This window comes from Tachyglossus aculeatus, chromosome 13, assembly GCF_015852505.1.
Source record: "Tachyglossus aculeatus isolate mTacAcu1 chromosome 13, mTacAcu1.pri, whole genome shotgun sequence".
NCBI classification, from domain to species: Eukaryota; Metazoa; Chordata; class Mammalia; order Monotremata; family Tachyglossidae; genus Tachyglossus; species Tachyglossus aculeatus.
The window spans coordinates 16,685,761-17,262,476 of record NC_052078.1 but is presented as its reverse complement, the minus strand read 5'-3'; the positions used below and the strand labels follow the sequence as shown (position 1 = coordinate 17,262,476).

Here is a 576,716-nt window from a genome sequence, read left to right as displayed (position 1 = left end):
TACTCTTAGGTTCAGAGCATTTTTATATTTTTGACTTGGAAAGTGTTGCCTGCACAAAAACGTATAGCGACTCTTGCTTTAGAAGTTAAGCTTCTTGAGGGCAGAAATCATATCTCTCATTAGATCTGTACAATATTATTATTATGTACCATCGTGTCATTTCCGATTCATAGCGAATTTATGGATATACTTCCTCCATAAGGTGTTTCAGAGACGATTAATGCCTGATTTCTGTTGTTAAATTCCACAGTGGCCCAAGTCGATTTTTGACTCTTACCAGTTGTAGGCACCACTCCAACCCCTCCTCACTTCCCCACCAATGTTCTGGGCCTGCCAGCCACTCTCCTGGTAACAGGGGAACTCACACCATCCCCTGGAACCCTTGCCAAATACATCTTTCAATGGTAACTAAATCCCTTCCAGTATCCTTCCCATGTGGGCTGAGATTAAGTAATCAGCAATCCAATACATGGTTGCCAGGTGCCCAAATAGATGATGAATTTAAGTTCTCTCCACCACTGGCCAAAATCTTGGGATTAAAAAACCTTGCATCAGTGTTCAAGAAGGCAGATGAATGTATAAATCTGACAGAAGAAGAAAAAGAAGAAGAAGAAGAAGGAGAAGAAGGAGAAGGGTAAGAAGAAGACTCTAATAGAGAGAGGAGTTCAAAGATGGACAGCCCTGTTCAGACGGAGTTTGTCATTCCAAGGTGCTTTAAGAAGAAAAGAAGGTCATTGCTATTCAATCTAAATCGAACAGATTCTTCACTGAAGTTGAAAAACCACTACCTCAGTCAGCAGAATAAGCTTCTATTTCTGCAGCCTCCTGCAAAGACTCAATCATATTACAGCTCCTTGTTTATTTAAAATCGTAATGTTATGCTTTGAATCATTTTAATAAAGATTAAATAATAGTTTAGTGACATTTATCATTACAGTATATACCATGCAAAGGAATTTTATATTACTTTTCCAGGAGTTCTGGAATTTGTAAGATGTAAGGCTATGGGAAAACATAACCCACAATATAACCATTCATGGTATAACCATGTTTTCCAGGAACATAACCCATTTGTATGTGGGGAATACCTGTACAGTACAAGGTTCTTGAGAACATACAAGAGAAGTAAAAGACATAGTCTCTGGCCTCGATGAGCTTATGAATGAATGGGGTAGACAACAATTCTCAAATTGCCAAACACAGAATAGGCGAAAGAGAAAGAATGTAGAGACCGACGATAAAAACAAAACAAGTCATTGAACAGTTAGAGAAGAAATGAACAGATGTACATCCCCTTCCATACGCTTTTGCTTTCCCCTATCTGAAATTTATTTTAATGTCTGTCTCCCCCATTAGATTGAAAGCTCTTAAAGAGCAGGGATCATGCCTTTCAACTTTATTGTATTGTACTCTCCCAAGTGCTTAGTAAAGTGCTCAGGACACAGAATGCACTAAAAAAAATTCCATTGATTGATAGAGTAAGTGAATTCAAGGGTTTTCATGTCTAATATAATTTTCTTGCTTTATTCTCTCTAGCCTTTCTCCTAATTTTATTTGTGGACTGATTATTGGCATACCTGTGATAAAATGCATAGTGCTTAATGAGTGCTCGCTGATGATTTAGAAAATGGAACATCATTAGTGGAAACCACAGTCAGAGGAGTTGCAGGGATTATAAAGAGAAAGGTCTCTCCACACTCATACACTGAGCCCACTGTAGACTGTAAGATCCTCGTGGGCAGGGAACTTGTCTATTATATAGTACTCGCCCAAGCACTCAGTACAGTGCTCTGCACACAGTAAGCACTCAAAAAATACCACTGTTTGATTGATTGATTGACTCTCCCTCAGGCCATGAGATTGAGTTCTGGGTCTGTCAGTTTGGGCCAGGGTAAAGTGCCAGACCCAACTCAGCTCCTGGTCTCATGTTTGGTCTCTCATGATACAGACATTCCCCTGGAGCCTCAGGACACCACAAATGTACCAGTCAATTGGGTTAATTAAAATAATTGTGGTATTTGTGGTGCACTTACTACAGAAGTTCAATGTGGGCAAGTGATCATGTCTACAAGTTGTTGGATTGTACTCTCTCAAGTGCATAATACAGTGCTCTGCACACAGTAAGTGCTCAATAAATCTGATCCGATTGATGGTAGTGATGATGTGCCAAGCACCATACTAGGCACTGGGGTAGTCACGAGATAATCAGGTTAGACGTAGTCCCCCTAAGGGAGGGGGAGATATGGTATTGAATCCCTATTTTTAAAATGAAAAACTGAGGCACAGAAAAGCTAAGCGACTTGCCAAAGGTCACACAGCGGGCAAGTGGCAGAGCCAGGATTAGGGACCTCTGACTCCAAAGCCCGTGCTTTTTCTACTAGGCTCCATCTCTGCTGAGCCTCATTCGACATGCAGTGGAGTCCGACACGCTTAATGCTCCTTTCCCGGCGCCAGCCACTCGCTTGCTTGAAAAGTCTCTCTGATCCTGTACTTGCAGTCACGCTTCCACACAACTAGAACGTGGGAAGCTTTTGAACTCTCACTTCCTGCCGCTCGACCAACCTGGCCATTTTGAACAGTTTGAGTTTTGTCTTTCCAGTTCGGGAACCACACAGAAGAACTATATTCCTTAGGCAAACAGACAGCCTCGAGGGGCCCCGTCCTGTCCCGGCCGCAGAGTAGGAAGCCACGGCTGAGGAGGCAGGCTGGCCGGGGCTACAGAGGGAGCAGTGTTCCTTGGCTTTCCCTCCCCCACTGGTGGACATTCCCCTGGAGTGGTGGCTCCATCTATCCAAGGGTTGGGTCCCACTTCCCATTTCCCCCTCTCCCTCCTCCGAAGCTCAGCTCCTGCCCCCTTGGGGGTCACCTGCAGCCTTCCCTCAAGCCTGACTCCCTCACGCTCTCATTGTGTCCTTTTCCTACTTGAGAAGCGATTGGCGGTAGGGTGTTTGGAGCAGGCAGTGCTTGCAGGGGAAACTCTCTTTCCTTCCCATTCTCTAAATTGACATAACTGCTGGGGTTTCCCGTCATCCTCTGGGGCACATGCGCTCCAGGGAAGGCATAGGACTCCAATTGGGAAGTTCATCTTGGACATCCCTGTCCTCAAGTAATAAAAGGAAAAAGATGGAAGAGAGGGAAAGGCAAGTGGCTTGGGAGACTAGCCTCCTCCTTCCTGGTCTGTGGCAGGATTCCTTTCTGAATCCCAGCCTCACTCCAGGTACTTACCAAACCCTTCCCCACAGTTCCTGGAGTGCACAGCAGAAAAACCCATCCTTTCTCTCATGCCTGCACGTCTAAGCAGCCTGACCTCAGCTCTGCCTTCCATAATTTCAGTTTATCTTGCAGGCCAGCTGAAGAGGAAAGGCTGTAGGTGGCCTGAAGACTCCAGGAGGGCTCATTTGTGATGCTATTAAAATATCTACACATCTTCTGCTGATTCCCTAGAGAGGCCACCCAGGCCCAAGGATGAAAATCATTTACAGTTATCTCCTTATCAACAGAGAAGCAGCATGTATGCCAAGAGCTGTGTTGTCCACAAGGTGAGCGAGGTGGGAGCTATGCTAACTGGCTCCCCCCACACCCCACACCCGGGTTGTTTCTCTTCTAGGGGTTGGCACAGCTGTTGTGGGCTTTGGGATGATGATAATAATAATGATGGCATTTGTTAAGCGCTTACTATATGCAAAGCACTGTTCTAAGCACTGGGGAGGTTACAAGAAGATCAGGTTGTCCCACTTGTAGCTCACAGTCCTAATCCCCATTTTACAGATGAGGTCACTGAGGCACAGAGAAGTTAAGTGACTTGCCCAAAGTCACACAGCTGACAATTAGTGGAGCTGGGATGATGACGATGACTGATAATGAGGAAAATAATTGATGGGTTTTGGGGGCATGGGTTGTTACTGAGGGCTCGGATGTGGGACCCTGCTGCTACTGGAGGGTTCTGATGTTTATGAGGCTGGTGTTCCGATGGGGTCACGGTGTGTGGCCCCGGGGAGGGGGCATATATGTGGGGAGAGGGGCAATGGCTACAGGGATATCGATGATGGTTTCATTGCTTTTGATTTGGATGTTATTTAAGGTTGGGGCCAGGGGGTTTAGTTCCGAAGCTTGGCATAGTGGATAGAGCATGGATTCTAATTCTAGCTCCACCACTTGCTTGCTGTGTTACCTTAGGCAAGTCAATTCACTTCTCAGGGCCTCAGTTACCTCATCTGTAAAATGGGGATTAAGACTGGGAGCCCTATATGGGACAGGGACTGCGTCCAACTTGATTTACTTGTATTACCCCCAGCGCTTAGTACAGTGCCTGGCACACAGTAAGCACTTAACAAATACCACAGTATTATCTCTGTTGTACCCTAGGAAGCACTTAGTACAGTACTGTGCGCACAGTAAGAGCTCAGTAAATACGACTGACTGACTGACCATGATTGAAGCTTAGGGAGGACCGTGCAGGGCGTCCCAAACTAGACAGTCGAGGAAGCCAGCTCTCCCTCCATGTCTCGTCTTGTCAACCGTCTCCTCCCAGTCTGCCATGTTTTCCGTTAGATTGGAAGCCCATTGGGGCAGAGAGGTCGCTCCCCGTACCTGTGGGGGTAGGGGGGAAGCGGGGCTGGCAGGGGCAGTACCTCCCACTCCCTTTGCTCTCCCCTCTGCCCCACAACACTTATGTATGTAAGCATATATTTATAATTCTGTTTATTTATATTGATGCCTGTTTACTTGTATTGATGTCTGTCTCCTCCACTCTAGACTGCAAGCCCATTGTGGGCAAGGATTGCCTGTCTTTATTTACTGTATTATACTTTCCAAGAGCTTAGTACAATGCCCTGCACACAGAAAGTGCTCAATAAATACAACTGAATGAATAGCCTCTGGAAAGAGTATGGGCCTGGGCCTTGGCCTCAGAGAACTGGGTTCTAATACTGCCTCTGGCACTTCCTGATCCGTGGCCTTGGGCAAGTCAGTTGGGCCTCAGTTTCCTCAGCTGTAAAATGGGGATTCAGTGCTTTAGATTTTAACCCCCTGAAGGCCATGGCCTGAGGTCTGATGGGTCAGACCTCATCATTTTCTAACTACTCTTGCGATTAGGACAGTTCTTGGCACATTGTTAGCGCTTAACAAATGCCAGAATTATTGTTGTTGTTGTTACCTTTGTTATTACAAACAAAAAACACACCCAGAGAGCCCCATGGTTCCTCAAAGACACAGAAGTACAAAAGAGGAAAACTAAGCCCCATTGAAAGATGTGTCATAGCTGGTGAGGTCAGATTTTGTGATGGTCGGAGCATAAGCTCCTTGTGGGCATGGATTGTGACTCCTAAGACCTCTGACGAAATATGAAACCGTGCTCTGAGCAAAGCATTGACTGACTGATAGACTTTGGCCATACCTCCATTCTCCCCAGAGGCAAACCTTCAGTATGCTTCAGGTGAGGAGGTTTACCAGTAAGTTGATTATATTATTTTAGATGAAAATTGAGTGTTCACGATATCATCCCAGGGAGGGGATAGAGCATGGGCCTGGTTCTAATCCCAGCTCCTCCACATGTCTGCTGTGTGACCTTGGACAAGTCACTTAATTTCTCTATGCTTCAGGTACCTCATCTGTAATATATGGATTAAGACTGTGAGTCCCGTGTTTTCCCATGGGCTGTGTCTAACCTGGTTAAGTTGTACATACCCCTGTGCTTGGTACAGTGCCCAGCATATAGTAAGCGCTTAACAATATCATATAAAAAAGAGTAGGGAGGAGGGTGGCCTGAACTACAAGTCCCTGAATGTCATGGGAACTAAAGTGAACATGGACTGATCATGCTCCTGCCTGGACATGCTAATGATGGTATTTTTAAGGGCTTACTATTTGCCAAACCCTAGAGTAGATATAAGATAAGATAATCAGATCAGATCAGACCCAATCCTTGTCCCACATAAGGTTCACAGTCTGAGCGGTAGGGGGAATAGGTAGGATATCCCCATTTTTCAGATGGGAAAATGGAGGCACGGAGAAGTTAAGTGACTTGTCCAAGTTCAGGCAACTCTGGGCTCATGGGCAAGGAGGCCTGCAGGTCTGCTAGAGCTGTCTAGCTAATCTTCCCCCCACTTCTTGCTCCCCTATTTAAGAAGGAAGAAGCACACATCCCCCCAGTTGACATGCCTCTTCCTGAGGCCTTTTGTCACTGCTTTAAGTTTTTTTCCCCTTTTAAGTTCTTTACATTTTTTGAAAGAGCCTGAAATTACAGGACTCTCTCACTTATAAGGGGACCTCTCAGATAGCTCAAAGTTTTACCTTACTTGGAATCTCAGGTCGGGTGTGACTTCCCAAACCTCTAGGAGTGAGAGATTTAGTCAGCCAAGTGAAATTCATGGAATTTCCCTGGAAGACATATAGGATATTGGAGGAAATGACTCCATAAAGGCATTTAATGAAAATGGCCTTTAATGACTTTACATGCAGTGGACGTTTTCACAATATTAGTCCACTCTTGTATATGGATGAATTCCAAAATTTCACCTGGCCTCCCTTTCTCCTCATGGGAGGTGGGAGGGAGGGAGGGGAGAGAGAGAGGGAGAGAGAGAGAGAGAGAGAGAGAGAGAGAGAGAGAGAGAGAGAGAGAGAGAGAGAGAGTATGCGTGTGCGTGTGACAATTTATGAAAGGTAAGGCTGAAACAATGAAAATGTAATTGAACAACCCCTCACTCCCCATTGGGAGCAGGCAGAGCTACTCCTTTGGCTCCTTGAAGTCTGCCCCTCACTGCCCTTGCCATTTTTAATCTCCCTCTTTGATTCCCAAGCTCCCCAAACCCTCTGCTCTAGGAAAGCTACCCCCTTCTTCTGATGGCTGTATACCAGTCTGGTTTGGCTGTAACTCTCACCCCCAGCCCCTGCTGTGTTCCTGGCAGATGCTCCAACCTGACTTTCCACAAGAATCCATTTCACAGATGGGGAAACAAGAGGATGCAATAATAATACCAATAAGTACAGTAGGTGCCATGTACTGTATTAAACATTGGGGTAGATACAAGATAAGCAGGTGGGACACAATCCCTGTCCTGCGGGGGCTCACAGTCTCAAGGAGGAGCAAGAACCTCTATTGAATTTTATAGATGAGGAAACTGAGTCACAGAGAAGTTAAATGACTTGCCCAATGTCACAGAGCAGGCAAGAGGCAGAGCCAGGATTAGAACCTGGTCCTCTGAACTACCAGGCCTGTGTAGACAGGGAAAATGTCTACCAACTCTGTTATATTGTACTCTTTCACGTGCTAAGTGCAGTGCTCTGCACATTTTAAATGCTCAAAAAGTACCATTGATTGATTGATTTCTACTAGGCCAATCACCTTCCCTGAAACTCCCTTCTTTGGCTCTGAGTGCTGGGATTACATTGCGAAGTTTCAGGATAATAATCACCCCTTGAGGCTCTGATTTCAATGATATCAATGGGAAATACAGTGCACCAGAGAAGACCACCTCTAGCTCCATCAAGCAAACAGGAGCTCCATGATCCATACGTGCCCCCGTCAAGATCACTGGACCCAGTGGAGGGGGAGGATGACTCTGCCATGTGGTTCCCAGGAGTAGTTGATTAACTTTTGCCCAGCCTGACTCTAAAGTTGCTAGAGGAGGAACTAGTATGCACCTGGCTGCCTAGTGATCTGCACAAACCACGTATGGTCCTGCATCCTAGCAGGAGACTTCCCCACATGGCTGAGTACATTCATTTCAAAATGGTAAATTGGGGAATCAGCGTTCCGCTTATCTTCGCCCCAACAGGGGAATGCTAGATGCAATAATGGTAATAATAGTAATCGTGATATTTGCTAAGCGCTTACTACATGTTAAGTACTGTAAAAGTATTAGAGTACATGCAATGTAATCAGGCTGGACACAAGCCCTGCCCCACATGGGGCTCATAGTCTACGTAAGAGGGAAAACTTCTAGACTTCTAAACTTCTAGTCCCCTTCTAGACTGTGAGCCCACTGTTGGGTAGGGACCATCTCTATATGTTGCCAACTTGTACTTCCCAAGCGCTTAATACAGTGCTCTGCACACAGTAAGCGCTCAATAAATATGATTGATTGATTGATTGATTGAAAGCAGATATTTAATCTCCAAGTTAAGTGGCTTGCTCAGAATTACACAGCAAGTGGCAGAACAAGGATTCGAACCCAGTGCCTTTTTCTCCTCCTTCCAGGTGGTGGTATAAGACTTTGATTCCAGGCCAATCAGGGATTCAGAAAGAATTCCACTCTAGCCAGAGTCCCAACTCTAACAAGTTGCATTTTGGGTAACATGACCCAACTTTTTAAACATTCAGAAAATAAATGTATGTCGTTCACTAGAGCTTATGTTGGCAGCCAAGAAGCTAATATTACTCACCCAAGAGGCCAATAAGATGCCTAGACAGAACAATGAATTAACTTACTATTGGAATAAAATGTGATTTGGGAAAAAAAAATCACTGAACAAATAAGCAGAACGAATAGACCAGATACGACAGCTTTTTATAGCCCTCTTTTGACTAACACTTCAACCCGTTTATTTAGCATCCCCCAACCTTTAGTAATAGCTCTGACATTCACAACTCCAGATCTGTTCCTCCCTTAATGTTTATGTTACCACATCCATCTGCTATTACACCTTCCTGCTCAGCTATTTTTCTATCCATTTTTCCTTGCCACAACAAATATTGCCAACTTAACACAATCATTTATCAGGAATTTACAGTGTCAGAAGCGTGTGGGACCTTCCATGCTATGAAGTGCTTTCATTTCTGCTGTGATAAAAGAAATGGAAGCACTAACAAGCCACTGTATTTTTCAGGGAGAGTTCTTTAAGATGAATGAGACATATGAGTGAGATTGTCAAAAACAATGGAAATGACTCTCCAATACATCTTCAATACGTCAAAGGAATACAAAAATAAATATCTAATAAGAACAATGCACCACATAGCAAGTCTGGCTCTACAGAATCAACAGCCAGAATAAGAAAGGAGGAGATGATTTTGGTTTATCATTCTACTCCTCAAACTATAAAACAACCAAAATGATAAAATAAGTTTCTAGAACATAGAGATGCTTTCTTTGTTGATGAAAAGCAGACATATTTCAGGTAGTTGTCTCCGTTTAGGAAATTAATGATAGCTCTAATAGGCAGCTTTCATAAATGAAAGCTCCTTGAAAAAAAAAATCCTCAAAACAACAAAATTAGAAAAATCAACAAACTTCAATCTTCTTCCTTGACTTTGAATTAAGTAAATTAAGTTACTTGAAAAATAACAAGGAAAACAAGGTATTTTGTTCTCTAAACTAGAGGGTGTCTTCAGTAACCAAGTTACTGTTCTATCTATTTTCTGCCTTTCTTTGGTCTGGCAGTTCCTAAGGAGGGAAAAGACCAGCTGCTGTTTAGTTTCAGTTTGACTCTCCCCTCAGTGGGATTATATCAGTGTGCACAAGTGGGACTATCAAGACAGAGAAGTGGCCAACAATCCCTCCCACATTATGAGCAGGTAGAGATTATTGTGGCTGCATTAGTTACCCCGAATACTCAGTGCCATCTCTGTTACTCCCTCTTGGTGTCCCAATCTTCCTGAGGCTTCTGTTCTAAGATGTTCATCACATTTGTAATTGGCATAGGCCATCTTGGTTTTTCTTCCGCCGCTGTCTCCCAATTGTCCACTATTATGCCACGGCCTTTGAGATGCTATTTCCTTGTCCTCCCGGCTCATTTTGCCCCATTTCAGCTCCCCAGAGAGCAACTGTCCCATTCTCCTCACATGCTCACCCCAGCATCACGTGTAATGTGCAATGACATAGTGCTGCTTCTATGCTAGTGGACTCACTGCCTTCAAGGACCTCATTGTTGGTGATCCTGTTTGGCCTTTTGGTGAGTCCTAGATGTGTTGATAGCCCTGCTCTGGAAAAGCAGCAGTGTGGCCTAGTGGAAAAAGTATATGCCTGGGAGTAAGAGGACCTGGGATCTAATCCCCCCTCCAATTCAGATCAGTTCATTCGTATTTATTGAGAGCTTACTGTGTGTGGAGCACTCTATTGGGAGAGTACAATGCAACAATAAAGAGGCACATACTCTGCCCACAACAAGCGTACAGTCTAGGTGGGGAGACTGGGCAAGTCACTTTACCTTTGTGTGCCTCATAGTAGTCTCAACTGTAAAATGGGAATTCAATACCTGTTCTCCCTCCTACTTAGTAAGGCTAATGTGAGACAGGGACCGTGTCAAACCTAATTGACTTGTATATACCCCAGTGCTTGACACATAAGTGCTTAACAAATACCACTATTAATGATTATAAGGCCCCAGTGCTTGACACATAATAAGTGCTTAACAAATACCACTATTAATGATTATAAGGCATCTTTTGGCCGAGAACCCTAGGGGAAGGCCTGCCCAACACAAAGAAGCAAAAGCTCAATCTGTTATCCAGAGAATTCGATCTATGCACGACAGCAATCTAGGTCATTCAGGAAAAATTCAGTTTTAAAAATGTCCCCAGTCCTGATGTGCCTGGTCTTTTTTCCACTCTCCTTAGCCCTTGTGCTGCCTAGCCTCAAAAGCTGCTGATTTCCTTCCTGCCTTTATTTCCATCCAATCCCCAAATATCAAAACTAAATTAAAAGATTATGTAAAAAACCTTCAGGAGGCATGAAAGAGGGTGGATGCATTCTAGAATATAGATCCAAACTCTGTTAAAGAGGGTTTCCAGTGCAGTACTCTAAATATTTCCGGAGACCCTGATTCCAGTTTCACATTCAAGACCTAATAGCCAATGGTGATAAGAAACCATTGAACGTGACAGAGAATCTTCGTGGTACACATTCAGTTCTTTGTTGACTGTGGCGGCACAGTGACTATTGGAGCGATCTTGCCTGTGGACCCAAAATGAACCCTTGCTTTTTTTTTTTTCCATCCTTCAGCAGGGTCAAGGGTTTACAGACTCGGCCCAGAGAAATTGGAAATGTGTACCTCATCAAACGAGTAAGTGAAATCAAGTAGAGCGGCTTGGCACACTAATTGGCTCGCCTGGTCAAAGTTTTCACCAAATGCAACTGCACAGGAATGAATGTTGCAGGCTGAAGCCAATGACCACAGCCCCATCAGCAGTCTTTGGAAGTGCTTTAGCACACACTGGCAGAGAAGAACACATCTTGTCTGCAACAGCTCTAACTCACCACATTCCTGATTGCTTAACTCTTTCCCTCCCCAGAGTTCAGAAACCGTGCACTCACTACAGACCCTTCAGCATCTTTTCAGACAGTCATTTCTTTCAGAGGGAAGGGGAGAGTGGTAGGGAGAGGGAGACGGAAAAGAAGGTGGAAGAGGGAGAGAGAGAGAGTATAAGGTCTTGGGGCAGAAATCTTGTCGAACAATTCTAATGTATTGTACTTTTCCAAGGATTTAGTTCCGTGCTCTGCATACAGTAAGCATTCATTGATTGGTATTGATTGATTGAGAGAAGACAGAAGCAGTGTGGCCCAGTGGAAAGAGCATGGGCCTCAGAGTCAGAGGACCTGGATTCTAATCCCAGCTTTACCACTCACCTGCTGTACGACCTTGGACAAAGCATTTAAGATCTCTTTGCCTCAGTTTCCTCATCTATAAAGGGAGATTCAAAACTGCTCTCTCTCTTACTTAGAAAACTGTGAGCCCCATGTGAGACAGGAACCACGTGGGACCTGATTATCTTCTATGTACTCCAGAGCTTAGAACAGTGGTTGACACATAATAGGTGCTTATCAAATGCCATTATAAAGGTGAGAGGGAGAGGGAGAGAGATCCACCTTCAAAAGTGAAGATGGGAGCACTGGGGGGTGATGGCCCCCACAGCTTTTTTGAACTGGACTCCCAAACCTTGCTCATAACAATGGCATTTATTAAGCATTTACTATGTGCAAAGCACTGTTTTAAGCGCTGGGGAGGTTACAAGGTGATCAGGTTGTCCCACAGGGGGCTCACAGTCTTCATCCCCATTTTCCAGATTGAGGTAACTGAGGCCCAGAGAAGTTAAGTGACTTGCCCAAAGTCACACAGCTGACAATTGGTGGAGCCGGGATTTGAACCCGTGACCTCTGACTCCAAAGCCCAGGCTCTTTCCACTGAGCCACGCTGCTTCTCATCTTAGCTTTCTGACATTGCTGTGTGACCCTAGGTAAGTCACTTAACTTTTATATGCCTCAGTTCCCTCTTCTGTAAAATGTAGGACATGGACACTGTGATTAACCTGAATCATTTGTATCTACCCCAGCGCTCAGTAGAGTGCCTGGCACATAGTAAATACTTAGCAAATAAAATAAATAAATAAATCACCATTCAGTATACCAGTCCAGTCTCTAGTTGACTGATGCCAGGCGTTGCCTCTCTCTAGGTGGGGGTCCCAGTATACTCAGACCTGGCTTACATAATAATAATATTAATGGCCTTTATTAAGTGCTTATTCTGTGCAAAGCACTGTTCTAAGCACTGGGGAGGTTACAAGGTGATCAGGTTGTCCCACGGGGGGCTCACAGTCATAATTCCCATTTTACAGATGAGGTAACTGAGGCACAGAGAAGTGAAGTGACTTGCCCAAAGTCACACAGCTGACAATTGGCAGAGCTGGGATTTGAACCCATGACCTCTGACTCCAAAGCTTGTGCTCTTTCCACTGAGCCACGCTGCTTCTCTACATCTCACACAGAGGTACCTGGAGTAACCTAGGAAAATAGAACAATTCATTCATCTCCAAGGAAGAGCAGTAGGCCCCCTGTTTGTGGTTTAGGTTCACTCTAAGTCCTTGTCAAACACCCCCTTTCCCTTTTCACCAAAGCCCCACAGAACAATTTCCTTTCTAGTCTTCAGAACAATTTCCTTTCTAGTCTTCTTCCAGGAAAGAGGCATTTTTCCAGCTTGCCTCCCATTCTGCCTGCCTCTTGGGGAAATCCATGGGCCCTATTAGGACATAAGTACGGAATTTAATTTACCGCTGGCTCCAAATAGATCTTCCTCTGTCATGCCAGCCTTCCTCACTAATGTTTTAGAGATATAGGCTCCTCTATCAAATGGAGAAATAAGATGGATACCTTTCTGTTACAGAACTCCATTTCCTCGGCTATAATCGTTGTATTTGTTAAGAGCTTTCTATGTGCCAAGCACTGGGTAGATTTAATACAAGCAGATCACCCCATTCAGCACACAGTGTAAGTGTGAGGGAGAATAGGTATTTTACCCTAGATGAGGAAACTGAGGCACAGAGAAGTTAAGTGACTTGCCTAAGATCACACTCCAGGCAAGGGATTAGAACCTAGATGCTTTGCTTCCCAGGCCTGTGCTCCTTCAGCTTGGCCACAGTGCTCCTCCATTCAGCCCCCCAAGCCTCACAGCAATGACGAGCTGGTATCGTCCTTCCACATACATCAAATCAGTTCTATGGAGCATCAAGGACATTAACTCAGGGAAAATGTCAAGTGTATTAAAGCTAAAGTACATTGACATTCCATTCAAATCAGTTATTTTAGCCTCTAAACCCCCAGATCCCTGGCGATCTGTATATTCCAGAAACTAGGGGTAGCTTCCCACAGAAAAAAAAGGCTCCTTTGGTTTCTAATGGCCAAACACAACGTATATGCTTCAAGCAGTGCTGCCTAGAATCGGTTGTGATGGAGGGCCAGCTTTCTTTCAAGGGTGGTTACTTGACACTGTTTACGAACGATGACAGATTGTTACTAAGGGAATGGTTGCATCACGCAGAGCCTGGAAAGCAAAGGAAAACAAATCACTTACTTAAGAAATACAGTGACATATTCCACGTCTACATGAGGGAAAGCAAACAGAGTAGCAGAAGCAACAACAACCACCTCCACCTCCACCAGTCCCCTGCACACGTCTCAACAGCCCAAACATTCCAGGTGGATTTAAGGCTTGATCTTACTGAAGGCTGGAGTCTGTGCTGTTCTATTGAAGGCTTCTTCGGCTGAAAGGAAGGTGACATTACATCAAACTGGCCTTCTGGAAAATGTGAATTCATCAGACACCTGGCAGTGGATTAAAATGAAATAGTGACCTTCAGTGTACTTGATGTTTTCAAGTTTCAAAACCCTAATTCAAAGGCAAATTTGTTCCAGAAAGAAAATAAATCCCCAGGGATAGGTATAACATATCATTAGCATATAGACTGTGAGCCCACTGTTGGGTAGGGACTGTCTCTATATGTTGCCAATTTGTACTTCCCAAGCGCTTAGTACAGTGCTCTGCACATAGTAAGCGCTCAATAAATACGATTGATGATGATGATTAGCATGACCCTACATGGGGAAAATAGCAATCAAGGTCCACTCTGAATCTATCAACTATGTTATATTGTACTTTCCCAAGAGCTTACTTAGTACAGTGCTCTGAACACAGGAAGCACTCATTAAATACGATTGATTGTTCTTTGGGGGTGGCAGGAGTGTGAATGGGCAAATAAGTGTTATGATCTTTTAAGCCACGTGCAACTTTTCCTGTCAAAACTGAGTCTTTCTGCACATATTCCATTATTCTGCTTCCCACATGAACTGCAGTGTGGGCTAGTGGATAGAGCATGGGTCTGGGATCCAGAAGGGTGGCTCTGTCACTTGTCTGCTGTGTCTCTCCAGTCTGCCTGGATAGTGCTCAGTGTCGTCGTGAGCACGAGCTTCAAGACATTCACAACTTGTACCTTTTCCCCAGTGCAGATGACCCCAGGCCTCCCTTCTTAGGGCTGGGTACTGAAGAAAGTCTAAGACCTTGGTGTTCACTGCCTGTGCCTGTTGCCTTCAGAGTCCTGGGCCCTGAAGGGAGGAACTTGAAGCTGTCTTGCAGTAGCTCCCAGAGATGACAGAGTTGTCAGCTCCTACTTACCGCTAGCTCTTCCTGCGTCCTACTCCATCTGGGTCTGGATTCCTCCCTGGACACCGGACTGCTTCCTCTTAATTTCCCCAGGTGTGAATAGGGCTTTTCTAGTTGCTTTGGGTTGGGTTTGTGGGGTTTTATCCGGCCAAGGTGAAACTCATGATTATATCTTCAGCTTCTTTTGAGGCAAAAGGTTGTAGCCTCTCCTCCCCACCGACGATTCCCCCTCCTCATCGATGTATTCGGAATTCGCGTTCTCAGGAATTTGGACGTGCCAAAAAGCAAGATGGGTTCAAGGGGGAGTTGGATAAGTGTATGAACCTCGAGTCCATAATGAGCTACTTTGGGAAAATGGGTGATGTTTGAGAAATAGGTATAATAATAATAATAATGTTGGTATTTGTTAAGCGCTTACTATGTGCAAAGCATTGTTCTAAGCGCTGGGGTAGATCCAAGGTAATCAGGTTGTCCCACGTGGGGCTCCCAGTCTTCATCCCCATTTTACAGATGAGGGAACTGAGGCCCAGAGAAGTTAAGTGACTTGCCCAAAGTCACCCAGCTGACAAGTGGCGGAGCCTGGATTTGAACCCATGACCTCTTGACTCCAAAGCCGGTGCTCTTTCCACCGAGCCACGCTGCTTCTCTAAGCAGCGTATGTTAGATGGTACATCCATAACCATGCAGTTGATAGTCAAGGAGAGCAATGATAATAATAAATGTGGTATTTTTTAAGTGCTTACTATGTGCCAAACCATTACACTTTTTCTCCAGCCATCCTGTCCTGGAATAGTAATAATTTTGTTTGTTGTTAAGCGCTAACTATGTGCCAAACACTACTAAGCAGTGGAGTAGGTACATGATCATCAGCGCCCGTATTAGGGGCTCACAATTTAAGTCAGAGGAAGAACAGGTATTAAGTTTGCAGATGAGGGAAATGAAGTATAGAGAAGTGAAGTGACTTGTCTTAAGTCATGCAGCAGGCAAGTGGCAGAGTCAGGATTAGAACCCAGGTCCTCTGACTGCCAAGCCCATGCTCTTTCCACTAAGCCACGCTGCTTGCCTGGAGTCAAAAGGATGACTCAGGGTGGCATCTGACTTTATATTCTTATGTGCCAGCTGATTTCTTTTGGTTTGTAAAGTCTGTCACTTTCTCTGGGCTTGGAATCACCCTAAAGAGAAGAAATAAAATGGGACAGTTTTGCTTTCAGAACTAGAGAACAGTGTACTGGTTCATAAGCATTTTTATGGCATTTATTAAGCGCTTCCTATGTGCAAAGCACTGTTCTAAGCGCTGGGAAGGCTACAAGGTGATCAGGTTGTCCCTCGGGGGGCTCACAGTCTTAATCCCCATTTTACAGATGAGGTAACTGAGGCCCAGAGAAGTTAAGTGACTTGCCCAAGGTCACACAGCAGACATGTGGCGGAGCCGGGATTCGAACCCATGACCTCGGACTTCAAAGCCCGTGCTCTTCCCACTGAGCCACGCTGCTTCAGAATAAGCATTCGGGCGTAGTGGATAGAGCATGGGCCTGGAAATCAGAAAATCATGAGTTCTAATCCCAGCTCTGCCATTTGTCTACTGAGTGACCTTGGGCAAGTCATTTCACTTCTCCGTGCCTCCATTACCTCATCTGTAAAATGGGGATTGAAGCTGTGAGCCCCACGTGGGACTGGGACTGTGCCCAACCCACAGATGAGGAAACTGAGGCCCAGAGGAGTTAAGTGACTTGCCCATGGCCACACACACACAGCGAGCAGGTGGCAGGGCCGGGATTCAAGCTCAGCCCCTAGTGTTTCCAGTAAATGAGCTAGAATTTACAAACTACTGCACGGTTGTGATGTTGTGATGTTGTGCTTGTATCCACCCCAGCGCTTAGTACAGTGCCTGGCATATAGTAAGCACTTAACAAATGCCATATTTATATATATATATATATTCTTTTTTTACTCTATTTATTTATTTATTTATTTATTTTATTTGTACATGTCTATTCTATTTATTTTATTTTGTTAGTATGTTTGGTTTTGTTCTCTGTCTCCCCCTTTTAGACTGTGAGCCCACTGTTGGGTAGGGACTGTCTCTATATGTTGCCAATTTGTACTTCCCAAGCACTTAGTACAGTGCTCTGCTCATAGTAAGCGCTCAATAAATGCGATTGATGATGATGATGATGATATTTATATATATATATTTATATATATAAATTATATATTTATATATATATGTAAGGTTCAGGAAAGAAATGGGATGTGTTTAGTAATAAAAACACAGGAGGACTGTAACTAAGTCACAGGAGGAATGGTAAGCACTTAACAAATGCCATATATATATATATATATATATATATATATATATATACACACACACATATATATACATATATATGTATATATACATAAGGTTCAGGAAAGAAATGGGATGTGTTTAGTAATAGAAACACAGGAGGACTGTAACTAAGTCACAGGAGGGATGGTAAGCACTTAACAAATGCCATATATATATATATACATATATATATATATATATACACATATATATGTATATATATATATAAGGTTCAGGAAAGAAATGGGATGTGTTTAGTAATAAAAACACAGGAGGACTGTAACTAAGTCACAGGAGGAATGGTAAGCACTTAACAAATGCCATATATATATACACATATATATGTATATATATATAAGGTTCAGGAAAGAAATGGGATGTGTTTAGTAATAAAAACACAGGAAGACTGTAACTAAGTCACAGGAGGAATGGTTTAGCAAAATAAAGGGGAAAGAAAAAAAGATGTTGTGATGTTGTGCTTGTATCCACCCCAGCGCTTAGTACAGTGCCTGGCATATAGTAAGCACTTAACAAATGCCATATTTATATATATATATATACACACACACACACATATATGTGTATATATATATATATATATATATATAAGGTTCAGGAAAGAAATGGGATGTGTTTAGTAATAAAAACACAGGAGGACTGTAACTAAGTCACAGGAGGAATGGTTTAGCAAAATAAAGGGGAAAGAAAAAAAGGGCCAAGCCTTTAACTATCCGTGATAGTTTGTTTAGCTAACCTTTAAATGAGGCTTTTTACTGCCAGGTTTAATTGGGAAACCAAGATTCTCAAGGTCCAGTGCAAGTTATGCACTAGATGGCGCTAGAAAACAATATAAATGGCTCCTCTGCCAGCCGCCTCCCATTTCCAGCTGGAATTGCAGTCCAGTGCCTCGGGAGAGGGTGAGCTCACTCGGCAATGGGGATTGGGCTTCATCTGGGCTTTTCAAACTTGAGGGGGGTGCTTCCCACATCATCATCATCAATCGTATTTCTTGAGCGCTTACTATGTGCAGAGCATTGTACTAAGCGCTTGGGAAGTCCAAATTGGCAACATAGAGAGACAGTCCCTACCCAACAGTGGGCTCACAGTCTAAACGGGGGAGACAGAGAACAAAACCAAACGTACTAACAAAATAAAATAAATAGAATAGATATGTACAAATAAATAAAATAAATAAATAGAGTAAAAAAAATATGTACAAACATCAACCCACTGTGCCTCACTCTCATCTCTCGTTGTGGACCCCTTGCTCATAGTCTCCCTTCTGGCTGGGACTCCCACCCTCTTCTCTTCTGACCCAACTTCCAAGTCCTCCTGTGGTCCCATCTCCTCCCCGAGGCCCTGCCCGATTGACTTCGAACCACCCCGCCTCATAGCCCCAATTTCTATTCTAGCATTTCTGCGTCACCTAAGCGCCTAGATTCATCATCATCAATTGTCTTTATTGAGCGCTTACTGTGTGCAAAGCACTGGACTCAGCGCTTGGGAAGTACAAGTTGGCAACATCGAGAGACGGTCCCTGCCCAACAGTGGGCTCACAGTCTAAAAGGGGGAGACAGAGAACAAAACCAAACATACTAACAAAATAAAATAAATAGAATAGATATGTACAAGTAAAATAAACAGATTCGAGCAAGGCCCCTGTAGCATTTATGTATGTAAGCATTATTTCCTCACAGCATCAGACAGTGAAGTAGTTTGTAAATTCTAGCTCATTTACTGGAAGCACTAGGGGCTGAGTTCTAATCCCGGCCCTGTCACCTGCTCGCTGTGTGTGTGGCCATGGGCAAGTCACTTAACTCCTCTGGGCCTCAGTTTCCTCATCTGTAAAATGGAGATTAAATACCTGTTCTCCCTCCCTCCCATGTGGGAGTACTGCATGGGACAGGGACTGTATCTGATTTGTATTTGTATCTGATTGTCTTGTATTTTATCCCAGTGCTCAGTACAGTGCTTGGCACATAGTAAATGCTTAACGAATACCATAATTACTCTGAGAACAGAGGGGTGGAGGAGGAAGGAACCCTGATTTCACATCCACCGCAGTTTCCCTTGGGATTGACTGCTTTCTGTCTTCCCTCCAGGTGACATCAGGTCCTCTTACAAGCTAGGCAATTCCTAAATTTAAGTGGTGAGCTCCCCTGGATAGGAACCATTAAGTGCCCTCCAGCTATCTACTTGACTGACACCGAGGGACAGAGCCAGGCAGGTAAGAGTCTATAAAATAGCTGCCACTGGATAGGAAGGCAAGCTTTCATCACCTCTCAATGCCATATCCATTCTCTTTGAGGAAAGTGATTGGTCTCTTGAGAATGGTCCTCAGATGTGGACGCTTAGTTTCTGGAAAGCCATTTTCTTTCTTCTGAGCTTGAATTAATGGTCCCGCAGACGAGACACCCAGGTCATTCTAAGGTCAGGTCAGCCGCACGGCGACCGTAGTTGTTTCCATTCTGGAACTCTGGGAAGCTTGGTCCTGGCACATTCCTGTTCCAAACACATGGTCAATATTTGGTATTACAAATCACTAAAGTTCAGCCAATTATAATAGAGAGAGTGTGTACGCCTGTGAAGATCTCTGTATTCAGCCAAGAATAGTTCAGCCATGAAGAATATTAAATAAACACACTAAATGTACATTGAAATAAATCTTGCAAATTACAGGAAACATGTTCAAATGACTTCCATTAAGTTGCAGGGTGTGTTTGGTTAGAGTCCTCTAAGAGAAGAGTGTAAGGGTTATTATAATGCTTATAGGAAAACAGAGTAAATTCAACTTGGTCTCCTCATTTCCTCCCTCTCCAAATACACAAAGACATTCTTATATTCAGGAATAAGTGACGGTCACATAAGCCATGCCCAGGAGCTGCTGGTCTGCCCTCATCCAGAGACCCTCCATGGGACCGATGAAATGTTTCCCAGGTATGGAAATGACCCATTTCTGAAGCGATTCTGCTGCCCTGAGGCAGTTTGCCTCATTGAGCCTTCTCCCTTTCCCTTTCACACCGGGTGTTGCCCTCACCTCCTGTCTCAGAGCTAGCGCCACAAGCTCCAAAATTTAAAAGGAAGCCAACTTTTCTGGTATTTACCCCTCCTCTCCTTCAGCCCAGGAGGAGGGAAGAATAGCTGAGCAATAGCTGGCACTCAGGTGACACCTCTCTAAGGAGGAGTTGGAGGTTTGTAATTCAGCAACTCCTATCCTCCTCTATGAGCCATCCAACAGTGTCAGAGCAGTTGGCCAGGAAAATATTCCCAGCAGCACAGCGGGCCAGGTCCACTTGGGTACTAATAACAACCACAGCGGCAACAGTAATAATAATAAAGTGTGTTATTTGTTAAGTACTTTGTACCAAGCACTGTGATAAACAATGGGCTAGGTACAAGATGATCAGATTAGCCATAATCTCTGTCCCACATGGCACCAACAGTCTAAGGGGGGAGGAAGAACAGGAATTTAATCCCTAATTTACAGAAGAGGAAACTGAGGCACAAAAGTTAAGTGACTTGCCCAAGGTCACACAGCAAACAGTTGGCAGAGCTGGGATTAAAACCCAGATCCTCGGAGTCCCAGGCTCATGCTCTTTCCACTAGGCCACGCTGCTTCTCTAAAGCAGGGTTTGTGCTATCTGTGGGTTCGCTTCTCCCGAGAGCCCTGACGGGCAAGACTAGGCTGAATTGAGTTGATCTTCCTCACTGTGTCCTTAGTGGGGCTGGCTTCTTTCCTCTGTGACTCTGTGACACTAGTGGGTTCCCAATGACAAACCCCTTTGGCCTCTAGTCAACCTGTTCACCAATCCAGGACTTTAATTGGCCAGTTGCAACCCCCAGGACAGACATCACATACTCTCTGGTCTTTCCTGGGGATGAAGAAATCACTGGGCAGGAGGGACAGAAAGAAATCTGCCCCAGTTGCCCACACTGTTCCGCTACCCTGGGCCAGAAACACGCCATAAGCGCTTGGGCAGTTCTTTATTAGAAATTATGTTACTAGAAATAATGTTCTACTAATATTAGAATAGTGTTTATTAGAAATATTTTTTGGGAAATGGAGGGGGCTACAATCTGGAATTCAGCTGTCCTGCTCTATTTGACCGAACATTTTCCGGTCTCCCTCCTTGAAGAGAAAACACTACCAATTGAACTGCAGGGCTGTGTCAGTTACGGGGATTCTGGTGCCTCTTTAAAGTTCAACTGACTTAAATTTTACTGAACTGAACAGGGAAGAGAGCTAAAATCATGAACTGGTACCACAAGTCTTAATGGCCTTGCCATCTAGAGGGGCAACAAGAAACATTACATCATTGTGATTTAAAACCCTTAGTTACTGAAATCCAAACACACACACACACACTTACCATCCTAGTTACCAAGGCTTGCTTACGCTGTATCTGCTACTGCATTTGGTAATGAAAAGGGAAGGAAAATGCATTATTGTTATTGTTTTGGGGGCTTGTCAAGGGTTGGGGGAGGGAAATTGCTTTGTTGATCTCTACAAGTTGAGTTTGCAGATTGAGACTTTTTCCAACCTGGAACAGGGGCTGATGGGAGTCCTGGTGGCATTGGGGTCGGGTAGCGAAAATCAATCAGTCAATCAATCATTGGTATTTATTGAACATTTACTATGTACAGAGCACTGTATTAAACTCTTGGGAAAATGCAATATGACAGTCGGTAGACATGTTCCCTGCCCTCAACACGGGTTGGCTGTAGAGTGTGCATCTCATACAGCTGCTGCTAAAATAGCCTTTGCACTGGCAGTGAATGAAGGGCATTACCATTCTCCTTGGAGAGCAGAGAAGCTGAACTTCAGTTAACTTCCACAGCCAGGGTTCTCTGAGAATGTGAACCAGGCCAGAGCTTGGGGGAGGAGTGTCATCTCTTCACCAGGTATTATCTTTTATTTTTACCCAAAACAGTTGTCTTTATAGGTGTGCTCCCTGAGGGCAAGGGCCATGTCTCCTCAGACTACTTCACATAAAGCCCCCAGTCTTGAGCCACCAGCGTGCTTAAGAAATCACTGAAAGTGAATTTAACCTTTCCAACCTCCCACTGTTCCATTTGGCTTCTATTACATTTTTTTAACACAGGGAGGAAAGGAAGGTCTTAGATTCAGTTATCTTCCATTGAGGTGAAGAATCAAGATAAGGGCTTGGTTAAGCTCAAACAGTGATATCAAAGTCACTGGGAAACCGTACCATGGCAACACTATCAGAGAAATGAAAGGAGATTATGAAATGAAAGGAAATTCAAGCACGACATTGAAGGACAGGGAACAAATGATTTGCTAGTAGCTTCATTACATTTTCAGTTTTCTTTTGTTTTCTTTCATGATGACACAGAGCTGAAGAGAGAGCTAGAGATTTCTACATCCCACCTGCACAGTCTCCTGATTTTAGACAGTCTTCTAGACCGTGAGCCCACTGTTGGGTAGGGACTGTCTCTATATGTTGCCAACTTATACTTCCCAAGCGCTTAGTACAGTGCTCTGCACCCAGTAAGCGCTCAATAAATACAATTGATTGATTGATTGATTGTGGCTCTGGGTGCAAACCTCCAAGGATGAACTAAAAAAAAAAAATCCTTTTCTCTGCCACATTTTTTTTTTGTATGAGATTTGCTAAGCACTTACTATTTACCAGATACTGTACTAAGCACTGGGGTAGATATAAGCAAATCAAGTTGGACACTGTCAATGTCCCACATGGGCTCACATTCTTAATCCCCATTTTAAAGATGAGGTAACAGGCCCAGAGAAGTTAAGTGACTTGTCTAAGGTCACACAGCAGACAAATGACAGAGCTAGGATTAGAACCCAGTTACTCTCAGGCCCATGCTCTTTCCACTAGGCCACACTGCTTCCCATTACAGACATTATTCACATCTCCTTTTGTCTGAGACCTCCTAGAGTCCATTTTCACCTTTCCCACAGAGCTTTCCACAACAGGAGCTGAGATGGATCGTTCTCTGATTTTCTAGGACAGGAAGCAACACAAAATGGCAGCTAGGACAAACTCTGGGAAAAGGAAGGGAGCAGGGAGGTGGGCCTGGTTTATTCATTCAATTGTATTTATTGGGTGCTTATTGTGTGCCAACCACATGTATCCAGGGCTTCCAGGAGGTCCCGTAACTGTGAAGCAACTGCCTTTCTCACTTTCAGGTCTAGTTTATTTCCCAAAGTACAAGCCTGTGGCTTACCGTCAATTTTTTTTTAAAAAAGGAGTCTTTGTTGTGACCATTTTTTGAACTACAGCCATGCTATTTAATGTTGCAACGGCATCATCGTTGCTATCATACCATCTGGGTTAGATCGTTGGAACTAGAGTCTCTTAAAAGGCCATTGCCTATGTTGTAGCCAAATTCTCAAGCTGAGTCAAGTACTGGGGAAGAGTGACACGCTGTGGGGAACCCAAAAAATGGATGAAGGAAGGAATTCTTTCCCTTTTGTCTGCTTCAGAGAATAACTCCATCACTATCCCAAAAAGAGAATCACCTTGGCAATTTTTAAACAAAATGTTCCAATCTGTGAACTGCTGTAAATCACTGCTCACTATTCAGGTGACTGAAAAGGGAAAGGGGACAGACAAAAGAGAGGAAAGGAGCTCGTGAGGCCAGGGACCGTTCATAAAAAACAGGCCCCGAGATTTATGTGGTGTCTCATGAGTTATGCCAAGATGCAGGGCAGTGTGATCAATCAGTGGTGTGTGTTGGGTGCTTGCTGTGTGCAGAGCACTGTATTATTAAGGGCTTGGGAGATGGCAGTACAGTAGAGTTGGTAGAAACAATCTCTGCCCTCAGGGAGCTTACAGTTTAGCCAGATGGCATCACATGGGTGCCATTTTTGCAAGTCTACTTGATTCCACCCGGCTCCACCTTTACCTATACAGCATTCCTCTGGGGTGCTCTAACTACCACAGTTACTCCAGAGCCTTTGCTCCCGGACCCCTCCAAACAGCCACTATTCTAGGCTCAAGGAATTGGCAGCAGGAGCTGATAAGGAGGGCAGCTTGGTAGTGAAAATGAAATTCTGGACTTAAAGGCAGCCAGGGCCAAATCCATGCCAGGCAGGGGATAGACCAGCTGCAGATGCAGCTTTCCAGTATAAAACTGGACAACTGGCCACCCTACCCCAAACTCATCAGAAGCCTCCATGTAAGCTGCCTCTCCAGTGAGAATTTTGACCCCAGAATAACCCTATGACCCTCACCCAAATTTCCTGGGAGATTCTCTTTGGCAAAATCCTTGGGGCCCATGAGCAGACTGGAGTAGCTGTTAAAAAGCTAATGATTCTCAAGCAGTTGACCGATGGGTAAAGAAACAGCCCAATCGGACATCTGGGAACCAAACTGGAACAATTTCCTTTTGGTGCTTACTGGAATCACAGGAATCAAGGAGGCTGGCAATCCTCCCTTGGTTGCCTCTCCTCACCTCATTACTTTTTCCTCCAAAGTTGTTTTCCTGGGCTAAAAATCACAAAGAATAAAATGGCCTTCCTACCCTCAAACTGAAAAGTGCAGCCCTTTTAGAGAGCCCCCAGACTAAAGGTGCCCCCTGAGATGACACATAAGTGCAACAAGTGGGAAATGACAGTGGACAGCTCGTTAATAAAGGGGATGGAGGAGAGGCTGCATATCCTTAAATGTAACAGACCAAAAGGTCATTCAGCATTAAAGAGATGTGGCCCAAAGAGTTTTAGTCTTAACTTTAATACAAGTTAAACAGTAAAAAAAAGTTTGAAAATCAGTCATTCTCGTTCTTACTGTGTTCAAGTTGGCAACCCTGATATGTCGTCACTTGCCTTCTGCTGGGCCAATGGCAAAAAGTAATGAGAACAAAAGCACCATTCCTTTGAGTTTAAAATTATCCCTAGGGTTTCTCTGGTGAATAATTTTCATTAATCATGTGGGTTGAAGGATAAGTGTTTCCAAGTCCAACTGACCCTAGATGATGTCCCCAGGGAGACCCCAGACACCTCTTCCTCCCCGCAAACTTATTCTAGAGGTCTTACCTCACTTTTCAAATCCAGAACCCAGGAACAGGTGTCCATGGTACTGGGGGTGGTGGATGCAGCACCCCTACCCAAGGGGGTTCAAACTGGAGGGAAGCCACTCTGTCCAGCCCCCCCCCCCCCCAACCCCTCTGTCTGTCCCTTTGATTAGCAGCGGCAGCACGGGCCCACCTCTCCCATTTAACTCCATCCCAGAGCCCTTTGCTATGTGGCTGGTGTCTTCATCAGTGGCCTGTGGGAAAAGTTGCACTCTTTTACATTTTTCTAGAAGGATGTGGAGGGACAGAAACATATCTGGCCTAACTCCCTCCCTCTTGTGACGTCATACAGGATGCCACCAACCCCCAGAAGCTGCCCTCCCGGTTGTCCCTCCCAGAGGCTTGGAATTTCCCCAGTCTTCTGGGTGGAGTAGCCAAATCCTGCTTCATTCCCAAATCTCCCCTTCTGACCTCAAAGAAGGGATTAAAGGAGATTGATTTCAAATGAAAAGAACTGAGAGCAGAACGAGAATTTCTCCATTCTTTCCTATAAGGATTCTTGCCTTGAAAAAACCTTCTTCCAGTTCTGATTCACGTGGCTCAGTGGAAAGAGCACGGGCTTGAGAGTCAGAGGTCATGGGTTCGAATCCCAGCTCTGCCAATTATCAGCTGTGTGACTTTGGGCAAATCACTTAACTTCTCTGTGCCTCATCTGTAAAATAGGGATGAAGACTGTGCGCCCATGTGGGACAACATGGTCACCTTATATCCTCCCCAGCAGTTAGAACAGTGCTTTCCACATAGTAAGCACTTAACAAATGCCATCATTATTATTATTATACCAAGAACTGGCGCAGATACATGATAATCCGGTTGGACACAGTCCCAGAGCTCTCAGTCTTACTCCCCATTTTACAGATGAAGTAACTGAGGCACAGAGAAGTTATGTGACTTTCCCAAGGTCACCCAGCAGACAAGTCACAGAGCCAAGATTAGAACACAGCTCCTGTGGCTCCCAGGTCTATGCTCTGTCCCGTAGGCCACACTGTTTTTTCAACTGAACTTCAGTGTTCCAAGAAACTTAGAGTTATGTGCATGTATTCTAGCCCAAATTCATTCCATGTGCAATCATTACTACATGGGGAAGAATGCTCATTCCTTGTCAGATGTTGAACCCCAAGAACCTTGGTCCATGGTGGTGTCTTGATTACCTAAAATGGATTAATGAGCTCATCATAGGAGAGGTTTCATTACTTCAAACCTTTCTTCTAGGCACATGGAGAAGTGGACATTATTCCCTCATTCTCCAAAACATTTAAAATTTTGCTTTTGTTTAGCAGTGAAATGAAAACTGGGGAAGATCAGTATTTGGGCAGTCATGTAAAACAATGATTTTCTTTTAAAATCCCCACTGGAATAGTCAACCATGCATCTCTCTGCTTCTACATCACTGAGATGTGGGAGGTTCCAGTTACTTTGAGCAGAAATTCATCTTCTAGTATTTGAGTGTTGCAGTATCTGGCCTCCTGCAGAGGACATTCATGACTTTAGTTGGCCTTGTTTATTCTCTCCAGTGGTCCTGCAGGAGCCCATGTGGCTATCCAATGCTCCCATGGCTCCACCCAACCCAACCCCCTGCCTCTCCAACAGGACATGTGTCAAGTCGTCAGAATAAATAGAATTAAAGCTAAATGCACATCATCTACTGGGATATCCAGCAACCAAAGTAAAAATTCCAGAAACCCCAGAAGCAAAGCCAAGGGAGAAAAAAAAAGCCCAGAGGGAATCAATGCTAGTGATAAATAAATTAAAATGAATGGTGAATCCTACCAAAAGCCATATGTTTGGGAGTCATATTATAGTTTTCTTCTCTGAGCAGGAACAAGGGGGATTCAACTCAGCAGGCAGTAAAATAAGGCAATAATTGCTTTCATGAACTATAGGCTCCCTGTGACCAGAGCACTCGAAGTCCAACAGGAAGGGATGGATAGCAGGCTAGCTTAATTATTTCTCTACTTGGTCTTGTGAAACATTGTTAACATAAACTCACATCCTCCTGCCACCCCCATTGAATTTATGCACTATTGCTCCCTCCTCCGTGAAATCTATTGTAATGTCTATTTCCCCAGCTATATTGTAAGCTCCCTGAAGGCAAGTATCATGTCTACTAATTCTACACAGTAAGCGCTCAACATATACTTTGATTGATTGATTTGTTGAGGAGTGAATGCATTGAATGACTGTTTTTTAACTGTCAATAGCTGACATTATTTGACCCTATTAGATTTTTCTTTTTTGTGAGGGGGTGCTGGGCGATTTTTCACTTGGAGAAAGGGCCCATCTTTTGGAGGATGGTTACTTTTCAAAAATGTACGTTGGGGGTGTGGGGGTTAACTTTGAAATGTCCTGTCATTGTTGTGCTTTCAGTCCATACAAATAGCTTATGTTACATTGGTTTCTCCCACACCTTTTCTGAAATTAATAAAATAACCACCTTGTCAGTAAGTGGCAAGGATAATAATAATAACTGGAGTATTTGTTAAGCATTTACTGTAGAAGATAACAATAATCAGGTCAAAGACAGTGAATGTTGCACAGTCTTAGTAGGAGAGAGCCTAGGTTTTGAATTCTAATTTTATAGATGAGGAAATTGAGGTCCAAAGAAGTTAAGTGACTTGCGCAAGGCCACACGGCAGGATTAGAACTCAGCTCCTCTGACTCCCAGACCTATGCTTTTTCCATTAGACCAGCTGCTTCTAGTGGTTCAAGCAAAGGCCAATTTGTAATCAGCAATTTGTAATCATTTGTAAGAGAAATCACACTCCAACAACCCATGAAGAAACTTTCAGGGCATTTGCAAATTTTAGGGAAGGTGGATAAACCTTTACCTCAATGGACTCTTACACAAGGCTTTCTTACCCTAAATAATCTGGAAAGAGAAGAACTGTTTTGGAGATAAACCAGATCTAGTAGCAGTAGGAATAGTATATATTAAGTGCTTCTTGTGTGCCAAGCACTGTATTCATTCATTCATTCATTCTATCGTATTTATTGAGCGCTTACTGTGTGCAAAGCACTGTACTAAGCGCTTGGGAAGTACAAGTTGGCGACATATAGAGGCGGTCCTTACCCAACAACGGGCTCACAGTCTAGAAGGGGGAGACAGGCAACAAAACAAAAAATGTGGACAGGTGTCAAGTTGTCAGAATAAATAGAATTAAAGCTAAATGCACATCATTAATAGAATAGTAAATATGTACAAGTAAAATAAATCTAGTAATAAATCTGTGCAAACATATATACAGGTGCTGTGGGGAGGGGAAAGGGGGTATTGTTTGGGGGGATGGGGAGGAGAAGAGGAAAAAGGGGGCTCAGCACTGGGAGAGAATACACAGATGGGACTTAGACCCGTGATCCCTGTCCTTGGGGAACGTGGGAGCTCACAATCTGACAGATCTAATACTCCCATAAACACTCTTAAAGGAGAGTGTGGACATTTCTGAATATCTTTTGATAAACAGAGAAAGAGCTTCTCTTAATTACAGATTAGCAGGAAATGAGACTTAGTCCTTCCAAGACAGTGATTAGAGCATCTGGGAAAATGGCTATATCTAATGCAGTCTGTTTAAGTTTCTTGAAATCAACAAAGCTGTAACTGATTGTGTCAAATTTCAGCTGACCCTGAGCCAAGTTCTGTCCTCAGGCCTTAAAACCATACTGATCCAAAAGTTTGAACCTATCCGGTAGCAAATATCTTGGAAGGAACATGTCACTATAGGTACTCTTGCTGTTTAATCACTTATTCATGTAACTTTTTTCCCTCTTTTTGTTTTCCTACTTTTTTTCTTTCTCTTTCGTTCATTCGTTCAATCTTATTTATTGAGCGCTTACTATGTGCAAAGCACTGTACTAAGCACTTGGGAAGTACTAGAGGGTAACGTATTTACAATGCACCGTGGTTTGGAGGGTGATAGGAGGCTACCACACATGTGGGCTACTGTTAGGATTATGTTGATGACTTGTGACACTTCAAGTGTCTGAGGAGACATAGCAGCAATTCTGTCCCAAAACAAGAATAGTAGATTTGTAACTGTTGTAATCCTTAAATATAGAAAAGAACTTTCTTCTTAACTGTAAAGTATTCTGTGACACCTCCCCTCTTGAACTGTAAATTCCTCCAGGAAAGGGATTATGTATTTCCTCTCTAGTGTATGCTCTCAAGCTCTTATTCCATTGCTCTGCAAAGAGTAGGTGCTCAGTAAATACTTTTGTTTGATTGATTGGTAAATGTTTTAGCCAGTGACTTAATCAGACAAGAGATCAGAAGTAGTGTGATCTGGTGGAACTAACATGAGCCTGGGACTCAGAGGATCAATCAATCATGAATTGTATTTATTGAGCACTTTCTGTGGGCAGGGCACTATACTAAGTGCTTGGGAGAGAACAACACAATAATATAACAGATGTATTCCCTGCTCCAGATGAGCTTACAGTCTAGAAGGGGAGGTGGACATTAATATAAATAAATAAATAATTTGTGGATATGTACATAAGTGTTATTGGGCTGGCGGGGCTAGGGGGCGGGGGTGAAAAAAGGGAGCAAGTCAGGGTGAACCAGAAGGAAAAGAGGAAATGAGGGTTTAGTCAGGGAAGGCCTCTTGGAGGAGATGTACCTTTAATAAGGCTTTATTATGTATCTTCGGAAGGCGGGGGACTGCGTATGCGCTCTCTCCTGATTCGCTGGTATAAAAAAGCAGGCTTCAATTTATAAAAATACGTTATATAAATGCTGAGCGAAGTGGAGAAAGAGTATGTTTCCATTTCGTGATTCTAATTATTCGGGTTTGTTTTCAGCCGTGGTTGCTGTAACGTCAGAATTCTTATAGGTTGTTAATAAAGCGCCATTTCTTTGGGCTTTTTATGTCCCTCAAGTTTCGGGTGGTCTTGGTCGGTTGGGATTTACAGGACTTGTACATAGCTATTCTATATGTTTTATTTTGTTAGTACGTTTGGTTTTGTTCTCTGTCTCCCCGTTTTAGACTGTGAGCCCACTGTTGGGTAGGGACTGTCTCTAGATGTTGCCAATTTGTACTTCCCAAGCGCTTAGTACAGTGCTCTGCACATAGTAAGCGCTCAATAAATACGATTGATGATGATGATGATGTACCTTTAATAAGGCTTTATGGGTGGAGAGTAATTTTCTGTCAGTAATGAAAAGGGAGGGTGTTCCAGGCCAGAGGACTTTGGTTCTAATCGGCTCTTCCCCTTGCCTGCTGTGTGACCTTGGGCAAGTCACTTAACTTCTCTGGGCCTCAGTGTCCTCATCTGTAAATGGGGACTTAATAACAGTTCTCCCTCTTATTCTGTGAGCCCCATCTGGAACAGGGACTGCACCCTTTCTGATTATCTTGCATCATCATGCAGTGTAGTGTATGGCACATAGTAAGGGCTTAACAAATATTATTATCATCATCATTATTATTATTATTGCATGTTAATCTCCCATAGTGCATGGGAAGTAGTGTGAGGTAGAGATCTACACAGGCTGGAAATTTGAGGCCAGGCCAACAGCCACTCTGCACTGTCCAGGCAAGTGCAGAGAATTAACAATGATTATGTACGGATCAAGAGGAAGAGAGGCCCCTTGGTTGGGGGTGGAGGGATGCAAGGGAATGCAGTGGAAAGTTGGATGACTGATTTCATTTTTCAGGATAGTAAAAACTTTTCCAGTTCCAAATTTTGTGATTCAGTCATCTACCGTTTGCTCCCCAGTCCTGAGTTGGGGGAGGTGGAGATGGAATTGAGGAAGGTGGATGAGCAGGGTTTGCTGGGAGAACAGTGACATTTAGGGATAGCATTGTTAAAAGCAGGTAGGAGGGAAGGCATCTATCATAATGGATAGAATGTGACCCTTGAAATTTTTTGAGGGGATTTTGCTATTGGTTGACATGTCTCAGTGCTTCTTAAAAGGAATGCAAAAGATCTGATTTCTCTTTTCTCTTTGAAAAATCACTAGAGACAGGGTCACATCCTCACATTTTTCTTTTGAGGAGTCTACTTTCTACAGATAACTTCCCCACCCCCGTCCCCAGCCTTCCAAAGATACATAATCAGTATTTCCTTCGGACAATTAGCATTCCAAATAGGTGCAACTCTGGAAATGAAAGGAGGTGAAAAAATTCCAAGAAAGGTCACGAAAGAAGAACCCGCAAGTCCTATGAAATCTCTGGAAAACAAGAAACTTTAAAGAGGAAATAACAAAACTTTAGGGGCATATCTGCAGAATTTAGAAAATTTCATCATTTTGGCCTTACCCTAGACCCGGTAGTGGAAGAGAAGTCACTGCAGGACCAGTTTCTGGGGAGTTGAGCTTGCTACTCCCGAAACTGAAGCTGAAAGGAGGAACAGGGAGGAAGGTTGGGAAATAACAGAAAAAAAAACCTTAGATTCTCCAAAGGTTGGAGAACCCCACTGTAATTCTATGCTCCTTTAGGATCCTTTAGGATCATGTGTATTAACTCTGTTGTCCTGTCACAAATGCTTAATGCACAATGCTGTCTAAAGAGTGCATGCTCAATAAATGTGATTGATTGTTTGGAAGGAACTGAATTCCAAGTAGACAAAAAAAATAACAACAATTGTGGTATTTGTTAAGTGCTTACTCTGTACCAAGCACTGAGGTAGATACAAGATAATTCCTCCTTTGTGGAGCAGCCTGGGAGTCAGAAGGTCATGGGTTTTAATCCCTGCTCTGCCATATGCCTGCTGTGTGACCATGGGCAAGTCACTTCACTTCTTTGGGCCTCAGTCACCTCATCTGTAAAATGGGGATTAAGAGAGTGAGCCCTGTGTGGGACAGGGATGACATCCAACCTAACTTGAATCATCCCCCCTGTGCTTAGAACACTGCTCGGCATAATAAGTGCTTAACAAGTATCATAACAATAATAATAAATTATATTATTAATATTATTGTTATTATTATTAGATTAGGTATAGTCAAAGGGGGCGGAGGAAGACATTGAGGCACAGAACAGTAAGTGACTTGCCCAAGGTCACATAAGGGGCAAGTGGCAGAGCTGGGATTAAAACCCACAAAACCTTTGACTCCAAGGCCTGCATTCATTTCCCTAGGCCATGCAGTTTCTTGATCAGAATTAACTGGTTTTCACCCAGATGATGAGGTGACTGCTTGTGGTGTTTTCTCTTCCTGTCTCTGGTTCTCCTGAAGCATGCTGCCTGTGACCCAATCTAGCCTTTTAGGACTCTGCCAGATATACTTGTGGGTTTGATCTTAATGCTTTTCAAGACTGCAGCGTGGCTCAGTGGAAAGAGCCCGGGCTTTGAAGTCAGAGGTCATGGGTTCAAATCCCAGGTCTGCCAATTGTCAGCTGTGTGACTTTGGGCAAGTCACTTAACTTCTCTGTGCCTCAGTTACCTCAACTGTAAAATGGGGATTAATACTGTCAGCCCCCTGTGGGACAACCTGATCACCTTGTAACCTACCCAGCACTTAGAACTGTGCTTTGCAATCAATCAATCAATCGTATTTATTGAGTGCTTACTGTGTGCAGAGCACTGTACTAAGTGCTTGGGAAGTACAAGTCGGCAACACATAAAGACAGTCCCTACCCAACAGCGGGCTCACAATCTAGAAGGGGGAGGCAGAGAACAAAACCAAACATACTAACAAAATAAAATAAATAGAATAGATATGTACAAGTAAGATAAATAAATAAATAGAGTAATAAATATGTACAAACATATATGCATATATACAGGTGCTGTGGGGAAGGGAAGGAGGTAAGATGGGGGGGATGGAGAGGGGGACGAGGAAGAAAGGGGCTCAGTCTGGAAAGGCCTCCTGAAGGAGGCCTTTGCACATAGTAAGCGTTTAATAAGTGCCATTATTATTATTATTATTTTCTGTCCTGATTCTTTTTCATGTGGGAGTGGAAAGGGTCAGGGAGAGAAGTTCCAAAAAGCATGTTTCTATTTCTGTGGTTCCTGCTCTTCTATTTTTAATGTTTTAACCGTTCTGTCTCAAAATATTTTATGTTGCATTTTTTGTTCATCCTGTCTCCCTCAATCCATTAATGCTCCTCTGGGGCATGTTGATCTTTCTTTGTTAGGACCCAGAGCCCCCTTCATAGTACCCTATATGCAGTGGACAGCCAATGATTCTGCTGACTGACTGGCTGAAAGCTGCCCAGTGGGGCCCCAGGGAGTTCTGAGCCATGTCCTTCTCAAAAAGGAGGCTCCAGAAGCCAAGTAGGGATGAAACTGTCTCTGAGCGACTGCCTCATTCATTCATTCATTCATTCAATCGTATTTATTGAGCACTTAATGTGTGCAGAGCACTGTACTAAGTGCTTGGAAAGTACAATTCAGCAGCAAAGACAGATGATCCCTGCCCACACTGGGCTTATAGTCTAGAAGGGGGGAGATAGACATCAAAACAAGTAAACAGGCATCAATATAAATAAATAGAATAATAGATATTTACACACACACACACAAGTGCTTTGGGGCAGGTAGAGCAGGGTAGAGCAAAGGGAGCAAGGCGGGTTGATGCGGGGGGGGGGAGCTGAAGAAGGGGGGGCTTAGTCTGGGAGGTACTCTTGGAGGAGGTGAGCTGTCAGTAGGTTCTTGAAAGGGGGAAGTGTGATTGTTTGGCAGATTTGAGGAGGGAGGGCATTCCAGGCCAGAGGTAGGACGTGGGCCAGGGGTTGACAGCAGGACAGGCGAGAATGAGGCCCAGTGAGAAGGTTAGCACCAGAGGAGCAAAGTGTGTGGGCTGCGAAATAGAAGGATATAAGGGAGATGAGGTAAGGGGCAAGGTGATGGAGAGCTTTGAAGCCAATCGTGAAGAGTTTTTGTTTGATACAAAGGTTGATAGGCAACCACTGGAGATTTTTGAGAAGGAGGATGACCTGTCCAGAACGTTTCAGTCGAAAGATAATCCGGGCAGCAGATTGAACAGTTCTTCTGTGCAGCAGCAGCTTTCCTGAGGAAGGTTCCTCTGGAAAGGGGCCCTGCATTCATTCTCGAGGGAAGCCAAAGTGTTCTTGGGTCTTGAAAGGATAGGCAGTGCAGCTAGTGGAGTAGCCAGTCGCTCCTCTCAGCAGTGTTGGTCAGCCAGTCAGTCGCTAGTCTCAGCAGTCAGTCATTCAGTCAGCCATGTCACTCCTCTCAACAATTGATCCGTCAGTCAGTCTGTCAGTCGCTCCCCTCAGCAGTCAGTCCATCAGTCGCTCCTCTCAACAGTTATTCTGTCAGTTGGTCTGATAGTCATTCCTCTCAGCAGTCAATTGGTCATTCAGTCAGTTGGTTACTTCTCTCAGCAGTCAGACAGTCAATCATTCAGTTAGTCAGATGGTCAGTCATACAGGCAGTCAGGTGGTCAGTCAGCCTGTTGCCCCTCTCAGCAATCCATCACTCCTCTAGCCAGGCACAGCCTCATCTAGGCCTCCAATAGACTGTAAGCTCTTTGAGGGTAGGGAGAGTGTTTACCAACTCCATTGTTTTGTACTCTCCCAAGCGCTTAGTACAGGGCTCTACACATGGTAAATGTTCTGTAAATGTCATTGAGGGGAAACCTTGGGGAAGACTCGTTCCTCCCCTGCACTGTTCCTTGCTAGCCTTTCTCTGCGTGATGCCTGGGGTGCACGAGCTGGCACTGCCCAGACCAAGCTCATCAGTGAGGGCCGGTCCATCCTGTGAGTTGAGTTTGGGGTTCCATCATCTGAATTGTCTGAACCCCTGTTTTGCGCAGAGCATGAGGCTAGGGGTCCAGATACTTCCAAAGGAGTAAGGTCCTGCTTTCAGATCATCAGCACTGGCACTGGCACTGATCTCAACAGCATTGATCGAGCAACTGTTTTATGCAGAGGCCCTGGAAAACACATTCGGCACAGAGTAGGCACTCAGTAAATTCTGTCTGTGTGGGAAAAGGGCACAGGAAATAAGAAAGGACAAGGGTAGTTTCCTCATATGTAAAAGGGGGATCCAATACCTGGTCTGTCTCCCCCTTAGACTAGGAGACCCAAGTGGAGTAGGGACTGTGTCTGACCTGAATATACTGCACTAACCCTGTACTTAGCACAGTGCTTGTAACATAGAAAATGCTTAACAAACGTAACAAAAAAATAGACATATTAGAGAAACTTAAGCACATGGGAAGCAGCGTGGCCTAATAGAGCACAGGCCTTGGAGTAGAAAGACCTAGGTTCTAAACCTAACTCTGCCATTTGTCTGCTGTGTGACCTTAAGCAAGTCACTTGACTAAGCCTAACCCTAATTCACTTAACTTCTCTGTGCCTTAGTTACCTCATCTGTAAAATAGGGATTAAGACTGTGCCCCAAGCAGGACATGGACTGTGTCCAAACTGATTAGTGTGTATCTCCCCCAGTGCTTAGTACAGTGCCGGCATATAGTACGCACTCAACAAATACCATAAAAAAATTTGCAGAGAGCCAGGAGACCTGTTCTTGTGTCAACAAATGAAACTCAAAGAGCCCGAGTCTTGGTGCCTTGTGAGAGACTATATGATGGTTTCATCCAAAACCATGATGAATCAAATGTAGAATCAAAACATAACCAAAATTCCTAATGTCTCCCTCCCCGCCTCGCCCTCAAAGCCAGAAGGCAGGCCCCTGCCCTGGGGCTTGCAGGACCTCTCCCTCCGAGACTTAGGTGAAGAAACAGAAAAGTGAAAAGATGAAGCGAATAACTCTCTGGGAGGAGGGAGGGAAGAGAGAGTGGTTGAACCTGCAACTCTGTAAGTTTTCTCTAGTTTTGTATTTCAAAATGAAACTTTCACCCAAAAGCAATTTGAGAAGGAAGTTGCTGCTCATCCTTGTGTCAGAAATAGCCACATGCAATAATGCTGACTCTCAAACTAACCATTCGAGAGATATTAAAATGTCTTTAACAGCAAGAGCAGCAATGCCATCGGAAGTGTCAGCAATGTGGATAAAGAGCCTGAGAACTTCCTCCTTTTATTTTAGTATTATTATTCTTTTTATAAATGAATGAATCAATTGTATTACTGTGGCATTTAGTTAAGAGCTTCTGTATTTGAAATGGGGCTTCTTTCAAATTCAGTGGTAACCAGTGACACCAACATTAGCAGAACATTTCTGAGAAAGGGCAGCTGCAGAAACGGAAGGGCTGAACATCTAAGTTTCCTGTATTCTTTGTGCTCTGAGGGGAAGCAGGGGAATAACTAGGTCTCTCTCTCTCTTTATCTCTCACTCTCTTTTTATCGAATTGCTGATCTGAAATGTGAAAACATAACAGCAGTAGGGAGTCTGCAAAGGGAGGTCCCTGTGATACCGTGGGGCTAATCTGATTTTATGGCACAAGCCTGTGTATATCTTTTATTATTAAAGCCCAGGGGAACCTTCCTGGCTACTTCAAAGAGGTGGAGTATTACAGGAGAGAGCCTAAGACCCAGAACTCTGAATATCTGCTGCCTTTGGGCATATCAATTCAACTCCTTGTAACTCAGGCCCCTCACTGGAAAACAAGGGGGAAGACCCCAAGTGCCACTCATTCACTTACTGTCACCTTTGGGAGGTCTCCAAAAAAATTGGTCCTTTAAATACTGCTGAAATAAATAAATAAATAAATAAAATGCTGCTGAATGTGAGCAAACAGCAGGTGGATGTGGTTGCTTTGCTCATCAAGGATGAATTACCACATCACTTATTTTCATTGTTGGCTTTCAAAGTTTTCCCACGGACACCCAGGAGGTGAATGCCACCTCCTAATTGACCTGATCAAGATGAATTTCCAATTCCTGGAGTGATGTCCAATTTTTGTCCTGAGGAAGACTGGGAAGACTGAAGAGGGAGACCCTGTTTGTTCATTTTAATTCACCCCAGCAGTAGTGAAATGGGGCATCAGAACACAGAGAGCTTGCTGGAGAGGTACAGCCTGGCAAAGCAGCATACACAGTTAGGGAGTGAGGCTCAGGACTGTGTGATTTAGGAAGTGAGGCTCGGTTGGGCTCAGTGGGCCACCCCCAACTCTGTCAACCCCAGAAATGGGATTGCTCCCATCTCCAAGCTGGGAATTCTGGGGGGAGCAGAGCAGTGGCAATGGCAGTGGTGACACACCTTTCACTTGTTACTGTTTCTCACCTCTTTTGCTTGGCATGATGCGGGGAGGGGTGTGGGGTGTGTGTGTGTGTGTGTGTGTGTGTGTGTGTGTGTGTGTCTGTCTAGCTGAGTCTCTGTGAATGTAGGCACCGGATGTATTGGTGTGTGCTCCTCCTCCTCTCTTTCTCTGCCTCCCTCTTTCTAGGCTTGAAAGAAAAAAATAAATGGCTCTGAGAAAACAAAATTTTAAAAAGAATAAAAAATATGAATGTGTTGCTGAGATAGGCAGTGAATCTTCATCTCCAGAAACCCATCCAGCCAAAGATGATTCTCGTTTTCCTGGAATGGTTTTAGGTGGTCCTGCCTAGAGATAGGAGGAAGGACTGATAACCCTCAAAATCGCTTACCAGCCTTGTGATTCTAAGAATCACAGTCCTGAAACTGTCCATTTTGGGGCTGTTGATGTTCAGTGCCCTCAGATATACCCTGCTGTATGGGTAAGGAATGAAGGAAAGTTTTAGAAGCTGATAATAATATTGAGAAGCCATGTGGCTAAGAATCACAGTCCTGAAACTGTCCATTTTGGGGCTGTTGATGTTCACTGCCCTCAGATATACCCTGCTGTATGGGTAGGGAATGAAGGAAAGTTTTAGAAGCTGATAAGAATATTGAGAAGCCATGTGGCCTAATAGTAATGATAGCATTTATTAAGTTCTTACTATGTGCTAAGCACTGGGGAGGTTACAAGGTGATGAGGTTCTCCCACGGGGGGCTCATAGTCTTAATCCCCATTTTACAGATGAGGGAACTGAAGCCCTGAGAAGTTGTGACTTGCCCAAAGTCACACAGCTGACAAGTTGCGGAGTGGGATTTGAACCCATGACCTCTGATTCCAAAGCCCGTGCTCTTTCCACTGAGCCACGCTGCCTAATGGAAAGAGCGCAGGATTGGGTGTCACTTGCCACTTGCCTGCTGTGTGACCTCGGGCAAGATCATCAATCGTATTTATTGAGCGCTTACTATGTGCAGAGCACTGTACTAAGCGCTTGGCACTGTACTAAGCGCTTGGCACTGTACTAAGATAATTAACTTCTCTGTGCCTCAGTTTCCTCATCTGTAAAACCGGGATTCGAAACCTGCCTTCCCGCCCCTTAGGCTGTGAGCCCCATGTGGATTATTTCGTGGCTACTGCCAGAGTTTGGCACAGTGTAAGTGCTTCACAAATGCAGCAGTTCTTCACCTGATCCGCAGAGAAGCAGAAAACGATGCCGCATCACTAGGAGTCGCCCTACCCCAAAGAGACTCATCTCTCGTGGCCTGTTTGGGATTTAAAACTGTACAATTTCCCTCCAACATTTCCCCGGCCGTGGCCCGATGGACTCTCCCCAAACTGACAAGTTTCCCTAAATGCTTTAACTGCAGAGTGGCTCAGTGGAAAGAGCCCGGGCTTTGGAGTCAGAGGTCATGGGTTCAAATCCCAGGTCTGCCAATTGTCAGCTGTGTGACTTTGGCCAAGTCACTTAACTTCTCTGGTCCTCAGTTACCTCATTTGTAAAATGGGGATTAATACTGTGAGCCCCCTGTGGGACAACCTGATCACCTTGTAACCTACCCAGCGCTTAGAACAGTGCTTGGCACATAGTAAGCATTTAAGAAGTGCCACTATTATTATTATAAGCGCTTAGTACAGTGCTCTGCACACAGTTAGCGCTGAATAAATTCGTTAATTTAGCTAATTAATTGTTAGCGCTCTTTTAGACTGTGAGCCCACTGTTGGGTAGGGCCTGTCTGTATGTAATAATGGTATTTATTAAGCGCTTACTATGTGCAAAGCACTGTTCTAAGCTCTATATGTTGCCAATTTGTACTTCCCAAGCGCTTAGTACAGTGCTCTGCACACAGTAAGCGCTCAATAAATACTATTGATGATGATGATGATGATGAATAAATACGATTGATTGATTAACTCCTTTTCCACTGAGGTTGTGGAGGGGAAGAAGGATGGACTTCGACTTTAAAAAGCGGAGTTTCCGGAATCGTCCTCTAGGTGGCGGCACCTGATTTTGCTCCCAACCCACCCAAAGGCCTATTAAAAAATTGCCATTAATTCAATCAATCAATCAATCGTATTTATTGAGCGCTTACTGTGTGCAGAGCACTGTACTAAGCGCTTGGGAAGTACAAGTTGGCAACATATAGAGTTCTATATTCAGTTCTCACCCCCTTTCTTTTCCCGCCCTCCTATGCAGAACCTGAAAAGGGTGCCGAAAAGGTTTTAGGCCCAGCATTTTCCGGGGGGTTGACTGATACTCTTCAATGACACATCGTCGAACCACATTTTAACCCTGAAGTGCAGACCGGAGATCCTTGGTTAGCTGGTGTGACGCCACCTGTTCTATTTTCTTTCTAACCACCACGAGGGTCTTTCCGAGCAGCAGACGTACTGATTATTATGTTTCCATGTTGTCTGAGCTGCACTGTCATGCAACCTGAATGCACTTTCGTGTATCCGTTTCCAGACCAGGCAAGCGGTTCTGGGGAGCTGGGGAGGGCAGTGTATATCTGCCTCTTTGGAGGAAGGACATCACCACCACATCTGAAGTAGTCTTTGACATCCTGGAATTTCCCACTGGTGCGCTCGAAGCAGACTGAGCTTCAACAATTTGCAGCGTGGCTTAGCAGAAAGAGCACAGGCTTGGGAGTCAGAGGTTGTGGGTTCTAATTCCTGCTCCACCACTTATCAGCTGTGTGACTTTGGGCAAGACACGTAACTTCTCTGTGCCACAATTACCTCATCTGTAAAATGGGGATTAAGACTGTGAGCCCCATGTGGGACAACCTGATTACCTTGTATCTACCCCAGCGCTTAGAACAGTGCTCGGCTCATAGTAAGCGCTTAACAAATACCATAGAAAAAAACACCCCAAAAACAATTTCCTAACCCTCACTCAGCCTGTTGACTTCTCTGGTCAGCTCTCGGCCATCTGACCTGTGAGGAGTTGCTCCCCTTAATCGACAGTGAAGGACTTCAAGCGCTTAATACAGTGCTTTGCACACAGTAAACACTCAATAAATATGATTGAATGAATGAATGAATTAACTTGCTCTGAAGCAATATTGCTACATTACCTGTCTATTTTAAAATTATTATTATAATTAGTCTTATTAGCAATAATAATAATAGCTGTGATATTTAAGTGCCTGGCATTGTAGAGAAGCAGCATGGCCTAGTGGAAAGAGCACGGGCTTGGGAGTCAGAGGTCATGAGTTCTAATCCCGGCTCTGCCACTTGTCAGCTGTGTGACTCTGGGTCAGTCACTTAACTTCTCTGTGCCTCAGTTACCTCATCTGTAAAATGGGGATTAAGACTGAGCCCCACGTGGGACAACCTGATTACCTTGTATCTACCCCAGCACTGAGACTAGTGCTTGGTACACAGTAAGCACTTAACAAATGCCATTATTATTATTATTACTAAGACTGGGGTACATAAAATACAATCAGGTCCTTGCACCTGTCCCACATGGGGCTCGTAGTCTAAGAATTCAGGCATCTAATTTGGCAGGAGTTTAGAGAGACATCAAAAAAATACCTGTTACTTTATGCATGGGGCATTAACCCAAAGACCTCTCTCCAGATCTAGAAAACTTACTGGAAATGATAGTGCTTGGAGACTTGGACCCTGTTGAAATGTGGTTGGATTAAGTGGTCACTTAACTTCTCTGTGCCTCAGTTCCCTCATCTGTAAAATGGAGATTTAGACTGTGAGTCCTGCAGGGAGTATGTCCAACCCGATCATCTTGTATCTACCGCAGTGCTTAGAACAGTGTCTAGAACAGTGCCTGGCACATAGTAAGTGTTTAGCAAATACCAAAAAAACCCAAAACTAAGACCCAAGGTAACAAAGCAGCCAAACTCCTTCAGAAGGAGGAAGGGTGGAATTTCTCTACAACAGGATGAACCCGGACACTCGGCTTTTTTTTATTTGGGGAAGCATGAGAAACATTATGCACTATTGGAAAGAGGACAGGCCTGAAAGTCCGGAGGCACTGAGTTCTAATGCAGACACCGCCACTACCACCTGCCAGTTTGAACAAAACCCTTAGCATTTCCATGCTTCAGTTTCCACATCTATAAAGTGGGTAGTCAATACCCAGCAGACAAGAGGTCAAGCTAGTATTAGAACCTAGATCCTATGACTCCCAAGCCCATGTTCTTTCCACTTGGCCGTGCTGGCACTCAAATTCCCAATTGATGGAAGGAAGCTAAACTCACCTAGGCCGTCGCAGGTGAACAGAGATACAGAAAAATGTGCTGCCCACTGGGAACCCTCCCCTCAAGGCCCCACCCCATGATTTACCATTATAAAAACTGGCCCAACTGGCTCCAGGATGGAACTACTCCCTTGTCACCATGACCTACTCTTTTGTTGACTTTCTCAAAGCATTTCATCCCTGGTTTTGGGATGAAGATGATGGGCAAACAGTTACAGAGAGAGAAAAATGGGGTGAAACTTGGTGGAGTAGGTCTCCCGTGGTTCCTGCCCCCTCCCCTCCAGAGAGCACTTTTAGTAGTCAAATAAGAGCAGCCTCTTCCCACCTCATCCAGATTCTCCTTTGGATTATCCAAGACAAGTTACTCCCTTTCTTCAAGCCACCTCCACAAAGTCAGCCCCTCAACACTGTTCCAGTCACTCAATCCATGGTATTTATTGAACAAGAAGAGATCATGTCTACCAACTCGTTTGTATTGTACTCACCCAAGCATTTAGTGCAGTGGTCTAGATGCAATAAGTGCTCAATAAGTACCAGTGATTTATTATTCTGTGCAGAGAGCACTGTAGTAAGTGCTTAGGAGAGTATAATAGAGTTAGTAGTCATATCTGCCTTCAAAGCAGCCTCAGCCACCCCACAGTTTGTTCATTTATTAGTGATTTATTTATCCAGTTGGATTTCAATTCATGTCTTCTTGTCTTCCTTATTTGCGTATAATCCCCTTGATTACAGGGAACACATCATTCCCTTATGTTCTCCAAGCTCTTAGGAAAATGACCTGAACTGAACATACTGAAGTCTTGGTAAATACTGTTAATGTTGATATTCATGCCAAGCTGGTCTTTTCCAAACCAGTGCATAGTGCACAAGAGCTGCTGAGTTGATCCTTGCTGCTATCAGCTCAAGAGCCTGGGAAAACCTTAATTATCTCCGGGAAATATTGTCTGGATTCCTACAGCGCCTTTCTCTAAAGGACTCTAAATTATGTGTTCGGGGAACTTCTAGCATAGCAACAGAAGATATCTGAGTTTCTATTTCTGAAAGAAAAGTACCTTTTCTTTCTAGTATTCTAAAATTGCTCTTTCAGCAACTTTCATGGCTTATTCATCTTTCTCCCACCACTGGCCATCGATCACTGGTGATAAATAGAGCACCGGCCAAGTGCCAGGGCACCATCTTAAACGCTCGATCATCAGTCACCTTATTTTGGTTTATTAAGCTCCTAGTTTTAAACTTTGCGATGTGGATGATATTTTCTTGGTGGTCAGACTGAAACGAGGAGCTCCATAACCTGATAAAGGCCCCAAAGTTTTCAGTACCTGATGGGGAATTAGTTACAAGCCTGAGCCACACACCTCATCAAGGGACTTTTGAATTAGCTGAGAACCACACCACTCCTAGCCCACCCCATGGATTCTTATGAAACTTTACCTTTGATAGTCAGGCCAACCCCCAGTACCCACCTGGAGGTGATTTTAGAGCAAAAGGAATTTTTGAAAACATTTAGAACTGCAAAAAAAATATATGTGACATACCCCACCTCTCCTGCAACTCTAGTATCATTATTGCGGCCCTGGAATGTCAGCTCTCATCTTGAATTCATATTTGCTAAATTCAGACCCTTGAGTAGTCAGATTTGAAGTTTTTTTGTTTTGGTCCATGACTCACTTGTGCTGTAGTACTTGCTGGGGGGATTACCAAGGAGGGGGCTAGAAGAATTTTGGGAGCGGGGACGAGCCCACGGTGAGTCATGAAGCAGCTGCCCTGGAGTCTCTAAGCACAGGTTTTTGCCAGTTGTTTTCCAGTTGCTCAGGGAGGAACTTTTGTTATTAAAGAAAAGGTAGATAGGATTTCAGAAGCCAGTTTTCCTGTAGTTATAGTCTACACAAACTGCATACACAACTGTTTTGTAGTTCTTAGGTCAAAGCAGAACAGGCTGGAGGGCTTCTAGCCTGTGCTTGGAGGGGAGAAATCTTCTGTCACGCTTCTAGTTGGGGCCTAGTTGTGACTGCTGTTACAGAAACTGTCGTAACTTTGAGGCCAGGTGCCACTCTCATACTATCAATCAATCTATCGTATTTATTGAGCGCTTACTGTGTGCAGAGCACTGTACTAAGCGCTTGGGAAGTACAAGCTGGCAACATATAGAGACAGTCCCTACCCAACAGTGGGCTCACAGTCTAGAAGGGGGAGACAGAGAACAAAACCAAACATACTAACAAAATAAAATAAATAGAATAGATAGGTACAAGTAAAATAAATAAATAGAGTAATAAATATGTACAAACATATATACATATATACAGGTGCTGTGCGGAAGGGAAGGAGGTAAGATGTGGGGGGTGGAGAGGGGGACGAGGGGGAGAGGAAGGAAGGGGCTCAGTCTGGGAAGGCCTCCTGGTGGAGATGAGCTCTCAGTAGGGCCTTGAAGGGAGGAAGAGAGCTAGCTTGGTGGATGGGCAGAGGGAGGGCATTCCAGGCCCGGGGGAGGACGTGGGCCGGGGGTCGATGGCGGGGCAGGAAGGCTGAGTAGGTGCGAATGAGGTTGTCATTAATGTAACTTGGTGATAACAAGGGCCTACAGAGCAGTAAACTCCATCCTAAACTCTGCTGTGTTGTGGTGCCATAAAAGCAAAGTCTTTTGGGGCTACATGTGCACACAGTTTGCTCCTGCCACTCACAGTGCCGTAGTTGAGCCCCACACTATAAAATAATTCATTCGCACATACTGGAGGTGGACTGGTGACTTTAAGATCATTTTGGACATCTTATTGATTGATTGATTTAAGCTTGAGAGGCCATGATTTGTAAGTTCTATCATAAACCTAATGAGTATCTTGTGAACACTGCTCCTGTGTAGGATCAGCGTCTTCTGTGTAGAGAAGCAGCATGGCTCAGTGGAAAGAGCACGGGCTTTGGAATCAGAGGTCATGGGTTCAGATCCTGGCTCTGCCAATTGTCAGCTGTGTGACTTTGGGCAAGTCGCTTAACTTCTCTGTGCCTCAGTTATCTCATCTGTACAATGGGGTTTAAGACTGTGAGCCCCCCGTGGTACAACCTGATCACCTTGTAACCTCTCCAGCGCTTAGAACAGTGCTTTGCACATAGTAAGCGCTTAGTAAATGCCATCATTATTATCAGGCTTTTTTTCATGTGCTTAATCACCAATAGCAAGTTATATTTCACTGATGAGATTTAATGTCATTTTAGTCTACCAGTCCCATTGTGGTAGAATCTGGCTTGGCCTCTCTACAGGCTTGGAAAGATCCTGAGGAGAAGGGGACGCCTGACAGCAGGAAGGGATGGAGGGAGATGGGAAAGAGGAGACATAGATCTGTTTACTGTGGCCGTGATTCCGGGGATCAGGACCAATCTGAGCCAGACTGCCAATATAATGGGTATCACTAGTTCAGGGGACTTCTAGCTGATAGGTCAGTCCATGTGGAAAAGTAATATGGCCCAGTGGAGCAATATAGCCTGGGAGTCAGAGGGCCTGAGTTCTAATCCCATCTCTGCCACCTGCTCTGTGACCTTAGGCAAGTCACTTAATTTCTTTGGGCCTCAGTTTGCATATCTGCAAAATGGGAATTCACTGCCTGTTCTCCCTCCCGCTTAGACTGGGAACCACATAGGGAACTGGGACTTTGTCTAATCTGATCATCTTATTTCTAACCCAATGCTTAGTAAAGCGCTTGGCACGCAGTAAGCGCTTAACAAATACCACAGTGATTATAATTATTATGCCCTTACACCTTACTCTGCTCCTCAAAGCCCCTCTGACGAGCTGTTGTGGAAGGAGGACACCCAGCAGTTAGGGAATTGACCAGCCTCTAGGGAAGAAATCCCAAAAGTCCTGTGAGTGTATGGATGGAAGAGCACTTCCTCCAGCTCTGCACAGGTTAACACCGTGACAGTGGGCAGCACTGAGGGCAACCCTGGTAGTCTCTAGCCAGGCCTTCCTCCTCTCTCTAAGTCTTTTGCTCAGACTTGCCCGGTTTAGCTGAGTTGGGTACTTTGACCATCATTCCCCATCTGCTTCCTGTTTCCTCCCTCCCCATCCCACCCCGCCCCCCGACATTGAAGTTTGAATCTTTTTTAAAATTGAGTCTTCCTATCATGCAACATCAAGCACCCCTTGAAATGCTGTAGACATGAGACTGAGAAACCCAATCCATAAGGTAGATACAGCTTCTCCCAAATGCTTTGGGGTAGTTTAACAGCTTATCCATTTATGTGAAAGAAACAGGGCCGATTTGAATAGTTACTTTCCGCCATCTTCTCAGGTGCCACCGTCCTGCCTAGCATGCCAACGTCCTGCCTAGCATTTGGTATGAGGGTATCCTTAAATCATTTTGTGCTCACTGTTCCCCAAAGAGTGGCTATCGGAATGACCACGATTGTACCTTGCTTGTCATTAACACATAATATTTTGGTCATCTTCATCTTAAAAAGTGATTGTGACGCTCTGCCTTCAAGAGTGAAGCCAACCAGGCAGTAGAACTGGAAAGGTGACCACATAAACATCTTTCCCAGTGCCAGCCCCTAGCTGGCAATTCCAGCCATTAATTCCAGCTCATTTATTTGCACTTGTGAAGACCTGGCCCACCAATGCCACTCATTGATACCCTTTTCAATATCCTAATAGTAGCAGTAAGCCTCTTTCAGACAGTAAGCTCCTTATGGGCAGGAAACATGTCTATCAACTCTGTTGTGTTCTCCCAAGCACTCAGTAAATGCAGTGATCTGCATATAGTAAACAGTCAATATATATGATTGAATGACTGTAATAATAACATTCATTTAGAGCTTACTGGGTATGAAGCACTGAACTAAGCACTGGACAAGAATATACTGGTGAGAATTTTCCCTTCTGTATCATCCTTGCACTTGGTTTTACACTGAGTAGGACTGTGCCTAATTCAATCAATCAATCAGTGGTATTTATTGAGAGCTTACTGTGTGCAGAGTACTGAACTATGCACTTAGTACACTATAACAGAGTTGGTAAGCACATTCCCTACACCTCTTGGGGCTATTCCTTACTCACTCTAAGAATGCAGAGAAGTATTTTTCACAATAAAATATCACCCTGTGCAGGGAGGTTTTGTGCCTCAACCTGCATCTCAAAAGACAACAGAATTGTACAAAAGCCAATGTCCAGTTCCTCTTTCTTATCTGAATAGCAGCAGCAGGAGCTGCTGGGACTCCTGAACAAGCACTTCTTCTCAACAGCAGAGTCCAAGGCTTTTCATCAATGCTCTCTCCTCCATGATCCACCTAATCGCTAACCTCAGTTTGCTGGGGCAGGAATCTGAGCCTAAGGCTCGAGCACAGTTCTCCTGATGGATTATTTCAGGACAGGCACACAATGAATCAGCGGGACCATTTGCAGTGCGGTCTTGTGAGCCGGAGAGTCGCTGGAGAAGTTGCTTCAGAGGTTTAGGAAAGCACACGATGAACTCCTGATTCAGCAAGGCGTGAGCTCACTTAAAACCAGACAAAAATGGAGTTTCACAGCTAAAAAACAGTAAAAAAAAATATATGTTTGGGAGATCAAGAGAATATGAAAATATGTACATAAATGAAACCATGAGGGTGAGAAGTGGATCCATGGGCTGAAGTCACCTGGGAATGCTGAAGTAGCAACTGGCTGGGGGGGGAAGGGGATTTGAGCGATTAATGTTGTGTTGGGGTCAAGTGCAGGATGAGAAATCTGAAGGGGTGAAATGCAGAAGAATCTTCAGTCTTCCAGGAGAGTCAGGTGAAAATGAGTTTCTGGTACGAAAACTTTTCCTGAAATATATAGTGTACAGTTTATGGCTAAACTATTATTTCACAATTGGCTTTTAAAATAGATTTAATAAAGTGTTCTTTCAAATTTATTATATCTGCAACAGGCCAAGTACAGCCAGTCCTTAGATATCAGTGCTACATCGTCAGAGTAAGTATGATTAATTTAGTAGTAGTAATATTTATTAATAATAATAATAATAATAGTATTTGTTAAGCACTTACTATGTGCAAAGCACTGTTCTAAGCGCTGGGGGGATACAAGGTGATCAGTTTGTCCCACGTGGGGCTCACAGTCTTAATCCCCATTTTACACATGAGGTAACTGAGGCACAGAGAAGTGAAGTGACTTGCCCAAGTCACACAGCTGACAAGTGGCAGAGCCGGGATTTGAACCCCTGACCTCTGACTCCAAAGCCCATGCTCTTTCCACTGAGCCATGCTGCTTCTCTAAGTGCTTACTATATTTAGAGCACTGTATTAAGCTCTAGGAAAGATTATACAGGTAGGAATTAGACATGGACCCTGTCCCACTAATAATCCAACAGCCTCCTTCTGCACTGTGTCCACTGTTTGTAATGGAGAGGAGGTGTGTAGTCAGGAGTGAAGAATCATTGTCATCATCAGTCTTCACTGAGCACTAACTGGGAGCACCGAACTGTAGTGGATGTCCACTGAGAGCACCATTGAAAAGGAGCATGGCCTAATAGAAAGAACATAGGCTTGGGAGTCTAAAGACCTGGGTTCTAAATATGACTCTGCTATTTGCCTGCTGTGTGACTTTTGACAAGTCACTTAACTTTTCTGGATCTCAGTTTCTTTATCTGTAAAACAGGGATTAAATAAATGTGAGCCCCTTGTAGGGTGGAAACTGTGTCTGACCTAATTAGCTTGTACCAAAACCAGTGCTTAGTACAGTGCTTAGCACAGAGTAAACACTTAACAAATACAACAATTGTTACTTAATAGAGCACTAGGAAGAATAACATAGAAGTAAAAGAGGCACACAGTCCCTGCCCTTGAGGATTTTACAATCTAATGATCAAGATATTGAAACTACCCACTTCTATTTCTTCTTCAAAGGCTTCAAATTGGTGAGTTTCTGTGTGCTGTTTTTATGTGGATGCAATCTCTTCTCTTCCATCCTCAGTCAAATGGACCTAGGTGAAATTCAATTTCCCTGGGGGTTGTGGTTGTCCCTTTGCTCTGGAGTGCCATTCTAGTGCAACTCTAACTCATACTTACTCTACATACTAGTACAACTCTAACTCATATGGTTGCTCATACTTTCAGTCGAATAAAAGAAATGATGTTGGTTATTCCTTGAAAGAGAGGCATTATACCAAATGTTGGTGAAATTTGAATTTGGAGTAGTTTGACCAAAGACATCTTTCCCTGTAGAAACCAATTCTGGTTGGATCTATAGTCTAATGACGTTATTTGGCATATGGTGTGGCAGGTTAAGGTTAGTAAAATAACAACAGAACTCTGGAAAGTTCCAACACTGCTTCTAACAAATTTCCACACAGTACATAGTTCAGGTGATAGCAAATAGGTTTTCCCCTCAAGACTTCAGACTTGTAAATTCCCTGCTTTGTCCTGTCATAAAGAGAGGAAACAAATTTTGAGGCACAAAACAATTTCAGTGACTTGAATGATCTAAGTCACCTGGTTCTCAATTGAAATTAATTTCTCAATTTGAACTGCAGGAAAGCACATAGGTGTGTGCTAACTTGAGATTAAGGACTTAATAAGAAATAAATACTAAATGATTCTAACAAGATCATTTATGCCTGCTGATGAGGGACCAATTAGAAGAAATTAGACTGCTTCAGGCAAGAAAGCCATGAAAGAGGATGGGTAATTGAGAGAAAGGATATCTAGTTGGAAGCCAAGTATGATGGCACTTACTATAATAATTTTGATTAGGAAACTATTGATTTTTGTTTAGAAACAGCCAATGGATTATCCAATCTCCAGCCTTTAAGAGAGATAGGCACTAGGTGTTTCCAGTGAAGACATATACCTAGGTTTTCTGCTCCTGGATTCCTCCCCCATCCTCTCGGACTTCCTCCGTCACCACCGAGACTTTGAGCCTATTTTATCTTTGTTTGTGTTGTGTTTTAATTTTTTGTTACCGCTGTTGTGCTGTCTCCAATCCCTTCTCCCTACTTAAAGTTTTAGACTGTGAGCCCCACAAGAGAGAAGGGACCATGTTAAACTCCCACCTGTATATTTTCTCCCAGTGCTTGGACAGTGCTCTGCACACAGTAAGTGCTTAATAAATACTACTACTCCTACTCATTCATTCATTCATTCATTCAATCGTATTTATTGAGCACTTAATGTGTGCAGAGCACTGTACTAAGCACTTGGGAAGTACAAGTTGGCAACATATAGGGACAGTCCCTACCCAACAGCGGTCTCACAGTCTAGAGGTGGGAAACAGACAACAAAACAAATTAACAAAATAAAATAAATAGAATAGTAAATGTGAACAAGTAAAATGAATAGAGTAATAAATATGTACAAACATATATGCTTCTACTACTGTAGTCATCAGAAGGAGCATCATTTGGCCAATCTGGACCTGAGGTTTGCTAGGAGCCTGTATCTGCGACCCAGGCCTTGCCTCTGGCTTCAAGATAGGGGAAGCCCATGCCAGTGGGCACAAAGTTAGGAGATGCCAAGGATATCCTGTTGCCTTGGGACTTCCCCTCCTTACTCATAGCTGTCAATCTCACTCCTCACCCCGCCAAGTCATTCGGAACACCAAAAGGGTCAAATGTGTTGGTTGCCCAGCCACGAGACAGCAAAAAAAAAGAGAAGACAAAAAACAGAAATGCTGTCCATGCTAGTGGTACCAAGTCCCTGAAATGACAATCCAACCTTACCTAAGTGGCTTAACCTTCCAATCAAGATACCTCATTCTTTTCTATTTCACAACAGCCGCAGGGTTCCCAGGAATTCCCTCCCCAAAAGTCAATTCTGGCAGAATTTCTGTACTGCTGAATAACAATAACAGAGGTATCCTTTAGGTGTTTTACGTTCTAATTGTACATTGTACTTGGCACTGGGGATAGATACAAGATAATCAGATTGGACAAAGCCTCTGTCCCAGTTGGGGCCCCCAGACTAAGTAGCAGAGAGAACAGGTATTGAATCCCCATTTTACAGATGAGGAAACTGAGGCACAGAGAAGGAAAGTGCAAGATCACACAGCAGGCAAGTGACGGAGCTGAGCTTAGAACCCAAGTCCTCTAACTCCCAAGCCCTGGTCTTTCCATTAGGCCATAGTGCTTCCCTTAAAAGGGATAGGCTACACTGCTGAAAGGAATAACATTAGTAGTTTAGCTTTGCCTTCCTTTAATACAATAGAAACTAATATGGGGGAGCAATAAGCACAAAGTAAGGGGTAACCCAGTTAGGGAAAGCCACAGAAAAATAAACATCTTAGCTCTGGAGAGACGGAGGGCAAAAGATTGTTAAAGTTCTACACTGGCAGCATCCCAATACTCTTGGAACTTCACAAGCTCCAGTCAGTGTTGGGCCCATTGTTAAATCTGCACCACCTCTGGAATTTGCCGTTCAGATCCCTGGAACCTCTGGAATTGGCCGTTCAGAGCCCTGGCACCTTAAGGATTGGTAGTGTAGGTATTGGCACCTCAGGAATTGATGGTTTTTATCACTGACACCTCTGGAATCAGCAGTTGAGATCCCTGAGACCTCTTGATTTGGCAGTTCATAGTCCTGGGATCTCGGGGATAGCCGGCACTTGAGAGGCAGGACCTGCTGAAACCCAGCATCCCCCCACTAAGAAGAGTTTAGGGGAGTTGCACTGTCTGAAACCCAGTAAGGGCCGAGCTTATTAAAAATGGTTTGATGGTTTAAATAGAAGTAGTCGTATGATTTTTTACTAATTTAGCATTCATTCAAGTGCCAGTGCCTTGAATTAGAGCTGAATGTGTCATTTTTAGGTTCTGCCTTCAGTCAGTGGGTTTCCTTGAACGTACATTGTTTGCATACAGGACTTAGATGCTGCCATGACAGCTTCTTACACAGATGCAATTGTGATCTCTCCAATTGCTAAAACCACTTCCTAAGTACAGCTAGAAAGGAGGAGATGTTTTTCTGCTCAAAAAGGAACTGACCCCCTAGCTCTGCTAAATAAAAACAAGCTGCTGGGAAATGCAGTCGAAACCCGCTGGGCCCCACCAGACACTTCGTGGAAGAATTAGAAACAGTAATCTCGCCTTAGAGTGAGCAGAGCGTGAGTTCTGTCATCTCTGCAGGTAATCTGAGCTGACAAAAGTACAATTAATAACAATAATAATAGTGGTATTTGTTAAGTGCTTACTGTGTACTTAGTAAGTGCTGGGGTGGATCCAAGCAAATTGGGTTGGACACCAGTCCCTGTCCCACATGGGGCTCCACAGTCTCAATCTCCATTTTACAGATGAGGTAACTGAGGCCCAGAGGAGTGAAGTGACTTGACCAAGGTCACATAGCACGCAAGTGGTGGAGTAGGATTAGAACCCACAACCTTCCGACTCCCAGGCCCGGGCTCTATCAATCAATCAATCTTGTTTTTTGAGCACTTACTGTGTGCAGAGTACTGTACTAAGTGCTTAAGAGAGTCCAGTATAACAATATAACAGACACATTCCCTGCCCACAACGAGCTTATGTTGTAAGCTTAGAGCTTAGGAGTCTAGCGTGTACAGTCTTATAGTCTACAGTCTAGGTCATGGAGGGGAAATGCGTGAGCATTCTTTATAGCCTTCAAAATATTCCACCAACTTAGGATTCTGAGTGGAGAAGCACCAGATGTGGCTAGGGACTGGGTCCTGAGTCCCTGGAGGATAAAAACCTTCCTCTTCCAGTGCAAAACAATAAGCAGTATAATATAGGGCAGCGGAGTATGTGTATGAGTGTGTGTGTGTGCATATGCATGCTTGCACATGCAGGTTCCAAGAGAAGACAAAAGTGGCTGCTGGGGGACTCAGAGAATGAAAGTTTTGAACACAAAAGCCATTGTTCATGTGCAATGCAAGCAGCATTTTTTTATTTCTGCACAATGCTTGAGAATGGGGACCCCGTTAGCAAACCTTGAAGAAAGTGCTGTTCCCAGAAATGTCTCATGTCGACGTGGGAGCGGCTCAATCTTTCCCTTTCTTCAGGGTCTTCATTTCTTCATTTCAAACCCAAGCCTCACATAGTGATGAGGACGAAGGGTATTCCTTGGGGGGTTCAGGGTAAGTCAGTAAATGTCCTTGGAAGCCACAGCTAATGCAAATGGGCCATCAGAGGAAAGTCCAGGCCTGGGAAATACTGAATTTAGGGTGATGCTGCACCCCAAGCCACTGAAGAGAAAAGCTCTCCCCTCTTTCTCACCTCACTAGAGGTCCTTGGTGTTTATTTTGGCAATAGTCTGATAAGAATAATTGTATTTATCAATCACTTCCTGTGTGCCAAGCACTGTACTCAGCACTGGGGTACCTACAATCAATCAGATTGGACCCAATTCAGGTCCCAAATGGGGCTTATAGGCTAGACTGTAAGCTCATTTTGGACAGGGAATGTGCCTGTTATATTGTTATATTGTACTCTCCCAAGTGCTTAATACAGTGCTCTGCACCCAGTAAGTGCTCAGTAAATACAAATGCCTGACAAAATATGATTGACTGACAGGAGAGGGAGAAAGGTATTGTATCTCCATGGGGACTCTTACTCCAAGCTCCTTGAAGGCAGAGAATGCATCTACCAACTCTGATGTATTCTTCCAAGCGCTTACTGCAGTGCTTTGCACACAGTAAGCACTCAGTGAATATGATTGGTTGAAGCTGAGGCCCAGAGCAGCTAAGTGACTTGTCCAAGGTCACACAGCAGTCAAGTGGCAGAACTAGAGCTAGAACTAGGGTCCTCTGATTCCCAGGCCCACACTCTTATCACTAGGCCATACCACTTGCACCAATTTATTACTAAGAAAGAAAGGGTCTTTATCTACCTTTCTTCAACAGAGCTTGGAACATCTCCTGTTTTCCACCCTTGGTGGAGGTCCAGATGGGAGGAGAAGGCTCCTGAGGAGAGGGGATCCCCTCCCAGACCTAAGCAGTTGGGTACAATGGGAATTTAGGGAAGAAGAGTCATCAGCACACCTGTCTTCAACACTTGGCAGCAGTTCAGTGAGTGAGCAAGGAGGGAAAAGTACCCAGTATTCCAGCCCTGGGGCAGCTACAATGGGAGAGCAAGTGGCCTTCAAGAGGGATGGGCAACCTTCCCCATGCAATGTTGAATTTCCGGGCCTAGCAGGCACACTCTCATGCAAGGCCTCCCCGCATCCCAAAGGCTGATTCAGACTCAGGAGGGTAAGAGGAGGAGATTATGGGTCAGAACTAAGGCCTGCTGCTCAAAGTTTAGAAGCTTTGGAAAGAAAGGCTGTTAATTGGCACCAGATGAGTGACCCCAGAAAGTGGTGGAGCCCTGACTGTTTAAGCAAATATTGACAGAAGCCATGGGGCTGGGGTGGTTGGGCACTAAATGCAGTATATGCACCGGGCAGGGGTCAGACCAACTGAAAACTGGTCTGTCCAGTATAAAACCAGATGACTGGCCGCCTGCCTTCCAGGTTGAGCTGGATGGGTTTAAGGTGGGGTATTGGAACAGACTGAAGCAAGAGGGAAAGAAGTCTGGTCTCCAGGAGGCCTGAGTGCCCAGGAGAAGCCATGGGCAGTGAGGGCAGAGCATGGAGAAGAGAGCCTGAGCCAGGGGCATTTTTCTTTTAGTGCCTTAAGATTTTGTGTAAGGAGATGAAGGGAGTTGAAGGGATTAAAGGAGCGCAAATTTGGGTATGTGAATGCTATTAAAGCATTCCTGCCCACTATGGGGTCACTGTTCAATAAACAACCTTTTAAGCCCATAAAATAAACAAATCCCAGGGCTTCTTAAAGGTGCCCCCCTTTAAGAATGTCCCAGAGGGTACAGGAAATCCTGAACCAAAGAGCATAGGTCAGCCGCAGCTTCATTGAACTTGACACATGCTCATTTGTAAATGGTTCCATCCTTTAAATCAGTAGGTTGTTTGTTTTACAAACCTCCAGGGACTGGTTTGCTTGTCAGTAAAGACTCCCTGAGCCGGGCGGTGGTTCTTGTTCAGGTCGTTCCTGCACAAGATCCTATCCTGGAGCAGATGCCAGTGGGTCAACCCACTTCCCTGTTTTCTGCACGCTTCCTGTCACCCAACCCTCCCTTTCCTGCAGGGGAGAATTTCTGAGAAGGCAGGAACTCCCTAAACAGGTTGATGATGTCAGGAACTGTGAGCTCCGTACTGGCCATTCTCCCTCCTTAGGCCTAGCACCTAATACTAACTGTGGGCATTTGTTAAGCACTTACTATATGCCAAGCACTGGGTTAAGCCCTGGACAGTTACAATATAATCAAATCGGACACAATCTCTATCACATCGGGAGCTTACTGTCAGAAGAGGAGAGAGCAGGTATTGAATCCCCGTTTTACAGCTGAGGAAACTGAGGTCCAGGGAAGTTAAATGACTTGCTCAGGGTCAGCCAGGAAGTGGTGGTGCCGGGATGAGAACCAAGGTCTCGTGACTTCCAGTTCTGTGCTCTGTCCACTGACCAGGTGCACAGAAGAATGAAATGCTTACGTGTATTTTACCTGTCCTCTCTCAAAATGACCAAAATTATTTGGTGTAAATAAGTGACAGGGAACTCCAGGTTTGTGTAAGTACACAGTGTTTTTCAGGCCGAACTGTGGTACTCTTGCATTCTATTTTAAAAAGGATTTCATAGCCTGAGCAAGTGGGAGGGGAACCTAGTGCAAGAGCAGATCTTAAATCCACTGAGAGTTCAGCCCAAGTAGTTTAGAGCTCTTCCTCTTTTTTCAGGTCTGTTTTTGTCATTCAGGTTTAGTTCTTAATTACCATCAGTGTGATTAGAAGAGGAAGGAAACAAGCTCTGCACCCTGCTCCGCCCTTGGTTGAGAGCTGGGCTATCCCAGATTTGATTAATCACGACCTCTCCAACGGATTGAATGGCAATTCAGTCGTTAGTGCAGTGCCCTCTTTCTGATCCCGGTGGTTGGAAGCCAGCACGTGGCCTGTACATTTCAGAAAGTCAATTGCCGCCTTTGGCTTTTCCTTTCCTGAATATATCCCACTGTTGTGTCTTTCTGCTTGGCCGGTTGATCTGCTCAGAGCACTTTACTGTGTGACCTTGGGCAAGTCACTAAACTTCTCTGGGCCTCAGTTTCCTTACCTGTAAAATGGGGATTAAATACATGTTCTCCCTCTTCTTTGACTGTAAGATGCATAATAATAATAATTATTATTATGGTATTTGTTAAGCTCCTATTATGTGCCAAGCACTGTTCTAAGTGCTGAGGTTGATACAGGGTAATCAGGTTGTCCCACATGAGGCTGACATCTTAATCCCCATTTTACAGATGAGGGAACTGAGGCACAGAGAGGTTAAGTGGCTTGCCCAAGGTCACACAGCAGATGAGTGGCAAAGGCGGGATTAGAACTCACATCATCTGACTCCCAAGCCCGTGCTCTTGCCACTAGCCACACTTCTTCAAAGGACTGTGCCCAACCTGATTATCTTGTACCTACCCCAGTGTTTGACACATAGTGAGCGTACAACAAATTCAGTTATTGTTATTATTATTGTGATTTCAACAGCAACTCATTCGCATGTGCCCTGTATATCTTATATAACTAGGGGTCGTGGCTCAGAACACACTTTATTGAGCTGAACAAAAATTGCTCTCTCCTTCTGATTCAGCCAGTAAGGAAGCCACAGGGGCTACCCACCCATAATAATAATAATAATAATAATAATAATAATGAAAGCATTTATTAAGCACTTACTATGTGCAAAGCACTGTTCTAAGCAGTGGGGAGGTTAGAGTGATCAGGTTGTCCCACAGGGGGCTCACAGTCAGTCCCCATTTTACAGATGAGGTACCTGAGGCGCAGAAAAGTTAAGTGACTTGCCCAAAGTCACACAGCTTGACAATTGGCGGAGCCGGGATTTGAACCCATGACCACCAACTCCAAAGCCCAGGCTCTTTCCACTGAGTCACGCTGCTTCTCTAACCCATGCATCCAGTCTCAAGGAGGATATATCCATCTAATGGATTCAATCCATTCCTACTGCTGGAAATGAACTACACATGAAATTATACACACGGATCCAAGGGGTGGAGGGAGAGGAGACAAATAATGTAAGATTAGAGGAAAGGGTTGAATCCCTCCACGAATCCATCAGAATGTAAGCTCCTCAAGGGCAGGGATGTGGGTCCTATGCGTTATTGGCTCTCCCAAACACGCAGGCACTCAATAAATGCTATTGCATGAATGAGGAGTCTGTTTCCTAGCCACCCAGCTTGGCTGGTCTAAATCAATCGGAAGCATTTGGTTAGCACTTACTGTGTGCCGAGCACAGCTTTAAAATGATGATGATGGCATTTGTTAAGCACTTACTATGTGCAAAGCACTGTTCTAAGCGCTTTGGGGATACAAGATGATCAAGTTGTCCCACGTTGGGCTCACAGTCTTATTCCCCATTTTACAGATGAGGTAACTGAGGCCCAGAGAAGTTAAGTGACTTGCCCAAGGTCACACAGCAGACATGTGGCAGAGCCGGGATTTGAACCCATGACATCTGACTCCAAAGCCCGTGCTTTGTCCACTGAGCCACGCAAAAGCTTAAAATTAAAAGCTTGGGAGAGCACAGTACAAGAAATCCCTGCCCTCTAGGAGCTTGCAAACTAGCAGGGGGAGAGAGACTTTAAAATAAATTAGCATGCTGACAGCACCCAGGAGTGTGGGAGGGCGCAGAATGGATTTGTGCAAATTACAAAGCTCTTTCTCTTCAATCAGTCAATCTTATTTATTGTTTACTGCATGCAGAGCACTGTACTGCATGCTTGGGAGAGTACAACCTAGCTGAGTTGGTAGGCAGGCTCCCTTCCTACAAGGAGCTTCAGGTTCAATTTGGGTTTAATCAATTAGCATCTTATTACTAATTGGAGCTGACAATCAGGAAGGAGCAGGAAGTGTTGATTCGGTAAACGGAGACCTCCTTTGCCCTGAGTCATCATTCTCTCCTTCAGCTGCCAGGATCCAAACTACAGCAGCACCAAAATTTCCCTTCTGAAAAAAGGTAAGACATTTCTCTTTTCCTTATCCCAGACGCTAAAAAATTGGCTGCAGGCCAGGCATGTCACCTTCTGCTGTTCCTCTTCACATCCCTTGACCTTCCTGGGTGAACCCCATCATGCAAATTACTGGTTTGGAAAAATGACCCTAAATCTAAGAGAATGGCAATTCTTTGGTGCAGACAGACTTTTGCTGGAAACTCCAGCTGCCTCTGCCTTTGCCTCCTTTAAGTCCCTGCCTTCTTTCTAAAATACTGCTCATCTCCCATGAAATGTTCCAGCCATCATTCCTCACAGTCAGGACAGGGATCTCCATGTCCAGCAACTTCCTGCTGGAGATTATGGGTGAAAAAATCCCTGAACCCCTACAAATTAGACCTTCTGGGCTATCTGAACATAAAAATATATTCATCCACCTGACTTTTACTGCTCATCTAAGTTGTCTATCTTCCAGTAGGCCTCTGTGGAAATGATCAGGATTTCATAATGATCAGGATATCGTAAAGATAGCTATTAGATAACAGGCAAACAGGTGGTAGGCCTCATCATCTCAAAATGTGATGCTGCAGATTTCTCTGAATTGATAAAATTCTCAGAACTCCCTCTTGCTCTAATAAGGGAACACACACTCTCCATGTGATAATTTCACAGATTGCCGTGGATTACTCCAACTTTTATTTTGAAATTGGACAAATACACTGGCAATGCTCTCAGGCACCCGCAGACCCACCCCAGTTCTCTGCCAAATAACCTGAGGGTGGAGGGCAGGGGACGTTAACAACTAGGGGTCCTGGGGAGAGCCTGGTCTCCCTAGCACCCTTGAAAGCAGCTGGTATCATCATCAATCATATTTATTGAGCACTTACTGTGTGCAGAGCACTGTACTAAGCGCTTGGGAAGTACAAGTTGGCAACACATACAAGCTGGTATGTGAGGAGCAGACGCTCTTCTCGTGGGTACATGGCAGGTGAATGTAGGGGAGGAACAAGAGAGTTGTCTCCCCAGTCAGTCATATTTATTGAGCATTTAATTGTATGCAGAGCACTTTACTAAGCGTTTGGGAGCGTACACTATAGCACAGTTATATTCATACTTAAAGGCTAAATGCCGTGCAGAGTTGTAAAACTCAGTTGGTCATGTGCTTGGCTGGGACACAAAGGGTTGTCCCTCCTCTTGGCTCCTTTCTCCAAGCTTCTCAGCAAACGGTGAGAACCTTTGGTGTGTTGTTGTTGTTGATGTTTTGGGGCTTTTTATGGCATTTGTTAAGTTCTTGATCTACTAAGCGCTGGAGTAGATACAAACTAATCAGCATGGACATAGTCCATGTCCCCCCGTGGAGCTCGTAGTCTTAACCCCCATTTTACAGATGAGGTAACTGAGGCACAGAGACATTAAATGACTTGCCCAAGGTCACACAGCAGACATGTGGTGGAGTTTGGGATTAGAACCCAGGTCCCAGGGCCGTGCTCTAGCCACTAAGCTAAGCTGCTTTCCTATTGTCTGTGGTGAGGGGCAAAGGGGAATCATCCTATCTGCCTCCTCATTAAGCATTCTTATTCAAAGTGGCTTTGAGGTTTCACAAAGAACATGTAGGCAGGGCCCACCAAGAGACGCTTTGCCTGGTGTTGGGGCCTAGGAGAAGCACAGTCTGATTTCTGCTCTGTCTCAGATTTGCCTTTGACTTTGAGCTGGAAGTGTTCCTGAACAGGAAGAACCATCTCTCATGAGGAGTAATATATTCATGAAGAGACCTGCCACTCCCAAGCACTCCTGAGCACAACTTTTCCTCTAGGTGTTTGGTTATTTTCTCATCTTACTTTAAATTTCCTAGGTGCAATTCATGATGCCATAAAATGCTAGGATGACTACTCATCACATGTTCCTTTGAGCTAACTTAACCTAATCCTTCTTATAGCATGCAAGGATCCCTCCGTGGACTAAACAGGACTCCATTCTACCTCTCCTTCACGTAGTTCTTTCTGACTCTGCTCCAGTCTTGATCTTGAGCCAGTGTTAATAGTGATTTGACTCCAAAAGCAGCTCCTTCAGGGTCTTTCATAAGAGATGTGTTGTTCGTCTGAATTAAACCACACACCTTAGCTTCTAAGAAAAGTCCAGTTTGCTTTGGATCAGCAGTAAAGTGGACCATCAACTGGACAAAACTCAGGAAAGGGCATTTTTTTTCCTCAAAGAAAATGGCCACACAAATATTTTATTTTCTGACTTCTTACCAACACCCTATGTTCCTCAATCTTCTACAACCTCATTTGGGTCAGAACAATATTGCATGAACTGAGGGTGAATCTTAGTACCCTGAAGTGCACTATTGGTGCTACTTCACCCCCTCCCTTGCCCCTTGAGCTATTCTGTCAGCGGTTGAGGCACAATTGGTATGGGAGCCAACCTAAAATCAGAAATGACCACCACTCTCCCCACCTTCAAAGCCTTACTAAAATAGAATCTTTTCCAAGAAGTCTATCTTGACTAATCCTTCATTTCGCCTACTCCTTTTTCTTTCTGTATTGTCTAGGCATTTTGATCTGTGCCGTTTATGCACTTGATATCCGCCCCCACCTTCAGCTCCATGGCACTTAGGTACCTAGCCATTTCTAGACCACAAAGCTGGTTGTGGGCAGGGAACACGTCTAACAACTCTGTTCTATTGTCCTCTTCCAACCACTTAGTACAGTGCTCTCCACACAGTAAGCGCTCAATAAATACTGTTGATCCATGATTTATTTTACTGTCTCCCCCTATACAGTTCCTCGTGGGCCGGAAACATATGTAACCAACTCTATTGTATTATACTCTTTCAAACACTTAAGACCATTGATTAATTGATTGATTAAGGGGATGGGCCAATTCAGGGGTCAATGTGGTGATCAATGCTTCATAGGAAGGGTGGTCAAAGAAGGAGAGTGGACTGCAAAAAGCCCTATAAGATATAAAAGTAAAAAGGTGGCAGTGAATCAAATCTCATATGAAAAACCCAAATAAGCTTATCATTTACCCTTAATACTGCTGCTGCTGCACCCTACCACACCGAATCCACAGACAGCTGGATTCATTCTAATTCTGTCTACCATATCAGGAACGTATCACCTCCCAAAAAGTCACTCCAGCTCTACATTGTGTTCTTATATCCAAGGGGACATTCCAAGTTGGTCTGGAGGGCTGGGGAAACCGCTCAGCAACTTGGAATCCTGGTCAAATCATTAACACTCATGTCTGAAGTTCCCGATCCTGATCTGAGTTACATACCAATTGGTTAAACACATTCTCCAAACCACAGGGTCAAAGGAAGACGTTCATGTGTAAAGAAGATGACTCAAAACTGAATCATAGTTAAAAAGAAAAATTTGAACAGTCACATATGGCAAAATACAAATTTATTCCATTGATTTGATCAGAGGCATTGGCACCAAACATAAAATACGGCGAACCTTGGCATAGGTGGATTTCCGGTTCGCAACTTCACTTCTTTGCAGTTGGCAGGTCCCCTGCTCACAGTGGTGGCCCTGTTGCCTCTGCTGCCTCTTTGGCTAACCACCACCCTTCCCCAGATATACTCGTCGGCTGGGACTCTCCGCATACGCTTGTGCCATCGGGCACAAATGGTACATGTGAGGTTTCTCTTGCCAGTCGCCTGCACAAACCCTGGGCCACCAAACTTCCAAATACATTTCAGGGAGTAATCTTAACTACTTTGTGTTAAAAATACAGAAACATCTCATAAGGCGTTTGATATACAACATACATAGTATGCCATTTCTACACACAAATGCTTAAAAAAAGTCATAAGCATTTAAAAGTTTTCTGTTTTTCTAGAAATTCACACTCTCATCCCATGGGATGTACAGAATTATGTGGTTTACACAGTTTTATCACCATCTAAAACATCATTGTTTTAAATGTATTCAGCATAGCATGTACGTTATAAATTGTTTCCATAGGAATATAAACATGACTAGTCATTAGTGCCAGGTTGATATACGGCCACTAATACATTCATTTAAAGTCATTTTAAGGTACTAGCATGGCTTATTGGTGATTAAAACAGAACCTGGGATTTTTAACCACCGAAAATGTAGACATTCAGTTTCTATGAAAATCTTCTTACTACGGTTCAAGTTAACATGGAATAATATTGAGTTAAATGTACACTTCCTATTCAACTTTAAGCACAAATACAAATTTTCTAAATATATTATCCCTATGATTATTCAGATTTCAAAGTGTATATACAAAGGTTCAGAATCAGTCACAAAATAGTGATTATTCCAGGATATCTCTCTCAAATCTTCTTTGTTTGCCATGAGCCATCACATGACCTCATGTTCAGTTGAGAACCACTATGTTGCAGCAAATACATAGAACTGTTATCTATACAAAATCCCCTGGTGGGGTCAGGAAAAAGCACCTCTGAGAGGTGAAAGCAAGTTGAATGCGCACTTAAAAGTATCATCAGCCATACTCTAGCGCCGGAGGTCCCCTAACCAGGTTGAAATAGCCAGCCAGTGCACCAAGGTCTATGTAGAGCGAACGCTGCCTCTTAAGCACTTCTGATTCCTCTGTGCTTCCCGTACATGAGGACGAATCTGAAAAGGGAAAAATGTAGAAAACAGTGTGAAATTTCATTTTCCGGAATATTCTCCTAAGCATGGACAAGTCGGGATCTGGAAGAGATATGTCTTCAACAGCCTCCTGTTTTTATTAAGCATGACTGACCGATCATTAACTAGTCCCTGCCACAAGAAACCCAAGGATGTGGACTGAACAGCTCAAAGATTTCTCTATACCCTGATAGAATGTCAACATTCCAGACATATCTCTTTAATGAAAGAGGTGCCTGGCACTAAAAGTTATTGACAAGGGAAGAGTATAATGCCATGGGTCTCAGGACAGGCTGCTCATTCTCTTTAATAACCAAAAGCATGAATGGTCCTCTTGCTCCGATTTTCTTTTCCGGAGATACTGCCATTAGTGTAAGACAGACATCAATCCCGGAGAAAAACTGAAGCAGAGGAAGCTAGAAATATTAGGTTTTACTGGTACCTGCATCATTTAAACTTGCTAATGTAGCAATGGACCATTTATGATTGTCTCATATGTTGTGAGTCATGACATTTGCAGCCTTGCCCTAAGTACCTAGGTTCTCAAAAAAGAACCTCATTTGCTCAACCTAAAAGCGATTCTTGTGGTTGAATTTTCAAGATTATTAATTTAAAATATCCAATGAACAGGAGGCTACACATGCCAACCTTAGCATGAAGCAAGGCAGGAGCCACTCAAGCTTGAAGCTTTATGTTCCACCCCAGCCCAGCACATCTGTCACGGCTTTCTGGTAAGCTGTCTCTTAGTTCCAGAATATGTTGCTAACATCTTGACTGAAATTTCACAAGCGGGCAACAGCAGCTCAGGAAGTGATTTTCTTTGAAAAACTCTTACGTAAACTTTATCCTTTTCTATTTTCTTCTCCTCCCTCATTTTTCTTTTCTTTTTTGTTTTAACTTGGGAAGAAAAAAAAAACCTGGGCTCAATGGAGACCTGAAGGACTTTCTACCTGCAATGTTTTCCGGCAGTTCTAACTCTCTCCTCGTCAGGAGCTTCTTCCTCTCGAACAGGGCCGAGTCCAGGCTCTGGCAGCGGGGCTGCTCCTCTGGTGGGGGATGCAGAGCCTCGTGCTTCAGCAAGTCAGCAGCAGCGGGACGGAGATTTGGGTTCCTCTCCAGGGCGGCTTCTATCAGCATTCTCATACTAGGGCTGCAGTCCTCTGCGATGTCTTCTAAGGGCGGAGCTTGCTTGTGAATCTATCAACACACCAACCCTTAGAATCCAAACATTTCACTCAAATCACACATTGGGGGCCAGGTATGAGAAATTCCATTTTTCTGGGTCACATCTACTCAGAGAAGCAGCGTGGCTCAGTGGAAAGAGCCTGGGCTTGGGAGTCAGAGGTCATGGGTTCAAATCCCGGCTCTGCCAATTGTCAGCTGTGTGACTTTGGGCAAGTCACTTAACTTCTCTGGGCCTCAGTGACCTCATCTGTAAAATGGGGGTTAAGACTGTGAGCCCCACGTGGGACCACCTGATCACCTTGCAACCTCCCCAGCGCTTAGAACAGTGCTTTGCACATAGTAAGCGCTTAATAAATGCCATAAAAAAAACCTAAAAAAAACAACCCCCACCTCCACCACCCCAGCAATCCTCTTCTTTGCCCAGGGGCCCTGTGTTAAATCAGGGCTCATTTGAAAAGAGCTGGGTTTGGAGTGAAGTGAGTGATTTGACCATTGAAGAACCCCCCAGTTTCACTGGGAGAGTCTCTGCACCTTGGTGTTCCCAGTGATTAACTAGGAACCCACAACCCACTTCCATCGTCTTTTCCAAGGCACTGTGAGGATCGATGAGCTAACCTCTTAGGGGGTGGAGTACACCGGGTTTCACATTGGTACTGCAATTTAACAGGGATTAAAAAAAAGGAACTGTCCTCATCCTAGAAACAAGGTCCCCCAAGAGAGGCTCCAGTCCCAAGCTCTCATCCAATCAACAGAGCCTTCCTCTGGACACCACTGGGCTTCCCTCCACCCAGGATGGATCTGTGCTGGCACCGTTAACGGTCCCCACCTTGGCAAGATCCAACAGAGAGTGGGGCTGGCTGCCCGAGGCTCTTCCCTTGGTGGGTTCCCACTTACTATGTACAGGTAGGATGGGTAGGCCGAGCGAGGGTAGCGCTTCACCCACGGTGGGCTGCCTGTCTGCATGTGGATCAGGGTGGCTCCTATGCTGTAGATGTCGGCTTTGGTGGAGTGTCCTCTGCACAAGATCACTTCCGGGCTCATGTAAATCTTGTGGGGAAGGGGGGAGGGAGAGACGGGGAGAGAAGACACCAAGGAGGAAAGAGTCAGCCTGATTTTCCTTCATCTGACTTTTCTCCACTTCCTTATTCTAATTCTGGAACCCCCATAGCTTTATCACTGTAACACTTCACCCTCCCCAGGCAACATAACCCAGTCACCAACTTTCCAACCAGAAACTCTTATTTTGGAGTTAAGCAGCCCAGTCTGGAGGGGTCATTTGAGAACCGTTTTAGGAAAAACACTGAATATGATTTTGCTTTGTCAGAGACAGAGTGAGAGAGAGAGAGAGAGAGAGAGAGAGCGAGAGAGAGACACGGAGGGACTGCGGCTTAGGAAACAACTCTGACCTGCCACCGGCAGAGTGCCACGTTCAATAAACAATCTACTGTCTTTCCTTCTCCTAGAAGGACTGAAACCATCTCTTAAAACATTTAGTTTTGATTATTGTACAAATAAATGCTTTGGAAGTTACTAACTACTCACTTCACAATTAACAAAAAGGCTACCAAAATGTCTTTCCCAAGAAGTTCTACCTAAAAGAATGCCAAAGCCCCCTTAATAAGAAGGGATGAACCAAATGCCATCTGTTGCATAGAAGTTTTTACTGCAGGTCTCTGAGATATTAGTCTGGTTCCCTTTCCTGGTGGTTCAATTCCCTTTCCGGGCTGGCCAGACCCCCCATACCCCTCAAAAAATCACTTGAAACTGACCGTGTAGGTGTGAAAAATGGGGGAAATATTGATTTTACAGGTATAGTTTTTTACATTTGTAAATGTCTCTGCAGTACTATCAAGACATTTCAGTGAAAAGTAATGAATTTCAAGACTGTGTAATTAGTTTATCTGTTCAAAACTCCCAGTAGGTGATTCCAGTCTCATTTTCTTTAACAAAACATGGAAAGAAGTTGAGCGTTCAATCAATCATATTTACTGAGTGCTTAATGTGAGCAGAGAGCACTGTACTAAGTGCTTGGTAGAGGAGGGCCTCCCAGAGAGACATGGCCCCTGTAAAGTCTGATTTAAAACTCAGGTGGCAGATATCTCTGAAGGCACGGCTCCTCCCAAGTTGAATATTGGCAGAGTTCCAGAGGGACAGGTGCAGGTGGCAAATGATTTGTCTTTTACACCTTTAATTCTCCCATTCTAATTCTAACTTGTGAGGAGACTTAGTTGCAAATAATGAAATGCATTTTATAGTGAAGGGAAAGTGAGTGGCTTTGTACAAGCCTGAAACTAAATAGGAGAAATAAAGCACATGGAAGTTTGAAGGGGTAGAATTGTTAAAAAAAAAAAAATTTGAATAGTTTAATGGAACTTTGTTCATCCTAAAGGAAGCAACCCATCACTAAATTTCTTTGAATCAAACTCTGAAATATTATTTTGTTTGAACTATTTGAATTCACACAATTAATTCCTTAAAAGCAGGGTAAGGACAATAGGCGCTTTTATGACACTCTACATAAAACTTTCACTTGAAGAAAAGATGCCAGTTTTTATCAGGTTACTGCTATAAGTGGCTCATTATTGGCACAGCTAGAGCATGAATATTATTTGTAAACACGAGAGCTATCCCATTTGCTGTCACTTTCTAACATTATTCTACAAAGTCATTTTTGCCAAGCCATGAAAAGCAGTTTACCTTGGGCAGTAACAAACTGCCACGCTTAAAATTCTATTTAGGAGTGAGCCGTCAGTTACTTCTCTAAACCTAGACATGGTGGTACTTGTCTCAAGTGGAGATTTCCAGAAAGGGCAGATTTTTCCTTTCAGCAGTAATTTAATCACACTTTTTAAAAAGGGGGTGGGGGAAGAGAGGTATTTTCAAGTTTAATACCATAAATAGTTGCTTTGGAAATCAGCTCTAGGAAAAATGGTGCAGTGCCACATTCTTCACTCCTCCCTACAGTGCCCAAAATAAGTCAAAGATTTTCCAGAGAAAACAAATTGTAAAGTGTCTGAAGAATCCTTGCAACAACTATGGAATGTATCAGAGAATCATTTCTACGAGTATCTCCTTTGACTACATCTGTATGTGAAACATCCGGAGGAGGAATTTTAATGGCCTTTTCGAAGCATATGAAATTTCAGAGCTTCCTGAATAAGGATGGCTGAGCCACACACAGTTTTCTTCTACTCTGATCTTTTGCTCTCTAGCAGAAAAGCCCAGGCTCACCAGGAGCACCTGTCCACTCTCTAGCTACTTACTGGGTTTGGAATGATCACAACCTTCAGTAATAATCCTATTAATGGGTTTGCCTATTATAGAGTCGATGCAGATGAATGAAAACTCATTCCTGAAACAAAAGCAGTTTTCTTTCGACATCACCCATTGCTTCATCTCAAAAAGTCTTTGCTTCCTTTTCTTCATAACCAACTTAAAAAGGATGCCTATTTTGTAACCCCAAGTAAAACCTCTCGCTACTATTCGGTCAATTTAGAAGGCTAAATCTACAAAATCTAAAGCTGCAATCTAACCAGAATTCTAGCTTTCACTTGAGTTTCTTTGGTCGTGCTAGAAAAATGCTGAACATTACTACACAGAATTATAACGAAAATGATAGTATTTTTTAAAGGGTTTACTATGTGCCAAGCACTGTGTTAAGGGCTAGAAGTAGGCACAAGATAATCAGACCAAATACAGCTCCTGCCCAACAAGGGGCTTATGCTTTTCCCACCCTATTGACTCTCTACTTCCCACAAACCTATGGCAATTCCCTGTACTGTAAGCTCATTTGGGGCGGGGAATATGTCTACCAATTCTGTTGAACTGTACTCTCCCAAGCACCTAGTACACTGCTCTGCACAGTGTAAGTGCTCAATAAATACTGTTGATTGATAGAACTCTGGGAACTTTCCTTTTTTGAAATATCAGTACAATGCAAAACACTAATCATGAACATTTCCTGTTTCTGAAATTACCTCAGTTCCCCGAAGGTCCTTAGGGGAGTAGGTGTCCTCCGTCATTTGAACACTTAGGCCAAAATCCACCAGCACGGCTTTGGTTGACATGAAAACAATGTTGCTAGCTAGAGCAGAGAAAAGATAGTTGTCAGTCTAAAATGCTCTGCCTGTTTGCAATGTCATTGCAACAATACTTGTAGACGATGTAGTAAACCAAATAATAACAACCTAGGGTCGCTGGTTTAAGTGTTTAGAAGGCAATGGTGAACTATCTAGTTATGAAAACACAAATGGATTTAGAGTCTGCTCAACTAATGGGGCCACTTGAAAACTGTACAGAAGAATGCTGGTGAGTGTCAGGAACCTGAGCGCAAGTAAAGTGCTCAGAGCTAAAACACAACAGCTAAAAAAACCTGCCTCCTCTTGCCACAGGGGATTATTCTAATAGAGAAGACAAAAGGCAACAGTGTCTAAAAGCTGAGTCCACTACTGAACCTATCAATATCAAGACAGAAGGGTTGACCTTTACGTAAAGACTCTCATTCAAAGGCACTAAGCACCACTCTTAGATGAGTCTGCTTATTTTGATGGGCCTTGAGAATTTGTAATGGCTTCTTGCAAAGGGGAAAAAAAATCATTAACTTTTAAGGCTACGTAGTAGTTCTGAGGTGTGAGAACCTGTCAGAAAGAACTGGCTTTTAGAGAGCAACTACAAATTTCTGTCAATTGCAATCTACTTGATTCACCAAATACTCTTGAAAGAATCTGTATTTTTCTTATCTGATTCTCCAGCTCCCTCATCTCTACCTACCTTTCTCCTCCTTTCTTCTGCCATCTTTTCCACTCTAATCTCACACATCTGTCTCTGCTCCCAACCTCTGTGCCTGCAGAAGAACTCTATTCACAATTTCCTTTTTTGTTCTTTAATGATCTGTTTAGCCTCTAACAGCTTCACAATTAATTTACCAGAATTATAAAACATTTGACCCTTGAACAAGCATATCCTTGCACATATATCCCACCCACAAGTATGAGCTGGATACACATGCCTGCCCTACACCAGTAAATTACTGGAAACAGAAGAAACTTACGTTTTATATCGTGGTGAATAACTTTCTTTGAGTGAAGAAACTCAAGGCCCTTAAGTACGTGCTTAGTCACCCAAATAATCTCAAATTCCCTCAAAGGTCCGCAGCTCTCCAGCTTCTCCATCACAGACCCTCCCTCGCCCGCCTCCATGAAGAGATGGACTGTTTCATCCCACAGAATGGCACCGTATAATTCAGCAATGTTCTCATGACGGAAGCAAGCCTGGATTTCAACATCGGATGGCTTAAACTGATCCACTGGAATCTAGAACATAAAGGTGAGAATGAGACTCAAAAACGGCACATGCGCAAGCTTGGCCACTTGGTGTTTCAAGATGATTTTCTATGGCAGCTGAACAGAAATCAAGCAAAATGAAAGGCAAACAGGTATCTAAAGAGGTAGGCAACGGCAAGAGGTCAAGCAAGACGAGAGGATAGGGACGCATTCACAGTTAGAAATTAGGCAAATGGCATTTAGACATCTGTTTAAAGTCCAAAATACATGGAAATTAAAAGGCTGTAATTTGACATCTAGAGGACCTTCCACAAGGCTGGTTTAAGGAACGTTTCAAAAAGGCCTATCATGAGCCTGGTCTCAAAAGAAAATTGTTTTTCTCCCATTCTGGGGTGGGCATCATAGGCACCAAATTTCAGCCAATAATAAGCTGAGGCCAGATTTGGAAAGTGAAAGCAAGCCTTCACTTTATTTCCTCAACTTCATTAGAGAAGTGTGTAATGTGTTTGGCCTATTCAAACCTGTGTTAAAATGCACATGTGCAAAAAAAGCAAAAATATTAAGAATCCAGAAACTTATTCACCACAAAACCGAAAGGAAGGGACAAGCTGCAGCTTGAGAAGTGCACTTGCAGAACAATGCAGTAGATTTTTAGAATAGTTTGAAAATGCTTGCTTTACTAAATGCTTTACATAAGACTAAAATAACAGGGTTAACCCTTTTTGCTGATGTGCACTTGCATGTATTTATTGATTGACCAAATATAGATCTCCAAATCCCACATATTATTCAGGGATTTGCACTGGAGTTGCGCTAAGCAGGCAGAGGTCCAAGTAATAGATGGCAAAGACATCTCACTTCTGCTGCCGTTCACCTCAATAACCCTGTTCTCTGCTCCCTGGGAATTTCTGGTACTCTGAGTCCAGAACCCATAATGATGATAGAATCCATGCCAAGCCCTGTATTAAATACTGAGACAGATACAAGATAATCAGGTTGGACACATTTCCTGTCCCACATAGGGCTGGAGTTTAAGTGGGAGGGAGAACAGGTATTTGAATCCCCAATTTTCAAATGAGGAAACTGGTGGGGTACGTTCATTCCCCACCACCCAGTGTTCACCCCAGCTCTCAAGCTCAGAGAAGGAAGGAAGAAGGTATAAAGAATGAGGTGCAGAGGAAATCCAAATTCTCGCAAGCCAGTACCAGAGGTCAGCTGGGGCCAATCCTAATATTGTTTGTTTTTCTGGCTATGAGACCAACAGTAATAATGATATTTGTTAAGCACTTACTATGTGCCAGGGACTGTACTAAGTGCTAGAGTATTGTTCTGTACAGTAGTACAGTAATTAAAACTGCAAAAGAAGGAGTGGTGTGCCATCTCTCAGCACCATCCCTTCGGCCAATTCCAGCACTTACAAATAGATTCACACCCTTTGCAGCCCTCATGTATATATGTCACTCAATTTATCCATTTTGACCACTCTAGTTGTGTAAATATTTTAATGTTTGTTTCCCCTGTTAGAGTAGAAGCTCCTTTTGGAAAGGGAACAAGTCACTTCACTGGTCTGCACTTTCCAAGCACCTCACCAAGTGGGCATTCAGTAAATGCTGCCCCTATGACTACTTGGAGCCACTCTGCAATGGCTCTGCTTCTCTCCCACATGGAACAATGGGGCAGAATGTGAGCTGGCCCAGCTGGCACACTCCTTTTGTCAAAGCTGGATTAATCACATGGAATAAGTAGCACCTACGCAGATGTGCACGGGCCCATTGGCAGTTCACTAAATGCAGATCTGCTTAAATAGTTTACCCTGCAGATGCAGGGTAATTACAAGCAATTACACTCCCTTGGGAGCATTTGACTCATGCAGCAATTCTACAGGATTGAAAATATGAATGGAGCACACATACCAGTTTACAAGCCATTCGTTTTTTGGTCTTGATGTCCTGCGCTAGGTACACTTTTCCAAAAGCTCCCCGTGGAATGAAATCCGAGCCAATGTTCCGGTACGTCAGCTTCCAGGGGAACAAGAGTACATCTGAGTCGATCTGATAACGTCCATTTTGAGGGGTGATAACCTAAGGGTAGAGATACCATTTTAGAAAAGGGGAAACTCCATTTTCCAAGAGCCTGCTACAAAGAAAGAGTCCTCTAGTAGTCGTACTAGAATTCACTAAGTGCTGACTGTGCGCAGAGCATTGTACTGAGCACTGGGAAAGAGTATTTAAGTAAGAATTAGAGGTAGACCCTGTCCCTCAAGGGGCTTACTTTGTTTCGGAGAAATGCCACTCTGCATACACAAGCCTAAATGCACTGAGTGCTATATTTAGAAGCATTAACAAGCCTGAGAAACTTGTGAGCATAATCCTGGTCAGACCTGCTCAAATTTCCATCTCCTGATGAGTAGCTTCTTTGTAATCACACGTTATAAATTGTTTTTCTGATAAAAACACTATCACCTTGACTGAAAGACAGAAAATGGTGATTGCGTAAATATACCTCTGGGCTGATTTGCTCTTAAGTAGAATACACTAACCTGTTAGACCACATAGCTATTACTCACTCATGATGCACAGAGAGGCTGTGGAGAATAGCTAAGGATCATGGAACGTTCTGAAAACTTGCAGAGCACTATATCAATGTTCACCATTTGAGGCATTTACAAGTAACTCATGGAATGACATTACTATCTCACAGAACTCACAAACAGGCAGTTTCGCGATGGCCCAACCAAGCATCTTTGGAATGGGACACGAGAGACACTTGGGTCCCCACTAGTCAAATTGGAAAATGTGGTGATTATCATGAGTGCATAAAGCTCTTATAGGTTTGATCATCCATCCCATACAGAAAAATTCAGCTTTCAATGGTCCTCTAAGCTCCATAAGATTTACCCAATTTAAGGAAGATAAAGGCCAAATGGTTCCAAATCAGATATTATCCTACTGCCCGGATAAATTTAATCCTTTCTGAACAAAAACCAATAGGGCATGTAGCAAAAGGATTAAATGTGATTTGACACATCTGTGGATCTCAACTTCTCTAACTACTTTGACCTTCAATCTGGAACATGACTGTAGAAGTCCTGAAAAATCTCGCTAAAATCATTTAGTTTTGCTGTTTTGAAATTGATGGATTTATAATTACAACTGAGGAAAACAGTTCCTCAGGAAAACTGAGAAAAAGAATGGCTTCAACATACAAGAAAATTATCTTTTGGGGTATGAAATCAAATAATCTAGGGTTCTGAGGAATCTTAAGAATCAACTCGTCATTCAATCCTTTCCCTCAAGTTCCCACTTTCTTTCAGAAAGGACTACACTTAAAACCACCTTAGGGATAGGAGTCCATAATCTCAATACCCATGCCTAGGTTTGACAACAGTGGGCTAAGAAATTCACCTCCAATCTAACAGCCTGCTTTACTCTTCTAACTCTGTGTCTGTTTAAAAAATGTGTTGTTATTTTCCTTTATTCTTTGGCAAAGCAGATCTTCATTTTTCCCTAAGATTTTATGACGTTCTCCTTCCTATATATCTGTGGCTTCTTCCTTCAAAATGGCCTGACTTCAATGGGAGGCATATGGGTTTCAGCTCCTCAGCCGGTTCTCTGCTGAACCATCTGGGCATCTTTTCATTTTCTCTGCATCTTTTATTCCATCTTGGGGTCTTTGTTATACCCTTGTTTTCCTTTTTTTCAAGTTTCCCATACAGCTAGGATCTAGAATTGCCTTGCTTAAATGTGTTTTCTTCATTTGTCTTCATTTCTCTCTTTCCTTTGCTTGGAATCCTGAATTTTTCTCAAGACTGCTTCTGCCTTTAGGACTTAAACTCAGGACTCTTGCTTTACAAATATTAAATCAAGAAGTCATGCCTGACAACTTCTGATCATCTTTCTTCCTTCCGTTCCCAGGAGGGGTAGAAGGAAGGAAACCCCAAAGTTAACCAACGACTAGATTAAGCACTCCATGGCAGGAAGCCAAATGGACGGGTAGGAACCAAGTTACTGGTGCCACATCAAAGTTTAGATGAACATGACTGAATTCTAACCACACACAACTCAACCCATATCTGTGGTGGTCTGCCTAAGGGGATTTGAAACCCCAGATAGTTGAGGAAGAAAGGCACCCAAGTGGAAGGAGAAAGAGTCATGGGGTGCCTTTCCTCCTGATCTCCCCATGCCTCATTCTGACTCTGCTTCCTGAGGAGGCTCTCGCCTCCCTGCACCCCAGCATCATTCAGGGTTTTTGCAAAGCAGAGCAGAATGGGGTTGGGCTGTGGCCAAGTGCTCTGAGATGGAGACTAGTCCTGGCTCCCAGCCCTGCACTACACTCCCGAATGCAGTAATGCCACCTTAAAGGGCACCTCAGGCTACCCTAAGTAGCAATAGGCCCAATGGCATGCGGCCAGCTGGGGACCCAGAAGCTGCTCTCTCTTTCCCTGCCCCACATCCTCTGTGGTGATGCCAGCTGAGGGAGTGGGGGCTTGGTCAAGCAAAACATAAGGTGCCACCATCACCTCCCTCCACTGGTGGAGTGGAGAACAAGAAAACAAGCCAGGCTGGCCTGCCACTAGTCATAACAATCAAATGCCAAATTTTACACGTGGAACTTTTTTTTCTGTCCTTCTGCTCCAGTCTCCAAGAAGCTACTAAGATGCAGGAGAGGACTCGCCATCAATCAGTGTAATTTACCGCCCACTGCTCTTAGCTCATTGTGCAAGAAGGCACTCTGTCCAGACTCACCTATGTTGTGGTGATACCTAACCCCACCTTGAAATATTGAGATCTGGGATGCCTCATAAGGCGCACCTGAACACCTCACTAGGACTTCAATTGTGACAACATTCCATTGCCACATTTTAAGTTATTTATAAACTTGGGATGACCAAGAAGATACATAACATACTCATTTATATGCTGTCATTTAAAGAGAGAGTGGCTCTGAGTTCGTATATTTGAGACGACCTGTAAGTACTGCATGTTTCCTAGAATCAAATTTAGCTAAAACATATTAATAGAGGCTCGAGGAAAAAGAAAATAGACTGGAAGTATATAATGCAGTCTTCAAAAAGGAAAATTGGTCAGGAATTATCCTCAATCAAAAAACATTTTTTTCCTCAGCTGGGAGTTTATTTAAGCTCTTCATTGACTACACATCTGGAAACAGCCATTCTAGTAAAATCACTTGCCCGTGAATGATGACAGTGGTAACAGTGAAGTGCATTTTTCAAGAATGACCATTGAAGACCAGAACATTAAAACGGAAGGAACAAAAACACAACTGGATATTGCAAACAGCAAATGCAACAGCAGCACAAGGTCAATCTTTCCATAGGCAGAGTGTAGAAAGGTCAGTCAATCCCATAGCAAACTTTTCAGTCATTCACCATCAGTAGAGTCATCCTAAAACTCAAAGGACGGTTACATGTATGAGTTACACGAAATAAAGCCTATTTTTAAACTTGCCAACCAATAGGTGTCAGGAAATACTCTTGAAAAACCGTCACGGGAAAACTGATTAAAGGAGCAAGAACTTGCCACAGCGATGATTTAAAAGGCCTCGTACCATATTTAATAGGATTCCTGATTCCTGTGGCCGGTGTCTGTAGAAATGCTTGGCAGTATTGGAGACGTGATTCGCAAAGTCAAGCAAGTCCTCCACCGTTCCATATCTGACCGATGAAAGCCGGGACACCTCTTGACCACTCAGCAACAAAGACTCCGAACAGTCCTCATTTTGATTAGGGTCTTGGCACATAGCCCTCAGACTGGGTTCATACGTTGCACCTTCTTCGCTTGGGTAAAGATTCTCCATAATGTCTATTACATCCGACGTATTTAAATCTTTAATTAACAGATCAATCTCTTCTTTATTGTCACTCCCGGTGCTCATATACTCCATTACTGTCCAGTGTTCTAGGCTTTGTCTGCAACATAAAAAGATAATGCTATGTTTCAGTAAAAATGCAAATGCTTGCTAATGCCTCTCAGAGCACACGTATCCTGTTTCAAGAATGATGAGCTTACAGAGCAAACACAGGTGCAGACATGATGGTGGAGAGAAGACAAGGATCCTGCACTACATGGTTATGCAATGCTCACATACACATGAGCTGCCACGTCCCCACAGCAGAGGAACTGAGAAGAAAAGACCCAGTCAGGCAAGGTCAACATAGAGTTTGCCCGTCCTCAGTGGGACACCCAGCAGAATGTCTACTTAGCAGTGGTCATCTTCATTCCAACTTAGCCAACTGGGCAAGCTGTCTCTTCATACCCATTTTCAGAATCCACCATAGCCAGTCACTGCAACAATCTGGGTTGGATTGTTGGATTCCAGGGCTCGAGCCCTGGAATTTGGCTCGAACAGTGCAATTCAACCAACACCTCTGAGGAAAGAAGAAATGGTGAAAAACGGATTCTGATCCAGAGCAGAAATCACTGGCAATCGAGTCCAGAAAGCCCATCCCGTGTCCATAAACGATCAAAATATCAGAGATTCAGTATAGTTACCAACACCTGTTCTCTTAAATCTTGAAACTGTGGGACTGTCCAAAATCCAGACTTGCTACAACACGACATTGGTCCACCCTGACAATCAAGCTGAAGGGTGGAAAGGAGATGGCAAGCACACAATCAAAGGAAACACAAGACAGGGCTTAATACTCCCTACTTTGCCTTGGTAGATTTCCATGGCAGAGTATTGTTCTTGTGTGTGAGGGTGGTGTTGTGGACTTATTTGTTAAATGCTCACTCTGGAATGTGACAGTGAGGAGCAACAGCAAAAAAGTTCCTCCCTTGCAGGCTTTTCCTGAAATCTGTTTCAATCTCAATTCCTCCCCACAATAGAAACGGGATCACGTGCCCCTCAAATGTCCTGAGGCAGAACCCAGACATGGAGTAATTCAGCCTGAAACAGGATCCTTCTCTGGTGTAGTTCATAATCCAGAGGAACCACAATATTCGGGGCCCAGATGGAAAGGAGGAGGTGCAGCTTTCTAATAGAATAAGAATTTTCCTTTCTCCTAAAACCAATTCAAGGAGATCTCAATCATTGAAACCTTGGGGCCACCTGCCCCATCCAGTTCAAGTCTTTCCAAATTCTGTCCTGCATCTCACCTTAGAAAGCAGCCCTTCCAAAGACGCTCTCTATGGCCCCCGCACAGAATCTGTGCGTAAGAAAATGGCTTTACGAAGTGGATTCTCTAGTAAGTCATTAATTTAGCAGTCTGAATATAGCCACTCAGGCCCATGAGCAATGTCCTGAATCAAAAAAATTGGGATTAAATCCTACTCCCTCCTACTAAGGCTGTGAGCCCCAAACAGAAAAGGGACTGTGTCCTGCCTGATTGTCTTTTATCTGTCTCAGCGTTTAGAACAGTGCTTGGCACACTGCAAGCGCTTCACAAATAATCAAAATCATTATGATATTTGTTACACGCTTACAAATTAATCTGGTCAGATACAATCCCTCTCCCAGTTGCGGCTCCTGGTGTAAGTAGGAGGGAGGTCAGGCAATTAATCCTGTTTTACAGATGAGGAAAGAGGCACCAAGAGGCTAAGTGACTTGCCCAAGGTCACACAGCAGGAAACTGGCAAAGCCGGGATTAAAACCCAGGTCCTCTGACTCCCAGGACCATTCTCGTTCCACTAGGCCATGCTGCTCAACATCTCTGGGTGTCAATTTGTGGAGGTAGTGACCTTTGCAAATGGTCTATGTTTAAGGAGGCAGATGATCGACTGAGTGACTTTGTTCTGGGACCCAGATGGGCGAATCGTAGTTCACTGGGAAACAGACACCAGGATTCAAATTCCAGCTCTGATTTGCTGTGGACCAGACAATCCATTTCACCCTTCTGCTTCAGGATATTTCTGTTTGCTTGCCTGCCAGAGGGGCTAGGAAGCTTAACTTAATATATCATCCACGGGGAGAACCACCTGCTGAAGGGAAGTAGAGGTCCCCTTCCCAAGCAATGGTCTCAGGAAGGAGCACAGGGTAAGCAAGTGAATCATTCGCAACTTATAGATGAAAAGGGTACAATACCATCTGCTAGCTTAACCAATAATTCAATCGTATTTATTGAGCGCTTACTGTGTGCAGAGCACTGTACTAAGCGCTTGGGAAGTACAAGTTGGCAACATATAGAGACGGTCCCTACCCAACAGTGGGCTCACAGTCTAGCCAATAATTGTAGCTAGTCCATATCCACCTGCTCTTGCAGTCATCGGGGAAACATTTGGATGAAAGGGTAGAGAGTAGGTGGACAGCAAGGACAAGGAGTAGAGCAGTCAGGGTTCTAGAACATTTAACAATGAAGCAAAAGCAAATGGGCTGCTTGGTATTTCTGGACTGACAAAGAGGAGACTTCCAGGCTGAAGATTTGGTTCTGGAATGGCCAACTCACACTAGCAAGTCCAGAACTCATCACCTCTGTCCCAAACATATTTTGGGTTCTTTGAATCACACAAGAAGCAGCGTGGCTCAGTGGAAAGAGCATGGGCTTGGGAGTCGGAGGTCATGGGTTCTAATCTCAGCTCTGCCACTTGTCAGCTGTGTGACTTTGGGCAAGTCACTTCACTTCTCTGTGCTTCAGTTACCTCATCTGTAAAATGGGGATTAAGACTGAGCCCCAGGTGGGACAACCTGATCACCTTGTATCCCCCCAGTGCTTAGAACAGTGCTTTGCACATAGTAAGTGCTTAACAAATACCAACATTATTATTACCATTATACCTCATGCTCAACCCCACTGCTATGGAAGGCTCTAATCCACACAAAACTCTCTGATACACACAAGTGTTGCCACAACCTCTGAGATGATAAAGCCCAGAGGATGGCTTGCATAACCTGAATTCTGGAGACCTGGCTGCAGACTTGGATCAAAGAGCCCTTGGGAAAGGTGGCAGACACATTCCCTGCCCACAAAGAGTTTACAGTCTGGAGGGGGAGACAGACAATAATATAAATAATTTCTAATCTATAAATTAAAGGCAGGTACACATCTTGGTTGCCCCAGATTAGTGGATATTACCACCTCTTCCCACCACACTTCCTAAAGGTTTGCAGGGAAAATTACACTTAATAAACCCAAATAACTAAGAATAGACTGCTTTGTGATTCTTCCAGGTGGCCAGTGCTCAATATAAGATGACCCACCCAATCGTCTGAGTAGCTCTAAAGGTGCAATTATGCCTGCCTGGAAGCTTCTCCTTGTCTCCTCTTTGATGAGGGGCAGGTTTGGCCTAGCACTGCCTGAGGGCTGGATAGTGGAGCACTGCAGAAGCACATCAGCCAGTTGGTCTCTGTCAGGCCTAGAAACACTAAGACCCATTTCCTCCAACACAGGAGCCAGGACACTTCCCATAGGGGAAAAGAGAGCTTCCCACAATGGCTTAAAACCACCTAAAGCCATTGCTGGGAAGAAGGAAAATCTCCATTAGTCACCCCTCAAATGAGACACTGTTGTGCAGCTGAGAATGAACAAAAAGGGGTGCTATGTGCAGAGACCCTTGGACAGGAAGGCTGAAGGGTAGGAAAAATCTCCCATTTCCCCTGTCAAGAGGTGCTTAAACCCACAGGAGGGCACTACCAGAGGTTTAAGTGCTTTTCCACAGCCCTCTCACTCCCGGGGAGAACAGAACTCATTAATCATTACACAGTGGAACCAAGGCTCACATGACTGCTAAGCTTTCAGCATATCTCACCCCTTTCTCAACTCTCCCGTGAGCATTCCGGAAGCAAACATGGAAATATTTAACCCACAGTTTTCTTCCTTGGTTTCTTAGAATTTAGTATTAGTTCTTACTTAGTATTGCAAAGCACAGCTGTCATTTCAATATAAGGGCCTCCATTCCAAAATCTAAACATAACAGCAAAAAAAGAGTACACTCCAGGAAGGAAACACTTTAAGTGTAAATTCTTCAGAAGAGGGGATTAAAAATCATGCAAACCTTTCATTTCTGGATTGGCTGACTGCCCTACACACTTGGGAATTTTTGCTTCTCTACCTAATCATGTAAGCCCTGGAGTTGTTTTTTTTTTTTTTAATCAAAAATTTGATTGGCAAGTTCAGTGAGTTCTCAGGAATTTTCAGCTACTTCAGTTTTGCAGAAAAAAAGTCACTACTTCAGTTTCTGTTTTTCAGTCTGGATTTTTCAGCCTGAAACTGCAACCCAAGAGTTCAGTGAAAACTACTGTTGCCTGGTACTTCCTTAATTTCCATTTGTTCTTGTCCAACTCTGCTCCCCTCAGCAGCCCTAAAAATCAAACCACATTTCAAATGCTTGTAATTTCTCACTAAGCAGTTCCCTGTATTCTTCTACTAACCACAGCTAAGTTTCCTCTTCCATTAATCACAAACCAGCAGCCATTTGGAGGAGGTAGTGGATTGTAAAATCGTACTAGATTAAGAATTTTCCTAATGCTCACTTCCTATAAAAGTGGCTTGGGGCCCACAAGCAATCAATTCTAGAACAGGACTGGTTTTGAGCTTTAAGGCCTAGCAGGACGAATGATCCATACTCCAAATTAATTCCATCCAAATTAAATGCATTGATATGGTCCCCTGTTGATTATAAATGAACATTTAATTCCCTCCGAGTTATAAATAGTAGATGCATGGGCACACGAGAAACTTTGGTCCCCTCTTTAGTGTTTCCAACTTGTCAAAAGTGGCCAAAATGCCTTAGAAATATGTTAATGACTTCTGAAAAACGTCCAGGATGAATTAGCATTTCATTAACAGCCTGTGAATATCTGGCTGAAGTCTAAGGCTGTGTCACCCTCCTCTCCCGTCTGCACCCAGACCCCTACAGACTGAAGGCCATACATCAGAATGCCTTGAATCGATAGTTTAGAAAACTTTTACAATTATTCAGATTGAATTCTCCCTGGCACTGGTGATCTCATAAAAGCCATACAGAAGCAGCGTGGCTCAGTGGAAAGAGCCCAGGCTTGGGAATCAGAGGTTATGGGTTCTAATCCTGACTCCCTGACATGTCTGCTGTGTGACCTTGGGAAAGTCACTTCACTTCTCTGAGCCTCAGTTACCCCATCTGTAAAATGGGGATGAAGACTGTGAGCCCCACGTGGGACAACCTGATCACCTTGTATCCTCCCCAGTGCTTAGAACAGTGCTTTGCACATAGCAGGCGCTTAACAAATGCCATCATTATTATTATTATTATTAAACTATCCCATCAGTACCCAGACACCTAAATCTGTGACTGTTCTGACCCGTTGTGGGCAGGGATTGCCTCTCTTTATTGCTGCCCACAATAATTACAATTGCTGAATTTTATTTTGCAAGCGCCAAGTAAAGAGTTCTGCACACAGTAACCGCTCAATAAATATGACAATTGAATTCGCTAAACACCAGATAGGGCACGATTGAAAAAAAAAAAACAAACCATCTTTTCCTCCTCTACTTCTCATTAACGATGCCCCGAGAAAAGACTTCAAACGTCTCGTCTCAAAAGCAGACCCGGCATTTTCGGCTCTTTGCAATCAATCAATCAATCAATCAATCAATCGTATTTATTGAGCGCTTACTGTGTGCAGAGCACTGTACTAAGCGCTTGGGAACTACAAGTCGGCAACACATAGAGACAGTCCCTACCCAACAGCAGGCTCACAGTCTAGAAGGGGGCTTAGAGGAAAGAGCACAAAGTCTGGGAGTCCGAGGATTTGGGTTCCAATCCTGCATCCGCTACTTCTTGGACAAGTGACAGCTTCTCTGGGCCTCAGTTCCCTCATCTGTAAAATGGGGCTAAACAGCCATTCTCCCTCCCTTCCAGACCGTGGCCCCGCATGGGTCAGGCACAGTGCCTGATCTGAATCCATGCCGGGCACGGAGGAAGCATTTAATAAATACCACAACCGGGACGTTCAATCAATCAGTCAATCAATCAATCGTATTTATTGGGCGCTTACTGAGTGCAGAGCACTGTACTAAGCGCTTGGAAAGTACAAGTCGGCAACACATAGAGACAGTCCCTACCCAACAGCGGGCTCACAGTCTAGAAGGAGGAGACAGAGAACAAAACCATACTAACAAAATAAAATAAATAGAATAGATAGGTACAAGTAAGATAGAGTAATAAATATGTACAAACATATACATATATACAGGTGCTGTGGGGAAAGGAAGGAGGTAAGATGGGGGGATGGAGAGGGGGTCGAGGGGGAGAGGAAGGAAGGGGCTCAGTGTGGGAAGGCCTCCTGGAGGAGGTGAGCTCTCAGTAGGGCCTTGAAGGGAGGAAGAGAGCTAGCTTGGCGGATTCATTCATTCATTCATGCGTATTTACTGAGCACTTACTGTGTGCACAGCACTGTACTAAGCGCTTGGGAAGTACAAGTTGGCAACATATAGAGACGGTCCCTACCCAACAGCGGGCTCACAGTCTAGAAGGGGGAGACAGTCAACAAAACATATTAACAAAATAAAATAAATAGAATAAATATGTACAAATAAAATAAATAAATAGAGTAATAAATACGGACAAACATATATACAGGTGCGGAGGGGAAGGAGGAGGGGGCTCAGTCTGGGAAGGCCTCCTGAATTCATTCATGTGTATTTATTGAGCGCTTATGGGTGGAGGGAGGGCATTCCAGGCCCGGGGGATGTCCACTCCCAAGCACTTAGTAACAGTGCTCTGCACTCAGTAGGCGCTCAATAAATACTACCGACTGCTAGCCGTCCCGCTCTCAAACTTGAGGGCGGCAAACTGAGATCGGGGGAGAGAAAGTTTTTGTCCACTTTTTGTCTACGTTCAAGTTGGGGAGGTCTGCTGCTCCCTAATTCCCTAAACTGCGACCCTTCGCCCCCTTTTCTCGGTGGGCGTGGAGGCAGCCCCCTCCAGGCAGGCCCGGATCCACGGTTTTCCAAGTCCTAGGACTGGCACGCAAACCGTGACCGTCGCCTACGGCTAACCATTTTTTTATTTTTAAAAAAAGGAAGAAAAAAAAACTATTAGTGTTCAGAGAGAAGGAAAGAGGTATTGTCAGGGTTCAGAGAGAAGGAAAGGGGGTAGAAGAGCGCGTCCCCCTCGCTGCCACTCACCCGGAGCGCGGCCTGCGGGGGCAGGTCCTGGCGCGGGGGGGGGGTCCCGGCCCGGGCCTGCACTGCTGCACTGCACCCTGCACTGCTGCACTGCACTGCTGCACTGCTGCACTGCACTGCTGCACTGCCACGCCCGCATCTGGGATGCGGGGGCGGGCCATCCCGTGGGAAGTTTCGCAAGGTGCTTCCCGGCAGAAGCCGGCTGCATCCCGGACCCGGGCAAGGCAAGGAATTCCGCGCGTGCCCCTCCAGCCTCCCGCCCCAAATTCATGCATTCAATCAATCAATCAATCGTATTTTTATTGAGCAATTACTGTGTGCAGAACACTGTACTAAGCGCTTGGGAAGTCCAAGCTGGCAACATAGAGAGACAGTCCCTACCCAACAGTGGGCTCACATTCAATCCTATTTCTATGACAAGCAGCGTGGCTTAGCGGCAGGAGCCCGGGTTTGGGAGTCGAAGGACGTGGGTTCCAATCCTGCCTCCGCCACATAATAATTATAATAATGATGGTGGCATTTATTAAGCGCTTACTATGTGCAAAGCACTGTTCTAGGCGCTGGGGAGATTACAAGGCGATCAGGTTGGCCCACGGGGGGCTCACAGTCTTCATCCCCTTCCTTCCTCTCCCCCTCGTCCCCCTCTCCATCCCATCTTACCTCCTTCCCTTCCCCACAGCTCCTGTATATATGTTTGTACATATTTATTACTCTATTTATTTATTTATTTTACTTGTACATATTTATTCTATTTATTTTATTTTGTTAGTATGTTTGGTTTTGTTCTGTCTCCCCCTTATAGACTGTGAGCCCACTGTTGGGTAGGGACTGTCTCTATATGTTGCCAACTTGGACTTCCCAAGCGCTTAGTACAGTGCTCTGCACACAGTAAGCGCTCAATAAATACGATTGATTGATTGATTGATTCATCCCCATTTTACAGATGAGGTCACTGAGGCACAGAGAAGTGAAGCGGCTTGTCCAAAGTCACACAGCTGACAAGTGGCGGAGCCGGGATTTGAACCCATGAACTCTGACTCCAAAGCCCGGGCTCTTTCCAGTGAGCCACGCTGCTTCTCTAGCACATGTCTGCTGTGTGACCCTGGGCAAGTCACTTCACTTCTCTGAGCCTCAGTTCCCTCATCTATAAAATGGGGATTCATTCACTCATTCAATCCTACATATATATGTATATATCAATATCTATGAATCGTACATATCTATTCTATTTATTTTATTTTGTTAGTATGTTTGGTTTTGTTCTCTGTCTCCCCCTTTTAGACTGTGAGCCCACTGTTGGGTAGGGACTGTCTCTATGTGTTGCCAACTTGTACAACACAGGTAAAATGGGGGGGGGGGGTGGAGAGGGGGACGAGAATAGATATGTACAAGTAAGATAAATAAGTAAATAGAGTAATAAATATGTACAAACATATATACAGGTGCTGTGGGGAAGGGAAGGAGGTAAGATGTGGGGGATGGAGAGGGGGACGAGGGGGAGAGGAAGGAAGGGGCTCAGTCTGGAAAGGCCTCCTGGAGGAATCAATTAATCGTATTTATTGAGCGCTTACTGTGTGCAGAGCACTGTACTAAGCGCTTGGGAAGTCCAAGCTGGCAACATATAGGGACAGTCCCTACCCAACAGTGGACTCACAGTCTAACAGGGGAAGACTTGAGCGCTTACTTTGTGCAGAACACTGTACTAAGCGCTTGGGAAGTCCAAGTTGGCAACATATAGAGACAGTCCCTACCCAACAGTGGGCTCACAGTCTAAAAGGGGGAGACGGAGAACAAAACCAAACATACTAACAAAATAAATAGAATAGATATGTACAAGTTAAATAAATAGAGTAATAAATATGTACAAACATATATACATATATACAGGTGCTGTGGGGAAGGGAAGGAGGTATAATGGCGGGATGGAGAGGGGGACGAGAATAGATGTGTACAAGTAAGATAAATAAATAGAGTAATAAATATGTACAGACATATATACATATATACAGGTGCTGTGGGGAAGGGAAGGAGGTAAGATGGGGGGATGGAGAGGGGGGCGGGGGGAGAGGAAGGAAGGGGCTCAGTCTGGAAAGGCCTCCTGGAGGAATCAATCAATCAATCGTATTTATTGAGCGCTTACTGTGTGCAGAGCACTGTACTAAGCGCTTGGGAAGTCCAAGTTGGCAACATATAGAGACAGTCCCTACCCAACGGTGGGCTCACAGTCTAACAGGGGGAGACTTGAGTGCTTACTGTGTGCAGAGCACTGTACTAAGCGCTTGGGAAGTCCAAGTTGGCAACATAGAGAGACAGTCCCTACCCAACAGTGGGCTCACAGTCTAAAAGGGGGAGACTTGAGCGCTTACTGTGTGCAGAGCACTGTACTAAGCGCTTGGGAAGTCCAAGATGGCAACGTATAGAGACAGTCCCTACCCAACAGTGGGCTCACAGTCTAAAAGGGGGAGACAGAGAACAAAACCAGACATACTAACAAATAAATAGAGTAATAAATATGTACAAACATATATACAGGTGGTGTGGGGAAGGGAAGGAGGTAAGATGGGGGGGGATGCAGAGGGGGACGAGGGGGAGAGGAAGGAAGGGGCTCAGTCTGGAAAGGCCTCCTGGAGGAATCAATCAATCAATCAATCGTATTTATTGAGCGCTTACTGTGTGCAGAGCACTGTACTAAGCGCTTGGGAAGTCCAAGATGGAAACGTATAGCGACAGTCCCTACCCAACAGTGGGCTCACAGTCTAAAAGGGGGAGACAGAGAACAAAACCAAACATACTAACAAATAAATAGAGTAATAAATATGTACAAACATATATACAGGTGGTGTGGGGAAGGGAAGGAGGTAAGATGGGGGGGATGCAGAGGGGGACGAGGGGGAGAGGAAGGAAGGGGCTCAGTCTGGAAAGGCCTCCTGGAGGAATCAATCAATCAATCAATCGTATTTATTGAGCACTTACTGTGTGCAGAGCACTGTACTAAGCGCTTGGGAAGTCCAAGACGGCAACAGATAGAGACAGTCCGTACCCAACAGTGGGCTCACAGTCTAACAGGGGGAGACTTGAGGGCTTACTGTGTGCAGAGCACTGTACTACCGCTTGGGAAGTCCAAGTTGGCAACATATAGAGACAGTCCCTACCCAACAGTGGGCTCACCGTCTAAAAGGGGGAGACAGAGAACAAAGCCAAACATACTAACCAAATAAAATAAATAGAATAGATATGTGCAAGTAAAATAATCAATCAATCGTATTTATTGAGCGCGTACTGTGTTTAGAGCACTGTACTAAGCGCTTGGGAAGTCCAAGTTGGCAACATATAGAGACAGTCCCTACCCAACAGTGGGCTCACAGTCTAAATGGGGGAGAGAGAGAACAAAACCAGACATACTAACCAAATAAAATAAATAGAATAGACATGTACAAGTTAAGTAAATAAATAGAGTAATAAATATGTACAAACGTGAAGAGTCACTTCACTTCTCCAGGCCTCAGTTCCCACATCTGTACAATGGAGATGGAGACTGTGAGGCCTACATGGGACAACCTCATTACCTGCTATCCCCCCAGCGCTTAGTACAGTGCTCTGCACATAGTAAGCGCTCACTAAATACGATTGACGATGATTATTGTCATTATTATTCTCCTGACCCCGCAAGCCCCCGAGGGCGGGTTACCTGCCGCCGCTTGTCCCCGCAGATCCCGGGGGTTTTGCAGCCCGGACCCCGAGCAGGAGCGGGGCGAGTTGTCGCCAACTGGGGCGAGCTGTCGCCAACCGGACTGCTGCTGCTGCTGCTGCTGCTGCTGTCCCGCCCCCCAATGCGCATCACTTTCCATTTCCCTTTTCTGGCCCCAACCGGAGCGCGGAAGGAACCCGGTGTCCGAGAGAAACTCCCCCTTCCCCCCCTCCTGGGGGACGGGGGACACCTGAAACCGACTTCCCGGAGGCGGGGGGGACACCTGAAACCGGCGCTCCTGGGAGGGCCCAGGGGGGAGTGGCGCCCGCCTTTGGGGAGGGGTCCCCATCTCTAACCGCTGGGACATAGCTACATATTGTAATAAGAATGATGGCATTTGCTAAGCGCTTACTATGCGCAAAGCACTGTTCTAAGCGCTGCGGTGGGGGATCCAAGGTGATCAGGTTGGGGGGCTTACAGTCATCATCCCCATTTTACAGACGAGGGAACGGAGGCTCCGAGAAGTTAAGTGACTTGTCACACAGCAGACATGTGGCGGAGTCGGGACTCGAACCCATGACCTCTGACTCCAAAGCCCGGGCTCTTTAATAATAATGATAATATAATAATAATAATAATAATTTGGCAACAACAATTTGTTGCCAAATTGTACTTCCCAAGCGCTTAGTACAGTGCTCTGCACACAGTAAGCGCTCAATAAATACGATTGATGATGATGATAATAATAATGATGGCATTTTTTAAGCGCTTACTATGTGCAAAGCACTGTTCTAAGCGCTGGGGTGGGGGATCCAAGGTGATCAGGTTGGGGGGCTTACAGTCATCATCCCCATTTTACAGACGAGGGAACGGAGGCTCCGAGAAGTTAAGTGACTTGCCCCAAGTCACACAGCAGACATGTGGCGGAGCTGGGACTCGAACCCATGACCTCTGACTCCAAAGCCCGGGCTCTTTAATAATAATGATAATATAATATAATAATAAAATAATAATAATAATTTGGCAACAATTTGTTGCCAAATTGTACTTCCCAAGCGCTTAGCACAGTGCCCTGCACACAGTAAGCGCTCAATAAATACAATTGATGATGATAATAAGAATAATGATGGCATTTTTTAAGCACTTACTATGTGCAAAGCACTGTTCTAAGCGCTGGAGTGGGGGATACAAGGTGATCAGGTTGGGGGGCTTACAGTCATCATCCCCATTTTACAGATGAGGGAACCGAGGCTCTGAGAAGTTAAGTGACTTGCCCCAAGTCTCACAGCAGACATGTGGCGGAGACGGGACTCGAACCCATGACCTCTGACTCCAAAGCCCGGGCTCTTTAATAATAACGATAATATAATAATAATAATAATAATAATAATTTGGCAACAACAATTTGTTGCCAAATTGTACTTCCCAAGCGCTTAGTACAGTGCTCTGCACACAGTAAGCGCTCAATAAATACGATTGATGATGATGATAATAATAATGATGGCATTTTTAAGCGCTTACTATGTGCAAAGCACTGTTCTAAGCGCTGGGGGGGATACAAGGTGATCGGGTTGTCCCACGTGGGGCTCACAGTTTTCATCCCCATTTTCCAGATGAGGGAACTGAGGCCCAGAAAAGTGAAGTGACTTGCCCAAGGTCACACAGCTGACAAATGGCGGAGCGGGATTTGAACCCATGACCTCAGACTCCCAAGCCCCGGCTCTTTCCACTGAGCCACGCTGCTTCTCTATTGTAGACTTCTCTATTGTAGAATTCTATATTGTAGACTGTGAGCCCACTGTTGGGTAGGGACTGTCTCTATATGTTGCCAACTTGGACTTCCCAAGCGCTTAGTACAGTGCTCTGCACACAGTAAGTGCTCAATAAATACGATTGATTGATTGATTGATATTGTACATGTACATATCTATTCTGTATCTGGATATCTAGATTGTACATATCTATTCTATTAATTTTATTTTGTTAGTATGTTTGGTTTTGTTCTCTGTCTCCCCCTTTTAGACTGTGAGCCCACTGTTGGGTAGGGACTGTCTCTCTATGTTGCCAATTTGGACTTCCCAAGCGCTTAGTACAGTGCTCTGCACACAGTAAGCGCTCAATAAATACGATTGATTGATTGATATTGTACATGTACATATCTATATCTAGATATCAAGATTGTACATATCTATTCTATTTATTTTACTCTGTTAGTATGTTTGGCTTTGTTCTCTGTCTTCCCCTTTTAGACTGTGAGCCCGCTGTTGGGTAGGGACTGTCTCTATATGTTGCCAACTTGGACTTCCCAAGCGCTTAGTACAGTGCTCTGCACACAGTAAGCGCTCAATAAATACGATTGATTGATTGATTATTTTATTTGTACATATCTATTCTATTTATTTTATTTTGTTAGGATGTTTGGCTTTGTTCTCCGTCTCCCCCTTTTAGACTGTGAGCCCGCTGTTGGGTAGGGACTGTCTCTATATGTTGCCAACTTGGACTTCCCAAGCGCTTAGTACAGTGCTCTGCACACAGTAAGCGCTCAATATATACGATTGATTGATTGGGATTCCCTCCCTCCCCGGGGACCCAGGCGCCTTCCCAGCCCCAATCCCGGCCTGGGAGCTGGAAGCGGCCGAGCCCTCCTCCTCCAGCCCCTCCCCCGTCTTCAGTGCCGGGAAACCGGGAAGCATACTGGGCGCCTCCCCCTCCTCCAGCCTGCTCCAGGCCCCGGCCTCTGCTGGGAATCGTCCGCCTTCCCCGCTTCGCCCGTGCCAGCTGTTGCCAGGACAGGACGGTCCCTGCCTGCCCTCCAAAAACATCCCTCCACCCCCCCCCGACCTCCCCCTATCATCATTTAGCCATTTGTTAACAATAATAATAATAATAATAAGGGTATTTGTTAATCAATCGATCAATCGTATTTATTGAGCGCTTACTGTGTGCAGAGCACTGTACTAAGCGCTTGGGAAGTACAAGTTGGCAACATATAGAGACAGTCCCTACCCAACATTGGGCTCACAGTCTAGAAGCGCCTACTATGCGCCAACTTGTAGTTCCCAAGCACCTAGTACAGTGCTCTGCACACAGTAATTGCTCAATAAATACGATTGAATGAATGAGTGTGCCAAGCACTGTTCTAAGCGCTGGGGGGATACAAGGTGATCAGGTTGTCCCACGTGGGGCTCACAGTCTTAATCCCCATTTTACAGATGAGGGAACTGAGGCATAGAGCAGTTAAATGGCTTGCCCAAGGTCACACGGCTGACAAGTGGCTGAGCTGGGATTCGAACCCATGACTTCTGACTCCGAAGCCCACGCTCTTTCCACTGAGCCAATCAATCAATCAATCAATCGTATTTATTGAGCACTTACTGTGTGCAGAGCACTGTACTAAGTGCTTGGGAAGTACAAGTTGGCAACATATAGAGACAGTCCCTACCCAACAGTGGGCTCACAGTCTAAAAATAATAATAGTATTTGTTAAGTGCTTACTATGTGCCAACCACTGTTCTTAGCACTGGCTGGTATTTGTTAAGCACTTAACTATGTGCTAAGCACCGGGGTTGATACAAGCAAATCGGGTTGGACACAGTCCCTGTCCCATGTGGGGCTCACAGTCTCAATCCTCATTTTACAGAGGAGGTAACTGAGGCCCAGAGAAGTGAAGTGACTTGCCCATGGTCACACAGCAAACAAGCGGCCAAGCCGGGATTAGAACCCATGACCTTCTGATTCCCAGGCCCGGGCTCGATCCACTATGCCATGCTGCTTCTCAAGGTGCCAGGCACTGTACCGAGCGTGGCTTCGGCCTCCTTGACGTCACCCGCGTCCCCTACTTGGACCAGCAGCATCCGGTCCTTGCTCTCCTGTGCCGGACTCTGGATCCTCCAATCCCAAAATGGGAATTCCGGGTTGGGCAGCCAGAGAGATGGTCAAGCTGCTTTGGGAGGGTGAACCTGGAGGAATGCGTCCTCACATCGCCGAGGGAGTGCTCGCAACAAGCACCAGGCTGGCCTCATTAAACAGACCCTGGCCTTGGCACCCAAGGAATCTGTCTCCAGATCACCTAAATTAGGGGCGGCCAAAATTTTAGTCGAGGAGTCACTTCCTAGGGTGGACCCTGATTGAGCCTCATAATAAAATCCAAACAGCATAAAACAGGCAATGAGCAGGAAAGAATACACATTTGTCCGTCTCCCACCTCATATACATTTGTTCATGGACATTTTTCATTCCTGTATATTCTTACATTTTTTATAAATGCTTAAAAGTTACCGTCAAGGGTACTTTAGATCTAAGCTTATTGTGGGTAGGGAACATGTCTACCAACTGCTTTATTGTAGTCTCACAAACACTTAGTACAGTGCTCTGCACAGGATAAATGCTCAATAAATACCATTATTGATGTATTGCTCTGATACAGTAAGCTACTCAGTAATTGTGATTGATTGATGGGCCTTATTTGGCTTTTGGGGTGGGAGCCTTGGAGAGTTAGCTGATAAGATTTTTAAAAAGAATTTCTCTTTAGTTGCTTTATTTTTTAGGATTTGTCACGCAACAGGCTCTGGTTGTCACCTGCTGGGTGACCACGCACAGATTATTACACCTCTCCGTGCTCTGTGACCATGTATCCTGGATTTCTCAGAGCAACTCCAGAAATCATTTGTTCCTTGTGAACCATCTGTCTAATTTTCTTTTAGCATGTGAGAAAGAGAAATCATCAGCATCATCCTCATCAGCATTCACTGAGTACCTATTTTGCACAACGCGTTGTACTAGGAGAAGCAGTGTAACCTAACTGAAAGAGCATGGGATGGGGAGTCAGAAGACCTGAGTTTTAATCCTGACTCCACTACTTGCTTGCTGTGTGACACTGGGCATAACATTTAACTTCTCTTTGTCTTAGTTTCCTCATCTGTCAAGTGGGGCTTTAAATACCTGTTCTTTTTTTTTTTGATGGCATTTATTAAGCGCTTACTATGTGCAAAGCACTGTTCTTCTGTCAACTTAGATTGTCAGCCCTGTGCAGAAACTGTATCTGATCTGCATAGGAGTATCTTTCCCAGGAGACTTAGTACATAGTAAGCACTTAACAAATACCACAATTATTATTCATAACTCCAGGAACATACAATAGAAGGTAAAGGGCTAATCTCTACCTTTGAGAAGTTCACAGTGTAGGAAACAAATGGCCACGTATACATATAAAAATACAAATAATAAACACAAGTAACTAAAGCAATCAGTCGATCAGTTAATTCTAGCATTTCCCATCAATTCCATTTATTGAGCTCTTCCTGTGTGCAGAACACTGTACTGTTTGGGAGAGTATTACACAGTTATAATTACAGTTCTATTACACAGTTGCTAGACACATTCCCTATCCACAACAAGCTCACAGTCCAGAGTGGGAGAGACATTAATATAAATAAACATATTATGGATATGTACGTAAGTGCTGTGGGACTGAGGGTGGGGTGAATAAGGATGCAAATCCAAGTGCAATAAATAAACAGATGTGATGGTGGAGATTAGATAACATGAGCCTTAGCCTAGTCACCAATCAGTGGTATTAACTGAGTGCACAATCTATGCAGGGCACTTTACTAAACGCTTCGGAGAATACAGTAGACCTTCCAACCTAGAGGAGGAAATTTAAGACTGATATGTGCACAAAGTGGGTGATTACAAAGCTAGTAGTTTGTGCAACAACATTCACATCCCTGTCGGTTGTGTTCCAGTTGGAGCAGATTAAACCCAAGGCTGCTAATAGGTGGCATGATCAGGAATGTGGAGAAGACTTGGTCAGCCTAACTAGGGGAAAATAGGGATAGGAGAAGCAGCGTGGCTCAGTGGAAAAGAGCCAGGGCTTTGGAGTCAGAGGTCATGGGTTCAAATCCCGGCTCTGCCACTTGTCAGCTGTGTGACTTTGGGTAAGTCACTTCACTTCTCTGGGCCTCAGTTCCCTCATCTGTAAAATGGGGATGAAGACTGTGAGCCCCAGGTGGGACAACCTCATGACCTTGTATCCCCCCAGCGCTTAGAACAGTGCTTTGCACATAGTAAGCGCTTAATAAATGCCATTATTATTATTATAACAACAAGCATTTCACATGTTAACACTTTGGAAACACAAATAAGGATGAGCTGTCTTGACTGGTGGTTTGTGAAAAACTGATTTCATCCACCGCATCAGTAGACACGACTGGGAAGTTCTGAGAAGTAGATGCCCTGAGCTAAGGCATCTTAGCTCATCCCCCTACCATCCCCAAAGTCTGGTCTAGTTCCAGGGTAGCAGGCGAAGGAGGGGTGAGTGCGGGGACAGATCCTGGGGTCCCCTGTGGGGGGTCTTGTATGGATCTTGTAAGAGAAGCAGCGTGGCTCAATGGAAAGAGTCTTTGGAGTCAGAGGTCGTGGGTTCAAATCCGGGCTCTGCCAATTGTCAGCTGTGTGACTCTGGGCAAGTCACTTAACTTCTCTGTGCCCCTCTGTAAAATGGGGATTAAGACTGTGAGCCCGCCGTGGGACAACCTGATCACCTTGTAACCTCCCCAGCGCTTAGAACAGTGGTTTGCACATAGTAAGCGCTTAATAAATGCCATCATTATTATGATTATCCAGTCCACCCTCCTCTTGGAGGCCTCTGGTAAATTGTCAGAGCTCCAATTTGGTCCAGATCAGGCTGGTCCAGGTCAGGACCCGAGTCTTCGATTGGGGCTACAGTACTCCTTTCCCCCATATCCTGTACTAAGCGCTTAGTACAGTGCTCTGCACACAGTAAGCGCTCAATAAATACGATTGATTGATTAGCCCTAGCTCAGGGAGGAAACAGGATGCTCCCTGCCGGGCAATGAGAGAGAGGGCTAAACCTTGCTAATCAGCCTTCAGGCACTGTTCTTTGTTTGCATTTTAAAAATAGCAATGAAGAAGCCCCTCCTTCCCCCCCCCCCCCCCATAGTAAACTCATCGAAGCCACACCCTAATCTGCTGGGAACAAACTGGACTGAGATCATTTCCTGCCTCTAGATTTTTCAAGTGGAGCTTAATCCGAGGGGAGAGATTGAGAGCCCTTTCACTGGATTACTAGACTGAGCTTTATTTCCTGCACTCTCAGATTTAAATTTCAGCAAGGAATGGGACAAAAGTTGCTGTGAAAACTTTTCTTGGGCCTTTAGAGAAGACACTGTCCCTGAATCTTATGAGTAAGAAGAAAAGCAGCAGTTGCCTGTATGTCAATCCATCCTGCACCTCTTGGTGTCCAGGCTATTCTCTCTCTTTTGTTCTCTCTTTCTCTCTCATACACACACATTCTTGCTCAATTTCCTAGTAAAAAACCCTCAAACAGTACAGGAACACCCATATGCGCGTGTGCGCGCGCGCACACACACACACACACACACACACACACACACACTCGCATAAAACCCTTGCTTTTTCAAACCTACCTGGGTTCACAAAAGCTATTTTTAAAGCTGCGAAATTTTTGAAAGTGTGAAACCTGCCCAGGTTGAAAGAGCACTTCTACTAACATGAAGTCTGTTTGTCAAAAGTCTCTTAAAAAGGACATTTAAAATAATGGTTATCTGCCACTGTTTCATCAGTCAAAAAGCTGCAGATGTCTGTCTTCCAGGCAGAAAGTTAAGGGTTCCCCAGGTGTATAAATTCAGGCAATTCTGAATGGGAACTAATAGTGATATTTAGATTACAATTTGTTGTAACTTCCTGGATTTGGTTAATGGAAGGCAATAATATAGTTTTAGGGTGAGAGAGGAGTAGATCTTAGGTTCTTCTTCAGTTTTCACCGCTTACCTGCTGTGGGACCTTGGGCAAGTCACATAACTTCTCTGGGCCTCGGTTACTTCATCTGTGAAATGGGGATTCAGTGCCTGTTCTCCCTCTTAGACTGTGAGTCCCATGGGGGACAGGGACTGTGTCTGACCTGATTCGTGGCTCAGTGGAAAGAGCACGGGCTTTGGAGTCAGAGATCATGGGTTCAAATCCCGACCCCGCCAACTGTCAGCTGTGTGACTTTGGGCAAGTCACTTAACTTCTCTGTGCCTCAGTTACCTTATCTGTAAAATGGGGATTAAAACTGTGATCACCTTGTAACCTCCCCAGCGCTTAGAACAGTGCTTTGCACATAGTAAGTGCTTAACAAATACCATCATTATTACTATTGTTATTACCCCAGCACTTAGTACAGTGCTTGGCACACAGCATGTACTTAGCAAATAGCATTATTATTGTTATTATTATTATTATTAATCTGAGGCAGAGAGAGAGAGATGGAGGTGTCCAACTACATTTTAGGGCACCCTTCCTCTCTTCCCTCGGCCCCTTTCCTCCGTCACTGCCACTGCTTCCCACTTCACAGCTCTGGTGGATGGATGAGAGCTTGGTGCAAAGGAGCAGAAGGCTTTTGGAGGATTGTGGAGAGGGAATAGCTCACAAGAGGGCCGGCAATTCGCAAAGGGCCAAAAAGAGTTCAATTTGGAGGAGGAGATCTGGGGAGGGCTGTGGTTTGGACAGGCTAAAACAGCCATCATAGCTCCCTGACTTGAGGACCAATTCTGTTGCCATGGAGGAGGAGAGGGCACAGCTGCACTGTCCTTCATGCCCACTCATCTCCTGGGGTTACTGGACCTACAAGCCCTCAATCTTCCACTGAAGTGGCTTCAGAACTTTCTTTTGAGCCTTACTCTTCCTGTGCTTAACCTGGTAAGTGGCCATGGGCCCAGGTAATTGCCCCCCATGGTCTATATTCTTTCCTTTAATGGTGAAAGAGATGAAGAGAGAGAGGAGACAGAAATGATGGTTCTAAAATCCCTTTTTTACATTTGTCCTCCAGCAAGTTTCATCATAACCGCAAAGTGATTCCAAAACTCAAATATTCCCCTCTATCAAGGATGCATTCAACGAAGTAGATGTGGAACTCCATGGAGTCAAACTACCAGGCTTTCATCATCATCATCGTCAATTGTATTTATTGAGCGCTTACTATGTGCAGAGCACTGTACTAAGTGCTTGGGAAGTACAAATTGGCAACGTATAGAGACAGTCCCTACCCAACAGTGGGCTCACAGTCTGAAAGGGGGAGACAGAGAACAAAACCGAACATACTAACTGCTTATCATCATCATCATCATCATCAATCGTATTTATTGAGCGCTTACTATGTGCAGAGCACTGTACTAAGTGCTTGGGAAGTACAAATTGGCAACAATGTGTTTCAATAAATCGTATTTCAACTGATCACATTTATTTATTGTATGTACAAGCACTGTACTAAGTGTTTGGGAGAGTACAGTATGTACATGAAAGAAATTGTCAATAATCCAGCCTAAACAGAGAGTGAAAGCAATCTGATTTTAATAAGCCAGGGCAGAGGGCCAGAGCAGTCATGGCACATTCCAAGACCAGATCCTCATCCAGGATGAGAAATGAGCATTTGTGCTCATCAACAACTATGACCTAAGCTCTTTTCAAATACCTCTACTTTCCAACCCCTGAAACAACAGCGATCCATCCTTAAATGGCTAGAGGAGTTAACACAGACTGAGCTGGGTGATGCTTACGTGAGCCATTGCAAAGACTTGCCCCAAAGCTGGAGGTAATGTCCAATTTAAGCAACTTATCTAGTGGATAGAGACAGGGTCTGGAAGTTCCAGAAACAGTCACAGTGAAGGTCAGTATGTGCCTGGGAGGGGTGAGAAAGGGCTTGTTCTAATGGTTCCGGTTTTTCTGCAGTCCCTCTGAGACCGAAGCTGGACTCCGGCTTCTGCCACTAAGAATGTACCCTGACCCAGAAGTGCCCGGTTTTGGAGCTCGATTCTCCTGTTGGGAGACTAGGCAGTTCCCCGTGCACAAACCCTAACCCAGACCTATTAAGTCAGGGAATGGGGCACCTTGAAGTAGAACCTGTCCCTGGCCTGGTGGCTGTAATAATAATAATAATAATAATGGCATTTGTTAAGCATTTACTATGTGCAAAGCACTGTTCTAAGCGCTGAAGACAAGACCCTAGGTCCAGTGAGGTCTGCTCTATCTCTGATGGAGCCTTAGAACAGGCTGCAGGTAGGTCCCGTAGTCCCATACCGGGGTTGGGGAGGGGATTTATTTTATTCTAAAATAAATCAAAACCCTACTGATCTGTTCCCTCTGTGTGAGGCCAAGTGAAGCCTAAAATATTGGAATGGGACACCAGTTTGGTTGCCCTGGGCCCCTAATGATGGCATTTATTAAGCACTTACTATGTGCAAAGCACTGTTCTAAGCACTGGGGAAGTTACAAGGTGATCAGGTTGTCCCACAGTCTTAATCCCCATTTTACACATGAGGGAACTGAGGCACAGAGAAGTTAAGTGACTTGCCCCAAGTCACACAGCTGATAATTGGCGGAGCTGGGATTTGAACCCATGACCTCTGACTCCAAAGCCCGGGCTCCTTCCACTGAGTCACGCTGCTTCTCTGCTTCCCCTAAAAGACTTGGGACCTTGTTTGGTCGCGTCAGTTGAAGCAATGTAGCTTTGGCCCTGAAACTGTCTTTTTCAAATCCCAACCACTCTTACCTGACCCATGTACTTGACTAACTCACACTAGAAGCCAGAAGGCAAGGCCGGTGCTGCCATTTCTACTCTGAATAGAGCTAATGTTCAACTCTCCCTCCAGTACTGACAGGAACTTTGGACTGCCTCTAATGCACACTGTACTACAATTTCCTCTACTACTTGATAACCACTTGAAAGTCCATTTTAAGCACCTTGTTCTGTTACAGTCATAACTGGACACTCTCATATCTCTGAATGGCAAAAAAACCCAAAAACAAAACCAGGGTGTGTTAAAGGGAGGGCTGGAAATGCTGCGGCAGATTTGTAAATAAAATTTTCTGAGTTGATACAATTTCTGTATCTCATCACTCCATTGCCTAAAAACCCATATCTCGGTAACTAAATAATAATAATTATTATTATGGTAATTGTTGAGCGCTTACTATGTGCCAAACACTGTTCTAAGCACTGGGGAGGAAACAGGTTAATCAGGTTGGACACAGTCCCTTGTTCCCCATGGGGTGCACACTAATCCCCATTTTACAGGTAACTGAGGCACCTGTATATATGTATATATGTTTGTACATATTTATTACTCTATTTATTTTACTTGTACATATCTATTCTATTTATTTTATTTTGTTAGTATGTTTGGTTTTGTTCTCTGTCTCCCCCCTTTAGACTGTGAGCCCACTGTTGGGTAGGGACCGTCTCTAGATGTTGCCAACTTGTCCTTCCCAAGCGCTTAGTACAGTGCTCCGCACAAAGTAAGCGCTCAATAAATACGATTGATTGATTGATTATTTTACTTGTACCTATCTATTCTATTGATTTAATTTTGTTAGTATGTTTGGTTTTGTTCTCTGTCTCCCCCTTCTAGACTGTGAGCCCACTGTTGGGTAGGGACCGTCTCTAGATGTTGCCAACAAGTCCTTCCCAAGCGCTTAGTACAGTGCTCCGCACAAAGTAAGCGCTCAATAAATACGATTGATTGATTGATTATTTTACTTGTACCTATCTATTCTATTGATTTAATTTTGTTAGTATGTTTGGTTTTGTTCTCTGTCTCCCCCTTTTAGACTGTGAGCCCACTGTTGGGTAGGGACCGTCTCTAGATGTTGCCAACTTGTCCTTCCCAAGCGCTTAGTCCAGTGCTCTGCACACAGTAAGCACTCAATAAATATGATTGATTGATTGATTATTTTACTTGTACCTATCTATTCTATTGATTTTATTTTGTTAGTATGTTTGGTTTTGTTCTCCGTCTCCCCCTTTGAGACTGTGAGCCCACTGTTGGGTAGGGACCGTCTCTAGATGTTGCCAACTTGTCCTTCCCAAGCGCTTAGTACAGTGCTCTGCACACAGTAAGCGCTCAATAAATACGATTGATTGATTGATTGATTATTTTACTTGTACCTATCTATTCTATTGATTTTATTTTGTTAGTATGTTTGGTTTTCTTCCCTGCCTCCCCCTTCTAGACTGTGAGCCCACTGTTGGGTAGGGACCGTCTCTAGATGTTGCCAACTTGTCCTTCCCAAGCGCTTAGTCCAGTGCTCTGCACACAGTAAGCGCTCAATAAATACGATTGATTGATTGATTGATTGATTATTTTACTTGTACCTATCTATTCTATTGATTTTATTTTGTCAGTATGGTTGGTTTTGTTCTCTGCCTCCCCCTTCTAGACTGTGAGCCCACTGTTGAGTAGGGACCGTCTCTAGATGTTGCCAACTTGTCCTTCCCAAGCGCTTAGTCCACACAGTAAGCGCTCAATAAATACGATTGACTGATTGATTGATTGATTATTTTACTTGTACCTATCTATTCTATTTATTTTATTTTGTTAATATGTTTGGTTTTGTCCTCTGCCTTCCCCTTTTAGACTGTGAGCCCACCGTTGGGTAGGGACCGTCTCTCTATGTTGCCAACTTGGACTTCCCAAGCGCTCCGCACACAGTAAGCGCTCAATAAATAGGGTGGGATGAATGAATGAATGAATGAATGAATGAATTCTGCGCCCCCCGCCCACACGCCAATCAGCGTTCAACGGCGTTCAGCGCGCTTTGGTTTGTCCCTCGCGGCGCGCCGTCCCTCGCGCCGTCCGCGCAGGCGCAGCGGGCCGACGTGCGGCGGCTGGGCGAATGGCGGCCCGTGTGGGGTTGCTGAGGCGACCGGCGGCGTGGCCGCGGGGCGGAGGGAGGCCGACGCCGCCGCCGCATCCCCAGCCCCGCCGCCGCTTCGGAGCCCCGGACACCGCCGACACCGACCCCCGGCAACGGGAACGGCCGCCATGGGGGGCGGGGGACGCAGGTGAGCCCCGGCCCCGCCGCCTGTCTGCTGTGTGACCTTGGGCCGGTCACTTCACGTCTCTGGGCCTCGGTTCCCTCAGCTGCAAAATGGGGGTGGAGACTGGAAGCCCCCTGTGGGACAACCTGATCACCCTGTATCTACCCCAGCGCTTAGAACAGTGGGAGCGCTTAACAAATACCAACATTATTATGCGAATGAATGAGTGAATCAGGTTGCCTCACGGGCCCTTAGTCCAGGGCTCCGCACACACAGAGGTCATTCATTCATTCAATCGTATTTATTAAGCGCTTACTGTGTGCAGAGGACTGGACTAAGCGCTTCATGGGTCATGGGTTCGAATCCCGGCTCCACCACATGTCTGCTGTGTGACCTTGGGCCAGTCACTTCACGTCTCTGGGCCTCGGTTCCCTCAGCTGCAAAATGGGGGTGAAGACTGGAAGCCCCCTGTGGGACAACCTGATCACCCTGTATCCACCCCAGCGCTTAGAACAGTGGAAGCGCTTAACAAATACCAACATTATTATTATTATTATTATTATTATTATTATTATTATTATTATGCGATTGAATGAATGAATGAATTAGGTTGCCTCACGGGCCCTTAGTCCAGGGCTTCCGCACACACAGAGGTCATTCATTCATTCAATCGTATTTATTAAGCGCTTACTGTGTGCAGAGGACTGTACTAAGCGCTTCATGGGTCATGGGTTCGAATCCCGGCTCCACCACGTGTCTGCTGTGTGACCTTGGGCCAGTCACTTCACTCCTCTGGGCCTCGGTTCCCTCAGCTGCAAAATGGGGGTGGAGACTGGAAGCCCCCTGTGGGACAACCTGATCACCTTGTATCTACCCCAGTGCTTAGAACAGTGGGAGCGCTTAACAAATACCAACATTATTATACGATTGAATGAATGAATGAATGAGGTTGCCCCACGGGGGGCTCACGGGCTTCAGCCCCATTTCGTTCATTCATTCATTCAATCGTATTTATTGAGCTCTTCCTCTGTGTAGAGCACTGGACTGACGCTTAGGACAGTGCTGAGCGCTTAGTACAGTGCTCTGCACACAGTAAGTGCTCAGTAAATACGATTGATGATGAATGAATGAGGTTGCCCCACTTGGGGATCACAGTCTTCACCCCCATTTTGTTCATTCATTCATTCATTCAATCGTATTTATTGAGCGCTTCCTCTGTGCAGAGCACTGGACTGATGAATGAATGAATGAATGAGGTTGCCCCACGTGGGGCTTACAGTCTTCATCCCCATTTTATTCATTCATTCATTAGTCGTATTTATTGAGCGCTTCCTCTGTGCAGAGCACTGGACTGATGAATGAATGAATGAGGTTGCCTCACGGGGGGCTCACAGGCTTCACCCCCATTTTGTTCATTCATTCATTCATTCAATCGTATTTATTGAGCGCTTCCTCTGTGCAGAGCACTGGGCTGATGAATGAATGAATGAGGTTGCCCCACGGGGGGCTTACAGTCTTCACCCCCATTTTTTCATTCATTCATTCATTCAATCGTATTTATTGAGCGCTTCCTCTGTGTAGAATACTGGGCTGATGAATGAGTGAATGAGGTTGCCCCACGGGGGGCTCCCAGTCTTCACCCCCATTTTGTTCATTCATTCATTCATTAGTCGTATTTATTGAGCGCTTCCTCTGTGCAGAGCACTGGACTGATGAATGAATGAATGAGGTTGCCCCACGGGGGGCTCACAGGCTTCACCCCCATTTTGTTCATTCATTCATTCAATCGTATTTATTGAGCGCTTCTTCTGTGCAGAGCACTGGACTGATGAATGAATGAATGAATGAGGTTGCCCCACGGGGGGCTCACAGGCTTCACCCCCATTTTGTTCATTCATTCATTCAATCGTATTTATTGAGCGCTTTCTCTGTGTGCAGAGCACTGGACTAAGCGCTTCATGGGTCATGGGTTTGAATCCCGGCCCCACCGCCTGTCTGCTCTGTGTGACCTTGGGCCAGTCACTTCACTCCTCTGGGCCTCAGTTCCCTCAGCTGCAAAATGGAAGTGAAGACTGGAAGCCCCATGTGGGACAACCTGATCACCCTGTATCTACCCCAGCGCTTAGAACAGTGGGAGCGCTTAACAAATACCAACATTATTATGCGAATGAATGAATGAATCAGGTTGCCTCACGGGCGCTTAGTCCAGGGCTCCGCACACACAGAGGTCATTCATTCATTCAATCGTATTTGCTGAGCGCTTACTGTGTGCAGAGCACTGGACTGAGCGCTTCATGGGTCATGGGTTCGAATCCCGGCTCCACCACATGTCTGCTGTGTGACCATGGGCAAGTCACTTCACGTCTCTGGGCCTCGGTTCCCTCAGCTGCAAAATGGGGGTGGAGACTGGAAGCCCCCTGTGGGACAACCTGATCACCTTGTATCTACCCCAGCGCTTAGAACAGTGGGAGCGCTTAACAAATACCAACATTATTATACGATTGAATGAATGAATGAATGAGGTTGCCCCACGGGGGGCTCACGGGCTTCAGCCCCATTTCGTTCATTCATTCATTCAATCGTATTTATTGAGCGCTTCCTCTGTGTAGAGCACTGGACTGACGCTTAGGACAGTGCTGAGCGCTTAGTACAGTGCTCTGCACACAGTAAGTGCTCAGTAAATACGATTGATGATGAATGAATGAGGTTGCCCCACTTGGGGATCACAGTCTTCACCCCCATTTTGTTCATTCATTCATTCATTCAATCGTATTTATTGAGCGCTTCCTCTGTGCAGAGCACTGGACTGATGAATGAATGAATGAATGAGGTTGCCCCACGTGGGGCTTACAGTCTTCATCCCCATTTTATTCATTCATTCATTAGTCGTATTTATTGAGCGCTTCCTCTGTGCAGAGCACTGGACTGATGAATGAATGAATGAGGTTGCCTCACGGGGGGCTCACAGGCTTCACCCCCATTTTGTTCATTCATTCATTCATTCAATCGTATTTATTGAGCGCTTCCTCTGTGCAGAGCACTGGGCTGATGAATGAATGAATGAGGTTGCCCCACGGGGGGCTTACAGTCTTCACCCCCATTTTTTCATTCATTCATTCATTCAATCGTATTTATTGAGCGCTTCCTCTGTGTAGAATACTGGGCTGATGAATGAGTGAATGAGGTTGCCCCACGGGGGGCTCCCAGTCTTCACCCCCATTTTGTTCATTCATTCATTCAATCGTATTTATTGAGCGCTTCCTCTGTGTAGAGCACTGGGCTGATGAATGAATGAATGAATGAGGTTGCCCCACGGGGGGCTCACAGGCTTCACCCCCATTTTGTTCATTCATTCATTCATTAGTCGTATTTATTGAGCGCTTCCTCTGTGCAGAGCACTGGACTGATGAATGAATGAATGAGGTTGCCCCACGTGGGACGTAGTCTTCACCCCCATTTTATTCATTCATTCATTAGTCGTATTGAGCGCTTTCTCTGTGCAGAGCACTGGACTGATGAATGAATGAATGAGGTTGCCCCACGGGGGGCTCCCAGTCTTCACCCCCATTTTGTTCATTCATTCATTCATTCATTAGTCGTATTTATTGAGCGCTTTCTCTGTGCAGAGCACTGGACTGATGAATGAATGAATGAGGTTGCCCCACGTGAGGCTCCCAGTCTTCACCCCCATTTTGTTCATTCATTCATTCAATCGTATTTATTGAGCGCTTCTGTGTAGAGCACTGGACTGACGCTTAGTACAGTGCCAAGCGCTTAGTACAGTGCTCTGCACAGAGTAAGTGCTCAGTAAATACGATTGATGAATGAATGAATGAGGTTGCCCCACGTGGGGCTCACAGCCTTCACCCCCATTTTGTTCATTCATTCATTCAATCGTATTTATTGAGCGCTTCCGTGTAGAGCACTGGGCTGATGAATGAATGAATGAGGTTGCCCCACGTGGGACGTAGTCTTCACCCCCATTTTATTCATTCATTCATTAGTCGTATTTATTGAGCGCTTCCTCTGTGCAGAGCACTGGGCTGATGAATGAATGAATGAGGTTGCCCCACGGGGGGCACACAGGCTTCACCCCCATTTTGTTCATTCATTCATTCAATCGCATTTATTGAGCGCTTCCTCTGTGTAGAGCACTGGGCTGATGAATGAATGAATGAGGTTGCCCCACGGGGGGCTCACAGTCTTCATCCCCATTTTGTTCATTCATTCATTCATTAGTCGTATTTATTGAGCGCTTCTTCTGTGCAGAGAACTGGACTGATGAATGAATGAATGAGGTTACCCCACGGGGGCTCACAGTCTTCACCCCCATTTTGTTCATTCATTCATTCATTCAATCGTATTTATTGAGCGCTTCCTCTGTGCAGAGCACTGGACTGATGAATGAATGAATGAGGTTGCCCCACGGGGGGCTCACAGGCTTCAGCCCCATTTTGTTCATTCATTCATTCAATCGTATTTATTGAGCGCTTCCTCTGTGTAGAATACTGGGCTGATGAATGAATGAATGAGGTTGCCCCACGGGGGGCTCCCAGTCTTCACCCCCATTTTGTTCATTCATTCATTCAATCGTATTTATTGAGCGCTTACTGTGTGCAGAGCACTGGACTAAGCGCTTCATGGGTCGTGGGTTCGAATCCCGGCCCTGCCGCCTGTCTGCTCTGTGTGACCTTGGGCCAGTCACTTCACTCCTCTGGGCCTCGGTTCCCTCAGCTGCAAAATGGGGGTGAAGACTGGAAGCCCCATGTGGGACAACCTGATCACCTTGCATCTCCCCCAGCGCTTAGAACAGTGCTTGGCATATAGGAAGCGCTTAACAAATACCAACATTATTATACGATTGAATGAATGAATGAATCAGGTTGCCCCACGGGCCCTTAGTCCAGGGCTCCGCACACACAGAGGTCATTCATTCATTCAGTTGTATTTATTGAGCGCTTACTGTGTGCAGAGCACTGGACTGAGCGCTTCATGGGTCATGGGTTCGAATCCCGGCTCCACCACGTGTCTGCTGTGTGACCTTGGGCCAGTCACTTCACTCCTCTGGGCCTCAGTTCCCTCAGCTGCAAAATGGGGTGAAGACTGGAAGCCCCATGTGGGACAACCTGATCACCCTGTATCCACCCCAGCGCTTAGAACAGTGGAAGCGCTTAACAAATACCAACATTATTATACGATTGAATGAATGAATGAATCTGGTTGCCCCACGGGCCCTTAGTCCAGGGCTCCGCACACACAGAGGTCATTCATTCATTCAGTCGTATTTATTGAGCGCTTACTGTGTGCAGAGCACTGGACTAAGCGCTTCATGGGTCATGGGTTCGAATCCTGGCTCCACCACATGTCTGCTGTGTGACCTTGGGCAAGTCACTTCACTCCTCTGGGCCTCAGTTCCCTCAGCTGCAAAATTGGGGTGAAGACTGGAAGCCCCATGTGGGACAACCTGATCACCTTGTATCTACCCCAGCGCTTAGAACAGTGGGAGAGCTTAACAAATACCAACATTATTATGCGATTGAATGAATGAATGAATGAATTGGGTTGCCTCATGGGCGCTTAGTCCAGGGCTTCCGCACACACAGAGGTCATTCATTCATTCAATCGTATTTGCTGAGCGCTTACTGTGTGCAGAGCACTGGACTGAGCGCTTCATGGGTCATGGGTTTGAATCCCGGCTCCACCACATGTCTGCTGTGTGACCTTGGGCCAGTCACTTCACTCCTCTGGGCCTCAGTTCCCTCAGCTGCAAAATGGGGGTGAAGACTGGAAGCCCCATGTGGGACAACCTGATCACCTTGCATCTCCCCCAGCACTTAGAACAGTGCTTGGCACAGAGGAAGCGCTTAACAAATACCAACAATGGGATGGGATGAAATGGGATGACTATCAAGTGCGTGAGAGGTACAGATCCAAGAGCGTAGGTGGCACGGGAAATGAGGGTTTAGGTCTGTGCTGTGAATTTAGAGGCACAACAAGATTCCAGGGCTTTTAGCTCAGTGCTGTGGTGTACTGTGGCACCCCTTTTGGAAATCTCTGGCTTAGAAAGCTTGCAGCCTTCACTCCTGTCAGGACTCGAGAGGAAATAGAATAGGAGAGAACTGGGGACCGGGTATTTCTTCCTGAAGATGTCCAGATAGAAGAAGTGGCTGAAAGAACTGAGGCTTGTGTGGTACTCACACTATTGAGAAGAATCGTTATAAAGGAAGTTGCAATATCTTTTAAGCCTCATAGTGATAGATCCCTTGAATGGAAAAAAAGTTTCAGATTTATGTGGTTTTTCTAACAGTGTTTTTTGTGTGCGTCTTGCAGGCTCAGAGGGAAAGAGCAGAAAAAGGACATTGGCTGAGGTGCAAGCAGAAAGAGCCGAACAGGCACGACGAACAGTTTTAATAAACTGCCCCCACAAAATCAACGAAAAGAAGTTTCTCAATTATTTATCCCAACATGGAGATGTTAATAGTCATTTCTTCTTTGAAAGTTATGTAAGTTTTTAAAACAATCCGAAGATTTGAGCACAATGCTTGGTGCACAATCAGTAAGTGGTTAACATATGTGTATCATAAGAGATATATAGAGAGGATCCAGTCTTGGAGGTTGGAGGTGGCCGGTTACTGATTCTTTACAGCTCTGAAATTTGTAACCTCAGCTCTGTCGTGTGCGAGCCTGTGTGGGCTCAGTGTGCCACCTTCTCAAAGAAAGCGCTCTCGTTTGTGCTCGTGACATCAGAACAAGTGGCTTCTAGAGCACAAGGTTTCACAAGAACACAACCCTCGCATTATAGGAAGCCGGGTGTAGTTTTTGCTCCCCGTTTTACCTCCTTTCTGAATTCCTTGAAGATTTTGAATACATTTTTTGCAGTATTCATCTCTATTGGAAAGTATTTGGAGACATTTATAGTCTATTTCAGATTTCATAGTTTCTGCTGGCATATCCCACAGCCTTCCAAATTGGTATTACACCGTCTTTTTATTTTTGAAATTCATGAGTTAATAGTATTAAGTACTTCTCTGGGTAGGGAGCTGAAGCCCGCCCAGGGCCAGGTGAGGTCAGAAAAGTGTACCCCTCCCTGCCGGAATTGCTCAAGCTGCCCCTTTGTCCTCCCTAGGGGTGCTGCCAGTCATAAATTGCTGCTCTGAATCCCACCACCCTACTCCTCCCATCCCCTGCACATGTCTGCCCTCTCTCTGGCTTGAAGGCAGAAATGTTTGAGTGCTAACAGCAAGTTATCAATACTAATTGACAGCACTAGTTTTCTGTGTCACACTATCCAAATCTTGGTCATGAGGTGGGGATTCCATGTTAAAGTGAAGAAGCATGATGATCCTCAAAAAAAAATTAGTAAACACTGACCTTGGGTGTCAGACCCAAGAGAACTCTGGGCTCTACAGATTGGGAAGAAGGAACGTCCCCCAGAATAAATATTAAAAATGACCACCCTAGTCATCCTCCCTTCTGTGTCACCTATGCACTTTGATCTGTACCCCTTAAGCACTGGATATTCACCCCAGCCCCACAGCCATGTGTACACTTCCCTTATCTGTAATTTATTTTAATGTCTGTCCCCACCTCTAGACAGTAAACTCTTTGCGGGTAGGAGATGTGTCTACCAACTTTGTTTTATTGTACTCTCTCAAGTGCTTAGTACAATGCTCTATGAACAGTAAGTGCTTGATAAATACCATTGATTGTGTGATTGATTTGCACTTGTATTTATTGTCTTTTTTTTTTTTCAATTTAGGGTGTCCGTGCTGTGGTAGAATTTTCCAAAAAGCAAAGTGTTGCTTCACTACTGGAGGCAGCTCGTCTCCCTGGCGCTGAAGCAGAGTCTGTTGTTCCTTTCAAATCTCGTTTCCTTAATTTAAAGTTGAAGAATCCATCAATCCAAACTGCCAACAGTGTATCCGTACAGTGCATTAACCAGTCCACTCGTCCATACAAAGAATTCATCACGACACTATGTGAGGCTGAAAGTGTGAGTTAATAGTTCCAGCTCCCTTTAATTTTTTATGTAGAATAAATGAAGTTTGATCTCTGGTAGACTTCCGGTCAGTCACATGTAAGGCATTGTACAAAATGCTTAGGAGTGTCCAATAGAAAAGATCCTTACCTTCAAAGAGTTCACAGTTGTGCTGGGGAGATGGACTCTGAATATAGGAGGAAGGAGAAAGAAAAGTTATGTACTTGAAGAAGGAGACATGAACTAGTTCTTAAATATATTAGGGTAATTAAGATTTGTACATAGGTGCTGATGCTTAGATGGCATAGAAATGCTGAGGTGGCAGTTGGGAATATTCCCTGAGGAGATGAGAAATTAATCAGAGAGGGCTTCTTTGAAGATAGGAAGAGCTATTGTCTGTCAAATTGGAAGTAAGAGAGTGTTCCAGTCGGGATAAAAGGTATGAGTGAGAGAGGACGGGGGCAAGAGAGACCAAACCGAGACACAGTAAGTAAATTAGCTTAAGAGGAACAGTGTGAGCTGGGGTGTAGTCAGTGAAAAGAGTGAATGGGTAAAAGGGGGAGAGTTGTGTGAGGACCTTAAATACAATGGACAGAAGTTGTACTCTCCCAAGCTGTTAGTGCAGTGCTCTGCACACAGTAAGTGCTTAATAAATACGATCGAATGAATGGATGAAGAGGTTCTGAACAGGTCATAAATTATTCCACAATTACGCCAATAGTAAGTTGCAAAAATTTCATAGATTGTTGTTACAAAGTGTATACTTACTGGTGCTAATTGTATCTGATTTGTTAATCTACAACATTAAGGAAAATTGGTAGTGGACCCTTTTGTTGCAATTCAGAGGAGTGGGATTAAAACGTGCTCAGTGGCAGTTGGTAACTCAATTGATAGTATTTAATGTGCACCTACTGTGCGCAGAGCACGGTACTACACTTCTGGGAGGAAATAATACGGTAGAGTGGGTAGATACCATTCATCCCTTCAAGAAGCTTACAGTCTAGTGGGGAGACAGACATTCCCACTGGGAGAGCATCTTTAAGATACACAGAAGAAATACACACAAATTGTTTCTTTCAACTGACCCAGAATTCCTTTAGACTAAGCTTGTGGGCAGGAAATGTGTCTTCCAGTTCAGTTATATTGTACTCTCCCAAGTGCTTAGTACAGTGCTCTGCAGGCAGAAAACACCCAGTAAATGCAAATAAAACAAAATTCCGCCTGATGGGAGTTGCTGGTAGTTCTGTGTTAGCCCCTTGAACCCTGTTGCAGAGTTCCCACGGTGGTTAGAGTATTGAGTATGCCACCCGACCTGTAGACTCAATTAGGTGGACAGGCTGTTACCCTTCCTTGGGTGGGCTTTGGGAACAGACACATTGGTTTTCCTGCACGGTGTAATCTGTGCTAGCAACCTATTGGCATTGGACATATTTTTCCTAAGCACTTAAAATACCTTCAGAAATTATCCTTGGCTTTTGGACCCAGCCATTTTCATTATCATTACCTTTAAAGCTGAGGGAGGGAGGAATACCCTTGTATTTGGAATCTCCCTCTAGACTGTAAGCTTGTTGTGGACAGGGAATGTGTCTACCAATTCTGATACATTGTACCCTCCCAAGCACTTGGTACAGTGCTCTGTACACTTTAAGTGCTCAGTGTGGCTCAGTGGAAGGAGCACGGGTTTGGGAGTCAGAGGTCATGGGTTCTGATTCCGGCTCCGCCACTTATCAGCTGTGTGACTTTGGGCAAGTCACTTAACTTCTCTGTGCCTCAGTTACCTCATCCGGAAAATGGGGATTAAGATTGTGAGCCTCACGTGGGACAACCTGATTCCCTTGTATCTACCCAGTGCTTAGAACAGTGCTTGGCACATAGTAAGCGCTTAATAAATACCAAAATTATTAGTAAAAACGATTGCTATAGTAGCTCTGAGCCAAATGAATAGAATAATAAAATTTTAATTTTCAAGCTTTTGGGGGGTTTTGCGTAGTTGGTTTGGCTGTCAGTACAGTAGGAATGAAAATGGACTGTTTTAATTGACTTAATGCTCTTTGTTTTTTTTGGTTTTGTTTTTGTCAGATAGAAAATCAGCTGTACATGCTAATAGAAAAGTACCAGATAACTGAAGAGAATATTCAACTCCGATATCTCGTCTGTTCTTTTATTGAAGATATAGCAGCTGCATATTTTCCATCTTGCACTATCAAATTGTTTGGTTCATCAGTGAACACTTTTGGCAAACTTGGATGTGATGTAGACATGTTTCTGGACCTGGATAATTTGGGGAAAATCAGCACCAAAAAGGTACGTCAGAGTCACGTTTAATTTGTAAGTGGAGGACTTCAGTCTCTGGGGCAGTTAGCCCAGCATCTTTCCTGAGCCCCATATTCAGAAAAGTAAATATGATGGAGATTAGCTTTGTTTATGAGTTTTAACTCTGTCTAATAGGAGTAATGATAATGGAATTCGTTGAGTGTGCTGTTTTGGACTGAGCACTTGGGAAAATACCACCGGAGCCAAAAAAAATCTATTCCCTGCTCACAGAGAGCTTACACTCTCACGGGAGGAAACAGCTCCCCGAGGGACATTGAACGTGTTCCATTCCTACCCATGTATCCTCTCCCTGCACTTAGAACAATGCTCTGCACACAGTAAGTGCTTAATAAATACTGTTACTCGTACTACTGCTATGACTACTGCAGGCATAAAAATATTTCCAAGCAGCCGTGTCGGACCTAGTTCAGATTGACTCAGATGCCCCCTGGCCAGTATCTCCCGTCTCTTTTCCCCACATTTTGGAAAGGGAGGAGCAGCATGTGGTGGCTAAGGTGCAGGGACACATATGTAGAAAATTGAGATATGCATGGTGGGCTCTCCCCTTACTAAAATCCTACCACCTCCAGCAAACCGTCAACACCCAAAATGGACTCCACCCTCAGTTGCCTCAGGGCCTTACATATTCATTTATTTTTAACACCTCTCCTCTTCTATTGGATATATAATGTAAGTTCAACTGAATATTTAGTTTTATTTTCTCTTATTCCACTGCCTGTAAATATTTTTATGTCCATCTCTTTTGTTAGCATGTAGACTCCTTATGGGTAGGGAGATGTCTCTGGTGCTTCTGTTATACTTTCCCAAGCCTTCTGGACAGTGTTTTGCACCCTTTAGGGGCTCAGAAAGTTGCGTTACTATTTCTACTAGTGGTCATCCCCCTTTACCTCTGGGTTGCGGAGCTTTCAAGTCAGCCAGTGGGTGCCCACAATGAACTCTTTGTACCTGCTTGGCTGCATCTACCAGATCGGCAGGCCTCATGTCTTGGTGCCTGGGCAGCGGCCCCTCGATACCCTGTCAACTCACAGAGCCATTTGCCCGAGGCAGACCTCATCCTTTTCCCTCTGGTTTGTGAGGTTTGATCCAGCTGGCTTTGTGCCTGAAACTCTTCTTCAGGGGTTCAGTCAAAATCCAGCTCCAACTTTCCCACCTGTGAAGGTTTCCATTGTGCCAAGATCATCATCATCATCAATTATATTTATTGAGCGCTTACTGTGTGCAGAGCACAAGATGATTGGAGAACCAGAACCTACAGGCCCATAGCCCCCCATATCCCTACAGAGAAGGTAATGTGTTTGCGAAAGTTTTTTTTTAACTAGGTAACTAGTGAAATATGCCCCTGCATTTCTCTCATCCTAGACTACACCGTATTGGCTGTCTGTTTTCTAAGTATGGTTCTTCTGGGTTCCTGAGTAATGACAGTGTAAGCGAATCAGGGAACACTGCAAAGAAAACTTAGCGTCTGACTTGAGATGTTTTACCTGCCAGTTAAAATGCTGGGAAAACCAGTGAGAAGTCAGTAAAGAAGGCCCAGATGAAAATCAGTGTAAAACTCGTACCCGTGTCTTCAAAATAATACTTCCATGTAATGTTTGGGAACAGTCTCATTAGGCAATTCAAATGATGCCTGGGAGAGTTCTGCCAACTTTTAAGAGCAAATATCCGCAGATTTCTCTCTCTGTCTCTCTACACATATATATGTATATATGTGTGTATATATAAATATATATATTTGTGTGTTTGGGTGTGTGTACTATATACTTCATACATAATATATACTTTTTTATAATCAGGCTGCCGATCCCTATTTAATGGAGTTTCAGATGAAAAATGTCTCTTCAGAACGAGTGGCAACTCAGAAGATTCTCTCTGTGATCGGAGAGTGTCTGGACAACTTCGGCCCCGGTTGTGTAGGCGTGCAGAAGATACTAAATGCAAATTGCCCTCTTGTGCGGTTCTCCCATCAGCCTTCTGGCTTCCAGTGTGATTTGACTGCCAATAATAGGTATGAAGATTTTTGAACCGACTTTCTGATCCGAAGGGAAACTGCTACTAACATAAAACATTTGCCTCGAGCTGACTTGAATCGAAGGATTTTGTCAAACTGCCGAAGAGGTGTTTCTGTCTAGTGTACAACTGGACTTAAAAGTAGTAAGGGTTCCTATAGCAGTAGTCGTTTTATGGTCTTAAACCAGATGTGATATGTTTCAAAGAAATGTGGTCTAAAAACTAATTCCCGTCAACACTGGACAGGAAAAGTGGTATGGTGGGAGAAGTTGTCTTTTACCTCTTTTAGAGTTGATCTTGGTGCTGAATTAAATAGATTTATATAAATTTAGGTTCTAGGATAGATCAGCTTTTAAGATTATTTAGTGGGTGTTTTAAAGAAGATTTATGCCCTATACGCAAGCCACCGTTTTTGTTAAAAAGTAATTAAGAATAGAATACGTTTTTGTGGTTAAACTCCTTTATAGTTTTCGGTGGAGGAAAAGACAATTCTTAAGTGTACTGAAAGAAACCTTCTCTACATTTTAACTTTCTCCCAGAAGAGTTCCAACTTCCCCTTTGTGTTTTTATTGCACCTAATGACCTCTTAACAGGGCCAGAAAGTCCTCTGTAGTCTAACTTGTTCTGGATGATAAATTCACAGGGGGATACCTGGGTGCTTGGGAAGGCATCTAGTTAGTATAAACTTAAAACTTCACGATGAAAAAATGGTAAACTAGAGTACTTGTGTACTTTATATCGGAACTTTGTCCTCAGCTACTCAGGTAAATTTTGGGACCTCCTGAAATACTATGATTTATTTCCAAATCCCACATCATAATAATTTGCCATGACTTTATATGTAGGGCATAAAATGTGTTACATGGCAGCTGAGATATTATCTGGAATCGTGTGATTCTTTTCCCTGCCTGGGAAAGTTTGAATCTCTTCTCTCCCTGGGATAGATAGTTCCTTAGTTTGTATTTGTTTTTTTTAATTTTTAACGAACTCCCTGTATTACTGCAGCAATGTCACTTAGCATTTGAACTTTACAGAGTTTAAAAGTGTAATGAGCATATAGAAATTTTGGCTTAACCTATCATTTAAACGTTCAGATCTTTTTGATCTTATCTTTAGTCTTAGCCTCTACAGAGCAAGGGCTATGGGCGTTTTTTCCAAAATTGGGTTTATAGTTATTTATTCCTAGAGGTTTTGAGCCCTCTAATGGCTCCCTTAATAACTACAAGGCCACTTCAACTTTACAGAAGCAACGTTATATAAAAAGTCTGTAAATTCACACAAAAAGGCAATTTTTGTGGCTCCTTTTTTCAGGGAAATTTGTGTTTATATTTTTTTATTATGAAGGTGAAATATTACTGTAGAATAATGGTGGCATCACATGACCGAGGCTAAGCTTCAGGCTACTCACCAAGTTTTCAGGAATGAGGAACATGTTGTGCCAGTGGTTTGAGCAGCGCCGCTTATATTTTCTCATCTTCCCAATAGGCTGTTGGGTGCAACCAGCAAGTAGAGAGCAGCAGTGTAGCACATTGCACCGTGTCTGCAACAACCCATCTGTGGCCAGAGTAACCGTGGCTTAGTCCTGATCTGGTGTCATTGTACTATACAATAGCAGGCTGTTGCCAAGTATGTACCTTGGTAGCCACTGAGGGCCTGGCCACCCCCCCTTAGCTAACTTTTCAGGATTCCCACAGAACCTGTCCTCCATGTAAGACACCTTTGCGGTTCTTAGGTCAGAAATTTTCACTTCTGATGGCCTAACTTCAGCAAACTCTTGCTTCTGTACTTCACTTGGTTTGGGGTTTTCGACCATCAGAAGGTCTACGTAAACCTAAACATTTCCTTTCCAGGATGCGTGAGTTTCCTAGAGTTTGGTTTCCCTTGAATTGGGAAATTCCATCTTTTATTATTTTAAAATAAAAGCTGATGCTTTTCAGCAAATATAACTTTTTTGGCATTGGAATGAGGGATCCTTTTCTCAGAATATCATTTATCAGCCTGCCATACGTGAAGGTTCATGTATTGCCTTCGAAGATAAAAAGAACTTCCTAATGATTCCTCATATAGAAGTAAACGAGACCCTAGTTAGGAAGTCGTAACTCTAATACAGAACATTCTGGTATTAAGTGATTATCTCCCAATTAATCATTTACATTTATCCAGAAGTCCATCTTATGTTTTGAAAATTAAAGCTTTCCTTTTTATTTTTTTCAAGATAAAATAAGTATCAGATTAAGTTCTATTTTCTCTGTTTGTCTGGAGGCATTGATCATTAAGTTACAAATACTTCCAAGAGTTGCATGGTGCACAGTCAATCAATCAGTGGTATTTATTATCCTCAAAGCAATGTCCTAAGCTCGTGGAAGAGTACTGCGTAAATTGCATTTGTATTTGATTGTATCTGATCTGAACCTAGAAATGGGCCATAGGCCTTTTAGCCAAGTGAAATAGGATGAAATGATAACTGAATATTATGATTGTGTAGTTGCCACAAGTTCTTTTTTGGGCATTTCTCTTTGGTCTAATGGGTTTAGAAGTCATTGGCAATGGAAGAGAAGATGGCTATGTCTCGCCTCTTTTTCTTGATTTCTAGACAGGGCTCCCCAAAGAGGTTTTGCTCTGAAGTCTATAGTAATTTTGAGCCCCTTAAATGCCTCTGTTAAATTTGGATATCACTGATTTATGTCCTTTAGAATTGCCCTGAAGAGTTCAGAGCTCCTCTACCTGTATGGGACCTTGGACCCTCGAGTCAGAGCCCTGGTGTTCAGTGTAAGGTGCTGGGCTCACGTACATGCATTAACAAGTAGCATTCCTGGACCCTGGCTCACAAACTTCTCTCTCACAATGATGGTCTTATTTTTTCTTCAAAAGAGATCACCTCCTGTCATTCCAACTTTAAACCACCTAAAGACCCTAGCAGGTAAAGTTTTGCTCTCCGTAGAAGACGGAACTGTCTTCTCCATTTCCGTTTCGGTCTTTGGTTTCTCAGATTGCTAGGCACTGCAGAAGTCACCACTTTATCATATACTAATATACTTGTAGTTGCAGTTGCACTTTCTATTTCCAAAAGCGTTTTCCGGATCTTCACTCTAGAAGTCAGTGATTTACCGTCCTCCTGGAGAGCCCAGGGAAAGCACTTGCCTCTTGGATCTGGATATTCCTGTCTATTTGGCAGGGGGTCTTGTCAGGGCCTCAAGCTGATCTGCACCTTAGGGCACCCTGGAACTAACCTGGTCTTTGGGGGACCCTCTGAGACCAACCCTAGATGGTTTTCCCGAAGTGCCCTGTGATTTCCTCCATCTCATCTTTGACCTCACACCCTAAAGCAGTTGTTAACCTCACGTCCCATCCCAAGTCCAGCCGGAGTGATGAGGAGCAAGAAGAAGCTCAGCCTGAATAACAATTTTGAAGTGATGAATGAAAGGAAATCAAAGTTTCCTATAGTTATGTTGAATTTCCTTTTCTAATGACAGTCATTGTCACCGATTACCTCTAGAAATACATGCTACATTTCTCAGTGCAAATAACAGACCCCTGAAAAGTCACTGGGTGTACTGCAGTGTGTGGCAGTTTCATTGAACATGGCCCTCAGAGTCAGAGGATGGAGGTTCTAATCCCAACCCTGTCACCTGGCTGTAGGGTAATCTTGGACAAATCACTTAACTTCTTTATGCCTCAGTTTCAGTCATCTGTAAAATGGGGATTCAGAACTTGTTCTCCCTTAGACTGTGAGCCCTAGAGTCAGGGACTGCCTAACCTTATTATTTTGTCTACCCCAGCACTTAGTACAGCGCTTGGCACGTAGTACCACTTACCAAATGCCACAGTTGAACAGCAATAATAATAATTATTATTACAGCTGATCCTCAGTTCTCTTTTAAACTCTTGTGGATATGAGTAGCTAACTGTAAAGCTTAGCCATGAAGATAGGGTCTCTTATTCCAGGTCATTCACATTTTGTGCTTGTTTTTGTTCACTGCAGCCCACATCTTTTTCAGAATGTGATTATTTGGTATGTTAGAAGCATTCTCATTGTTTCATTTTTGCATGCTTACCTTAGATGCAGAAGATAAGAGTATAATACAAGGCCATGATTGTACGTTTGTTAGTAACTTAAACAAAATCAAACCTTCAGAAAATACAGAAAGCTTAGGTAAGTGCCATATGTAAATATATATATATATATATATATTTTTTTTTTTTTCAGAGTATATTTGGAAAATATTTTCTTTCCTTACAACAGTCTTATTTTTCTTCCAGATGTACTACTGAGCCAGTTTTTTGAGTTTTTTGGAAACTTTTCCTTCAGTAAGAATTCTATAAGTATTCGAAAGGTAAATGCATTTGTTTTTTTTTTGATACTGATTCCCCCTTGCTTGGCAACTCCACAATTGTTCAGATTGCTATAATCTATTACCAGAGCAAGATCCGGATACCAAATACAATTCACCAGTTAGCCCTTAAACATTCATTAATTTTTGGAGAGTCATGAGAATAAATAGTTTGTGATCCCTTAGGTGAAGTTAAAAAACAGTTTGGGGTGAAGAGACAGAGTGCTCTTTATGGTTCTCAGCTTTCTTTTTCCTTTACTATCCAGTCCATGATATGTATTTGAGGAGTCTCTTACCCAACCTGGTAAAGTCTGTTTCTGTATTAGGGATAAAATAGGACTACTTCAGTGCTCCTGAATGAGTGGTCATTTGGTTTAGTCTTCCCTTTTCCTCTTTTGGGCGATTTAAATGAAATTTTTGGATTCTGTTTTTAATGACTAAATGTTTTTTGCCTGGGAACTTCTGATTTTTCCTCCTCCTTCTCCCCTTCTTATCAGCCTCTGCCAGCTAGATTTATAATTTTTGTGTTTTCAATGCTTGATGCTAGGAACTGTTTGACTTAAGGGAGCCATCCCTCAGCTTATTGTTTTGGAAAGAAGGCATTGGAGAAAACCCCATAAAAATCCCAGGAGAATGTTTTTGCAGATTGATTTTTTTGTGTTCACGTTTTCCAGGAAAATATTTCTTTCATCTTTGGATTTTAGTGGCAGAATTGGTTCGTTTTTATTAAATTAGCCAAACTCTTCTTTCTTTAATCACTTCATTCTTTTAGCATTTCCTTGGTTGGTTTCCATCTCTCCAGTTAAATCCCCACAACTGCCCCTTGAGCCTATCCATGCCATGTGAAAACTTAAATACTCTCTAACTCAAGTACCATCAATTTCATGTTGCACTCGTGTTCATACCTTATATACCCTATCAGTGCCCCATTAAGCACTAACTCATGTAAAGATCCGTTTTCCTTGTTCCTTTGATCTGTAATTCATTTTAAAATTAAATATCCATCTCCTCCACTAGATTGTAAGCTCTCTGAGGGCGGGGATCTTGGCCTGTAGTTGTTAGTAATAATAATAATAATAATAATACTTGTTAAGCGCTTACTATGTGCCAAGCACTATTCTAAGCGCTGAGGTAGATACAAGTTAATCAGGTTGGACACAGTCCCTGTCCCACATGGGGCTCAAACTCTTATCCCCATTTTACAGATGAGGGAACTGAGGCCCAGAGAAGTGAAGTGACTTGCCCAAGGTCACCCAGCAGACGTGGCCCAAGAGTGATTAGTTTTTGTTTTTGCCCTAGCTCTTAATACGGTGCTCTGCACACAGTAGGCGCTCAGTAGATACTGTTGCTTGATTCTTGCCTATATGAATTTTCTGCAGGGAAAAGAACAAAACAAGCCTGATTCTTCTCCTCTGTACATTCAGAATCCCTTTGAACAAACCCTCAACATCAGTAAAAATGTTAATCAAAGCCAGCTGCAAAAGTTTGTAGATTTGGCCAGAGAAAGTGCCTGGATTTTACAACAGGAAGATCGATGTCGGCCCTCGGCATCCAGTAACCAGCCCTGGGGGTTGGCAGCCCTTCTGCACGGGTCGGCCTCAGGTAATAAAGGCCAGGACAAGAGTCCTAGGAGAGAACCTGCAAGCAAGAGAATCCGAAGCCTGCTGAACACTATAAAGGCTGACTTCTCCCAAAGGTCTCCAGGGAGCAGTGGGGGAAAGGACCTTTAGCAGTCAGCCACGGTAGCTGCCGCCATCCTTGCAGAATGGGTCACGGCTTCTGGAGTTTATCAAGCCCAAATGGAAAGGCTGGCCTCAGCCAGGTAGGACCCAAAACCTGGCTTTCTTTGCCCTCACGATCCAGTGGCCGTCGCTGGCCTTCCCGGGTCCATCTCTGCAGCCCACTACACGCCGCCCAGCTCTGCAGCCCCTGGCCCAGTCCAAGGCTGAAGTGACACACCCAGAGGGGAGATGGGAAGTAAATCAAGATACGAAGATTTCTCACTGCCAGTAGAGCAGGGTCCCAAAGCGAATGGAAAACCGGCCTGAGCAGACAACGTCGGCCCACCCAGCACCAGGCTCGTCGGAAAACCATTTTAAATGTAAGGAATTGGGCCCCTGTTTGTGCCTGTTCTTCCCACTCATCCTTTTGGAACAATAAAGCATTTAGAACTTGGTGATCTTTTTAACATACAGCTTCCCGGGCATTCTGATCAAGATCCTAGTTGTCTCTAAAATTGGAACTGGATGCTGCTTGTCCCAAAAGGACAAGCATTGAAATGTCTGTTGAATGCATGGAACACCCCCTACCACCCATTTCCAGGTATTCGACACGGAATCTCCAGGATTCGTGGAATTTTTATCTCCCGTCAAGACTATGATGTCATATCACCTGGTTTTTCCTTTTCAGAATCCAAAATAGAACTTCCTGGATCTCCACTGTTACTGAGATTTGGACTTTTTCCCTTCATTTTAGGCGAGAGAGAGAGAGAGTGTGTGTGTGTGTGGGGGGGGGGGGGGGTGTGGGTGTAAGAGAAATACAGTATTCAATTTCCTTGGAAATCCCTGTAGAATTGTCAGATTTCTCTGTGGTGCTTATCAGTGCTTCTGCAAATGAAGTACTGTGGACATTTGGGCTTGTAATTGCTTGGAAAATATTTCCCCGCCAAAATAACAAAATCCAAAGCTTCACTAGGTCCTGCTGTCTGGTCTGTCTAGTAGCGCAGTTTGAGGAAGAAAAAAACCTCTCCCATCTGCAGTAGAAGGAATCCACCAGAGTTGGGTTGGAGTGTCCAGGTTTGAAAAGAACAGATAGGTAACAAGGTCTGGTTCATATTAGGAGAGAGCTTTAAGGGAAAAGCTCTTTTTGCTTATCTGTGTCAGGGCAAAAATACATTAGAGTTGTGAAAGCAAGAACACCCCTTCACTGAATTTTCCTCCATTCTCTGACCAACAGAAGCAGCTACTTAATTTGCATTTAATGTACTCTTGCCTTACTGTTGATGCCTCCCAGTACAAGCAACCCAAGCCAATGGGTTAAGGATCTGGGGGACTGAGGGTTGTAGGGCTACCCCTCTCAGTAATGCACAGTCACTTCTAGCATCATGCACACACCTGCACACACTCCCTCCCCCGATACGAGGAGCACTCAGAGCTGCAGCAGAGGGAAAATGGGGATGGCTGAATCTGTTTGTGAGCCAGATGCTCGCAGATGCACTGTTGCTATGCTCTTCCCCTCATTTCCCTGGCCACTGGGCTGCTTAGTAAAGAAATTTTTCCGTATTTTTTCCTTCTGAAGACCACTCCTCTCTCACCACCCTGCATCGTCCAGCTTTCACTTGAACCATACTCACACAATAATGTGGAAGTCAGCCGCAATAGTGGGGGAAATTGAAATCTTAGTGAAATTGTGAATGAATTCCTAGTTTCCCTAGAGGGAATGTTGTCTGCAAGCTTAGCAGGACATGGGAGTTGGCTGGGAGCAGGGAAAGCAGCTTTGAACGCTTCTTCTCCTCCGCGCCCCCCCCCCCCCCCCCCCCCCCGCCCCAAACTCCCCAAGAAGGCTGAATAGTGGAGAGGGAAAGTGCATCTTGCCCCCTTATCTGGCATCAAACATAAACTACCTTTGGCTTCAAAGCTTTTCTCTGGCTTTATTTTACGTGTTGATTCTTCTCACTCTTGACTCTGGGACTTTCACTCTTTCCTCCCCACAAGACCCTAAGCTCATTCTTCTAACTACCCCTTGCTTCACCCCACAGTCTCTGTAATGGTCAGCCACCACCTCTCCCATTTTACAGCCCCAAAGCTGTGTGTCCGGCCTTTTCTTTGATGGTTGGAGGGTCAACTCTTATCCCTTCTCCTACCTCCCCTCTGACCCAGAAAGCCCACATTGCACTTGGGCAACGTGGGTGTTGAGAACCAGTGTGCCCTACTGGAAAGAGCCTGGGACTGGGAGTGAGCAGACCGTGGTGGTTATTCCAAGTTCTACCTCTGGCCTGCTGTGTGGCTTTGGGTAAGTCACTTCACTTCTCTGGGACTTAATTTTTCCCATCTGTAAAATCAGTCATATTTATTGAGTGCTTATTCTGTGCAGAGCACTGTACTAAGCACTTGGGAGAGTACAATATGAGTTGGTAGACATGTTATCTGCCCACAAGTACTGTAAAATGGAGATTAAATACCTTTCTCCCCCTTATACTGTGACTCCCATATGGGACAGGGACTGTGTCTGACTTGATTACCTTTTATCTACTCCAGGACTTGGAACAGTGCTTGGTGCACTGTTCTAGACTGCACTCTAGAGTGTGAGCCCACTGTTGGGTAGGGACCGTCTCTATATGTTGCCAACTTGTACTTCCCAAGCGCTTAGTACAGTGCTCAGCACACAGTAAGCACTCAAATACGATTGAATGAATGAACGCTTAATAAATGCTTAGTAAATATCACAATTATTATTATCATAGTCATTGTTCCGGTTAGGATTTTCTCTGAACCAAACACCTTCCATCCCAGCTCCAAACAAAGCCAGGCCTTTTCCAAAGACTGCTTGTTAATGTGAACAAACAAACAAGGCAATCTCATTGGATTTATTCTGGCCACTTCAACTGGCTAATAGCTGAAGGAGAAACACTTGGGATGAGGAGTAAGGGACAAGATGGAAGAGAGAGAGAGGGATGGGAACCCTGAAAAACCTCAGTTGCCACATAGGAAATATTAGGGGCCTGAACTGCACTGGGCAGTTAGCTTCACAACTGATTTAGGTGCCCCCAGAAATGCCCTCCTGCCCCCAAAACCCTGCCCCTTGGCCTGACATGGAAATTTTCCTGTCCCACCCAAAAGAGATACCTGCCCCTGTTGTTTTGTACTTTCCCAATCTCTTAGTACAGTGATCTCCACACAGGAAGTGCTTAATAAATAGGATTAAATCAATGAACAAATGCCCTGTCTGGCGGGGTTTGCTTTGCTCAGCCAGGATTATTTGATTTAAACAAGAGCCAGAAACATCTTTATTGTTTCATCTCATTTGTGATGAGTGTATCCGTTTATGGCCTTGACTTGTTTTGTAAACATGCTCCCTTGGGGTGGAAATGATACAAATAGCTTCATTCCAGTTATCTTAAATAATATCATTATTATGCCCCCCCACCCCCACCCCCACACACACCCCAGCCATTCTCTTGAGGCTTTTCTTTTCCATGATAATAAATGACTTGTCTCTCATTAGGTGGGTCTGGCGGTTTCCCCAGCAACCACCAGTAGTACACAAATGTCAGCCAGGGATGTGTTCAACCATCGGTTTCATCTGGGTGCTTTGCATTTGACTTGATTGCATATTTTAACAGGGTAGGTCATGGGTTCTAATCCCGAATCCGCCAATTGTCAGCTGTGTGACTTCGGGCAAGTCACTTCACTTCTCTGTGCCTCAGTTACCTCATCTGTAAATTGGGGATTAAGACTGTGAGCCCCATGTGGGACAATCTGATTACCTTGAATCCTCCCAGTGCTTAGAACAGTGCTTGGCACATAGTAAGGGCTTAACAAATGCCATCATCATCATTATTATTATTAGAAAGTGGTATTAGCAAAGGGGGAGAGAGATTTGTTAAAACTCGGACTCTGGAAGTCCCCTTTTCAGAGATGAATGGACAGTGATGTAACACCAGCCCTGATGATGAAATTTCATTAGGTAATCTTCCATTGAAACTGTGTGTGTGTGCACATGCACGTGTGCATGCGTGCGCCCTATATGTGCATACACATGTGATCAAGATTCTTAATGTCCATTCCAAAGCCGGATGTATGGGCACCTTCTGATATCCAGCAGAGTGCTAGGGACAAACCTGTTTTCAAGATGGGCTTTGCTGAAGGTGATAAAAGTTGGTGTTGCAGTCTGCTTCTCAGGAAGATGGCTGACTCAGCGTCACCTCCCATGAAAATGTGGAGGAAAGGGCAGTAAATCAGCTCAAGCAGCCTGGCCTAGTGGAAAGAGTCCCAATCCCAACTCTGTCAATTGCCTGCTGTGTGACCTCGGGCAAGTCACTTCACTCGGCCTCAGTTTCAGTCATCTGTACAATGGGGATTCGCTGCCTGCTCTTCCCCTTAGTCTGTGAGCCCCACGTGGGACTAGGGACTGCGTCCGACTCAATTATCCTGTTTCTACCCCTTTGCACAGTCAGTGCTCTGCGCGTAGTACCTGCTCAACAAATATTACAGTTATTATTATTAACTCAGTTGAGTTTCTAGCAATTACCTTTTTCTGCCTTTTGTCCCTGCTCTCTCTCTCTCTCAGTATTGGCATAGTGTCAGCATGATGTCCCATTCAGCTAGGCTTTGGAGTTAGCTTAACTATCTCCTGCTTGGCACAAGCACTCAGTTTCCCTCGGAGACCACGTGTACTGAGGTGGTGTTTTTCTTGTTCCTAGTTTCAGGCCTAGCCAGCTTTACTTCCAGCCCATGTAGTTCTTGCTGAGGACTTTGAGGAGGCCAGATGCAAAGGGTGAAATCCCAACCTGATGAGATTGATGTGAACGCCCATTGTCTGAGCAAGTTTTCTTAGAATGTGGAAAACACCTCCCACCAGTCATGGGTAGGTTTCTTAAATAACTATTAAATGTACTTTTCTTCCAGTTTTCCAAAATGTTCACCGCTGGGCTCTGCCCAGGAATGAGCAGTCTAGATCAAAATGTACTTTGAGAAATGTACAAGTTATTGAGAGGCGTGCTTGAGACTCTGGGTCTTTTGGTTTTTTACTTTGCACCTGTGGGATTTTAAAAGCTCGAATAAAATGAGTGTGCTCCATGATAGGCCACATGCAACTGGGGCCCATCCCCTGAAATGAATTTGCTCAGCCTGGTTGTCTTCAGGATACTGGGGAGAGTCAGAGAAATAATGAAAAGCTGCTCTGGTTTCACATAGTTATTTTCAATTCAATTTTTTTTTGTTACACATTGTCTAGTGATACTACATTCCCGGGAACCCTAATTTGAGGGTTTAAATATTGGAGAGTATTTATGATTTGAGGGTCATAAATGTTCTGCTCTGAACTCTGGAACCACGGTAAACTTTTCTTCTTGAAGTTTCAAAGGGCAAAGTGATTAGGCAATTTTCAAAGACTTCCAGTTAGTGTCAGAAATGCTTAGTAATTTTTAAAGTGAACTTTTTTAATTTTCTAATCAATATCTGCTATAGTTGATATTCCAGATGAAGGTTGACTACTCCACGTGACAATACACTAAACCCATCCTAAACTGAAATATTTACATAGATGAAAAAGCTTTGTACCAGCACATTTTGGGGGAGGAATTCATTTTTCAAGAGGAGATTATTACAAGTTGGAATGTTTTGCTTTATTTCTCTCTTCCCAATTTAAAATGTGTTCACTCCCGAGAATGTGTTCTACAGTAGGCAGGGTACAAATGTGGCAGGTAAAAACATTTCAAAATGAATAAAAATATTTTTATGTTGAATTGTTTTTGTGAGACTTTGGCATTTCTGGTGCAATGCAGGGATCATGTTTTTGCACCTGAAACCCGGGGTACAGTAACCAATGGTAATCAATGAGCTATAGGGTCGATATTTGACGAGAGCACCATGACTGACATTTTTCAATACAAATTCGTATATTATTGTTACAACCAGCACTAGCAGAACACTCTACACCCTTGCTACTCACTGCTGTACTACGGAACTTAGTACAGCGCTCTGCACACAGTAAGCGCTCAATAAATGCGATTGAATGAATGAATGAACTACAAACAATGTCAACGTGTCACACTGTAGATGAGGACATTGGAGCTGTCTCCAATGGTCTAACCGCCAGCAAGGAGCCCCCCCACGCTGGCTCCCTGTGCCACTTTCCCTGCCCAGGAGGGGTTAAGAATGGGAATTCTACTCCGGCTTTACCTGCCAGTGTTTGGCATTGATTGTAGCTGAATTCTTGACCCGTACTGTAGGACACTATTGCCTGGCAGTAAAAACCAGGTCATCATTGCTCTCAGAACGTGGAGGGTCATGTGATAAAGTGAGGAAGCAGGAATAGGTTAGGACGGGTTTTTATGCCTCCACATAACGCTTCCTAAGGGACAAACAATTTAATCGGAACAGATGTGGATGTTAAATGCCATTCATCCTCGAGTGTGCAGCCCCAGATGTAATAATAATGATAATAATAATAGTATTTAAGTGTTTATTATATGTCAAGAGCTGTTGTAAGTGCTTGGGTAGATACAGGTTGATCGGGTCAGGCGGAGTCTCTTCCACGTGGGGCTCCCAATCTAAGTAGGAGGGTAGAACAGGTATTGAACAAGTTGAAGAGATACATATGCTCATAAAACATACATGTATGGCATTCATCTCTACCAGGATAGGCTCTTTGGAGCCTTATTTAGTCTTAGGTTTCAAATATCTAGCCTTGGAGTGGGGAGGAAAAAATTATGCTCCTTAAATTGAGAGTACTATTTGTCTGTTAAAAACTCACAGTATTAATTGGTAGCAATCAAATTGTTATTTGGAGAGGGGGCCACAAGGCCACCTCACAGCAGACTCACAATCGATCTTATCCCCCATTTTTCAGGTGAGGGAACTGATCCAGAGAGGCTAAACCCAGTGGCTGCAGCCAGTTCCCCCAGCTCAGTCCAGTGTTCTTTCCACTAGCCAGGACTGGTTTGAAGAGCATCGTCCCTGCCCCACCTCCCACCTTTATCCCCAGCTCCACCTCCCCAGGCAATGGGTTTAAGGGTTAAGCGGAGCTGCCTGGTTCACAGCAAGGTATGATAATTCCTTTTATATCTTCCATCTTTCCAAAGCACTTTCACTTTAGTGTCCCTATTTAGACATCATGGCACTCTGGTGTTGGGAGAGGTTGGGATTATTATTCCCCTTCACAGATGAGGAGACTGAGGCACCAAGGGGCCTAATCACCTGCCCGTGTGCGGTCGTAGAGCGGAAAATAGCAGAGTTGAAACTAGCTAGGCTCCAAGGCTCTTAACTCTCTTTCCCGTGGATCATGCTGCTATGTTGGTCCAGGAATTAGTCAAGCAGTGAGAGGAGAACAGAAGTGAACATGACTTCATGGACTAACAAACCCACTGCTGTATCCTTCACACCAGCAGGCTGTGCTGCTGTCTCGAGTTAGGAAGCAGATTCACCAGGGCCACGAGTGGTTTTCGGAAACAAAAAAGAGATAATGAAAAGCATTAGACTCCAAAACTACTACAGGGGCTGCTCCATGAGGCTTAACTGTTGCTCGTTAAAATCGTGTTTAAATACAAATCAGAGCCTTTCTGGAAACAAGAGAGCCTCTCCTTCTAGGAGGGTTCTGAAGGTAGGGAGAGTGATAAGCTGTCAGATATGAAGGGGAAAGGAACTCAAAGGAGTATGTTGGCAAGGGGTCGGTGGTGGACTTGGCCACTCAATAATAATGGCATTTATCAAGTGCTTACTATGTGCAAAGCACTGTTCTAAGCGCTGGGGAGGTTACAAGGTGATCAGGTTGTCCCACGTGGGGCTCACAGTCTTGATCCCCATTTTACAGATGAGGTAACTGAGGCACAGAGAAGTGACTTGCCTAAAGTCACACAGCTGAAAATTGGCAGAGCCGGAATTCGAACCCATGACCTCCGACCCCAAAGCCCGTGCTCTTTCCGCTGAGCCATGCTGCTTCTCTAATAGTTGGGTCCCAGCAACCAAGGTAGGTAGCAACAGCAGAACGTTATCTTGCTGGCTGAGGCGGAAGTGGTTGGGGAAGGGAGAGGCAAGAGGAAACCCTTGGAAGCATCAGTTGATCCTGATAAGGGAGATCTAACCTCAAATGAGCTGTACTTTTTCAAGCCCTCCTGGATTTAATATCAGGGAGGGCGGGGGGAGTAAATTTTTTAAAAATGGAAATATCTTGCAGGGCAGTAGCTGGTAGTGCTGGTGATTTCGGCTGTGCTGGCCAATGACAGCTAACAAATTCATGCCTCTGCTTACACGTTCCATCCCCAAAACTCCTCCTCCTTCCCCAAACCAATTGGTGGTTTGCCCCGAGAGGTCACGCTGTGCATCAGACCATGCCCAAGGCCACTTCTTCCGTCAGAACGGTTTATGTCTTATTCTTTTAGCGCTTAAACTCCAAGAAGCCAGACTTCGGACTTCCATCCAGTGACTCCTGCCCTATCAGTCATTCAGTCGAAGGTATTTGTTGAGCGCTTACTGTGTGCAGAGCACTGTACCTTCTCAGGGTTTTAGTGAATGCTTGCAGATAGATTAGTAGTGCCCTCAAGACGTGACTGCTAGTTACATTTCAAATGGTGGCCTTCCCTAGCGCTGCTCTGCTCCTCTCTGAGAGCTGAGTCTACTTCAAGCCAGAGCCCTAGCTCGTTGTGGCCCTGAAAAATGCACTACCTAGATGATTTTTCCATGCAGGATCTTTGTTCTGTGCCAGAGGGTATCTGACTAAGCGAGATCCTGGGGGCTTCAGCCCCAACTGGGATACCTTATCCGAATTACAGCTTTGTTTCTGCAGCCCATAAGGGTTTGAGCCCACCTGGGACAGTGGCCAACTGAGTTAGTCAACTCTTTACAGCCCTCAGGAAGTTTCCCCAAGGCACCCCGATGTCTACAGGGGTACCCTGTGGGCAGGAAACGTGCCTACCAACTCAGTTATAATGTACTCTCCCAAGTGCTTAGCACAGTGCTCCACACACAGTAAGTGCCAGATACATTTGATCGATTGGTTGAAATGTGTGGGGTGGTCCTGCTGTGGATGGATGAGCAAGTCATGTGCCTTAGGCCTATTGGCATCAGTTACATCATGGGATTGATTTGTTTGCTCCTTACCTAACTTTTAGCTGAGGGCTCTCTAAGGAAATTACAAGCCCACTTACTAGGCTTTATTTACAGATGCAGGGTAATTTTCCTCTTCTGAGAGGAGACAATTTTCTACATAAAGATTATTCTGGAGGACATGGTAATCATGTCTTCTTTTGGAGGAAGACATGATTTGAAATGATCTGGCTTCTTTTTTCCCTGGCCCAACTAACTAGCCCTGCCTGGGAGCTTTCCTCTACAAGACTCTTTCCCTTCCTCTTAGCCCTTGGCCAAGGAGGAGAAGCAGAAAATCCTTTTTCCAAGTGAATAACACTTCGTGTGAAATTTCTTTTAACCAGGAGGGGAACCACCACAGCAGTAAGCCGCTCAGAGTGCCCGGACAATTCTGAATGGTGCCAGCCAGTTAATGCTAACACTTGGGGTCAGGGACAGCAGAGTAAATGGAGACTGGCAGCTCTTTAAACAAGGGCCTTGGGCCAAAGACAAAAATTCATCAGTTTCTTATTTGCTCAGAATTTTATCAGCCAGGATCAAGCCCAGGACAGTGTTTCCCTGGCTGTTGGCAAGAGTCCAGCCTCTCTTACTACTAATGCAGTGGGGATAAATGGAGGTAGAAGCAAAACTAGTTTGTCTTCACCATGTTTGGATTCGATCAGGGTCACTGCTGGGGGAAGCCACTTTAAAAGTGCCCTGGAGACTGGATTTTACCCTTCAGAAAGTTGATGAGGTAAGCCATGCTTTGTTGAGGGAGGTAATAAGAAGTCAGTTGGTTATCTCCAGTTAATTATAGTATTTATTAAGTACTCAATATGTGCCAAGCTCTGGGATAGAAAATTGGACACAGATTGGACACAGTCCCTGACAGAAAACACGCAGATCTCTTCTGAGACCTGGGAAGTGGAAGTTTGAAGGTCCATTTCAAAATTTTGTGGGGGTAGTGGGGGCCTGTGGTTCTGCTCTTAACCTGGGGAACTTTCCAGCTTTGACTGACTCAACTCCTCTCAGTGTAGGGCGGAAATAATGGGCACTGGAGGTGGCGTGGCCCAGTGGAAACAGCAAGGGCCTGGAAGCCTGGAAAGTCTAATGCCAACTTATACACTTGCCTGCTGTGGGAACTTAGGCAAGTCACTTAACTGTTCTGTGCCTCAGTTTCCTCATTTGTAAAATGGTAATTTAAAACCTTTTCTCCCTCCCCCTTAGTCTTCGAGCCCCCCGAGGGACAGGGAGAGTGTCTAACTTGATTATCTTTTGGCTACCCCAGTGTTTCGTACAGTGCTTGGCACATAGAATAGTATCAATCAGTGGTATATTGAGTGCTTACTATCATCATCATCATCAATTGTATTTATTGAGCGCTTACTATGTGCAGAGCACTGTACTAAGTGCTTGGGAAGTACAAATTGGCAACATATAGAGACAGTCCCTACCCAACAGTGGGCTGTAGAGCACTTTGCTAAGAATTTGGGAGAGTACAATGGAGTTAGCAGACACGTTCTCAGCCCACAGTGAGCTTACGTGTGATCGGTCTCTGAGTTGGGGGAGGATCTGTGGCAGGATGAAGACGGTCCGTGGTGTAGGTCCGGGGCAGATGGGGCAAGCCAAGCGTTCTTTCTCCTTTGCATGTGGCTTTTTTCCACCTTTCACCCCAACCCCTTGCTGGCTATGGGAAGAGGAAAGCAGCCCTCTCTGTGCAGGGGGGTGATGCCCTAACCGTCCCCCTTCAGGCTTGGTTTCCACTGCTCCCGACACTGCCGTTGCCTTGCTCTTGTTCCCTCTAGCCCCCTCGGTTTCCCGCCAACCCTGCCGTCTTCCAACAGTAGGGGACAATCCGTATGCATGGAGAATTTGGCAGCTCTAGTCCAATCCTTCGCCTTCACCCAGGCCTATCCCCATAATGAGGCAAAACCTTGGCCAACTGTACCCAGAACTCCAGCCTCCTGACTGTGCTTTGGGCTCTCAGCCCAGCTGCCCTGCAGCCTGCTGGAGATCGGAGTCCGAGGCCCATCGGACACGGCTGAAGTTTGGCTCTCTGTGGCCGCAGTGGCCACATGCTGCTCCTCCTAAACTGCTCCCCCACCGTTCCTCGAGAGCACTTAGTTGAGGTGGCTGTGTGTCAGCCTCAGGGCAATAAGGGACAATCATTTACTCTCAGTTTGGGTCTGTTTTAAAGTGTGCCAAGCTGACTGAGAGTCAGGAATTCTTCCACTGACAGTACGGTCTGAGCTAGAGCTTGGGCCTGAGCCAGGTTTATGTGTTAGACTCACAGGGTTGCGTCTCAGCTGCTATCGTGGCTGTCTCTGCTGGGGAAGAAGGTCCCCAGGGCTGACCCGTATCTGGGGAAGGAGTGGAGATTTCCACTGCTTTGGGATTCTTCCATGGCAGCTGGGCTAACTGGGTGCCGGGTTGGAAATTGGACTGGTTCATATCTCGAGAGCAGACTTTTTGGTCGACTTTTAAAATCAACGGCCCAGCCGGAAGCTGCTCCCAAGGGAAACAGACCAGTGGAGGAAGCCTATCCCCCCTGACCGTTTGGGATTTTTTTCTACATTGAGGTATTATTTTCTTTATAATGTTTATTAGCATTAACGTTGCTATCATTAGCAATAGCAGTCACGTAAAGAAGAGTTCACCTTTTAGCAGCTCTGCTTTCCAAAAACTTCCTAGAGCACAGAAAGCTCATTTCTCTCCACTGCCCTGCCAGTAGCATTGCACCTCTAAAAGCCTAGTGTTTAAGGCAGGAAGAGGAGATACCTGGAGTTTTTCATTCTGCTTCCCAAGGCGGGGATCCCAATCCCCCTCACTTTGCTTCTCCCCGACCCCCACAGCCAGGGCTTCGGAAGCTGCCGTCACTGCAGGGTTGATGTCTTTGTGAGTCCCACATTGGGCAACAGAGCGTATCTGGAGCTGCCCAGCTGCAGCCCTGGCACAGGCGAAATGAACCTAAGAAATACCAGAAGCCACAGGAGAAGCAGGGGAGACGGAAATCCGTTAACTCAGGGGTCTCTGGGTCTTATCCGTCCTGTCCCCTGTGGCTCTTAAATCATGTTGCATCACATCACGACTTCTAATCTCTTTCCAAAAAGCCTGGGGTCACTCCCAGGGGCTCTGGCCTGCAACCGGCCACTGAATTTATTTGCATTTGCTTGAAAGTCTCCCGGACCCTACCAGGTGACGACTCACGTAGTGAGTGGGAGATCGGGATTGCCCAACAGGATGCTCGATCAATCAATCAATGTATTTGTTGACCGCTTACTGTGTGCAGAGCACTGTATTAAACTCTTCGGAGAGTACAGTGTAACAGAGCTGGTAGTCACGTTCCCTGCCCTCAGTGAGCTTACAATCTAGAGGACTGTAGAGACTCAGAGAAGGGAGGAGACTCTCTATTTGACTGGAGGCTCCTTGAGGGGAAGAATCCTCACAGACTGTGGCATCCTACCAAGCTGAAGGATTTACTGTCTATAACACTGGGGAGAGGCCAAGAAATGGTTTAAAATGACTGGTAACTCTGGGGTGCCCAGAGGTCTCTACACTGTACATTTGTTATATTGTACTCTCCCATGTGCTTAGTACAGCACTCTGCACATAGTAAATTCTATCGATCGATCAATTGATTGACAGTAGTGGTATTAGATCCAGTCCCTGTTCCACATGGGGCTCACAATCTAAGTGGTAAGGAGACCGGATATCTTAGTTTACAGATGGAGAAACTGAGGCCAGGGACAGAGCCGGGAGTGGAATCTGAGTCTTCTGACTCCCAGTTCTGTGCCCTTTCCACTGGGCTTCACTATCTTGGAACTTTCAAGATCATCACTGAGGCTGATGAGGATAAGATGTCGCAAAAGGGGCGATGTGGCCAATGTCACTTGAATGCCTACCTCTCTTTAATAATAAGCTTATTTTTATTCATTAGTACTAAGAATGTGCAAAGCCCAGGAGTAAGCATGGGGGTGACTGCCAGGAAGGTCATCCAGTGTAAATTACAGAGTGTGATCCTGGTTAGTCGTCACCCAGTGAAGACTACTGGTAGCATGGTGTGGAAGTGTGGAGGGCGACGTGGCAAGAGGGGGGTCGGGGGATGGAGAGGGTAAATTATGTGTATGTGATGGTGGGAATGGGAGTGGGGGAGCAGTCTTCAAGCGGCCCTCAGTGGGCAGGTGCCAGCCCGACCTTCCCAACCTTGTATTTCCAGCCAAGAAACTTGGTCCACTGCAGCTTATCTCCGATATTTGTTTCTGACCACAGGGCTTGCTTTTCCAATCAATTGTATTTATTGAGCACTTCCTATGTGCAGAGCACTATACTAAGTGCTTTGGAGAGTACAATACAACAGAATTAGCAGTCACACTCCCAGCCCATAACGAGCTTAAAATCTAGAGGGGGAGGCGAACATTAATATGAATAAAATAATTTATCCTATAAAATTTAAAGATACGGATGTAAGTGCTGTGGGGTTTGGGGTAGGGCTAATATCAAACGTCCAGAGGTCACAGATTGAAGTGCACAGATAAAACCGAAGGGAGAGCAAGCTGGGAAAAAGAGGGCTTACTTGGGGAAGGCCTCTTGGAGGAGATGTGACCTTAGGGGCTTTGTGCGGAAGGCAGAGATCGTAGAGACCACGAGTACAGATGACACTCAGGTCTGGTCAACAAGTAGGAAGTTTTTCAGATAATTCCAACCCCCTAATTTCCCTTTGGCCTCAATTATCCTCATATCACAGACCAAAATTGTTTCCTTTTTTCCCCCAGAGGCTGCTGAATAACTGAGCCCATAATGTTTTTTGTTTGTTTGTTTGTTTGTTACTTTTTTTAGTGGGGAGAGCAGGATAGAAGTACATGAATAATTCACTAGCCTAGAACCATCCTTTGAGCACTGGAGGTCAAACCATGGTACGTTTCGAACATGCCTGGTAGAATTTCAGCTTGAGGCGGGGCTTTCCTTGAGTATTTAACCCTCGGGCACAAAACATTTGACTTTCCTAGATTGGTTTTAAGTTTCTACTTTAGCAGAGACATTTCCTCCTCCAAATCAGCATTTCCCTATCCAGAATTTGGGATCCAGGAAATCATGAGTCAGTCTTTGCCTGCCTGACAGAAAACAAATAAAGATTCAGCCATATTAGCACGAAGACCACCCAGCCATTTTTCCCCAGGAGCCATGAAGAAAGGAAAGGGCGTAATGAGGGTATTTGGGATACTCATCCCCTTCCCCCTGCCAACCCCTGCCCAAATGATCACTTAGCTATATGTCTTTCTTTTTTAAAAAATGGTATTTGTTAAGTGCTTTCTATGTGCCCGTCATCGCACTGAGCACTGGGGTAGATACAAGCTAATCAGTTTGGACACCGTCCATGTGGGCTCACAGTTTTCAACCCCACTCTATAGGTGAGGTAACTGAGGCACGGAGAAGTTGAGTGACTTGCCTAAGGTCATACAGTAGATAAGTGGAGGGCTGGAATTAGAAGCTCGGTCCTTCTGACTCCCAAGCCTTTGCTGTATCTGTTAAGCCACACTACTTTCTTTAACCTCTATTGCTTCCCTCCATTATAAACTGTAATGTGTTTTAGTATCTGCCTACCCATCTAGAATGTTACCTTCTTAAGTGGGGATCGTATCTAGTAGCTCTATTGTCCTCTCTGGTGCATTTAGTCAAGCACTCTGCCCAGAGGAAGTGCTCAGCGGTTGACTGATTGATTGAGAATACAGACTCCATGAGGGTCTCCATCTTGCCTCTGTTATGACTAAGGCCAGACATGGTAGCTGAGACTGATGATGACAGTGTTAGTGGGCTTACTTTTTTATTATTATTGTTAGTAATAGTACTCCTCAAAAATCTCCAGTGGCTACCAATCAATCTGCGCATCAGGCAGAAACTCCTCACCCTGGGCTTCATGGCTGTCCATCACCTCGCCCCCTCCTCCCTCACCTCCCTTCTCTTCTTCTCCAGCCCAGCCCGCACCCTCCGCTCCTCCGCCACTAATCTCCTCACCGTGCCTCGTTCTCGCCTGTCCCGCCATCGACCCTTGGCCCACGTCATCCCCCTGGCCTGGAATGCCCTCCCTCTGCCCATCCGCCAAGCTAGCTCTCTTCCTCCCTTCAAGGCCCTACTGAGAGCTCACCTCCTCCAGGAGGCCTTCCCACACTGAGCCCCTTCCTTCCTCTCCCCCTCGTCCCCCTCTCCATCCCCCCATCTTACCTCCTTCCCTTCCCGACAGCGCCTGTATATATGTATATATGTTTGTACATATTTATTACTCCATTTATTTATTTTACTTGTACATATCTATTCTATTTATTTTATTTTGTTAATATTTTTGGTTTTGTTCTCTGTCTCCCCCCTCTAGACTTTGAGCCCACTGTTGGGTAGGGACTGTCTCTATATGTTGCCAATTTGTACTTCCCAAGCGCTTAGTACAGTGCTCTGCACACAGTAAGTGCTCAATAAATACGACTGATTGATTGATTACTTGTGGCAGGCACCATACTGAGCTCTGGGATAGATACAAGCTAATCAGGTTGGACACAGTCCCTGGACCATCTGGAGCTCACAATCTTAATTGGGGGGAGGAAGATTTAATCCCCCTTTTACAGATGAGGGAACTGAGGCACAGAGAAGTTTAAGTTACTTGCCCAAGGTCACACAGCAGACAAATGGCAGAGCCAGGATTAGAGCACAGGTCCTTCTGACTCCCGGTCTCCGGGCTGTAACCCCCTAGACCACATTCAACTTATGGGAATGTATGATTACAGGGATGGGAATGTATGATTACAGGGAATCCCAGAAGATTGAGGGGGAGGCAGGCAGACAGATAGGGGCAGTCAGTCATGGGCTGCAGGAATTTTCCAGTAGAAATATCAGAAGTGCTGCAAGTCCACAAGGTCTTGGAGGAGCAATATGGCTTAGAAGAAAGAACCCAGGACTGGGAGTCAGGAGATCTGAATTTTAATCCTGACTCTGTCACATGTCTGCCGTGTGACCTTAGGCAAGTCACATAACTTCTCTGTGCTTCAGTTTTTTCCATCTCTAACAAAGGTGGAAGCCCCTGTCCTGTATTTACCATCAGATCCCAGCTCTGTTGTGTTTGTTTATGACTAACTTCCTCCCTTGTATGCACAGAGATTGATGTTCCAAACAACCCAGCCCTTGCTCTGTGTGCAGGAAATGACGATGGTCAAAAAGTATGCATTAAGTACCCACAATGTACATGGAGCTGGATTGATAGAACAGAAGGATCCGTGACCTCTCAGCTCTTCAAAAGCATTAACTCTCGGGTCTCACCCATCCCATGGACGGGATCCCTGAGGGAGGGCGAAGGTCAGCGTGATCTTCCTACCATTAGCTGAAGGTTTTTCTGGGCCAAACCCCCTCCCTCCACTGCCCAACCTACAGCACAATTTGGAAAATCTGGGCCTGGTGAGGCTCCCTGGGGATAAAGGTTAGCACGTAGTACAGTGCTCTGCACACAGTAAGCGCTCAGTAGATACCATTGATTGACTGATTGAGGATAGGTGATGAAAAAACAGTCTAAATTGAGAACTTCTGATAAAGAGTTTCCCAGAGAGGGTAAGCTTTCTGAAAGGCTGATGAGCTTATAAGAATGAGAGTCGAATACTCAATCACTTGGCTTAAACACTTCCAAGACACAGGGATATTTCAGAATGATACTGGTCTGGGGGAAGCAGTGAGAATCCATAGGCTAGGGTGAAAGTGCTGTTCATAGGTAACCATGATCTTTTGCTGTTGACAGGAATCTTCACTCTTCATTTTCCTTTGCTTTCTTGCTTTCCCCATTGATGTCTTTAAAATTCTTCTGCCTGCCACAGGCCTGAAAAATCGTGGCTCGTTTGGTTCTCTTGATGCCTGGCCTCTTGCAGTACTGGTGGGGAATGAGTTTGGTAACAAATTCCAAACATTGAGCAGTTTCCATCTGTAGATGGCCACTTGTGGAGTATGTAAATGGCTTTCCTAAGACCAAATTCTTTTCGTTGTATTTTTCTAGTTAAAAATAAACTTTGAGCAGTCGCTTGTATACATATCTAACAGAACTTGGTAGTGCAGCTTGTAGTCACCAGAAAAAGCCGTGTATTAGCATAGGAAATAACAATTTTCCCCTGCTTGGGGAAGCCCCATTCTGTTGACTGGGCCAAATAGACTTGGACACAGGCTGATTTATATTTCGGAGACAAGTCCAAAAAACTTAATCTATCTCCTTGTTTCTTTTTGCCTTGGAACTGCTTCTGTCAGCATTCGAGGAAGAGGATCAGGGCCAGAGATGGGAGACAGAAGGTTCAAACATTTCTGCTGCGGTGATTTAACCTCCTCAACGTGCCAATTGCTGTGTTTATACTCTTTGGTTTTAGCCACGGCAGAGAGCTACAGTGTGGTCCTGGGCATCAGACCGCCTCTCAGGATACAGGACGGGCTCCTTTCCTAGTCCTAACTCCAGTGGCCACCACTGGCACTCAGGAATACCCCACAACCTTTTGGCCCACTGGTCCTCCCTCTTAACTGGACAGAGGGCAGACCAAGTGAAAGCCAGGCTAATGGCTGCCCTAGTGCCATCCCCATAGCTGAGGCTCTGGTTGAAGCACTTCTCCCTGGCCCTCGCTCCCTCTTTAAATTGGCAAATTATGGTACCTTCCCCCACCGTCCGACCATAGATTCTCAATGAGATGGGATCCTGAGCGCCTCAGAAATAGGCTGGATTTCCCCCCTCACCCTCCCCCACCATGCACTGGGTGCCCCACAGGCGCAAACAGAGCAGGAAGAGGTAGACCCTGCCCTTGAGAAGCAGTGGAGCCAAAATTGCGGACAGGGCAGGAGTAGTTTTGAAGACAGCCCATTATCAAAACTCACTGGGGCAAAACTAGTTCATATCATTGGAAGTCCAGATAAATGGACAAAATGGGATTTGACTATCTTGGTTGCTGGCCCAGTTTTGTTTGCTTATCTAGGCTACCGCTCATTTGGATAAGCAAATATTGCGTTTGGATAACCTGTTCAGATAATCATCTTTCTCATGACCAGTCTGGATGGGAAGGTGCACAAAAAGACACAAACGTAAGGACCCATTTACTAGTAAATAGGAACACAGATTCATAAATCAGTGCCTATGAGGAAGAGGGGGGTGAGTGGCAGGTGATGGGATTCATTTTGTGATTATAGGGTCAATGTGTGGGGACAGCCTAGCCTAAGATGTGATTTGACTCTTGAGCTTTTGGAAAGTTTTACTCTGCTTTTGGCTACATTTCCCTGCTACTCCCCCAAGCACTTAATACAGTGAGTGCTCAATAAGTGTCATTGATTGATTGGCTGATGGATTGCCAGCACCATAGACACCAAGATAGTTGAGATTTCACTGAGAAGAAGGGGGAAATCCAGCCCAGAGAGGCCAAGAGATGGTTGCAAAGCAGGTGAGGGCTTAGACACTGTAGTATTGACCCCTTTGCTGCAGCTGGGGGCTTCCTCCTAAACCCTGAAACACCCTGCAGAATAGGGGGCCATCTGACCAGTTTTGTCTAGCACCGGACACCTTTATTTCTGTTATTTTTATTTTGAACGCCCGGCCTCCCTCCATCACTCCTGCCACCAAGTCCCTCAGCTTGGAAGCGGTTTCCCTACTCACGGGGACCTGGAAGGAGCGGCAACAGCTTGGGAGCAATGGCCGGATCAGCCCCCCCACCCCCGGCGACTTGCACGTCAACTCTCCAGCTTCCACAATTTCTTCCAGTTTATTCGAGGAACCTCTTTGTGTGTGTTCTTTTGGCCCCCTTGCTTAGACTGTGAGCCTCTTGAGGGCAGGGACCCTGCCTAATATCCTTTCCCAATGCTTGAAATAATGTTTTGCACACAGTAAGCACTTAAATACTTTCGCTACTACTACTTGTGGAGCAAGGAAACAGACAGAGAGACAGGGCAGTCAGTCATGGGCTGCTGGTATTTTCAGTTAATTATATTTATCTAGTGCTTACCGTGTGTAGAACAATAGGAACATCTAAAGTGCTGCAAGTCTACAAGATCTTGGAGGACCAACATGGCTTAGAGGAAAGAGCCCTGGACTGGGTGTCAAGGGACCTGAGTTCTAATTCTGACTCAGTTTAACTAAAATTATGTTGTTATGCTTGCAGCTCACCCCAGGGCAAACTGAAAAGCAGCAGTCTTCCTGTCAGTTCCAAAACGGAAAACTAACGAACGTTGCCAGGAATAGACAGATGCACATCACTGGCTGTTCCTAAAGGTAAATGCACCCTTTTTGATATTTTAAAGAGCTATTAATTAATGAACTGATTAAAATATAAATAGAGGGGAGGTCCAGAAAGGGGTGCCCAGAATTCTTTAGTGGCATTGGTAGCCACTGTTTTGGAGAAGCGCTGCCCGGTAACTGGATCGTTCTGGCCGGGGAGGGGTGGAGATGGAGAAATCTCCCTGGGATGAGCCCAGCCAATCCCAACCTCGGGCGAGGAAGGTGTCACCCCATCTGAGCATGTTTTCTGGCTGAGCCACGCATGCCTTTGGTAATCTGATATTCGCCTCCTTGGGAACCCAATCGTCTCAAGACTTGTGGTCTTAGCTTTGGCAATCCAGACTAAGAACACTCAGGAGCCATTTGTCTTCTTTTTGGCCGGGGCTTGGTGCTTTCTTGGGATACAGGGACAAAGTTACAATGGGCAGGAGGTAGTGGGACTTAGATTAATCCAAACTTGTCAGCTGAGGTACCAGCGTGACATTAACTAAGGGGTTTCTTGGAGCTGTTTTAACAGATCAATAATTTCTCTCAGATTGAGGCTGGGAGGTATTTTAGAGAAGGGGACTTTTCTGGAGCGGGTGTGCTCTGTAGTTGGCAGTGGCATGGGGTCAAAGGTAGACATGAGGTACTGAGGGTGAATCGTGTCTGGAAACCTTTGGAGTTCAGGTCACCTCCTCTGTTGCCAGTCCAAATCTTCTCAGGGGCGGGGTGTCTCTCCAAGGGACGTGGTTCCATCCATAACAATCTCCGCCTTGAGGAAGTTCTTCCTAATATCTCCCCCAGTGTTCACAGAGTGTCTGTAAATGACTCAAAATGTCCACCACTTGCATCACCTAGAATTGACCCCCATCACCACCTACAGTATTCTCCAAGCAACCCTGAAATAGTTAGGCATTTCAACCTGATCAAAGAGACAGTGGCAGCGAGAGAGGCTACAGAGAGATGCATTTACCATTTGGGGCCAGTCCAGTTTATCCATCATAATAAGTGTGGTATTTCTTAAGCACTTACTACGTGCCAGGCATTGTACTAAGTGCTGGGGTGGATACAAGCAAATCGGATTGGACACCGTTTCTGTCCTGCGTGGGATTCACAGTCTTAATCCCCATTTTACAGACGAGGTAACAGGCACAGAGAAGTTAAGTCCGTCTCACTCCCAGGCCCGTGCTCTATTCACTACACCGTAGAATCTCATTTCACCTTGACACCTGTTCTTACAGCAGGTGGGGGCTGGCAGGGGTAGATGAGTTGCTTCGAGGTGTGGGATAAACAGCTTGAAAACTTGAGGAGACGTAAGTGTGGCTTGGTGTTGGGGGGCGGGAGCATGTTTCATCAAATGAAAGCTCTCCCAGAGGAAACTGAGTCCTGATTTAAAGGACTTGGAAGCATATAGAGTTTCCCTTTATAACAGCAACCAAGAGAAAGTAGTATCGGTAAATAGTGATTATTAAGAACTTACTCGGTAATAAGTACTAGGAAAGAATATACCAGTAGGAATTCTTAATGAGTCCAAAAACCACATAAGGCCCAGGCAGCCATGCAAAGCCTCAGTCAGGAGTCTCCAACTCCAAATTATAGCTCCCAGGTTGGGTATCTTCAGGGTAATAATAATAATGACATTTATTAAGTGCTTACTATGTGCAAAGCATATTCTAAGCGCTGGGGAGGTTACAAGGTGGTCAGGTTGTCCCAAAGGGGGCTCACAGTCTTAATCCCCATTTTACAGATGGCCCAGAGAAGCCCAGAGGCCCAGAGAAGTTAAATGACTTGCCCAAAGTCACACAGCTGACAATTGGCAGAGCTGGGATTTGAACCCATGACCTCTGACTCCAAAGCCCGTGCTCTTTACACTGAGCCACACTGCTTCCCCTAAGAAGCAGAGGTAGTAAGCGTGGCTCAATGGAAAGAGCACGGGCTTGGGAGTCAGTGGTCATGGGTTCAAACCCCAGCTCCGCCAGTTGTCAGCTGTGTGACTTTGAGCAAGTCACTTAACTTCTCTGTGCCTCAGTTACCTCATCTTTAAAATGGGGATGACGACTGTGAGCCCCTCGTGGGACAATCTGATCACCTTGTATCCTCCCCAGCGCTTAGAACAGAATTTGGAGAAGCAGCATGGCTCAGTGGAAAGAGCACGGGCTTTGGAGTCAGAGGTCAGGGGTTCAAAACCCAGCTCCACCAATTGTCAGCTGTGTGACTTTGGGCAAGTCACTTCACTTCTCTGTGCCTCAGTTACCTCATCTGTAAAAGGGGGATTAAGACTGTGAGCCCCCCTTGGGACAACTTGATCACCTTGTAACCTCCCCAGCACTTAGAACAGTGCTTTGCACATAGTAAGCGCTTAATACATGCCATTATTAATTTCTGATCAGCATCAGAGCTACTGATGCTCACTGACCCCAGACAGTATCTCTGTAACAGCAGGTAGGAAGAAATTGACATGCCTCCCCACCTGCCCTCAAAATAGACTTGCCAGTATGAGTGGAACTTGTCGTGTAAAACTGCCTGTACTTGTATTCTTGCTTCCACTGCATTTTCCAGCCTCCTGTGACTTGGGAGGAAGAAATAAAAGATTAGTTTTTGTAAGCAATAATACTGATGTGCTGGAGTCAGAAGAAAAGTAGGGTCCGAACGCTAGGAATATCCTCATGTGGTAAAGGTTTCTTCTCTGAACTGGGAGCCCACACCTGGGAAAAGAGGAGAAAGGGTCGGAATGGCTAATTTTACAAGTACTAGCTTGCACTGTGGAGGTTTTTCACTGATATGGGCAAACTTCAGCTTAGGACTAGAAGGAGAGGAGGGGGCATTACCATAGTTCATTGAGCCCGTGGGAGAGTACACGAGAAGTAAGAGTGCCTCAAATGCCCACTTACCGTTCTCCTCCTTTTCCCCTTCTTTCCTCCTTTTTTTTCCTCTTCTTTTTTCTCCAGCTCCCCTTATTGCCAGACATATTTCCGTGCAAAATAGCCCTTCTCCTGTTTCAGAAATTATTCAAAAATATTATTTAAAAAGTGGGGCAAATACGCAAGTAAATAGGGTATACTGTCTCATATAGGAAGCAGGACTGTGATCGTAAGGAATTAGAAGAGTAAGGAGCATATTCCGATCACTTTTTCCTTTCTGGAGGACTAGATTTCCCAAAATTCACTGGGAATTGGTATTTTCCAGAAGGCAGTGTTTCTGATTAATAATACTCCTTGAATGTTTCTCTCTCTCTCCCCCCTACCCTTCCCTTAACAAATATTATTATTATTGCTGTTATTATTATTGTCCTTGTGATTTTTCGCAACTTATGAACATGTGAAGAAGAGAACCAAGCTTGTGCTACTGTTCCAGTCTAAAGACTCAACGTTCCTGTAGCCCAAAGGGTTCAGAATTACAGCTGGACAGGATGGAAAGGGTGGTGCTTTTCCCCCACAAAACTGTTTAACTTTCAGGCTCACTTGTGGAGGGAAGAGTCTGGTGAGATAAAGTTCCTCAGTATTGTTGGTCACAGAGCTAGGAAGCCAGTTGGTTGTTTGGTTGAGAGAGGGCAGCTCTGGACAGTTGTCTAGGAATTCATGAAAATATCTTCTCCTTGCACTTATCCTTTCGTAAATTGGGTATTTACACCTCAACTCTGTTAGTGTTACTATTTATTTAATCCCTAACATGAGGTTTTTTTCCATTTATATCCACCACAGAGAGAAGGGTCACCATTCCCTTGCATTTTTATTGAGGAAAGAATTCCTTGAGGTCGAAAGGAATCCTTGATATTATAGAAAGAGCTCTCATTCCACACCAAGTAATACAATTCAGGAGCAAAAGAGACACAGACTTCTCCAGGAAGAAGGCAGGTGTGACAGCTATCAGACAAAATGACCGACTCAGTGAAGGTGTATGGGCTTTGCTCGGCAAAATTCCTTGAGGTCGAAAGGTAATCCTTGATATTATAGAAAGAGCTCTCATTCCACACCAAGTAATACAATTCAGGAGCAAAAGAGACACAGACTTCTCCAGGAAGAAGGCAGGTGTGACAGCTATCAGACAAAATGACCGACTCAGTGAAGGTGTATGGGCTTTGCTCGGCCGCATCAGTGAAACAGGTGTAGAGTGCCACTAACACACTTGGGCTGCCTGAAGGTTGTTCCTTTGAGAATTTGGTGGATCAGGGGCTTTGAGGGGGGACGGGGCAGACTGGGCCCAAAGGAGTGTCTCTGTATGTTGCCAACTTGTACTTCCCAAGCACTTAGTACAGTGCTCTGCACACAGTAAGCGCTCAATAAATACGATTGATGATGATGATGATAATGAGTGAGGGAGGGACAACCCTTAGCCCGTTGACCTTAGCCAGGCCTGGGAAATGGTGTTTTCTTTGGGACAAAAAAACTGGAGCAATGGACCGTGATTCCCATGTGAAGAAAAATGAATTCTTCAAGATGGAATTAGAATACTGGGGAAAGCCATCTTGAAGGAGTACTCATTTTTATCATTGGAAGGGAGGCGGTCGTTGCTTAAGATTCTTGTACGTCTCCACGATGGCTGTAAACAGAAAAATGTTAAAGCCAAGTGCAGGGATCGTGTCTGTTTACTCCATCATACTCTTTCAAACACTTAGTCCAGTTGCTGGCACACAGTAGGTACTCCCTAAAAATCACTAGCAGCTGCTGTGGGGTCCCCACATCAAATTGGGTGCGGCTCATCCTAGTGGAAGGATCCTTCATCTGGGCACTTGTAGGTTAACTCGGAGCTAGGCAAGGGGGAAAGAACATTTGTTTCAGGTTTCTTCTGGACGAGGAGGTAGACTTTTCATCTTGGCATCACAAGTCACTCAAAGATTTCAAGTCCTGCTCTGGACTTGACTAAGAGCAAAGCATATCGCATGTGGTAGTGTTTAGCTCCGTAGAACTATAAGCCCAACTCAGGCAGGGCCCGGGAGGAGATCAAAGCCAATAAAAGTGTATATATTTTCTCAACTGACCAACTTTTGCAAGGAACAAAAGTCATTTAAACCTGGGCCAAGGGGAGAGTTATGTTTTGACTGATGTGTAAAACAAAGAAAGAAAGGGAATATTTGGCCTTATTTGTTTTTTTTTTAAAGGGCTGTTTATTAAAGCCCGTACTTTAAAATAAACACAGAAAACGGCTGTGGTTCTTTATATAAACACATTTCAATCCTTTGAAGCTGAGGATAATGAGTCTGATAACAGAGGACTATTTAGGCTCTGCAGGCTTGTTGTTTTGTTAGCTGGGTCCCAAAGACTTGAAAACTCCTTTACGACTGGAATTGGTTTTCGGGATTGACTCTGCCAGATCAGGGGGAGTGGAATGGATTGTAATCCTCTGAAAGGAGTTTCTTGTCATTTGAGAGTCTTTGGAAAGACTGCTCTTTTCCCTTGGGCCACCCACTCTCTGCATTCAACTCTTTTTCTTTTTCTTCTTTTTTTTCCCTCACATCTGCCCCTAATCCAACCTGCTAATCTGGGGCCCCCAGGGTCAAGATGGAAGCCTTGCAATCCCAACTGAAGCCTTTCTCCAGAAATGGTTCTACCCCGGAATCTGGGAAAGCGCTAAAGTTTCAATAAACATGTTGAAACTTGGATCGCAGGATGTGCACCCAACACAATCTTTCTTCCCTCACACACTTGCGCCGTTCAGATCTGTGCCTCCATTTTCTTCATTCCAAAAAAAAAAAATAACGGTGAACTGATGAGCTATTTTGGTCGCTTCCTTTGGATAGTTCCTTGAATTGTTTTGATGGCATTGTATGATTCACCCTGCCACACTTCCTCCTCCCTCGAATACAGCTGGGAAAATCTCCTTCAGTTCATTTTCCTTTGTTAACGGATGCATCCTGAAGCCATTCAACCTTTAGCATCACAAAGACTGAGAGAGCCTTCCCCTTTGCCATCCACAAGCCACTCTCCCAGATGTGCTCCCCGGAGGAAGGGGGGGATCATCCGTGGTTTTTTAATTTTTTTATTTACCGGTTGGAAATGAGAGACCCGTGCAGGGGAAGGTAGCTATGGAATAAGGCTGCTCCACTCCATTTATGCTTCCTGTCCGTCTGGGTGATGGGACCATGGAACAGGCCATATTCCAGCTCTGAGCTTGGCTGAAATGGGAGTTTTCCCCAAACCTATCACCACAGCACCTGATCCAGTGACCTAAATTGAGGCATCTTCAATATCACCCCACAAGCTCATTCAAAAATGGGAACAATTTCTCCACTGGGTAATGAGAGAGGACTCAATCCTGGGCAGTAAGTGATCAGAGGGCCACTGAATGGGCTGTTTGGATAGAGATAGATGAGCCTTGGGTTTTGGGGTTTTTTTTATGGTGTTTGTAAGTGCTTACTATGTGCCAGGCACTGTACTAAGTGCTGGGGTTAATACAGGCTAATCAGGTTGAACGCAGTCCATGTCCCATATGGGGTTCACAGTCTTTATCCCCATTTTACATATGAGATAACTGAGGCCTAGTGAAGTGACCTGCTCAAGGTCACACAGCGGACGAGTGGCAGAGCGAGGATTAGAACCCAGGTCCTTCTGACTCCTAGGCCTGTGCTGTATCCACTAGGCCATGCTGTTTCTCCTCCAGAGCCAAAGCAGCTCCCCAAATTTCAGCCTGGACCCATAATAATAATAATTGTGGTATTTGTTAAGCACTTACTATGGGCCAAGCACTGTTCTAAGCATTGGAGTAGATACAAGGTAATCACATTGGACACAGTCCCTGTCTCATATGGGGCTCACGGTCTTAATCCCCATTTTCCAGATGAGGGAACTGAGGCACAGAGTAGTAAAATGACTTGCTCAGGGTCACATAGCAGACACATGGCAGAGCTGGGATTAGAACCCATGTCCTTTGGCTCCCAGGGCCATGCTGGTTCCACTAAGCCATGATGCTTCTTATTGGAAGCCCATACAGTCAGGCCAATAAGAGCCAGGTTGGAGCTTCCAAAGGTCCGATGCCAGGTCTAAAATCTGGTCTTACTCCTTCTCCTCCTGCGGAGCACTACCACCTGTCTTCCTTCCTGCACTCCCCAAAGTGGTTGAATGGCCTCAAGAAACACTGAGGCCCTCAAGAGAGAACCAATTTGAGTACAATTAAGTCGTCAATTCATTGAGGGCCAGCATTCCCCTGGCACTGAGCACCCAGGATAGTGGCCAGTACCTTAGCTTGAAAAATTTAAGTTGGATTGATGAAAGTACAAAAGATGGTTGGGACTATAAAGAACACTAATGATGAGGCTCTCCCACTTCACAATCAATCAATCAATCATATTTATTGAGCGCTTACTGTGTGCAGAGCACTGTACTAAGCGCTTGGGAAGTACAAGTTGGCAACATATAGAGACAGTCCCTACCCAACAGTGGGCTCTTGGTCTTGCTGGTAGTTTCACTGGTGGGACAGTTTTCCTGTTTTTTCCTCTAAAGAGCCTGATGTCAGGGTTCAAGCTCACTGTTCCAGCTCAGAGGAGGCACACTTCAGGGCCTCCCCATCTCCCTGTAGACTCAGATTATTTTACTTAGATTTTCTTTCTTTAGTCTTTGTCTAGACTCTCCTTCTCCCTAGCTCTCTCTCTAATGCTCTCTCTCTAATGCAGGGTGCAAGTTTTCCATGAATCCTCAGTCCAACTGGAGTGCTCCTTGATTCTATCCAAGCAGTGTCCCGGGGTGCCTAGCCCAGACCAGCCACGGGTGTTTATTTAAGCCCAAGGCTTGGTTGCTGTTAGTGATCTAAACAGAGAGTTGTATACATAAATATCCCACCTGTGGAACGGGCTCGCAGTCTAGAGTGGAGGAGACAGACGTCAATACAAGTAAATAGGCATCAATATAAATAAATAGAATGCGCACAGGTGTGATCAGGGTGGTTGGGAGCATACTGCTGAAGTGGAAATCAGCAGCGTGCTTGGGCCTTTCCATATGTACTTTAACAAAGCGAAAAAAAAAGAAAGAGCAGTCAATAAGGGAAGAGTGGTAAAAAGTAGAAGAAAAAAGGGTGTTGCTGAGCCAACCTTCCATCTCCTCGTCCCAAAATGCACCCTTCTCTTCCCTGGCCAGCTGGACCGTAGGAGAAGTGGATGGGCGCAGAAATCTGTGCCTGCTTTCCCCAGCTTATGCCCCACCACTGCTCCCAGGTGAGGTGCCCAAAGGCACGCCTACAGCAGGAGGGAAGGTGCTGTGTTAAGTGACCAATCTACAATATCCCGGCTTTTAGGTGGATGATCAGAACTTTGAGATTGTGTCTCCCAAGGGTGTGGGCCTCCCCTCTTTTCCACACCACTGGCCAGCTCGGGCTTGGAGGGAAGGGATGTATACAGAAAGGAGAGGGAGGAGAACAAAGGAAAGAAAAGGAGCGAGAAGAAGAGATGAGATCAGGGTCTTCCACCAGTTTCAATAGCTAGCCCATAGATATTCTTAGAAAATGAATGTGCTGGGGAATGGCCCCTCAGAAGAAAATTTGATAATGAAGGTCCAGTGAAAAAGACGTGAATTGACCCTCCTCTTCATCTGCCTCCGGGCAGAGGAATGAGAATCATGTTTACCTCGAAATCCCCCTCTAAGGGCAGAAATCTGGGTTGGGCAGCTCTAAAAGAGGTAAGCGGTGGCACTGGTCATCGCTGGCTCTTCTCACTGCCCAAAGTTGCCAGTGTACATGGGTGGAGTTGTGGCAGCGGCAGGGAGTCCTCTCAGAAACCCACAATTTCACAGCATAAACCGTGGGCTGACCTCTTTCCCTGGGTTACCGATGAAATGCTGAATCACTGGGCAAGCTTGCGGGAATTGTCCTTTCCTGGAAATGTGCCCGGGAAGAGCAGCCCCTCTTGGCTACCCTGTGGCTGCCGGCTACCAGGCTCAGGTGAGAGCCGCGATGGTAACCACCACCCTGCTGCGCCCACCTGTCTGTGGAGAACTGTCTCTCCTCCCACCTCTGGATCTTGATGCCTGGTCAAATACCTCCCAGGAAATCTCCCAGATTAGTTGATTGCCTGGATAAGCCACAAACTAATGCCACATGCCTGAGGCAAGACAGGAGAAAGAATTCGCAGCTTTGTTACTGGCCTTCACGCCTGTACACTTTCCCAAATTCAGAAGCGTGACAGGGCTACAAACCGCAGCATTCTCTGAACCCAGATAACTCCTGGCCCCTCCTTGTGATTCCTCCAAACGCCCCCCTTTTCCCCCTCAGCCATCTTAAGAGGGGAAAGGACTGAGGGCAGGCCTGGAAATGAGCGGTAGGGAAAAATAAGGAATCATTGGCAATCCCTGCTTTTTGAGGCTGCAGGGCCCCCTCCTGAAGATTTGGCTGGGTGCACTTGATAATAATTTTAATAATAATAGTAGCATTTGTTTAACTGCTTATAATGTGGCAAGCACTGTACTAATCACTAGGGTTGATGAAGATAATCAAGTCAGACACAGTCCCTGTAACCCACATGGGGCTCACAGTCTAAGTAGGAGGGAGAGAAGGTATTGATTCCCCATTTGTCAGGTGAGTTAACTGAGGCCCAGAGAGGTTGGATTAGGACTGTGGGTGGGGAGGGCAGAAGAGGCTTCTCCAAAACGGAGAAACAGCGTGGCTTGGTGGTTGGGGGTCCAAGGTTGTGGGTTCTAATTCCGCTTCCATCACTTGTCTGCTGTGTGACCTTGGGCAAGCCACTTAATGTCTCTATTCCTCAGTTATCTCATCTGTAAAATGGGGATGAAGACTGTGAGCCCCACTTGGGACAAACTGGTTACCTTGTATCTACTCCAGCACTTAGAACGGTGCTTGGCATATAGTAAGCGCTTAACAAATACCATAATTACTATTATTATTATAACTGAAGTAGTGGCTGCTAAATACATGGAGCTTTTTGTTTTAACCAATAGGCGATAACTCTTTTTATATCTGCCTCCCAGTGTAAACTCTGAATTCCTTATCGGCAGGGATCGCGTCTACCAGCTCTGGCATATTGTATTTTCCAGTACAGTACTCTGCATGCAGTAAGGGCTCAATAAATAGCATTGATTGATTGATGGATTGAAATGGGGCATCTCTCTCAAAAGGAATTTCCACCGAATGCAGCAACCCGGGGACCGAAAATGTGAAAATGATCCAGAGTAGTGGTCCCAGGAGCTCTGTTTCCATTTACCCCTCTTGGGTTTCCACCCCCTACCCTTTAAAAAACTGGAGAAAAATAAGATCACTCTGTAAAAAACAGCAGGAAGCCTGGCCAAACGATTAACACATCGCTTCCTAGACCTCTTCTGAGTTCATTCTTTCTCTCTGCCCCCATCCCCCTGCTGGGCAGGATGACCTGATTGGCTGTCTGCTCTCAGGGGTGATAAAAGTGTGGGATTGTGAGATGCCTATCCCTCCCTCTAGTACAGACGTTTTCAGTTTGAGGATTGACTTGGATAGCATTCCTACCCGGAAAAACCCAACCACAGGATGGGGAGACTGGGAACCCGGCTGATCCCCACCCACGGCAGGAAGTCCGACCAAGGGCTGTTACCCCATCTTTCCAGAGTTTTGGAATGGTTCCAGGGTGTAAACCTAGGGCATCTTCTCTGGGGACTCTGGGGGCTGAAGTTTCTGAGGAAGAATGGATTGGAAAGAGTAGTGAGCAGGGACAGATGGGAGTAGCAAAGGAGGCTGGCCGGAATTAGGGAGCGGAGGAGAAGGTGTGGACTCCACAATCTCATCTGGCCGATTTGGGGGAGGAACCCTAGGCTTGACCCTCTGGTTGATCCTAGAATTCTTCCCGTCTTCTCTCTGCATTCAACGGGGAAGGGATTCCTGCTCTGTTCTTCCATCTCCCAGGAGGCCCCCCGATGCTCCGTAGCCCAGAGTCAGTCTCAGGGACAGGGCATGGATGCAAAGGAGCAGTGTTGGGGGTTCCTGCAGCCCCTCTGTCAATGGTATTCATTCATTCAGTCAGTCGTATTTATTTAGCGCCTACCGTGTGCAGAGCACTGTACTAAGCGCTTGGGAAGTACAAGTCGGCAACATATAGAGACGGTCCCTACCCAACAACGGACTCATAGTCTAGTATGGTCGGGCTGGTGTCTCTTGCAGAAGCTTGCCACACAGAAGCCTCTGTGGCCCTCTGAGGCTTTGTTTAGCCACGGGGCCTGCCCAAAGTGACACATACCCTACGGGCACTGAAGAACTCAGATGGCTGTTCACCCCAAAACTTTCCAAACCCCTGGTTTTGTCAAAATCAGAATTCCGACTCCTGCTCAGGCTCTGAACCTCAGCTGTTTGGGCCCTTGGATGCTGTCTTCTTGCCCTGTTACTTGTCTGGCCCAGTCCATCCTTTGCCAATCATTCAGTCAAGCACTTATTGTGTTCAGAGCACTGTACTAAGTGCATGGGAGAGTATAATGTAACAGAGATGGTAGACATGACGATGATGATGATGATGATGATGGCATTTGTTAAGCACTTACTATGTGCCAAGCACTGTTCTAAGCGCTGGGGAGGATACAAGGTGATCAAGTTGTCCCACGTGGGGCTCACAGTCTTAATCCCCATTTTACAGATGAGGTAACTGAAGCCCAGAGAAGTTAAGTGACTTGCCCAAAGTCACACAGCTGACAAGCGGCAGAGCCGGGATTTGAACGTGTTCCCTGTCCAGAAGAAGCTTACAGTTTAGAGGGGGAGACGGACATTAATATAAAAAAATAAATTACGGGTATGTACATAAGTGCTATGGGGCTGAGGATGGGGTGAATAAGGGATGCAAATCCAAGTGCAAGGGTGAGGCAGAAGGGAATGGGAGAAGAGGAAAAGAGGGCTTAGTCTTAGTACTGGAGGTTTAATGCACATCTGCCTCCAGCTGTCCCCTAGAATTAGGGGAACCACTGCTGAAATTTCTCTGGAGAGGAGAGTTTGTGACTCCCGACGCCCAGCCTTGCCTGTCTCCATTTGCTCATCTCCTGCGCCCAGCTTGGGGCCTAGAGGGTGGCAGGGGAGCAGACCCCACCCCAAGTCTCTCAGTTGTGTTGCTCCATCACACTTATTTTCTCATTTGAATTTTAAGAATAAATACCACAATCAAGCACACTTATCTTTTCCTGGCTTAGGGGAGGAGCTAGTTCCATTTTCTTTGTCCCCAGTGGCATTTTCCCTAAAGTAACTTGGAGGCTTCCTGTGTCTCGCCTTCCCTCCATTTAAAAATCAGAATGATTTGGGACAGGTCCTGCAGGGGAGCTCAGGAATGGAGCCCTAGGACCTCTGTTACTGGGCAGGTGGGGTGAAGCACACCTGACTTTTAAGGCCCGGCATCACGGAGATATCACACACAGCTCTTGGCAGCTCAACAAGTGCTTTTTGGACTCACTTGGCCCCCATTCTTCTTCCCTAGACTTTTGGTCCCTGGCCTGTTTTCCAGGGTCCTACTGTTATTCCCATGGTTAGACTAGGAGGAAAGAAAGGACTTGGAGAGAAATATCGTTTCCTACAGGGGATCCTAGGTACCTCGGAAAAGATCCCAGAAAGGGGAGACTCTCTAGGGAGGATCCCTCCGTCCCCCTGCCCAACAGGCAGGCTCTATAGGCCAATCCTGAGAAGCAGCGTGACTTAATGGATAGAGCCCAGGCCTGGGAGCTGGAAGGACCTGGGTTCTAATCCTGGCTCTGTCACATGTCTGCTGTGTGACCTTGGGCAAAACACTCAATTTCTCTGTGCTTCAGTTACCTCACTGTGAAATGGGGATTAAATCCTCCTCCCTGTGAGCCCTATGGGAAACAGGGACTGTGTCCAACCTGATTATCTTCTATATACCCTAGTGCTTAATAATAATAATAATAATGGCATTTATTAAGCGCTTACTATGTGCAAAGCACTGTTCTAAGCGCTGGGGGAGGATACAAGGTGATCAGGTTGCCCTCGTGGGGCTCACAGTCTTCATCCCCATTTTACAGATGAGGTCACTGAGGCCCAGAGAAGTTAAGTGACTTGCCCAAGGTCACACAGCTGACAATTGGCAGAGTCGGGATTTGAACCCATGAACTCTAACTTCCAAGCCCGTGCTCTTTCCATTGAGCCACGCTGCTTCTCTGACACACTATGCTCAACAAATACATTACAAAAAAAGGAGTTCAGGATGAAGGTCCCTTGGGGCTTTATTTTTACATACACCCATTCCACTCGCCCTCCCCACATCACCATAAGTAATCTATTGGATAAATCGATGGTCTCACTCTTTTCATGGTTATTTTATGACATAATCTCAGAAAGACCAAGCACATCTGAGGGAAAGTGACATTTCCCCACTCTCCCCTCTTGAGTCATACACGTTTGAAATCCGAGAATCAAGCATGTTGCACAACCAGGGCTAATCCCGGCTCTGCTACTTGCCTGCTCTGTGACCTTGGGCAAGACACTTCACCTCTCTGTGTCTCAGGCTCCTCATCTGTTAATTAAGGATGAGATACCCTTGCTCCCTGCCTCTTAGACTGTAAGCCCCCTGTGGGACAGGGACTGTGCCCAACCTTATTGCATTGTATCTACCCCAGTCTGGCACAAAGTAAGCGCTGAAGAAATACCGTTACTATTATCGTTTATTAATGCCCCCTCGCCTGTCCTCTCTTCTCCTTCCTCTACTCCAAAGACCTTGGGCTTCAAGGGAGCTGACCCGGTTGAAATCACGCCAATGCTTCATAGCAGAAGTGCTAGTAGAGAAGATGTCCTAATCGAAGCTTGGGGAACTACCTCTGCCTTCATTGTCATTTTAAGCCCTTTCTAGCTGTGCCTTGACTATTTCTAGCTTGGGACAGGCAGAGACTGAGTTTCTAACCCAGGAAGAGCAGAGCTTGAGATGATTATTTGGGTAATTAAGGCAGGTGAGGGTATGGCCTGCACTATCAATCAATTGTATTTATTGAGCACTGACCAAGTACGGTGCACTGTACTAAGTACTTGGGAAAGTGTAACAGAAGCAAAATGCACTTTTCTTGCCTAAAAGGAACTTATTCTCTATTGCCAATAATTGCCTTAGCCCGTGACCTCTCCTTGGATGTGGAGAGATCACGGCTGGAAGAATTCTTTTTCTCAATGAAGTTTTGTCTTGAAAGCCAGAGGAAGGTACAGTATTGTGTTCTGTAGCCTAGTTGCTACGTGAGGGAAATTTACTTCATGTTCTCTAAAACAATAATTAGCCCATGATTCATGCAGGAGAAAATGTTTCTTTCACTCATTCTTTCTATAAGCTTATTTTTGTTTCTTCCTTGTTTATGCTGAATGTTCCAGAGCATGTTGGACTTCTCCAAATCTGCAGTAAGCTTGCCATGCAAATAAACACCACGTTTCACCAGATTTAGGGTAATTTATTTTTCCCTGCAAGTGACCAACAAGAGTCTGGGTGTTCACTCCAGGCATTGCAGTCAACAAATGCTGAGGTTTGACAGATCATAAAACCCTATTAGTTGAGTGAAAAGAATGAAGTCTTGGCTCACTGGAGAACAATGTAAGGAGAGCCCTGACCCTTCCAGCCTGGGTCGGGGCAGGGAGAATGGACTCCCTCAGGAAGCACCATTGCTTGTGTTGTGCTGAAGACCTGGTTACTGAACAGTTCCAAGACATTGTTCATCTGGAGCTTTTGGATACGTCCCATGAATGATTTGTGCACTTCCAGTTGTTTTTTTTTTTTTTGGGGGGGGGGGGGAGAGAGTATGTGTGTGTGTTGTGGGGGACTGTTTTTGTGGTTATGGGTGTGTGCTTTTCTTCAGGTGTGAATGAAAGCCATTGAATGTAATCCTATGGAAAGTTTTGGAATTGATAACTCAGCTCAGGGCACATAGAAGGCACCGGCTGTATTCATTCAGCAATAGCTAGAGCACAGAGTTTTCCAAAGAGAATGGCATGAATGTGTATATGTTTGTACATATTTATTACTCTATTTATTTATTTATTTATTTTACTTGTACATATCTATTCTAAAAATTTTATTTGGTTAGTATGTTTGGTTTTGTCTCCCCCTTTAAGACTGTGAGCCCACTGTTGGGTAGGGACTGTCTCTATATGTTGCCAATTTGTACTTCCCAAGCGCTTAGTACAGTGCTCTGCACACAGTAAGCGCTCAATAAATACGATTGATGATGATGATGAATGGGGCTTCCCTACATCCCGTTCCTGCTCCCACCCCCGACTCAGAAGCTGGTGTGGTTCCTGTTTGGGTCAGGCCTGGAGTATCCAGTTTGATTTGGTGACATCTCTCCTGCCACCTTCACTGGACTGTAACCTCTTAGTTATAGTGTACTCCTCCAAGCTCTTAGTATAGTGCTCTGCACACAGTAAGCGCTCAATAAATATGATTGAATGACTAGTAAGTGCTCAATAAATTCACTCATTCATTCAATCATATTTGTTGTGCGCTTACTGAGTGCAAAGCATTGTATTAGTGCTTGGAAAGTGCAATTCAGCAATAAAGAGAGACAATCCCTGCCCATACCAGGCTTACAGTCTAGAAGGGGGGAGAGAGACATCAGAACAAGTAAACAGGCATCAATATAAATAAATAGAATTATAAATATGTATATATATACACAAGTGCTGTGGGGTGGGGAGAGCAAAGGGAGTGAGTCAGGGCAATGCTGAGGGGAGGAAGAGCTGAGGAAAAGGGGGGCTCAATCTGGGAAGGCCTCTTGGAGGAGGTGAGCCTTCAATAGGGCTTTGAAGGGGGAAGTGTGATTGTTTGGAGAATTTGAGCAGGGAAGGCGTTCCAGGCCAGAGGTAAGACATGGGTCAGGGGTCGATGGTGGGACAGGTGAGAATGAGGCCCAGTGAGAAGGTTAGCACCAGAGGAGCGGAGTGTGTAGGCTGGGCTGTAGAAGGAGAGAAGGGAGGTGAGGTAAGAAGGGGCAAGGTGCTGGAGAGTTGAAGCCAATAGTGAGGAGGGTTTGGTTTTTTTTATATGGAGGTTGATAGGCAACCACTGGAGATTTTTGAGGAGCGGACGACATGCCCAGAACGTTTCTGTAGAAAGATAATCCAGGCAGCAGAGTGAAGTATAGACTGAAGTGGGGACAGACAGAAGGTTGGGAGGTCAGACAGGAGGCTGATGCAGTAATCAGCCAGGATAGGATGAGTGATTGTACTAACATGGTATGATTGATATGATAGACCGACTGACTGACTGACTTCACTGCTGCTACTTCCAACTTTCTGGCTGCTGTGTTTCCCAGCCTTGCTCTTAAATGGCAGCAGAGATGGTGGAGGGGAAGTGGCGGTCACCAGGGGTGCAGATTCAAGTGCATAGGTGACATAGTAAGTGGGAAAATAAGATGGGGAGATGAGATAGTAGTTATGGAAGGCTTCCGGGAGATGTGATTTTAGTGGGTATATATATGTACTTATAGGCAAGTGGTGGAAATTAGGGTTAGGGTTAGTGGGGGTTAGGGAAAGGTGAAAGGAGGAGAAAAGGGGCAAGTGAGAGGACAGAATGTAGGAGAATGGAGCTCTTGACCTCACCAATATGAATAATAATAATAATTGTGGTATTTAGTAAGCACTTCCTATGTCAGTATTGTACTAGGCTGGGGTAGACACAAGATAATCAGGTTGGTCACTGACCCTGTCCCACCTGGGTCTCAAAGTCCAAGTAGAAAGAAGAACAGATATTTAATCCCCATTTTGTGGATGAGGAAACTGAGGCCCAGAGAAGTTAGGTGACTTGCCCAAGGTCACACAGCAGGGAAGATGTGGAGCCAGGATTGGAATCCAAATTCCCTAACTTCCAGGCCTCTGTTCTTTCCACTAGGCCACACAATTTCCCAACATCATTTAACTATATTCAGCCATGTTGTGGATTATCTGTCGCAGAAAATTAAACTCTCACCGACCGGTTGCCAGTGACCTCCCCTTGGCCTTCTCCCATGGGGAACTACATACAGTGCATAGCAGTGGATCTTCAGGGAAGCGACCCCTATATCCTTCCCTCACACTCCCCACTCCCCTCCCCAAATGAAACCTAAACCTCTTGCCTCTATATTATATGTCTTTCTGTTGTTTGTATTATCCACCTCACTTCCCCCCTCCACTCAAGCATAGAGTAATTTTACTGTAATTTAATAAGCTTCTTGAGGGTAAAGCGCGCATCCTGTATTGCCTCTGTATGTTCCCCAAGCACAAGGTAATGGACTCTTCACAGAGCAAATGCTCTGCAAATATGATTGAGACTGATACCGATTTGCCAGTGTGAAACTCCCCTTTTCAGTTTAGGAGCTAAGGGTGATAGGTTTGGGTCCCAATTTACCTGCTCTTAAGGTGTAAATTTGGGTTGATTTTTGGTTTTGATCCAGTTTCTTCCACACATTTCCTTGAAATATATGTCCATGGCCCTAAAACAAACCAAGAAACGTGATGATGGAGGACACCACATTAATGTAGGTCATAAAAGTTTCACATCTAAGAGCCTCACCCTATAGATAAGAAAAGTGCAATTGATGAACTATGGCAATTGAGTGCTGGCATGGGGTAAATGCAATCTTTCGATCTTTTCCTAATGAAGTCTGCACTGCAGGGCATCATATTTTTCTCCGTGGCATCACTTTGGGTTTATAAATAAAAATGATTCTGGAAGCTATGTCATTTTTTGTAACATCAGTTCGGCCTTTGGAATTGCATTGTAAATCTAAGGATCCTGGTGGGTTTGTTTGGGGAGCAGAGACTTACAGAACAGGGGCTGAAATCAGTCAAAACTGATCATCTTGTTTTCAAACAACTTGGCAATACATGGGGGGAATAGGGTACCTGCTTCATGTTACAGGTGGAGAAACTGAGGCTCAGGGAGACCAGGGCATGGCCAAAATCTTACAGTTCTGGGACTAAGCCCTCATGACTTCCAGTTCAGCCTTCTTTCTGCCACACCAAACCAGTTTTCCTGACTTGGTAAAAACACACTCAATCAATCAATCAATCGTATTTATTGAGCGCCTACTGTGTGCAGAGCACTGTACTAAGCACTCCTAAGAACATCCTGGGAACATATGCCTGGGAGTCAGAGGGCCTGAGTTGTAATTCTGGCTCCACCACTTACATGCTGTGTGACCTTGGTCAAGTCACTTAACTTCTTGGTGCCTCAGTTTCCTCATCTGTAAAATGGGGACTCAGTACCTGTTCTTCCTTCTACTTAAACCGTGAGCCCCATTTGGGATGGGGACAAGGACTCTCTCCGACCTAATTGATTTATATTTATCCCAGTGCTTAAAACAGTGCTTGGCGTATAGTAAGTGCTTAACAAATACCACTAAAAAAAAAAATCAGGAGTGTTGCTACTGGGCCACACCAATGCTCCAGTCATCGTAGATCCACCTCTCGCAATAGTGGTGGGATACTCAGAGGGCCCATGTGATCGATAACCCCACTGGACATCCATCCCTGTGGTTACAGATGTATTGTCTACTGTCCTTAAGTTTTCTCTTAACTCATTATGGACCGCTTATCCATGAGTGCAATCAACCCCCTCTTGAATCTACTATACTTCAGACTACACGACTTACCGTGAAAACCAATTTCTTATGCTCACCACCTCCTGTATCCAATCAGTCAATCAGTGCTATTTATTGAGCATCCACTGTGTGCTGGGCACTATAGTAGAGGCTGAAGAAAGAACTACAGAACCAAAAGATAGTGTTCCCTGCCCTCAGTGGGGCTAAACAGTATTTGTTTTGATTTTCTTCCAGCTTCAGCACAGCACAAAGAATACATAAAGATGAGTAGTGTTCAAATACTAGAGTAAGTCTGTGCACAGAAGTGTCATAGGCAGTTGTGAGTACATAATTGTGAAGGAGGCATAAAAGTGCTTTGGTGAAAGTTGGGATGAGGTGACCTGGAGAGAAGGAAAATGAATTGTGCACAGAAGTGTCATAGGCAGTTGTGAGTACATAATTGTGAAGGAGGCACAAAAGTGCTTTGGTGAAAGTTGGGATGAGGTGACCTGGAGAGAAGGAAAATGATTGTTAAATACCTCTTTTTTTTTTTTTTACAGTATTTAAGTGTTTACTTTGTACCAGGTACTGTACTAAGCACTGAGGTAAATACACGCTAATCAGATTGGACACAGTCCACGTCCCACATGGGGCTCAAAGTTTAATTCCCCATTTTACAGATGAGGTAACTGAGGCACAGGTAATTTAAGTGACTTGCCTAAGGTCACGCAGCAGACAAGTGGAAGAGTCCATCCACTAGACGAGCTGCCTCGCAAGGCCTCCCGGAGGAAGTGAGATTTCAGAAGGGTTTTGAAGATGGGGAAAGCTATGACCTGGTGGACTTGAAAGGGGAGGAAGGTCCAACCAGGGAGAAGGGCTGAGGTGGGAGACAAGAGAGTGAGGCACAGTGAGTCCATTACTCTCCCAAGCACTTAGTACAGTGCTTTGCACACAATTAAGTGCTCAATAAATATGATTGAATGAATGAATGGAAGTTAGTGGTGAAGTGCATAAGTAAAATGAGAGAGTTGATGGAGTGTCTTAGTGTCAATGGTTAGGAGTTTCTGCATTACACTGAAAGGAATAGATAACTTTGAAGGTTTTTTGAGAAGTGGAAGACATATGCAGAACAACATTTTAGAAAAATGATCCAGGCAGCAGAGTGAAGTGTGGAATGGAGAGAGAAGGAGGGAGACCAGTGAGCAGGCTGACACAATAGTCTGGTCAGGATATGACGAGCAACTGGACCAGGGTGGTGGCAGTTTGGATGGAGAGGAATGGGCAGGTCCGGAAATTGTTATGGAGGAAAACTGACAAGGTTTAGCAACAGACTGAATGTGAGAGTTGAAAGAGAGCAAGGAATCGAGGAAGATATTGTTATGGGCTTCAGAGACAAGGAAGATGGGAGTGTTGTCAACAGTGATGAAAATACAGGGGATAGAATTGCTATAGAACGGTAGTTTTTGTCCAGAAGGATTTTGAAAATGATTCTTGGGATGCTTAGAATAAATTTAACCTTTTGGTCACTCCATGGAGGATCTGGCTCAGCCTGTGTTAGCTTTTTTTATTTCCCTTGGAGATTTTCCAGTACTTGTAAGATATGATTAATTGTCCTTTCTCCAAAGGCCTTGAGTTCACAATGATAAGGTAATCCTTGAATTATCTGCTGCTAAAGGAGATAAAGTTTCAGCACTGCTGTCGGCCAAAATCCTGAATTCCTTAGAGAGGAAAGGCACATCCTCTGTAGCCCATCAGTACAACCAGCCACGGAGCATATAAGTACAAATACAGCTGTTGCACTGCAGGCTTTAGCAAAAGGACAGTCCTGCCTGACTTTAAAATGTAAACCTCCGGCTTTAATGCAGAAATCAACAAGAGATGAAACCCAAATTGAAGGACAGGGCAGTGTAGGGACCCGGGGAGAGGGGAGTGGACAGATCTAAGCTGCCCAATGATGGAAATATTTATGCATTTTTTAGCTGCCCCCTTTCCTGGACCCAATCCCCTCCAAATCACAGGAGTCCTGCTGGCCCTTAATGGGCAGCAATGGTGATGGATCATGTGAAAGCTGACCAGCTTCCCACCCCGGACCCCAGGCCAGCCTCAGACAGTCCTGAGGGCTCGGGGATTAATTCAGTTTTAGACCAAAGGATTATCACTTAGCTTGAGGTGGAAAAAAGTGCGTTTCTCCACTATCTTATAAGCGCCTCAAGGGCAGGAACCATCCACAGCAAATCTGTTGTAGGCACCCAAGCACTTAGTACAGTTTTCTGCCCACGGTATACACTCAGCAAATACCACTGATGGATTGATTTTGGCTTTATTTACACTGGGTCTGTTTCACGAGTTGAAATCAATGTGCCAGAAATTCTCAAGCATTCTGTGTGTTCTTACCTCAGCCTTTTTTTTAATAATTTGACTTTTTGGAAAGGAAAAGGACTTTTCGATCATTCTGGAATGTGAACCAGAATGAATGCAAAGGGAAGCTGTGAGTAAAGTTCTTGAGGTCGGGGGGTCATTTCTACCTACTCTATTGTACTGTACTTTCCCAAGCGCTTGTAACAGTGCTCTGCCCAAATCCTCAATAAAAACCATTCATTGATTGACTGACAAGCTTTTAAATCCTGAAGTTTCCACTGACTGCATGTGGGTTCATTCTTTGGGGCTTTGTCGATCTATGCCGTTGTTCAGGCCCTCTGAGGAGCCCAGTGAAGTTTGAGTGTGTGGCCAAGCTCTGCAGTTTTCATTTTGTTTTACTTTTCCCCACTGTGGGTCCAGTCAATGACTGTTGAGCTGATTAGCGAAGACGTGCTGAATAAATTAGCATTCCGGGCCTATTTGGGCTCAGCATTTTCTGCCGACTTTGTCATCTTTGGAACCATTGCAAAAGGTGAAAGAAATAGTTCTCCTTATCCTAGTTATCGTCCCATCACTAAAACAATACAGAGCAGTGGATTTTGGATGCATTCTGCTGCCCCGGCAATCTAAGTGAAATTTCCGATTTGTCAGTCAGCCACCATTACGATACAAATCGTTTTGTCCATTGGCCGGGATTTACTACTACCCAAGAACCACTTGAGCAGGAAACCCCAGCTGTGGGCATGGAGACTGGATGGGCTTGCTTGAAGAAACCTTTTCTCTTCTTTTCCATCTCTTCTTTCCTGTTCGTTGGCAGGGATATCAGGCTGAGGGGCCCCTGTCTTCTTTTGGCATTTTGGTCCTAAAGTCTTCCTGTGGTTGTGTGGGGAAGGCAGAGATTTCCTGTACAGGTGAGGGAATAACAGATCCCCAGGCCAGGAGGAGACTTGTGTAAATGGAGCTGCCCTGCCACCCGAAGAGCAGTGTGGCCTAATGGAAAGAGCATGGGCCTAGGTGTCAGAGGACCTGGTTTCTAATCTGGGCTCTGTCACTTGTCTGCTGTGTGACCTGGGGCAAGTCACTTAATGTCTCTTTGCCTTAGTTTCCTCATCTGTAAAATGAGATTTCACTGCCTGTTCTCTCTCCTTAACCTGTGAGCCCCATGTGGGACCGGGACTGTGCCCAACTGATTAACTTGTAACTACCCCAGCTCTGACTCAGAACAGAGCTTGACGCACAGTAAGCACTTAGCGAATATAAAATAATAATAATAATAATAACAATAACTGCCTCATGCTGCAGAAATGGAGACGGAGATCCCATTTAATGAGGAACAGTATGTCTCTTCTGGGCTCCATAGGTCATGGCTTTCCCTGTAGCTATGAGAAAATGGGAGAAGCTCAAAGGTTTCCTGCCTATGTGATGGGTCAGAGCCTCACCAGTGGGACAGTGCCTGCCCTCATCTGGACAGAAGCTGGTTCGAGTGAGGTTTGGCATTGGTAATCAGTCAATCAATCAATCGTATTTATTGAGCGCTTACTGTGTGCAGAGCACTGTACTAAGCGCTTGGGAAGTACAAGTTGGCAACATATAGAGACAGTCCCTACCCAACAGTGGGCTCACAGTCTAAAAGGGGGAGACAGAGAACAAAACCAAACATACTAACAAAATAAAATAAATAGAATAGATATGTAGATATGTGTGGGTAACTGAGTCTCAGGGTCACTGAGTCTGGCAGTTATTGGGTGGGTTCTGGGAAGTATCCAGCATAGAAGATGTCTCCAGAGCCCGACCAAAGGCCCGGATTGTAATACCACTAGTGGCTGGCATGAAGTTAATGTCAGAGAAGCTCTTTCTCACAGGTGATAAATGAGGAGAACCCCCTTGTACTCTTGCACTGTCTTCACACTTGAGAAACAGTTTGGCCCAGGGGAAAGATCACCAGCTGGGGATTCAGAAGACCTGTGCTCTAATCCTGGCTCTGCCACTTGCTTGCTGTGTGACCTTGGGCAAGTCACTTAATTTCTAGTTGCCACCTCTGTAAAATGGGGATTAAACAAACCCCTGTTCTCCCTCTCCACTTAGTCTGTGAGTCTCATGCAGGACAGGGATTGTGTCTGATCTGATCATCTTGTATCTGCCCCAGTGCTTGGCACATAGTAAGTGCATAGCAAATGCCATTATTATTATTAGCCACTTGGCTTCCAACACTTTGAGAAAGAAGGTTTGGAGACCACTAGTCATCTTGAGACTTAAATAAGATTAATCTCACTTCTGTCTGTTGGTTTAGCCAATTTCTTCTAAGTATTTCTTCTTCTAGGACTCTCATCATTAAGCTTATTAGAGCCTGCCTTGTATTTTGGGAGGCTAAAATCCCCCAGTATCTGTGGAAAGATTGATGTCCTAAGAACTATTAATGGTATTTTTATAGGGGAAGGTGGGAAGGAAAATCAAGTTCCAGTAACAAGGATTGTCCTAACAAGGTGTTCTGAACCTAGATGCTCACAAACTATACTTTTTGAATAATATGTATTAAGCACTTACTAGATGCCAAATACTGCACTAAGTACTGGAGAAGATACAAGACAAATCAAAGTCGAACATAGTTCCTGGCCCTCAAAAAGCTCACAGGTTCAGAAGCAGATGAAAAAACAGGCACAGAGAGGTTAAGTAACTTGCCCAAAATGGCACAGCAAGTGGCAGAGCTGGGACCAGAGACCTGATTTCCAAGAATGATTTTGAGAGAAGTACTCCTCTATTTTGTGAATTTTGAATGACTCATCTAGGAAGGGTTGGGAAGCTGAATCTTACTTCCTTGCCCAAATATTATAATTTATCTGTAACCCCAGACACACATAGTCTTTGCTTCTCTGGAATATATGCAGTAGCTTGTGGTTGAAATACGGGGGATTCCAGCCAGTCGTGTTGAGGAACGGACAAGGGAAAAAAACTTTCCAAATGTAAATCCAAACTGCTTCCGTCCACATGCAATTGCAATTAACTTCTCAGTGGATGCCAGTTCTCTGCTAACCACCTTTGATAAATGGAGAAAGTGGGCTTCTGACACATGTAGAAATCAAAGTTTAGTGAACTGCAGTGAGACCTCACTGCTCTTCAGATTGAAAGCTAGCCCCCAAGAACACCCAGAAAATTGTTGGCCTAAATGTTCTGCATAACCCCCAGCCAGCATACCCAAGGTTAGAACTGTATTGGGGTCGTTTGACATTTATCAATGAATTAATCAATTGGAGGTATTTACTGAGCTCTTGGGTAATGAGCTCACTGAGCATAGCAATAAATAAATCAAATCCTTGCCTTCGAGCACTTGGAAAGAGACACCAGGCTGCTGCCTGACGGGACCCCGGAAGTCTTCCGCCCAGGATGAATTCCTACCTGTCTGGGATGGCTCTATGGAGACAAGGGAGTGAACAGGAGATGGAGCCAGGTCACTTCCAGACCTGGGATTTACTGGGGCTACAGATGGCTACTTGCCGTTTCGATGAAGGCCACCACGCTTCGTGTGACCGCCATCCTCCCCGTTCTCTTGCCCCACAGGCCTAGGAAGCTGTTGCAGAGTAACACTAACTCCTTTTGCAGGGAGTGGTTTGGCTGATCACTTCCACTTCAATTAATCAATTGTATTTATTGACCACTTACTACATGCAGAGTACTGTATTAAGCACTTGGAAGAATGCAGTATTACTGAGTTGATAGACATTATCACCAAGAGCTTGCGGTCTTGAGTGGGAGGCAAACAGTAAAATAAATTACGGATATGTTCATAAGAGCTGTGGGGCTGAGGGTGGGGTGAATAAAGGGTTCAAATCCAATCAATCAATCAATCGTATTTATTGAGCACTTACTGTGTGCAGAGCACTGTACTAAGCGCTTGGGAAGTACAAGTTATATAGAGACAGTCCCTACCCAACAGTGGGTTCACAGTTTAAAAGCTGGGGGGGGGAGGAAGAGGGAGTAGGGGAAATGAGGGCTTGGTTGAAGGTGATGTGATTTTAATAAGTCTTTGAACAACCTTAGTCCTCTGTTCCGACCCCTCCCTCTACCTCTGCTCAGTGACTGTCTTCAGAGGGCATGGAGACACCGAGTCTGGAGGCAGGAGGTCTTGTTTACTTGTTTATTCTTGTCTTGGCCATCTAAAAATGTGCTCTTATTGATAAAAAAAAATCTCTCCAGGGCACAATCTCAAAATAATAAACACCCAATTAAAATAGATCAAGCCAAAGCAGCAATCCCCGACATATCTTAAAATACCATTTTGAACATGCCAATTTAGAAAGACATGTCTTCCAGAGTTCCTGAAGATCATCAGAGGGTGGCGGCTAGGGCCAAACTGACTGAACCGAGGTGGACAGAGTTGTCCACATATGTCCCAGTGTGGCTGGCTTCAGGAAACACTCGCCTGGCTAGCTGTCTCCTGGTCCCAAGATGGTAACGGAACAGATATCCCACCAGCATTGATTTACTTCACGACCTGCTTCCGCAAGTGCACACCTCAGCTCTCCCCATAGTAAAAGCCTCTCACACCTGTCATAGAAGTACAGCCTATTCTATCTCTCCTTCTTTCCTGAGGCACCTCAGTTCCTAGAACTCACCACTCCAGGGCTGGTTTCCCTGTCTCTCCTCAGGGCTGGTCCCCACAAACAAAGGATGTGTGTGTGAGTGTGTATGTGTACACACACTATGCCTCTCTTCTTCCACTAAACGTAAACTGTTTTGACAATTGGATCAGTGACCTGCAGAAATGACTAAGTGACTGCCCCGTCCAAGACCAGTCTGGGACTTCTTCAGCAAAACTAAGCTCTGGGTCTGAGCAGAGTTTTCTGTATCTTATTTCTACCCCCAGCAGGTCATCATGATGCCCTCTTCTCCTCAGCCCCCCACGATAGGTCATCATTTGTTTCCAGGTCCCTCGGGGGAGATCGTTTTATAAATGAACTCTTACAGGGGGAACCACAGGTGCAAAAGTCCAACAGCCCCTAGAACGCAAACACTTCACTCTTTAAAAAATAGGGGAAGGTTCAACTTATCAGCAACCTTGAGCTTTGTTTCCTTTCTGCTCCCAAGAGACCCTCCCCCTCTATCCTTCTGCTGCGCTGAGCATTGTTCACTTTTTCCACTCACTGCCAGGGCACTGACTACTTCTCTTGGCAGAGAGTTGTGCTGGTCCCCAAGGCAGGGAGAGGGAAGAGGAAAGGTCTTCCCTCTTGGCAGAGGCCATTGGAAAGCTTTTCAGAAGTTAAAATGCGCAGCTGAACCTGTGAAAGGAGACATCAGTGGATTATCCCTGGATGATCACAATGACTTTTGCTGCGGGATCAGCAGAGTGCTGCAAAGCTCTTTGGAACTCCCTAAATGGCTATTGTAACTGGATTGGGAACTGTTGGGAACCTGCATGGACACATCGGAGCAGCCACGATTCCCCTCCATCACGTTTCCAGAACGTCACAATGGACATACTCCCATCATGTCCCCAGAGGATGAGCGGGAGCACTCAGGCAGGGTCCTTGCCTCAAAGGGATGAGTTATTTATTTTATTTTATTTTATAATGGCATTTGTTAAGCGCTTACTGTGTGCAAAGCGCTGGGGGGGATACAAGGTAATCAGGTTGTCCCATGTGGGGCTCACCATCTTAATCCCCATTTTACAGATGAGGTAACTGAGGCACAGAGAAGTTAAGTGACAGTTTGTGCTATAAGCCTGCAACTAGGTCTCCCCAGCTAAAGCAGACCATTAAGGGAACAATCCCATTTTGGTCAAAATTTTGGATAAAGCTGGTCCAGCTGTGTTTTCCAAGGAAAATTCAGGCTCTTGGTCTATCCTGATGAGTTCTCTTTGACAGAGGCAAAGGTGAGAGATGTGTAGTGCATTGCTCCCTGCCCCTTCCCGAACGTGATCGCAGTCAGGGAGAGAAGGGCCTGGCAGAGGTTATTCTCTCTCCTTTTCCCTTCTTTCCCTTTTCTCTGAGGCTAGGCTCCAGAACCCCTCATCAACTCAAGACAGGACTGAAATAGTACCAACCTGTGCTGTGGAATGGCGTTCCTCTTTGACATTTCTTAAAAGGAAATTCCTCAAATTCCTTCAGTAATCCATTTTGGTATCAAACAGCCTATGCAACAAGCAAGTTCTTTCTTAGCTGTGAATTCATCTCTTACGTCACAAACGATGTTAATTTCCTCTTCTACGCAGTTGGAGAACAGCTGGCACTCATAGTCACATTGCTCTTCAGGCACTTGGAAACTCTTACATCACATGCAGTCTTCTCTTCCCCTGCCTAAATAATCCTAATCCTTTTCATTTTCCTCTTCTGTCTGCTCCTATTTCCCAATTCCATATTTTTTCCTCTCTCTAATCCCCTAAAAACCCAGACCCTTAAACAAGACTTTACAATCCTACAGATGCGAAGGGTAGTGGGAGATTTCCCTGAAATTTTTGCACGTTGTACTCCTACACATCCCAGGAATTACATCAGCATTGTTATTAGTATTGGTAACATCATCATCATCATCATCAATCATATTTATTGAGTGCTTACTGTGTGCAGAGCACTGTACTAAGCACTTGGGAAGTACAATTTGGCAACATATAGAGACAGTCCCTACCCAACAGTGGGCTCACAGTCTGAAAGGGGGAGACAGAAAACAAAACCAAATGGCAGCAAACCTTGTGACTCCCAGGCCCCTACCCTGTCCCCATGCAGCAGATAAATGGCAGCAAACCTTGTGACTCCGAGGCCCCTACCCTGTCCTCATCAATCGTATTTATTAAGCGCTTACTATGTGCAGAGCACTGTACTAAGCGCTTGGGAAGTACAAACTGGCAACATATAGAGACAGTCCCTACCCAACAGTGGGCTCACAGTCTAAAAGGGGGAGACAGAGAACAAAACCAAATGGCAGCAAACCTTGTGACTCCCAGGCCCCTACCCCGTCCCCATGCAGCAGACAAACGGCAGCAAAACTTGTGACTCCCAGGCCCCTACCCTGTCATCATCGATCGTATTTATTGAGCGCTTACTATGTGCAGAGCACTGTACTAAGCGCTTGGGAAGTACAAATTGGCAACATTTAGAGACAGTCCCTACCCAACAGTGGGCTCACAGTCTAAAAGGGGGAGACAGAGAACAAAACCAAATGGCAGCAAACCTTGTGACTCCCAGGCCCCTACCCTGTCCCTACGCAGCAGACAAATGGCAGCAAACCTTGTGACTCGCAGGCCCCTACCCTGTCCCCATGCAGCAGACAAATTGCAGGAAACCTTGTGACTCCCAGGCCCCTACCCTGTCATCATCAATCGCATTTATTAAGCGCTTACTATGTGCAGAGCACTGTACTAAGCGCTTGGGAAGTACAAATTGGCAACATATAGAGACAGTCCCTACCCAAAAGTGGGCTCACAGTCTAAAACGGGGAGGCAGAGAACAAAATCAAATGGCAGCAAACCTTGTGACTCCCAGGCCCCTACCCTGTCCCCATGCAGCAGACAAATGGCAGCAAACACTGTGACTCCCAGGCCCCTACCCTGTTATCATCAATCGTATTTATTGAGCGCTTACTATGTGCAGAGCACTGTACTAAGCGCTTGGGAAGTACAAATTGGCAACATATAGAGACAGTCCCTACCCAACAGTGGGCTCACAGTCTAAAAGGGGGGAGACAGAGAACAAAACCAAACATACTAACAAAATAAAATAAATAGAATAGATATGTACAAGTAAAATAAATAGATAAATAAATAGAGTAATAACTATGTACAAACACATTGCCGTTTGATATTCCATTTTCATTTTGCAATTCCTCCAGTGTGGCCTAATGGAAAGAGTGCAGGGCTGGAAGCCAGGAGACCTGAGTTCGAATCCTTGCTCCACCAATTGCCTGCTGTCTGAGACCCTGGTCAAGTCACTTAACTTCTCTGTGCCTCCATTTCACCATGTTTAAAATGGGCATTCAATATCTGTTCTCCGTTTTTATTAGACTGCGAGCTCAATGTGGGACAGGGACTGTGTACAACCTGATTATATTCTATCTACTCCAATGCTTAACTAATGCTATTATTATTTTCCTAGGCCCCATGATGGTGGGCTCCACCATTTATTTGTTTTACTGTTTGTTTTCCTACTCTAGTTTCACATCCCAACACTTATGTTTAGTAGACTGAGTGTTTCTCCATCTTGCGGTGGACATTTTGAATTTTAGTCCTGTTCTCACAGGGTCATCCATGAGGTTATTCTATTTGTAACCCTATTGAATCAGCATGGTCTAGTGGATAGAACATGGGCTTGAGAGTCAGAAGGACCTAGATTCTAATCCAGGGTCCACCACTTGGCTGCTGTGTGACCTTGGGTAAGTCATTTCATTTCTCTGTGCCTCAATTACCTCATCTGGAAAATGGGGATTAAGACTGTAAGTCCAATGTGGGAGAGGGACTGTGTCGAAATTGATTAGCTTGTATCTACCCCAGCACTTAGAACAGTACCTGGCACATAGTAAGTGCTTAACAAATACCATAAAAAATAGTTTTATATCCGTCTCCTCAGCAGCATGGGTAGCGGAAAGAGCCCAGGCTTGGGAGTCAGAGGTCGTGGGTTCTAATCCTAGCTCTGCCACTCGTCAGATGTGTGACTTTGGGCAAGTCGCTTAACTTCTCTGTGCCTCAGTTACCTCATATGTAAAATAGGGATTAAGACTGTGAGCCCCATGTGGGACAATCTTATTACCGTGTATATAACCCAGTGCTTAGAACAGTGCTTGGCACATAGTATGCGCTTAACAAACACCAACATTATTATTATTATTATTATTATTATTATTATTATTATTATTATTATTAAAGAGTACAGGCCTGGGAGTCAGGTGATCTGGATTCTAATTCCAGCTCTGCCACTTGTCTGCTCTGTGACCTTGGACAAGTCACTTAAGTCCTCTGTGCCTATTTCCTCATCTCCCTCCCCCTTAGACTCTCAGCCCCACGAGGGGTAGAAACCGTGCCTGACCTAATTATCTTGTATTTACCCCAGCGCTCAGCACAGTGCTTGACACATAGTGAGTGCGTAATAAATATCCCAGTTATTTTTGCTATTATTAATATTGTAGGCAGGGAATGAATCACATCTTGGTTTTGTACTTCCCAAGTGCCTGTTACAGTGCTGAGCACCCAGTGACTGCTCATTAAATGCAATTTCTATTACTGCTACTCGAGAAATAATGAACAAACTATTCCACAGGAAGGACCAGACCCAGGGCCAGCCCCCTCTACTCCTTCTACCTACAATGGTCTCTGGAACTTTAAAAACCCTTTTTGGGGAACCATCATCTCCCAAGGGGAGGATGCAAATCAAACTTTCCTAGCTTGTTGATGAGTATCCCTAAATGTTAGTCACATAAATACACAAGGACTCTTCAAGAGACGAGAGAGAAGTGAAAACAAGATATAAATTCTTCTCCCCACCCACCTCTAAAATTAATATAGTGCTCACAGATGGCCACAATAAATGCCAAAATAAATAAGCACCTCTCCGAGTACATTTATGTTATGCGACATCTCCAACAAACGCAGTGTCTGTCCGTAAGCGAGGGAAGGAGCATGGCCTAGCAGAAAGAGCACAGGCCCATGAGTCAGAGCACCTGGATTCTAATCTCGGTTCAGTCCCTTGCCTCTTGTATGACCTTGAGAAAATTACTTAACTTCATTCATTCATTCATTCAATCGTATTTATTGAGCGCTTACTGTGTTTAGAGCACTGTACTAAGCACTTGGGAAGTCCCAGTTGGCAACATATAGAGACGGTCCCTACCCAACAGTGGGCTCACAGTCTAGATGGGGGAGACAGACAACAAAACGAAACATATTAACAAAATAAACTAAATAGAATAAATATGTACAAATAAAATAGAGTAATAAATATGTACAAACATATATACATATATACAGGTGCTGTGGGGAGGGGAAGGAGGTAAGGTGGGGGGGGATGGGGAGGGGGAGGAGGGGGAGAGGAAGGAGGGGGCTCAGTCTGGGAAGGCCTCCTGGAGGAGGTGAGCTCTCAATAGGGCTTTGAAGAGAGGAAGAGAGCTAACTTGGTGGATGGGTGGAGGGAGGGCAGCCCAGGCCAGGGGGAGGACGTGGGCCGGGGGTCGACGGCGGGACAGGCGAGAAAGAGGCACAGTGAGGAGGTTAGCGGCAGAGGAGCGGAGGGTGTGGGGTGGGCTGTAGAAGGAGAGAAGGGAGGTGAGGTAGGAGGGGGCGAGGGGATGGACAACCTTGAAGCCGAGAGTGAGCAGTTTTTGCCTGATGCGTAGGTTGATTGGTAGCCACTGGAGATTTTTGAGGAGGGGAGTGACATGCCCAGAGCGTTTCTGCACAAAGACGATCCGGGCAGCAGCGTGAAGTATAGATTGAAGTGGGGAGAGACAGGAGGATGGGAGATCAGAGAGGAGGCTGATGCAGTAATCCAGTCGGGATAGGATGAGAGATTGAATGAGCAGGGTAGCGGACGAGCAGGCAACTTCTCTGTGCCTCAGTTTCCTCATCTGTAAAATAGAAATTCAGTACCTGTTCTCCCTCTCCCTTGGATTGTGAGCCTGGTGTGGGGTCTGAACTGGATCCAATTTTGTTTTATCTATCCTAGAACTTGCCCCATAGTGATAAGTGCTTATCAAATACCATAATTATTGTTATTGAACAATTGGATGCCAGCACAGATCCAAAGTTGCTCTGAGAGTTTAGGAAACTGGAGTTTTCCCCATTATTTTACCTTCTAGAAGGAGCTCTGCATCTGTGGTTTATTCATCAACTTGGGATATGGAGGTGGACTATGGGAGAACAAACCATGGCCCTTTCCTGGAGTCCAGGGTTTGACTTTACTGTCCAACAGTAAAACTAAGGGAAGTCTTTTCAGTCTCCTCTCCGGTGGGTCTGTGGCATGACTTCCCAGGAGCAGCCCTGTTCTTTGGTCACCCCGGCTGGAAGTGGGTCATGTACAGAAAACTCTTGCATGTGCATGTCAGCGTGCTGTGCCCCGGTTGCCGAGTTTCTTGTGGCACTCCTGCCCCAGTGGGCACATGACTGGCAGGAGCAAGAGCATGCAAATGGCTCTGCACAAACCACTTGTGCTGCAATGAGTTCCTTGGTGCAGGTTCTTGGTCCCAAAGTCTTCATGGCTTTATCAAGGGTCAGTCATCATTTATGGATGGAGACTCCATCATCATCACCATCCGCAGCTGCGGCGTCATCACTATCATCATCCACCATCCTCCACTAGGGTTGGTCAAGTAGCTAGCTTTTTTCATGGCTCTAAGAATCCATTCTGGGGAGAGCCATCTGGAATTCATCCTATTCTTCCTGCTTAACGGATTTCTCCTTTCTGATTGATTGAATGGGAAGCCCAGCTTACATCTCCTCCTTGCCTCTAGGCACTTGAAATGTTCCTTTTCTTTCGTGGAAGAAAATGAACTCAGAGGGGACTAGGGAGGCATCGCCACATTCCTTCCTCCCTGGGGGGGACTCAGGGATTCAACACCAGCAAATTAGTCGGCTCGATAGTGCTGAGTGATGGCTAGCTTGGGAAGTCACCAGTCTGGATCCCTCTTATGGCTTCATCATTATCATCATCAATGGTATTTATTGCTTGCTTGCTGTGTGCAGAGCACTGTATTAAGCGCTTGAGGGAATACAGTACAACAGAGTTGGTAGTCACGTTCCCTGCCCCCAACAAGCTTATAGTCGAGAGTGGGAGACAGACACTAATACAAATAAACCATTTATGTGATATAACTTACAGATAAGTGCTGTGGGCATCAAATACACAAAGGTCACAGAAACAACTGCTTCTTCCCAGGAAGGTGATCAAGGCCCAGGTGTTTCAGGCACATCTTTAACGTTCATTTTGAAAGGTTGCTGGGGTGCCTGGGTAGAGGAATTTTCACTGAGTGCTTTCTGTTGAATACCAGCCCAAGCATCTGGTATTCCGGAGGAGGGTCTGTATTTTATCCACTGCGGCTATTGTCTCCCCAGCTTGATGCTAATTCACTTTTGCCCTCTCTGCGCACCTTGGATCCAGGGGAACCAATCTGGCGGAAAGTCTAGCAGGAACTCTTGTGGCAACTAGCAATTTTCCTCCCCACCATCTGGACAGGTGGCTGAGCCCATGACATCAGGCAGGGAGATGTAGGTGGGGACAAGGTGAGGAGAAAGCCATATTGCTCTGCAGGTGGGCCACATCTGCAGCACCTCTGGGACAGCATTTTCCATCGTTTTTCATTGTACCCAAGTTATAGGGTTGCAGGTGGGTTTGCAAAATACTCTGACTGCCCATTCACCCCTTCTATCCTTCAATTAGGGCTTGAAATATCTCTGCACTCTGCCTTCCTAAAGCATCAGGACAGCCTGGGCACTACAGTCCTGGGTACAGCCAGGGAGGCCAGGTCCTGGATCCTCTAATTTGTGACCCATCTAGCTGTCACTCTCCTCTTTGACCCTTCCCTAACCCAAGACTGGTCTCTAGCCCCTGCCTACCTCTACTGGTTGGAGAACAAGGAGAAAAAGAAAGAATGCTTGAAATTGTTGGTTTTTTTTTTTTTTTACCATGGATGAAAGAACTGTATCCAGTTCTCCAGCAAATGGAATTCTTCTTTCCCCAGCAGCGTGGAGCCCAACTCCTCTGGCTTATCTGGCTTGTTTTACAACAGGGAGGATCTGTTTGTCAGGACTGCGGTGATTTGGGGCTGCCTCTCCCCAGGCCCATTACTTTAGGCAACTCTCCTCTGATCCCGGCCTCCTCTTCCCTGGAAGGGCCAGGATGGGAGGATCTGGAACTCTGAAGATTGCTTAATAACTCAACGCTTCAAGGGAATCTGGCCTGGGGGGTGAGCAGGGAGAGGCTGCCCAGAGAAGAGCTCAGAGCTCCTTCCAGCACTGTGCCTGGTCCTGGAATTAGGGGAGGGGGAAAGCAAGGGAGGACTAGAGTCTCCATGTTGCAGTGATTGGAGCTGAGCAAGCGCAGGTTGCTGGGGCTGCTGGGATGACTACTGGGAAATTATTCTCACAATGAGCCATCTCTGCTGAAAGTTGCAGCGAGAGCCTAGTGGAAAGAATACAGGACTAGTGGAAAGAGTACCAGCCCGGCAGTCAGAGGACCTGGGTTCCAATTCCAGCTCTTCCAGATCCCTGCTATGTGACCTTGGGAAAGTCACTTACCTTCTCTGTGCCTCAGCTTCAGGGGAATTCAGTACCTGTTCTTCTTCCTTCTTAGATTGTGAGCCTGTGTGGAACAGGGACTTTGGCTGACCTGATTCTGTGAGCCCATGTGGAGCAGGGACTATGTCCAACATGATTATCTTATATCTATCTGCCCCAGTATTTAGTAAAATACTTAAAATTTTAAATAATAATTATTGGTTTTTTATCATTAGAACTGCAGGATCAGGAGGAACTCACTCCCTCTGAGATCACAGCCAAGTGGGATTTGGGGGTTGGTGAGACCTCTCGGCCCCACCTTCTAAGGAAAGTCTAGAGGCTGGGAGATGGGTTAGAAAAAAAGATCACCCTCCCCTGAGTCACGTTTGGACTCCTAAAATGGGCTGGAACTCTGGATTTCCAGGTTGGAGCCTGCCTAGGAGGAAACTGGTGAGGTGGGGGAGATTCCCCAGGAATGCAGAAAATATTACTCTATTTATTTATTTATTTTACTTGTACATATCTATTCTATTTATTTTATTTTGTTAGTATGTTTGGTTTTGTTCTCTGTCTCCCCCTTTTAGACTGTGAGTCCACTGTTGGGTAGGGACTGTCTCTATATGTTGCAAACTTGTACTTCCCAAGCGCTTAGTACAGTGCTGTGCACACAGTAAGCGCTCAATAAATACGATTGATGATGATGATGATGCAGAGCCAGGAGTTTGGAGGAGTTAGTGGTGGAGGCCAGGACAAAGTAATGCTTCAAAACCCCCTCCTCCTTTCAGTCAACCTTTCATAGCCTAGGGATGGGCCTTCCTGCTGTTGCCTGTAGACACCTACTGAGCGTCTAGTGGGGAGGGTTTTGCATTGTAAACTGAGAAGCAGGGCTCTGAAAAATACAGTTTTGTTTCCAAATTCGAGTCCCAGCTTTGTGGAAGTGTGCATGTTGTGAGGAAGGGGTGTGGAGAGGGCCTTGGGGGTTGAGGGGAATGAGAAAAGGACTTCATATCATAAGAGGGAGGAGAGGGGTAACCTGGGTCGTGATCATTTTGGTTTCACCCGAGTAATGGTGTCTTAGCCAGTGTCCTGCCCAAACTCCAATTCCGATGAGTTCACTGGCTCTCACCTGATTCTTTCTGCACTCCAACCCACCTGCAGTCTTACTCTAGAGGAACATGGGGCATTTTCGCTGCTATTAAGTTGGAGTTACATTTCACCCAAGGATGCGGTATTTCAACGATCCTCAGGCAGGCAGTAATTTACGTGTTGGTGTTAAAGCACCTCGGGATCCTTTGAGATTAGAGACACCACATAAAGCTGAGTTATGCTCCTGATGGTTGTTACTGCTGAGTTTGACCAAAATTGGAGTTAAAACCCTTTGGTATTTATGAAGGTTTGGCCGAAAAGGGCAGCTTGCCGTTCAGACGGCTCTGGTTTTCGCTGTTTATTTTGTGTGCAGTAAATTATCCCCCTCCGAAAAGCCTGAAGTGAGAGAGATGAGTGTTTGATTTGCCAGAAGTCTCCGAAGAGGAACATGGGGCTGGGAGCAGGGTCAGGTTTTCTAAACTGTTTGTTGTGAAATGGGGAGCCCATTTGAAAAAATTCATTCCTGAGCACCAGTTATCCCAGTTCCCAGAATTGATGTGGATTTTCTTTTAACTACATATTTTTTGCTTTTGAGCTAATCGTCCCTTTAATTCTAGATATTTTGTCATTTTCATTGAAGCAGCATGGCATAGTGGATAAAGCCCAGGCCTGGGAGTTGGAAGGTCATGGGTTCTAATTCTGACTCTGCCACTTGTCTGCTGTGTGACCTTGGGCAAGTAATTTCACTTCTCTGGGCCTCAGTTACCTTCATTCACTCATTCAGTCGTATTTACTGAGCGCTTACTGTGTGCAGAGCACCGTACTAAGCACTTGGGAAGTACAAGTTGGCAACATATAGAGATGGTCCCTACCCAACAGCGGGCTCACAGTCTAGAAGGGGGAGACAGACAACAAAACAAAACGTATTAACAAAATAAAATAAATAGAATAAATATGTACAAATAAATAAATAAATAAATAGAGTAATAAATACGTACAAACATATATACATATATACAGATGCTGTGGGGAGGGGAAGGAGGTAAGGCGGGGGGATGGGGAAGGGGAGAGGAAAGAGGGGGAGAGGAAGGAGGGGGCTCAGTCTGGGAAGGCCTCCTGGAGGAGGTGAGCTCTCAGTAGGGCTTTGAAGGGAGGAAGAGAGCTAGCTTGGCGGATGTGCAGAGGGAGGGCATTCCAGGCCAGGGGGATGACGTGGGCCGGGGGTCGACGGCGGGACAGGCAAGAACGAGGCCCAGTGAGGAGATTAGTGGCAGAGGAGTTGAGGGTGTGGGCTGGGCAGTAGAAGGAGAGAAGGAAGTTGAGGTAGGAGGGGGTGAGGTGATGGACAGCCTTGAAGCCGAGGGTGAGGAGTTTTTGCCTGATGCTTAGGTTGATTGGTAGCCACTGGAGATTTTTGAGGAGGGGATTAACATGCCCAGAGCGTTTCTGCACAAAGACGATCTAGGCAGAGGCTTGAAGTATGGATTGAAGTGGGGACAGACAGGAGGTTGGGAGGTCGGAGGGGAGGCTGATGCAGTAATCCAGTCGGGATAGGATGAGAGGTTGAATGAGCAGGGTAGCAGTTTGGATGGAGAGGAAAGGGCGGATCTTGGCAATGTTGCGGAGGTGAGACCGGCAGGTTTTGGTGACGGATTGGATGTGAGGGGTGAACGAGAGAGCGGAGTCAAGGATGACACCAAGGTTACAGGCTTGTGAGACGGGAAGGATGGTAGTGCTGTCAACAGTGATGGAAAAGTCAGGGAGAGGACAGGGTTTGGAAGGGAACATAAGGAGTTCAGTCTTGGACGTGTTGAGTTTTAGATGGTGGGCAGACATCCAGTACCTCATCTGTAAAATGAGGATTGAGACAGTGAGCCCTACGTGGGACAGGGACTGTGTCGAACCTGATTTGCTTGTACCCACCACAGTGCTTAGTATAGTACCTGGCACATAGAAAGCGCTTAACAAATACCATAATTATTATTATTGGCCTACTGACAGAGGAGTCCCTTTCTTTCCCAGGAAAGCCAAGTCAGCAACAGGTGTTATAGACTTCTAATTTTTTAGGATGCCATAGGGTTATTGATCTAGGTCATTAGCGGAGTTTCACATTCATCCCCATCAGACCTAGAATTCCACACATGCCTTTTATTTAGGAAAGAACATGAGAATATGTTATCTTATTCCTCTGGAATTTTCCACAGTTATTTAGCAAGTTAGTTTAGGTGAAATTGGTTCGAGGGCTCTGGAAACCTAAATCACCTCAGTTCTTATTTACATCAGACTTGGAGTAGTTCATCTGACTTGAAGTAAATGTGTGCTTCATAGTGCCAGTGTACCTAATCCCTCTCTCCTCCCTGCTGCCTCAAAATCCTGTGGTTAAAATAACACAGTCGCTATTTAAAGCACAAAGTTAAAGCTGCTCCCAGAGGCGGACTTGTGATCTAAAGAACTCATAGCAGATGGGTCTACGAGGTTTTGGGTGTTTTTTTTTTTTCTCTTCAACTTTTGACCCTCATGAGGAACGCCTAGATCTTCGCAGGTAAATCTCTCCTTTTCTTCCCCTCTCTTTTTCATTAAAAATGTGATTGGAAGATTATCAACAGTCAAATGAGAGAAGCAGGCTGCATTCCGGTCATTTGCTGTTAGTCAGGGCTCGTAGTTATTTCCCTGAAGCATGAGTGAAATGCACTAGTTGAAATGATGACCTTGCATACAGAGAGGATAATAGCTTCAGAGATGCCCGGTTCTCAGAGTTGGGAGTCAGTATGGGTCTCAGTCCCTCAATCTAACAGAATTTGACTGTGCTGGGGTCAAAGTGGTGCTAAGTAACCAGATAGATTTTCCCAGAATCAATTGAGCTGCTCGTGTTTAACGGGACTCTCCATGAGAAAGAATAATGCTGTATTGGATCTCTGGGCTCTCTTTGCAGGGCAGGTTCTGATCCCACCGAAGCCCCAGCTGACTTTTTTCCTTTTGGCGCAACCTTGTCAGCTAGTGAGTTGCTTTTTTCTACACTGTGCTCTTTGGAAGGCAAAAAAGGAGTGAGAAACGTTTATGGAGATAATATTCCCTCTTCACTTTAGGGTCCATTTATCCATTTACACACACGCCACCTCTCCTTACCCTCCTCTACTGAAAAAGGCATCAAATTTAGTCTGTGAAGCCAATCAGTCAATCAGTCAATTTAGTATGTACAGAATGCTGGTGTGTGGATGACTGTATTAAGACCTTGGAAGAGTATAATAGAATTAGTAGGCATGATCTGTGCTCTAAAGGAGCTTATAGTGTAGGGGTCAGGGGAAACAGACCCTAAAATAGTTTAGAGATAGTAGGAAGGAGGAAAATAGATATGTAGGTGAGTGCTTAAGTAATAAGGATAAACAAAAGTGCTAAAGGTGGTTGTGAGTACACACGTTTGCTGGGTTCTGACTCTGCAGCATAGCATTGTAATTTGGGCCAACATTATCGAAAGCTGTATTCTCAGTCGAATATCGATGAATACCATTGCTATGTCAATGCATTTATACTGTCAGAGAGGCCCCATGAAAGGGTAGCATACTTTTACTTCATCGGAAGTGAAATGGACATGTCGACCCACCCTGATTACTCTGCCTGAAGATGAAGCCACCCCTCCGTACCCCCAGTCTCTCCCGTTCTGCCGTCTTTAAACTTTCCCCCTCTCCTCGCCACATCACAACTTTTAAAATGTTTTTCCTGTTTCCCTGCATCTCCCGTGTGCCCATCCCACCCCCACTGCTTATATCCCGGGAGTCTGCGCTGTAATGGGAGCTAGTATCATGAAACTAAAGCAGGATGTTAATTTAGCAACATTGTAATTCCAAACCCTCTAAGTCGAGGGCACCAGAAGGCTCAATTCCTTGGTACACGTTCTTGGTCCTGAAAATTCGGAACCTGTGTTCCTTCATCATTCTCATCATCATCATCACCTGCAGAGAAATCCAGTTTCATCTCTCAGACACCTTCCCACTCGGTAAAATGACAGGGAGGAAGGATCATGATGAATACCAATGCAGAGGTTTTAATGATAATCAAGAACCTGGTGAGTGGGTTGGAGTCAGCCTGGAGGATGAGGGAAAATGTGATGAACAAAGAAATGCAGTGAGACAGTCACTGTAGCGCTTCTGTATCACAAGGCCTAGCTGATGTCATCTGAACTGGGTAAGGGAGTGCCAGGAATTTTGAGCTCTCTATTAAGATTCAGTTCAGGAAGAAAACATACTCCCAAATTTGTTCATGTGGAAAAATGAACTTTGGCGGAAAATATTTCTGGGAGACAGCCAAAAGCCTAAGAGGACTGCTTTGCCATTTTTTGGGTCATAATTAATGTTGGGTGCACATGTGGAAGGAGTCGGGATTCTGCCTGTCAAGGGAGCAGTAGCTAAGGGGAAAATGGAGAACTCTGAGTATAGAAAGAACCATTAATGAAGCAGCGAAGAACCACTAAAGAACCACTGTAGAACCATGATGAAGCAGTGTGGCCTAGTGAAAAGAGCACAGGCCTGGGCGTTGGAGGACCTGGCTTTTAATCCTTGCTCGGCTACCTGCCTCCTGTGTGACCTTGGGAAAATCACTCAACTTCTCTGTGCCTCAGTTTCCTCAACTGAGAATTGGGAATTCAACATCTGTTCTCCCTCCTACTTAGCCGGTGAGCCACATGTGGGACAGGGGCTGTGTCTAACCTGATTAATTTCTATCTACCCCAGTGCTTAGGACAGTGCTTAACACATAGTGTGAACTTAATAAACACCATAAAAATCCATGAAGAACCACTGAGAAATAGTGTAGCTTAATGGAAAGAGCACAGGACTGGGTGTCAGGAGGCCCGTGTTCTGATCCCTGTTCCACCACTTACCTACTGTGTAATCTTGGGTGAGTCTCATAGCTTTTCTGTGACTCAGTTTCTTCATGTTTAAAATGGGAATTAAATACCTCTTCTCCCTTCCCTTTAGAGTGTGAGTCCCGTGTGCTTCAGGGATTGTGTCTGATCTGATTATCCTGTATCTACCCCAGTGCTTGGTACATATTAAGAACTTAACAAATGCCACAATTGTTGCTATTAGTGGACATAAAGTATTTATTCAAGCTTTTCATCTGAAGCTTGAGAGACGGTTGGCTGCCATTATTTCCTTCCACTGGGGAGTGAATTGGTGATGTCATATGAGTTGGAGCACACTCCTTGTGTAGGTCTGTGTGAGCCTCTTGCTGTGAAGTATTCTGGATGTCTTAGACCTGGAGGCAAGTTGTACAGGGAACTTGGCAGGTGTGGCTAAAGCCATAGGCTAAGTGGCAGAGTGGACTTATCTCATACTTACTATCACTTGAGCACTGAGTACTCAGGATTTACCCTTAATCTAATAATTATGGCATTTATTCAGCATTTGAGACCTACTAAGCCCTGGCTATAAAATCGGTCACAGTAGCCCATGACCCACATGAGACTCACAATCTGTCCTACCCCAGTGTTACATGTGTTAAGGAAATGGAGGCCCAGAGTAGTAAAGTGACTTGCCAAAGGTTACATGGTAGGCTAGTAGTAGAACTGGGCTTCAAATCCAGGTCTCCTGACTTCCAGTCCCTTGTGCTTTCCACTAAGCCACAATTCTGGTCTATCAAAAGCTGCTGGATGTCCCCAGAGACTAAATATTCTAATGACTGGAGGTGGGATGGCAGGGAGAGGGACTGGATCGGACTCCATGGGTGTTGGTGAATTTGTAGTACCATGAAGACTGATCTTTTCAGTATACTGAGAGCATGTCAGGCTTTATGTATTGGAATGGAAAACACACCCACCCACACCACCCTATAGTACAGTCTTTATCCTGACAATGATTATGGATTTCTTCAGTCTCCAAATTGAAGAAGTAAAATCATGAGGCTGAGAAGTGGGAATCAGTTTGGATAGAAATATGTTTGATTGGTTGGATATGGATGGCAGGGACTCTAGTCCACCCTCCCACCCTGCCTTCCGGCGTGTGATTCAGTAGAGAGGAGAGGGAAGGCGGGGATTGGTGCGGCCACCTTAGTCATCTTGACATGTCTCAGTTTCGGGAATACCTAACTCTCCCCCTGCGCTTCATGTGGTTGTTTGAGACCGACCTTCCATTTCGCAAGAATATGAGACAGTCCACTCCTGGCTCAGACCCAGTAGTTTGTCCTTGGACCTTGGCTGCAGGAACTTGGTGGACAGCCTGGTTTCTGGCCTCTCTGATACCCTTCCCAATGGCTGGGGAAATGGTGACTTGGAAAAGGGTCTTCCCTTACAGATCTGGAAGTCCTGAACTTATAGCCACAGCTCAGTCTCCCTCAGAATTTCTGCGGGAGAAGCTTACAACACTGCCACACCAGTATCAATCATGCCTTCCCTATCATGAGAGACGACTGTAGCATTTTATTTGAACGTAGTTCAGGTACTAAGATGTGCAAGGAAGAAAAGTATTTTCAGGCAAACTCAATGAGTGTCTGTTTTACAAGTAAGTTGGGGTGGGAGCCTGGGAGCCGGAAGAGAGAAGAATCGGTTTTTAGTATGTTTCTCCCTTGCATGTGAAAAAAAAAAATCCTCAGACTTCCCTGTTACAAAATAGGGAGGCTCCCAGGGGCTGACCTAAGACCAGGCTGATCCTGATTCTGGACATTCAGGTAACTGAATTTTCACCAAATTCAGCATTTATCTTCAGACACCTTGATGGTGGCACTGCATGTTCCTTCAAGCAGTTGGGTTCCCCAGCTCCATCCATTTACACCAAAGTGTAACTCATTCCTGGAAATGACCCCAAATCATTAAATGACCAGGATTTCAATCGCCCAACCCCCTTCGCTCCTCTCCCTGCCCTCCAGAATTCAAAGCTTGACAGAAACAGAGTCAGAACTTCTGCACAAACCATAGAAAAGTAGGGTGGAGAGGCAGTGGAGAGCATTGTTGCAGGAAAAGAATGATTTTGTCAGTGATCTCTCTCCCTCTTCCTCTCGGATTTCAGATAGATTTAGAACTGGGAAGATAGCTGGGGAGCCGAAGTGTGCTGAGAGGAGGCTGGGATGAATCATTGGATGAAGAGACGAGCCTGCCAGCTCAGGGAAGAAGAGGGCACAAGAGGAGGGAGGGAAGGAAAAGGAAGAAAAAGGACTCATAGATACAGAATTTCAGGGTGGGGAAAAGAAAAAGGAGACTTGGAAAGGGGAAGAGAAGGAATGATGAATGAAAACAGAATGCCTACCAGCCCCCCCGAGCATGGAACTGCACTGGCTGTGGCAGGTCTGAAGTTGAATCCAACTCCAAGGGTGGGCCAAGAGGCTCAAGGGGAGGCCATGAAGTCGAGGGAGGGGGGATTAGCCTGCCACTTCCTTCCCAACTTGAGTTTGGGGAACAGGCAAGAACAACAGAGTGAGGAAACCACAAAGCACAGTGGACTCCTTCCCACCTCAGTTTCTCCAACCGTGTTCCTCTTCACCTTCAAAGAGCCTTCCGTGGTTGATAACTGCCTCTGCCCTTCCCCACCACATGCACAGCTTTCAGTCCCCTCAGCCCTCAGTTACCACCTCCAATACTTACGTGTCCCTTTACTTATTCACTTGTGTGTATCATTTTGATGTATTCTCACATTCTTTTAAATCTTTGATACTCTTCAGTTTCTGCTTATCTTTCCAATGAGCTTGATATGGCTAGATATGGCTTGCCCTTCGCAAGCCTGGGCAAGGTGGGGGAATGGTGATTCCGAGGGGGTTTTACAGTAGAACTGTACTATGAGGCAGCTGAGCGCCCCAGAGTCCACACACCGGCTTCTTCAATACATTTCTTTCAGCACACCCACCACCCGGCTGGAGCGCGCGCTAAAGGAGAGAGCAGTTGGGGAAGACCCAGATGGTGCAGAATCCTACAGGGAGCCAGCATCACTGCCAAACACACTCTGCAAGGGAAGGAGGAGAGGAAGTGGAATGGGAGAGGTAAGGGAGAAAGGGAGGGATGAGGAGAAAGGAGAAAGGGAGGGAGAAAGGAAGGGAAAGCTGGAATGATGGAGGACAGATTGGGTCGCTGAAAATGCATTTTGTAAATGACGTCTTTTGTGAGAATTCAGTATCTGATCATCAATGGAAATAGAACGGGGTCTAAGCAAAAAGGTGTAAATCGCTGGAAAATGTAAAGTCAGAGAGAAAGCACAATAAAACATTAAAGTGGGGAGGACTCTGGGGCGCTCAGCTGCCTCATAGTACAGGACTACTGTACAGGACTACATAGTACAGATGGACTACTGAGTGAATTGTCTAAATATCTCACTGATGCCTTTGGCAGAGGTTTCAATGTCATTTTAGAGAAACAAGAAATGGCAAATCCTATGGTCCATGAGCTATTGTACCGCAGTTCATCATCACTCCAGATGGGAGACTCCATCCTCAAAGTCATCATCTTCATCATCTCATGGCTCTGTTAAGGGAGAATGCAAACAACAGGAAGTACAGGCCCCTAAACCCTCATGAATTCAGACCATAAAATATTGGCCAGCATTTTAGTGGTGAAGGCTAGTGGTGATATCAGGCAGGATAACTTCTCTGTCCCCAAGCTGGGCCATAAGAGGGAGACAGGTTGCAATCCTTTGTCATTTCAGGAGAAATAGCAGTAAAGGGGAGGATGCTTCCTTGTGAACACCTTATGGAACAAGGATTGTGTCCCTTTGTATCTCCTCCAGTGCTTAGCCCATTCCTGGGCATAGAGTAAGTCCTTTAAAAAATACCCAAACTAACTTGCTAACCCTCTTGGGGATCTGGATCAAGAGAGGGCATTAGAAGGAACAAGGACTGAACTTGTCTACACTCTCTCCTCTTCCCCACCCTGCACTCCTAGCGCCTTGTTTGCACCACCACCCCCAACCCGTGGCTGTTTAGTAAATACGAGTAATGATGCCTAAAATAGGGAAATCAAGAAAGGTGCAGTTGTATGGGATCGGGGAGCTGGGAATTTAAATATTGCAGATCAGCTGCTACCGTGATTATTTTAGGAAAAAGATTGACACTATAAAAGGATTTGCAGAGGAAAAAAAAATAACTACTAAGGAATGGAAATGGGGAATGGATAGAAAGTTAAAGCAGAGAAACTGAAGGATACAAAGTAAGAAAATATGGGTTTACAGATCATAATGCTGCAATTTTGAATTTTAAGGTGGAAAATAGATTGGATGAAAGGGTCAGGAATACAGAAAGGTAAGATTGGAAAGCATGTTTATGAAATAGATTTTAAAGACTGTAATCAGTCAGTCAGTAGTATTTATTGAGTGCTATATGCACAGCATTCTTCTAAGTGCCTGGGTGAGTACAACACAATACAGTCAGTAGATGCAAATCCCTGCCCTTAAAGAGTTTACAGTCTATTTGAGATCTTATAATCTACCTTCGAGGTCTTCCGGCTGTTACCAACTCTGTTATATTGTACTCTCCCAAGTGCTTATTAAATGCTCTGCTCCCAGAGGGAGGCTCAATAAATATGATTGATTGCCATTGTACTCTCCCAAGTGCTTAATACAGTATTCTGCACAAAGCAGGGCCTCAGTAATAATTATGATATTTAATCAGGGTTTATTTTTTGAAAAGGTTAGGGTGGATAGAAGATAATCAGATCAGACACAGTCCCTGTATTACCCAGGCTAAAAGGTGGGGAAAGCAAGTATCTTATCCCCATTTTAAAGTTGAGGAAATTGAGGCTCAGAGAAGTGACCATAATTGATTAATATATACTTAGGCGTTGCTTATTATGCGGAGGGAATGTGCCTACCAACTCTGTTGTTTTGTACTTTCCCAAACGCTTAGTACGGTGCTCTGCACACAATAAGAGCTCAATAAATATGATTGATTGATAAATCATTTTACATACAATATTTATGCATCACCAAAATAGAATCCTCCCGGTAAAAAGGCTGGGAGAAGAGGTGTTTTATAAAGGAGTGTTTTGGCATTGCACAGAGGAAGGCTACTGTTGAAATTTCAGTTGATAGTCTCTATAGTAATACTTATTGGCACCATGGAGAACCAGGATGACTGTGGCAGTTCTTTCTCTCCATACCCAGAGCCACATGAACAACTGAGCTAAAATTGTATCGGCCGGGGGACTTCACTGCGGCCTTTCCAACAGCACATCTCTGCCTCCCCAGCTCTTAGTTCTCCTTAGCTCATATTTGTCAGAAATAGAGAGTGTCCAAACAGACATTAGAGCACTAACACTCTCCCCATCTCTCACCCTCCAGTAATGAACCTACAAATCTCACTACAAGGCATCCTGGTAAATGGCCCTATTTTGTAGTGCTTTAATTGTTACAACAATATTGAGGAGATGATTGGAGATGCATTATTTCTAACAGAGGGAAGGAATCCAAACTAATTAAAATTCTGTAGTTCCTTTCAGGAAAAAAATCTGTGCTTCTGCATGATTCACCTTCCCACAGTTTCCCCTGTTATAATAATAATAATAATAATAATGATCGCATTTGTCAAGCGCTTACTATGTGCAAAGCACTGTTCTAAGCGCTGGGGGGGGGGATACAAGGTGATCAGGTTGTCCCACGTGGGGCTCGCAGTTTTAATCCCCATTTTACAGATGAGGTAACTGAGGCTCAGAGAAGTTAAGTGACTTGCCCAAAGTCACACAGCTGACAATTGGCAGAGCCGGGATTTGAACCCATGACCTCTAACTCCAAAGCTCGTGCTCTTTCCACTGAGCCACGCTGCTTCTCTATTATGAATTCTGTACATATCTTGAACCCTTAATACTTTTTATGGGCACTGACCGTATGTTTTCAGAAGGTCCCGTAGGCCCACCTGCCTGAAATAAATGTAACATTGGAGATGTAAAGTCCCACAATATTTGAAAATCCACGATATTGAAAACAGAGTTAAATATGTGCATCATTTGACTACCTGGTGATTCGAGTTGAGCCTGAATTAGGAACTGCTAACAGGAACTCCAAGAACCCAGATTGAATGCTTCATAAACAGCCCAGTGAATAAATACACCAACGAATCTTGCCGTAGTTATTGCTACATTTTCATGAGAGAGCAGCTTCAGAGCACAGCCCTTGTCTGTCCCTGCTGCCACTCCTCAGACTCGCTCTGATCTCCCACTCAGGCCCTCTGACACTCTAAAGGAGAGGGAAGAAAAAAGGCAGGGACATCAGAGGAAATCAAATAACAGCAGTGTGCATTGAGAATGACCTGGAGAAAAGCTGCCAAGAGAAGCAGCATGGACTAGCGGATAGAGCGTGGGCCTGCGAGTCTGAAGGATCTGGGTTCTAAACCTGGCTCCGCCACTTGTCTGCCGTGTGATTTCGGGCAAGTCGCTTCACTTCTCTGTACCTCAGTTACCTCATCTGTAAAATGGGGGTTAAAACTGTGAGCCCCCTCTGGGACAGGGACTGTAACCAAACAGTTCCTGTGTATCTGATGAGTGATGAGAAGCAGCGTGGCTCAGTGGAAAGAGCCCGGGCTTTGGAGTCAGAGGTCATGGGTTCAAACCCCGGCTCCGCCACTTGTCAGCTGTGTGGCTTTGGGCAAGTCACTTCACTTCTCTGGGCCTCAGTGACCTCATCGGTAAAATGGGGATTAAGACTGTGAGCACCCCCTGGGGCAACCTGATCTCCTTGTAACCTCCCCAGCGCTTAGAACAGTGCTTTGCACATAGTAAGCGCTTAATAAATGCTATCATTATTATTATTATTATCTACCTCAGCACTTAGTGCAGTGCCTGGCACATAGTAAGTGCTTAATAAATATTACTATCATTATTATTATTGTTATTATTATTAGAAGACGACCATGTCCTGATGACCAGCTGTTGTGTGCTACAACTACTCAGCTGAGAGACAGCGGTTAACCGATAGTTCAGCCCTCTTTAACTAATGACACCGAATGTCTAAGGCAGATGTAGGCGGTAGAGGAAGGGTGAATAAAGCGGTTTCCCACCTGAGTGATGAGAGGAGGCAGGCAGAGGAGGCTGGAGCCTCTGTCCAGAGACAGCAGTGGCACAATCAATCAATCAATCGTATTGGTGTCATCCTCGACTCCGCTCTCTCATTCACCCCTCACATCCGAGCCGTGACCAGAACCTGCCGGTCTCAGCTCCACAACATTGCAAAGATCCGCCCTTTCCTCTCCATCCCAACCGCTACCCCGCTCATTCAAGCTCTCATCCTATCCCGTCTGGACTACTGCATCAGCCTTCTCTCTGATCTCCCATCCTCGTGTCTCTCTCCACTTCAATCCATACTTCACGCTGCTTCCTGGATTATCTTTGTCCAGAAACGCTCTGGGCATATCACTCCCCTCCTCAAAAATCTCCAGTGGCTACCAATCAATCTGCGCATCAGGCAGAAACTCCTCACCCTGGGCTTCAAGGCTGTCCATCACCTCGGCCCCTCCTACCTCACCTCCCTTCTCTCCTTCTCCAGCCCAGCCCGCACCCTCCACTCCTCCGCCGCTAATCTCCTCACCGTACCTCGCTCTCGCCTGTCCCGCCATCGACCCCCGGCCCACGTCATCCCCCGGGCCTGGAATGCCCTCCCTCTGCCCATCCTCCAAGCTAGCTCTCTTCCTCCCTTCAAGGCCCTACTGAGAGCTCACCTCCTCCAGGAGGCCTTCCCAGACTGAGCCCCTTCCTTCCTCTCCCCCTCATCCCTCTCTCCATCCCCCCATCTTACCTCATTCCTTTCCCCACAGCAACTGTATATATGTATATATGTTTGTACATATTTATTACTCTATTTATTTATTTATTTATTTTATTTGTGCATATCTATTCTATTTATTTTATTTTGTTAGTATGTTTGGTTTGTTCTCTGTCTCCCCCTTTTAGACTGTGAGCCCACTGTTGGGTAGGGACTGTCTCTATATGTTGCCAATTTGTACTTCCCAAGCGCTTAGTACAGTGCTCTGCACATAGTAAGCGCTCAATAAATACGATTGATGATGATGATGATTTATTGAGCGCTTACTGTGTGCAGAGCACTGTACTAAGCGCTTGGGAAGTACAAGTTGGCAACATATAGAGACAGTCCCTACCCAACAGTGGGCTCGCAGTCTAAAAAGCCTGCTATTGGCCTAGTTTATTCTGCCTTTCACAGCCTTCTGGGAAGCAGAGTCCCATGGATGGAGATGGGGCTGGGGGGTGGCCAGTCCAAGAGGAATTCTCTGAGGCAAGAGTGAGCAAAGGTGCTTAGAGCCTGGTGAGGGAGGTGGTGTCAGCACTCTGGGATGGAGTCTGGCCACCTGGGGACCCTAAAGCCCCTCTAAACAAACTAACTCTGCCCCAGCCCCGAGTGATAGTCAAAGATGCCCTGGTAGACGTATGTGTGCAGTCGGCTTGTCTGCTCCACCCAAACCAGAACTGTTCAAGGAATTTATGGAGCTGTTGTGTTGGATCATTTTAGCTAGTAGTAATATCATCATCATCATCATCAATAGTATTTATTGAGCGCTTACTATGTGCAGAGCACTGTACTAAGCGCTTGGGAAGTACAAATTGGCAACATATAGAGACAATCCCTACCCAACAGTGGGCTCACAGTCTAAAAGGGGGAGACAGAGAACAAAACCAAACATACTAACAAAATAAAATAGAATAGATATGTACAAATAAAATAAATAGAGTAATAAATATGTACAAACATATATACAGGTGCTGTGGGGAAGGGAAGGAGGTAAGATGTGGGGGATGGAGAGGGGGACGAGGGGGAGAGGAAGGAAGGGGCTCAGTCTGGGAAGGCCTCCTAATAGTGTAGTAATAGTGTTTATTGAGTGCTTACAGTGTGAAGACACTGTACTAAGTGCTATGTCTCTAACTCTGATCGTCACCTAGCCCAGGGCATGATTAATATTCAACTTTTTTTATCTCGCAATAACCCAGACAGGCAAGATTTTGGTGGCTTGCTACACTAAGCTTCACCCTTAGCTTGTAAGCTCTTCAAGGGCAGCCTCTGCGGCTTCTTCCTACTCTAGAAATTGTCAAAGGGCCACCAAGGAGAGGGGATGAGGGGCAGGGGCACAATAGATTTTTGAATGATGGTGGTAAAGATGGGTCTGACTGGTCCAAGTCCTTGTGGAGCACTTTGGTTTTTCATTCAGGGTCAGACTACGATTCAGTGGTCTGGGGTCAGACCACTGAATTCCAGAAGCCATGACAGGCTAGGTTATAACTAACGACCTACACGATATGATCATCTCCAAGTCAGCTGTAACTTCTCTCCCCCCATCTTCTGTCCTGTAGATACATGCTGCACACTCATAAAAAAGCAGTGTGACTTAATGGAAAGAGCACAGGCTTGGGAGTCAGATGACATGGGTTCTAATCCCGCCACTTGTCTGCTGTGTGACCTTGGGCAAGCCACTTAACTTCTCTGTGCCTCAGTTACCTCAACTGTAAAATGGGGATTAAGACTGTGAGCCCGACATAGGACAACCTGATTACCTTGTATTTACCCCAGAACAGTGCTTGGCACATGGTATGCGCTTAACAAATACCATCGTTGTTATTCTTCTTATTATTATTATTATATCCAAAGCAGTAGTTAGAGCCCAGTGAATTCAGGGTAACAAAGTTTTATCATCTGAACAAAAATATACTTTAAATTCAGAAGACAATGTTCATAAATCCTTTTTATAGCAGACACCCACCTCGGTTTATATAATCAATACGTCACTTGAGGGATCCTTAGGAAAATTAGGTGTTCTAGCAGGATTCTGCCCTCAGATCTCAAGAGGAATCTAATCAGAGTATTTTACTTTGTACATATGTGAGAAATTTACTGTTTCCTCCTTAGTGTCCAGGTAATCACTCTTTCACTTATTGGAGATCTCCCTCAAATCTGTAAACTCCTTATGGGCAGAGATGGTTTATGCCTACTCTTTTGTATCGTACTCTCCCAAGCGTTTAGTGCAGTTCTCACTGCTTCACTGAATCACTGCTTCAGTACCACTGATCGATTGATTGTTCGGAGTTTGCCAATACTTATAGAAAACCAAACAGCCGCATCAGCTTTTTGCTGCCAGCATGAGAGTGTGCTTGTCTTTTAAATCCTGCTACTCTGTGATATTAAGCCTTTCACACAAAGAAGCTGAGATATGTACCATTCCTCTCGCAGAGAGGGAAGGTGTCTATTAAATCTATTGTATGGTAATCTCCCAAATGCTTAGTACAATCTGGGAAGTAGTGTGGTTTAAATGAAAAGAGTACAGGCCTGGGAGTGAGAGAAACTGGCCGGCTCTGGCACTTGCCTGCTGCGTGGCCATGGACATGTGACTTCACTTCTCTACATCTCAGTTTCCTCATCTGTAAAATGGGGATTCAACCCTACTCCCTCCTACTTAGACTCTGGGACCAGGATTGTGTCCAGTCTGATCACCCTGAGTCTACCTCAGGACTTGGTACAGTTCTTGGCACCTAATCAGTGCCCAATAAAATACCATAATTATTATTATTGCAGTGCTTTGCATACAGTAAGCACTCAATCAATCAGTAGTATTTATATAGTGCTTACTATGTGCAGAGCACTGTTAATAGCATTGATTGATCGACTGACTGAGAATGGGTCTTGCTGTGCTCCTGTATTGTCAGACATTTGCCCTCTCATTCCCTTCGCCCTCCCTCTCAGCTAGACAAGCTTACTTAATAATAATAATAATAATAATAATAATGGTATTTGTTAAGTGATTACTAAGTGCCAGGCACTGTACTAAGCCCTGGGGTGGATACAAGCAAATCAGGTTGGACACAGTCCCTGTCCCACTTGGGGCTCACAGTCTCAATCCCCATTTTAAAGATGAGGTAACTGAGGCCCAGAGAAGGGAAGTGACTTGGCCAAGGTCACACAGTAGACAAGTGGCAGAGCTGGGATTACAACCCATGACCTTCTGACTCGCAGACCCGTGCTCTATCTACTATGGCATGCTATTTCTCAGGAAGAACTCCTCATCCTTTAGAGGCCGGAGAGGCCTATAAGCCAATGGTTCTGTGAAAATAAGTGAATTTTGCTTTTTCTCAGATGATCCTGGTGCTTAACTATGTATATTCTAAAAGCCATCCGGCCAGAGAGCGAGCGAGCAGTATAGCTATCTAAAGGGAAAACCAGTGTAACAGTGGGCCTAATTGAATCGAAAAGAGCAGTACCAGTGTGCCTATGTTTGAGATGACTAGGTCATTGCCTACTATTTCATTCTAAGGATCCCTCGAGAAAACACTCTTCTACATTATTTATTGGACATTTCCTTGGCCTCTTAGAGGCCACATCCAGTTTTGAATGTTCTCTGAAGACAAAAGGTGGAGCCTCTGTGAATCGTCCAGAGAGTCAAATATAGTTATAGCTCTCTTGAGGAAACGCAGATAGTTGATAAAATAATCTTCTCTCACGTCTTTCCGCCTCCTCGCTTCCTACACTCCTTCAAGAAAATACTGTAGCTGTGAGCAGCTTTCCTGTGTTGGCACTACCTGGCTAGAATTAGATTCTCAGCCTTTATAGGACAGGAACTTCCTTTAAATAGGAATTGAAAAAGAAGCTCCTCTCACGCCATTTGGGACCTGCTCTCTAGCTCATTTATTTCTGAAAATGTTCTTTTTAGCTCCTTTTTGTAACCTTCCAATCATGCCAAGCAACTGTCAAAATCAGTTTGCTGAGGATCGCGCCAACATGCCAAGGAGTCTTTTTTTGAAAGTATCCATATTGTTCCTGCCACTGATTTTTCACGGTCTGAGTTAGCCATGCAAATTAAAACAAGCCTACATATCCGGAGCTAAAAAGAAGATCAGACATTGGAGCCTAAAATAAATGTAATAAGCTCTGCCTTTTCTTCTTATTCCCTTTTGGTGGGTAAAATTTTGGATTTTGTTTACTGCTGGGATGACATGGGCTTTGTGGGGTTTTTTTAGATCTAAAAGGCTGATTTGATTGCTTTCAAGAGTAGCAGTTTTATTTCAAGGCAAACCTACTAACATTATTATTACTCTTGTTATTAATGTATTTATCAATGCTTCTTTTGTGCCAAGCACTGAGAGCTAGAGTAGCTATCAAATAAACAATTCAGACATGATCTGAATTTACTTACCATGGAAGCATCATTTTTCTTCCTTAAAAAAAACTTCTGTTTATAAATGCTGACCTGTCTTCACATATTTTTTAAAATGGCAAATAGACCTATTACTGACTCAACTTTGCCCGAACTATGCATCCTCATTTTATAGCTTCAAAATACTGAAAACTGAAGTCCATATGTATGCTCCTTAAACCATTTTCCTTAATAGCCAGCCAATAGAAACTAGACAATAGAAATGTATTGAGTGTCGCGATCTGTTGTCCAGATATTGCTAAACCACCTCGAAGATGGCAGAATTGATGGGCTAAAAAATGCAGGAACCAAATGGCTCAGCAGTTTGCTAGAGAGTTTCCATCAACTGGGCTAAGTGATATGCCCATGTCTAAAAGAATTTCATCCTTCTTTTGGTAAATTAGATAACTTTTTTTTTCTCAAGGATGAAACTCTAGTGCCCCAAAAGTCATAGTAGTCCAAGAAACATTTCATGTGACTAAGTCTAAATATCATTTTTTTTTATCTGTGAGAGGGCTTTCAGAAAGTAAGGCCTTCTGGTTTTGTCACTCTAGACAACCTTCAGCAGTGGGTAGCAAACGCTCCTCATGAAACATTTGAATCTGTCACCCAGCCCCAGGCACCAAGTTCCACTGGAGATCCAGGGAAACTAAACAGATAAGCCCATTTGAAATGCAAGCATTTGCCCAGGGGTTTGGTGGCCTATTAGCCTCACTATTCCCTAGGATGCATTGCTCCTCATTAACTTTGCTACTTGCAACCCCACTTTCCACTTACTTTGCACTTACTTTCCAAGGAAGGACCTCCCTACCCCCTGCCCCCTCCCACCTTCACTGATGCCACCTGGTACCCATCAATCAAACAAACAAACAATCTTATTTATTGAGAGCCTACTGGCTGAAGAGCATTGCATTAAGACCTCAGAAGAGTACAATAGATTTAGTAGACCTGTAGATTTCAATGATTAGATCGGCAAATCGTAAAGATTTTACAATCTAGGGAGGTGACAGGCACTAAACTAAATTAGGGATAAGAGGAAGAAGGAAAGGGGGATATGTAGATGAAGAGAGGTCTAGCTAGCTGATGGAGTGCCTTAAAGCCAGTGGTCAGGAATTTCTACTTGAAGCAAAGAAGAATGAGCAAATCTTGCTGCTTGAAAGTGAGAATGCAAATTGTATTGGGCCCTTGGGTGCAAATTGAAGATGTTTTGTGTGCAGCTGCTTGATGTTTCCCAAATGACTCAATGTAAAGTAAATGTATAAATTAAACAGGGTCATGCTCTCCCACCTCCCATTCATTAATTCAGGAGGTTGGGCTACTCCTTGAAGGCAGGCATTGAGTCTCCTCACTCTATTGTACTCCCCTAATCAGTCAATCAGTCAGTGAATCAATGGTATTTATTAAGCATTCCTAACCCATAGTATGGTGCTTTGTATACAGTAAGTGCTCAATAAATACCATTGATTGATTGGTGAATACAAGTGGGCAGGGCAGTTGTTTCTGAACCCGCCCAACTGGAATTAAGAAATCCTTGTGCTTCTAGTGGTCCAGAGATCATTGAGGATGAGGATGAGGTAGAGATTGCATCCTAAGTCTCCAGGGCATATTTGGTTGTCTTGTAATCTAATGCTGAAAACAAGATGTAGTAAGGATTGGGGCCAGGGGAAGGGGAAGGAGAGAGAAGTAGGGAAGAGAAGAAACATGTCACTCCAAAAGGAATTATATTCTGCTTTCCCGGCTATGTTCTATGGAGTCGTACTCCCTCTGCTTTTTCCATCAGAAAATATTTTCCCCGCGTTGTGGCAATATCTCTCATGAACAACTATTTTTCCTTGGTTTTGGTTTATTTTTTGAAGAAAGACAACCGCAGCCCAGCTTTTGGAATACTATTTCTGCTGCTCGAGTGTTGTTTCTGATATCCGTGTCTAAAAGAAGTATGAGGGGAATACTTTCAGATCTTCTTCTGGTGACCAGAGAGGTAGAAAAGGTAGAAAACCCACTGATTTGAAACAGTGTGATGACTTCCCTGGAGCTTCCTTATCTCACCATATAATTTTTCCTAGGCCTGATGTGATGGTGAACAGATTGACTTGTTCGATGCATTTTACTACAAATGCAATTTATTCAGTTTTCCAGTGAAATACACACCTTGGGACAGTGCCGTGGATAACTGGACTTGTCATTTACTTTGGTTCTCTGCCAGGTTTTACTGAGGAGGAAAGTCCAGTGTACAGTATTCAGTACAATCAATGGCCTTTGGTTCTGGCTGCTTTTCCAGATTTTAGTTAATCTGCAGTACACTTTTAAGATAAAATATGCATATGTATTCCTTTTTTTAATCCAAAATACTATTGTTTATTCACAATCTTTAGTTTTTCTTGCATTTAATGCAAAACAAAAATGTAGAGAAGTAGCCTATCCCTGCATGTTTCCCACTTTTTCAGATTTGAGCTAGTGGATAAGCACAATTTGTAAATTCTGTCAGTAAGTAACCCACAGCATTTAGTGTTTATGTTGGAAAATACATGTCCCACTTCACTCCAGGAGTTCATTTTTTCCCATAAATGGACAGCGTCTTCCAATTCTTATCAATGAGGAATGCTGCCATCTTGGCTAATGTCACACACACATGAAGATAGCCATAGGGGTGGCAGTCATAACCAGGACTAGTCACTTGGCACCACCATCTTCTGTGTCACCCAAGCTGGGTGGGTAGAATGCTGGAAATAAAAAAGTTTTTGAACTGGAATGCCCCCACGGCCCAGGTGAGGGAATTGTCTTCAAGAAGAAATGGCAGCGAGGAAGCAGCAAGAGATCTTGTGGTGCGTTGGGGGAAAAATAATTCTAGGGGGTACTCAGCCTAGATTTGGAGTTTGAATTGTGGGCTCTATTCAGTCTTCTTGGTCCTTGCCCATCTCACCCGGACGGTCTGCCTGGGAGGGAGGGTGGAGCAGCTGGATGTGGGAGATGCTGCTGGGCACGCAGTCCAGGACTTTAGAGTGGAGAAAAATGGGGGAGATGGGGCTTCTGGAGACTCTCCACCCCCACTGTCCCAGAATGGCTTCCCCTTATGCCAGACCCTAGTTCCAGCCACATCCAGTGTACTCCCTCCCTCTGCCCATCCGCCAAGCTAGCTCTCTTCCTCCCTTCAAGGCCCTACTGAGAGCTCACCTCCTCCAGGAGGCCTTCCCAGACTGAGCCCCTTCCTTCCTCTCCCCCTCGTCCCCTTCTCCACCCCCCCATCTTACCTCCTTCCCTTCCCCACAGCACCCGTATATATGTATATATGTTTGTACATATTTGTTACTCTATTTATTTATTTATTTATTTTACTTGTACATATCTATTCTATTTATTTTATTTTGTTAATATGTTTGGTTTTGTTCTCTGTCTCCCCCTTTTAGACTGTGAGCCCACTGTTGGGTAGGGACTGTCTCTATATGTTCCCAACTTGTACTTCCCAAGTGCTTAGTACAGTGCTCTGCACACAGTAAGCACTCAATAAATACGATTGATGATGATGATGATGATATGTAGACAGATGGATATGTCCACAACTACACAAAGATAATAATTACCACTTATGGTGTCATCTTTGAATGTGGAGATGAGCAATGGCAATGATGAAATGTAACAAGTGAGAGAAAAGCACGTCCTAGTGGAACGAGCTTACAACAGAGTTGGGGGAGCATGAGCACTGCCCACAGGGAGCTTATAGTTTAAATGGGGAAACAGATTTGTAGATTCTCCATTTAACTTACTTCCGGGGCAGATGTTGAATTCGACATCTTATGTGCCAACTTGTACTTCCCAAGCGCTTAGTACAGTGCTCTGCACACAGTAAGCGCTCAATAAATACGATTGATGATGATGATCCTTCCACTGAGATGGCCAATCCTGTGAGAGAACAAAACAGACGGCATTTTTTAATGAATGGCATTTGGCATTTTCATTTCTAGGAAAGAAGTATTAAGTTAACTTTGGGTGTTAGGACAGATAAAAGGTTTCCCTAGCTTTGTCCAGGGACAACACTGGTCCCTGGAGACTAGTTCTATGAGATCTTTTCCATTTAGAACAACAGTTCAAGATCTAAGTGGTTTTTTTTCATTTTTCTTTAGATGTGCTCTCTCTTTTACAATAATAGTTACAATACTTCTCAGGTGCTCACTGTGTGCAGACCACTGTACTAAGACTTGGGGCAGTCCGAAGACTCTGTACAGGAAGATGGTGATCTGAGTTTGCGGTAAACAAAATTAGAATTAAGCAATCCACAGGGCTAGATTTCTACTAACCTGTACTAGAAGTGTTGGAAACAGTGATGCTCCTCAGCCACACATAATTTTTGAATTTTAGCAAAATGTACAAGCCCTTTCATATTTTACAGCTGTAATATAGTTTCCATTGGGCTGAAGGTAGATAGCTTGTGTTCAGAGACCAAACAAGTATCCACTGACTTGGCAATAGCTGCTTTGTGCCAGATGGGTAATATCTCTTCCCGGGTGCATGTCTCAAAGATGCTGGTTTTCTTCCCCAGAACAGAGATTGCCTGGTACCACCAGCGAGTGTTGTACCAAGTGGCTCTTGTCTAAGGGCTTAGAAAAAGAAAAGAGCAGCTACGTGCAGGAGAAATTGCCTGAAAGTCCACCCACCTTCCCTGTGGGGGGAAAAATGCATTTGAATTCAATCTGTTGAAAACCAAAATGGAAAGATTTATTCAAAAGCATTGAGTCAGAATACGAATTTCCTTTGTTGTAACACTTCAGGGACAAAACGCATTGTAGGAAAACCTCATAATTCAGAATCTACTAATCTGGAATTCATAACAATTTGGACCAGATATTTACCCCCTGCTTCCTCCTTTGCCTTCTTTTCTGCTGCCAGATAAAAGTAGGCTTTTATCTTAAGAAGGAAATATTTGATCAGCAGGAGCAGTGAGAAAATAAAGAGCATTTCCTAAAATCTCCTAGACACTTCCTGACTCTCCATCTGCTTCAGGCAGATTTAAAAAGACTGTCAGAGAAAGAGACAGACCAATACAGACACCTGAAAGCTAAGATTCCCCAAAGTACAGAGAACATGTCGACCAACTCTATTGTATTACACTCTTCCAAGTGCTTAGTACAGTGCTCTGCACACAATAAGCCCTCAGTAAATATGATTGATTAATTGATTGATTGATATAACGGGAACCACACATCCACCTTTAAGATATGGGGGTGTTCTTGCTATTGTTCAGCATCACCATTTCAGATGAAAGGATATTTTTGTCTGAAAGGTCAGAATATTGGAGGTCAAGGCATAATTCTGGGCTTGCATTAATGGGATAAATTTCTCACCAAGTCGGTCCTTGCAGAATAGGTATACATGAGCTAATGTAGATTCATGTTTCTAGATTTCATATCCCCTGTGCAATTTAACTTTCCCTCTTCTCTTCCCCCTCCTTTCTCCTTCTGTCCTTCTTCTTCCACTTCTTTCTCCTCCTTCACCCCCGCACATGTATCAAGCATTCTGGTAAGCATTAGTCTGGGATGAACTGAGGTCTTGGCCTTACAGAAGAATAAACATGGCCTTGCATGTTACCCCCTTGCCAAGGGGTCGGTGGAGATAAGTGTCAGGAATGTCCCCCACCCTACATACCCAGCCCCCTGAGGATTTTAGGGGGCTGCTATCTCAGCCAGAGTTGGATGGGAAACTGGGCAGTTGCGATGGAGTCTCACCCTTGAGGTCAGTTCTGATTTTGATGGTCTAGCCTGGTCTGCAGGGCATATCTGTATTGTTAAAGCATCCTTTCAGGGTGGTTTCATCCTGATTTGGGGAAGGGAAAAGTGGAAATCAAATGCTTGTTCCTAGCCAAACCAATCAGCTACATACTGTTAACAGCATTAAGTGAACCTGCAAAACTCCATAATAGGTACTGTATGGGAAAGGAGGGCCTCAGTCAAGGGAAGGAAGTAATGAGGGAGAAATGGGTCTATTGGAAATGAGTAAGCTCAGGGTGGGGAGGACAAAGGGAGAGGAGCGGGTGCAGTGAGCAGCAACACAGAGCCCGCGGTAGGAGACACCTGATGCCAAAAATTTGTATTTAGTAGCCAGGAGACCTGGCTGACATTGTAGGTTAGGTTCTCCAAACTCCAGATCTGGCCATCACTGGGGGAAGGGATGCTGGGCACAGGGAAGTCATCCAGCCAGGAGCCACTGGTCAGGAATGGGATGGGGAGAGAGAGGAAGATTTAAGGAGTAGTAGTAGCAGCGGCAGCAGCAGCATTCATTGAAAGCACACTTGGTGCAGGGCGCTTGGGAAATACAGAATAGTGAAGAATCACATTCCCACAAGGAGTTTACATTCTAATGGGAAAGACAAACATAAAAATGGCTACAACACTGACAAAACAAACTGAGTGGACATGTATACGTGAGTGCTAAGTAGGGTGTAAATAAATTCATATGTGCTAAAAATCTCTTCTGCAGTCAACTATCTCCCAGCTATACAGAACCTCTGAGGCCATGGATTTCAGGGCTCTGTTGGACCTGAAGCAGCCAGGGGTGTGGACTGAGACAGTTGTCCTGTTCCTTCCACCTTTATGGACTGCTCTGGTTCCAGAAATGACTTCCTCCGAACCACCCAGCAGGACATAAAGACTGTACGAGGGGAAGAGTGGATGGGTATGTTTTCTGCCTGAGTCACTGAAAGAGCTGGTATCCTAAGTGACCGTCTGATGGCCCAAATCTAAAATGTACTTTATGACATCCTGTCACATCTTGAAGCCCAGCATCTTTTGCTACTTATTAAACCCATATTTTTTAAGGTTTTACTACTTAATCATAAAGTTCTTACCATCAGGAAGTTGGCGAGAAGACACTCAAAATGGAAGTGAAGCAGTGTTCTTTTTTTAAAACTTTGGGCAAAACATAAGGCCTCCAGATCTTTTTTTTTTTCCACCACCAAAGAAGTGTGGGAAATTGGCAATTATTTTACATGGCTCACAGTATTAAAGGCAAAGGCACTTTCTGGCTCTGAGTGTGCTCTAGCAAATGTTTGAGAATTTCAGCTACATACTGCTTCTTTCATTTTGGTGGAGCCGATAGTAGTTTGGTCATTAATGAGCTATTTTGTGAGGAAGTTTTTTTTTTCTTTAGGGAGGAGCTGAGCTTTGGGAATTATAAATCTTGTTGTAGTATGTCTTACAAAGCAGCAGCAGGGATTTTTAGATTTATGGTTAGAATTGTGACAAAGGGTCTGACGAATCGTATCTGGATGAGAGCATAAAACTCCCAGGAGGAGCACAGAGAGCCAAGGGAAGCTTTGAACCCGGGAGCTTCCTGTGTGGCCAATAAGAACACTGCCAAGGTGCCACAGTATTCCACAGAGGAAGAGGAGTTTAGGCTATCTTTACTGCTACAGTCTTATTTCTGAAGTCTTATTTTCTTGTACATATTTACTATTCTCTTGTATATATTTACTATTCTATTTATTTTATTTTGTTAATCTGTGTTGCTTTGTTGTCCGTCTCCCCCTTCTAGACTGTGAGCCTGCTGTTGGGTAGGGACCGTCTCTATATGTTACCAACTTGTACTTCCCAAGCGCCTAGTACAGTGCTCTGCACACAGTAAGTGCTCAATAAATATAATTGAATGAATGAAGGAAGGAAGGATCTGCCGTACATTTGTGCTGGCTAGTCACACATGCCCCCTCACCCCCTCTCCCAGGAAGACAATGAGACGGGGCCAGCTTAAAGAAAGCAGCTTCCTGGGGCAAATAAATTATTTTTCAGCTTGTCCCAAGCATCTCACTCTGTGTTTTATGGGCAATATGCCTGTCGATCAATTGTTTTTGACTTCTGCTGAGGCCCTGGAGTGCCTGCTTAATCTGATTCCCTGAGGGTAAAATGAGTCGGGAGACCTTACATCTAAGGGCTAAAAAGAAACCAAAGAAATTCAGGACGAGAGAAGACTGGCTAGGCATAAGTAAAAAGAAAAAGGATCTGGGGGCCACAGTGAACCACAAAACTAAATTTAAGTCAGTAATATAGGGTCGTTATTATGTTAGGGTGCAGGTCTTACCCCCATGATCACCCGATCACCCTGGCTAAGCTTAAGTGGAAGCACAAGTGGGACTTGGGTGTACTAGTTGTTCTATTACATGCTCAGTAACTGCCACCTGGATAAGACCATGACTTGAGTGACCAAACTTAGAAACTTCCCCATCACCAGGCAGACATACAGACACACACACACAACACACACACACACACACACACACACACACACTCTCTCTCTCTCTCTCTCAAAGCAGACTGACAGATCGATAGTGATCATGAAGTAGGCCACAGAGAGCAGAGAGTATACAATAGGGAGTCACCTTCTCTTTCACCTCTCTGGCTTGAAAGGGGAAAAAAAACAACTTTTCATGAATTGTCTCCAACACTTCATCAGAGCTGGGATCACCATTACCCAAAGTGGTGCCAGAAGAAAGTGACAGCTGAATTGAGGATACCATTCCAAGGTGGAATCCACTATTGGACTGAGGATCTTCCTATAACAACAGGGCTGTTAGGCAAAAAATGCACCGTCAGGAGGGTTTCTTCTGTGTAACAGACAATCTTTGTGGAAGTGGTTCCTTTGATGTTTCAACTCCCAACCACCTCCAGAATCACAGATGTAATTTTTTTTTTTTTTTACCAGCCCTGCTGTCAAGGCAGGACTATAATCATTTACCTGAAAAGCAGAAAGCCCTTAAATGTGTTAGGTTTTATTTGCCCAGCCAACCAATTCAGCACTTATTTCGGCCACCTCCACAGGTGTTGAGGGTGAACTGTCTTTGGTCGCGGTGAGCGGTAATTTCACAGTGCTCTTGTATTTAAAGATGAAACTGTGCCCTCAGCTTCAGGGAGTATGGAGCCAATGTCTGGATTCTGATATTTGCCTTTCTAAAGTTCCAGTCAATCTTTGTGTACTGGACAGTTGAGACTATTGCATGGTAAAATCTCTGCTGGGGGTGTTTGTGAGAATTGTCAGGAAATCATACTCTCATGTACACTGCTGGCTGCCATAAGGGATAGAGCAGAATTCACAGGCATTTTTAGGAAAGCAGTGTTTCTCAGTGACTAGACTGTGAAGTATATGGAAAAGTTAAAGTTTCCTTTGCTCATCTCACTGGCGATTGCTTAGGCAACTGTGATCTAAGGGCAGAGTATTTTTCATAGGGTTTGATCATTTCTGAAGTAGGACATACAGCCCAGGCATCTACTGTGCTGCCCAAAACTGAGTGATTGGAGGAATACCTAGCGGGGACTTTATCAGGTCAGGTTGGAGAGTGCTGACCTCAACAACATGCCACCTGATTTGAAATAGTTCTAAAAAGTATCTTGTAAAATCATGAAATGTTTTCATGGCCCGTGCCAAGTGGACACACGCCACTGTACGGCATGCGGAACATAACCTGAGACAAGGCCACCCACGCCCCATGCAAAATCTCCTGTGGACGAAGAGAACATCTGTATGGGGCTCACTCAGTTTTCACATTTGGTGACTGCCAACTTAATAGTGCGTCCTTTGTTTCTTCTCTTTATATCTACCTCAAGAAAATACTCCTAGTCACATGAAAGCAAACATAATGGCTTTCCAATGATGACAGCTCTTTTATCGGGATGAAGTTGCATGGAGAAGACACACTGACATCTCACCCCAAAGAGTCCGGCTGGGCCTCTTTAAATTCTTAATTGCTAGGATTGTGCCAACTAAAAGCATGCCCCTGGCTTCTAGATGTTCTCTCCGCGATTCATGAAACCCCTCGCAAACTCCCCCAGCCAAAATCTGCTAATGAAAACTGAAAATTTGGGATCAAGCAAGAGACTGGCCAGAAGCTAACCTGTAATTGTCACTCTGGCAAGAGGACAACTCGAAACTTGCAGCCGCTAAATACTTTGAACGAGATAAAAGCATATTTGGGCTATAATTACTGCAATCAACATATACCAAGTATATTGTAACTATTTTGATAAAAACAAAAGCTTTGTTGTTCCCCACTAGGATGAAAGCACTTGGCTGAATTTCTGCAGGTGCCCTAAATTGTCTAACAGAGTCCCTTTCTGGACTTGCAGTATTCAAGTTGGATATGAAATTGTATAACTTCCAGGAAGTGTCAACCTACCTCTTCTTATCATTCAAGACCCGAGGATTCAGGAGAAATCACAGCCCCTTTGAAACGGGCTTTGGGATATGATTGTATTACTAAACACAGCTAGAGAAAACATTCATCAGGCACAGGCAGACTGGAGAGAGCTTCCTTGCTTTGAATCAGAATTCCAGGCCTCTGGTTCCTTTTCCTGATGATACTATCAGGGAAGGTATCTCCTTCCAAAACAATTATTTTTTAGCTTTCAGATCACGTCTGAATTGTTGTGTGGCTGGTGTTTGGGGTTTGTTCTGTGCCACCAGCTTATGCAGCTGGTGTTTAGGGTTTGTTCTAGTTAGAATAATAGTAATGGTATTTGTTAAGTGCTTACTACGTTCTGGGCACTGTACTAACCACTGGGGTGGATACAGCAAATCGGGTTGTCCCACGTGGGGCTCACGGTCTCAAACCCCATTTTACAGATGAGGTAACTGAGGCACAAAGAAGTGAAGTGATTCACCCAAGGTCACAGAGCAGACAAATGGCAGAGCTGGGATTAGAACCCATGACCTTCAGACTCCCGGGCTGTGCTGTACCCACCATACCATGTTCTGTGCCACTAGCTTGAGTTCTTAACAAGAATTTCGGTTCAGACTGAACGTGGTTTGCTGGGATCTGAAGTCCAGGTGATTAGACTGCCATGTGCTAACTTTGGAGCAAGTGTACCTCTATCTGGAGCCTGGATGGCCCTTCTGGTCCTTCCCCATCTCTATCCCCCTTCTAGACTGTGAGCCCACTGTTGGGTAGGGACTGTCTCTATATGTTGCCAACTTGTACTTCCCAAGCGCTTAGTACAGTGCTCTGCACACAGTAAGCGCTCAATAAATACGATTGATTGATTGATTGATTGATCCCCACAGGGTTAGAAGGACCCTCTAGACTGTAAGCTCCTGATGGGCAGGGAACTTGTCTACCAACTCTGTTACATTGTAATAATAATAATAACAGTGATGGCATTTATTAAGCGCTTACCATGTGCAAAGCACTGTTCTAAGCACTGGGGAGGTTACAAGGTGATCAGGTTGTCCCACAGGGGGCTCACGGTCTTCATACCCATTTTACAGATGAGGGAACTGAGGCCCGGAGAAGTTAAGTGACTTACCCAAAATCACACAGCTGACATTTGGCGGAGCCGGAATTTGAACCCATGACCTCCGACTCCAAAGCCCAGGCTCTTCTCCACTGAGCCACGCTGCTTCTACGTGCACTCTCCCAAGGGCTTAGTACAGAGCTCTGCACATAGAAAGCGCTCCATAAATACCATCGATTGATTGATTACTAACTCTGTCATAGTGTAAAAAAAAATTTGGTATTTGTTAAGTACCAAGCACCGTTCTAAGCACCGGGGTAGATACAAGGTAACACGTGGGGCTCAGTCTTAATTCCCATGTTACGAATGAGGTAACTGAGGCACAGAGAAGTTAAGTGGCTTGCTCAAAGTCATACAGCAGACAAGTGGCAGAGACAGGATTAGAACCCACGGCCTTCTGACTCTCAAGCCCGTGCTCTTTCCACTAAGCTAAGCTGCTTCCCCAAGCACTCTCCTTAAGAACAGTGCTCTGCACATAGTCAGCGTTCAGTAAATGCCATTGATTGATTGATTGACTGATTGATTGACCCTGTGAACATGTGAAATTGACCGGGCTTTTTTATAGTCTCACCCCCGATTAGGTAAACTGCAGTAAAGGTCACCAGACTGACAGGTTTAAGGAGAAGATCAGATTGCTCCCAAAAACCCAACCAGAAGCAAATATTTAAAAGAAAATATAGCCAGGCCTGTTCCAGAAGTCTCTAACAGCTTTATTACATGAGAGTAACAATCTGGCAGCATTTAATGCTCAGTTGGCGAAGCACAGAAACTACTTGAGAAATTTTTGTCAGATCACCCAAACAGATATTTAGGCTCCAATACTGAAGCTTGGGTCATCCTGAAGTGAGAGAGAGTGACTGACTTTCATTTGCTCTTTTTTTCTACAGAACTTAAGCATCGAGATTTCCCTCTGTTATCTTCTTCATATTTCCAGGATACAAGTAACCACAATGTAGCACTCTTCTTTTAATTCACTTTTTGAAATATCAAATTTGAATTCTAATGTCAGTATTTCTTTCAGAGCTCTACCCCTTCAAGATAAACTGCAAGAATGACTTGGGCTTAAACACCTCTGTCTTCTCCTTAAACACTGAAGTATTCTGACTGACTTGAGTAGAGGGATTCAATTTAGGGTAGGTTGTGGCTGACCTGTTTGGCTTAGATAGAGGCAGAGCCAGCTTAGTACAGAAAAGGCTTTTGGCTCAATTAGATGTAAAAGATAACAGTTTGAAAATTAAATATCACATCTGCATACATAAAAATGGAATTAAAAATCTAGTACATATTTACATTGCTATTTGATCATATATGTGTATTTAATATAGTAATAACAATAATAATAATGATATTTGTTAAGCGCTTACTATGTGCCAAGCTCTGTTCTAAGCTCTAGGGTAGCTACAAGATTATCAGGTTGTCTCATGTGGGGCTCACAGTCTTAATCCCCATTTTACACATGAGGTAACTGAGACACAGAGAAGTTAAGTGACTTCAAAGTGCCCAAAGTCACACAGCTGACAAGTGGCAGAGCCGGGATTAGAACCCACGACCTCTGACGCCCAAGTCCATGCTCTTTCCACTAAGCCACTAACGTGATTTTTAATCACTGTAGTCAATCCATTGCTTGTTCTCTTTACCCAAAGTCTTTGCGCTCCCTTCCCTAACTCCCAACGTGGACGTCTCCCTGAGCCGAGGAAGTTGACAGCAGGGGCAGAGGTGGAGGAAGGCTGGGAACTGAAAATAAAAATCCCAGACATAAATGGAGTTGGTGCTGCATCCATACTGGACATGAGACAGTTGATTTGAAAACCAGTCTGGTGTAAAACTGGACATATGGTCATCCTACTTAGAAAGGCTGTCGGCTGTTTGATTTGAATTAGTTTCTTAAGGACAGCTAGTGGGCAATTGGTATCATTTCTTAGGAGTTGGACAATTACTGGTGGGAGAGAATGAGGAACGATAGGAAAATGAGGAGGAGGCGGGGGAAGAGAGAGGAGGAAAAGAGGAAGGCGAATGGCAAGGAGAAGGAGGACGAGAAGAGGAGCCCAGAATTTTTTTCTTTGTTTTATTATGGTATTTGTTAAGCACTTATTTTGTGCCAGGCACTGTACTAGGTGTTTGGATAAATATAAGATAATAGGCTGGACACAGTCCCTATCCCACATAGGATTTTCAGTCTTAATCCCCATTTTACAGATCAGGTAACAGACACAGAGAAACTTAGCGACCTGCCCAAGGTCACACAGCAGACAAGTGGCAGAGTCAGGATTAGGAACCAGGTCCTTCTGATTCCCAGGTCGGTGCTCTATCCCCTCAACCATGAGAAGCAGCGTGGCTCAGTGGAAAAGAGCACGGGCTTTGGAGTCAGAGGTCATGGGTTCAAATCCCGGCTCCGCCAATTGTCAGCTGTGTGACTTTGGGCAAGTCGCTTAACTTCTCTGTGCCTCAGTTACCTCATCTGTAAAATGGGGGTTAAGACTGTGAGCCCCCTGTGGGACAACCTGATCACCTTGTAACCTTCCCAGCGCTTAGAACAGCGCTTTGCACATAGTAAGCGTTTAATAAATGCCATTAAAAAAACCCACAAAAAACCATGCTGCTTCTCTTGTTGTGAAGTAAGTCTCATAATCTATGGCTCTATCGGCCCAATCTAGTAATGCTAGATTGCCACGGAAAGTTGGGTTGCTTCATGTAAATCCAGATCACCCAAGATCTGTACCATTAGAACATTCTTTAGAAAAATAAGCCTGATTCCATGCAGACTTCACCACTGTCATTTTGCCCTTCTGTAGAATATGGTGAATAAAAGCCAAACTTAAGGCTTCTATTATGGGATCGATCAGATTTTAGGCTTCCTGGGTGAAGGTGACTGCCTAGCACTGTAGCTAGTGCCCAAAGCTCTCCACTGAAAAATATCAAGGTACTTGGGAAAATGTCCGTGGCTCCCTGAGATCTATCTCCCACAGAATTAGAGCATCCTTGTAGATTGACTGGGGACCAGAAAGGATCAGGGGTGCCTGCCTGTTCCAGGACCACCCACATTGTCAAAGCTTGTGTGTTGCTCCCTGGCCCCTGCCAGAAACTTCCAGCTGCTCCACCTCTTCCTCTTCCTCCACCACCAGCTTCCAACAGGGAGAACTAGAGGTCAGCTGGATGCTAGAGGCTTGGCCAAGGACGAGGGGTGTGGTGGTGTTTTTCACAAGGTTGCTTGGTGAAATTTGGTTAAAAGGAAAACAGCTTTGAACTCAGGCTCTGAGCTTCAGTTTAGTGGCGTTGCTGTTTCAGGATTCTAGTGGGCACTCAGACTCCAGGGATTTCCAAGATCAGCACATTAAAAGGAATAATAATGATATAATTCATTTATTATGTGCCAAATGTTATGCTAAAATTATCAGATAATTAGATCTGACACATACCCTGACCCACACAGGGCTCAGAGTATCTAAGAGTGAGAGAACAGGTATTTTATCCCCACTTTACAGATGAGGAATCTAATGCACAGAGAGGTTAAGTGACTTGCCCATGGTCATACAGTAGTCAAGTAGAAAAGCTGGGACTAGAACTCAGGCCTCCCCGACTCCCAGTATTGGCCATACTGACAGGAGAATAAAATAGACCCAGTGCTGAATGTATTGCCCAAGTGATTTCAAAAACCTCCTTAATGCTTTTCAGTGTGCAACATTAAGCATTACTTCACAGTTAAGTCACAGTTAAGTCATAATATGTTTCTTGAAAACATGGCTGTATCTTAGGGTACATTTCCCCGTAGACTTACATATCATAAATTGGAATCTGTTTCAGAACCCCTGGAAAAATAATATGAAACTCCTTCATGTACAGTATTAAACATCCTTAAAAATTATTTTTTATGGCATTTGTTAAGCACATACTATGCGCTAGGCACTGTACTAAGCACTGGGGTGGATCCAAGTTATTCAGGTTGGACACAGTCCATGTCCCCCATGCAGCTGCCAGTCTTAATCCCCACTTTACAGATGAGGGAACTGAGGCACAGAGACGTTAAATGACTTGCCCAAGGCCACACAGCAGGCAAATGGCAGAACCAGGGTTGGAAGCCAGTTCTTCTGGCTCCCAGACCTGTGCTCTATCCATTAAGTCACGCTGCATCTAAATAAACTGTTTTTATACTTTTATTACAATAATGGAACATATAACATCACAACACTAACTAAATAAAGAGTTGTAGTATGGTGATTAGTCTCTGCAGAAGGAGAAGCTTGCTCTGCTGATTTCAACTGAAAAGCGTTTTCAACTCAGATTGGATAACAGCCTTTATCTTTTGTTCATAAAGCACCCTGTCGTAGACTAGGTCCTTCGGAACATTTCTGCACACCTTTGAACTCCTCTCCCTTCCAGGGTTTTCTTCAATCATTTTGAAAGTTATTTCATTTCTTGAGAATTGATGCAAGACATTTTAATCCCCAAATATTAGCCAGTGGTGGAGCTGAGATTCTAGACTTAGAGGCCCCATGACAACCTCCTCTTCTTCCACCACAGAGAGTGAGGGGTTCTCCAAGTCATCATTAAGAGCCCAGATTCGGGGTGAGGAAGAAGGGCAGTGATTTAGCTGGAATTACCAGCCACGAGTCTCAGCTCCTTTTGGATAGAGCAGAGAAGTTGGCTGTCGATTTGTTTTGGGGAAGAAAAGGGATGGAAAGGGGTTTGAATTCCCTGCAGTGATTGGATGAAATGTCAGATTTTTGGATCCTGGGCTACGTCAGCAATTAGTGCATGACGCGTGTCCAGATTTTCCATCTTGCAGTCGTTCAGAACAGGAGGCACGCCTGCACTCTGATTAGTGGAGCTGTGTCTCTCTTTAGAGGAAAATGTTTTCAGTTGTTCCCCCTGAATTTTCCTGCACCTTCAAGTCTGGCCTTCTTGCTCAGAAATTTTGTTTTTGAATTGAAAGCACGACTCGGTTCATATATAGAAAAATGATCAGCAGGCTAAATGCTTTCTTGTTTTCCCTCTCTCTGTCAAATGAAATTCAAATATAGGCTAGGCAGAGGCAGTTCCATGCCTGGTTGGCTGGACATGTCATAAATTATTATTTCAAAAGAGAATCCAGACCTTTTGAATGTGGTCATGCTGTTCAGTTGGCAAGGAGAGGGAGGGTACTTCATTGCTCGAGTGACTCGTGATTTCCTGAGGGCTGGTGGCTCGTCCCTCTCAATGCTTTAGAAAGTTTCCCCTTCAGCTGGTGGGACTGGAAATGCAATTTCAGTGTAAACTTACTGATTACAAGAAGGATCAAGGGAGGGAAATGGGTTTATTTTAAGGTGTGAGACATGCCAGTAGAGGGAATAAGGGAAAGCGATTGAAAGCATTTCCGGAGTGCCTACTGTCTGCGGAGCAGACTAAGTGCTTAGGAGAATAAAAGCGAGTTAGAAGACATTACCCCTGCCATTGAAGAGCTTACAGTCTTGCTGGGGGAGACAGACACTTTAATAGAGCATTTAAGGTAAGTCCAGTCTTGCTACTGGGGCTGTGGGAATGTAATACAGTTGAACGAAAGTAAGTGCGTAGGTGACAGAGAAGGGCTGAAGTGTCAATTGGGGGAGATGAAATGGGGAGATTAGAGATTACACGGGAAAGGTCTTGTGGCAGATGTGTGATTTCAGTAGGGCTTTGGAGATGGAGAGAGCTGCGGTCTGTTGGATGTGAAAGGAAGAGGGAGTTCCAGACCGGAGAGGGAGGGATCAAGATATGGGCAAATTCTCTTTCCTGTGATTTACCCAGAGAAGACCATCTGCTGTTTCTCTTTCTCCCCTCCTCAAAGAAGCTCTTAGCAGAAATACCTTTTCTACACCTGGAGCCTCAAGAAGCCATCATCCTCTCCTAGTCCTGCCCAGGGCTTCATTTGTCCCAGGAGAGTCTGGGGCTCTAACAGGGGCGAGGAGTGGTAGGGGGAGCCAAAAAAGTTTCTGTTCTCCCAGGACAGTATTCCAAGCAGTGCTGGGAGAGGCAGAGGGACTCCAGGGGCAATGTCCTCTCCCAGCTGAGTGGGTGGGTGCAGAGCACCTGCTAGCCTTTTGCCCAGCTGGGCACCTTGGAGGGAGTTTTGTGCCAGGGACTGAACATACCTTTCTCCTCTTGATCATTGGTGCCAGGTTGGCAGCAGGCCATAAATAATGCACTGCTGCATTTTCAAGGAAACTGTGGACAAGGGGTTCTCACTGTGGCACTCAGAGCCACAGATACAACCTCACTCATGCAACGTCTTTACATTGAAGTGGTGGGAATCTGCCCGAAGTGTGAGTTGGGGAGTTAAAATTCAGCCCTGCTCCTACCTCTTGGCAGGGCACAACCCCTGGGTTTCCTAGGTAGCCTCCCATTCAGGTCCTAGCCTAGCTCCTAAGGTTGGATGAGATCATCAAAATGACATTATTTATTTAGCACTCACTGTGAACTCAGCACTGGGGAAGTTATAAGGGTAATTAGATAAGACACAGTCCCTGCCCCCAGCTTCACAGTCAACCTCATTTTGCGGATAAGAAAACTGAGACCCAGAGAGGTTCGGTGACTTATCCAACATCATACAGCAGGCTGGCAGCAGAGGTGGAACTCAAACCCAGATGTCAGTCCTATGCTGTTTTTCACTAGGCCATGTAGGCATTCGTAGTTCAATAAACACATAATAACAATAATAATAATAATAACAACAATTGTGGTATTTGTTAAGTGTGTACTATATGCCAAACACTGTACTAAACTCCAGTATGACTTTGGGCAAGTCACTTCACTTCTCTGTGCCTCAGTTACCTCATCTGTAAAGTGGGGATTAAGACTGTGAGCCCCAGGTGGGACAGGGATATTAACTTGTATCTACCCCAGCTGGTAGTACAATGCCTGGGACATAGCGCAAATCTTTTTTCCCTCCTACTTAGACTGTGAGCCCCATATGGGCTTTCCCCCAGTGCTCAGTTAAGCACACAGTAAGTGCTTAACAAATATAATATTAATAAGAATATAGTGCTATTATTATTAGGAGCTACATGTCTTGGTTGAGAATATTGGTTTTATCAGAAACTCCATCCAAATCATGCTAATAAGAACTCTTCCTACAATATGTTTGGAAAACAGGAATTGTTCCCTTTGGCCTAGCTGTTGACCTTTTTAAAGCATAAGTTTTCTCTCCAGTTCGCAGCTACTCTGCCCTGTCCGTGGAAGAAATACATAGCACTGCAGAAAAGGGTAACCATTCTCCATTAAATAAACAAATCATTAAAACTTAAACCAGTAGCACAACTTTATTTCAACATAGTATCTGTAGCAATGTTAAAGTGAGGTTCTTGGAACAAAATACAAGTGTTTTTGCTTCAGACTGACGAGGAGGAAGGGGGTGTTTTTTTTTTTTTTAAATGGCATTTATTAAGCCCTTACTTTGTGTAATGCGCAGTTCTAAGCGCTGGTTCTTTAGACTGTCCTGTAGAGATACAGCAGTGATGTGATTGTATTTTCATATAACATTTTTAGATGAGCCCCTGATTCTATGAATCACAAACTGAAGTTGGGGTGCAAGCACCTTCTCTTCCCTCACCTTCAAAAACTGGAAGAAGGAAATACTGGTGGAGCTCATTGAGGGGCACCCCCACTTTGTTGCCCAGGAGGAGTGTCTGGCATCATCAGCAGCAGCCACAAATGTTTATTAAATAGACACCGAGTGCCTGGCACAGCCTGAGTGCTTCCTTCTTAAACCACTCAGTCAACTGACTTTGTGTGCGGAGAAGACAGCGGCAAGTTCTGGGACCAGCTTTGGAAAATCTGACTCTTGAGCACTTCCATAGAACATCGTTAATATTAGACCTTCCGATTTGGTTTCAGTGAATCAGGGACTCGCAGGAGGAAGTAAGAGAAAAAGGGAGGGAATGAAAATGTCAGTCTGGGGACTCTCTAGTTCGGCTAAGGTTTAGCCACTCAGGTCCACACCGGTGGTAGTGGTAGCTGGAACTTTGGTTGGAAGATGACGGTGTGGATGTTGGAACCACATCCTGAGCATCAGTGTCTTTCATTCATTCAGTCATTTATTGAGTGCTTACTGTGTGCAGAGCACTGTACTAAGCACTTGGGAGAGTAGAATACAGCAATAACCAGTCACATTACCTGCCCACAGTGGAGAGAGAAGCTCTTGCATTTTGCCCATGAAAATACCCCATGCCTTTCTTGCCCCTTGGCATATAGATCAGTGAACAATAATAATAAAATCATCATCCTCATGGTATTTTGTTAAGTGCTTACTATAAGTCAGCATACCAAGGGCTGGGTTAGATGCAATACAGTCAGGTCAGACACAGTCTGATGTGTAATGTAATACATATCTATTCTATTTATTTTATTTTGTTAGTATGTTTGGCTTTGTCTCCCCCTTTTAGACTGTGAGCCCACTGTTGGGTGGGGACTGTCTCTATATGTTGCCAATTTGTACTTCCCAAGTGCTTAGTACAGTGCTCTGCACACAGTAAGCGCTCAATAAATACGATTGATGATGATGATGATGATGATGATGATGTATAATGGTTATGGCCCTTCTAGCTATAATTAGCATTGCTGCTATTTTCAGAGGGCATTAGGAACAATATTTAATCCTCTTAATACACCTTTTCAAGATGGTGACTTTCATGAACTCCTGGTGGATTGTGAGTAGTTTTGATTTCAATCCTTATTGGCTGGGGGCTTGTTTCTACATTTGATTTAGGAAATGCCGGGCCTAGTGTTTTGTGCTTTGTTGCAGTTCTGTAAAGCAGTTGGAGGTTGTTGCTCTCTGGTTGTATCTCAAAGCTACTATAATCCAGTTTACCGGCAGACTTGCCACGTAGCCTGGAGCAAATCATTCAACCTTTCTTTCCACATCTTAGAAATATCTGCCCTACTTCCCAAGAAGCTGGTGTAGCCTAACTGTATTTGCCAGACCCTTTGCAATAAACTAAAACTCTAAGTAAATGCTTAAGAAACTGTCCTTGAGCACAGCCGCTAGAAGATTAGGAGAGAGTTGTGTTTTAAAAATGTTTCCTCTCTCAGAATCCCCAATTCCTTTCATACCAAGTTTTTGAGCTGGTGTTTTCCGTGATTCGGCAAGCCCTCATGTAAGAAAAGTGGTATTCAGCTTTGCATAATGATACTTTAGACCTAGGTTTTGAGAGGATGCATTGCTAATATTCAGGAACGGAGGAGATAAATCAAAAAAACTATTTCTGCTACTGCTACTGGCCCCCTTAAGTGGAACCGTAAATAATACTAATAATGGTGGTGTTTGTTAAGCACTTATTCTGGAACAAGCATTGTACTAAGTACTGGGGTAGAGACAAAAAAATCAGGTCGGACACAGTTCCTGTCCCACAAGGGAAGCTGATGCAACTTGATGGAGAGTGATAAATCAATCCTATTTATTGAGCACTTATCTTATGCAAAGCACTGTACTAAGCGCTTGGGAGAGTACATTACAACAGAGTTGACAGACATGTTTACTGCCTAAAGAGGGAGACAGACATATTTTAATGATGGATATGTACATAAGCGCTGTGGGGCTGAGGGAGGGGTGAATATCAAGTACTTAAAGGGTAAAGATCCAACGATATAGGCTATGAAGAAGGGAGAGGAGATAAGGGGAAGGAGGGTTAAGTCAGGGTAAGCCTCTTGGGAGAGAAGTGATTGTTGTAGGGTTTTGAAGGTGGGGAGCATGGCGGTCTGTATAAATATGAAGGAGGAGGGAGTTCCAGCCTAGAAGGAGGTTATAGGCGAGGGGTCAGCGGTGAGATAGATGAGATCAAGGTACAGTGATTAATTAGGTTGGCTGGTGTGATCCTCCAGCTTCTCATCTGCTCCGGCCGTAGCTCCTCACTCCTTTCTGCCTCCTCTCCCCTGCCCCTCTTCCCTCTAGTACTTGCCTCCTAGTTGGAAGAAGCACCTGACCAACAGCTCCAGCCGAAACTCCTGTAGTCCTAGACTGTAAGCGCTTTGTGGGCAGGGAACGTATCTTCTGACTCTGTTGTACTCTCCCAAGTGCTTAGCACGGTGCTCTGCACTCAATAAATACCATTAATTGATTGATAGTTCTTTGCTGTAATAGTCATAATACCCGTGATCCTCTTTAGCTTCCCTTGGGATACCTGGTTGACAGCCTCTGGACTTGAAGACATTTTGGGAAGCCGATAAGAACAGTCATCAGTTTTGGCAGTGGCGGATTTTGAAAGTGGCAAGGGTGAAAAATCCTGCTTAAGTGCTAAAAAAGAATTGACGTGAAAAATACCCACCCGCTTCAGATTTGACTCATCCTTCTGTTTAAGGTGATAAAAGCCCATCAGTCTCTTCTGCTCAGATAGAAAAAGAGGTGCCAATTATATAAACAGGTGGTTACGGAGTGGTTGGATCAGGGCATTTTTCTCTGGGAAGGATAATATTTATTTTGTTTATGAGGAGCATCTGTTCCAAGAAAGTTTAATATATTATGGCTCCAATGTGCACTATATAGGAGAGAGGAGAAAAAATAGTTGTGGATTTAATACTCCATCTGTGACTAGTTAGTTATGGTAACCTTCAGGTATTTGGTGGTTTCAGCAAAAGTTCTAATATAAATTCCAGGCATCAAAAACTGTAGGGGAAAAACTGTAAAAACATTTAGATGGAGAATTAATACACTCACCAGTTTGCAAAAGCTAAAAAAGCACATGCAGTTCCCTGCTGGTCATTAAACACGTGCTGTGCCCTCCCACCCCTCTGGCCTCTGATGCATTGCCCTACCTGGGAGTATGTAGAAACCATTCACATGGGGGCCGCTTCCAGAACTGAGAACGAAACTCTAATACTGTAATGAGATTTGCAGAAATGAATAATGTTGTAGACCCTTATCAGCAAAGCTGTATGAGAAACATGAGCGCCAAGGGTTTCTTTTTAATGGCATTTGTTAAACGTTTACTATTTGTCAGGCACTGTACTAACCGCAGGGATATATACAAACTAATCAGGTTGGACACAGTCCATGTCCCACATGGGGTTCAGTTTTAATCTCCATTTTACAGATGAGGTAACTGAGGCACAGAGAAGTTAAGTGACATGCCCAAGGTCACACAGCAGACAAGTGGCGGAGCTGGGATTAGTACCCAGGGCCTTCTGACTTTCAGGACTGTGCTCTATCCACTAGGCCATGCTGCTGCTTTGGTAGAGTTTCCTGGAGTAGGGAAAGAGGTTGACCAAAGCATTGCAGAAGCAGGGTGGCTCAGTGGAAAGAGCCCGGGCTTTGGAGTCAAAGGTCATGGGTTCAAACCCGGGCTCCGCCACTTGTCAGCTGTGTGACTTTGGGCAAGTTACTTAACTTCTCGGTGCCTCAGTTACCTCATCTGGAAAATGGGGATTAAGACTGTGAGCCCCCCGAGGGACAACCTGATCACCTTGTAAACTCCCCAGCGCTTAGAACAGTGATTTGCACATCATCATCATCATCAATCATATTTATTGAGCGCTTACTGTGTGCAGAGCACTGTACTAAGCGCTTGGGAAGTACAAATTGGCAACATATAGAGACAGTTCCTACCCAACAGTGGGCTCACAGTCTAAAAAGCACATAGTAAGCGCTTAATAAATGCCATCATTATATTATTATTATTACAAAGAACAGAAGATGCACAGCACAGTGACTGCTCAGACTCTTTCATTCATTCATTCATTCATTCATTCAATCGTATTTATTGAGCGCTTACTGCATGCAGAGCACTGTACTAAGCACTGCCTTTCCTAAAGGCAGAAAGCAATTGCCCAGGTTCTAATAGAAATTGGGTTGATGGCTGCTATTATCACCATTGCCAGCTGCAGGCTTGAGAGTCAGAGGACCTGGGTTCTAATCCCTGATCTGCTATTTGCCTGCTGTATGACCTTGGGAAAGTCATCTAACTTCTCTGGGCCTCAGTTCCTCACCTGTAAAATGGAGATTAAATATCCTCCTACTTAGACTGTGAGCCCCATGTGGGACTGGGGCTACGCCTGACCTAATTATCTTATATCTGCCCCAGCACTTACTACAGTGCTTGACACATAATAAGTGCCTAACAAACACCACAATTATTGTTATAGCTGACTTTTCCTTTTCTAACTTTTTTTCTCCACTTCCGTTTTCAATCTCCACATCACTCCTTCCTTTCCCACATAGCCAACTACAGTCTCACTCATTTGATTGTTTTGATGTAATAACGATGGTGTTGGTATATGTTAATCACTTCCTGTGTGACAAGCATTTTGCTAAGTATTGGAAAGGAAACAAGATAATCGGATCGGACACAGTCCCTGTCCCTCACAGGGCTCACAGTCTCAGAGAGAGGGAGAACAGATGTTTTATCCCCATTTTACATTTGAGGAAACTGAGGCACAGAAAGATTGTGACTTGCCCAAGGCCACACAGTAGGCCAATAACTGAGTCAGGACTGTAAACTCTTTGTGGGCGGGGAATGTTTCTACCAACACTTTTGTACTCTCTGAAGCACTGAGTACAGTGCTCTGCAAATTCATTCATTCAGTCGTATTTATTGGGCACTTACTGTGTACACAGCACTGTACTAAGCGCTTGGGAAGTACAGATCGGCAACATATGGAGACGGTTCCTACCCAACAACGGGCTCACAGTCTAGAAGGGGGAGACAGACAACAAAACAAAACAAGTAGGTGTCAATACCATCAGAATAAACAATAATGCTCAGTAAATACGATTGATTGAGTAGAACCAGGAACTCCTGATGTCCAGTCCCATGCTGTTTCCACTAGGACTCACTTCCTACTTGTATGGGAAGATGAGTTGACCTTGGGTTAAACAAGATATACAAACGGCACCAAACCTGACCCTCAAGGAAGCACTGGGCAAGAAAACAAACAATTTCAAACCAGCCTTGCAAAAAGTAGGGGTCAAGATTAAGAGAGAGACAGAATCAGGGAAGTCCACCTCCCCTCCCTCTAGACTGTAAGCTTGTTGTGGGCAGGGAAGTGCCTGCCACCTGTTTGTACTATACTCTCCCAAGTGCTTAGCACAGCGCTCGTCACCTAGTAAGCGATCAAGAAACACCATTGATTGATTGATTTGGGAGCTGGCTATTTAGTCTTTCCATAGTCCGATGAGGTTCAGCCCGGGATCTGCATTCCGCACCCTCCCACAACACCCTTGCTCCTAGCGAGGCTGGGCTAGCATTCCCTTCTCCAGACAGACCACAGCCGCACCTCCTCTGCCCAGGGAACCCCGCCAGCTATTGTCATTCCCTGGAGAACAGGGCCACTCAAGTGCTCGGTCTAATGAAACCGGCCAAGAATTACCCAGTTCTAGAGGGAGGAGGTGCTTTGGATACCCTGTGTACTACTAACTAGTAAATAGCAACCTTTTGCCCTGCGTGAGTGGTGACAAGACTTGCGAGGGAGAGAGACTGCTTTCCATTATGTATTGTCGGAGCAGGAACCTGACAGTCAGATGGCAAGCAAATTACCATTAAGTAATGTGTATCCAGGCAACTACTGTATTATTCCACCAACTTTCCAGTAAAGAAAAATGATTAAGTGTCATCCGTTACTTCTGCCTCCAAGCACTGAGTTTAAACCATCTGCCCAGGTGAGCGTCCACCCCTCCAGTTAATGGTTAAAGTTAGAGAAGCAGCATGGCTCAGTGGGAAGAGCGCGGGCTTGGGAGTCAGAGGTCATGGGTTCTAATCCCGCTCCGCCACTTATCAGCTGGGTGACTTTGGGCAACTGAGCTGCCTCAGTTACCTCATCTGGAAAATGGGGATTAAGACTGTGAGCCCCATGTGGTACAACCTGATTACCTTGTATCTCCCCCAGCACTTAGAACAGTGCTTGGCACATAGTAAGTGCTTAACAAATACCAAAATTATTATTATTATTAAAGTTAGTTCCTTGTCATGTACAGGGCATTTTGCCCTCTTTTCAAAAGTGGCCCTGCTGACCATCTCTTTCCCCTGCTGCTTTCTTGGGTGACTGAAAAGACAAATGCACAACAGCCAGTCCCTCCTCTCAGCTTATTCATTCATTCAATCATATTGAGCGCTTACTGTGTGCAGAGCACTGTACTAAGCACTTGGGAAGTACAAGTACAAGCTCTTATGACAAACTGCTATGGATTCATACGTACTGAGAGGGAAGCGGCACTGCCCAGTTGATCGAGCACAGGCCTGCAAGTCAGAAGGGCCTGGCTCTTCCACTTAATAATAATAATCATAATGACATTTATTAAGCGCTTACTATGTGCAAAGCACTGTTCTAAGTGCTGGGGAGGTTACAAGGTGATCAGGTTGTCCCACAGGGGGCTCACAGTCTTAATCCCCATTTTACAGATGAGGGAACTGAGGCACAGAGAAGTTAAGTGACTTGCTCACAGTCACACAGCTGACAAATGGCGGAGCCGGGATTTGAACCCATGACTTCTGACTCCCAAGCCCAGGCTCTTTCCATTGAGCCATGCTGCTTCTTCAGCAGCCACTTGTCTGCTGTGTGATCTTGGGCAAATCACTTAACTTCTCTGTGCTTCACTTACCTCATCTACAAAATGGGAATAAGACTGTAAGCCCCACCTGGGACAGGGACGGCGTCCAACCCGATTTGCTTGAACCCATCCCAGCGTTTAGTACAGTGCTCTGCACACAGTAAGCGCTCAATAAATACGATTGATTGCCTAGTGGAAAGCACAGGGGCCTGGGGGTTAGAAAGATCTGAGTTCTAATCCCAGCTCTGCCAACTGCTTGCTGTGTGACCTTGGGCAAGTCACTTCATTTATCCCTGCACTTGAGATCCAAAGCTTCCTGGTTTACATTATTATGGTACTTTACCGTCTGACTTGGCAGAACAAGGGGACAGGACTTATAAAGACATATATAAAAGTCTTTATACAATATTTTGCCTTTGCTTTTTTGATTAAAGAAATTTAAACTGCTTTTTCTAAAGACTTAGATAAAAGTCTATATGTATATACACATATACATATACATATACATATACACATATAGACTTATATCTAAGTCTTTAGAAAAAGCAGTTGAAATTTCTTTAATCAAAAAAGCAAAGGCAAAATATTGTGCAGACAAAAAACCCCCCACCAGGAAACAGATTAATCGGCTTAAGTGAATTTTGACCGTTGGTCAACCGAAAAGGATGGCGTTGGCCGAAGGAGGGAAGGGTGGTAGGGAGAGTTAGGAGGTGCTAAATGGGACTCAGTGGTTTTCTTTCCAAACTAACAAGCAGGTAGATGGGAGAGCTCCGGGGTCCGGCCATTTCTTAGTCTTGGGCTGTGCATCCCTCCCAGCTCTTCGCTTCCCAGGGGCCAGGGACCCGGGCGAGGTAAGGTTTGGGCGAACATGAGGGCCTTCCTCTCTCTTCTCCGGTTGGAATTCCTGCCGGAGTTTGGGGTGCGGGGTTCCTTTAGATGGTCTGCAGAATGGTCCGGGGGGGTCACCGGCCGGGAGAGGGGCTAGAGACGGGACTTGGGCGAAGGAATGGGGTCCCTTCAAGGCCCTACTGAGAGCTCACCTCCTCCAGGAGGCCTTCTCAGACTGAGCCCCTTCCTCCCTCTCCCCCTCGTCCCCCTCTCCATCCCCCTCATCTTACCTCCTTCCCTTCCCCAGAGCACCTGTATATATGTATATATGTCTGTACATATTTATTACTCTATTTTACTTGTACATATCTATTCTGTTTATTTTATTTTGTTAGTATGTTTGGTTTTGTTCTCTGTCTCCCCCTTCTAGACTGTGAGCCCACTGTTGGGTAGGGACCGTCTCTATATGTTGCCAACTTGTACTTCCCAAGCGCTTAGTACAGTGCTCTGCACACAGTAAGCGCTCAATAAATTGATTGATTGATTCCTCTCCCCTTTGTCCCCCTCTCCATCCCCCTCATCTTACCTCCTTCCCTTCCCCACAGCACCTGTATATATGTATATATGTTTGTACATATTTATTACTCTATTTATTTATTTTACTTGTACCTATCTATTCTATTTATTTTATTTTGTTAGTATGTTTGGTTTTGTTCTCTGTCTCCCCCTTTTAGACTGTGAGCCCACTGTTGGGTAGGGACCGTCTCTATATGTCGCCAACTTGTACTTCCCAAGCGCTTAGTACAGTGCTCTGCACACAGTAAGCGCTCAATAAATACGATTGATTGATTGATTCCTCTCCCCCTCGTCCCCCTCTCCATCCCCCCCATCTTACCTCCTTCCCTTCCCCACAGCACCTGTATATATGCATATATGTTTGTACATATTTATTACTCTATTTATTTTACTTGTACATATCTATTCTATTTATTTTATTTTGTTAGTATGTTTGGTTTTGTCTCCCCCTTTTAGACTGTGAGCCCACTGTTGGGTAGGGACTGTCTCTATATGTTGCCAACTTGGCCTTCCCAAGCGCTTAGTCCAGTGCTCTGCGCACAGTAAGCGCTCAATAAATACGATTGATTGATTGCTTGCTAAGCACTGTTCTAAGCGCTCAATAAATTGATTGATTGATAAATACAATTGATTGAGTGAACGGTTGCTTTCTGGGGAGTGCCCTGCCTCCGGGCTACGGGGAAGGGAAACAGAGGAGGGAGGAGGCAGGGGAGGGGACAGGGGGAGGAGGAGGGAGGAAGGAAGCGAGGAGGAGGGAGGGAGGGGCGGCCCCAGTGGCGCTGAGCAGCGGGCGCTGCAGGAGGAGGAGGAGGAGGAGGATGAAGATGCAGCAGCAGCCCGTCGGTAAGCCCCCTGTCCCCCAGCCCCCGGCCAACTTTGTTGGCTCGCCCCGCGTGTGGCCTCCCCCTTTTCCCCGGGAACAGCTCCGCCCGCCCACTGGCCCTGCGGAGGGCAGAGGACCGGGAGCCGAGGAGAGGCTGCCCAGCCCACCCCCAGGATGCCCTCCCCTCCTTGGGCCCTGCTCCCCCCCCCCCCATGCTCCCCGGGCCGTGCCCCCTGTGCCATGCTCCTCCACTAGTCATCATCATCAATCGTATTTATTGAGCGCTTACTGTGTGCAGAGCACTGTACCAAGCGCTTGGGAAGTCCAAATTGGCAACACACAGAGACAGCCCCTACCCAACAGTGGGCTCACAGTCTAGGCCTCCCCGGGCTGCACTCAGTCAATCAATCCATCAATCAGTCGTATTTATTGAGCGCTTACTGCGTGCAGAGCACTGGACTAAGCGCTTGGGAAGTCCAAGTTGGCAACATAGACTCGCGATGCTCCCCGGGCCGTGCTCCTCGTGCTGCACTCCCCGGGCCGTGCCCCCTGTGCCGTGCTCCTCGTCTACTCCTCCCCGGGCTGCACTCAATCAATCAATCATCAATCGTATTTATTGAGCGCTTACTGCGTGCAGAGCACTGGACTAAGCGCTTGGGAGGTCCAAGTTGGCAACATAGACTCGCGATGCTCCCCGGGTCGTGCTCCTCGTGCTGCACTCCCCGGGCCGTGCCCCCTGTGCCGTGCTCCTCGTCTACTCCTCCCCGGGCTGCACTCAATCAATCAATCAATACTATTTATTGAGCGCTTACTGCGTGCAGAGCACTGGACTAAGCGCTTGGGAAGTCCAAGTTGGCAACATATCACTCGCGATGCTCACTGAGAGCTCACCTCCTCCAGGAGGCCTTCCCAGACTGAGCCCCTTCTTTCCTCTCCCCCTCGTCCCCCTCTCCATCCCCCCGTCTTACCTCCTTCCCTTCCCCACGGCACCTGTATATATGTATATATGGTTGTACATATTTATTACTCTATTTATTTATTTATTTATTTTACTTGTACATTTCTATCCTACTTATTTTATTTTGTTGGTATGTTTGGTTCTGTTCTCTGTCTCCCCCTTTTAGACTGTGAGCCCACTGTTGGGTAGGGACTGTCTCTATGTGATGCCAATTTGTACTTCCCAAGCGCTTAGTACAGTGCTCTGCACATAGTAAGCGCTCAATAAATACGATTGATTGATTGATTGATTGATTGATTGATGCTCCCCGGGCCGTGCTCTTCGAGCTGCACTCCCCGGGCCGTGGTCACCATACAGCCCTCCCCCGGGCCATGCTCCCTGTGCCGTGCTCCCCGTGTTGCACTCCATGTGTCGTGCTCCCTGTGCCGTGCTCCCCGGACCGTGCTCCCTGTGCCGTGCTCCCCGGACAGTCCTCCCCGGGCCCTGTTCCCTGTGTTGTGCTCCCCGTGCTGCACTCCAATCAATCAATCAACCAGTCATATTTATTGAGCGCTTACTATGTGCGGAGCACTGTACTAAGCGCTTGGGAAGTACAAATTGGCAACATATAGAGACAGTCCCTACCCAACAGTGGGCTCACAGTCTCACTCCATGTGCCGTGCTCCCCGTGCAGTCCTCCCCGGGTCGTGCTCTGCATGCTCCCTGTGTCGTGCTCCTCGTGCTCCCTGTGCCGTGCTCCCCGCCCCCACCTGATCCTACCTCATCTGGCTGCCGTGTGATGTTGTGTACATCGCTTCACTTCTCTGCGCCTGTCACCTTATCGGAAAAATGGGGATTGAGACTGTGAGCCCCATGTGGGACGAGGACAGTGGCCAACCTGAATACCCTGTATCTACCATATCATAATGATGGTGGCATTTGTTAAGCGCTTACTCTGTGCTATATATAGATAGATAGATATACACACACATATATATATACACACACATATACACACACACACACACATATGTATATGAGCCCACCGTTGGGTAGGGACCGTCTCGATATGTTGCCAACTTGTACTTCCCAAGCGCTTAGTACAGTGCTCTGCACACAGGAAGCACTCAATAAATACAATTGATTGATTGATATATATATGTATGTACATATTTATTACTCTATTTATTTTACTTGTACGGATCTATTCTATTTATTTTATTTTGTTAATATGTTTGGTTTTGTTCTCTGTCTCCCCCTTCTAGACTGTGAGCCCACTGTTGGGTAGGGACCGTCTCTATGTGTTGCCAGCTTGTGCTTCCCAAGCGCTTAGTACAGTGCTCTGCACACAGTAAGCTCTCAATAAATATGATTGATATATATATATATATATGTATGTACGTATTTATTGCTCTATTTTACTTGTACATATCTGTTCTATTTATTTTATTTTGTTAATATGTTTGGTTTTGTTCTCTGTCTCCCCCTTCTAGACTGTGAGCCCGCTGTTGGGTAGGGACCGTCTCTATGTGTTGCCAACTTGTGCTTCCCAAGCGCTTAGTACAGTGCTCTGCAATTGTTTGATTGATTGCTAAGCACTGTTCTAAGGGCTGGGTAGCTACAAGGTAATGAGGTCGTCCCACTTGGAGTTTACAGTGTTAATCCTCATTTTACAGATGAGGTAACTGAGACACAGAGAAGTTAAGTGAATTGCCCAAGGTCACACAGCAGACAGGTGGCAGGTCTGGGATTAGAACCCACGTCTTCTGACTCCCAAGCCCAGGCTCTTTCCAGTAAGCCATGCTGCTTCTCGTACCATAGGGAGATAACATAAAAAAAGTGTTATTTGTTAAATTTTGCTATGTGCCAATCACTGTATTAAGCAATGGGATGGATACGGACTGTCAGGCCAGACACAGTCCCTGCCCTCATGGAGCTCAGAGTCTAAGTGGGATAGAGAGCAGGTTTTGAATCCTCATTTTGTAGATGAGGAAACTGAGGCCCAGAGAAAATGTGACTTGCCAAAAGTCAAACAGCAGGCTAGTGGTGGAACCAGGATTAGAACCCAGGTGCCCTAACTCCCAGACTGTGACCTTTTTACTAGACCACCTCATATGTGGGGACAGGGTGAACTGCATAGAGCACTGGAACACACAGGCACACACAGTCAGTGGTATTTATTGAGCACTTACTGTGTGTGCAGCACACAGTACTAAGCACTTGGGAAAATACAGTACAACAGAGTTTGTAGACATGTACCCTGTCCACAACAAGCTTACAGTCTAGAGGGGGAGGCAGGCATTAAAATAATAGATAAATGCATAAATGTGTGGGGGAACATCAAATGCTGAAAGGGTATGGATTCAAAGTGCATATGGTCTATTATTTATGAAGAATGGGTGGGGGGGGGTAGAAGTGGGCAAGGGGTCAACGGCAAGATAAATGAGATTGAGGTACAGTGAGTAAATTGGCCTTAGAGGAGTGAAATGTGCAGGCTGGGTTGTAGTAGGAAATCAGGTAAAATAGGAGGGGGCAGTCTGACTGAGTGCTGTTAAACCGATGATAAAAAGTTTCTTTTCGATGCTGGGCGTTCTTAAGGAGTGGGCAGACAAGGACTGAATGAGTTTTTAGAAAAATGATGTGAGCAGCAGAATGAAGTAAGGACTGGGGTGTGGATAGACAGGAGGCAGGGAGGTTAACAAGGAGGCAGGTGCAGTAGTCAAGGGATATGAGTGCGTGGATCAGGGTAAAAGGAGTTTGGAGAGGAAAGGGCGGATTTTTTTGCAATGTTGTGAAGGTAGAACTGACAGGGTTTGGTGATTTGTTGACTGACTGTGGGTTGAAGGACACACACACATTTTCTCTCTCTCTCTCTCTCTCTCTCTCTCTCTCTCTCACTTGGGAGGTCTGAGCAGGGCGAATTTCCAATAACTACTACATCTCCAGAGTTCTGGTGTCTCATCCCTAGAGCATCCTGGGAAGAGGGCTGGTCAGCCCGCACATTTCCGAACCCCCAGCTCTCAGTCCACCTGAGATTCTCTCAGGCCCCCTGCCCCTCTCTGCCCTCTCCCCAGTTACTTGGGATTTGCAGGGGTTTTCATTGCTCGGGAAAAACCGAGAATACCGTGGGGGTGGGCTTTGGCTGCTGGAATACCCTTGGAAGAGGAAGGGGCAGTGGGGGGGAGAACTTTAGTCACAATCATGGGTTTAAACTGTAGTCCAAGATTTCACTTCTGGAGAACCAAAAATGAAAATTTTGCATCCATGGAGCCTAGGCTTTTTGTACGGGACTCGGAAGTGACTTGGAGGTAGAGATGGAACCAAACTTGACTTTTTTCCCCTCTTCCTCCTCCCTGCTTAAATCCTTCTCCACTTATTGAGTGGTGTAGTTTGCTTATTTCTGCAGGGGGGGCGGTCCTGTTGGTTGACCCTAGAGACCCAGCCCAAAAAGTTTGTTTTTCCTGGCTGACCTTTTGCTGTTTTGTGATTTCTTCCACTGAATCTGTCCTTTTACACCTTCACCACTTTCACTCCCCTCTTCCTCCTCCTTCACCTCCTGGACTTTTTCTTTTCAACTCTGCAAACCAGGAGAAGCCAAAGTTTCTGCTGAGGACACTGTCCCTTAGGTATATATCACTGAACTTTTTTTTTTCCTTTGGCTTTTTGAGAAGGTTTTCTTGAAATTGGTCCTTCAAAGGGCATGTACTACAAAGAACTGTATCACTAGAACAGAAAACCATGTTTTGCGAACCATTTCAGGAGTTTTGTGGTTCGGATCCAGGAGTTCTGGATTTAGAGCATGTAAACTGAAGATTCATTTTGAAAGGCAGAGCCTGAAAATTCCATTTTTATCACTGTAAACTATTTTACATAAAACATGGACCAGTGGCTGAATCATCTTTCCACACAGCATTAGACATCTTTTTTAATTTCAGAAAGATGCCTAGGAAGTGATGTTCAGTGGTAGGAATTTATATTTCATAAACTTTGAAATCAAGTGCAGAGTCTGAAGGCCTCTAAGGCAAAACTTCTAACTTCAGGGATTAGAATTCTAGTCTGCTGGGACCTGAATTACTTCAGTCTACTGAAGTGGAGCCTCCGATTTTAAACGAAATTTGTACCCTCATCCCCAGTAAAGACCTCCAAACAGCTGAGTGTCTGACATATTCTCTAGTGCTTGACAAACTCGTCAGAGTGTATCTTATCTCATAGCCCATCTGAGTAGTCACAGATTACAGTGGTATATTGTTCTGAGGCTACATAATTTGACTAGCCTCTTGTGACCTAGGGTACACAAAGAAAATAAACAAGGACCTATTGTTCAGGGAGAAAAGCAAACCTTATGATGTGTTTTTCTGATTAATTAAGGAAAAGTAATTTAAAACTCAATTCTGAGAAAAAGGTCCTGAACAAGTTTGCTAGGTTTTTTTGTTTTTGTTTTTGTTAATTTTTTTATTTTTTATTTTGTTCAACTCCCAAACTAAAGGTGTTTCAAGGTCAGGGCACTTCAGAACATCTCTTCTGAATTTCTCTGGAAATCTGGGCTTATTCGGAGGACACCAAAATCTTATGTTCTAAACATTTTGCCCTGTCCCTCCTAATTAATCTAGAGGGATTTAAAGGCTGAGAGAATTTGGTGTGAAACAATTGTTCCTTGATGGCTTTTCATTGACAAACTGTTGATTTAACCAAGGGCTATATCTTTGAAATCCTTTGGGTCTGTTTCTGAACCTATTACAGCAGTTTATTTGGTTTTAACAGATGTTGTTTTTCCTTCTCTTGAGTGGAAGGGGTTATCTCACTTGCTAAAACCTTGCTATTGTGCTTTGTTTCAGGGGCCTGCTGACTTAAGGAACACTGGGGGAAGCTTACTCACTAATTCCAGCCTCAAAGGAAAGGGTAGGTCAACCATGGAACACTTTGATATAGCTTGAATGATCCAAATGCCATTCTGGATTTTCTTTCGGGGTTAATTTAAGATTTTAGGTGGCTGCAATTGAGAAAATCTATTTTGGAAGGAGTCACCACCACTTAGAGCAATATCGTTCTTCTTTCTCCAGATACTTTGGATTCAAGAAATGAGGGCAGTGATTCCTAAGATGATATATCTTTGTGAGAGTCAGTGGAGTAAAATTGTAAACTGAATTGAATTATATAACATTGTATCCAGCAAAACACAACGTGGTTTTGGAAAACTGATGCTCATCCCAGTCCTCAGTTGATGTTTTCTAATGTTTTTTGGAAATGGTTTCATTAATGATATAGAAATAAAAAGAAGTTCAGAAAAGTGAAAAAGAAGCCATGTAAAATAGCACCAGGGACCGTGGGCCCTTCTAGTTGTATATAGAGGTGAAGGAGATGGCAAATGAGGAGGAGGTAAAAGCCAGTCAGTGTTTGTGAAAGGAAAAGTGCCCATTGCTTTCTTTTTTCTTGAACTCTGGCCTGACTCTTCCCCGATTCCAATATGATTAGTGTTGATCCTTGAACTTAGCTTTTCCAATTCATGGTGCTGTCGCCTTGAAGAAACTTAACTTTGTGATGGATGTAGTACTACCATCAGGGTGATATTCAAAACTTTTTCCAACAATCATTCAATAAGTGGTATTTGTTGAGTGCTACTGTGTGCAGAGTTTTGCACTAAGCACTTGGGAGAATTCAACTAAATACTTTCCCTGCGCAGAAGGAGCTTACAGTCTAGAGGAGGGGGACAGACATTTAAATAAATAAATTCCAGATATATACATAAATGTTGTGGGGGTGGGGTGAAAAATAAAGTGTTTTAAGGGTAGAGATCCAAATGCATAGGTGCTGCAGAAGGGACAAAGAGTAGGGGAAATGAGGGCTTAGTTGAGGAAGGCTACTTGGAGGAAATGTGATTTTAATAAGGCTTTGAAGGTGGGGAGAGGGAGTTCCTGGTCAGAAGGGGGACATGGGCAAGGGGTCAGTGGTGAAATAGATAAGATCAAGGTACAGTGAGTAAATTGTCATTAAAGGAGTGATGTATCTGAGCTGTGTTGTAGGAAGTCAGGAGGGGGCAAGCTGATTGAGTGCTTTAAAGCCATTGAAAAGGAGTTTGATGTGGAGGAAGATGAGCAACTATGACAGATTCTTGAGTGGGGGGATATGGACAGAATGGGTTTTTAGATAAATGATTTGGACAGCAGAGTGAAGTTTGGACTGGAGTGGGGAGAGACAGGAGGCAGCAAAGTCAGTAAGGAGGCTGATGAAGGAGTCAAGGTGGGATATGATATGTGTTCGTATCAACATAGTAACTGTTTGGATGGAGAGGGTGAGGTTTAGCAACGTTGTGAAGGTAGAACTGACAGGATTTGGTGACATTGAATATGTGGGTTGAATTAGAAAAATGAGGGAGGACATTGGTGTTGTCTACAGTGATGGGAAAGATATGGGGAGGACAGGCTTTGGGTAGGAAGATGAGTGCTGTTTTGGACTTAAGTTTGACATATTGGTAGGACACAATTATTAGTAACGCGTGGGTGATAGAGGCAGATGATCTAGGCATCAAAGGGAAGGATGGGGGCGGTGGGATGGTGCAAAAGGGACATTGGGAAGCAAGAAGGAAGCTGACTCTTCCTCCTTCTCCAGTGAGTCTTGGGGAGTGGGAGAAGATGAGACCGTCTCTGGAGAGTGTCTTCTTGGGAGAGCCAGGTTTCAGTGATTGGGTCAGGAGTAGGTCAAGAGGGGAGGGGAAACTTTCCCATAATGGAGTGGGGGTTCCATAGGTCACCCTTTTTGATGGGTGAGGGCAGGGGTATGCCATGTGGGATAGAAAGAGGTTGGATAAAGGAAGATGAAATGGGATGCCCCAAATTTAGCTTCAACAACTGCTTTTCAATTTCACATTTTGGAACTTTTAGAGTTTAGTGTTTTAGATGGAGCCGTTGCAATCCTTGGTTTAACACCTAAGAACCTGAGATTGGGCAAATGCAAATCCTGTATGTTACACTGAAAACAAAACTGACAGTTCTGTCATAGGAAGAAAGTTGGGGACAGCATTGAAAATAATTTTATCATTTGGGGCATGCTTATTTCTGATTTTTATATGTTTTGGCTATTTTAATCTTGTAAAATGAGAGCACTTTATTATTTATTAATCATAACACTAGAATTTAGAGTTGCCAGTCGAGGAAGTGTTTACACAGAACTGCCAACAGCTCCAAAGACCAATTACATCTTAAGTATGGAATGTCGACGAGTACAGCGCAGAAGTTACTCCTTTTTTGAAAAGTTTTTTTTTTTTTTCATTTCCTGGAGTCCAGAAGCTTGGGATGTTTTAAGAATTGAGTTGAGTTACTTACTCAAACTAAGTTAAAGAGGGTCCTAACTGATTATAAAGACCACATGCTAGAATTATACATATTTAGGTGACAGAACACCTTAGGAGCCTGCATTCTTTGTTCATTTGGCTTCTCTTTTGCCAAGTTTTGCGGCTCTTTCCCAAATTTCAAAACATTTTTCTCCTTTCAAGGAAATAGTTGCATGAGCCTGTTGGGCAGTATAAGAAAAAAAAAAGTAAATTCTCACGTCCTTTATTTCCTGAGTTCAGTTTAGGTATGTCTGCAAGTGGCTACAGGTGTGTGAGCCCCACGTGGGACATGGACAGGGTCCAGCCTGATTAGCTTGCTCCTACCCCAGTGTAGTAGCTGGCATATTAATAAGCTACTGGAGATGATGCAGTATCAAGTTCTAGCAGAAATATATGTGTAACAAGGTTCAGTTCATTAACAGAAGAACTTTGGGCAGATTTATAGGACTATGTACTATTTAATGACTTAGAATTTATATTCATACAGAGAGGCATAGAGTCTTATGTATATGTTCATTTATAGAGTGCTATTTGTATCCTGTTAAGTAAGGAATGGTAATATTTGTGAAATAGACCAACGTATTCAAGAACTTGAAATTTTGCCACGAAACAAACCTTTCAGACAAAACTTGATATGTCAAGTCTCAGAAAGATGAGGGGAAAGTAAATTTTCAAGCTGACCCATCTAACAATTGATGAGTACTTTTGAACTGAAGGGAGTAAACAAACTCATGCTGCAAACTCTAAAATTAAAAAGTAGTGAAATGAACAGCATGCTTTTCCAGATCACTTAATATATCAATTTGAAAAACATAGAGGAGGAAGCTATGTAAATTAAAAAAGTTGATTCGGTATCTAGAAAGTCGGGGCAGTTCTAACAGATTCTTGTGGCTTGGCCTAGTGGGAAGAGCACAGGCCTGGAACTAAGAGGACCCAGGTTCTAATTCCGGCTCTGCCATGTATCTGCTCTGTGACCTTGGGCAAGTCTCTGTGCCACAGTTATGTATCTGTAAAAGGGGATTCAATCCTACTCCCTCCTACTTAGAATGTGAGCCCCATGTGGGACAGGGACTGTGTCCAACCCGATTAACTTGTATTTACCCCAGTGCTTGGCACATAGTAAGTGTTTAACAAGTACCATAATTATTAACTATTATTTTTCCAATGCAGTGATTTTTTTAAAAATCACCATTCTCAGCAGCAGCATTCAGTGAGCAGAGCACTTATCCAATGTATAGTCTAAAAGAGGTGTCTCATCTCAGCTTCACAGCCCTTATGTACATATCCTTATTCTCTGTAGTTTATTTTAATGCATGTTTCCCCCTGAAGACCGTAAGCTCCTTGTCGGCAAGGATTGCAGCTATCAACCCTATTACATTGTTCTTGGTTAGTTCAGCGCTTTGCACACAGTGAGAACTCAAATTCTCTTGATTGCTTGCTTAGGCTAAGGCCTCTGACTATAAGGAAGGAGCTTAGAATCTAATTGAGAATTCAGTTGCGTGGGAGGCAAGCATATTTTGACTTAACATTTTTACCTGCTTTTCAGAATTTTTGCACAAATTCTTTTCGATATCTTGACTTTCACCTTCTCACCATGTGTTAGGTTTTTAAAAATCTATTTGTCAGTTCACCAGAATCCCCCTAAGACGTAAGACACTGAGAGTGAATCGTGGCCAGTGGACCACTCGGTTGACTGGTTGAATATCTAAGGCAGGTCTGGGTTCTTGATGGTTCCTGGGGATTCAAACTGAACTGGGGAGCCGGGATTAGAAGCTGCTCCTGTGTGGGCAGTAACTATCTCAGGTATTGATCCAAGTCCTTAAGGACACCAAATCTGGTACCCAGGTGTTCAGGTCTGCATAGCAGGCTAAGAGCGGCTTCAGGAGTTCTTGCAACCAGTTTGGACCTCTGATCGCCACTGCTGAATTTCCACCCTCTCATTCTCCCCTCATCAACTCTTCTGGACCAGATATGAACTCCCAGGATCTAGCTAGAAGTGAACCAGCCTCGGAGAGTGAAGAGAGTTGGCTGGCCATTGGTCTTTTTGCTTCCTTCTTCCATCAGTCAATGCTGACTGAGTCTCCTGTTTCATTTGGCAAGACGAAGCCCAGAATGGTGGAGTGACTCATCCAAGTTCCCATCCAGATCCTGCTATTAATCAGTGTTTGACATTTACTGAGCACCTAGTATATTCCAAGTACTTTAAATACCAGAACTATAACTCCCGAATTAAGCACTCATAATCTGAATCCAGCAATCACTTCTCCAAAGTTAAAGCTTGTACACAGTCCCTATTTCCCAGCAAAAATTTTATGAGAATCTATAAAATTGAGCATCATTTCAGATTTTCCATCCACTGAAGTCCCAGTACTTATTTTCCTTGACTTGGTCCCCAGTGCTCATATGAGCAGGAGCATGGCCTAATGGAAAGAGCACAGGCCTAGGAGTCAGAGGCCCTGGGTTCTAATCCTGGCTCAGCCACATACCTGTTGTGTGACCTTGGGCTAGTCACTCAGCTTCTCTGGGCCTCAGTTTCTTCATCTGTAAATGGGGGATTCAGTATCTGTTCTCCCTTCTTCTCAGACTGTGCGCCCCATGGGTGACAGGGACTCTGCCCTGATTAATTTGTATCTACCCTAGCACTTAGTACAGTGCTTGGCTTATAGCAATATTATTATTATCATTATTATTATCATTATTATTATTATATACTTTGGTTTGCTTTTTTTAAAAAGATGCCTCTGGGAGAGTCTTAAATACAGTTAGCAGGAGCCAAGCACGTGTCACGCACCAGAGCTGCCTGCCTCTTTTCCTACAGAAGGCATCCTAGATTTGTGCTTTTGGGGGAAAGTTGTCCTTTGTGTGTGAACGGAGAGGGAGTTCTTCTGAAGAATGATCCCATTCATACCTTCACCTGAATTAGAACCACCTGGCCTGGTAGCCTTTTGGTGTCTAGAAGCTGTTGGTGCCTACCTGTTGTGAATCTGGATTGTTACCTGTTGACAAGTCATAAGGGGTATTCAGGGAGCAGACATCTGCTGGAATCAAAACCCACTGGGGAACAAGTGATGTCATGAGGCAGACCAAATGAATGTGCTTAAGGATAACAAATTCATTTCCCACAGAGTTGATTTTCCCTTCACATTAAAAATGGGGCACCAGTGGGCAGTATTCATTCTCTGGTCCCTTGCCTTGGGAGAGGAACTAGAACCAACTTTGTTGAGACAGAGAGCAAGAATATCACTGTCTTATCTCCTGCCCATCTCCCACTCACACCCAGTTTAGTTTGGTGTGTATTACTTGTAATTTACCCTACTTCATCAGCCACACCGTCAACTTGCATTTTAAAACTACGTATAGTTTTGCCTTTTTAGCATGGTAACAAAGATGCACAGAAAAATAGGCCTTCATTTAATTTTTTTTTTCATAGATGCACAACCAACAGGGATTCGGCCTTTTGTGAGAAGTGGGGGATTTTCCCTTCATGTATGCAGATTTGTAAATTTGGGTTTAAACACATATCTGGTTTTGCTCAACAAAACCCATGTGCAAGACCAAAATAGCCCACAGCAAAACTGAAGGTCCCATGAGAAATTCTGTTTGCCACGTTGCTTGGTCTTAACTTGATACTTGCCTATGTGACATGAACTAATGGGCACAAAGGAGACCTTTGCATAGGGGAAAAAAGAGCCACAAAGTATTGTGAAAATGGAGAGGGGAAAAAAACTCAGAGCACATTTGCCCCTTCCAGAGTTTGCTTTTTTCTGTGGCTAGTGTGTAAATTTCTGTTGCTTTGTTTTAAGCTGTATTTAAATAGTGCAATTATACTAGGAATAAGTAGCCATGGAAACAATGGGAAAGTGTGAAGAACCAAAAGTCCTCAAGAAATGAAAGATTCCACTTTAGGAGTAAAAGAGACAGCTTTCTTCAAACCTTTATTAAAAGCACATCTTCTCCAAGAGGCTTTCCCCAACTAAACCTGCATTTCCTCTTCTCCCACTCCCTTCTGTGTCACCCTTACACTTGGATCTACACCATGTATTCGTCCCTACCTCAGCCACAAAGCACTAATGTACATACATATTCATAGTTTATATTAATACCTGAATAATCCCCCTCCAGACTGTAAGTTCATTGTGGGCAGAGAAGGTGTTTACCAACTCTGCTATATTGTACTCTCCCATGAACTTAGTACAGTGCTCCGCACATAGTAAGTGTTTAATAAATACAATTGATCGAATTTGGGACAGGGACTGTGTCTGATCTCATAGCCCCGTTTCAACCCCAGCACTTAGCACACAGAAAAACTCTTGCCGTTATGATTATTATTGGGGAAGTAGCATGGCCTATTTGATAGAGCCCAGGCCTGAACACTTGTCTGATGTGTGACCGTGAGCAAGTCACTTCACCGTGCCTCAGTTACCTCATCTGTAAAATGAGGATTAAGACTGTGAGTCCCTTGTGGGACAGGAACTGTCTGACTTGATTTCCTTGTATCTGGCCCAGTGCTTAGAACAGTGGCTGGTACATATTAAGCACTTAATAAATACCGTAAAAATTATTTCAATTGAGGAAAGAGATAAGTCAGATGGACTAGGAGTATAAGATAATGGAAGTTTCTCTGAAAAAGGGGAGAGGGAAGATGGGGAGGGAAAGACTCCCAGAGCGGAAGAACCCAGTCACAATTGGAGGCAGTCGTCAGTCATTACTGGAGCTGGACCATTCATTCAATCGTATTTATTGAGCGCTTACTGTGTGCAGAGCACTGTACTAAGCGCTTAATCTCCCCCTGTAGACTGTAAGCTCCTTGTGTGCAGGGATTGTGTCTTCCAACTCTACCGGACTTTCCCAAGCGCGTGTGTGCAAAGTACAGCGTTCTGCACACAATAGGCACTCAATAAATACCACTGATTGATTGGGCCCAGCTAGCACTGGGAAGAAGCTGGAAGCTCTCCTTCCCCAGAACATCTCTTCCCCCCCCAGATACAGTAATGAGTACTCTAGTTCCACAGCAGCTGTTGGCCTGGCAGATAAAAACAAAGTTAGTAATTTCAAACAATTGAAACACTTTTGATCTCAAATCTCTGAGGTCAGATTTTGGCTTTTAACAGAGTTGGAAATGTTTTGTTTTTTTCCTTCCTCATCCCGTTAGCCAAACAAGGTTGTCCTGTGGTTTAGTGTTTGCATGGCAAAGGATTACTAACTATGCTCAGCTGTATCTTAATGCAATCTTAATGCAACCCTGTTAAGGAAGAAATCTGCTGCATAAGTTCTGTTAAATTGTTTCTAATTTTGTGTGTGCGTAACAAATTTGACCTGTGTCTCCTCTGACACAGGCTGAAATTTGGAGGCTGAGTCTGATCCAAGGCTGGAATTTGGGCTTCTTTTGTCTTTTTTTTTTTAAATTGTATTTGTTAAGTGCCTACTACGTGCCAGGCACTGTTCTAAGCACTCAGGTAGATACAAGGTAATCGGGTCAGACACAATCCATGTCACTCATTCATCCATTCATTCAATTGTATTTATTGAGTACTTACTGTGTGCAGAGCACTGTACTGAGCACTTAGTACTGTACTCAGCATCATGGAACTCAGTTTCAATCCCCATTTTACAGATGAGGTAACTGAGGCACAGAGAAGAGAAGTGACTTCTCCAAGGTCACACAGCAGAGAAGTGGTGGAACCGGGACTAGAACCCAGGTCCTTCTAAGTCCAAGGACATCTGATACATTTTGACCAGGGCTGACTGGGCTTGGCATGGCTCTGATTGGTGCGAAGGGTCAGGGGAAAGATGCAATTTTTTGATTGTTGGCGTGGGAAGTGGGGATGGATAGACTGTACCATAAAAATAATAATAATGATTATGGTATTTGTTAAGTGCTTACTACGTGCTAGGCACTGTACTAAGCGCTGTGGTGGATACAAGCAAATCAGGCTGGACACAGTCTCTGTCCCAATTTAGATTTTATAGGTGAGGTAACAAGTACAGAGAAGTAAAGTGACTTGCCCAGGGTCACCCAGCAGATAATCTTTGCACCTGTGCGGGGTTCTATCCGAAGCTGTGCTAGGGTAAGATCTTTTGAGACTGGCTTGATGCTATAGTTTAGCTTCACTTCGGTCTCTGTTCAGGCAAAGCCCTCTGACTTCCTGTGGTTCTCCTAACTCTAGGTGAAACAGATTGGGAGCACTGTCTCTTTGAACTACCCCAATGGATCTCTGATAATATTTCACCTTGCCTCTTCTGCCCTTTCGCAAATAGCATAAATTTAACCAAAGATTTTAAATCAACTCCACCTCTCCCCGTTCTTCCCTGCCTGCCTTTCCCATGCCATCATTGAAAAATCCGAGCCAGGTGAGAATCCATGCTATGAGGTGATGGTCCACACTCAGACCGACTGCTCATGCTTTGGCCCGCTTAGTGAACATTGGAGCAAAGAACTAGGGGTGTCAGCGGTTCAGCAAGTTGGAATAGAATACAAATTCCTGTTAACAGGAAGCACACATGTTTTCCCTGCACCTGCAATCTGTCCAGCAGGCATTTCCAGGCTATTGTCTTTGACGGCTGCGGGAGGATCTATTTCCATCCAGTTAGTGGGATCCAGGAGCAGACCCAGCTAAAACTGGGGCCCCTTCTTTTTAGCCTGTTTCTCCCACAAGCCAAAATGATTATTCATCTAGGAACACTGGTGGAATCTATTAGAACAACCAGGCTGATCCACATCTCCCCCCCCCCCCCACCTCCTGTTAACGCAGGGAAGCCTAGGAAACGGGCCCTTGTAGCTTAAAAATAAACACCATCGGTGTCAGCTCTCCTCCCGCCCCCTGCCCAATTTTGCACATGTGCACTGAAATAGAGGGCTCGCTTCCTGGTTTTTTTTTTTTTCCAGCGTGACTTGCCTCTGGATTGTTGCTGCTGCCACTATTGAACTAATATGGTGTGGCGCTTAATGGATGTGGATGCTGTCCCTGAGAGGAATGTGAATGTGAATTTAGGAGAGGGGTAGATGCGATGATGTGCTTGGGCGTATACACTTATGAGGGTGTGGCTTTTTTGTTGTTGTTATTTTCTTAATATAAGCCCCAAGGCTCAGAAGCTATTCTCAGTTGCTAGTTAACTGCTACATGGGCCATCCAGGCCCTGTTTAGGCTGGCTCCTCCATGGTATATTATGTTCTTTGATTCAAGATTCCAGCCAGTCCTCTCAGCCTGCCAAAAGGTGCTGCCTGAAAGCTGAATGCAATGGAGTGGAGTGAGTTGAACAGGACATGAGCCTAGTCCCCTTTGGAGAATCAATATGGTTGCAGTTCTAACCTTTAAACGCCCTATTGAATGTATTCTCGTTCCTTTTGCATCCTTTTTTCTGTGCCTTTTTCTGGATTATAATTCTACCAGATTCTGGGTCTAGCCACACTTCGGCAACCCTGCTGCTACCCGCTGACTTACAAACTTTGCTCCTCACAGCAGGCACCAGATGCCTTTGATGTCACGCAGACTTAACTCCAGCGTGTAAGTTTTTCAAGGTGGTTTATTAGAATGTGCAATCGGATGCAATTACAACCAAATCCTTCAATGCAACAGATGAGTCAGCAGCAGTGCTGCATCGGTCTTCTGCGGCTGAATAAAACTAGGGGTTATCGCAGTCAGTCAGCACAAAGTTCTAAACCATTTGCTTGCGGTCCAGGGACCTTGATTCAACCGATGGGCTGGGGGGACGGGGGAGATATATATGTATCTCAAATATATGGGAGGCCCACTATCGGTTCAGTGTCAGGTAAAGGTGACGGCATATTGCACCTCTGGTAAATGGAGCTTTCTGTCTCTTCCCTCAGATGGATCCTGCTACAGAGAGGCTTCCAGGGGCCCAGCTGTGACGGACACTAGTGCAGTATGTTCAGTGTGGAGGACCTTCTGATTTCTCATGGATACAAATTGTCAAGAAAATCCCCAGCCCCACATGAAGGTAGATGCGATGGGTACCGGCATGAATTCACGGAGGAGAGAGTGGGTCATGAAACTGTAAACGGACATGAAACAGACTCCAGAGCTTTTGTGGACATTAAGAAATCGCTAGGAAGGGAATACTTGAGTGGTGGTGAAAGTCGTCGGGGGAACCCGGAGAAGCACAGGAATCTTCAAGGCTCACCCGCAGTTTGGGCTTCTGAAGAGGGGTAAGTTTGGATGCCATGTCATCATTCTTCTGTTGTAGTGTGGACATGTCATCTACCCCTCTCTCAGCCGTTCCCCAGAAACAGTAAACTCAGTTAAATACATGGGATTGCAGCTAGTTTGTTTTTCTGCCATCCTGCATCTGTTTTTTATTCTTATTTCCTCAGATGTTTGGTTTCTCACCTTGCTACTCAGTTAAATACATGGGATTGCAGCTAGTTTGTTTTTCTGCCATCCTGCATCTGTTTTTTATTCTTAGTTCCTCAGATGTTTTGTTTCTCACCTTGCTACACTACACCTCAGGCAGAGGGGTATAGGTTTTGTTCTAAGAAGCCCAATTTTACCCATAGACTTCACGAGCGGTAAGCCCTGGTAAGCAGGCAGCCACGTAGGTAGGTGGAATGGGAGCAGTCAAATGAAAACAAGAACCAGGGTGGTGAATGGGGAGGGAGAAGAGGGATCTCTCCAGTAAGCCAGCAGGCCATAAACTCTCATTAGAGCACTCCAGTGCAGTGGAAACCCTTGTCATCGCATCATAAAATTTTGTTGCTTTACCCCTCTGTGCTTTGAACCAGGGACGGGACCTGCACTTCTGATTGGGGACGGATTGTCTAGGGAAGGCTCTGTATATGCAGCTCGTATTATGTAGCAGTGTTTTGATAACCGTCTTAAAATCCCTTAAATGAGAAGCAGCCTGGCCTAGTGGATTGCCTGGGAGTCAGAAGGACCTGGGTTCTAGTCTCGGGTCTGCCACCCATCTGCCATGTGATCTTGGGCAAGTCACTTTACTTCTCTGCCTCAGTTACTGCATCTGTGAAATGGGAATTAAGGCTGTGAGCCCCTTGTGAGGCACGAACTGATTAGCATGTAACCATCCCAGCACTTAGAACAGTGCCTGGCACATAGTAAGTGCTTAACAAATACCATAAAAAAGCCCCAATTTAAAAAAGGGCAACAGAGTGGTTTAGGGGTGGGATGCCTGAAGAGAAAACCCGAACTACAAAAGGAGCTTATGCAGTCCAGAAGGCATGAACAAAACTGTATTTCTGTATCTGTATCTTTCCCTCCCCACCCCTAACTTTTCACCTCCTAACTTATAGAAAGAACACCTTTGCTTCAGGTGCTGAGGCAAGGGCCCAGAGTACAAGTTTGACAGGCCTCCAGCAGCATGGTCTGCCCTCGAGCTGTTCCTTAAAGAGGTAAATCCAGCACTTAGAACAGTGCTCTGCACATAGTAAGTGCTTAACAAAGGCCATTATTATTATTATTATTATTATTAAAACAGAAACAATTAATGGTATTTATTGAGTGCTTACTGTGTGCAGAACACTGTATAGACAGACGGACAGACAGCTGGATGGACAAACGGACAGACAGATGTGTGGATGGACGGAGAGAAAGATGGACAGACAGACTGAGGGATGGACAGACGGAAGGACGGACGTCTGTCAGGCAGACAGATGGATGGACAGATGGGCTGGCGGACAAACAGACGGACGGATGGACGGACACATGGACGGATGGGCAAGTTCCTAAGGTAAAAAAATACCCAAGTCAGAGGTAGGTCACAAGCTGCCATGAATTCAGGTGGAACTGAGCAATAATGACCAAATGGGGAGCTAAAGCAGTTAAATTCCGCACCAGGATTGGCACATTTTCAGAGCTCACCACCGTGTCACTGAACCACCTGCTGAGATGGGAATAAGAAACAACTCTGTTCAGGTCGAAGTCCTGAAGGATGAATACAGAATTTGGGAGTGACGGAATAATTACAGCCAGGATTGTTTTCTTAGCCTGGTTCAATTTCATTCCTAAACATTTCAGATGCAGACGGTTGCTCTCCATATTTCATCCGCTCTCTTATTTCCCTTTCATTTTTCTAGGATATTTTAAAGGGAATTTGATTTTTGACTGGTTACTTATAATTGATTTGCCAGTTCCTTTGGAAAGTTCATGAAATTAAACTGAATATTGTGAAAGAGGAATTTCTTCCCTTTCCTCTAATGCCCTTTCTTTACTCTGTTTTCCTTTTTTCCATATTCTTACCAGCACTCCTCGATTTATGATGTTTTGAATTACGGTGACTAGCACCGCAAACCTTTCTCTAATTACTCTATTGCAGCCTTACATACATTTTGGCTTTATGCCATCATCTTCCTTGATGGCACTACCTCCAGTTACCATCTACAGAACAGTGCTTCATCAGTGGTAAAAATGGACACATCCACCCGCCCTAGCAACTCCACCACCCTCACCCGGCCTCTTCTGCTCCATCTCTTTTTTAAACTTACCATCCCTTTTCCCGTCCAGTCATTTCGCAGTTTCCACGTGGCACCCGCTCACACTCATGCACCCCACGGCACGCGTCCCCAAATCTATCCCCCAGGAGCCCTCTTCTCCTCTCCTTCTCGGTGCCATATTTTGGAATGTATTTTGGAGCCGTTCTCACTTGTTTCACAGGTAGTCTGGTCCTTTCTCTGGCTGTGAAACCCACTTCTGCCACCCTCCAGGATGGCCCCAACGCTTGGGACCCACCCGGAGTGGGTCAGACAAGCTGGGGTGGGAATGGTGGTCCAGGAAGTACCCCAATGTCACCTATCCTTACCTTCCCCACATGCAACCCTTTGGACCCAGGTAGCTGTAGGGACCAAAGGCTAGAGAAGACAGGGAAGGGGAAAGCGTGATTGTGCCCTCCCAGGCCTTTTCCCTAACCCCAACAAATCTGTCTCACCATGGATGTAGAGGTCTTGGGAGACAGGGAGGAGTTGTAATTGGGCACACCAATAGTGAAAATTAAGCACTGTTCAGGGTACCGCCAGCTGGAGTCCCCAGAAAGGGTCAACATGACCATTTTCCTTCCATTGAAGTTATCCTACAGTGTAACCTCTCTGACTCTATTTACAGTAGTGGAACCCATTGAAGACCCAGAAATGTGTAGTTTTGGTAAAAATAAGCTATGTATGTGAACTAGGTTCGGCAGTCAATTTCACATAACGTTCCTATGAGAAAATTCATTCTCACTCAAGTTTTGGCATTTTCCAGGAACCGGCTGTGTCTGAAACGCGAGTACTATTTGGTTTTACATTCTCATTTTCTGTCATGGTGACCTGGGAAAGAGAAAATTACTTTGATAACCTAGTAATCATAGTATTTATTAAGTGCTTACTCTGTGCTCATATTTGAAAAGAGTAGACCTAACCCGTGACCCACTAAGGGCCACCATTTTCCAATTTTTGTATACTGCCCCCCCCCAAATTTGAGACCATGTAGGGTTTTATTTAAATTTTCTTTTTGTAAATAATATTAATACTAGTAATCGTACTTGTCAAGCACTTACTATGTGCCAGGCACTGTTCTAAGGCCTGGGGTAGATACAAGATAATTTGGTTGGACACATTTCCTGCCCCTCATGGAGCTTCCAGTCTTAATCCCCATTTTATGGATGAGGAAACTGAGGCACAGAGAAGTTAAGTGACTTGCCCAAGGTCCTACAGCAGAGACGTGGCATTGCCAGGATTAGAACCCATGATTTTCTGATTCCTAACTCTGTGCTCTATCCACTAGGCAATGCTGCGTCTTTACCGTGCCTATTCTTTTTTGCAAACATTTTAAACAGTACATGAATTGACATGTCTTAGTCTTTCTTTTAAAGACCTGGATTAATACGGAGCTCCCATATCTACCTTTTCCTCAAACGGCCAAACAGTTCCCAAATTTTACTGAAGCTTATCAATCCTTTGATTTTCTGTCATATTGGGACTGCTTCCAGTTGAATGTCCATGTCAACAATCAACTAATACAGAAGGAGGCATGATCCCTGACCTCAAAGAGTTTTTAATCTAATGAACATGACCTTCTCCATTGACAGAACTTCATGAGGAATTATTTTTATCGTATATCATGAAGTAACAGGGAAAATAATAATAATATCAGTGGCATTTGTTAAGGACTTACCTCAAGTAAAGTATTGTACTCTGCACTCAGTACTGCACTCAGTGGTAAATATATGCAGAGGAGGCACAGTCCCTGACCTACATGGGGCTCACAGTCTGAGTAGGCAGGAGAACAAGTTTTGAATCCTTATTTTATGGATGAAGAAACTGAGGCACAGAGAAGTTAGGAAACTTGTTCTAGGACACACAGCAGGCAAGTAGCAGAGCTGGGATGAGAACCCGGTTCCCCAACTCTCAGGCCCATGCTCTTTCCAGTAGGCTATACTGCTGTACAGAGCAGTAGCAAATATCATGAAGTATAACCGGTACATTAAAAGTATGCAGTGAAACTTTATAAGAAAAGCAACTCCACTTGGAACTAAATGCTCAATATCCTGTGTGTGGTGCATTGATGAAAATATTTTTTCAGGCATCCAAAAAGTATTAGTCTGTTTCTTTAGGGATGTGGGGGTAGCTCACCTCAAGGTGAAAAGACTATCTATTGCTCAGCAACCTAAGAGAGATGGGGAGTCAGAGGACAAAAGTAGGGAATGGGATGGCAGAAAGAGAGGGAAAGTGGAGGCCGAGAGAGACAGAGCATGAGAGAGAAGCAGCTCAGCTCAAAGTTCACTGACTACCCATTTCTCAGCACCCTGAGGGAAAGGGGAAGAAAGAGGGTCAGAGAAAGGAGGAAGAGAAAAAGGGATTAAAGAGAATGTGTGTGGCAGCATGGAGAGATGAGACGGTTATAAGCCTAATTCACATTAAAGAAGCTGATGCAATCTGCCTTTTTCTTACTGGTGCTGATGGTACTCGACTCACTAACCCTCTAAATGATAGGGGAATTCCTACTATGTACTGATGTCACAATTCAGCATAAAGGACCCCTAAACGGTAAGCTGAGCTAGTGCAGTGAGGGAAGAATTCTATCTTTTGATGGGCCAACTGACAGGGATGTGAAGCTCCACCTCTTCGACAGCTGCATTCCCAAGGTGCTGTGACCTTGTCTCCCTCACCCTCACTACCCTAAGTCTCCTCAGATTCTAGGGTCTGTAAAGAACAAGTCGGGTGGAGGGACAGGGCTGAAGAGTGGGACATTAACGCTACCAGTCCATCAGTCAGATTAATGTTAGGAGAAAGAACTAATGGTATGTGGCTCCAAACACAATAATAGCTTGCCCCAGTGATGTTAAATCTAAGGTTAGTGTTCAACATGACCCATGCAGGCCCAGGATCAAAACGAGCTATTTCGCCTAAAGAAAATCACCTAAAAAATATATTTGCCCCGAGCTGACAAAGCTGTTCAAGTGACATTAAATATGAAGGTAAAGGAGTCTGAAATTTCAAAGTAGCACTAGTAAATCCTTAAACTAATAGAGTAGGAGAGTAATGTCTCACATTGAAATTTGGGTGATGACTTGTTCCTTTGAAGGACTAAGGAGACCGTTTCCTTCGCTCCCAGTAGAGTCCAGAGTATGTCTAAAACATATGAAGAAGGCATCAGGATAAAGTTGGGTGGCACCATCTTAAACATTGTGGAGATTCAACTGCTTTGCTCTAGTGTGTGCGTGCTTTATCTCCGTCACTGAGTGAAAATGATTTTTTTTCACATTTGCCTTGGCAAACTTAGCAGGCAGAAAATTAAAATGAAATAAAAAGCCATTTTACCTTTTTTACAGATTATAGGGTATATTCAGTTATCCAATAAAAGGTGGTTTTCGCTATGCCTTTTGGAAGGAACACTGTTGAGGAATTAGGGAACATACCTGTCTCTGAATATGATGCGATATCAGAGAAAATGGTTGTGCATATGCGTGCTGAGCCAGCTTTGGACAGTCCTTGAGTGTAGCAGCCATCTAGGGGTACAGTGTCAAAGTGGGCACAACATCAAAGAGGGTCAGTAGTGTGGGGATAATGTCTGAGGGGGGCTGCCCAAAGTCATAGTGGACTATGCCTTGAGTGGTTGGGATTTTGAAAACATCCATCCTGAGACAGAAGTCGCAACTGGGTCAGCAGGGATCTGGGAGAGTAACACGGTGACTCTGAGACAATGAATGGGAGGAGGTTTCGGGGGTCTCCAAGAAAACTATTGATAGATTTGGTTAACTTCAGACAAACTTCCGTAGAGTGTCATTCTGTTCCGCTAATGATATCTGTGCATGCAGCATATGAATATAATGAAATGGTGTGAAATGGAAGGGGTGGTCATGTTTTCCCCTTCCCCTGGGTGGCCTTAATGGGACATTCTTTAAGAAAGTAACCCCTGTGCTATAGGGGAAAAACACTATACTAACAATGAGGAAAGAAGCTAGTGCCATTTTCCATGGGTACTGTGAAGAGTAACAAAGTCTGCCTCATCAAGCACCAGCCATAAAAGAGAACAGATTTCTCCTGGGGAGGAGATTAAAACGTGCACCTAGAATCATTTACAGAGAGTTCTGGGAAACCAAGAACAGAAATACAAATGGAAGATTCAATCCACACGACTATGGTAGTTCAGAGAATTCAATCAGTAAGCTAGAACAAACTGGTTATCCTCTGAAAAAGCACTGCTTTTTAAAACCATTTTGCTCAGGGTAGAAGACTATTTGAGGCCCTTGATTCCTCAGTCCCTGGAAAGAAGACGGTTGAGAGCTAAAGTTCCTTGTTGAATGCATTTCTTCCGTTAAAATTAAATGTTGTCTGTGTAGGGGATATTTGAAAAGCATTTCATTCATATGCATATGATTCAATCAATCAATCAATCGTATTTATTGAGCGCTTACTGTGTGCAGAGCACTGTACTAAGCGCTTGGGAAGTACAAGTTGGCAACATATAGAGACAGTCCCTACCCAACAGTGGGCTCACAGTCTAAAAGGGGGAGACAGAGAACAAAAGCAAACATACTAACAAAATAAAATAAATAGAATAGATATGTACAAGTAAAATAAATAAATAAATAGAGTAATAAATATGTACAGACATATACGTATATACAGGTGCTGTGGGGAAGGATTCAAGGGTGGTATCTGACAAAATACTGTAGATATGAATCAAACGAATCAATTTTTTTTCTGATTCATTATTCCCCATATAGAAGCAATTATTTATGCCTGTGAGAGTTTCTTGTCCTGTGCGGTTCTTGGTAGAGGTTCAACCTAAAGCTATTCCAAGCTTCCAGAGCTCCCAGGACCCGGAGGAGAGTGAGCCAGGTTCAGGCAACACCTGGCCCTGCTGCCATCCTCAGATGTTCTTTGAGCCCCCGTTGATTGCTTTCGTGGCAGTCACCATTCAACAGAGATGCCCCAGTTTGTTTTCTTTAGCATTACATTTCCTTGAGATACCGGTCAACGTGCGTCCACCTCTCACCTGGGTGTCGAGCGTAATGCAGTGAGCGTTTGTTTTATTATGCAGCTGACGACGTGCGGCAGAAACCAAACACGACTCCGTTATGGGGAATCATCCCATATTAGGGCTCGGATTCAAAAGTTAAGCAGGGACGGTATGCGTTCCCCAGCCCTGCACAGTTTATATTCTGGGATGGGGACAGCGATGAGAGCACACACCCAGTTGAACAGTGGTAGAGGATTGAATAACAGAATGGGCAGCCCGGCATTTCAGACTGGCAGCCCTCCTGGAAAAAACAGGGGCGAGGCCCAGGAGTGTGGACATGTCACTGACTAGGCGTGAGCCAAGGGCTCTGCCTTAGGTGGCACTGGGAGAGATGCGGGCCGGGGGGCAGGGGGGATGGAGATTTTTAATGTTCCTTGCTTTTACTGAGCTGTGGGGGTCTTAGCAGTGTGCAAAACATCATCCCTATGCCACGAAAGAAGTAACCACATAATACTTGACCTTTATAAAGTATAGTTTCTATGATTGCTATCAGAGCAGCAGGTTTCCTTTCATGTGCTTCCTCAGAACATTGTGATTGGAGGAAACCGCAACGTAACTTGGCACAGTCCACCCGCAGCTCGAGCCAAAGTGCAGTTTTTCTTTTCCCTAGGTCCTCTCCAGGAGCCCTAGTAAAGTCTTTTTATTTTTATTTTTCAAGCCGGTTAACCACAGGCATAACTTGTAATTAGCCACTGCACTGTACTGGGATGGCATCAATAATGGCGATGACTAATTAGAGACCTCCCAGACTCCAGGATCCTGTGATGTAGATGTGAAGGCAGTGCTTGTGGTGTCATCTTGGGAGGCAAAAGTTAGACTGATAAACACACACCCCACACAGTGCTACTAGATAGATTTAGCCGTCCGTTTTTCGAGGTTTGGTTTTGACCTCCTCTAGATATCCTTTATTGCCTTAGAGTTTTACATGGCTTTCTGTAGAAAATGATGCTTCGAGCCAATATGTCTGTTTCAGTGTCAGATTTTGCAAATGTGAAATGTCATCTGATTAGGCAGTATATACTGGAGAGAACATACAGGTCTTAAAGTCATCTCCATTCACCTGAGGGAAGGAGGCAGAACTGGAAAATCCCAAAACCTGTCTGCTCAGACCCTTAGTTGGATTGGTGAATGCAGGGAGCGGCAGTCTTCCTACGGTATGGATTCATCTTATTGATTTCCTGGTATTATTTACCTAGTAGAGTCACCCAGCAAAGAAGCTGACTGGTTATCTGTAGCTCCAGCACATAAGTAGAAAGTTTCTGACCGATTTCTCACCAATTTGGGATGTGGCATGAGGTTGTACGGGGAGGGGAAAGCAAGAAAGGGGTTCGATTTGTCCCTTCTTATCATTCCTGGAGGCCTTTCCAGACTGAGCCCCTTCCTTCCTCTCCCCCTCGTCCCCCTCTCCTTCCCCCCCATCTTAGTTCCTTCCCTTCCCCACAGCTCCTGTATATATGTCTGTACATATTTATTACTCTATTTATTTATTTTACTTGTACATATCTATTCTATTTATTTTATTTTGTTAGTATGTTTGGTTTTGTTCTCTGTCTCCCCCTTCTAGACTGTGAGCCCACTGTTGGGTAGGGGCCGTCTCTATATGTTGCCAACTTGTACTTCCCGAGCGCTTAGTACAGTGCTCTGCACACAGTAAGCGCTCAATAAATACGATTGATTGATTGATCGATTTCCAAGGGCGACCCGGGCTGTACTGTGATGGACCTGTATATATGTATATATGTACATATTTATTACTCTATTTATTTATTTATTTATTTTACTTGTACTTATCTATTCTAGTTATTTTATTTTGTTGGTATGTTTGGTTTTGTTCTCTGTCTCCCCCTTTTAGACTGTGAGCCCACTGTTGGGTAGGGACTGTCTCTATATGTTGCCAATTTGTACTTCCCAAGCGCTTAGTACAGTGCTCTGCACACAGTAAGCGCTCAATAAATACGATTGATGATGATGATGATGATGATTCAGTAGGGCCCTCAGACTATTTGCCTTAGAGCATTATTATTGAAGCGGTGGGGCTTCCCCCTGGAGGAACCACAATATCTGCCTGCATTGGAGGTGGCGGAGTCATGTTCCGACAACCAACAGTGTATTCTCAGTCATTGTGACCTCCCAAGTTGTTTCCAACCTGAGAGGTGATGGCGTGGTCTTCGCCCCATGGTTACTTGTGCTCCCCTAACAGTGTTCTGGCTTCCCAAGGGCTTCTCCCTTGCCCTCCCTTGTTGCCTGTAGAGATTGGAGCTGGGGGAGGCTCAGAATTCTCCTTTGTTTGCTCATCGCTCAGTCCCGTGGGAGCTGGTCCTTCTGGGATGGCTGTGCTTCATGTGAGGTCACTGAGGCATGGCCCTCCCCAGAGCTCTATTAAGGATCACAAACTTCAAACTCCTGGAGAGGAAGGAAGGCTTAATGTAGCTAATAATTCAGAGAGGAGCCCCATTTTTCATATTTCTCTCGTGTGCAAGGTGCTGGGAAATGTCTTGGTCGGAAATTGATCTATCAGTGGTATACATTGAACACAGATGTTGTGCAGGGTACTGTAATAAGTGTCTGGAAGAGAGCATTCATTCATTGTCATATTTATTGAGCGCTTACTGTGTGCAGAACACTGTACTAAGCTCTTGGGAAGTACAAGTTGGCAACATATAGAGACGGTCCCTACCCAACAGCGGGCTTACAGTCTAGTAGGGGGAGACAGACAACAAAACAAAACATATTAACAAAATAAAATGAATAGAATAAATATGTACAAGTAAAATAAATAGAGTAATAAATGCATACAAACATATATATGTATATACAGGTGCTGTGGGGAAGGGAAGGAGGTGAGGCGGGGGGATGGGGGAGGGGAAGAGGAAGGAGGGGCTCAGTGTGGGAAGGCCTCCTGGAGGAGGTGAGCTCTCAGTAGGGCTTTGAAGGGATGAAGAGGATGTTCAGAGGGAGGAAGGGAGGAAGTGGATGTTCAGAGGGAGGGCATTCCAGGCCAGGGGGATGACATGGGCCAGGGGTCAACGGCGGGACAGGTGAGAACGAGGCACAGTGAGATTAGCGGCAGAGGAGCGGACGGTGCGGGCTGGGCTGTAGAAGGAGAGAAGGGAGGTGAGGTAGGAGGGGACGTGGTGATGGACAGCCATGAAGCCGAGAGTGAGGAATTTTTGCCTGATGCGTAGGTTGATTGGTAGCCACTGGAGATTTCTGAGGAGGGGAGTAACATGCCCAGAGCGTTTCTGCACAAAGACGATCCGGGCAGCGGCGTGAAGTATGGATTGAAGTGGGGAGAGACAGGAGGATGGGAGATCGGAGAGGAGGCTGATGCAGTAATCCAGTCAGGCTAGGATGAGCGATTGAATGAGCAGGGTAGCGGTTTGGATGGAGAGGAAAGGGCGGATCTTGGCAATGTTGCGGAGGTGAGACTGGCAGGTTTTGGTGATGGATTGGATGTGAGGGTGAACGAGAGAGCCGAGTCGAGGATGACCCCAAGGTTGCAGGCTTGTGAGACGGGAAGGATGGTAGTGCCATCAACAGTGATGGGAAAGTCAGGGAGAGGGCAGGGTTTGGGAGGGAAGATAAGGAGTTCAGTCTTGGACATGTTGAATTTTAGATGGCGGGCAGACATCCAGATGGAGATGTCCTGAAGGCAGGAGGAGATGCAAGCCTGGAGGGAGAGAGAGCAGGGGCAGAGATGTAGATCTAGTAGACCAGCTCCATTACCAACAGGCGCTTACAGTCAAATTGTATGTTAGTATAAGAAGATAGTCCAGTCTTGGTTATAAATCCAAGGAGGAATTGTTATGTATGCCATTTCAAGTTGCATTGTTCAAGTTGTCTTTTCAGTGTCTTAACCCACCTTGAGTGGAGCTGGGATGTTTGAGTGGTTTGCTTGCCCCGTACAGGCCCTCCCTGGTTCTGGTTTTGCCTAGTTTGCCTTTAAACACCCCAAACCAAGCACTTTTTCCTGTAGGGGTCTTTTCTGAGCATGTGTGCACATGTCTGCCATCAGCAATTTTACAGCTCCTGGAAGATGGGTGAGTGATCCACGCTCACGTTTTTACAGCAAAGGAATGAATAAAAAAGAAAAAAGCCCAGTAAAATCAAAGCCAAGGACAGAAGTGTGAACAGCTCAAGGGGAAGGAACACAGCAGACCGAACTTAGAAAACCTCTAAGCACCAAGGTGGAACTCAATAAGTCTCTGTTGTTAATGATGGTGGCGATGCTAACTGAATAGAGCACTCTGTGCGGACAGAGTGTGTTTTTCCCGGAGAAGCAAAAATTGGATTGTTTCGGTATGTGGAAGACTTCTTTTAGTTCCATATCCCTTCATGTCATCTAGTCCTAAATATTCTTTGTCCCTCTGGACATATGAAGGCAAATATCACTTTTCTATAAAGCAGTGAAAGTAAAGGTATTTTCTAAAAAGAATGCTGCCCCTTGCAAAGTGTTGAAAGAGGGTAGCTCTGGAGTTTAGGGAGGAAGCTTGGGTATTTCCCACCACCCTCAGGCCCCCCTCAGTAGAGGTGCCTTAGCCTGCCCCAGCCTGTGTGGCCAGCAAAGGGGGCTGCGTGGATACCCCCATCGCTGACCAAAAGGGCTGCTGCCACTGCTATCACCACAAAAAAAAATCATTTTTGAACCAAAACGGCCAATCGGGGCCTAAGAGTCAGAAGGACCTGGGTTCTAATCCCAGCTCCGCCACTTGTCTGCCTTGTGACCTTGGGCAATTCACTTAACTTCTCTGTGTCTCAGTTACCTCATCTGGAAAATGAGGATAAGACTGTGAGCCTCATGTGGGACAGGGACTATGTCCAATCTAATTAGTTTGTATTTACCCAGCACTTAGTACAGTGCCTGGCACATAGTAAGCACTTAACAAATTTAGTCATTTTTATTATTTAACCAGAACAGAGTTCCAGCCTTGTTTACTTTCACTCTGGCTCTTTTAAGCTCTTTAGCTCATTTGCTTTTCTTTAAAGCTTAGTCCTTGTGTTTCCGTTCACACTTTGTTGCCCTTCTTGAAACTCCCTTCCATTTATCTTCCTCTTTCCATCCCTGAAGCATCTCCAAATTTTCCAGCTGCCGTCTTGTCAAATATAAAGAGAGGGATTATCTGGTCTGTTGTTTAGTGATGGGATAACCCATTTCACGGAGTCGGAGTTGCAATCCTACTTCAGCGTAAATGGAACAGGAGGCAGCAACCTGGTCCTTTTATCCTCTCCGTCTGGTTGGGATAGTCTGTGTTTCTGATTCCTCCCCTCTCCAGGCACCAGTTTTACACCTGTTGAAGTAGACTCTCATTATGTCGTTCTCACCCATATTCATATCCAATTTAAATCCACTTGTGTTAGCTGTGTGTTCTTATTTGTGTGTTCTGTGTGTCATAATTTAGGGTCATTTTGCCATTTGTCAGCCTTCCACTGGCTGAACTGTTCAGCTCCACCATGACCAGCTCCACCAGCTAGCTGAAACTTTCATTTAGTCCAGATCTCAATCCCAGATCTCTGGATAATAATAATAATAATAATGGCATTTATTAAGCGCTTACTATGTGCAAAGCACTGTTCTAAGCACTGGGGAGGTTACAAGGTGATCAGGTTGTCCCACGTGGGGCTCACAGTCTTCATCCTCAGTTTACAGATGAGGTAACTGAGGCCCAGAGAAGTTAAGTGACTTGCCCAAAGTCACACAGCTGACAAAGTGGTGGAGCCGGAATATGAACCCATGACCGCTGACTCCAAAGTCCATGCTCTTTCCACTGAGCCACGCTGCTTCCCCAGTATTTGTGGATGGTCACAAATACTTTCTGTTGACTTTTACTTCCTTCTTGCCATTGCTCTTATCGAGTAGAATTGATGCGGCTGTCCTCATCCCCAGAATTTTGGGGCCATTCTGGGCACAGAAGGTTGAAGGAGGAAAAAATCTTCACCACTGTCATCTTGTTATGGAGGTGGGACTCTCCCGTTCTGCATTTTCCCTTTTCTTTCTATTCCCTTCTTGTCTGCCTCACTGCCTCTCAGGCTGTGTGACTTACATTGGCATCAGGCCTAGGGGCGAGAGACTATCTATCTATCAATCGTATTTATTGAGCGCTTACTATGTGCAGAGCACTGTACTAAGCGCTTGGGAAGTACAAATTGGCAAAGGAGGAGGGCCAGACTGGGTGGGCTGGGGTCGGAGGGCATCTGCCTTATTCCCAGGGCTCTGAGGGGGCCTCAAGGTGTGAGCCGTCTCCACCACCTTCCTCTGGGGTGTCTCTGCCGCTTCTCAAAACTGACTTGCAGATCCTGGACCGGAGCAGGGAGAGGAGTTCCAGCTCCGCTTTCTTGGCCCTTCTGCTCTTCCAGCTCAGAGGAGCGATGGCCACCCACAGAATGGGAGCCAGGCCAGGCCGGGGCCTCGCTGCTCCAGCAGGGAATGGAGAACAGACGGTACCGGGAGCCGGTGCCAGGTCCAGCCAGGAGCGACAGCCCCAGGGAGGCTTTCCCAGTCTGGTCATTTGGACCAGCGGATAGGGAGAGCTGGGCCGTTGAGCCGCAGGGTGGCCGGACAAGATGTTCTCACCATCGCCTGCCTTTTGTGTGGTTTCGAGAAGCAGCGTGGCTCAGTGGAAAGAGCCCGGGCTCTGGAGTCAGAGGTCACGGGTTCAAATCCCACCAATGGTCAGCTGTGTGACTTTGGGCAAGTCACTTCGCTTCTCTGTGCCTCAGGTACCTCATCTGTAAAATGGGGATGAAGACGGTGAGCCCCCTGCAACCTGATCACCTTGTATCCTCCCCAGCACTTAGAACAGTGCTTTGCATATAGTAAGTGCTTAATAAATGCCATTATTATTATTATTACTACTAATGCCACTAAACCATCCTGGGTCAGAAATGATTTTCTGTGGCACATTTTGTTTTATTTTTTTTAAACAGATCTTTTTTCCCCCAACCCCATGTTTTGTTTGTTTTTCCCCAGTATTCTCCCAAGTGATTTGTAGCCTTGCTTTTCTTGATTTTCCTCTCCAGGAATCCCCCAGGGACACCCAAGTACCATTACTTGGTCCCGTCCAGAGCTGTTCGTTCAAGCTCTTTGTCTTGTCCCACTAGTTCCAGACCGGGCATAGCCCGGCATTTCATGGAGGTCTTCTGTACTTTCCAGTTGGTGAGATTTTGTTTAGACTTTTCTTTTAAGTTTCTAAAAAGACGTCAACATTTCCGATATTTTAATGATTCTTCCTGTGCCTCTGTGAGAGCAAGCCTATTTTCTGTCCAGCCCTCTCCCCTCCTTTCCCCATTCCCTCCCTTCCCCCAAGCCTTGATAAAGACTCTTTATTCTTACTGTTGGACCAGATTTACTGCCTTCCTTAAGCCACAGAAGGCTTTGTGGGGTGGGGCCTGGACTTTCTAAGCCCTTTTTATGGGTGACCTCATTCTGCTGTCCTTATCTTTTCGCTCCACGTTTTAATGGGTGCAACACATTTGTGGGAGGAGGGCTGCTTCAATCCCTTCTCCATTTCTTGCATCAGTGTCTTTCGATCTCTATAGTTTCACTTGAATGCTGTAAAAGAAAAAAAAGGCTGATCCCAAATCACTTTACATAAAAGGAAATCGCGGAGGCTCTGTTCGCATAACACATTTTTTACTTTGTGTCTTTTAGCCCAGGGGGCCACAAACATGTAGCCGTAGACATAAATAATAGGGAAAGCTGGAGGGAAAGGAGGAACTGGGGCCAGATATTTAAATCTAGACAGGCTCCCTGGAAGAGAAGGCTGATGATAGAAGTGATGATGAGCTTATTAGGTGTCAAACACTATGTGTTACATTGGGATAGATTCAAGATAATCAGATTCTAGCCCCATTTTACAGGTGAGCAAACAGGAAGTTAAGGGATTTGCTGAGGGTCTCACAGCAAAGAGGAGGGAGGAGAGCATTCCCTGCCTGAGGAATGGCAATTGCAGTGTGGCAAAATTGGACGATATGTGTGGGACGGAAAGCGGGCTGGTTTGCTTGTCCGGAGTGAAGAACGTGAGCAGGGGAGTGGTGGGAAATGAGACAATGGAGTGAGCAAAAGCCCTCTGGAGAAGAGCCGTGAAACCTTAAAATCACTCATCAGGTCAAACATTAGGGCGAACTGTATGTAGTGTTTGTTACAGCCTTCAAATTGACTTTCTCATAAATCTTTAACTTCTGAAGATGTTGGAGTTGAGTTGAAAGCTATATTTAAATAGTGCAAGTCTCAAGGATGTGGAACTCGGTGTTTTTGAGAAGGGTCAAAAACCTAACACTCAGTTGGGTCAAGGGTCAGAACTGCACACGTGGGAATTTGTCAACATAGCGTAGAGCTGATTTCTCGTTGTTCACTGACCTGTGTAGAATGCCGTTTAACTCTCGTGGGCATAAAAATTCCCAAGTGACTAATGTTCAAATATCTGAGAGGGGAGTGAATTACTATAGAGAAGCAGCGTGGCTCAGTGGAAAGAGCCCGGGTTTTGGAGTCAGAGGTCGTGGGTTTGAATCCCGGCTCCACCACAAGTCTGCTGCGTGACCTTGGGCAAGTCACTTAACTTCTCTGAGCCTCAGTTCCCTCATCTGTAAAAATGGGAATTAAGACTGTGAGCCTTACGTGGGACAACTTGATCACATTGTATCCCCCCCAGCGCTTAGAACAGTGCTCTGCACATAGTAAGCGCTTAACAAATGCCATCATTATTATTATTATTATTGGGGGTAATGACTGCGTTCTTAGTGTCACCTTTGTACTCCCGTTTGTAAAAGTCAGAATCTGTTAAGGGTCCCTTGCTCTTTGTAAAACTTAACAGATCTTGAATGTGTCGGGTGTTAAGCACTCTCCCTTTACGTAAAATCGTTTCCACTGAATTGCACAGACGAGAGCTCCACCCCCTGACCCCAGTCTCACTCCTGGCAGTTCGGCATGGAGGACAGTGAATAAGGCCACTCGAGCCCCAGCCTGACTTAGACACCATCCGTGACTTTGTCTTCTAAGTCAGGCAGCAGTGTGCAGGTGGCATCCAGTGTGCTCGCAGGCTTAGAGCGGGCTCTGGTATCAGAGGGTGGCAGCATTCAGGGATTCTCTAGTAACTAATGGGCAAAGGGGTCCTTCCTCCTGGGAGCTCAAACACTCCTTTGAACAGCCCCCTACCTTGAATCCCTCCAGTCATCAGTCAGTGGTCCTGAGATTCCCATTCCAGGGCTGCCACTGCTACCACTGTCACTCCCCGGTTACAGTCATAACAGAAGAACCATCCTTGTCTTCAAGAATGGTCCAGGGGCTATCATTGATGGGAGGAAGCAGAAATCCATTAGGGCCAAACCAACTTTTGATCACTGATGGAATTCCTGAAGGATAAGGGCAAAGCCTGTGTGCTTCATCTTTTAATGCTGAGTATTGTTTTTTTTTTTTTTTTTGGTAGGTTTTGTGACCAAGCTCCACTAGGATGGTCTTCCCGGCCCAAGACGGACAAAGATCTTGCCCACTGGAGAAGAAAAGGACAAGACTTCACAGTTTTGCTGGGTTACACTGACAAAGGAAACCTGGAAACAGCAGGGATGTCCCAGCCCCGAGGTGGCAACAGAAATGTGAGAGAGGGTCAGTGGCAGGTAGGAGCAAGAAGAACAGAGATGGGGATGCAGAAGAGTGTTTTGGAAGAGAGCTGGAAAATGCCGGGGGATGCTAGGTGGCAGAATCTTAATGTGGAAAGCTGGAGTGAGCCTGGAAAACTGGGGAGGCAGATGTCTGAAGGTGACGGGCAAAGGCTGCTTCGAGAGTTGTACTCAGCCACCCAGGGAGAAAGTGCACTTAGTTCTCAGAACAAAGGCAAGTCACAGTCACTCCCCAGAGTCCTTTCTCCTGAGGTCCTGCGCTTTGGGGAGATGCCAGCTTATCCCCATAGTAATAGTTCACATTTGGAATTCAGCAAACCCCCCGAGAGGGGTACCCCTGGTATCACCCCTGTGATGCCATTGACGAAGCCCAAATATGGCAGACCCATCAAACCTCCGTCCTACGAACTGCACCGACAGAACAGGGGGGCTGTGGAGGCCTGTGGGTATCAGGATCACCATCAGAAAGACCAACCCGCTGCTCATCTGACCAAAGTTAGTGAGTCGTGGCAAGACCTTCCCCCTCAGGACTCCGGTTTGGAGCCTCCGGTGTACATCCCTCCTCCATCTTACAAGTCCCCGCCCCAGCCAAACTCCCACCCCCGCTTCTCGAACGAAGTGCCTCCTCACTCCCTTGGGGGTCGTGTTCCACAGCAGCATTCCGGGGAGAGGACCAACCCCAGCCGGCAACAGCCTTCTTCTGGGAGCTTCGGGGCTGGAGATGGATTCTCTGCAGACCCCCACCCACTCCGGGGAAACCCCAGTCACCTCCAGCATGTAAACCCCCCTGACAGCTCTGTCCAGTACATCCCCTTCGACGATCCCCGGATCCGGCATATTCAACTAGCATATCCCCAGAGGCTTCCCGAAGACACCAGGCCGTTTGGAAACTCAGGGAGGACAGTGCCCGCTGCCTTCCTGGAGCCACCCCTCCAGGAGACCCAGCCCGATGGTGGCCCTCCATCACCCAGGCCAGGGGGTGAGAGGGGCCTCAGAAATTCAGCCCCCAGCCATAGGCGGCCGGCGCCAGCAACACCACCCAGGGGTTCAGAGAGCCATGCCTTGCTGGACCAAAGAGACAGCTGTGGCTTGAGGGAGCAGCGGCCCTGGAGGGGACCCAGTCAGGAGAGCCTCAGGGGTCAGATTCCCTCCCAGGGGGATGGTACCTGTGAAACCGTAGCCAAGCTCAAGAAGTTTGAACTTGGAACTGGGACTCAAATCAAAAAAAGTGCAAAGAAAAAACCCAACGAGACCATATTTTGTTTGGTTTCTATCCCAGTTCCATCAGAGCCCCTTCTGCCAGATACAGATAGGAACAACAATGACTTAAAACAGAGTGTTGACCTAGAGAACGGATTTGATAAGAGCAGAGTTCTGCAAGAACAAGGCCTCTTAAGCCTGTCTTCTACTGACCTGGAGTTGCAAGCGCTTACAGGAAGCATGGCTAGCACGATCAGATTCCAAAAGCAGGAACCGGGGAGAACGGCAGAGTACAAACAAACAAATGACCTCAGTGACAGTCGGGCTACAAAACACAGAGAACTCAGATATTCAGGCTCCTGGCCTGGGGACCAATACAGAGATCAGCAGACCCAAACCAGTTTCCCAGAAGAACCCCCAAACGCTCAGCCTCCGCCTGATGCCAAACCCGGGGGGACGAGTAATGGCCTTCCCTCTTCCACACCTTTGGCCCCCGCTACTTCTGAAAAACAGGGGCAGCGGGGGTTACCCCCCGGTGACCGGAAATGGCGGCCTCAGGGATCTAATCCAAAAGGTCAAGGGTATCTCACTCCATCCAGCAACAGCGCATTCTCAAGCACTTCCCCACCCTCCGTTTCAGGGCCTGCCCCCAAAACATACCAGGTCCAGCCGAATGGATCCTGCAGAGACGCCCGGGATAGAACCGCTAGCCCAGGGCCCAAGCGTGAAGTGGTCAAGGGAGAAGAGCATCCCACGCGCAGTAGTAAAGAACTGTTTGGGCAGTTTCTCTTGAAGCCCGTGAGCCGTCGTCCCTGGGACGCTATAAGCCAATTAGAAAGTTTTAACAAGGAGCTTCAGAGTCAGGAAGAAAGCACCGGCGGCAGCAGTAGCGGCAGCAGCAGCAGGAGGAACAGCAGCAGCAGTAACGGCGAGAGTACGGAAAGAGACAGGAAGGAGCCAAAGGACGGGGCCCACACCGGATGGGGCACCATTCTGCCCGATGGACCCAAGCAGGAAGCTAGAGCGGGGCAGCCGCCCAGGATGGTGGGAGCAGGGGGCCCCGTATTTAAACCGGGAAGAGTTAAAAGCAAGTCCGAGAGCTGGAGTGTGGAATTGAAGCCCGATTACGCAGACACCCATCCTCTGACCCAAAGCCCCTTGCAGGCAAAGGCTAGCTGGAGTGAATCAGGAAGGCCCGAAGGTGGGAGTGGGGTAACAAAGCAGAGAACCCAGGAAATTGAGAAGAACTCAGACAGGCAGCTTGGCAGCCCAGGCCAAGAGAAAAGAGTGATTTCAACGCGTTTGTGTCCGGCATTTGCGACGCCCCCTCTCTATCGGTCCCCCTCTCTATTGGGAAGGAAGGCTCAGGAAACTAGATGTGCGGATGTGTTAAAGTTTGTTAGACCGAACAAAGTGGCCACCCCACCGAGAAGTGACACGGCGGAAGAAAGAGGTTCTGTGGTGCGCCTGTTTGTGGGCAACAAAAATCAGGGTATCTCTGAGCCAGATTTGAGGACTGTGGGCCTTAGTTCCGGCCTAAGCCACACTGCCAGCCAGCTGGATGACTTTTTGGAAAACTTAAGTGCAATAGAAATCCCTCAGCACGAGTCCCTCCAGGTGCGGGCGGCGAGGATTCTGGGCATCGAGGTAGCCGTGGAGTCTCTCATTCCCGGAGACCGGAGGACCGGACCGAGTCAGCCCCACAGCCATGGAGGGAGTGCCTCTGATGTGGAGAGGCCGGTGGTGAGTGTGTCCTGTCACTCTGCGCGGGCAGATGCTGTGAGATCGCCCCGAGACGCTCACGACAGCCGGAGGAAGTGTGGCTGGACCGAGAGCCCTCTGTTCGTCGGGGAGAGAGACACCTGCTCTGGGAGAGTCACCAACGACTCTGGACATCGGGGCCCGAGCCGGGACACCTCCCCTCGTCCTCGCGTCCCCGAGGCCGAGCCGCCTTCCCCCGTCCTGGACCAAAAGGAGCTGGAAGCAAACCAGCTGTGTAGGTCCTCTTTGCTTCACGTTGTGGAGAGGACCACGGGGCTCCCTGGTGCCGAGAAGAGATTCAGGAGCGCCTCCAAGGTGATTGAAACCTTGCAGGGCAAACTGGCTTCCCCGCCCAGCCGGATGGTCATGGACCGCTTGGTGCGAATGAAGGAGGTCGACTCGGTCTCCCGCATGAGACGCCTGAGCAGCAAGAGCACTGACTCGGGGGAAGAGGCTGAAGAGGGCAAGCCTCCGAAGGGGCAGGGGGAGCGACGTGGGAGCCAAGGCCCCCCCAGCGGCCCCGACTTGGCGCCCAAGCCGGGGCCCGTGGGGGCAGTTTCCACACGTGTCCTAGCCCTGGGCAAGAACGGCCCCCTGACGACGGGGGGTGTGGAGGAGAAGGTCGGCAGAGATACCTTTGGCCTGGGTAAGAAGCTTCACCACTGAGCTGATGTTTTTTCCTTCAGGAAAGAGTCATAATAATACCTGTGGCATTTGTGAAGCGTGTACTATGTGCCAAGCACTGTACTAAGCACTGGGCTAGATGCAGTCGGACCAGGCCCAAGTTCTTGTCGTAAGTGGGGTTCCCAGTCTAATGGGGGAGAGAGGACATTTGCCAGATGAGGAAACGGGGGCACAGAGAAGTGAAGTGACTTTCCCAAAGTCACACAGCAGGAAGTGGCAGAACTGAGCTTAGAACCCAGGTATTCTGACGCCCAGGTCCGTGCTCTTTCCTCTTGGCCATCCCTCTGTGCTAATTTGAATTCCTTGTGAAAGGACATTTTCCTACTATATTCACCGACCTTGGGGCAAGCTTCAGCTTCTGGGATAAGGACTTAAAAAGCTGATGTTGCTTGCCCGGCAAAACAGGCAATGGTTCTTGAGAGGAGGGAAAGGTTATTCTTTTCCTTCCAGCAAAATCCCTAAAATTCCTATTCCAGATTTGCACCCTGGAGATTGTTCCTGTGACAGGAGCCCTCTAACCCAAGTTGTTGTTGTCTTTTTTTTTTAATATGGTATTTAAATTTTTCTAAATGGCAAATTACTGTGTGCCAGGCACTGGAGTAGATAAAAGCTAATCTGGGGCTCACAGTCTTAATCCCCATTTTACAGATAAGGTGACTGCTACACAGAAAAGTTAAGTGACTTTCCCAAGGTCACACTGCAGACAAGTGGCAGAGCTGGGATTAGGGCCCAGGTCCTTCTGATTTCCAAGCCTGTGCTGTATCCATTAGGCCACACCTTGTCTTTGCTGCTTATTCCTTCCCAGTATATCCATGTTCTCCTCTCAGTTTAATCCAGATTCAGGAATTTGCACAATCCAGAAATCACAGGGGAGGTAGGTGTCCCACAGTGGTGGCTGCGAGAGTCTCTCCCAATGCGCCTCCCTCCCTCCCACCCCCATTGACCTGCTTCCAGGTCATCCATACAGGGTAGATCATCTTTGAACCAAGCGGAGGCAAGAGTCAAACCCGGAATCCCTACATCCTTATCTTAGTAGGGGACACCAGCATCCTCCCTGGATTGTCACAGGGAAAAGGTCAAACGGGCAGCCTGAAAATGACCTGGAAAATATTTGGAAGACTTACAGACAGTCGCAGATGATAAATAACAGATGTCCACATGGGGTGAGGAAGTTGAGGCTTTCTGATGTCTGATCCCTCTTTGACTGAATTATGTCTGATTAAAATATAAAATTCTTAAGCAGTGCCATGGTTTATTTCCAGAGTTCAGTAGACCTACACTAAATCAGGATTGTGAAGAGTCACGGTTTTCATAACCATGTCCCCATGTTCACAGTAAAGAGGATGAGCTAATTCTAGCCAAACCTCATCAGTGTTTGGCAGGGCTTTACGTGAAAGCCCTTTGCTTCCTGTGTTATACTTTTGTTGCTGCTGCATCTTTTGGGCTGTGATTTTTAATTTACCATCATAATTCTGCAGTTTTCCAGGTTTAGGTGGTTTTTCCTCTCATTTAAATTAAGGGGATGATTCCTGCCTCTTCCTCTGTCACCAAATTGCTCTGAGTTTGTAACTACAGAGTGAGGCTGATTGGGACTCAGTTGCCTAAGCCTACTAATCATCTGAAGTCAGCTGAAAGGACTTTACCTATTGAAAGTTGCGTTTTCCAATGATAAGTTTATTAGTATTGAATCAAATCACTTGAATCTGGCATTATGAAGGACTGCAAGCTGCTCAGAAATTTCTGCCAGCAATTTCAGTTTTTCATCTTGTGCCCTGAAACCCTTGACCTGAGGCAAGTTTTGGCAGCTTGGCTGATGGGGCCTGAATTTGTGCAAAATTTTTGGTCCCCAAGAAAATGCTAGATGACGAGGTAAAACAGAGTCTGCAAACTGGGGTTTGTGTATGTTCTCATTTGATAGCTGGGGCCCTGTAAAAGCCAGTGAGCATGAAAAACAGTCCAGTTTTCCAGGGTTTGACAGTAGGTTTAATTGAATACAAATGAAAACACACACACAATCACAATCACAATGCATTTATTACTCTTCCTGGCCTGAGTAAGCTTCAGCCCCACATATACTCACTCTGCTTTGAACTGTTTCCAGACCTGCGAGGTCCTTCATTTCCGTCCAGGCCATTCCCTCTTTGAAGTTTGCTTACACACTTCAGCAGTTTCCTTGTCCCTTTTATCAATTAACATAAAATTGGGAAACAAGGGAGTGCACACAGATTATTTTAGGCCTGAATGGTTTTCACCTGAGTTCTTTCTCCTTCCAGAGGCTTCAAGGATGGGACTATTCCAGGCCCAACCATATCGGTCAGATGGATTGACCTCCATTATTCAATTTTGGATTATTCAGTTCTCTGGTTTCCTTTCCTCCTCCCTCCTGTCTTCCTGGCTATTTCCCTCCTCACTGGCATTCCAGCAGCGAGCAGGCAAAAGGCAAGGAGGTCAACTGAAGGCCCACTCTTTGTTAGGAAAAATAATAATAGTAATTGTGGTGATTGTTTAATGCTTACTATATGCCAAACATTGTACTAAGCCCTGGGGTAGATACAAGTTAATCAGGTCAGACCCAATCCCTGTCCCACAAGAGGTTCACAGTCTAAGAAAGAGGGAAGGAAAAGAGGTATTTAATTCCCATTTTACAGATGAGGAACCTGAGGCCCAGACAAGTTAAGTGACTTGCTCAATGTCACACAGCAGTCAAGTAGCAGAGCCAAGACTAGAACCCAGATCCTTTGGTGCCCTGGCCCACTGGACTGTGCTCCTCTAGACTGTAAGCTTGTTGTGGGCAGAGAATGTGTCCGTCTATTGTTGTACTCTCCCAAGCACTTAATACAGTGCTCATAGTAAGCACTCAATAAGTACAATTCAATGGATGAATGTGTGACTAATTCAGAAGGAGCTTGTTGTGGGCAGGGAACTTGTCTACTAACTCTGTTATGTAGTTATACCGTACTCTCTCAAGCGCTTAGTACAGTTCCCTGCTCACAATAAGTATGATTGATTGATTGAGATTTGAGGAATGATAATCATGATGATGGTATTTGTTAAGCGCTTACTATGTTCCAAGCACTGTAGGAATGATAAGTGGTTCTCTGTCCCACCCAAAGAGGTTCCAATAAAAGAAGGCATGAAGAAAGGACATTCCAAGTAGGGTGTAAGTAGAGGCCTTGCCTCATTTTTGGATTTAGAGTAGAAAGCCGTTTGGACCAAGGCTTAAGACATCAAAAGTTTGAAAATTTGGACAGGATTGTCCTCAATTTTGTTGGGAATCCAAACTTGATTTCTTTTCCCTGTGATCTGAACTTAGTGAGTGGATATTTAGATATTTAAGGTTCCAGCAGTAACTTACCTGTGTCCCCCTGCCCTCCGTCTCCCAGAGTGAGTGGGGCATGTTCAACCCTTGAACCCCTTAACCCTTTCTGAATTATTCACACTTAGTTTTATTATGCTTCACTTCCCTGAGACGTTCAGGGTGGCTTAGACAAACAGAAGTACCGGGTTCCCTCAAACATCAAATCCTTGTCATTTCCCTGATGGCCCCTGGGAAAGGCAGAGACAGAAATGGGGACTGTGGGTCGCTTCACCCAGCTGCAGCTGTCTTGGATGTCCTCTGGCCACGGAACTGACATTCCAGCCTGTTTTAACCCTACTCTTTCCCCTTGCAGCAGAATAATTCAGTGGGTGTCTGGGTCACAGGCAGGTGATATCAGTTTTCTTGCCTTCATCATGTGATGACGTGCCATCTCCTGTCCCGGGGTGTTTATTTCTCATTCTAGGATTAGGTGGCCTTTCGGAGGGGAGGACAACAATACCAAACTATCACAGGATCCTCCCTGTGGCCCAATTCAGAGATGCGGTAAAACATCCTGATTGTGTTTCGAGTGTACCAAGAAGGGAAAGAGAGAGGGGAGAGAATCTGCTGGACTCCTGATCTGGAGAAGAGCTCTAATTTATTCAAGGCGGTTTGTTTCCAAGAGTTCAGATCACCAGCTACTTGCTGGTCACCAGACACACCGGTTATGGTGGTAGACCAGCCACCCAGTGGGTATTATGGAACAAGTGAGCCACTGGGGCACAGTATGGCCAAGAATGGGGAACTAGGCCACTCCTCTGCCCAGTCCTCAGCCTTTCTTGTCTAATCTCTCATCTTCCTTGGGTCTGAACCCGCTGAGCATTTTGATACTTACCCCGTCCCTACAGGTTTTATGGATTGATTTTATGGTCTGTCTTAGTAGACTGTAAGCTCCTGAGATCCTACCTACTCTGTCATACACTTCCGTGCGCCAAGTACAGTGCACTTGCGCACAGTGAACACTCAACAAATCCTCCTGTTGAGCTGCAGCCTTTTGGAGAAGCAGCGTGGCTCAGTGGAAAGAGCCCGGGCTTTGGAGTCAGAGGTCATGGGTTCGAATCCCGACTCCGCCACATGTCTGCTGTGTGGCCTTGGGCAAGTCACTTCACTTCTCTGAGCCTCAGTTACCTCATCTGGAAAATGGGGATTAAGACTGTGAACCCCACATGGGACAACCTGATCACTTTGTATCCCCCCCAGAGCTTAGAACAGTGCTTTGCACATAGTAAGCGCTTAACAAATGCCAACATTATTATTTTGGGGAAAGCAATCAGGGAGACAATGAAACAAGCTACTCCCAACATCCCCTTTCCACATTTTCTCCCCTCTGGACATGGATGCTCAGGGCAGCAGCTCCAAGAGGTTGGGAGAACATGTTTTGGGAAGTGAGTCAGGGTTCCTGTCAGAGGGTATCTCGTTGATGCCCTCTGTCTTTTGGGCCTCTGCCTCCTGGACCGTTAATCTACTCAAAATGGGTCTTTCAGCAAAATCTGTGTTCCCAATTTTAAACCAACTCAGGTTAACTTTCATTGGCTCAAACATCACAATATAATAATAACAATGAGAAGCAGCGTGGCTCAGTGGAAAGAGCACGGGCTTTGGAGTCAAAGGTCATGGGTTCAAATCCCGGCTCCGCCAATTGTCAGCTGTGTGACCTTGGGCAAGTCACTTAACTTCTCTGGGCCTCAGTTACCTCATCTGGAAAATGGGGATTAAGACTGTGAGCCCCACGTGGGACAACCTGATCACCTTGTAACCTCCCCAGTGCTTAGAACAGTGCTTTGCACATAGTAAGTGCTTAATAAATGCCACTATTATTATTATTATTATTATTATTTGTATTTGTTAAGCGCTTACTATGTGCCAAGCACTGTTCTAAGCGCTGGGGGAGGTAGAAGGTAATCAGGTTGTTTCACATGGGGCTCACAATTTTAATCCCCATTTTACAGGTGAGGGAACTGAGACCCAGAAAAATCAATCAATCAATCAATCATATTGAAGTGACTTGCCCAAGGTCACACAGCACACAAGTGGTGGAGCCGGGATTAGAACCCACGACCTCCGACTCCCAAGCCCGGGCTCTTTCCATTAAGCCACGCTGCTTCTCTAATCAAATGGATATCAAATGGACTGCTTCAGAAGACAAATTTTAGTGGTCCTCTTCCTATCTCCCAAGTCTGCTGTAGTCTCCAAAGCGCTTAGCACAGTGCTCTGCACACAGTAAATGCTCAATTAATGCAGTTGATTGATAGATTGATTCCCCAGGCAGAAGGCTCGCCCCTGGCTTTATTCTGGACCAGAAGTAGTGTTGTAATCTCAACGTGACAGTTAAAAAAACCACATCCACTTATGTGCCAAATTTCTCCTTTTCAACGGACTTGTGTCAAAGTGTAAATACCCGAATCCCTCAGGGTGTGTCCAGTGGGTCGGGAGTTCCCACCTGCAGATGAGACACCTAAGTGGGCCAACTATGTCTCCCTCACCCTCATACAGGCCTCCCGTCAGCTCTTTCCTCTGGGTGTCTCAGAACAAATTGGGCGGTCGGTCTCCTGGAATCAGCCTCCGTGAATTTTCTGTACATGCACGGTCAGCATTTCAATTTCCTTGGGCCCAAATGAAAACTCCTTATTATGCTCAGTGGGAGAAAGATTAACCAGAATCCAGGTGTCTTTCTCAGAAGTCTCTCTGAAGGCAGCCAGTGCACCTCTCATAACGTATCATGCAGGGCAGCAGCATGGCTTAGTGGAAAGAGCACGGGCTTGGGAATCAGAGGTCGTGAGTTCTAATCCCGGCTCCACCACGTCAGCTGTGTGACTTTAGGCAAGTCACTTCACTTCTCTGTGCCTCAGTTATTTCATCTGTAAAACGGAGATTAAGACTGTGAGTCCCAAGTGAGACATCCTAATAACCTTGTATATATCCCAGTGCTTAGAACAGTGTGCTTCGCCCATAGTAAGCACTTAACAAATACCATTATTATTATTATTTGGCTTCTGATGTCTTCTACATGCTAAGTTCGTTGCATCCATTTTTTTCAGGGTAGTATGTCAGAAAAGGGCTGCGTTTTCTAAAAAATATGCTGCCTTTGGGGGGATAGGAGAATGCGCCTTTTCCAAGTTTAGAAACTGTCATGATCTCTTGGTTCTTGAATTTTTGAACCAAACCAGGATGCTCTGCAAACCTTATCTCAGTCTTCCCAGAAATAGACAGCAAACGGTATGGTAACCAAGCGCTCTTAGGCAAACACTGCAAATCAAGAACAGAATTCCGGGGAACCTCTGAAGCCCGTCTTCACAAAGCCCAGGAAGTTAGGTTGGAAGTTTTCTTGATTGTTTTTATATTTTAATCCCCAGACCATGCTGACCCCGCTGGCGAGGTTGTGACTTGTGGTCTTTACCTCAAATCATAGCAGGTACTGTATTATGTTCCAGGATCCTACGAAAAAAGTTTTAGCATAGTCCGAAATGCGAGGTTCATGATCCCGGATACATCCATTGTTTCTGTGTTGGTCAGTTCTGAGATTACCAGGGTCGACAATATCCTGCTGAAATTGAGTTTTCTTCCTCATGAAGTCTTCCCCTGGTTTTGGAAGGACAGACGATCCGGGCTGGAAGTCAATAGCCGTTCAGTTTGGCCCCGTCCCTGAACTGTTATAACAGACCTCCGTGTCTGTCAAATCATCAATCGTATTTATTGAGCGCTTACTATGTGCAGAGCACTGTACTAAGCGGTCAAATGATGCCGTTGATGCCTGCCTACTTGTTTTGTTTCGTTGTCTGTCTCCCCCTTGTAGACTGTGAGCCTGCTGTTGGGTAGGGGTTGTCTCTGTTGCCGAATTGTACTTTCCAAGTGCTTAGTACAGTGCTCTGCACGCAGTAAGCGCTCAGTAAATATGATTGAATGGATGAAAACCCACAAACTGACCAGTGGGCACTGAAAAACGGATTGCTGGAGGCCAGGTTCTCTGTTGTAACTCACTTGAATTAGCCTCATCGGAGACACCCGCTTGTCAGGGGTTCAGCCGCACTGAGGCTTGTTATTATGGTGGTCACTGGGCTAATGATTCGACCCAGGCAGCGACAGTAGTGTCGACGCCTCTCACACACCCCCAGGGCCCAGAGATGGAGCGGAGACTTGGGCAGGCAAAAAGTTTTACTAGGGTTACTAGACTGTGAGCCCACTGTTGGGTAGGGACCGTCTCTATATGTTGCCAACTTGTACTTCCCAAGCGCTTAGTACAGTGCTCTGCACGCAGTAAGCGCTCAATAAATATGATTGATTGGGGAGCATGATCTCTCTGTTACTTTGGTCTATGCTTTTGTGTATGTAAGCTTTCCCAAAGGGCTGGTTTAGACAGTCCTCTGGGGAGAAATCAGGGGAAGGTCTCTTGGGGTTCTGGTCCATTCTGCTTAACAGTTTGCCGAGCAGGACTCCTGACCCTTGGGAAGGTCATTGCCTCTGACCTAGGTCACTCCAGCTTCTTTCCGCTGAGTTCTAGGACTGGTTCTCCCCGGCTGCCCCTCCAGAGGGGCTGGCTCATAATAATAATTATTAAGGTATTTGTTAAGCGCTTCCTATGTGCGAGGCCCTGTACTAACGCTGGGATAGATACAAGCAAATCGGGTTGGACACAGTCCCTGTCCCACGTGGTGCTCACGGCCTTGATCTCCATTTTGCAGATGAGGGAACTGAGGCACAGAGAAGCGAAGTGACTTACCCAAGGCCACACAGGCAGGCAGTGGTGGAGCCGGGATTAGAGCCCATGACTTCTGACTCTCAGGCCTGTTCTCTAGCCATTATGCCATGCTGCTTTCCTGGTCAGTAATGTACCTGGAGCCCGCAGACCGCACTGTCCATGTAGGCAGTTGATATTTCCCTTTCTCTGTCAACTCAGGCCGGGTTCACCCTTGCCAGGCCCAGCTCACATATATGGAAGAGTGCTCCTTGAGCTGTATGCTCTCTTCTCCCACTCTGTCATGGCCATTTTTAGCCAAGCCAAAGGGTCAGGGAGAGGGAGAGTTGCCGCTAAAACAGCCCCAGAGGGGCCCCTGAGTGTGGTGGGCTCGGGGCACCAGCCCTTTCTGCCAAAGGGTTAAAGTAGTTCTGCCTGTCTCTCCCCACTTTCCTTTCATCGCTGGAGGCCTGAAAGTTTGGCTGGCAAGCTTCCAAGCTCTCAATTTCCCCAGCCCCACCAATGATAATATTTGGAGTGGATGTAGTATTGTCCTTTGTGTGCCAAGGGGCATCCCTGGCAGTGTTGTCTGTATGGAAATGTGGCAGAAAAGACCATTGTGTGGCTTATCTAGTATAATAATAATAATAATGTTGGTATTTGTTAAGTGCTTTCTATGTGCCAAGCACTGGTCTAAGCACTGGGGTGGATCCAAGGTAATCAGGTTGTCCCAAGTGGGGCTCACAGTCTTCATCCCCATTTTACAGGGATGAAGGGAACTGAGGCCCAGAGAAGTTAAGTGACTTGCCCAAAATCACACAGCTGACAAGTGGCGGAGCCGGGATTTGAACCCACGACCTCTGACTCCCAAGGCCGGGCTGTTTTCACTGTGCCACGCTGCTTCCCTTAGTATAAAAATTCAAACAAACTCTGGCTGAGGAGGTGGTTTGGTTTGTCAGGTGAATGGGTAGAACGGGTCTGGTTTGGTTCATATTCAAGGTAAAAGCCTATTTGATTAACAAGGAAAAATATCACAAAACAAGCTCTTGTTAAAAATAACATTTTCACGGTTATATGAGCTCCTCTTTAAAACATTCTTTAGGGAACCCATGGCTACTCTCCAGTACACAATATCCGAAATGTCAAAAAAGAGACTTCTGTAGCTTCTTCTGAATATTTTTGCTCAGCTTTACCAGCTTCATGAAGACTGGGAAATAATAGTGGTGCCAGTCCGGTCCAGGTCCAAGAGCAGGATGTCAAGGCTGTCAGGTTTTAACTCCAGCTCTGCTGTAGGACATCAGACACATCACTTGCCTGCTCTATGACTCGGTTTCTTCATCTGTAAAATGGGGATAATAATATCTTTCTCAGTGTCACGGGGACCTTGTGAGGGGGGAAAAGTGACAAGTAATGTAAGAACAATCCAAGCAGTGTGCTGTACAGATTCAAAACAACATGATTATTACTCTTGCAAGGGCTTTGCTAATTATATTTTTCCTTGTTGTTTTTTTTTTTTCCAGATACGTATGATCCTAGCAGAGTCGAAAGGGTGTAAAATAGAATGCCCGTGAAAAATCAAGAGAAAGCCAGCCAGCTAGTGAAGAGAGTTCTCTGGTTTGAGGTTTTCTGAACTGACTGCTCAGTGCTAAAATCTGGAAATTGGTACCACTCATGGTGTTTATGATGTACTGATAAAAGCCTTTACCACTGCCAATAGGAAATTTGTCTTTCATACAGAACTGCTTTTCAGAGAGAACTAAAATCTTCCTTGGAAACCATCTGTTGGAATAGCATTAAGATCTAATGCCTACATTTGGCAAGGAACGATCATATAAACTGTGTTTTAATGGTGTTCATCTGGGGTGGTAAACTGGCTGGGGCGTCTGCCTTTTAAGCTTGTTGCTCTATGTAAAAGCGTAAACTTGGGAGATCAGCAAAATGATTTTGAAAAGAATGTGAATTCCTAAGCTCCCCTTTTGAATAACTCTAAAACCCAAACTTTTGTGTTTATTATAAAATATCTTGAACAAATGTCATTGCCTGGAGTGTTTCTGCACTTTTGAGTTTGGGGGGAATGTGGAATCAATGAAAAGACTGATCTTTTTGTAATCAATTTGGCCTTCTGCTAGTGGAAATAACTTTAACTAAACTGCATGGTTAACTTGCCACAAGTGGACAATTAAAAAAAAGAAAACTTACACAATTCTAAATGAAGAAGACCTGTACTACGTTGTACTAATTATTGTTGGGCAATGAACCATTTTGGTCGGTTGCAAACAATACCATTGGCCATTTTGCACTCAGTATTATCTATTTTTTATTTTCCATTTTGATGTTTAGAAATTCTTTATATGGAAATATAATTGCTGGTATATTGTAGCCCATTTTAACAAAGTAACTATATTGCTTTTTTTTTTTTTTTTACAAAAAAATAATATTTTTCTATGATGTAAGCAATTGTGGGGTGGCAGATTTTTTTCAAAAAGTATTATATTTAAAATAATCTGGATCCGTTCGTGTAGTACTGTAAGGAGGTTCATGTTTTACTGCATTTGCTATGTCTCAGTGGTATTCAATACTGCCTCTAATATTTTTGTGGAAAAAGATGCCCCGCTCTCTCTCTCTATATATTACTGGGTTAACTTTTTAAAAATAAACGTTTTGTATTTGTAGCTGTTGGGATTCTTGAAAGCCACCCTTTCAAGAATGCAGGCTGAAATCCTGTAGGTTCCACTATTTTGCTGTCTTGTCAAGTTCTGACTGGGTGAACGCAGAGCCCTGAGAATGTGCCTTTTCCCGTCTCATAAAGAGACGTATTTTACCTGGTATGACTTTGAGGTAGCCTCCATGAAAGATACTGCTTTGCAGCACTAAATCTATGGTATTTCAAAAGACAGTTATAAGGCCTGTACATTCTGTTTATTGCGCTAACCTGCACACTATGTATTTTTATGCTTAAATGTCCATTTTTTTATTTGTAAATGTTCTTACTTGCTACCATTCCATCCGAGTGCTTCTTGCCTCCCCTTCCCTTTCTTCTGTTTTGTGAAGTTACCATATCTCTTTGTTAAAGCGATTCAACATTCTGAAATATTAATTGTTGGGTGGTCTGTAATTTGGCCCCAAACTTGACTTATTATGCTTTGGCAGCAGTTTTTTTTTTTATCTGTAACATATGATTTTTGTTCCACAAGAACTTCATGTATTTACAGTTGTTCGTTAAAAAAGAAACAGGATCCACTAGGATAATTAATTCTGAAAACTCTCTTTAGATACACTATGTACAAACTTCTTTTAAAGTTTGGCTCTTTAGCTGAAAAGTTATAACCGCATTCCAGGTTCACATCAGCAGTAATCTGGTCCAAGTCACTGCTGGGAATGACCCTGGACTTATTTTTCCCAAAGTTTAGTGGGGAATAGGTCCTCCAGACTTCCGTCATTGGTGAACCACTCATAGGAATGGCAGGTGGAGTCAAACTGCAGAACTGAGCCAACTGCCAGTTGTTTTGGGGGCTCCCTCTCTCTCCCTAAAATTCAGACAGTGATCCAGGTAATTTCTTGTCTCTGGTAGATTGTAAGCTCCTTGAAGGCAGGAATCATGCCTACTGGCTCTCCCAAGAGCTTAATACAGTGCCCTCGCACTGGAAGTGCTGAGGAAATACCATCGATGGATTGATTTTAGGAGCACTTGAAGGTATTCAGGTAGGAAACATTGCTTTAGAATTTGGAAAAGTATGGAAAAAGGCAAGATTTTCTTCACATAAGTCTTATTTCTGCCCACACGGAACAGAGGTGGTGTCTGTCATGAGAGCACATAAGGGAGTGGAAGAAGAAAAATGAATTGAGTATGTTGGAATGGGATTGTAGGGTGGGGTTTTGAGTCATGTTAGTAATGTTGTAGTAGTAACAGTTGCATTTATTGCGTAGCTACTTGGTGCCGTGCACTGTACTAGTCAATTGGGAAGTACAGCGTACCGGAGTGACGTGTTCCCTGCCCCCAAGGAGCTTACACTCTTAACAGGAGAGACACATAAAATATAACTGCATTAATCAATAGTAGAATTGGTTATCAGTAATAATTTATTTTCCCATCCAGCATAGCTCCCATTGGAGCCCAGGTGTTTATTTGGTGATTAAAATAAAGTAATACTCTCCCCCTCCACCACTCCCCAGCACACGTACACACCTTCATTACTTTCCCATACTATTTTCCTGAGAAGTCTAGTTTTTAATATGGCACCATTGAGGGTCTGTTGGACTTCCATGGCTAAAATAGAAGCCCATTTCTGAAGAATTGAGCCGAAAGATGGTTTCAAATGACTTATAGCTGAAATGCAAATATTTAGTTCACTCTTCACTCCCCATCTCAAGTTACTTAGGAAGGGGTGTGGGGTAGCACCAGTTTCCTTTGTTTATGGAAGTAAATACTTGTCTGTTCAAGAGGTAAATATAATCAGATTACCATCCTCAACACCCTCTCCACCTCTTCCTCCGGGCCAAATTCTGCAAAGGCTGAAGTTGACCCTCTGATCCCTCCTTCCCTGTTTCACCATCATCTCTGCTTTTCACCCTCTGATCTGGGCTCTTCTCTTCCAATCTAAGGCTCCTGTTCATAGCAGAACCGCCGGTCCTGTCACCTGTTTTGGGTGGAATTTCGGTGGTCGGAAGACCCCAGCCAAGAAGGAGCATCACTTTTCATGACTTTGATTGCTCAGATTCAGAATGTAGCTAAATGTACCGTTCTGAATCCTCTGAGGCCTTACCTTTTTCAGATGACAAAACCCACCCATCCGGGCAACTTCTTAGCCAAGAGCTTCTGTGCATGGATGAGATAGGGAGGACTCAATGACCCCCTCTGAGCGCCGACTTTGAGCAGGGGGAGAAACCTAGGTGGGCTAAAATGCCCCAAAGCCTTCAGCACCCTTGGAAGATTGTATGCATTTTGGCTCAATGCATTCAGAACGATCAAGAAATAACAAATTAGATGTCAGGTTTGGGTGTGCCTTAGAACGTGAGCAGTGTGGCAGGATTATTTTCAGGTCTCTGTTAGTGTGTGAGGAGTCACTTCGGGCTTTCTATACCGGCAAGGGGAAAGAAGGTTTTTATCTGGGGCCCTTGTTCTGCTGACGCCAGGGCAAAGAAACTTCTGTGCGTGGGAGACAGCTTGGGGGCTGCTGGGGCGGGAAATTGTTTGTTTGAGCTGTGGATTCTGTACAGCTGTTTGTGGGTGGCGGGTTGCTCTCCAGCACTCAGCTTGGGAAGCATTATTCTGAGTGGCATTTCAGGATCTGCACGTGGGAGGCCCCCACGGTGGTGGAGGGGGGCTAGCTCAGGGCTCATCAGACCTTGGAGGGAGGCTAGGAGAGGGGCAGAGATGGGACATGAGATGCTAAAGTAACAGGGAAAGGAAAAATACCACCTGTGAGCATCTGACATTGTCTCCTTTCAGCCCTAGCTTCTTCTAGGGGAGATGGGATTGTCCTGTCTGGAGGAAAAAGGCCATCCATACTGGTTCATGGTTTTGACTTCACCTAGTTGGATCATCGATGTGGCTGTCTGTGGCACTTGTGTGTGCGGAGGCCAAATTTATTTCCTCACCTCTCTTAGAGGACAAATACAACCTGAGCTTGAGTTGAGACTTTCCACCTGAAGCACAGCCCTGATTGGGATCATCCTGGTCCCGGCATGGAAGCCTAGTCTGCTGCCACCCTATCTCTCTCCCTGGGTGGATCCTTCACTATTTGGGGTGGGAGTGGAGGGGCAGAGAGGCCAGGTGAAGGGAGAACACAAGTTCAAGTTGAGCCACATATGGCAGAAATTAGAAATCAGAGTGAAACATCCCAGCTGGGGGAAATGGCAGTAATGTACAGATTATAAAATAAATGAGGTACTTCCCACCCTGGACAGCAAACATTCCAGCCATCTCACCCAAGCCTGTCAAAGAAAATAACCAGAAACATCCCCAAAGCAATTTCTAAGATGCCGTGAAGACGAGACTTTTTTCCAACTAAGGATAGTTTGCCTCTGCACATGTGTGCCTCGGTCCATGGTAACGGAGAACAGGGAGAGTCCCCGCGGAAAGCTGCAGTGTGTCCTGGACCATTTCCAGGTGTGGGTCAGACAGGGGGCCAGAGGAAGAATTCTTAGGAGTAAAGAGAGGAGAAAGGGAGTGGGTGAGAAGGAAATGGAGAAAGCAAATACAATAATGTTTGTAAACGATAATGGGATGAATGTCTTCTCGAAGCATTTTGTATTTCTGCACAATGTAAATACAATGTCAGCTCTCACTTTAAGGGCACTGAGCCCTGTTCAGAATGCACATGTTCCGAATAAAGATTTTTGCATGAACTGGTTGATGTCCATTTCCTCTCTGCATCTGAGTGGCCATCACTGTCAGCAACTCCTCCATCCAGTTTGCCACGGTGGGTGCTTACTATGTGCTAAGTGCTGGGGTACAAGAGAATCAGATCGTACCTGGTACTGGGCCCACACAATCTAAGAGGCAGGAAGAGCAGGTATCGATCAATCAATCAGTGGTATTTACTAAGCATTTACTATGTGTAGAGCCCTGTATTAAGCCCTGGAAATAAAGCAGTAAAGTCAGTTGATCTGATTCTCGCCTTCAAGGAACTTGCAGTATAGTTGGGGAGCCAGCCATGAAAATAAATTACAGGTAGGAAGAAGGAACTGAGTATAAAGAGATGTGTGAGGGGAAGACAGGGGAAGGAAATAAGTATCTAATTGTTTTAGGGAGACTCAAGTGTACTGTGTAGCAAATGTTATCTCCATTTTCTAGATGAGGAAATTGAGGCTTAGTTGAGCGATTTTCTCAAAATCACACAGTAGGCCAGGAGCAGAACTGGGACTAGAACCTGGTTCTCCTGACTTCCTGTGCATTTTCCACCAGGCCCTACTTTGCTCTCCTGTTTCCTCAAAGAATAATAATTATGGCATTTATTAAGTGCTTACTATGTGCAAAGCACTGTTCTCCATTGGTGTTGGAGAGCTGGCAGAGCCATTGATTTACCTATGGATTTACATTACCATTACACTGTGGTATTGGGTGTCTCCTGTTACTTTAAATGGAGTTAGTGACTATGGCCTATGGGCACTGTCCCTTTCTGATCCTATAATTTTCAGATGTCTGTTGGATGGAGTGTGTTTCCCTTGTGGGAATCAAAGGGCCACAATTACTGCGTATTTGGGAGGTGCTTGGTTTTGACCTGCTGTGGTAGTTGCAACTCCTTTCACATTTCAGAATTCCTGGTTTAATGTCCGAAGACTGAAGAGTTCAGAGCCGTAAGGTTTTCTACATAGCCAAAAGCCCCTGCAAAACCGTATTTTGTAGCTTGGAAAGTTTTTGATTCTGCCCTTTCACATACAGACTGAATTTCCTGGAAATACAGGTGAGTTTCCACGGGAAAGGGAGGGGCAAAATGGGCTTGGGATCAGGTGAGCCCCGGATTCTTGAAAATCAAGGCACACTCCATGGGGAGGGAGGAGCTAGGTCTCTGTCTCCCCCTTCTAATAATAATAATGTTGGTATTTGTTAAGCGCTTACTATGTGCAAAGCACTGTTCTAAGCGCTGGGGTAGATACATGGTAATCAGGTTGTCCCACGTGGGGCTCACAGTCTTCATCCCCATTTTACAGATGAGGTAACTGAGGCCCAGAGAAGTCGTGACTTGCCCAAAGTCACACAACTGACAAGTGGCGGAGCGGGGATTTGAACCCGCGACCTCTGACTCCCAAGCCCGGGCTCTTTCCACTGAGCCACAATGCTTCTATACTGTGAGCCCACTGTTGGGTAGGGACTGTCTCTATATGTGGCCAACTTGTACTTCCCAAGCGCTTAGTACAGTGCTCCGCACACAGTAAGCGCTCAATAAATACGACTGATTGTATAGCGATACTACCAATTAGTGATTGTGGAAGCATAAAGATAAGTAAGCGCTCAATGAATACGACTGATTGATTGTATAGCGATACTACCAATTAGTGATTGTGGAAGCATAAAGATAAGTAAGCGCTCAATAAATACGATTGATTGTATAGCGATACTACCAATTAGTGATTGTGGAAGCATAAAGATAAACATTGCAGTGTTACGACAGGGTGTGTCTGGTCAACTGGAATTTGGTGTCACTTATAGGATCTCAGGGGCCATGTCTGGAGGGTATTTTGGATAAATCTTGTTCTTTTTTTGCTCCAAGTTTATGTACGTTGTCTGCGGCGCCTAATCCCCAAGAACTGGCCAGCCTGAAGTGGAGAAGGTGACGGCGGAACTGGAGAGGAGAGGAGGTTGTCATCATGGCCTCTGGACACCAGAGGGCAGTGTGAGTTCATTCTGCGGCAAACTCCTTTAGCAATCAATCAATCGTATTTATTTATTATTTTTTTTGATGGCATTTATTATCATCATCATCATCATCAATCGTATTTATTGAGCGCTTACTATGTGCAGAGCACTGTACTAAGCGCTTGGGAAGTACAAACTGGCAACATATAGAGACAGTCCCTACCCAACAGTGGGCTCACAGTCTAAAAGGGGGAGACAGCGAACTAAACCAAACATACTAACAAAATAAATAGAATAGGTACATACAAGTAAAATAAATAGATAAATATGTACAAACATATATACATCATCATCATTCGTATTTATTGAGCGCTTACTATGTGCAGAGCACTGTACTAAGCGCTGATTAAGCGCTTACTATGTGCAAAGCACAGTTCTAAGCGCTGAGCACTGTTCTAAGCGCTGTTCCAAGCGTTTATTGAGCACTTACTGTGTGCAGAGCACTGTACTAAGCGCTTGGGAAGTCCAAGTTGGCAACATATAGAGACAGTCCCTACCCAACAGTGGGCTCACAATCTAAAAGACTGGTTCCCAGTCTTTTGGGAACTTAGCAGGTTCCCAGGGGAAAATGAAGTCGCTCGGGCTGAGGTAATAATAATAATAATAATAATAAATAATAATAATAATAATAATATTAGAACCCACGACCTCTGACTCCCAAGCCCGGGCTCTTTCCACTATGCCACAATGCTTCCCTAAGAAGCAACCGAGTCATTGTTTCCTCCTTCCTCCTTCTCCATCCCCCCCTTACCTCCTTCCCTTCCCCACAGCACCTGTATATATGTTTGTACATATTTGTTTATTTTACTTGTACATATCTATTCTATTTATTTTATTTTGTTACTATGTTTGGTTTTGTTCTCTGTCTCCCCCTTCTAGACCCGCCGTTGGGTAGGGACTGTCTCTCTCTGTTGCCAACTTGGACTTCCCAAGTGCTTAGTCTGGTGGTCTGCACACAGTAAGCGCTCAGTAAATATGATTGATTGATTGTTTCCAGGTGGGCAAGGATGGGAGATGGAAAAAGGGGAGGGAAATCAATCAATCAATCGTATTTATTGAGCACTTACTGTGTGCAGAGCACCGTACTAAGCGCTTGGGAAGTACAAGTTGGCAACATAGAGAGACAGTCCCTACCCAACAGTGGGCTCACAGTCTAAAAGGGGGGGACAGAGAACAAAACCAAACATACTAACAAAATAAAATAAATAGAATAGATATGTACAAGTAAAATAGAGTAATAAATATGTACAGACATATATACATATATACAGGTGCTGTGGGGAAGGGAAGGAGGTAAGGTGGGGGGGATGGAGAGGGGAACGAGGGGGAGAGGAAGGAAGGGGCTCATTCTGGGAAGGCGTCCTGGAGGAGGTGAGCTCTCAGTAGGGCCTGAGAGTAGGACCTCAGTAGCACCTCCTTCTCTTCCCCACAGCACCTGTATATATGTATATATGTTTGTACATATTTATTACTCTATTTTACTTGTACATATCTATTCTATTTTATTTTAATATGTTTGGTTTTGTTCTGTGTCTCCCCCTTCTAGACTGTGAGCCCACTGTTGGGTAGGGACTGTCTCTATATGTTGCCAACTTGTACTTCCCAAGCGCTTAGTCCAGTGCTCCGCACACAGTAAGCACTCAATAAATACGATTGATTGATTGTTTCCAGGTGGGCAAGGATGGGAGACGGAAAAAGGGGAGGGAAAGAGGTTGGGGAAGTCAGGGAGGGGTGATGCACCCTGGCCTAACCCGGTGTTTCTTCAGCCAAACAATGGTATTTATTGAGCACTTACTATGTGCAGACCACTGTACTAAGCTCTTGGGAGGGTACAAAATAGCAGAATTGGCAGGCACAGTCCCCCGCTTCTAACGCGCTTGCAGTTTCTTGAGAGAAAATCCCCACATGTTTGCAGGGGGGCAATCCTGCGGAAATCACGAGGTCAACCGAAGTTCATAGATTAGTGGGGCCCGATAAGTGCTGGAAGCCCTGGGCTAGTTTGAGAGACAGCCATCTCCAAATAATCATATTTATTGAGTATTTACTGTGTGCAAATTAAAGTAGTACTAAGCACTTGGGAGAGTATAGCAGTTCTCTGCACCTTTCATTTACACCCTCCTGCCTGGCCCGGACTGCTGGGCCCCGGCACTGCCTTCACATGCCTCTGGTGGTAATGAGGCCCACATTTGCTAGCCTAAGGGCTATGGGGAATTAGTGGGGAAATAATAATGATGATGGTATTTGTAATGTGCTTAGTATGCATCAAACACTATTCCAAGCACTGGGCTAGATTAAAGCTAATCAGGCTGGACACAGCCCTGAGTCCACATGGGGATCATGGTCTTAATCATCATCAATCGTATTTATTGAGCGCTTACTGTGTGCAGAGCACTGTACTAAGCACTTGGGAAGTACAAGTTGGCAACATATACAGTCCCTACCCGACAGTGGGCTCACAGTCTAAAAGGGGAGACAGAGAACAAAACCAAACATACTAACAAAATAAAATAAATAGAATAGATATGTACAAGTAAAATAAATAGAGTAATAAATATGTACAAACATATATACATATATAGAGGTGCTGTGGGGAGGGGAAGGAGGTAAGATGGGGGGATGGAGAGGGGGAGTAAGCGCTTAACAAATACCATTCATCAATCAATCGTATTGAGTGTTTACTGTGCGCAGAGCACTGTACTAAGCGCTTGGGAAGTACAAGTTGGCAACATAGTAATAACAGTAATTATGGCATTTGTTAAGCACTTACTATGTGCCAGGCACTGGGGTAGATACAAGGAAATCAGGTTGGACACAGTCCCTGTCCCATGTGGGGCTCCCAGTCTCAGTCCCCATTTTGCAATGAGGTAACAGGCACAGAGAAGTAAAGCGCCTTGCCCAAGGTCACACAGCAGACAGGTGGGGGAGTCGGCATTTGAACCCAGGTCCTTCTGACCCCCAGGACTGTGGTCTTTCCAGCAGGCCACGGGAAAGCTGCTAGGGGGAGGAGGGCCTTTTTAGACTTTTAGACTGTGAGCCCACTGTTGGGTAGGGACTGTCTCTATATGTTGCCAATTTGTACTTCCCAAGCGCTCAGTACAGTGCTCTGCACATAGTAAACAATCAATAAATACGATCGATTGATTGATTTTAGATGAGAGCAGGGGCCGGGGCGGGTATATACGGTAGGGGCGTCTTCTCCACGTGACCCCCGCCCCCGCGTCGTTTACAGCAGTCAAGCAAGTCCAGGCCTGCCCGCCATGGCAGCAGCTCACCTGCCTGGAAGCTTCCCTAGCCGGGAAGGCCGTCCGGGAAAACCGGGAAGCTCCTGGGCGCCGGCGGGTTTTCCTTGCCAACTGGTACTTCGCCTAGTACAGTCTCTGCACACACAGTAAGCGCTCAATCAATGCGATGGAGTGAATGAATGAATGGTGCAGCTGGCCGGTCCTAAGGCGGCGCGGCCCAAGCTGCTGCTGGGCCTCCCCCTTGGCGGCCCCCTGCGGGCAGGGCCCCCCACCCCGGCCCTGACCCGCCCCGGGGCCTTGCCCAAGGGAACTCTGGCGGAAAGTTCTGCAGTAGCCATGGCCTATCAGAGGTTCCCAGCCTCGCCCTTCTCTCTCCCCCAAGGCCCAGCCTCACCCCTCTCTCCCCCAAGGCCCAGCCTCGCCCTTCTCTCTCCCCCTTGGCGCAGCCTCGCCCCTCTCTCGCCCAAGGCCCAGCCTCACCCCTCTCTCCCCCTTGGCCCAGCCTCGCCCCTCTCTCCCCCAAGGCCCAGCCTCACCCTCCCTCTCCCCCTTGGCCCAGCCTCGCCCCCCTCTCCCCCAAGGCCCAGCCTCACCCCTCTCTCCCCCAGGCCCAGCCTCACCCCTCTCTCCCCCAAGGCCCAGCCATGCCCCCTCTCTCCCCCGGCCTAGCCTCACCCTCCCTCTCCCCAGGCCCAGCCTCGCCCCTCTCTCCCCCAAGGCCCAGCCTCACCTTCTCTCTCCCCCGGCCCATCCTCACCCATCTCTCCCCCTCAGGCCCATCCTCGCCCCTCTCTCCCCCTCGGGCCCCTCCTAGCCCCTCTCTCCCCCTCGGGCCCATCCTCGCCCATCTCTCTCCCCCTCGGGCCCATCCTCGCCCCTCTCTCCCCCTCGGGCCCATCCTCGCCCCTCTCTCCCCCTCGGGCCCACCCTCGCCCTTCTCTCTCCCCCTCGGGCCCACCCTCGCCCTTCTGTCCCCCCCTCGGCCCACCCTCGCCCTTCTCTCCCCCCCTTGGGCCCACCCTCGCCCTTCTCTCCCCTCTTGGGCCCACCCTCGCCCTTCTCTCCCCCCCTCGGCCCACCCTCGCCCCTTTCTCCCCCCCCTCGGCCCACCCTCGCCCCTTTCTCCCCCTCGGGCCCACCCTCGCCCCTCTCTCCCCCCCTCGGCCCACCCTCGCCCCTCTCTTCCCCCCTCGGCCCACCCTCGCCCTTCTCTCCCCCTCGGCCCACCCTCGCCCTTCTCTCCCCCTCGGCCCACCCTTGCCCTTCTCTCCCCCTCGGCCCACCCTTGCCCTTCTCTCCCCCCGGCCCACCCTTGCCCTTCTCTCCCCACCCTTGCCCTTCTCTCCCCACCCTTGCCCTTCTCTCCCCAGCCTTGCCCTTCTCGGCCCACCCTCGCCCCTCTCTCCCCCTCGGCCCACCCTCGCCCCTCCCTCCCCCTCGCTCCCCCTCGGCCCACCCTCGCCCCTCCCTCCCCCTCGGCCCACCCTCGCCCTTCCCTCCCCCTCGGCCCACCCTCGCCCTTCCCGCCCCCTCGGCCCAGCTTTGCCCCTCTCACTGCCCCTGACTCCATATGCTGTGTGGAGTGTGGGGAGGAAGGCATCCTGTTTACAATTGTGGTCAAGAGTTAAGTCCTTTTACCTTACAGGGGTGCGTGTATCCCACCCTTGGCCCGATTATCCTCCCACAGGGCTATTATCCCAGGACAACAAAGACCTCGCGGATAGCCAACAGGTTTGAGGCTCTAAATGCAATTCTCCCTTCGTTGTGCAGATGGTCCCAGGAACAAGCAGATCCGCTTGTGGTTTCAAGCTCAAGGCCAAAGCTTTTCTCCGAGAAGGTGGTGATTGTGATTTACAGCAGCTGTTGGAGAATCTGATTTCACTGAGGTGTAGTTTGCACACAGCTCCCTTTGCAGGCCGGTTTGCGCCCAACAAGGAAAAATAAGGAGAGGGGGACATCTAATCGCTGCAAGGTGTCTGCCCCACTGAAGCTTCCTGGAGAAAGGTATGTGGTTTGACTGTTCGTGCTTCTGGAGACACTGACAAATAATAGATGTGATGGGACTGTAAATGAAGGTGAAGGCCGGGGAGAGCAATGCTAGCTGAAGGTATGGGCCCGTGACACCTCACATGCTGCAAACCCCACATCCAATTTCTAGAGCGATACCGAGACAGGCAGTGTAGCCCAGTGGGAACAACACAGGCCCGGGAGCTGGGAAACCCGGCTTCCAGTTCTAGCTCTGCCACTTGCCGGCTGTATGGCTTTGGGCAAGTCACTTGATTTGGGCCTCAGTTTCCTAATTTGTAACATGGGGATTAAATACCAGTTTTCTCCCCCTTTTTTTATGGTGTTTGTTAAGCCCTTACTTTGTGCCAGGCACTGTACTAAGCGCGGGGGTAGATACAAGATAATCAGTTTGGACACAGCCTATGTCCCATGTGGGGCTCACAGTCTTCATATATGTTGCCAACTTGTACTTCCCAAGAGCTTAGTACAGTGCTCTGCACACAGTAAGCGCTCAATAAATACGATTGATTGATTGATTCATTCATCATCCCCATTTTCCAGGTGAGGTAACTGTGGCACAGAGAAGTGTTGCAACTTGTCAAGGTCACACAGCAGACAAGTGGTGGAGCTGGGATTAAAACCCAGGTCTTTCCAGCTCCCAGGCCTGTGCTCTATCCAGTAGCCCACACTTCCCCTTGGCCGGTGAGCCTCATGTGGGCCAAGGACTATGACTCGGCTGTAATGGGTTTATCTTCCCAGTGTTGGCATATGATATGCGCCTAACAAATATCAGTCATCAGTGCCGCTCTGGCAAGGCTCACAGACAATCTAGTCCAGGCTCCCAGGCCGTCCGCCAGTGTTGTGGCCGTGCTCGTTACAACACAGCTTCTCCGGCTGGATGTGTGAGGAGGATGGACAGTAATAGGACTCCCGAGTCCGTGGGTGGCGAGTTGAAATGGGCAACTCAAATGATGGTGGAAGAAACGTTTTAAAGATGCAGTGAAGGAAGATCTCAGATGTCCTAATTATGCCTGAAATTTGTAGTCTGAGAAAAGCTTTTTGGACTCTGAATATCTGAGCATGCCTGTACTCTGGGATGCTCTAGGGACTCTCCTTTCACCATGAGGGCATCCTGCTCCCTCCCAACCCCCACTTTTTTCTAGCCCCCAGAGTACTCACACCCTTTTTACCCCTTTTGCCTGTACTGCCCACACATTCTTCATCAAACTCCTCCCCTCCTCCTTGCTACAATTCCACTCAGCCACCTTCCCCAGCCCCAGTTTTCCGCTCCATCGTCTTCTGCATCTGGTCAGGGTCAGTCACCCAGTCAGGATCAAGCATCCGGTTGGGCAGCGTATCAGATGGTGTCTGGTCTGATTTTTCCAGTCTCCCAGTAATGGGGGTGTGGGGGGGCACTCCTGCCTTGGAAGATTGTCCCGCAGCCAGGAAGCATGCCATGTCAGGAACATTTCTTCCAAAAGCCATCCTCACTCTTTCTTTTCTGACGTTCCTCCTGTCATGCCTCATTAGGAGCCCCTCATACCACATTTAATATTTCCTCTCCCTTGGTGTGGGCTCCCCTGGGTATCTGTAAACAGTTATCATGTCTCTTTCCTCTTTAACCTTTCCTCATAAATCAGTCCCTCCTTTTCCTTAATCGGGGTTGCTGCTCTTCTCTGAACTCCATCCAGAGAAGCTGCATCATCCTTGCAACAAGAGGCCAGAACTGAATAAAATGTGCTTGGAGAGATACGAGAGGGGGGCAAGAGGGAACCCATGGCCTAGTGGAAAGAGCATAGGCCTTTGAGTCAGAGGACCTGGGGTCTAATCCTGGCTGTGCTATGGATCAGCTATGTGACCTTTGGTATATCACTTAACTTCTCCGGGCCTCAGTTTCAACATCTGTGAAATGAAAATCAATCCTGCTCCCTTCTACTTAAACTGTGAGCCCCAAGTGGGATAGGGACTGTGGTCAACCTGATTATCTCATATTTACCCCAGTGCTTAGTACTTTGCCTGGCACATAAGTGCTAAACAAATATTATTATTGTTGTTGTTTACATGTCTATCTCCAGCTGTGCTTTTTTGCACTGTTCAGGTGAGGGTATAACCTTCCCTTGAGGAATGTGGGAGTACTAAGGGAGGCAGGAATCTGCACTCTCACCCTGCTCTTCCTGAGCACCCCCTCCATTCCTCAAGGGCCTCCAACAATGGGAGAGGGGCATCCTTTTTTTCACCTCTGAAGGTAGGGTGCTCCCCCCGCCCCCCCCAACAGTTGTACCCTAGGGACAACTCTGCTTAACTCCCTGAAATGGGGGTAAGCCCTCTTGCACAGTGCTCCAGTGCATTGTCTTTGTAATTACTTTGCCTCCTGTACAGTGCTCAAAAATGTCAGGAGGAACCTGCCAGGTGAATGCGACCTGAGCCTTGTCTGCCCAGCAGGGCCACATCATCTCCTTGGTGGCCCACCCCCAGTCTGCCAGGAGACAGCCAAGAAGGGTAAGGGGAGGGACGTCTGTCTGCCAGAGGGGCAAGGTGATGGAGAGCCTTATAGCCGAGGGTGAGGAGATGAAAGAAGATGCTCTAAAAGGCATCAGCCTGTCCTGTCTTGAGTGTCCCCAGGCTCAAACACTGTCTGTGTTATGAACTCGGAGATTTTCTCCTGCTCATCCCCGAGAACTGAGCCCGTGAGCCGTGCCAGGAGGGGTGGAGTTCATCCCCAGCTGCCTGAGATGCCGCACAACCTAGTGGGAAGAACACAGGCCTGGGTGTCAGGATATCTGGATTCTAATCCTGGCTCTGCCAATTGCCTGCTGTGTGACCGTGGGTGAGTCACTTCACTTCTCTGTGCCTTACCTCATCTGTCAAATGGAAATAAAATACCTTTTCTCCCTTCCCCTTAGAGTGTGAGCTTCACTGTGGGACAAGGACAGTGTCCAACCTAAGTGTCTTATAGCTACCCCAGCGCTATTACAGTGTTTTACACATAGTAAGCATTTAAATATAATGATGATTATTGTTATTATCATAATTAGTCTTGTAAAGGAGAGAGGGACTTGAGAGAGTAGGTCACCTCACTGGGAGAGGAAGTGGGAGTCAGTCTCCTGGGAATAAGGCCCTCCTGGGGTGTCCAGGAGATCACCTTAAGGAGATGGGGACTGAGACTAGGCAGAGACAGTCAGAGAGGAGTGTTTCCCGAAGATAGTCAAGCGTTGCAAGCCCTGCATATTTTCACCTGAGGATTAAGGTTGTAAGAAGCAAAGTTGTTCGCAACGGACCTGGCAGATCTGAGAATGCCTTTTCTTTCTCTACAAGGGCTGAGATCATGTCTGTTAACTCTCTTTGTGTTCTCTCGAGGCTCAGCATAGTGCTTTACACAGAGAAAGGGCTCTATAAACGCTGTTGATTTGATTGTAAGCAACTCGAGGGCGGGGAGTGATCGTATCTACTAACCCTGTTGCCATCTTGAAGATGGGCAGAATTTTGGCAGAGATAGTGGCCTGGTGAGGTTTGTTTGGTGTGAGGTTGGCACGGGGGTCTAGGGCACTATTTCAAATAATGATAGTATTTATTTAAGTACTCACTAGGTGCCAGGTCCTGTACTAACCCCTGGGATGGATACAAGTTAATCAGGTCAGATATTGTCCCCGTCTCACATGGGGCTTACAGTCTGTAAGGGAGGGAAAGCAGGTATTTTTATTCCCACTTTACAGACGAGGAAACTAAGTCTCAGAGAAGTTAAGTGACTCACCCAAGGTCACACAGCAAACAAGTGGCAAAGCCGGGACTAGAACCCTGGCGTCCTGACCCCCGGCCCCCTGCGCTCTTTCCGCTCAGCCCCTCTGCTTCCCTCCCATTTCCCTTCCGGATGTTGGGAAGTACAGTGGCATAGGACCGTCCGCTTCTGGCTGACCAGTGATCCGAGCTGCCTCCTCTTCTCGACCTCTGTGTCTCTCCCTCTGCTCTTGACTTACAGTCTGACCCTCCCCAGGCTCTCTTCCAGTCCAGGTGATCACCGCCAACCCACCCCAAGCCCTCTCCCAGCATGATTCTGGGCATTTGTAGCCTTTTCATTTTTTCCCTGCCCACGGTGGAGCCCAGCTCAGGGAAGCGAAACCCCACAGTCCCCTTACATCTTCTTTTAAGGACTCGGGCCTGCAGACTGAGCCCAAGACGCAAATCAACGCAGCGACTGCTGCCGTTAGCAAGGCCAACAACAACATGGAGGCCCAGCACTGTCACTGGGGCGTCAGGGGATTTCAGGAAAGGGCCCAAGCGCTCTTCGAACTTGCACATCTGCACTAAATTAGAGCACAGGCCCGATGACTTCATCAGGATCTGCAGTGTTTCTGGGAGTATTTACTTTATCACAAAAGGAACCACTAATTTATTTGTTCAGTCTTCTACATAAATATATCCACATCCCCCATGTGATCCAGCACACTTTCCCCCATTTTGCCTTTTGTTGTTATAACAGACCTGGAAGGGTGAGTGAGTTTCGGTTTTGTGGTAAACGTGGAGAACTAAAGATATAACTTGGGGGAGGTGAAGGGGACAGGGGAGGGTCCTAGTGAGGGAGGAATTCTTCAACCCAGTTTGTTGCCCTGCCAGTTCTCCCAACCCGAGCCGGACTAGGGAGCCCACCCAGCCTGGCTGCTCACCTACCTCCTCCCTAACCCCAGCTCTTCCAGTTGCCTGCTGTGTGACCTTGGGCAAGTCACTTTAACTTCTTTGGACCTCAGTTACTTCATTGGTAAAATGGGGATTTAATACCTGTTCTCCCTCCTACTTTGACAGGGATCCCCTTGTAGAACATGACTGTATACCTTACCCCAGTTCCTAGAACAGTGCTTGACACGTAGGAAGTGCTTAACAAATACAATGATAAAATAATGATATTAATGAAAAAGGCTGTGGCCTTTGGCATGTTCTTTTCATTACCGAGTGCTTAGTGGAGTAGGACAGTAGCAAGACATACATCCCCTGCTCTCATCAAATTTTCAACCTGGTCAGGGAAAGACAGGCAAAAATTCAGGCAAATACTGAAAGCAAGAGGAAGACTGTGTACAGCAGGAAGTAGGTACAAATATGGCAGGATGAAATAGCTGAATGATTCAAGGTACAAGTAAATAAATACGTACATTGTGCTGGGAAGAGGAGGAGGTAAAATAGGTGGATGTCGGGTTGACATAGCTGGGGTGTTGGGAGTTCACTGGGGGGATTTTAGGAAGGCTTCGAAGGAGAGGAGGGCTGTGCTCTAGCAAATTTGGTGGGGAGAGAGTTCCAGGCTGTGTGAATGGTGAGAGTGAAGTTTTGGAAGCTGGAGAGTTGAGCGTGAGGTTGGAAGGCGAACTGGGAAGAGGTATGGGGAGGGGCAAGATGCCCCCAGAGCAGACCGTATCTACAAATATTGCAACCTTGAAAATAATTGTGGGCCTAAGCCAGTAGAAATTAATACCAGGCTATTAGATAAGAATACAATGTCAATGGTATTCCACTCTCTGGAGCCAGAGGTGTTGGGGGGCAGATAGTTGGAGAATTTTTATGAACTAGTTAATGTTTGTGCACTGATGTGAAAAACTGAAGGTTATAGATAGGATTTGAAAGGTCTCGACAAGTCCATGTGTGTTTGCAGCAATTTCATCTCAGTGAAATCAAACCCATAGCCATCAAGGGTCATATCATTTGAGGCTGCATACCCAGCCCACGCCAACCCAAGTTCTGCCTCACTAGACTGGAAACTCCTTGAGGGCTGGGATCGGACCTACCTACTCTCCCAAGTGCTCAGTACAGTTCTTGGCACCCAGCAAGCGCCCAATAAATGCCAAGTGATTGACTGTAGGCTGTGTCCGACCTGATTACCTTGTAATTATGGTATTTAAGCATTTACTATGTACCATTCACTGTACTAAATCCTGGGGTAGATACCAGCAAATCAGGTTGGACACAGTCCCTGTCCCACGTGGGGCTCACAGTCTCAATTCCCATTTTACAGATGAGGTAACTGAGGCACAGAGAAGTTAAGTGACATGCCCAAAGTTACGCAGCAGACAAGTGACGGAACTGGGATTAGAACCCATGACCACCTTATTCCCAGGCATGTGCTCTACCCACTACACCGTTGTATCTACCCCAGCACTTAGAACATGCCTGGCACATAGTAACTGCTTAACAAATACCATATAAAAAAAAAATTGACCAAGCAGCCACTCTCTGAAATGGTGTTTCGGAGAAACGTCTGTGAGTGCCCAACTCCCAGGCTGCATGTTGTCAGGAGCCTGAAGAGACACAGATGTTTTTCTGGTCTGCACATGTCCTGTACCTAAGATCCAATCTCACCCCGATTCACCTCCCCCTCTTCCGTTCTTGCCAAAATCAAAACGTCTGACCCTGTCTGGTGTCTCTGGCTCATGATGATGATGATGGTATTTAAGTGCTTTACTGTGTACGAAGCACACCTCTTGGGCCCCATTGATGCCCGCTGTTGGCACTAACTGGTGAGCCCGTTGTTGGGTAGGGGCCGTCTCTATATGTTGCCGACTTGTACTTCCCAAGAGTTTAGTACTGTGCTCTGCACACAGTAAGTGCTCAATAAATACGATTGAATGAATGAATGCTGCCACCCAGCCCTCTGGCTTTGGAGTCAGAGGTCATGGGTTCCAATCCCGGCTCTGCCAGTTGTCAGCTGTGTGACTTTGGGCAAGTCACTTAACTTCTCAGAGCCTCAGTTACCTCATCGGTAAAATGGGGATTAAAACTGCGAGCCCCACGTGGGACAACCTGATCACCTTGTATCCCTCCCCCAGCACTTAGAACAGTGCTTTACATATAGTAAGCGCTTAACAAATGCCATCATTATTATATACACTGAAGTTGAGGGCCTCCTTAGAGGAGGCCGTTGATGGAGCTGAGGGGCTTGGGCATGGGGTGTAATTGGTCCCATGCTGTCACTGAGATCGAGGTCCCGACGGGCTTTGCGCTGTGCTCCTTCCCGACGTTTAATCTTAGGAAGAAGCATGGCCTAGAGGAAAGAGCCCGGGCCTGGGAGTGAGAAGGAGTCAGGTCCTAATCCCTACTCCACCACTTGTCTTGCTTGAATACCTGCTCTGTCACCTTGGGCAAATCACTTCTCAGTGCCTCTGTTCCCGCATCTGCAAAATGGGGATTCAGTACCTGTTCTCCCTCCTATTCAGACTGTGAGCCCCACGGGGGTCCTGATGATCTTGTATCTACCCCAGTGCTTAGTACAATGCTTGGTATAGAGTAAGCACTTAACAAATGCCGCGGTGATGATGATTATTATGAAGACGATGATCCCAGGAGCCGGAGCAGGATCATCCTGCTGTGCTTCCTTTCAGACTCCAGAGAGATGTGTGTTAACAAAGTCTGAGGCTGCGCTTTGATCTGGGTCCCATCGATTCTCCTCAGAACCACAGACCCGGCCCCCCAGCCCCCCCCCCCCCCCCCCTCCGGTTTTTCATCTTAGGTCCCAAGTCAATTCATGAGCAGTCATAAAGTGCTTTGAAGATGAAAGCCCTCTGTAAGTGTGACATGATATCACTGTGATTTTATTGAAGTGGGTCCTGCGCAAGTCTACGTGACATATGAGCTGTTCAAAATATTTGGCTTGTTTTTCACTTCGGCCGCCTGGGGGATGTTCTTGAATTGGTGGGTGTCCCTGTAGATGCCCCCGGAAATGGAACGTGGGCACTGGTTTGCTTCCACATCCCCTCCTTTCCCCCTTGAAGAGAGATGTAAACAGTTCTCTCACGTAATAAGCGCTTAACAAGTACCGTAGTTATTATTATTGTTATTATTCTCTCCAGTGCTGGGTCTCCGCCAGCCAACACACAGGACTTATTTTTAAGCGATTCCCATTTTAAAGGCTGATGCCTGTGTGCTCTGCTCACTTCCAACGTTTTATCCATTGCCTTTTCTTCCATGGAACATGAGCTCAAAGTTGCTTTATTCACTAGGGTCTCAAGGCACCTGGAGTTTCCTCTGTTCAAAATTATTTTCCACTTGAGGCCAAGAATTATCAAAAGCCAATTTCTAGGCAGTTGTTAGTTATGGTATTTATTAAGGGCTTGGCCAAGCCCTGTGCTACAGGCTGGGGTAGATCCAAGATAATCAGATTGGTTACAGTCTCTGTCTCACTTGGGGCTCATTGTTTTAGAGGTAGGAAGATTGAGTACTTTATTCCCATTTTACAGCTGTGGAAACTGATGTCGATGTTAAGTGACTTGCCCAAGGTCATACAACAGGCAAATGGGGGAGTTAGGATTAGAACCTATATCCCCTGACTCCTGGGCCCATTCCCTTTCCACTAGGCCAGGTAGTTGCACATTCATGGAGTGTCTGAAGGAGAAATCATTGTTCCTTGTGGGATATCAGGATACATAATGGTTTGGTGCGATGGTCCAGGAGAAGCTGGGAACAAATGGCTCAGTGATATCCCAGGAGGAGCAATGGCATGAGGCCCCATAGGGCTTCCACAGGGTTATTTAACCATTCCCTCTACCTTCGGAAGAGGGAAGGAGGCATTCTTAAATTACAGCAAGGAGACTGCCTCAAAGCACCGCTCCAGTCCTTGGCTCCCACGGGAAAAGTCTGGGCTTCGACCTTCTGCTTTTCTGGGGAACGCAAAGTTTTGGGAAAATGTGATTAGCTTTGATCAGCTCCTGGTTCAGCCCTCTCACACTGCCAAGACCGTTGTGGGCCCTCGGTGAAATCCGCTCCTGCCTCCTCCCAGTTCTCCCTCCTGGGCAGCCGGGGGTATTTTCAGGTGGGAAATTTCAGAGTTTGCCCTTCCAGCCCTCGGTCTGTACCTTCGGCTTGCCGAAAACATCCATGGGCCGGTTTTCCTTGAGGCAAATTCACATACGTGCAGCTGGGCTGCTGGCAGTTGTGAATGCAGGACAGGAAACTCATTCTGTTCACCAGTCCAGCAAGAGCAATAGGCAGTTAGCCCAGGGACCAGATGCTGGGGCCTGGGAGAGCGTTAGGGCGAGGATTCGGGATAACAGCTTTCTCAGCTGGAAAAACCCAAAACGCAGACATTAATTGATGACATAAAAACTGCCCTGGGTGCAGCATGATATCTAATAGGGCATAAATCATCATTCCAGAAAATGAAATCAAGATCCAACATTCTAAAATAATAACTTGATTTTTGCACATGGAAAACTTCACCAGAGATGGGAAGCCCCCTTGCTTCCAAGCTCTCCACCCCCTGGTGAAAGAATCCTTAGTGGGAGAATGTGGAGCTGGAGGTAAGGGAAGGGTAGAGGAGCGAGGTTGGAGGTGGGTCGGCAGGGGCTCAGAGGGAGGAGGCTCTGGGCCCGGAGAGATTCGAAGTCAGACTTGAGGCATTGAGGAGGAGCAGGGCGTTAACGGGGACTTGGGCAAACCATGCTGTCCTTAAGGTGGGCGTGTGGACGCACTGTTTTCAGAGAATGGAATTTTCCCTCTGTTAAGTGGGGCAGAAGTTTACAATGTTCTCTGAAGATATCACCAAAAAAAGATAGATTGTAAGCTTCTTGTGTGCAGGGAATGTGTCTGTTACATTGTTATAGCGTACTCTCCCAAGTGCTTAGTACAGTGCTCTGCACACAATAAGCACTCAATAAATGCGATTGACTGACTGACAGACCAGAGGCAGGCTCTTTTCAACAAGCAGCCAAACACAGGCAGGGTTGGAATACCAAGAGGGCCCTTGGGTGTCTTCTTGGAGGTCTGTTGGGCCCACTGCTAGAGCCAGAAGGCAAGTGAGAGCTTCTCTGATCTGTCCCAAACCCAGCCCCAAGTGACGTCACCCAGGAGCGCACCAATCCCCAGAGACTCCTTCCAGTGTCCTGGCCTAATACCAATAACAATATTAATTGGGGTATTTTAGTAAGTCCTTTGTACGAAGCATTTTGTTAAGCAGTGGAGCAGATACAACGTAATCAGGTCAGACTTAGTCCCTTTCCCACGTGGGGCTCTGTTTCTAAGTGCGAGGGAGAATAGACATTTCCTGTCCCTTTTACAGAGGAGGAAATTGAGGCCCAGAGAGCTCAAGTTACTTGCCCAAGGTCACACAACAGGTAAGTATCAGAGCTGGGATTAGAACCCAGGTCTTTTGACTCCTGGGCCCATGCTCATTCCACTAGGCCATCCTGCTTCCCACAAATGCAGCAGTGGATTCTAAAAATAATTTCCCTTTAGCATCTGTGATTTGGCACACTTGATCAAAATGAAAGTTAACTGGGTGAGTTCTCTTTTGTCATTTTTCTTTATTCTGATTTGGACTCTTTGTTGGCTCTTTACACAGCACAGTTAATACTTGTTCTTTAGGCTTTCAAGCTGTTTATACATATATATATTTCCATGGTGCTCAGTGGAAAGGCTTGCTTTGGGCTGCACGGAGGCAAGGTCCCGTTCTAATGCCTTTTGTGGTTTCCACTAATGGCTCTGGCCAGGTGAATTTCTGGGGAGAAAAATGTAAATCTGGTGGTTTGGCTAACTCCACCTTTCCTCATGCAGAGTTTCCTGATTTAAGTTTGTGTGGGGTTTGCACCTAATGTGTTTCAGTTTGGATCAAACCCAGCCAGTTCAGCCCAAACCAAAAATGTAACTGGGCTGTTTTGTTCAGCTAGATGGTCATGTTTAATGGATTTGTGAGGTTTCAAGCTGTTGTCCCCAAAAGCCAAACCACAAATCTTGCAGGATTTGTTGTGTTTTGGAGAGTTTATCTCACACTGGACATGAACTAGTGCCTTGGCCAAGAATCATAAACGTTTTGCTGTGGAACCACACTGCTTCATGAAAAAAGTACATGCTGTGCGAGGGGAAGACAAAGACTGAAGACTGTGGTTCGTTATAAGGTTCAGAAATTTGGAAAAGATTTAGCTGAAACTAAACTAATGTCCTCTCTGGGCTTGGACTTAAATCTAGTTGAGGTTTCAGATTTCAAAAAGAAACTTTTGCTCAGCAACAAGGTTTATTAACTGTCACCTCACTTGTCTTCTTATCCCAAGCCTCTTCTGTGGGTCTGTTGCTGGAAAAGACTGTGAAAACCACAAAGAACATTTCCCAGTGAATCACAATCTATCTGGAAAGCTGGAGAGATAATTAATTTGCCTCAGTTTTTCCACAGGCTCAGCACAGGTACTGACACATTACGTTCATAGTGTGCATTTTTGAGAGTCTAATATTTGGGTCTGATGTTGAGTTGGGAGCCTCACATCAACCATGGTCCTTGGAGGGGGATAGAAAACATTTCTCCCTCAAATCTATTTTCCAAGTTCTGGCTCTGAGGTTCCGCACTCGTGAATTTGAATTTTGCCAGATGAGTTACCTTCTGGTTCTCTCTAGCTGAAGGTGTGTGTCTTGCTGCTGTCTAAGAACGCTCTGAGGAGGGCCCGAATGTCAGGCACGGGAATGAGCCAGTCCTTGGAAATGTGTGCTGAGAATTTCAGTCTTCCCACCAAGCCACACTGCCATCTTAGCATTTCTATCCCTCCCACTGCATCAAAGAGAGTCTAACAGTAGCTGCTGTTAACAGACTGCTTTCCTGCTTCCACTCAATAGGATTTGTTCTTGTTCAGTCTGCCCCACCCTGAAGAACAAATAATGAACCTCAACAACCAGTTCTGGGCATTAGAAGGGGACAGATGTACTTTATTCTCTTGGGAAGAAATTGATCAACAACCCATTAATCAAGAACTACCATCCGAGAGTTGCCAGAAACCAACACATTTTTCCTTTAAACTCACCACTGGCCTGCCATCCTGCCCACTTAATTTCAGGGCCTGTTAGGTTGCTGGTCAACTTTCCTTGTCGTGATAAGAGTGGAAAAGTAGAGAACTTGTTCTCTCTCTCTCTCTCTCTCTCTCTCTCTCTCTGTCTCTCTGTGTCTCTCTTTCTCTCTCTCTCCCTCTCCCTCTCTCTCTCTCTCTCTCTCTCTCTCTCTCTCTCCCTCAAGATGCTGCCCATGGTCATGGTGGGTGTGAACCACTAGGCACAGGGAGAGCAGGTGAGAGAGTGTGGATGGCTCAGTGCAAGCCATCACCACTACTTCAAAAAACAACTCAAGATCATTTCCCCTTTAATCGATTAGGATTTGTTCAGTGTTCACTACAGTAGGAAGGGGCCAGAAAAGACATGCCCTCTGGCTCCTGGCAAGCTGCCTGGGTCACCATTACCTGGTCACCAAGCTATTGTGTTTGGAAGCTGGAAAGATCCGCCAGGACAATCAGAGGGAAAGAGAATTCTTGCCAGGCTGCAGCGAAGGGAATCACTAAGCAAAGCCCTTGTGAAATTCAACCTTGAATGTCACTTGCCTCAAATAGTCCTGTTTAATCATGCTGAATACATCAAGTGATATTGTAGCAGCTGGTGTCCCCAGGTCTCATCACAGAATCCTCTGGTCCAGGCCCCGGGTGGGCCTTTGGTGGTCCCTCCCAAATAGCTGGTCCCCAAAGCCTTTCTGGCCCAACCTCTGCCAAAAAGTGTTCTCCTAGTGCCCCGCACACAGTGCACAACTACAGCAACTCTAGTCTGTCAGCCCAAAGCTCATGTGGTGAGGTAAGCTGTCCTGCCTTCTCCTGGGATTATTGCTAAGGATTGACTTTCTTCCAGTAGATGAAAGCTCCCCATTTTGGAACAAACTCGAAAATAGATACCCCTTCTTCTGGGACACACTGTCCTATTCAGTAGAAACTCCTTCATCCCCAGGGGCTTTCCTTACACTTCCTTCACCAGCTCAGAATTTCTTTTCCACTTTGGGGTAGGAAAATTGGAAAATGTCCACAGCCCTCTAGCCCTCCCTTACCGAGGGTGACATGCCCAGGACGTTTTCTTGCTTGTAATGCCCTGATCCTGGGCACAAGACTCTGCTCTGCCTTCTGGTCTGGGTGCCTCTTAATAGGCCCTACATTTTCTCCTGGGCCGCAGAGACTTCAGAGAATGTTGGCCCAGACCAAGATCACCCTCGGCTTAAAGTCTTCTGCTTTGCTTCTGACAATCAATCTCTCTCAAGCTCAGGCAGGCAACAGCTTTACCTCAGCATATGGTCCAGGAGGGAAATGCCACTCTGAAACCTTGTCCTACCAAATTCAGAAAGGATTCTGAAAAAGTCCAGTAGTGTGGGAAGAGTTGAAAACTGAAAGGAGACACTTCCCCAACCATTTTCCTTGCAAGTTTATTGTTGCACCTGAATGATCAAAATTAACTTAATTAACTTAAAGCCTTAAGTTTCTGAAGCCATCTCTTTGGGCCTTATAATGCTCTCTTAACCAATATTATCTCGACCTTCCTTGATGTTTCCACAAGTCAGATTTCTCTCAAAAGATACACGGAGTCTGTCTCCTAATTGAAGAGGTCCATTGTTTTCACAGAAAACAGTGTACTCATATGACTTATCGTCTTATTCCTTCAGCTTTTCCTTAATCAGGCTGTAGTGTTTTAATCACTTTAATCTTTCTTCATAAATTTCGACATGTTAACCAAAACTGGCTTGCTGGTCCCCTGCCCTAGTTTCCCCCAATAGTCCAGCACTGTTCAGTGTCCTTTGTTTATTGCTCTTCAAATAACTCTTAGAGTAGGTTATTGTGCCCATAGCTATACTGATTTCTATTCATTTTGCAAGGAGAAACTCACCACACCATAGCTGTTTTTCTTAAAGGAAGACTTAGTAATCTTGTTGTGGGCAGGGAACTTATCTGCAAAGTGCTTAGTGCAGTGCTCTGCATGCAATAATCAATCAATCAACCAATCAATCATATTTATTGAGCGCTTACTGTGTGCAGAGCACTGTACTAAGCGCTTGGGAAGTACAAGTTGGCAACATATAGAGACAGTCCCTACCCAACAGTGGGCTCACAATCTAGAAGGGGGAGACAGAGAACAAAACCAAACATATTAACAAAATAAAATGAATAGAATAGATATGTACAAGTAAAATAGAGTAATGAACGCTCAATAAATATCAATATATATCATTGATGATGATGACAATGATATATCCATTATGTTTACTGTTTGGTAAACATTATTAACAGTCAGATATTTCCTCCATGAGCTGTGTTCTATGATAATAATAACGGTATTTGTTAAAAGCTTACTATGTGCCAGGCACTGTACTAAGTGTTGGGGTGGATATAATCAAACCAGGATGGACACAGTCCCTGTCCCACGTGGGGTTCAGTCTCAATCATCATTTTACAGAAGATGTAACTGAGGCACAGAGAAGTTAAGTGACTTGCCCAAGGTCACTCAGCAGACAAGTGGAAGAGCAGAGATTAGAACTCATGACCTTCTGGCTCCCAGGCCTGGGGTTTAGCCACTACACTATGCTGCTTCTCTTAATGTCACAAGAACTGTAAATCAGTCGTTCAAGAATATTTATTGCGTGCCTACTCTGTGCAGGGTACTCTACTAAGCACGTGGGAGAGTTTGGTAGAGTTAATAGACACCATCCTTGCCTTGAAGAAACTTATAATTGAACAACAATAATTGTGGTATTTGTTAAGCTTTACTACATGCCAAATATGGGGGTTAGTGCAAGATAATCAAGTAAGACAGTCCCTGTCCTACATAGGGTTCACTCGGTATTTACTCCTTATTTCATAGATGAGGAAACTGAGGCACAGAGCAGTTGTGATTGCCCAGGTCTCTGCAGCAGACAACTGGCAGAGTGGGGATCAGACCTCAGGTCTCTTGACTCTCAGGCTATTTCTCTTTTTTCCAGGCCACATTATGGCCTCGTCTAGCAGGGGAACTGTAAAAACCTCAAACCCAAGCTGCTGTGAGTTGAAGGAGAAGGAGCCGATAAGGAGGGGGCTGAGGAAACACCCCAATTGCTTGGAGATTAAAGCTGTCAAGCCTCTTCCCCTATGTCATCCCTTCACCCTGACAGCTTGTCCCAAATGTTTTGCCCAAGCAGAAGATAAATAGAGCTACAGCTTTGCATAGTTTTCCAGATGTTTAGAGATGCCAGTTTTTCTTTTACTTCTACTAAATATTTCAGAATTCTTTTTCTAGAGAAGTACATTTGGTTTATTAGTCAGAAAACCCCAAGGTCAGATCTGTCACCTTTCTTTATGTTGGTTGTTGGAGACTATTGGCTGTTTTTCCAATAATAAGGTAGAGTCCTAACTTTCCATGGCTCATCAGAAATCACTAAGCTCATTGGCCAACTCCTCAAAACAGGGATCTCCAGGGCCTTTTTGTTGTTCTTTTTCTGGTTGGGCTAGAACTTTGGTTCTTTGGACTGGCTGTTTGCACAGGAGCTGGGAGGGGGCAAGACCCTTCCTGAAGCATAGGGACCAGCCTCTTGGGGCCTCATGCAGTCCCCGTTAATTATTTCTTACCCCAGACAAATGATCCCTGGGGAGCCCTTTTCACTCCTGGAACTCAAAAATTTCTCCCGGTGGGGAAGGGTCCCACTAAGGGCCAGTAAGGCAGAATCCATCAAGCACAACCAGCAGGGAAATCTTTTTCAAAGATTTTGGGGCGGCCCTTAGATTTTTACAGTGCCGCCGTTATCTCCAGGGGTTTAGAGTACTGGAAACCCAAGCCAGCTTCCATGTTAAGGAAATACCATGTGAATCAGTCTGTTAGAAACCATGCCTACAGAACAGTGTCACGTTTGGGGCTGGGGGTGGCAGTTGAACCCCACAGAATACCAGAAAGCTGCCTTTCCATTAGTCCTGATTTTCACAGGACATTTGGGAGGGCAAGCCAAACCCCAAGTATTCAGGAAAGTTATAATGAACTAAGTGCGTAACTGCATCCCAATGCCTTGGGGCAATTAAACTTCTTTCCAAATGAACCCCGAAGCCACTAGGATGGAATTAGAGTGTTGTTCTCACCAACTGTCAGTCACGTGAAGAACCATGATTTCCGCAGTTTTCCAACTATTATATTTAACCCCAGTGGGCTACTCCCATGCCTTGGTTAGAGGACCATGTTTATTTGGAATATTTCAACTTGTCCAGAAGTCTTAAAGTGCATAATGATCTGGAAAAGGGCCATTGATTCATTTTCTAGACAGTGGTTTTCTGAACTTCTTGCAAGGTTTTTGTCACAGTCACACTACTGTTTGTGGTGTTTAGCCAAAAATGTTGTTGCTGTGTGTTCATGGCCTCCGGCTACCCTGGACCCCTCATCCAGGCAAACCTCAGCGGTCCTGTAGCCCTCTGGGCTCATCCACCATCATTAAAATGGTATTGGGCTTAGAATGAAGACAAACCGTGACTTGCTTATGGCCCTTGTCAATTATTGGCAACTTCCTTTAGATCTGTGGTTTGCTCTGATTCTGAACTCCCTCACCTGAGGTGAAAGTGGTTAGTCTGTGGGTATCGGTCATCATCCCGAATTCTTCTCCCTGCTTGTGTTCTTTTTATTTTCTCTTGGAAACAGAAATGATACCACGTCCACACCCTGTTTCCCTTCTCCAGACCCAGGTGGGGAACCACCTGAGCTAGTCTGCCATTTTTGTGGCTCTGTCTCATCACTGATGTGAGGTTCATCTGTAAATTATTTTTCTTGTCCATGCAGGCCCAGCCTGACCATCATTTGTGTATGGATGAGGGCCATAGGCAGTGTGTAGAGAGCAATGGCCTTATGTCATCACTGCCCTCAAATCACCTTGCAGTCACCTGGGTTGTGGTCAGGAGAGGTGAGGGGAGTCAAGAGAGATAGCCAAAAGGTCCAAAAGGTGGGGAGACAACTACCTATCTTCTCTCAACCCAAATGTTTCCTCCACCCTCGTGGGTTTAGAGACCCCTGGGCACTTTCTTGCTTTAGACAAGCTCTCTTATGTATTCAGCAGTTCTTAAATTTTGTGACCATCAGCCTTCTCTTCTCCAAGCTGAACATGTACACTTCACATGGTTGGTTTCCTCTCTTACCCCTGGGCCAATGGGACTTTGGCAGTAGATGACAAAGGCGGGTGTGGTTGACCGCATTGATTGTAGAGGATCAGTTGTTGCCCTTGGCAACAGATAACTAAGCCAGGTGATGAGCAGGCAATCAGGTGGGAGGACATGACTGGAATTTATGCCACTCTACCTTACTGGTGAAAAGGTCTGAAGAAACTGCATGGGCATTGTTGGCGGGTTCTGGGGCTGGCCTTGAGCAGGGCAGCCAGCTCAGGGGGTCTGGGTTGCCGGTCAGGGCCAGAGGCAATCACTGAGCCTCCACTGCTACCGCACCTCTCCCTGGACGGCTAGCTTGGGAAGCAGAGGGGCAGAGGACAGTACTCTGAAAGTCAGGTAAATGCGAGACAGAAAACCTAGGTGGGATGGTGGGTGGAGGAATGGGGTTGGAATTTAGATTGATATTCTGGTGGCATTTTCAGAGCATCATTAGCATCCCAGTTCCTGTGTCTTTTTTTCCTCAAGATCTAATCCTTCTTTCATTTCTCTGGCTCCTGTCCGAAGTCTCTTTGGCTTCCTGAAGGCCTGCTCTAGAGGTGGAGCCCAGAATGGAATCAGGATCTCTTAGCAGGGCTGCATAGCAAGTCCAGCTGATCAGGATCTTCAGGGTAGTGTGAGTCTGAATTTTGAAGCACAAAGCATCAGGGTGGCTGGAAAGCAGAGATGCTCCTCCCCAGGCAAAATGCTGCCAATGGAATCTCAACCCAGACCCATTTCCTACAGGGAACGAAATGAGGGCACTTGCAGAGCTCAGATTAGGAGCCAATTTTTAACAGAAACATTTCTCATTGGATTAAATGAGGCTGGTTTGGTGTCATGGTTCTAGTTGGCCAGGAGGTGAGAAGACGGGACTGGGAGAGACAAACCTTTCCCATCGCTGTGTCTTTCCTTTCTCTGACCACTGTATATGGAGAAATCCATCTTTCTGGCCTGATGTTTAAGATAGCAGTAGTAGCATGCTGAGATTTATAAGTAAGAGCAGGATTCATTGAAACTGTGAAATAATACTTGCATTGTGCTCAGTATCATTTGAGTATCTAATAGGGCACTCTGGTCAGTTCAGGTCTACACAGTGAAAGAGGGTCTTGGGGAACTGGGAGCACCACCAAAGTGGTTAACAGACTGGGAATAAAATCTAGAAGTAGTTGTCAGAGTGATAGTAGTAGTAGGAGGAGGAAGAGGATGATTTTTTGAGTACCCACTTGGTGCAGTGGACTGTACTAGATGCTTGGAAAGTACAGAATAGAGAAGTGATACTTTCTCACAAGAAGCTGTCATTCTGAGGGAAATGAACATATAAATGTGTGTGTGTACACACATACACACATTAAAAAGGGTGTAAATACATTCAAACGTATCACAGTTGTCTCCTGATGGATTTATTTGGCATAAGGTATGGGGAAATTAATCAGGGAAGGGATGCTGGAGAAGATGAAATTTTAAGGAGGCTGTGAATTGAGGAGAACTCTGGCTTGTCAGATTTGGGTAGTTCCAAACTGGAAGAAGAGTGAAAGAGGAAAGAGGTAAAATTGTTGAGAGCAAGGAACAATGAGATGGTTAGCTTGGGAGGAGCGAAAAGAGCGAGTTTGGGAGTAGCGGTTGGAGAGAGAAGATAATTTTAGTTGAAAGCCTTGAAGCCAATTGTATTTGGTATAGAGAGACACCGGAGAAGAGAGTTGAGTCGAACCTTAAGGTCAGGCAGAGGAACTGGGGTTGTTTAGCCTGGAGAAGAGAAAGCTGAGGGATACCTACAGTGCGTAGCACATAGTAAACGCTTAACAAATACCATCATTATTATTATATCCCATTAAAAATGATAGATAAGCATTCGCTGTGATATTTCAGGACTGAGAACCTGTGTGCAGAAATTGATTGTAGTGATAGACCACAAGACTGGGAGTCAGGAGACCTAATAATAATAATAATTATGGTATTTAAGTGCTTACTACATCCCAGGCACTGTTCTAAGCACTGGGGTGGGAACAAGCAAATAGTGTTGGACACAGTCCCTGTCCCTCATGGGGATAAAAAGTCTCAATCCCCATTTTACATTTGAGGTAACTGAGGCACAGTGAAGTGACTTGCCCAAGATCACACAGAAGACAAGTGGCGGAGCTGGGATTAGAACCCATGATCCTCTCACTCCCAGGCCTGTGCACTATCCACGACGCCATAGTTCTAATCCTGGCTTCTCCTCTTGCCTGCTGTGTGATCCTAGGCAAGTCACTGAATTGCTTTGTGCCTCAGTTTCCTCATCTATAAAATGGGGATTAGGTACCTTTTCTTCTTCCCCCTTAGGTTGTGAGCCCCATGTGAGTCAGGGATGTGTCCAACCTGATTATCTTGTCTTTACCCCAGGGCTTAGCATGGTGCTAGACACATAGAAAGAGCTCAAGAAATACCACAATTATTTTATTAATATTCTAGTGGTTGGCAGAGCACCAATCATACTCTCCCAATTGTGCCAGGTATGTTCCCACAGGGGCCCAGAGTGCAAGGAATAAACAGACAGGCAGGGGGGCAGTACTTTTCCAAGCCCTCACATAGGTTATCCATGTGCAGCTCCTTTTTTTGGCCAAAGTGACTGCAGCATAGTACCGATGCTCTGTCCTAGCACCATAATAATTATCACACTTGTTAAGCCCTCACTATGTGCCAAGCACTGTTCTAACCACTGGGGTAGATACAAGTTAATCAGGTTGGACACAGTCCCTGTTCCCCATGGGGCTCACACTTTTAATCCCCATTTTGCAGATGAGGTAACTGAAGCCTAGAGAAGTTGTGTCTTGCCCAGGGCCACACAGCAGACACATAGTGAAGCCGGGATTAGAACCCATGTCCTTCTGACTTCCAGGGCCATGCTCTATCCACTAAGCCATGCTGCTTCTCCCATAACCCGTGAAGTAGTTGCCTTGGGAACACCGTGGTCTGCACCGCCTACATTAGCCAGCTATTTTTCAGGATTCCTCTTGGCCTGGTCCACCTCACATAACACTGGAGGTGATTGTAAGGTCAAAACCTTCACCACTGATGGTGAAGCAGGCATTCCCTTCTGTATACAAAGCCCACGTCTCCTGATTCCTAGAGCCAAACTCTTCTCACTGGACCAACCATGGGGCTAAAGACTCCTGGGTGATAGAAGGCCGTCTCATTAAGGATAAGGGCTCATGGTTTGTGGTTTGAAGTAAGGGGTAAGCTTGGAAAAGGGTTTGAAGTAAGAAACACCACTACATGTATCTCCTTCAGTAGCCCCAAATCTATAGTCACCAGATTTCTAAAACCCCACCCAAAGAAGGCCAGCAACTCAAAGTGAAAGTAGCCATCCTCAAATGGGAAGTCTAGTGAAAGTTTTGTTGTCCTCTACCTAAGGAGAGTATGTCTGTCTAGCAGGAGCTTGGAACTTCTTTGTAACTCAGTGCAAAGTTCCCATTAGTTTGCAGCAGTTCCCATTGTTTTACATGATCACCAGTGACAGCCAATCTCCCTTCACTTTGGGATGGGCTGCTGCTGGAAGCGATGGGGAAAATAAATAGTTCGCTGGGGCTTCTCAGATCACTTTTTAAAGTTATGGTTTCGTACCTGAAAAAATGCAAAACATCTCCCAACACCTAACTAGTCTGCCTTTTCATGTCCTGTTTGGTGTCTGAGTGTTGCCTTGTTCTTCAGGTCAGACAAGACTGAACAGCTTTTCTTGGCTAGGGAGTCCTTCTCCAGTCTATTTCCAGATTGGAATTTCAACTTTGAGGAAAAGAGGAAAGAGATCGCGGGTTTTAATTGATAGACCATTGGTTCTGGCATTTGGAGATTTTGGAGAAGTTACTTTTCTGTGCCTCAATTTCCTCACTGGGAAAATTAGGATAACAACATTTCCCTTTTCTTATTTCCCAGAGATCTTGTCAAGATTAATGATATTTTTAGTGGTCTTTATCAGGGCAAGGTGACGCAGTCAGCTCCAGATGTAACCCCGTTGGTTAAACTAAGGTTTTGATTATTCTGTGCGTGTAAATAGGTCCTCTGGAAACGTAACGACTCTTCCAGTCTTCTATGGATTGCAGTCCAGAGGTGCCATTGGATCCCTTCCCAGGCAGAAACAGGCCCTCAATATTCCCTTCCTCCCCTGCAAAAAGGCCTTCTGAGTCAGAGGGGCTATTTTTCAGCCAATTCCAACCACAGGAACTAGGGGGAAGGATGCTTGGGTCCTAGTTTCTGTTTTCCAGTTGAGGAATAAGATGGTAATTGAGAGAGGCAACCCCCTCAGGACACATATATATTCCCTCCTCAGGGTGATCAGATGTCTGAAGCCAACCTGCCCAGGGAGGGCTCCTAGTCACCTGCCTCCTCTCATGCTGAGCAGGAAGCCAGGGGAGGGCTTGGCAGGTGACTCCTACAGAATCCACAAATGCCCCTCCTGAATTTGGGGTCTCGTTCGGTGATCCCTCTGCTCTTTGATACCCTTTGGGTCTTGGAATCACTCTGGTCTTCTATTTAATGAGCCGGCATAGGCACTCCAAGAACAACCACAGTCACATTGGTCTTTCATATAGGGCTCTGTCCCCACAGTGAGGCCTGCCTTCCTTGACATTGACTGAGGAATAAATTTGACTTTAGCCATCCTCAGTCTGAGCTGAGCTCACTTTCTGTCAAATAAAACTTTCCTTTCCCAGGTATTGGGCCTCTTTCAAAGGTAAAGTTCCCCTTCTCCTTGATGGAAAATCAAGTATAGAGAGATGTTCTAGTCACTAGGAATAGTGTGGTTTAGTGGAAAGACCACAGGACTGGGAGACCTGATAATAATGATAATATTTGTTACATACTTATTTGCCAAACACCGTACTAAGTGCTAGGGTAGATACAAGATAATCAGAGAAGACACAGTCTCTGTCCCGCATGGGTTCGTAGTGCCAGGTACTGTACTAAACACTGGGGTAGATTCAAGATAATCAGGTTGAACACAGTCCATATCCCACATGGGACTCACAGTCATAATCCCGTTTTACAGATGAGGAAACTGAGGCACAGAGAAGTTGTGACTTCCACAGCAGGGAAGTGGAAGTTCTAATTAGACCTGGATTCTAATCTTGGCTCCACCACTTGCCTGCTGTGTGACCTTGGGAAAGTGTCTTAATTTCTCTGAGCCTCAGGTTCATCATCTGTAAAATAGGGATTCAGTGCCCATTCTCTTTCCCCCTTAGACTCTGAACCCCATGTGGGACAGGAACTCAGAGTCTATCCCAGCACTTAACACAGTGCTTACCATATAGTACACACTTAAGTACCACAATTATTATTATAAAATGTTTATGATTCATGAGCTAGTCATTCATTGTCGTATTTTTGAGTGCTTATCGTTTGCAGAGCATTATACTAAGCACGTGGAAAGTACAATACGGCACCAAATAGAGATATTCCCTACCCAACAACGGGCTCGCAGTCTACAAGGGGGGGAGACAGGCAACAAAGCAAAACAAGTAGACATGCAAGCCTTAAGTCACTTGGTCCTTACCATAATTTTTCCTCACCCACTTCTGGACCTTAAACTAGGAATTCAAGAAATGACATAAGAATAATAATAAATAATAGTTATAAAAATGCAGTAAACAAGCTATAACATCATTCCCTCCAAGTTATAACGTAATCGCAGTGTGACACAGATCCAAGAATTCTGTCCCCCACTGAGTCCTTGGCTCTGGCAGTAGGTGGGTTATAAATAGCCTCCTGCCGTTGAGGGAATGGTGCTGCTGAAGATGGAGGGGCCTCCAGGGAAGAGCCACGCCTCCCCCCCCAACACCTCCTCCTGCCTCCCCATCTGCCTGCCCCCCCCCCCCCCCCCGCCCCCAGCTGCCTTTCCCACTTTCCACTTTCCCACTGCCTCCCTGCCGTCTCTCTGACTCATTGTCTAAAGCTGGGCCTGCCTGTAGCAGCAACTCAGAGCTAGATGGACTTGGTGCATCCCGGAGCTGTTGGTCTCCAAGGTTCAAAGATGAGGAAAACTCTGGGGGCTCCAGGGGTGTCATCAGGCAAAGCCCACCAGGACTGGGCCCCGGGGAGAAAACTGGGGGTATTGGGGGAGGCCTGACTGTGGAGAAGAAAAGATTAAGTGTTGCCAATTTGTACTTCCCAAGTGCTTAGTACAGTGCTCTGCACATAGTAAGCGCTCAATAAATACGATTGATGATGATGATTGAGGTCTCTTTGGAACCCAAGTTAGCAATAACAAGACCGGAATAAGTAATTATGAATAAAAGAGCATGTAGGAACTGAATAGTAAGGATAATTTCCTCCATTTGATGGGGGTTCGACTCTGGAATTGGGTATGAGGGCATTTACGCAGTTGCCTTCTCTGGAGTTATCTGGAAATGGAATAGATTCTCATAGATTAGATTAGGGATTATAGAGTAGAGAAGCAGCGTGGCTCACTGGAAAGAGCACGGGCTTTGGAGTCAGAGTTCATGGGTTCAAATCCCGGCTCTGCCAGTTGTCATCATCATCATCATCAATCGTATTTATTGAGCGCTTACTATGTGCAGAGCACTGTACTAAGCGCTTGGGAAGTACAGGTTGGCAACATATAGAGACAGGCCCTACCCAACAGTGGGCTCACGGTCTAAAAGGGGGAGACAGAGAACAAAGCCAAACATACTAACAAAATAAAATAAATAGAATAGATATGTACAAGTAAAATAAATAGAGTAATTATGTACAAACATATATACATATATACAGGTGCTGTGGGGAAGGGAAGGAGGTAAGATGGGGGGGATGGAGAGGGGGACGAGGAGGAGAGGAACGAAGGGGCTCAGTCTGGGAGCCCCAGACTGTCAGCTGTGTGACTTTGGGCAAGTCACTTAACTTCTCTGTGCCTCAGTTACCTCATCTGTAAAATGGGGATGAAGACTGTGAGCCCCCCGTGGGACAACCTGATCGCCTTGTAATCACCCCAGCGCTTAGAACAGTGCTTTGCACATAGTAAGCGCTTAATAAATGCCATCATTATTATTATTATCTAGGGTCTGGTCTGAGTTGGGGCCTCTGGTCCTGTTTGGAGAAGCAGAATGGATAAGATAGTCCTTCAAAGATTCCGTCAGCCCCGTGATTCCCTGACTGTTATCTTCTTAGTCAGTCAATCAGTGGTTCATATTGAGTGCTTTCTTTGTACACAGCACTAAAGTGCTTAGGAGAGTACAACACAATAGAGTCAGTAGACACATTCTGTATCAGGCAGGAAACAGGATGAATCCCTATTAAAAAGGACAGATTAGTGGTTTGTGATTAAGAGGAAGTGAAAGGGAAGGAAGGAGGAACACAAGAAGAGTTAAAAAGGATTTTGGTATTTATGAGCCAACAGAACTAAGTAGGACTGGTGACATTGTTGCTATGGGAATTATCTCCAAGTCTTTCAAGATTCCCCTGTCTGCCTTCCTTGGGATAGTATGAGTGGTGACTATGAAATTACTGTGTGTCAGCACTTGGGCTACCCAAAATAGGCCCCAGGCTGGAGCAAACCAAAGCAACCCATCGTTGGCCTTTGCTGGTACAGATTTGGGCCTATCCTCTGGCCCACGTTTGGAGCCAGCCCCATGGGAGAGGCTGAAGGAAGCTGATTTCCAACAGGGAGCAGTGTCGTGTTTGGCTCTACATCAGCTGCTCCCCCCACCTACTCCCCACCTCCATCCCCCCTACAATCTCCCAGTGGAAAAATATGGGCTTGGGAAGCAGGAGACCTGAATTCTAATCCTGGATCCTTTACTTGCCTATGTGTGAACTTTGACAAATCACTTAACTTTTCTGTGCCTCCGTTTCCTCATTTGTAAGATGGGGATGAAATACCAGTTCTCCCTCCCCTTTATAATACTGTGAACCCCTTGTGGGGCAGGAACTTCTGGCTGGCCTGATGATATTTTAGACTGTGAGCCCACTGTTGGGTAGGGACTGTCTCTATATGTTGCCAACTTGTACTTCCCAAGCGCTTAGTACAGTGCTCTGCACACAGTAAGCGCTCAATAAATACGATTGATGATGATGATGATATTGCATATGTGCATATATCTATAATTCTATTTATTTATATTGATACTATTGATGCCTGTCTACTTGTTTTGTTGTCTGTCTCCCCACTTCTATACTGTAAGCCTGTTGTTGGGTAGGGACTGTCTCTATTTGCTGCCGAATTGTACTTTCCAAGCACTTAGTACAGTGCTCTGCACACAGTAAGTGCTCAGTAAATACGATTGAATGAATATGTCCTAGTGCTCTGTACTTTGCTTGGCACATAGTAACTGCTTAATACGTGCCATAATTATTAATAATATTATTATTACTGTCATTATTATGGAATTCCTGCCCCATGGTCACACCCTCTGCCAACACTCTGGTGATGTTATCTGCAGGTCAGCAGGTCCAGCTTCAGCTGTCGGTGGTAGTAGTAGTGATAATATTTATGTAGTGCCTATTTCGTGCAGAGCATTGTACTAAGCACTGGGGGGGGAAATACACCTGTGAGAATCGGACCTGGTCCCTTGTCCTTCAGAGACTCATCATCTAAGGATATGTTGGGGAGGGGTGTGGCCAAAGACACAACAGAAAAGATGAAATGTAAATCCAAACACATGAATGAAGAATGAATTTCCGTCACCCAAGTTTGGTTAAGGGAAGGGGTCCAAAAGTGGTGCAGCCATTCGAGTCACCAGGAACCCAGGCCCAAACAAAGCTTCCCCACACCTAAACTTTTGAAATGGCCACATGCGGTGGCTGAACTTCCTCACGGCCCCTGTGGGCACCCCCCGGGCACCCGTGGGTATTGGCAGTTCTGGGAGCCGGGGCTCTGGGTGGTGCAGGGGGGACAGTGGCAGCTCTTCTTCCTTCATGACACATTTATCCATGGCTGAATTTCACCCCTGGAGGTGTTTTCTGCAAGCTGACCTTGTGTGCGAATGGGCACATTACCTCCTCTTGATAAATGACACCTGGTCTATGCACACCTGCTTCAGATCTCTTTTTTCGCAAATGGGAGAGATTCTGGAAGGGCATGCATAGAGGTAGGGCTGGGCTCTGAGGGGTACAGTAATTCCCCCAAATCACTGCCAGTTCTCGCCCTGACACTCCCCTAGACGGTGGGGCCTCAGTGGAACTGAACGGTCAGCAACCCCAGCTTGGAGCAGGGCAGGACTTCTCCCTGCTCTTTTGCTTGGAGAGAACATGGGGATGGGAACTAGATGATTCAGAGACTTAAAGCCCCAGTGGCCATCAATCCAGCAAGGCCCTGTGGTAGAACAGCCCAGGGAGGTGCAGGAAAGGCCAGGCAGGAAGTTGACTCTCCAGGCCCATTTATTCCTGGTGACTTATCTCTGCAGGGACTGGCAGTTGAGATGTGGGAACACGACCACTTGGACTCAAACCAAGTCCCAGTCCCTTTCCTGTCTCTAGCTCTCTCCATCACCCCCCGACCATCAAGGGAAAATGACCACCCACCCACTCACTGGGTGGGAGGCCATCACATGCCCAATGGCTAAGTAAGCAGTGGCAATCAGTGGCAGTGTGGGCATTCCAACAGAGGCCTCCCCATCTGCAGCTCCTCTCAGACTGCATGTAATCTTCTTAGATTAAGGCACCCAGTGGTGCTGGTTATCGGAAGCACCAGCGCAGATGCGTGAGTTTCTAACCAGTCTCTGCCAATGAGAGCAATTGCAGGAGGTTGGAGCAAGAGACTTCGCCTAGGGTTCAGACAGCAGGTCTCTCAATAGCAGTCTTCCCTTTCCCTGAAAGCCAGAATTCTCCTGTTGCCTCTCTTGCGGCTTCCACCATGATCACTGGGAGTCGTCTTCATATCACTCTCAATGCCCCTTCCCTCGTCCTCCCTTTCCCCTCTAAATTTTTTCTCCTCCCTCGCTATTTTTCTCTTTTCCTCCCCAATCCTCCCCCCCACCCCACTTTTCACTGCCCAAGGGCCACCCACCTTCTCTGAGTACATGTCCCATCACAGTTCCCTAATCCTCGTGTCTTATAACAGGGCCAAACCCTAGTGAAAAATCAGTTAGAGCTCAGGCCCAGGTGGAGTGTTAATCCAGATCATGTGACCTCTAATACAGCTGACTGTTGTACTAACCTTGGTGCTGTGAGGTTTGAGTTATTGATCCTCTCATGGGGGTTATATTTCACAAAGCAAATACTGTCTTGCACCCTTTCTTTGTCCTGAGTTTGGACCTCAGGACACACACACACACTCTCTCTCTCTCTCTCTCTCTCGATGTCACCTGAACACTTTGTTCTGCTTCCCAAATGAAGAGGCAGGAGCCACTATCAATAGTGAGCAGAGATATTGAGGTATAATAATTGATGGCTGCACTTGATGTGCAAACCAAGACCTGTTCTGAGTTCTAAGTGAAAGAGCAAATCTGAGGCGCTTGCCCCAGAAGTACAGAGTAAATCACCAGCCAAACTCTCTGGGCAGGAAATAACCCCTTCCCTTTCAAATCATCCCCTTCCCATTGAGAAGCAGTGTGGTCTAGTGGATAGAGCACAGGCCTGGGCATTGGAAGGACCTGTGTTCTAATCCCGGCTCTGCCTCTTGTCTGCTACGTGACCCTGGACAAGCAACTTAACCTTCCCGTGCCAGTCACCTCCTCTGTAAAATGGGGAATAAAACTGTGAGCACCATGTGAGACATGGATTGATACCAACCTGATTATTTTGTATCTACCCCAGTGCTTAGTACAGGGGCTGGCACATAACAAATACCATTAAAAAAAAAAGAATCAGATTGATGAACATGGCAGTCTGCTCTTTGAACTCACCAATTTTTAATCTGTTGCAAGAAAAGAATACCCAGGACTCACAAGACAATGCTAAAGCATTTTTCAAATGTGGAGACCAGCATTGGTCTCTTAAACAGGGAGTTCGAGCTGAGGATCTTTTGAGGACTGTTTTGGTTTCTGGCAGGGAGAAAGAGGGAAAGAAATAATGGAATGCCTTAAAAGCAGTGCAGAGAACTGTACTAAGCACATGGGAGAGTACAATACAATATATTTTGCAGGCACTATATATTCAGTTATTTATCATTCTACTTTATTTGTTAATGTTAACAAATTTGTTAATTTGTTAATGTTTTATGCATATCTTTTCATATACAGAAGGTGAGCTCCTTGTGGGCAAGGAATGTGTCACTTCTTTGTTTTGAACTTCCCAAGCACTTAGTACAATGCACTCCACCAAAAAGGTATTCAGTAAATGCAAATATTATTGCTACAATGTGAGTTAGCACTTTTTGTTGTCCAAAAGATGTTTTTGAACCTGTCAAGCCATAAAATTGCTGTGGTTGCCAGGACATCCCATCCAGCATTGGCTCCATTTGAGCTTCTGTTAATTGAAAGCATCTAGAAACTAGGTGAGGCATATCGAAAGCAAGTAACGTTTCTCCCCCTGAAGAACCTTGCTCTTTAGTAGGCCTGATCTCAGTTTCTCAGCCACAAACAATTTGTCCATGGATGGTTAGAAGACAGACCTGGTAAAGTAGAACTTCCCCATCGTGAAGATTCATTCATTCAATCGTATTTATTGAGCACTTACTATGTGCAGAGCACTGTACTAAGCTCTTGGGAAGTACAAGTTGGTCCCTTCCCAACAATGGGCTCAGAGTCTAGAAGGGGGAGATGTCATGAGGGAAGCAGCGTGGCCTAATGGAAAGAGCACGGGCCTGGGTTGTCAGATCACCTGGGTGCTCATCCCAGTTCTTCCACTTTTCTGCTGAGTGACCTTGGGCAAGTCACTTTACTTCTCTGTGCCTCAGTTATCTCATCTGTAAAATGGGGTTTAAAACTGTGAGCCACAAGTGGGACAGGGGCTTTGTCCTATCTGTCTTGTATTTACCCCAGCGCTTAGTATAGTGTCTGGAACATAGTAAGCATTTAACAAATACCATAAAAAAATTTGCAAATGTAGGAATAACGTCTTTGTTTTCACAGTCAGTTACAACCGGCTTTCCCGGAGGAGTGAAGAACAAGTGAGAAAACTCTGACCTCAGTGTCTCCTAACTGGTCGAGACTCCGGGGACTCATACTGAAGGTAGGGTTAGCTCAGTCAATCTCCCTATAGTAGCACTCTTGTCATCACTCTCATAATTAATGGTGTTTAGAAAAGACTGTGCTTATAGTGACTCCCAGGAGTTTTCCAGCAAATTTGATAGCAGCAGCAGCAGCAATTTTATGGTACCTCTGAGCATCTCCTAGGGCCCATGGAAAAAAAGAAAAGCCATAAATAGCTGAACTCGTTGAACCAACTTGAGGAGGACATTTTAAATTGAATGGGAGTGTGTGTCCACGTCTAAGCTCCCTCCCTACACTTTCTTGTGTTGGCGGGAAAAGGAAATGCTTACCTGGTCGGACTGCTGGTGCTTGTCCTGGTCGGACTGCTTATGATGGGGAATGGAACCGCAGCTTTTAGCTCAATTGTACACAGTATTTGGTTCTGCTCCCCGTAAGGCTGGTCAGTTCAATGCAGGAGATTATGGGAGAGTTGGAGAGTTTTTTCTCCTCTCCCAAAACATAGTAGGAGAACTGCTGACACCATAAACCTTGGGGTCTCGGTAGGAAGGACCAAAGAGTCAGCTAGGAAGGGTGGAGACCACATGGCCCATTGAGACATCACATTCACCTGCCAGTTTCCTTGAAGTCTCCTCCAGCCAGTTGTAGGATGTTTTACAGTCCAAATTAGCAAAGCGGTGGCTTTATCAAAAGACAACAAGACTCCTTTATCTGGAACACCATTTCTACCTCCTTCCACATCAAATTCACTTGATTATTTGGGTTACATCCTTGAGAACACGGCCTGAGCCATGTCACCAGATACAAAAGAGAAGATTAGAATGATCAATCCTTGACCGTTCTTTAAGTCCAGTAGATATGGCCAGAAAAATATCTGCTGTTCATGCTTCCCCTGCTTCATGGCTGTCCAGCAGGGTATTAAAAGCCAGTCAGGAGACTTTTCATCGCTTGCAGTAAATATGGGCTTCAATCATTTCCTTATGCTTGAGGGTATCAGTTAAGTGAAACAGAAACAAATCCAAGGGCCAACTCACTGCCTGGCAATTCAAACTTGGGTACGTTTTAGGCCTTTCTACGTCAGGGCTAATATCCTGGGCTAATGTTCTGGGCTAATGCCCAGAACAATTGGCAAACAAAAGGGTAAAACTGCATCTCCAATACAGTGAATTTGGGGGAATGTGGCTATATGGACCAAAATTTATGGGCACTATGGGCAGCTGACCATGTTCTCAGTGGTTGGAACAGTCTTATGGCTCATTGTACCCAACAGAGCAAGTGCAGTCAGGGTTCATCATTTCGGTGTGATCCATTTTACCATGTTCATGGAGACAAGGATGCTTGCTCATCTAGAATCCTTTGGTGGAATGTATGTCCATGTAAGACTACAACTGTTTGTGCTCTTGATGCCCAAAGACAGACCCCTGTGTGGCCTAGTGGCAAGAGCTTGGGCTTCGGAGTCAGAGGACATGGATTCTAATCCTGGCTCTGCCACTTGTCTGCTGCGAGACCTTGAGCAAGTCACTTCTTTCCTTGGCGTCAGTTACCTCAACTGTAAAATGGGGATTAAGACTGTAAGGTCCATGTGGGACAGGGGCTGCCTGTAACCTGATTACCTTGTATCTACCCCAGTGCTTAGAACAGTACACATATTAAGTGCTTAACAAATACCATTATTATTACTATTACTGCTATTATTATTATTTTCTTAAACTGACTTCACTGCATCGTTGTTACAATCTGTCAAATTTAAGGGGACGTTTTGTAAGTTTTGCCAGAATGGGTTAGTTTTTTGAGGATAATTCAAAAAACGTCCTGGTTCTTGGGCTGACTTTTTTAGCGTGGCCCTGTATGTGATCATTTCAGTTGGTTTCCCTTTCTATTACTGGCCACACTGCAGGAGCAGTGAGTGATAGGAAGAAGGAAAACAGCACATGAAAGGGAGCACTAGGCTGATGACACAGCATCAACATTTCCACTAACCCTTCCCTTCTTCCAACCCCTGGAATTGTCAGCATCCCAATTTTGCAGTTATCTGGCTGTTAGACCCTATTCCCCAAGTGGCTTATTTCAGTTATTTGTGGGAATTAGCATGGTCAAGTAGATAGAAGACATGCCTGGGAGTCAGAGGGACCTGGGTTCTAATCCTGATGCTGCAACTTGTCTGCTGTGTGACCTTGGGCAAGTCACTTCACTTCTGCACTTCAGTGACCTCATCTGTAAAATGGGGTTTAAAACTGTGAGCCCCGTTTGGGATAGGGATTGTGAACAACCTGATTAGCTTGTATCTACCCCAGTTTAGAACAATGCTTGGCAAATAGTGTTTAACAAATACCATAATTATTATTGTTATTATTATATTTATTGAGTGCCTACAGTGTGCAGGACACTGTTCTACAGGGGCAGTGACCATCTCTGAGCCACATCATACCATTTGTCGAAGGTGATGTTGCACCTTTGTGAGTAAAAGAGTTCTTCAGAAGACAAGTTTTATATTATTGAAATATTTTTCTATTTTATTATTAAGAGATGCATTTTAATGATAAAGGGTTTTTCTCAAGGGAAATGTGAGCACATGCTTCTTGTGCAATTTTTGAATCATGGTAGTAATAATAATAATGGCAGGATTAAAGTGATTGCTATGAGCTAGGCAATGGGACAGATAGAAGATAATCAGTAGTAATAATGATAATGATCTGTAAGTAGGATATCTCTACACTCAAAGTCAATCCAACCAAACACACACACACACACACACACACACACGCGCATGCACACACACACGCCCCCTTCCCCCACTTTTGTTTAGAAATTGGGAAAGCCTGGACTTTGGTGTTCCCAAATTTTCCAAGATTTGAAACAGGAATAATCCCCTGGAAGTCCTCAAACAGTTCCTAGGGCCAGAGGGGAAAAAACAAACATCTAACGAGAAATGACCAGCCTCAAAACCAAGGAGTTTTTTCCATCTTAAAGCTGCTGGATTTATGTCCCTTCCTGCCTTGGCCATTTCCCAGAGATTTCTGCCAAGGGAAACAAAAACAATGACTGGACCCGAAAATCTTCCTAGGTAATGACACTGATCAGAACAGCAGGGTCGTCTCCAGCAGAGCCCAAAGGGAGGGAAATGCTGAATCATTGTTCCCCAAGAGAGGAAGATTTCTTAAAAGCATTCGCAGTTAGAGCCATCACTTCCAGGCCTTGGTGCATCAATCTCCCTGATTGTGAGCAGCTTGACCAAATGCTTAAACCCCGGGAGCCGTTCTCCCCTCTGCCATTTTTCTAAGAGGTGTCCATTGGAGGTGGGGGCCGGGCAGCCCCTAGGAAATCGGAATCACGCAGGACTTTCTGGAGTTGCCTGGACTGGGAAAAAAAACAACCACAAAGAATTAAAAGCGTCTCTTCCTTTCAACTCCTTTGTGGTTCTTCACGGTATTCAGTTAGGAGCCAGGAAAGGTTGGTCAAAGAAAATGTGTTTGCTCTCAATTTCATTATCCAAGAAGCAAAAGGCTGTAACCTTACCTCCTGTGTTAGTAATTCAGCTCAATCCTGACTTACCCTGAAAGGAATCTGAGGTAGTCTCTTCTGTACTCACCCTAACCAGTTCACCTCTCATTTCCTCTCTCTGCCTTTAATCCCTGCTCCTCCCCACCACCTCCATGCCCCCACAGACACACTCTTATTGTCTCTTTTTTTGAGACTCCTTATTTCTGAGTTCAGCATTTTCCACCAACAGCCCCATGACTGAATGTGGCCTGGAGGCACCAAGTGGTAGCCTTTGATTCTCTCCCTGGAGCTCTTGCCTCTCTTACCTATTGAAAAATGGAGTCAGCAGAGTATGTGTGCCTTCTCCTCCTCTCTCTTTTCCTCAACCTGAGGGAAATGTCAGTAAGGAGTGCATGCTGCTGGCACCAGTTTTGAAATAGTCCGGAAAGGGACAAAGAGCCAGGCATCAAGGTGGGAGTTGTTCAGGTATACAGTTCCCTTTTTCACCACCCGTATGGGGCTTCTTAAACCTCCGGTCTACCCCTGACTGAACTCTGGCTGGTGGTGGAGGCTCTACATGGTAGGAAAGCCATATAGCAGTACAGAAAATGTGGAAAATAAGTATTGTCCTAATGGTAGTTACCCCACAGTAAGTGCAGAAGCAAGCCCTTATCAGCATTATTTGCTGAGGAAGTTACACCATCTGTCTTGAAACAAAAGCAACACAGGAAGAGCAAAGAAGAAAAAATCATTTTGTAAATAGTTGGCCTGACCCTGGTTCACTGACACACACATTAAAGAGCCAGCTAAGAAAACACTTTTTACAGAAGAGTTAGCCGAATTAAAAGTTTGGTGTCTTTCAAGAAGATGCATTGTGGTGCCTGAAGTCGTGGGTGTGTTTGGGGACTAAAGTGAGGAATAGGAAACATTACTTTCCTCTGACTGAAGCACACATTTGGAAATTGTTCCTGTGGTGGTGAGTGGAGAGAGAGTTTTCAGCCACAATAGAGGGTTCCTAGGCAAACTCCACCTCAACCAGGTCCTGTCCAGGGGATCTTGGAAGTGATACCACTCCTCAGGTTTGTGATTTTTTTCAGGGCTTTAGGAGAGGCCAGAGCCTGCACTCTGGTCTGTAGTAATTAATGAATAGGATGGCCAGTGATCAGGTTTTGTTTTTCAATGGGCTGCCTCATGTCCAGCATGAATATAGCATTGGATGCTTTTGTGACCTCGGTTTCAAGCTCCCAGCCTCCCCATCCCATCCCCACAGCTCCTGCCTCCAAGTGTCATGGCTCTGAAGTGGTACCCCAATTCAGAGGGACCTGGGAATTGAGTGCAGTGCCTTTGGAGCAAGTTGCTGGGGTTAGGATCCCCCCACCCAAGAGAGAGCCTGTGGGTTCAGGTGCTCCCGGGGGCTTTCCACAAAATGGAGAGTATGACATCAATGCACTCCACTGTATATCTAGTGAACATAATGTGTGAGACATCATGGAAGCCTCCCTATCTGGTTTTACCAGCCCTGCCAGTGGCCATCCTGGTAATGAAGTTTTGGGGTGGCCATCTTAGAAGGAAGCCAGAGAGCCAAGTTCCTTGCTGTTGACTGTCACTTGTTGACTGTCACTGCAGTCTCCTTACAGTTTTTGCAAAGCTGGGGAACAAAAAGATGGTAATGTAATCCAATGCCAATTGAAATGAAGGCAGGTGGCCCTCTTAAAGCCTTATGCAATTGGCCATCTATATCCAAAGTGGATTGAACGAATGCTGACTCACGAATGAGCTGTAGTTTCCTGGTTTCCTTTCTTTCACAGAGAAATCCTCAAGTGTATTTTTCCCCTGGGAAAAATTCATTCTTATGAATCCAATAAAACAACAGCATAAAATCAGTCTTCATTGTTTTCAGGAACAGACCAAAAGACAGATAGAGCTGTCTTTTTTTTATCTTTCAGAGTGATTTTTTTCATCTTGCTGTTCTTCACTGCCTTTCTATTTGGATAAGTGTTCTGCACACAGTGCTCAATAAACCCCACTGATTGGATAAATGGACTTCAAGTCTTTCATTCTCTCTGATTCTGTGGAAATGCTCGGTGCCAGTGAACTCACTGGGCCAAGTCAATCCCCTCAGCTGATGAAGCTGTTTGGTTTGACCTGTTTGTTTCCTAATAGAATAGATTGTAAGTCATGGGGGCTTACTGAACTCTTAGGAAACTGATCTTCTGCCTTAAACCAAAGGGTGCCACTAGAAACCAGGTGAACAAGATATCATTTTAACATGTCTGACTGAACCCACTCGATTCCAAGTAACTTGAATCCAAAGGTGGCTCATCTGAATGTCATATGTTGCTCTCAAAATCCTCCTGGAAGGGCTAATTACGGAAACCAAAATCCCAATCCGATCCCTTATTGCTGTTTGAATGCAGTTTAGTACTGCTGATGTCCTCCTGGCCCAGGAGGTGCAGCAGTGCTTGCTGGCCTTGTCTCTCAAAGGCCCGTTGAAGGAGACAGAAATTGAGGCTGGAGTGGTTCTTTTCCTGGGATCTCTCAGACTGGCACTGCCCAGCACCAAGTGAAAGGAATTTGGCCATCAGCTACTTTCCTCTCTACCTGTAATTTGTTTTAGCATCTGTCTCCCCTACTTCATTGTGTGTTCCTTGAAGGCAGAGATTATGTCTACTATCTCTGTTGTACTTTGCACCTAGTAAGTGTTCAACAGATACTACTGATTGATCTATTTTGACTGCTAGACCCGGGTAATTCAGGTAGTTAGAAATCCAAAACAATCTATAACCTTTATTATCTGGTTTGGCTGCCTTCATCGATCAACCAGGTACCTTCTAAATCTTCACTTCCCTCTGGCTTGTGAAAAGACAATGATAAAAAAAATAATAATTGCATTTATTAAGTGCTTACTATGTGGCAATCTCTGTACTAAGCACTGGGGTAGACAAAATATGTGCAGGTCAGACATAGGCTGTGTCCCATGTGGGGCTCATAGTCTAAGCGGGGACTCTGTAGACTGTAAGCTGGTTATGGGCAGGGAATGTGTCTGCTAATTCTGTTGTACTCTCCCAAGTGGTTCATACAGTTCTCTGCACATAGTAAGTACTCAATAAATACTGTTGATTGACCGATTGAGAGAAAAGGCTCAGGGCAAGCAGTGTTCCCTGACTTCAGCCCTCTGTGCTTACCTGACCATCCTAGGAGCTCAATTTATTGAACACCTACTGTGTCAAGAGCACTGTTCCAAGAGCTTGGGGAGGGCACTAGGTAAAAGACAAGATTCAGTCAATGGCTTTTATTGAGCACACACTGTGTGCAGAGAAGTGTACTAATGCTTGGGAGAGTACAATAGATCCGGTAGATATGATCCCAATCAGTCATTCCTATTTATTGAGCACTTGCTGTGTGCAGAGCACTGTAACTAATCAATCCATCATATTTTTTGAGCACTTACTCTTTGCAGAGCACTACACTAAGCATGTGTGAGAGTACAATATAACAGAGTTGGTGGACATATTCCCTGCCACAGCGAGCTTACAGTCGCGCTGGGGTTACAGACATTAATAGAAATAAATTGCGGATATGTACGTAAGTGCTGTGGGGCTGAGGGAGGGGTGAATAAAGGGTGCAAATCCAAGTGGAAGGGTGATACATAAGGAAGTGGAAGAAGAAATGAAGGGAAGGCCTCTTGGAGGAAATGTGCTTTTAATAAGACGTTGAAGGTGGGGAGGCTGATCGTCTGTTGGATATGAAGACTCACTTTTAGACTGTGAGCCCACTGTTGGTTAGGGACTGTCTCTGTGTGTTGCCAACTTGTACTTCCCAAGTGCTTAGTACAGTGCTCTGCACACAGTAAGCGCTTAATAAATACTATTGATAAATACGATTGATGATGAAGAGGAAAGGCACTCCATGCCAAAGACAGGGTGTGGGTGAGAGGTTGGTGGCGAGATAGATGAGATTGAAGTATAGTGAGTGAGTGAGAAAAGCAAAGTATGTGGGCTCATCTAAACTCTTAGGTGGAAGGATTCAGCTTTCACTGGAATCACAAAAGGAAAAAGAGGGTGCGAGGCGTAGTGCTCAGCAGAATGTCTATACTGTCACAGGTGTTTCCTTGTCTGGTATTTGCTAGGGCCACCAATAATCACCTTATTTTGGTATGATCTGTTGAACTCCAAGCCTTCTGTCTTACCACTCTTCCTCTTGTAGTAGTAATAATAATAATAATGGTATTTAAGTGCTACGTGTCAAGACCTGTTCTAAGATCATCAGGTTGGACACAGTCCCTGTCCCGCATGGGGCACAAAGTCTTAATTCCCATATTACAGATGAGGGAACCAAGGCACAGAGAAATTAAGTGACTTGACCAACGTTACACAGCAGAGCTGGCATTAGAACCCATGTCCTGAATCCCAGGCCCGTGCTCTTATCCATTAGGCCATGCTGCTTCCTAGTGCTTCCTGCTTTGGAACTTGATCATAGTGGAGCTCAGATGGGAAGTGCCATCAAGGCAGGGACAGAGCATACTTGGCTCTTCTAAAACCCGAGTTTGGGATAGAAGAGCGCTGAAAGGGAGTTAGTGGAGCATTCTTGCCACACCATGATTCCACCTGGATGGAACGTGAGGGATTGCAGGGAAGCAGTGTGACCTAGTGGATAGAGCATGGGTCTGGGAGTTAGAAGACTTGGGTTCTAATCCTACCTACACCACATGTCTGCTGTGTGACCGTGGGCAAGTCACTTCACTTCTCTGTGCATCATTTACCTCATCTGTAAAATGGGGATTAAGACTGTGAGCCCCATGTGGGACATGGACTGTGTCCAACGTGATTATCTTGAATCTATCCCAGCACTTAATACAGTGCCTGGCATATAGTAAGCAGCTAACGAGTACCAAAAAAGCAAAAAAAACCCAAAAAATGATTGTGCAGGATCACAGCATGGGTCAAGACACTCATCCTATAGGGTGATTTTTCCTTAATTATCAAGGGCTCATTAGAACCATAACCCCCACGTACAGAACAACTGAATGTATTGGTTTTCAACAATTCCAAGTGGATCTTTCATTTAGACACCCCCCCCCCCCCCTTTTGGAAAGTGTCAGAGAAGAAATAACTTCTTCAGGAAAAAGATCCAAAACTTTCAGCTGCTACTTCAGGTTGGGGCATGGGCAACCCTCTTCAAATCCATGTTGCTTTGAATGTAGACAGCTCAGTTACTGATGGGATATTTCCTCTAAGGCCAGAAAGCTGGAAGGGGATTGACTGCCCCTTCCATCCTGATTACTCTGAATACCAACAGCAACTGGGGAAAAAAATGAAAGATCGAACTTGGAGGGCAAAGACAGTTCAGAAGTCTAGATTCATGGGAGGAGCTTGGATGGGTGAGAAGGAGAATGACTCTTATTTACACACACACACACACACACACACACATACACTCTCTCTCTCTCTCTCTCTCTCTCTCTCTCTCTCTCTCTCTCTCTCTCTCTCTCTTCTCCCCCCCCCTCCCTTTCGCCTGACCTCTTCCACCCGCTGCCATAGGGTGCCAGAATTCAGTTCCACCCATCTCCACCACTGATCATGCTAAAATAAGAAAGCTAGGTTCCCATTTTAAAAATTCCCTTTCAAATTCCCTTTCTCCAGACCCTTTCTCATACCCATTCCTTTATGTGGTGAACCAAAATATGTAGTGGGAGAACTCAGCCTACCTTGTTTCCACTAGCTGGGAGGAAGGGCCCAGCCCTGCTGTTGTAGGGCAAGAGGGAGGCTTGTGATCTGCCAGCCTGTGGGACTGCATGTCAATGCCTGGTGCCAATGTGCTGGGCTGTATAAATACTCCTTGAGTTGAAGGCAAAGCTGTTCTAGGAACTTCTCAGTTAACCAGATCAAGGGAAGTCATATAACCTAAGAGTTTCCATCTGGGATTTAAAAAAACATACTTTTATTTTGTGTCATCGTAACATCAAAATTTATTACGAGAGAATGAATTGTGTTGGCTAGGGGGATGGAGAAATGAAGTCCATATCCTGAGCCTTGCCAGTCATATTTATTTCTTTAAAAGGAAAATATTTCAAAGAAAGATATGAAAGGCTTAATAATCGCAGAAGAGACAAAAAGTAACTCCTTTTGAGTTATTCCAGTATCTGAAGTAGAAAGCCGATTATCTGAATCTGAATGGCTAGAAAAAACTGGCTTCCCAAACCAAGACCAGTACAGCTAATTGGAAAAGAATGGAGTTGTATAATGAAACACCAGTTGGTGTGGTCTTATCCGACATTCGTTTAACTGAGCTAAACTCCGGCTCAATTAGTGGTGATAATTGTCTTTCTGCTCTATTTAATCTGAGACTTTGTTACTTTTAAAAGTTCTTTCCAAGGCACAATTCCCTGCGAGGGAGGGCTTTGGAAGAGTCTAGCAAGGGATTTGGAACCTAGGACTTAGGAAGCTTATTCTGTTTCTACCATTCCCATTATCATCTTCTTCATCAAAGCTATCTATCTGCATAATGGCTCTGGGCTTACCCTCATATAAGTTAATTAAAATGGCTTTCCTTTGACCTCAGGAGGCATGAAGTCAGACATAGCTGATGTGGTGTGAGGTAACCAGAGAACAACTAGATAAGCATGGAAAAGTTTTATACTCTGTACGGCGCATTCTGGGAGATGAGGGAAAGGGAAGTGTTGGTAGTTGAATGTTTGTATGAAGGGGAGTCAGGGAGTAGTCACTTCTGTGTTAGCTTTCTGGCGAGATGGAATTTCAGGGTTTGATTGGATGAGGGAAGGGAAAGGGCTTGGCCATTTGAGGGTAAAGGTATAGGGAAGGCCAGACATCTTAAGCAGCCTGAAAGAAAGCTTGGAGATGATTGATCTGTCAAGAAGGGCTTTGCATTAATTTGCTGGGAACAACAGTGAGGACAAACTGGAGAGAGGAGGAAGTAAGAGAAATGTGCAGGATGGCTAGCTGAAGGGCTTTGAAATGGAGGGTGAGGAAGGGGTCCTGATCCACAGACCAATGAGAAAGAAAGATAAAGATCTAGGGAATGACAGGGAATGAACAGGATGACAGGCTGGCTGTGGAATTAATGAGGACTGGAGGATGGGAAGCAGCATAGCCTAGTGGAAACAGCACAAGCCTGGGAGACAGAGGACCCGGGTTCTATTCCAGCTTTGCCACTTGCCTGCTGTGTGATCTTGGGCAAGTCACTTAACTTCTTTATGCCTCAGTTACCTCATCTGTAAAGTGGGGATGAAATACCAGTTTTCCCTCCACCTTTGTCCTTGTGCCCCATGTGGGACAGGGACTTTGTCCAACTAGATAATCTTGAATCTACCCCAGAGCTTAGTACAGTGTTTGAAATATAGTAACAAGTACTGTTATTATTATGACAGCGAATCTGTTGAGAAGCAGAAAATTGGGAGTTCTCTTGAAGGTGACAGTCCTTAGGAATGTTAATAGCATCTTCATGACTCAGTTCACCTGTGTAAAAGGAAATAAGGACCACATTTCATAGGACTCTTCTGATTCTGAAATGAGTTAATCTCCAAAGAGCAAACTGAGGTCTCAGGATGAAAACTGCTGTTCCCGAGCCCAGAGAAACCCAGGTTCGACATGAAAAAAATTAGACTATTTTGAGTGAGCCAGAAGGCCGAGATCACAATGTCAATCAGCAAGAGCTAATCTGCAAGATAGAAAGAATTAGATGAAATCTTAAACTTCTCTCTGTGTTTAATCGAAAGGGGAATTCTGTGAGATTAGCCAGATCTGTCAGATCTGCATACCGGTTGCATACTTGCCAGTAAAACTGATTCCTGTCTCTCCAGTGTTCACCTTTTGGGTCACCAAACTCCTCATTTAGTGAAAGTGCTTTGCATCTTTTGGTAATGCTGAGCAGATCTCTGGTGGCTCCCGGTTCATGTTAAGGGAGTGAGACAAGGCTCACATTGTTGTCCAAGGGAAGCAGGCCAGTCCGAGACCTCGGCTAACGCTGACGTGACTCTTCCCACAAGGAGCCAACAGGAGTCTTGGCTCCACCCTTGGCAGCCTTTGACAACTGGTAGGACAGGGTGGAATAGCGGAACCTTTCAGTCAATCAATGGTATTTATTGAACTTACTGTGTGCACAGCACTGTAAACTATTCCTATTTTTCTGTGGGTCTGCTTTCCCCTCCCCAGATTGTGAGCCACTGGTGGGCCAGAGACTGTGCCTGATGTGACCTTATTGTATGTACCCCAGGACTTAGCACCCTGCTGAGCACATAGTAAGCACTTAATTAGTATTTATTTATTTATGTATATTAATGTCTGTCTCCCCTGCAAGACTGTGAGCTCATCAGGGAATGTGTCTGTTGTTGTTTAATAGGCTCCCAAGTGCTTAGTAGAGTGCTTTGCACACAGTAAGTGTTCAATAAATATGATTGAAGTATTATGACTGTAAGCTCCTAGAGGATGGGGAACAATTGTTTTGCTATAGTCCTAGTTACCCGTGTTGCTACTAGCATTTAGCAGACACTTAGTAAATACCAATGATTCTGACCAAATTGCAGCATATATAGGCCCCATGAGTCCTTGCACCCTGGAGGTGCAGAGGTATAGAAGAGGAAAATCACCAGGAGTGTGCAGTGGTATGAATGCTTAGCTGTTAACTCCATCTTCTAAAACAAGGCCAGGGGAGGCCAGAGGGGTGGCACAACTCTCCGAACACAGGAACATACCCAGCCTCTCTCTGCAAATACCCTGCCTTTCACTGGCAGGGATTGTCCATGTCTCTGTGCCTCTTCCTTTCCCTCCCCAATCCCCTACCCCCCGTCCCGTCACTGCAGGGACAAGGTGCAGCTCCTTTTTGGGGACAAACCTTCTTATGCCCTAGCCCTACTCCGGGCCCAGTGACTCACCCTCAATCCCAAATTGTCTTTCCTCTCTCAACACTACCCATGCATTCATTGTCCCTTCTGTAACCCAGCCCTGGTCTCAAACTGCCTCTCTCCTTTTACTGCCAAGTCCAGTACTAACTTTTCTTCTTTTGTTCCCTCTCAAATACGGTGAGAGAGAGAGAGAGAGGCAGGTTGCCACTGCTCACCAAAAAACAGCAGTGAAATAGGGGAACCTCGCTGTGTAAAAAATCAGGCCACTAATGGAGGTGGAAAGGGATCTGAAGGAGTAGGAAGTTTACACCTGAAACCCTGTCCGTCCTCAGACTTAATTTCCCCAAATGCTTAAGGACTATACTTCCCAGATTCCTCTAGGAGATTGGAATGTTCCAAAAGGAGATGGACCTAGACAATAGATATTTAGGAGGAGGTCAGCCAATCAACTGGATACTAGGAGTCAGTTGTAGAGGATAGACCAGCATGGTATATTGTTATTGAGAGGAGTGGCCCTTTGTGAGCAAGAGCTTCATAGACTGCAAGAGCCGAGGAAAAAGAGAAAGACAGCTCCAGGCACTGCAAACATTAAACATATATTCTTTTCTTCAGATGAAGTGCTTCACAATGAAATTATATACGAACAAACCCTTGGGGGTAGAGGGGCTGGGGCAAAGGTCAGAGGAGGTTGCTTGAGGGAAGAGAGAAACAGAAAATGTTCTGAATGCTGAGTTTTGGTGGTGGCAGCATAAACAGTAGGTAAAAGCATCAAAGGATGCATGACCTTTTACTTCCCTTCCCTCTCGCCCCTAAACACAGGCCTTCTTAGAGGAGTTTATATCATCTGCCAGCAGCCAGGACACTTTTAATACCCACAATTAGATTCGCTTCACTGATGTTTCATTATGGGCTCACAGCACAGTTGTGTGGAAAACAGTTCAGAATGTCAGAAGTAGCACTTGAGGCTCTCTCCATTGACATCCAGTTGAGCTGTGACCTCTGAAACCCTCTTTGGTGTGAACTCATTGTACTTATACAACATTCAGTGACTACAAAACACAGCCTACTTCATGTCTTATTTATCCTTCCAGTGTCTGTCATGAGTGCTTTTCTTCAGCCAGTGTGGGTTCAAGATTCCCTTGCCAGATTGTGAGGATGCTGTCTCAGACCAGCCTCTCCCAGACTCATCTGCTCCCTATCCTTGTTCCTGGCAGTCCACTTCCCTGCAGGCAGATCGAACAGTTTGGAGTCTTTGGGAAGCCCTCAGGTGTCTGCAGGTAACACAGAAGAAAGCAATTCACTCTGCTCCGCATCTCCTCCTGCCCCCTCAGAAGGCAGATTTTTCCAGGGACGATTGTACCTTCTGTCCCTTTCCCTTCTGAACCCACTTGTCATTAAATCTATCAATCACTGGTATTTATTTAGCACTTACTGTGTGCACAGCAGGCACTAAGCACTTGGGAGAGGCAATGCAATGGCTTTGGTAGACCTATCCCTGCCAAAGTGAGCTTTCAGAAAGCATCAGGCTCTTGAGGGTCTTGAGAATCTGGCTCTTGTTTCGATTTTCTTCCTTGCTCATCCAGACCCTCCCAGCTTCAGAGAGCTAGGACCACACTTACCCCCACAACTCTAGAGGTAGAGGCCTCCACTTACCCAGAGAGAGGGGCCCTTCCGACAGTCTTTCATTTCCCTTTCTCCAATTGGGATTTCCTATCTTCTCCTCCCCTTTATTCTCTCCTCTTTTCCTTCCTGTCCTCTTCCTTCCAGGTGATTCAGCTGCTTCACAGAGAGGATCATCTGGACCCTCACTACTATGAGCATATCCATTAATGACAACTGCCTTGAGGATAGATTTTTTTTTTAAAAATCCCTGCCTACAAAAGCATCAGCCGTTCTTCCCTTACTAGTAGTGAAAATTTGCCCCCTGGCATTTCCTAATGTCAGAATCTGGGTTCTTTCAGAGATCTTCCTCTTAAACAGAGGAGCTGAGATCTAGTGAAAGAAGTGAACTATCCCCCCAAATTTCCAGTTGTTTCCCAGTGCTTAGTACAGAGCTTTGCTCATAGGCACTTCAGTGCTACTTCTAGGAGAATGGGCAGAGCTGTGATCCTTTGTGCATCCTGCTTCCCAACATCACCATGTCTTTGTCCCCTGGTCCCCTTGCCTCTTGACAGTGGAGCAGCTTACAGGATCTGGGAGCAGACTTGGGGCAGGATTGGCAGTGGCAGCAGCTGGAGAGAACCAGACCTGAGACTCAGCCTGGTATTCTCTTGCTAACCTGCCAGGCGTTTCCTATTGTCCACATCTAATTAAGGAGAACTTCCCTTTCAGGCCCGGACATCAGCTAGAATCCTGTAGCAAGATCCCATTCCCAATCCAAAAAATGGGGAATTTTGGTGATGATTATAGGCACTTATTATGTGCCAAAATAATAATAAACACTGGGGTGGATTCAAGATAATCAGATTGGACAGAGTCCTGTCCCGCATGGGGCTCGCCATCTAACTAGGAAGGAGTAGAAATTAATTACCATTTTTAAGATGAGGAAAGTGAAGCGTAGAGAATTTAAGTGACTTGCCCAAGGTCACACAGCAGGCAGGTTGTGGAGTCGGGATTAGAACCCAGATCCTCTGACTTCTGGGCCCCTGCTCTTTCCACTAGGCCAGGCTGCCACTCTGGATTGACTCCAAAGTGAATTAGGGATGAACCAGGCCTGTTGTGTCTTTATTGTCTGTGAGATAGAGGAAAGAGGGACAGCTGAATTTGGGGCGATCTCCCACTGGCCCCAGCTATGCATTTGACTCTTGTCCCAGGCCTCGCATATCTCTGTAAATAGTGTCTCAGTGCTGGTTATTTGTGTTCACAAGGAGTTTTTTTTTTTTTTAAGTTCTTGCCCCGGATACTTAGAGTTCTTGTCTAATTGCATAGCTGTATTTGTTCTGCTTTCTTGCTTCTTGTGGGTTCTTGGTAATGCTTCTAGGTAGAGTTACAGACAAATTAAGCACCTAGTGCATATTGGTCTTGGGCTTTTAAAGGGAATGTGTTTGGTAGGAGCTTACTTCTATAGCACTTCTGAAATATTGGCTGCCTTTTGTTCCAGTTTTCAAAAGCACTTTGTGTGTGGCTCTAATGTGGCCATTTTGCCAGGGGTCTTCCCGAAAGTTAACCTCCCATCCCAGTGTTGAAGCAGATAACAAAAACAGCGAATATCTTCTACCTGAGGGGACTCCATAGATCTTAATTGATAATGGTTATTTATTTTCCTTTTATAATCAATCCACTGTATTTATTGAGTGCTTACTTTGTGCAGAGCACTGTACTGAGTGCTTGAGAACACAGTACCATCCCCTGCATTTGGTTAATTCTCTGAAGTCTGCAGGAGCATTATTTGAGGTGTAGTTACATAGTTACACCCTGTATCCATCAAGTGTCTTCGTAGGCCCCAGATGGGTGCACAGATACCGATTTTCACTCACAAAATCTCTATGAGATGAGGCCATTTTATTCTTTGCATTTTAGAATGAGCAAAGTAAGGCCTTCCTACAATCAAGTAGATTACTGTTAAGCTATCTGGTCCAACAGAAATGGCTCAACTTTACTCCCAGACAGACCCTGCATTTGGAATTTGTTTCCATTCTCTATGAGCTCATGTGGCAAAGTGATGCCAATATTATTGTTCTGATAGCAGAAAAGCATTTTTTAGCTCCCTGAACAGCATTCCCACGCAAACAAATCAAATGTTTTCCTGCTGCTCTGAAACATTTGACGTGAATTGTACAATATGCAATGCAATTTTTGTTTTGCAATAAACCCTTTTTTGGCTCTCATTATTTATCCAAGATGGCTGCCATTAGCTTTCCAAGCAAGCCTCCCTGTTTTCATTCTCTGAGAAAGTTGCTACAGAGCCAGCCGTTGTTACTACAGGGCATTACAGTGGCAAAACAGTGGCATGTGACTGTTTTTCACTGGCTAGGAAGTGAACAGGCACATTTATATGCCAACAGGAGAGTTCCAAAAGTTGGAATCACTGGATGATGAGTAGTTCAATTAAGCAACAAAGAACTCTCAAAGGTGATCTCGGGGTTCACCTCTTATCATGGAGTTTCTATGACGAATGGTTATGTGACCAAGATGGGGGTATTAAGGCAAAATTTGGCCACTGCCATGAGTGTTTACTATAAATGAGGACAAGGTTTTTAGCTGAGGCCAGGAGACCATCCAGGGAGTAATTAAAATGGCAGCATTCCCCCGTTGGGTCCTGAGAGCAAAACTTCAAGTCAACCGCCTGGAGAATGCAGCCCTCAGAGGAACTCAGGAATTCCTTTTCATTAAAAATGGTTTCAAGGGATTTACATCTCTCCTGGCTCAGCGGAGACAGTAACCCTGAACAGCCCTCCCAACCCTCAGATCCACCAGCGAGTGGGAGAATGCAGCCATGCCTGTCTGCAGCAACTCTCCTGCCCTGCAATCAGATGAGAGGCTTTCAGGAAGCACTTTGAGACACTTTCCAATCTTTGCCGCACATTGGTACCACATGTGATGCTGCTGTAGTAGCTTTTGGAGAAGCCACATGGCTACGAGTTATCCGAGGTGGATAACTAAAAGCAAACTGACCTCTGAGACGCAGAGACGAAAACCTCAAAAATAAACCCAAACAGAGGGCTAAGGATGCTGGGGATTTTGTTGTTGTTTTTGACGTCATCATCTTCGTTGTTGTCAAACTGGGATATTTACAGAAGAATTGTCAGACTCAGAGCAGTGTACTTTCTTCCTGCAGATTTGAGCATTTACCCTGGACAAGGGAATGGGAGATTGTAACTTGCAGTGCAAGCCACTTTATAATTGAAGAGTGTTTTGCCCATCCTGCTAGGCCAGAAAGAGAAGAGATAAATTCAGTCCCCAAAGTGAGGGGTTGGCTAGTAACAGAATGATGAATTAAATTTTATTAGGAAACATGAGAAACTATCCACCTCTGCTGAATGTTTGTTTAGATGAGAAGGCCACATGGTTATTGAGGGTGATAAAAGACCCCATAAATATGTTTATCTCATTTGAAAGCCCAGTTGGCCATAGACCAAAATGAATGTCAGTGGAGATGTGTTACTGCGGTTTTTTTTTTCAAGTCATTTTCTGCTGGACCCACCCACAGAGAGAACTGTCAGGTTTACTCAAGAAAGCCTATCAGGGCTTTAACAGTTTAAGAGGAAAGGGAGAGAGGGAAAATATCAAATTCCCCTTCCCATAAAACTCGTTATAAAGAAAACAGCATTTCTTAAAGAGGCCTGATATCGGCAGGTCACTACTCAGTTTGGTAGTCTTAGGTCTGGGACCCATCCCTTGTGTTCTGGCGGGAGACCCCTTCATTGAGGATAGTCATCCAAACTCGAATTCCCCCTAAGTTGGAACACACAAAGCATTTGTTCTCACCATCTGTAGTGACAAACTCAGCAAATTCCTTTGTCCTTATTTGGGGAACTGCATTTTGGCTTGTTTTAATAATAATTATGGTATTTGTTGAGGGCTTTCTATCTGTCAGACTATACTAAGTGCTGGGGTAAATACAAAAACATCAGGTCAGACACTACCCCTGCCCACATAGGGCTCTCAGAAGTTTTTATCAACTTCATTGATCAAGTGATTGACTTTGTATTATCAAGTGTTTTGTTGTTGGAATTGATTCTAATCTCTGCTCTGCCGCCTTTCTACTGTGTGACCTTGGGCAAGTCACTTAACTTCTCTTTGCCTCAGTTACCTCATCTGTAAAATGGGGATTAAAACTGTGAGCTCTATATGGGACAGGGACTGTATCCAACCTGATTAGCTTGATCTATCCCAGCATTTAATACAGCGGCTGACACGGAGTAAGTGCTTAACAAATACCATTAAAAAATAAGTCAATGGTATTTATTGAGCACTTACTCTGTGCAGAGCACTGTACTAAATGCTTGGAAGAGTGCAGTACAACAGAGTTGGCAGGCATTTTCCCTGCCCACAGTGAGCTTACAGAAATGAAGTGACTATCCAGAGACTTTAGTTTGAAAGACATGTCATTGAAGAAATCAGTATCAAAATTGGGCACTTGATTAAATTTGGTTCTCTCAGAGATTGGGTGTTAATAATAATAATAATAATAATGGCATTTATTAAGCACTGTTCTAAGCGCTGGGGTGGTTACAAGGTGATCAGGTTGTCCCACGTGGGGCTCACAGTCTTAATCCCATTTTACAGATGAGGTAACTGAGGCACAGAGAAGTTAAGTGACTTGCCCAAAGTCACACAGCTGACAATTGGCGGAGCTGGGATTTGAACCCATGACCTCTGACTCCAAAGCCTGTGATATCTCCACTGAGCCACGCTGTTTCTCCTAAAATCCCAAAGCACAAAATCCTTAAAATAGATTCTCTTCTGTGAGGCCGGAAGGGCAAGGATTTTAAAAAGCTCCCTCTTGCTTGTTCATCTTCTGAACCTGGAGCACATGGTGATGGTGACAATAATAATGGTATTTATTAAGTGCTTACTATCTGCTAAGTACTGTACTAAGCACTGGAGGAGATACAAGATACTCAGGTGGGACACAGTCCATATCCCACGTGGGGCTTATAGTCTTAAGTAGGAGGGAGAACAGGAATTGAATCCCCATTTTACAGATGAGGAAATTGAGGCCCAGCAAAGTGACTTGCCTGAGGTCACACAGCAGGCAGATGGCAGAGCCAGGATTGGAACCCAGGTTCTCGGCCTCTGATCAATCAATCAATCGCATTTATTGAGTGCTTACTGTGTGCAGAGCACTGTACTAAGCGCTTGGGAAGGACAAGTTGGGGGCCTGCACTCTTTCTACCAGGTCACATGGCTTCTCTCTTTGCCTTTGGGACCCTTCTGCTGGACAGAGACCTGCTGCTGCTCTCGTCCAGATTCCCTTTCAGCTTCTGGGACCCTTAGAGAGGCGACTAACGGCTCTTGTGAATCTGGCCGTCCCTCTGCTAACCTGGAAATAGCAGGGGGACGATAGTTTGCATATGTTAAATAGGTTACTGTTAGCCAAGACACAGTCTGGTTTAGCCCAGACCTGCTCCACTCGTCGGGGGTCTTTTAGAATATTTGAAACATGCAGGACAGGGATTGTGTCCAAACTGCTAAATTTGTAGCCACCCCAGAGCCTAGAATAGTGTTTGCACACAGTAAGCACTTAACAAATGCCATAATTATTATATTCTGGGATGGGATTAGCTTTTTACCAATAAATTGACTTGTATTCCCCTCCAAGTCCTGGGAGGTGGAGCTGAGTTCTGCCAGGGGCTGAGCTGGGGAAGGTTTTCTGTTTGGTTTGGGCTGGGAACTGTTGCATGCCTGCCCCTTGCCCCTAAGATCCATGTGGTAATTTCCAGAATGATCTCCAAGTGGTAACGTATTTCCCTCTAACCAAGCTAAACCTGGGATAAAAAGGAAGTTCAATTTGGGTTAACTTGGTCCTGATCATAATTTTTGGGTGATTTAGTCTATTCCCAATTTCTCTAAGCAGAACTCTTGGCTAGCTTGTCTGTGGCATAATTGCGTGCCTGGGGAATCTGACCTGTAGTTGGGCTAATTATCTTGACTCTTCAGGAGCTGTAAATAACATCTTGCAAAACTTACCTTTAATATTCTTTCTAGTGATATTTCCATTTGTGTTACTCATGAAATTCTGATTTTGATCTTGTCTAGTTTGTGAGTTAGTACCGTGTTCAGCACCCAGTAATCGCTCAACAAAAATGATTGAATGAATGAATGAGTTTGGTTCAGTCAAGGTCACTGGGGCCCATACTGATTGTTGAATTAGATCCTGGTTGGAGTTCCTAATTCCCTACCTTCATCTGATGGCTTTAAATACAAGATGGCTGTTATTGGTCCTGGTTTATGGTTTTATAGTGATGTGGCCCTAAATCCCACCCAGTGAAGGGAAAACTTGCTTAGACCTGGTCCCAACAGGTACGCTTTGACATTTTACCAGATCTTTAGAGGAAGTCCTCAGAACCTGGAGTGTGTCTTTGAGCATTCTCCAACTCCCTCACTGGCTCCAGTCATTGTGTTCCCTTTCCAGTTTCCTGTGAAAATGGAAGCTGCTTCTGAGCCACTCTAAACTCAGGGGCAGGAGCCCAGGAGCCGAGGCAGAAGGATTTAGTAAAGGTTCTCTGTCTACCCCACTAGACTGGAAGCTCATTGAGAGCAGGGATCATGTTTTCTAACTCTTTTATACTCTCCCAGGTGCTACTGATTGATTAATGCTGAATGTTTCAAATAAAAGTACTGAACATAAAGTTGTCTGGTGCCAAATGATTACCAGACAGGGGGCAGACCAATGTAAACTGGACTGCCGGATATTAAGTCAGCTGAATGGCCACCCTGAGGATAGGTGATAAAACCCTGGGGGGTTCCAGGTGTGTGATGCTCTTGCTATTTCTTGGGAAGAAAGTAAAGGGCTCAAAACATCAGCATGGGGGCCAAGTTCAGTCAGAAAAGCCATCTGGCTCCAGTTGGGTGGGATGCTAGAGTCGGTTTGCTTAGTATAGAGTCGTTTGCTAATGTTTAGCAGGTCAGGTTAACCCACTGGGAATGCATCAGATTTTTGTTGAGGAGAAGTTAGGTGACCGCTGGGTTTCAGTGGTCTCTCAGTTTCCTGTCTGACCTAACCTCCTGCTCAGAGTTCCTGAAGTCTCATATGTCAATTTCTTGCCTGTGACTAAACAGGCCAGGCGGCAAGCTCTTCAGATCACAGTGGTTTCCAAGGAAGATTGGATCTTATCAGCGCTTGAGGGGAGCAGCCCACAGAACTTCCAGGACATAGCAACGAGCAGCCTAGCCAGTTCAGGAGAGAAGTGAGCCTTCTGTCCTCTTTTCATTCAGCAAGTGAGATGGGTGGACCCTTGGGTCCTGTCTCTTGGAGGATCACCTCCAAGGTTTTCCATCCGGAAAATCAAAAGTCCCATGCCATCAGATGACAGGCTCCCCAGCTGGGCTCAGTGCCTTAATGGGCCAATTGGGGTCAGAAACCCTTGCCCAGCTGCTAATAAAATTTTCCTTTTCCATTTAAATCAGAGGATGCCCCTTCCCCGCCCCCACCCCCCCCGGACCCCCTCCTTCCAGCCCTGGGAGGCCTAAAGCAGCTGTTCAACAGCTGTTAGTCTTTGCATTTCACATTGTACAGTGCGGCTTAGACAGAGGTGCCTCTGCTCCATGATAGATGAAGCAGCCTCCATGTAAGTGTTGTGGGAAGCACCTTTGAGGTCTTCCGGGGGAGGCAGCGAAGTGTTATACCCAAAGCCACTGTTGTTTTTCCAGCTCAGCTTTCATTTCCATGCTGGACTTGAGCTAAACAGCGCACTGCTTTGCAGCATTTCCTAATATGCCTCAGTTAAAAATACACATTAGGGATGCAAGCAGAAAAATCAGTGCTGGGGATTTTATTTCAGTTGCCTCGGTGAAATAGAACAGGACACTTGATCTGACGTTAACAATTCCTTTCTGGGACACGCAACCATCTCTGTTCAGTTTCTTCGGCAAGACTCTCTCCTGCTCATGCTGCATGTTTTCTTATTCAGATTGTTCCCGCAATTGAAGGGATAAAGCAGTTCGTCAGGAGCTTTCTTTAAGAAGCCCAGGACATCAATGCAAAACCCTGTGCAGTGTGGTATGCCTCTTCCTTCACTCATTAGAGCACTTTGAGCATAATTGACCCTGTTCCTCAAACAGAAATCCAGAAGGTCATATGGTCGATGGGCTCAGGTCAAAGGTGATTTGTGGCAGCATGGCCTGGTGTGTCATTTAACTTCAGCTAGTCCTTTAACTTCTCTGTGCCTCAGTTTCGTCATCTGAAAATTGGGGATAAACCACCTGTTCTTCTTCCTCCTTAGGGTGTGAGCCCCATATAGAACTGGGAATGAATCCAATCTGATGATTTTAGGTCTACCCCAGCACTTAGCACAGTGCTTGGCACTTAATAAGCACTTAGTAAATGCCATCATTCAAAAGACGAATGAGAGAACAAGCTAACCTAATCTGGAAGCAGCTGTACATTTGTTCCTGCACATATTGCTTGTATTTACCAAAATAAGCAACAGAGCACCAATGAAATGTAAAAGTCACTGTAACTGCACTGCCTAATGGTTTAGCTCCAGAGAGGCATTCTGGGAGTCAGACCGTGCACACACCCTTAAATTCACCTTATTTCTATGCAAACCATAAAGTAGGAGAGTAGCAACTGGACTTGCCCTGCAATGAGAGTGCTTTTGGCTAGATGGTGGTGGATGGACGCAGAGATGGGTTGCAGAAGGTAACTGTGAGATTCCCTCTTGGGGGTCTTTGGAAGCAGATGAGCTTCTCACCTGCTGGGGATTTTGTCATTTGGGGTCCTGCTGGGAGGTGGAATGGGTGACCTTCAGCACCTTTTTAAACCCTTCGGAGAAAAGTGCTTGGGTGAAAGCTGTAAAATGAAGAAATGTCTCTTTTCGGGCACTGTTTCACAAGGAGGGTGGAAGTGCCAATGGATGAGGCCAGGGCTAGAGCTCGTGGTCTTGTTGGCTCAGCCTGGGTAACCCTCATGACAATCCCTAGGATTCCTGCCTAGTGAAAATGATTGATTCTTTTCCTCCCCTGAAATTAGGGCATGCAATAACCCCAGAGGGGAAATCTCATGCTGGAGTATTTAAGCATCTGTCGGTTATTATAATCAACCTTACAGGTTCCAACTTCAGCACTGTGAATGCATGGGTGAAAGAAGGCAGGGGCTTTCTAGGGGCAGAGGGAAGGGACCAGGAGGAGTTGGTCTTTTAATGAGCAATAAGGCCAGAGGGCCTTCATTTTGGGTCTTTTTCAACTGTGATTATAATCTCTCAGGTCTGGTCAGCGGTTGGGGGTCAGGCTCACAAAGCTGTAGGGCAATGCCCCCCCACCCCCCATTATCCCCCCATGGAGTTCACACTTAAAATCAACCCTGATTATTGTTGGGGGGTCCACCAGCTTGGGTGTGACCCAAGCTCTTTGCTTCTAGTTCCGGAGGCCAGAAAAGCCTAGTCTGCAGATTGATGCCAGTGTTTCCCACCTTCTCAGATGCTCTCAGGTGAGCTAATTTAACCCTGGCTCACTGCTACCCACCCAGCCTTCATTTCTCAAGTGCATAATATTCATTTCTCATTTGAAGAAACATGTATTCTTAAGAGTGTCTTGAATGGGAAGTCTCAAATAAAAGTCACAAGAAGTTTGGAAAAAAGCTCCTTGAGCATGCATTGTCCAACTTTCTGCCTCCAGGAGAGACAATGCCTAAACCAATCTGTCAAGCCATGGTGATGCAGGTGCATTAACTTCTCTTCTTCTGTATATATGTTTGTACATATTTATTACTCTATTTTACTTGTACATATCTATTCTATTTATTTTATTTTGTTAATGTGTTTGGTTTTGTTCTCTGTCTCCCCCTTCTAGACTGTGAGCCCGCTGTTGGGTAGGGACTGTCTCTATATATTGCCAACTTGTACTTCCCAAGCGCTTAGTACAGTGCTCTGTACACAGTAAGTGCTCAATAAATACGATTGATTGATTGATTCCAGGTCATCACCACCATCCTGACTCTGCCAAGCTGCCTGTTGTGTGATCTTAGCAAGTCATTTAACTTCCCTTTACCTCAGTTTCCTCATCCGTAAACTGGAGATTCAGTGCCTGTTCTCCCTCCTACTTAGACTCATATGGATTAGGGACTGTGTCCAAACTAACTTGTATCTACTCCAGTTCTTAGAACAGTTCTTGACACATGGAGCATAATAGTATTAATAATGTTAGTAATATAAGTGAGGGTGAGGACTGGGTGTTCTGAGTCCTCCTGCCTCCTCCCACCCTCACACACACATACGTCAACTTGGGCTAGGGAACCTCAGTTCTTGTCTCAGTGTGGGGGTTCTAGTAGGATTCCAAAGGTGATGATAGAAAATTCCCTGTGCTAGGATTCAGCACGGAAGTTGTGGGGTGAGAGTAGACATGTATTTCCCTGTTCCCGAAGGAACCTTCCCTGAGTCACAGAGGAGGCCTGTCACCACCCACTGGCAGGCACTGTCCCTCAGGGGTCTGGGTTCTGGGCTCTCTTCCCACAGAAGTGGAAGGGGGTATGGAGGGATGACAGCACTTCTTCTCACCTGCCCTGAGGCAAAAATGGAGATTTGCTCCAGCTCTGAGGCCTTCCAGAAGCATCTCTACCCTCCCCTAGGAATTGGAATTGTTTTTCCAGATGTCTGGAAACTTCAGAGGCGAATAGCCTAAACTGTATGAATGCTTTATCAGCCAAACTGCAGTTGAACCATAGGACAGGCCCAAGGCTCCGGGCTGAAAGGTGAATGGGAAATGGGAGGTGGCTGTCGGACATGGGGGTGGATGGGCAGTCATCGGGGGGTCTCTGAGGAGTGGGAAGATATGTGTGAAACGGTGTTTAAGGAAATTGATCTGGGCAGCAGAGTGAAGTATAGACTGGAAAGGGGAGAGACCGGAGGCAGGAAGGTTTGTGAGGAGTTTGGATATGACAAGTGTTTGGACCATGTTGTGGCTGTTTAAATGGAGAAGGGGTGAATTCAGGAGATACTGTGGAAGAAGAATCCCACAAGATGAGGGGACTGACTGAATAGAGGGTTAGGGTTAGAGAGAGGAGTCAAGATTATGGATTTAGGATTAGAACTGGGATTAGGAAAGCGTGACCTAGTATCCTAGGGGGAAAGAACAATGCCAGGGAATCAGGGGATCTGGGTTTCAGTTCTGGCTCTGCCACATGCAATAGTGAGCCCCTGTCTGAGGCAAGTCACTTAACTTCTCTGGGCCTCAGTTTCCTCATCTGTAAAATGGGAATGAAAAATCAGTTCTCTCTCCCCATTACCCTGTGACCCTCATGGGGGTCTAGGACTGTGTCCAACCTTGATTTGTAAGTACCCCAGTGTTTAGTACAGTGCTTGGGACATAGTAAGCACTTAACAAATACCACTATTATTATTAATATTATCATTAGGATTAGGACCTTCAACCCTAAGTATTCATAGCTTTTGATATTTATTAGTTCTGTTTTTAGCACAATAACTATTTGTGGTTATTACACTCACTGAACAATTCTCCACTTACAAAGCAAAGTGGAGAGTCAAGGTCATTAGCTGGATTATTCAGGCAGAACCTCCGCGCTTATCTGAACTACCATTCCCTTTGATGAAAGTGGAATTTTGAAACCAAAAAATTGTCTGCTCCTCTCCTGGAGACTTGGTCCTTGAATACTAGGCATCTCTCAAAGCACGGTTTCCTATTCCCAAATAGGAGCAACTCAAGAGCCAGCCCCTGTCATTAAAAGCCCTTGAAAAAGTCATCCAGGAACTTCTGGATGCCAGTGATTGGGGTTCTGAAAGCGCACCCCCAAGATGACAGGCCAGAGATTAGAGACCATTTGCAGAATAGCCCTGACCCCACAGACTGTCTGCCAAAGGAAGCCAAAGTCATACAGTGGTCGCCCCACAGCCAAATAAGTTCATCGGCAAATCCAGCCTGAAACATGCCACAGATTCGGCTCCGTTGCCACCACTCTGACAAATGTGCTGATAGATGAGGGCTAGGAGAATGGCTCAGAAATGCTGGCACACCTTGTGGGAGCCTGGTTTGTTAACCTAGGGTGGAGTCGCCTGGCATCAGGCTGCAAACGAGCTCAACAACTGCAGCATGGTGACTGGCCTCAGCCCATCCGGTACTAGTGAGGCATTGTGCACCTAGAGGCATCAAATCCAGCCACTCGGCTCATTTCATCAGGGGCCCTTGAGCAGGAAATGAAACATCCAGCAACAAGACGCGCTCCACATCCGGAGGTCCTGAAGCAAAATGGGTTCACCTGCCTGGAAGCTAGGGTTGTTGAAACCCCGGCATGATTGGGCAGGACGGAGCTGAAAGATGGTTGACAACAGGACCATAGAGCAGCGCCCAAGGGGGATCTGGGGGTAGGGGCTGAGCAGACAGGTCAGGAGGTGAAATGCCATATGGGCTCACTGAGGGAGCCTCTTCCAGGCAGCCATCTACTTTTGGAACGCAAGTCAGGCAGACCTGGTGTAGCACATTCAGCAAGGGAGGATGTTGGGCAAAGACATGGGCAGCCAGTGGAGTCTAAAATCCCGGGAGCGGTGATCAGCCAGTGCCAACAGAACAGCCAGACACTCTGTGTGGGAAGTAGCATGGCCTAGTGGAAAGAGTGTGGGCCTGGAAGTTAGATGACCTGAGTTCTAGTCTTGGCTCTGCCACCTGCCTGCAATGTGACCTTGAGCAAGTCACCTAACTTCTCTCGGCCTCAGTTTCCTCATCTCTAAAGTGGGAATAAAGTACTTTTTCCCCCTCTCACTTTGACATTGAACCCCATGTTGAATAGGGACTGTGTCTAACCTGATGATCTTGTATCTATTCCAGAACCTAGTACGTTGCTTGACACATAGTAGGCTCTTAACAAATACCAGTTTTCATTATTAACAACTGCAGGTCCACCAGGCCTGTGTGACACGCTGATCTTCTGACACGCCAATGCCAGAACACCTGCTTCCCTCAGACAGAGAAGATCATCACTTACAATTGCTTCACTCAGTGAGTTTCCCCACCAACCCAATTACCAGTCTAAGAGGTAGGGAATCTTTTCTCCATTTTAAAGATGAGGAAATTGAGGCAAAGAGAGGCTAAGTAACTTGTCCAAGATTATCCCTCAAGCCAGTGGCAGAGCTGGAACTAGAACTCCCAGCGTCAAGCTGCTTCCACTAGGCCCCACTGACTTCCATTCCAGTGAATGGTGAAGGGAAGAGACAGAGCACTCAATTCCAGGTTTTGATTATCTCATCTTTATATCATTTAGGCTAGTGCCTATTTTCTTTATGACAATTAGGCACACGTGTACGGTGTTCAAGATAAACTAGCCTACTTTAGCAGTTTACAGGGTTTCCCTAAAGGAAAGCTATTGGGCCCATAAAACAGTGCCAAATGAGTTTGTTTAGCTCTCAGAGTATAAAAAGCCAAGAGGGAATTTTCAGCTCCTGAATTTCCTTGATTTTTAGGCTTCTGAATAAATTTAAATCACTTGGGATGACTTCTTTATTCCTTCAGGACCCAGTTGAAACCTGCCTGCATGTTGAAGTTGTAGGATATTGGGACAGTTTAACAGCCCAATCGAAGTAATCCAGAGAAGTGAGAAAAAAGCTATTTGTTCACTTCAGGGAGATTTAAGAAGACAGAGAAAGAGACAGTCACAGACACCCAGATATTCCCCAATATACTGGGAACATGTGTATCAACTCTATTATATTGCACTCTTCCAAGCGCTTAGTACAGTGCTCTGCACACAGTAAATGCTCAGTAAATATGTTTGATTGATTAGAGCTTAAGTTCTCTGTGGCCAGGGTTTGGTGCCTGTGCTTCTGTTGTGCTTTTCAAGTGTTTAGTACAGTGCACTGCATCCAGCAGGTGCTCAAAATAGATTAGGCAATCTCCTATGGTTCCTTTCAAACCGAGATGCCAGTGATTTCATTTTTGCTGTAGAATCTCCTTCAGGATCCTGGGCACTTCTGTTTCTTTTCTATAAGAAACTAGTCATGGAGTAATCCATTAAACAGACCTGTTTAATATTAAAACAAGGAGGTTTTAAACAGGCCACCATGTAAAATATTTCTTCTCCACAACAGGAAACCTTAGTTTGTGCATTTAGAGGAAGGGATAGCTTCATTCTTATCTCATATTTTTCTAGTCCTCATTTTATTTGGATTTTTTTGCTTCTGATTATATGTTGTCTGTGATCATGAATACATCAACACATCGTATTTCATATTGTCACCCATCACTAACTTCCTGTCTACAGCTATCTGTCACTGACCTCTACCCCACTGTGGAGGGAAAACTAATGGAGCACCTTGGAATAGAATAGCAGGAAATCAATGTGTAGTTTCACCTTATGGCTTGAAGGGAAAATAGAGCTGCAATTGCACTTGTTCAGGAGGAACTGTGTGGGGTTATGTATTAATGATAGAGGAGGTAAGAAAATATTTCATTCATTTCAGGAGGAACTGTGTGGGGTTATGTATTAATGATAGAGGAGGTAAGAAAATATTTCATTTCCTATGGTTCAGAAATTAGAATCTAGCCATTCTGCCTTCAAGAGTGAGAAATCAGTTCCAAAGACAAAACTGCTAGTTATGATTTATTTGCATATCTGCTTTAATTTCCAAAACCTAGCCTGAAAGCAAACAGAAATCTTACATGAAAACTGTTAATCTCCCAGGTATAAGCTATAGATTTATCTGTGGGGAGAACCCAGCCATGCAGATTAGTGTGAATCCACATGTTCAGGGCTAAAGGCAAGGGAGGGGTAAAACTTATTTTCTTCTCCCGCCCTCTTCATTTTTCCAGCAGTGCCACCTAGGAGGCTTTGAAATTGGGGTCAGGGGCCTGTAAGGCTACTGTGTAGCAGACTGGGGTCTTTCCATCCTCTAGAGAGCTCCAGGTCACTAGAGAACAGAACATCAATCATTTGATGTTCATACTAAGTGCTCAGTAAAAATCACTGATTGAGCACCTACTGTGTTCAGAGCACTGTACAATAAAGGGAACAATAAAGTTTGAAGGATCCCTTCTCTTAAGCTACTTACAGATGGTTTTTTTTCATAGCTATCCTCTTACTCTTCTAATTATGAACGTTCCTCCATTTATGTCTACTGTCACCCCTGTTAGTTTGTAAACTTCTCAAGGGCAGGAACTGCATCTTTTATTTCTAGTGTACATTCCCCAAGCACCAAGTACAGTGCCTTGGACACCTTAGATACTTGCCAACTGCCTCAGAAACAATGAGAATCCTTGGAGAGGGAGCCCCAGGTGGCACATCCTACATCTCCAATGTTAGGAGAAAGTAATTCCCCATACAGAAATAGTACCTCTGCCCCACATTCACAGGAAGAAAATATGCTGTTTTCTGCCCCCTCCTCCTATACACACAGACTCTGTCTGTCTGTCTGTGTCTCTCTCTTTCTCTGTTTCTCTTTTTCTCACTCTCTCACCCCAACCCACCCCTTCCAATTGGGCAGACCAGAAAGAAATTCCCCTCAGAAAAAGCCCCAGGAGTCCATGGCTGGGTGAGAGGAAGGCTTGTCTGCTTGCTGTTACTGTCTATTGTTGTCATCCCCGGGCAAGACTTTGGGTTGTTTGGTGTTTTTTAAAATGGAAATTCTGGTTCTCCAGAGAGATGTCTGGAGCAAGCTGCCAGGTTCTTCCTCCCCTTCCTCCTCTGGTTCATCTTGGCTAGCAGGCTGGCGGGTGGGATGGCTGACATGCAGTCCAGATAGAGCCTAGTGCAAAACTCACTTTAAAGTAGTCATTAGCTGCCCCAGGCTGTGGATGTGGAAGAGTCCATTCTTCCTGAGACGAGTTTAGGAGTGGAATGAAAAAAGCATCTCCAACCCCCCACACAACTTCTTGTCTGTCGTGGAGATAAGGTTCTGGAATGTCTGGCTCCCCGCTGGAAGCTGGCCAAGAGTCTTGATGATGGAGTCTCCCACTGGAAAAACAACAGCTGAGTTCCATCTGGTCACTTCTTGTACATTGGCAGGAAGACCTCAGAACCAAGACCCCACTTGAGGGAATTAATTCTAGTGATGATGGTTTGTACAGTGCCACTCACACACTTAAATCTCTTTCATCTGCAGTGTAACAGGTGAGTAGACAGGGGTGCAGCATATTGTGTCAGCATTAGATTAACCTAGCTGGAATGTGGGCATATTCCTGATGGACCTAGCCCACGCGTTAGCAGGGTAGTAGTGCTCTCTTCCTGATGTTTGCAAGTCCTGTTCCTTTAGAGGCCTGGTCCCAATAAGCCCCTTCTATTCAGAGTTGTGCCATTGGTACTGAAAAACTGTCTGCTCTGTGGCAGACAAGGTTATTCTACTCTCTGTGCTTCAGCCCCTCTTGGTGCTGGATATCTCCAATGCCAACCTCCCTCTCTTCCTGTAAAGCATAGGGACATCCTGCCCCTCCTCTCTCTTCTAATTTCAACAGCTTTCAGAAGGGCTGTCCAAACCTTGATTCTATTTTCATTCCTTTTTTGCTGCCTTGTCTCAGCTGTGTCATTTTGGGGAATGAAGACTGACCTCAAAGAGACCCAAACAGAGGGGTCCAACTCCCTAACTCTCCCCGAGGCCTTGGCTCGAACACAGCCTGGTGTTCAGCAAGCCTAAACACTGCAGACCTCACTGCTTCTGCCAGGCAGAACAAGGAGGCCCAACTCCAACTTTGAGGTGAAAGATGCCTTATTAGGTGCTGCTCCTTGATACCGCTGGGAGCTCAGTTCTCCTCCCCCCTCCCCCCAACATCCCTTGGCTTCTGAGGAAGTCCAACTCATGATCTGGAAGCTCCTCCCCCATCCCTTTAAGGAGATTGCTCGCTCGCTTTCTCTCTGACAGGGCATTACCCCAAATAAAACCAGAATAAAATGCTCCTCCAGCAGCCTGCACAGTCTCACGATCTTGGATCTCATCTCGTCGGTGGAGCAAGTGGGAAAGTCAAGCTTCCAATGAGCAGTCCTCCTTCGCTGTCAGGATCCAGAGTCTTTTCCTTCAGCTGGCTTGATCTCCTCGGCCCCCATCCCCAAAAACTCACGTGAACTTTATCATAGAGTTTGAGGACAAGGAGTGGAGGGCAGGGAGATAGATCCACCCTGTGGATCTATTTGGTCCACCCTGTGCCTTCTCCCTACCCTCTCTGCATAGGCTGCCTGCCCCAGGCCGGGAAGAATGTTGGAATGCCTTTCTTTCGTTGTGATAAATTCCACCCAAACCCCTAGGGAATTGGAATTGTGGTTTTTGTTAAGTGCCTTCTATGTGCCAAGTCTGTACTAAGTGCTGGGGTAGATACAAGATTGTCAGACCTCACATGGGACTCACAGTATAAGTATGAGGGAGAATGGGGTTTGAGTCTCCATTATGTGATAAGGAAACTGAGGCACAGAGAAGTTAGGTGACTTGCTCAAAGTCACACAGCAGGTAAGCAAGTGGCAGAGCTGGAATTAGAACCAACGCTGCTTCTCAGAAAAGATGAATACCTAGTTTTCAAACACCAGAACCACAGATTGTGAGCCCCTCACTAATCCCCACCTTTCCCAATGCTTAGAACAGGCTCTATACACAGTAAGTGCTTAATAAATAGTATTATTACTAACCATTGCATTCTCTGTTAGCAGCCAAGAGGGGTTTCTTTTCCACCCATTTGCAGATCCAGGCAAAGAAATGTCTGCATCCACTTTCGGGAGACCCTTTCCTGAGGAACCCATTTCACATTCAGGATAAATTCTCCCGGTGCTCAGTCTGAACCCCTCTTTTTCCTCTAAATCCTAGTTTTGCGGGGCCAAATTTGGAAGACAGTGGGTCATAGGCCCCCACAGATGAAGATTCATTCCATCTGCTCTCCCCTGAACCCATTCACCTCCACATCCAGGGGCCGGCTCTCCCTCTCCCATGCTGCCAGGAGTATTTTTTAGGCCCTGCCTTCCCAAGCAGCATCAGAGGAGAAAAGAGCAGGTTCCCTGCCAGGGCAGGGAACTCTTCTAACAGAACTGATGGGGCTAGCTAAGTTAAGTGGGTCTCTGACAGAAGAGTTCCCAGAGGGCATGGCCCAGGGTGGCTGTCCCTTCAGCTCAATGGTTGAAGAGTCCTAACCTTGTAGTTCCACAGCTAGCAGTCAGTGTCTCAGAGGAAAGGCTTTTCATTTTAACAAGGAATGCCACCCAATTTATAAAACTGCACATAGTCTTCAAAGCTGTGGTTTGGAGCAATGGAAGCAGCTAACCTCAGCTTCCCAGAAACCACTTGGAGGCTCTAGTTTCTTGTGGCCCTCACCCAGCTAGGGACTCTGGATCAGCTAAAGTAGATGGAGTTTTTGCTGTGCCCCCTGGAAAGGTAGAGTCCACTTGAAAATCCCTTAAGCTACACAGCAGGCCGCCACTTGCACCTATTATTTTTCAACCTGCTCACTCCAGTTCTTGGAAATTGCTACATTCTATCCAGCTCCATCTGACAGTCATCAGATAGTCTTTGCGGTTCCAGCCATTGGAGCAAAAGGCTTTATTAAGTTTGCACAGTGAGGTTTTTGCAGGTACTGTGCAGTGTATGGGGAAAAAGACATGGAAGACCAGACTCTGGAAAATGACCTGCATTTTACAGCTGCGCTGGGTATAATTTAGTAACAAATGTAAGGAAGTCAGCCCCAGGTCATCCATACATCTCCTTGGCTGTGGCTATAAATGATAGAGACATTTTATTACCTGAATAACACAGATGTATTGTGTAATGCTCTGAATTCACTGAGCGAGCGTGATCCAGGAAAAGTGAATTGGCAGGTGTGTTTTCAGTACAATAGGCCATATGGAAAAGGAGTTCATATTATCCCAATTCTCTGACGCTCCAATGAATCTAATGTTATAGATGCCAATGTGAAAGCTCAGAATCCAAATCTGGACCCAATAATGCTGCTGATTCGTCATGAGACTTTGAGAAGAAAGGTGAGCCAAAAAGTCATAGAATCCATCTTTGATTAGAGCATAACCATTGTCTTGTGTTACAGTTAAAATATTCTGAATGCTAGCCATTTCCTAGGGTCAATATTTGCTTACTGTTGACCCAGTGTCTGTTTTGGTACACACTGAGATAAGGAGTGTCTCATAAAGATCTTAACTAGGACCCGGAACGGTCCCATAGTTGAGTCCCTGCATGCTGACTCATAGTTTCTTCATCTTCCATGCAGCCTCTGAAAGGTGTCACCCAGTGCTTGTTTTTCCTATAAAAAAATGACCCTAAAGGCTTTGGGCTAGGGATCCTAGCAGCTGTTTGGTGGTGGCGGGACAGGGTTGCTCCTCACACTCTCCCTACCCCCCTTCACACACCTCTTAGCATTTCCTAGGTCAGGTATCCAACTTATCATCATCAAAAGCATTGATCAAGCACCTACTATGTACAAAGCACTCTGAGTGCTTGGGGAACATAGGATAGAAGAGAAAGACATGGTCTTTGTCCTAGAAGAGTTTACAGTTTAAGAGCAAAAATGGCCAGGCATTCACAGATGCAAATGATAAAAGGAAAGTAAGGAATTAAATGAATACTAAGTAAACAGCAGGTATGCCCAGGAGTGTGGAGGTAGATGACGGGGTGACACGATCAGAAAGGAAGACATTAAGCAGCAATAGCTTCCTGGAGGAGGTGGCTTTTTCAAAGGATTTGGAAGTGGGAAGGGATCTGTTTTGATGAATTTCAGAGGGAAGTTGGTTTCATGCTGGGGGAAAACATGAGCAATGGATTGAAGATGGGAGAGTCTCCCTCCTCCCTCCCTCCTCAAATCTGGCAGACAATTATTCTCCCCCTCTTCAAAGCCTTATTGAAGGTACTTCTCCTCCAAGAGGCCTTCCCAGCCTCTTGGGGAAAGCCCCATCTTTCCTCATCTCCCACTCCCTTTCCCGTTGCCCTGATTAGTTCCCTTAGCCCTTCCCACATCCTAGGCCCACAGAACATATGTACATATCTGTAATTTTATTTATTTGTATTCATGTCTGCCTCCCCATCTCTAGACTGTAAGCTCACTCTGGGCAGGAAATGTGTGTTTACTGTTGTATGGTACTCTCCCAAGTGCTTAGTACAGTACTCTGCCCACAGTAAGTGTTCAATAAATATGATCGAATGAATGAGAGTGTACAGTTTGGGAGGAATGAAGAGTGCAAGCTGGGGTGTAGAGGGAGAAGAGAGTGGGTAGGTAGCAAGGAGAGCCTAGAAGCTGTCTTTTGCTGTTGCCAAACAGCATTATTAAGCCCCATTGGGTGTTCGTGGTTCATCTCTTGTGGTTGACTGATTCTATCCTGGCCCTGCCACTGGTCTACTGGGTGACCTTGGGCAAGTCTCTTAAGCTCTCTGTGCCTCAGTTTCTTCATATGTAAGATGGGGATAAGATAGCTTGTGAGCCTCTGTGGGAGAGGAACTGTTTCCAATCTCATAACTTTGTATATTCCCCTACACTTAAGCACTTTATAAATGCTATAATTTTAATTATCACTATTACCTATCCCTTGAGCAGAAATACTAACTCTTATCTCTGGGGCATTCCTTCACTAATAGTAGTAGTAATAATGGTATTTATTAAGAGCCCACTGGATGCATTGCACTGTATTAAGTGCTTGAAAACAGAACACTCCATGTCACCTCTACTTAAGTCGTTCTTCTGCTAAAAGAAGGAAATATCAGTTTCCTTGCAGATACAGACCCGTTTGAAGATGAAAAGAAAAAGGCTGGCTTCAATGAATCTGAAATATTATTTTATATGTAAAAATAAATTAGGGAGTGGCTGGCAAGTAACCCAAAGTCAGCCTTTTATTTTTTCTATGGTATTTGTTAAGCTCTTAAGTGCCAGACTACTAAGAATTTAGATAGGTTGGACACAATCCCTGTCCCACATAGGGCTCACAGTCTTAATCTCCATTTTACAGATGAAGTAACTGAGGCATAGAGAAGTTAAGTGACTGGCCCAAGTCAGACAGCAGATTAGAACCCAGGACCGCTGACTCCCAGGATAAGGTTTTTCTTCTAGGCCACACTAATTTGTTGATTGATGAAGACATTTCTGAACAGCCTTCACATGGATTACATGTCACTGAGCTGGTAGTTTTTTGTTGCAACATTGATTTTTGTGGCCACCCACCTTGCCCCTTGATCTGAGACAGATTTTGCTTGGTTACCGTGGCCTCCCGAAAATCAGAGATGAGAGCGATGACTAAAGAGTCAACCTTCCCCAGCTTCGGCCTTCTACCAATTGAATCCCAGCCAGAGCTAGAAAGGTGGCTGTGGGGGAGGGAGCACAATAACAATATACGGAAATTCACCTGGCAACATCTGTTTTGGTGTCAGAGGTCTCCAACAGGAAGGAGAGCAAGGATTTCAGGCACAGTGTTCGCGGAACTGACACTCTACAGAAGGAAAGCTGCCAACGAGAGTCGCATTCTGAAGTTGCTGTTGGTCTGACAAACACTTGCAAGTTTCCAAAGAACTTGAGAACTGGCTAGAAAGGGCCCTGAAAGCTGGAGACTCCGAGTAGTCCTGTTTTCCCTCGTCCATCAGGAATAGGCTGGCCACAGAAGGGCAGGCTAACCTTCTCACCGTACCTTGCTCTCAGCTTTCCCGGCTCTACCCCCTCGTTCATGCTGTGGGAACTCCCTCCCCATCCAGGTCTGAAAGACCACAGCATGCTCCAGTTTCAAAGCGCTCCTGAAATCTCATCTCCTCCAACATGCCTTCCCCTGTAATTCCCAGGACCCCAAGTCCTAGAAACCCATTAGTCATCTGTACCACGTAGATATTTACCTATACCCTATACCTATGTCCTTGGTGTATTCAATTATTTATTAATTACTTAAGCACTTTGATATTCACCCCAATTCCATAGCACTTATGTGCATATCTGTATACTTCTACTATTTCCCCCCTCTAGAATTTGTTTTAATGCCCGTCTCTCCCTGTAGACTGCAATCTCCTTGAGGGCAAGAAGCATGTCTACCAACTTTACTGTATTGTACTTTACCAAGAGCTTAGTACAGTGCTCTGTACAGAAGTGCTCAGTAAATACCACTGATTGATTCATTCATTCATTTTGATTACTCTGTTTATAAATATTTTTATGTCTACCCCCCAAAGTGTAAACTCCTTGGGTCATTTTATTTTTTACTTTGTACTTCCTAAGTGTTCAGTATCACTGTGAATAATATCAATAATAATAGTAATTATTAAGTACTTACTATGTGCAAGCACAGTACTAAGCACTGGAGTAGATACAAGATAATCAGGTCAGACAAGTCCCTGTCCCACTAGTCTCACAGTCTAGAAGGGAAAGAGAGCAGGTACTGAATCCCGCTTTACAGATGAGGAAACTGAGGCACAGTGAAGTGAATTGCCTAGGGTCACGCAGCCAGCAAGTGGGAGAGTAGGGATTAGAATCCGGATCCTCTGACTCTCAGACCGATATTCTCTTTGTTATAATAATGAATTCCATTCCTGCTAGAAGTGGAAACAGCATGGTGTAGTGGCCAGAGCACAGACTTGGGAGTCAGAAGGTCATGGGTTCTAATCCCAGCTCCGCCATTTGTCTGCTGTGTGGCTTTGGGCAAGTCTTACTTCTCTGTGCCTCAGTTACCTCATCGTAAAATGGGGATTAAGACTTTGAGCCCTATATGGGACAGGGACTGTATTCAACCCAATTTGCTTGTATCCACCTCAGCGCTTAGTGCAGTACCTGGAACTTTTCATTCATTCATTCACTCAATTGTATTTATTGAGCGCTTACTGTACGCAGAGCACTGTACTAAGCGCTTGGAAAGTATAATTCGGCAACAGATAGAGACAATCCCTACCCACCAACGGGCTCGCGGTCTATGAGGGGGAATGTAGTAAGTACTTAAGAAATACCATAATTATTATTATCGTTACTGGAAGGCAACCTGCTGGTAACCGGTCTTTCAGCCTGGAAAAGGGGCGTGAGCTGTGGGCCCGCCAGGCTGCACCTCAAAGGGGAAAGGTCAAGCTTGTTCCAAGGTGAATGTGGATGTTCCACTGTCATAGCAGCCTGTACTGAGAGTGTGCAGGCTGTTCCCGCATGTCCCCTGCTAGGGCTCCTCAAGGCCAGAGGAGAACAGGGAGTTTGGGGCTGCCACATGGCATCCCATCTCCCCTCTGGACCCAGAAGCTAGGGCACAGCCAGTTCCCTCCTGCCAGGCAGAAAAGAAAGCCTAATGCCACTTGTACCGTGGACACAACCACATGCAAGGGATTTGACCCAATCCGTAGACTGGGTAACAGAAATAATAAAGGGGGACGTGCTGGTTCGATGTACAGAATAGAGGTGGTGATGTAATCCCCGTAGTAAACAAATGTAGCAATTGAGATATAAATTATTTTTTTATAACAATCTTGAACAGACCCAATACCAGATGTACAGTATGCTGCCAGTTTATAGAAATTCCTTTTTCTCTGAAGGAAGAGGGAAATAATCTATAATATAAAGTTACATGTGGGTGTGCCTCCTGTGGAAGGTTTCCGGTATTTTGGATGTTTAACTGTGTGTGTTCCAGTTATGAGGGGGTGGGCCTGGCCACAACGGATAATGATTTTATGTGCGTGGGTCCCTGGACATAAAAGCAGGACTGATCCTCTCCTGGTCGGTGTCTTTGAAATGCCTCATTCCACAACATAAACATGGTAGATCAGTGACCTTTGATTTTCTTTCTATGTATAATTAGTCAGTCAGTCACATTTATTGAGCATTTACTGTGTACAGTGCTCTGTACTCAACACTTGAGAAAGTACAATAAAATAACAGACACATTCCCTGCCCACAACGAGCTCACAGTCTAGTTCATTAGGCAGACCCTTCTAGCACTATGATTTCAAGAGTTTATGATTCTTTGGATATCTTCGAGGTAGGCCCTACACTTAACTCTAAAGGCAGAAGATTTCTCTTCCACATTTTGTCAGACCTCTGTCCCACCGATACAAACTCAGCACCAGCTATTTTGCCCAATTCAGCCCATCTTGCTCAACGGCAGTATAGATGCTGAAGCAACCCTCCGAAAATAATGTTTTGTGGCATTGACTCAGCCAGGAAGATGATACTGTAGTCACCAGAATACTTACACTGTACGATGTAAGTACTCATAGCTGTTTAATGTTGGAAGCAGAGATGTTTTCGTGATACTTTGAAAGAGATGTGAAACAGGTTTTTCAAAAGTTGGTATCCTCAAATCTGTGTCATCTATTAACTACCGTAGGCTCCCGAACCCTTAATACAGTGCTCCATATAGAGTAAGTGCTCAATAAATGTTATTGATTGTCATTTGTTATTCAAGGCAGCACCATACAGTGCTGGGGAAATTTTTCATTTTGAAAGGAACTGTCAGCATGGAAATCTTGCACTGACTGTACAATTTAAAGGAAATTGAAATTTAATGTTTAAGGTGAACCAACCAAGCTGCTGGTGGAAATCAATTTGGTTTACTTGCGATAGCATATTTAATGGTTTCATGGCTAGATAGAAAATTGATCTGAAGGTCCAAATTTGGGGAATTTCTTTTTTATCCAGAAGAAAAATAGTTACGACTCTAATTACTCATATACTAAAATTGTTATGTAAAGCAGACCAGTTGTAAATAGCATTCTGAACAGACTTGTTTTCGCTTTTCTCATTGGAGAACAAATCGAATGAAGCAATAGCCACACATGAGCGTTTTGTTGTCGGAAAAGAGACACGGGTCAGGCTGACTTTTAGGCAACCCCAGTCAGAAGCCACCATGTCCAGAAATCGTCTGTTTCAACACATGCCTGTGTGTTTTTTTGTTTTAGCTGAGCACTAGAAGACTTCTGGCATTTCACAGTAGGCTGTACATCCAGAATGCTATCAAAGCTTATGGGTTAACCTTCCACATATGGTATTTACAAACAGCATTGTGCACTGTAGAAAACCAGCAAAACCCAGACACAAACCCATGTTTTCTGGTGTTACAATGAGTCCTTCCTCTTTAAAGTCTTCCTCTTTTTACTGCCAATTACGAGTGAATTTATCTTCGTGACGGAACCCAATCACCCCAAATGGGAAGGACTCTTGGATCCCTAGGGAACTGCTTCCCCAGCCAGGACAACCTGCAGTTATTGGAATGACAGAATAGAAGATTAACCACCTTATCTACTTCCTGATTTGACACTTATCCCTTGGTCTATATAAGCAAAGAGAAAAGGAGTGAGGTCATGCCCCCCTCCAAGGAGCACCAGAGGATAGGGGGCTGTGGAGCTGAATTTGAGACCCTTGAAATCAATTCTAGCACTGTACTTGAGCCACAATGACCCCAAAGCCCTGGACAGAGGATCATATGATCCGTCCCAGGCGCTGCCTGCCGCAATGTTCTGAATGCTTGGGAGGCAATGTTTAGAATGCTGTTTAAATGGGGATGTGGATTTAGTGCCCGAGAAAGTGTGAGATGCAAAGCAGCGACTGGAGCTTGGACTTCGAATCGTTTTTCCTCTGAGCCCTGCCAGCATCCCGCCATCGCAGTCTGCAGCACCCTCTGAGTGCCAGCCCCGGGGCTCTCTGGGCAGAATCTGCCAACCTGGCCTAATTTCTTGGAGCTTTTCTGTTGGGGGAGCCCGAGGAGGTTGGACAGAGAGTACACAACTCTTTCATCCTTGAAATGTAAATTTGGGGCTGGGCCCTGTTCCCGCACAAATGGCAAGGCCCTGCCAAGGCCCCCTGGGCCCCTCCTCTTGGGGCATCAGGCCTCGTCTCGATGGGTCCTGTTGAGGCCTACCTGAGTGGAAGGAGGAGATAGAAATGTCCTGAATGACATGCTTTCTTTCCTTCCTTTTCACCACTGCAGGCAGCCACTCAACAAAGGCAGTTCAAATGGGAAGTGTAATTTCTGAGGGATTTATGGAATCACCAGGGACCTCAGACCTCAACCCACAGAAAAGCTTCCTACTTTGAGAGACAGCCCATGCTTCCTTCCCGATTGAAACTTGCCTTGCAGAACAACTGTCCAATTGGCCAGGTCCTCAAACTCACCTCATAGCGAACTCCTTAAATCTCCAGCTTCAATTACCCGCCTCAGGCCTGAGACAGGCCTCTTTGTTTGGGCCTGTTGGTACTAAATTCATTGTTCATGCAACGTCAAGAAAATGATCATTTTGAGAAAAGACCTCCCCGTTTCCTCCATTCTCAAGTGAAATGGTTGTTGAATCTGAAGGGCCCACCCAGCTTATGATGAGTGAGATAGAGCCTGAAGGCAGAGAGCGTTGTAGAATCACTGAATACTTTTCTAGCTCAGACCATTTTCCTGGGTATAGTAGATTCATCCTCTGAGGTTTGTACAGTTACAAGTGTGTGAACAGCTCTGCTCTTCACAAGGAGATACAAAGGTATAAAGTGCTGTAAAAAGGCACCCGTCCATCATCCTCTTTGAATTAGAAGCTCTAGGATGTAAGAAATTGAGACCGGTAGAGCTGTAACTTCCAGCACATTAGAGAAAAGAGCATAAGGCCCTACAGACATTAAGCACAACAGTACAACAGGGGACACCCTTGTTGTGAGTTCAGTGTGACCCAGACTGTGGATCCCACATTTGTCTTTTCAGCTATAGGTGAACTTCACTACGAGAAGTCTTCGAATAAAAAAAAACAGCTATAAATACCAGCATGGTCTAGTAAAAAGAGCATAGGCCTCAGAGACAGAAGACCTGGGTTCTAATTCCAACTCTTTCACATGTCTGCTACATGATCTTGGTGAAGTCATTTCACTTCTCTAGGCTTCAGTTTCCTCATCTGTAAAATTGGGATTAATCCTATTCCCCCCTGGTTAGACTATGAACCCCAGGTGGGACAGGGACTGGGTCCCCTGTGATTTTCTTGTATCTACCCCAGAGCTTAGTACAGTGCTTGGCACATAGCATTTAACAAGTACTATGATCCCCAGGTGTCTGTGAATGCACATGTCCTGAGGTTGTAATGGGGAGGATATCACCTGAGGAGAAGAAAACTAAATGAAAAAAGCCTCCTGGAGAGAGTGAGATTTCAAGAGGGCTTTGAAGATGAAGGGAGCTATGGCCTGGTGGATTTGAAGGGGTGGTTGCAGGGGTGTGAACAAGGGATAGGAGGCAGGAGAGGAGAGAGTGAGGGGAGAGAGAGAGGGTTTGCTTGGGGACTAGTGGGTGAGGAGGGTAAGATGGAGAGAGGTAGTGGAGAGTCTTAAAGCTAATGATCAGGAGTTTCTAAAGGGCAGAGGTCTAAAATGGACAGAGCTGGTGAAGAGTCTTAAAACCAAAGGCCCGGAGTCTTAAAGCCAGAGGTCAGGGATTTCTAGAGGGCAGAGGTTTTAAATGGAGAGAGCCAGTTTAGAGTCTTAAAGCCGACGGTCAGGAGCTTCTGCTTGGTGCAGCGGGAAATGGATAGCCAGGAGGTTTGGAGGAGCTGAAAGGTATGAGCAGAGTAATGCTCAGGAAGTTAATCTGGGCTTCTGAGTGTAGATTAGACTGAGAGGAGAGGTTGGAGGCAGTGAGACCAGTGAGGAGGTTGATTCAGTAATCTCAGAGAGGAGGAAAGCTTTAATCAGGGTGCCGGCCGTTTGGGTGGAAAGGAGGGGGTGAATCTGAGAAATATCTTGGTGAAAGAACCACAAGGATTCAGTGATACACTGAATGCTGGGAGGTTAAAGATGACACCAAGGTTGTGGGCTTCTGGAAAAGGGAGGAGGGTCAGCAGAGTTGGGGATAAGAGGCAGGGAGGGATTTGGAGGGACGATGAGGACTTCAGCTTTAGGCACTTTTGGTTTAAGGTCAGCGAGATGTCTATGTCCATAGCCCACATTTAGAGAAAACAAAAAAATAGCTTGCAAGAAATATGAGAAGATGGAAAAAGACACAAACGAGGAAACATAAAGGAAGGCATTTTTTCAGGTTATTTTTCAGAACTTTCAATTCTGCTTTTTGTTTAGTTTCATCTGCCTCTAAGTCTGCCAGGCCTTGAGAGCCATCTGTAAGGAGGAGGAAGGGCTTAGGGAAGGTGGGGTATTCTGTGCATTTCTCAGTGTGATCTGCACACAGTAAATAGTTAATAAATATTTTTACTACCACTGGAACAGCAGGCCCAGGAGACGGGGGAGAGGAGTGAAAGCAGGCAGGAGAAGGAGGTAGTATTCCGCACCCATAACCACTCAATAAAATATAACTGATTGATTGAAGAGAGAAAGATTGATGGGGAGAGGGAAGGGATCGGTCAGACCCACAGAGGCAACAGCTTTCAGCTCAAGGGAACAGAGACACGTCGATGTGCCTGTCCAGTCTTGTTCTCCAGTCGTCACCCCATTCCCGGCCCAGGGGGACGCCGGCGACCGTTGAAAGAGACTCGGTGAAAGTGCCCCAGATTTCGATGAATTGCTTCAACCTTCAGCATTTGTCTCAGTGAGTGAAGTGGCTATAAATCCCGGTGCTGTCGGCGCGCCCTGCTCTTTCACCCATAACCCGTACGTGGTAGTGACAGGTGTAAAATGACATCAACAAGGCCATAACTCAGGGCAATTCAACTGCCAAAAATCTGTCTCTTAAAACATCAGGACTTTGCCTGGACTTATTGTTTTGGAGGAGAGCTGTTGCCAGAGCCCACCTGTAGAAACCTCTCAGAGACAGTTCATTGCGTTTCTCGTTATCCCCTGAGGCACACAATGTTTTTTCTCTCTCCTATCTGGAATTCCTCAGCTCTGGGTTACACTTGCATATGGGTCCCTGTGGGATTCAGCTAACTGAGCCCTGGAAAGAAATAACTATAAATGCTAACCACGTATAGTCTTGAGCCGGGGAAATGATTTGGAAACCAGTGAATGATTATTGCCTGTTAAGAAATTCTGAACACCCATTATTCAGGTGGCAGAGACTCAAAGGAACTACCCACTGTACCACACAGTTTGCCAAAGGGCAATCTGCTTGTGGTGCAGTGTTTCTTGGCACTCCTGTACAGCCTGCAACCCAATGCACAAATTTAGTCTCCCTGTCCTTGTGTAGCAGCTGGTGCCACGGCCCTACGCCCTTACCCAGGATATAGCATCCTGTTTACCCCAGTGAAAAGGCAGAGAGAAGACGATCAACATTTCCTTCCTCCAACATATTCCTTGGCTTGATAGAACTCCTAACTATTGCCTTCCCTTGCAATCTAAGGTAACTCATATTGGATTCTTTCATCTTTCTCTTTTGCTTTGGCTGGGGGAGGTCCCATTATTAGAGAAGGTTTTAGGGTCAGAGAAATTTGCCCCATTTTTCTGCTTTGTCATAGTGTAGTCTGTCAGCTCCACCTGTAGACTGTAAGCCTGCTGTTGACAGGGATGGTGTCTGCCCACTCTTTTGTATCGTACTTTCCCAAGAGTTCAGTACAGTGCCATGCACACGGTACGTACTCAATAAATACCACTGATAGATTGATTGCCTCTGTGTTGATATGTATATGCTCAATTGGCTTGTCTTGACTAAGTGCTACTTACCTGCTGTGTGCCTTGGGCAAGTCACTTAACTTCTCTCTGCCTCAGTTCCCTCATCTGCAACAGAGGGATTCAATACATGTTCTTTCTTTTCTTTAGACTTTTAGCCCCATGTGGGACCTGATGATCTTGTATCTAACTCAGTGCTTAGTACAGTGCTTGCCATACAGTAAACACTTAACAAATACCACAGTTGTTATCATTTTTGTGCAGCCCCTGGGTCCGGTCAGCATTGTGCAGGAGGATGACTGGGGCTCGGCAGCTCCCGTGTTTCAGATTCTCAAGGGGTCTTCTCTTGTCTTCTCCATTCCTTAAGGACAGTGGGCCCATTTAGCTGGGGTGGGCAGGGGAGGAGGCGGTGGTCAGGAAAAAGGCTGTTTCTTTGGCCTGGCTCCTGGTTTATCTTCCCTTGTGCCTGCCCGTTCTCAGGATCACAGCTCCACAGCAGGGAGGGGATCTGGGGAATCACCAAGAATAAGATTAATTATTTGTGAGGCAGTGAGTACTTTTATCAAGAGGCTGTGCAGTGTCATCCAAGTCTTCGGAAGAAAGAAAAGTCTGCATGAGGGTGGGAGCGTGGGGGGAGGTGGGAGTGTCAGGAATCGTAAATGGATGTTATCTTTCATGCCTAGACAATAGAAATTTGAAAAGCCAGGCAGTACCATTTTCCAAAATAGCATGACCAGTGAAAAAGATGAGTGTCCAGTAAGTGGCAAGCTGTCCTCCTTAATGTGTTTCTGAATATTCTACGTGCTGAACACATTTATTCTAAATTCATATTATGTAGAGCCTTGAAATAGTTCTTCATTCCAGTTCAACATTTGGTCCCAGTCATGATGTTACCATTTATCCGGTAGGATGGGACATCCTCTTAAGTGACTTTTATTTTAATTGTTGTGGTGCTGCTGCCAAGCAGAAAAACCTCCAACATTTTTAAACCAAATAATCTGATTTCTTCCTAGAAAAGAACGCTTTGGGGGGAGATTTTACGCTGCCTTGCAAGCACATTCAAATGTTTTACTATTTAGTGAGAGACAGCTATAACATCAGAGCTGTGCTGGAATTTCCTTGTGGTTTACCTGCTTGAAGGCCATTGCAATAATAATAATACTGATTGTGGGTATTTATTACGTGCTTACTATGTGCCAGGTACTGTACTAAGCACTGGGGTGGGTACAAGCAAATCGGGTTGGACACGGTCCCTGTCCCATATGGGGCTCACATTCTCAATCCCCATTTTACAGATCAGGTAACTGAGGCACAGAGAAGTGAAGTGACTTGCCCAGGATCACACAACAGACAAGTGGCAGAGACAGGATTAGAACCCATGACCTTCTGCCTCCCAGGACTGTGCTCTGTCCATTCTCCTGGGATGTTTGGGCTTCAGAGAAGGAACAGGAGAAGAGGACCTTGCCCCTCATTTGAGTCTCAAAATAATTGACTCTTGGACAGACTGCCTGCACTGATCGTCAAGCCTCCACAAATTCCGGCAACAGGCAAGACATACCTTTCAGGACATTTCCCCAAAGTGTCCAGGAAGCTTGGACTGGGTAATTTCCTTGTGGGTTCCCTGATCCCATGTGAAATGGTGCTACATGAAAGGAAGGTTTCTCTCCTTTGGGAACCTGCTGCCCATTTCCCCACAGAGCTTTGATGCCATCCCTATGCCTCACTCAAAGTGACACTGTCCTTCATAGTTTTTCTCTGTGAGGGCTGGAGGAACTTTTTTCAGAGGCCTAGGGGCTCTTCTCCAAGGGAGCTGGGGTGGGGAGGCCCACTCAACCATGCTGCCCGTAAGGGTCAAGCAGGTCATTCCTTCCTGGTAGGGAAGAGGCCTGACCCTTTAGCCTGCGGCCCACAGGGTTACTGGCATTCTTTGGTGGAGTTTCGCATTGGACATGAGCTGTGAGGGTGATGTGGTATGTCTGTGTGGAGAGCCTGGAGCGGAGGGAGGGGTGATGATGATGATGGCATTATTAAGCACTTACTACATGTAAAGCGCTGTTCTAAGTGCTGGGGAGGTTACAAGGTGATCAGGTTGTCCCACATGGGGCTCACGGTCTTAATTCCCATTTTACAGATGAGGTAACTGAGGTGCAGAGAAGTGAAGTGACTTGCCCAAAGTCATGCAGCTGACAATTGGTGGAGCTGGGATTTGAACCCATGACCTCTGACTCCAAAGCCCGTGCTGTTTCCACCGAGCCACGCTGCTTCCCCATGGTGAAAGTGTGAGGAACTGTCTCAGAATGGGGAAGGCTGAGGGGTCCATCATTTATTCAGAGGATTTATCCACGAGACCCCAGAGGGACTGGGCCCATGTTCAGGCTAAGTGCTATTTCTGACCCTTTCTGGTGTTCCCAAAACATTTCATTTGGTAACATATTTAGTCTCAGGCCAGAATCAGCATTCTCTCTTGAAGGATCTAAAGTAGATTAACTAATACGCTGAGAGTACTACATCTTTACGTAAGCAGTGGCTGCCCTATCAGCAGGGCAGACTAACAGTGGTGGAGAGAGGAGAATGAAGAAGCGTAACATCCAGCTTCACTTTTCTCTTGCACCGGCATTGCCAGTATGTGTTAGGAGGGAAGAGAACAATTTATACTTCCCTGGTGTTTAGAGGATTGGTTCTGTCCAAGATCATCCCATTGCATTCTGGAATATACTGACCCCGAAGTGAGTTAGCCCAGGGCTGGACAGAGGCAGGAAGAAGAGAACAATGGAAGATTTGTTATGGCCACATTGTTTCCAGGCTCTTTTGGCTACTCTCCTTGAGGTCCGGGATTGTTTCTTCCAATCCTATTGTGCTGTACTCTCCCAAGTGGTTAGTACAGTGCTCTACACAAATACGTGCATAATAAATACCACTGATAAATTGATTGATTGCTTAACACTGAAAATGGGTGGGTGAATGGGGTCTTTTCATTGCCACCATGAGGCTTAGAGGGCAGCTGTTGGGGTGAGTATGCCATTCTCAGGGTATCCTGGCACTGCCCTGGGAATCTGAATGGAAGGAAACTCTTCTTTCTCTCTCTCTCACTCCCTTGTGTCTGGAAGGACAGAATTACTGGCTGTTCTTCCTGGATGGGGGCCAAAGAATCCAGTCCAGTACCACAAAGATTCAGTGACTGACATTGGTCTCTCTTTTTCCTTCTCTCTAGGAAGGTTCCTATGGTCCTGAGATGCTGAGGGAAAAGTAAGGGATGTAAGAAGACCCACCCCTAATCATTAACGACGGAGGCCAAGGAGGGCAGCTGTTACAACTTTCCTACAACAACCCTGCTGCCACTATCACCGTCTCAGTGAGTACAGGACTATTGTTCTGACCCAAAATATTTTGCATGCCTTTATGTTCTTCCTTACAGGCAGCCTAGCCACAAAGTCGTCTTTTCTGCAGCTGCCTTTATCTAGAACCATTTCCCTCCAATCCCAAGAATCAGTTTTTTATTTTATTTCTCTAAATTGAGGAAGAGATTTAGACTCACCCAGAAATATACTGCAGCCTCTTTGCCTCTGTTTCCACAGTTCTCCCTTCCTCCCTTGCTGGACTAATGACTGATTTATTAGCACTCTTCTGTCATTTAGAGGACACACTGTTCATTATCTTCTTCCCATTGATTTAGACCTTGTCTGAAAAACTGTTCAAAATTGTGGTTGTTTTTGTTGAAACGGGGTGTACTGTGCTCTGCGAATAGTAAGTAAATATGACTGATTGATTGATTGATTATTCTCACTTTCCCAAGTGCTTCTTATAGTACTCTGCACACAGTAAGCCCTCAAAGAATACCTTTGGTTGATTAGATTGATGATTATGAAAGAATGTAGTGTTGTTGATTTCTTCCCAATAGGCAGTATAAGACCACTGAAAATAGGCTTCTTATTAAGGGCTCTTCAGTGTCCAACTATGCACCCAGCTTTAATTTCATTCAGGCCATGACTGCTTTTGAGGGCTGTAATGGGGTCATTGAATACTAGTATGTTTGCAACACTCCTAGACACCTCGCAAGAAGTGTGAGATCTGCCGATCTATTCATGATGAATGATATTCATAAAATTTTTCTTCAAAAAGTTCCTTCTGGCTATATGTGGAAAATTTAGCCTGCATTAATATTGCTGAGTAGAAAAGAGAAAGTTAAACCCTGGAGTTAAATTTTCTGGCCCAAGTACCTCCCATCTCATCCCCTCCGGCCACCAATGACTTGTCTTTTGAGGCAACTCGGGCTTCTGCAATGGGAGCTGGGAACTGGGCTGAGCATTAGAGAGAAGGATAAGAAATTGGTGTGGGTCTCTGTGGGTTTCGGTAAGTTTCCCAATATTTCAGATCCTGGATGGCACACAACTTCTTGGGGAGAATATTTTCATCTTGGAATCAATAAAAACATATGATTGTAAAATAGCAAGGTCAAAATGAGAAATGAAAATGCAATATTGGAAAATTTCCTTTGCCCAGTGGATAACAGTAATAATAATAATGGCATTTATTAAGTTATGCCAAGAACTGAAGTAGATACAAGAGAAGTAGCATGGCCTTGTGGAGAGAACACGAGACTGGGAGTCAGAAGACATAGGTTCTAATCCTAACTCTGCAACTTGCTGGTTGTGTGAATTTGAGCAAGTGACTTAATTTCTCTGGGCCTCAGTTTCTTCATCTCCAAAATGGGGATTATCATCATCATCATCAATCATATTTATTGAGTGCTTACTATGTGCAGAGCACTGTACTAAGCGCTTGGGAAGTACAAATTGGCAACACATAGAGACAGTCCCTACCCAACAGTGGGCTCACAGTCTAAAAAGCTCACAGCTCACAGTACTAGATTAGGTACCCATCCTCCCTCCTACTTAGACTGTGATCCCCACAGACAAAGACTGCATCCAAGCTGATGATCTTTTATCTATTCAATGCTTAGTACAGTGCTTGGCTCATAGCAAGTGCTTAATAAATGCTATTATTATTATTATTATTATTATTATTGATATTGTTCTTATTACAAGGGTAGGAGTTCAGATACACTCTCTATCCCAAAAGGGGCTCACAATCTATTTTATCCCTAGTTTACGGATATGAAGAAACCAAGGCCCAGAGAGATTAAGTGATTTGCCTAAGGTCACACAGCAGGCCAGATCTAAATTTTGAACCAGGGTCTCCAGACTTCCAGTTGTGTGCTCTTTTCACTAGGCCACCCTGGAATGTCCCTTCTCAGTATAGCTGAGAGCCTGCCTCACAGTGAGGGACCAAAATGCTGTTTTTCTTGCATACATACAGATTTAGGGAGGAAAAGAAAAACTTGAAATTGGAGACAGGATTACTACCATCCATTTAAATGAATGTTAATTCATCTCTTTTATCACGTTGGGCCAAAAAGGACAGGTTTATGTTTCCTGATCTTTAGCTACTATTAATCTCATCCGTTCGGCCTTCCTATTTTTCTCTGTCCAACTCTTTGTCAGCTTCATTTATTTGCTGGGGTGGTTTGTGTGGGGGCTACCTCCCAGAAAGTTAGGAATTTCCTCCTGATAACACTTGAATTTTCTGGAGGAGAGGTGGAAGATTTGCCCTCCATCTCCCAAGTCTTTCCCTCTGCCCTGGCCTCCTTGCTGAAGACTTCTCAGGATTAGGGAGCTGTCTTGGGCTCAGGAGTGGTCATTTTTCCCCGCAGCACTGTGAAGGTGCTTACTTTTTTCACTTTCTAGAGCAGTGATTACCGGCCCTGGCACCACCTCATACAAACGTCCACCAACCTCGGTGGATATTGGGCCTCTCCATTCTAGCTGGGAAGCCTGGACTGCAGAGGCCTCTTCCTCTTGGTGAGGGTTTATTGGTTCCGCAGAGATCTCTAGCTCTTATTGCTTCCAGCAGGGAGGGTGGTTCACTTTTTTCCAGTGCTAGAAAGAGTTTGGAAAGGCGAACGTTTTTTCCCTTTGCTGGACTCCTCCCAAGCCCTCCACTTCCACTAGTCTGATTACTTTTATTCTGATTACTTTTATTCTGATTACTTTTATTCTGAAGACACCATTTCCTCCACCTGCCCTTTCCACCAGGCTATTCTGTGGGGTGACAGTCCTGTTATTAAATCTCCAGGAGGCTCATCCCCCATTCATTTTTACTCTCCCCAGCTTATATCCCCTAACTCCATGTCAGCACTTCCATATCAGAACTTCAGGGCCACCTAAGCATTTAAATATGCACAAAGCCCCCTACTATTCCCTATCCAATAGATCCTATAACTACCCCCTATCTGTAATGTACTTTAGGCTCTACGCTAGCTGTGGGCAGGGAATATGTCTGTTATACTGTTGTATAGTAATCTCCCAAGTGATTAATATAGTGCCCTGCACACAATAAGTGCTCAGTAAATACAATTGACTGACTTTAGTGTTTTGACAGATAGATTGTAAACTCTTTGAGGTCAGGGGTCATGTCTACTAATTCTGTTTGAACAATCAATTGTACTTATTGATAGTGTACTGTGTGCAGTTAGCGCTTGGGAGACTACAATGTAGCAGAAAGCTTGTTATGGACAGGGAATGTGACTACCAACTATGTTGGATTACGCTCTCCTAAGCACTTAGTAATAATAATAATCATTATGGTACTTGTTAAGTGCTTACTATATGCCAGGCACTGTACTAAGCGCTGGAGTGGTTACAAGCAAATTGGGTTGGACACAGTCCCTGTCCCACAAAGGGCTCACAGTCTTGATCCCCATTTTACAGATGAGGTAATTGAGCCCCAGAGAAGTTAAGTGACTTACCCAAGGTCACACAGCAGACAAATACCATTGGTTGATTGATTTGGTAGGCATGTTCCCTGCCAACAAGATGCTTTCTGGCTACCGTACTCTCCCAAGCAATAATGCATACATTGCTCTGCGCACAGTGAACACATTACGATTAATTGATTAATTGAATAGAAGGGAATAGAAGGGCAAGAGTGAAAACAAAAGAGATGACAAAGATGAGGCTTTTGGAAGACAGGAAGGGTCAAAATGGTGGACCCAGTCAGTGGCAGATTCATGCTTACATTGCCATCACTAAACACGGTTCCTTTGTCCACCCTGGTTAGGAATCTGTGGCAAAAGGAAGAAAGGTGTAAGGAAAGCCAGCCGGTCACCTCGGTACTGAACGTGCATTTCTTGTACTGTGAAATCTCCTGTCCTCTTTTTTATATCTCATCCAGTCACTGTCCTCCCACCTTACTAACCCATTAGGTTTGCTCACAAGTATCCCCAAATCCCAGGCACCACAACTGATCAATCCAGGTCAGGTTTCAAGTCCTGATATTCAAGTGTAGAAGAGGCTTAGAGGTGAAAGAGCCTCTGCTGTCTCAATATCTCCAGGTAGTCGCCTGTTCAGAACAGGATTTGAGGGATTCTTCTCTGCCCAGCCAAGTCTGAGACAGCAGATTGGGTCTACCATCTTGCCACTCTTTCCTTTTGTAAAGCCTCCCTTTCCTCATCTCTTTCCTTCCCACCCTTTTCTATTTTCTTCCTCTTCCCCTTTTTCTTAGAGTCTTCCTGTCTGCTCTGGCAGACTGAAACCCTGGTGTCTGAGTTAAGCATGCAAAACGCTTCTGTGTCTGAGCTGATTACCTCCCATACACCCCAGCTCTTTAATGAATCAATCAGTCAATCAGTCATATTTATTGAGTGCTTACTGTATGCAGAGCACTTTACTAAGCGCTTGGGAGAATACAATGTATCAGAGTTGGTAGGCATGTTCCCTTGCCCACAAGGAACTTATAGCCAGGAAGACTGTAGCACAATGTGTGGCACATTCTAAGTGCTTGATAGATGCCATCATTATTCATGGAGACCATCATAATTATTAAAATGTCTTTTGGCGTGAAAATTCTCCTCAGGCCCGGGCTCCCCCCAAAATATTGAGCTTGGTCTCTGCTCAACATAATCTCTTTCTCCTCCCAAGCCAGGGATCTTGTGGGAAGAAGCGGAGTCTTGAGTGGGAACACATCCCTAGCCAGATCTTAGAGTTTCCTCAGGTTTCCGCAGGGAAGGGCTGTGACTCTTTCCATTTTTCTTCACATGTAAAAAGCTTTTTTCTTTCAATACTCCAGAATGTTACCAAAGAATTACCCTTCTATTTTCATCGTTGCCACTAGATCCTTTTTGAGCAAAAGTGCAGTCCATTCTCAGTTCAGATCAGGGCACACACCATGGAGAACTAGTGTCCAATATCAGAAAATGCTGCTCACGAATCAACGGAGACTTGTCTTGGGGCCTTCGGCCAATTAAACTAATTCTCTCGTGCCACCGTCTCAAGATAATTACTCAGGCATTACTTAGTGCTGCTAAAGTGGCCTATCTTGGGCCTCCGTTTCAAAAGTAGGTAATGTTGAAAAGTAAATCATCAACTGTGGGCTGCTTTAACTGCAGGCAACCCTGTTTTTAACTTTTCAGCTTCATATCTCTGAAGAGAAATTGTTCATACTGGGATAATTACCAAGAGCCCAGCTTATTTGTAAAATGTAGTATAAATGATTAAATAGTAGATAAACACCATTATCGTTAAACATATAAATAGATGTTTGTCTCCTAGCACTGCATTCCCTGCGTAGAGAACATGGATCTCATTATGAAGCCTTGAATATGCGGACAGCCTTATTAGGAAAGAGTGCTGTTCTGGCATCCGCTTGCAATTTCAGAGGAGGAGAAGGCACTTTTTCTAAGAGATGTGAAGGGAAAACTGCCTTTCCTGACTAATCTCCCATCTCCCTATCGTGTCATCCCTCCATCCGCATCCCCTTGGCACTTGAGTCTGTACCCCACCCCTATAAAACAAGTCCATAGCCTTGTAATAATAATGATGGCATTTGTTAAGCGCTTACTATGCGCAAAGCACTGTTCTACGTGCTGGGGAGGATACAAGGTGATCAGGTTGTCCCACGTGGGACTCACAGTCTTAATCCCCATTTTACAGATGAGGTAACTGAGGCCCAGAGAAGTTAAGTGAGTTGCCCAAGGTCACACAGCTGACAATTGGTGGAGCCGGGATTTGAACCCATGACCTCTGACTCCCAAGCCCGGGCTCTTTCCATTGAGCCACGCTGCTTCTCCTGTGCCCACATTACTCTTCCATTTCCTTATCTGTAATCTGTTTTAATGTCTGTCTCCCTCACTGGACTGTAAGCTCCTTCAGGGCGGGGATTGTGTCTCCCTGCTGTCATATTGCACTCTCCCAAGGCTTGATTCAGTGCTCTGCACTCAGTGAGAGCTCAATAAATACCACTGATGGATGGATTGAACTGCAGTCAGTGACAATGGGAACAATCCGGTGAACGGCCCCAGGCAACCCAGGAAGGTACTAATGAGCACATCTTTATGGCTAGCAAAATTGCCATGACAAACTTTGCTGAGAGGTAATGAAATTTAAACGAAGTTCTGTCAGCAAGTGTTGATCATCCAAAATCCTGAATTGTTTGTGCATTAGCACTGTTTGTCTAAATGCCAAGCAGGCCACGTCAGGGCTCAGGCTAATTTGGTGTAGCCCGGCCTTTCAAATGTTCATCCAGATCTGGAGGGGCCTCGTTCAGTGTAAAGTTGAGCAGCATCAACCCAGACTGTCCTCTAGAGTCTCTGGTCCTGGGTTTGGAGGTCAGGAAGGATCGTTTTTCAGACGGACCCCAGGTTTGTTGTTTCCTTGCACAGGTAGAAAAGGGAGCAAGGCAAGCACCTCCACTGCCTGTGAAGATTCTCTCCCAAATGGAAATTGTCTACAGGAAAATTTCCAATTGGATTCAGTGTCCAAGTGGCTGTTTAAAAGAGCCTCAAGAGCTCTGAGTTGGCTTTGAAGACCTCAATCTGAGATTCCTCTTCCTTTGATGTTATTTAGCCTCCTTTTTTTTCCCTTACTATGTGCCAGGCACATACTAAATTTTGGGTTAGATATAAACTAATCAGATTGGACACAGTCCATGTCCCGTATGGGGCTCACAGTCTTAAAATCCATTGAACAGATGAGGTAACAGGCACAGAGAAGTTAAGTGACTTCCCAAGGCAGCACAGCAGACAAGTGATGGAGTGGGATTAGAACCCAGGTCCTTCTGACTTCCATGCTCTATCTGCTAGACTTCCCCTGTCTTGGTTTCTCAGTCAACCAGTCAGTGCTATTTATTGAGTGCTTGCCATTTGCAGAGCACTGTACTAAGCACTAAAGAGAGTACAACAGTTGGTAGATATGTTCCCTGCCCATAAGAAGCTCACAGTCTTGAGGGGGAGACAGACGTTAAAATAAATCATGGGTATGTATATAAGTGCTGTGGGGTTGAGGGTGGGATGGATCTCAAGTGCTTAAAGGGTACAATTCCAAGTTCATAGGTGATGGAGAAAGGAGAGGGAGTAGGGGAAATGAGGGCTTAGATGGGGAAGCCTCATGGAAAACGTGATTTAAATAATCAGTGGTATTTATCAAGCATTTACAATGTGCAGAACACTGTACTAAGTGCTTGGGAAAGTACAATATAGCAGCATTAGCAGACATGTTACTTGCCCGGTCTGTTGGATAAGAAGGGGAAGGGACTTCCTGGCCAGAGAAAGGACATGGGCAAGGAGCTGGTAGTGAGAGAGATGAGATTGAGGTGCAGGGTGTAAATCGGTAGTAGAGGAGCGAAGTGTGTGGGCTGGGCTGGAGTAGAAAATCATCAGAATATAATAGGAGGGGGCAAGGTGTGCCTTAAAGCTAATGGTAAGGAGTTTCTCTTTGATTTGGAGGTGAATGGGCAACCATTGGAGGTTACTGAGGGCTAGGGTGATGTTGATTGAATGCCTTTTTAGGAAAATGATCTGGGAACTAAGGGGGAAAACCTCACAATGATTGCCACTTGTCAGTCTTGCCTGTGTTCGTTGGAGAGTTGGTGAAGTACTTGGCGACGCTGGATGAAAGAGCCCCAGACAATGGTACATATGGTAAAGGGCACAAATGTGCACGGAAATGGCAGGGGTGATTGGGAAGAGGATAACCGTGGTGTCCATGGTAACGGGGACCACAGTTATAGTGACTGACAGGGATGATGGTGAAGATGGGGATGATGATGATGGGGATGCCGGAGGGGCCTTGTTATTGATTTTCATTTTTAGCAGTAACCCACTGGGAAAATAGGAAACAAACCAGTAAGGGCATGGAGAGAGGTGAGGAGAAGTTACCGCCTTTGCATTGATAAACCTACAAATCTTAATTAAAAAACCTCAAGATCAGTGCTCTAATAATGTAATTAAACCAAACACTATTAATGTGAAGGATGAAAATGATTTCCTGAAACAAATTTGTAAGTGCTGGGCACAGGGTGGAGAGTTGTTTATGTAGTTCCATTTCTACGTACAATAGGCTTCTGTTTTGGTTTTTCAAATGAAACCTGCAGGGTCCTTGATCTACAGAAAGATGTCTCTGATCTGATTTTGTTAGAACTGGGAAGGTGAAAGTGATCCCCAAAATTGCTCTTTGAATTATGCAAATGTTGACTGAGAAAGATTTGCATTTAGAGAACTCTCCTTCGGTCATTTCCAAAACATTGTTGAGCATTGTAAATGGCTCATGAGATGATTTGACCACAAGCAAAAATCACTGCATTTTTCCTTGCGTTTCAAATAGCTACAGTTAACCCTCTGTGGGTTAGATGTAGACAGTTCTAGTAAGTCAAAGTACTCACCCAATATGCTACCAAGGCTGCTCATGGAAATTTCCCCAAATGTTCAACATTCCCCATGCTGGGTTTGTGTAAAACATCTTTTGCCACAACAAGCAGTTCAACTCCTTCCCACCAGACAACCCCCACTCTTCCAAATGGAAGAGAGCCCATTTATGATTGCTGCTCACCTCCTCACCCAGAGCTTAAATGACAGTTAACTGCTTTCAGTACAATAACAAGGGTTGCCTTTAATTTTTCTTGACCCTTTTGGGGCAACAAATGAGAAGTGTTTATGTGTCAGTGATTGCCCCAAACCACAGGTATCCAAATCTGAGCAGTGCAGTAGGCCAGCTGGCTTGAAAGTCTTGACCGGGAAACGGAAACCTCGGCACGAATATCGCAGAGTGTAGGGAAGGCAATGGTAGGATGGGAGGAAGGAAGGTCGGAGGAGCAGAAGTTCCTGTTTCCATCAGTTGCTCTCATAATTGGCTCCAAGAAGCTCCTTATAAGTTCCAGGCTACAAAATCTAGTTGATCAAAGGCAGATGCAACCCACAGCCTCCCAGGGGTTAACCCGACCCCCAGGATCTTCCTAGGATCCTTGTGGCCATGTCCAGCCCTATCTCCTGACATAGAATGTGGCCCATCACCAAAGGGTCCCAGCCATTTGACCTCATTTATTGCTCTGAAATGAAAATCACGAAACCCCACCTGAGAGTTAGCATGTGTTGGTTGTTCACGACCAATAAAAAATCTCCTTCGTCCTGTTATTGAATTTGTATTGAATGAATGCAAGTAAATTAGCATCGTTAGAAACATCTGTGTCTTCCTCTAAATAGAGAGAAAAATGTTGACTTTTCGCATCCTTTTGTAATTAACCACCTTTTTTGACTCTCAGACATTTCTTTGATTCTTTGCTAGAGCGCTCAATTATGCGATCAAATTGAAATCTTTTGCAGCTTTATCTCGGAGCTCTGCACAGGCCATTGCTTTTGCAGCTGGTAGAATTAGTTCCTCTGCACTCTAGTGTGAGCTTTTCCAGCCTTTGCTATTAGCGGTGAAGCTTGATAAGAAGCAAACCCAATCTTTTCACGGTTGCAGCCGGTCACCGTTTTTTTCACTTGATTTTTTGGCTGAAATACAGTTCTGGCTGTTTGTTTTGGGAAAAAGAAACCCAGAAGATTTTTTGATGTCTTCCTTGTGTTTCTTTTCTAGAGGGTGGTGAAGTTGGCCGGCCTTGTGCCTTCGTTGACTAATAATTCATTACAAAGAATACAGCATGGTTTCTGCTCAGCTTCAGAGCCCACATTGGTAAATATAGACAATATTTGCTATATTTGCCGCGTGTATGTTTTGATTGACAAGTTTAAGTCATTTAAGTCATGTAAGTCATTTCAAGCTCGACCATCTTCGGTTGCTATTTTTCCACTTCATTAACGAGCCCCATTTCTTATCAGGGATCCAAACTAATCTGGGGCCTCTATAATGCAAAGTAGTTCCTTCACCCAGTATTCTAAATTGGTTAAAATATAAAGTGGTTTTACAACTCAATCCAAGGAAAATAATAATCATAATAATGATGTTTTTTGTTAAGCGCTGTGTGTGAAGCACTGTTCTAAGCAGAGAAGCAGCATGGCTCAGTGGAAGGAGCACGGGCTTGGGAGTCAGAGGTCATGGGTTCTAATCCTGGCTCCACCACTTGTCAGCTGTGTGACTTTGGGCAAGTCACTTAACTTCTCTGTGCCTCATTTACCTCATCTGTTAAACGGGGATTAAGACTGTGAGCCCCCCCTTGGGACAACCTGGTCACCTCGTAACCTCCCCAGCACTTAGAACAGTGCTTTGCACATAGTAAGCGCTTAATAAAATGCCATTATTATTATTATTAAGCAGTAGGGGTAGATTCAAGCTAATCAGGTTAGACACAGTCCCTGTCCCTCATGAGGCTCATATTTGACAGATGAGGGAACTGAGGCACAGAGAAGTGGAATTAGTTGCCTGAGGTCACCCAGCAGACAAGGGGCAGAGCCAGGACTAGAACCCAGGACCTTCACACTTTCAGGCCCATGCTCTGCCCACTAGGCTATGCTGCTTAGGAGGGAGAGGTGTGAAGAGCAGGTTGGATAAGCATACCTATCTTCTCCAGTGACAGGGGAGGATGTGGGGAGAGAGAGCACTAACTCCCCAGTGTTTGACAGCAACTATAGAGATATACTGACAATCCGTCGTATTTATTGAGTGCTTACTATGTGCTGAGCACTGTATTAAGCCCTTGAGAGAGTACAATACAGCAGAGTTGGTAGACATGTTCCCTGCCCACAAGGATAACCACCTGTAGCCCTTCTGAACATACCGTATTTCTTAGTACTCTCCTTTCTGTCTACTTTCTTTCTTCCTCCTAGCTCTAAATGGTTTTAGTGTCTGGTCCCTCCTGTTAAATTGTCCTTGCCGGCAGGGATCATATCTACTAACTGTTCTGTGCTCTCCTAAGCTCTTTGCACAGGGTTCTGCACACAGTAGGTGCTCAAAAATAGGTGGGTAAAAGAGTGAATCTAAATGACCACTGAGTGAAGGGGGTGATTCCCGGCTGACCAGAGGATGGAGGGTCAGGAGAGTGAACTCCGAGCAGCCACTCTCTGGCTCTCTAACTCCCTTAAGCTATTTTGGTAGCGTTGACACACTCCACTAGGCCTTCATACATTGGTTATGTAGAAGGATGTCATTCAATCAGTCAGTGGTATTTATTGAGCCCTTATTGTGTGCAGAACACTGTACTAAGCACAATACAATAGAATTGTTAGGCATTATTCCTGGCCACAAGGAGCATACAGTCTACAGGGTGGGGATGGACATTAAAATAGGTTACGGAGAGGGAAAATAGAGAATAGGGATATGGACATAAATATGGGGCTGGAGTGGAATGCAAGGGTGGAATGAAACCCCCACCTCCCCAAGAGGCTGCAACCTGAGTAAAGTACCATAGACCTTGCCACCACCATATAGCAGGGATGAGTACATGGGTGTGGGATGCTCTTAGTTACTTATGGTCGTAATTACACGCTTACTCTGTGCCATCAGTCACTGTGCTAAGCATTCAGGTGGATGTGAGATGAACAGTTCAGATGTGATCCCTGTTCCATATGGAGCTCACAATCTGGGTGGGAGAGGACAGACACGGACAAGAGAGAAATGAATCGGAGGCAACAGGAGCATTTACAATGACAAGAATCAAAATAAAGAACAAAACAGGTGAACTATAATGTAAAGAGGGGGCAGTTTCACATTCCTCATCTGTAAAATGGGCAGTAGATACCTGTTCCCCCTCCTATGTAGACTGTGAGCTCTGTGTGGGACTAAGGTAATTAACTTTACCCCTGATAGTAAGGTGCCTGGCACAGCACAAATCATCAATCGTATTTATTGAGCACTTACTGTGTGCAGAGCACTGTACTAAGCGCTTGAAATGCTTAACTTGATTTGAAATCACAAATTTGAAATCAGTTTGAAATTTGAAATCACAAATGCTTAACAAATACTATTATTGTTATTATTATTTCTCTATCAGTATTATTATTGCTACTACTATTCTTATTTTCCTCCTATTCCAGATCACTACTATGATTGATTCTCAGAAAAAAAGAGAAAAATGAATAAATGAAAATCCAATCAAGTTTCCTCAAATACTCAGTTGGGCAGTGCATTTTTCACCATGTAGAAATGCCCTACCACTTGCCTCCAGGCCCCTCATTACTTTCCCAGTGCCTCACCTAATTAATCTGAGAAGTAGGAATGCCATTTATTGGTTCCCCAGCCCATTAACAGCCAGGTCATTAGAGGGATCAATGCTTGTGAGTGAAGCACTCTTGAGACTAACTCAGTGTTGTGAGCAGGGCCAAAAGATTCTGGCGGCCTGCTGTCTGTGATTAGCTGTCTTCTTCCTCCTCTCCTCTTCAGTTTGTTCTAGGGCCTGCTATCTGTGGTTGGCAGTCCTCTTCCTCCTCTCTTCTTCTGACCTCCCCTGTCCAATAAATAGGACTGAATGAATAGTAGAGATCCAGCAGGCACGGGAGCCACAGCAGGCCTGTGGTTCCAGCGGTGGGTTTCAAGCGCTTAGTACAGGGCTCTGCACACAGTAAGTGCTCAGTAAATATGATTGATTGATTGAGCTTGAGAAGCAGGTTCAGGGGTGGTTGACTGTGGGTAGACAATAGAAGGGAAGGTAAAGCTCCTGTTCCCGTCTATATCCTCTACTTGGTGATTGGAGATGACTCTCTCATGAGTTCAAGCCCAGTTACTTGATGCCCTGAGAACCTCTGTCCCTGCCCACAGGCAGCCCAACTCTGGTCCTGTTAAGGGCTGGGACTCCAGATGGATGGGGGAGACATGGCCTGGAATGAATTTACAGTGTTTGCTCTCCGGATTGCCTCACCTAGATGTAGCAATCCCCTTAGCTCTCAGGTTTTCAACTTTGTTTGGAAATCATTCCTCTTCAGTCTCAAATGCCTCAACTCCATTAATTATCTCCCTCATCATCATCTTCCCCCTAATGCCACCTCATATGTACCCACTTGGCACACTTACCTCTCCCACAAACTCTGCCATTCACACCCCCACTTGGAGAGCCATAATTTCCCCAGCAGAGAGCAGAGCAGGGGACAAGGGAAAACAAGCTTCTGTATGCCTCAAAACTAGTGCCTGCTTCCCACTTTTCGTGTCCTGCACTGCTGCTCCCCGTTGGGCCAGGTTTTCTCCTCTGCCATAAAGGTCTCACCTCAGACAGTTCTTAGAAACATCCACCGAGACCACTTTCCTTGCCCCCTGACTGACAACTTCTTTGGGCCACCCATGGCTCCAAAGTGCTCCTTGGCAATCCAAGCTTTAAATTCCTTATTTTTTTAATGGTATTTGTTAAGTTCTTACTGTGTGTCAAGAACTGTTCTAAGCTCTGGGGTTAATCAGGTCAGACATAGTCCCTGTCCCTGTGAGGCTCAGACTCTAAATGAGAGGGAGGACAGGGATTAGTAATAATAATGGTGGTATTTGTTTAGTGCTTACTATGTGCCAAGAACTGTTCTAAGCTCTGGGGTAGATACAAGTTTATCAGGTTGTCCCACATGGGGCTCACAGTCTTAATCCCCATTTTACAGATGATGGAACTGAGGCACAGAGAAGTGAAGTGACTTGCTCAAAGTCACACATCAGACAAGTGGTGGAGCAGGATTAGAACACACGACCTCTGACTCCCAAGCCAGTGCTGTTTTCCACTGAGCTACGCTGGATTGAATCCCAATTTTGAAGTTGATTCCTGCCTTTCAGGGCCCTGCCTTCCGATTCCAGAAAGGAGAGAGATTCCCCAGCATGCTTCTACTAAGAGACTTCCTGACCAAATGGCCACCAAATCCTCAGATTCAGCAGATTTAGAAAAGAAAAAGAGGCGGCCTGCCAGAAAGAGGGATCAGGGAGCGAAATCACATTTTGGAGCCTGTTAAGTGCCAAATTCTTTATGCATGGTCAGTACTTGGGATTTCCACAGGCAGGCAGAGCCCCTGTGGGTTCTCTCCTTTGCTCCCACCCTGACCTGGGACCCTTGGGAACTTGGGAATGGTCTGTCTCTCACTCTTTCGCTTTCTCTCCTGGAAGCCACCTCTCTGGAGAAAATCTGCCACCAAATAACAGCCATGGTCCTAGGCTCCGGAGAAGGCCAAATCGTTGCTTTAGAATAATGAGAAGCCAGAATCGGGCATCTCTGGCAATGTGGCAAACTTCCAGAATCCCAGGAAGGGGGCAAATCAGCTTCTAAGAAGAGAGGGTATCAATCTTTTCTCATAGCTACCAGGGAGAAGCGTTTAGTCTCCCTCCAGTGGGCCAGAGCTCCTGTAATGAAGGAAGAATATTTACCAGTGTTTTATGAGTATTATCTGTACAGGAGCCTTCAGCTCCTCAGAAAAATCCACTATTTTTTCTTCATTCTGTTTGAGCATCATTCGTGTATTTTTTCCTTTGTTTATACTGGACAATGAATTTTTATGGCTTTTCATACATCATAATATCATATTCCATAATCCCATGGGACCAGTCCACATTAGAATCATTGCTACATGCTGTGTAAACATTATTCAGAAATACTGCTCCAGAACCTTACAGTATTGGGAATCCAGTTTGAATTTGTTCTTGGCCCTTTTCCAGGGAATGTCTAAACCAATGGTAGCCTGATTAGTACAGTGCCTGGCACATAGTAAGTGATTAACAAATACCGTAAAAAAACATGTCATTCTGGGTAGGATGGCTCACTTCTCTGCATCCAGGAGCCGGTTTAGCTCACCTTCCTGAGCCTCAAGGAGGGAAGCAAGCCTTCCCAAATAGCTGGGCGCTAAATGGAGGAAGGTTTCCTCAACACTTCTGTTGAGATAATTTCCAGAAACTGAAGCAGAGAGAGGTGAACTGATTTGCACAAAGTCCAAGTCACTTGACTCCCATCCAAAACCCCTTTTGTTTTAGCATCATGACCCCGCAGACAGGAGAGTGAGTGCATGTCGACTGATTGCTGGCACATCAGGCAGGGCCCGCTTATCAGAGAGAGGCATCCTGTGCTCCAGCAGAAAATCCCAGCACCTGGTTACAGGCCACAATCTTGGGAGAAATATCGCTAAGGCCAGGGCTGAGAACTGGGCAGTCAAAAAATACTATTGAATGAATGAATGAAGGTGCACTGATGTCTCCTGTCACTGGGCCCCAGTTCAAAGATGCTGCAGATTCAGATGCTCCTGACCTACCAAAGGGTCAAACTCTCATTCCCCTCCACACCCCAAAGAACCCTTCTGTGTACTCCCACCATCTTTCAACACCTACATCAAGGAGAGCTCTAGAAAGAAGGGGAACTTGCTGTGAGGAAAGAGAAAAAGACAGAGAAAGAGAGAGAGACATACCGAGAGAAGAAGAAACAGAGAGGAACACAGAGACAGAAAGAGAAATAGAGAGACAGAGGGACAGGGACACACTGCGGGAGAAACAGAGGGACACAGAAATAAACAGAGACTGAGAGAAAAACATAGAGAGAAAGAGAAACAGAGTGATAAACAGAAAGACGGAGAAACAGAAAAACTGCAGAGAGGGACACAGAGAGACAGAAAGAAACTGTCAGAGAAAGAGAAACACAGAGACAGGATGAGAAACAGAGAGAGGGAGAGTGAGAGAGAGCTCGGAGAAGTTGTCTACAAAGTTGTCTCGGGATCCCTTTGAAATGTAAGTGCAAGGCTGAAGTTGAGGATCCTGTGTTTCTCTTGCCCTCTCCTCACTGCTCCCTGTCTGGGTGGCTGCTGGAAGGCTCTCCAGGCCATCTGCTCTCAGAATCACTCCCTTCTGTGGGGAAAATAAACATATTGAATACGTTGGAAGGTGAGAGGCCGATTTTCAGCCATTTAGTATTTACCTCTATTTGTAATTTCTGAACCCTTGTACTAATCTTACATCTTTTACTAATTTGGGATCTTAAACAGATCCATGAATTGTATACGTTTAAAAAACAACACCCATCACCAAAGAGGTTTTCCACTTTCTTTTAAACAAGATGCCTTGAACTCTTTTGTGATATCTGCCTGGGATTGAATTTGGACAGAGTCTGAATTTAAAGTCTCCCAGGGGGGTGTCTGTATTTGATGTGGCTGCTAAATCTGGCTTCCTTCCATGTTAAATCTAGCCTGCCTGATGGAATAATCCACCATTTGCACGGTCCAGATGACTAGTAAAGCTGGTTAACTTCTTGAAGTAGTTAAATATTTTCTTTAGGGATGCTTGCGTTACAAAATATATAGCACTGGTTTTTGAGCATCAAAGCATTTTGACTTCAGTGTGCTAAACATTAGGAAAGCAATACATTTCTAAGACGAATCAAATTTTATAGAATGGAGCATTCTTCTGGTGCATCAGTGTGGATCAAACTAAGAAATTATTTAAAATAAAATGTTAATTTGCTTCATGAAAGTGGTGACCTTAGCCATTCTGATCATTTTCTGAAATAATGGGAAAATATTAAATACCAAGGAAAGGCAGCAGGAAGACTCCAATTTTGGAGATAATTAAATGTCTCCAGTAATTAATATTTAATACTTACTGACATGGTTAGAGAAAGGCCTGGCACATGTAGGCCATGCAGATTTATCTTACATCGATGTTCTGCAAGTTGCCAAAGTTTTGAACTTTTGACACTCCTGTCTGACGCTTGTAACTACTGAACCTGATTCCATCAATAGGCGCTCCTGAGAGAGAAGCAATGCCCTCTGGAGCCCAGCAGAAGGGAAATAAGGTCACTCTGCTCTCCCATTCTGTTCAGTAATCGGGAGCAGCATGGCCTAGTGGCTAGAGCACGGTTTGGGAGTCAGAGGTGTAATCTAATCTCTGCTGCTAATCTCCTCACCGTACCTCGTTCTCGCCTGTCCCGCCATCGACCCCCGGCCCACGTCATCCCCCGGGCCTGGAATGCCCTCCCTCTGCCCATCCGCCAAGCTAGCTCTCTTCCTCCCTTCAAGGCCCTACTGAGAGCTCACCTCCTCCAGGAGGCCTTCCCAGACTGAGCCCTTTCCTTCCTCTCCCCCTCGTCCCCCTCTCCATCCCCCCCATTTTACCTCCTTCCCTTCCCCACAGCACCTGTACTGTATTTATTTTACCGGTCAGTATGATGGAATGAACGAATGAAAGGGAAGCAACGTGACTTGGTGGAAAGAACACAAGACTGGAAATCAGGAGACCTGCATTCTAATCCTGGATTTGCCACTTGCCTGCTATGTTCATTCATTCATTCATTCAATCGTATTTATTGAGCGCTTACTGTGTGCAGAGCACTGTACGAAGCGCTTGGGAAGTACAAGTTGGCAACATATGGAGACGGTACCTACCCGACAGCGGGCTCACAGTCTAGAAGGGGGAGACAGACAACAAAACAAAACATGTTAACAAAATAAAATAAATAGAATAAATATGTACAAGTAAAATAGAGTAATAAATATGTACAAACATATATACATATATACAGGTGCTGTGGGGAGGGGAAGGAGGTAAGGCGGGGGAGATGGGGAGGGAGAGTAGGGGGAAAGGAAGGAGTGGGCTTAGTCTGTCTTATCCATTTATATTAATGTCCATCCCCCCTCTAGACTGTAAGCTCCTTGCATGCAGGGAATCTCTTATATTGTACTCTCCCAAGAGCTCAGTACAGTGTTCTGCACACAGTGAGCACTCAGTAAATATGAATGAATGAACTGTATGCTCATTGTGCGCGGAGCATGTGCCTGCTATATTGTTGTTCTGAACCCTCCCAAGTGCTTAGTACACCGCTGCACACACAATAAGCGCTCAAGCAGCGTGGCTCAGTGGAAAAGAGTGGGCTTTGGAGTCAGAGGTCATGAGTTCAAATCCCGGCTCCGCCAACTGTCAGCTGTGTGACTTTGGGCAAGTCACTTCACTTCTCTGGGCCTCAGTTATGTGTGACGTGGGGTAAGTCTTTTAACTTCTTCCACTTTCCACACCTGTCAAATGGGGATTAAATGCCTGTTCTCCCTCCCCCTTAGTCTGGGCGGCTCAGGGATTGTCTCGGATCTGACTGAACTTTATTTATTCCAATGCATGGCATTTAGTAAGTGCTTAACCAATACTCCTATTATTATTTACTACACTCTCTCCATTGAGACTCTGTGGGATGTGCTGAGGGGATGTCAGAGAGGGAGCAGAGCAGAGTTGGCTATGCTGGTAGCCAGGTTGATGGGAAAATGTATCCACCATTACCCCTGACCATAACTGGCATTAGGACTCCCCAGCCATATAATGACCTGGGGCTGGGCAGGTAATGTGAACATTTCCACATAAACATTCCTCAGCACATAGGGACTTAGCGCTCTCCCTCTGCAAGGGCAGAATTGAAAGCTTCAGGGACTGCTTCAAGAACAGCAATTGAGGACAATGTGTGGATTCCCTGCATTCATATCCATTGTGGTCTCTCTTTCATGAACTGTCCTTTAAAGGCCTCAGAGTCATCAGCCTTCAACTGATGTGTGATCCCATTTCTCCAAGGAGAACAGCGGATGCCTTGTCCCACCCATTCAGGAGGGGAATCTCTATTTCAATAGGATTTTTGCCTTCAGGAATAATAATAATAATAATAATGATAATAATAGTATTAGTTAAGCACCTACTATGTGCCAAGCTCTGTTCTAAGCATTGGGGTAGATACAGGGTAATCAGGTTGCACGTGGGGCTCACACTTTTAATCCCCATTTTACAGATGAGGTAACTGAGGCCCAGAGAAGTTAAGTGACTTGCCCAGGGTCACACAGCAACAAGTGGCGGAGCCAGGATTAGAACCCACGTCCTCTGACTCCCAAGACCATGCTATGTGTTAAGCATCATACTAAACACTGGGATAGATATGAGATTATCAGGGCAGACACAGTGTCTGTTCCACATGGGGCTCACAGTCAAAATAGGAAGGAGTAGGATTTAATCCCCATTTTACAGATGAGGTAACTGAGGCACAAAGAAGTGACTTGCTCAAGGTCACACAGCAGGTAAATGGCAGAGTTGGTGTTAGAAACAGAATTTACATCGGACCCCCCCAAAAAATATCAGGCTCCTTTGGTTAATGTCAACTGGCAAATGGACTTAGACCCAGCAGCATTTTGCCAAGAAGGGCCAGATTTTTTCAGGCCCAATGCAAATCCTCTGGAAACATCTGGATTCTTTTCCAGCCAAAAAAAAAAATCTGTATATAAATGAAATAACCCAGATGCCTCGGGTGGAAACGACCCAATATTCCATATACTGTAGTTGAGAAAATGCATGGCTGGCTTTGGCAGTGCAGTGGCAGCCAAGGGGAGCTTTATAGTATAACTAAATAACTAATATTGCTTTGATCTCTGCATATCTTCAGTTGGGAATGGGAATCTTGGAAGTAGCCTGGTTCTCTCTCTAGAAATTCTTCCCCATTGATTAGGAACCAATGTGTATCCCCTAACCTGATACCAGGAGCTTTTGGGGAGGTCCTTCTTGGACTGTTATTTTTCTAATTACCAGAATACTTTGTTAAATGACCATTACTTTTTGAAAGGACATTTCCCTTTTGGTTTCTCATAGTGGTGTATTGTGCTGTGCAAAAGAACAAAAAATGGCTTAAAAGCAAAGAGGAACAGCTAGGATTTCTAAATGTTTATCATCTCATCTCTTTTAGGTTGTGAGCTTCCTGAGAGCAGAAGCCAAAATCAGTCAGTAGTATTTGAGCCCCTGCTGTGAGCTGAGCACTGTAGTGAGTAATTTGAAGCATACAATGAAAGGAAAAGTCACGGTGCTGACCTCAGGGAATTTACAAGCTAGTGGATTTGAAGTCAGTGTGGATTGGTAGTATTTATTGAGCGCCTGTGTAAGGGGAGCACTGTACTGAGTAATTGGAAGCATACAGTGCAAGGAAAAGATACAGTCTCTGACTTCAAGGAATTTACAATCTAATGGATTTTTCCATATTTTATGTTCTGTGGCTAGCACACTGAGGCCAGTCTTCCAGCTCAGCAGAGGAGAGAATTGGGACAAGCAGTTGGATAATTCAGACAAAATATTTGGCCAAGGAGAACAGGCTATTCATTAAACACAGCTTAAATGGGGTGGGTTCAGCATAAAAGCCGTGGGAACGGCATCCTTAGATGGCACCAGGGGATCAAAACTAAGAATTTAATTTTATTTCTTCCATTAAAAATTCTTCTTCACCCCCTACCAGCCGTGTGAGTGAGTTGGCTGTCTGCATCCTGGTGCCCCTTGGGCATAGTGGCCCAGGAAGCCATTGGCCACACCTGGAGAATGGCCTCCAGTGGGATGCTGTGGGTCATTGATAGTATTAGTGAGTGTTTGCAGAGTGGGAGTGCCTCAGTTGACCCAGCCCCCCTTTGGAGTTTCTTGTCTTTGACTGCATGGAAGGATTTCTACAGACTGTGTCTGGGGAGGGATTCCATTGTAAACTACTTGGGGACAGGAGCTTCTCATCTCCTTGGGAAATTCTGTTTCCCTTCTTAGAATAAGCTTCTTGAGACAGCGTAATAATCATAACTATAGCTTGGTTAACCACTTACTATATGCCAAGCACTGTACTGGATACAAGACATTAGGAAGCAGCGTGGCTCAGTGGAAAGAGCCCGGGCTTTGGAGTCAGACGTTGTGGGTTTGAATTCTGGCGCCGCCACAAGTCTGCTGTGTGACCTTGAGCAAGTCACTTAACTTCTCTGAGCCTCAGTTACCTCATCTGTAAAAATGGGGATTAAGACTGTGAGCCCTACGTGGGACAACTTGATCACATTGTATCCCCCCCCAGCACTTAGAACAGTGCTTTGCACACAGTAAGCGCTTAACAAATGCCATCATTATTATTATTATTATTATAATCAGGTCAGACACAGCCCCTGTTCCCCCATGGGGCTCACGGTTTAAGTTAGAGGGAGAATAGTTATTTAATCCCCCTTTTACAGATGAAGAAACTGAGGCCCAGAGAAGGTAAATGAATAGCCCAAGGTCACACAGCAAGCAAGTAGCAGAGCCAGGATTAGCATCCAGGTCCTCTGACTCCCAAACCATCACTCTTCCCATTCATTAGGACACATTGCTTCGCATACGTGCAAGCCCATCGTCTTCTCCTCCTATTCCCCTCCCATGGCTGGGGAGATTCAGGCTTACCTGGAGATATGAAGCAAAGGACACAAAAGAAAAAAAGAGCAGACATTTATATTAAAAAAAAATATTTTTAGAACCAGTTGCCCACGGGCTGATTGCAGCATAGGTAAAAAGAATATAGGATCTGGCCAAGCCCTGCTAATTGCTCCTTGCCTTTCACCTTCTTAAATCCTCTTCTTCTCTGCTCCAGTGGTCAGGAAGCTAAATGAGAACATTAAAATTGCATTTCCTCTCACTCCTGGTAAACTGTGCAGCTGCTGCTGCTCCCACTGCTTATCACGGAGTCTTCTCCATCCTGCCAACTTATTCCTGTAACTGGAAGGACATTTTCTCCCTATGCGTTTGTTGGGCTTGGTCTTTGGGGAGGGGTGTGAGCACATGTGTCATTGTGGGTGTGTGTTTCATTCATTCATTCATTCCTGCAAGCAGAGCACTATACTAGATGCTTGGGAAGAGTAACAGATAGGTCAGTCTCTGCCCTCTTCTATTCTGAGCCCATTAAGTAAAGCGATTCCAGCCATATCACCATTTCCTCATCTGTAAAATGGGGATTAAATATCTGTCTTCCTCCTCCTTGGCTATGTGTCTGATTCGATTCTGTCCTATTCATATCCTATCCTATTCTACCTGAATGAGGATTCTATCTATTCCAGCACTTAGTACAGTGCTTGACACATAGTAAATGCTTAGCTAATACCACAGTTATTCTTCTTCAAGCCTGAGCAGGTCAAGAATCTACCAATTTGGGAGATGTGGAAATTTCTAATTTCCGTTCCCCAGGCAATTGGGGTTATTTGTCTGGTCTTGTCACCTTGTGTATAAATACCACCTTCATCTCTCCAAAGTGGCTACCATCTTGGGAGTGCTTATGGATAGTAAAGCCAATAATAAAAAATGATTTGGGATAGGCACAGCCCAAGGCTAAATTTAGCATAATTGCAAATTCTATTTAATGGCAGACTCAGGTAAAAGTTTCCAAAGCGATCATCATATGATTCTTGTCATTTGAGGCCATTCTCTGGAAATCTAATACTCAAAGAGCCAAATGTAAAGATCTATATTTATTCCAGTCAGACACTTTTGCCTCTCTCCTGGTCAGCATCATATTACCTTAAAACTGTCAGAGTTAAATAATAGCATTGGCCAGAGCAGGGGCCCTTCTGGAAGATAGAGAAAGTTATGATTTCTAAATGATTCTGTTTGTTGAGGGTTAGGGATTAAAGTATGCAGAATTTTATATTTTTTCAGAACTTTTTCAGACCTCAAAGATCTCTCTGGGCTAATAGCCAGATACTCTGCTCTCAAAGTAACTAGAAGGATTCAAGTAAACCTTCCAGGAGATACATTTGGAGAACATGGATTCTGTAGAGAATAAATGGAAAAAGCATCAGGAAGACAACTTTGAAGACAAGAAAGAAGAGAGTAAAATTTAAAAAATAACATTTTGTGCAGGGGATAGTTAGAAGATAGGATACTGTTTCCAGTAAATTCCATTACAGTCCCCCAAGACTTAAGAGATTAATTCACCAAGCAGCTCAAGTCCTTCTTAACCCTTCCATTGCAACCTCCTTTACTTTACCCCTTCTTCCGAATGGGTAACGTCTGCTATCAGAACAGAACTGTAGGATTTGCAGGGGGCACTCAGGCTTATGGCCCAGTTGGTTCCTGAAAAGATTGTCAAAGTATTGTAAGTAGGAATACATTTTCCCTTAAGAATAATGTTATAAAAGGGGGGTTGTTTTCTGAACCAAAGTCTGATGTAGAGGTTTGTTTTTTTTTAACCCAAATTACCCAGAATTGGATACTAAATCAGTATACACGAGACCACAACTCTCCCCATTTTCAAAGCCCTTCTGAAATCCCATCTCCTTCAGGAGGCTTTCCCTGGTTAATATCCTTCTGTATTCTTTCCCCACTAGACTGTAAACTCCTTGAGGGAAGGGATGGAGTCTGTTACCTGTATTGTATTATACTCCCCCCCACCACAGCACTCAGTACAGTGCTCTGCACTGTAAGTGCTTAATAAATGCTACTGATTGATAGAACTACCACCTCAGTGAGTTTGCCCAACCTCAACACTTATGCATTCACGGTCTCTCATAGAACTTTTGTTCCTATCGATTCCCATAGTCTACTCTTTATGCAATTGGTTTTCATATATATTTCAGGCTCTCCTTTCTCCTATCTATAAAATTATTTCTGTCTCCCTGTTAGATTGCCATCTCCTTGAGGGCAGAGATCGTGTTATAAAATTCAGTTTACCACACGACACTAATGTGTGGTAAAACTGTCCCCCAGTGCAGTTCATTGGCCCTCAAAACACATAAAAGTCAAAGATGTATTGTGCTGTTTGGATCTCTGCTGTCCTGCTCCAGAACCAGAGAACAAAGTCATGGCTGTCTCAATCATAACATTCCTCTGGGACTTGAAATCTGTTTTCAGTTCACTCTTCAGCCTTCTCCTTGCTCGGTCAAGATTATCAGCTTCCCCACTAGATTGTCTACTCCTTGAGGGCTGGGATCCAGTCTGCCAACTCCATTCTCTTGTTCTCTTCAAAGACCAGTGATTGATAGACAAAGGGATCTTCAGTCTTTAGCTTTCCCCACCTTTTCACCCCCTTTTATGAGTATTTTCCTCTCCTGCGTTCCTCTTTACCATCTCCAAATTTTCCACATCCTTTCGAATCGTGAAGCCCCAAACTGGACCCCATCAGGGCTGCAACAGGGTTGAGGATGTGGAGGGGATTAGTGAATTCTCATGTCAGCCTGGAAGATCAGGAAAAGCGGGTGGCTGTGGTACAGAGTAGACTAAGGGACGGATTAGGCCCTATAGGTTGGACATCCTGAATGACCATTTGTTGCCAAATTCTGTACTAGACCATATACTCCCTCCCTCTCCTTTTCCCTCCCTCCACCCTCTCTCTCACTCCCCTCCTAAGCATGAAATCAGAAGTGGTGTTTCTGAGGTAAATGTTTACAGTTTTTCCCAACACTCTCCCTCGCATAATACCACTTGCGTCTGTAATATCAAAGGCTATACATGAACAGATTAGGAAACCATGAACGCGTTGGAAAACCTTTTTAAATAAATCCCTGTGGCACTTTAGTTGACTGTGTATGCTAACACCGAGTAGTATCCCAACAACAGCTGTACTTACAGTGTCAAGGGGAGAAACCAATCAAGATAACAAACAAGAGCAGGGAGTCAAAATCCAAACCCAAACAAGAGGGGATGACTCAGGGATGTGAGAAATCCATACACATGTTGGCTAATCCATTGCTGTCTTCCCAGTCTACGCGCCTCATCTCTACCCATGACACTAACTAGGATCACTAATGAGGCAGGTGCTGAGAGAAAGAGGGAGCAAGCCAAATGCTAATCCAAGGCCTCATGAAAGTCTGAACTGTTTCCCATGCCAACTGAAAAATAAAAACTGCAGGCTGCCACGACAGTCTGCCTGTCGGGGCACCTGGCAGCTTCTGCTCATGTTACAATTTCGGTGTTAGAGCCTTTGCTCTGAGGTGGTTTAGATGTGGACAACATCGACACAGTTCAGTCATATAAATTACAATCAGGAAGTGAAGTAACAGTCAAGAATTAAAATTAAGGGGTTAGGACTTTTGAATGCAGTTTTTTTTCCCCCAAGACAGTCATTTTAAAACAAATTATTTGGCCTCTGGCTGAGTTTAGGGCATTTTCTCCAAAGCTAAGTGAAAAGATCTAATAAAAATGTCATTTTGTACACAAATGCATTTGCCAAAGACATCCTTCTTTAGAACAAAATGACGGGTTCACTTTAGAAGTCACTGAGATCCCATGCTTTTTGGTGTGGTTTTGCATAACTTTTGTTTTACACTGCTTTTAGTGAGTGATTAAAGCCATGACACTGAAATTATCTGGATCTTATCCCAGAATCTATTGGATCAGAATTTCACTGTTGCTCTCCTCTTCATGACAGATCTGCATAAGACCCAAACACAACCAGGGAAAAGAGGAGAAAAGCACAAAGGGGATTTCTCACATGGACTCATTACCGAGAAGGTTCACTGAGCACTTGTCCTCAGCAGCCCCTCTCTCTTTTGCCGGCGGGGGCAGAAAAGTTTATTATCAGTTTATTCTTACTGTTTTTTCCATGCACTTTCTCATGTGTCAAGTGAATCTGATCTGGAGTCCAGCCCCATAATTACACTGGATCAGCTCCAGGAACTCATAAATAAATTAGTGACTGCTGCCTCATCTCTCCCTGGTCCTGTGCCTCTGGAGTCCAAAGGATCCCCTCCTGTTGTTCTGTCTAGGATTCAGCTTGAGCTCTTGAGGTTTTTATCCCCTCTATGTGGCACTTATTGTCCCCCTAGGCACTGCCACGGAAGAGGAAACCATCCTTACATTGATTTCACCATTGGATTTCATTCATTCATTCATTCAATCATATTTATTGAGCACTTATTGTGTGCGGAGCACTGTACTAAGCACTTGGGAAGTACAAGACGGCAACATATAGAGATGGTCCCTACCCAACAACGGGTGCACAGTCTAGAAAGGGGAGACAGAAAACAAAACATGTAGACAGGTGTCAAAACCGTCAGAATAAATAGAATTATAACTATATGCACATGATTAACAAAATAGAGTAGTAAATATGTACAAGTAAAATAAATAGAGTAATAAATCTATATAAATATATGTAAGTGCTGTGGAGAGGGGAAGGAGGTAGGGCAGGGGGGATGGGGAGGAGGAGAGGAAAAGGGGGGCTCAGTCTGGGAAGGCCTCCTGGAGGAGGTGAGCTCTCAGTTTTCATGGTGAGGTCGGAAAAATGGAGGCATTCTGAGAGTTGAGAAAAATACTAGGCCATGTTATTTTTGTTTTTCTTTATAAGATAAATGTCAGGGACATAGTCTCACACTGCCACTCAGACGCTCTAGCCCTCAGTTCTCTCCAATGTAAGTTAATGTGATCTGAGGTTGCCAAGCTGTGGTCCCTTGCTAGATTGTAAACTCCTTGGGGGTTAGGATCATATCTACTTGAACCATTGCACTCTTCCAAGTGTTTAGGATAGTGTTCTGCACACAGTAAGTGCTCAGTAAGTGCCACTGATTGCCAACCAGAATTCTCCGTGCAACTAGTTCAAAGAGAGCACACTTGGCATTGTTATTGTAAAAAAAACCAGGTTTGGGTTTTTATTGTGGTATTTGCTAAGTGCTTACTATGTGCCAAGCACATATACATTGATAGGGGCTGACCATTATCAGACACAGTCCCTCCCCCATGTGGGGCTCACGGTCTGAGGAAAAGGGAAAACAGGTATTGAACGTCCATTTTAGAGATGAGGAAACTGAGGCATAGAGAAGTTGTGACCTTCCCAAAGTCATTCAGCAGCAAAGAGGCAGAACCAGGATTATAACCTGGGGCTCCTGCCTCCCCGTCCTGTTCTCTTTCCATCAAATCACACTGCTTCTACAGTTCAAGGAAGATGCCAGCTGAATCAAGCAGGGTATCAAGGGGTGTGCCTCACTAATGTGCCTCATTTCCCCTTTCACCAGGAAGAATCAAGTTTATGTAGATTTCTAGGGTTGAAGGGCTCCTCAAGACAGCCATTTGCCCAGATCCTTTGTATCATCTAACTTGACTCTTTCTGGCTAGAATTTAAGTGCACTCCTCCTTGCCTGTCCCGAGTGAAAACTGACAGTGTTCACTACTCATTACTAATCCATGCTGGACTCTCTCTGCGGCCAAGCAGCGTGCCGCAATGGCTCAAAAACTGATGTCTGTTAAGCTGCACCCAGCTTGCCTGGGTTCCTGGGTTAAGTTACTTAAGCAAGGGTTTCATGGCTTTAATTTCTCTTTTGGATTATAAAAAAGGATGCTGCCTTCCACCTGCTGCTTGTGGGATTTGTGGGGGCCGGGCAAATAAGTGATTTAAGAGCAGTTTGCAGATGAGAAAGTACTTGGGAAATGCAAAATCCTGATGAGCTCAACTGTTTCCCATTTTGGAGGGTGTGAGAGTTCACCTGAGGGACTGCAGGCAGTGAAGGAGTTGTAAGAGAGCTGGAAAAAAATACAACAAGGCAACCAAGATGATCTAGGGGTATTGACTGAAGGATGGATTGTGAGGCTAGACTAAGAAGGCCAAAAAGCAACATGGCCTAATGGAAACAGCTCAGGACTAGGAATCAGGAGAACTTGTTCTAATGAGTGACCTAGGATAAATCTCTGGTCTTCTCTTTGCCTCACTTTCCTCACCTGTAAAATGGGGATTCACTATCTGTTTTCCCTCTCCCTTATAATAATAATGATGATGGTATTTGTTAAGCGCTTACTATGTGCAAAGCACTGTTCTAAACACTGGGGGGATACAAGGTGATCAGGTTGCCCCACATGGGGCTCACGGTCTTAATCCCCATTTTACAGATGAGGTAACCGAGGCACAGAGAAGTGAAGTGACTTGCCCAAAGTCACACAGCTGACAATTGGCAGAGCCGGAATTTGAACCCGTGACCTCTGACTCCAAAGCCTGGGCTCTTTCCACTGAACAACGCTGCTTCTCCCCACGTGGGACAGGGACTGTGTCTGATCAGATCATACTGTATCTACTTCAGTGCTTGGCACACAGCAGTTCACACAAATACCAAAACTGTGAGCCCGTTATTGAATAAGGACCGTCTCTATATGTTGCCAGTTTGTACTTCCCAAGTGCTTAGTACAGTGCTCTGCACACAGTAGGCTCTCAATAAATACGATTGAATGAATGAATGAATGAATGAATTAGTACCGAGACGTGGCAGCCTGGAAACACAACAGTTGAGAGGGCACACGATTTACAGCTACAGAATCACGATGGGTGTGGACAGGGTGAGCAGGGTGAATGTAGAATTATTATTCACTAAATCCCACAAAATCCTTCAAAGCCTTCCTTAACAGTCCTACCTTTTGCAAGATGCCTTCTCCAATTCATTCTTGACACCCCAAGGCATGTCAACTCAACAGCTAACCTCAGCATTTATGTATTATGCTCATCTTCTGTAGTTATCCTGATATTTCATCCTGCTCTATTGTAGTCTCCTAAGCACTTAGTACAACGCACTGCACATAGTAAGCACGTGGTAAATGTCATTGATGGTGGTGAGGTGACAATCACATAGCTTGAAGGTGGTAGCCACAAAACAAACATAAAGGAATATTAAGTATGTTTGAATTTGATGGAATTTGTTATCACGGGAAGATGTACAGCTGAAAATAGCAAGAGGAGTTTGGCAAGATTGATTAATGGAGGTATTTGTTAAGTGCTTACTATGGGCCAAGCACAATACTATGGACTGGGTTAGATACAAGACAGTCAGGTCAGACAGGACCCCTGTCCCTCATCAGGCCCACAGCTTAAGCGGGAGGGAGAGCAGGGATTTAATCCCCATTTTACAAATGAGAAAACTGAGGCACAGAGCAGTTAAGTGCCTTGCCCAAGGTTACACAGTAGACACGTGGCAGGACCGGGATTAGCAAGAAGTCCATAAATGAGTTGCCAGAGGATCTAGTTAGGGATGAAGGGGGAAAGCAGTGTGGCCAATTGGAAAGACCACGACCCTTAGAGTCAGAGGACCAGGGTTCTAATCCAAGATCTGCCACCTGTGTGCTGGGTGACCTTGGGCAAGTTACTTAACTTCTCTGTGCCTCAGTTTCCTCATCTGTAAACTGATGGTCTTAATCCCTCCTACTTAGACTGTGAGCCCCGGGTAGGGTAGGGACTGGGTCCAAATTGCTTATTGTGTATTTATCATAGCACTTAGGACGGTGTTTGGCACATAGTAAGCACTTGGTAAGTACCATAAAAAAAAAGTGAAGGATGTTAGATGGTTAATTCCTAAACATTAGAATGAATGTCAACCAATTCACTTCCCTCAAAAATCCAGTTGCTACTGTTAGAGGCAGAACACTGAATGGGAGAGACCATGGAGCTGACCCAGTTATGGTGTTGCTAATGGTCATATGGTCACTGCTGTGTCTTGGCTTACAACTTTGCCTACCCATTCCCAAGTACCTAGCCTTAAATGCTTTCAAAGCAGTGGGAAAATTAGGCTTAATGACCAATAGTTTGCTGTGAAGCACCGTCCCTAGTCTTATGTACCTGTGCTTTAGAAAAGGGATAAAAATCAAGCATACTAACTGCAGCCATCCAGACTGTGCTGGCTTTGGCCAGGCCTAACCTGGTTCACATTAGACATCCAATACTATTAGAGATGTAGGAATTTGTGAATTCCATGACTAACTCAGCCAGGCATCTGACTTCAGCCATTAATATTCAGGCTCCCACACCTGTTTTTTTAATTTTTATTTTAGTACCAGGCATCTCCAAAGGCAGCTGAGGGCATATTTCCCGGTTCCTCCATGCCAGGTCCCCTAGAAACAGCGAGTGGTAGCTCTTACAGGAAAGATCTCCAGATCCAAGAGCCCATGAGGTCCAACATGATTTATGTTCACCGTCAAGGAGCTGGAAACCTCGTGTCATTTGGATGCTGCTCTTCTCTTTGTAGACCTCAAGGAAGCCTGGTTCTCTTCAAATTTTTGGATTTAGATGAGCTCCTTTAGGGAGGCTGGGAGGGAGAGGGGAGACAGGGGGAACACGGCAGTTCCAGCCCATTTCTGCTTCATCTTGGCCTCCCCCAATGCCCATTCTCTTCCCTGCCCAAAGGCAACATCAACGCAAACACCTGGGGGATCCAGACCCAATTGGCCTGCCTGGAGCCTGGAAGCTCCTCCTCTAGTTCGGTAGCTCCCTGTGGGCAGGGAACATGCCTACCAAGCAGCATGGCCTAGTGGATAAAGCACGGATCTGGGAGTTGCTTGTCAGCCATGTGACCTTGAACTAGTCACTTCACTTCGCCTCAGGTATCTCATCTGTAAAATGGGGATTACGACTGTGAGTCCTGTGTGGGACAGAGACTGTGTCCCACCTGATTAGCTTGGTATCTACCCCAGCACTTAGTATGGTGTCTGGCATGTAGTAAGTGCTTAATAGAAACCACATTTATTATTATTATTAGTCCAGTGCTGAACCCACAGGAGGCACACAATAAACAGGCTGAACCCGGAGGGAGTTTCACCCCCTGTTGGGATGTGCTGCCTGATGGCCGCCTCTCATTATCAGAATGGTGGTATTTGTTAAGTGCTTATTCTGGGACCATCACTGCTTTAAGCGCTGGGGTAGCTATGAAACAATCAGGTCAGACACGGTCCCTGTTCCCCTAGGGGCCCACAGTGGGCTAATGACTGCAGAGAGAGAAACAGCAAGTCCAGATGCTCGGCAACCTGCCAGGCCACCCAGGATTTAAGCCCTAATTACCGTTTAGGGAAGGTTCACAATATTCTGGGCACTGTCCAACAGCCTGGACTGTAGATTAAAATATGGCTCTCTCCTTATCCTTCCTATTCATGCCTCCCTCCACCTATCTGGCGTTCACTGTATCATTAGTCAGGTATTTGACTATAGCGGATACGTTCCGAGACCCCCTGCCCCCAACAAATTCCCATAAAAACCCAACCGAAAAAGCACCATTTGTCCAATTTTTTTGTGACAGGCCGACTGGTTTCCTTTAGAGCCTGGATTTGTGGGCTTCTGCTCATTTGCCTGCTAGCTCTACAGATTGTGCAGAATTCTTGGCCTCTGCCTCTATCCCTGGGGTTTTAATTATGAAATCTCATGGATTAGGGTCTGTAGAGAAGAACTCCATCTTAAAAAAAAAATTGCCATCGTTGAAAAAGTCACTGCTTCGAATAAAGTCTCTAGATTCAGACAGAGATGTGAATTGCAGACAGTTCACTGTGAGGGAGACTGATCTTTTAAATTAAGTGACGTCTGACTCAGTGGCTTGGACAGAGCCAAGGGGTATTTCCTGGACAGTCTCAGTTTAATTCCAGGTCTTTTGGAAAGGCCAAAATTTACCCAAATCCACATCTCCCTGCGGGCCTCTCATAAGTCCTTATTGCCTTTTGGAAAGCTATTTCAACTCCTGGTCAGAGATTTCTACTAAAGTTTATTATTTGAATGCTAGCGGACGGACTGGGTAACATTTTCATCCTGATCCCTGAAAATCCCTGATTTTCATTCCAAGACTCCTCTGATTCAGGGATGGAAGGTCACTTACCGCAAAGTCCTACAATTTCATCAAGTTCAGATATCAGATTCGTCACTAAGAACACTGCCGTCTTTCCACTTGAAAGCTTTCATTGTCAGAGTTTCCTCAAATTTGGGGACACGAAGAAGAGGTACACAGTAATCACTCAATAAATACGATTGAATGAATGAATGCAAGGTAAATGTTGCAGTTTAAAGAGTCCCTTTCTTTCATTTAAGCAATTTTCATTCATTCAATCATTTATTGAGCGCTTACTGTGTGCAGAGCACTGTATTAGGCGCTTGGAAAGTACAGTCCAGCAATAAAGAGAGACAATCCCTGCCCACAACGAGCTTACAATCTAGAAGGGGGGAGACAGACATCAAAACAAGGAAACGGGCATCAATAGCATCAATATAAATAAATAGAATTATAGATATATACATATCAGAAGTAAGCTGGCATTAATATAAATAAATAGAATATAAATAAGTGCTGCGGGGTGGGGAGGTGGGGTAGAGCAAAGGGAGCGAGTCGGGGCGATGGGGAGGGGAGGGGGAGTTGAGGACCCTCTGGGTCTATAAGTCGGGAACACAAATGCACCGAATGGAATCATTTGCTTTTGACAGTTTCCACACCTTACCGCGCCCCCTGCCCCCTTTCTTTGCCTTAGTCACTCTTTTCCCCTCCCACTCCATCCTCCCGGTGGTAAGATGGATGTAGAAATTCCTGAACAATCTGATCTCCGGGGCTTATGTTTAGGGAGAGGACACGGTTGCTAGGGAAAGCCTAATTAGCCAGCCAGGGACTGCTGAGGTATTCTGAAGCTACTGGCCAAACCAAGATTTTTGACCTGTAGAAAACCTTTCCTCTGCACTTCCAATGTGAGCTACCACCTCCTGTCTCTGTCTCCTCTGCTCACCATCTCCCTGGCCCTCACCTCTCCCAGGGTATGAACCCGAGCCACGCAGCTCTCAGGCCCTTCCTCTGACCTTACTGGAAATGGGTCCCTCCTGTTGGCCTGGCGACTTTCCACCGCATGTTTCCAGGCACAATAGTAGGCTTTCAGGTTTTATGGGATTGTGTTAGATGATCTGTTCAGCCAGATTCCCTGATGCACTGTATGTCATGTTTATGCAGAGGGATTGGTTTTAATTTTCTGGGATTGGGTTTCTTGAAGCCTTTTCCATGCCATATATTTGACGACGGAGAGAGGTAAAAGCTTATTTTAGAACAGTGGCCCACTGCTGCGTGGATCGTTTTTCTGCTGCTACTGCTTCAGTTCTTAATAAATAAGAAACATGGTTCTCCTCTTAGTTTAGAACTCGAGCGAACAGTCATGTGAGTTTTAAGAAGAAAAGACCAATAACAATAGAAAAAAGAAATTTCTGCTTTCTGCAGCAGCCGACTCTTTAGGAAAAAAAAGGATGATCTTCCTGGGATAGGAAGGGTAACCGTACATAGGATGCTGAATGGTCAGCTGTTCTCCAAGCCCTCTGTGAATAGAAGAAGAACTGGTCTTAAAATTGCAGGGGGTAGGATTTAGGTGAGTCCAGTTCTGAAAATAGGTTAAAACAAAAACCTTCCAGTGGGCAAAACTTTCAGCATATACCAAGCCACTTGGCAGTGATGTAGTTAATCTGAAACAACATGTTGACCCCCGTCCGCCCAAACCAATGTAAGATTAGGGGATCAATAGGAACTGATTTCACTTGGGCCTTTGGACATGGTTAACTTGCGTGACTGTAGGGAAGGATGCTTCAACTTGTGGTAGCAACTTTTCATTCGCCGTAGCAATTCTGTTATTGCTGAAATAAACCACGACTGGAACAAAGAACACGATTTCGCCCAGGAAGTGAGATTGAAAATGAAGTCTAAGATGAGGGAACTGAGGCACAGGAAGTTAAGTGACTTGCCCAAGGTTACAGAGCGGACGTGGCGGAGTCGGCATTAGAACCCATGACCTACTGACTCCCAGGCCGTTGCTGTAATCACTACATCAGGCTGCTTTAACAAATCACATTTTATTAGTAGTATTATTGTGGGTTTGCTGCTGTGGGGTGCTGTGCTCCCCACAGCACCTGTATATATGTATAAATGTTTGTATGTATTTATTACTCTATTTTATTTGTACATATTTATTCTATTTATTTTATTTTGTGAATATGTTTTGTTTTGTTCTCTGTCTCCCCCTTCTAGACTGTGAGCCCGCTGTTGGGTAGGGACCGTCTCTGTATGTTGCCAACTTGTGCTGCCCAAGCGCTTGGTACAGTGCTCTGCACACAGTAAGCGCTCAATATATACGATTGAATGAATGTGGGGAGAAATTGGGCACGGTACTTTGAAGACAGGGTATGTAGGGTTCCTGCACCTCAGGGGCTCTGAAACTCCAGCCTCGGTCTACAGCCGGGGACTCCCCGGAGTTGCCTCGACAGATCAGGTAGGGATGAGTAGACAGGTGGGACAGCTTTTCCTCGTTGGGCTTCATGCCCGCTCCTGTTGCCTGTTAAAGACCAGCCAAGCAGTGTCAGTAGTATCATTCTCCTTCTCTGTCTTCTCCTCTTCCTTCTCCATCCATCTGCCAGCAGGGAGCAAGAGGTGGCGTCTAAGGGGATGGAGGGTGGTCTTGCTACTTCTTCTTGCCTTGCCCCAAAAGCCATGGGGTGAAATTTAGGTCCTCACTCCCTTGACTCCAGTCACTTGGGGCCCATCGCTTCTCTCGCCCCCATGAAATTCGGGCATTTGGTTCCTACTCCTAACCTTGCAGGACCAGAACAGATCGCTGAGGAGAGTTGTAAAACCTCCTTTCTTGGAAATTTAAAAAAAAAAAAAAGGATGAACATGCATCTGCCTGGAATGGCAGCCGCCTTGTGAAAAAGTTCAAAGAGTGTTTTAATCCACTGACATCTGTCCAGGAAGCCAGATTTCACCAGTCCCATCCTTAGGCAGAGTGATGACATAGCTGATATCAGTGAGCATCAGTAGCCTGGAGAAGAAGGGCCTACAGTGTGTGTTTTCAATTTTCATCGAAACTCTTACTTGCCCCTCGCTTGATTTCCTTGAAGTTTTACCTAATTTCTTTCAAAACCTTAGAGCCCATGCTAACTTTCATTGTCAGGCCCACTCAGGCATCAGCTTGTCTTCCATCGGTTGTATTTACCGAGCACTTACTGTGGGCAGAGAACTGTAATAATAATAATCACTATGGTATTTGTTAAGTGTTTACTCTGTGCCGGGCACTGTACTAAGCGCTGGGGTGGATACAAGCAAATCAGATTGGACACAGTCCCCGACACACAGAGGGCTCACAGTCGCATTCCCCATTTTACAGATGAGGTAACTGAGGCACAGAGAAGTGCCATGACTTTCCTAAGGTCACAAAGCAGACAAGTGGCAGAGGTGGGATTAGAACCCATGACCTTCCAACTCCCAGGCCCGTGCTGTATCCACTCCGCCAAGCTGCCAAGTGCTTGGGAGAGTACAATGTAGCAGAGTTGGTAGACAAATTCTCTGCCCGCAACGAGCTTACAGTCTTTCCGTATTCTTTTCCTTCTCAAATGTCCCCAATCTCTTCCAAATCCAGACCATCTTTAGCCCTCCAAGATTCATTATGCAATGTTGCTCATTCTCTTAAAGAGCCTTTGGAAACAAAGCACTCCTAATAATCATGCTAGTAATAATAGTAATTGTAGTTTCTGTCTTTCAAATAACTGCATGCCTTGTATAAAATTATGTTGGCTATTCCTAAGGTTCTGGCATTTGCTGATATTTGTTAGGGATATGTGCACACTGAAGAATCAATCAGTAGGATTTAGTGAGCACCTACTGTGTGCAGACTACAGTACTGATCCTTTGGGAGAGTACATCAGAATATGTAGACCCCACCCTTGCCCTTAAGGAGGTTACAGTGTAAGTGGGGAGGCAGACGCTAAAATAAAATAGATTATCGATAGGCCGAAGATTAGATTTCCCCTTGTGCCTCCCTCGAGTCTTTCTGCTGCACCATTTCCACATAGCAATCAATCAAGCGATATTTCCTGAGTGCTTACTCTTTTTACAGCACTGTACCAACCACTTAGGAGAGTACAATGGCATTGGTAGACCTGATCTTCTTAAACCCTTAAAGAATTTACAATCTAGCAGGAAGCCAGACTCTAAAATAAAGTTTAAGTAGGGGAAGCAAGAGTTTAAAGATAACTACATAAGTGCTACGGGGATGGGGGAAGAATGGGGAGTAATTATTAGAGAAGCAGCGTGGCTCAGTGGAAGGAGCCCGGGCTTTGGAGTCAGAGGTCATGGGTTCAAATCCCGGCTCCGCCAACTGTCAGCTGTGTGACTTTGGGCAAGTCACTTCACTTCTCTGGGCCTCAGTTCCCTCATCTGTAAAATGGGGATGAAGACTGTGAGCCCCCCATGGGACAACCTGATCACCTTGTAACCCCCCAGCGCTTAGAACAGTGCTTTGCACATAGTAAGCGCTTAATAAATGCTATCATTATTATTATTATTATAATGATAATTTGGGTTGAGGGCCCAAACCCACTGGAGAAGTGCTGAAATAACGCTTTTTGTTAAGCGCTTACTATGTGCCAAGCACTGTTCTAAGCACTGGGGTAGATACAAGGTAATCAGGTTGTCCCCCCGTGGGGCTCGCAGTCTCCATCCCCATTTTACAGATGAGGTAACTGAGGCACAGAGAAGTTAAGTGACTTGCCCAAGGTCACACAGCAGACAAGTGGCATGGGAGAGGGAGGAAACAGGGTGGGATAATGACATTAATCTGGGAAGGCCTCCTGGGTAAGATGTGATTTCAGAAGGGTTTTGAAGATGGGAAGAGTAGTGGTCTTTTAGACTGTGAGCCCACTGTTGGGTAGGGACTGTCTCTATATGTTGCCAACTTGTACTTCCCAAGCGCTTAGTACAGTGCTCTGCACACAGTAAGCGATCAATAAATACAGTTGATTGATTGATTGGTCTCACGGATATGAAGCGGGAAGAAATTCTAGGCAAGTGGTCTTTCCTCCAGGCTGTATACCAGTATTTACTGTATACTTCTCTGGGATTGGGAGCAGTAGATCATGGCTTTCCTTCCACCTCCCTTTCCAAAAGAGGTGTAGCGATAATAGTAGTTTATAACTGCTTAGAGTGCAAAGCGCTGTGAAAAATAATGAAATGAGATACAGACATGATTCTTATATTCATTCAGTCGTATTTATTGAGCACTTACTCTGTGCAGAGCACTGTACTAAGCCCTTGGAAAGTACAGTTTGGCAACAAATAGGGACAATCCCTACCCAACAGTGGGCTCACATTCTAGAAAGGGGAGACAGATAAAACAAAACAAGTAGACAGGCATCAATAGCATCAATATAAATAGAACTATAGATTTACATCATTAATAAAATACATAGAATGATAAATATATACACAAGCGCTGTGGGGTGGGGGGGGGGGGTGTAGAGAAGAGGGGGTGATCCCTTGTCCCCAAGGGGCTCCTGTTCAGTTAATTCATCTGTAAAATGGGGATTAAGATTGTGAGCCGCACGTGAGACAACCTGATGACCTTGTATTTATTTATTTATCTTACTTGTACATACCTAGTCTATTTTATTTTGTTAGTATGTTTGGTTTTGTTGTCTGTCTCCCCCTTCTAGACTGTGAGCCCGCTGTTGGGTAGGGACTGTCTCTATGTGTTGCCGACTTGTACTTCCCAAGCGCATAGTACAGTGCTCTGCACACAGTAAGCGCTCAATAAATACGATTGATTACCGCAGCTCTTTGAGCTTGCTTGGCACATAGTAAGTGCTTAACAAACTCCATTATTATTATTATTATGATTACTACGAGTAAAGTGGTGGGGAGAAGAGAAGGAGAGGCAGAGTGTGTTTGTGTGTAGTGGGGACAAAGTCACACAGCTGACAGTTGGCGGAGTCGGGATTTGAACTCACGACCTCTGACTCCAAAGCCCGGGCTCTTTCCATCATCATCATCATCATCAATCGTATTTATTGAGCGCTTACTATGTGCAGAGCACTGTACTAAGCGCTTGGGAAGTACAAATTGGCAACATATAGAGACAGTCCCTACCCAACAGCCACACTGCTTCTCTATAATAATGATAGCATGTATTAAGCGCTTACTATCAATCGATCAATCAATCAATCATATTTATTGAGCGCTTACTATGTGCAGAGCACTGTACTAAGCACTTGGGAAGTACAAATGGGCAACATATAGAGACAGTCCCTACCCAACATTGGGCTCACAGTCTAAAAGGGGGAGACAGAGGACAAAACCAAACATACTAACAAAATAAAATAAATAGAATAGATATGTACAAGTAAAATAAATAAATAGAGTAATAAATATCATCATCATCAATCGTATTTATTGAGCGCTTACTATGTGCAGAGCACTGTACTAAGCGCTTGGGAAGTCCAAATTGGCAACACATAGAGACAGTCCCTACCCAACAGTGGGCTCACAGTCTAAAAGGGGGAGACAGAGAACAAAACCAAACATACCAACAAAATAAAATAAATAGGATAGATATGTACAAGTAAAATAAATAAATAAATAAATAGAGTAATAAATATCATCATCATCAATTGTATTTATTGAGCGCTTACTATGTGCAGAGCACTGTACCAAGCGCTTGGGAAGTACAACTTGGGAACACATAGAGACAGTCCCTACCCAACAGTGGGCTCACAGTCTAAAAGGGGGAGACAGAGGACAAAACCAAACATACCAACAAAATAAAATAAATAGGATAGATATGTACAAGTAAAATAAATAAATAAATAAATAGAGTAATAAATATCATCATCAATCGTATTTATTGAGCGCTTACTATGTGCAGAGCACTGTACTAAGCGCTTGGGAAGTACAAATTGGCAACACATCATCATCATCAATCGTATTTATTGAGCGCTTACTATGTGCAGAGCACTGTACCAAGCGCTTGGGAAGTTCAAATTGGCAACACATAGAGACAGTCCCTACCCAACAGTGGGCTCACAGTCTAAAAGGGGGACACAGAGAACAAAACCAAACATACCAACAAAATAAAATAAATAGGATAGATATGTACAAGTAAAATAAATAAATAGAGTAATAAATATGTACAAACATAGATACCTATATACAGGTGCTGTGGGGAAGGGAAGGAGGTAAGATGTACTATGTGCAAAGCACTGTTCCAAGCGCTGGGGGAGATACAAGGCCATCAGGTTGTCCCACATAATAATAATAATAATAATAATGTTGGCATTTGTTAAGCGCTTACTATGTGCAAAGCACTGTTCTAAGCGCTGGGGGGGATACAAAGTGATCAGGTTGTCCCATGTGGGGTTCACAGTCTTAATCCCCATTTTCCAGATGAGGTAACTGAGGCTCAGAGAAGTTAAGTGACTTGCCCAAGGTCACACAGCAGACATGGGGCGAAGCCGGGATCCGAACCCATGACCCCCGACTCCAAAGCCTGGGCTCTTTCCACTGAGCCACGCTGCTTCGCCCACATGGGGCTCACAGTCTCCATCCCCATTTTATTGTTATTATCACTATTATTAATAGTAATAATTATTCAGCCCCATGTGCCAACGGTAATAATCGGGACAGGGGGAGATGCGCCGTCCCCTTTAAGGGGAGAAGAGCCCTGAAAAGGCCGGAAGCGGGTGGGGGCGGGTGAACCCGGGGCGCGGGCGCGCGCCCAGGGGAAGGGCCCGGGGGCGCGCGCGGGGGCGGGGGCGCGCGCGGGGAGGGCGCGGGGGCGCGCGGGGAGGGCGCGGGGGCGCGCGGGGCCGCCCGGGCACGCGGACAGAGCCGCTCTGCGCGCTCGCCCGGGGCTCAGGACTCGCCCAAGGGCCCGGCGGCGACCTGGGCACCTGGGGGCGGCCCGAGCCCCCCTCTGCCCATCCCCAGAGGGGGGGAAAAAGGAAAAAAGGAAAAAAAAAAGAAAAAAAAGAAAAAAAAAAGAAAAAAAAAGAAAAAAAAAAAAGAAAAGAAAGCCGGTTCCTCTTCCTTCCTTCCTTCCCCCCCACCTCCCCGGGGGCGCCCACGTTAGGCCTCCGTCCGGGGCAGGTGGGGCTCCGGAGGTAAGGCTTGGGGCGCGGGTAGGGCGTGCGCGCCCCCCAATCAATCAATCGATCAATCAATCGGATCGATCGAGCGCTTACTGTGTGCTGTACTAAGCGCTCGGGGAGTCCTTGGTGGCAACAAGCGGCGGGCACAGCCGCGCGTGGCGAGGGCCGGAGCCGGGTCGGTGGGGGGGTTTCAACTTGTTGGCAACATATCAATCAATCAGTCGATCGTATTTATTGAGCGCTTGCTGGGCGCGGAGCGCTGTGCGAAGCGCTTGGGAAGGACAGGTTGGCAACATATCAATCAGTCAATCGTATTTATTGAGCGCTTACTGGGCGCGGAGCGCTGTGCTAAGCGCTTGGGAAGGACAAGTTGGCAACGTATCAATCAGTCAGTCGTATTTATTGAGCGCTTACTGGGTGCGGAGCGCTGTGCTAAGCGCTTGGGAAGGACAAGTTGGCAACGTATCAATCAGTCAGTCGTATTTATTGAGCGCTTACTGGGTGCGGAGCGCTGTGCTAAGCGCTTGGGAAGTACAAGTTGGCAACATCAATCAATCGTATTTATTGAGCGCTTACCGTGTGCAGAGCACTGTACTAAGCGCTTGGGAAGTCCAAGTTGGCAACATATCAGTCAATCGTATTTATTGAGCGCTTACTGTGTGCAGAGCACTGTACTAAGCGCTTGGGAAGTCCAAGTTGGCAACATATCAATCAATCAGTCGTATTTATTGAGCGCTTACTGGGTGCGGAGCGCTGCACTAAGGGCTTGGGAAGTACAAGTTGGCAACATACCAATCAATCAATCAGTTGTATTTATTGAGCGCTTACTGTGTGCTGTACTAAGCGCTTGGGGAGTACTTGGTGGCAACAAGCGGCGGGCACAGCCGCGCGTGGCGAGGGCCGGAGCCGGGTCGGCGGGGGGGTTTCAACTTGCTGGCAACAAGTTGGCAACATATCAATCAATCAATTGATCGTATTTATTGAGCGCTTACTGGGCGCGGAGCGCTGTGCTAAGCGCTTGGGAAGTACAGGTTGGCAGCATATCAATCAGTCAGTCGTATTTATTGAGCGCTTACTGGGTGCGGAGCGCTGTGCTAAGCGCTTGGGAAGTACAAGTTGGCAACGTATCAATCAGTCAGTCGTATTTATTGAGCGCTTACTGGGTGCGGAGCGCTGTACTGAGCGCTTGGGAAGTACAAGTTGGCAACATGTCAATCAGTCGATCGTATTTATTGAGCGCTTACTGGGTGCGGAGCGCTGTACTAAGCGCTTGGGAAGTACAAGTTGGCAACATATCAATCAGTCAATCGTATTTATTGAGCGCTTATTGGGTGCGGAGCGCTGTACTAAGTGCTTGGGAAGTACAAGTTGGCAACATGTCAATCAATCAGTCAATCGTATTTATTGAGCGCTTACTGGGTGCGGAGCGCTGTACTAAGTGCTTGGGAAGTACAAGTTGGCAACATGTCAATCAATCAGTCAATCGTATTTATTGAGCGCTTACTGGGTGCGGAGCGCTGTACTAAGCGCTTGGGAAGTACAAGTTGGCAACATATCAGTCAATCGTATTTATTGAGCGCTTACTGTGTGCGGAGCGCTGTACTGAGCGCTTGGGAAGTACAAGTTGGCAACGTATCAATCAGTCAGTCGTATTTATTGAGCGCTTACTGGGTGCGGAGCGCTGTACTAAGCGCTTGGGAAGTACAAGTTGGCAACGTGTCAATCAATCAGTCAATCGTATTGAGCGCTTACTGGGTGCGGAGCGCTGTACTAAGCGCTTGGGAAGGACAAGTTGGCAACATGTCAATCAATCAGTCAATCGTATTTATTGAGCGCTTACTGGGTGCGGAGCGCTGTGCTAAGCGCTTGGGAAGTACAAGTTGGCAACATGTCAATCAATCAGTCAATCGTATTTATTGAGCGCTTACTGGGTGCGGAGCGCTGTGCTAAGCGCTTGGGAAGTACAAGTTGGCAACGTATCAATCATCAGTCAGTCGTATTTATTGAGCGCTTACTGGGTGCGGAGCGCTGTACTAAGCGCTTGGGAAGTACAAGTTGGCAACGTATCAATCAATCAGTTGATCGTATTTATTGAGCGCTTGCTGGGCGCGGAGCGCTGTGCTAAGCGCTTGGGAAGTACAGGTTGGCAACATATCAGTCAATCGTATTTATTGAGCGCTTACTGGGTGCGGAGCGCTGTGCTAAGCGCTTGGGTAGTACAAGTTGGCAACATGTCAGTCAATCGTATTTATTGAGCGCTTACTGGTTGCGGAGCGCTGTACTAAGCGCTTGGGAAGTACAAGTTGGCAACATATCAATCAATCATATTTATTGAGCGCTTACTGTGTGCAGAGCGCTGTACTAAGCGCTTGGGAAGTACAAGTTGGCAACATCAATCAATCGTATTTATTGAGCGCTTACCGTGTGCAGAGCACTGTACTAAGCGCTTGGGAAGTCCAAGTTGGCAACATATCAATCAGTCGTATTTATTGAGCGTTTACTGGGTGCGGAGCGCTGCACTAAGGGCTTGGGAAGTACAAGTTGGCAACATATCAATCGTATTTATTGAGCGCTTACTGTGTGCAGAGCGCTGTACTAAGCGCTTGGGAAGTACAAGCTGGCAACATATAGTGACAGTCCCTACCCAACAGTGGGCTCACAGTCTAGAAGGGGGAGACAGAGAACAAAACCAAACATACTAACAAAATAATCAATCAATCAATCATATTTATTGAGCGCTTGCTGTGTGCAGAGCACTGTACTAAGCGCTTGGGAAGTACAAGCTGGCAACATATGGAGACAGTCCCTACCCAACAGCGGGCTCACAGTCTAGAAGGGGGAGACGGAGAACAAAACCAAACATACTAACAAAATAGAATAAATAGAATAGATAGGTACAAGTAAAATAGAGTAATGAATATGTACAAACTTATATACATATATACAGGTGCTGTGGGGAAGGGAAGGAGGTAAGATGGGGGGGTGGAGAGGGGGAGGAGGGGGGACATATAGGGACAGTCCCTACCCAACAGTGGACTCACAGTCTAGAAGGGAGACACAGAGAACAAAACCAAACGTACTAACAAAATAAAATAAATAGAATAGATAGGTACAAATAAAATAAATAAATAGAGTAATAAATATGTACCAATCAGTCGTATTTATTGAGTGCTTACTGTGTGCAGAGCACTGTACTAAGCGCTTGGGAAGTACAAGCTGGCAACAGAGAGACAGTCCCTACCCAACAGTGGGCTCACAGTCTAGAAGGGGGAGACAGAGAACAAAACCAAACATACTAACAAAATAACATAAATAGAATAGATAGGTACAAGTAAAATAAATAGAGTAATAAATATGTACCAATCAATCAATCGTATTTATTGAGCACTTACTGTGTGCAGAGCACTGTACTAAGCGCTTGGGAAGTACAAGCTGGCAACATATAGAGACAGTCCCTACTCAACAGTGGGCTCACAGTCTAGAAGGGGGAGACAGAACAAAACCAAACATACTGACAGAATAAAATAAATAGAATAGATAGGTACAAGTAAAATAAATAAGTAGAGTAATAAATATGTACAAACATATATACATATATACAGGTGCTGTGGGGAAGGGAAGGAGGTAAGATGGGGGGGATGGAGAAGGGGGGAACATATAGAGACAGTTCCTACCCAACAGTGGGCTCACAGTCTAGAAGGGGGAGACAGAGAACAAAACCAAACATACTAACAAAATAAAATAAATAGAATAGATAGGTACCAGTAAAATAAGTAGAGTAATAAATATGTACAGACATATATACAGGTGCTGTGGGGAAGGGAAGCAGGTAAGATGGGGGGATGGAGAGGGGGAGAGGAAGGAAGGGGCTCAGTCTGGGAAGGCCTCCTGGAGGAGGTGAGCTCTCAGTGGGCCTTGAAGGGAGGAAGAGGGCTAGCTTGGCGAAGGTGGGCAGAGGGAGGGCATTCCAGGCCCGGGGGTCGACGGCGGGACAGGCGAGAACGAGGCCCGGGGAGGAGATTAGCAGCGGAGGGTGCGGGCTGCGCTGGAGAAGGAGAGAAGGGAGGTGAGGTAGGAGGGGGCGAGGGGATGGACAGCCTTGAAGCCCACGGTGAGGAGTTTCTGCCTGATGCCCAGATTGATTGGCCTCCAGGAGGCCTTCCCAGACTGAGCCCCTTCCTTCCTCTCCCCCTCGTCCCCCTCTCCATCCCCCCATCTTACCTCCTTGCCTTCCCCACAGCACCTGTCTATATGCATGTATGCTTCTACATATTACTCTATTTATTTATTTATTTTACTTGTACATATCTAGTCTATTTTATTTTGTTAGTCTGGTTTTGTCTCCCCCCTTTTAGACTGTGAGCCCACTGTTGGGTAGGGACTGTCTGTGTTGCCAATTCGTACTTCCCAAGCGCTTAGTACAGCGCTCTGCGCACAGTAAGCGCTCACTAAATACGACTGACGATGAGGACTGATTGGTAGCCCCCGGAGATTTTTGAGGGGGGGAGTAACAGGGCCGGAGCGTTTCCGGACCAAGACAATCCGGGCAGCGGCGTGAAGTCTGGATTGGCGTGGGGAGGGACAGGAGGATGGGAGGTGGGAGAGGAGGATCAATCAATCGATCAATCAATCGTATTTATTGAGCGCTTACTATGTGCAGAGCACTGTACTAAGCGCTTGGGAAGTGCAAATTGGCATCACATATGGGTGGGAGGTGGGAGAGGAGGATGGGAGGAGGCTGACAACAAAGCACCCCCCGCTCGTGCCAGCGGGCTTTCTTTGCCCAGGAGGACTTCCCGGGAAACTGGGAGCTTCCCGCGGAGTTTGGGAGCGGGGAAGGGAGGGAATGGGAGGGGAGGGGGCGGATCCTCCCAGGTGATAAGGGCCAGCCCCGCCTCTCTGCCCGGAAACCCCCCGTCCGAGCCGGCTCCGCTCCGAGCCACAAGCGGCTGGGGCCGGCGGCGGGGCCCGGGACGGCGGCGGGGGGGCGAAGGGGAACAGGTAATCGCCACCCGTCGCCCCGGGAACCGGCTGAGCGACCCCTCTGTCGGCGGGGGCCGGTTCGGGCCGGTTCGGGCCGGTTCGGGGGCGAGCGGGCCGCAGCGCGGGGAGGTCACCGTGCGGGCCACCTTTGGGTCGCGGGGGGGGGGGGGGGCCTGCGACCCCCAACGCCGCGGCCGGCAGGGGGCGCGCGCGCGCTCTCGCGCTAGGCCGGGGCCCGCAAAGACCGGACCGGATCGGGATCGGGATTCGGGACCGGACCGGGCATTCATTCATTCATTCATCCATCCGTCCTGTCCTATTTAGTGAGCGCCTACTCTGTGCGGATCCTGGACCACGTCCAAGTCGGCAACATCTTCTGAAGCGCTCGGTACGTATGAATGAGTGAATGAATGAATGAATGGATCCATCCCTTCCTATTTAGTGAGCGCTTACTCTGTGCGGATCCTGGACCAAGTCGGCAACATCTTCTGAAGCGCTCAGTACGTATGAATGAGTGAATGAATGAATCCATCCCTTCCTATTTAGTGAGCGCTTACTCTGTGCGGACCCTGGACCAAGTCCAAGTCGGCAACATCTTCTGAAGCACTCAGTACGTATGAATGAGTGAATGAATGAATGAATGGATCCATCCCTTCCTATTTAGTGAGCACCTACTCTGTGAGGACCCTGGACCAAGTCCAAGTCGGCAACATCCTCTTAAGCGCTCAGTGCGTATGAATGAGTGAATGAATGAATCCATCCCTTCCTATTTAGTGAGCGCCTACTCTGTGCGGACCCTGGACCAAGTCTGCAACATCTTCTTAAGCGCTCAGTACATATGAATGAGTGAATGAATGAATGAATCCATCCCTTCCTATTTAGTGAGCGCTTACTCTGTGCGGACCCTGGACCAAGTCCAAGTCGGCAACATCTTCTTAAGCGCTCAGTATGTATGAATGAGTGAATGAATGAATAAATGAATCCATCCCTTCCTATTTAGTGAGCGCCTACTCTGTGCGGACCCTGGACCACGTCCAAGTCGGCAACATCTTCTGAAGCGCTCAGTACGTATGAATGAGTGAATGAATGAATGAATGGATCCATCCCTTCCTATTTAGTGAGCGCTTACTCTGTGCAGACCCCGGACCAAGTCTGCAACATCTTCTTAAGGGCTCAGTACATATGAGTGAGTGAGTGAATGAATGAATGAATCCATCCCTTCCTATTTAGTGAGCGCTTACTCTGTGCGGACCCTGGACCAAGTCCAAGTCGGCAACATCTTCTTAAGCGCTCAGTATGTATGAATGAGTGAATGAATGAATAAATGAATCCATCCCTTCCTATTTAGTGAGCGCCTACTCTGTGCGGACCCTGGACCACGTCCAAGTCGGCAACATCTTCTGAAGCGCTCAGTACGTATGAATGAGTGAATGAATGAATGAATGAATCCATCCCTTCCTATTTAGTGAGCGCTTACTCTGTGCGGACCCTGGACCAAGTCTGCAACATCTTCTTAAGCGCTCAGTACATATGAATGAGTGAATGAATGAATCCATCCCTTCCTATTTAGTGAGCGCTTACTCTGTGCGGACCCTGGACCAAGTCCAAGTCTGCAACATCTTCTTAAGCGCTCAGTACATATGAATGAATGAATCCATCCCTTCCTATTTAGTGAGCGCTTACTCTGTGCGGACCCTGGACCAAGTCCAAGTCGGCAACATCTTCTGAAGCGCTCGGTACGTATGAATGAGTGAATGAATGAATGAATGAATCCATCCCTTCCTATTTAGTGAGCGCTTACTCTGTGCAGACCCTGGACCAAGTCTGCAACATCTTCTTAAGGGCTCAGTACATATGAATGAGTGAATGAATGAATGAATCCATCCCTTCCTATTTAGTGAGCGCTTACTCTGTGCGGACCCTGGACCAAGTCCAAGTCTGCAACATCTTCTTAAGCGCTCAGTACGTATGAATGAGTGAATGAATGAATGAATCCATCCCTTCGTATTTAGTGAGCGCTTACTCTGTGCGGACCCTGGACCAAGTCTGCAACATCTTCTGAAGCGCTCGGTACGTATGAATGAGTGAATGAATGAATGAATGGATCCATCCCTTCCTATTTAGTGAGCGCTTACTCTGTGCGGATCCTGGACCAAGTCTGCAACATCTTCTTAAGGGCTCAGTACGTATGAATGAGTGAATGAATGAATCCATCCCTTCCTATTTAGTGAGCGCTTACTCTGTGCGGATCCTGGACCAAGTCCAAGTCGGCAACATCTTCTGAAGTGCTCAGTACATGTGAATGAATGAATGAATGAATCCATCCCTTCCTATTTAGTGAAAGCCTACTCTGTGCGGATCCTGGACCAAGTCCAAGTCGGCAACATCTTCTTAAGGGCTCAGTACGTATGAATGAGTGAATGAATGAATCCATCCCTTCCTATTTAGTGAGCGCCTACTCTGTGCGGATCCTGGACCAAGTCCAAGTCGGCAACATCCTCTTAAGCGCTCAGTGCGTATGAATGAGTGAATGAATGAATGAATGAATCCATCCCTTCCTATTTAGTGAGCGCTTACTCTGTGAGGACCCTGGACCAAGTCCAAGTCTGCAACATCTTCTGAAGCGCTCAGTACGTATGAATGAGTGAATGAATGAATCCATCCCTTCCTATTTAGTGAGCGCCTACTCTGTGCGGATCCTGGACCAAGTCTGCAACATCTTCTTAAGGGCTCAGTACGTATGAATGAGTGAATGAATGAATCCATCCCTTCCTATTTAGTGAGCGCTTACTCTGTGCGGATCCTGGACCAAGTCGGCAACATCTTCTGAAGCGCTCAGTACATATGAATGAGTGAATGAATGAATGAATCCATCCCTTCCTATTTAGTGAGCGCTTACTCTGTGCGGATCCTGGACCACGTCCAAGTCGGCAACATCTTCTGAAGCGCTCGGTACGTATGAATGAGTGAATGAATGAATGAATGGATCCATCCCTTCCTATTTAGTGAGTGCTTACTCTGTGCGGATCCTGGACCACGTCCAAGTCGGCAACATCTTCTGAAGCGCTCAGTACGTATGAATGAGTGGATGAATGAATGAATGGATCCATCCCTTCCTATTTAGTGAGCGCCTACTCTGTGCGGATCCTGGACCAAGTCCAAGTCAGCAACATCCTCTTAAGCGCTCAGTACGTATGAATGAGTGAATGAATGAATGAATGAATCCCTTCCTATTTAGTGAGCGCTTACTCTGTGCAGACCCTGGACCAAGTCTGCAACATCTTCTTAAGGGCTCAGTACGTATGAATGAGTGAATGAATGAATCCATCCCTTCCTATTTAGTGAGCGCCTACTCTGTGCGGATCCTGGACCAAGTCCAAGTCGGCAACATCTCCTGAAGCGCTCAGTACGTATGAATGAGTGAATGAATGAATGAATGGATCCATCCCTTCCTATTTAGTGAGCACCTACTCTGTGAGGACCCTGGACCAAGTCCAAGTCGGCAACATCCTCTTAAGCGCTCAGTGCGTATGAATGAGTGAATGAATGAATCCATCCCTTCCTATTTAGTGAGCGCCTACTCTGTGCGGACCCTGGACCAAGTCTGCAACATCTTCTGAAGCGCTCAGTACATATGAATGAGTGAATGAATGAATGAATCCATCCCTTCCTATTTAGTGAGCGCTTACTCTGTGCGGACCCTGGACCAAGTCCAAGTCGGCAACATCTTCTGAAGCACTCAGTACATATGAATGAGTGAATGAATGAATGAATCCATCCCTTCGTATTTAGTGAGCGCTTACTCTGTGCGGACCCTGGACCAAGTCTGCAACATCTTCTGAAGCGCTCGGTACGTATGAATGAGTGAATGAATGAATGAATGGATCCATCCCTTCCTATTTAGTGAGCGCTTACTCTGTGCGGATCCTGGACCAAGTCTGCAACATCTTCTTAAGGGCTCAGTACGTATGAATGAGTGAATGAATGAATCCATCCCTTCCTATTTAGTGAGCGCTTACTCTGTGCGGATCCTGGACCAAGTCCAAGTCGGCAACATCTTCTGAAGCGCTCAGTACATGTGAATGAATGAATGAATGAATCCATCCCTTCCTATTTAGTGAAAGCCTACTCTGTGCGGATCCTGGACCAAGTCCAAGTCGGCAACATCTTCTTAAGGGCTCAGTACGTATGAATGAGTGAATGAATGAATCCATCCCTTCCTATTTAGTGAGCGCCTACTCTGTGCGGATCCTGGACCAAGTCCAAGTCGGCAACATCCTCTTAAGCGCTCAGTGCGTATGAATGAGTGAATGAATGAATGAATGAATCCATCCCTTCCTATTTAGTGAGCGCTTACTCTGTGAGGACCCTGGACCAAGTCCAAGTCTGCAACATCTTCTGAAGCGCTCAGTACGTATGAATGAGTGAATGAATGAATCCATCCATTCCTATTTAGTGAGCGCCTACTCTGTGCGGATCCTGGACCAAGTCTGCAACATCTTCTTAAGGGCTCAGTACGTATGAATGAGTGAATGAATAAATCCATCCCTTCCTATTTAGTGAGCGCTTACTCTGTGCGGATCCTGGACCAAGTCCAAGTCGGCAACATCTTCTTAAGCGCTCAGTACATATGAATGAGTGAATGAATGAATGAATGAATCCATCCATTCAGTATTTAGTGAGCACTTACTGTGTTCTAGAGCCTGGACTAAGTCCAAGTCGGCAACATCTTCTGAAGCGCTCAGTACATATGAATGAATCCATCCATTCGTATTTAGTGAGCGCTTACTGTGTGCGGATCCTGGACTAAGTCCAAGTCGGTAACATCTTCTGAAGCACTCAGTACATATGAATGAATGAATGAATCCATCCCTTTGTATTTAGTGAGCGCTTACTCTGTGCGGATCCTGGACTAAGTCCAAGTCGGCAACATCTTCTTAGGCGCTCAGTACATATGAATGAATCCATTCGTATTTAGTGAGCGCTTACTCTGTGCAGATCCTGGACTAAGTCCAAGTCGATAACATCTTCTGAAGCGCTTAGTGCATACGATTGAATGAATGAATGAATGAATGAATCCATCCATTCAGTATTTAATGAGCGCTTACTGTGTGCAGAGCCTGGACTAAGTCCTAGTCTGCAACATCTTCTGAAGCGCTCAGTACATTTGAATGAATCCATCCATTCGTATTTAGTGAGCGCTTACTCTGCGGATCCTGGACTAAGTCCAAGTTGGCAACATCTTCTGAAGCACTCAGTACATATGAATGAATGAATGAATCCATCCCTTCGTATTTAGTGAGCGCTTACTCTCTGCCGATCCTGGACTAAGTCCAAGTCGGCAACATCTTCTGAAGCGGTCAGTACGTATGAATGAATGAATGAATCCATCCCTTCATATTTAGTGAGCACTTACTCTGTGCAGATCCTGGACTAAGTCCAAGTCGGCAACATCTTCTGAAGCGCTCAGTACATATGAATGAATGAATGAATCCATCCCTTCGTATTTAGTGAGTGCTTACTGTGTGCAGATCCTGGACTAAGTTCAAGTCGGCAACATCTTCTGAAGCGCTCAGTACATATGAATGAATGAATGAATGAATCCATCCATTCGTATTTAGTGAGCGCTTAGTCTGTGCAGATCCTGGACTAAGTTCAAGTCAGCAACATCTTCTGAAGCGCTCAGTACATATGAATGAATGAATGAATCCATCCATTCATATTTAGTGAGCGCTTACTGTGTGTGGATCCTGGACTAAGTCCAAGCCGGCAACATCTTCTTAAGCGCTCAGTACATATGAATGAATGAATGAATCCATCCCTTCGTATTTAGTGAGTGCTTACTGTGTGCAGAGCCTGGACTAAGTCCAAGCTGGCAACATCTTCTTAAGTGCTTCCCCTCCCCACAGCACCTGTATCTACGTACATATGTTCGTACGTATTTGTTACTCTATTTTATTTGTACATGTCTATTCTATTTATTTTATTTTGTTAATATGTTTGGTTTTGTTCTCTGTCTCCCCCCTCTAGACTGTGATCCCACTGTTGGGTAGGGACCGTCTCGATATGTTGCCAACTTGTACTTCCCAAGCTCTTAGTACAGTGCTCTGCACACAGTAAGCGCTCAATAAATACGATTGAATGAATGATTGAATGAATGAATGCATGAATCCATCCACTCGTATTTATTGAGCACTTACTGTGTGCAGATCCTGGACTAAGTCCAAGTCAGCAACATCTTAAGCGCTTCGTACAGTGCTCTGCACACAGTAAGCACTCAGTACATACGATTGAATGAATGAATACATCCATTCCTATTTAGTGAGCACTTACTGTGGGCAGAGCCTGGAAGTCCAAGTCGGCAACATCTTCTTAAGCGCTCAGTACATATGAATGAATGAATGAATCCATCCATTCGTATTTAGTGAGCGCTTACTGTGTGCAGAGCCTGGACTAAGTCCAAGTCGGCAACATCTTCTTAAGCGCTTAGTACAGTGCTCCGCACACAGTAAGTGCTCAATACATACGATTGAATGAATGAATGAATGAATCCATTCATCCATTCGTACTTAGTGAGCGCTTACTGTGTGCAGATCCTGGACTAAGTGCTTGGGAAGTCCAAGTCGGCAACAGAGAGAGACGGTCCCTACCCAACAACGGGCTCACAGTCTAGAAGGGGGAGACAGGAAACAAAGCATGGAGACAGGTGTCAAAATCGTCAGAACAAAATAGAATAGTAAATACGTACAAGTAAAATAGAGTAATAAATCTGGACAAATATATATATACAGGTGCTGTGGGGAGGGGAAGGAAGAGAGAAAAAAGGGGGCTCAGTCTGGGAAGGCCTCCTGGAGGAGGTGAGCTCTCAGTAGGGCTTTGAATTTGCGTGTCATCCTTGCGCAGGGGCCATGCCAATCCCTGTATCGTTCTAATTTTAATATATGTGCCTTTAGACCCTGGAGCCCAAGGCGTCCGGACAGGTCCGGGCCCCGTACGGCAGCCGGCCGTGCCCGCTGCCCGCAGCCCGGACCCCGGGGCTGGGCTTGGCCCGGGGCGTGCCCAGGCCGGTGCCCGGCCAAGTGGGGCAGGGTTTCCTTCCGAGTTTTGCAACCGGCCGACTACCGTGGGCGGAGACAGAGGAGGAGGAAGAGTGTGGGTGTGTGGGGGTGTGAGGACAGCGTTGGGAAACGATCAGTTTCCTCTTTAGATGTTGCCGGACACGGGCTCCAACCCGAGCAGCTGTTCTGAGCCATCTGCGTTCAGGAGGGCAGGGATTGACAGCTCAGGGGGCCCTGAAAGTCGAGTCTTGGTCAGCGTGGGTGAGTACCAACCGGGGCCCTGGGGTGGCTCCTCTCCTCCTCTACCCCCTTCCTTGTTTCACTTCGTAGCCTCCAGACTTCTCAGACCCCAAGACAGTGAGCTCCTAGAGGGCAGAGATCAGATCTAGCTCTCCTGTACTCTCCCAAGCCCTTCGTTTAGTGCTCTTTCCCCCAGAAGGGGCTCAATAAATGCCACCGATTGACACAAGTGTTGTTGTGCCCCACAGAAGGGGGTGGACTCAGGTCCGGACCCTGCAACCTCAAACTCTTTTGTTTTCCTAAATGAAAACTCAGTAAGGGCTGCTGGCCTGATTCTTCTCGGGAAGGTCTCAGAAAAGCGTGGAGGTAAATCCTCCTCCCTCTCCTCTCCCTTCGGGAAGCCAAGCTAGAAAAGCCACTTGTGTAAGCGGGTGGAGGTGGTCGAAGTTGTAGTCGAGGCAGCAGCTGCTTGCTGCTTGTGAAGAATGGATCAAGGGTCTGGCTCAGGTGGCCTCTCCAGTGGCCCTGTTATGGGGAACAGCAGCTCCCCGGGAGTCCGACAGTTGAAGGTCGCAGAACTTGCCGGGGAAGAAAGGAGGGGAGAGAGAGAGCCTGTCACTTGTTACTTCCGAGGAGCCGGCTTTCACATACTGTACGGCCACTGGAATCGGGAGGACAGTCTGAAGCCATTCTGGGCTCAGGCTCTTTAATCTGATTGAAAGACTGAACGGAGGAAAGAGAGGAAGCTTGCCATCGACCGATGGCCCTGGGTGAAACGTTCACACGGAAAGATCAACAGATGGAATTCATTTTCTGCCTCGTTTATTTTGCGGTTCTCCTAATCTCTCCCCCTCCCTTTTTCCCTTCCCTGACTCCAAGCCAAGGGTGCCCCATGGTAGCCGGGGAGCCAGAAGGGGAAGGGGCGGGTGGGGGGGGGGGTCCTATCTTTTCTGTCACAAGTTTTGGAGCCGTAAATCTGGCTGAATTTGTTGTCTGAAGGAATCACATGGTTGCAGGTGTAGGACACCGGGCGGCTCTGTATATATGTTTGTACAGATGTATCACTATTTATTTTACTTGTACATATTTACTATTCTTTTTATTTTGTTCATGATGGGCCTTTAGCTTTAATTCTGTTTGTTCTGATGACTTGACACCTGGCTACGTGTTTTGTTGTCTGTCTCCCCTTTCTAGACTGTGAGCCCGTTATTAGGTAGGAACCATCCCTATATGTTGCCTACTTGTACTTCCCAAGCGCTTAGTACAGTGCTCTGCGCACAGGAAGTGCTCAATAAGTACGATTGAATGAATGAATGAGTAACTGGAGGCAGTCATGTGTGTAACGTACGGATCAGCCTCAGGTTAGGATTTTAACGTTTCTTTCCTAAAACCCCATGGTCTCTTTCTGGGCCTGTCTGACAGCTAGAACAAACACTGATCAGTAAGGACCAGGAAGAGGCTGGGGGACGTGATTCTTGTGCAACATTGTCACAATTTCCCAATATAACCATTAATTGACTTTCTGTGTTAGGAACTGTAGTAGGTAAATCCCAACCTGTATTCGATAAATGGTGGCATTTGTTAAGTGCTTACTACGGACCAAGCACTGTACTAAGCCCTGGGGTACACACAAAATAATCAAGTCTGACACAGTCCCTGTCCGAAGTGGGGCTCACAGGGGAGACTGGACTACCACTTGGAATTTACACCTTTTCTGGGCATGTTCCCTTTATGAGGCTGTCAACCATGCCTACATTTCACACCATTTCCATTTCTGTCACTTAGCTACTGTGCCTTTTCTGTTTAATTGGCCCTGAATATAGGTTCAGATCCAATGGAAACCAGCATTGGGCAGCTGACTTTTAATTATGGCTAACTTACTGACCTTAGAATAAAAAAAAAGTGCCTTTTGGGACTTGACAACCCGGCTTCATTTACTTGCTAATGAAGTCACATCCTATAAGGATATTAATTGAGATTGAACTGTGGAATGCGGGGCCTTTACTGCTCAGCTGTGCCTTTAAAACCTCTGCCTATTAAGGAAGGCTTTGTAATAAATTCGTGAATGATACCAGTTACCCCTGTTCAAAATGTTCTCATAGTTGAGCCAATTACCCTGCCAGAAAATGGCTTGAAAGCACAGGTTTAAATAAGCTTTTTTTTAAAAAACAAAACAAAACCCAAAACAAAAAAAAAACCTTATCGCAATTGTCTCTCTCCCTTTTCCCTTCCGTTTCTGAAAGAGACCAGAAAAGGCAGTTATCATTTGGTTTGTGCTTGCCACTGCTCTGTTAACGTCCCAATATCGTGCTATATATGGTTGTTCCCAGCTTGTTGCCCACAGCTGAGAGAGAACATGGGCCAGTGATGAGAGCAGCTGACTGGAGATCAGGAATCAGGGCCTCCTTTTCCACCCCAGGGTTATCCAGTTGTAGAGCTGCTCACAAAACTCTTTATTTTACACTCAACCCGGGCCCTTCCCATCCTTCCCCTTTGAGGACCTTTAGGAAAGTTCGGCACATATTGCCAAATACATTGATTGTTGTCTGAAGTCTTCTTTCTGAGGGGCCTGCAGGGCTTACAGATCTCTGTTATCTTATGCCTTCCCTGGTCGAAGGGTGTCTGATTGACATATGGAAACACTTAGGCAACAGCAGGCTAAGACAGTGTGAGTAATGCAACTAGAACCCGCGTTTCCAGTTTCTTATTCTGGAGGACTTTCCAAAAATCTTGTTGTGATGCATGGGATCATTCTTGCCCTCTCAGGATCCACATGTGTAACCTGAACAGACTTCCCTTCTCTGATAGAGGTTTTGTGTGTGTGTTTGTGTTTTTGTGTGGTACTGGGTTGTATAGAGGTGAGTTTAAGGAGTGATCGAATATCCAGGAGGGAGAGTACTTTATGTCAAAGAAAATTATACGAGATTGTCATCATTTACTAACTGCTAAATAACCTCCATGGCATTTAATTTCCTCAAAGGTTTTACAAATTGAATAGGCTTTTGCCACATAACCCAGTGTAGGTTCCATCAGGTCCACCAGTAGAAAGGCTTGTTTTTTGTGCTGTTCCCCCAAGATTTGCACCCATGCTCTAGGTGCATTTGCTTATTGAAGAATTTCTAAATGCAGTCCATTTTCTGGTAATGTGGCAGTTATACTCTTGGTGTTCAGGAAAAGGTGTATTTTGCTAGGCCGGCCTTGGCCAATGCCCTGCGTACATGCACGCATTTCTTCTAATATGGTGTTGCATTCTACTCAGCTCCCTGCCTTCAGAACATTCTCTAAATATCCAACAGTGTTCTTTCCAAACCTTGTGTTGGGGAGAACTGACTGTTTGGATGAAAAATGCAAAGCTTAGAATATGCAAGAGGTAGGTCACTATTGTTTGACCTCCTAAATAGTATTTTCAGACACTTAATGTTCACTTTGCATTACTCTTTGACCATCGCCACAAGATAGACATATGGTTTGGAAGTTCTGATGTTCTTTTTTTGCCTCAACTACGCAAGGGAGAGCACTAATATCAAGTGACAAGCCAGCTTTAGCGGGGCTTATCCACACAGACAAAAATCATGTCTTTGGAGACTTGGGCCCTCCCAGGGAATCCTGATGTCAGTATGGATGCCTGAACGCTGGAGAGTGTTTCTGGGTTTTGCACTCCCCTCATTTTGTCCTGCCACCCCACTGACTCCCAGGGTGGCCTTAGGGCAAGGGTCCGACTGGTAGCTTGGTGAGGAGGCAAGTATAGATGCCTCTGGTTAAAGGCAGTCAAACTGGTGACATGTCTCCAAAAGCCCAGTCTTACAGGGGAAAAAGAACGACTTCCCCATCAGAATGATAATCCTACTATGTGCTTAGTGCTGGTATAGATGAAAGATAATCGGATCGGACACAGTCCTTGTGCCGCACAGACCTCAAAGGGTAAGAGGGAAGGGGAGCAGGTAACTCCCCATTTTATGGAGGAGGAAACCAAGGCACTGAGAAGTCACAGAGAAGCAAGTAATGGAGTTAGGTCTCCTTGTGACTTCCAGTCCTGTGCTCTTTCCACTAGGCGATGCTGTGTTTCAGCCCTTGGGCCCTATGCTTTTCAAAATTCCTATCCTGAATTTCAACAAGTGTTCTATCATCAGAAGCCCTCAACTACAGCTGACTAATGAGACCGAATCTTCAAAACTAACATTTTTTTTTCTGTAAAAAGCAAAAAACCTCTCCTTGGTTCATTCAGATGCAGTCATTGGGTGATGTACCCATTCTCCCATAACACAGGAGTTGTGTTTTTCTTAAACCCCATGTTAAAAAACAAAATACAAAACTGTCTCTGAGGTACTCGCTTCGGGTCCATCCCCGTCCTCACCACCTGTATGTATATGTTTTTATACTTGGCAGGAGGAATCGGGTTTACTAACTCTATCCTACTCTCCCAAGCGTTTGGTATAGTGCTCTCCTCAGAGTAAGTGCTCAGCAAACACCACTGATTTGATCGGTAGGCATGTAAACAGTAGTCTCTTCTGACAACACGTTGCGCAGTCTCCAGACAGCCTTGGCTGTCACAAGAACTATCTTCAGTTCCGATGTCACAGCCTGTCGAAACGTGGAGTGAAATCCCTCACTCTGTCAGAATTGGAGTGTGTGTGCCAAACTTGGTCGAGGTCATACCTCCTTCCCCCCGCCCCACACCCTGTAGCCGAGTTCAGTGAAACCTCGTCAGCATGTACATCTTGTGTCTGGAAATGAGAGAACCTTTTGGCCCAGCTGGAAGACGAGCTGTTTGTTTGTGTGTTTTGTGCTAGGGAAACAAAATGGTCTTTTTAGTCCAACTGGAAGATGAGCCGTTGGTGCAATCTAGTTGCCACTTTAAAAGGTGAAGACCAAAACCCTCAGTTTTGTGAACGGGAACATCATTTTTATCCACTTGTTCAGCTCTAGGAGTGTGGAAAAGGAGCAGCTGGGCAGCAGGCGCCCGGCCTGCGCTCAGCTGCGGCCTCCGTCGTGCGGCAGATCAACGTGTTAGTGTGATTTTGGATCACATAACGGCTGCCTGTTCAAAACCGAACTACATTCCCCAGCTGTTCTACAACTTCTCCAGGGATGGACCCGCCAGCTGTTCCGAGGCAACTGTGGCTACAGAGCTGCTTTGGCGCAAGTCCTGGGGCAGCTAAATGGCAAGTGCCATCCCCAGTTAGCTGTCCTATTTGCCCATATTAGTCCCGTTCTTGCCGTTTTCCTTTCCAGGCTCTTCAGCCGTTTTGGGGTCCTGGTTAGGACGTAGCCATTTTTCTCTTGTAATCGCAGTGCGGCTTTTGGTATGCTGATCTGGCTGTAATAATGTACCACAGTCTTCACAGTACATCTTAGCCTGGAAGTGGAAGGATCTTATTCTAAAATTCAGTGTTCCTTTTACTATCTGGACCACCAGGTGGGATTGAACTGCGGGTAAATGTAACATTGAGAGCAAGACAGAGCTACAGAGGGGAAGAAGCTCTCCTGAAAAACTGCAGATGTGTAATTAACCCAGGAACGTGAAATTAAAATTTTTTATTAGGTGGCTAGGGTTATTTGGCGTTTCTCCAATTCAGCACCTCAAATACCTGCTCCCAACTTCGTGGCCAATCTTTCTGTCCCCTCTAAAAGAAGGATTCAGGTCACCAAGTGCTCTGCTCTCCCTGACCATATTTGGAAAACTTTTAAGTAACGTATTGTAAGCTCCTGGAGGACAGGGACTTTTGTTTGTTGTTATACTCTCCCAAACCCTTAGTACAGTGCTCTGTACACAAGAGGCAACCGGTAAATACTAGAGAATGAGTGAAAGGGTTATTTCTGATTTGCCTCGCTTGGGATCATGCACTTTATTCCTGGAAGCTTGGAACATCAGATGGGCGGAAGGGATTTTGGGGAACACTTAGTGATCAGATGGAAGTTGATTGGGCAGAAGTTCATCCTTGAAGTTAGTACCTCTTGTCACTTATCTGGGGAGTAAGGAGGAAGGTCTGGCACGTGCTCATTAGAGCCCGGCAAGCTGTCACTTCAACCACGGAGTCCATGGAGATCGGGAAATAAGCCATCTCCTTCAACCACCTGGAATTGTGCTGTTAAGCCCCAAGGATGGCAATAGGCAGATGACTTTTTTTGCTGAGCGCCCCTCTGAATTACCCTTGCCTGGCTTTTTAGGTCTGTTCCTCCGCCTCCTTCCTGGTGACTCTGGGCTGGCTCCCTTTGTGCTTCTGGTTTCGCTGTGGTGCTCTCTGCACGTCACTGATATCTGTGTGAATGTGCTTATCCGCTTCCCATAGCTCCCGGTTTCAAGTGACCGTGCTGCACGCCTGTTTCCTATTTGTTTATCTGTTCTTGGAATTGCTTTTCCCCTTCAGCCAGTGCTCTCCTATGTGGAATTCTTTTTCCGATCATTCCTTCCTTGCTTCTCCCCATGTAAGCTTTTCATAATCCTCTTTCTGGCTGGTTCAGAAGCCGAGTTTGAGCTCCTCCTTCCCTCAGCTGATTCGTTGTGCCAACAGTTTCCCAGGATCGCTTGTGCATTTCTTTGTCTCTGTGGCCTTAGCCGGTCTTCTCTTTCTCTCTCCTCCCCCGTTCTGCTCCCATCACCTCCCTTTCTGGTCTGCCCAGTGCTACTTTCAGAGCATTTTTCACCTCCCTAGTCCAGACTTTACTAATCCGTAGGGACTCTTCTCTAACTTTGTTCCCTTTGTCAAAAGTTAGTCAAGGTTAACTCTCCCACCCCCACATTGAGTGCATTAAACATTAATCTGGATCAAATTAATAGGCCTTTTTATGTATGCTGTGGTATTCTTAAATAGAAGGTTGGGAGCATCAAATTAGAAATGGTTCCCTGTAGCACTTCTCAAAGTCAAAACTTTTATTTTTCTCAGTTTCAGTTTATTTTGGCAGAGTCTGAGCACAGCGGTGCTTTAAAAGTAACAGAACTGTTGCTCTCCGTTTTGCAAAATGGAAACTGTCGATGAGAACTGGATTAATACCAGTGGTCTTTTGCATATTTGAAGGATCTACTTGGAAAGATTTTCGTACCCACCTAACTACTCTGTCTAGTGTATAATAATAGGAAAAGTACGTAAAAGCAATAAAAAGAGCATAAAGCCCACTGACTCCTGAACCTAAAGAGGGTGCTGTGGGTCCAGAGATTGGCCCCTGCCCTAGTTTCTTTCTCTCCCCACCCTTGTAGTGGGTCAGAGGAGTGGAGTGGGTTATGCTATTGATGCCTGTCTACTTGTTTTGTTTTTGGTGTCTATCTCCCCCCTTCTAGACTGTGAGCCTGTTATTGGGTAGGGATTGTCTCTGTTGCCGAATTGTACTTTCCAAGCGCTTAGTACAGTGCTCAGCACACAGTAAGCACTCAGTAAGTATGATTGAATGACCAAATTCGGTGGTCCAACCAGGCCCTGGCTCTCAATCAGTCATATTGATTGAGCGCTTGGTGTATGCAGAGCACTCTTCTAAGGACTTGGGGAGGCAGCGTGGCTCAATGGAAAGAGCTCAGGCTTGGGAGACAGAGGTAATGGGTTCAGATCCTGGCTCCGCCCCTTGTCAGAGGTGTGACCTTGGGCCAGTCACTTAACTTCTCTGGGCCTCAGTTCCCTCATCTGTCAAATGGGGATTAAGACTGTGAGCCCCCCTGTGGGACAACCTGATCACCTTGTATCCTCCCCAGTGCTTAGAACAGTGCTTTGCACATAGTAAGCGCTTAACAAATACCATTATTATTATTATTATTATGATGAAAAACAGTTGGTAGACATGTTCCCTGCCTGCAAGGAGCTTACAGGCAGTCCCCGCCGCTTCTGGAGAGGTATAGGGCACGGTGGGATGGGTGCGTCTGGGGGTGAAGCCCCAAATTGGTCCCCTCGTCCCCAGGCACAAAAATCACCCCGTGTGCCTTGGCATTGTGTCATCCATCCGATGACAAGGCTCAGTATCCTGAAGGAGTAGTGCCCCCACAGCGATTCAGGTTTTTAAAATCCAATAGTTCACAGGTAGTCCCCTGTTTAAGCTATTTCATAAACTAGCCCCATTTTTCCAAAGGCTATTGCAGGTATGCCAACATCCTGGGCAAACCCGAGAAACTTCTTCTTTAGAGAAATCCATAAGACATTTTTTACCACCTTTCTGCGTTTTTCTTTATAGAAATGCCTCCGTCTTGGGAGGCAATGGAATAGGAATTATTTTATAGACATGGTTGTGTCTTCGTCCATGTATAAATGTTTCAGTATAATGACCCTTGGCTAGCATAGAGATTTTAGGATGAACATACGGTTTTCACACTGCAGAGAGAATTTTAGTGAAGATTGATCAGATTTCAAGCCAGTATTAGGCATACGTTTGTGGGAAGCTGGAAAGGCACGTGAACCCAAGTGAGACAATGCAACTTGTCTGACTCCAGTGAAGAGAACTCCTGGGGTTGAGGAGTGTCCCGCAACTTAGCATGTGGTTGATTTTTATCCTCCAGGATGATCCAGGCACTTGCTGAAAAATAGGAACAATCTTTAGTACTTGCCAGGAAGGTTCAGGCCTGAAGAATGTTTTGGTTGATTATGTGAAGTGTAGCATCTATTGGCTAAGAACATTTTCTTGTTTTAAATTATTTGTACAAGAAGTTTTACTCATGGTAGCGTTTTACCTGGACTAGTGTATTTTTAAAGTACCAGCACTTGATAGGGGGCCTAGCATTTAGTAAGTGCTTAGCAAATACCATTAAAAAAAAAGTCTGGGGAAAAAAATCAAAATAAGTTGCAGTGTGCAGCCCCCCTAAAAAAACCAAAAACCTATTTTTTTTTGTTTTTTCATGAACAAATTGGTTCCGTCTCCAAAAATCAGTTGCAGTGTGCAACTAAAAAAACAACCCCCCCCCACCTTTTTTGTAGTTTTTCCATGAACAAATTGGTTCCATCTCCAAGAACCAAGCATTTTCCTCTTATTGGAAACCACAGACCCTTTTTGTGGACAGAATTTTATCACTTTCATTTTAAGCACAGTCACTGTATTTGCGTTAAAATGGTTCCACTTTTAGTTACTGAACTTTATAGCTTCTGGCCTTGTCCTATTGGTCTTTGACATCTATCTTTTCCCCTATCATTGTGAGCTTCTGTGTGGTCGTGTGAATTGCATGAAGAAAACAAGTTGCCAAGGGCTTGACCACTTTAATTTTCTTCATGGCTAATGGATACTCCCGTGCTTCAGTGAGGCATTTTTGAACCAAAGTTGGATGTCACTTTAAGCTAAGTTGCCAATCTCAAGGATTGCTGGAAGCTGCTTACAAATGGTTTCCTTGGCTTGGCATGTTACTGTCTCCCAATCGATCCTCCTAAACATATGTTTCATCATTCATTCATTCGATCGTATTTATTGAGTGCTTACTGTATGCAGAGCACTGTACTAAGCGCTTGGGAAGTACAAGTTGGCAGCATATAGAGACGGTCCCTACCCAGCAGTGGGCTCACAGTCTAGAAGGGGGAGACAGAGAACAGAACATATTAACAAAATAAAATAAATAGAATAAATATGTACAAATAAAATAAATAGAGTAATAAATACGTACAAACATATATACATATTTACAGGTTGGTAGACCTGTTCCCTGCCCACAATGAGCTGACAGGCTAGGACATAACTTATATTCATGTCTGCAGACATGAGTATAAATAAATTAATAATAATAATGGCATTTATTAAGTGCTTACTATGTGCAAAGCACTGTTCTAACCTCTGGGGAGGTTACAAGGCAATCAGATTGTCCCAAAGGGGGCTCACAGTCTTCATCCTCATTTTACAGATGAGATACCTGAGGCCCAGAGAAGTTAAGTGACTTGCCCATCACCCACTTGTCTGCTGTGTGACTTTGGGCAAGTCACTTCACTTCTCTGAGCCTCAGTTACCTCATCTGTAAAATGGGGATTGAGTCTATGAGCCCCACGTGGGACAGTGACTGTGTCCAACCCGATTTTATTGTATTCACCCCAGCCCTTGGTACAGTACCTGGCACAGAGTAAGCACTTAACAAGTACCATAACTATTAATATCATTATTATTATCACCCTTGGCCCGAGGACCAATGGGGTGGACTAAATGAGTGGCAGCATTTCAGGAGAATGGCTCCTTTATCAAAGCGGTCAAATTTGGCTTCATTGTTCACCAAAGGTGTGGACAGTTGCCATAGTTTTAGGTGGGTGCCCTGTAAATGCAGTCTTTCTTTGAAAGAAGTGACAATCCAACAGTGAATCTAACAGTCCCGATAGAACAAACACGGCTTTTCCCCAGGTTGTCAGTCCTGTCTGTCTGTGCCCCCTAAAGTTTCAGTTGAGGAGCAGTGAATGTCATTTGCTTTGGCAGGCACTGGTGATTCTGCGTGAAGCAAGGAGAAAGTGCCTTCAAAAGGTTGGAATTTTAGTTTCAGATCCTGCTGTGCCTTGTGCTGGCAGGGTGAGTTTGGTGACGGTCGGTGTAACTACCAGGGTTGATGATGAGCATGAAGTAGGCATGGCTCAGTGGAAAGAGCCCGGGCTTTGGAGTCAGAGGTCATGGGTTCGAATCCCACTCCGCCACATGTCTGCTGTGTGACCTTGGGCAAGTCACTTAACTTCTCTGGGCCTCCGTTCCCTCATCTGTAAAATGGGGATGAAGACTGTGAGCCCCACGTGGGACAACCTGGTCACCCTGTATCCTCCCCAGCGCTTAGAACAGTGCTTTGCACATAGTAAGCGCTTAACAAATGCCAATTATTATTATTATTATTATCTGACAGAGATTAACACTCGGCTTTGGAAACGCCACCCTGAGAATGGTCTTTGTTTTTAGCTTTTAAACATTTATGTATATTCATCATATTTGATCAGTGCCCAGCTCATGGCAAAGAATAGCCTATGTGGTCTGTTTAATGTGTGTCTCCTCAAACTCCAGTTGTGTGGTGGTTGGGAAAGAATTACAGGGTTCAGTGGCTGGAAAGCCCTCCCTACTGCTCTTTTCTTAACCTTCAAGGGGTTGTTTTTTTGGGGGGAGTTCTGTTTAGACATTTGAAACCGGATTCCTTGATTCCTTTTCCTGACCCTTAAGCGAGTCATGAGTCTGTTTCTTGGTGCTTTCTTTTTACTTTGGGAGGGAGAGAAGACCTGTTTTTCTCAGCAGTCCTGAGACTTGCTCAGTTTGGGTTTTTTTTTTTTTTTAGTGTCTTTACAAGCACACGATGCTTGATGGAATAGAAAGATTAGGCAGCTAGTGATTGCTGGGAAGGTAAAGTCCAGACTGTGGAGAATACATGGAAAATTCAAAGTGGGATCCACACATCAGGTGTTGGCTGTGCTCACTTTCATACTTTCTCTCCCCACTTTCCTCCCACACACCAACGCCGGAGAATTTGCATTCAGTGAAACAGATATCCTTGCAACCTCGTAGGCAAATGCAGCCTGGGTAGGGTGACTTGGGCCTAAGCAGTATTAGCATCAGTCATTCATTGGGGGTCTGGGAAAAGCAGGTTCCCACCAGAAAGCGGTTAATAAAACCAGCCTATTGAAAATGTTGGAGGTGTTGTGTAGCCTTGAAGGTAGTGGGGAAACAAATCTTCATTCTATTGCCTGAACATGACAGTCTTCTGGTGTTTTTCTGAATCCTCAGAATTGAGAAGATGAGCAGAATTCAGATCTGGGGGAAGACTACCCTCTAAAGAAAGTCCTGAAACTTTCTGGCAAAACGGGGCACAAGGGCTGACAGCCGTTCCCCAGAACAAATTTTTCTGTATGGCAAACGGGAGGGGGGGTGAAGCTGCCCCTTCATTTTATCTCTTACTCTTCCTGGCCCCCCAGCAGGACAAAGCAGAGTTATCTTTAGAGCTAGTAGTAACTGGAAACCTTAGATGCTAATGAAGAAGATCTGTGATGTGTGTGGGAAATTCTACCATCATGATCATTATTATTAAGTCTAGGGAAGCACAGCCTGTGAGCAGGACTCCCCCAAGACTGGCGAGCGCTCCAGGCAACTGACCGGAGAGGGGCTGCTCGCCTTCTGTGGGGATTTCAGGGAGGTCAGAGACGACTAGCAGTTTTGCAAACAGCATTCAAAGTAGTTAATGGTGGACAGTGTGTAATGTCTGTCTACACTGATCCTTTCAGCCACACCAGTGTCCACAAATAGGATCTCAGTCAGAGGTCAGCAAGGTCAGCTGTAGATCTCTGTAACCACAGGAATGGCTGGGATCTCATTTAAACCCATTAAGATTAGTCTGATGACATAAAACTCCCCTCATCCTGCTCATAAAGAGATGTCTGAAAGTGACCCTCCAAGCTCCAGGCAATTTAGAACAAAGTAGAATCAAAGCAGGCTTTTCTGCCCAAGTTCTGCAGTTCTTTCTGAAGCATTTGGTTTGTTAAGATTCCGGTTTGGAGGGTTACAATACACCACTGTACTCCTATTCTCTGTCAGCTTCTGAGATTAGATTGTTAGCAAGGCAGGATCAAACTCTGGAAACCTGCCGGGAGAGAGGAGAGATTGTGCTTACCTTTGGCCCCAGAATTATTGTTGCAATTTCTTCAATATTTTTTCCCTTGAAATATTCCCGCCCGCCCAGCTGATTCCAGCCTCCAGCCACAAACTCCAACAATTGCCAGCCTTAATCATCTTCCTCAGTTTTCCCTTTGATGCCTCATCCAGTTCTTTAACCCCCCTGGCAGTCACCCCAGGAGGACTGTTCCTAGGGAGGACGGTTCCTAGGCCTGCCCTCTCCCTCCCACCCCTTTATGGCCCCCCACCTCCAGCTGGCTCCAACCTACCGGAAAGAGGATTTAGTATTGTTGTGTGCAGAGAAAACAACTGGTGAAGGATAGCCTTTGGGTTTTATTTAGTTTGGCCAAACATGGATAACACGCCTTCAGATGACTTCTTTAAATAGGTCAGTGCACACAGGTGAGATATTTTGCTCTCCGGCAATATTTATTGCTGCAGTGCTGTCTGGTTGGGCACATGTTGAGGACGTATTGCGGACTCTGGAAGCATGCTGAGGTAGAGGAGTGAATGAGTGAGGTAACCTCCCAAGGCAAGTAAGGCTAACATTGAAAAGAGAAAAGTACCAGCCTCTGCTGACTTCTTTGCCCAGTCTCAGGCCTCCCCCCTATGCCCCAGGTGGGGGCTGGTCCTGCCATGAGTCCTGTGGTTAAAGTTTAACTTCTCTGCACTTCAGTTTCCTCATCTGTAAGATGAGCAAGCTAGCTCTCTTCTTCCCTTCAAGGCCCTGCTGAGAGCTCACCTCCTCCAGGAGGCCTTCCCAGACTGAGCCCCCTCCTTCCTCTCCCGCTCCTCCCCCTCCCCATCCCCCCCGCCTTACCTCCTTCCCCTCCCCACAGCACCTGTATATATGTATATATGTTTGTATGTATTTATTACTCTATTTTATTTGTACATATTTATTCTATTTATTTTATTTTGTTAATATGTTTGGTTTTGTTCTCTTTCTCCCCCTTCTAGGCTGTGAGCCCACTGTTGGGTAGGGACCGTCTCTATATGTTGCCAACTGGTACTTCCCAAACGCTTAGTACAGTGCTCTGCACACAGTAAGCGCTCAATAAATACGATTGAATGAATGAATGAAAAGGGGGTAGAGGAGATGTCAAAGTTACTGGAATGAGTTTATGAGCCTGACAACAGATTGTGGAAGAGATTTAACAATGAACTTTCTCCTAAAGTACTGTGGATACACTGTACTGATAATTTCCATCTTTAAGTGAATGAGGAAGGGGAAGGCCAGCTGTGACCTGACATGACCCATTCTTCTCTTTCCTTTGACAGATGGAAGTAAAACAGACTCAGAACTGGGGTTAATCAATCAATCATTTATTGAGCACTTACGCATGCAGAGTACTGTACTGTTTGGGAGAGTACAGTATAACATTCACATTTCCTGCCCATAAGGAGCTTACAATCTAGAGGGGGAGACAGATGTAAATGTAAATAAATTACAGATGTGTACATAAGGGCGGTTGGGGGTGGATAAAGAGAGCAAATCAAGGTGATGCAGAAGGAAGTGGGAGAAAAGGAAATGAGGGTTTAGGGAAGCCTTCTTGGAGGAGATGTGCCTTCTATAAGTCATATTAGCCTCAATAAAGTTGTCACTTGCTCAAGATCTCAGAGTAAGTCAGTGGCAGAGCAGTGGTTACCTGTCTTTTTAAATGTCTTTGGTTCATCTCTTATCCAGGGCCTGTCACACTGTTTGCTAAATATGTCAGAGTAAGAAAGGAGAGTGTTTATCTGTTTTATTCAGGGCCATGTCCTGTAAAAGTTCATGGCATATGAAATCCTAAAATCACATCTCTCCTGCTAAAATCACATCTTCCCTCAAAGGGCCTTCCTTGACTAAGCCTTCATTTTCCCTACCCGCCTTCCCCTCTGCATCGACTATGCACTTTTCTGGGGTCCACTTAAGCACTCCAGCTCCAAAGCACTTATGTTCAGATCCTTATACTCCTACTATTTCCCCTATCTGTACTTTATTTTAACGTTTGTCTCCCTCAGTAGACTGAAAGCTCCTTGTGGGCAAGGAGCAGGCCTACCAACTCTGTTACATTGCACTTTCCCAAGCCTCAGTTCAGTGCTATACACACAGTAAGCGCTCCATAAATAGCATTGTTTGATAAGGACAGAGGACGTGCCTCCAGCCTTGGGGCTTGCCTAAGGCAGGGCTTATCACCTTTTTTAGAAACTACATCTCTCTCTCTCTCCCTCCCCCCCCCCCCCCTTTACAAAAGTTAGACTGGGTGGAGCAGAGGGACATTAGATAACTTGATAAAAACAGTTCTTGCGTGCCTCAGAACTGGGAGTAGGAATACTGCTGTGATTTTTTGCTGCCCCAGCCATGGTCAGACTTTATTGTTTGCCAAAATGACTGACCCCTTTTGAAGCACTCTCAGGGGGTTTGCACCCAGGTTGACCATCTTTTATACAGGGACTCTAAAAGGAATGGAAACATTAGTCATCATGACCTCACTGTAGTGCCAGGCCACCAATCTTCTTGCTGGAGAGATAAGCAAGCACAACCAGCAACTGTTTGGGTCAATAAATATTGCACTACCATCTGGAGATGGAAAGATTTTTTTTAATTACAGATGATTCAGCATGGTGGTTTTCTTCCAGGAGTTACAAAGTACATAACTGTCTTCAAGAATCACAGAGATATAAATCTGTTTGTTTATGACTCTCCACTTGTTGCTGAGGGGGCATTTGGATTTCCTGTGTGGACTAGAGACAATGGCTAAGAGGAAGGCTGTAATCTCCAGAGTTGAGGGGGCTTGTGTTTTTTGTTTCTAATATAAACCAGAACAGTCTTAGGCTGGTTCTCTGATTCTAATGAAGATCATGGGAACAACTAGAAACTATATCTTCACTGGAAACATAGAACCTTTCCTCTGCTGGAAAAAAAGTATTTTAGTTCAAGAAAATCTAGATTGTAAATTCCTTTGAGGGCAGAGATCATGTCTTTTTCTGTTGTACTTCCCATAGTGTCTAGTGCAGTGATTGGTACAGAGCAAAATGTTCAGTTGATACTATTTATTGATTAAATTAATGTTTCAGTGATCTTTGCAATTAAAAATGATTCATACAGAAGAGGTAAACTTTAGACTGTTCAAATTTGACAATTCTTCCTAATTGTCATTAACGTTTTTTCTGGGTAGAATCCATTATTAAGGGTAGCATGGGGACACGTTCAATGTACTTGTTTGCTTCCTGTCTGAGATAGCTTTTAAAAAAAACCCAACTATACATGTCTGAGAAATTTCCATGACTGTCCAGTGACAATGACCGACATTTCAGAAATGCTCCATAATAATAATAATAGTTATATTTAAGCCCTTGCTATTTATCAGGCACTGTACTAAGCACTGGGGTAGATACCAGATTATCAGATTGGTTACTGCCCCTGCCCTACCAAAGTCGCAGCAAGAAGAGGTATTTTAACCTCCATTTTAGAGATGAGGAAACTGAAGCACAGAGTTGTGACTTGCCCAGAGTCACACAGCAGGCAAGTGGTGGAGCCAGGATTACAACTAAGGTCCTCTGACTCCTATACCCATATGCTACTATATTCTCATCTGTTACTTTCACCTCAACTCCCTTGCCCAACCTTCTACAGGAGGACACCACATAGATAACTTGACAAACAATAATTGGATCTGATCCCGCTCCCACGTTCCAAACCACGTTCACACGCAGCTCCACACTGGAGCCATTCAACCTTGCCTTTGCCATACCACTGCAAGTCCCCTTCACCCACTGGGCTCCCAGTTGAAGCTCTAAGCCACCTTCAGGTTACCATTATGAAGAACAGATCCAGACTCCCAACTCCCACCTCCACCACTAGCCCCCTGCTCCCACTTTAGCTGCCTAGGCCTGGGCCTGCTTTTGGAAGGTCCTACGCCCACCCAACAGCCTCTTGCATCCTGGGCCTCAGGAGTCCATGGTGTGGTGATGGAGGTGCTGCTGTGCATTTATAGTGTTTTTTTTTTTTCCCCGGTGGATACAGTGGCCCTGGGAGTCAGAAGGACCTGAGTTCTAGTCCTGGCTCTGCCACTTGTCTGCTGTGTGATCCTGGGAAAGTCACTTCACTTCTCTGTGTCTCGTTCCCTCATCTGTCAAGTGGGGGTTAAGACTTTGAGCCCCATGTCGAACAAAGGACTGTGTTCAACCCGATTAACTTGTACCTACCCCAGAACTTAGTACAATGCCTGGCACATAGTAAGCGCTTAACAAATAACACTATTATTATTATGATTGTTAGGATTATTAGGTGCAAGAGTGGCAGGCTGTTGCTTCTGTCTCCTCCTCCCTCCCAGAATGGAGGCCCAAGCCCACTTTCTTTTTTTTTCTGTTTTCTTTTTCTTCTAGACTGTGAGCCCACTGTCTTCTAGACGCTGAGCCTACTTTCGGGTAAGGACCGTCTCTATATGTTGCCAACTTGTACTTCCCAAGTGCTTAGTACAGTGCTCTGCACACAGTAAGCGCTCAATAAATACGATTGAATGAATGAAGGGGCAGCAGACATTGGTCCTGCTAGGACTTGAACCACATTCGATCCCTGAGATCCTGCAAATTCTTTCTCATACTGAATGGGTGGGTGGGGCTGGGGATTTCCAGTCCTGCAGGGCTCCGTGCTATGACTCAGCTGGACCAGACTGAATTTCTCGGGATTCACTAAATGCAAATACAGCCAACCCTCTCCCTACCTCCCTTCCCTTCTTCATCACCCAACCTGGGACCACTCCTGCTGTTTTGCCACGCCCCGGTCCATTTGAAAGCAGTGCGGGGAGAACTGGTAGGGGAGGGAGGGCCAGGAAGAGAAGGGGTTAGGAAGAGAGGATGAGGGGAGTGGGGCATAATGGGGAATAGAGAATGGATGGTTGATTGGGCGAGTCAACAATGAGGGACAGGAGAGCTGGGGTGGTGATTGTGTGGTCTGCTAAAGGACCACAGGATGCTAGTAATGAGATGCTTGTGTGTTTGTACATAGAGTGCTGTCAAACCTGTAAACACCAATGCCAGAATAACAGATATAGTGAAAAATAAAAATGGACTGTTTGTACAACCTGTGGCGCTGCACTTCTGCTTTGTATTTACACTCAGCTGGTTGGGCTAAACTACCACTTCTGGTTTTGTGTTGTGGTAGTATAGCTTCTCTCCACCCTCCCTTCCCCCTCGTTCTACCTCTCATACATCGATTCAACCCCACACAATCATCTCCCCCCACCCTTTATATTCATATGGACTGAGGTCCTACCCATGCACATGGGTGCATGTACACACAAATGTTCAGAGGCATCTGGACAAATATCTATCCATGCAGGGGCTCAGAATTCTAGGTGTATACCCATTTGGGTCATAGATATATCCACCGGTGAACTCAGTAACACAAGGAGATGTGATTTGGGCATATGCACGGATGAAGTGTCAGGTGAACAGAGGAGGGCAACTTTAAAGAGTTGGGATGATTGTGTCAACAAGGGTGGTTGTAACACAGAGTTTACCTGTGTATTATGTTATGTATCTATGTAGGCGTTTTGGAAAAGTTAATGGGGTAAGACACGTCCAGGAAGGGAAATTTAAACTATAAAATTTCAGCTTTCCCTACCCAGTTGTTCTCACCCCCTGCAGAACTTCCTTGTAAACTTTTTATGGGCTGTCTATGGCAAACACATTGAGATACTGTATTATAGCAAGTGCTGTCTTCCTGCCCAAGAACGATTCACAGAGCTAGGCTTTTGCTTCTCAAGCTTTAAGTTTACTTGGATGATTCTTCAACCCAAACCTTGAATAACTTACCTATTGAGAAGCCAAGTCTAAACCACAGAGCCACAACTCTTAAAGGGAGAAATCCTGCCCAAAGTGGTTGGAATGGAGAGGTGAAGAGTAAAAGGAATAAAAGAACTCTAGCAAATTTGCCCAGAACAGATGTTGTCTAGAATATGTGCCCATGTACTCCTTTAACATGTTTTCTGTAATTGTCAGCTACAGTGGAACCCATTCCTTGCTTGTCAGGGCTTGAAGAAAGCATAGGTTGAAAGTCAGATTGGGGCCAAGTTTCTCCTATGCTAAGGATTTAGGAGAAGACATTGGCTTTCTAATATTGGTTTCTAAGCAGCCCCGCCTCTGTCTAAGCAAGGGCAGGCTGGGACCAAAAGCTAAGGGCAATGTGAATAATCTTGTGCAGCAAATGCAGCTAATTTGATTTGCAGGAAATTGGGAGACTGGCTAATGGGGAGAGTGGGAGGATGATGGGAGACTCAAATCAAATTTTGCTAATCAAATTGCCCTGAGATAGAATAGAAGCTTGTAGTTTTGGTCCTCCCATTCAGTTGCTATATAGGCAGATAAGGAGATGCTTTGAAGGATTTATGACTGTGAGCCCATTGTTGGGTTGGGACCATCTCTATATATTGCCGACTTGTACTTCCCAAGCGCTTATTACAGTGCTTTGCACACAGTAAGCGCTCAATAAATGCGATTGAATGAATTAATGGGGATGAATTCACCAGTGGTGGGTATTTGAGAGTCACAGGTCCTGCAGTGCCTTTAAGGGACGTTCTGTGTGGCCAAGTGGCTTTTGGTGCATATTTTGGTGCAGGAAGAACAACCAAGAGCTTCTATTGTCTGCTGTGTGCAAAACACTATACCAAAAGTGATTGGGAACATTCAGTGGAATCAGTATATAAGATCCCTGGCCTCAAGGAGTTTACAGTTTAGCAGGGATGACTGACACAAAAATAATGCTAAGAATAAAAATTGTGATATTTAAGCACTCTTTATATGCAAACACGGTGGTAAGTGCCAGGGTAGATGCAATTCAATCAGAACAGATGCAGTCCCTACCCCACATAAGGCTCTGACCCTAAAAAATAAAGTGGAAGTTCAGAGACATAAGTGCTGGTGGGAGGGAAGGGTGAGTACCCAGGTGCTGAGCTGACACAAGTTGTTGAAATGGCAGTTAGGGGAATGTAAGATGGGAAGAGGGTCAGATTTGTGTTGGACCATGAATGCTTTATGGTCCTTTTCAGTGAGTACTGCAACCTTGACATCAGTGCTTGTGAAATAAACTGTGCCAACTGCTACACAGTTGTAGGCTCACCTAATTAAGAGATAACAATCTAATCTATTTTGCAAACAGACCTTGTGCTATAAGGTTTTAAAGATTAGTCTACTTTCACTTTCCTATAAAAATAATAATTGTGGCATTTACAAGAACTTCCCTTAAAGGCACAGCAGGACCTGTGACTCTCAAATACCCACCACTGGTGAATTCATCCTCATTAATCCTTCAGAGCATCTCCTTATCTGCCTATATAGCAACTGAATGCCAGGACCAAAACTACAAACTTCTATTCTACCTTAGGGCAATTAGATTAGATTAAGCACTGTATTAAACTCTGGGGTAGATAGATACAAGGTAATCAGGTCAGACATGTCTGCCCCACATGGGGTTCATAGTCTGAGGAGGGAGAAACTGGTATTTCATTCCCATTTTACAGATGAGGAAATTGAGTCACAGAGAAATTAAGCGACTTGCCCGAGATCCCACAGCAGGTGGATCTGGGATTAGAATTTAGGTCCCCCGACTCCCAGGACCATGCTCTTTTCCATTAGGTCTGCACTATAGGTAGGCTTTGGACCAAGCAAATACAGAACCCAGACTTTGCTTTCTAGGAATTTAGGCAAGGCAAGGCAGCATAAACATCCTGTTTGTACAGTTATCATCCAGCCATGAACTGATCACTTCACATATTCAGGTTTGCTTTGCTAATAAAGAAAAGACATGGCCTGTCGGGAGGCCTTGTCAGAGTGGAGAGGACAGCAGGGTAGGTTGCCTGAGGTTGCTACTCTTCCTTAAACTTGGGTCGAAGGGCTCAATTAGCGGCTGAGTGACTCATCTTCCCAGAATAGGTATGGGCTGATGTAGCCCATTGCAAATTGTCTGAAAAGGAATTAAAATTCTCTAAAAATCATAAGAATATATGCTAAGGGCAAGGTTTTTGCAAACCTCATTTTTGTCATAACATTTTTAAAAGGAAAAAAACCTTCAGCAAATGGTGTGTATATATCCATCATATAACTAACCCTCATTTCCCTTATTCCCTCTCCCTTGCACTTGGATTTGTATTCTTTATTCACCCCTCCCTCAACCTCACAGCACTTGGGTGCATATCCATTATTTATTTTAAGGTCTCTCTCCTCCTATTTACTCTAAACTCCTTGTGGGCAGGGAACCGGTTTACCAACTCTGATGTACTCTTCCAGGTGCTTAGAACAGTGATCTGTGCACAGTAGGTGCTCAGTAAATGTGATTGATTGATGAATCAACCGGAGGCCGGGCACCTTTGCTCTCTAAAATGCTTCTCACGGTGAGGGGAGATGTGTAAGTGTTTTTGAAGGGGAAGAGGTCCTTTAAACTAATTGGAAACAGGCTAAAAATGCAGGTGCTATTTAATCTCGGAAGAGGTATTTGAAATATGGATCAAAAGAATCTATGTACAGATAAGTTGTAATGTATGAGATAATCTTGTAGCAGCTCCCAGGGCTTGGGCTTACATCTTCCTAAAATTCAGTTTGTAAAATAACAAAGTGGGAAAGGGTCTGGAGTGTATTAGATGAGGCCTCCCAGGCTTACTTCATTCTGGATCCCATTCAGGGTAGTTAAGAAGAAGAAAACGAAGAATGGTGCTTGTTAAGTGCTTACTAGGTGCCAAACACTGTTCTAAACACTGAGGTACAAGTCATTCAGGTTGGACACAGTCCCTGTCCCACATGGGGCTCACACTCTTGAAGCCACTTTACAGCTCAGATAACAGAGGCCCAGGAAAGTTGTGACTTGCCCAAGGTCACACAGCAAACGTGGCCGAACCTGGATTAGAGCTCAGGTCCTTCTGAGTCCCAGGCCCATACTCTATCCACTAAGCTACGCTGCTCCTCTTAAGTATTCCACTTAAATGTTTCCCCAAAGCATCGCAGAGGGGACAGTGCACTGATTTGACTAGAATGTGAGAAGCCACAGGACCACTTCAAAAGCTACCTTCAGGAGAAAGTCGAACTATTGCCTTTCCTCCATCGTGTGCAAAAGCCCTTAAATTCAGCAATACATTTATGTAGTACTGGGCTAGGAAATTGGGGTATGAAAAGATGGTGCTGAGATGAGAAGCAGCTCGCTTTCACTTGCTCTCTCGTCTCTCAACCAAGGCAGCGGACAGCTTGGACATAAGCGCCTGTAACAGAGAAGTAATCAGGGGGCTTCCTCTCCTCAAGGGGCTTAAAAGGACTCGGTCTGAGGACTACTTACTGAAATGGTCAGATTGAAGGCATAATGACTGATACAGTGGTGGGGAAGGCATTGTCTTGAAAAAAATAATTTGCAGCACAGGTGTTGGGCAAGATTGGACCGTCCACTGGTCATCGTACACTCTTCTTTTCCCCATCGTTCATGGGGCAGTATTTCAATGTTGTATTCCAGCATTCCTTGAATTGATTACATTACAGCTGGGGTTTGCTCTCTGATATATGTGATAATCCCCTGGGACAGTTTTCATAATAGACTGCATATTTTTCTTTCCCTTCAGAAAGATGCAGTTTAACTTCATCTTGGGAATCTTTTTTATGGGTTTTTTTTTTGGATTTCCATTTTTATTGTGTATAAAGGACAATAGGTCTGTAGCCAGGGCCGGTTCAGGTGCTGCTGCCCAGGGAATAGGAGAGAGGTGGTCCTGTCTTAGGTGCAAAGCTACCACTGCCCCAGACTGAAATCCATTCAGTTAAAGGGGCCACTTGGTGTTATTCCCATTGAGAGCCACAGGAACACCCAGTGATATCGTAGAACCTCAGAATGATTTTTCTTTTTTCCCCTGCGCTGGCCAAGTTTGTGGTGCTCTGGTCACCTACTCGAGGTCTTGGATGGGGAAGGCCTTGTCCTCCCAGCACTCACAGGGGCCCCGGAGGAACGGGAAGAGTATATGCCCTGAGCTCCCAGAGGGAGCTGAGGCTGCAGTGATGCCGCCAGCTTTGAGCCTCCACTTCTGAAATCCATATGGCAGTCCTGATTTCCCCTCCAGGCCCCTTCTGCTTCCCCAATTTCCTCCCCACCCTCCACCCCAGTTTTCTTTGCAGGGTCAAGAGGGGATGGGCCCTGGCAAGAGGCAAAACACATTCCACATGTCCCTGGGGTAGAATTCTGTACTGCATATGTAGGAAGCAGAGAGAGGAGAGGAGGCTTAGAGCCCTGTGAACTCCCAAGACTTGTTATCCAGGCTTAAAGCGTGTTTGTCAGGAGTTACTTAAGCTACCATGAACAGGCACAATCCCTGATGCCAGATGTCTAAGTGCTTTCAGAGTTGTGTTGCACCAGACAATTCTTCATGGAAGGGATTGGGAGTGGGAGGGGTGGGAGTGGGGAAGAGAATCATAGTCCTTTGGGGGATTTGGAGCAGTGACTCAGAGGTGGAAGAGGTGCAGTGGATGAGGTACCATTGTAGATATTGATGCCCATGCTGGGCTAGGGACCAGCGAGCCAGCCAGAACGGCTAAAGGGGACCATCTTCTGGCTTGTTTGCCTGTGGTCACGATGCTATCTTCACTGCCTTGAAAAGTCAGCTCCCTCTGCTAGCCCAGTTCATGGGAACGAAACCAGAATCATAACCAATAAGCTCAAAGCCTTAAGCAGAATGAGTCAGCAGGGTCGTTGAGCCCCTACTATGGGCATTACATCATCCCTGGTCTTTGAAAAGAAGTAGGGTACACAAGCTTTGCCCTTGAAGAGCCAGGCAGTACACAGAAAAGGTGACCATATGATTTATGTTGACACAAGGACAGAGGAAAGGAATGGACATACTAGGGTCTTAATTTGTGCTTTCAGGGTAGCAAGGTGCTTAGGTCACACTGTCCCTGTCCACCCCTCCACCATTATGACTGCTGACTGTGGGAACAGGCCCAGGGCTCCTCAGTGTTTCGGAAACCTGATCCTCCTCACTAGACTGTGTTATAGAAACACAGATTGTGTTATAGATTTATGTATACAGAGAAGCAGCGTGGCTCAGTCGAAAGAGCCCGGGCTTGGGAGTCAGAGGTCTTGGGTTCTAATCCTGCCTCCGCCACTTATCTGCTGTGTGACTTTGGGCAAGTCAATGTCTCTGTGCTTCAGTTCCCTCATCTGTAAAATGGGGATTAAAACTGTGAGCCCCATGTGGGATAACCTGATCACCCTGTATCTACCCCAGCACTTAGTGCTTGGCACAGAGTAAGCGCTTAACAAATACGAACATTATTATTATAGAAATAGCTTAAAAGAGTCGTACTGGAATTTTGTGTATGCACATGTCCCAACTCTTCTTTGGATTAATTTCTCCCATTTTAATCTGATCCAGTATTATCCTCCACTAGATTGAATCCCCTTGAGGGCAGGGATCATGCCTGTCAACTCCGTGGTGTTGTACTCCCCCAAGCACTTAGTACAGTGGTCTGCACAGAGCAAGGCTCAGTAAATACAGTTGTCTGAGGAATGTACCCTTTTTGGGGGCCCTATAGGTTTTGACCCAACAGTTTGTGTAGTGGGTTTGTGTTGTGGGTTGCTGAAGCTATCAGACTTGTCTTTATAATTTGGGGATGGGATTTGAGCGTGGGTTTCAAAAATTGAAGTAAAACAAAAATGCACCCAGTTCTCCTGTAATGCAGAAGTTTTGTTTTTGGAAAGCTTGCTTGCTAGTCCTCCCCCCTGTTTCGGTACTCTCCAGTTTGGGTTTGGTGAGCATGGACCCTTTCTTCCGATGTCATGTCAAGCCATTTCCAAGCAGGCTTGCCATTGACAGTGGAGCTTCCCTAATTCCTTAACCATGATCTAACCAAAATTCATAGCAAAAACTCACATTATGGCAGAACTGGAGGCCTTGGGCATTAGGACCTGCTTTAGGGAGTGCTGAGGGGATTAGTACAAGAGACGCAACATCAACTCAATTTTCCAGCAATTTCTACATAATACTTCATGGTTAATATTTAATGGGCGTGTGAGGATCCAGATGTCACCTGGCCCCAGGCCACTGAAGTAGTGCTCAAGGAGCCAGTCACCGGTCCGAAGCTGGCAAGAGAGTTTGAAGATGATTTTGCTTCAGAAAATGTACTTCCTAGGCTTAGGGAAGTTTTCGTGGTTTTGGATTGTCATAGGCAGGAATAAGATTAATATTTGTCACTTTGCCCTAGAAGAGGAAGAGAATGAAAAGCCACTCGGGTGAAAAATTCAAGAATCTGTTCTTGTGGGGTGATGGAGAAGCAGCTGACTGGCTGGACTATGACAGTAATTGTTAAGTCTCAGACTTAAGGGGCAGAAGGAAACCCAAATCCAGCTTTGAAAAGGGGAATGCAGCCTGACACCTTAAAGAGGAGGGCCAGAAAAAGCTCTCCAATAATTGATAAAGTAGGAAAAATCACTACATTTTTTTAGGAAAAAAAATCTTACGGAAGGAGTCCGTCTCTTTAAATGACAGTGGAATTACTCAAGAGCTGATTTTGGTTTCCAAAAGGGTATTTGGGGGAATTTAGTGCTGTAGGAAAGCACCTGGAGAATCAATCGAAGGACTTTGAAGATATTGTTGGAATGAAGAAGGTGTTTTTGGCCAGTTCGTACATGGAGCAGTCAGTTTTAAATACGCTGTGGCTCATGGGGCCAAAGGAAGATTCATGGGTGTTTTCGCGGGTGGAGGTTTGAGGGGGAGAGGAGAATGAAGGGAGAGAAAGCATCTCTTCTGAAGTTATTCCCATTTCTTCTCACCAAACCACACACTTATAAAAACTAAAAGAAAATTTTTAAAGCTCCTTTCAAGTCTGAAGCCAACTGGAGTGAAACTTTCCATTCCCAAAAGGAAGGAATTCAAAATGGTGACTCAGTCCACCTCCTCGCTTTAAGTGTGTTTTTGTTTAGACCTCCCAGCTCACTCCTCCCTGATGTCCTCCTGGTTGGACTTGGAAAGGGAGGGAAAGAGGGAGTTGGCATGTGGAAGAACCTGTGCATGCTGAAAAGCCAAAATGATTCCAGATCATCCCAAGCAAAACAAATGTGAATTTCCCCTGTGCTCCAAGTACTGGCATTGAATCCTTTTTTCTATCCCAGCAGATGTGCTTTGGAAACTTGCGCAAGCTACTACAGAGCAGGAGCTAAACTGGCTAGCTTTCCTTTTTTATTGGATCCAGTTCTGAGTTACCAGAATCCAAAATTCTTGAGCCAGTCTTTTGTGGGTTGTTTTTTGGGTTTGGGTGTGTGTTTGTGCTTGGTATGTTTCTAGATTGGCTATAGCTCTATAAAGTTCAGAAGCAGTTCCCTTAGTAGCTTTTCCTTAACTATGGAAAAGTATCTGGTTTTTAAACTAATTAATCCTGCTTTGAAGTTGAGTGCGTAATATAAACAATGTTTGTTTAGAAGGTTCCATTGAGAGTATAATTTGTAGATACTTTGTGACTTCCCCATACTCTGCTTCTACTCTGCCCCTACTTCATTTTTTTTTTTTTTTTTTTTGGTAGGTAAATACTGAACACCTTCCTCTGTAGTCTTGGAGGCCTTTTTATTTTCCCAGGGGTTAAATGAAAGGGCTCCACAAAGCTTTTTAGGGGATAAAATGTTTCACAAAGCTTTGAAGCCTTCACTGATGATTCAAGAGTTTCAGTAGCTACGCTAGAGGTCAGTGTGCATTCAGAACATATTGAGATATTTTCCTTCTTGCAGACTTCTGACTGTGTATGGCAATAAAGGTATAAGATAATATTGATGTCTCCATGAATGGTTAACTGCTGAACCAAAGGGCATTCAAGCAATAGCTCCCAGTTTAAAACAGAATCTCTTTCCATCCCCTCTCCTTTCCTCCCCTCCACTTTCCGTAAGGTTGTCAATGTCAGCTTGGGATGCATTTTCTGATTCGAAATAGTTTTCATTACTCTGGGTAAATACATTCGAAAGGAGAGTACTTTCTAACTCTCAGCACTGTTTTGGAATTTAAACCTGACAGGCAGCCTGGTTTAGTAGCTTAATCCTTTACCTTGAAAGGCTATTTAGCCTTTAGATACTCTATTCCCCCCAAGAAGCCTTTATTTATAGGCTTATTATGTGGAATATTTTAGCATGCGCCTCCCAGCCACCCCCAGCAATTCAGCTGTTTGGTGGTCTTGTCCATACAGTAAGGCCTGTACTGTTGGTTGGCATCTTGCTTGACCTCTCTATCCTTGGTCACTACATAAATACATTCTTTACGTGAGTGGAAGGAGTTGCATGCTTAGTTCTATTTTTAATAGAGGGCTCACATAATTCCCGAAACACCCAGTGGTAACTTGTTGATTGTGGAGTTGTTACAAGGCCCTCCATCACCTCGCCCCCTCCTACCTCACCTCCTTTCTTTCCTTCTCCAGCCCAGCCCGCACCCTCCGCTCCTCTGCCGCTAATCTCCTCACCGTACCTCGTTCTCGCCTGTCCCGCCGTCGACCCCCGGCCCACGTCCTCCCCCTGGCCTGGAATGCCCTCCCTCTGCACATCCGCCAAGCTAGCTCTCTTCCTCCCTTCAAAGCCCTACTGAGAGCTCACCTCCTCCAGGAGGCCTTCCCAGACTGAGCCCCCTCCTCCCTCTCCCCCTCCCCATCCCCCGGCCCTACATCCTTCCCCTCCCCACAGCACCTGTATATATGTTTGTACAGATTTATTACTCTATTTTACTTGCACATATTTACAATTCTATTTATTTTATTTTGTTAATGTTTTGTTTTGTTGTCTGTCTCCCCCTTCTAGACTGTGAGCCCGCTGTTGGGTAGGGACCGCCTCTAAATGTTGCCAACTTGTACTTCCCAAGCGCTTAGTACAGTGCTCTGCACACAGTAAGCGCTCAAAAAATACAATTGAATGAAAACAGCCAAATAATAATCTTCTTATCCATTGTGCTGGTGAGAAGGCACTGGTGGTGGGGACCCCAATGGGAGGTGATAGCCCAATGAATAAGGTGATTTTGTGAGGTTAATTACTTTAGGCCTTAAACATTTTTTTTAACCCCAAGTACTCCCCACCTTTTCCCACAGACAGGATATTTTCTGCACTGAATTGAAAGCCACATGTACCCCCTCCATCATGTTTCTTCTCTGTGCTGCCTTCCAAGTGGGATTGTGGCCTTTGGCATTTTCTTAATTTATATTTGGATCTCTTTTCAGTCAGTGAAAATTGCTGTTCACCAAGAGATGGGCAAGTGGCTTTTTCAGTGACTGTTTCTCTCTCTTTCTCCCTTGAAGGAGGCTGTGGAATAGCTAGGGATCATTTTTCATCTCTGCAGTCTCTTCATTGCTTTGGCAAGGCTTTTCTGGATCCTTTGCTCAGACTGGCTCTTAACAACCCTGCGTGAGCAACCGCTCAATTCTGTGGCCTGTCACCTCTATCCTCTGCTTATCAGTCAACCGATGGTATTTAGTGATGTTCTACGATGTGCACAGCACAGTGCTAACCACTTGGAAATGCACATTAATGGAGCTAGTACATGTTCATTAACTCTCTTAATAGAGTTAATAGACTTAGATTTATTACAATCTAATAATAAATCTTAGATTAATAGAGTTAATAGACATGCCTTCAAGGAACTTACAGTTTAGTTGATGAGAATAATTATGGAATTTAAGTGCTTATTAGGTACCAAGTACTGTACTGTGTACTGGGATAGATACAAAATTATCAGTTTAGACAGTCTCTGTTTCCCACATAGGGTTCTCAGTCTGAGTGGGGAGAGCAGATGTTGAATCCCCATTTTACAGATGAGGAAATGGGAGCCCAGGGAAGTTAAATGACTTGCCCAAGGTCATGCAGGAGGCAAGTGGTGGATTTGTAATTAGAAACCAGGGGGCCAGAATTAGGGAGAGAACCTTTCATGGACTGGGAAGATCTTGCTTCTCTTTCTTCTCCCCGTCTTCACACAGTCCATGGGATCCATTATTTTGCCACACTTCTTGGTGGCTGCCTCTCTGGCAGACTTGACTTGGAAGAAGCCATGTGCAGACCTCAGCTCTCGTTACTGAATTCACTGCACATCTGTTGCAACACTCAGTCTCCCAAGCCCCAGTCTTTTGGTGCTTTCTTAAATTAATCTCCATTGTTATTAAAAGTCATCGCCTAAGAGGAAACATTAGGTGCCAGTGCCCCATCTGTTCTTTGCACCGTGGAGATGTCAGACGTGTTGGAGATCTGCCATGTGTTGTGTAGACCCTTGTGGAAAATTTGCAAAAATGGGATGATTTTTAATCATTATAGGTTCAGAGCTCTGCGAAGCCAGAGAGACAAAACCTCATAATTGCAGTTCCAAATATCCAACTGGCGACCCGGCAAGAATTTTGCTTATTCGCCGCTTTTACAGCTGACAGGTGTTAGGCTGTCAGACAAGACAGATTGGAATTCAGTGGACTGTCTGAGCCAGAATTTTCTCAAAGAGAATGGATGAGTTTCTCTAGCCTTCGTGTCTTCTTGTATGTGCAGGTTATTATCATTATTATTTTTCCATTTTCTTCTAAACCTCCCTCCTCTACTGTGGTTGGGCTTGGAGAGCCGAAAGAATATCTTTCCATGGTAATGGGCAAATTTCAAATCTACCTCTCCAGCCCAGACCTCCCAGACAACCTACAGTCTCACAGTTCCTCTTCCTCCCGGGCATCTCCAATTGGTTGCCCCACCAGTGTGCCATGTGTTTTAAATGGAACTCCTAATCTTCTCTCCAGCTTAGATGTGAGCCCCATATGTCCGGCTTGATTAACTTATCTATCCTAGTGCTTGTGCAGTGCTTGGCACATAGTAATGCTTAACAAATACCACAGGTTTTATTATAATTATTAATCGGTTCCTTCACTAAGCTTCCATTTCTGCCTTCCACCTTAGCCTTTTGGTTTGCCTGTACTCCCCGCTATCTTTGAGCTCTCAATTAAATTTATTGCCAAATCCTGCTGGTTCTTTCTACTCACAGTTCCCTTATCTGCCCCTTCCTCTCTAGACTAATAGCTACAACTGTTGAACAAGTTGCTATGTCACGACTAGAGTATTGTTTCGGCCTCTTTACTGGTCCCTCTGTCTTCAGTCTGTCCTTCTTTGTACTGCACAGCTTCACAGCTGACCTTTTTGAAGCATCACTTGGCACACTTCTCCATTGGCTTCCAATTTCTCTCCACATCAAGCAAAAATTCCTTCCAGTGGACTCCACGTCTCTTCACCAACTCCTGCCGTTTTACCTCTCTGTTCTCTCAACTTGCTACTCCCTGAATTGTTCTCTGTGTTTCCCCTGGGCTAACTTTCTCTTTGTACTTCACTCTCAACTCCCCCAGCTAAGTCCCCTCACTCAAGTTGTCCCTCTGGTCTGGAAGCACCTCCCTCCCCGCGTCTGTCAGACCACAGCTCTTTGCAAAGTCAAAACCCACTTTCTCCATCAAGCCTTTCCTAATGAATTTCTAGCATCCCAAGTCATAGCAACCCATCAACCATCTCTATCACTTTTGTATTAATTTATACCTGTCCCCAGCTCTTGAGCATTTATGAATGTTTTAATGGCATTTAAGTGCTTATATGCTGAGCATTGGAGTGTGTATCGGTCCCACATGGGGCTCACAGTCTTAGAGGAAGAACACGTAATTTATCCCTATTTGTCCCAAAGAGATGAAGCCATCTGCTGAAGATCACACAGCCGGCCAGTGGCAGAGCCAGGACTTGAACCCTTATCAATCAATTAATTGTATTCATTGAGTGCTTATTGTGTGCAAAGCACTGTACTAAGTATTTCAGAGAGTACAATACAACAGAGTTGGTAGACATGTTCCTTACCCACAGTCCTTCCATCGGCCAGTTATACAGTACAGTTATTCAGCTTATGCTATTCATAAATATTTAAAGTATGTCTACCCGATTACAGTGTAAGCGTCTTCCTTCTTTCTGGAAGACCATGGCTTAGTGGAAAGAGCACAGGCCTGAGAGTCAGAGGACCTGGGTTCTAATCCTGGAATTTACTACTTGCTTGCTGTGTGACTTTGGGCAAGACACTTAATTTCTCGGTGCTTCAGTTTCCTCATCTGTTAAATGGGTATTAAATATCTGTTCTTGCTCCTTCTTAGACAGTAAGCCCCATGAGGGACAGGGACTTGGTCTGACCTGATTAACTTGCATCTACCTCAGTGCTTAGTACAGTGCTTGGCATATAGTAACCGCTTAACAAATGCCACAATTATTACATTATAGCATTATTCAATGCACATAGAGTGCACCCATAGAATATCCCTACTTCACCTGGGAAGATTTCTTAGAAGCATGAACTTCAGTATTTCAATCGGTCTTATGGTCAGCTCCCCTAGACTGTAAGGAACAAGTCTACTCTCTGTTTAGTGTACTTTTCCAAGCACTTAATACAGTGCTCTGCACATAGTGCTCGATAAATACTGTTGATTGATTGAGGGGGATAAGGCTCTTAGGCAGACTGACCTAAACACAGCACGAATTAAGTGCTTATTCTCTGCCAAGCACCGTGCTGAGCACTGGGGTAGATAAAATACCCTCAGGTCAGACTTGGTCCCTGTCCCATAGGTTTATGAAAATAACTCCCCCAAATGAAACTTGTTGTCTTAAATCTCTCTCCAGAGATGTTAATAAATGATGAACATTAAAAAGACTTTTTCAAGTTCCTCCTGATATTGGCACTGCTGTGCCTGTCAGCTGATTAGATTTCTCAGCAGAGAGCTTGTTGAACACTGCCAGCTAAATTGCCTACTTAAGGCTCAGCTGTCCCGACTGGTATTCTGCTGGCGGCAACAATGGCAACAGAGCCATCACTTTTGAACCATTTCTATTCAGTAAATATCCTCTCGTAATCAAACATAAACCCCCTTAGTTCCCTGTCAGATCTTGATTTAGGAAACTTCAGCCCGAGGTTGTTTTAATAAGCCCCATTAACCTGGTCAATCTCATCGTTCTTGTCACAAAAATAAGGTTATTTTAAGTGCTTTTACCATCATGAGACTTTGATTTTACTAATTTCATCAAGAGGGAAAACAAATGCAGCGGTAGATGTGTATCTTAACTCTGATATTTTAATTTTTTTTTAATGAATGAACAGGCAATCTGTTTCACTTTGAATAGAGCCAAGTGAGTGATTGTTTCCATGCTGTGTTTACAGTCTGTTTTAAACCCCAGCAGTTTTTTTCACTACTGCCTTTGGTAGTGCCAAAAGCCCAACCTTATTGAGCCACCTATATCTGAACCAAACCCTATACATTTTGCTTTGAAAACTGGCATCTTGTGCACTTGAGTTCATGTCCATTCAGTCAATGGTATTTTGTGCACGCTTACTATACTAAGGGGCTTACAGTTTAAATAGGGGAGACAGCCGTTAAACAAATTCCAGTTAGGGGAAGTAACCAAGTGTAAGAACATGTACGTAAGTGCTTGGGAGTCAGGTGAATACCCAAGTTCTTCTTGTGGGCAGGGATTGTGTATACCAACTCTGCTGTTTTGTACTCTTCCAAGTAATTAGTATGGTGCTCTGCACATATTAATACTCAGTAAATGCCATTGTATGGACTTGTCTATACAGCCTGGATTGCAACCAGTCAGTGAACATTTCAGAGCTCCTCGTTCCTTGCCAATTTCTTAGTAATTTTTTGCAAACAATAACAGAAGGAACTGGTTGATGGTGAAGAAGTGCAGCTAAGTTAACTGTTAGGGGAGGAAAAAACTAGGTTTTCTTGCTGTACTGCTAAGGTGCTGAGTTTTGGTATGTAAAAGAGAAAAGGTGTCCTTTTATTGGGTACCTCTTAAAGTGTATTTTAAAAATTAGATACACCACATTGCTTCACATGCAGTAGTCAGAGGGAGTGAATAATTTAAAGGGAAAGTTCCTCTGAGTCAGTAAATTAACCATGGCGAGAACCCTACTTGAAAGCATGAATGTATGAGGTCTCCATTTGTCATTTATTCTCTTATTTCCTAGATCCTGCTTAGCTTAATGATATCTCATCTGTGGTCTTTTTTTTTTCCCACTCCTATCTTTCAGGGGAAAGTCCTTATAGATGACCTTGAATGCTGGAAGAGCTCTGATGTGCTTACTGGAGTGGAACTCCATATGTGAATCCATGAATTAAAGATCAGTGACAAGGTAAGTCCCTTGGGGGCAAAATGCATTAGCTCTTGGGTGTGGTTCCCCCAGGCAACTTTGTGGCCTCTCTGAGAAGTTAAGCTCTATTGTGAAGGGGTAAGGAGGGTTCAACTAACTAAATCTCTCCAGAGAACTACAGCTACTCTAAAACTTTAAGGGTTAAGCAAGTAAGAAGGGAAAATTAGTTTTGAAGTAGGGCAGAACATCCAGGTGGGATGATTGGGAATTTCCCACTATGCCTCATCCTGATTCTCTCACTGCCTCATCCTATCCAGAAGCCCTAAGTGACAGAGAAGTCATCCAAGTCACCCCCTATCATTGTGAGCTATTTCTTCTCAGCCAAGTGGCAGAGCTTTGGGCTTGGTACATGAGGATCAAATAATCAATAAATCAATGATCAGGATGATACAGAGAACTCCCAAAGGCTCGTGCCATGACAAAGAAAGTTTCATGGTAATCGTATGACATTAACAGCCCTCCAAAATCCAGTCTCATGCAATTTTTCTATGAACTTTTCTGCTCATAAGTTATTAACCATTTCCCTCCCCCAAAATATTCCTTATTAAAGTGTTAAGTATTCCTTTGAAAACCTCTCCCACACCAGAAGAGGATTTTAGTCAAATTCTGCTGGCTAAGCTACTCTGAAAGCTGTTTTGCATGTTGAAGTAATTAATGTCTCAGGAAAGGGGCTCAAGCAAATGGAAGTTGGAAAATTCTGTGTGTGTGTGTGTGTATGCATGTGTGTGTATGTGTGTGCACACTAAAGCATGCACGGGCTCACACTTAGAGCATACGTGTGCACTGGAAGCCTACTAGCTGGGTTTGCACTGATCAATCATAGTAGAGAATTAAGAAATTCTCTCAGGTACTGTGTTGATTAAGAAAGCTCAGCTGGTTAATCCAAACCCTAAAGGGAATGTTTTAGCTTGAATGATCTCTCTGGGCTGTTTACATGGAGCGGTTAACCAGATACTCAATTCTCCAGTTCACGTAGATTGCACAATTGTGGATTGTGATTAAATATAAGGTTTGGGTGCTAGTATTGCATATCATTCCAGAGTACTATGTAGTATTTTTTAAATTCAGTTCCAATTTTCTATTCATTTTCTTCTTAGGGGAATATGTGTTGTTGGGGGGAGGAGAATGGGTTTGTTCCCTCTTTTCCATAAATGTCTCAAGATGTGTGCCTGTCAACAGGCAAAACAAAGCAAGTAAGTTCAGACTTCCATGTATTTACCTTCAAAACTGTCCAGAGCCTTCACCATAGTAGGAATAGAACAATATGATGGCAGAGAAAACTTTAGGTCTGAGAGACTACAATCTATTTCTGTAGGCCAAATCAGTAATTTTGGCTGATTTTGGCTGGGCTGCAGATTGATTTCTCTGAAGGATGGTCTAATTACTCTCAGACTGTGGCCTCAGCACTCTTCACATATGCATGACTGGAATTGTGCCTTGCCTTGTTGTTAGAGGGTGGAGATGTGGATATAAATAAGGATTTGGACTTCTGTCCTAAATTAATTATCCTACTATCACCATTGAGTATAAATAGAGTTGCTTGCAGGCCATTCAAGTTGATTATCATAGCATGTTTGGAGTCAGACTATAAAGTACTTTGACACAAGACAAAAAAGGATCGCTAAAATGAGTTTTACATGAATTATGTCGGAACCCAATAGTGGAGCTCAATTGCCATGGCTCTGGTTATTACTCGTGTGTTGTAGATGCATCTATCCTTGGTGTTTCATAGTTTTAGTCTAGGTTTGAGAGTTAAAAATGAGTATCACAATCAATCAGTGGTATTTATTGAGTGCTTTCTGTGTGCAGAGCACTGTGTCAAGCACTTGGGAAAGTACAGTGCAACAGAGTTGGTAGACAAGATCCTTGCCCACAAGGAGTTTAAACTCTACCAGGGGAGACTGATGTTCAGATAGATTAGGGATAGGGAAAATAGAGTATAAAAGTATTTACCTAAGGGCTGTGGGGACAATCAAGTGGTGTGGAAACCAGTCTGTCTCCCTTGCCTGCCTTTCCCTCCTCTTGAGGCTCTGTTGGTAGGAAGAAGAGTGCAGCTGATGATCTTTTAAAACCCTTATCCTCTACCACAAAATATTCATGGTTCAGTTATAGGACTAACCAAAACTAACTTGTTTCAGAAGAGTCCAAGCTGTATAGCATTTAATTGTTCAGCTCCTTCCCTTAGTAAATTCCCAGCTTTTTTGGAGAGAATTACACAAGTTCTATCTGAGCTACCGATTATTTTCTTAGAGAAAGTGCAACTTACTGATGTGGCCTGATATCTTTCAAGCAATGGTAAATGCTTTTTTGGGGAGGTTTTTATTGTTCAGTAAGGCCTTTTGTGATCCTTTTTGGATCAGAATATTGATTCCTCAAGAGGATATCCCAGTTTCCATCCCAAAAGAATACTAAGTTTTCCTGTTTCACTCTTGGCACTTGAAGGTAAAAGATTTAAAACAAACCGGAGGAAACATTTCTCACATAGTGGGTGGTAAGCATTTGGAATTCATTGCCCCAGAAGCAGTGTGGCCTGAGAATCAGAGGAACAGGAACTGTGTCCAACCCAATTTGCTTGTATCCACCCCAGCACTCAGTACAGTGCCCAACACATTGTAAGTACTTAGCAAATACTACCATTAATATTATTAACATAAGAAAAAGAGAGGAGTTCTGTCTTTTACATGATACTTCATGCAAGCCCACTTTGGAGCCACTGCAGCCATATAATGGCTACCTCCCCATTGCTCCGTACAAACTGTCTTGGGCCACAGTCTTATAGGCATGCAAACTGCCATTGAAGAAATGTACCAGTGACCAGGTATGTTTCCTGTACATCTGTGACTTACTCTGGTGGAAGATGAAGTGTCCCATCAGGAATGACGGGGGAGCCTCAATCCTGGGACTTCGGGTCCCAGAAACTACACAGAGGAATTGGTGAGAGCCCTAATGGTTTCCGCAGCATTCATTCATTCATTCAATTGTATTTGAGTGCTTACTGTGTGCAAAGCACTGTACTAAGCTCTTAAGCACTGTACTAAGTACCACTCCACACACTTTCATTCCTGCCTATCACTTTCCCGCCAGGGCACGGAGCGCAGCGAGCAAGTGTGGATGGGCAGGGTTTCAACACACTGCGACATGCACCTGTGACACTCCTCTGCATCTACAGGCAGATCCGGGACTAGTCTCCTGGTCTTCTGATTCCCCGAGCAGCAGCCTTTTCAGTGGACCGATAGTAGAGCTTTTGATGCCCGTCAGGGAACACCAGCTGGGTGGGGGGGGCATGCCGTCAGTGGTGAAGTAGTCTCCCCGAGCACCAGTCAATCTTCTAGGCTGTGAGCCCACTGTTGGGTAGGGACTGTCTCTATATGTTGCCAGCTTGTACTTCCCAAGCGCTTACTACAGTGCTCTGCACACAGTAAGCACTCAATAAATACAATTGATTGATTGGAAAGTAGATGGGGATCCAGTGAGGAAAATAGAAAAAGGCAGGCAAGAAATCTTTCCTTCCTTTAGGGTTCCAGTTAGTTTCAAGAGAAAGATGAGCAACAAAGCTGAAAGTGAATTGAAGAACCACCTCTTCAATTCATCTGTCGTGTCTCTGGTCTTAATGGACTTAGATTTCCTTCTTATTGGTTTGTGTATTGTTTCTCTGGGCTAATAGTCTAGGTAAAGCATCTGGTCGTCTCCCGACAATAACATTTAACCTAGCAGCTGCACAAATGAAGTTGGCATAGCCTAACTGCATCTCCAGGACTGTGTCACAGCCAGTGGACAAACCCCCATCTGCTTTCATGGGCTAGGGGAAACTTCCTTTGCCCTGTAAGAAAAAATGGTACTTTTTAAGTGCTTACTATGTGCCAAGCATAGTTCCAAGCGCATGGGTAGGTACAAGGTAATCAAGTTGGACACATTCCCTATCCCACATGGGGCTCATGGTTTTAATCCCCGTTTTTCAGACGAGGTAACTGAGACACAGAGAAGTGAAGCGACTTGCCCAAGGTTAGACAGCAGACATGTGGTGGAGGCAGAATTAGAACCTAGGTCTTTCTGACTCCCAGAACTGCCCTTTATCCACCAGGCCACACTACTTCCCATAAGTAGTAGAAAAGGTGGGTGGAAAAAATTTGGAATGTGCACTTGCTGAAAACAACAGTGATTACCCCAGAATGGCCAAGAGAGAAAGCTTGGAAGAATTCAGTGGTGGCATTCTTGAGAAGTGTTTGCTGGCCAGCAGAGCAAAGCTGAACAGCTCTGCAGTGACAAGGTGGGAGAGAGCCCTCAGGACTGCCCAAGGGATCGGTGACCTTCAGAGCTTACATTCATTCCTTTTGATACTTTCAGTTTCTGCTGGATTTGAAACTTTTCAAACCTTCTTCGGCCCTGGAAAGGAGTTGTATAACTCTAAAATTTGAGACTCCTGGCTCTAGAAGAAATGTTCCTTCAAAACCCCAAGGACAGAAAATTGAGTGCAGCTGTGCACCAGAATTATGAAGTGGTGTGATAGTAGATTCAGTGCAGGGAATGCCATGTCCAGTGTTCCCAGCGAAGTCATGCTGTGGTTTCCTGGAGGTAGCAGGGATGGAGCCTTCGGATTTGTTTTTTCACCACTTGGCAGAGGCCGCCAAGAATCATCTTCCCCAGCTGTGGGCTTTGGAGATGGAGCCAGAAGGGGATGCTTGGCCACCCCCCAACCTTTGCGTCCTGGGGCCCGCAGACATTTTTGTTTCTTTTCCCTAAGAGAGTAGCGGCTCTGAGACATCTTTATGAGGATCTCGGTGGGTTCTTGGAGTCTGGACGCCCAATTTAAAATGGAGCAAAGTGGTTAATCGACTTTCTGGAAGGGACCCAGGAAGCTGGGCATTACAAAACGCCGACACCCTCCAATCCTCACCTTTAGTCTCTCTTATACTGCAAGATCTTACTCCTGTGGGCCTGACCTTGGCCTGGGGTGGGGCACATTGTCCTAGATTTCTAGCAAACAACCAGCAAAATTGTTCCTAGTAGTATTGGTTTGGTGGATACAAATAAGCCTGCAAGTCTTGGAGAACCATTTTATGGGGTCTCCAGCTGCTCTGCAGCCAGCACTGCCTGCTCATGATCATTTTCATTTCTCTCAGACCCTGACATGATGATTCATCTTTCTTCCTGGTTAAGATTAAATTTCTGTTATATATATATATGTATGCTGGACTGCCTGGGGGATTTGCATCAGAAATTGTGGTGGGGCTAGGTTTCTGGCGAAAAGGACAGAATGGACCCATTTTGAAAGACTTTGATCAGCATTGAAACGTTCCCTGAGGGTTTGCTCGGTGTGGGACACCATTTAAGTTCCCCAGCATTATTGTGCCACTTCTGGGAGCAGCAACATGCTTAAGAGAGCTGGGAGACAGATCACTGAATAATGTAAAGTCAGGTACGTTACTGCATGTGGTGGAGGGGCTGATGTCAGGGGGAGGTGGTGGGTGGAAATCAAGCTCTGGCCAGTTGGGGACATTGGGTAGGGAAGGTGAGTTTTGAATAGTTTCCAAGGTTGGAAGGCAGATGGTTTAGGAGCGAAAGTAGTAATACTGAAGCATCTGCTATGTGCAGTGCACTGAACTAAGCGCTGGGAAAGAAGTACATGTATGATTTGTAGTCACTGTCCGTGGTGCCAGGGGCTCCCAGTGTGAGAGCAAGGAGGGTGGAGTAGAGGGAAGTTGGCCACTAGAAAGATTGTAAGCTCTCTAAGGGCAGGACTTAGGTTTTCTACTTTTTTTATGTTCTGCCAAATGCCTAGTACAGTGCTCTGCCCCCAAGCACTCAAGTCACCGGTGATGATGAGATACTGAAGATCAAAGGTGGGGGATAGTAAGAAGCATTGAAGGGTGCACCTTTCTCACTGAGAATTTCTGTTTTCAGGTTTTGAGGATTTAACATACATTCAGTACTACTTTCAGTGGCAGGGTAGCCAGCCAGGGTAGCCGCCTTGTCCTTGGGTTCAGTTGGAAGGGTCAGAAGGCCCACTTCTGCCTAAGTTCTGATGGCTACCCCATCAATGGTCAGGGTTTCTGACAGAAGGATCACTTAGGGTGTTATGCGAGGTGGACATGCCTAGCAAGACTCCTGAAAAAGAGCTGGTGGGAGAAACCACACTGACTGCTAAGACAACTGCCTTCCAGATCATGGTGCTACTTATGGTCACTTCAGCCTTAAATGGGTCCTACTTGGGGGAAAAAAACCCATAAAAACCTTTTTGTTCCCTGTACAGTGCTCTTTGCCCTTTGCAGTGTGATGCTCACCTGCCTGCCTATTCTTATCCTTGGTTCCCGTGCCTCAGCAGGAACACCACTGGCAGGGACAAAAGAGGGCCTGTGAGCTCTGTAACGAATTTCTCCATGCAGCACCTTGGTCCTCAGGTGTCAGGACTGAGTCTCACCTGTCACTCCCACCAGGAGACTCTGTCACTGTCATCATCAGCAGCAGCAGCAGCAGTAGCAGCACAGGGAAAGTCAGATCCATTAGTTTGGCTTCTAAGGAAAGGGCCAGCTGAACTTCAACCTCATTGGTCAGAAAAACGTTACTGTTGTTTGGGGAGCTAAACCACAGTGGGGCGTTGGAACCGGTTTCCAGTTGCCCCAAATCTCAATTGGTTTATCAGTCTTGGGTATCACTTGCTTATTTAACAATCCACTTGGACCACACCGACATTTCCCTAGGGAATAGGGATAGTCACACTTGGAGAGGCAGCGTGGTGGAGTGGAAAGAGCAGAGGCCTGGGAGTTGGGGGCTTGGGTTCGAGTACCATCTCTGTCCACTTGCCTTTTGTGTGATTTTGGGCTAGTCACTTTACCTCTTTGTACTTCAGTTTCCAAACCTCCAAAATGGGGGTAATAATTACCTGTCTCTTCCTATCTCATGGGGATGTTGTGAGGACAAAAATTATCTGAGTAGCTCTTCAGAAATCAAAGCACTGTATAAAATCTGGATAGTATTATTAAAGAATCATTCCTATGGAATTTTATTCCATCGAGCCCCCTTACTAACATGAGGAGCTTCTAAGGAACATCATTTTGTCATTCCTTAGTTCCTGAAGACTGAAGGAGCCCTGAGTTTTCTGTCCGTGTCGCTGCCATTTAGAGAAGCCTGCCTCCTGTCAGGTTGTGTGTCCTGGAGCCTGAGGTCAGCAACAAAATGGTATCCATGGGGTCAATGGCCTCATAGGCCATCCAGCTGGGGAGCGGCAAGGTATCATTTCATCCACATAGTGGAGTCTGGTGACTCTCCTAGTGCTCCAACTAGCTAGATGGGGGCGGGACAAATCAGGGAGGCCCTTTACTGACCTCATTTTTGGCCAGGCATACGTGTGTGCCTCAATTTCTGGCTAGCAGTCGCAGCACTCCCATAGACAGTGCATTGTCATGGTGCAGTCCCACTCCCTTCCCACCGATCTACCACAGTTGGATTGAGGTGGGTGGAGGGGTCACCAACTGAGGCTGGATCCTCTTCACGCTATCTGCCGTCTGCGCCTTGCTGGAATCCAGATGGGCAACAACATCAAATGAGTGGCAAGGCGGGGGCAGTCCAGATGCGGAGAACCAGGGTGGGCTCATGCAAGAGGAGGGGTTGGCACAATGTTGTTTTCACCGCCTCTGCAGTCACTTGGCCTGGGGGTAATGGCAGGCCACCGGGGGAGGAGTAGGAGAGCTCATGAAGCTTTTGCCAGCACATCTTTTCCTCGCCCCCGGTCGCCTCAGCCATCCCTCCGAACACGCCACTGGCACCCGGGCCCCCTGTGTTTAGTAACCGGGGGAGCTGTGCAACCTCAGTCTACTTCCCGCCACGCTAATGAAAGCTTGTTTAGTATTTTCTCTCCAGTAAACTCAAATTTCCTGGAAACACCTGTTGCCCTTGTTATTGTATTTGTGGATCTGTTGAATGCTTGTACTGACAAGGTTTGTGTTGGAAAAGAAAAACAAGCCAGCATAAAACGATTGGAGTTTTGGCTGTTTTGTGCTCTGTTTTTAAATGTGTTAATTTTACCAGGGGTACTGTTTATTCTCAGCTGCCATGTTTCAGTTCAGAAGGCAAAGTTTTCTTTATTGGTCTTGCCACCTATTGAATCACTCTTGAGGTTGAAGACTTTGTGTTATTGTGCTATATGGCAGTCTCTGGGTGACTAGTTACCCAGCTGCCTGTCTTATTCATTCTCTGCAACTCTGACTGTTATCTCAGCGTGGGAGTCAGGGGACCTGGTTCTAATCCAGACTCTGTCACGTGTCTGCAGTGTGACTTCAGGCAAGTTGCTTCACTTCTCTGGGACATAGTTTCCACACCTGTGAAATGGGGATTCAGTATCTGTTCTCCCTCCTACTGTCACAACTGATTATCTTGTATGTACCTCAGTGCTTGTTATTGTTAATTATTACTGTATTTTGATCTAAATCTCAAGGACTAAAAAAGTGTAATTGTCAGCTCTTTCCTGGCAGCCTCCTGCTATGTCCTGGCTAAGGGGTTGGCACCCGCTTCTGCCCCAAACTCACTGCAGTGGCTTAGCCCAGTGAGGCCCAGGAGGGAAGGTTGAGAGTGAAGCCTTCCAGGATTCGGCTTCTATGCCGGCCCATGCTGACCTTTAGTTCACGTGGGCGCCCAGCGGGTTCACATGCTTCTAGTTGACTAGTTCACATGCTTCTAACAGCTCACACACTGTTCTCTAAGATCCTAGTTGGAGAGCATCCACTTGCCCTCTGTTGACTCCTTTTTCTTCTTCCAAAATTACCTTTAATTTTGCACTTCTGGAGGACCTGCCTCGTTGGCCAAAAGGCTTGCCTGTTAGGGGCTTGTTGAGACAAAAGGTTGAGATTAGGGGGAGGTTGGCTGAGCACTTTTCTCTAAAGCGGTCAGAAGCTCAGGCCCCTTTAAAAAAAATCACAAAAACCCACAGGCCCCAGTGAGATGACAACTCCATGAAACAGATGTGCCTCCTAGCCCTAGCCGCTCCTTGACCTAGAGAGCAGCTACCTCTGACCCTGCAGTGGTTCCTCAGGTTTGTGCCACTCACAGGGCAGAGAGTGGTTGCTGGAAATAGCCGAACTTCCTTCAGAAGAAGCCTGATTCTGAGCCCGTGGTACGGAGTCCGTGGTTTGGAGCCATAGTCACTTTTGGGACGGAAACCCAGATGGCTGGACTTAGCTGTGGGTGGAAAGAGGGGAGCACCTGACCTGTGTTAGGAAACCTCCAAAACCTTTCCCCTGTTTCAGGGAGGGGACACTGGGGAGGTGGGTGCTACACACTTCCATACATCAGCACTCCCCCTTGTCCTTGCTACCGCACTGTGCCCTCTTCAACAAGCTTCTGAAATGACATCTGTACTCTTCTGTTGCATTGCATGGCATTCGCCAGAGCTGATCTTTTCTAAAAATAAAGCACCAACGTACATCAGTTTGGCCCTCAAAACTGACAGTTAAGAGGATGTTTGGATCTGAGTTTTTAATACTGTGGAAACCAATGCTATGGAAGAGGGAACCAAAGGGCCTAGTGTCCTTTGTTAGTCAACAGGCCCTACAACTGCTAGGAGGAAAGAGAAGAAAATGTGCCTTTGCTCACACCTCTTTCTCCATCTTTCTGTAGGTCACCCCACATCACTAATTCTGCATTTAAATATGAGAAGATGATGTCTTTTTCCCCTGCTTTCTCCTCCCCTCAGGAGCTCTGGCAGTGTGGCACAGCCAGAGAGTACAAATGGGGAGCCTTGACTTCTGAATCCGCCCTTTGAATCTGCAGAGAACATAAGCAATAACGTGACCCTGAATTTATACATACAGTTCTATTTTTCCAAATTACTTTTTACATTACTTAGCTCCCTTTGTACCCACAGTATCTCTGAAAGGTAGAGAGGTAGGACGAAGCAAACTGGAACTCAGAGAGGTTAAGTGAAATGTCTGAGGTCACACAGCAGGCCTAGGCCAGAGCTGGTCTAGAACCCAGGTCCTACTTTTTCCACTATTCTAGAGCTCTCTGCCTCCCACACAGGCCTTGTTGACTCCACCTAATCTCACCTGTGAGCAAGCACTTTTCTGAATAAGTATTTCTAACTCAGAGACCTGCTTGCTCTTGGAAGCGGAAATTCTCCCATGAATAGCCTAGATCCTTTTGGAACCATCCAGTCAATCATATTTATTGAGCACTTACTTTGTGCAGAGCACTGTACTAAATGCTTGAAAGTACAATTCAGTAATAACCAGTGGCTCTGACCTCAGTCACTGTTACTCCTCTGCCTGGGACAGATAACCACCCAGTACCATGATCTGCAGAATATCAATAAATCAATCAATCGTATTTATTGAGTGCTTACTGTGTGCAGAGCACTGTACTAAGCACTTGGGAAGTACAAGTTGGCAACATATAGAGACAGTCCCTACCCAACAGTGGGCTCACAGTCTAGAAGAATATCATCCCAGGGCTAATAATAATGATAAAATTTTGGTAGTTACTGAAGTCTTACTAAGTGCCAAGCACTATACTAAGTCCTGGGAAAGATATGCGATAATCAGGTCAGATTCAAGTTCCTATCCCACCTGGTGTTCACAGCCTAGAAAGGGAGAACAGGTATTTCATTCCCATTTTATTGATGAGGAAAGTGAGGCACAATTAAGTGACTTGCCCAAGGTTACACACCAGAGAAGTGGTGGAACTGGCATTAGAACCCAGGTCTCATGGCACCCAGGCCCATGCTCTCTCCACTAAGCCATGTTGCTTCTTGGGGGGAAAACTGTCACTGTAGCTGCTCTGTGCTGCATAGGTTTTAAGAAGCGGGGGCCCTTTCTGCAACTCAGCCCATCCCTGGGTTTTGACTGAATTGCTGCCCCGGGGCCTCAGCACTAGGACTGATAGCTTCTGTGAGAAGTGGTAATCTGATGTGGCCGATCTTTATTTAGAAGAAGTGATGCATAGTTAGGACTAATCATAGACAGATAAAGAACAGTGGCATTTCAGTTACTATGTTTCTGATGAAACCCCAAGGGGGGCCACCCCCAATGAAAGCAGATGTACCAGCCCACTCTGCGTAGTCCAATTTGGGCTCAGAACCATTTTAGAATAGCCCAGGACAGTCAAGGATCTATTGATTTCAACAACAATACCTTCTATTCATGTAGCTTTTCCATTTGAGAAGTTGTAGTTGACCTCGAAGTATTGGTGCAGAGTAGATAGAAAGTAGGTGACACAGTCAATTCTCCTACAATGGCAGGAGTGGCAGTCTTGCAAAAAGCCAAACTATAGTAAATACTCACCCATTTGGATGCTATGATTGGCACACAATCCATTTCTTCCAGCAGCGTAGTGCACTGAATCCCAGCAGACTCACATTGTTGGACAATTGTTTGTTCCTTTGTTCCACCACCTCTCCAAATCGCGGAGTGAAAATACACACTCTGGCAAAGCGGAATGCGCCATCCCAATTTTGCTAAAGCACGGCTCATGTAAGACTCCAGGTTCTCAGGCTCTGATACTTCTAGACTGTGAGCCCACTGTTGGATAGGGACCGTCCCTATATGTTGCCAACCTGTACTTCCCAAGCGCTTAGTACAGTGCTCTGCACACAGTAAGCGCTCAATAAATACGATTGAATGAATGAATGATACCAGACTTTCTTTTTTTTGTAAACCCCTACAATCATTTTGTTATTAATTTTTAAGGCTTTGTTAAACTGTGGGCAACTGAAGATTCCAGGGCAAAGCATTATTCTTCATTTCTGCCACAGAAAAATGTAATAATAATAATAGTAATGGTATTTGTTAAGCACTTACTATGTGCCAGGCACTGTAGTAAGCACTGGGGTAGATACAAGATAATTGTGTTGGCCACAAACCCTGCCCCACATAAGGCTCACAGGCTTAATACCTATTTTACAGATGAGGAAACTGAGGCACAGAGAAGTTGTGACTTGCCCAAAGTCACACAGCAGACAAGTGGAGGAAGTGGGATCAGAACCCACGTTCTTTTGATTACCAGGCTTGTGCTCTATCCACTAGGCCACACTGCTTCTCAACATAATCTCAGTGCTGATCTTCTAGTATCCGTGCTGCCAGTATTCCTTCAGCTCTTTTAAGGTCTGTGCTTCAAAGGCTGTGCTGCTAATTCATAGGCACCACTATGTAAATGTGGCTTCCAAAAACCACAAACATGCACACGCATTGTGTAAAGTGGTTTCAGAGGATTTGGGGATGGGTGAGTGGTGGGCGGGAATCTACAGAAATCCTTTAGTTTTTCTCTCACACATAATTATTATTATTTCCTCTGGACTCTGCTCTGCACACAGTAAGTGCTCAATAAATATGACTGACTGATTACTCTGTGTTTGCCCTGCGTATTTGGTGCTGTATATCAAATAAACTCATTATTTACATTTAATCGGGGCTGTTTCTAGGTGTGTTTCTAAGTTTTTTCCATGGAAGAGTTCCCTCACAGTTTGTTGGTCTGTGGGGCAGGTTTATACTAGCATAGTATTTGCTCTGTTTTGAAGCGAGTGTCATGAATTGTGCTGTCTTTCTTTAAAAATATAACACTAGTAGATGATCCCAGAGATATGTCAACCAAGCAAAAAAGCTTGTTAAAAACATGCTTACCCAGAGTGTGTCTGCCAGCAAGGGACTGAGAGTCAGGAGACCCGAGTTTCAATTCTTGCTCAGGCAATATGTGACCATGGGCAAGTTACTTAACAGCTCTGGGTCTCAGTTTTCTCCTCTGTAAAATAGGGATAAAATAGATGGTGAGCCCTATGTGGGTGGGACAGGGGCTGTGCCCAGTCTGATAATTTTACATCTACCCTGTGCTTAGCACAAAGGCAGTGCTTAATAAATACCCACTCCCCCCGAAAAAAGCCCAACTAACCAATTGGCAATAGAATCATTCCTTTTGAATGACACATTGTGTTCCCTGCAGGAGAAAGACACTAATAATCCAGACCCTTGAGAAAATGTACTATTGAGTGGCAAGATTTTTGGTGTCCAGATTGGGTGCACTAGGGTGCAGAGGAGAACGAGTAGAGGGGGGAATTGATGGGTTGGTGTTTTCCAGGGTTTCTAGAATTTGTAGTCCCAAGAAACATTGTTTCAGACTCTGCATTCACTCAAAATGCTTGGGGACCGAGGAAGAGTGCTGGGATTTTCAGTCCCAGAAACCTTGCTGTTTTGTGAGCCATTTCTTGAATGGAATCGGGTGGTGTGAGAGAAGTGTTGTCTCAGCTAGTGTTCCTCACGCAGACCCCAGAGGTTCTAGAGAATCTGTCTCATCAGCACAGCTTCTCAGCAGTTTGTGGATATTGTGACTGTGAACTGAAATTAAGCATTTCTGATATCCTCAGTCTGAGTGCATTAAATCATATGTATCAGTTTGGGCAGATGTTGCTTCAGTAAATCCTCTGGGGTCCCTAGACCAAGGTTCCTCTGTGTATTTATGAGCGGAGGAAAGTACAGAATTAGAAACGGCAGCTTGAGATAGTTTGTCTTCAGAAGAACTTTTGGTTTCAGGAAAATACAAAGAGATTAACATTTCAATGTAGCATCTATTGACATCAGAAAAATCTCCTCTGATAAGTTTATTTAAACCCTATTATGTGGTCCTTTATTATTTCAGCTTTCAGCTTGTTTTCCTTACATAATTTACAAAGTTCAAATTTGATGAGTTGAATTCTCCCCACAGAAGTCATGGGATGTTTGGGCATGAGCATGAGTGTGTATGTTCCAGATTTTCTGGGACATGTGGATTCAATTAATACGGTCATTGCACTGTTTGACTGTAAGTTCCTTGAGACCAGGGAATGTGTCACATTGTAATGTCCGTTCTCCCAAGTGCTTAGTACAGTGCTGTGTAAGGTAAAGGTAAATGCTCAATAAGTATCGTTGATTAATTGATTGCTTTTAATGAACTTGTGGGTTCTTTCTTCAGTCCTTAATGTATGTTGGAAGTATTTCTTTGCCCCCCAAGTCTGTCCACAGATTGTGCCCTTTCAGTGATTTCCTTTGGTCTACCAGTTGTTATATTGTAATCTCAAAAGCGCTTAGTTCAGAACAGAGAAGCAGCGTGACTTAGTGGATAGAGCCCGGGCTTGGGAGTCAGAAGGACCTGAGTTCTACTTCTGGCTCCATCACATGTCTGCTGTGTGACCTTGGGCAAATCACTTAATTTCTCTGAGCCTCAGTTACCTCATCTGTAAAATGGGGATTAAAAATGTGAGCCCCTTGTGGGACAAGAACCGTGTCCAACTTGATTAACTTGTATCTACCCCAGTGCTTAGCACATAGTGAGCACTTAACGAGTACCATAATGATTAATTCTTATTATTATTTGTTCTCTGCATATCATAAGCACCCAGTAAATAGGTTGATTGAATGATTATCCCAACCTTCTCAATAAAATCAGATGAAAGACGGAGTGAACAATCTAATTGGATTTGAAGTGTTCACTCCATCTGGGGCAACAGCTGATCTGCTCCTGCTCCATTTCCAGAGCTATTTATGGCAAATGAGCTGGTATCAGAGCCCTGCTGTTCAGTCCATAAAAGGCCGGTCCCATGTTAAGTTGCCACACTGCCTTTGGCGTGGCCACACAGAGACTGAAGAGAGAAATCCTCTAGTTCCCTTGGATATAGCCAGGAATGGATGGGAGCATGAAAGCCAGACTGGGGAGCTACAGCATTGAGGACTCCAGGCGACTGAGAACTTTCAAACGAAGATTTTCTTTAATAACGTTTGGCAACATTTCACGCAGTGGGGTGTTTGGAGTTTAGTTTCGACCCATTGACTGTGTTGGGCATTTGTGTGCCTTTGGAAAGCACTGTTCTAAATTTACTTTATTTTTGTTTGTTTGTAATCACCTTCACTACTATTACTGCTGATGTTTGGTTATATACAATGTCATTGGGTTTTTCATTTTTTGGTTTTATTTAGCCCTTAAGAGTAACATTCAGTGGAAACAGTTTCAAGCAACACAGTCAAGAATTTCTCTAAGGTTGCTAGGATTTTTTTTGTTTTTTTCTGTGTGTGGTTTTTGTTTTTGCTTTTTTTTCTGGGGGGATAGAGTTGAGGTGTGTCTTTTGGAGTTTTTTTTCTTTTTAACTTAGAGGAGCGAGAATTATACAGACTTTTGAAGTAAGTGCAAACCCTTTTTGTGAGTCTGAAAGTAGTGTTTCCGTATCTTTGTCTGAGCATGCTTTCAAAGAATTTCTTGATGGGGTGAAAGGTTAGTATTTTCTTGTTAGTTTTTTTCAGTCTTTGTTAAAGTTCTTTTGGACACAGTCTCTAGTGTTTCTCTATTTTATTTAAGATGAATTGACTTCTGCAAACTTATTAGATGAGGCGAGGAGGTTTGTCCAAAGGCCAACTCGTTAGAGTTTTAGAATTAAAAAAAAAAAACCACATAATTGGGTGGGATGAGCAAAGTGGAATATTATCTCTAGGACTAGTAGAAATTATTTTGAAAACTAGAAGCCCCAGTCATTCCCATTTCAGCTCTGTGTTTTGAAGCATTTTAAAAAGTGTTACCTCAGTATAGGCAAAGTCATTTTCCTTTCAGGGCTGTCCTCGACCACCTCAAATGGGGGTCAGCAGCTGCTTTTTAAGATACGGTTACGGGTTGTTTTAGCAGTCACTTAGTAAGGGAGTATTTATAGAGAAGAGAAAACGGATTTGATAAATACATCATATCCCCAGGCACGCAGGGAGAAGAAGGTGCCAGTGGCATCATTTTAAAAACAAATTTCCCAATGAACTGGAGGACATATGTGAAGTTGAAGCTAGACTTCCTTATCTGTGACTAGAGGGACAGATGGTCTAATAATAACAATGATATTTGTTAAGCACTAACTATGCATCAAGCACCGTATAAAGCATTAGGGTAGAAACAAGATAATCAGGTCAGACACAGTCCCTGTCCCACATGGAGATTCATAGTCTAAGTAGGAGGGTGAGCAGTATTGAGTCCTCACTTTACAGATGAAGAAATTGAGGAAAGGAGAAGTTAAGTGACTTGCCCAAGGTCACAAAGCTGGCATGTGGCAGAGCTGGGATTGGAATCCAAATCCTTGGATTCCCAGGTCTGTGCTCTTTCCTCTTGCCTCTCAAAGTCTTAAAGATCAATCAGTCAGTCAGTGGTATTTATTGGCGCTTATTGTGTACAGAGCATTGTACTGAGCACTTGGGAGAATACAATATAAGAGAGCTGGTAGATGAGTTCCCTGCCTACAATGATCTTACATTCTAGCATTCAAGGTGGAACTTTTCTGGTTAGTATCTAAGCCCATCTTGGCAATGTGAGCAGCTTCAGGGCAGAGCCTTATGGAGTGTAATGGTCATTTTATTTGGCAAAGCTGCCTAATGATGGTATTTGTTAAGTGCTTACTATGTGCAAAGCACTGTTCTAAGTGCTGGGCATTATTCTTTTGGGGACAGTCAACTGCACAAATACAGTGATGGAGAGAGAGATGCCTAATCTGTAGGCTTGAAGCTGTAGGAACCAGATTGCTGGGGAGCAGGCCCTGTACTACCTGGCTTTGGGTGTTACTGTTTTAATAAAATCACCTCCAGAGCCCACAGTCTGTGAAAAAAAGACCATCCTAGAGATACTTGGGCCTCTCTTTCACAGAAAAGAGTTGTTGGTGTTTCATCAGGTATTTTTCAACCAAACCCTGTTAGTACCTGTTGGTTTTTTATGTTTGAGGCGCTGTGACCCTGAGCTTCCATCTATGCCTGAGCCGCTTCTGGGACCCACAGTCATAATCTTGGAGAAGCAGTGTCCTCTGTGCTTTCCCAGTGATGCAGGCTGGGGGAAGTCTTGCTAAAGCTCAGCTCTGTTCCACAGAATATGTTTACCACCATTGTGTCATCCAGTAGGTAGAAAGGGCATTCTGTGCCATAAATCCATCACACTTCGCTTACTGCTAACAAAATGAGGGAGATTCCTCCCCCTTCTTCTTCCATTACTGCAAGATAGACAGGCATTTTATCTGTATGGGAGCTTATCCCAGCACAGAAAATGAAGGCACAATCAGGGAGCGCAACAACCAAGCACTTCATTACATGGGAACTTGGCCTAGGGTTAAATAGCTTTGCCCATCAGCATGACTTGACCCGAGGGCCTTTTCTTGGCCCTGAGTATGACCTTTTTATTTGAAGCATTTGAGGATTCACTTTTTTAGGCAGCCTCAATGTGGGAAGGATGTGGTCATTTGCTTTTCATCTAGATTTACCAACCTCTCATTCATATAGTATTTGTACCTTTATTATTATTATTATTACCTTGGGAAAAGAGATGCTGACCTTGCTTTGCTTGGCCACGCTCTCTTAATCTTCTCTCACCAGCCTGCAATGCCAAATCATTTTCCCCTTAAAAATTATTTTGTCCATGGAGTTACTCTATCACAGCATTGGGTTCATTGTTCTTGTTAGCACGTTGGAGGGGTGTTGTCTAACAATCCAAAACTAGCATGTGGATGTGTGTGCTTAATGTGGACTCTGAAGGTGCTTAATAAATGTGAAATGAAAGAAATACCCATCCCATTTTGCTTACTGAGAAAAGAATCCTGTGAACATCGTCCAGTGATGGGGAGAGAATCTTACTCAAGGGACGGGAAAATAGGAAAGCAGACCTGATTTAGTGCTCCCAATCCAGTATTAGGAAAGGCTTAGAAGTCGAGTGAAATTTTGAGTATTCTTCCCCTCATTGATGTGAGAGGAAAACACACTCCTTCTCGAATTTTCCTTCCACAGGTAAGAAAATCACTCAGTGGCTGTTAACAAAAAGGCCCAAGCTTGTTCAGAAGAGGTTCTCAGTAAATAGAACAGTTTCCTCCTAAGCCTAGGTGGATATGTTCTCATCTTTGTATTGATAGAGCTGTCCCTCACTTTCCCTTCATCTAACCTGAAGATACCCATTCACCTCAACCTAGTGCCTTAAATGTCTGTGTCTTAAGGAACCTGTTAAATGGTTCTTTTGATGGCATGGCATATGGCACCCAAATTCCATTAGCAGTTTGTTTTTACTGATGTGTTCTCTCATGAACTGACAGCAGAAACAAGACTTTGGTAGCCCTTAAACAAATTAGATTCCATCAATTTGGGTTGCAAGTGAGTAATCCCCAGGACAAGTGGCATGTGATAACATCAAGGTAAATGAGACTTCAGTTCCTAATATTCTTTAAAAAATCTGAATAAACACAAATGCTCAGTTCAGTATGTTGCATTCCACAAATAGCATTCTTTTATTATTATTATTATTTGTTAAGTGCTGACTATGTGACAGGCACTGTGCTAAGCACTGGAGTAACAATAATAATGTTAATTTTGATATTTGTTAAGTGCTTACTATGTGCCAGGCACTCTACTAAACCAAATAAATCTGCAGGTTTGGAGCAGAGCCAAGGGAATGGGGCAGGCTTTAAAGCAGTGGAAAGTTAACATTTTAGAGAAGCGCTGAGGCTTCAGTGTACTGTTGGAAAATACCGATTGCCCCTCTAGTGTTCGAAAGACCTAATGCTTTTCTCAAAGTGCCCAATTTATTCCCAGGGTGTTAACTGGGCATTTGGACAGTTGAGTTCAGTGTTGTTATTATCTAATAACTCATGGAGTTGTGGCTCATGGAGCAGCGGCGTGGCTCAGTGGAAAGAGCATGGGCTTGGGAGTCAGAGGTCATGGGTTCAAATCCAGGCTCCGCCGCTTGTCAGCTGTGTGACTCTGGGCAAGTCACTTAACTTCTCTATGCCTCAGTTACCTCATCTGTAAAATGGGGATTAAGACTGTGAGCCCCACATGGGACAACCTGATCACCTTGTATCCTCCCCAGCGCTTTGCACATAGTAAGCGCTTAACAAATGCCATCATTATTATTATTATTTTGCCCAATTCTTCCAATGCCTGGTATTATTTTGTGTTACTAAGCTAGGCTCTTTGTGAAGAACATGAACCTTTATCAGACCACAGGGGCATCATTTAGTACAGCATAATTGCAGATGTATTGTGTGTGTACTGTTGGAAAATACCGATTGGCCCTCTAGTGCGTGAAAGAGCTAATGCTTTTCTCAAAGTGCCCAGTTTATTCCCAGGGTGTTAACTGGGCATTTGGACAGTTGAGTTCAGTGTTGTTATTATCTAATCATTCCCCAATGTTCATTGCAGCTCCTCATATAAAATCCATCTGTAAAATCCACCAGCTTCTGCCCAAAAGTGTTGAATCTTTCAAAACAAAACCCCAAAACTCTCTGGGATTAGTTGGAAATTCTTGTAATGCTTTCGATTGGGCAAGGCTAGGCTTTTTAAGATGAAACAGACCACAACATATGACCCTCCCATATCAGATGGAATTTATTTATTTACTTGGATTTACAGAAGGCTTTTCCTCCAGAGAGCTTAAGGCACAATACGGAGAATGTTCGAACAATCAACGATGGAAAAAAAAAGAAATTAAACAATAAATAGCAGTAAGAAAGTGATTAAGGGAGGTGGGAGTAGAAACTCAGCTGAGAAGAAAAGTCAGACTAAGGAAGTCTCAGGAATCAGAGTTTCCAGAGTTCCCAGCGGGTTGACTGGTGGTTTGGAGGAAGGAAAAGGCAGATTTAGGAGAACAGAATCATGTTTCCCTGTCAAATCGAGACTTGTCAGAGTCTAAACTCCCACTGGATTGTAAGTGCCTAATAGGCAGGGAGTTAGAAGGACCTGGGTTCTAATCCCAGCCATGCCACTTGTCCGCTCTGTGACCTTGAGCAAGTCACTTCACTTCTACGCCTCAGTTACCTTAGCTGTAAATAGGAATTGAAAATGTGAACCCATGTGGGACAGGGACTGTATCCAATCTGAATGACTTTGCATCTACCCCGGTGCTTAGAACAGTGCTTGGTACATAGCACTTAACAAGTACCATTATTATTATTACTATTATTATTATTATTTGGAATTCTCCCAAGTGATTAGGTCAGTATGTTGCACTGGTGTGCTCCACAAATACTATTCTTTAAAAAAAAATTGTATTTAAATACTGTGTGACAGGCATTGTACTAAGCACTGGGGTAACAACAATAATAATAATAATTCTGATATTTGTTAAGCGCTTACTATGTGCCAGACACTGCCCTAAACTCTGTTGTAGGTACAAGCTAATCAGATTGAACACAGTCCATGTCCTACCTGGGGCTCACAGTCTTAATCCCCATTTTACAGGCAAGGTAACTGAGGCACAGAGAAGTTAAATTACTTGTCCAAGGTGACACAGCAGACAGGTGGAAGAGCTGGGATTAGAACCCAGGTCCATATGAGTCCCAGGCCCATGCTCTTATCCACTAGGCCATGCTGCTTCTCCTAGATATAAACTAATTAAGTTGGACACAGTCCATGTCCCACATGGGGCTTACAGTCTTAAGCCCCATTTTATATCCATAATTTATTTATATTAATGTCTTTCTCTCCCTCTAGACTTTAAGATCATTGTGGAAAGGGAAAACATCTAGCAACTCTGTTATACTGTACTCTGCCATGCACTTAGTACAGTGCTCTGCAGTAAACCATAAATGGTGATTTTATAGATGTGGTGACTGAGGTGCAGAGAAGTTAAATGACTAACCCAAAGTCACACAGCAGACATGTGTCAGAGCTGGGATTAGAGCCCAGGTCCTTCAGACTCCCAAGTGTTGTCCCTTGATTCCAAGATGATGTTCCCAATGACTAAAGTGTCTCCATGAGTGTGAGAGACTCTTTCACACTTGCATACTTTGTCACAGTTCCATAATGCACTTTACTGCCTACGTCTTAAGGGGAGCATTGCTCATCATCATCATCAATCGTATTTATTGAGCGCTTACTGTGTGCTCAGACACTAGTAGCTACAAAGGAAGAGTTGTGTCCTACTGTTCTCAGCATATGCTTGAATAATTTTAGCAGGAGTGGAGGTGGTTTGCACTGATCCATCCACACACTCTCTGATGGCCCCCTTGTGCCAAAACTACAGTGCTCTGAAACTTTTGCCATGCCTAGCACATGCTGTAATGGTTAGTGTGCTTTCTTAAAGTTCCTGGTTTCAGGTCATTTGAAAACTGTTTTGATGATGTCCACTGATTTTGAAATTTTCACTACTTCCAAATGTCTGCACATTCTTCATTCTTGTCCACATCTGCCTTCCACCACTGTGGCACTACATTAGAATGCATGGAGCCACTAGTATAGGAGCAGACCTGAGTGTGCATTTATTGGAAAGCAGTATGGTGGTGGTGGATAGAGCATGGTTCTGGGAGCCAGAAGGTCAAGGGTTCTAATCCCAGCTCTGCCACTCATCCGCTGTGTGGCCTTGGGGAAGTCACTTCACTTCTCTGTGCCTCAGTTACCTCATCTGTATAATGGGGATTGAGACGGTGAGGCCCACATAGGAAAGGGACTGTGTCCAACCCAATTTGCTTGTGTGCACCCCAGCACTTAGTACAGTACCTGGCATATAGTAAGTGCTTAAGAAATACCACAATTATTATCATTATATTTTCCAATTTATTAGAGTGATTACTTCCCATCAGTTTGAGTTCATATAAGGCCGGGGGTTATTTCAGACCACATATCTGAGGATCCCTGCTATTGGGAATGAAAATTTAGGAAGTGCCGTGACGGCTTGCCTAGTACCACTTTGCCTTGATGTTTGGTAATGAAACAAGAGCCTGAATTATTTAATAGTTTTATATCTGTTTTGGTCTTAGTCATGTTTACATTTTTTTGTAAAATAACTTGACCGATCTTCACAGTTGCATGTTGAAGCTGAGTTGCAATAAACATCAGTACACCTGTTCTTTACATTTGCATCTAACAAACTCAAGCCAGAGTGGTGTAGTATTACTAAATCCGTAGTGTCTTAAATTTACTCCCTACTTACCTAATTATCAAGGCAATAAGATTGGACAGTGGGAGACAAGACTCATCGAATAATATGAAGTATTGGCTTAATTCCTGAGCACCAAGTCCTACGTGCTAAAACCCAAAATGTTTAACCTTCAGAATTACCAGGGAAGTCGTATTTAATTTGAAAATGGAAGGCAGCAGGCTCTGATCACAGCAATAGGAAACAATCTAATGAATTCTTACTTTAGGTTGTAGGATCTGAGCAAAGCAGTAACCACTGAATTTTTGTGAATTTTTGGTACTAATGACTGTGTGCTTTTCCTTGCATCTTCTCCTTGGCTTTAACAGAAATGCTTTTTAAAAATTAATTAAGTTATTTTTAATGGTATCAAAGTGCTTGCTGTGTGCCTGGCATTGTACTAAGCTCTGGGATAGATATGAGAAAATCAAGTTAGACACAGTCCCTGTCCCCAGTCAGTCATATTTATTGAGCACTTATTATGTGCAGAGCACTGTCCTGAGCTCTTGGAGAGTACAATAAAACAGAGTTAGCAGACCTGTTCTCTGCCCTTAACGAGTGACTCAGAGTCTTAATGCCATTTGACAGATGAGTTAACTGAGGCACAGAGAAGTGAAATGACTTGCCTGAGGTCATACAGAAGGTAAGCGACAGAGCCGGGATTAGAGCCGAGGTCCTTTGACTCCCGAGCTCTTGCTTTTTACTCAAGGTGTTAGACATTGGCTATTAAGAACTCCCTCTTCCTAGGGCTTAAGCTTACTCCCTGGTAATAAGCGAATCACTTTGGAAGGAGCCGACTGGATCTCAGACAAGTAAGGACAACTAAATGCATTGCTGCCTATTTCACACATACTGCTGTCATTTACCAAACAGCCCCAGAGTGGTCAGAATGAGTTCATGCTCCTCCCAAAGTGTCTGATTACTTTCCAGGGAGTAAACCTAAGACCCCAGACACTCCAGCTCAGCATTGGCTGGAGTTACTTTTCATAATATCCAAAAGTATTTTGAAAGAATGACAAGTTCAAGTGAGTGTAATGGAAGTGACACATCAAGTCCAAAATGGTCCAGAATGAATCAGTGTTTGTAGGATTTCTTTTAAAGGAGAGACTCCCACTGTGAGACTTAGTGGTATGTTGATTTTTTTTCACAAAGCACAACAGTATTCATAGGTATTTACAGTTCTTCTGAACAACTAAGTACCTTCTTTGAGGGATCTTAGGATGTGTGGTACATTTCACACCTACAAAAAGTGGAGTATATCTTCTGTACAATAGGATGAGTGAGATCATAAGATTTTTGGAGGGAAAAATTTAGAGGGAAATTTTTTATTATATATATTCTTTGCAGTTCTAACTTCAGAGTTGCACTGTCCTTATGTCATCCCAGGGATGAAAATTTTAGAATTTTCAACACATTTTTTTCCTCCTGAAGAATTCATATCTCAATAGCAGAGTAAATATGATCATTTCATATTTGCTGCATAGGTGGTGGGGACAGTTCTGTAGCTCAGGAAAGGGAACCTTCAGCTTATCCGTAGAATCTTGGAGGGTTGAAGTGCTCCTGCCCATTTCTTTCCAGTACTCCATGGTAAATAAAATGGGTAAAATTGAACACTATTGGGTTATCATTTTCAGAACTGGAGTCTTTTGTGACAGAAAAATGGCTTCTGTCTTTACCTTAGGTGTCAGTAAAAGCACTCTTTCCGTGGATCCTTTGTTTTGAGTCCAGTGGGTATGTGTTTGAGATCAGTTATTCTGTTTTCACTGCCTAGTTGCTACTGCACAAACGTGAGACCTGTTGGGATATGGAGCTTGGGTTGGGTCCATGGCATAGAGCCCCTGGACACATGTGAGTGGCAGACAGACCAGCATGCTTCCTTCTCCCAGCCCAGGAAACCTGGGACAATGGCTACTTACCGCTTCTCAACTCTTGGGAAGAGAAACAGCCAGGGATTTGGGTTCAATTCAAAGGACCATCGAACCTAGGGACCCAGGTGGCTCTTTTCCCCGCCACAGCGAATGCCCAGAGTGCTGTGTGAGGCAGTGACTGACAGACTCCCAGTAGAAGGGCCAAGGAGTTGTGTCCTGCTGGACAAGATTTGGCCATCGTTGCTTCTTCAGGCAATGCTGCTTTGCTTTTCCGGGGGTTGGTGATTGAGGGTGAAGCACAATGAGAGAAGCCATGCCATTTTGGGTCTAGAAGCAACAAGATTGCCCGAGGAAAGAAAGGTAAGGCTTGGCTGGCTACAAGTTGGCTGAGCAACACACCCACTATAAAAACTTCCTCCCACAGCTTGACCCTCCGCATCAAGAGTCAACAGGCAAGCACCCATAATTGTGTGAGATGACAACATCTCAAAAACTAGCCAGCTGAGCTCCTGTGCTGAATGGGTGAGGTATTTTTAAAAGAACCAGTAAGGATGAGTTGCTGTCTGACTAATGAGAAGGGTGACTATATAGGGAGTCAGTCAAGGAAAGAGTCTCTCTCTCTGTGTGTCTCTCTCTTCCTCTCTCACTCTCTTCTACTTTTCTACCTTTTTTCTTTCTCTTACTTTCCTGTCGCCCCTCCTCCCCCATCTCCGATCTTTTTCTATTTCTCCTTTCTCTCTTTTTTCTTTTTTCCGTCTTCCTTCACTTTCTCTTCCTTGTCATCTTCTATGCCCCTCTTTTTCTTCCAGCCTCTTATCAGCTTCCATTATAGAAGTCAAGATCCCAAGCCATGAATACCTGTAAGTTTTGCTGAGTGGGACAGTTTTTTTCAATTTTTGAAGAAGTTGTCATAAAACCTAGGAGTTTCTACATTTAATAATAGAAATGACTCTTCTTAACGGCTCATTTAAGTAGCGTGACTTTATCATTTGGGGCCATCACTTACTGGGAAAGATGCAAGTAAATATATTAGAATATTTGGCCCTATATTATGGTATTTAGTAAATGAAAAAGTATTGGAATTTGATCATTTGAATTTAAAGTTTTCTGAAAAAATTGAAGTGAACAGTGTTGCTGGTAATATCAAGAAAATAAATGCATGACACCATGATTTAATTTTGGAAGGGTAAAAATTGAAACCAAACCACAGGTCCCAGTCTTGTTCTCTATCTCAAATTTAATTTTAGAAGTGCGGTAATTATTTGGCAGATCGTGACCCTGCCAAGAGATCACAAGATGCTTTCCTGGTCTTTATGTTAACACCAGGACATGAAACTGGAATTTGGGATTTAAAACACTTCGACTTACGTGAATTTCGGTGCAGTAGGTCACTGTGCTATGTGAACCGTGTCTTTGAAATGGCTCAAGGATCTTGTGCTTTTAAAGTGAACCGTGAAGAGTAAATGTCATTGACTCTTAACTATTTGTCGTAATTCTAGTAAAAATGGATTGACAATTTTGGCCCAGAAGTCACTGAAATCCAGCAACTTCAGCAATGTGAAAAATCATGTGTATTATTACATTCCTTATAAACTCATTATTCTTACCTGAAATTATCCTTTTAACTTGAAATACTGTCTATAAATCTGAAAAGGGTACCTCAAATATATGTACAGTACTTTAGCTGGCTAACATTTATATGGTTGAATGAAAACAATTTGTAGTAAAAAAATGTTTTCTGTAATGGCTGTGTATGAGGAGGCTAAAGTGCAGGGTGATTTGCAGGGCAGGAGGGTGACTGCTCTGAGGTACGAATTGTGCTTACTGTCAAAACTGGCCCTCGGTCAATTCTAGGGCCCCTCCCTCACTCCTCCTGCCCCTGCAGATGGTGACAGGGCAATTGGGATTCTGAATTGATGCCCTTTAGCCTAAGAGGGACTTGGCACACTGCCCTTTGGGGCCAGTGTAAGCAGCAGCAGTAGCAGTGCCCTTGCTGGGTGGAATCCTTTTTTGCCACAAGGTTTCACTTGCCAGTAAGACAAGCTTCTGATCCAGCAGTTTTAGCAGTAATTCGGACTGAATCATTTTATAGTGCTCATGGAGAAGGATTAGCAGTGTTTTCATGAGGAGAGAGCTGAGATCCAGTTCTGGAGGCCCAATCATTCAGTGGTATTTATTGAGCACTTACTATGTGCACAGCAGTGTACTTGGGAGAGTACAATACAATTGAGTTGGTGGTAGACGCGTTCCCTGGATACAAGGAGTTTGCAGTCTAGATGGGGAGACAGTAAAATAAATTACAGTTATGTATACAAGTGATGTGGAGTGAATATCAAGTGCTTAAAGGGTTCAGATCCAAGTGCATAGGCTATCCAGAAGGGAGAGCGAGTAGGGGCCATGAATGAGGCCTTAATCCAGAAAGGCCTCTTGGAGGAAATTTTAGTAAGGCTTTGAATAAGGGGGTGGTGATCTGCTGTATATGGAGTTGGAGGAAATTCCAAACCAGAGGGAGGGTGTAGGCAAGGGGTCGATATCGAGGTAGACGGGATCGTTGTACAGTGAATAGTTTGGCATTAGAGGAGCCAAGTGTGCGGGCTGGGTTGTAGTAGACAATCAGTGAGGTAAGGAAAGGGGGGAGAGCTGATTGAGTGCCTTAAAACTAATGGTAAGACTTTTCTGTTTGATGCAGAGGTGGATGGGCAATCATTGGAAATTTTTGAGGAGTGGGGATGATTTGGGAAGCAGAGTGAAGTACAAAATGGAGCCCAAGCCCAGTACATCATTAGAGATACATAGAAAGGGATTGCCAGGTTGTAAATACTGCAGCCTTTTTGGCAGGAATCTATTTTTACGCATTTTAAATCAATTGCAATTTAACAAGTAATAATAAGCAAAGGTGCATTTAAAAATTTCTCCTCTTTCCCATTTTTTTCTTACATTTGATTTCCTCGCTTCCCATTCCCTTTATTAAAATCCACTCCTTCGCTTATCCTAAACAAGAGAAACTTGAATATAAAATCTGTCCCTGAAGGGGATTATAGAATTTGTTTTGAGCTAAGAGAAGATAGGTGTGTTAGGGTGTGTGATAACCATTTTGTTTTAATAGAATGTTTTTAAGGGGCTTTTTGGGAGGTGGGCGGTGCGGGGAGAAAGGATAAAGGCATTTTAGCATATGGATAATGCCTCTAAATTTTAAAATAGCTAAGGCAGAAAGAACAACCAACTTTCCTTGAGCCAGAACTGTTAAGTCTTTGTTCTCTTGACAAAGATGATTTAATTGAAGTTCGGTAATGTCAGCTGGAATAATGACTTTCTCTTTTTCATACATAACCTGGAGATCAAATCAAAGGAAATCTGATTTTGGTTTAGGGGCCAGGGGCCAGAAAGGCCTGGAATTGTAACCTGGACACAAAGAAAGCCTAATTGTAAAGCAAATGATCTCATTAAGCAAAGATAAATCATCATGGTCAAACTTGAACCACCCTCAAAGACTGGTAGAATCAGCAGCCATCAGGGTGGCAAGATACCTGCTTTATAGACCTGTTTTAGGAAAGTTTGGATTTCTTATAGGGTGAGATTTAAAAGAAAATGAAAAAAAAAACTGCACCAATCAGCTGGTATAATTTTAAAAAAATTAAACCGATCTTTAAAATCTTTCCATATTTTTGTGGACCTTAAAGCCACTGAGCTGTTCTGCAAGGCAGACCTTTTTCCAGGAGTGGTAGAAATGGAAGGGCACTGTTAGGAAATAGGACATTGAGCCAGCCTGCCCGTACCTGATGGGAAATCATTTAATACCCTCTACTTCCCCAGCATCTCCAGAATCCACCTATTCCTTTCCATCTAACTGCCACCATGCTGATCCAAGCACTCTCATAGCTGTCTCGACTACAGCATCTGCCTGCTTCCAGTGCCTCTTATTTCCACACTTTACTTATGGGCAAGTAAACCTTTATTCTGGGGACTCAGGTGGGTCACTTGAGATCAAAAACAGATTCCTGACTGGCTAAGAGTAAATGTTGAGATTGATTTCCCTGAAGCAGTTGAAGGGACAGACTCAGTGAACCACCGAAGCAGTTTCATAGGCACCTGAAGAAGACTCAAACTCTGCACCTACAGTTCGGTTGTCCCATGGGAGCACTTGATTATCTCACCATTTTTTCACATAGTGAAAGCCACAGAAGGCACCATCAGATCCATTCGTGGGTTTAGACACCAGTGGTTCTGCTGCAGGGACCCTTCCAACCTTGAATGGGAGCTAGTTAGGGTTCTGATTCCTCGGGAGGGTCCTGACCTCCATTCCCTGTATCCTCCCAAGGGAATGTTGCTTTGGTGTGGATTGGGGCTGACCCACCCATTCTGAGTTCCTCTTGCTTAGAATGGGCCCTTGTAGATCCACACATAGTAATGTGCATAAATACTATGACTAATGGTTGCTGTTCTTATAGGATATCCTGGCTTTTGACATTCTGGTGTCCCTTAGGGAACTCTGGGATATTATAGGAAAGAGAAATCTGTTAGTCACTGCCTTCCATGGGAAGTCAGGATGTCATCTGGCCAGCCTTTCTAATCCTGAGGGAGGAGTTGTAGATGAGTAATCCCTTGAGTCGGAGGGGATAACCAGCTTCTTGACTTCCACAACGGTATGGTGTCGCCCTATTCGTCCAACCAGAAGAAGGTGGGAAGCCTAGAGAAGCAGTGAGGCATATTGGAAAGAGCATGAACCTGGGAGTCAGGTGACCTGGATTCTAATTCTGGCTCCTCCACTTGTCTGCTGTGAGACCTTGGGCAAGTTACTTCACTTCTCTGTGCCTGTTACCTCATCTGTAAAATGGGGATTAAGGCAATTTTAGTTATCCTGATTGTCCTGTATCTACCCCAGCATTTTCTGGCACATAGTTAACACTTCACAAATACCATTAGAAAAAATAAAGCCTAGGAAAAATAAAGAAAGGCCTGCCAAGCTAACAACAACTGAAATTTCCCAATTGGGGGCCACAAGGGTCGTGAACCAACTGTCAGTCACTTCCAAGCAGAGGAAATGGTTATGAAATGCAACCGGATGTTAGCTTAGCCATGAGGAAAACCTTCCCAGATGCAAGGGGCTGCCGCACATTGGAATCTTTCCGAAGGAGGTGGTGAAACCCCTGTCTTTGGAAGTATTTAAACAAGCATTGATCATTACGGATTAAAAATCAAAAATCTAGACTAAGTTCGTTACAGGCAGGGTATGTGTCTGCTAATTCTGTTGTGGAGGAGGGGAGGTTTGGGGAACCTCTTGTGTCCCTTTGAGGCCATTAAAACTAAGTAGGCAGCCTGGCAACTCAGAGTCATCATTTCTAGACAAATGTTATTTCTTATCCAGCTGAGTGCCATATCAGACATAGCCAAATTGTTGCCTCACCGCCGAACCCAGTGGCACAAAGAAGATGCACATGGATGTCGGGCTCAAAGTTCTATTCTAGTACTTATTTTTATTTTCCCCTGCTCTCAGCCATACCATGTCCGGAACTTTTGCTCACTGTCTTCCTGCCCCTGACTCCCCTCTCCCTGCCCCAGTGTTGTCAACAGGGCGATGAGGCAGGGTTAGACATGCTGCACCCTGCACCTTGATTAATTGTTCAATCGATAGTGTTTATTTAGAGTGTTTAAGGTGTTCAGAGCAAGGTTACTAATAATGGTATTTAAGTGCTTGCTACGTGCCAAGCACTGTACCAAGCTCTGGGGTAGCTACAAATTCATCAGGTCAGACCACCGTCCCTGTCCCACATGGAGCTCCACAGACTAGAGGACCTTTTTTATTTGACTCTTGCTACCTTCAGGGAGTACCACCAGGCAGATGTGCAGGGAAGGTCCAGTTTCTGTGTTGGAGAGCAAGAGAAGGCTCTGTAGAGGACCCAAAATAGGGGGCCACCAGGATGGGCGAAGCCCCAAGTTTATGGATAGCCTGCTACTGGCTACCTCGGGAGAGATTTCTCACCTTTTATGTGACATGAACAAGAATCCAAGAATAACAGTGAAGTCATTTGGAAAGTACATTTGCTACCTCCCTATTCTATTTTCTTTTCAATATGTATTTTAGTTGTAAACGTAGTGTGGAAAGAACCTGGATATTTCTACCAAGACCCACCTAGGTATTTAGTTGTTTTCGGAAGGAAGACTTCATGCGGCTGTGAATGATCATCACAATTCAGCTGTTGACCTTATTAACATAACCACCTTGTTGGTTTGAAGATGCAGTTGAAGAAATTAAGGTAAACTGCTTACAGAAGACATCGGTCTCCTAGGTATTACTCACTGCCAGGAGCAATGTGCAATTTTAGGCATAGTTGTTGAAAGGCCTCTAACCTTTCTAATGTATTTCCAGCATATTTTACCTAATTTTTTAAGCAGCTGTAGGCAATTTCAGAAATGCAGTGGTGGTTTAAATACATTTTCTTACAAACTTAAGCAGAAAGATCATTCACCCATTTGTGAATCCTTCACATATTCTTACTTTCTATTATTTCCCCTATCTGTAATTTATTTTAATGTCTGTCCTCCCCTATAGAGTGTAAGCTCCCTGTGGTCAGGGATCCTGTCTACTAACTCTATCAATTGTACTTTCCCAAGCCCTTAGTATAGTGCTTTGTACACAGTAAGCGCTCAGTATAAACCATGGATTGATTGATTCACCCATCTTCAGAGGTTTAGAATTCAGTCAATCAGTGGTATTTATTGAGTGCTTACTGGGTGCAGAGCACTGTACTAAGTGCTGGGGAAAGTACAATAGAACAGAGTTGCTGGTAGATGCTTTCCCTGCCCATAAGGAGTTTAGATTCTAGAAATTATTGCTTCAACTTCCCCTCTCCTCTTTCTTTTATCCCCTTCCATCTCATCCTTTCCCTTTCTAAACGGGGAAGAGTTCGGGATGGATGAACACAAGGATGAGTACATTTATTTAGTGCGAGTGGTGGGACAAATGTGGAAGGGCCTCTCCAGGCCATTTGGTCACTCCGTTAATGAAATATCAGGATTTCAGGTAGCCCTTGTAGCTAAACATAGGGAAGCAGCAAGGACACAATACTCAGTGCAGATTCTTGCTTAGTCTCGGAGGCACATCATTTAAGGATGGCCAGGTCTTGGGATTCGACCAACCAATGGTTGCAGAGCTCTGTATTAAGTGCTCGACAGACTAGAGTCAGTAGATACAATCCCTCCCTTCAGGGAGCTTACAATCTAGACATTAAAATAAGGAATAGATAGGGGAAGCAAAAGAAAGTCCTCTTCCATGACTTGATTGGGAGGGAACTGACTTTAAAAAGTGGTTATTTTTTCTTTTTTTATAAATACTAATTGTCATGTAGACTTGGCAGTTTGCAATGTCAAACAATTAAGCCCTGTACACATAGTTTCAATGATTTTGCTTTAGAAACTTGTTTTTATTAGTATTGTTAGCTGTTTTCTTTGGATAAGAAATTTATTCAAATGTAGTAACAGGTCTCAGGGACACAGAGTGGAAAGTGTAGCAGCCCAAGTCATTGCGTGTATGTGCCATGCATTGACACTCTGGAAGTGTCATTTTTCAAGCACTTTGTTAAGAGCTTGAAAAATCAAAGAAAAATAGCACACTTTCAATATGCTTTAATTACCAGGTCCTCTTACCCAGAGGTTCTCACATTCTTTTTCTCCTTGCCCTAATTTTCTTTCCCTTTCCCCTCACTATTCCTGTAGGTTGTAAATTTTCTAACTTTTTGGCTAAAATTGAGGTTTGTGTGTTAAACTCGTTTCATGCTATATACTAATGAGATTTTATCTGTTCTGCAGCTGAACCCCTACTGTAAATTAACCACCATGTTAAAACCCTTTGGGTTATACTAGTACAGACGTTGTTTGTCAAAATGTACTTGCTGGTGGGCCAAAAAAAAGAAATAATCTATATCCAGGGTTTGAGTTGGGATTTGTTAGGGTCTGTGAATTAGCTAGAAAATAAAGGTTGAACTTTCCCTCTTTATGTTGTTCTGCTATGCTTACACACCCCCATTCTGTCACTTATGAATTGCAACCAACCTCATAGCGGCTGCCTGTGGAAAGTTTGGAACCACATGCTGCAGTTCAGTGAAGCAGAGGAAGGGAAGAGGGTGGCCTAGTATGAAATGTGTGCATTTGTGTGTGTGTGTGTGCACATGCATAGACCCACGACATTACTCCTCAATGAGAGAAGCAGTGTAGCCCAGTGGATAATAGTAATTATTATGGTACTTGGTAAGTGCTTACTATGTGCCAAGCACTGTTCTAATCACTGGGGTACATACAAGTTAATCAGATTAGACACAGTGCCTGTCCCACATGGGGCTCAGTCTTAATCCTCTTTTTACAGATAAGGCAACTGAGAATGAGAGGCAACAGAGAAGTGAAGTGACTTGCCCAAGGTCAAACAGCAGATCCATGGTGGAGCTGGGATTAGAACCCAGGTCATTCTGACTCCCGGGCCTGGGCTCTATCCCGTAGGCCACACTGCTCCTTAAAACCTGGGGAGTGGTCTGAGCATGCTCCTCAGCCAGGTGGGTCACCCCAAAATGGTAACAGTGAGGGTGTGTGTAGAAGGAGATAGTTTTCATTCATTCATTCAGTCGTATGTATTGAGTGCTTACTGTGTGCAGAGCACTGTACTAAGCGCTTGGGAAGTACAAGTTGGCAACATATAGAGACGGTCCCCAACCAACAACGGGCTCACAGTCTAGAACCACAGTCTAGCACCAACCCAGAGGAGAGAAAAGCCATAGGGACAGGCCATTTGCAACAACCTCATGGCCTTCTGGGAAACCTGCCCTAGGGACCACAATTAAATTGCTTTTCTTCTTCCCTGCCCCAGCACCCTTCCCTCCATAAAGTTGCCTGCTCCTGTAATTTCCCCTTCATATGTGGCCTAATGACCATATGTCTATCCTGTAAACTTGTTATGGTCAGGAAACATGTGTGCTAACTCTGTTGTACTCTCCCAAATGCTTAGTACAGTGTTATGCCCATAGTAAGGTCTCAGTAAATACCATTGATTGATATCCTACCGTCCTCAGTTGGGCTCACCAAGATCCCTGCTGGGGAGCCTGATTTCTCAGGCCTCAGGAGATATCTGAACCATGTCTCTCGAACCTTTTCCTGGATTGGAGTCTGACACTTGGCTTTTCCTCAGGGAACCCATTTGTCCATGAAAGGGAAGGGCAGGAAATGAAAGACCTGTGGCATTTCAGAATGTCCATGTTCAGGCTTATTCCATTCAAAGGGTGAAGGAGCAGTCCCACCTGAAGTATTCCTCTCTGAGTTACTCAAATGGCCTTTCACTTACGGTAACTTTTGGGTGTCAAGCAAAGTCAGGTGACCCCCCCTCCCAAAACACAGCAGAACTGCCATATTGGGTTGCAGGTTGACATACCCCACTGTTGGATCAGTATGGTTTCTCCTTCCACTCCCCCACCAACACTCTCCAAATCTTATTCTCTCCCTACTCCCTCATTTTGACGCCTAGATGGCCATATTCCTGCTTGACAAAATGAATCCTGCCAGGCAGTATCACTGGATAAGTGGCTGGCTGTGGACAGATTACAGCCTATGCCCATTGACAGAACTAGAGAAGCAGCATGGCTTAGTGGAAAGAGCACGGGCTTTGGAGGCAGAGGTCGTGGGTTCTAATCCCAGCTCCTCCACTTGTCAGCTGTGTGACTTCGGGCAAGTCACTTCTCTGTGCCTCAGTTCCCTCATCTGTAAAATGCGGATTAAAACTGTGAACCCCACGTGGGACAACCTGATTACCTTGTATCCCCCCTCAGCGCTTAGAACAGTGCTTGGCACATAGTAAGTGCTTAACAAGTATTATCTTCAATTATTGGTTACTGTTCCCCTGGGGCAGGCTGGTCAGTCCCTCTCACTCCCCAGACCAGCTGATCTGATGGGGAGACATCATTATTTTCAAAGACTACATTTCAGCTCTGTTTGGGAGTGGGCAAAATTGAAAGGGGAGTGCCAACCCCACCTCTGCATACCTTTGCCCTCAGCCCTTAATACGGGCTGGAGGTGCTTTCTATTTCCTCTGGATCAGACCTGCAGCCCAGCTCCAGCTGTGTCCTTTCTCAGTTTTAGCTATGTCAGGGGTTTTTTGGGCCACTACAAGTTATAAGCGGAGAGTCTTGCCAAAGTCTGTTTGTTAGCCCCCCGGGTTAGCCCTTGTGCTGGAATTGAATTTGGACCTCCACCTCCATTTCCTCTGACCAGGATTCGTTGCTTCCCAGGTTTCAGCTGTGGCCAGTTGAACCTGCTTCTTTGCCCATTGGTTGATTGATTTGATTGAGTTTTGTAGAGCTCGGGTGGTTTAACCTCTCTCTCCTTTGTTCGTTTCCTCATCTCATACATAGGCCAGAGGAAACCTAAAGCTGACTGGGACTCTCTGAAACATCTCCCACCTTTATCCCAGTTTCTAGCTCAGAGGTCACTGGAAGAAAAGCATGGGGCCCATCTTGATCTCTTAGTGAGGTCTTGGGGACACCTCAAAGCTGCCATGGGAGGAGGGAATGCAGGTGGTGATATCTGGGCCTGGATGATTCCAACCACTTTGTGTTGTGCTCCAGGAACGTGGTGTGACATGCTGGAATCAGCATTTCATCCTTTTTTTCCTCCTGTAACCTTTGGGTGACTCCTGGGTGTGAAGGAGAATTGGGGAGTGGTGTGGTAGTGGTGGGCTGCTATGTTCCTAATAGTATCTAATCTTAGGCAGGGCCATTAGGTCGTACTCTTTCAAAGCAGTTTGTCCCTACATGTCTTTACCTGAGGTTCTACCTTCTTCGTTTTCTTGAAATCACATATTTATGAAACATTTTAGAGCTGAAAGGATTTGGTTAAAAAAAATCCCTATAATCAACATCCATTTAAGAAGATTATAGATGTACTTCATGGTAATTTCAAGTTGTCCAGGCAGATAAGTTTTATTCCAGACCTCAGCTGTAGTATACAGTCAATTCCCCTGTAATTTGCGTCCTTGCAAATTCCAGCGTTACGGAAAACGTGTGTTGGAGTGCACACTTTATATTTGTTGCTGCCTGCACCCATACTGACGTTTCTTCAACCACCAGGTCGTGCAGTTAGTTACATTGTTGAAGTAACTTTCCCTAATTTTTCTGTTGTGTTCTATCAAAAATACCACATGCGTGGTTCATAAAAGAATTAGTATAATTAGGTGTTTTTCTTTTAAGATTGTCTTCACATCCACATAGTGCTTCATTTCTTGTGTTAGTCCTTGTTGTTTATGTATTTCACTATTTTCTATTTCCCCTCCTTCCCCTCTTCTCCCTGCTCCCCCCCCACCCCCCACCCCAAAAACAAGCCCAGGATTTTGATGTTTTTGAGAAGGGGAGTGTGAAAGACAGTTGGGTCACAGCCAGTCTTTTGGGTAAGAGCAGTGTGCTTCTGAAGCCTCCAGAACAGGACAAATTCTGGCAAGGAAATTGTGGGGCAGAAAAGGAAGAAACTATACCCCAGTAAGCCAAGGGTCTGGTTACCTATATTTCCCAAGAGGATTTTGAGGCTTTCTGGAAAGAGTTTACTTTCATTGCCAAAGAGAAGCTTTTTCTACCTTTGGAGTAGGACTTAGTCTTTATCAGTAAGTGTCCAGAAGCTTAAGCTCTCTCTTCTCTGTGTGCTCTCCCTCTCTCTCTTTTGCCCCCCCCCCCCCCCCCCCCCCCCCCGCCAAAGCTGCTGTCTGCTTGGTCCCTATAGCTGTTGCAGAATAGGCCAGGAAAATATGGCATTTGTGATTCCTCTAACAAACAAAAGTCATGGATGAGGTAGCCTCATGCCCTGAAGGTCTGATTACATTCCCTATCAGAGCAAAAGCCGTAGAATACAAGTGCACACGTGCTCTGCAGGCGTTAACCAGGTTACATGATGAGAAGCTTTTTGTGATCATTCTTTGGATTTGCAGTTTCAAATCTCCATTTCATTTTCTGTTGTATTCTTTCCAATTGAAGTATTGATTAAACTTTGATTTTCGATATTCTGTCTGGGAAACTATTTCGGCTGTGGTTACAAGTGTCTTTGTAGAATCTGACCAGCCTTCCTATCCCCTTTTCACTATAAATTTCATTGGGTGCAGGAGGGCCATTAAGTTGAGTACTGTTACTCCTTGTCCAGACTGAATCTGCAAGGCCACTCCAGGTTCACAAAGCATATGTGTCTAACATCTTTCCTGTCTCTTACCCCCTGCAGAAATGATCAAGTTCTCATTCAAGCCATGGTCCCTTTAAGGTTAGGATTTGGAAGAAGCGACTCGAGGTGATATCTGAGAGGGTAGGCAGAGGATGAGGTGTCAATAATAATAATAATAATAATTATTATGGTATTTAAGTGTTTACTAAGTGCCATGCACTGTACTAAGCGCTGGAAATGGAAGTGTAAGGCAGAGGATAATAGGGGATTTGTGTAGGTGACAGTTTTTCATTTTAGTGTCTGGGGCAAGCACCCAGAGAAGAGATGAGGTAGTGCTGAAGACCATGGCTGCATCCATTCTCCCTACAGATCACCTCACAGTGAGGGCTGTTGGACTCCCTGTATTCACCACCCCCACACCCCTCAGCACTTATGTACATATCCATAATTTATTTATATTAGTGTCTGTCTCCTCCTCCAGACTGAAAACTCACTGTGGGTAGGGAATGTGTCTGTTGTGTTGTACTCTCCCACGCATTTAGTACAGTGTTGCACATAGTAAGTGCTCAGTAAATACGATAGATTGATTGATTGGCTGGGTGAAGGAGTGTGGATAGCTCAGTGGAAGCCATCACCTCTACTACAAAAGCAAAAAGAAAATGCCCTGCAGAAAATAGAAAATAGAATAGAAATAGAAAAAAACCCTATAGAGATGGTCCCTGCCCAGCAGGGGATTCGCGGTCTAGACGGGGGAGATGGACAGCAGGACGAAGCATATCAACAAAATAAAGTAAATGGAATAAATATGTACAAGCAAAATAAATAGAGTAATAAGTATGTATGTATTACTCTATTTCACTTGTACATATTTATTCCATTTGTTTTATTTCGTTAATGTGTTTTGTTTTGTTGTCTGTCTCCCCCTTCTGGGCTGTGGGCCCGCTGTTGGGTAGGGACCGATTCTGTGTGTTGCCAACTTGTGTTTCCCAGGCGCTTGGTGCAGTGCTCTGCACGCAGTAAGCACTCAGTAAATACGAATGAATGAATGAATGAATTCAGTGAGAAGTGATTCATTCCATTCATTCATTCATACTGAGAAGCAGCGTGGCTCAGTGGAAAGAGCCCGGGCTTGGGAGTCAGAGGACATGGGTTCTAATCCCGGCTCTGCCATGTGTCAGCTGTGTGACTTTGGGCAAGTCAGTTCACTTCTCTGTGCCTCAGTTACCTCATCTGTAAAATGGGGATTGAGACTGTGAGCCCCATGAGGGACAACCTGATCACCTTGTATCCTCTAGAACAGTGCTTTGCACACAGTAAGCACTTAACAAATGCCATTATTATTATTATTATTAACATTCCTTTCCCCTCTTGACCCTTGTTCATCCTTGAAATGCTCACCCTAAAAGGCATAGGGGTCAGAAAAGATGCCCCAGTGATTCTGTGTGGGCACCCTGTGAGAGATTCTCAGGGTGACCAGCAATAGCATCTTCAAACCAAAAGGTAAATCTCCATCAAATCTACATATATACTCAGTTCTGCCATTACAAGTGTTTTCATGGTCATTTGGGCTAGAATGTGCTTAGGAAATTGGGGAATGTTGGTTTGATAATGTAAGTCTGGACACAGCACGATGAGGAGTCGGAAGAAACACTTTGTCCACACCCTCATCATGAATTTAACAATGTAAGTTTTCTGTAATGTTTACAAAAATGTAATCCTCACATTATAGCAATATAACACATATGTGTGCGCGCGCACACACACACACACACACACACACGTGCATATCCATGCCAGTATTATTAGGGACTTTCAGGATACAAAGCATTGTATACTTGATTGTAGAGAAAGGAGAAACAAGTTAAAGACTCTAGCAACAAGGAGTTTACAATTTAAGAGGAAGAGAATCACACAAATGTAACACAGATTGCAAATGAGAGAGGTGTAGAAAATAAAGAGCACAAGACAGAGAAAAGTTTGGGCATAATTTATAGATTAATAATTTCTAGTCGAAAAAATGCAGTATTAATAGATATTCACTATGTACCTTTTAAAATAGAAATAATCTTGAATACCATTTTAATGCAGTATAACCTCAGTGATTCAGACCCCACTAATCTGGATTTTTGCAACAATTTGAGTCCTTCCTCTTTTTGTCCACTTCTCTCTAAAAGAAGGCAGTCTTTAAAGGAGTTAATATTTTATGTTCACTGAGATTAACAAAGCCTCAGATAACCTTAAAGTGGTAGAATGAAAGAGAGCACAGTACGCTGACACTCCAGCGTTCTAGAATGAGACAGAGAAATTGGAGACAAAACAGTTCAGACACCAGAAAGTTAAGATTAACACATGCTTGACATATAGAAAGACACCCTATCAGAGCTGTAATAAAGCTAAAATAAAAAACCTGTAGTCCAAATTAATGAGACTTTTCTTATATATGTAGCAGTGAATGGTTCTCTGTTAGAGATTAGTTATAATTTATTGTCTTAGTTTGACATAGGAAATGCCCATAAGAAGGTAAGATTGCCTGTAATTTATATTTTATTTTTAGAAAGGGCCCTTTATTGTTGTAAAAAAAAAACCAAAAACCAAAAAAAACCCCAAAAAACAAATCCTGTAGATGTAAAATTTAGTTCCCTGTAGCAGTTTCTCAGATCACTGTGCTATTGCCCAGATTTTTACATTTACTCTCCCCAGGATACAACCAAATTTACAAGCTTAATATCTAGGACAGTGGTCAGAGGAAAGGATAGAGTAGTTTCACAAATCGTTAGACAAACCAGCACCCTCATTTTAAGTTTATACTTCAGGTCGTTCCTTGTCACCACCACGATTCCTATGACTTAAAACTGCTAGCAAGTAGCCAAATTTCTACCTGCCCTTTAGAGGTGGTGAGGAAAATAACCTGGGTTCTGGTCCTGGCTCTGCCTTTGGCCTGCTGTATGACGTTGAGCAAGTCAGCCTCTTTTGAGCTTCAGTTTCCTCAACTGTAAAATGGAGGTAATAACACCTGCCTCTTCCCATGCCACAGGGATGGTGTGAGTGTAAAATGAGATAATTGATGTGAAAATGCTTTGGGACAATCAAAACGTCATCCCAAAAACAAGGCATTGTTATTATTATATTACATTTGTGTCCTTGGGAATTATAAGAAAAGGGTCGCGGCAGAAGCAACGGAACTCATTGGGAAGGAAAGGAAGAGTGGCTTGGAGATTTAAAAAAAATTTAGCCTTTAACTTTAGAGTGAAACAGTATTTTTGGTTCTGCATCACTCATTCATTTGGGTGGGCTAAACCCTTCGATTCTGCTTGGCTCCAGTCTTAGGCCACTGTTGAAAACCCGAGGTCCTGGGTAGTATTTGAAATGCCATTGTAAAGGATCAAATTCTGCGAAATAATACTCTGGAAAGCCTTTTGAATGACAGTGGAACAGTGGACTGAGCTAAAAAGATTTCCTCAGTGATAAATGCAGAGCAATTAATCACCAAGGACTGCTCTGCTCTTTATGTTCCTTGTAGCAAAAAAATAAAATAAAAGCCTGAGCCCAGACTTTAGTGGAATGAAAGGAGATGATTTTTTTTTTTTTAAACTGAAGCATGGTCTAGCAAGTGTTCTTTCTTCTGGTTAGTTGAAAATTCAGAATTTATTTTTTTTGCCAGGCACATACTTAACAGTGTCAAGAGTGCTGAGGACTTCCTGATTGCACCTGACCAGATGGATCACTTGCAAGCTAAATAACACATGCTTTGGGAACAGTCAGCTGCTATTTTGAAGCAGTAGCCTTATTCTGACATATTATTTGCAAAATGAACGTACCCAAAGATGGGCTTGACAGAACTAAGAGAGTGAAGCGACTTACCTTAGTTTCCTAATGTTTCAGCCTCAAATGAAATTAACCTTCCTTTAGTCAAATGTTAAACCCAAGGTTTTTCTTTTAATTATTTTGCAAAATCTTAACAGCAAAGCTTTTAGAGCTGCTGGCAAGTGGGGAGCTGAGCCCCATGAATCTGCCGAAAGGTAAGTTTTGGGTCGCTTGCAAGCTCTAAGTCTGCAAGGTAATCATCGGGTGACCTATAAGCCAGCCAGTTGATTTGTTCATTGCCTTATTAGGTCAGCAACTGAGATTGGTGTCTGAGGACTGGCCATGCTAGATGGCAGCAAACTGAACACTGTTACGAGCCAAAGAGTCTGACTCTCATGAGGGATGGCCCAGTACTATTATATTAATGATAGTGCAGTCGGTTGAAATGAATCTGCATTTAAACTTGCATTAGTGCTGATACCCTTCTGCAGGGTTTGATGATTGGAGATAGGATGCAGGAAAGAGAAAATAAAGATCTGAAACCCGGTACAGATTGAAAACTCCTCAGATGAAAAAATGATATTTCTAGTCTGTGTGTCTATTATTCATCATTTATTCATCATTTTTAATATAGTAATATAAATATATTAAAACCAGCTCCTGGGTGATTTTCAATCTGCTAGCTAAGATCTTTTGCAGAAAATGTTTTAAAATGGAATCTTTTAAACCCAAGGACCTCTGCTAAATTAAGCCTTTGCTTCAGATTTTAGAAGCTAATAGCAGAGTGCCAATAATGTTGCTGTTCCCTAGAAGTATGTGTGTAGCAATGAGGCAAATTCACAAAGCAGATAAAGAGTTAGCTCTCACAGCCTCATTTTCCCTCGCCCCCTCCACCAGTATCAGATTTGTTAAGAGGGAATGTGGTGTAATCCTTTTAGTCTCTTTCTGAGTTTGATTTTGGCCTTGCACATTAAGCAACCCGGGAGGTACAATTCACTTTCCCTTTTTGAGGATTGTTCCTCAGTGAAAGCTTGCGTTCTTCTCCTAGAAGTCAGGTGAGGGAAAGGCAAGAGTCTGACCTGCTGAAGACCTCCTTTATAATCTCACTCTTGGGACTCCGAGGTGATGCCCTATTGTGTGGATTCTTTTCCAGAGCACAAATAGAGTTTCATTAGGATTTCTTGAGCAACACCTTATGGAGAGAGGTGCTAGGTGTTTGGGTATAGACTATAAAAATAGAAACACAGTCAGACATTGATGAGATGTCTATCACTTGGGCCAAACGTCTATTTGGAGCTGAGGATTCTCCCAGTGTTTTAGGTAGGAGAAATAAAGCAAATTAACTCATCCCTTTTGGCAAGTTGGACCTCATCTCCTTTATTTTTGGCAGACAGCATCATCTGGCCCAGAAAATGGAAGTCAACACCAGGAAAGTTTCTCACTGTAATTCAGCTGAAGTATGCCCTGGGTTGTCCTAGAGGTTGCAGTAACACTAGGAGTCCTCCATCTTACTGAAGTGTTCAGGGACTGAGAGGTGGAATATGTTGAAGGGAGGTGAGCACAGACATGGATAACTGGGCCAAAGGACTTTTAAAACATCCCTCAAGATCATCCTATTTGCCTCTGAGAGACCTGAGAGGAAATTGAAGATCTTTTGATACCTTCAATATTTCAAAATTTGATGGTCACATATGAATGAAGAGGAAGTGATTTTGAAGCAAAAAAATCACTTTGCATTCTTCATAGGAGCATTTTCAAATGCAATAGCATCTTTCGGGGGATGGGAAGTAGAAGTTATGAGAAGTGTCTTGCTTTTAAGAGGCAGTTTTTCAAAACTGCAAGGCTGGCAGTGTTCTTTCAACACATTTGATTCTTAAATAGCTGAGCACTTGCAATAGCACTTTTGCTGAAAGTACTTTGCCTTTTCATCTCTTTATATACTTTGCCTGTTTCAAATTTCCTAATACTTGTGCTGCAACCCAGAATTTTATTTGCAGACTTGTCTAAAACATCACCACTACCAAAAGTGCCCAAAGCACTTCACTGTCCACACAGGAGGAGTCTACTAAAACAAGGAATCTGGAATTTATTGCATAACCACTGTGTGATAAAAGGGAAATGAAAAGGATAAAATATGTTTCCCACTGGAGGAATGATCTCATGTCAGGCAATTTTGCCCCAGATTAGAAGTCTACATAAATAAATTCCACTAAAGAAAATGAGAATACCATTTATGATTGTTCTCAGTTGGCAAAAAAAATCCAAAAAGCTTCAACTGAGCTGTTAAACTATATTCTTCCCTTTAAAATATCAGTCAGCCAGGCTCTTTACGTGTATTGCTTTGAGTCACACTTGTTAAAATGTTTATTGAATGCCCTTGAATTTTAGAAATGTGTTGTTGATAACATTTGAGTTGAATAGTCTATTCCTGTGCATACAGTCAAGAGAGTTTACCTAAAAAACTGCCCTGCCTGGTCTCCTTATGACTCTAGTTTTGTAATCAATCAATCAGTGGTGTTTATTGAGCGCCCTTGAGAGAAAACTATCCAGTAGTGTAGGTAGGCATGATCTCTGCCTTCAAGGGAGCTTAAGACCAGTTTACAGTAATTTCAGAGGCAATAATGAACTGAGGCTGGAGTGGTGCAAAAATCTTGCGGGCATACTACCCAGCCATATTGGTATTCAAATCTCTCCTAACTCCTTAGGAACTAAAGGAATCTTTGGATAGTCCTAGTGTCAGAAGGCCCAGATTGTAAGTGCCTTCACAAAATTGTAAGCTCCACGAAGGCAGAGATTGTGTCTCCTAACTCTGTTGTACGAAGTTGCCTTGTTAGCAATGCTCTTGTGAGAAATGGATTACTACTCTTGACTTGCTGGTGTTGGTTACCCAAAAGAACCAGGATGTGGCTTGGGTTCTGGAAAAGGAGTGCCAACCTGACCGTTTGCCCTTATTGTCCACCCTGGGCAGTGGGGCCCTCTCTGGCTGTGCTCTTCCATGCTGTTAGTCTGTCTTTACCTCATCGTTTCCTTGAAGTTATCAAATGTCCAGTGATTGTCCATTGGGTGGCCATCACCATTGGGGGGGGGAAGGCGTGATGCTTGTAGTAGAGTCTAGACAGCAAAAGACTCCTGCACTCTAATGGGGGAAGGACAGATAGGCAAGCCTATTGTGACCATAGGATGTGGTTGTAACCACAGGTTGGCATGTGGGTGTGGGGAGGCTATGGGCTGGAAATTGTCCCGGTAGGTTGGCCAATAGTTCATATTCCTTGGGGTTACATTCTCAAAGAGCTGGGTTCTGAGGCCTCCTGGCTATGGCTACTAACTATCTCTGTAGAATATTCATGGGTTATTGAGTGAAGGGGTTGGAATGTGAGGGGGTGGGGGATTGATTGCAAGATTTTTTAGAGGGTGTGTGTGTGTGTGTGTGTGAGAGAGAGAGAGAGAGAGAGAGAGAGAGAGAGAAAATGAGAATGAATGAATGCAAGGATTTTTCTCTCTAAAATGTGTAATTTCCCCCAGAAGCAAGTAAGCAGTGAGGACAGCCAATAAATCCAGCCTTTGTATAATATTTTAGGATCTATGGCAGTTTTCTTATTGAAGAAGAAGGTTGTGACCTTGCATTTTGTGCCTTGGGCCTGACTCGGGTTTCCGAGATGCTCCCTACCATTCATTCATTCATACTGTACAACTTAATTTACAAATATTCATACTCCTACTTTAGTTTATTTTAGTTTATTTTAATATCTGTCTCCCCCGTAAATTGGAAGCTCCTAGAGGGCCAGATGAAGCAATTTAGTGTATTGTACTCTCCCAAATGCTTAGTTCAGAGCTACCACTAGGTGCTAACTAAATACTAGTGATTGATTCCAGTGTGTAAATTTGCAAAACAGAGTTATTGATTCCTTCTATGCATAAATCAGAACTTTTTATAGACAAGGGCAGCTTGTAACTGAATGTCTACTTGGCTTTATACAAGCATTAGTCTTCAAAAATCCTTGAAAAGTGTTTTGCCTTTTGTGATTGGGTTATTACTTCTCTTGGGGAAGCTGAGGAAACAAAGACTGGGGGATAATTTTGTGCCCATTGCTTCACGTTCTTCTGGAGAGTTCAGGGGGCTCCTTAGGACTTTTTCATAAAGCTTTTAATACTTTTGAATCGTCCTTGAATTCATTATTTTTCATTACATTATAGGCAGATGATAAACCATGAAGCATGGGGTTAAATGTCTGAGCTTGTTTTCCCAGGCTGACACCTCTTAGAGATAAGTCATGATGCTATTTCAAACCAAAGGATAGCTCTACACATGGATGCTATTTGTGGACAGAATTGTCGTTATTTATTCCTGTCTAATAGATGAGGAGAAAATGTCAAAAGCTACTTGGATAATAATTGCCTTTGGCAGTGTTAGGTGTTTGTGCCTCAAATTATTTCTGGCAATAAGCCATTGCTTTCACCTTTATTCAAGTTGTGTGTTTGTGCTTTGGTCAGTTGATCTGCTTTGAAAGTGTGGGGTAAAAGTTGGGACACCATTTGGAAGGGAGATTTCCTAATTTTTTGGAAGGAATATACAGAGGCTGATGGATGAGAACCTTAACCTACTGGTTGTAGTTCAAGAGACGCTAGACAGCTAAGACCGTAATACATAAGTCATATAACAACTTCTGTCACAGATTAAAATATTTGGACTCCTAGTAGGGTCTTTCTTTCCTTCACAATTTCACTCAGATGTTGCCCTTAAATCTTGGCTCATAAGTGTTCCCTTTGGCTGACTATTAGGCAAAATATTTCGTTTAATGATAATAGAGCCAAGCAGGCTCTATTCTTTGAGCCGACTGGCGGTGGTTTGGCCCCTTCCCTCCACTCCACCCTCTCCCCCCGCCCCTCCCCCCCAGCAGACTCTACACTGTGAGGGGGAGATAGGAAGAAATGGCTTAGAAATGAACATTTATTCTTCGTTGCAGAAAATGATTTGATGCCTTTTGAATTCCTGCAAAGATGGCTAGGTTGCTGTAGTTTCACTGTGCTGAAGCGGATTCTGTGATGTGGCCATGACTTTGAAGTGGTAATGTTATAAATCTCCCAATCACTGGTTTTCAATCTGTTTGAGAATTCCCGGGCCTAATTTCTCCTGGTAATCTGATTACTAGCTTGAGCTGTTCCATCTTTGCCGCCTATTGCTGTGCCTGCACAGCGCTCCCTGAACTGCAAACGTCTCACAGAGTCATTCCGGGTCCAGGAAAAGTCTCTGCCCATTTTTGCTTAGGAGGGCCTAGAGCTGGGGCTGGTGAAGAATTAGCTGTTCTAATAGTTGCCGGGAGTCCTTTGTGCAACCATGTTCAGAAATCCTTGGATCTCCAGCTACAGGGGGATTATTAAATTCTCAGAGGAACAAGGTAAGGCGAAGTACTGTAGAATGCGATTGCTTGTGTCTTTTGGATGTGTGCACGGCTCTTCTGCTCCTTCATCAGGTACAAGGACAGTTTTTACTTAAATTTCTAGTCATCAGAATCCAGGTAGGATTGTTGCATTTTATCGTGTACTCCAAGAACCTTTGAAAAAGAATCTGATTGAAGTGAATCCTCTAATTAGCTTAGCCCTGTATTGGCATTAGAGCATAAAGAAAGCAGGAGAATGCTAGGATTTTTCATTTTACATTGCTTTGCAAAGACTTAGTTATTTTTAGCACCTAAACCTTTTTGTAAATCAAGTTAGGTAACGGTTACAGATATTATGAATTGATGTTCAGAATAGGCAGCAGATTTATAAAGTAAATGCAGCACACAAAATTACTTCCAGTGGCAGTGTTAAGTGTTTTTTTGCATTAAATCTTCCTGTGAGACAGTTTGGAACAAGTCATCACTTTTGGGCAGTGACTTGCCCGTAGCATGCAGACAAAGACATATATATATATATATATATATATATATATACACACACACACATACACACATATATATACACACACACGTGCATATATGTATGAATATATATGTATTGAGACTTATTCAGTTCATTTTAATGTTACATTGTGTATCAGAAAGTGGTATCTTGGCTTCAGCGTTCAGGGACAGTGGGCATAATGTAGTTCTTTCTGGCTCTGGATATTCTCTAACGTCTGGTAGGATATTGGATTGGGAGGTTCAACTATTGGAAAGAGGTAATGGAACAAGAACCAGACTTGTACAGTCAATTGAAAGTAGAAATAAAGGCTGCAGTTTTTCCTGTGTATTGCATCTACCCAGTAATGATTTTGCAAGTGCTGGGTCTCAGTGTGCTCATTTATGGACAACAGGAGTTCACTGCCACTCTCTTTGGCTCATCCTATCCCCATTGGCCTCTGCCTCCAGATCTTAAATGGTAAAAATCAATCCCTTTGAGAGAGAAGTTTCTGTAAGTGGTCTCCTTGTGGCTTTCTTGGTGGACAGCTGTGAGTCGGGCCAAAGGCTGTAAAGTGTGTTACATACCATTAGAATAGTTATACATTTTGCATATGTCTGCTTCTGATTAACCAACTCATTCTATGGTGTGCTTATTCCAGGACAGAATTGTTGCCAGCTGCACTTATATAATGCAAAGCTAGTCTTTGGGAATAAATAAATACTTTTTAAAAAAAAATCACGGCTGCATCACTGTCATTCATAACTATCAGTTGTCTTTGTCCCTTTTGAAAAGAAGATATTGTCCAAGACAGTGTTGCTCCCAGTGAACCGGGACACTTTCGGGGAAGGAACTAGTTACCTGAGGTGATGCAAGCTGCTCAAATTCCTGAACAAACTTGATCAAAGTCACTCACTGTAAACTTTCTTTCCTTTCACTTGTGTAAGGTGGGTTCATCCTTTTTGTGGCATTCATTTTTTTTTTTAATTCTGAAGTTGAGATGAAACTTTTTAAGGGGCCCGAAGGCTTGGTAGAGGATGTTGACCCGCTATATTGCCAGACCAGAGGGCAAATGGTGTGTGAAATTTCAAAGATTTAAATGAAGAGCTTTGAAGTTTTCTTAAGAATGTACGGTCTGTTGAGGATGTCCTGTATGTGGTGTTTGCATTCTTTTATGGATTCCACAAAGCCGTAGAGCTTCTTTTCAAACATTGGGTGTTTAAATGAATAGTTTTGTCCTGACTGCCCATTCTGCTGCCAATTTATTATCCTATTTCTTCCCTTCCAGGTTTCTACAAGGAAAACGCAGTCCTTTTTAAACCCTCAAGGCTACACCAAAGGAGACCATTAAGGTAAACACTGTAGCACTTTGTTAAAGGACGCTCTTTACAGATTCAGAGTAGTCTTTCCTATTTATTTCAGACTAGCCCCCTGCCTAAGCACATTTAGCAGTTTGGCAGCAGGAGGGTGTTCAGGGGACAGCATTGCCAGGGGTGGGGGAAATGGGGCTAGGACTGCGTGGGGTTGCTTCTTATCTGCATAATTGGTGGCCCCCTCCTTTCCGGGAATGGTTCAAAGATAACTCAAATGGCCTTTCTAGAGGACTTTTGTAGACTGTGTGGAATGGTTGTTTTGAGATTAAAAAAAATATTTCTTTTCCAATTCCTGCCAAATCATGCCAAGTCACTTACTTGAGCCTGCCCCCGCCCCATCCAGTAGCTAGCTCTTAGACACATTCCCTGTCTTCAAGGATCTTACAGCCTACTGGGTACAGATGAGCTCTTGGAAAGCAGCACGACCTAGCGGAAAGAGCCCAGGCTGGAGAGTCAGAGGTCCTGGGTTCTAATACCTTCCCAGGCTGGAAAGTCAGAGGACCTGGGTTCTAATACCGGCTTCGCCACTCCTCTGCTCTGTGCCCTTGGGCCGGTTGCTTCACTTTTCTGGGCCTCAGTTCCCTCAACTGTAAAATGGAGATTAAGTCTCTGTAATCCCTCCTCCCAATTAATTCATTGTCGTATTTATTGAGCGCTTACTGTGTGCGGAGCAATGTACTAAATGCTTGGAAAATACAATTTCAGTTGACAAGCAGCGTGGCGTAGTGGAAAGTGCACGGGCTTGGGAGCCGGAGGTCGTGGGTTCTGATCCTGGCTCTGCTACTTGTCAGCTGTGTGACCTTGGGCAAGTTACTTCACTTTTTGATTGATTGATTCTCTGTACCTCAGTTACCTCGTCTGTAAAATGGGGATGAAGACTGTGAGCCCCACGTGGGACAACCTGATTACCTTGTATTTACCCCAGTGCTTAGAACAGTGCTTGGCACATAGTAAGCGCTTAACAAATACCAACATTATAATTATTATTATTATTACTTGTGGCACCGTCTCCCTTCACTGATGATATGGTCTGCGTTTGTCAGGTTTGTTTTCAGTTCTCTTGGGGTGGTTTGGTCACCACTGTCTACCATATTTTCATGGAATTCAATATGGTGCTTTATTAAACTCTTAGTATATATCAAAAACACTGTGCTATGTGCTCAGTTAGGGACAGGATCTTTGGATGAGACACAGTCCCTTCCTTCACAGGACTCCTAATATATAAGGAATGGAGAGCGCAAGAATGATCCCAGTAAGTGTCTCAAGCACTGTGTTAAACACTGGGGCTAATCAGGTTGGACACAGTCCCTGTCCCACAAGGGCTCACAGTCTAAAGGGGAGAGAGAAGAGGTAATTCATTTCCGTTTTACAGATAAGGAAACTGAGGCACAGAGAGGTCAAAGATTTGCCCACTGTCACACAGCTGGCCAGTGGCAGAGCCGGGCTTAGAACTCAGGCCTCCCTTTTTCTCTGCCCCATTAGCTTTCCATCCTGACTCTTCTTTACTTCTCCCATCCCAATCTTCTCACCACCCTTCAGGGGCAGTCACTCCAGCCAGAACAGGGATTGCCCTCTGTTCTGGGCCAGAAGGTTATGGAGTAGAATAGGGCCCACTGGTGTGGATGGAAAATCCCCTCACTTTTAAGAGCGTGAAAGAAAGGAGGTGGGTGCTATTCTCCCCATCCTTGGAGACAGTTGCTGCCCGTGTGCCTTGACCCCAATTCCTGGCTAAATATGGACTGAGACACAAACCCGTCAGAGCGGTTGGCAGCACGGAAACAAGCACTCGGCTAACACAGTTATCCCATTCAGGCATAATATGGTTTCAAGTGTGAACGAAGCACAGTTCAGCTCTATTTGATAACTGTGGCATTTGTTAAGTGCTTACTATGTGCCGGCCGCTGTGCTAAGTGCTGGGATGGATACAAGCGAATTGGGTTGGACACAGTCCCTGTTCCACATGGAGATCACAGTCTCAATCCCTATTTTACGTATGAATAACTGAGGCACAGAGAAGTTCAGTGATTTGCTCAAGGTCACACAGCAGACAAGTGGCAGAGCCGGGATTAGAACCCAGGTCCTTCCAACTCCCAGGCCTGTGCTCTATTCACTATGCCATGCTGCTTCTCTAGTCACTGGGGGGCATTGGCAGGTCATCCACATTTCATCCAGCTTATCTATCTGCTGGTGACAAATAAAAATTAAAGAGAAAAAGCATAGCAAAACAGGTTGTATCTCGGCCAGCTCACACCCCGGCAGGGTAGAAAAATAATCTGGAAACCCCAGCTCAAAGCTCATTTTGTGGTCAGTGTAGTTTCTTAGGTCATGTGGTCAGAGGCTGATCCTCACTTTGCAAATGTCCCGAGTGGTCCAGGAGAACTGTGGATGAGCAAGACAGAAAGGAAGAACTGAAGAGACAAGTAAGCGCCACAACTGCACAAAGGAGTTCATTTTTTAAAGGCAGAGAAGCAATGAGATTGCAAAGGAAGAAAGGAGTAATTGAGAAAGGGCATAAATGTGAGGGGAGCAACTAGCGTGGCTCAGTGGAAAGAGGCTGGGCTTTGGAGTCAGAGGTCATGGGTTCAAATCCCGGCTCCGCCAATTGCCAGCTGTGTGATTTTGGGCAAGTCACTTCACTTCTCTTGGCCTCAGTTCCCTCATCTGTAAAATGGGGATGAAGACTGTGAGCCCCCCGTGGGACAACCTGATCACCTTGTAACCTCCCCAGCGCTAAGAACAGTGCATTACACATAGTAAGCACTTAATAAATGCCATCATCATCATCATTATTATTATTATTATTATTATTATTATTATTAATCCCAGCTCCGCCACTTGTCACCTGTGTGACTTTGGGCAAGTCACTTCACTTCCCTGTGCCTCAGTTACCTCATCTGTAAAGTGGGGATTAAGACTGTGAGCCCCCCATGGGACAACCTGATCACCTTGTATCCCCCATTGCTTAGAACAGTGCTTCGCACATAGTAAGCACTTAACAAATGCCATCGGCATCATCAACTATGAGCTCCAAACAATTCAATGTCTTTCGTGAATATCTCACAAAATTACTGTAGCGTTCTCCAGTGTGGAGAGAATGGATGTCCACATTCTTAGAGCAAAAATAGACCACCAAAACCTCATGCCATCCTGGTGTAAGTGTGTGGGGAGGTAATAGGCAGGGGAGAAGGGGAAATCAAACATCCATCTGTCTTTTATTCTTGACTGTGGAGCTTCAAGAGAAAGCTGAGACTAAGTCTTAATATGTTTTAGGAGGCTTATTGCACTCCCTGGAATTCTTAATAAATGCTACAACCACCATCCCTAAACTCTTTTAAACTGGGTTGTGGGGGGGAAAAGAGGCAGCATTTTTGCTCCCAGCACTTGAATTAAATTGTTCATTAGTGCTGCTGAGGAGTTTGTAAGTAGGTTAATGGGGCATGGATTTCTTTGTTAATTTCTCATCAAGTAAGGGTACTATCCTCCAGCCATTGGGTTTCTTTCTGAAAACAAACAGAAAACAGCCATGAGGGATGCAGATGAGTTCCAGCAAGTTTTCAGAAGAAATTTTAGAACTGTTCCATTGAATCTAAGACTTAAAAAAAAAATTTATTGTGACCAGAAGTGTAGCCTGAGGCCGGGCTGTTTCTGGGAAACTGGTGCAGATTTTGGCTTCGTATTCAAAGAGTGATAAAAGCCTTCCATCAGTCCCCTCGTTCAACTGGGATAATATGTGTCAGCCCCAGTGTCTAGCCTGTAGCAAATGTGGCCATAAGAAGCCATCTGCAACTGGAGGAATTAGAGCTTCTGGAGAGGCAGGCCAAGTACCCTGTGGTTGGAATGATAAAAAACTTTTTTCTGCTTATCCATCCCTTTCTCCTGCTCTCTGCAAGCTTGGTATGAAGGTTGATGAGATTTTGGTGGTTGTTTAGCTGAATGCGTTTTTGTGTTAAGGGCCCCTTTGGGTGGATCCCAAGCACAGCCAACTCTCAATCCTTCAGGATCGTTCCTCTAGGTTGTGGATTAGTCAGGGTCCCGGCTCATCTTGGCCTACCACGGCACTGTTCATTCTCCCTGTTGGTGGGAAAGGAGGAAGGACAGTCCCCAGTCTTGGCAGGTCAGGGTTTCTCCGCCTGTCTGCCAAGGCAACACACATCAAAACAACAGTCACCCTGTCGTCACTAAAGCCTCCCATTGGGGGATTGCTCCTGCTGTCAGGAAAGGCAACACTCACCAGACCACCAGAGCTGCTCATGCACTGCTGAAGAGTTTGGAAGGAAGGAAGGTAGATGACTCAGCCTACTTGCCCCCTTTCCTGGTGAGCCCCCTAGTGAATGGGGCCTCACGGCACTCATATGTGCATGCATGTGCACGCATGTGCACATATGCACACCCAGGGAATGTCTGTTTATTGTTATATTGTACTCACCCAAACTTTGTACTGTGCTTTGTACACTGTAAGCGCTCAGTAAGTAAGATTGAATGAATGAACTTGCGTGCGCACACACACACATACACTCTGTCTGTCTCTCTCTCTCTCTCTCTCTCTAATCACCAGATTATATTTCTGATCTCTTGTCTTCCTTCTGGTCCTATTTGGAATAATATGTACTTTTAGATCTGCAGTCTTCCTCTCAGCCTGGTAAAAGGGTGGTAGGGTTTGTAGGTTTATAGAGAAGCAGCATGGCTCAGTGGAAAGAGCCTAGGCTTTGGAGTCAGAGGTCATGGGTTCAAATCCCGGCTCTGCCAATTGTCAGCTGTGTGACTTTACTTCTCTGGGCCTCAGTTACCTCATCTGTAAAATGGGGATTAAGACTGTGAGCCCCCCGTGGGACAACCTGATCACCTTGTAACCTCCCCAGCGCTTAGAACGGTGCTTTGCACATAGTAAGTGCTTAATAAATGCCATTATTATTATCATTATTAATATTATTTATTAAGCTCCCAAAGCCGTTCTGTGACAATGTGGCCAGTCTAATCATTCATTCAATCATTTATTCAATCGTATTTATTCAGCACTTACTGTGTGCAGAGCACTGTACTAAGCGCTTGGTAAGTACAAGTTGGCAACATATAGAAACTGTCCCTACCCAAAAATGGGCTAACAGTATTCAGAGTGGAAGAAACCTCATCTGACCCCTTCCCTGTCAACAGTGAAGTAAAGCAGGGTTGTGTAACAAGCCTGGGTTTGTTCCACCTGTTTTTCACAATCATGTCTGGAAACACAAAAAGGAACAAGGAAACTAGTATGTAATATTCAAAAACTCTTCCAACTGAGCAGGCATTGTTATTGCAAGACTTTAAAGAAGGCATATGGGAATGCTGATCCACATGTTTTGGAAATACCCCTAAGACAACAAGCAAATAAGTATGAATCACATTACAGACAGCACAGCAGTCTGCATAGACCACAAGCTGTAAAACTGTCAAGGTTATGTGCCAACTTGTACCTGGGGAGCCTAATGCACTACCTGAAATTTTCATTGGTGATCCTGAGTTCTGCTACTTAGGCAGCCTAGTGTACAAAGGTGCCCAGATTATCAAAGTAGAAAAAAAATCAAGAAAGCCAGTGTGTCATTTAGAAGGCTAATAAAAGTTTGGAGTCACTTTGGTTCACGCTTCAAAGGAATACAGGATATTTGCCATAGCGACTTGTGGTAGGCAGTGAGATCTGGGCCTATTACAAGTTATCAGAAGTTGCCATAGAAGTAAATGGCAACTAATTTAGCAGGTGGTATTCAGGAAAGTGGTATCTTTTGTGCCACAGAAACCTTGACAAGGCACTAGATTTTAATCTCCTTGAGGGCTGAGATTATGTTTTACACTCTGTTGAACTCTCCCAAACAATTAGTACCATTCTCTCTAGACAATAAACACTTAATGCCACCTACGAATTGATTGAGGCAAATTGAAGCAGGCACCTGGCTTCCCTAGCACAGAGGACAAAGGTCACATGGGGCCAGTGTGGAAGGAGAGGTTGATTATGCATCAGCCTTTTCTGCTCTTCCGATAGGAAGGAATGAAATCTTACTTTCACAAGTGTCTCTGAAAAGAGGAGATTACGGTAAAACATTCAGTAAAGTTTTAGAACAAATATTTTAGTCCTATGATGTGTTGAGAAGAGGCAGGGGCTATTGCACTAAATACTGAGATTTTTAAAGTGTGATGGAAACTCTTCTGTGTGCTGTGCCTTAAAATGGCAGAGACTGGAGAGGAGCTTGCTATGAATAGATGTGTTTGAGATAGTGGAATCTCTGAATAGTGAGTAATTAAATAAATGCATTTATTTAATGGCACTTGTTAAGTACTTACTATGCATCAGGCACTGTACTAAACAGTGGGGTAGATACAAGCTAATCAGGTTGTGAGCCCAATGGGGCCCACAGTCTCAATCACCATTTTACAGGTGAGGTAAGTGAGGCCCAGAGAGGTTAAGTGACTTGCCTAAGTTCAGGCCAGGCTCTTTTCACTAGACCATGCTGCTTCCAGTGTTGTAAATACTGCTTTGGGTTGGGGCCCAGGGAGCCTCCCACTTCCATTTGGCCTATAAAAGAGAAAGAGTAAGGGGGTAAAATTGGAGACTGCCCAGCTTTATTAATGAAAATGACCTTTCCAAATAACTACCTGGCACTGCAAGATGTGTGTACTTATTCTAGGAAGATGAATGATATAGAGAGCAGAGTATTCCAGGGCCCCCCAATTTATTTCACCCTAGTCATGTTTTCCACAGGGTGGTTTCATCTGCAGAACTGTCAGAAAGCCATGACCAACAGACCTCTTGGAACTGTTATTTTTGACTCAGTTCTGCACTGTAAGGACCAATAGTGCAGCTCTCTGGAGAGTCCATAAGTTACTTTGAATTCTGAATAAATAAAAAGAAAGAATTCCTTCATCCTTCCAGTCGATATCAGACACCTAAGCAAAGCAAATGGAAGGAGTACTGTTATTGCTCACTCGTTTTCACCCATTGGAGTTTCTGTGCCAATCAGTGGTGGTTGGGTTTTGTTTTTTTTCTTTTTAAGATGTAAGCCATGAATTCAAACTCTTTTCCAAGGGCTTGTCACTATTGTCCGTGGGCCAGAACCATGCTGTTCTGGCTGCCGCCGGCCTCTGACTGTGCCAGGAGCACTGATGTCCACTTATGGGATGATGGCAGTATTCTCCAGCTGGTGGGGGCTATGTCTGGTTTGGAGCTGCCACTCCCAGACTTGGTTCATTAGCCCTGGCAGCCCCCACACCTGATCTTTGTCTGCACTCCTTCCTGGTTTTCTGCTGGCTCTTCAGGACCATATTGGATCCTGTTTGAGCAATCAGCAGCATTGGTTCACTCAACACAGAGCTGCTGTCTGGGCTGGGTCCAGGGCTTTGACCTAGGGAAGTAGGGAAAGCCTAGGGCTTTAAGGAGCTTTTGCTCTTCCCGTAGCCCATTTTTCCCCTGTTACAAGATAGAGCAAGATGTGGGTGGATTGTAAGTAGACAAAATAATAGGTCATTCTAAAATGAGGCTTGTAATTCCGAAATGAATTTTCTTGCAGTTTTGACTGAGAGTTTGACATTATTGGCAAATTGGGGTTGAATAATGTGGTCTCCTGAATCTATTACTACTTTACAAATGGACTCTATAGCCACCCATTTCGAAGATAAAGCTATACTTATGTGGCTATTTCTTTTGAGCTGTGTTTAAAATATGGCTGCTGGAATATTGCTCTTTCTCCCTTCCCACCTGCTGTCTCTCTACCTTCAGCCTCTCCTCTCTCCCCATGCCTTCACCCCCTAGACCACAGCTATCTGAGCTGGTTTAGAGATCCAGATTCCAGGGAATTACCCCTCATTTTTCTCCCCGTTCCCACCCCACTCTTACTTCCACCCCTGCATTTTAATCACACTTGTCCTTTAGGGTCAGGCTTGTGCCTGACATCTCTGAAATACCTCGAACCAAATTGATTCGTTGGATGGCTTAGTGGATAGAGCACGGTCCTGGGAGTCAGAAGGACCTGGGTTCTAATCCTGGTTGTACCACGTGTCTGCTGTGTGACCGTGGGCAGGTCACATCACTTCTCTGAGCCTCAGTTACCTCATCTTTAAAATGGGGATAATACTGTGAGCTCCATGTGGGAGAGGGACTGCATCCAACCTGATTAACTTGCATCTACCCCAGCTAGGCAGATAGTAAGCGTTTAATAAGTGCCATTATTATTATTAATACTGTTAATTAGAGCTGCTATAAACTGCCTGACTTTTTTCTAGTTTCCAGAAAGAATTTTCACTTGAAGACAAAGAACAACTTGCCAACAGCACTAAGGATCTCGATGCTCACCTTTTAGCAGGACTTCCGAAAGGTAGGCCCGGGTATCCATCCGAGTTCTGTCCCCATGTGGGCCTGGATCAGAAGAAATATTGAATGTGATTTGCTTTAAGGGGACAGTGGTTCCCAAGAGAGGTCCCAGCTGTTTTGGACCCTATAAGAGAGTTGCAAGGAGGGGATAAAGCTAATTAGCAAGTGGGCACAATGGTGATTATACTAATTAGGCCACAGCTCCTTGTTAAAGTGACTTGAAAGACATGTAGTGCTGGGCTAAATTCATCAGCATATGTCCAGTCTCTATCAGAGTTCAAGCAGAGGTCAGAATACAAAATCAGTCAATCCATCAGTCATGTTCATTGATCATTGCTGTATGCAGAGCACTGTACTAAGCGCTTGGGAAAGCACAATGTAGCAGCGTTGGCAGAGGCATTCCCTTCCCCCAACGGGACTGCAGTCTAGAGGGAGAGAAAGAGAGAGGAATAAAAATAGATGTATTACAGCTTCGTACACACTAAGTGCTACAAATCCAAGTGCCTGCTAGGCAGAAAGGAGCGGGAGAAGAGGAAATGAGGCCTTAGTAAGGGATAACCTCTTGAAGGAGATGTAATTTCAATAAGGCTTTGAATGAATTGAATTGAAGTGAATCGTCGCTGCCTTTAGTCCCAAACCTTCATGGCCACAGGCCTGCGAGTCAAGAGACCTGGGTTTGGATCCCATCTCTGCTATCGGCCTCCTGGGGGACACTGGGGTGACAGGCTCACCTGAAAGCAATACCTTCCTGCCCCCTGCATTTTGATATCGTTCTATAAGACCAGTCAGAATACCTACTGGAGGGTCTCAAATTGTGCAAATAGCTAGAAAAGGAGAAGCAGCATGGCCTAGTGGATAGAGCACGGGCCTAAGAGTTAGCAGGACCTGAGTTCTAGTCCCAGCTCCGCCAGTTGTCTGCTTTGTGACCTTAGGCAAGTCACTTAACTTCTCTGTGCCTCAATTATCTCATCTGTAAAATGGGGATTAATGCTGGGAGCGCCATGGGAGCCATGGACTGTGTCCAGTGTGATTCGCTTGTATCTACCTCAGCACTTAGTACCGTGCCTGGCACATAGTAAGCACTTACAAATGCCATGGGGGAAAAAAAGCAGCACAGCACACTCAACATAAATCCTAATAAAAATTCCCACTTCTTGGTATAATTGAAGCGTTTCCCCTTAGGGCAAGTGTACACATCATTGTTACATATGTTTTATTATTTAAACACTAAGTGATGCTGTGAAGTTTTCTCTTGAAATTGGGGAAACTCCCACTCCCCAACCCACTCTTCTTTTCCTCCTACCTCCTCTCTCCCTCCCACTTTCCTATTTTTGCCACCTTTCTTCCACCTGGTCCCATCCTTTCCCCAACTCCTGCAGAGAGGTGGAGCTTTGTTGAGGGGGTTTGGGGTAATGATTCCTGGCATACCATGCCAGGAGTCCCGATTTTGGCAAGGTCCTGGTCTACCAGGATTCCTCCCCATGGACAGCACCTCCTCCCAGGACAGGAGCTTTTGGCAAAGCAGCTAGTATGGGGCCACTCCAGTTTTCCAAAACAGCCAGCTTCCTGTGAAAATATCCTCAGCTACGAGGAAGCGGACCATAACTACAGCCTTAACAGAAGGCTTTAATGGTTGAATCAAACCAGCCCACACCGTTTTTATTGATTGATTTATTTTTTACCACCTTGTATCCCCTATGGAGACCATGCTGGTAACAAAGTGGGTGAAATGGACATTCTCCTAGAGGCACAGGAGTAGATGTTTACTGGGTCTTGAGAGGTGGGGGGCCAAACCCACTTTAAGGCACTCTAGGGCCTCCCTGCCCATGCTGTTATTTTGTTCAAGAAAATGGCTGCTTGTGTGATGTAGACAAGGCTGCTCATTCAGAGCAGGTAGGATTGTTTCAGCACCTGAAAGACTGGAGTCTGGAGTCTGGTTATTTTCTTTTTTAGTATTATTACTGGTTAAAATAACCTAATTAGAAACTCCGTCTGTGAACATCAGCCTTGCAAGTAGTTTGGAAAAATTTATGGGCCCGTAAAAATTTCACCAACCCCACCTCCTCTGGAATAAATATGTTTATTAATTGGAGGCAGTGTGGTCTACTGGGAAAGGGCAGAAGACTGGGAGTCAGGAGGCCTGGGTTCTAATCCCGGCTTTGGTACCAGTCTAATGGGTTACCTGCGGGAAGTGACTTAGCCTATCTGTGGTCCAGTTTCCTTATTTGTAAAATGAGGATAAGAGACCTGCACCCCACCTCTTAGGTTGTATCTGATTTGGTGATTTTTTAATTACCCCAGTGCTAGCACAGACCTTGACATGAGTGTTTAAGAAATGATTACGTGTATGTTCAAACATATACGTGTATATATGTTTATATATATATATATATATGTAAAGTGTGTATTAATGTGTTTTGCAAATTTGTATTCAACATACACACAAACCTGTCCTTCATATTTGAAGGTGATTCTGCCAGGGATATTTTTTTCTTGAGCGCAGGTGTGGCTATTAAGGTCCAATCCCTTTCACACTGGACTGGGTACACGGAAGGGTCATCCTTTGCTGCCCTGTTTCATTTTGTTTGCTGTTACCAGCCGCTGTTTTCTCTTTTGCCTCTCACTCTCAGAATCTCCCCAGAGCATCTGTTCTGCAAGGCCAGCCACCTCTGCTGCTCTTTTGCAGTCACCAAGCCCTCCATCCAAACAGAGTCCAAGTAAAACACAGAGCATATTTGCAAACCATAGCTAGACTCATGGCTGAGTTACAGCGGCTGCTGCCAACAAGCTCGCGGTGCTACATCAGAACTTGCAAAACTGAAGGGAAGAATGTTCACCATATGAGTGTTTTTTTCAGTCAGATAGGGCTAATGATATTTTTGTTCACTTGCTTTTTTTTTTTTCCTTTTTGGTCTTATGGTTTTTGTTAAGCACTCGCTATGTTCCAGGCACCGTACTAAGCACCGGGGTAGATACAAGGTAATCTGGTTGGACACAGTCCCTACATGGGGTTCACAGTCCTAATCCCCATTTTACAGATGAGGTGACTGAGCCAGAGAAGTGAAGTGAGTTGCCTAAGGTCACACAGCACACAAGTTACAGAGCAGGAATTGGATTCCGGTCCCGTGATTCCCCAGCCTGTGGTCTTTCCACTAGTTCACACTGCTTCAGCCTAAGGACTGATGTTGGGGTCTGGGCTGCAATAATGTCAGTCCCTAGATCAAGTCTGCATTGCTCCCACAGTCAATATTCAACTTGATTTCCCTTTTAGTTTCAGAATTAAGAAAACTCTTTGAGCCAAGCCGGAAAGAATTTTTGGAGATGAAAAGGTAAGATTTTTGTGAATTTTTGGCCCAGAACGGCAAACGCTCACCATGCAGGGGAGCTGGGGCTGGGAGCCGAGAAACCATAAAAGCTCACTCTTCATACTTTCTGGTGTACTTCACAGGAAAGAGCGCATTGCCAGACGCTTAGAAGGAATTGAAAATGACACGCAGCCCATCCTTCTGCAGAATTGCCCCGGGCTAGTAACCCACCGTTTACTGGAGGAAGATACACCACGATATATGCGAGCTACTGACCCATACAGTCCCCACATTGGTGAGTATCCAGCCAGAGGTGCTAACTCTGTGCTAAGAGCTGGGATAGATACAATGCAGTTTGTTCAGCCACAGTTATTCTCCCCTGCGAGACTCATAGCTGAAGGGCAAGAGAGAACAGGTACTGAATCCCCATTTTACAGAGGAGGAAACTGAGGCCTAGAGAAGTTAAGTGACTTGCTCAAGGTCACGCAGAGCAGGATGAGAACCCAACTCTCCTAACTCCCAGTCCTGTGCTCTTTCTACTAGGCCATACCTCTTCTCCTACTCAATTTTATCTTTCAGTGGCCAGCTTTTTTTTTTCCTGTCGAAATTCTTATACCTCTGAACATTGTTACTTATGATAAGTTGATTTTGGGGGTTGGTTTGAGGGAGAGCATCATTTCCTGGTTTCCGTTTTATGGAAGGGTAGACTTTTGGGAAGGAGCACAACACAGTGCGTAGAGCATGGGCTTGGGAGTCCAAAGGTCATGGTGTCTAATCCCACCCCCGCCACGTGTCTGCAGTGTGACCTTGGGCAAGTCACTTTATTTCTCTGTGCCTCATTTACCTCATCTGTAAAAGGGGGATAGCGACTGTGAGCCCCACATGGGATAGGGACTGCGTCCAACCCGATTTGCTTGTAGTCCAGTGTCCGGGATAGAGTAAGTGCTCAACAAATACCGTGATTATTACTTCCTAAGCAGTAACATACTGCATTTTACCTTCAGCCGGTATAAGCCTATTTTGTTTCCAAGTTCCAAGGCAGGTCTAAATTGGAAACAGTTCAGGTGGCTTTGTGAGCGTGTGCTAGAACCTGTTTGTATGTGGGGCTTCAGTGGAAAAGGTGTCTTCCTGGTTCTCTGTCCTAATCTGTGGCCAAGACTCTAATCTCTACCTTTCATTCATTCATTCAGTCATATTTATTGAGCGCTTACTGTGTGCAGAGCACTGTACTAAGCGCTTGGGAAGTACAAGTTGGCAACACATAGAGACGGTCCCTACCCAACAGCGGGCTCACAGTCTAGAAGGGAGAGACAGACAACAAAACATATTAAGAAAATAAAATAAATAGAATATGTAAATATGTACAAGTAAAATAAATAGTGTAATAAATCTGTACAAACATATATACAGGTGCTGTGGGGAGGGGAAGGAGGTAGGGCAGGGAAGATAGGGAGGGGGAGAGGAAGGAGGGGGCTCAGTCTGGGAAGGCCTCCTGGAGGAGGTGAACTCTCAGTAGGGCTTTGAAGGGAGGAAGAGTGCTAGATTGGCGGATGTGCAGAGGGAGGGCATTCCAGGCCAGGGGGAGGACGTGGGCCGGGGATCGACGCTGGGACAGGCGAGAACGAGGCACAGTGACGAGGTTAGCGGCCGAGGAGCAGAGTGTGCGGGCTGGGCTGTAGAAGGAAAGAAGGGAGGTGAGGGAGAGCCTTGAAGCCGAGAGTGAGGAGTTTTTGCCTGATGCGTAGGTTGACTGGTAGCCACTGGAGATTTTTGAGGAGGGGAGTAACATGCCCAGAGCATTTCTTCACAAAGATGATCCAGGCAGCAGCGTGAAGTATAGATTGAAGTGGGGAGAGACGGGAGGATGGGAGATCGGAGAGGAGGCTGATGCAGTAATCCAGTCAGGATAGGATGAGAGATTGAACCAGCAGGCTAGCGGTTTGGATGGAGAGGAAAGGGCGGATCTTGGCGATGTTGCAGAGGTGAGACTGGCAGTTTTTGGTGACGGATTGGATGTGAGGGGTGAACGAGAGTAGAGTTGAGGATGACACCTAGGTTGCGGGCTTGTGAGACGGGAAGGATGGTAGTGCCGTCAACAGCGATGGGAAAGTCAGGGAGAGGGCAGGCTTGCTCAGTGATCCCCTGTCTTAATGCTCTTGTCGCATGGAGCTCAGGACTCATCGCCTTGGTGCTTTGGTATCCTTTGGATATAGCAGGTCAGGTTGTCGGGTGGTGTGAAGGGCTTACTACTTAGTACTCCTAGGGTCTGGAGTGTCAGAACTCAGACTCTGTAGGTAGTGTGCTGTTTGAAACAGGTCAGTTTGAGATGGATCATCTTAGTCTTTAAAGTGCAAAAATACACCTGTGTTCCTTATTATAATTATCATTATCATTATCATCGTATTTTTTAAACACATCATGTGTCAAGCACTCTTCTAAGCTCTGGGGTAGATACAAGTTAATCAGATCAGGCACAGTCCCTGTCCCACATGAGAGAGATTAGACTAAACTAAATCCTAGGAAAAATGCTCCTGTTCCTAGGATGCAATTAATTTCTCCTGTTTGAGTAGCTACTCTACACCAGCCTAGAATGTAATTTGGGTTTTTTTGGAAAGTATTTTTGCTTCCTTGAATTTTGCCCCAGATTGGCATTCTTGTATGTTTCTATTGTAGGCCGAGCTAATGAAGAGGAGGAGACTTCAGATTCTTCTTTAGAAAAGCAGCCTAAGTCCAGATATTGTACAGAAACACCCTGCAGTTCAGGGGCCATGGATACCCAGACACTCGAATCCAAAGCTGAGAGAATAGCCAGGTATAAGGCAGAAAGAAGACGCCAGTTAGCAGAAAAGTACGGGCTGAACCTGGACTCTGATGCCGACTCCGAATATGCCTCTCGATACACTAAACCCAAGAAGGACCCAGAAACTGTAGAGAAAAGGGCAGGGAAAAGTGACAAGCAGGAGGAAGAAAGCAAAACTTTTCCGTCCCCATACTCCAGGACAGAAACTGTGGAACCGAGGAGTACAGCCTCCGACAACAAGGACTATGCCTTCCGGGAGCGGGATGGTGTTCCCGATACGGAAGCACTCCTGAACGTGGAAAACCATAGACGAGCACCAGAGCAGAGTGCCAGTGGACGAGGGCTCGACGCGCCAGCCCCAGCCGAGGATCCCTCGGCCTTCTCGTACTCCGAACGAGACTCTTCCTCCAGCGACGTGCCAAGGTCTCCCAAGCAAACCCATAAGGTGTCCTTGTACTCACCAAAGCAGCCAGCTTCACCGAGTCAGCCATCAGGCGACCAGCCTTTCCACAGTGATGCCAGACTGGGGTAAGTATGCCCTTCTGGAGTTAACCGCTCTCTCTTTCTTCTCTCTCTTGCCACCGTGGCTCCCTCTTCAGATGGTGGAGTCCAGACTTTCACTGTGTGGCGGGGGCTTGAAGAAGCCTACCTACATGTAATCAGCTGCCAATGGCTATTTACAGGGGTCCATAATGTTCTGGAACTGGCACAAGAGGAAAAGAAAAAGTCTGGTCCTTTGTACTAGTGGGACAGAGAAAGGAACTAGCGTAGAACAGGTGCCATATTGTTCTGGAATGGGCCACTTGTTCCTCTTTCTTTTTGTGGTATTTAAGTGCTTATGATGTGTCAAACACTTTTCTAAGCCCTGGGGTAGATATTAATTAGGTTGGACCAGTCCCTGTCCCTCATGGGTCTTACAATATAAGTAGGAGGAAGAACAGGAGAAGTTAAGTGACTTACCCAAAGTCACACAACAAGCATTTGGAAGAGCCAGGATGACAACTCATGTCCTCTGATTCTCAGGCCCATGCTCTTTCCACTAGGTATTGCTGCTTCTCCATCTTGTATTTCACTGGTGAAGGGTCTGACTTAGTGCTTTTAATGGCTTAAAGTAAAAAGGTACCATATTCACCACCCTCCCAGGCCAGTGAAGATTAATATCTTTGACTCTTTTCCCTGCCTTGACCTCATTACGGTTTTGGAAGTGGGATCTTCCCAACTCGAGCCCAGTGTGTGGTCTTCTGGATTGGAAGCTGGAGGTGTGTTTTTTTTGAGCCTGCCCTGTTGTGGGTTTCCAGTGCCTCAGAGGACTCCCGGTGTCTGGGAAGGGTAACAGAGGTCTCAGCCTCCCTTACCCCACGCCAGAGCGTCCCCCTTCCTGCATGAAACAGCAGCTGCAAAGGGAAGGGGCCCAAGCAGAATAGGGAATGGCCCAAGCAGAGAGTGAAGCAGGTGCTCCAGGAGGGTGGCAGGGAACGCAGGCAAGGACCCCAATGGGAGAATGACACATATTAGAATCGTACAAAATTAAGGAGTCTGTAATTGGGATGGTCACTGACTTCTGGATTGAAATTCGTTAGTAATATTTTAAAAAGTTAACCACTTGAGAACTAATGGTGGGGTCATACCTGAGCATAGGTCAGGCATTTAGAAAGTTCCCAGAGGCCTGGGTTTTAGATCCCTGTCCCAATCCTAATTGGGTTCGGTTCATTTGGGCAGGGGACATATCTAGGAGAAGCCTAGTGTGGCCTAGTGGATAGAACACGGCCCTGGGAGTCAGAAGACCCGTGTTATAATCCCTGTTCTGCCATTTGTCTGTTATGTGTCCGTGAGCAAGTCACTTAACTTCTCAGGGCCTCAGTTACCTGATCTCTAAAATGGGGATTAAGATTATGAACCCCATGCGGGACAGGGACTGTGTCCAACCTGACAACCTTGTATCTACCCCTGCACTTAGTACAGTGCCTGGCGCATAGTAAGCTTGTAATAAAGATGACTATTATTATTATTATCTACCAACTCTGTTGTATTGTTTGCTCCCAAAAGCTTAGTACAGTGTTCCGCACAGAGTAGGCTCTCAGTAAATATTATTGATGGATTTAAGTGGATGGGTGGGCAGGTTCTGGAAGACTTCATTGTTTCTGTAAGCAGAAATGCCAGCTCTCCAAATGTTGGCCATCCCTGCGCAGGTTGTTTGAAGTGAGCTTAGGTAAGAGTTTATAAAGTCATGCAAGCTAGGGCAAGGCTATCCTGCCTGAGAGTTTTTTGAATTCATTCTTTTGAACCACTGAATCTCAAAACACTGATGTGTATAATTAATCAAGATAATGTTATTCCACAATAGTACACCTAGCTCTCCCCTAATACGGGGACTTTGTTCTTGCAACCGCGTTAAGGCAAACTCTCACTGTAGTATTACGGGTGAACAACCATTTCTTCCAACACCACGTGACACCATACTTGGGCAGGTTCCTGTTGTCAGAAGAACGTTCCCCTCTAGTCCCGTCATGTTCTAGCCAAACAGATTCTGGCTCAAAAATAATGATAAGCTCTTGCCATATGCCAAATACCGTAGTAAAGCAATGGGGTAGATGTAAGATAATCAAGTCTGACAGTCCCTGACCCAGCGGGGGGCTCATATTTTAAGGGGGAGGGAGGATCAGGGATTGAATCCCCATTTTACAGATGAGGAAATAGAAACAAAGGGAGGTTAAGTGACCTGCCAAGGGGCACATACCAGTCGAGTGGTAGAATTGGGATCAGAACCCAGATCCCTGACTGCCAAGCCCATGTTCTTTCCACTAGGCCACGCTCCTTCCCAGCTGAATGTACCTTCAATAATCTTGCCAAAATGAGGAATTTAACTGGCTAAATAAAGGCTGTGCTCATTTTATCCAACACAAAGAAGAGTATTCATTTTGCTAATGAAAAGGGAGAGGGGTGGGTGGTGTTAAATTGTATGTCTTTCTTCCCCAATGGGACTGAATGAGAAAGAGGGGGTAGCGGAGCACTGGGGAAGGGGACTGACAAAGGAAAGAGTCAGGGGAAGTAGGACAAAGGTAGTAGGAAGGGTGTGTGGATAGAGTTGGGAAGGAGCGGTGGAACTTGGGAGGAATAACAACTCCTCTAATCCCCAGCTACTCACCCAAGCTTCAGTATCATACAAGCAGTTTGCTGCACAGCAGATAAGGCCACCTTGGGCCCGTATCCTCCTTCATCCTTTTTTCAAGCAATCAGTCAATGGTGTTTTTTGAGCACGAACTATGTGCAGAACACAATACTAAGCACTTGGGAGAGGACAGTACGACAGAGACAGAGTTGGTAGACACAGTCTCTGCCAACAAGGAGCTTACACTTCACACTCCCATCTCAGGGCCTGGCCCATGGTTGCCACTACCTAGCCTGCTCTGGCAAGGTCATTTGGTCACCTTGTGTCCAGAATTGATTTTGTAAACTCAGGCACTGTGAAATTACCCGGGCCCAAACTGACTTGGCAGTAATGCCATTCGTTTTTGAATCACATAAGAAGTTTTGTCAATTAAAACCCCATTTTGAAGGAACTCCCTAAGATCAGCAGAGTGGAAATTGTGACGGTTGATTTCCTCTTCCGAATAGGCAGTATCACATTTTAAAGGTCAAAATGTAGGAACGATCTGGTACTTTGAGAAACAAAAATCTTACTCTGGAAAATGGAATCCTTCAGAAGGCAAAATAATGTCTTCCTGCCACAATAAAGCACATGTTAAGTGGGGGAAAGCAGCTTAATATTTTAAAAGCTGGAGCCTGGAAATGTGGTTTCAGAGGAATTCTGGTTTTATTGAGAGGCCAGTATATCATGGAGATACTTTTTGTCTGAGACACTGTCTCTACTCAAGTGCTAAGCTGTTAAGGAGCAATTTCTTACACCCCTTTGCCCATTTCTCCTATGAAAATAGCAAGGTAATCTGTCTGATGTGGTCTGGATGAGAAATTTAATTCCTGCAGCATCAGATGGATCATTTTTTCCTGCACTTCAACTGTGGCTTCCAAATCTTGGGGCTTAGCTTGAGGACTTCAATTGAAATGAGTGATTCTAGCCTTGAAGTGAAACAGCTGTCAAACACTTGATTCTGAGTAAAGATAAAGGACATAGTATGTGAATTTGGTTTTAGGGAAAGTTTTGTAGGTATTTTTCAGTTCTTTTGTTGCCTTCACATCACTGCCCTTATCCAAACAAGTTGCTATCTTAGTTGCTTAGTTCTACCAACTCTTTTGTATCGTACTCTCCCAAGACCCTAGTACAGTGCTCCGCATACAGTAAGCACTCACTAAATACCACTGGTGGCTTGCTTGCAGAATAACATGGAAGCTTAATGCAAGTCTGGCTAAACCCCACCTAGAGAAGGGAAGTCTTCTCTGGAACTGGATGGTTTAAAAGGTTACATCTGCTCCCTGAAGTGTAGTGTGAACTTTAGAATTCTCTTTTCTGGTTAGAAGAATGAACTAGCAGAAAGTGGTAAGGCCTCCTCCCCCTGACTTTATGAATTTATGCCTCCACAACCCAACTTTTCTTCTAAATCCATTCTAATCTCCTAGTCTCACTAATAGCATGTTAGGGAAACGATTAGGGAGAATTTATATAATGACACAAATAACACCTTTGAGCGCTTTAGAAGAAAGCTCTGAGTTAGTATGATTACTACTTGTTTAATAGAAAGATCATTCAAGCCCAGTTTCTAGCTGCCACTTTTAAAAAGTGACTTTCATTTTAAACAGCCAAAGTGAAAACTCATAAAAAAATTATAACAAACCCCCTGGGGACCACACTTGGTTAGAGACTCATTCTAAAGGGAGAAAGAGGAGAGTTGAAAATGCTACTTTAAAGTAGATTTCGATGAATAGCAAAATATGTCCCCCATGAGGAGCATTTTTCCGTCTATTACTTGCCTTTCTACGGCTCTAGAAAGATTTTCAAATGAATATGTTTGTGTAGGTGAAGTGCCAGTGTATAGGCAGGGCCGTGTCCCCAGTGGGTGCTCAGTAAATGCTGTTACTACTACTAAACCCACTACCCTGGATATGCAATTCCTGCATTCCAGGTGATGAAGATCCCAAAGGGATTGACCCCTTCCAAAGTAGTAGAAGTAGAAGGGGAATTTCTTGAGTGCCTAGCAGTAGTAAAGAGGAATTTTTTGAGTAATGATCTGTACTTACAGTGTGGGAAAGTACAACAGAAGCACCAGGTACAACCCCTGTCCTGAAGCAGCTTATATTCTAATGGGGAGAGACAGACATAAAGTATTTGAGTAGTGGAATTAAAATCAATAAATGCACAATTCATTCAAAAGTACATTTAAACCCAAGGGCAGAGGACTGGTCTTTAATAAATGCAGATGTCTAGAGGTGGCCAATGGGTTGATAGTGGGGAAGAGTTCATTCATTCATTCAGTCATATTTATTGAGCACTTACTGTATGCAGAGCACTGTACTATGTGCTTGGAAAGTACAATTCGGCAACAAATAGAGACAGTCCCTACCCAACAACGGGATCACAGCTTAGAAGCAGGGAGAAAGACAACAAAACAAAACAAAAAGATAGGTGGGCTTGGAAGTTGGGCAAGGCTGAGAGATAGATTTGAAGTTGAAGGAAGTTCCAGGCTGGAGGTGGGGTGAGGCGGGGGTGGGCAGTGTGAGCAAGGGGTTAAAGGCCAGTGAGAGCAAATGACCTGCAGTTTGAAGGAGGATTTGGGAGGAGCAAAGAGTGCAGACAAGCCAGAGAGGAATGGGTCAGGAGAGAAAATCAGGTAGGGTGGAGAGAATGGGTGGAAACACTTGAAACCAATGGTAAGTAGATTTTTTTTGATGTGGAGGGACCTGGCCAGCTATTGGAGGGTTTTGACAGGAGACAGTTGTTGAGCGACACTTCAGGAAGATTATCTGGGAATGGAGCATGGGCTGAAAAATAGAGATGTCAGAGACTGATAGAATAGTCTAATTGCGGTAACGGTGAGTGCTTGAAGCAGGAAGGAAGCTGTGTGGGTGGAGAGGAGCAAAGCCACAAAATGTTTGAGAGAATCAACAGGTTTTGACAGTAGATTGGGTGTTGGAGCAGAGTGACAGTGTGGATGTGGGCTTCAGCTATAGGGAGTATGATAGTATTGTCGTCAAGATGGAAAAGTGGGGAGGAGGAGAGTGTGGGAGGAAAGACAAGGTTCATCGGCACGTGAGGCCAGTTGAAATGTTCTTGTTGAGGTTTCCTTGATTTGAATTCCTGGCACTTAAAGACATGCTATTTTCCCAGGAGGGAAGGGTTACCAGACATCCAGCCTGTAAGAGATGCTATAAGCCACTTGATGTCCAGGAAAGACATGTCAGGAGACTTGTCCACTTTTCTCCTATTTGATTGATACAAACCCATCTCTCCATGGGCAGGAGAAACTGGGAAAAGCTGGAGTGCAGGTAGCCAGTGCCCCTGAAAACAGGCAAGCCAACAGACAAGCCGTCACATTTCAGATGGTCTTTCAGGATGGTGGAATCCAGCTTAATATCCCCCTGGCCAGCTCCTCTCCCCCTTCTAAATCAGGTCTCCCTTTGCTGGGGCTGAAGAAGCCCAGTGGGGGAAGAAATTTACCAGTCTTCTCTTTATCAGAGATTGGGTTTTTCTAGTCAAATATATAAAGTGTTCATTGTTAACACGCATTCGGGATAAACAGGGGGAGACATGCTGTTTTGTCTCATCCAAGTGCTAACTTGGTTTTCTTTTAATCCTGTGGTTTCCAAGGGAATGAAATTGAAACCATGTCGCATTGCTTCAAGATGTTCTTGGGACTTGTATGACATTTTCAGTCAGAGACTTATTTTCCAAAACCTAGTTAGTCATGAATAGACCGATTTTGTTTTGTTTTGCTTTGTTTTTGAAATTTAGCTGTGCTTCTTCCCACCTCATTACACCATTAAGTTTCCCCTGGGGCCCTATCCGTGGTTACTGTCTTTCTTGGTTGTAACCAAACATCGATGACAAAGAGGTTTTTTTGGTTGTTTTTTTAATGTTCCCCCTCTGTCATCTCCCAGTGTGGGTGGATTCTTGTACAGTACTCTGCACACAGTAGGCCCTTAAAAAGGACTGTTATTGTTATTATTACAGTCATTGGTCTGCTTGTCAGACCAGCGGGTTACTATTGTTCCTGGCTCGCTAAGAACATTCCAGGAAACAGTGCTTATCCACTTTGTTTTCATGGGAGTCTGTACGGTGAATAGTCCCCTCAGTTTACAGATGGCTAGGGGACAGTTCAATCAATCAGTCAATCAATAGTATGAGAAGTAGCATGGCTTAGTGGAAAGAGCACGGGCTTGGGAGTCAGAGAATAAGAATGATGGCATTTACCTGTCTGCTGTGTGACCTTGGGTAAGTCACTTAACTTCTCTGTGCCTCATCTGTAAAATGGGGATTAAGACTGTAAGCCCCATGTGGAACAGGGATTATGTTCAACCTGATTGCCTCTTATCTACCCCAGTGCTTAGAACAGTGCTTGACACATTGTAAGTGCTTAATTAATACCGCAATGGTAATTATAATAATTATTATTTGAGGACTTACTGTGTACCGAATGCTAAACCTGGGGCTGAGGCTCCCAGACTGAGCCCCCTCCTTGCTCTCCTCCTCTTCCCCCTCCCCATCCCCCCCCGCCTTACCTCCTTCCCCTCCCCACAGCACCTGTATATATGTATATATGTTTGTACATATTTATTGCTCTATTTATTTATTTTACTTCTACATATTTATTCTATTTATTTTATTTTGTTAATATGTTTTGTTTTGCTGTCTGTCTTCCCCTTCTAGACTGTGAGCCCGCTGTTGGGTAGGGACCGTCTCTATATGTTGCCAACTTGTACTTCCCAAGCGCTTAGTACAGTGCTCTGCACACAGCGCTCAGTAAATACGATTGAATGAATGAATGAATGAATAAACCAGCACTTGGGAGAGTTGGCAGGCATGATCCTTCCCCTCAAGGAACTTACATTCTAGTGGAATGTAACTGTGAACTTTCCTAACTTTTACTTTCCAATGCGCCTCTCTTTCTGCTCCCATGCTCACTCCCTTTCCAAGAGTGGACTCAATCCAGATGGCCCATCTCTCAACCACATTGCCTCGATTAAGTCCTGTTTGGAGAAGTCCTCCCCAGATAAGGAACCTTTCTTCCACTTCCTCAACAAAAGCAAAAGGAAGGTGGTGGTTCTAGTTAAAGAGGCTGTGGAGACTACTTTTTTCTTGTGGAAAGAGAACAGGTAATCCTGGCACTGCCACTTAACTGCTGTTTGATCTTAGGCAAGTCACTCAACTTCTGTGCTTCAATTCCCTGATCTTCAAAATGGGGATTCTGTGTCTGCTTTCACTCCTACTTAACTCTGGGAGCCCCATATGGAACTTGATTATCCTGTTTCTACCCTAGCGCTTACCACAGTACTTGGCATGTAGTAAGCACTTAATGAATACCACAATTATTATTATTATTACTGTTATTATTATTGCTGCCTTGCATGTACACACGTACAGTCCCACAACTGGCTTAGCTAATTCCTGGGGTCATTGTTGAACAGTCATAGAGTGCTTTCTCCTTTCCAGATACTTCACGGTCATTCCTGTTAGTCCTCAGGTACCCTGGCCCAGTTTGGCACCTAAGAAATAAGACCAGAGAAAAGTTGGAGAACTACCAAGCCCCTCCCAGTATATTCCCCACAACCCAAAACTGGCCAGTGTCAGCCATCAAAAGATCATCTGAGTCAGAATCAGAACAACCACAAGCCCTAAAGTAAGATCCTAAGGCAAAAGCCTGGCAAAATGATTCCTCTCCCATCTCTAGATGCCGGTTGGAGTCCTGCACCTGCCCCATCCCAGTATGTTCAGCCTGGTCCCCAGTCAGGGGGCACATAGGTGGCTGGCCTGGTTGATTGGTTGGAGGTTGGTAAGGCGGGGGCTTCATTCATTCATTCATTCATTCATTCATTCAGTCGTATTTATTGAGCGCTTATTATGTGCAGACCACTGTACTAAGCTCTTGGAAAGTACAATTTGGCAATATATACCATCCCTACCCAACAACGGGCTCACAGTCTAGAAGGCTTCAGTCCAAGGCGTTGGCCCCAGAAACACCTACACAGAAGGGCGACAGGGCCATGGCTCAGTGTCTTGCTTGGGCCCCAGGTTGTCAGTCAGTCAATTTTATTGAGCCCTAACTGTGTGCAGAGCACTGTACTAAGTGCTTGGGAGAACACAATATAGCAATAAACAGATACATTCCCTGCCAGACTATAGGGAGAGACAGACGTTAATATAAATCAGTAAATTACAGATTTGTACATAGGTGCTGAGGGATTGGGAGGGGGAATGAATAAACAGAGGAAGTCATCATCATCATCATCATCAATCATATTTATTGAGCGCTTACTGTGTGCAGAGCACTGTACTAAGCGCTTGGGAAGTACAAGTTGGCAACATATAGAGACAGTCCCTACCCAACAGTGGGCTCACAGTCTAAAGTCAAGGTGACACAAAAGGGAGTGGGAGAAGAGGATAGGAGGGCTTAGTCAGGGAAGGCCTCTTGGAGGAGATGTGTCTTCAGTAAGGCTTCGAAGGGCGGGGGAGGTTGTCTTTCAACTCTGAACCTCTGATCTCTTTATCCAGAAAAGTAGCATTTAAACAAAGAAATTATGGTAGGTCACCACCCTACCCAAAGGCCTGGTATGAAGAAAGCGTCCTTATTCTTTTGGCCTCAGTATGCATTCCCAAAGGGGGATTCAGTTGTGTAAGTGATCAGATTCAGTTTTCATAGCATTTGAAGGCAGTCACCTCCCCATGACCATGCCAGTCTCCATTCCATTTTAGTGCAAGTTGATTTCGTTTGTCTAGCCTGTCTAAAGGTCAATGTAGAAAACTCACTTCTGCATCTCTGGATCAGTGCCCCACTAACTCCAGAATCAGTTCAGTATCTCTGTGGTTTTTCTTAATAGATTTTTAAAAATCCAATTCTAGAAGTTAGTTCAGCTGTCTCAAGCTGTTAAAATCAAGGTTGTCATCTTGGGAGAAACTCCAACCAGGAATTTCCATTGTAGTTCCCAAATTTTGGGCCCTGGGGTCAAAGACTGTTCAGTTCTGACCTTTGATTCACGTGTTCTGGGAGCCAGAAGGCATGGTTTGAATCAGAATTCAAAAATTAGCACTTGGCTGTTCTACCAATATAAATATTTTAAAATTGACCACTTTCATCTTGGTGTGAGAAAGCTTGACTCAAGCTTTGGAAAAGGGAAGGAAAAAAACAACCTAGAACAGATTGCTTAGCAATGTGTGGTCCCATTATTGTGCCTGTAATATAGAGGAAAAATTAAGTGCCAGACATACTGAAATTTAAAATAGAGCAAGGCAGACTCATAGCTCTTTCAAAGAATTATTTTAATGATTTGACTGTGACTTCTGAGTATATTCATCGCAAAGAAAGAACTAAACTGCTAATTACACCAAATGACTTTTTTTTTAAAAAAAGGGGGGCAAAGCAAATTTATAAATTAATTACCAAGGGTCTCCTTGTGTGGTGTTGATTTTTTTGTACTCTGTGTGAGAATTTCCTGTATTTTATTTAAAATCAAGGAAAATTTTAAGGTCATAATTCAAACCCTTGTGTTTTTGAGAGATTCATCATTGGAGGATTTCTTCCAAACAGTATAAATATAGGAACTGTTCCAACTGTTCATTGTATGTATAGTAAGGCTGAGACCCTGACAGTGATTCCATCACAACCAAACACAGTGGATGTGGAATGGAACCATAGTTTTGTGTTTTCTGGTACTGATGTTTCAGCTCTGTCAAGAGTGAAAGCCTGTTTTTAAATGGGATTTTTTCCATAATGGCAGCAGTCACATTAGTGCAGCATTAGAGTCAAACCTGGCTTTTAGTTGAGGATCAATACCCATAGGACCAAGCTGAGGGGAAACAATTGTGTTTGGGGGCAGACCTGGGACAGTGGCCTTTGTTGATTAAAATGGAAGTCTTCACCAGTTAATTCCCATCTCTCCCAAGTCTTGCCAACCTAACAGCCACCTTTGGCATTTGGGTATTTACTTACAGCCACACTCAGTTTTCCTTGTAAAACAACGTCAGGATAAGCTTACATTGAAGTCTGCGCTCTTATGAGGCCATCTGCATCTGTTCATGCATGCGTGCAGTTTCTTCTTAACATGGTACTTGCAACCTAGACAGGCTCACATCATTATAAGAATGTTCCCTAATTTTCTAGTCATCACGTTGTAAATAAAGTGCATGTTTTACAAGGCACATTTTCCAGAACTGAGTATATGCCAGTTCTCCCCCTCTAGACTTGTAAACTCTTTGTGGGCAGAGAATGTGTCTGTTATATAGTTATATTGTACTCCCCCAAGCACTTACTACAGTGCTCTGTGCAGAGTATACGTTCAGTAAATACAATTGATTGATGTCTATCAATATCTATTGTATATTTATCAATATAAAGAGATAGTGGAATATATAAATATACTTTCATTACTAATTGTTCATCTATTTCATCCTCATTCTTGATATTACCAGGTTGTCCTCCTACTCCCTCTATTCATAAATAATTTGCTATCTCCCCAATTAGACCATAAGCTCTTTGAGGTCAGAGACCATGGTTTTTGCTTATGCTGTACTTGCGTGAGTGCTTAGTACACAGTACATTGTAGGCGCTCAGTAAATATCTTTGAGTCTAACTGATCTTGGGCTCACCTAGGATTGCCTAGGATACACCCAGAGAATTTGCTGTATCACAGTGGTGGGAACTACTATATATCCTGGAGTCAGCATCTGAAGCTTTATTTGAAGGGCTTTATTTAAAGAGTAATAGCACATTTGACAAATGAAACTACATTGGAACCAAAGTTCTTTTGCAGAATGAACTTGAAATTATTCAAAATGATAGAGGCAAAAGGAAGTCTGGGCTGCAGCAAAGGAGACCTGGGTCCTAACCTTTGTTTTCCCTTTCACTTTGGGACATGGGACAATTTCCACCCTCAATTTTCACATCTGTAAGATGGAGATAATAATAATAATAATAATGTTGGTATTTGTTAAGCACTTACTTTGTGCCAAGCACTGTTCTAAGCGCTGGGATAGACACAAGGTAATCAGGTTGTCCCACGTGGGGTACACAGTCTTCATCCCCATTTTACAGATGAGGGAACTGAGGCCCAGAGAAGTTAAGTGACTTGCCCGAGGTCACACAGCTGACAAGTGGTGGAGCCAGGATTAGAACCCACAACCTCTGGTTCCCCAGCCTATGCTGTTCCCACTGAGCCACACTGCTTCCCTTAACTCTGCCCCCGCAACTCTCACAATTGTGAGGATGAATTAGTGAAGGCACTTGGGTTTATGTATGCTTTTTCTTCTTATGGAAATAATATTTTCCTCCATTCTGTGTTGTTGCATAAATTGTAGCAAACCAATCAGTTTACTTCACTTGTATCTTTGAGGGCTCCTTTCAAACAGTGATATTTATTGAACACTTATTATGTGCAGGGCACTGCACTATGAGTTTGGGAGAACACAATACAGCAGAATAAATAGACACATTCCCTGCCCATAACAAGCTTACACTTTAGGGTTAAAGAAGACCTAGATGCACAAGTTTTACAGTGGAAAATATGCTACCTTGAAATTTAGTCCATATTAATCTTTAAGAGACGGAATGGTGCCAACTTTTAGTTGTTGCTGTTCACTGGAGCTAAAGGTTAGGTCCTAGTATAACCAAAATGTACCTTGATCAATGATCCTACTGTTTAAGGCTACCAGAAGCAGTTGGGTTTGTTGTATTATTTGACAGAGGAAAATTACAAGGAAACCTACAGTAGATATAGTGAACTCAGGCTCCATGGGTTTCTGCTACCACTTTTAAGGCACCTCCTCCATTTTCTACAGTTTATTCTCCTGGTTTGATGCAGACAGCAGTTCAGGACTTGACTCCATGACTGCATCTTAGTAAATGTTACCTGAAATTAGAGTATATTTACATCTGAGATAGATTGTATGTTTATCCAAGATAAAACTGTTTTTCGCTGTACCAGAGCATGAACTAAAGGAATATTTAGTGAATGAACGTTTGTATATGTGAATGTGTGGGTGCGTTATTTTGACTTGAGCAAATAGAATCTCCACTTGTTTGCTGTGTGACCTCGAGCAAGTCACTTAACTTCTCTGTGTTTCAGTTACCTCATCTGTAAAATGGGGATTAAAACTGTGAGCCCTCTATGGGACAGGGACTGTGTCCAACCTGATTAACTTGTAGGGACCCCAGTGCTTAGTACAGTGCCTTAAGCGCTTAAACAAATACCATAAAAAAATCCTTTGGTGATTTCTGAAATACTTGATGGTTTTTATATTTGTACGTTTGTTGTGGTAAGTGCCACTTGTTGCTGATCTGCTCATGCTCTGAGAATCCAGGCTGGAGCAGATTCAGCCAATTTTCTGTTTTGCATTTTAGGAAGTCTGAAGTGTTATTTAAAAATTTTTTTAAATGGGTTTGGTTTCCATTTTAACCTGAGTTGGCATTCAAATTTTCTTAGTAAGTTACCTGAAGGTTTATTTTCTGTGTATAGTAGTTCAGGAAAACCCAAACATGAATGGTTTCTTCAGAGAGATTCGGAAGGAGACACACCTTCACTTATCAACTGGCCTTCCAGGTATCTCTCAAACTGTAGCAGTGTGGTTGGCTTGTGATGCGTTCTTGCTTTCATCCCTTTGCCTTACCAGCCCTTCCGTTGTTGCCTTTCCCCTCATTTAACATGCCTTTGTAGTCCTTTCTTAACAACAATGTGTTGGAGAATGGCGTGTTGGATAAATGGCTGCTGAAAATTATTTCTAGATCATCTGCTTTCCTCTTCCTGCTTCCTGTTGTGCTCCTGTGTCTTTTCCTGTCTTCTTCCCTTCCCCCTTTCCACCATTCCACCTCCCTCCTCCCACCCCATTTCTCCCTGCTTCCTCATTTTCCCCTTTTTGCTCCTCCCCCAGTCTCTTCCCCAACTTACAGCTACTTTGCCTAGTTTGGAATTCTTTTGGGGGACTAAAGAGCAAACCTAACATTCTCTCCATCATTGCTTTTCTCCTGATCATGGCTCACTTCTACCACATTTTTCCTCTTGGTTAGTCTTTCCTTGACCCATTTTTCTCCTCCTCTTACCCTGGAACCAAGGGTCCGTTCTAAACAGTGCCTTCTAATAGCAAATTAAGGGTGGGGGTAAGAAAGAGACAAGTCTTTTTTGCTTCATTTTTAAGGGTGTGGGCAGGGAGATGAGGAAGGAGGAGAAAGAATGAATGTCACAGGAAAGACTAAGCAGCCTTGTACAGAGCTTCCAAATTGTTCCCATATTGCAGTTGACAGCACAACCAATTTGTCTTCCCACATTCCAGGGGAGAACTCTGCCTGCTTTGCACTTTCCTGTTGATTCACAAATGTGATGAATCTGAAAACTTTCCTTCAGTGGCTTTTCTCAGAAAAAAAAACAACACAAAAACAAGTATTTTTTTTCTGAGGCTTTCAGAATACTCTGCCTTCCAGGTGTACTTTTAACATTAAAATGTGAAGCATCATATCATCATGGGCATTTTCTATCCCACAATGAAAACCATGATATATCAATAGCGATCCTCAGCCCAGTTGGACAAAACCTGTGTGCCATTGGTAACAAGCTGTTGTTCATAGAATTAGTGAAAATATCCATGCTGACCAGCCTCATCTTAGATTAGGTTGGTTTTATGGATAGTTTAAAATTTTCCAAAATTGGCCCAACAGGTTTTTATTCTCCTGGCCAGGTATCTGATGCTTGAAGAAACCCTTTTGGGGTAGAGATCTCAGAGTAGCATTTGTTGCTTTCACAGGCAGTTCTGTTTTTTTCCTGTTGATTTAAATGTGCCTTAAGTACTTATTTAAAAAGTCAAACTTGGTAAATTCTAAACATGCCTTTTGGTAGCCCCCTCTCCCCCAAGATATTTGGGTTACTTTGCCGAATTTGACTGTTTTCATCAAAGATTAAGTGAATAGCGGTCTAACACCAAGCCAGTGTCTTGCCATCGCAGGCCATCCCTTCTGAGGGCTCTCGTTACCTCCGCTTTATAAGTTTCTGCCCTTGGACTCCTCAACTCGGTGTCCTGTTTCTCAGTGCATTGCAGTGCAGCCTTGGCTCCAGCCTTGAACACTGGGTAAAATCTACCCCTGACCTTTATGGCTTTCTCGAGATCCCAAATTATCTTTCAGGATGTGACTTTTTTCATGCTTTAGCGGCTCCTGCCTTTTTTTGTTTTTGTGGCAGCCTTTTATGTACCCTTGGGTAATAAGTCTGTTCTAAGATCCTGTAAAAGGAGGGGCTCTTTGAAGCATTTTCTTTGAAAATGAATGTAGCCCAGTAGGCATAGGATGAAGATATGTGAAAAATTAGAGACAGATGTTAAAGAGTTCCTTTTCCAGGAAACTGAGAGCAAAGCTTGAAGTTCTTATGAAGGATAGGTGTGCTATATCTGTGTGGTATTGAAAACACGGTGCTTTGGGTTAATGGTTCTCCGATTATGACCTGATGGAGGCGCAGAGAATTTTGCCCGAGAAATGTGTTTTTGGCATCACTGTGTTTAACCAAGAGATTTCAAGGAGGATTCCCCTATGTATGTCACCTTCTTGTCTTTAGAGAAGCAGTGTGGCATAATGGAAAGAGCCCAGGCCTGGGAATCAGAGCACCTAGGTACTAATCTATGCTCTGCCACCAACCTGCTGCGTAATCTTGGGCAAGTCACTTAACTTCTCTGCCTCAGTTCCCTCCTCTGCAAAGTGAGGATTCGTTACCTGTTCTCCTTCGTACGTAGACTGTGAGCACCATGTGGGACCTGGTTATCTTGTGCCTACCCCTGTGCTTGGTACAGTGCTTGGCACATAGTAAGCGCTCAACAAATACCTTTATTATGATTATGATAATATTAATTGGCAATGACTTCAACCTCAGTGCATGCTTTATCTCCTTCAGTAGTTACTGCACGTTAAAGCTTTAACCATTTTTGTTTCTTAAAGAGTAAAGGTTAGAGAGAAATTGGTGAAAGAGGGGAGTTCCCATCGCAGCCCTGAATTTATCTCAGACCCTGTAACTCAGAGAAGACCCCACCAGCCAGTGCCAGTCCATCACGTGTCTCTTCAGTCAGAAACGTCCGCTTTTGATAGGGTGACCAGCCAGGTGGGCAGTTCCGCCCGCCAGCCGATCCATGGCTACGTTCAGCGAGCCGGCCTTGCCCACTCTGCCACTCGGGTAGCCTCAGATGACCTAGAAGATGTCTCTGGGAGCAACATTGTAGCTCCAGCTTCCGCCAGCTTCTCCACGCAGCACCCTGCACCTGACGCTCTAGAGGTCGAGACCAACCCCACTCCCGTCCTTCAGATTTATGAACCTCAACGAGAGGAAGAGCCCTTCTTAGGAGAAGCCCATGGGAGGGGCGGAAAAGCCCTTTCGCCTTTGGAGACGCCTGGGCAGGCGAAGTGGAGGGAAGACCCCGGCGGAAGCAGCCAGTCTGATGAGCCGGCCATCAGCTCAGCTGTCGGGAGCCAGGAGAGGGCCCGCCGCTCAGAGCTTCAGAATGACCCGGAGTGTCCGCCGCAGGTCTTTCCTCAGTACCGGCGACCTGAAAAGCTAGCACGGAGCGAGGCAGTCATGTATGTTCAGAGCGGATCCGTGTCCAAGGCCGCTGGGTCGAGAGACCGGGCCCAGGAAGTGTCTGCGACGAAGCACCGATTGCTAAACCGCTCGCTGTCTGACTACACTGGCTCCCCCAAGGTAGAGGAAATCAAAAGTAAGGAATCGGCCTCCTCCAAACACGTGCCGGAGTTTCAGAGTGCGGAAGGAGATGGGTTGAACGGGGAGGTTGGCATGGTAGACACCAGGGTCTCTGTTGCCCAGCTGCGAAATGCCTTTCTGGAATCCGCCAATGCCAGCAAGAAATCCGAATTGTAGGTGATGTTTCAAAACGATGTTTAGCGTGGCACTTGCACGTCCATGGCAAAACTGCGCTGTCGCTGTCTCAACACTCATTGCGTCCTGCGTGGAAGCACACAGCTTAGCTCACCGACATGTGTAAGGGTGGACGGTCTGTATCCGAAAGTAGTCAAATCCTAATATTCTGCTTCAGCTTGCTAATGAAAATCTATGATGCAAGTAGCTGGGTTGTTTTCACCCTGTTTCTCTGCATGGTAGGAGCATGCTGAGTGAGTTAACCGAACCGCTGGGTTGACACAATGATACCTTGATCTGTGTAGGCTGTTCTCTTCATTCTTTCTCTCTCTTTTCTCTTTTCTATGCACTTTCTGTCCAATGGTTAAAAGTCCATCCCGGGTTGAAAGGTCAACCGCAAGGGCTAAGTTGCCTGCCAGTTCGGAACAGGCACAAGGGTCCCGGAAACCGAGACGCTACTTTTCTCCTGGTGAAAATAGAAAAACTTCTGAGAGGTTTAGAACTCAACCTATAACTTCAGCTGAACGAAAGGAAACGGATAGGTAGGCATGTGTGTCTGTCAGCTCGGAGGAGTAGGTAAATAAAATCCATCATGCAGATATTCATTTCTGGCAGTGATGTTCCCAGTACCCCTTACCAAAGGTTTTGGTGGATTCTTAAATTAAGCAGAGATCAAATAGAAAGATGTAGCTGAAGTTACCTGAGTCATAAAAAACACCCTCTACTATTAATTGCTGAAATTGCCTTTGATTGTTCCATTTGAGATTGCATCAAGTTGAAAGATGGCTACGGTTTGATAGTACCACCTTCCAAAAATGATGAGTAGTTTTTACCCTATTTAGGATTTAGGGATTGTAGCCAGGATTCCCCCTGCCCCCCTTGCTCTTGAAAAAACAAAAAACAACCAAAATCCCCAAAGTGTTATCTACTCTTTCCTGTTAGTCTAAATCAAATATTCACTAGGCATGTAGCTGTTGCATTCTTCTTGCTAATGACTGTTTTCCACTTCACAGAATGCTTATTTTGTATATCTCAGTTCTAAACTAAGTTTTTATGAAACTCTCAGCACCTCGCTGAAAAACAATTGTTTTAGCCCTCAATAGGACATTTAGGCTCTGTCCTAGGAGGTTCTTGGTTCGCATTTTGTTCCAAGAGATCAGTTCTCCTGGAACTACTTACTCTGCTGGGTCAAAGGTCATTGTAAATGAGTGAGAGTCACCACTAGACCTGTTGTCCTGGAGTGTTCTTTGTGAGAGCTTTGTTACCAGTTTTTCTTTTCCTTGACAAATGATGGGTTTTTTATGTGCTTCCTCTGCTCATGTCACCTAATTTTATTTTTTTTACTCACCTCCTCCCCAGGTTCACTACGAATTCAGAAATGCCAACTGCCGAAGGTAAGTATCTTTTCACCTGTTCTTCTCCCTTGCTTCTCTCCAGCCAGTGTTGCGCTGAGGGTGGAGGGGTTTAGCTTTTAGGTAAATGAATGTGACGTCCCTTATTAACATGGGAAAGAATAAGGCCTGTTACCCGTTTCCTACAGAAGCCACAGCTTTTCCTAGGGCTCTAGCAAATGGATTTCAAATTGGAAAGGCTGATACTCTTCATCATCATCATCATCATCATCAACAGTGTTACGTATGGAGCGTTTACTGTGTGCAGAGCACACAGTGTGGCTCAATGGAAAGAGCCCAGGCTTGGGAGTCAGAGGTCATGGGTTCAAATCCTGGCTCCACCAATTGTCAGCTGTGTGACTTTGGGCAAGTCACTTAACTTCTCAGGGCCTCGGTTACCTCATCTGTAAAATGGGGATTAAGACTGTGAGCCGCACATGGGACAACCTCATCACCTGGTATCCTCCCCAGTGCTTAGAACAGTGCTTTGCACATAGTGAGCGCTTAACAAATGCCATCATCATCATCACTATATTAAGCACTTGGGAGAGTACAATACAGTAGAGTTGGTAGATTACATTCCCTGACCTCAACAAACTAATAGTCTAGAAGGGGAAACAGGCATTAATCTAAACAAATACTTTATAATATTTAATTTATAGAGATGTGATAAGTACTTTGGGGTTAAGGGTGGGGTGCGACTCTTCCATTCCAAAGCATTTTATTATTATTTTTATTATTATATTTGTTAAGCTCTGAGCACTGTTCTGATCGCTGGGGACGGTACAGTTAATCAAGTCGAACACAGTCCCTGTCTCACATGGAGCTCACAGTCTGACACACATCCTACCCTGGCAGCTTGTTGAAAGGAACCTGAGAAGAACACATGTTTTTCTAGTCCTAAGGCCCCTTTAATAAAGAAGGAAAGTAACTGAATAATGCATTGAGCAATTCCTTCTATAAAACTTTAAATCATAATAGTTATGCAACATGCTCTAGGACATGTTAAGGCACTCTGGGAAAGCCTCAGATTTTTAAGTTTTGCTGCCTTCTACAGTTAACATTCCTCATGGAGCAGAGTGGACTTGCCTGAAGGCTGTAAATGTTACCAGTGGTTATTTCTGAATTAATAAGCTTATTCTTGGAGTTAGAGCTTCCAAATCAGGCTCAGTACTTGTGGTCTAAAATGGGAAATGTTCGCTGCAGGCATTTCTCCTTCAGTATCTTAGTTGCATACCCGCAAACCCGCTGTATCCAAAACTCCTTCAAGTTTTAGTCATGACTGCTGAACTGTTGCCCTTCACTTGGTTCTCTGACATGTCTGATGCTTGGAGCTCATTAGCACCTCTCTAGTAAAAAAAAAAAATCCGAATTTTAAAGGCTTGTAATTGGTTCTCTTTAAAATGCTAATGAAGTACTGATAAAGGGTTTCCAAAAACCAGTCTGCAGCCCTTCATCTGGAGAGTGAATTCACAGCTGCATTATGGCGATTCTATTTCCCTACTCTCCCATTTCCTTCAATGAAAAATGATAGTAAAGATATTTTTATCTAGTGCCTCTTATGTACCAAAATTCCCTCTCTCTCTCTCCACAACTGGCAAGCCATTTCTAAACCCTTATAAAATCACATTTCCTTCTAAAGACCTCCAGGCTCGCATCTCCTCCTGCCTTCAGGACATCTCCATCTGGATGTCCGCCCGCCACCTAAAGCTCAACATGTCGAAGACTGAGCTCCTTGTCTTCCCTCCCAAACCTTGTCCTCTCCCTGACTTTCCCATCTCTGTTGACGGCACTACCATCCTTCCCGTCTCACAAGCCCGCAACCTTGGTGTCATCCTCGACTCCGCTCTCTCATTCACCCCTCACATCCAAGCCGTCACCAAAACCTGCCGGTCTCAGCTCCGCAACATTGCCAAGATCCGCCCTTTCCTCTCCAACCAAACCGCTACCCTGCTAATTCAAGCTCTCATCCTATCCCGTCTGGACTACTGCACTAGCCTTCTCTCTGATCTCCCATCCTCGTGTCTCTCTCCACTTCAATCCATACTTCATGCTGCTGCCCGGATTATCTTTGTCCAGAAACGCTCTGGACATATTACTCCCCTCCTCAAAAACCTCCAATGGCTACCGATCAATCTGCGCATCAAGCAGAAACTCCTCACCCTGGGCTTCAAGGCTCTCCATCACCTCGCCCCCTCCTACCTCACCTCCCTTCTCTCCTTCTACTGCCCAGCCCGCACCCTCCGCTCCTCCACCACTAATCTCCTCACTGTACCTCGCTCTCGCCTGTCCCGCCATCGACCCCCGGCCCACGTCATCCCCCGGGCCTGGAATGCCCTCCCTCTGCCCATCCGCCAAGCTAGCTCTCTTCCTCCCTTCAAGGCCCTGATGAGAGCTCACCTCCTCCAGGAGGCCTTCCCAGACTGAGCCCCTTCTTTCCTCTCCCCCTCGTCCCCCTCTCCATCCTCCCGTCTTACCTCCTTCCCTTCCCCACAGCACCTGTATATATGTATATATGGTTGTACATATTTATTACTCTATTTATCTATTTATTTATTTATTTTACTTGTACATTTCTATCCTACTTATTTTATTTTGTTGGTATGTTTGGTTCTGTTCTCTGTCTCCCCCTTTTAGACTGTGAGCCCACTGTTGGGTAGGGACTGTCTCTATGTGATGCCAATTTGTACTTCCCAAGCGCTTAGTACAGTGCTCTGCACATAGTAAGCGCTCAATAAATACGATTGATTGATTGATTGATTCCTTGATTGAGCTCTTATCTCCCTACCCTATATCTCTTACCCCCACCCAAAATAGACCGCCCCCCACCAAAGCACTGGATTACGCCCTCCCCCCCATCCCCAGCAAATGAAGCAATATGGTCTAGTGGATAGACCATGGGCCTAGGAGTCAGAAGGACCTGGTTTCCAATCCCAGCTCTGCCACTTGTTTGCTGTGTGACCTTGGGCAAGTCACTTAACTTCCCTGTGCCTCAGTTATGTCATCTATAAAATGGGGATTAAAACTGTGAGCCCCACGTGGGACAGGGACTATGTCCAACCTGATTATTTTGTACCTATCTTGGAACTTAGAACAGTGCCTGGCACATAGTAAGCACTTAAATATCATTTTAAAATGTGCAAATATTTTACATCACTGCTTCCTCCTTCCTTATAATGTATTTTAAGTTCTGTTTCCCCACTAGGGAAAGATGCCTATTAATTCTATTGAATGCTCCCAAGCACTTAGTATAGAGCTCTTGTTTACAGTAGGCACTCAATAAATTCATTGATTGATCAGTTGAACGATTGGGGTAGATACAGAAAACCAGATCAGGCACATTCCCTGGCCCACACTGGGCTCACCACCTAAGAGGTGGGACCAGTCAACCCCTGTTCTAGCCAAAATAACTGAGTGTTGATTTCACTGATCTCTGCAGATGAAGAGAAAGTGGATGAACGGGCCAAGCTGAGTGTTGCTGCCAAAAGGCTGCTTTTTAGGGTAAGTGTCCCAGGTCATCGCTCCAGAAATTCTAGTTCAAAAGGCCGAGGTCCACTGATCCTATAAGTGAGCACTTCTGTCATGACTCATGCAACTACATGATATTAAGAGTTTCTCCACTCTTGTTTATGTAACCACCCTGTCCTTTTAAAGTTCTCGGGACCATGTTTTGAGGTAGGTGATGAAGCTGTATTTTTACTCTTCATGATGCTGGTTTACGAGCATGCTCCTTTGTCAGGAACGAGATGGACAGCCCCAGTGGAAAGTCAACAGAAGCCTATCTGTCATTTCCCTTCCTCCTCCGGCCCTGCCCCAACGTGTGCCTTCTCCCCACCCTTACCCCCGGCAACTTTTCTTCTTTCAGGCTAATAACTGTATGATGTTTCTGACCCCAGGAAATGGAAAAATCATTTGATGAGAAACCAGTTCCTAAAGGTCGCTCGAGGAATGCGGCAGTGGAACGGCGGCTGCGGCGAATGCAGGATCGATCCCACACCCAGCCCGTCACCACCGAAGAAGTGGTCATTGCCGTGACGTACGTCCCCAGCGTGTGTTGGCCTTGGCCTTTGTTTCTGTTTCGAAAAGCTAAGATAAACTTAGAACCAATAGGGCCCTGCTTATTACTAGTAGTATCAGCAGTGACAGTAATAGCAGCGGCACTAACAGTAGTAGTAGCAGTAGTAGTAGTAGCAGCAGCATTTATTGAAAACTATAGTATACTGGACTAGAAGCTCAGGAAGTACAGAATAAAGAAGTAACAGGTTCCCTTCCCTCAAGGAGTTTTATACTCTAACTGGGGAGACAAACAAAAATATTTACAACAAATAAATGATTGAGTGTATATATATATATATACATATATATATATATATATACTCACGGACGTGTGTGTGGTGTATGTGTGATGTGTATGCATGCTCGCGCACACCCCAAGGAGGGAATAAATAAGTTATAAGCACTTGGGATAAGTTAATTTTTTAGGAACTGAAATACTTTTGCTGTACCTTCCCAAACATAGCTGCGAAGAGATCCGCAAGAAGTATTTGGACGGTAGCCGTTTTGAGCCGGGGAGTTTAGTTTTTAACATCGATCATCTTGTGGTTGTCACTATTCAAGGAGTTTGGTCTCATCTCCTTCAAGGAGAGAAGTTTGATGTTTCTTTCCAAATCTCCTCATTGGGTTTGCTTCTAAAATATCTGGAAAGAGTCCTTTAGACATTGACAATTTTCCCAAGTGAATGGCTCTTAGACTTTCTACTCCCGCCTCCTGTATTTTCTCAAAGTGTTCCTTAAAAACAGATGAGACCAACTCATCCACCCTGAAATATATAAAGACCGTTCCTTTCTTTGGTGAAAGGCCAACACAGTTTCGAGCATGTGGGCTATATGATCTCAGTTGCTTTCAAGTCTGATGCTGTTTTACCAGAGTTTGTAAACTATTTGAATTGTCTTTTCTACATTTGAAACATTTGTTGCTTTCCTTAACGCTTTTTTCCTTCTCTCTCCTTGTGAATTTTCCTTTCTTTGGCAATTCCTTCTAAAGTGAACCTATCCCTGCTTCACATACTGTGACCACCCACACTGTAATGGCAAGAATACCTAGTCCCACTGTAGTTAAGAGCACTTGGCAGCCAACCAGGTACTGGGGAGCAATATCTGCATGCAACAGAGGGCAAAGCTCCTAGGCACCAGTTGCATTTTACAACTCTTGAATGCCTTTGACAAATGAGCCAGCGCTATGAGTTGTCCCGGGAATGTATAGCATTTTGTTCTGTCATAACACAAGGCAACGACAACTTCACCAGGGGGTTGCATGAGAGAACATCTAGTGCATTTGCTTGCGTTAAAACATTTGACCTGAGGTTTCCCTAACCCTACTTAGCAGTTTCTTCTTTCACCAAGGAGCCCACTGTGCCTCTTGCGTATTCTCCATCTAATCACCTGGATTTTTAAAGAGTATTAATGACCTAAATATTGGGGTGGGGGTGGGGGAGTGGTGGCTAATGAGCCTGCATGTTGCAATTCTGATACGTCTTGGTCATTGTTAAAAATATAATTTGGTCTCTAGTATATACTGTTAAAGGCTGCATTTCCCAGGAATTTTGGCAATGCATAGTTATAGCAGTGTATTCCTCTGGTTTGGGATCAACATACTGATATGGAACAGATGAGAGATGGTTTGGGATTTTAAAATTTCAGTAGCCACGGGGCTTGTACAAAAGTCGATGACCAAGGGGAGAAGAAAAGTCTCTTGAGGGAAGCAGTAGTTGCAGAACCCCCGAGGCAGGAAACCCTCCAAGGATGCCAGCCACTGTCCCAGAACTTATTAAGCAGGAATGGGAAATGGAGAGTCTGTCAGTCTTAAAGGGCTTCCTTTGGTGGCCTTGGCATATGCAGGGAAGACCCCGAGGCCTGGGACAAATTGGAGATTAGAAGGAGTTATGGGCTCTATATTGTAGGCCAGAAAAACACACACATACACACACATTGTGTGACTTTCTGATGATAATAACAATAATGATGGCATCTATTAAGCACTTACTATGTGCAAAGCACTGTTCTAAGCGCTGAGGAGGTTACAAGGTGATCAGGTTGTCCCACGGGGGGCTCACAGTCTATAATCCCCATTTTACAGATGAGGTAACTGAGGCACAGAGAAGTTAAGTGACTTGCCCAGAGTCACACAGCTGACATTTGGTGGAGCCAGGATTTGAACCCGTGACCTCTGACTCCAAAGTCCATACTCTTTCCATTGAGCCATGCTGATGAGTGTTAGACCCCTTGTCCATCACGGGAGTGTGAGGGATTTTAAGTTTCCCTGAAAACTTTAGGATGAGAATGGAAGAGATTTAGGGTTTTGGCAAAACTCTTCCATTTTCACCTTACCTGGGGTTTTTGGATTTATGTCTAATTCCGGAATCCCAAGAACACCTGTTGGGAAGCATTGGTTTCTTGGAGGGGACAGAGTAACATGAAATTTTTCCAATTTGTAGACACTGATGAAAATCTAAATTCCTGTGATACATGCAGCACCATGTATACTACTGTGCTGGCTTGGTTTTTTTTTTTCCCAGGTCTTAAAATTTCCATCCAGCACAATTGTCTCAATGGCATAAATTAGTGAGAAAAATATAGTTGCAGGTGACATCTCATGAGATATTCTCTTTAGACCACTTTTCTGCTGACGCTTAGGTGTTTCCTTTAAAGACCAGATGTGGTTTCTCAGGCCTCTGGGATAGGTTTACTTTTAAACTGAGAAATTTTATGTCACCCATAGAAATTTGGGGAAAAAAAACAAAACTTGTCATCCATTTGTTAACACTGTTGTCCTGGCTCTCTGCTGCATCCCCACTCCAATTTCTGTCATATCATTTGCTGCTCTGTTTGAATGGCTGGCCGCCTAAAGCAGTCCTAACTTTGTATGGAAGCACACTTTGAGACAATAAGGCTTTTTAGTAACCATTATAAGACATGGAAAAAAAGCCAGGCAGTGCTCATGCTGTAAACAAGCAGGTTTTATTTTTCTGGGTATAAACTTAACCTGCGTCGCTCTCAGTTTGCAGGCTTCTGCGCACCAGAAGGCTTTAGCCAAGGAGCAGGCAAAGGAGGCCGGAGGCTCAGCTGATGACCCAGGAGAGCCCGACTCCTCCATGCTCAGCCTGGCCGAGAAGATGGCCTTGTTTAACAAACTGGCCCAGCCCGTATCCAAAGCCATCTCTACCCGAAGCAGGGTGGACATCAGACAGAGGAGGATGAACTCTCGGTACCAAACTCAACCGGTCACCCTCGGAGAAGTGGAACAGGTGGGTAGAGAAGCAGCATGGCCTAGTGGATTGAGCATAGGCCTGGGAATCAGAAGGACCTGGATTCTAATCCTGGCTCCACCACTTGTCTGGTGTGTGACCGAGGGCAAGTCAATTCACTTTTCTATGTCTCAGTTTTCTCTCCTTTAAAATTGGGATTAAATACCTGTTTACCCTCTCCACTAAACCTTGGGCCCTGTGTGGGACAGGGGCTGTTATCTTGTATCTACCCACCCTCTCCCCAGCACTTAGAACAGTACTTGGCATGTAGAAAGCACTTCAAATGCCACAGTTATTATTAGATGTAAGGCATTAGTCTGAATACTCCACAAGGGCATGCATCAGGGATTTTTTTCCCACTGTCTCCTCCTAAGAGCTGAATAGCAGGCTCTGAATAAATGCCATTGATTGATTTTTTTTTTCATTCTGTGTGTTTCACGTCTAGGTGCAGAGCGGAAAACTTATGCCTTTCTCACCTGTGGTGAACACATCTGTGTCCACGGAAGCATCCACTCTGTCCCCGATGTATGCGGGGGATCTGCGAGCAAAGCAGAATGCTCCTGAGGGAGCAAGTGCCTCTGACTTCAGGTTCCATTCTTTGACAGAAAGCACAGGCTCTTCTTTGGTCCGAGGCCCTCTGAAACCCCGAGATTGGCAGCCCTCCGGGCAGGAAATTGAAAGCAAAAAAGCATCCGGGGATCCTGGGGAGACAGAGACCGTGAGAGGCTGGGCTCGGGATGATCGGGCTGGGAAAGAGTACAGGTCCTTGGAGGAAGAAGAAAGCCGAGAGCCCTACCTTGAGGCAGTGGGGGAGGGAGATCTCCACAGAGGGTCCAAATATGTTTATCCAAGGAAAGGTAGCAGGGAGTTCTCTCATCCACCAGTCCCATTTCACCCAGAAGAGCAGAAGGAATTTCCCGTTTCCAGAAGCATCGGCCTGGGAAAGCAGGACATGAGAGAAGGTCAGACCTTGGAGGAGGAGATGGACTTGGAGATGAAAAGCAAGCTCCTGCCAAGAGGTACCGGCAACAGCTGCCCTCCCACCCTGGTGTTCTAGCGGCTGGCTGGCCTTGTTACCTCTGCCCCATGTTGGGTGGTTAAAGGCATTGAAAACAAAGCCAGCCCGGTCTTTGTGACCAGTTGAAATCAGTATGATTGTCTCTGAACTTTCTCATTTATTTGAATGTATTCACAGTGTTTAAACTAGAAGTACTTTCCCTCTAATAACACCACTTCTCCTATTTCATTTTATCTGTGTCCCTCTGATTTTCATTCAAGAAAATGTGCAGGTGTTAAACATTCCTCTGCCCTCAGAGCATGCCTACACAGAAGCTGCTTCCATTTCTCGGGTGGCAAGTAGGCAAGAGGAAGATGAGGTACTTTGTAAGCTCCTTGAAGGCAGAAATCCTGTCTAGTTACTCAATTTAACAATAATAATAATGATGGCATTTGTTAAGTGCTTACTATGTGAGAAGCGCTGTTCTAAGCGCTGGGGGGGATACAAGGTGATCACATTGTCCCACGTGGGGCTCACAGTCTTAATCCCCATTTTACAGATGAGGCAACTGAGGCTCAGAGAAGTTAAGTGACTTGCCCAAGGTCACACAGCAGACATATGGGGGAGCCGGGATTAGAACCCATGATCTCTGACTCCCAAGCCTGTGCTCTTTCCACTGAACCACGCTGCTTCTCTAATTTACTCTCTCTAGCCTTTAGTATTGTGTTGTGTACAGAGTAAGTACCCAGTGAACATCGTTGATTAATTGACACCCAAATCTACATTGACACCCAAATCTACATCTCTGCCCCTGCTTTCTCTCCCTCCCTTCAGGCTCGGGTCTCCTCCTGCCTTCAGGACATCTCCATCTGGATATCTGCCCGCCATCTAAAACTCAATATGTCCAAGACTGAACTCCTTATCTTTTCTCCCAAACCCTGCCCTCTCCCTGACTTTCCCATCACTGTAGACGGCACTACCATCCTTCCCGTCTCACAAACCCGCAACCTTGGTGTCATCCTCGACTCCGCTCTCTCATTCACCCCTCACATCCAGTCCGTCACCAAAAACTGCCAGTCTCACGTCCGCAACATTGCCAAGATCTGCCCTTTCCTCTCCATCCAAACGACTACCTTGCTGGTTCAATCTCATCCTATCCCAACCGGATTACTTCATCAGCCTCCTCTCTGATCTCCCATCCTCTTGTCTCTCCCCACTTCAGTCTATACTTCACTGTGCTGCCCAGATTATCATTGTGCAGAAACGCTCTGGGCATGTTACTCCCCTCCTCAAAAATCTCCAGTGGCTGCCAGTCAACCTACGCATCAAGCAAAAACTCCTCACTCTCAGCTTCAAGGCTGTCCATCACCTCGCCCCTCCTACCTCACCTCCCTTCTCTCCTTCTACATCCCAACCCACACCCTCTGCTCCTCTGCAGCTAACCTCCTCACTGTACCTCGTTCTTGCCTGTCCCGCCGTCGACCCCTGGCCCACGTCCTCCCCCTGGCCTGGAATGCCCTCCCTCTGCAAATCCGCCAAGCTAGCTCTCTTCCTCCCTTCAAAGCCCTATTGAGAGCTCACCTCCTCCAGGAGGCCTTCCCAAACTGATCCCCCCCGCCCTAGCTCTTTCCCCTCCCCACAGCACCTGTATATATGTTTGTACAGATTTATTACTCTATTTATTTTACTCGCACATATTTACTATTCAATTTATTTTGTTAATGATGTGCATCTAGCTTTATTTCTATTTATTTTGATGACTTGACACCTGTCCACATGTTTTGTTGTCTGTCTCCCCCGTGTAGACTGTGAGCCCGCTGTTGGGTAGGGACCGTCTCTATATGTTGCCAACTTGTACTTCCCAAGCACTTAGTACAGTGCTCTGCACACAGTAAGCGCTCAATAAATACGAATGAATGAATGAATTGATCAGGTTTTTGAACCCACATTTCTAGTCAGAGGCCTTTCTTCTGGATGAATTGTGCAGCATACGCTTTTCCTCTTTCTGCCAAACACAAATGTTGCATTTCGTAAGGATCTTGAGTTGTTTATGTTTTAAACCTTCAAAAGTGAATACCCTTTTTAGAAAATGGGGAAAATGCCAGTAGATACCCCACATTAAGTGCTAATCAATCAATCAATGATATTTACTGAGCACTTACTGTGTGGAGAGCATTCTACAGCTGTAACATATAACCACTAACTTCCTCTTTCCAGCATATGGCACCAGGAGCAGTGGTTATGCAGATGAATGAGACGTTAGTACAAAAAATGATCATCTGCACTTTATTCCCTGCCTAAATCTGATTGTGCAATCTTTTTTTCTTTTAGATATGTAGTTAATGTGCTTCTTAGTTTGCAAGAGTGGGTGATTATGTGACACGTGACCGATGTGGATTCCGAGACCATGACTTGTGTTTCAGGGTTAATGTCTCTAAGAATGCTTGACAAGGAAATCACTGCTAACGCTGCACTTTTCTTCTCAATCCACAGAGCTTGCTGACGCTCCTCTTGAGCGCTTTGGCACTGCAGCCACAAAGACCGTTTCTCAAACTACAACCGGGGCATCCTGTAGACAGCAGGAGGGTTTGGAACAATTAGAGGAAAAACTCTGTAAAAACACTGGTGCACTATTTTCAGCTGAGGAAAACAAACTACAAATAACAGAGGACATCCTCGATGCGTCTAGCAAAACAATGTCTATTAAAGAAAGGTAATGTGATTTTATGATTTTTTTAATGAGTTTAGCTTAAGAACCACCTTGGGAGATAAAGTCCTGATCTAAACAACAAAAACTGTATGAAGTTCCGTATCTAAATACAGTTGGAAATGTACTCTCCCATCTTACAATGTTGTTTTACAGTGGCAGATCTGGCACTTAGATGGGGGTGAGACCAGGGAAGAAAGAACACCTGATCTAGGAAATTACAGAAACACCCAGAAAAAGCTAGAAATCATAGAAATCCAGAATCATAGAAATATGTGTTGGAGTTCTGATGGCTTTTTTGGGTTTCAGGGCAAAATGTGTTCAGGAAGTTGCACATCAGAAATATTGGTCTCTTCCATTTTGTCATTCACAGTTGATTGCATGTTGAATTTGCAGTTTTGTTTTCCATATTTGTCCCTAAAAATATGTGAGTGGGAAGAAGTTTTATATATCCCCATTCTTTAGGTTCTGAACTGGAGTTATGTGTGATGTAGGCTCAAGGTCTGGGTGAATTGCAGTGTTTAGAGAATATATTTTATGTAACTGCTATGAAAGATTACAGATGAGGGGCAAACAACACCATAACCTCCTTTTATTCAGATAAGAAAGTAGAATTCAAAGGATATTTAAAGGTGATAGCTAAGGGATAATAGTAGGCTAAGCATTCTCCAGACCCGTTTCCCTTTTTACCCTCCTTCTGTGGTAGAATTAAGTAGCAAGAGCTATAGAGGGATAAAAATAGCTGGTGAAGGGAGGTCAAGGTAATTTCATCGTTTGATGGCCAGAAATATTTCCATCTTGTGTACCGGAGCTCAGTCGACCTGGATACTTAACACATCCCTCCATCCAGGACTTTTCATTGGCCCTGTCAATCACGTTGGTTTCTTTTTGCTGCTACATCTTGAAACAAATTTCAGGCTCCCCATGCCTATCAGACTTACTGATTCTAAGTTCCTAGAGGACAGAAACCGTATCTTCCGTTTATACAGTATGAGCCAAGAGCCTAATACAGTGTTCTGCACCCAGTAATCCTAATCAGTAAATCCTATTGATAATGGTGATGATGTTTTTCAGGGCTCAAATGGGAAATGAGCCCCTTTGCAAAGGACAGAGTGTGCAGAAGACAGAGGGAGGTGACAGTAAGTTCAGCTGATCAGCTTCCGCTAGCACCAGGGCGGTGTGAATAAAAGCATCCTCTTCGAGGAGAACGTGGTTGGGGGAAATTGCTCTCAGATAGATTTGTGGCCTTCTTGCCCTAGTGGATCTGGCAATGATGGGGTTAGACTTTGTTAGAAAATGGGTTAGAGAAGTAGCCTAATAGGTAAGCACATGCTTGGGAGTCAGAAGGACTCGAGTTCTAATTCCAACTCCGCTACTTGTCTGCTGTGTGACCCTGGGCAAATCACTAAACTTCTCTGTGCCCATTGTGAGTAGAGAGTATGTGTGTTATAGTGTTGTGTTGTATGCTCCTAAGTGCTTAGTATAATGCCCTGCACACAGTAAGCACTCAGGAAATATTAGTGATTCTGCCTCAGTTACCTCAACTGTAAAATGAGAATTAAGACTCTGTGCCTGATGTGGAACAGGGACTGTATCCAACCTAATTAATTTGAGTCTACCCCAGTGCATAGTACAGTGCTTGGCACAAAATAAGTGCTGAACAAAACCAGAACTGTGATCAGATAGGGGTTGCCTGCAGACACAGATCTTCATCCAGCTCCAGTTGTTTGGATTTTGCCAGCTGAGAAGAGCATATTTGGCCATTTGAGCCTTCTGGATAAAATACAGCTCCTTCTGGTGTAGTAGCATACCTGCAAATTAGCATTCCCTGCTCTCATTGGAAAGCCCCCAGCCTGTGATTTCTTTTAGTGCTTGTCTCCCCCACTAGATTGTAAGCTCCTTGAGGTCAGGAGTCATGCCTGCCTATTTTGTTGTATGTGTCCAGTGCTTAGTACAGTGTTCTGAACAAATTGATCGAATTTTCAACTTAAAAAGCAGCACCTGCTGCTTTTCACCTTCAGGATTTAAAAGTGGATTTGGCCAGCTGAGCCTTAGTTACCCTGCCATCTTTGTACATAGCAACTAATTTAGGAAATATCAGCCAAGGGTACCAACAGCTGAATCTGAATGCCAGCTCTCAAGGTAGAAGGTCTTTAGGGCTATACTCCTGTGGAGCTTAGGAGAGAGAGAGTTTGGTTTCAAATCTCTTCTCCAAGGCTTGAGTATATGGAAGAAAACATTGGCATACCTAGGTGTTTCCAGTCATAGGCGGCTAGCTAGCTTTAAAGGTCTCCAAAAAGTCACAAATTCTATTTTAGCACCCCTACTAAGTAACCCACCCAAAGAAAATTGGCTGCTGTTTAAAAAAAGAACAGTTGTGTGATTTGGTGAGGGCATTCGTTTATGCCTCACATCTACCCATCCTTCTTCTATTTTGAGCACTTTGTGGAGGGCACTCCGGTTTAGGCCCAAGTAGTGAGCTTACGGGACTGGACTTTATGACCTCATTTTCTCAGGCCTGGGATTGGCTGGGTCTGAGAAGAATGGGACTCATAGCAGCCTGACACCCTCTTCTTTGGGCTGTGACCTGATTGCTGGTGAGCAGAAGGTCAAAGAGTCTGAGGAAGGCTCCCCCGGCCTCAGACTTACTTCTGGGAAAAGGTATTTCCTCAGCGAGGCCAAGAGAAGAAGCGCCCTTTCACAGCCTAATTTCTGAGGGCTCAAGGGTACCCTAATGAGGCTCTGACAGTGGTTTTAAAGGACCTCATGTACATGGGGATGAGGTCCTGTTCCTTTAGCTCTGCTGCTCATGCTAAATTATTTCCATGGAGTAACAGTACCAGATGGCTTTGTTAATGCCATGGCCTACAGGATGAGAAAGAACATGCTTAAGCCCCAAGGGGTAGTCAAGATCCTGGATAATAATAATAATAATAATGATGGCATTTATTAAGCACTTACTATGTGCAAAGCACTGTTCTAAACACTGGGTACAGGCCCAAAGAGTTGCCAGAAGGGATCAGTCTGCAAGCCAACCTAAGGTGGAAGGTTCTGGGACCCCAACGGATGCTGGGAATCAGATTAGCCTAAGAAGTTCCGTGTCCATTTGTGACTTCATGCGATTTTGAGAAACAGCAAGACCCACTGGGCCCGGGAGCCAGGAGAACAGGATTGTAGCTGTGGCTCCTCCATGTAACCTGCTGTGGGATCTTGAACAAGTCACATAACTTGGGACATAAAAGAACTAGTTTGTTTTGTTTTGTTGTCTGTCTCCCCCGTCTAGACTGTGAACCCGTTGTTTGGTAGGGACTGTCTCTATGTGTTGCCGACTTGCACTTCCCAAGCGCTTATTATGGTGCTCTGCACACAGTAAGTGCTCAATAAATGCAATTGAATGAATGACTGAATGAATGAACTTCTCTGGGCCTGTTTCCTCATCTGTAAAATGGGGATTAAATTCCTGTTTTCTGCCCACCTCCCTCTAAAACGAGAGAGGGACTGTATCTGATCTGATTTTGTTTTATCTACTCCCTTGTTTAGTAGAGTGCTTGGCACATAGTAAGCGCTTAATAAAATGTCCCTGTGATGATTATTATTGCTTTCTCCTGGGCCTGGCCCGATGATAAGCCCAACTAAGAACAGAGGCAAAGGAGGTCTCTTTTTTCCTTTTTCCCTTGTAACTTGTTGAATGCAAGCATCAATAACTCACAAAACTAATTAATCCCTGCAGCCAAAGTCCTTGTGGCTTTTATCCTTTTGATCAGACTTGTAATCCTTTTTAACTTGTACTTCCCAAGCACTTAGTACAGTGCTCTGCACACAGTAAGCGTTCAATAAATACGATTGATTGATTGATCAGGTAGGGCAGTGCTGCTTCATTCACTGGGGGGATGAGGGGCAGAGAGAGGGAGAGTGTGTGTGCATGTTCACATGCCAACCCCTCACCCTGAAAGTTTGCCAGGAGAAGCCCACTTTTTTTTAGACCCAGGATTGGAGGAGAAGGGAAGGGGCAGGAGCTAGACCTGGCAGCTGAAACACAACGTGTGGGACATGGGGATTACCCAAAGGGATCTTATCCTAGAGACAGCTGCTCTTAGGAGACAGATGTCATCCAGCGGAGAGACATCCCCACCCCCAGTCTAGCAATTGACATTTCTCCTCTTCGATCATCATCATCATCAATCGTATTTATTGAGCGCTTACTATGTGCAGAGCACTGTACTAAGCGCTTGGGAAGTACAAATTGGCAACATATAGAGACAGTCCCTACCCAACAGTGAGCTCACAGTCTAAAAGGGGGAGACAGAGAACAAAACCAAACATACTAACAAAATAAAATAAATAGAATAGATATGTACAAATAAATTAAATAAATAAATAAATAAATCGATCAGCTCATGGGGGCCACGGCTCTCACATTCCCAAGACTGCGTGCCTACTGCTGGTGCTGTGAAAATGGGTCACTGGGCAGCCTCTGTTAATTGGATTCTTATTCTGCACTCTCCCTCCTGTTCCTTAGAGGGAGCCTGGGACAGTGCAAATGTGCATTATCCGAGAATAAGTACTGTGATATTTGTCAAGTGCTTTACTGGAATATCTGCAGGAAGTGGAAGATTTAAAAGGACAGTCTTGAGGGGGATAAGAGGGTAGACAGGTTGTGGGCATCAGTAGAAAGGAAGACATTAGAGGCAATCCAAAGCCCAAGCAGTGAAATGGAATTCAGGGGCTTAGAGCAGCTACGTTTTAAACCCGAGTTGGTTCTGTCCCTGTCCTTCTCTGTCCAGGAGACACTGCATGAACCAGTCATAGGGGGTCACCAGAAAGTTTCCTCTCCTCCCCCAAATGCTCTGCAAGCTTCCTCCTCCCTGCTTCCATCCAAGGGAAGAAATTAAGTATCTGCTCAGTGTCTTAGAGATTTCTTGTGCAAAGAAGTTTAGCTTTATATTATTATTGGGTGCATCTTCAGAAGTGGGAAGCAGCATGGCCTAGTGGATAAGGCACAGCAGGCCTGGAAGTCAGAATCCCGGCTCTGCCACTCATCCGCTGTGTGACCTGGGGCAAGTCCCTTTACTTCTCTGTGCCTCAGTTACCTCATCTGTAAAATGGGGATTAAGACTGTGAGCCTCATGGGGGACAGGGACTGCATCCAAATTGATCACTTGTATCTACTCTAGCGCTTAGAACAGTGCCTGGCACATACTATGCGCTTAACAAATACTATAAAAAAAGTGCAATTGGTCGGCCTCAATCCTATGCTGGCCACTCTCCAGGGTCTTCAGAGAGTACAGTGTAAGAGGGAAGGGCTAGCTGTTCTTTTGCCAGACTCTCCCTTGAGTTTCCTTGGAGAGCCAGTGGTCAATCTACCAGGATAGCCACTCTCTAGGATTCTAGCCTCTTCTCCCAGAGTTGAAAGGAGGACATTTCCTCACAAGCTTCTCCTCCAGGCTGGATGTTCCCTCTGCCTCGTTGATGCTGGTTTGCTTTTGGTTTTTCTGCTTTCTCTCCAAAAGCCTATTTCGTATGTACTGCTCATGCTCTCAATCCATATAGCGGCCTCATCAAGGTAAAAAGAAAAATTATGAAAAAGGGAGAAAAGGTAATTAATACCAAATGTTTTTATAAATGCTGTTAATGATTGATTCTGTTTTTGAAGCATGTGGTCTTTGGATTAGTCTGGGTCTTTCTGACTGGCCTAATCATGGGCCATGTACTATGAGCATTTAAAGACTGAAGAGTAATATGAGGTAGGGGCCAGAGTACCCTTGTGACTTTTAAACTCTGCTAAAGTAGTTCCTAGGAGACACATCATTTTGAACCCAGCATTTCTGAAATGATGTGCAGAATTTAACACTGGGATTTCAGTGGTTGCCATTTTGAACAGTCTTTCTGAAACCACACACCTGTTTTCCCCACTAGATTGGCACTCCTAAAGAAGAGCGGGGAAGAAGACTGGAAAAACAGACTTAACAAAAAACAGGAGTATGGCAAAGTGTCTCTCCCTGAACGAAGCTCACTGCTCCTAGAGACCGAGCAGTCATACAAAAAGAAGGTAAGGTTTCTGCAGCGGAAAGTGTGTCCTATGACTGACTGCACTTGGAAATGCATTGAACTATTTGTTTCAACTAATTGCTACTCAGGATAGGGTAAGGGCCATCTTTGATGATGATGATGGCATTAATTAAGCGCTTACTATGTGCAAAGCACTGTTCTAAGTGCTGGGGAAGTTACAAGATGATCAGGTTGTCCTACGGGGGGCTCACAGTTTTAATCCCCATTTTACAGATGAGGTAACTGAGGCCCAGAGAAGTTAAGTGACTTGCCCAAAGTCACACAGCTGACAATTGGCGGAGCCGGGATTTGAACCCATGACCTCTGACTCCCAAGCCCGTGCTCTTTCCACTGAGCCACGTTGCTTCAGTAGCTTCGGATGAAATGCGTCCAAGCACCCTTTTGTCATGGGCATCCTGCAAGAGGCCATTTCCCTTAGTTTGGCCCGAAAGATAATGTTTTTATCCTCAAGATGTCCTGACACTGGCTTAAGCTATGAAAGCTGCATTAGTACACTCCCATGTTGGTTTGTGCTGCCAACTTCACAGATTAGCTTCAGGATTTCAGTTCATTACTTTTATTGACTAATAATGCATCATATGGGGCCCACAGTTTGGATGTAAACTTGAAAGCCCCCTGGGAGGAAAGGGTAGTGGTCAAAAGAGAAGAAAATCAACTCATTTTGGGGGTGGGAGTTGGCTGTGCAGGTTCTGCGTTCTCATTAAACAAGCAAGATGGTTTAGTGACTCTGTTCCTGATCTGCTGTTTGACCTCTAGGAAGTCACTTTATGGCTGTGTGTCTCAGTATATGTCCAAAGTGCTTTGGAAAAATAAAAAGCTCTAGGAGCTTTTACTTGTACCTACTATTACCTGTACTTTTAGGTAGAAAACTGCTTGGAGCTGGAGTGTTTCTTTTCAGTTGGATCACAAATAATTCAAGTAAATTTTGTGATTGACCTGCATGTTGAAATTTTTCTGTAGAGCTGACTCCTACTCCTGAGAGCAAACTATACTACCTGTAGCTTTCACCTTTTAACTAGTGCTACTATCAGTTTATTGGAGTAATTGAGTGGAGTAGGCTGGGAGGGGTGCCTTTATGTGCATTTCTGTTGAGCAAACTAGGAGGCTCTGGTAGTTTTCAAATAGAAAAGAGGGCTAATGATCTTTCACATGAGAGGAGGGAAGCTGGCAGAATTGGCTTTTCTGCATCAGGAACGTCAGGATGGAAGGACTTGAGTTCTGATCCCATTCCACCACTTGCCTGCCCTGTGACCTTGGGCAAGTCATGCCTCAATTACCTCATCTGTAAAATGGGTATTAAGGTTGTGAGCCCCATGTGGGATGTAGACTGTTCAATCTGATTACCTTGAATGTACCCCAGCGGTTAGTATAGTATCTAGTATATGGTAAGTGCTTAATAAATACCATTTTAAAAATCTGATTAATAATAATAAGCACTTACTATGTGCCAAGCACTGTTCTAAGCACTGGGGTAGATACAAGTTAATCAGGTTGGACATAGTCCCTGTCCCACGTGGGGCTCAGAACTCTTAATCCCCATTTTACAGATGAGGTAACTGAGACCCAGATAGGTTAGGTGACTTGCCCAAAGTCACACAGGAGGCATGCGGTGGAGCCAGGATTAGAAACCACAGGTCCTTTTGACTCCCAGACTTATGTTCTATCCACTAAGCCATGCTGCTTCTCAGTTGTATTATAGTCTCAATATATTGTATTGATTACAGTATAAGGTGGGTTGTTAGGTATTTGGAGCTCTGCCACTGCCTGGTGTGTGGGCCCTGCAGAAAGGATGCTAAACTATTTCCCTGGATTTTCATCTACTACAACCTTCGACTCTTGCTTGCCCTGCCTTGACTTTTGATTGAAAGGCCCTGCCGACATACACTATGTTGCTTCTTGGTAACGGTTATTTTGCTTTCACAGTATTTGGGTAGATCCCAGATGAGCTTAGAATTAAACTGATTATATTATATCAGTGTGCCATTTTGACAGTCAGTGAAGGAGGGGTTTGACTCGGGCACTAAAACTTCGAAGAGCTCTTCCTTTTTCTCTCTTCCTTTTCAATCCAACCGCCACCCAGAGATGTACCCAGATTGTCTAGGGAGAGTCCTGATGAGTAAAGATTGTGCCCCAGCTGACTCTATTTATTTCTGCTGACTCTACAGCGATAGTGAACACTCCATTCCTGCTACTCACCTTTCCTTTTGGCCCAGGGTTTTCCAACAGCAGCCTGAAATTAAAATGTGCGGAGCTATTTTGAGCTCCAGTTGCAGTGGCTGGAGGTTGTTGAGTTCTGATGAGGGCACGTAGATATCAAGTCACTTCCATCAAGTCACAGAGCTCCATCCTCTTGAGGTGGAAGTGGCGCTTTTTGGGTGTGACCCTCGTAGGGGCTGTGGCAGGAACGCTTGGAAGACAGTGGTGGCCTGTGGGAGATGGGAGAACCGGCTGCCTGGAAGAGAGAGAATCACATATATTACATCGCAATCAGCTGGGGCAGAAAGATGCACATCACCACACAGAGTGAAGCTAGTTTCTCAGATTGAAGACTGCTTCTTGAGAGCCTCTCCTCTTCTCCGTATCTGGCCCTCAGGAACTGGTCCACCTGTCTGCAGGGCATTTCATCATCTTCACCATAATCGTGATCATATCTGTATGTGTCAAACCCCAGCTATATGTGTAACAAGCCTAGTGAACAACCCAAGGGACTCAACTCCTGCTTTCAAGAGCCATGATCCCTTTGTCAGGATGGGGGTCACAGATGAGGAAAAGGAACAGAGATAAAGTCATCGTTTTCACACCAGGATTACACAGGCCAATTTTTGTGGGCAGTGGGATAAAAGGTAGGGAGAGCTATGGAATTCCATAAATAGCAGAATTCAGTAGCACCATGGCCCAGTGGACAGACCACGAGACTAGGAGTCAGGAGACTTGACTCTGTTACTTGTCTGCTGTGTGACCTTCGGCAAGTGCTTAATTTCTCCGGGCTTCACTTGGCTCATTTGTAAAATGGGAAAAGTCCAGTGAAAGCCTGAGGCATGTTCCCTTCCCACAAGGAGCTTCTGTTCTAATGGAACCTTTCTCCTTGTGTTTTTCTTCTTTCTTAGAGACTTGTGGACTCAGATTCATTTGCATGTCTGAAATCACATCCCCTCACAAACTCTGTGCACATTCTAATAGTTGTTCGAATAGAGTCTAACATTCAGACTCCTGACCTTCAACAAAACTAGAGCTCGGTTTTAATATAATTCCTTGTGGGCAGGGAACGTATCTACCAACTCTGTTTTTTCGTACTCTCCCAAGTGCTTAGTACGGTGCTCTGCATATTGTAAGTGCTCAAGAAATGCCATTGATTGATTGATCTACAAACCAGACAGAATTGGGGGTGTGCCTGGGGAAGGTCTGGATTGGATAAGGAAACAGCACATCGACCTTGAGAATGGGTTCTGCATGTTGACAGCTAGTGGAATGAACATCAAGACTCCCATTGTTTTCAAAAGCAGGTTGGCTTGGAAGTAAATCATGTGTTATTTAAGGATATTTCAGACCTCAAAATTATATCTTTTTAAAAGTTCACAAAGGCTGTGTCAACATGAACTAATTGAAGTGGAGAATTAAGGCAGTAACTTAGAGTCTATATCATTACAGGAAAGGAAAAGGCACTCTGACTTCAATTTTCTGGATTTTTCAGCAAGATGTGGGTGGGGACGGAGGTTGTGGTCTGACTGATCTGAAAAATTACCTCAGTTCAGCATGCTAGTGTTGTCCTGGCCAACTACAGTGTGAGCATTTCTTTAACTCTTAAGTTGTTTTTCTCAGTCTCTGGAATGACCAATGAGTTGAGCTGCCCATGAACCACACTGTGGCAAACTGGCTCTTCCTAGCTTAAATGTGACTAAATCTCAGAACAAAGTAAGCCCTATGTGCCCAGGGAATAATATTCAGGTTAACACAATCTCTTTAGGATCTTTTTGTAGTGGATATACAGGAAGGCAGGAAGACAAAAGAGTCTGATAACACCATTTTCTAAAACTCAATTGCCTCTAAAATCAAGGTAAATACAATCTGAAGAGTGTCACAGTAGCAGAAGAGGATAGGCATAGTTTCTAATACTGACCTCTATGTAGATTTTATAAGGGGTGGAAAGTTAGATTTTCCTCCCCATTTTTGTTCCATGTGCAAAAAAAAAAATAGAGAATCGAAGCTTTGGGGCTTGAAAGCATGCACTAATTTTTTATCCAGCTGCCCCAAACGCTTTCTTCTGAGTAGTCATTTGGGTTCTCCTCCTTCCTTCCCACTTTTAATTAATCGTCTGCTAAAGCAAAACTGACCTAGAAGAAGTTGATTCTGTATATTGTTAGTATGTACAGTTAGCTCTAAAGACAGCAAATTGGGTCATTTATGTTTTGCAACTGATCTTAATCTTGATCTTGGAGGTGAAAATTGACATGTGATGCTCAACACTCAAATCCATGTAAAAACACTAACCAAGTTGAAATGTAATTAAGTTATTTCTTAGTGACCCTCTCCTGGCCTGGTTACCCTCCTCTTCACTTACCAACTATGCACTTTAAGTTTCCACCACCCTCCTTTCTTTATACCACATTAAAAGAGGATCAAGCAACACCTCAATTCTCTTTTATTAAGATGAGCCTCAAATCATCATCTCATCACCAGGGAATCCTGAACTTTTCCAGGTTAGCCATTAAAAACCCAAGAGTGCTGACTAGACTTAGATTGGTGTATGGTTCCATGCAGCTACATAGCAAGGAGACCTTTGACTTTGGTTCTTTCAGTTTCACAGCACATTTCTGCAAATGTAAATACGGAGATTTTTCCTAGATGTTAAAGCAGTATTCTGGAAGAACCTACAGGTTTGGGAAAACCAGACTCCTGGTGATGATTGTTTTATTGGAAATTCATGGGTTAAGGGATTATGGTTCAAAGATGGAACTGTAATATTTCTTTGACCCAAATTCGGCTATTTTTATCTTCTATCTACCCCAACACTTAGCACACAGTCAGTACTTAATAGATAACACTTCAAAAAAAAATCCTATATTATTATGTCCATAGGTAGCAGAATGCCTTGCCACTCATTTCTAGTGTACTGTATTAAATACTGAAAGGTGGCCAGTGGCCATGCTGAAGCAGGACCTGGGAAGTGTATCAGCATTACGCCTTAACGGTTGTATTGTGGGGGGATAATGTTCCCCAATTTTTCCATTACATTATATTCAAATTGTGAAATGAAATATGTGTTAAAGCAGGCTGTGAACACCTGTGGGAAAGGGACTGTGTTCAATGTGCTTATATTGTTATATCTACCCCAGGGCTTAAACCAGTGCTTGGCACACAGTAAGCATTTAACAAATACAGCACTAATTGTAATTATTGTTGTCATTATTAACTGGTACATCAGATGTGTTTTATAGGCTTTATATATAATTATGCCGGAATTACTTTGAGACTAGTACCTGTAAAGCCCAGGGGAATGAATCACTGTAAGAAATGGGTGTTTAGCCTCTAGACAAAAAAAGTAATGTGCTGTTATGAAGCTAGCTTTTCCCCAGAGTGTTTGTGCAACTGCTAAGTGAGCCCAGGTCACTACTGATTTGAGAAATCCTAATTGGACTGCCCCTTCCAATTCTCTGCTGTGTTTCCCATTTGTTTTAACTTGTAGGAAGAAGGAGGAATAACAGATGATAATGCCATTGCTAATCTGCTTTGGGTAAGCCTAACTGTATCTAACCCAGGGGTCATTTGAGGCCTTAGTGAACCAGAGCCCAGTTTGAGTTCCCTACCGGGAACTGGGATTTAATATTTACAGCCTGAACCTTTTCCTATAGACTCCTGGGACTCAAGAGGGTAGATCCTGCTTTGCTCCAGGGTAGCAAGACTGGTAGCAAGACTGATGGTGTTTCCAGTGAGTCAATTTTCCTTAGAGTTAATTACCTTCTTAGGACGGGCACTAATTTTGTCTTGAAGATGATCTGGGACGGTTGAAGGGAAAAAACTCCTGTCGTCTTTCTGCAGCTGGATTTAGTAGGGAAACAGCAGGGGGTTACTTTAGCTTGTGCAGTTGCCTCCCCCAGAATCACACTCACACTCATTATGCTTGTGTGACATTTTTAAGACTGCTTAGGAACAAACCCGTTCGTAGAAATGAGGTCTGAAATTGCAATGAGTAGATTAACTGAATTTCATAGCATCTGATAAATCCTTTTCTGTTTTCACCTCTAATCCTCTTGCTCTGCTCTGCCCAATCTATAGGAACCTGTCTATGCTTCTACTTACTCTCCTGCTCTTCCTGCTCTACATAAATGCCAGTCTTTTGTACCCATTAATCAGGTGAGGAAAAGCATGCCCACCCTGAAAAAACCTCATTGCAATTTCCCAACAGTAGAAAAACAATCATCTTTCATTGGGAAGCTTGCTCTCCTTTTTGGCATATATATTCAGGGATCAGACCTACAGATATTTAGAGTTGGAGCGTAGATAAATGAATTAATTTTTCTTCTTTCATTTTCTCCCACATATGATGAGGAGGATAATAATAATAATAATAATGAGGTTGAATGTAGTCTCTGTCCCTTATGGGGCTCAAGGTTTTAATCCCCATTTTACAGATGAAGTAACTGCGACACAGAGAAGTGAAGTGACTTGCTCAAGGTCACACAGCAGACAGATGGCAGAGCCGGGATTGGAAACCAGGTCTCTCGGACTCCCAAGCCCGTGCTCCAACCACTATGTCATGCTGCTTCTTGAACTAGTTTCTCCAAGACTTTGCCCTCTTATCTCCCAAATTCTACAGGGAAATTGGGAGAGCCTGAGAAATGGGACCCCAATCTAGTTATCCTTAATGGGATAGTAGGAGTGAACCAGAAAGGGCCTACCATTTCCTAGGAGCTGAAGCAAATAGTGGATTTTCATTTTCTCTGTGCCTGAAGGAGCTATCTGGAAGTCAGAAAGTAGAATGCTCTAAAAGAGCAATCAAGTTCCTTTTAATGAAAACCCAGGAAACATATCTACCAAATCTGTATATTGTACCAAGCGCTTAGTACAGTGCTCTGCACACAGTAAGCCCTCAGTAAATTCCTTTGGTTCAGGGTCAGCGAGAACAGTGTGTGTCCACATATGCCCTGCTCTCTTAGACCTGGAATGTTTTCTTTAAATTGCTTTCTTTCATGGTTTGGTTTGATGGCACTGCCTGTCTCTAAGCCTGCCTCTCCTCCTTTTTTTACACTTCTTGTTTTTTTTCCTTTAAGGTCAGTAGTACTAGTTTGAGAGACTCAAGGCCCACGGTTTCTGATGAGCCTCACCCTTGGAGATGGAAGGTGAACTCCTGTGTAAACTTCCTGTTTGAAAAATAGAGAGGAAAATGAGATCAAAAATAGCCACATTTCCCCTACAAGAAACATTGGTTTGCAAAATTGAGTTCTCTTTGTAGTTGTTAGTGAGGAAAACCCTGGACAATTAATCCTATTAGGTCATTAGAAAGCAGCTTTGTTTTTCTCTGACACTCCTGCAGGGTGTTTACTCATGCCTGAAAAGTAACATTCTGTCAGTCAGTGATCAGAAAATGTCATTAAATTACTCAGGAAATGTCTTTCTGTGACTCCTCTCTTGGAATCATATTAGCCTGTTAAGAATCAGTCTTCAGTATTTACTAAACACCTATTAGGCACTTGGGAAACAGTAGAACAATATAGATAAAGGGTAAAATTATAGAATAATACAACAGAATAAAAAATCACAGTCCATGTCCTTGAAAACCAAAAGCACATAAAAGAAAATTTGGTGTGAAGCTGTAGTCAGGGAGTATTTGAAATGAACTGTCCTGCCTCCACTGCCCATCATCAGTCAAGTCTTGGGCTCTGCTACCTAATTTGTATCAGACCTGCACCTGAATAAGAATTTCTCCTCCTCATCCGCAACTCCCTTTTCCCCCCCCTCTCTCCCAGCAAAACTGAGACAGTGGTGACAGAGACAAATCATGTTTGGTTGGGGATGAAACTGAGTTGGCCTATTCTCTTGCTTAGGTGAAGGCTGCATTCGGCTGCATATATTAACCTGAGCTAAGGCACATTTAAGGGGTCAGAGAAGCCAAACAGCACGCCCTGGCTGCATTCTGAAGGGCAGCAGAGTTTCTTAAAAGATATGAAAGTCTGCTTCCCTCGATTGCCTCAATTTGGCAATTGTTTTTTTCACTCCATGCGGCTTATTTTAACTCGCTGCAAATACATGTGGGTTTTCTATATTAATTCAGGCATATTTTGTGCTTTGAACCCAGGTCTTCCTTAATCCACACCAACCTAATGAATTTCTGTAAATTCCGGGTAACTTTGGAAATGTCAGAACATGCAGTTCATTCTAATTATATGGAAGGCTTATCCCCAAATTTCTTATCAATATAAGGGAAGGAGGGAGAGGCACACACTCCTACCAAGGTTAAACTATAGTGGTATTATGACATGATTAAATACTTAGAATGTATGAATTTTACACCAAGCCCTGAAAAAAAAAATACAAGGATATTGGGGCCGACACAATCTCTGGCCCTCAGGTGCTTGCTTGCAATCTAAAGGAAAGTAGGAATGGACAGGCATCCAGGAAAAGAATAATGGGGTGAATTCAACCAAAGTAACAATAATTAACTACTCACAGCAGTCTAATACCAATGGCAGAGAATGGTTGACAGTTCAAACTAAGGTACCTGTTGAAGCACCATAGGTAATAATAGTAATGATAATGGTATTTGTTAAGCACTTACTATGTGCCAAGCACTGTTCTAAGTGCAGGGTAACCCAGGGGTAGTGTCAGGCTGCCAGGGAATAGCTTCGAGTGTAACAGAGAGGTTCCATAGCCAAGTGTTTGCCCACTTGCTTCCTCCGTCTTGCCTCTACTCCCCTTCCCTGTGCACACTCCTCATTTTCTCCATGGAGTTTATATTTGCAACAGGACCAAATCTTTTGAGTCAGTTCCTTACTTCTCTCATTTCCTAGTTCAGCCCCCTGACATCTCATCTGCCGGATCAGGGGAACGGCAGCAGGACTGGGAGAAGTATGGAGAAAGGAAAGAAGAAAAGTCTTATTCCTCATTTTTCAGATGAGGTAACTGAGGCCCAGAGAAGTTAAGTGGCTTACCCAAGGTCACACAGCAAAAATTGGCTACGTGCTGCCATCTAGTCTGGAAGGAGATGGGGCAGCTCCCTAAGGTACTGCGTTGGCCTGAAGGAAGTAGCTCGCCACAGGAAGAATCTTGTTTATCATGTACTGAAATTAAAACCAAAAGAGAAGATGACAGCTTGGCATATTGGCAGTTTTGAATATTAGCTCATTGTTGAGAAAACATTATTTATTGGAGCAGGCAACTAATGGAACCTATGGATCCCGAAAACGATGGAGTCCACCTAAGAGAATGATAAGTGTTGCCTCCACGTGCCTCAGGAGACCGAATAGGTTCAGAGCAGTGGACTCTTGGGAAAACCTAGGGGAGAAAAGGGCCATTGATGGCTAAACACAATACTTATGATTCTAGAAACTGTATTCTTCTGAATCATTACCCACAATGTCCCAGCTAAGATTGAGGAGATATGATGCTTTCAAACAGCATGCAGAACTTAAGTCTGACCCTTGAAATTTTAAAATTGATCCATAGAGCTTCAGGTGGAGATGGCAGCTAAGTGCCTTATCTTGCGGAGTTGAGGGTGGTGTGTTTTTCTGATGAGTCCTCTTTTGTACCCTTATAAAGCAAAAATCCATGCTAATGGACAGAGTTATTTCCAGGGTGTTTGGCTCAAAAAGAGTCTCAGCATGACTGGCACTTGTGGAATCTGTGGAGTTGGAGTTGGAGAGACCTATTGTGAGTGGTGGAGAGAGAAGGCAGGACATAAGGAAAAGGCTTTGAAATTCTCTGAATTGTCAGGATTCTTCAAGTCATCTCTGGCCAACTGTCTCACTTTTTTTTTTTTCTGCAAGGAATGGGGATGCTAAGTACTTGAGTAGGGATAAGGGTGAGTGGAAAGTTCCTAGCCTGTGAATGTCCCTCCCTAGTTTTGTTTCTAACTGTCCCTTCCCTAGCATTGGGCATTGGTCTGTTGGCATCAGGGGCAGGAGCCTGGGACAAAGCAAGAGAGCGAGCACCCCAAAGTGTGACAGAAGAGGGAGAGGCTGCCTGGGCTCACATTCAGCCCCCTGAACCCACCTGAATGGGGTGCAGTCTTGGTTGCTGCTCAGAGTGACCTGATGCAAACACAGTCCCTGCCCCCAGTTGCTTGCAGTCTGAGTGCTCCCCCCCGAAAGCCATCCAATAGGGAAGAGTCCCTTGTCCTGTTTCTCCCCCATTTCCTCTCACTCCCACCCTCCCCACTCCCCTCCATCGTGCTCCATGCAGAAAGGGGACTGCGGTTGCTGGGCTATGTCAGGTTTTGGCCCTTCTTGGAACACAAACACGTACACCTCAAGATCCTTTCCCATCTTCCCGCTTGTTGCGGGGAAGCTGGATATGCCCGCTGGAGAGCTGGGAGGGGACCAGACCGCTGGGTTTTGTAAGGTCGTGTTATTTCTGATCTGGTGCCTCTCCCTCTCCCAACAATTGTGTGGATGAAAGGCGGCCCTGTGTGCTCCCTTCCTCTTTCTCTCCCACCCAGCCTGGATGTTGCTCTCAGAACGGAATGGGAAAAAGCAGTGTGGGAGGGATGCCTAGGGCATGGGAACTTCCAGGCGTCAGAGGAGACTAGGGTAAGGAAGTGGCCCTTCCTAGCAACGATGACAGGCCCAGCTGTTCTGGGGAAACTGCTGTTCCAAGAAGAGACTGGGCCCCCCAAGTAAAGAAATGGACCATCAGGGCCTAGTGTGGGAATTCATTGTCAGATCCAACCCTCCAGGCTGCAGAGCCTCATGATAATGGTAACAGTGGTATTTGTGAATTACAGTCAAAGCCAAGGGGGAGAACATGGAAGCAGTGTGTGCCTGGGAGTCTAATCCCGGCTTTGCCACTTGTCAGCTGTAGGACATTGGGGAAGTCACTTACCTTCTGTATGCCTCAGTTTCCTTAACTGTAAAATGAGGATTCAATACCTGTCCTCCCAACTACTTAGACTGTGAGCCCCATGTGAGACAGAGACTGATTAACTTGTATCTACTCCAGTGCTTAGAACACTGCTTGACACATAGGAGGTGCTTAACAAATACCATTAAACAAAAAAAGGGTATTTAATATCCATTTTACAGAGAGAACCGAGGCAGAGGCAAGGTCTCACCAGCAGTCAAGTGGCACAGCTGGGATTAGCACCCAGATCCTCTGACTCTGAAGCCTGTGCTCCTTCTACTACGCCATACTTCCCAAGCGCTTAGTACAGTGCTCTGCACACAGTAAGCACTCAATAAATACGATTGAATGAATAAATGAATAAGAGACTGAAGATCTTTGAGCTTTTCTTGCAGCATTAGTGAGGGAGGCTAACCCACCCCAAGTTAAGTTTCTTAAAGCAAGAACAGTCAGCCCTGAGTCCAGTGAGCGGGAGGAACTGTGGGGAAGCTCTAAGGAGAGAACAGAGCTTTTGTTGGGAAACTTGGTGTGGCTAAGGGCCTGGATCTGTAGCAGAGCGGCAAAGAAAGACAGGTCAGGAACCTGATGGGGGTGTAGGTTGGCCTTAAGGATTCATTAGTTGTTTTCCCAGGTCTTCTCTACAGAGTGCTCCGCTTTTAATCTGATTCTTGGGTCTTTAGCCTTCAAACTGCTACAGGATAACATGTGCTTTTTTTCTCACTCTCTCATCCCATCTCCTCCTACCTCCCCTCTTCCCCGACTCCCAAGCAGAGGATGGTTGAGGGTCGGGAGAACCAAATGACAATTGAAGAGAGGAAGCATCTGATCACTGTGAGAGAGGAAGCCTGGAAGACCAGGGGCAAAGGGGCAGCCAATGATTCCACCCAGTTCACCGTGGCAGGGCGAATGGTCAAGAAAGGTCAGTACAAGCCTCCGAGCCCAGAGGTCACTAGCTTTTTAACAGGACTTCTCTCCCAAATGAGCGTTCACCTTCGAATGTGCTGTGATCAGCCTTCTCTAAGTAGATTTCACTGCACCGTTTTTCTTCAGGAGATGGTGATCCTTATTTCACCAGTCCAAGGGAGATTGAGCCGAGGCTGCAGCCAGTCCACCCTTTCCCATCTGTTCTTACTAGCGTACACCAAGACCATCCTGGCCACAAATCACCGTAATTCATTGTCACAGTGGTATTTCCAATGCTTTGTTTTGTCTTTTTGTGGTATCTACGTTCCCAAGAACTGTTCTAAGCACTGGGGTAGATATAAGATAATCAGGTTTCACATAGTCGCTGTCCCAGTTGGTGCTCACAGTCTGTGTATGAGGGAGTAGGATTTAATCCCCATTTTTTAAATGAGGAAACTAAGGCACAGAGAAGTTAAGTGACTTGCCCAAGGTCATACAGCAGACAAGTGGCGGAGCCGGAATTTGAAACCAGGTCCTCTGGCTCCCAGCCCCATGCTCTTTCTGTTATGCCACACTGCTTTACGTGTTCTATATTGTCTGCTTGTTTTGCTTGGAAAACACATCCTCAGAACCTGGGGCATAAATAAAAAAATTAATAGAAAAATGCTTTGGGGCAGACATTAGATCATATAATTGCCCCAGGGGTCTGTATGGGCACTTTTCATTTGAGTTTTGAGGGCTGGGTGGTGCCCATGAGCATGTGGGAGCTTAATCCTTGTCCTTTGGCCAATGATCCCATCATAAGGCCTATTTTGGGGGGGTCTCCTGGGTTGCTTTGTGGGATTCGTATTTTCTGCAGGGAATTTTTGTGCCGCACATTTCGGAATCTCCCATTGACAGATGCCGTCTGCGTCCACTGGAAAATTTGCTGGAAGATGACAAGCATGCCACTGAGTTGCTTGAGCCTCCAGAAGGGAGGATGAGACACTGAAAATCATCTTCACTTATTCCACAGGTCTGGCCTCACCCACCGCCATCACACCAGTGGCCTCCCCTTTCAGCAGTAGAACGAAGGGCACCACACCCATTTCCAAGCCCCTGGAAGGCAAGTAATCAAACATCACTGGGGTGGGTGACCAACGCCGCTGGCCTTCAGGGCTTATCTCTTAGCCCCATCTCCTTTTTTGCATAGATATTGAAGCCAGACCAGATATGCAGTTGGAGTCAGACCTGAAGCTGGACAAGCTGGAAACGTTTCTGGGAAGGTTGAATAACAAAGGTATATTCCTGGATTCCTCAGTTTGCCTTTTAGGGGGATGCAGAGTCAAACTTCGGGAATTTGAATTTGTAATCAATCAATCAGTTGTATTTGTTGAGAGCTTACTGTGGGCAGAGCACTGTGCTAAACCCTTGGGAAAGTACAGTGTAACAGAGTTGTTAGACACTTTCCCTACCCATAAGGGGCTTAAAGTCTAGAGGAGTTATTATTTTTATTATGTCTGCACTATTATTTCTCATTTGAAACTTGACTCCTTGTGGGTAGAGGAGGGCAGGAAGAAGGGCTTTTAAAGAGCATCTTCAGCAGACTGGACCCGGGATCAGCAATTTACCTTTAAATTGTGGCTTGAAGATAGAGTGCTGTGTAAAAAATATCTTGTAGTGACCCTAATAATAGAATTTACAGGTGGGGAAACTGAGGCACTGAGTCCCACAGCAGGCCAGTAGCAGAAATGGGACTAAAACCATCAACTGACTCTCAGCCCCGAGCTCTTTCTACTAGGCCTCTTGTGCTTTGCAACTTAAAAAAGGTAGTTTTTAATTTTGCTGTCAATAAAAAAAAATCCCCTAAACAAGCACCTTAATTCTAGGAGCAATACTTGAGTGGCATGCCTGGGGAAAATGGAAAATGTTTTGTCTTATTTTTAACTCAGTTTTTGTTCTGTTTTGTTTCTGTAGTTGCAGGGATGCAAGAAAGAGTGCTTACAGTCACTGGTAAATCTGTGAAAGAAGTGATGAAACCGGATGATGATGAAACCTTTACAAAGTTTTACCGTAATATGGATTACACGGTACCTCTAGGAGCAGTGGAACTGGATGAGGACTTTGATGCCATATTTGATCCTTACTCTCCCAAGTGAGTTTTTTTCCCCAACACTGTTCTTTTTTTCCAAAGAAATATCCAAGAGCAGCTTCCCTTTTCTTCCAAGTAGGCACTTGAAAATCATTTTACCCAAGCTTCTCATTCTAAGGATAATTCAGTGACTTTGAAATGTTTCTCCAGATTTTGAATGAACATGATTAAAAGTAAAAGGGCTTCTGGAAATGCATCTCACTAGCCATGCAGAATTCTTGCCTGGGCTTCTGAAAAACCTTTGGATTGTCTCACAAAAAAATAATTCAAGGATGTCTGTCATTATCCCTTGATTCTAAGGCACGAAGAGAACCTCAAGGCCATCAAGTCCAAGCCATCAAGACTTACTGGTCTTCTCATGCCACAACTTCCCAGTAGCACATTCCAGGATTTAATCACTTTTATCCTCAAAATTCTTTCTCACCAGTTGGGCTTTCAGAGTTTCTTTTGCTTTAGGGGTAGCCCACTTCTCTGGTTCTGTCATCTGGAAAGATGGTGAACATCTTAAAATTATCTTTCTGATCAATCAGTGGTATTTGAGTGCTTACTGGATGCAGAGCACTGTACTGAGCACTTGGGAGAGTACAAAATAACAGAGTTGGTAGACATGTTCCCTGCCCTTAACAGGCTTGCATTCAGATCCTTAAAGACAGCCCCTTGCCTGGCTCCTAATCTAGTTAGTTAGCTATGGCATTTGTGATGCTCCTCAATGCCAAGCAAGGTGCCATCTGCTCAGACAGATACCGTGAGTCTATCAACTCTGCTCTGCTGGATTTTCCCAAGTGCTTAGTCTGGTGCTCTGCACACAGTAAATGCTCAATAAATTATACTGAGTGATTGATACAGCAGGGCCTGGACTGGAAGGTTGGAGTCCCTTAGTACCCAGGTCTTCAGTACAACCTCTCCCATCCCACTCAGCTACGGCTGTGACTGTTGTGAATACTGGGCTCTGAGTCCTGAGCAGCCTAAGACTCTGCTTCCCTAGCCATAGTTCCCTATTGTTCTTATTGTATTTATGATCAGTTTGGGGTTTTTTAATGTTTCTTCTTTCCTCGTGTCCCTGTTGCCAATGCCTCTCCTCTTAATTCTTAGATTGTAAGCCCCCTGAGGGCAGGATTGGGTCTATGTTCTTTTCCAAGGATATTTTTTAAAAATGATATTTACTAAGCAGTTAATAATCAGGGCAGTTACAGTCCCTGTCCCACATGGCGCTCACAGTCTAAGTAGGAGGGAGAACAGGTATTGTATCTCCATTTTGCAGTTGAGGAGAGACAGGCTCAGGGAAGTTAAGTGGCCTGCCGAAGATCACCCAGCAGGCAAGTCAGAAGGACCTGGGTTCTAATCCCAGCTCTGCCAATTGCTTACTGTGTGACCTTGGACAAGTCACTTCACTTCTCTGTGTCTGTTTCCTCAGCTGTAAAATGGGGTTACCTGTTCCTCCTCCTATTTAGGCTGTGAACCCCATATGGGACAGGGACTGTGTCCAACCTAATTACCTTGGACCTACCCTAGCGCTTAGAACAGTGTTTAACATGTAGTAAGCACTTAGCAAATACCATAACAGTACCAACAACAACAAAAATGTGGTGGAACAGGGATTAGAACCCAAGTCCTCTGGATCCTAAGCCGTGCTTTATCCACTACACCATGCTGCTTTCCGTGCTTAGTACAGCCCTTTGTAACCAGGCACCTAATGAATACCATCACTACTACTACTACTACAAGATCATCAGATCAGGCATCATCCCTCTCCCGTCAGGGGCTCACACTCGAGACCCGAGTAACCCCAGGTGGAAGTATTTTCCTCAAATCTGGGAGAACAGTTACTTGGGAAAGCTAACAAAACTTCTTTCGCCGCTTAGGTTGACCTCTTCCGTAACTGAGCACAAGCGGGCCGTCCGACCCATGCGCAGGGTCCCTTCTTCACGGAATCCCTTAAAGATGCTGGCTGCCAGAGAAGACATTCTTCAGGAATATACTGAGCAGAGATTGAATGTGGCCTTCATGGAATCGAAACGAATGAAGGTTGAAAAGAGTGAGTGCCACAACCAGTGAGCTGCTTGTGCATTGGGAATCGAATACTGTCGTGGGGAACTTGGTTGTTGAACATTTGTTAAAGCCACTATTGTTACGACCCCAGAGCAATTCATTTCTTGCTCCAAATCAAAGGAAATGTGTTTGAACTTTTTGGGGAGAATATGAAGAGCCTTTGGTGTGTCCAAAAGGACACCCGAGCCCCAATTTCTCTCTTATTTGGTGGTTTCATATAGTTTATATGTTGCATCTCTTTAAACATCTCACAAAAATCTGTCCTGAACCTCTAGATTTCACTGGCCAGTTTTGAGAAAAATTGCAGCCACTAGCCTGTTCCGTATCTACTATATGTATAGCACTCCTTCACAAGTCAATCCAACCTGGCACTGCAGGCACGGGCCCTGTGAGGGGTGGACTCATCCCTGAAGAAACCTCAGGCAGACCTAGTCACAAACTGAAGGGATTGGCAGCACCCTAAGCTTTAGGGAGGAAATCAGCAGCGGACCCACCTCTCGGGCACCAGCCCCCAGATTTGAGCATAGCAGGAAGTGACCAGAGGGATCAGTTCTCTCAAAAAGAACCAGAGAGTTGTATGTAACCTAGGGTTTGTTTTTCACCTTTTCCTTCTACCTTTGTGCAACCAGTGTCAGCCAACTCAAACTTCTCAGAAGTGGCCCTGGCAGGTTTAGCCAGCAAAGAAAATTTCAGCAGTGTGAATCTGCGGAGTGTAAATCTGACCGAACAAAACTCCAACAACAGCTCTGTGCCGTACAAGAAACTGATGCTGCTTCAGGTTAAAGGTACGAAATATAAATGAAGGAAGCTCACGGAAATAAAGCGCTAGATCACTCAGCCTGCAATTGGTCTTTAAGCATTTTTATCTCACCCAACTGACTAAATTATCTTTAAGTGTTTCTTCCAGCGCCTTCCCAACAGCGGCTCCTCAGATGGGTGTTTCCTACTCCCTAACAATGTTCTAGCCCCAAGATGTAGTGAAAACTCACTTTATGGCAGAGCTAAACATTTGTCCAACACCCCCCATGTGGCATTCAAGCCCTTAGGCCGTTAAAGGCTTACAACAATGCTCTGGACTCAGTAAAGGCTCAGTACCATTGATTGACTGAAGCATTCTGAGAGCCCAAGATGGTTCCCTCCCTCACATCTACAGCACAGAGCCTGGAGTGGCTGTTCCTTAAGGAGTTGCCTGTGTCCGCACCAAATCACCCTTGTCTTTAGGACTCTAGGGCCTTGTACTGTCATCTTTTTTTCTTTATGGTGTTTGTTAAACTCTTACTATGTGCCAGGTACTTTACTAAGCACTGGAATAGATACATGCTAATCTATAACAACACTGGAATAGATACAATCTAGAAACAGTCCATGTCCCACTTGGGATTCTCAGTCTTAACTCCCATTTTACAGATCAGGTAACTGTGTAATGGAGCAGTGAAGTGACTTGTCCAAGGTCACACAGCAGATAAGTGGCAGAGCTGGGATTTAGAACTCAGGTCCTCTGACTCCCAGGCCGATGCTCTTTCCACTAGGCCGCAGTGCTTCTCTTCTTCCTACACTGCCTCTCCTCTCTCTTCTATTCCTTTCCTTAATCCTCCTTCCTCATCTTCTCTCTGTCTCTTCCCTCGTCCACCTTCCCTCCACTTCCTCTCTCCTTTCCCCTGTTCAATTTGTCCAAAGACCAAAATATTTAGACTTAAGAATGAAAATGATAATGGAATCTCCCATCAGGAATGACGGATGAGCCTGGGTTCCGAGACTTCGGAACCTGTGCAGGGGAATTGAATGTTGTGCTAGTGTTTTGTGCAGCACTACTCCCTCTTCTCCCCACCTTCCCTCCCCACCATGCTCTCCCGTCTTCCTTTTTGTCTCTCCTCTCTCTCTCTCTTTCTCTCTCCTTCTCTCCCTCTCTCCCCTCCCCCTTTTTCTCACCTCTCTCACTTTCTCTCTTCCTCCTTCTTTCCCTCTCTTCTCTTTCTTGTTTATTATTCATTCATTCATTCAGTCATATTTATTGAGCATTTACTGTGTGCAGACCACTGTACTAAGCACTTGAAAGTACAATTTGGCCACAGAGACAATCCCTGCCCAACAACGGGCTCACAGTCTAGAAGGGGGAGACAGACAACAAAACAATGTGCGATGAATAAATCAGAAGGCAAAGCAGAACATATGGCAAAGGTTTTTTTAAGTGTGGGACCCATTTATGACCAAGGTGACCACAGCAAGGAATTTGTGCTGGGCCTTATTGCCACAGCCTGGTAAGTGGCTGCCTTGGCACATCCATATGCACTTACACACACATATACATGCGTTTCAGATAAGAATAAAATTCATTCACTCAATCGAATTTATCGAGCACTTACTGTGTGCAGAGCACTGTAGTAAGCGCTTGGGAAGTACAAATCGGCAACATATAGAGATGGTCCCTACCCAACAACGGGCTCACAGTCTAGAAGGGGGAGACAGACAACAAAACAAAACGAGTAGACAGGTTCAATACTATCAGAATAAACAGAATTATAGCTAGATACACACCATTAATAAGATAGAGTAATAAATATGTACAATTATATACAAGTGCCGTGGGGAGGGGAAGGAGGGAGGGCGGGAGGACGATAGGAAGAGGAAAAAGGTTGGGGGCTCAGTCTGGGAAGGCCTTCTGGAGGAGGTGAGCTCTCAGTAGGGCTTTGAAGGGAGGAAGAGAGCTAGTTTGGCAGATGTGTGGAGGAGAGGGCATTCCAGGCCAGGGGTCGACGGCGGGACAGGTGAGAATGAGGCACAGTGAGGAGGTTAGTGGCAGAGGAGCGGAAGGTGCGGGCTGGGCTGTAGAGGAGAGAAGGAAGGTGAGGTAGGAGGGGGCGAGGTGTTGGAGGGCCTTGAAGCCGAGATTGAGGCATTTTTGCTTGATTCATAGATTAACAGGCTACCACGAGGAGAGAAGGAAGGTGAGGTAGGAGGGGGCGAGGTGTTGGAGAGCCTTGAAGCCGAGAGTGAGGCGTTTTTGCTTGATTCGTAGATTGACAGGCAACCACTGGAGATTTTTGAGGAGGGGAGTGACATGCCCAGAGTGTTTTTGTACAAAGATAATCCGGGCAGCAGAGTGAAGTATAGACTGAAGTGGGGAGAGACAGGAGGATGGGAGATCAGAAAGGAGGCTGATGCAGTAATCCAGTCAGGATAGGATGAGAGATTGAACCAGCAAGGTAGCAGTTTGGATGAAGAGGAAAGGGCGGATCTTGGCTGTGTTTTGGAGGTGAGACCGGCAGGTTTTGGTGATGGATTGGATGTGTGTTTATAATCTACCTCAACAGGCAATTCACCTTTCACTTAATTTTTAGGAAGAAGACATGTACAGACAAGACTAGTTGAGCCAAGAGCCTCATCGTTGAACAGTGGAGACTGCTTCCTTCTGTTAACTCCCCACTTCTGCTTTCTGTGGGTGGGAGAGTTTGCCAACGTCATAGAAAAGGCTAAGGTGAATATCCTAGAAAGTCTGTGATATTTCAATCAAGTCCTTAGGAAATATCCCAGGACTGCAGGATGCAGAATAGCAGCAGAATCCGAGAAGGCAGACGTGGATTTGTCTCCTGGAGTGTCCCTCACTCTCGGCCCGCATGCCAGTCTGCCTGAAGTCCACAAACTGGAACACCACAGACCTCAGGAAAGGGACCCCATTCGAGCCAAAAAGGAGACTTTTGAACTAGTTGCAGGATCACTCTCTATATTCCATAGGACAAGAGCGCTGATAGAAAGTGTGAGGATTTCTGAAGTTGGTACATCTAGTCGCTCATGAAAATAACAGTCAAGAGACAACAGTGTTCTCTGGTCTGCCCTTTCACACGCCACCTTTCCCTCCCATGTGAACACTCACAATTGCCCAGAGGAACAGACCATTCAATTCAGATCATTATGTTAATCTCCTTAGGCATCAGAGCTTGCAGCTCTAATTCAGACCAAGAGGGAACTGGGCTGTAGAGCTACCTACATTCAGACTATAGAAGAAGGAATAAACACACATACCCACGCAGCAAAAGACTTCTGGAAGCTGCTAGGCGGTCAGACGAGCTCCCAGGGTAAGTGCCTCTTTTGTTTCTGAGTCTGCCTGGCTGGGAGCCATTCCCTCTTTCTTGCTCAGCATCCCCCCTGAATCACTTGTAACCCATCGGGTAAACTGCCCTTTGTGGTGTTTCTTTCATTCCGAAGCTGCTGGAAATCCCGAGGAAGATGAGATGTATGAAACGGCTATAATAGAAACCAACTGCATCTATCGCTTAATAGATGACAAACTTGTTCCTGATGATGACTACTGGGGGAAGATGCCAAAATGTAACCTCCTGCAGTCCAAAGAGGTACAGTAAGTGATCTTTCTGAGGCTTGCGCTCATCACACTCTCTTTAAACAATGTCCCTGGCTCTGTTGTGTTGTGCTTAATACAGTGCTCTACACACAGTAAGTGTTCAATAAATGCTCCCCTACCCCTTCCTTGGGGCCCCACCCTCTTCCCTGTCCCAGGACTTGGGGAAAAAGCTGAGAATGTCATCATGGGAATCACAATTATTTATTTTTCTAAATAGTATTTTTTAAGTGCTTACTATGTGCCAGGAGCTGTTAAGCACTGGGGTGATTACAAGTTAATCAGGTTGGACACAGTCCATGTCACACATGGGACTCTCAGTCTTAATCCCCATTTTATCGATGAGGTAACCGAGGCACAGGTAAGTGGTGGAGCCGGGATTGGAACCCAAGGTCTCTGACTCTCAGGCCTGGGCTCTTTCCACTAGGCCATCATGCACCTCTAAGCCACGTAACTTCTTTGAGCCTCACTGCTTCTCTAGGGAACGCTGTTTTGCCTGTGGCCGGAGAATGAGCAGTAATGACTTTTTCCCGGGATACCCAAGATGAGTTTCCACCATTTAGCAGGATCAGCGAGAGAACACTTTTTGGAGGAGCTGACTTCTCAGATGGGATCTAGAGGTGGGGAGGGATGTGGTTTGACAGAGACGAACAGAGCCGGGAAAGCATTCCAAGCAGGGAAAATGTATCAGAGATGTGACAATTCAGAGCAGGTAACAAAATCTAAGTAAATGGCCTTCACCCAGGAACCAATTTCTGCCCATTTTATTTGATTTTTATTTTTACATCAGTGAGTTTTGGGGAGCCAGAAATACTTTTATATGCCTTTCCAAACTGGCTGGAATATTTGCAACCCCTCTCTGACTTTTTTCCTAGTATGGTCTCAGCCTCCAGATCCTTCTCCCCTAAAAGAAACGTTAGGTCCATTCTGGACACTTTCCTTACAGAAGTCATGGGATGTGATTTTTCTTTCGTCCTCACAGGTTCTGGTGTTTGACTTTGGCAGCGAAGTGTATGTCTGGCATGGGAAGGAAGTCACGTTAGCACAAAGAAAAGTCGCATTCCAACTGGCAAAGCACCTGTGGAATGGAACCTTTGACTATGCCAATTGTGACATAAATCCTCTAGATCCTGGAGAATGCAACCCTTTGATTCCCAGGTACTATCACAGCTTATTGGCTGCACAGCATAATGTCAGCGAGGCTCATGGGGAGGGAATTTAATAGCATTGCCTTCATTGTCATAATCAGCCTTTGTTAGTGCCCTGATTCCAGTTTCCATGGTCCTTACCGATTCAGTCTATAAATTATAGTGCTAATGCCCTGGCCAGGTAGATGATACATGATATCACTCCCTGGTGATTTTTTAAAATCAACCTTAATTGCAGATGGTTAATTTCCGCTTCTTCTCTGGAAAGATATTTAATGTGTGGTTTCAATTTGGTTTGGTGTGGGGGTTTTGTGGGGTGAGGTGGGTGGGGGGGGGAACCAAGTTTTTTTCCATCTGCAGGATTCCATTGGCTGTGTAAATTATGCAAACTACACACAGACCCCAGAACTGTTCCAGAGTCTGGAATTCTGTCACTGGTGTGTTCCTGAGCTGGAAGTAAAGGCATCATATGGCTTTCCAATCTCTTCTCTCCTCTTTATAATCCAGTTGACTATTGAATTCATTGAGATTTCAGTTATCTCCCAGGCAATGAACTCACCTGCTTGGCAGTGGGATTTTACTTGCTTTATTCCAGTTTGCAGTTTTCCTCTTAAGGAATTTTTGTTTTACTGAACAAAAGCAGACTATTAAACTCTGAGAAAAATCTATGGTCTAGCTAGCAACAATTCATAAAACACAGCCCGAGATGGATGGGTCTGATGGGTGAGAGGAAATTGATTTGTCTTGAGGAAGCCATTTAATATATTCTCATCTGACTAAGCAAGTCAGACGTGGAGGTGCATCCTGGTGTTTCACAGGATGTACTATTACATTTTCAGTTCTTTCCAGTACAGTCAATAGAGGCTGCAGACAATTGATACCTTCATTACATTTCTGTATCTATTTTAAACCCAATGGGAAGTTCAGGGGTGGCTGTCACTAATTCGGATAAGGACCAGGTATTCATTAATGACATGTTTTTGGCTTGAAGTTTGAAACCAGAAACATAGAAGAAGCAGAGATAGCAGGGTTTTAATTAACTCTTCGTAATTGTAAGATTTTCCTTCTAAACTCCCCATCTCCCTCCCCCACCCAGTCTCCTAAGATCAACCTCACCCCCTCTTTGCCACTGTCTCTTAAGACCCAAACCAGTACTTCTGGTCTGATTGTTGAGACTGGAAGGACATTACCTGGAGGGCGAGGTAGAAGGGGAACTGTCACTCACAATCAGAAGCAGCATAGAGACAGCATTTTTTTCTGATTGAATCCCTCCTGACTTCTCTGCAGCCTCCGACGCTGTCGGTGAACCCCATTCTGTCTTTGGGGACAACAATCCCTTGTTTTCCCGGTTCTCCTCCTGCCTTTCTAGCTGCTTTTGCCTTGCAGTAGCCTCTCAAGGTAGAACTTTGGTGGTCTGGCTCCAACCGACTTGGGCACCCCTCTTGGGTGGGTTTTAGCTTTGGAGACGGGAAGGAACATGAGGTTTAGGGAAGCAGACAATGGAAAGAGAATTGAAGTAGGAAAGATGGCAGGAGCAATGGCTTGGCAGGGGAGAATTGGGTAAGCCAACAGAAAGCTGGCTAGTTTAAGTGAAGCAGAGAGGATCGTCTGGGATGACACAGACGCAGAGTCCCACCTAGGGGTGAGGGAGCTGGCTGGTAGAGAACCTTGGGGCAGTAGTGGAGCCACTGTGGGATTCTACCAGACGGGGATGGATCAACTTGGGCATGGCGAGTCTTGCAACCATTAGCAAGCATGAGACCAGCAAAGTAGCTTCTCTGGCAAGGCAGTGGAAGGTTTTTACTTAGCTTGTGACAGTGCAGCCCTGTAAACTGAATGCTGATTGGCAGATTCTGTAAAATAGGACCCTGCCTGCCTGCTAAGGAGATTGTTTCTCGACTGTGTGTCTGCACCCACACGCCAGCGGGAATAAAGCTAGCTGGGGCGAGGGATGTTGCACAAAGCACCATCTCTAGAATTGGTTCCTCCTTTGGGAGGGTTCTTGTTCCCAGCGTTCTCTGTGTCTGGATGCTGAGAGACTCCATGGTCATCACGATTAGGGACTACCCGCATGTGGTTTCTTCAGCCATGGCTGGCCATTTTTATTTTTTTGTTGCTACTCTTTTTGGCTGACCTTAGGCCCCAGGGAGCTTGCGGTGAGGTGACCAGGTGGACCTAGCTCCTAGTGGCAATTGTGTAATGGATGGGTCCTGAGGAACAGGAAGGGCCTGTGATCTGCAGTGGCACTGGTGGTCAAAGACGGGTCAGAGGCAGCCCAGAATAGGTTATTTATTGATGGCGGGCACACTAATTGATTCCATCCCAAACAACATGCTCACTTTGAAGAACTGGCATTATCCATAAATGAGTCAGAAAGCAGGACATGTTGCTTTGGAGCTTTTATCCAGCTGCTAAGCATGGGCCCCAAGCAAAAAATTCAATCTTAGGCTCTTTGGAGAGAATCATCTTGTATAAAGTGTGCCTGAAAGCATGCCCTTCCAAAGCATGCCTCAAAACAGGGGTTATTTGAATAAACACGGTGGTTGGGGGATTTCTAGACAAACTGGGTTTGTGTTGGGTTTCTTTCATTTGTTTTCGACCTTGGGGCTGATCCCATTCCTGTTTCCCTCCTCTTAACCCTCCCCTCCCCGACATCTCCCCTGCTCCCGATATAGAAAAGGACAGGGCCGACCCGATTGGGCGATCTTTGGGAGATTGACAGAGCACAACGAGACGATCTTGTTCAAAGAAAAATTCCTCGATTGGACTGAAATGAAGAAGCTGAATGAAAAGAACTCAAGTGACCTCTCCCAGCAGAAGGTACTGAATGTGATCTTACAGAGCTTTTCAACCATTGGTCACCCTTGACCCCCGACCAGGAGAATGAAAGCTAAGAACGTGGGCTTGGTTCAAGTTGTAGAATTGCAGACTTGGTTCCCATTATCGGCAAACCAAGGAGGCTCACACTTTCCTGCTGTTTCCGGGCTGATCGCTGGCTGCAGAGCCAAAGTGTTCAATCCTGTTCAAGTCTCTTCACTTGATATAGAAGCAGTACTGCAAATGCTCTGCCCCATGGGGCAGAACCATTTTAATTTTGGAAAGCAACCAAAAGTGTGTTGAGTGTGAGCAGTTTTATGATATTCCTCTGTTTCTTTGTTTTATGGTATTCCTTAAGTGTACGTATGAAGCACTGTTTTTAGCCGTGGGGTAGATACAAGTTTATCAGGGTGGACACAGTCACTGTCCCACATGGGGATCACAGTCTAAGTAAGAGGGAGTAGTATTTAATCCCCATTTTACAGTTGAGGAAACTGAGGCACAAAGAAATTAAGTGACTTGCCCAAAGTCACGCAGCAAGCAGTTGGTAGAGTGGCGATTAGAACACAGGTCCACCGACTCCTAGGCCAGTGCTCTTTCCAGTAGGCCACACTGCTTATAGGGAAAGGAGCAAGAACTGTCGCCCTCTCTTTCAGGAAGAATCTAGGACTGACTTCAAGCCCTATGATGTGATGCTTATGGTGCCGGTGCCTCAGACAACAGTCAGCACGGTCTTGGACGGGGTCAACATTGGCCGAGGCTACGGACTAATCGAAGGGGGTGACAGGAGGCAGTTCGAGATTGCCACCGCCTCCGTGGATGTGTGGCATATCTTGGAATTCGACTACAGCCGGCTCCCCAAACAGAGCATCGGCCAGTTCCATGAAGGCGACACGTATGTGGTAAAGTGGAAGTACATGGTGAGCACTGCAGGTCAGTGGACAGTGGCGTTTCTTCTGGCCTGCGCGGAGGGGCTGGTTTTAGGGGCACTTTTCAATGTTAAGTTTCCGGTGCACGTGAGGGTTGACCCCCACACATGGAAGGATGAACTTTGCTGTTCTCCTGCAGAAGATTCAACTTGTACGTTGGAGCATGTTTTTCCGTCTGTGTGGTGTTTTTTATGTGTTAGCTTCCCTGATGACAACTCTTTCACCTTTGAGCTTTAAATGGGGTGGGGTGAGCAAAAATCATTTGAGTCAGGCTAGAAGGAAAGTAGCCATGTAAGTCACTGAGCCCGAGTTGTTTGAAATCGAAACCAAATAATTGCTTGACCGAGTCTGAGGGAGCATCTGACAATATGAGGCTGTGAGAGAAAACCAAAGAAAAAAACCAAGGCCAGGGCACTGAGATCAAGTCCTGGGAGGTGAACTGCCATGAGAAGCACAATGGAGTAGTGGCTAGACCATGGGCCTGGGTGTCAGAAGGTCATATCCCGGCTCTGCCACGTGTCTGCTTTGTGACCTTGAGCAAGTCACTTAACTTCTGTGCCTCAGTTACCTCATCTGTAAAGTGAGGATCGAGACTGTGAGCCCCACGTGAGATCCAGTTTGCTTTGTATCCACCCCAATGCTTAGTAGAGTGCCTGGCACCTAGTAAGCACTTAACAAATACCATTATTATTATTATTATTATTATTATTATTATTATTATTATCATCAACCTGAGCCCCAGATATGGGGGCCTTTTCTCCACTCTGCCTGAGCAGGCCCTTCCTCTTATCTAGGCAACCTGAGCATTCATTCTCCATTTTCCCTGAAGACTGCTGGGACCAGTCACCCCAGGGAGGGCACAGGAATTTCATCTCATGGTGAAGCATTGTGCATACAGAACACACCTCAGCTCCTGCACTAGCCAGGGTAATGGCCTCTCTAATGTGGTGCGGCAGGAAACCCATAACTGGCAGGGTCCCGGGCCCTCTCCTCCGGGATCCCACTATGGATCTCTCATCCAGATCACCTACAGGTGTTTTAAGGATGGATTGTTGATAAAAGAAATCTTTATACAGTCTCATTGCAGAAGACTGGGAATGCCTTGAGCTCTGGGCAGAACTCTTGTGTGGTGTTTTCGTGAGTTGCTTAGCAGAAAAGTGCCATTTTAAACAGGAAGACCTAAAATCTTTCGCTGGGATTTGAGGCATCTGTACTAATCAAACTTGTAGAAAATGTGAACTGTAACTAAAATTGGAAATGACCCTCATGTAAGTATCTGTTTGGGATAACAAGAGTTTGAACACAAAGGTTTTGCCCTCAGGTACATGATTTGAGTTGAGCAATCTCCCACAGCCCTTCTGCTGATGCATGTGCCCTATCTTCCCCTCTTCAGGGTCCTGTTACCCACCCCTAGATAGTGCTAAAGCACCCTCGGGCAGGGTGGGAAGTGAATTGGGTGCAGTCTTCTGCTGTCACCTCTCACCTATCCAGAGTCTGGTCTCTGAAAATGAGGGTGGTTGGTGCTCAAGTGCTGAACTGTGAGATCTGTCGGGCCACTTTGGCCACCAAAGTTGGAATGCCTGCCATTTGGTGTGGGTGGTTCCGTTCCACTTTATGCATTCTTCTAAAGTGTCACGGTGTAATAAATTCAAGAATCCCAGGCTTTTCGGAAAGCAATGCATCAGCAACTTAAGAACCCCGCTCTGCAGGACTTGGAAACTCCTTCTGGCTTTCTCTTTTTATGAAAACAATTTTAGCAAGACAAATGAGGTTCTTTTTGTCTCTTGCTGGCCTGCTGTTGTTCTTTCCAATATCACTCAGCCACCAGCTCATCTCTGGACAAAGAGGGCGGAAATGGGGGAAATACCATAGCAAATACCGTAGCTCGGTCTGGGTGGGTTTCAAGGGAGGATGGAGTGGGCCCATTTCACACCCGCACAGAGTTATCTGCCCGTTCCTTTGAACGGTGGTTTGGTTTTTCCTATGTGATGAAAACTGGTTGGAATACAGTTGCCTTTCTTTCCCTCTGTGAATTATACTCTGTTTCCAGGATATGGGCATATTCTTCCAGTTGAATACATGCATTTCAGCCCCACACCTGCCAGCCATTCGGGCATTCAATCAGTGAGGGGTATTTTTTAAATGCCTACTGTGTGCAGAGCACTGTGCTACACATGGGGGGGGGGGGTGCATTCAAGGTAAAAGACCTGACCCCTGCCCTCAAATTGTTTACAGCTCACTCCATAGCTGACTTATGAGGCCTAAGCTATATATTTGTCTTTTCCCCCTGGAGTATTAGCAGATTGTCACACCACCCCCTCCTCCCTCCTGGTGTCTTGTCATTTGCAGTTGGGAGCAGGCAGAAGGGAGAGCACTCCATTCGGGCGGCTGGCAAAGAGAAGTGCGTATACTTCTTCTGGCAAGGGCGGCACTCCACGGTGAGTGAGAAGGGAACATCGGCCCTGATGACCGTGGAGCTGGATGAAGAACGTGGGGCCCAGGTGAGCCCTGGTCCAGTGTTTCTGTTCTGGCCCTTAGAAAGCGAAGTGAGGTCACGAGGGCCAGAGGGATCGTGCTTTTCGCTCCTGAGGGCCCTGACTGGCACAATTCCGCTCCCCGGTCTCAGGGAAGAATTGACTCGCAGCATGGGCTAATGGAAAGAGCTTGGGGCTGGGACCAGGAAACCTAGGTTCTTAGCCACGCTCTGTCACCAGCCTGCCGAGTAATCATGGCCAAGTCAGTTAGCCTCTCTGTGTCTTGGTTTCCTCCCTTGTAAAATGGGGGTGAGATACCTGGTCCTTGCATCTCTTAGATTGAGAGCCCCACACTTGGGTCTTAATCCTGGCTCTGCTGCTTGTCTGCTGTGTGACCTAGGAAAAGTCACTTAACCTCTCTATGCCTCAAATACTTAATCTGTAAAATGGGTATTGACAGTTCCATATGAGACAGAGACTGTGTCCAACCCGATTTGCGGATGGCCCATTTTTATGTCATCTGCCCAAATTGTTTCCCAAGAGGCACCATTAGCTGGGTGGTTGAATGGCACATCTATCCTTTTTGGCACTTTTAGAGTTGTGGATGAGCTCTGTCATCTTGTTGATTTTGTTGTTTCAGGTGCAGGTACTCCAAGGGAAGGAACCACCCTGCTTTCTGCAGTGCTTCCAGGGCGCTATGGTGGTCCATGCAGGGAGGCGAGAGGAAGAAGAAGAAAATGCACAAAGTAAATCAGTTTAATTGTTAACAAATAACCAAATTCTACTTTTCTGCTGGGTGGGATTATTGCCAAAAAAGGGGGATTTTGGTGTCAGATTCGTTTTGAGGAGCTATCAATAGACCTTAAAAAGTCATGTGATTATTTACATGTCGGTCCCCTGCCGGGGGGGGACTTATTACTCTCGTAGTTAAACCTCTTTAACCTCTGTCTGGAGGAATTGGGAGGAAAGGGATAGGTGGCATCTCCCTTTGGTCTTTTACTGAAATTGTCTTGGCTTTGTGTTTCTTTGTTTTTTTCGTATTTTAATTTTTAAATGAGAGGATAGACATCTGTTGTGTTCGTGATCCAACTTTTTTTAAAAAATAATTCAAAGTTAGAAACTTCTGGTATGTTGTCCAAATTGACTTTGGGAAATGTATCCCATATATTATGACTGTTGTACAGAGTGCTTGGGATTGGCATTCTGGATGGTTCAGATTACAGGTCACTCCCCTCCCTCTCAGCAGTAAGACCACAAAGTTTTGTTGCCCAGTAAAACTCCAGACCCCTGGTGAGTTAAGGTCCTGTCCTTGGTCCCAGGTCAGGATTTCCTTTCATCAGTCAACTTAAATCATCAACAGGGGATGCTCCCTGAGGAATCCTGTAGCAGGGAATTAGGAATTGCAAATATCATCGCTGGTTCACGTGGTCCTGCTAAAATGCATGTTTTCACCATACGGTTGGTCTACCCGCTGTTAGGGAACATTTGTCCGAGAAAGTAGCCCATTTGAATAAAGGATGTCAGTTATCGTAATAATAATAATAATAATGGCATTTGTTAAGCACTTACTATGTGCAAAGCACTGTTCTAAGCTCTGGGGAGGATACAAGGTGATCAGGTTGTCCCACGTGGGGCTCACAGTCTTAATCCCCCTTTTACAGATGAGGTAGCTGAGGCCCAGAGAAGTAAAGTCACACAGCTGACAATTGGCAGAGCTGGGATTTGAACCCATGACCTCTGACTCCAAAGCCCGTGCTCTTTCCACTGAGCCACGCTGCTTCTCTTGTACTCGTGTGAACAGGGCCGAAACGGGAGACTATTGCAGTGCCAGTTTTCCCTAACATTTGGCAGGGAGAGAGGGGTTTGCAAGCACACAACCACTGCACTTGAGGGGAACTGGGAGTGTGTCATTACTGTGCCCTGACAATGCCCCTGCAGGTGACTGGAGATTGTACTGTGTACGAGGAGAGGTCTCCAATGAGGGAAATTTGCTCGAAGTAGCATGTCACTGCAGCAGCCTGAGGTCCAGGACTTCTATGATTGTTCTCAATGTCAACAAGGCCCTGATCTACTTGTGGCACGGCTGCAAAGCCCAGGCCCACACAAAGGATGTAGGAAGAACAGCAGCAAATAAAATCAAGGAACAGTAAGTAGCCAAAGATCTTCTGTCTCTCAGTTGGAATTAAACTCCTACGCTCACTCATTGAGGCGCTGCATTCCATTTAGGAATACACCTTTTCACTGCTAAGTCACCTTGATTCTTCAGGGTATGAGAAGGATAAAGTGGATAATGAAGTGGTGCTCTCTAGGTTGTAATAAGAATGATAAAATTGTGGTGGTATTTTTTAAGCCTTTACTCTTTACTAAGCATTGGGATAGATACAGTACAATCAGATCGTACGCAGTCCCTGACCCATATGGGGCTCTCAGGCTGAGGGAGAGAGTGAATGGGTATTTCATCCCCATTTTACAGATGAGGCAACTGAGGCCTAGAGAGGTTAAGTGATTGGTCCAAGGTCATGAAAGGAGTAGAGACCCGGGGCCATCACCTGGCTGGAGATCATTTTGTCCGATCCCTAGGTCGGCAGCCGTCCAATGCCGAGTTGCTCCCCTGGGGCTAAAAAAAGTTTTTTCCATTGACTCTGTCTTCTAGAAGCTCATGTAAAACCGGAGTCGACATTTAAGGACAAGCTAGTTTTAACAACACTGATCCATCCCGGGGGGTGCAGGGTAGCACATAGACTACATTCCCAGCCACTGGTGCACATTCCAAGCCCAGGAATTCTCAGAGAAGTGTTTTCTCTCCCTCAAAGGCCAGGCACCAGCTAGAAGGTGCAGCTCTTTAGGGAGGGGCAAGCATGAAGCCTGCCGGAGTTCGGAAGTCAAGAAACTACTGAGGGGTGAGACCAAGAAAATGACAGAAGGAAATGCGGACCAACAAAGGAGGAGTTGTATAGCGTTTTTTCTCTCTCCTTTTCTGGTATGGTCTTCCTATGAGATACCCATAGCTGTTGAGAAAGAAGCGTGGCCCGTGAGAATTAACTTGCGCCGGGGAGAGGCGTGGTTGGGGTGAGGGTTTGGCTTGGCCATGGAAGGCCCATAAAGCTGGGGAAGTGCCTGCAGGAGGGCTGGGGAAGACCAGGTGGGCTCTTTGTCCCGTAGGTGTCCCCTGGAAGCAGGATTGCACAGCAGCAGCAAGGTGACGATTCACGAATGTGATGAAGGGTCAGAGCCGTTGGGATTCTGGGACGCACTGGGCCGGAGAGACCGCAAGGCCTATGACTGCATGCTGCAGGGTAATCAAGCCGTCCCCAAAGGCCCGGGTGCCAGGGCTTGGCCCCAGGGCTATAGGCTCGACCGGAAAGCCTCGTCTGTGGTGGGCGGTGAACACCCTTAGTGCCAAGCAGGAGTGGGCAAGGGAAGACAGGTACCTGGGAAGAAGCATCTAGCCCCTTTCCACCCGGTGCCTCCATTTGTTTTTTTTCCCCTTCTGGCATTTTAAGCAAACACTGGTGCTGATGAGTTCAGGATGGCAGCTAAGACTTCTGTTAACCAAGGAAGGTGGAGCAGCCAGGCATCAGCTGCCTCGAGCAGGCTTGTTTCAGTTAAAAAATGGGATAACAGGACTGATCTCAAGCTAAATAAGAATTTTATTGTTTGTCAAGTGCTCATTATGTGCCAAGCACTGGACTGAGCACAAGGGTATATACAGTGCCGCCAGATCATACACCATCCTCATCTCCCATCTCCATCTTCACCTCCCTCTTGGCCCCATGGGTTTGTTGGCTGGGGGCAGGCACAGAGAGAGGGGTTAAGGGAAAAGGTCCCCCTAACATTTAGGGATGTTCATCCAACAAATCCCTGAACTCTGTGAACCCAAACTAAGCTCAGACTGAGTATGCTGTATTTAATCTTTACCAATTGATTGGCAACTCTATACGAGTCACTGTAAGTCTTGAAATGTTACCTGTGTGCCTTTGTTTTAGCCTTATTCTTTTTCCTTCTTAAGATCCTGGAAAGTTTAACTTCACACCCCGCCTGTTCATCCTCAGTAGTTCGTCTGGCGATTTCTCAGCCACCGAGTTCATGTATCCCGCCCGGGATCCTTCGGTGGTCAATTCTATGCCCTTCTTGCAAGAGGACCTGTACAGTGCCCCCCAGCCAGGTAGGGTGCTTGGCAGTTAAGGGGCAAGGGACCCTGCGTTAGCTTAGGAACCCCAGGGTGCGTCTTTGTTCTAGCACAAGTGGGGGTGTGCATTGCTGGGGGAGATAGACCATACTCCAGTCAGGACCCTGCCCTGAAAGCTTACACAGCGCAGATCCAGGAGAGATCGGGTGCAAGGGAACAGAGCTGATGTCTCTGCTTCTAAGGGAATGAATCCCCAGGAGAGATGCAGGGTGCCCTCTGCTATCCCTCTTTTTTCTGATGCTCAGGGTGGGCTTTCCTCACCAGGCCTCTGAGCAGGCTGTGATTGGAGCCGGTTTGGCTCAAGTAAACAGCAAGAGGGTGAAGTGTTGTTCACTCTGTAAAGACCAGGCCGGGTTGGTGTGCTCTAGTAAGAGGCCGTAAGACTGTGTAAAATCCCTTTGCACCACCGCTTTGCTGTAAGGGCTTCTTGCTGCTTGGACTGTAAAAGCCTGGGTTCTGGCAGGGAGACTCAACTGCCCCAGTTTCAGTACCTGTAGTTGTCTGCCCAGTCAGCCCTTTTCCATTCACTTTCGGGCAAGCCCAACCTTAGGACAGGAGCGCTGATCTTCCCTGTCCCAAGAGACCACTGAATCAAGTCAGAGCGCTAATGGCAGCGTCTCTGGTCATATCTCCTTCCTACAGCGCTTTTCCTGGTCGACAATCATCACGAGGTATATCTCTGGCAGGGCTGGTGGCCGATTGAGAACAAGATCACGGGCTCTGCACGGATCCGCTGGGCCACAGACAGAAAGTGTGCTATGGAGACGGTTCTTCAATACTGCAAAGGTGAGAGGGGCACTGCCCACTCCTGATGGGGTTGGCCCAGCAGAGTCTGCCCACTCCCGATGGGTGGGGCAGCAGGCACCTACAATGCCTTGGGACTTCATCATGAGCAACTAGAAGTCAATCAATCAATCAATCAATCGTATTTATTGAGCGCTTACTGTGTGCAGAGCACTGTACTAAGCACTTGAGGAGTACAAGTTGGCAACATATAGAGACAGTCCCTACCCAACAGTGGGCTCACAGTCTAGAAGCACTCACAGTCTAGAAGTCCTGTTGGGGTTGGGGGCTGGCAGGCATATTGGCAGGCAGGTTGGGAAAGGCTTTGCTTTTGTTTTTCCTTTAAACTTTCTAAAGCTTATTCATTTTGAGATTAGAGAATTCTTGGCTGTGAGCTGGGGTGAGAATTGACTTTACATTCTCTTGGTGTTACCCAGGAGGGGAATGGCCAGGTTGTAAAATGTCCTGGGCTAATGAATCCCTTTCAGAGTCCTCAGAACTCCAACACCCACTTGATGGCTGGGCCTGTGTCTTGCCCTGTTCTCCCTCACGCATGTTTATTTCATTGCAGTTTGTGTGGTATTGTAGAAAGCTAGGAATGGAGTAGTCTCTCTAAACCAGACTGAAGAGTAAAGGGAGGGATTGAGCACCATTTCCGGGAAGGAATAGCCGTATTAAATGCAAGCGACTTTTAACTGCCCATTATGCTGTGAGATATATGGGCTATTCTCTCACTTCATACCAACATGCCCAGCTTTTATTTGAAAACTGAGCTATTTTTTTTTTAACTGTATCTGATTCAGTACAACAGGTCAATTTTCTCATTAGTTCCAGGCTAATGAAACTGAATCAATTTTCCCCCAGATGGTCCACCTCAGCTAGCACTCATGAATCTGCCATTGGGATGTTTGGCCATGGCTTGGTGTAGGTAACCATAAATGGCCACAATGGATGTGCATGGGCAGTGATCAGTGTCAATTCATTCATTCAGTCAGTCATATTTATTAAGCGCTTACTGTGCACAGAGCACTGTACTAAGTGCTTGGGAAGTACAAATCAGCAACATAGAGAGACGGTCCCTACCCAACCAGTAATGGTTATCTTTTGTCCAATCTTGGAAATGCTGTCGGTCATTTTAGGAAAAAATGTCAAGAAGCCCCCCAAGTCCTACTTGATCCATGCTGGTCTGGAGCCACTGACATTCACCAACATGTTTCCCAGCTGGGAGCACAGGGAAGACATTGCCGAAATCACGGAAATGGTGAGCAGGCTTCTCCCTTCCTGTGGTCCCCATTTCTGTGCCTGCAGAGCTTTTCTGAAGGGAGTGAGCACTCTGGGATGGGGAGGAGATGTTGAGAAACCTCTGCATAATTCCCTCATCTGAAACGGGGAGAAGACAGTAAATGAATAGGGCTGTGGGCAGTGCGTATAGATGTGAATATTAGGAAGGGTATTGCTTTTGGAGTGCATGAGTGAGAGTGTGTGTGTGTGTGTGTGTGTGTGTGTGTGTGTGTTTGAGAGAGAGTGTGTGTGTGCACGCTTGCATGGACATGAACAGGTCAGTCCTAGGTTGTTACCCTTTGACTGTAGTCCTTTCTGCTCAGATCCCCCTTCTGTCCATGCCCTTCTTTCTCCAGGACACTGATGTCTCTAATCAGATTATCCTTGTGGAAGACGTGTTAGCCAAGCTGTGCAAAACCATCTATCCCCTGGCTGACCTCCTGGCCAGGCCTCTGCCCGAAGGTGTTGACCCCCTGAAGCTTGAAATCTATCTGACAGATGCAGATTTTGAGGTGAGAGATTCTTGGTGGGAGGTTGGGGGGGAGCTGCAGTCTCGTCCCCGCAGCAGGGGTTGGGAGGCCGAGGCCAGCACAGCTGCTTACTGCCCGGCCTCTCTTCCTCTCGCCTGTGCAGGCCGCGCTGGACATGACCCGGGAGGAGTTCAACTCTCTGCCACCCTGGAAGCAGGCCAACCTTAAGAAAGCCAAAGGGTTGTTCTAGGCGGCCCGGTTTGCGGCCCCGGACGCCTTCCCCGGGGAATCCCTCCCACCACTCTCAATTCCATCTGACTGAGAACAAGGGAATTCTTCAGGTCCGGAATTACCGAAGTCATCCAGTATGGCTTGGCTGAGGTGTGGGCCGGCTGAGGTGCGGGCCAGCTGAGTGCACAAGGAAGAGAGCTCTGGGAACCCTCTCGCACCCCCGTTACCATTGCCGCCAACCCGCTGCTAAATGGTCGTGCGAATGCTCCCAGTCCTCCCTAGCCTGGCCCCTTCTCAGCCCGGTCCCCTTCCCCGCCTGGCCCCATCCAGTCTCCCGAGCCATTCTCCTGTAAAGTGTTATTTTGTTAGCTTGTGGATTCCCGAGAAATTTATATTTATATAAACACCTTACCTAGATGAAGTATGAATTTATCAAAGCAATATGTATTCACTTTTCCAGACTGTTTTTGGTGTCAAAACAATGAGAAAGTAGATGGAAGCTGCTTCTCCTGAATTAGCTCTCACCAGTATGTATCCTTCTATGCGATCTGAAACGTTTTGTCCAGCAAGAGGCAATGAATTCTGCGCACTGCTTCCAGTGCTAAAATGAACAAAGCCTTTGCACTTCTGAGAATCTATGCGAAACAACCTTTTTACTTCAGTATCCAAAAATGTATAGTGCCTTGTTTTTGTGTACAGTTTCTATACAGAAAAGTTCGGTCTGGTTTTTGAAGGTGGTTTGGAGCAGGACCCTACAATTTTACTTTATAATGGTAGAAATAAAAACATCTCAGTTTCTAATCATTCTTGTAAACATTAAACATGCCCTTTTTGTGATATCAGAACCCAAAGTAAAAGCTTCAGAATAAACTGAGCAGTGGATCAGTTACTCATTTAATTCCCAGCTACAGAGTGGGATTTCCTAACACTGTGTTCCAAAATTCCTCAGCACAAACATTTCACGCTTATCTGCTATAACTTCACTTTTAATGTAGATGGCTAAGATAAGGCTAGACTGGGCAGGTAAAATGGGGAGATAGTTGATGCGTGAACTTTGTTAAGAATAATATACAGCTTAAGTGGTTTGACAGATCCTTCAGCTTAACCATTTGCACCAAAGAATAACTCTACTTTTCTTGTTCCAAGTCATATTGTGCTTTTTCATGTGTACCCTAAATGCTTGGCAGATTTGAAACTAAGCCATGATCTGAGTTCTGGAAACCTGAGTTCTAATCCCAGCTCTGCCACTTGCCTGCTGTGTGACCTTAGGCAAGTTACTTGACCTCTCTTTGCTTCAGTTCTTTCATCTGTACAATGGGAATCAAATACCTGTTCTCCTTCGTACTTAGGCTGTGAGCCCCATGTGGGACAGGGACTGTGCTTAGTCTCGTTGTCTTGTAACTACCCCAGTGTTTGGCACATAGTAAGCACTGAACAAATTCCATAATCATTGTTTTTATGATTACATTGCCCTCCCTGGAGTGGTCTGTAGGAGGGGGAAAAGGAAGTGGAATCACTGAGCTGAACGGATGTTCAAGAATTTCATTGCATCTAGGTGATGGAACTTGAGAAGCAGCATGGCCAAGTGGAAAGGGCACAAGATTGGGAGTCAGGAGGCCTGGGTTCTATTCCTGGTTCTGCCACTTACCTGCTGTGTGACTTTGGGTAAGTCGCTTCTCTGTGCTCGGGTTCCTCGTCTGTGAAATGGAGATAAGATGCCTGTTCTCCCTCCCCCTTAGGCTGTGAGCCAGGTAGTGACTGTGCCTGATCTGATTATCCTCTACCTAGCACAATGCATAGCACAGGGCACAACTCATAGTAACTGCTGAACAGATGCCACAGTGATTAGAAGTAGTATTGGCAATGGCTGCATTTTGCAAATCTTGCCAACTTAGTCAACTGTGAGTTCCAATGTCCCCCAGGCCTTATGGGCAATGGGTGAATGAAACGGCATCACTAGCAAATATTTGCATCAAGTGGCTGGGTGGGTTTCCAGGGCCTCTGGTTTATGGCAGTCAGTGCTCTGGCCAGAAAGTGGGGTGCTCTTCTAAATTGGGCCATCATTGTCCTTTGAACCGTTAAAGCCTGTGGGGTCCTGACAACAGATAGTTCACCCCAGCAGATGTTAGAGGCCTTTTGATATTGTTTCTTCAGGGGCAGGCGGGGGAAACAGGATGGTCTGAGGGGCCACCTGGATCCATGCTATTCAGCAGGGGGCTCATGGGCTCTTCATGGGTCTTGAAATAATCATTCAATGGTATTGAGTGCTTACTTTGTACCCCATTTCCTGGCCAGAGCGCTTGGAAGAGTACAGTACAATGGAGTTGGTAGAAATGTTCCATGCCCAAAGGAGCTTACATTCTAGTGGGAGAGACAGACAGTAATTGTGAAACTGCTGCAGCCCATCTTTGGGCCTCTAATCCTCCTGACTCTTCTGTTCTTAACTTCCGGCAGCCTCTACGAGAATTTTATTCTTTATTACATTTTCCCAGTCACAGGGTGATCACCTCTGATCTCTGAGACGATGAAGGAAGAGGACGGTGGGGTTTGCAGGAAGGGAAAAAAGCTGCTGGTTTAAACAGCTTTGGGACTTGGGCTGTAGGTATGCTGGGGGAAGGAATCTCCCTGGATCCCAGCCAGAGAGAGAGAGAGAGAGAGAGAGAGAGAGAGTGTGTGTGTATAGAACAGCTGGCTCTCAGCTAACGTCTGAATTTTGCCTCTCATCCACCTCTCCAGCAGTCAAAACAATTCTTGAATATCCAGATCAACACTATCAGTTTGGGTTTTGGACAAATCAAACTGGCAGAGTAAATGCAGACTGCCAGCTGGATTCCATTTGCCACGCAGGACTCCTGTAGCCAGGCCCCAGCAAACTGCTGAGAGAGAGAGAGAGGGTGCACGAATATATCCCCTTAGGAAGAGGGATGAGTCATTGGTCACCACTCCCTCGCCTCCCAGCTCAGAGAGAACTCCATGTTTGGTCTGGAAAAGAAAGTGGAACTTGAATTGACTGCTTCGCTGCAGTGAATGTGTTTTGATTTTTTGTATCAGGGTGCAGAGGAGTTTTGCATCATTTCTTTCCTTGGCTAGCTCATTTGCTTTGTCTTTGAATGGAAATGGCCCATCGCCATGATTCCTTGGGTGCTTCTCCCCCTCCCAGGTTCCCTCCTCCTTCATTAGTCAGTGCCCAAGTCAGTAATCATTTATGGCCCCCAATCATTATCATCATCAATGGTATTTATTGAGTCCTTACTATGTATAAAGCACTGTGCTAAGGACTTTGTACATATTTATTACTCTATTTATTTATTTTACTTGTATATATCTATTCTATTTATTTTATTTTGTTAGTATGTTTGGTTTTGTTCTCTGTCTCCCCCTTTTAGACTGTGAGCCCACTGTTGGGTAGGGACTGTCTCTATATGTTGCCAACTTGTACTTCCCAAGCGCTTAGTACAGTGCCCTGCACACAGTAAGTGCTCAATAAATACGATTGATTGATTGATTACAACAGAGTTAGAGACGGCAGGATGTAAAGGGGCATGGAGAGGTGTTTGTGGCCTACTAGATTGTAAGCCCCTGGAGAGCAGGGATTGTGTCTACCTACTCCATTGTATTCTCCGAAGTGCTTAGCACAGTGCCCTGCATACAGTAAGTGCTCAGCAAATTCCACTGGTGGATCGGGTGGGTGGGTGGAGTCGGGGCATGGAGTTAGAGAAGCAGCGTGGCTCAGTGGAAAGAGCACGGGCTTTGGAGTCAGGTCATGTGTTCAAATCCCGGCTCCGCCAGTTGTCAGCTGTGTGACTTTGGGCAAGTCACTTAACTTCTCTGTGCCTCAGGTACCTCATCTGGAAAATGGGGATTAAGACTGTGAGCCTGATTACCTTGTAACCTCCCCAGCGCTTAGAACAGTGCTTTGCACATAGTAAGCGCTTAATAAATGCCATTATTATTATTATTATTAGGGTGGGGGTTGAGGTTACAGTTAAGGGTGTGATGTGGAGTGGAGGTAACCCTGAACTGTGTGTGGTGTGGGTTGCGGGGAGGGCAGTGTGAGCCCTTAAAGATGTGGTGGGCTGGTAGACCGTTGAAGGGTCTTGGCTAGGCTCACTAGAAGGAGTTCATGTAGAAACCTTCCAAAGAAAGCCAGGTTTTGGAGAGGGAGAGGGAGTGAGCAGTGATCCAGCAGCAGGTGGCGCTCTTTCCACGTATTTGTGGAGCTCGGGGCGCTCTCACTATTTATTCTCCAGTCAATCAATCAATCGCATTTATTGAGCGCTTACTGTGTGCAGAGCACTGGACTAAGCGCTTGGGAAGTCCAAGTAGGCAACATATACAGTCCCTACCCAACAGTGGGCGCACAGTCTAGAAGGGGGAGACAGAGAACAAAACCAAACATATTAACAAAATAAAATAAATAGAATAGATATGTACAAGGAAAATAAATAGAGTAATAAATATGTACAAACATATATACATATATACAGGTGCTGTGGGGAAGGGAAGGAGGTAAGATGGGGGGGCAAGGGGGAGAGGAAGGAGGGGAAGGCCTCTTGGAGGAGGTGAGCTCTCAGTGGGGCCTTGAAGGGAGGAAGAGAGCTAGCTTGGCGGATGTGCGGAGGGAGGGCATTCCAGGCCCGGGGGATGACGTGGGCCGGGGGTCAGTCAGGGGTGGCAGGGAAGAGAACAGGCCCCACTTCCCCCCGGGTGGCTAAGATCTCATAAGGGACAAGAGATTTCCTGGCCCAATTCAATTCCTCCTGCAGCCTCTGTGCGGTGGGAGATGACGTTCTCCTTCCTTCGGCCGGTGGGTCCAAGCCCATCACCAGTCTGAGGCCTCTGCATTGCAGGGGTAATTCAGGTAACGCTGGGCAAACCCGCGGGGATTCGTCGGGCCTGCAGACTGTCCGGCCCCCGACAGCCCTTCTCCTTCTCCCTCCCTCATTTGCTCTGCCCCGCTGCCAGTTGTGCCGTCTCTGAGATGGAGCTGGTCCAGACTTCAGAGATGCAGAATTCATTACTTAACGTTCCTAAGGACTCTGTAGATGAAAAGTGCTGAATTCTATTTATCAAATATTTATTGGGGCTGGATCCTAATGATTTCGTCTCCTCTTTAGCTTATTGAATGAACAAGTGGGAAACTGAGCGATGGGGCCATAACTCTACCTGCAAAGACGCCGTGGGTAGTGAAGTCACCAGAATGTCCTGAAAGAATTATAGCACCATAATTCAGCTGAATACGGACATCAGCGAACCCTACTGTGTTTCAGGCATCATGACAGCTTTGTGGTACTGGAAGACCCCTGAGCTCCAGCTTCTAATTAATCGGGTACCACCCGGCCACAGCTAGGGGGTTCTCATTAAGATTTATAGGGGATTTATAGGGTGAAGAGAAATGTGATGCCTTCAGGACGGTGACCCAAAAGCCCGAAATAGAACCCAGGGTGACTGTCTTAAACTCTAATACCAGAACCCCAAAGCGTCCTGGCACCAAAGCAAAGGAGTGTTGGGGGAGGTGGATGCGGACATAGATGTCTAAAAGTGAACTTGGGGCTTTCTGCTCCATGTGCTAAAGGCCACTCTCTGGGAGCCCAGCAAGATGAGTTAGAACAGAATCAATCAATGGTATTTATTAAGCATTTACCGTGTGCAGAGCACCATACTAAGCGCTTGGGAGAATACCGTGTAATAGAGTTGGTAGTCACGTTCCCTGCCCACAGTGAGCAGCAACTGTTTCCCGAGACCAGACTGGGCCACCTTTCTTGGCTGGGACATATATCTTGGTGAAGTAAAATGTGCTGGAATCTTTGATTTTTCTGAGCATGACAGTACCTGGCCCAAGACCCAGGAGTATATATATTCTTACACACTGAAATCCAAAATAGCAACACCCCAAATTCTCAAAAGGGCCTTCCTAACCTATTTGTATGATACTTTCCCAAGTACTCTGTTCAGTGCTCTGCCCACAGTAGGCACTCAGTAAATAGTGATTTGATTGATTGAAAGGAATCATTAGGATCCCACTAGGATCTGGTAGAAACCAACCAGCGTATAAATCTAGTCAATCTGTGGTATTTGAACGCTTGCTATGTGCAGAGCACTATCCTAAGTGCTTGGAAAAATATGATACAATAGAGCTGATAGGCATGATTCTGAGCTGGCAGGATTGAAAGCTAGACGTCAACTGATAGCATCTTTTCCCTTGTCTTCTCAGCCAAGTGTGTACTAAACAGCCACATATTAGAGCCCCTGAAGCCTTTTCAGCCCAAGTGAGTCATTCATTAGGAAGTGTGAAAAATGATCAAACAGCTACCATTTGGCTGGCTTGGGAGAGGAGGAGGGGACATTTATTTGTAAAAGTGACCCCCGGTGCCTTATCAGAAGTACATTCTCAGTTCTTTGGAGCTTCTCTTTTTGAGGAACAGAATGGCTGGGGGCAGCCATGTTTTGGGGGGTGGAGGGGTGAATAGGTCATTTACCCTTCTGAATAATGAGGAGGTGGGACAGCTCTTTCCTAGGGAGTCTCAGAGGGAGAGAAATGGGGCTTTATTCTTTTTTTTTTTTGGCAGGGCGGGCGGCGGGGGGGTTGCTGAAAGCCAGCCAGCTCTCCTTGACAAAGTGCATTTTAAACTTTTTCCCCCTATCTCAGGAGACTTAAAGTGAACCCCGGGGATGAATTTAAGGACCTCCCTGATGTGCACTGGCTGTGTTTGCCCCAGGATCAGAGCTTTCTAGAGTCAAGACCAGACTTTTGTTTTTTTCCACTCACCGAGCTTTAGGAAAGCAAACTTTTCCCCACAGTGATCACCCCAAGTATGGCTCTTTCATCAGTTAAGTGACACAATATTTGCTTTTTCTAGGACCCATCCACCTTTTATAATGACTGTAAAATCCTATTTCTGAGACAAGTGTTTCCCAAGTCCCTCGGTGGTGACAAACAGCGAGTGTGGAGGAAAGCTGCTGGGTCAAACATGAGTCAGTCAGTCAGTGGTATTTATTGAGTGCTTACTGTGTGCAGAGATGGTTCAAAATTCATACACAAACTGGACATTGGACCTTGGACTTCTGTTTTGATTTGGCAGGTAAGAGTGGAGCTGAGCTGGGAATTCTTTTATGAGGGCCAGTTAACTCTGCTCCCAGCCAAAAGGAGCTCTTAGCAAAGCATTTAATCTGAAATGGCTAGGTACAGCCACAGTCTGAAATGTTAGGAAACTCAAGAGGAAGGTTCTAGATTCTCCAAGTGTCCTCAGCCGAGCCATTCAGTAGATGCCATTGATTGATTCATCTCTGTCGGCTGCTGCTTCACAGTGGTACTCGGGTTTTTCATCTGTAAAATGGGGACTCAATTCCTGTTCTTCTGCCGTTTTAGACAGTGAGTCCCTTATGGGACAGGGACTGGAGCTAACCTGACTACCTTGAATCTACCCCAGCACTTACTATAGTGCTTGGCGTATAGGAAGTGCTTAACAAATACAACTGTTTCATTACCTTCCAACCCTGGGCAGACCTACCCAGGACCATCTAGCCCCATGTGGGACAACCTGATCACCTTGTAACCCCCCAGCACTTAGAACAGTGCTTTGCACATAGTAAGTGCTTAATAAATGCCATTATTATTATTATTATTATTATGCCCCTGGCACAAGTGAGGGTCTCCAGAGACCAGGTGCCACCCAGCTCTATAGGGTCTTCAGGGGTAAGCTCGCTGGAGTAGTCGCTTGGTTCCCTTGTTGGGGAGGGCTGGGGGGTGGGTCAGTGACCTGCTTCTGCTTGGATGGCATCACCTGGAAAACCTGAAGTGGAAAGCGGTAGACTTTTCAGCCACTGGACACAGGTGAGACTGCCCATTTGTTGTAACATCTCTGGAAAAATCCAGGCCCCCGTCATATGGAAAAATGAAAAGCTACCATAAATAGCCAGTCGACCAACAACATACCACACGGATAAAAACACCATTCACTTTCCAGCTATAAAATCAAAGATTAATGTTTCAGCTGAAGCTGCTCTTGCCATTGGTTGAGCTTGCCCTCCTGGCCATACATGGTAAGTATCTTGCTACTGTCTGGGTTCCTAAGTCCAGGTCCAAACAGAGATGTTCTTCTATCTATTTCAAAAGTCACCTTGAAGAGTGACTTTCTGCTACCTAAGGATTTTTGAATAATAGTACTTAATAGGTGCTTACCATATGTGCCAAGCACTGTGCCAGGCGCTGGGGTGGATACCAGATAGAATAGACACAGTGCTTGTCCCATGCAGTGTTCATGGCCTAAGAAGAAAAGAGAGCATTTTATATTCATTTAATCATATTTATTGAGTGCTTACTGTGTGCAGAGCACTGTATTAAGCGCTTGAAAAGTACAATTCAGCAACAGAGACCATCCCTGCCCACACTGGGCTTGAGAACTGAAGCTCAGAGAAGCAGCAGCATGGCCTAATGGAAAGAACACAGGCCTAGGAGTCAGAGGACCTGGGTTTTAATTCCAGCTCTGCCACTTGGCTGCTGTGTGACCTTGGGCAGGTCACTTAACTTCTCTGGGCCTCAGTTACCTCATCTGTAAAATAGGGATTAAGACTGCCTGGTGTATCCCAGTGCTCAGTACAGTGCCTGGCACGTAAATGTATAACAAATGCCAAAAAAAGCTGTGGAACCAAGAATAGAATGCAGATCTCCAAACTTCCAATCCTGTGCTCTTTCCATATTGCCTCAGTGTGCATGAATTCTCCTCTCACAACCCCTAGTAGGCTGACCCCTTTCTGGTCATGTGATCTAGTGGGCAGGGATTGTCTGTCTCCCTTTGTTGCTGAATTGTGCTTTCCAACCACTTAAAACAGTGCTCTGCACACAGTAAGCCCTCAATAAATGTGATTGAATGAATGATGGGCAGGGAACACATCCACTAATTCTGTTTCATTGTGCATCCCATGGGCTTAGTACAGTGCTCAGCACATAATAAGCACTCAAATACCATTGACTGATTTTATCTTCCTTCAACTGCTTCACCTATCACCAGCCTCAAGCAAATTTTGGCTCAGTTCCTTGGCCAAAAAAAGATTCCTAACAAGTACTTGTAGCCTGGCTTATCAATTTGTTTTCCATCTTCAGTTCCTCCTATTTCCATTTGCTAAACACAGGATTAGGATAGTAGCTCAACTTCAATTTGATTTTTCACCCTTTGCTGCGGAGTAGGGTGAGGACAGTGAGGCCCATAGCTATGCTGGAGGGCTTGCTATTTGTGGCACCTGTTGCCTTTTATCTCAACTTCCTCTTGGGATGCAGAGGCTTAAAGCTTTGACTCTAAAGAGCTCTCTTGCCTGCCTGAGGACAATAAGGTCAGTCCACTTCTGTTTATCCGTGTCCCTCCAGGGCCATGTGACATCCCTAATTTTCTCTGCCACAGCCCCTTATGGGCTACTCATCTGTGAATGTATCCAAACATCGTTTGCTTATGTGTGTTCCTGTATATATAAAATGCCAGCTTGCTTCAATCTGCCCGTTCCCCTGGCCTCAAATAAGGAGAGAAGATTCTGGAACAACGGGCTCGCTGCCGACTTCTTTTAAGCTCTGAGCCTGTAGGTTATTTCCTGACTTGCTGTGAGGCATGAGCTCCCCTTCCCCCTCAATGGTATTTTTTGAGCACTTACTCTGTTTAGAGCACTGTACTGGGCATCTGAACACAACACAGCATTCATTCATTCAGTTGTATTTATTGAGCGCTTACTGTGTGCACAGCACGGTACTAAGCGCTTGGGAAGTCCAAGTTGGCAACATCTAGAGACGGTCCCTACCCAACAGTGGGCTCACAGTCTAGAATGGGGAGACAGACAACAAAACAAAACATACTAACAAAATAAAATAAATAGAATAAATATGTACAAATAAAATAAATAAAAAATAAATAAATAATAAAATTAAAAATAAAATAATAAAATAAATAAAGAGTAATAAATCTGTACAAACATATATACATATACACAGGTGCTGTGGGGAGGGGAAGGAGGTAAGGCGGGGGAGATGGGGAGGGGCCACTTATCAGCTGTGTGACTTTGGGCAAGTCACTCCACTTCTCTGTGCCTCAGTGACCCCCATCTGGCGCTTAGTACAGTGCTTGGCACACAGTAAGTGCTCAATAAATACGATTGAATGAATGAATGAATGAGTTGGTAGTGGGGCCTGGAAATTTTCCTTTGAAAAGAAAATTGATTTAATTGTATTCCTTGAGTGCTTCCTGTGTGCAGAGCACTGTACTAAGCACTTGGAAGAGGACGATATGCCAATAACCAGACATTCCCTATCCACGACGAACAGGCCGCCTTGCCCCTTCTAGCTTGAGACCCTTTCAAGCGCTCCCACCACCCCCAATTTAATAATAATAACGGCATTTATTAAGTGCTTACTATGTGCAAAGCACCGTTCTAAGCGCTGGGGAGGTTACAAGGTTGTCCCACGGGGGAGCTCACAGTCTTAATCCCCATTTTACTGGTGAGGTGAGTGAGGCACAGAGAAGTTAAGTGACTTTCCCAAAGTCACCCAGCT

General features: G+C 45.1%; 4 protein-coding genes, 1 long non-coding RNA gene and 1 pseudogene across 12 annotated transcripts; 3 read left to right on the top strand and 3 right to left on the bottom strand.

Annotated features, from left to right (window-relative positions):
• Positions 1–13,503: 13,503 nt before the first annotated feature.
• On the bottom strand, positions 13,504–25,475 carry LOC119936404. Of its 2 annotated transcripts, none has more exons than XR_005453734.1 (4): positions 25,389–25,475; positions 19,477–19,699; positions 13,931–14,033; positions 13,504–13,752 (listed from the first exon to the last, which is right to left on the bottom strand). It is a non-coding gene; the product is annotated as an uncharacterized LOC119936404 (long non-coding RNA). The 2 variants fall into 2 exon arrangements; XR_005453735.1 differs by lacking the exon at positions 25,389–25,475 and adding an exon at positions 25,218–25,297.
• A 35,439-nt stretch (positions 25,476–60,914) lies between these two features.
• MAP3K8 (mitogen-activated protein kinase kinase kinase 8) lies at positions 60,915–85,447 on the bottom strand. Its single transcript, XM_038755739.1, has 8 exons — positions 85,374–85,447; positions 74,191–74,551; positions 70,536–70,703; positions 68,391–68,652; positions 67,318–67,424; positions 64,235–64,387; positions 63,106–63,352; positions 60,915–62,140 (listed from the first exon to the last, which is right to left on the bottom strand). The coding sequence occupies exons 2-8, from the start codon at positions 74,524–74,526 to the stop codon at positions 62,007–62,009; spliced, it is 1,407 nt and encodes a 468-aa protein (XP_038611667.1). The 5' UTR covers positions 74,527–74,551; positions 85,374–85,447; the 3' UTR covers positions 60,915–62,006.
• Positions 85,448–98,066: 12,619 nt separating this feature from the next.
• On the top strand, positions 98,067–117,037 carry LOC119936185 (mitochondrial poly(A) polymerase). Its single transcript, XM_038755646.1, has 9 exons — positions 98,067–98,235; positions 104,542–104,714; positions 105,971–106,204; positions 108,269–108,493; positions 110,317–110,528; positions 113,224–113,450; positions 114,591–114,683; positions 114,791–114,864; positions 116,241–117,037. Exons 1-9 carry the CDS (start codon positions 98,067–98,069, stop codon positions 116,589–116,591), a joined length of 1,758 nt encoding a protein of 585 aa, XP_038611574.1. The 3' UTR covers positions 116,592–117,037.
• An 87,567-nt stretch (positions 117,038–204,604) lies between these two features.
• Positions 204,605–267,379, top strand: JCAD (junctional cadherin 5 associated). Of its 4 annotated transcripts, XM_038755995.1 has the most exons (5): positions 204,605–204,780; positions 221,783–221,846; positions 232,103–232,441; positions 249,167–252,963; positions 262,552–267,379. In XM_038755995.1, exons 3-5 carry the CDS (start codon positions 232,161–232,163, stop codon positions 262,584–262,586), a joined length of 4,113 nt encoding a protein of 1,370 aa, XP_038611923.1. In that variant the 5' UTR covers positions 204,605–204,780; positions 221,783–221,846; positions 232,103–232,160; the 3' UTR covers positions 262,587–267,379. The 4 variants fall into 4 exon arrangements, with proteins under 4 accessions (XP_038611923.1, XP_038611924.1, XP_038611926.1 ...); XM_038755996.1 differs by lacking the exons at positions 204,605–204,780; positions 221,783–221,846; positions 232,103–232,441 and adding an exon at positions 242,164–242,224; XM_038755998.1 differs by lacking the exons at positions 204,605–204,780; positions 221,783–221,846; positions 232,103–232,441 and adding an exon at positions 243,984–244,043.
• Positions 267,380–274,553: 7,174 nt separating this feature from the next.
• On the top strand, positions 274,554–567,052 carry SVIL (supervillin). Of its 4 annotated transcripts, XM_038755658.1 has the most exons (43): positions 274,554–274,636; positions 303,519–303,618; positions 350,183–350,323; positions 434,387–434,488; positions 481,382–481,445; positions 489,711–489,802; positions 493,070–493,127; positions 493,247–493,398; positions 495,777–496,431; positions 509,521–509,604; positions 511,977–512,903; positions 513,276–513,446; positions 514,264–514,298; positions 517,735–517,796; positions 518,192–518,331; positions 519,339–519,434; positions 521,352–521,598; positions 522,044–522,617; positions 525,089–525,308; positions 531,219–531,351; positions 537,055–537,102; positions 537,645–537,722; positions 543,195–543,342; positions 544,342–544,431; positions 544,519–544,605; positions 545,283–545,460; positions 547,320–547,492; positions 548,136–548,291; positions 550,845–550,981; positions 551,432–551,579; positions 551,710–551,855; positions 552,843–553,018; positions 555,684–555,828; positions 556,482–556,758; positions 559,104–559,255; positions 559,869–559,974; positions 561,167–561,374; positions 562,391–562,524; positions 563,238–563,393; positions 564,060–564,203; positions 565,340–565,461; positions 565,838–565,993; positions 566,115–567,052. In XM_038755658.1, the coding sequence occupies exons 7-43, from the start codon at positions 493,120–493,122 to the stop codon at positions 566,199–566,201; spliced, it is 6,756 nt and encodes a 2,251-aa protein (XP_038611586.1). In that variant the 5' UTR covers positions 274,554–274,636; positions 303,519–303,618; positions 350,183–350,323; positions 434,387–434,488; positions 481,382–481,445; positions 489,711–489,802; positions 493,070–493,119; the 3' UTR covers positions 566,202–567,052. The 4 variants fall into 4 exon arrangements, with proteins under 4 accessions (XP_038611586.1, XP_038611587.1, XP_038611588.1 ...); XM_038755659.1 differs by lacking the exons at positions 274,554–274,636; positions 303,519–303,618; positions 350,183–350,323 and adding an exon at positions 389,478–389,559; XM_038755660.1 differs by lacking the exons at positions 274,554–274,636; positions 303,519–303,618; positions 350,183–350,323; ... (3 more) ...; positions 537,055–537,102; positions 537,645–537,722 and adding an exon at positions 401,689–401,849.
• LOC119936455 lies at positions 401,388–401,487 on the bottom strand (annotated as a pseudogene).
• Positions 567,053–576,716: the final 9,664 nt, after the last annotated feature.

Bases quoted from the DNA above. Each gene is read 5' to 3' on its own strand.
- MAP3K8 (XM_038755739.1), bottom strand. From the start codon at position 74,526: ATGGAGTATATGAGCACCGGGAGTGACAATAAAGAAGAGATTGATCTG. The intron at 68,653-70,535 runs GTATGTGTGCTC...TTTATGTTCTAG, and splicing joins AACGAATGGCTTGTAAACTG to ATTCCAGTGGATCAGTTTAA. The intron at 67,425-68,390 runs GTAAGTTTCTTC...TCTCTGCTCTAG, and splicing joins TATTCACCACGATATAAAAC to CTAGCAACATTGTTTTCATG.
- JCAD (XM_038755995.1), top strand. From the start codon at position 232,161: ATGTTCAGTGTGGAGGACCTTCTGATTTCTCATGGATACAAATTGTCA. The intron at 232,442-249,166 runs GTAAGTTTGGAT...TTTTTTTGGTAG, and splicing joins GTTTGGGCTTCTGAAGAGGG to GTTTTGTGACCAAGCTCCAC. The intron at 252,964-262,551 runs GTAAGAAGCTTC...TTTTTTTTCCAG, and splicing joins CAGAGATACCTTTGGCCTGG to ATACGTATGATCCTAGCAGA.
- LOC119936185 (XM_038755646.1), top strand. From the start codon at position 98,067: ATGGCGGCCCGTGTGGGGTTGCTGAGGCGACCGGCGGCGTGGCCGCGG. The intron at 113,451-114,590 runs GTAAAGTTTTGC...TGCTTACCTTAG, and splicing joins CCACCTAAAGACCCTAGCAG to ATGCAGAAGATAAGAGTATA. The intron at 114,684-114,790 runs GTAAGTGCCATA...TTTTTCTTCCAG, and splicing joins AGAAAATACAGAAAGCTTAG to ATGTACTACTGAGCCAGTTT.
- SVIL (XM_038755658.1), top strand. The intron at 509,605-511,976 runs GTATCTCTCAAA...TGTTTCTTAAAG, and splicing joins CTTATCAACTGGCCTTCCAG to AGTAAAGGTTAGAGAGAAAT. The intron at 561,375-562,390 runs GTAAGTAGCCAA...TTTGTCCCGTAG, and splicing joins GCAAATAAAATCAAGGAACA to GTGTCCCCTGGAAGCAGGAT.